Source organism: Hemitrygon akajei, chromosome 3 (genome assembly GCF_048418815.1).
Source record: "Hemitrygon akajei chromosome 3, sHemAka1.3, whole genome shotgun sequence".
Classification (NCBI taxonomy): domain Eukaryota; kingdom Metazoa; phylum Chordata; class Chondrichthyes; order Myliobatiformes; family Dasyatidae; genus Hemitrygon; species Hemitrygon akajei.
Window position 1 is genome coordinate 80,015,933 of NC_133126.1, and position 572,733 is coordinate 80,588,665.

The 572,733-nt window shown below is 42.3% G+C and overlaps 6 protein-coding genes and 1 long non-coding RNA gene across 12 annotated transcripts; 5 read left to right on the forward strand and 2 right to left on the reverse strand.

Annotated features, from left to right (window-relative positions):
- Positions 1-25,279: 25,279 nt before the first annotated feature.
- Positions 25,280-37,192, reverse strand: LOC140723429 (uncharacterized). The gene is made up of 4 exons (XR_012097895.1): positions 37,104-37,192; positions 34,233-34,324; positions 29,323-29,521; positions 25,280-25,457 (listed from the first exon to the last, which is right to left on the reverse strand). It is a non-coding gene; the product is annotated as an uncharacterized lncRNA (long non-coding RNA).
- Positions 37,193-46,724: 9,532 nt separating this feature from the next.
- LOC140725144 (acyl-coenzyme A thioesterase 1-like) lies at positions 46,725-59,783 on the forward strand. Its single transcript, XM_073040212.1, has 3 exons — positions 46,725-47,399; positions 52,918-53,120; positions 58,949-59,783. Exons 1-3 carry the CDS (start codon positions 46,823-46,825, stop codon positions 59,540-59,542), a joined length of 1,374 nt encoding a protein of 457 aa, XP_072896313.1. The 5' UTR covers positions 46,725-46,822; the 3' UTR covers positions 59,543-59,783.
- A 13,680-nt stretch (positions 59,784-73,463) lies between these two features.
- LOC140725145 (acyl-coenzyme A amino acid N-acyltransferase 1-like) lies at positions 73,464-86,921 on the forward strand. The gene is made up of 3 exons (XM_073040213.1): positions 73,464-74,201; positions 81,570-81,772; positions 85,613-86,921. The coding sequence occupies exons 1-3, from the start codon at positions 73,637-73,639 to the stop codon at positions 86,177-86,179; spliced, it is 1,335 nt and encodes a 444-aa protein (XP_072896314.1). The 5' UTR covers positions 73,464-73,636; the 3' UTR covers positions 86,180-86,921.
- Positions 86,922-92,756: 5,835 nt separating this feature from the next.
- On the reverse strand, positions 92,757-93,986 carry tmem187 (transmembrane protein 187). Its single transcript, XM_073040214.1, has one exon. The coding sequence runs from the start codon at positions 93,619-93,621 to the stop codon at positions 92,824-92,826; it is 798 nt and encodes a 265-aa protein (XP_072896315.1). The 5' UTR covers positions 93,622-93,986; the 3' UTR covers positions 92,757-92,823.
- Positions 93,987-105,813: 11,827 nt separating this feature from the next.
- On the forward strand, positions 105,814-171,100 carry dcaf5 (ddb1 and cul4 associated factor 5). The gene is made up of 9 exons (XM_073040215.1): positions 105,814-106,380; positions 114,008-114,151; positions 118,639-118,675; positions 121,235-121,371; positions 128,271-128,400; positions 142,382-142,595; positions 166,362-166,428; positions 167,090-167,217; positions 168,483-171,100. Exons 1-9 carry the CDS (start codon positions 106,137-106,139, stop codon positions 170,349-170,351), a joined length of 2,970 nt encoding a protein of 989 aa, XP_072896316.1. The 5' UTR covers positions 105,814-106,136; the 3' UTR covers positions 170,352-171,100.
- A 21,014-nt stretch (positions 171,101-192,114) lies between these two features.
- actn1 (actinin, alpha 1) lies at positions 192,115-430,396 on the forward strand. Of its 6 annotated transcripts, none has more exons than XM_073040216.1 (22): positions 192,115-192,365; positions 289,972-290,086; positions 293,279-293,398; positions 350,038-350,124; positions 354,467-354,554; positions 358,050-358,128; positions 364,451-364,532; positions 368,404-368,489; positions 378,922-379,014; positions 381,827-382,057; positions 388,497-388,644; positions 390,564-390,714; positions 393,674-393,782; positions 398,544-398,684; positions 403,945-404,127; positions 407,425-407,559; positions 409,368-409,547; positions 411,744-411,890; positions 414,886-414,966; positions 415,332-415,397; positions 420,449-420,607; positions 427,460-430,396. In XM_073040216.1, exons 1-22 carry the CDS (start codon positions 192,255-192,257, stop codon positions 427,616-427,618), a joined length of 2,751 nt encoding a protein of 916 aa, XP_072896317.1. In that variant the 5' UTR covers positions 192,115-192,254; the 3' UTR covers positions 427,619-430,396. The 6 variants fall into 6 exon arrangements, with proteins under 6 accessions (XP_072896317.1, XP_072896319.1, XP_072896322.1 ...); XM_073040218.1 differs by lacking the exon at positions 368,404-368,489 and adding an exon at positions 368,695-368,780; XM_073040221.1 differs by lacking the exon at positions 414,886-414,966.
- Positions 430,397-503,277: 72,881 nt separating this feature from the next.
- On the forward strand, positions 503,278-526,314 carry LOC140724553 (uncharacterized). Its single transcript, XM_073038987.1, has 15 exons — positions 503,278-503,407; positions 505,138-505,265; positions 505,370-505,440; positions 505,524-505,622; positions 507,553-507,622; positions 509,451-509,524; positions 509,890-510,000; positions 510,420-510,688; positions 518,994-519,133; positions 520,006-520,076; positions 520,153-520,257; positions 520,694-520,763; positions 523,229-523,302; positions 523,905-524,015; positions 525,362-526,314. The coding sequence occupies exons 2-15, from the start codon at positions 505,143-505,145 to the stop codon at positions 525,654-525,656; spliced, it is 1,683 nt and encodes a 560-aa protein (XP_072895088.1). The 5' UTR covers positions 503,278-503,407; positions 505,138-505,142; the 3' UTR covers positions 525,657-526,314.
- Positions 526,315-572,733: the final 46,419 nt, after the last annotated feature.

Below are 572,733 nucleotides of genomic sequence, written 5' to 3' on the forward strand. Positions count from 1 at the left end.
GCACCTTGCTATGCATTAACTTGGAATTGTTGAAGATAAGTGTGGAAAGCTTGTGAGAGATAGGTCAATCTTAATAGCTTAAATGATATCAAAATATCCATCTTACTTTTTGAAAGAGCCCTCTATACAAACCAATGCATCTAAGAATCATCCAACAGAGTCTTTTTAAGGAGAACACCATGGAAAACAGCTTTCTCCATTATGTATGCTGATTTCAGAGACATATATGGCAAGAGATTATATCAGACACAGAATCCACAACACATTGGTTTCCATGGGTTGAAAGGAAAGATAGGTACATTTTTAAATATTCTTAATAATTCTACAAATGTTCTGATAAGTCATTAGATTTTCTTTAACTATTTAAGTAAATTAATCTATAAACTATTTTCCTAGATTTGAAATATTTCTGAAACATTTAAAGACCTTAAGAGTATTGATGGTCAAAAAACCTAGGGAAGGGATTGCCAGCTGTTAAAGATTTCCAGTGGAGTTTTGGCAGCTGCAAGGATTTGTCCTGACTCACTTGTCACTCCATTCATTCAAAGCCTTACCATTGTTTGAGGCCTTGCCACTGGACTCTGGTATGTTGAAGACCAGAAAGGTAAGCCAGCCATTCCAAGCTTGGGTGAGGTAAGTTTGACTAAGGATTGAGTGAGGGGAGGCAAGAATGGGTGGCAGTCCACTCTAGTAAAATCATTTTTATTACATAACTTGAAAATTATATATGTGTAAATTTCAATATTTAAAGATGACAAAATTTGGAATTGATGAGCAGAAAGAATGAAGAGAATCAATATAGCCCATGCAAAGTTCCTGATCCCAAGAATAAGACCATAAGATATAGGAGCAGAATTAGGCCATTTGGCCTATTGAGTTTGCTCCGCCATTTCATCATGGCTGATCCATTTTCCCTCTCACCCGTATCTTCTGCTTCTCCCTGTATTCCTTCATGCCCTAGTTAATCAAGAATCTATCAAACTCCACCTGAAAAATACCCAAAGACTTGGCCTCCACAACCACCTGTGACAATGAATTCCACAGATTCACCACTCTCTGCCTAAAGAAATTCCTCCTCATCTCCTTTCTGAAAGGATGCCACTCTATTCTGAGGCTGTGTCCTCTGGTCTTCGATACCCCACCACAAGAAACATCCTCTCAAATGAGGCCTTTCAACATTCCATAGATTTCAATGAGATCACCCCTCATTCTTCTGAATGCCAGTGAGTATAGGCCCAGAGCCATCAAACGTTCTTCATATGACAAGCCTTTCAATCCTGGAATAATTTTTGTGAGCCTCCTTTTAACGCTCTGCAATGTCAGCACATCCTTTCTTAGGTAAGCAGCCAAAAGCTGCTGGCAGTATTCTCAGTGAGCCTCACCAGTGCTTTATAAAGCCTCAACATTACATCCTCACTTTTATATTCTAGCCCTCTCGAAATAAATAGCACCCCTGGATGTATATTAATGAAAATTATAAGATCTGTTGAGAGGAAAAATGATGAAACATTTGGATTTTAGGCTTTATAGATAAAGATATGGAAGACAAAAGCAGGGAGCAATGTTGATCACAACTACAATATCCCATTCTGTTGTGGCCATTGCACAATATGGGGAGGATGTCCTGATACTAGAAATGGTACAAAATAAATTACTTGAATGGCTCCAGAAAGGAGGAAATCTAGCTATAAAGTTATACTGGAGAAGCTGAGGTTGGAGCAGGAAAGGTTAAGAGAGGATTCATGAAGATAAAGAGAGAAGAAACATTCCCATCAACAGTTCAAGTTCCTGGGATATAGATTCAAACATATGGGGAAAGGTGCAAGTATAATGAAAGGCAGCACTCTTCATAAAGAGAAGTGGGTCTAAACTGTAAGTTACAACTTCAGGTATGGTGTAAACAAGTACTAATAGGATTTATGAGAAGGAAATAGATAGGCACTTGAGGGGAAATAATTCACAAGGGAGAAGCAGGGGAATTAAGTCTGTATTGCTCTACAGTGAGTCAGTATTTGCCCAGTGGGTAAAATAGCCTCCTGTGCCATAAGAATTCAATGATTCACTGTTGGCTAAAATACATTAGTAACTGTGTACAAGGCCCAACATTCCTATACTTCGTCATTCAATAAGTGTAGATTGTTCAGATTTTTTTAAGTAGAGATTGATTCAGGTTTACTGTTTGAACTTTTCACAGAACCTACAAACAAACAGGACAAAGCCATTTATGTATGTCTTCCAGTCATTTTTAAAATCACATACCGAATCGATTAAATCATTTTTTTAGGATTTATTTTGTACTTTCCTTTGCTCTTCTATTCTTGTCGGAGCTTTGAATTTAACTGATTCTCATGCCCAGCCATGCAGTCAGGCGAATTTATGCTGTGTGACTCAAGTTGGGCAGTATGAGAATAATATTAGCAAAACACATCATGTACATGTTGTAGCATAAACCTGGTCAGACATCCTTTTCCTTCTGATGTTTTCCACCCATGAAAAAATTGAAAAATGTAATTAACTGATAATGTGGAGTAACTACTTCAAAGCATTACAGATCTTTCCTCCAATTGATTCAATCAATCTGCTTTGATTGGCCAGATTAACTCATTCAATTCATTCACAGATGTTTGTATTGTTACCGTAATCTGCTTGCCCTTATTTATTGTAACTTGGTTTTTTTCCCACCGGTATGTAAGCACTTAGGCATATACAGTATTGCACTAGTTAGTTACCACAATATATTCAATTATAAGTTCTTCTGCCTGAAACATTCAGCAATAATTATTGCCAGGGGAAATGTGTTTTGAATTGCCACCTCTCTCAGTTTTTGCAATATTACAATGAACCTAAAGATATTCAAAATCTGAGTTCAGCTACTCTGGGAAACTATACCACAGTGCTTTCTGTTCTCATATCATAGCTTCACAAGTTTTCCTGCTGTGGGGCGACTCAGGTCTTTCATTTGACAAGACTGGCAGCACACCTATACACACGCGCGGAACTGAAAATGGTCCATTCCTGCTAACTCATCACTGCAGCTAAAAATTACAGTCCACTTCACTGAATTTCAAATTACCTTTTCAATAACCAGTACTTATGCATTACATAGAGAGCATTTATTTGTTTGCTTTAATTGGGAGATAGTCATTGGGCCTAATGTGGCTTATTGTCTGAATATTTTAGCAGGCTATTAATTCTTAAGCTGGAATTAGAGCCACAGCACCTTATGACAGTGCAGTGGTGCAGCTTAAAGTGCTACTGCCCCACAGTTCCCGGATTCAATTACTACACTACATGGGCACTCACAACATGAAATTTGTACATCCTCCTTGTGCCCACATAGGTTTCCTCCAAGTTCTCAAGTTTTCTTCCAAGTCACAAAAGTAGGTTTACTTGCTAATGTAAATTATCTTTTGTATACAAGAATGCCAAGAGAGTCACTGGGAAGTTGATTGGCATATAGGGGAGAATCTGCTACAGGGATGGGACTAATGGGAATTCTATTAGAGAGCTGGCAGAGATCCAAGCAGCTAAATGACTTCCTGTGTCTTAATAAAATGATTCTTCATGATGACTGACATTAGTAGCAAGTTATCAAGGAGTCATACAATATTCTAATTCTTCTATGACAGCAGAAGAGAATGCAGTATAACCAAATCGAGAAAGATATAAAAACATGGAGGTGGATTAAAGAGCAAGTAAGATTGGGAAAATGTGAAAGGATAAACAAGGAGGCAACAGTGGAAGGGTGTAAAATGGAGCAAGAGTTAGCCAACGCACACAACAGGAAGTTGGAATTAATGCAGTTAGGATACCTGAGAAGAAAAGAAAGGAAAATATAATTTAGGATTTTGGAACAGCGGGGGAAGGGTGAGAGTTTCAATGCTGACCAAATGCTCTGCTTCTCCCCAGGGTGAAGGACTTGTAAATGGTCAAAATCAAGTTCAAGGGGGTGGCTTGAGTCATCAGGGCTCTCGACCTGACGTTGCCTGACCTCAACAGATGCCAACCTGTCAGATACATCGTCTCTCTGAAATGTCTCCACACTGCGCAAAACATATATGATGGATACTGTAATGTATGCATCTGTTTCTTTTGAAGCAATGACACCCCCCACTTTAGCACTACGTGTTGATCTGTTGTCTACGCGTGTGCATTGTTCTCTCTCTCTCTCTCTCTCTCTCACGGCAATGTGAATACACTAGTTAAACCCATCTTCTGCATGCGTATTTTTTTACTCAATATGTAGCTGTGCACAGACACAACAAATTGGCGACAAATACGAACCTGAATGTCAGAAAATATCATGAACTGCAACGACAGTCACGGCATGATTACAGGACAAAACAACAAGAGTTAAACAGTACAGAGAAGTCAGTCACGCACACTAACAAACGCATGAGCAACAGTGAAAGATGCACTGAATTTAAAGGGAAAATAACGTGGCAATGGTTTCATTCAGAAAAATTGACAAATTTGATAGCACAAATGAAGCTTAGGGGTCATATATTGAGAGCATTGAGCTGTATTGTAACGCGAACAACATGGAAGAGCAAAAGAAAGCCTATACACTTCTTAGCTTAATGGGTGTAAGGAGGTACAGCCTCTTACATAACCTTGTAACCCCTGAAAAGCCAGCAAGCAAGACGATCAATTGTTACAATCTTACAAAATCACTTGAGCCCTAAACCACTGGTAATAGTTGAGAGATTTAGATTTTACAAAAGAAACCAGTCAAATGATGAAAACATTTCGGAATACATTGCAGAACTGCGCAAACTTTCCCAATACTGTGACTTTAGAGAGATGGACTTTCTGATGCATTAAGGGACAGGCTTGTATATGGCATGCGTAGTTAAAGCACTCAAATGAAAGACAGACAGACAGCTGACCTTAGAACTGGCCTTGACCATTACAATATTGTTAGAGACTGCAGCAAAGAATGCAGCTGTACTACAGAAAAGGAGGTTAGAATGTGAAATGCACAAATGTCCCTGAATGGTGCAAAAATGCAAAGATGTTATCAATGTGGCAAATCCTCCCGTGACGCAAATGACTGTTGGTTCAAAGAAAGAGTCACAGGCAAGGCCACATGGAGAGAGAGTGCAAGGCAGACAAAAAACACCAAGTGGAAAGTCACAAACACAAATGCAAATGCAGAATCAGGCAACGTAAGGTGTCTGTTGTAATCAGTTCTCAAGGTGAACTGTCATGCCTAGAACTGCATAGTATAACTGAAGCAGATCACAAAATAATATGGATCACAATATATATGTCTGGCATAAAGCTGAAAATGGAGCTGGATACAGGGTCAGCTTTGTCCATGATTCCAGCGGATGACCACAACAGACTGTTTTCTCAGCTACCTTTAGAGAAGACCTCAGCGACGCTAAAGACCTACACAGATGAAAAAATGTCTCCCAAAGGCAAACTGGAAGTAAATGTGGTGTGTGGAGGCCAAACACAGCAGTTAGAGCTTTAAGTATTGAAAAGTGTAGGGCCAAAACTTTTCGGACATGAATGGTTGAGAAAAATTCAACTAGACTGGCACTCAATCAAAGCTCTCAGTATGGCATCAACAGGCAACTGCAGCCCAAATGGTAGAACTAACCAGAGACTGGCACAGCTGCTTAATGCTAATGAAAAGGTGTTTGAGACAGGAATTGGTAAACTCAAAGGCATGAAGGCTAGAACTGAACAGGATGAAACAGCAACACCAAGATTCCATAAAGCATTCCAATGCCTTATGCACTACGTCCTAAAGTGAATGCTGAACTGCAGAGCTTGAAGGCGCCTGGAATTCGCTCCAAGGTTGAGTGGAAGGATTGGGCCATGCCTATTGTCCCGGTGCTCAAGAAAGGGAAGGCTGGAGCCATTCATATATGTGGGGATTTCAAAGTGAGCATCAACCTGGTGCTGCATACTGTGCAGTATCCCCTGCCATGAATAAAAGACATTTTTACATCTTTGGCAGGCGGGCAGAGGTTTTCAAAGATTGACTTGTCACAAGCCTATCTGCAAATGGATGATTGAGGAGTCAAGCAGGAAGTTCCTCACAATCAACACTCACAAGGGACTGTTCCAGTATAATTGTCTCGTCTTTGGCATCAGATCAGCTCCAGCAATTTGGCAAAGAGCAATGGACCAAGTGCTCCAAGATATCCCAGGAACACAATGTTACCTTGATGACATCATTGTGTCTGGCAAGAATAATGCAGAGCACCTCCAGAAGCTTGGTAAAGTGCTTACCAGGCTTAGTGAATATGGTCTGAGTGCGATGAGAGAGAAATGTGAGTTTTTCAAGAATGAAATCCCAGTATTGTGGACATGAAGAATGAGAGGAGATATTATAGAAACATATAAAATTATAAAATGGATAGATATGATAGAGGCAGGAAAGCTGTTTCCACTGGTAGATGAGTCTGGAACTAGGGGACATAGCCTCAAGATTCGGCGGAGTAGATTTATGATGGAGATGAGGAGGAACTGCTTTTCCCAAAGAATGGTGAAGCTGTGGAATTCTCTGCCCAATGAAGCAGTGGAGGCTACCTCAGCAAATATATTTAAGACAAGGTTGGATAGGTTTTTTGCATGGTAGGGGACTTAAAGGTTATGGGGAAAAGGCAGGTAGGTGGAGATGGGTCCATGGCCAGATCGCCCATGATCTTATTAGATGGCAGAGCAGGCTTGATGGGCCAGATGGCCGACTCCTACTCCTATTTCTTATGTTCTTACATCATTGACAAGCGTGGCTTACGTATATCACAAGAGAAGATTGAAGCAGTGCTGCAGGCATCCAGACTGGAAAATGTGTCACAACTCAGGTCATACTTGGGCCTTATAAACTACTACCACCAGTTTCTCCCAAACGTTGCTACAGTGCTGCACCCATTGAACACACTATTACAGACAGGAGCAAAGTGGGAATGGTCAGAAGGATGTGAAACAGCATTCAAGGAAACAAAGAGACTAGGAACATCAATGAGCTCCTCACCCATTATGACCCATCCCTACCCATCAGACTGACTTGTGATGCATACCCTTATGGCATTGGAGCCATTTTGTCACACGTTATGAAAGATGGATCTGAATGCCCAATTGCATATGCTTCAAGATCACTGACAAACGCAGGTCGCAACAACGCACAGATCAACCGAGAGGCCTTTAGTCTAGTATGGGGAATAAAGAAGTTTACAGACAAATGTTTACGCTAGTGACATATCAACAGCCTGTTGTGTCCATTTTCAATCCCAGGAAGGGAATTCTAGTGATGACTGCTACCTGGTTACAATGGTCACTATTCCTAGGAGCCCACTCTTATGACACAGACTTCAAGGGTGCCAAGCAACACAGCTATGCTGATGGCTTGTCATGTCTTCCACTATTGGCAACTGAAGAAGAAAAGTCTTCATCCTGTGACCCAGCAGAAGTGCTCCACACTGCAATGGTGGACCAGTTGCTGGTTACAAATTACAAAATACAAAGGGAAACAAGGAATGACCCAACATTGTCAAAAGTCTATGAAATCACCATGCAAGAATGGCTAGCTCAAGGCAACCCTATGTTTCTAGAGTTCTCAGTCAGACAAGACCAACTGGTGGTACGTCAAGGAACTCTGATGTGTGGATCTCATGTTGTAGTTTCCTCTGAACTGCACCAGAATGTTAGAAAAGGACACCTGGGTACAGTCAAGATAAAGAATCTTGTCTGGAGCAATGTATGATGGCCAGGAATAGATACACAGATTGAAGACTTGGGGAAGAAGCTGTTCAGGATGCCAAAATCTTCAAAATGCACTCCACAGGCACCATTACATCCTTGGGAGTGGCCATTGTCACCATGGCCATTCATGGACTCCATGTTTCTGATTGCTGTTTTTACCCATTCAAAGTGGCCAAAGGTTATACCAATTAAGTCAACCACCTCAGCAAAGACTCCATTCTGAGGACTGTCTTCACCAGAAATGGCTTACCAGAACAAATTCTGAGTGACAATAGACCACAATACACGTCAGAAGAATTCTGACTATTCATGAAGAAATATGGCATTAGTCATTTCAAGTCAGCTCCTCACCACCCAGCAACAAATGGTTTCAAGAAGTCTTTCAAGAACTTTCAAGAAGTCCATTAAAGTGACAGACAAGGAGGCTATTTCTCTACAGCACAAGGTGGACAAATTCCTTTTTCGGTATCAGAACTCTGTTCATATGATGACAAATCAAACACCTCCAGCGCTGTCCATGAACAGGAATCTGAGACCTCGCAAAGACCACCCAAAAACTCATCCACAAAGGAAAGTGCAGAATAAACAGTTCAGCCAGCTGCCAGTGAAGCACGCAGGAGTTTCAAGATTGGACAGGAGTCCAAGCGCAGGATGACTGAGAAGACAAGTGGACATCTGGTGGGATAGTTGCAAGAACTGGACCACTGATGTACACAGTGGATATTGGAGATCAGACATGGAAACGTCATGTGGACCAGATATTGGATGCTCAACCGAAGAACACACCTGAGTTGACTACATCCAACAAGATGGACACGTTACAGCCTTACCTTCAGTGATGATCATGTCACTAACAACAACGTGACACCGGAAGCTGAGAACGTTGTCTTAGACAAGACACCTGCCAAACCCAATGCCACTCCACAGGTCCAGAGGCATTATCCTGAAAGAAACAGAGTGCCAGGCAAAAGACTGAATCTTCAGAACTGTGAAGTTAGTTATGAACTGTTATTGTGAAAGCATGTTTATTTGGAATATGGGTTTATGGAAAGGAAATTGAATGGTTTGTACAGATACAGTTTATGTTGCATTAACCTAAAGGGGGGAATGTAATGTATGGATGTATTTCTTTTAAAGCAATGACCCCAATGCCCCAGCACTACATATTGATCTGTTGTCTACGTGTGCAGTTCTCGCTCTGTCTCTTGTTGCAATGTGAATACACCAGTTAAAGCCATTTCCTGCATCTGTGCTTTTATTTAATTGATACATAGTTGTGCAGACACAATAGATGCAAGTTAAACAGTACACAGTTAATACCACAGAGTATGTACTCTACAATCTGCCACTAACATGTGTCTGAACTCATAATGCCTGCTGTATTCCTTTGCATCTAATTGTCACACCGAGGCACACACATTTACAAACACATATGCTAAAATACAGTTCCCGGAACAAGTACAGACACCTCACTGGTATCCCAAACCTTCAATAACCACCCTTGGTAACTGGCGGTCCCATCTCACCAAATGACCACACAAAGTTTAGTCTCTTACATAAACACACATATGAACACACACACCACATCACTTTTATTTTCCGGTTCAGCTCTCCGCTGAATACCTCACAATCCCATGTAGCCACTAACATGAAGAGGTGCAAGTGTGAGTGCTAATTTTAAAAGTACTCACCCACTTGTACTGCTGTGATCACCAGCGGCATGATGGGTCACTAAAAGGTATCCTGGACGAGCACCCAGTGTTGTGGCATGACAAAGTCACAGAAACAGTCTCCTTATTCAACAAAATAAGAGACAGCAGACATCATATTGAGACCCCTTTCGGAGGAGGAGGCCTGCTCAACCCAACGCTACACAATATTGTTTGTGCTAAAAATCAAAGGGCAATTCCATATTTACAATGCATTCACAATGCTTCCTTTGAACTACTCACAACCCTCACATCTCCCACTTTGCTCCCACACCACGGGCAGCCAAATGAATTTTAATCAGCATTGTCTGGTCTTCCCATTAACTGTGATTCACTATTCTTAGGAACACATTGTTTGCAGCTACATTTTAAGTTTAATCTACATTCCCTATTCAGATTTGAAGATTGGTGGTTGAAATTATTTGCTGTATGTGCCAACCCCAACACTGCCCTAACAATAAGGAAATGTCAAGAACTGGTTGAAAAGAAAATGGAAAGAAGATAAAATTGGAAGTGGGTGAAGTGGAAGTCAGAAGTAGAGGGTGACTCTAAATATGCTTTTTCACAATGTGTACAACTTACTTAGTGAGCAAGGATGTTACCAAATCAACCATGTAATTCAAACACTCACCTCAGCTTTGACATTGTAGTGTGTGTTGGACAGGGCTGATGTTGTATACATTTACTAACTCAACCTTTCTAGTCAACCTTTCTCTATAGTATGTGGGTCAATGACTACTTGTGCCACTTTCTTCATAAACACCCATACTCCAATGCATAGCCCTCAGATGTCACTCTCTTGAAGTCTTATTTGTAGATAAAATGTTTATCTAAAATACGCTAGGCCAGTTTCAACAGTTGAACCCTGTTTTCCTCATGGAACTGCTTTGGAGAATTCTTCAGAAGCTTTTGCTCTCATTGTTACATTGATATTTTGAGGCCCGTTAACACCTTCACACAACTGTAACATTTTTATCTCTCCTGAAAGCAGTGAGAACTGCACCAAACTTAGCTTGCTTAAGAGATTGTGCTCTCCCAGAAAAAAGGATATCGATTTACCACTGTGTTGTGCAGCCAAGCAGACCTTATGCCCTTTTGCTGCTACGTACCATAATGTGTTCTTGCACAGTTAATATTTTCAAAAAAAAGTAAATAATAATCACCACAGAATTTCACACATTCAGGCCAACACTTTTTGAACGGGTAAATATGTTGACATAACATAGCATATCTCATTTGATGATATATCTGTTTTTTCTTATTCTATTGACAGTATTTTGATTCAGAGAATTAAATGAAAAGTTCACAGAAACTTGCCCAAGGATTGCCAACATCTGTTTTTCAAGCATCTCTCAAAGGACTACCAGTTTGAACTTTGGAATAACTTAGCAGAACATTGAACACATTGTTGCATAAAGACACTAACACACAGCAAATGAGTAAACTTTACACTTAAAGACTTGACTTGTTCCAGTTCTGCTCAGCATGCCAATAATATACTGTAAATTACTATCCTTCTTCTAAATGTCTCTGAAGAATTATTAGACATCTTACTGCAGTGTATCAGCACATTTGACATAATGGAATCAGGACACATTAACCAGTGTATGCTACTACTCATAAGGTTCAGTGGCTGAACAAATTTGCCTTTCCTTTTTGGTCAAAGGATGAGTAGAGATCTTTTTCATATAGTTTTTTGCTACCACCTACAGGCTAAAATGAAAATCACCACAAACTTTGCAGAGTGCTGAAGGAAAGTCTAGTAAAAGCAATGATTATTATGTAGACTGAGAGAACGTTCTGTGGCTGTGAAATAATTATGAAACTACAAAACTGTTACTAATTCCTAGCAACTGATTAATTTAATGCAATTGGAGATAACTCTTGCTTTCAAATACTGGCTGTCCATAACCATTTTATTGACAAGTACAATGGTCACTGTGCCCACATTTTCCACACTGACAAGAGTGATACAACTTTGAGAGCTTGGTGCATTATTAATGCTGATAATTCATCCATTTGCATCATCCCCGGTGGCATTGAAAGTCCTGATGTTAAGCATGTTTATACAGAAGAGTTGGTGCCCTGTAAAACTTTTGGTTTGTTCCCTCCTGACAAATGATGGCATTTAGGAGTAGGTTGTGACATCTGTATGTAGTTGACAACACCGAATTACTCAATGACATCTTCCTGCTTGGTTAAGGGGAACTGGCTGCTTCTACTGACTTCAATTTCAGAAGTAGACTTATTATGTGGTAAAAGTACATACAAAAGGAATAGTGCGAAGAAAAACTTTACATTCTTCTTCAGAACATCATGCTGTGTAAATTTAAGGAGGGTTAAAAACCAAACATAGCATCATTACCATAATGTAGCCCCGATAGCTGTTTCATCATTCAAGAGGCTTCCCCACCCAACTCCCGCTGCACCTTGTTTAAAGGAGCCTAGATTGTGGTCCTTCCCCACAGAGCCTTAATGTGGCTGCACTGAGCATCGTTCAGTACTAAGCCTGTGCTCAGCCAGTCTACAGTGTTCAGGCCTTAAGATATAGGAGCAGAATGAGGCCATTTGGCCCATAGAGTCTGCCCTACGATTTCATCATGGCTGATCCATTTCTCTCTCAGCCCCAATCACCTGCCTTGTCCCCGTATCTCCTCATGACCCAACTAATCAAGGATCTATCAACCTCTTCCTGAAATATACCCAATGACCTGGCCTTCACAGCTGCCCGTGGCAACAAATTCCACAGATTCACTATTCTCTGGCTAACAAAATTCCTCCTCATCTCAGTTCTAAATGGATGTCCTTCAATTCTGAGATTGTGTCCTCTAGTCTTAAGACTCCCCTACAATAGGAAACGTCCTCTCTGGATCTACTCTGTTGAAGCATTTCATCATTCGATGGGTTTCAATGAGATCTCCCCTTATTCTTTTGAATTCCAATGAGTACAGAATCAGAGCCATCAAACTCTCCTCATATGATAAGCCTTTCAATCCCATAATAATTTCATAAACCTTCCTGACAGACACCTGACTGTGTTGGAAGATGAACGAGTTACTTCTACTGGGAGGCAATAAAGTAAAAAGTCACTTCTGACCTCCACCACCAAGTCATGCTCTCTTCTCACTGCTGCCATCAAAAAGAAGGTACAGATGCCTCAGGACCCACACCACCAGGTTCAGGAACAGTTACTACCCCTCAGTCATCAGACGCTTGAACCAAGGAGGAAAACTTCACTAGACCATCACTGAACTGTTCCCACAACCTATGGACTTACTTTCAAGAACTCTTCATCCCTTGATCACAATATATGTAATGCTCATTTATTTATTATTTTTATTATTTCCTTTTTCTTTCTTTTTGTACTTGCACGGTTTATTACACTCTGCACATTGGTTGTTCATCCGTCCTGCTGGGTGCAGTGTTTCACCGATTCTATTCTGTTTCTTGCATTCACTGTGAATGCCCGCAAGAAAATGAATCTCAGGGTTGTATGTATATGGTAACATGCATGTACTTTGATAATAAATTTACTTTGAATTTTGATCACCAACAATTGGCTGCTCAATCTCTTCTCACCTCGGCACAGGAGAGAACATGGAGTACGCTAACCTGCACCCTGCCCGCCCAGTAGAAAATTAATCTGAAAGGGTCAGAGCTGTGTAAATGTAGAGACTGCCACAGAACGCTTCCATGTACAGTATCTGGTTGTTCCATGGCCCTCCGTAATGTTTTGTACTTTCAAAACATTAGACTAATTCAAAGGAAGATATGGGAATCTGAAAATGCAGGTCCAGCTTCAAGTTTACTTTAGCAAGGTGCGTATGTATCACACAGGAGCACAATAATGTACACAATTCATGTATTTATACATGTAACCCATAATGAATTATTATAATGAACAACAACACGTAATCAAACTATATATATATATACACACACACAAGATCACTCAAATATTACTGAAATATTAAATACACAACACTCCTCCCTGCTTAGCTACAAGCTCCAACGCAATAGAGAATGCATCTGAACTATATACACAGTATACTATATAATGCAGCTACTATACGCAGACATCCACAGCGTAGTAACTTTTAAATCGTCCCATTCAGGCTTAAAGATTTAACTACTGTGGAGACTTTCTTATTCTTGTAGGATAGCATTTTTCCTGACAAGGGGGTCACTCTGCTTGGCAGGTGAGACTTGTGGTTCTGAAACAATCTCAGGTTCCGGGGCCTCCTCCTCCGTGATGGTTGTAGGAATTGACTCTGAAACTGCAGGAAGTGGTTCTGACAGCTCTGGACACATTTCTTCTTCTTCCTTTTCCTTCTTCTAGTTTTACATCTTGATCTTGGGAAGGTACATTCAGTTCATTGGAGTATTCTCTTATTAATGCTTCTATGCTCCCTTTACGATCTGATCTCTTCTCTTGGTTTCCACATCCACATCATCTAACGAATCCTCTGTTTTCATATCTCCACTGACTCCTTTCTTTTCATCCTTCCATTCATCAGCAAGACAGTGGTCTTTGCATTTTTTCATCTCCCTTTTGAAGTTCATGCATTAACCTTAATGCACACAGAGTAGATTCTGCTTGTTTATACGCACAAAAGCCGAATGTTTGCAACTTGTATGCCTTTAAATCCAATGCACTTAGCAAAATTGCTACCTTCCTCTCATTGGCTATTTGATTTGCTTCAAAATACTGTTCTAATAGTTCAGTATACATAAGCCAATTACCCATTGTGTAATCAAACTCATCAATTTTTCCAACATAGCCAGCCATTTCTGTTCCCTTTTTTATGATTAACAACCAGTACTCACTCTTTATAAAACTGTGAATTCTTCAATTCTCTGACTTTTTAAAAACTCGATTGTGTCTTCCCTTCCAAAGAACATGTGCCTTTTGTAACTTGACAGCTCTACATTACTCAGGTATACAATCACCTACGTGCAGGGCAAAGGGTTAGATGCCTGCCTGGTCAGCTTAGATCAAGAAAAGACCTTCAACAGGATGTCACACATGTACAGTGGGTTTTGGGAAGGTGATCAAATATTGCATCCAGCTGCTCTGCATAGATCTGTAATGGAGTCCAAATTAATGGGTGGAAGAAAGATAGCTTCCACATCAAGTCTGGAGTTAGGCAGGGTTGCCCACTCTCCCTTATCTTGTTTGCATGCGACATAGAACCTTCTGCAGAGAAGACAAAGGCTGATGTTACCAGGCAGTGGAGGCACACAAATTAAAACCTCCCTGTACACAGACAATGTCATTATCTCCTGCCCAGATCCATGACTGATTTGCAGGCTGATCAGCATATGAGACCAGTTTGAGATGGCATCAGGGGTCAAGGTCAACCACAGGAAAAGCAAAACAATACTCTTCGGTAACTGGACCAAGCATTCCCATCTCCACTTCACTGTCAGGCCTGACTGCACAAAAGTGCTGGGGATCTGGTTCAGAGGGGCTCAGGCATGTACGAGGGGCAGTCTTATGATGGTTATGGGGGATTTCAAAATTCAGGTAAATTGGGGAAATCAAGTTGATGCTGGATCCCAAGAGACGAATTTGTAGAACGCCAATGAGATGGCTTTTAGAGCAGCTTGTGGTCAAGTGCAATAGGGAAAAGGCAATTCTGGGTTGAATGTTCTTTAATGAACCAGATTTTCTTATGAAGCTTAAGATAAAGAAACCCTAGGAGGCAGTGATCCTAATGTGATAGAATTCACCCTGAGTTTGAGAGGGAGAAGCTAAAATCAGATGTATCAGTATTACAGTGGAGTAAAGAGAACGTCAGATGCATGAGAAAGGAGTTGGCCAAAGCTGATTGGAATGGGACACGAGCAGGGATGACGGCAGTGCAGCAATGGTTGGAGCTTCTGGGAGTCATTTGGGAGATATTGGATCACTTCATCCCAAAGAAGAATGGGCTTTCTAAAGGGAGGATGAGGCATCCATGGCTGACAAGGGAAGTCAAAGCAGCTTTTAAAAGCCAGCAGAACACAACTAAAAAAACAATAAGGATAGAAAAGATGAAATACGAAGGTAAGCTGATAATACAAAATAGGATACAAAACATTTTCAGATATATATTCAAATTTATTGCCGACTGACTGTACATATATATATATACAACCAAACAAAACAACGTTCCTTCAGACCACAGTGCTCCCATAATAGATACATCACACACAGCACATAAAATAAAATAATATTGCAAATAAGTTATTAAAACATAATGCAAGGTGCATGTGGTAGTCATCTCAGATAAACATTAAACAGTAAACAGCTTGCTGTCCCAGTGAAGAGAGCCTTGGTTGTGGCAGGGTATTCACAGTCTCACAGCCTGAGGGTTCAATAGGTTCTATAGGTACATTTAATATCAGAGAAATGTATACATTATACATCCTGAAATTCTTTTTCCTCACAAGCATCCACAAAAACAGAGGAGTACCCCAAAGAATGAGTGACAGTGAAAACGTTAGAACCCCAAAGCCCCCCCAGCTCCCCCTCCCACGCACAAACAGCAGCAAGGCACTAAACCCCCCCAACAAGCCAAAAAGCATCAGTGCCCCCCCCCACTGAGCACTCAAGCATGCAGCAAAGCATCAATAAAGACACAGACTTGTAGTACCCAAAGACTACTCATTCACCCAGTAATTTGACATACCACGGGCTCTCTTTCTCCCTAATAAGGGGAAAGAGGTGTTCCCGTTTCACAGCAAGAGTGGAGACACAACAAACAACTCGCTGATTTACAAGTCTGCTGTTGCATTGCTTTTTCTGAGCTCTGTGCCCAGAGGTTCGGCCCCAAATCTCAGCTCTCTGGACACACAACCACCGGCAGCTAGCCTGCTGCTCCCAATGCTCCGTGTTCTCCCTCAACACCTCAGTCAGGGACACCGGCCTAGAATCAGCCCGTCTCCAGAGCCGCGAAAATCCGGCACCCTGAAGGTGTGCTCGTCTTCCAGGCCACGTCCTTGGGATATCAAAAAGTGGCCGATCGTGAGGCCCTGAGAGCCGATCCCATTCCAAAGTTAGAGTGCAACTCCAGGTCGGGGTCTTCAAAATAACCTCGAAAAGGAAAAAAGAGATATCAGAGATAGAAATAGAGCTGTTTCTGAAGATGCAAGTGTTATGATACCAGCCCCCTCCTTTGCGAGAATCGCAAGAGCCCTAGTGAAGGGGGGGGTCAATGACGCAAGAGAGAGAGAGACGTGCTGAATAGCCACAGGAAATGGGAGAGAGAGGGAGACGTGCTGAATACCACGTTCCACCGGGATGCAGAATAAAGCGACCCTGACTATTGTCTCATGAAGACCACGTGTAAAGCCCTCGGGCAAAGTGGGCTGGTTGAGAGAGAGATTGACACCTGCGATCCCGTGAGGAAGTATAAAGGAGGGTCTGGGGGGGACGACCCCTTTAGATGCACCAAGGAGACACGATAGCGATCCCGTCGTAGCGGGAAGCCATTTTGAAGGAAGCCACGTGCGTTAGATTCCAAATCGGGAGTCTGTGGCTGGAATCACGGACAATCGCTTTGAACTAACAACAGGAAAGCCTGCTCTCCTGATTCCACAGCTTTGCTTCGTAAGGACCTGGGCAAGTGTTCCTTTTCTCATCAATCTCTCTCTCTCTCTCCAACATGGGAAACTCAGCGGTTCCCAAAAGGCTGAAGCCTGCCGACTTTTGAATGACTGTTATATTTTTCCAAATGGCCAAGATATTATCCCCTAGACAACGATAGAGCTTATTTCTGATTGATCATTACTATACCTGCGCTTTAGATTGAGTATTGACGACTTATGGTATCTGAATGTTTGTATTAACCTTCCTTTAGTGCCCCTTTATAAATAAAAACGTTTAAAAATGGTACCATCAGACTTCAGTGGACCTCTCTATCTTTGCTGGTAAGTAAGTGATCCAGTTACGGTATACGTAACACAAGCAAAGGAGTTGCCATTTAGCACCATCATAACTTCGCTCTGCCACTGTTACGCAGTCTGGCAGTCCTAGTCCTGATGCTCCTGTACCTCTTTCCTGACAGTGGTAGGTCAAAGAGATTGTTGGATGAGTGGTAGGGGTCCTCAATAATACTTTGGGCCCTTCAGCATACAACGCTCCCAATAAATGTCACTAAGAGGGAGGAGACCCAGTGATCCTCTCTGTGGTTTTTACTGTCCTCTGTAGGGTCACATGGTCCAATGCCTTGCAGCTTCTATATCACAGAAGACAAGTTACAGATGAGGCCAACCACTGTTGTATAATCGGAGATCTTGATGATGCGATTTGAGCTGAATTTGGCAGTGCCGTCGTAATTCAGCAGCGTGAGCAGCAGAGGGCCGAGCACACAGCCCTGCGGGGCACCAGTGCTCAGTGTGCTGGAGCTTGAGGTGTTGCTGCCATTCTGGACTGACTGGGCTCTTTCTGTCAACAAATCCAAGATCCAGTTACTGAGAGGGTTGTTGAGTCCCAAAGAGGACAGATTACTCACCAACCTTTGAGGGATGATTGTGTTAAACATTGAGCTGAAGTCAACGAACAACATCGTCGTGTATAAGACAGCATTTTTTAGGTGCGACAGGACGGAGTGGAGGGCCGAGGTTATGACATCATCTTTGCACCAGTGTGAGCGGCAGACGAACTGGAAAAAGACCAATGTATCTGGAAAATGGGATTTTATGTGGTCCAATACCAGCCGCTTCATGATTGTTGAGGTCTGTGCCACTGGGGGGATAATCGTTTAGGCCAGTTATCATCAGTCTCTCAGGCACCAATAACACTGCTGTCTTGCAGCCTGCAGGAACAGTGAACTGCTGCAGAGAAATCTTAAAGATGTCCATTAAGACTAGACCTCTGTTAGCTGGGCCATAAAATCCCTCAGCACATGGCCAGGTATGTTGTCCGGAGCCACAGCTTTGTGTGAACTTACTGGTCCTCCTCACTGTGGCTGTGATCAGACGCCATGCCTGTTCCACAAGGGGGAGAGGGGGCTTTCCTCAGTGTCACATCATTCATCACGTCAAATCGTGCATCGAAAGCGTTCAGCCTATACGGAAGGGAAGCGTCATTGTCGTTGACTCGCAGGGTGGACTTGTGGTTTGTATACCTTGCCACATGCACCGCATGTCCCTGGTGTCACAAAGGTGTCTGTGAATTTTCTGTGAGTACTCACGCTTTGCCTTCCTGACAGCTCGGGAGAGCACAGCTCTTGCTGACGTTAGAGTCGTCCCATCCACCGATCTGAAGGCAACATCCCGATCCCTAAGCAGCCCACCAACCTCAGCGGGTCACCGAGCAACACACACAAAATGCTGGAGGAACGCAGCAGGCCAGGCAGAACTATAGAAGAAATTACAGTTGACGTTTCAACATTTTTGATGGCCCGAAACATCGACTGTACTTTTTTCCAGAGATGCTGCCTGACCAGCTGAGTTCCTCCAGCATTTTATGTGTGTTTCTCGAATTTCCAGCATTGGCAAATTTTCTCTTGCTTCTCAGCGGGTCACCCATAGTTTTTGGTTTGCTGTGGCAGCATAATGCTTAATCATGATATATAAAGAGTAAACTGGAGGCAAGAGTGGGCATCAACCCCTGGAACATAATGCTGGAGAGGTAGTAAGAGGAACAAAGAAATGGTGGGTGAAATTAATATGTGAATATGATGATGCACCATCAATAACTCTCGGAGACGGGAGGCGAACAATAGGCTTTTATTAGCATCAGAAGTGACCACATCTTGGAGACTGAGGGAGGAGCAGTGCCTCCAATCGCCTTTATACAGGGGTCTGTGGGAGGAGCCACAGGAGCAGACAGCGGGGGGGGGGGGGGGGGGGGTGTCCAGACAGGTATACATAGTTTACCACATATGTGAAACTAAATGTGTCAGTCTGCACTGTGGAACACACGACAGTATGTCAGAAAGCCTGAGCGTGTTGGGGCAGAAGTGTGTGTAAACGTTATTACTAAGAAAAAGCTGCTTTGGAAGCTGAAAAGTCTTCAGGTAGATAAGTACCTGGACTAGACAAACTACATTCCATGGTTCTGAAAGAGGTAGCTGAAGAGATTATAGAGGCATTAGTAGTGACTTTTCAAGAGTAACTAGATTGTGGAATGGTGCCAGAGGACTGGAAATCACAGATGTCATTCCACTCTTGACAAAGGGATGGAGGCAAAAGATAGGAAATAATAGCAACACACACAAAATGCTGGAGGAACTCAGCAGGCCAGGCATCATCTAGGAAAAGAGTAAACAGTCAACTTTTCAGGCCGAAACCCGTCCGCAGTACTGGGGAGAAAAAGCCAAGGAGTAGATTTAAAAGGTGAGGGGAGGGGACAAAGAAACACAAGGTGATGGGTGAAACCTGAAGGAAGAGGGAAGAAGTAAAGAGCTGGGAAGTAAATTGGTAAAAGAGACAGAGGCCATGGAAGAAAGAAAAGGGGGGGAGAAGCACCATAGAGAGGCGATGGGCAGGCAAGGAGACAAGGTGAGAGAGGGAAAAGGGGATGGGGAATGGTGAAGGGGGGGCAATACTTGAAGTTCGAGAAATCGATGTTCATGCCATCAGGTTGGAGGCTACCCAGACAGAAAATGAGGTGTTGTTCTTCTGACCTTAGTGTGGCCTCATCATGACAGTGGAGGAGGCCATGGATAGACATATTGGAATGGGAATGGAAATGGAATTAAAATGGGTGGCCACTGGGAGATCCCACTTTTTCTGACAGATGGACATCCAACGTAGATTGGGAGACCGCTTCACCAAGCACCTATGCTCCATCTGCCTTGTGTTTCTCTCTCCCCTCCCCCACCCCCACCTTTTAATCTACTCCTCAGCTTTTTGTTTCCAGTCCTGCCAAAGGGTTTTGGTCAAAAACATCGACTGTACTCTTTTCCTAGATTCTGCCTGGCCTGCTGAGTTCCTCCAACATTTTGTTTGTGTTGCTCGGATTTCCAGCATCTGCAGATTTTCTTTTGTTTGTGACAGGAAATAATAGGCCAGTTAGCTTGACCTCACTGTTGGTGAAGATGTCAGAGTCCATTTTGGGTTTCAGGGTACTTGGAGGCACATGATAATACAGGCCAATGTCTCCATGGTTTTCTTAAGAGGAAATCATGCCTCACAAATCTGTTGAATTCTTTGAGGAAATACAGTAACAGGCCGGATAGACAAAGGAGAGTCGCCAGATGTTGTTTACTTGGATTGAAGACTGCAAAAGAGGCTACTAAACAAGATAAGAGCCCATGGTATTACAGGAAAGATACTAGCATGCACAGAAGATTGGCTGGATGACAAAAGAGTTGGGAAAAAGGAGACTTTTTCTGATTGGCTGCTAATGCTCCAGGTTCTGCAGGGCCTCGTGTTAGGTCTGTTTTTTCACATTGCATGTTAATGATCTGGACAGAATTGATAGTATTGTTGTCAAGTTTGCGGGTGATACAAAGAGAAGCGGAGGGGTTGGTGTGTTGAGGAAGTAGCAGATGGAAGTAGTTGAGGTAGTCTGCAGAAGGATTTGGTTAGATAATGGGAATTGGCAAAGAAGTAGCAGATGGAATACAGGTGACAGATGTATGTGCAGGGGAACACTTTGAACTTTGTGATCATTTGTCATTAGTTTCAAAATAATTATGGAGAAGGATAGGTCTGGTCCTTAAGTTGAGATTCCAAATTGGAGAAAGACCAATTTTGATGGTATCAGAAAGGATCTGGCAAGTGTGGACTGGGACAGGTTAGCTTCTGGAAAACATGTGTTTGGTAAGTTTGAGGCCTTCAAAGGTGAAATTTTGAGAGTACACAGTTTGTATGTTCCTGTCAGAATAAAAGAATAGCAGGTTTAGGGAATTTCAATTTGTGAGAGATTTGAGGCCATGGTTAAGAAAAAGGAGGTGCATAATGGGTATGGACAACAAGGAACAAATCAGGTACTTGAGGAGCAAAATAAAAGCAAGACAACACGTAAGAAGGAGATCAGGAGGGGAACTCTGGGAATTCCAAAGTTTGAAGTTCAATTCCAGTGCTATGTGTAAGGAGATTGAACATTCTCCCCCTTGACTGCATGGGTTTCTTCTGGTTGTTCAGATTTCCAACCACAGTCCAGAAACGTACTGGTTAGTACGTTAATTGGTCATTGTAAATTAATGATTGGGCTAGTGTTAACTAGGTGGGTTGCTGGGTTGTTCAGCTTGTTGGGCCAGAGACTGTATCTCTAAATAATCAAAATAATTAATTCATTAAAGAAGGCATGGGGTTGCTCTAGCTGGCAAGGTGAAGGAGAATCCCAAGGGTGTCTATAGATATAGTAAGAGCAAAAAGATAGCAAGGGACAAAATCGGTCCTCTTGCAGATCAGAGTGCTCATCTATGCACAGAGCCAAAAGAGATGGAGGAGGTCTTAACGTTTACATCTGTATTTAATCAGTGGTGGACACAGAGACTATAAAAGTGAGGCAACACAGCACTGAAGTCATGGACCAAATACAGATTACAGAGGAGGTGGTTTGCTGCCTTGAAACAAATTAGGGTGGATAAATCCCAAGGTCCTGACAAGGTGTTCTCTCTGGCTTTGTGGGAGGCAAGAGCAGAAGCTGCAGCACCCTAATAGAGATATTTTTAAAATCCTCAGTCGTGGGTGAGGTGCCAGAGGATTGCAGGAGAGCAAATGTTTAAGAAAGGCTCCAAGAATAAGCTGGGAAGCTATAGGGCGGTGAGCTTTGCGTGGGTAAGTTGTTGGAAGGTACTCTAAGCGACTGGATATATGAGTAGTTGTATAGATAGGGACTAATTAGGGATAGTCAACATGTCTTTGTGCATGGTAGGTTATGGTTTAACCAATCCTATAGCGCTTTTTAGAGGAAGTGAAAAGCTTAAGGGGGATCTTTTTCATTCTGAAGGAGGTGAGAGTGTGGAACAACCTAATAAGACCATAATAAGACATAGGAGCAGAATTAGACCATTTGGTTCATCGAGTCTATTCTGCCATTCAATCATGGCTGATCCTTTTATTTCCGCTACTCAACCCCAGTTCCTGGTCTTCTTCCCGTAACCTTTGATGCCATGTCCAATCAAGAACCTATCAATCTCTGCCTTAAGTACGCCAAACAACCTGGCCTCCACAGTTGCACATGACAACAAATTCCACAAATCTACCACCGTCTGGCTAAAGAAATTTCTTTGCATCTCTGTTTTAAATGGACGTCCCTCTATCCTGAGGCTGTGCCATCTTGTCCAAGACTTCCCCCATGGGAAACATCCTTTCCACATCTTCACTGTCTAGGCCTTCCAACATTCGAAAGGGTTCACTGAGATCCCCCCTCATCCTTCTAAATTCCAGCGAGTACAGACCCAGTGCACTTGCCTTCCTCACCACAGAATCAACCTGCAAGTTAACCTTTATAGAGTGTTCTGCACAAGGACTCCCAGGTCCCTTTGCAGCTCAGAATTTTGGATTTTCTCCCCATTTAGGAAATAGTCTGCACATTTATTTCTACTACCAAAGTGTATGACCATGCATTTTCCAGCATTATATTTCATTTGCCACTTTCTTGCCCATTCTCCTAATCTAAGTTCTCTACATCCTACCAGTTTCCTCTACATTACGTGCCCCTCCACCAATCTTCATATCATCTACAAACTTGGCAACAAAGCCATATATTTCATCATCTAAATCTTTTATATACAGCATTGAAAGAAGTGGTCCCAACGCCGACCCCTGCGGAACACCACAAGTCACCGGCAGCCAACCAGAAAAGGATACTTTTATTCCCACTCACTGCCTTCTTCGAATCAGCCAATGCTCTAACCATCTTATACCTGGAATACCACTGGCTCTTAACTTGGTAAGCAGCCTCATGTGAGGCACCTTGCCAAAGGCCTTCTGAAAGTCCAAGTATACAGCATCCCTTTATCTTTCCTACTTGTAATCTCCTCAAAGTATTACAACAAGTTCATCAGGCAGGATTTTCCCTTGAGAAAACCATGCTGGCTTTGTCCTATCTTGTCCTGGGTCACCAAGTTCTCCATCACCTCATCCTTAACAATTGACTCTAACATCTTCCCAACCACAGAGGTCAGGCTAACTGGTCCATAATTACCTTTCTGCAGCCATCCTCCTTTCTTAACGAGTGGAGTAGCATTTGCAATTTTCCAGTCCTCTGGCACCATGCCAGAATCCAATGATTTTTTGAAAGATCATTGCTAATGCTGCCACAATCTCCAACGCTACCTCTTTCAGAACCCTAGGGTGCAGTTCATCTGGTCCAAGTGACTTGTGTACTTTTTGGTCTTTCCGTTTTTTGAGCACCTTCTCCCTTGTAATAGTAACTGCACCCACTTCTCTTCCTTCACACACTACAACATTGGGCATGCTGCTAGTGTCTTCCACGGTGAAGACTGATGCAAAATTCTCATTTAGTTCATCTGCCATCTCCTTGTCCCCGTTACTGTTTCTCCATAGGGTTTTCCCATAATGGACTGGGCTGTATTCACCACTTTCTGTGACTTTTTCTGTTCTTGAGCATTGGTATTTCCATTCCAGACCATGATACCATCAGTCAGGAAATATACCCAACAGTGATCTCATCCTGATGACCTCCTTAGTTTGTGGCTGGATCAAGCTGTGTATGGATCCAAAATTCATGGGCACCAAGATAAACAACATTATGAGGAGTATAGGTAGGATTAATGCAGACTTTTTCCACTGAGCTTTGGTGAAACTAGAGCTAGAGGTCATAGGTGAATGGTGAAAGGTGAAATATTTAAGGAGAATCTGAGGAGGAACTATTTCACTCAGATGGTGTCATGAGTGTGGAACATGAACCAGTGGAAGTGGAGGAAGCAGTTTCAATTTCAACATTTAAAAGAAGTTTGAATAAGTACGTGGAAGGGGCTAGTATGGAGGGCTCTGGATCAGATGGGACCTTAACCCTCCATACCCCTCCCTTCCATGTTGATGTAACCATGTTTAAACACAAGCCTATCAGGCAGTGGTCAGCAGGGAATGTACTACAGGCACTGCAAGACAGGGACACTATTAATTCTGTGGGTTTGTTCACTCAACAAAAGGGTCCAAACCACCTGACAGAGAACTTCAACGCCAGATTTGACCGACAAGCATCAATGCTTCACTTTGCTGGTGGCAAGTGAGGCCCTCCAAATCAGAGCCTTCCTGTATCACCACCAGTGTACACCACCCTCAGGATGGCTGTGGTGAGGGTGAAACAGTCACCCACCTCCCTGCGGACTGTGGATTTGCCAAGTGGGTGCTGTTCCTAATGCAAGAGTTGTGTCCCAGTTTATCCCAGCAAACGCATAACAGAGGACTCTGATTTATGGACTGTTCCTAGGTCACACGCTGAGACAGACATCTAGTACTGCTGGAAGGTCATCAACTCAATAGAAGATGCCCTTTGATCTGTCTGAAATGTGTTGGTCCTCCAGCATAGCAAGATATCTAAGGGAATGCAGCAGATTGGGATAGTTCGGTCTGCAGGAGTACATGCTGAGGGATGCACTGACACTCAGTGAACCAATGCTGAGGCTCTGAGGGGAAGGACCACAGTCTAGGTTCCTTCCACACAGATGGCAGAGTTGGGTGGGAAGCCTCTCAAACAATAAAAAGGGGTATCACCTCAGGAAGCCATGTGAGTGACAATGGTGCGACCTTTATTTGTGTTCCTTTTGCTACTACTGAATGTAATGATCTTGAATGTAAAAGATTTTTTGCACATCCTTTTCCTTTATATATAATCTTTTTTATTATGAATAAAGTTAATTTTTGAAATTAAAAAAGTTAGCAACACCATAAGATTTACAACATTCAGCAAATTCCAGGTGTATTCTTTATCTTCTAAATGCCTTCCATAATTTCCCTTTCCAGTCACATCTGTATTTGAAATCAGTGCCCAATAACAATAATTCAGCTACATTTCCCGTGTAGCTGCATGCTTGCTTCAGCATGGAACTCACCAACCCAGGAAACTGCACACCTGGCCGTCTATAACAGGCCTATTTATTATGTTTTGACATGTATCTGTTGACAAGAACAAAGAACATGGGGTTAATTTTCTTGGGCCTCTTTCATTCATGCTCTTAGTCTACAAATTGCACCAGATGTTGTCTTAAACAGAAAGTGTCCTGTATGCTCTTAAATCTTGCTATTGCTTATTTACCGCATGTGACATGGACACCGTTGGCAAGGCCAGTGTTTATTGTCCATTCCTAATTGGTTACTGAACTGTGATATGTGTTTTAGAGCGCAATTAAGAATCAAACACGTTGCTTTATTCCTTGCAAGATGCTGGTCAACCAGACAGCATGGCAATTGGATCATTTTACCTTCATCATCATTAATACTAGATTATTATACCTAATTTTATTTAATTACCTTCCTTAGTTGTAATGGGTTTTGAATTCATGGCCCTGGGTTTGAGCAGCACAGTGGAGAAGTTAATGGAACGGCAGCCTCACAGTGCCAGGGACCCGGCTTCCATCCTAACCGTGAGACCCGTCAATGTAATGTTTGCATACCGTGTGGAGTTCTTCCTGATGCTCCAGTTTCCCTCCACATCCCAAAGATGTTCAGGCTGGTAGGTTAATTGGCCAGTGTAAATTCCCCTTGCTGTGCAGGTGAGTGGTAGAAAGGTGATGAGAATGTGGGGAGAATAAAAAATACCTGTGATGAATGTAAGATTCATTTTAATAGGCAGATGGTGATCAGTGAGGACTTGTTGGGCCAATGGACCTGTTTGCATGCCATTAAGACAGTAATACTGTGTGAAAATGCCATGCTTCTGGCTATTAGTTCAGACCATTAACCCACATAGTGAGTATTGAACATTGTTGCTGCCGAGAGAAGGAAACAGGACATTCAGCATGAAATCGTGCCCTGGTTTTAAGAGAATACCACATCTGTAAACATCAGAATCAGAATCAGCTTTGTTATCTCCGGCATGTGACATGAAACTTGTTAACTTAGAAGCAGCAGTTCAATGCAATACATAATCTAGCAGAGAGAAAAAAATAATAATAAATAAACAAGTAAATCAATTACATATATTGAATAGATTATTAAAAATGTGCAGAAACAGAAATACTGTACTGTATATTTAAAAAAGTGTGGTAGTGTCCAAAGCTTCAATGTCCATTCAGAAATCAGATGGCAGAGGGGAAGAAGCTGTTCCTGAATCACTGAGTGTGTGCCTGATGACAACAGTGAGAAAAGGGCATGCCCTGGGTTATTTTAAGCAACATTTAATTTCCTGTGTTATTGTTTGTAGGATTACTTTATAATGAGTGTTGCAACATAATTTTCTGATAATTACATCATATTAATAATGCCTTGGAGGAGATGCTATCTCTGAAGCAGAAGATCTGGCATTTCTAATAAAGGTTGGGTTGATTAGAACACACTGACCAAAGAAGCATTGATCAATCATCACAGGGAAAAAAGCAAATGGTTGTTTTTTTCTTTTTGTGACCTTGAGGTCACCAGATATAAAGGCCTTGCAGCATAGTGAGAGATGGTAAAGCAATTAATAATGGCAGTGCTTTTCCCAGAACCTGGAGAGTGCAAGAGAAAGAAGTACCCTATTGGCCTCAAAAAAGGGTAAAGGTAGCCAACCCCCATTTTATAACTAACTTTAGTGTGACAATATTTGGTAAACAAAATCAATAATCTCCAAAATGTGGATTTTCTCCCCCTTGGGCATTTCATCTCCATATCCACTAGAAGTCACAAGGTTTATTCACAAGTTGACCCTCACTTTCTAATTTTGAACAAATCAACCCCCCCTATTGTCTTTGCCTAAACTTAATCACCATCTTTTTATTTCTTCATCATTTATAACTCGAACCCTTTTCAATTCACCACTAATCAATTGTCTATGTGAAATTTCATAATTATTGGTTATTAAAAGACATATGGCTTACCAGTCACAAAGAGTGACTGGAACTTGTGGGAGAGTAATTTTCATAATGCTACCTTGTCTACCTAGTTGCAGTTCACTTTTAAGTGTCTACAGAATATCTATCAGTTGATTTAGTTGTACTAAAACAGAATGGACTGTTAAGAGGATAGGGTAATTAGACACAACAAGAAATGGCTGCCTTTGCAATCTGCAGCTAAATCCAGAGAATAAATAAAAGAAATGTGATATTTCAAGCATTTTTGAAATGAATTAGATGCAGCTTATCACAAGTTCCTGATTTTTAAAAAGTTATCACCCTGAAAAGCCAAGTCTATTTCTCTCTTCATAGCCACTGCCTGACCTGCAGAGTATTCCTGGCATTTTCAAACTTTATTTCAAATTTTAAGCATGTGCAGACTTTAGTTTTTCCAAGAACTGTACACACCTCTAGAGAAAAAGGAAAGGGAAAGGAACCCCTTGACAAATCCCTCTGCAGAAAATGATCCCCTTTGTATTCCTGATAATACCTGACAGGCCAACCTTTATTCTGCTCAACTTCAGAATCTTTTCATCAACAGGACAAGAAAATATAGTGACAATAAATTGTTGCTGCTATAGAGATTTATTTTTATCCTCTCCTACCAGGTAACACTGGAACTTCAAATCGGCCCTCCACGCTAAAACAAGTTTCCTCCTTGCCCACAATAGATACAGAGTTTTCCTATCTGTGCAGAGAAGCATAATGATTTTCATTATTTGACTCTGCATATCATGGGTTCTACATTAAACCAGTAAGTTTAATGTACTATGTCTCAGTCAGGATTATTCTTAAAGCCTATTGAAGATAATCTCACTCTTGGCTGAAATGAACCCTAAAAATCTCCTTTGATACAAGTTCAACCATTGTTGTGCATTCATATATGTAAATAAGTCATGTGGGTATAAAGCATAATGATGTCATCATGAATATCCTGCACATACACATGTTATTCTCAGTGACAAGAATAAAACACATAGTCCTGTTTATAAACTCCTGATGTTCAGGTAACATCATTGCAGATGGAACTTGTAAGTATTCCCAGCATAGGTCAAGTTCAAACCAAAATATACAACAATTAGCTATAAGGATAATCACATGTTCTGTTATAGATCAGCACCAGTAGGAAAATGCATCAAAAAAATAATTGTTGCTCCTCTAAGGGATTGCTCCTTCATTCCACTCCATTGCAGCACCCCAAAAAGCAACCGCTGTTGCAAGGCAGAAGCAGCAGAAAAGGCGGAAAATGATCATGAACTTCGATGCTTCTGTGCGGGTGATCAGTGAGTTCAGAAAGTCAGGTGGGAGAGAGAACTGCAAGCAACAGCAGCTTTTTTTTTCTGAATCATTACAGCAACTGCTCTTAAAGCTTTACTGAATGCTTTTAAAGTAAAATTCCAGTTGGAAAGGCTTTGCAAGTCTGCACTATCATGGAACTTGTTGGGTGTGAAGTAGAAGTTGACTATTATGATGCTATTTTGGAGGGGAAAGAGAGAAACTGGCAGTTCAAACTGAAATATCTTTCATAGCTAGCCTGGGATGGATAACAAAGCTTTTAAATCATCTACATTCTATGTGGAGACCTATTCATGACCAGTAATATTACTTGAGGTGAAGTACAGACATTGAGATGCAGTGGGGGAACAAAACCATTTAAAAGAAAGAAATAAGCTTCAAAGTATCTCATTCACTAGCAGCAGCTTGACAGAAAGCTAAGGATGTCCTGTTTGCACAGAGAGTTAATGAGCACTTCAGCCACCTGAGATAGTACACAGTCATAAATTTGACAAATGAAATGAGAGATGGGAGAACAGTCAGTGATTACATTGTTGATCTGAAGAGGCACTATAACTTCGAAAAGATTTTTAGATGGTCCACTGAGAGACTAAATCACATATAGTTTAAGAGGCTAAAGGATACAGCAAATCTGTTGGACACAAAAAAAAACTCACCTTCAATTTAGCTTATGGGACTGCATCTTCACTGGAGATGATTGTCAAAAACGCAAGGGAGCTCACAGCACAGATAGCTCTGAAAGCTTTAGTCCAGAAAGATCATCATATGATTGCAAGAGACGCAATTCCATGTGGACATTGCAGCAGCATCCATTCACCTCGCAATTGCTATGTTAGCATCCAAAAGCTACTTGTGCTAGGAAGGAAAAACACACACGGGGCAGTATATAAATCAAAATATAACATTTTTACATATAACAGCTTTACTTTAAATACAACACCAACATGAATGGGAGAGTTCTCTCATAAGCAATGACAAAGAGGAAATCAGCACAGCATTACATTGTGGCAGATGAGAAAGAAGTTAGTTTGTATAGGCAATTATACACACGGACAACTGGACTTTCAAGGCAAGACTCTGGCTGACTCCTACGAGGAGCTGAGATCAGCAGAGATCGGCTGTGATCATATTGAATGGCAGGGCAGGTTTCAGCGGCTAAATGTTGATTTCCTGCTCTACCTTCTTGTGATTTTTGTATTGCTACAGCGGGTACAGAGGATAATCAACGTATTTCAGAGAAAATACTGAAATAACTTCACTTCTACACATGAAGTTGGAAGAGTTTAAATGTGTCTTTGCAATACCTGGGGAGGTGCACCTCAGTATAAAGTTAGATGCTAAAATGCTAAAACCTAGTAAAATCAGTTTGATTCCATTGTGAAAGCCAAACATCCTGAAAGTGTTGCAGAACTTTGTTTCATTCTGCAAACTATCCAAATTATCACCTAAGCAAACACGAGGAAATCTGCAAATGCTGGAAATCCAAGCAACAATCTTTATACTTCTTAAATATTAGAAGCGGAATTGAAGTGATGCACCACAGAATGATCATTACTAGCACCATTATTGTAGTGAATCTCTCAGTTCACTATGATTCAGTAAGAAACACTTCTTTTTTGAAGTAAATTCTGACGCTCTCCAGGCACGTGATCTCCCGACGGCCTCATGGACGCCGTAAACCCCGCAACCCACCGGCGAATCGACCACGGCTGCTGCCAGTCGCAAATCCGCAAAATGTTATTTTGCGCAAAATGAGGCATGGGGTCACCATCTTGCCTGCATGCCGCCATCATGTGCGAGACATGGGGGCGGCCATCTTGGTCGGCGCCACCTCACACCGCCTACAACCCACGGGTGCTTACCGGGCACCCCACCGCGCCAGAACAAGACAGCGATTCAACTCTGGCCTCCGTGACCCTCGAGCAAAGTGCTCCCAACCAGCTCGCAAGGTCAATGATGGACATCCTGGTGGAGAGGCACAGGACAAGCTGCCTGTTTGACACAGGCAGCACTGAGAGTTTTATCCACCCAGACACAGTGCAGCGTTGTGGACTTGTGACACGGCCGGTAAACCAGAGGATCACCATGGCTTCTGGGTCGCATACAACAGACATCCTGGGGGGTTGTGTAGTGATGCTAGTTGTGCAGGGCACAGAATACCAAGACTTTACATTACTGGTCATGCCTCAACTGTGTGCCCCTGTGCTATTGGGGCTCAACTTCCAGAGCCACCTGAAAAGCGTGACAATGGAGTATGACGGGCCCCTCCCACCAATCACTGTCAGAAATCCTCAGTTCTGTGGGACTTCATCATATACCCCGCTACTGCCTCCACACACACACCGACCCGCACATCCCACCCAACACCATGCCAGCAGCTGCGCTACTGACACCACTTGCAGCCTCTCCACCCTCAAGATCCCTCCCCCACCGCTGTTCACCAACCTGACCCCCGACTGTAAACCTGTGGCAACTAAAAGCAGGAGGTACAGCGCGGGGGACAGGGCCTTCATTCAGTCAGAGGTGCAGCGGCTGCTCAGGGAGGGGATCATTGAGCCAAGCACAAGTCCTTGGAGGGCCCAGGTGGTCGTTGTTCGGAATGGGGAGAAAAATAGGATAGTCGTGGAATACAGCCAGGCCATCAATAGGTTCACGCAGCTTGACACGTACCCCCTACCCCGCATCGCGGATATGGTCAACCAGATAGCTCAGTACAAGGTGTACTTGACCATAGATCTGAAATCCGCTTACCACCAGCTCCCCATCCGCCCAGAGGACCACCCTTACACCACCTTCAAGGTGGACGACAGGCTCTATCACTTCCTGCGTGTCCCCTTTGGTGCTATGAATGGTGTATCTGTCTTCCAGAGGGAAATGGACCAAATGGTGGACCCATACCAACTGAAAGCCACGTTCCCATATCTGGATAACATCACCATCTGCAGTCACGACCGGCAGGATCATGACAACAACCTCCATAAATTTTTCCAAGCGGCCAAAGCTTTCAATCGTACCTATAACAAGGACAAGTGTGTGTTCGGAACCACCCGACTTGCTATCCTTGGGTGTGTCGTGCAGAATGGAGTCATTGGCCCTGACCCCGACTGTATGTGCCCCTTGTTGGAACTCACTCAACTCCAACACCCTCAGAGCCCTCAAAAGGTGCCTGGGCTTCTTTTCCTATTACGCCCAATGGATCCCTCACTACGCAGACAAGACCCACTCCTGGTCAAGTCCACCGCATTTCCCCTCTCAGCCGAGGCCCACGCAGCCTTCAGCAGCATTAAAGGGGACATTGCCAAAGCAGCAATGCGTGCAGTGGACGAGACCATTCCCTTCCAAGTAGAGAGTGACGCCTCCGACTTTGCGCTGGCTGCTACCCTCAATCAGGTAGGAAGACTGGTGACGTTCTTCTCCCATACCCTTCAAGGCTCTGAAATTCGGCACTCCGCGGTGGAGGAAGAAGCCTAGTCCATAATGGAAGCTAATAGGCACTGGAGGCACTATCTTGCCGGCAAAAAGGTTCACCTTGCTGACCGACCAGCGCTCAGTTGCGTTCATGTTTAGCACCCAACAGCGGGGCAAAATCAAAAATGATCAAATTTTGAGGTGGAGAATCGAGCTCTCCACCTACAACTATGACATCATGTACTGGCCTAGAAAGCTCAATGAGCCCCCGATGCCCTATCCTGGGGAATGTGTGCCAGCGTGCATATTAACAAGCTATACGCCCTACACGCAGATCTTTGACACCCGGGGGTTACCCAGCTTTTCCACTTCATGAAAGCCCAGAACCTGCCTTACTCCCTTGAGGAGATCAGGACGATGACCAGGGACTGCCAAGTCTGCGCAGAGTGCAAACCGCACTTCTACCGACCTGAAAAGGCACAACTTATCAAGGCCACCCGCCCCTTGAGCGACTGAGTGTCAACTTTAAGGGCCCCCTTCCCTCCGTCGACCGCAATGTGTACTTTCTTAACATAATCGACGAGTACTCGCGGTTCCCCTTTGCCATCCCCTGCCCCGATACCACTGCCACATCAGTCATAAAGACCCTGCGCAAGCTCTTCACTCTGTTCGGATACCCATGCCATATCCACAGTGACAGAAGGTCCTCTTTTATGAGTGACGAGCTGTGCCAGTACCTACTGGCTAGGGGTATTGCTACTAGTAGGACCACCAGCTATAATCCCCGGGGGAATGGACAGGTGGAGAAGGAGAATGCCACGGTGTGGAAGGCCACACTCTTAGCCCTTAGGTCAAAGGGACTGCTGGTCTCTCGCTGGCATGAGGTCCTTCCCGAGACACTCCACTCCATCCGCTCCCTGTTATGCACGTCCACCAATGCCACCCCTCATGAGCGACTCTTTTCTTTTCCCAGGAAGTCGACCACCGGGACCACCCTACCAGCTTGGCTGACGTCCCCGGGGCCAGTACTCTCCGGAAACATGCGAGCAGCAATAAGTACTCCCTGATGGTCGAGAGAGTTCACCTACATCATGCGAACCCACAGTAAAACCATCAGGTTTTACCTGATGGGCGGGAGACATGGTCTCCATCCGCGACCTGGCGCCCGCTGGAGCACCTGCCCCTACCCTGAACACTCCATGGTGACTATGAACCTCATACGCACCAATATATATACCCACGAGACACCGTGCACTCCAAGCCCTACACAGACACCTCACAATACTCCCATACTGGGCATGATGCAATCGCACGAGGGATTACCGATGCCTAATGTGCTGGCACTTTAAGTCAGGCCAGAACCAGCACAACCACCGTCACCGGTGCAATCAACCACCGGTGCTACGTAGATCACAGCGACAGACTTGAACGCCTGATATACTTAACCTGTAAATATACTTGTTTTAAATATTGTCAGTCACTTCACCCCACGGGATTCTCTTTTTAAAAAAGGAGGGGTGAATGTGGTAAACCATGTCTATCTGTCTGGACACACCCCTCTGCTGACTGCTCCTGTGGCTCCTCCCACAGACCCCTGTATAAAGGCGATTGTGTCATTGCTCCTCCCACAGTCCAGGTCAGACACTGAATACAATGTCAGCATGGACATGAATCCATTTTACTGTTAATAAAAGCCTTTCAGTATTTACTCTACTTCCAGTCTTTTGAAGTAATTGATAGTACCCAATAGAGACAAGGACAGATCCAACTGCAGGGTAACGGCAAAGACTTACCCCACAGAGACGAGGACGGGATACCGACAAGATGAACCAGCACCCATACTTGAACCCAGGGCCACTTATATTCCAGCCCCAATATGAGAATCAGGTGCCTGTGATTAAGCCCAACTGAAACAACGGACAGCCAGAAGACCCGGAGTCCGGAATCCACTGACCGGACCATGAACCGGAACGCAGACTTCACGGACCGGACCGTGACAGCTTCCCCTTAAATGTATTCATACTCATCTCTGCAACTCATTTTCTAGCAGGTTTCATAAGACCCATCATAATCTGGGTAAAGAGGATAGATTCATATTTATTTCTGTTTTGGCCCTAGTTCTGATATCCTTCATCAGTGAGAACATCTCTCTGTTTACCTTTTCTGTTGTGTTTCTCTGCAGTCTTCACTTTCCAGGAATGAAACATCAAACTTGGATTCAGGATTCAAGATTGTTTAATGCCATTTCCACTACTCAAGTGTAAGGAAGAACAAAATAATTGTTACTTCAGATCCAAGATAAATAAGATAAAGAACACAATAATGATTAAAAAAACATAATAAATTATTCTTTCCAGACAGGTAAAGACTGATTGCTAGTAAATCTGCTTTGCACCTTTTGTCATAAGTTCATGATCATATTAAATGGACATCACAACTGTTCAGATAACTGTGTGATCTTGATACAAGTCCAAAATACCATACATAGAAACATAGAAAACCTACAGCACAATACAGGCCCTTCAGCCCACAAAGCTGTGCTGAACATGTCCTTACCTGAGAAATTACCTAGGCTTACCCATAGCCCTCTACACCTCCAGAATGGAACTCCAATGCTTAGTTCAGGATTATATTAATCTGCATTACTTTGTTTAGAGATGCATAATGGTGTAAAGGGGATTTCTTCTTTTTCTTTGTTACTGTGTATGTAATCAAAATGGCTTCTTTGTTTTGTTAAAAGTAGGAATGCTTCTTTGTTGCGAGAGAGTGCTGGAAGCTTGTTTGGGTTAAAATTTACTGATAACGAGAATTGTATTCCTTTGTAAACCAATTGGGATTAATGTTGTTCTTTCTTCTGAGTCTGTAAGCTATTGTTGGCGGGCTTTTGGGGAGATTGGCGCAAGGGGTTGAGAGAGAGAGGACGCGATGCTGTAAACTGGGCGAGGAACGGACCCCAAGCAGGGGTCCAAGGCCAGGAGGTACCCCGAGGAGAGGAGATGAAGCTAGATGTGCTTAGTCAACCACTTTGGATGGTCCTAAGCTGCAAGTCGAGGAGTTTGGAGGGGATCAAATGGTGGCCAGAAGACTTCAGTAATTGAGCTCCAACAGTTGTGCACGAAGTGGTTTGGACTTTGATAAGTTTGGTGCCTTTTCTTTATTTTTTTTCCTTCATATATACTGTATCGTTATTAATCACTTAGTTATAGTAACCTTTATAAATTGTACTCATTTAATCGCATATGGTGTACTGTCTGTTTTTGGGCAAAGAGCTTGTGTGGATGCTGTGTGATGTCCCCGCCTCGCCCAAAAACAGACAGTACACCATATGCGATTAAATGAGTACAATTTATAAAGGTTACTATAACTAACTGATTAATAATGTTATGCCTGCAGCCCCCTCCTTTGTGAGAATCGCAAGATCACTATTGGGTTGGGTCAGGGGACCCAGGAAATGAGAGAGACGTGCAGAATGCCTCGTTCCCTGGCGATGTAAAGCTACGGGACATGGCCATTGTCTCTTGGAGACACATTTGTGGATTGAGATACTATGCTACGTGACAGCCCTCAGGCAAAGTGGGCTGGGTGAGAAAGAGATTGCATCACCCCAACCTGATTGACATCTACGACCCTGCGAGTCAGGATAAAAGAGGGTCTGTAGGAACAGCCCCTCAGATGCACCAGAAGAAACGCTAGCGATCCCGTAATAGCGGGAAGCCATTTGAAGGAGGCCACGTGCGTTCAGTTCCGTTGCCTGGAACTGGTGGCTGGTACCACGGACAATGGCTTTTAGCTAACAACGGGGAAACCAACTCCCCCGACTCCAAAAGGATTGGCATCATAAAAGACCTGGGCAAGTTTAAACCGTCTCTCTTAAACCCAAAACGCTGCAGCTTGAACGAACTAACAGTGGCTGTTATATTTCCATCGGACAATACATTATCCCCTAGACAACGATAGAGCTATTTCTTATTGATTATTATTATACCCGCACTTTTAGATTTAGTATTGACGACGTATATTATCTGTATGTTTGCATTAATCTTATTTTTGTGCCCCTTTATCAATAAATACTTTTAAAAATAGTACCATCAGACTTCAACGGACCTCTCTATCTTTTCTGGTAAGTGACCCAGTTACGGGGTACGTAACAATAACGATACAGTATATATGAAGGAAAAAAAATAAAGAAAAGGCGCCAAACTTATCAAAGTCCAAACCACTTCGTGCACAACCATTGGAGCTCAATTACCTTAGTCTTCTGGCCACCATTCGATCCCCTCCGAACTCCTCGACTCGCAGCTTAGAACCATCCAAAGTGGTCAACCAAGCACATCTAGCTTCATCTCCTCTCCTCGGGGTACCTCCTGGCCTTGGACCCCTGCTTGGGGTCCGTTCCTCGCCCAGTTAACAGCATCGCGTCCTCTCTCTCTCAACCCTTCGCGCCAATCTCCCCAAAAGCCCACCAACAATAGCTTACAGACTCAGAAGAAAGAACAACATTAATCCCAATTGGTTTACAAAGGAATACAATTCTCGTTATCAGTAAATTTTAACCCTAACAAGCTTCCAGCACTCTCTCGCAACAAAGAAGCATTCCTACTTTTAACAAAACAAAAAAGCCATTTTGATTACATACACAGTAACAAAGAAAAAGAAGAAATCCCCTTTACAATGGACAAGAGAAAAAGAAGTTTAAGCATTTGGAATGCTTGTCATGCACAAAAAAATCACAACGTGAACAAACATCTTACTTGGCTCAAGCAGCAGTGCAGGTTTGGAACTGATAAACAGAAGTAGACAGCCTTTGCTTTGATTTACTGACCTAGGAAGTCTAACAGCTCAGACACACAGCTGCGAATTTTGTTAAGATTTATTTGCAGGTTAGCGTTTAAAGGAAGTCCAGAAACAACTTCTGGTGTCATTTATTTTTCTGTAAGTTCCTTTTATCTTCACAGAACTAAAATTCAACATGACCAAACTCAAGGTCTTGAATCAGTAACTGTTACAAGCTCTGCATCTCCAAACACACCTTTGTTACCTGTGAGGAATAGTGATGCACCTTGGATTTGTGCCTTAGACCTTTTTCCCTTTCGGTTCTCTGGTAGTAAGGACCTTCTGAGGTTGAAGGAAAAAAGATTGGTTGGTGTGTTAGGCATAGTGGTGTGGAAATAAGTATAAAATCCAGCTTCTCTCCTTTTGATAATGTTAATGCCATAGAACAGTATGACTGAAAATGATGGATAGAAGATGTACAGCGCCTGAGATGAGGAAGTGAAGTGGATTCGTGCAACATTACAAACTTTTTGCAAAGAAAGCAAATTTAAGATATCAGGTCAGTTGGTCACATGGTATCCTCTGAGTCAGATGGTCATGGGTTCAAAGGCAACTCCACAGATTTGAGAATAAAACCCCAGGTTTTACTCAGATGCTGAGTAGAGTGCTGCATTGTCCAAGTTGCCTCTTTCAGATGATAAGTTTAACCAAGGCCCTTTCTGCCCTCTCAGCTGGATGTGAAAAAAAATCCATCAATAACATCATCCGATTTAGAGTTGGACAAGGCATGTAACAGCACAGGCCTATTTACTCAAGGGAAGCTTAAGTTATGAGTGCAGAGAAAGGGAGGGTCAGAGAACAAAGATGACATCTGCTTGGATGCAAACCAAAGATGTCAAAGTAACATTTGCTTAGGAGGAAAAACATAAGTTGGCTGTAAAGAAAAGCAAATTGAAACAGAAGTGTAGGAACCTATATGTGAAGAGTAGAAAATAAAGAGCTCGACTTAAATTATTAAACTGCATATTAAATTCCAAAAGCTGTAACATAACAGATGTGATGCTGTTCCCAGAATGTACGTTGGGCTGTATTGGAAAAATGCAGGACACTGAAGATAGCAGTCTGAGTGGGAATGGGATGGTGAGCTAATGTGACAGGGAGTGGAAGCTCAGGGTTACCCTTGCAGACTGAGTGGGGATGTTCTGCAAAAGGGTCACCCAATCAGCATTTGGTTTCTCTAATGGACAGGAAATCACATTGCATGTTCAGAATGCAACACCCTAAATGACAATAAGAAACATTTAGTATGGCGGGGGTGGTGGAAGCAAATAGAGACATTTTAAAAGGTGCTTATGTAGGCACATGATTTTGCAGCAAATGGGGGGTGTGGACCACAAGCAGATAGAAGGGGTTAAGTTCCATTACCTTAATTTGTGCAGAAGAGCATTGTGTCTCAGTGCTGTATTTTATACTTTGTTCTCTTACAACCCGGCATTTCAGACAGCATAACAGCGTTCTGTGACCCTACAAATGTGTCATGATCTGCTCACCACCTATATTCTGATAATTATTTGTTATTAGATTGAGGCTCAGGTTATAAACAACAAGTTTATTGAACACAAATACATTTTTTCATGCAGAATCTCTCATCTCTTCAGGAGACTGTTTGCTCCCAATAAAATGCTTCTTTCAAGCCAAGTTACGACTGTAGTGTTACTAAATTGACAGCCAAGTTGTGCCCAGTAAGCTCCAATACAACCCAGGTTAATTAAACCAAAAGATGTAATGTTAGAAAGCTTCACCTGAGGAGGGATGAAGACAAGGTTACCGAATTTTTTGTGGAAAAAAAACTATGTGAGAACGAGCCGTGGCTGACGCAGACGCAGACAAGCGAGAGAAAAGCAGCAAACTATTAGAAACTAAAGATATATACTATTAAAAGTAGAATTATTAGTGAGTATCTCTAACCTGCTTACTTGAAAACCTCAGGGTGAAACCTCTGGAGGAGAGATGATGGTGATAAAAGAGCCATTGAAGCTACTGCTATAACAAGCAGCAGCCATAACGACACAATATTGGCAGAGACGAGTGTCCAAGATCTCTCCCACGTAACAGGGAATTAGTTCTGTTAAATCACAACAAGGGATTTGGTCAGGTTTTCCTTTTTCTGTAAGTGTTCTGAATTGACTTCCTGCGGATGATCAACTATTTCATCCAACGAATCAAGAAGATGGCGAGCCCCCAAGATTAAGAACCGGCGCGGGGACGAAATGTTTAATGACCTAGAGGATTTAATAAGGTCGGATGTATATTTTCATTTGAAGGATTTGAATCTGCAAGAACTGATTATTTTTGCAAAGACTTTGATAAACTACTGTATGAGATTTACTTTGTTTAAAAGTTGTGATGCCGGAGAATTGTCATGAAAGGAGTAACGCTGTATACAGTATAAATATTTTCTGAATTTGTAGACATACTGACTGGAACTGAAACGGAAGAGTGGGAATTTGATTAGCTTTCTAACTAACCAGGGATAAATAAAAAATGAAAGGTTAGCCTGTAAACCTTTAAGTAGGGAACAACACTAGATCTAATCAGTTAGAAAAATTGGAGTAACAAAGGATATTCTAATGAATATCACTGATTCTAACTAAACAGAAATTTAGTTTTTGATTGATATCTGAGATTTGGAAACTAAACAGAGTGTTGGTATTTTGAATTGTATATATTCATGTAAATATTTTATATATATTGCTTTTTTAATGAACAGAACTTAACTCCAGAAGTGTGTGTTTTCTACTCACTGCCTCCTTTCCATACCTAGAGCTTTTGATGGCCTACTAGCACCTAGTGTATTATGTAATTTGTTTTTCTCATAAAGTGTGCTGCAACCAGTTACACTAGATAAGACCAGCAACTGCAGTATGTTAAAGCCACATCAGTTATTTTAACTGTTTTGGTTGCTGGAGAATTCAGCAAGTAGAGCTTCCCTTCTCTTTCAAAAAGCACACGAGATTTTTTAACAATTCACAGGTGATGCAGCACGCACAGTCTTACGAAAGATGGCACACATGATCCTTCACTGTGAAAATCTACCCCTTCCTCACATTCTCTCCTTTCTGTTGTGAAGCCAGTGTGGTGAACTACATATACCTGTCTGGACTGCTCCTGTGGCTCCTCCCACAGACCCCTGTATAAAGGCGATTGAGGCCTGAGCCCGGCCTCATTCTCCAGGATGTAGTGTTGTTCATTCTTCCAGTCAATAAAAGCCGATATCTCGCTTCTTACGTCTCAGACTGAGTTATTGATGGTGCATCAGCCAGCCAGCATTTTCTTAAGGTACTTCTCTCTGGACTCTGCCTTCTCTAACCATATTGATTAGTCTAGTACAAAATATCCTATCAAAGGCCTTTTGAAAATCTAGGTAAACAACATCTACCCTATTTCCTCTACTCTCTCTACTACTTGTTCAAAAAGGAAATCAGTGAGTGGTCAAACAAGGACAGAACAGGACAGCACAAGCTTCCAGGCTCTCCTTCAGGCTTTGACTTCTGGACTACCGATCGACCTTTGGGCTTTGATCATCGATATCAACCCTGGACTAGTCAATGAAGGGATTCAGAACTGCAGGCTTGTCAACTCACCAAACCTACCTTGTTTTACTTTGGTAATATTTCCACTTCCATATCTTGGTTCCATATTTCTTAGTAAACCCACCTTGTAAAAAATCTATGGAAATTTTGATTATGACGCATAGTAAAATTTCAAAGTCTGAAAAGTGCTTCCAAAAAGTTAAACTATCAAAGACTGAAAACATCTTTATAGAACATAGAACAATATAGCACACTACAGGCCCTTTGGCCCACAATGCTGTGCCGACCCTTAAACCCTGCCTCCCATATAACCCTCCACCTTAAATTCCTCCATATACCTCTTAAATTTAGTAAAGTAGTCTCTTAAATTTCACTAGTCTGTCTGCCTCCACCATGACTCAGGCAGTGCATTCCACACACCAACCACTCTCTGAGTAAAAGAAACCTTCCTCTAATAACCCCGTTGAACTTTCCACCCCTTAACTTAAAGCCATGTCCTCTTGTATTGAGCAGTGGTGCCCTGGGGAAGAGGCGCTGGTTGTCCACTCTGTCTATTCCTCTTAATATCTTGTATACCTCTATCATGTCTCCTCTCATCCTCCTTCTCTCCAGAGAGTAAAGTCCTAGCGCCCTTAATCTCTGATCATAATGCATACTCTCTAAACCAGGCAGCATCCTGGTAAATCTCCTCTGTACCCTTTCCAATGCTTCCACATCCTTCCACATTTATCCACAATTATCTCATGAACACTGAACTCCAGGATACATTCATCAATGATGCCAGTATTAAACCTAATTTTCCATCTTTCAGTCTTCAGAGGCAAGGTGAAAAGCATGGTTTTTGATTCCACTTGCTAAATCTGGAAACAAAAATACCAATTACAATTTACTATTGGGAAACAGAATTTATGCTCTCCATTGGTTGGAGTCATATCTTGTACACAAATTGTTGGAAGCCAGCACTACAGCAGCTCCTTAGGACAATGGCTTGAACCTAAACATCTTCAAATGTTTCATCAATGGTAATTCTTCCATCATAAGAACAGAAACTCTTCACCTCTGTTCCCAAGAAGGAAAGAGCACTGCCACCTGCAGGTTCTTCTCCAAGAAGTGTTTCAGGTCAAATGGCAGGGGCATCAGTAAAACTGCACAGCAATCATCGAACCTTCAATCTTACCAAACTTATTTAATGGCCATTGCCTTCTTGTCTGCCCCTAATATCTCCTAAAGAATGTAGAATTTTAGCATCACTAACAGTAAATTAAAATATTAAAAAAACAAAATTACTCCGACTTCTGACCTTTCTGAGTCCCAACCTGAGCCGTTCCTTCCGAAGGCCGCACTCAGTCTGAGGCCTCTTGTTTTCAGAGTGGTCCATATGGTCAAATTGGGCAGAAGAGCCTGATTCCATATTGTATGATTCAATGACACTCACTGCTCAGCGATCCAGCTATGCTGCAAACCCTTGGTGGTCTGTAGATTGCTACATCCAAACGTTACACACTGACACTAGGTTAGGAGCGTCCACACTACAAGTGGTGCAACAATGGGCCAATGAGCTGCTGATCAGAAAGTGGCTGGATTGGTGAGACCCACAAACTCTACCCCAGATGGGGTAGGAAGGTTGATGGTTTGTGAGCTGCTGCACTTTTTTCCTTCTTTAATATTAAGCCTCCGTGTGCTGCCAATGCCTGGACTCAAGGTTTTCAGTCATCCTGTTCAGCTACTGCTAGATTTTGAAAGGTCACAGACCATAGATTCCCAGGTGTCAGTGTTGCAATTTGTTTTCAAGGAGATTTGAAAGACATTGCTGAATCTTTTCCTCTGTACATTTGCTAATCTTTTCCCATGATAGAGCTCAGAACACAGGGTTTGCTTTTGGAGTGAATGTGAGGTATGCAAAAGAGTATATCCAATGGAGCTAACGGAATATAATTAGACCATCCACGCTGAGGATATGGACCTGGGAGAGGAGACTGACATTGGGTTTACTCATCCTGTCAGTGAACAAGAAGGATTTTGTAGAGACAGCGTTGGTGATGTCTCTCCAGTATCTTGACATGTACGGGGCATCCCCAGGTTGCGTTCCTGGGATCTGTCCACAAACTAATTTTTCTGTAAGTCAGAACCAAATTGTTTCTCCCTAAATGATAATGTAAAATCTTTACTTTGGGTGGCAGGGTGGAGATACATCGCAACAAAAGATGTGTAAGACACTCCTTCACACTAGCTTGCAGGTCATCCTTGGGCAAGGTGTGGCACCTGCTTATTACCCCCCCCCCCCCCCCAATCAGGGTCACGTGAAGTCACGGGACCAGGTGGTGGATGGTCGTATGAGTAGCTGGTGCATATCACAAGACCTGGTTATGCAACCACTGCCGCCAGGCAGACAACCTCTGAAGAATATTGATAATGGCTGGGGTCAGCCATCTTGTAAAGATACTGCCCAGAATAAGGCCATGGCAAACCAATTCTGTAGAAAAATTTGCCTGGAATAATCATGGTCACGGAAAAACCAGTATTTTCTATATCATACGACACATAACGAAAGAAAATCTTTAGTCTCAACAGTGCTGAGGAACAGATTAGTCGAGGGTAGACTGGAGGAGGTCAGCAGGCAGTGTAGGTGAGAAGAGTTGTTCCCAGCAAATGAACTGTGACAAATGTTCGTCTGAATGCAGCCATCCAGGTTGGGTGATGGAAGGGGTTGATTTTCTAGTTTGCAAAATACTGTAGTCTTCTTAATAAAAGAAAGTGTACACTAATGAGAGGTGCTTAGTGTTCATAAAATTTGAGCATACCTAAAGGAGAGCTTGGAGAAGATACTGCTTGTTTTCCATGGGTGATCTCTACATTGTTTCTCGGTGAACTCATTGCCAAACTCTTAGACATGGGATTCAAAACCTCCCTTGACTTCCTGACTAACAAACCACAGTCAATAAGGATAAACAACTATGTTTACACCATGAATACCAGTACAACACTGGTATCCTACAAGGATGCAACCTCAGCCCCCTACTCTACACCTATCCATCCATCACTGTGTGGCCAGACTTTGCTCGAACTCCATCTACATTTTTGCAGTTGACACTACTGTGGCGGACTGAATCTCAAATAACAGCAAGTCAGAGTACAGGAAAGAGATAGAGAGATGTGGCATGGTGTCATGATAACAAAGTCAAGGTCAGCAAAACAAAATGACTAATCATTAACTCAGGAACCGGGGCAGTGTGCACATTCCAGTTTACATAAGTGGATGAGACCTTAAAGTTCCCGGGAGCAAATTTCACCACTAATCTGTTCTAGGCCAACCACATGGATGCCATGGCCAAAACATTAAGAATCCAAATCAGGTTTAATATCTACAGCATATGTTGTGAAATTTGTTGTTTTGTGGCAGCAGTGCAAAGATAATAAAAACTGTGAAGTACATAAGTATACATAAAATAGTTAAATTAAATAATTAGTGCAAAAAAGTTTGTGAAGTTGTATTCATGGGTTCAATGTCCATTCAGAAATCGGATGGCAGAGAGGAAGAAGCTTTTCCTGCACCACTACTTCTACAGAAAGCTAAAGAAATTGGCATATCCCCTTGGACCCTCACCAGTTTTTATCAATCAATCATAGAAAGCATCATTGCTTGATATGGCAACTGCTCTGCACTAAACCAAAGGAAATCAGTCTCTGTCAGGCCTTCGTGGACATAAACCTCCCAGTCTCCACCCAACTAACACCTGCCACGCATTTCCAACTTATCATCTGCAGCCTACTTAAACCCAACTGTCATCCACAGTCCATGTTCATCCATTGAACCAGCCAGCCTCAACCAGTTGCTCCTAACTTTCAGTTACCTTGTCACCTGCTGCTTATCTGTTCTCCCTTGTTTTGTGCCCCTCGTGGCTTGTTGTCTTGGAGTTATTAATAAAGCATTGTTTACTCCTAAATAATCTCCACTGCTATGCTTTTGGGTCAAGCCTACTCTACAATTCCTCACAATCTCCCCTCCATGGAGTCTGTCTACGCTTCTCACTGCCTTAGTAAAGCAGCCAATGTGATGATCCATCCTACCCTGAACATTCTCTCTTCTCCCCACTCCCGTCTGGCAGAAGCCAGAAGAGCTTAAAATCACATACCACTTAGACTCAAAGACAGCTTCTATCCCGCAGTTATAAGAACATGCAACAGACCTGTTCTATGTTAAGGACCCTTGACATTACAATCTACCTCTTCATGCCCTTGCACATTGTTGCCTGCCTATGACGTACTCTCTGTAACTGTAATATTACATTCTCCTTTCTACTATTTTTTGTACTACTTCAATACACTTATGTGATGAAATTATCTGTATAGAAGGCATGCAAAACAGGTTCTCTACTGTACCTCATAACATATGACAATAATAAACCAAGTTTGAGGAGATTCGAATCGAGTACCTGAGAGCTGAATCGGGGAGATTATATATAAAGTTGAATTTCTGTAAGTCTGGTCTTTCGAACCCTTATTCCAAGTCTCAGAATCACATAGACAAATGCTGCCTAATATAAGTTTTTTTTTGCTGGGTTTTATGTCCTGATACCATACATTGTTTTCCTCAGTAGACAAGACCTTTGTTACACAGGTGAGTTCAATTTCACCATCCTTGCCTGCCTTCACAGAGTGGTGGCACCCAAGACTTAGAACGTGGTTGTTCTTTTACAAGGTTTCCTGTGAACTCTTATTGACAGAGAGAAGTGCTGCAGAATGCAGGCAGATGGTATGGGATCTTTGTTCAACAGATATTGAATTTAAGCTCTATCTCATTTTCGTTTCAGTGAACCAGCTGACAATGATTTAATGCTCATTCTCCTATGAAAAAGAGCTTTGACCAGCGACCAATCCAGACATCGGATGTTTGGAGGGGAGGGGATTTCAATCAGATCCACTAATTGAGGATAAAAGGAAGCAGCGGGTCAGAGTGACAAAAAAGCAAAGAGGGCAATAAAGAAAGAAAATATAGAAATGCACATTAGTATCAGTAAAGCAGAGGTTAAGTGTGTAATCTGGGGGAAAATTAACCAAATGTGACAAGAAAGATGGGACAGGGAGGGGAAAGGGAGGCATTTATATCAAATACAAAAAAGTGTTGCAGGTTCTAGGGTAGGAAGTAGATACAGAAGAGAGGGAATTGTGTGGACTAGTGCACTGTGCACTAAACCAAACATTGAAATTGATAGGGAAACACCAGACAGGATTGTGTGTGGAATGTCAGGAAGAGGAGTCAGTAGAACATGTAGTTCTGAGTTGCAGGAAGTATGGGATACAGAGAGAGATGATGAGAATTAATCTAAGGGAATTGGGGGTGCAGGAATTCACATTAAAAGGGTTGCTGGGCATGGGTGAGAGAACACAGGTCAGAGTATTTTTAGCTTTCTTAAGGGGTATAGGGGTTTTTTATAGGATATGATGGATAAACAGAAATAGGGTACTAGGATGGGGAGGATAAAGTGTAGGTTAGGGTATGTGTATGTGTGCGATTGGGTGAAGGGGTTTAGAATGTGAGTCCATCACATACTCCGGAACAGAAGGTGGCACCATTAAACTGGGTGCCAAACGCCATAAAACAAGATGGGGAGAGGGGGAGAGAGAGACAGACAAAAAAGAGTTTTGACCAGTAACCAATCAGCATTTGGGATTGGCGAGTCAGAGCAAAGTAAAGGAAGGCAGAGGCAGGTGCCTGTTGTCTGAGTCATAGTGGTGATCTTTAGCTCTTCAAGGCTTCAGCCAGCAAAAGTAAAGGGAAGAAAGCTCAAGTTTTTTTCCCCATCTCTTTATTTGCTGAGCTAGGAACAGTAGCGATGCTAGGCAGGACAGTGAAATGCTCCTCTTGTGGGATGTGGGAAGGCAGGGTGACCTCCAGTGTCCCTGACTACAACAGCGAGAAGTGCATCAAATCAAATAAAGGCACGCACTCGGAGGAGAAGTTAAATTGTATATTCACTTTGCAGAGAGAACAATAGATGGATAACACATGGATAAGTTATCAGTCAATAATTAGTGCTAAGGGGAGTCATTGCACTAACACTACACTGGAAACCCAGAGTAACACACACAAAATGCTGGAGGAACTCAGCAGGCCAGGCAGCATCTGGGAAAAGAGTACATTCGACGTTTCGGGCCGAGTTCCTCCAGCATTTTGTGTGTATGGCTGAGTGCCTCAGGCGTTATTTCTTTTATCTATGGCGTTCAAACAACATGTTTATCCATCAGTGAGACCTGTCTCCTCCCCGGTGTATTTGTACGCTGCTCCGGTCTACTGACACAACAGTTCTCCCCGGACTTTGGCCTGCGGTTTCCCCGTGGAAGAGTGTCCGACCTTTGGCCAGCCCCGTTACTGGGAATCCCGATGTCATGCGCAGTACGCGGCCCCTTAGTTGACGATCGGAGGATGTTTGTTGTGGCGGGGTCGGCGGTGCAGTTGCTGCGGAACTTTCAGTGGAGCCGATCTGACCGAGTCGCCATGTCTGCGAGTGCGTGGCTGGAGCCGGGCGCCAAATGCCTCTTCGATGAGCCGGTGCGGGTCCGGGTGAGTGGTCTGTCGCCGCTGCAACAGGTCACCATGAAGGCCGCCCTCGCTGATGAGAAGGGCGAGACTTTCAGTTCGGCGGCTTTCTACCGGGCAGACAAGCGGGGCGAGCTGGACCTGAGCCGCTTGCCGTCCCTGGGCGGCCACTACTCGGGCACCGAGCCCATGGGCCTCTTCTGGTCGCTCACGTCTGCCACTCCGTACAAGCGTCTGGTGAAGAAAGACGTGGCCACTTCGCCGCTGCGGGTCCGCATCGAAGTGTTTGATGGGCACAGCGGCGACCCCCAGGGGCTCCCACTGGCCGCCTGTGTCAATGAGCGGTGGTTCATGAGTGAAGGGGTGACCAGGGTCCCAGTGAGAAAGGGCAGGATCCGGGGGGTACTCTTCGTCCCACCTGGTAAGAATGGCACTTGTATGTATGTAATTGAGCCAATTTATTGTGTGTGTTTACCTTGCACTAAACTTAGAACATTTCAAGTCAAGTCACTTTTATTGCCATTTCGACCATAACTGCTGGTAGAGTACATAGTAAAAATGAGAGAACGTTTTTCAGGACAATGGTGTTACATGACACAGTACAAAAACTGGACTGAACTACGTTAAAAAGAACAACACAGAGAAAGCTACACTAGACTACAGACCTACCCAGGACTGCATAAAGTGCACAAAACAATGCAAACATTACAATAAATAATAAACAGGACAATAGGGCAAGGTGTCAGTCCAGGCTTTGGGTATTGAGGAGGGTATTTTTGGCTTTATAGAAGTTTTTTTTTAATAACATTGTACAATTTGAAACAATAATAATGTTAGCCAGCAGTTCAGTCTGCAGGAAGCTTTGGAAGATACAGGCTTTGGGTTTACTCAGGTTGGGGGTATGATCTCAATAGCCACCCAAAAGTTACTACCGTAGATTCCGGATTTTAAGCCGCTACTTTTTTCCCACATTTTGAACTGCTTTGAACTCTGCGGCCTTTAATATGGAGCGGCTAATGCATTTTTTTTTCATGCCGCCAAAAACATTTTGCCTCGTAACAGTAGACCAATAAAATCGATGAGTAGTTCACAGAGGTCCAATGAAATTGTACGATAAATCAAGCGCACTTTCACAATTAAATTATTGTAAATCAGTCATTTGTACTCACCCTCATCAACATGGAAAACACTCGAAGAAAAGCATTGTGCTGCCTTTATGGCAGTTATTTAGTTTATAATATTTTCGCTTAGTAATTCATTTTCTAGTTAAAGTTAGAAGAGTTTTAACTATATTTGTTTTCTGTACTACATCGCGGGATGCTATGACATCACACCCGGTTTCGCCGCGTCTTGTGGGAAATACCGGTTTGCGATAAACGGGAAGGAGGGGGGCGAGCGGCGGAGCGAAAACGCTGCTTTTAAGTTAAAGGCGATCAATAACTTTTCCTGGTAGGCTGCAGTATATATATTTTTTACCAGTCGTTAGGAGATATTGGAATGTTGTTCAGTAAAAAAGTATACGCAACGTATATTTAAAAGTAGCCGCGTTACAGGCACGGTTCGAAAAAAAGCATTTGCAATATGTATTTGTTTATGTTACCATATGGATTTAATTAAAAGTTAAAAAATCCTCACGTGTAATATCTTTCTGTGTAAATATCTCATATTACAACGTGGGACACCTGCGGCCGAAAATCCGGTGCGGCCTGTACAAGTAAAAAATTGATTTTCTTTCTAAAATTAGAGCCAGCGGCTTTTAATCAGGTGTGCTCTATAGTCCGGAATCTACGGTAAATGATAAGGCATTGAACGCTTTAGGTACATTGAAAACCTGCCACATTCTGATCTGGGAGTTTAATTGTAGGGATAGAATGTGGTTGTTCTTGTCTAAATACCTGCTGCAGTTTTAAAGATTTTCATTGGACTGCCTTTGGCAGTAATATTTCTCAAATAATTTTCATTAAAAAGACACAAGCACTTAGTTAATGCATTGCTTTGCATGGTAGCTTGTTTCAACTGCTATCAAAGTAGTATATTACATTGACAATTTTGCTTCATGTTGATTATTTGTGTAAAGTAGTGGTCACCAACCTTTTTAAGCCCAAGAACCCCTACCTCCGCCTTAGTGAAAGGCAAGATCGACCTACTAAATCGTTTAGAGAGAAAACAGCTCAGATTTTACTTCCAACTTGAGGCCCTTTATTTGGGCTAATTGTATTTTAATTACATCAAATGCTTTTATCAAACTTTCAAATTAATTTAACCAAGAAAACACTGTAACTAGCATATCAAACAGGCCATAGCTGCATCGAGCTCATCCAATAACGCCTTGAATAAGCGGTGCTGAAGCGCTTTTGCTCGAATCAAGTTTATCAGTTTGACCACCAGTGTCATTACATGAGAAAAGTCCACGACCTTCCCAGCCAAGGCCTGCTGATGAATCACATAGTGATAATCCAGGAAGTCAGTAAAATCAGGGTTATTACGGCACAGTGCTATAAAAACCAACGGGCACACCGCGCATTGCTGGGGCCCCATCAGTAGTAATTGCCACCAGTTTATGAATGGGGATGTCATTCTCATGGACTTTTTTTTAAACTCATTGTAAATATCCTCACCTCTTGTTCTCTCCTTTAAGTGCAAAAGAGTGAGGAAGTCCTTTTTTATAAAATCCTGGAAAGCCATTCTGACAAATACAAGCTGAGCTGTTTGCATTACATCCACGGATTCATCAAACTGTCGTGAAAAAATAGTCACAGAGTGACAAGTCCTTTAACACTGTCGATCCACGTCCTCTGAGTAGCATGTTTGCTGGGCCTTCAACCCCGATTTCAGCTCCTCAACTTTCCTGGTATTGGTAAACTTACTGAGACACTAGTATAAGTTTCAGGGGTACGCAAGCTAATGACACCACTGTTTTTGTTTCCCATTTCTTGTATTTTTGGGGAATGTTGGAATTTAAAGAGGGAGAAGGGTTGTAATGTGAGTATTATAAAGATAAGTTAATTCCAATTAGGATCATGGTAATATAGCAATGCTCCCGCAACGGAAACTGTTTGTAAAGAGAGATTGTTTCCGGGGTTGCGGGGTTTTCCTTCCGATCTTTTCAGCCCAGTGCGCATTAGTGAAAACATCTGTATGCGAATATCGTTTTACCGTCCTAGATAAAGTTATTCCTTTTGGGCATGAAGTTGTCAAGTTTTCAAAGTAGAAGTTACTACATATTTGCATCAAAAGGTTTATCAGGCATAATGTATTTGTGTATTTATTTTTCTTTTTTTTCGGGATCTACTGGGAAAGTCTCAAAGATCGACCGGTCGATCACCATCGACTGGTTGGTGACCACTAGTGTAGAGATACAGTGATGTTCACTTCAATGAACTTGACATCACCAATAGCCTGTCCTGATCCAATCACGTAGATGCCATGGCTAAGAAAGCACACCAGCACCCCTACTTCCTCAAGAGACTAAAGAAATGTAACATATTCCCTTTGATCCTTAATCCTTTAGTATCCTCATGTAGGAAAACAGCATCAGCACTGAGGCCACGGATATTCTGAATGGGCTTCACTGGGTAGGCCTTGTAGTTAGCTTCTCTGATGTGCAACTCCCAAAGCAGGTATTCTATTCCAAGCTCTGACACAGAGGAAATTACCAAGTAAGCAGAGAGAAAGGTTCAAGGGTGTGCTCAAGGTTCCTTGAAGAAGAGTCCAGGGAACTTCAGAGGAGAAGGTCCATTTGGATTAGTAATGAGAACCTCAAGACCATGCATGGGATCCTGCAGAGGCTCTGCAAAAGAAACATGCTTCTTCATGAACTATCCATGTACCAGTTCTGTTAGGTATCCGTGGAAGCATTTGTGCTTGGGTGTTGGCCTCTTGCTCCTACTCTTCTTGAGCAGTGAGGTCAATAATCCTTTTAGTGTGTCTTGCCCAGGTGGTGTTGGTAGCTTTACACATTGGTAGTGCTTAAGTAAAGATTTCTATGTAGTATTGACACCCCCACCCCCCCCCCAACTTTTGTATGTGACTGTGCTGATGCATTGGGCTTCTGTCATGCAAATTTAAATCAGTATCTATCCAGAAACCAGCCATGAATATTCATTCAGGAAAATGGTATGGACATAAGAGATTATGCAAATACTGGAAATCTTGAGCAACACACACAAATGGGCTGATACCCATTATCAGGACCGATGAAAGATCTCAGCCCGAAATGTCAACTGTTTATTTCTCTCCATGGATGGACATGTTACAGTTCTGTCCATCAGCTGGCATTTGTCCCTATGGGCTTTGTCTTTCTCAACTGTGTGGAGGAAGATGCTATCATACCATATTGCATCCAGACTCACTGAATTATTAATCATGTCACTCCTCTTGCAACTTTATAGTGTTGGCCTGGCCTTTCTCTCATGCCACCCTTTTCCTTGGCCCAGTACCCTCTACGTTAGGTGGAGGTATAACTTCTTTAGCTGGGATGGATGTCTCAAGGAAATCCTTCTCGATCCTTGAAGCTTCAATGCAAAAGAATGCCGGAAGAAATGATCGTGCAGAAACAAAAAAATTAATATCCCCAAATCAACCAAAACTCTGGCACCCTCCAGTTCCCATTAACTTAAAAATTGAGGAAGTTACACATTTTGAATACTCCCTCCCTCTGGTGCTCTTGACGTACTGAGGCCATCCTGAGAGGCTGACCAGATGCAATTGTGGGACATCCTTGTTCATGTCCCTGTGGTTCCTGTTGGGGTGTCCTACATGCCCTTGCAAAATGACCTGGTTTCCCACAATTCTAATTCTTCATCTACTTTGGGTTTCCTGGGGCTGATATCTTCTCCTTGCCTTAGGAGTGCGTAATTGAGTGGGGAATCTTTGGTTTTACTCCCCCCACTTGTAATCCCCCTCATCTTCATTCCAGACTGGGATAGAATTTACGCCTGCCTAACAGAATCAGTCTTAGCATTCTCTGTAGCCTTTCCTATTTCTTTCACCTCCTCTTCCCATGCTCCAGCAAGCCTTTGGAGTACCAAATCATAAACACAAGGGATTCTGCAAATGCTGGAAATCCAGAGCAACACAAAATACTGGAGGAACTCAGCAGGTCAGGCAGCATCTATGGAAATAAGTAAACAGTCAATGTTTTGGGCTGTGACCCTTCATCAAGACTGAAAAGGAAGGAGGGAAGACTGCAGAATAAAAAGTGGTGGGTGGGGGGAGGCAAAGGAGGACAAGCTAGAAGATGATAAGTGAAGTCAGGTAGGTAGGAAAGGTAAAGGAGGAATATGATAGGGTAGGGGAGTGAACCATGGAAGAAAGAAGAAGGGGCACCAGGGGGAGGGTATAGGCAGGTGAGGAGAAGGGGCAATCCTATTCCAAATTGTCAGTCCGTGGCGGCCTCTTTTGCCATGATAAGGCCATTCTCTGGGTGAAGGAGCAAAATCTCTTATTCCATCTAGGTAATCTCCATCCAACCTGACAGCATGAACATCAATTTCTCCTTCCAGTAATTTTTTCTTTTCCCCTCCCTCTTCTGTTCCCCACTTCTGCATCTTAACTCTTCTCAATGTTGAGGCAGGTATACTAACAACATTTAGAAAGTACTAGGACAGGTACATGGATAGACAGGTGTAGAGGAATGTGGGCAAAGGGGACTAGCTTAGATGGGAATCTTGGGCGGATGGACCAGTTGGGCTAAAGGCCCATTTCCATGCTGTATTATTCTATGACACTGATTTTAGTTCCAGTGCCAAAATTATATCTTTTGTGAATAGCTAGGACCTAAATACTGATATCTGTAGTTCCCCACTTGTCACCACTAGCTATCCTAAGTAAGCCCCATTTATAACAATTCAGAGTTTTGTGCATAATACATGATGTACAGAGTCTTAATTACATTGTAAATTTCTGTGATGAATCACTGTAATCTTTGAATTTGACAGGCGATGGTCCATTTCCAGGGGTTATTGATGTGTATGGGTCAGTCGGTGGGGTGGTTGAGCACAGAGCTAGCCTCTTGGCAAGCCATGGATTTCTGACGCTGGCTTTAGGATATTTTGGATTCGACGACCTTCCAAAGGACTTTCTCAACCTTGATCTTGAATACTTTGAAGAAGCTGTGAACTTTTTGAGGGACCATTCAAAGGTAAGATGCTTCATGTTCCATTTAGAAAATAATTTTGAATATGATTCTTTGAAAAAGAGTGCAATTAATTTGCATATTTTCCTTGCCATCTTGTGATGTCAAGTAAGATCCTGGGGGAGATAAAATGCCCAATTCACGAAGATCTCGGGAATGTCGATGTTGAATGCAGGGAAGGAAATACTCAGATATCAGTGCTTGTTATAACTGGACAGCAATTAAACCAGCTAGCAGGAACTCCTCCACTCCCTTTCCTGAGATGGCCATACACATTTCAGCAAACTATTAAGAGGTTGAAAACTGGAAAGAAGTAGTTCTGGGCATGTAATTTCCTTGCTGCTTTTGTCATAGATAAGTTACCTCTTAACAGTTCAATTAGGTGTTCAAACTTAAGCCGTGCATGCCTGAACATTTGAGCTATCTGTTCATTTGGGACAATTTTTGAGGAGAGTTGAGTTAAAGGAACAGGGAGGGATGAAAGAATGGAGGGAACAATAGAAGGGGATACCAAAATTCCACATTGGTTGGGGTATTTCCTTTCTTTAAGTAGGAAATTGCCCGTCTTATGCATTTTTACATCATTTTCACAATCTGAAATCCATCTTGCAAAGATTGGGATGATGAATAATTCCAAGCTATTGTTCCAGGGACACCTGATAGGCACAACCACCCAGGAAAATGTGATTTGTTGCTTGTACTCTGATTGGTCTAGAACATCCCTGGTCTTCGAAATACAGACTATTGATTTAAAATCTCATCTGGAAGACTAAGCTAAGCATTTTTAATGTATGTTAAGACTGCTAAAATAATATAAAGATAACGGGTAAACATAAAAGAATCAAGCTGGGATTTAAAAATAAATGAAATCAGAAAATCTGGAAATTGTCAGAAAATCCAGCAGAATCTGCCAAAAAATTCCAGTTAAAATTTGAGTTGGTGACATTTCATCAGAACTGGAAAATGTCATCTATCAACAAATGAGAAACTGCAGAAGCTGGAAATGCTGGAGGAACTCAGCAGGCCAGGCAGCATCTATGGGGAAGAGTACAGTCGACATTTCGGGCCGAACCCTTCGGCAGGACTGGAGAACAAAAACTGAGGAGTAGATTTGAAAAGGTGGTGGGGGGATGCGGGGGGTGAGAGAAACACCAGGCGATATATGAAACTTTGGAGGGGGAGCAATGAAACAAAGATCTAGGAAATTGATTGGTGAAAGAGACAGAAGGCCATGGAAAAAAGAAAAAGGGAGGGGGAGGAGATAACATGAGAGAGGGACAAGGGGATGGAAAATGGTGAAGGGAGGGGGTGGAGGTATTACTGGAAGTTTGTCAAATCAGTGTTCATTCCATAAGGTTGGAGGCTATTCAAACGGAATATAAGGTGTTTTTCCTCAAACCTAAGTTGGAGGAACACCTAAGTGTAGCCTTATCCTGGCAGTGAAGGAGGCCATAGATCGGTGGTTCCCAACGTGGGGCGTACGCCCCACAGGGGGGTAATTTGATTTTTAAGGGGGGCAATTCGAGAATGAGTTATTAACAGTGAATTTTTTCTAGTAAGTCTGTGTGAGTATGAGTGTGTGTGCGAGTTAATACATATGTGTATATACAGTATGCATACATAAAAATACTTGTGTGTATGTACATGTGTAATTGCATATGTACTGTATATATAGTGTATCACCATCATTACAACCATCAAATGGCTTTCATAATTAAATTAATGAATTGACTGATGTAGGAAGGAACGAATGAACAAGTCCAAATGCGTAAGAAACTCGTACGAGGTCGCGCCAATGCTGCTTTTTGCAGTAGCTTTCGGTTCTTGGTGGTGTGAAAGTGTGTACATTGCGTCATCTCTTTTAAACGGTGTATCTGTCTTTGTATGCTGTAGAAACGAATCGGCATTGTTTTATTTATTTATTATTATTATTTTAATATCACTTAATGTTCTTTTTTTTACAATTTCTTCCTCAGAACTTTAACAGTCCTTTGGTTCTTTTATTTTTCTCTTTCATGAATGCCATGTTCTTTGGAAGCTTGTTTAAACCAAGTTAATGGTCTTTTAGGCTTCCTCCAGGTGAATAGGAGTTCACTTTTTAAATAATAAGAATTATATATCACCACAGGGGGCATCAGGATTTTAGAGGTGATTAGGTGAGGCATGGCCAAAAAAAGGTTGGGAACTACTGCCATAGATGGACAAATCGGAATGGGAAGTGAAAGTAAAATGGGTGGCCACTGGGAAATTCTGCTTTTTCTGACGGACGGAGCGCAGATGCTTGGCGAAGCGGTCTTCTAATCTAGGTTGGGTATCACCGATATGCAAGAGGCGACACCGGGAGCACCAAACACAGTATATGACCCCAACAGATGCACTGGTGAAGTGTCACCTCACCTGGAAGGACTGTTGGGGCCCTGAATGGTAGTGAGGGAGGAGGTGAAGGGTCAAGTGTAGCACTTGTTCTGCTTGCAAAGATAAGTGCCAAGAGGGAGATCAGTGGGGAGGGGTGAATGGACAAGGGAGTCGCATAGGGAACAATCCCTGCGGAAGTGTGGGGGGAGGAGTGCAGAGGGAAAGGTGTGCTTGGTGGTAGGATCCTGTTGGAGATGGCAGAAGTTCTGGTGAATTATGTGCTGGACTTGGAGGCTGGTGGGGTGGTAGATGAGGACAGGAGAAACCCTATCCCTGATAGGGTGGTGGGTGGATGGTATAAGAGTAGACATACATGAAATGGAAGAGATACGGTTGAGGGCAGCATCGATGGTGGAGGAAGGGAAGCCTCTTTCTTTGAAAAAGGATGACATCTCCTTTGTTCTAGAATGAAAAGCCTCATCCTGAGAGCAAATTTTTTTTACAAAATATAGTTTATTCAAAAATACAATTATGTACAATAAACCATTAAATGTCTCTCAATCCTTTACAAATGTTTCCATTACAGTCTTTACATTCCCACACTTTTAGCCACCCACGTGACACTCTGTTGTTTCATATTTACATACCGTTGTTGAGGAGTATACTCCCCGCCACCCTACCCCTCAACTCCCGCGGGAGAAGAACTCTAAACTGTGGTCCTTCCCCTGAGAGCAGATTTTTTTTTATTAAACAAAATATACTTTATTCAAAAATAAAATTATATACAATACACCATTCAATGACTCTTAGTCCTTTACAAATGTTTCCATTACGGTCTTTACATTCCCACACTTTTGCCACCCACGTGGCACTCTGTTATTCCATATTTCCCTCAACTCCGGCGGGAGAAGAACCCTAGACTGTGGTCCTTCCCCACTGGACCCTTGCGGTGGCTGCACCAGGTTTCAGTGCGTCCCTCAGCACGTACTCCTGCAGCCGAGAATGTGCCAGTCGGCAGCATTCCCCCACGGACATCTCCGTGTGCTGGTAGACCATCAAGTTTCGGGCCGACCAAAGAGCGTCTTTGACCGAGTTGATGATCTGCCAGCAGCACCGGATGTTGGTCTCGGTGTGCGTCCCCAGGAACAGCCTGTAGATCAGAGAGTCCTCTGTCATGCAGCTGCTGAGGATGAACCTCGACAATGTCCCTTCCATCCTCCTCCACACCTCGGCGAACCCACAGTGTGCAAAGAGATGGGTCACCGACTCCTCCTCACTGCAGTCCTCCCGTGGGCAGAGGGGTATGGAGACGACATTCCGGGCATACAGGAGGGATCGGACTGGAAGGGCCCCTCTCACCGCCAGCCAAGCGAAGTCTTGGTGCCTGTTGGTGAGGTCTGGCGATGAGGCATTTTGCCAGATGAACTGGACGGTCTGCTCAGGGAACCGCCCCACTGTGTCCATCACGTTCTCCTGCGGTTCCTCAGGACCACAGGACCACTGCCTGATGGCCCTGTGGTCAAAGGTGTTGACCTGAAAGAACTTCTCTACAAAGGACAGATATGGCGGCAACGACCAGCTGACGGGTGGTGCATGTGAAAGGGACCAGACCCATCCTTCATATCCAGGGCAACAGGTAGAACCTGGGCACATAGTGGTACTTGGTGCCCACATACCTGGGATCCACACACAACCGGATGCAGCCACACTGGAAGCTGGCCATCGGGGTGAGGGCGACATTGGGAACGTTTTTGCCCCCATTGTCCAGGGACTTGTGCATGGTGGTCTGTCTGACCCGCTCCATCTTGGATCCCCAGACGAATCTGAAGACGGCCCGGGTGATTTCCGAGCTGAAGGAGCGGGGGACTGGCCACACCTGCGCCAAGTACAGCAGCCCTGAGAGCACCTCACACCTGATGACCAGGTTCTTGCCCGCTATCGATAGGGAGCACCCTCCCCACAGTCCCAGTTTCTGTTTGACCTTGGCAGTCCGTTCCTGCCAGTTCTTGTTGCATGCCTCGGCGCCTCTGAACCAGATCCCCAACTCCTTCACGTGATCAGACCTGATGGTGAAGGGGACACTGGATCGGTCGGGCCAGCTGCCGAAGAGCATGGCTTCGTTCTTTGTGCGGTTGACCCTGGCCCCCAAAGCCAACTCAAACTGTTTGCAGATGCTGATCAGCCTGAGAACTAACCTCGGATCAGAGCAGAAGACGGTGACATCGTCCGTGTACAGGGAGGTTTTGACTTGGGTCCCTCCACTGCCTGGCAGCATCACCCCTCTTATGCCCTCATCCCTTCTGATGGCTTCGGCAAAGGGTTCTATGCAGCACACAAATAAGACAGGGGAGAGGGGGCAGCCCTACCTGACTCCAGACCTGATGGGGAAGCTGTCTGTTTCCCACCCATTGACCTGGACTGTACTACACATATCTGTGTAGAGCAGTTTGATCCAATTCCGGATTCCCTCCCCAAATCCCATTTTGGAGAGTACATCCGCCATGTACATGTGCGATATCCTGTCGAAGGCTTTCTCCTGGTCCAAGCTGACCAGGCAGGCGTCCACCCCCCTGTCCTGCACGTAGGCAATGGTGTCCCTCAGCAGCACGAGGCTGTCTGAAATCTTCCTGCCCGATACAGCACAGGTTTGGTCCGGATGGATCACCTGCTCCAGTGCAGACTTGACCCTGTTGGCGATAGCCTTGGACAGGATCTTGTCCACATTCAGGAGTGAGATGGGCCTCCAATTTCTAATGTCTTCCCTCTCCCCCTTCTGCTTGTAGATGAGGGTGATGATGCCCTTCCTCATGGATTCTGACATGCTGCCCGCCAGGAGCATAGTGTTGTACACTTCCAGCAGGTCAGGGCCCATCCGGTTCCACAGAGCCGAATACAACTCGACCGGTAAGCCGTCGCTTCCGGGAGTCTTACTGACTCAAAGGAACGGATGGAGCCAGTCAGCTCATCCAGGGTCAGTGGCTGGAGAGCCCCTGAGAGCAGATTTTTTTTAACAAAATATACTTTATTCAAAAATAAAATTATATACAATAAACCATTCAATGACTCTCAATCCTTTACAAATGTTTCCATTACAGTCTTTACCTTCCCACACTTATGCCACCCAGGTGGCACTCTGTTACTTCATATTTACATACACCTGTTCGGGGTATACACCCCACCTCCCTACCCCTCAACTCCTGCGGGAGAAGAACCCTAGACTGTGGCCCTTCCCCACTGGGCCCTTGCGGTGGCTGCACCAAGTTTGATTGCATCCCTCAGCACGTACTCCTGCAGCCGAGAATGTGCCAGTCATAGTGGAGATGGAGGAATTGAGAGAAGGGAATGGTGTTTTTACAAGTGGCAGGGTGGGACAAGGTATGGTACAAGTGGTTCCCCCCAAAAGTTGTTCTAACTTAATTTATTAGAAGTATATATAATAAAGTTGATGCTGTTAACATGTGCATAAATTACTGTTTAAGGTATCAGGTCCTGGAGTTGGAGCAATAGGAATATCAAAGGGAGGAGACCTGGTTCTTTCAATGACTACATTTATACCACATGTCAGAGCAGCTGTCAGTATTGGTGGATGCAATGCAAACACTTTAGGTGCTTTGCATTACAAAAACATCACTCTTCCAGGCCTGGGTATTTCATTGGACCAAACTAGGTTTCTGGAATCAAATCTTATTGATATCTCTCAAGTAACTAATAACCCAAGGGATGAAGAAAATAAAGATTGTATCATCCCATTAGAAAAGGCTGAGGGTAATTTTTTGTTTGTGGTTGGAGAGGATGACAAGAATTGGAACTCTGCACTCTTTGCTCAGCAAGCTATCGAACGACTGAAGGAAAATGGAAAAGAGAACTATGAAATTCTTACCTACCCAAAGGCAGGACACCTGCTGGAGCCCAGCTATTTTCCATTCTGCTTTGCCTCTTTTCATCGGTTGGTAGGGCTTCCTGTGATATGGGGAGGAGAAATGAAAGAGCATTCATTAGCCCAGATAGACCTTTGGCCGAAGATACAAATGTTTCTGAGAAAACATCTTGAAAAACAACGAAGTAACTTGTGAAAATAGCTAATATCTAAATATTTAATACCTGATTCATGAAATGGATTGGATTATTTAATAAATCATTTTTTTTTTAATATTAAGTATTTGATTCCATTTGTATTTGCATGTACTTTGTGGAGAATGATTTTAAAAGTTTAACACATTGAAACCAGTAACATTTTCCTTACCTTTCCCATATCTATGATGTAATATTTTTCTGTCAATTTCATTAATGGCATTAAAGTTTTCTGCGTGAATATTTTTGGTTTGCTTGTTTGCTTCTGTTCAATTAAGATTCATTATTGAGAATACAGGAACTTAAGAAGTGGACTGCTGTTGGTAAAGGCCTGTTCTAAAGCATACAGGTGAAGAAATACCAGCTATTATTGATCAGGTTAGATTACATCAGTACTTCTAGAATGCTGGTATCTAATTAATGGTAGGAGAAGGACATTTTCATATCTTAGAGAGCATTTGATCTTCACACGCCATACTATTAACCCAAAAGAGAAAACAACAAAAAAATTATTTTGACAACAAATTCTGAACTGTTCCATTGTTCATTACTGGACAAGCCATTTCTTAATAAATAGACTGGTCTTACCAATGTGGTTTCCTAGATTTTAACCTGAGTCACCGAACCACTGTGCCTTTTAATTATTAAATAGTGCATGTCTTACAAGATTTACCGGTAATTTAATTTTTTAATAAGTGCAAAACTCCAGGTGAAGTTTTTAAATATTATTTTGCAAATATCCCATGAATTGCTGTGGGATATGGAATAGCTAGCAAAAGGAATTCATCATCCATTCCTAATATCACTGGAGATGGTAGTGATAATATATCTAGAAAAGTTTTTATATTTAGCTGAATGCCATTGTTGGGTTACGTACCACAGTAATGCACAGAAGCAAGCCCTTTGGCCCATATAGACCATTTTGGATTATTATGCTAACTTTCCATCAATCTGTATCTGGACCACAGCCCTCCATAACCCTCCCATCCACATGCCTATTCAAACTTCTCTTCAACTTGAAATTGAGGATGTCCTTTGAGCTCTTTGTGCTTTGATCTGGCTTTAGATCCCTTAGCTATTGCTTTTTGAGAATCTAGTGATAGCACTGGTATTTTAAGGAGAGGTACTACCCAAAGTGTTTTGCTCTATGCTGATGATCTATTGCTTTTTATTTCTAATGTTGAGACCTCGTTACCTCCTACACTTTCTTTACTCTCCTGTTTCAGCCAGTTTTCAGGATATAAATTGAATTTACATAAGAGTGAACTTTTCCCCTTGAATAATCTGCTATCAATTAATACTAACCTTCCTTTTAAAATTGTAAGAAATCAATTTACCTATCTGGGTGCAACAATTACTAAGAACTGTAAACACCTACTTAAAGAAAATTTTCTTACCCTTTTGAATTACGTGAAAAGAGCACTATCAAACTGGTCGCCCCTCTCTCTCTCATTGATTCATTGAATTAACTCTATTAAAATGAATATCCTACCTAAATTTATATACCTTTTTCAGGTCTTACCTGTTTTTATTCCTAAGTCCTTTTTTGATTCTCTCGATTCAATTCTATCGTCATATATATGGAAAAATATTCTCGATGAAATAAAGTTCACTTTCAAAAAGTTAAAAAGAATGGAGGTTTAGCTTTACCAAATTTTAGGTTTTATTACTGGGCAGTCAATATACGGAATCTGATGTTTTGGTCATATTACATTAACCGTGAGGACTGTCCAGTATGGGTCTCCTTAGAAGCTAACTCTGTTAAAAAAAAAATTCCATTATTTCTCTTCTTGGATCATCACTTCCTTTATCTTTAAATAAACTATCTGACAATTTGGTAGTTAAACATACTTTGAGGATCTGGTTACAATTTAGAAAATACATTGGTTTATTGAGATTTTCTCTTTCTAGTTCCATATTTTCTAATTGATTTTTTTAAACCACCTATGACCGATGTAGTTTTTAAAGAATGGGATAGATTGGGTATTAAATGTTTCCACGATCTGTTTGTTGGAGGAAGTCTCTTTTTGTTTGAGCAACTGTCAGCTAAATATAGCTTACCAAAAGCCCACTTTTTTCGATATCTACAAGTTAGAGACTTTCTGCGATCTCAATTGCACACATTTCCTATGAGTCCTGATAAGAACTCATTAGATGTAATTTCTAATTTAAAACCTTTTCATAATGGCTCAATATCCAATATTTATGGTATGTTGTTGGGAATAAGAGAGGCTCCTTTAGACAAAATTAAAAATGCCTGGGAACAAGATTTACAGATTTCAATTTCTGAGGAGACTTGGAATGAAATCTTTAAATTGGTTAACGTTTCATCACTATGTGCTGACCACTCCCTCCTACAATTTAAAGTGGTCCAAAGGACCCACATGCTATCTCATTTTTATCCGGATATATCTCCCTATTGTGATAGATGTAACAATGGAAAGGCTTCACTAATCCATATGTGTTGGACATGTCCACGTCTTGAAAAATACTGGAAGGAAGTATTCCAAACGTTTTCTGTACTTTTTAAAGTAAATTTTAAGCCTAACCCTTTGACTGCCTTGTTTGGTACTGCTGGAGAAATAGGCGTAACTTTGGAGACATCTGACTTGCATATATTGGCTTTTATTTCTCTTGCAGCTAGGAGGGCGGTGTTACTTAAATAGAAGGATGTAGCTCTGCCTACTCGCAATGGTTACGTGATGTTATGTCATGCTTAAATTTAGAGAAGATTCATTGTTCAATTTCTGATTCTAACCAAGACTTCCAAATATTGTGGGGACTATTTTTGAACTACTTTCAAAACCTTTGATTTGGTGTTAAAGTACAGATGTTGGCTAATAACATAAATCAGTATGTGATAACGATTTTTTTCTGTCTTTCTTTCTTTACCAAACAGCTTCGATCTTGGTAGTGGGTTTAGATTATTTTTATAATAAAATTATTACAATTCAATTTACAATTTAATTAATGTACGTGTTTGATTATGAATATAGGGTACTGTGATTTAAATATAATGTATTTGGTACTTTTTTAATTCATAACATATATCCCCATGTACTCTGTATTCTTCTATGTGAAAATTAATAAAAATATTGAAAAGAAGAAAGAAACTTGAAATTGCTTCCACCACTAGCACTGGCAACTTGTTCCACACTCTCACTAACCTCTGAGTTAAGAAGTTTCGCTTCATCTTCTCATTAAACATTTCACTTTTCACCATTAACCCATGGCTTCCAGTTGGAGCCTCACCCAACTTCAGTGGAAAAACTCTGCTTGCATTTACCCTATCTATACCCCTCATAGTGTTGTATACCACTATCAAATTCTCCCTCAATCTTTTATATTCTCTGGAATAAAGTCCTAACCTATTCAATCTTTCCTTATAACTCAGGTCCTTCAGTCCTGGCAACATCCTTATAAATTTTCTCTATCCTCTTTCAATCTTATTTACATCTTTCCTGTAGGTAGGTGACCAAACTACACACAATACTCCAAATTAGGACTCATCAATGTCTTGTACAACTTCAATATAACATCCCAACTTCTGTACTCAATACTTTGATTTATGAAGGCCAGAGTGCCAAAAGCTTTCTTAACAATCCTATCTGCCTGTGATGCCACTTTCAATGAATTATGGACCTGTGTTCACAGATCCTTTTGTTCTACTTCTCACTGTGTAAAACCTATCTTGGTTAGTCCTCCCACAGTGCACCACTTCACACTTGTCTGCATTAAATTCCATCTCCTACTTTTCCAACTGGTCCAGATCCCACTGCAAGCTTTGATGATCTTCCTCACTGTCCACTACATCCCCAATCCTGGTGTCATCAAACTTGCTGATCCAGTCTATCACATTATCGTACATTTCTTGTTAGAGATGACAAACAATAATGGGCCCAGCACCAATCCCTGCAGCACTTCACTAGACACAGATTTTCCAGTCACAGAGGCAACCATCTACTAATACTCTGGCTTCCCTTCAAAGTCAATGTCTAATCCAATTTACTACCTCATCTTGAATACCAAGTGAATGAACCTTGTCAGATGCTTTGCTGAAGTCCATGTGGACAACATCCACTGACTTCACCATCATCAACTTTCCTGGTAACTTCCCTAAAAAGCTCTATAAAATTAGTTAGATATGACCTATCATGTACAAAGCCATGCTGATTATCCCTCATCAGTCTCTGTCTACCCAAATAATCATATCCAGTCCCTTAGAATACCTTCCAATAACTTCTCCACTACTGAAGTCCAGTTCACCGGCCTATAATTTACAGGTTTATTTTTAGAGACTTTCTTAAACAGCAGAATATTAGCTACCTTCCAATCCTCCAGTAACTCACTTGTCACTAAGGATGATCTGAATATCTCTGCAACTTGCATCCCACAGGGTCTGAGGAAATGCCTTGTCAGGCCCTGGGGATTTATTCACCTTAATTTGCATCAAGACACCAAATACCTTCTGTGTAATCTGTATAGGGTCCATGAGCAAATACTTTGAGAGGCTGATCAAGGACTACATCTGCAGCATGCTGCCACCCACACTCGACCCCCTACAATTCACCTACCAACACAACCGATCGACAGATGACACAGCCTCAGCTCTACACACCACCTTTACACATCTGGAGAAAAGGGATGCTTATGTGAGAATGCTGTTCTTGGACTACAGTTCAGCTTTCAATACCATAATTCCCTCCAGGCTCGACAAGAAGCTCAGAGACCTCAGCCTTCACCCTGCCTTGTGTAGCTGGATCCCGGACTTCCTGTCAGATCGCCAGCAGATGGTAGGAGTGGGCTTCCTCACCTCAGACCCTCAACACAGGTGTCACTCAGGGCTGTGTACTAAGCCCCCTCCTTTACTCTCTGATACCCATGATTGTGTCGCCACCCACAGCTTCAATATGCTAATTAAATTTACTGCTGACTACACTGATTGGCCTAATCTCAAATAATGAGGCAGCCCACAGAGAAGAAGTCATCACCCTAACGCAGTGTGTCAGGAAAACAACCTCTCCCTCAATGTTGCAAAAACAAAGGAGCTGGTTGTGGATTACAGGAGGAATGGAGACAGGCTAACCCCTATTGATATCAATGGATCTGGGGTTGAGAAGGTAAACAGTTTTAAGTTCCTCGGGATAAACATCACCGAGGATCTCATGTGGTCTGTACATGCTGGCTGTGTGGTGAAAAAGGCACAACAGTGCCTCTTTCACCTCAAACAGTTGAAGTTTGGTATAGGCTCCCAAAACATACAAACGTTTGCAGAACATAGAACAATACAGCACAATGTTGTGCCGACCTTTAAACCCTGCCTCTCATATAACCCTCCACTTTAAATTCCTCCATATACCTGTCTAGTAGTCTTTTAAATTTCACTAGTCTATCTGCCTTCACCACTGATTCAGGCAGTGCATTCCACGCACCAACCACTCCGAGTAAAAAACCTTCCTCTAATATCCCCCTTGAACTTTCCACCCCTTAAAGCCATGCCCTCTTGTGCTGAGCAGTGGTGCCCTGGGGAAGAGGTGCTGGCCATCCACTCTATCTAATCCTAAGAATTTTCTACAGAGGCACGATTGAGAGCATCCTGACTGGCTGTATCACTGCCTGGTATGGGAACTGCAGGACTCTGCAGAGTGGTGGTGCAGACAGCCCAGCGCATCTGTAGATGTAAACTTTCCACTATTCAGGACATTTACAAAGACAGGTATGTACAAAATGCCCGAAGGATCAATGGGGACCTGAGTCACCCCAACCACAAACCATTCTAGCTGCTAACTGCTACCATCCAGGAAACGGTGCCACAGCATAAAAGCCAGGACCAACAGGCTCCGGGACAGCTTCTTCCACCAGGCCATCAGACTGATTACCGTAATTCATGCTGACACAACTGTATTTCTATGTTATATTGACTATCCTGTTGTACGTATTATTTATTAGAAATTACTATAAATCGCACATTTAGATGGAGACGTAACATAAAGATTTTTACTCCATGTGTATGAAGGATGTAACTAACAAAGTCAATTCAATTCAATTCACTGCGGCTTTACCTCACTTCTATAGACTCTGTGTCCATCTCCCAAGTAAATACAGATGAAAAAATAATCCATTTAAGATCTCTCCCATCTCTTTTGGTTCCACACATGGACTACCATTCTGATCTTACAAAAGACCAACTTTATCCTTTGTAATTCTTTTGCTCTTAACATATCTGTAGAAGCCCCTGGGATTCTCCTTCACTTTGTCTGCTAGAGCAACCTCTGGTCTTCTCTTCGACTCCTTATGTCTTAAGTGTTCTCTTGCATTTCTTTTACTTGAGTATCATTTGTTCCTACCTGCCAGTACCTGCTATGCATTTGCTTTTTATTTTTCTCTTAAACAGGGCCTCAGAAGCTCGAAAACCAAGGTTCCCTAAATCTGTTGACCTTGCCTTTTATTCTGACAGGCATATACAAGCTTCATATTCTCAAAATTTTACTTTTGAAGGTCTCCTACCTATCAAGTACACCTTTGCTGGAAAACAGCCTGCCCCAGTCCAAATTTGCCAGATCCTTTATACCATCAAAATTGTCATTTCTCCAGTTTAGAATCTCAACCCGTGTACCAGACCTACCCTTTCCATAATTATCTTGAAACTAATAACATTATCTTCACTAGATGCAATATGTTCCCCTACACAAACTTCTGTCCCACTCCCTAATAGGAGATAATGTTGGGACTTCTCTATACTGATTAAGGAAACTTTCTTGAACACGTTTGAAAAATTCTATCCCATCTAGTCTTTTACAGTACAGGAGTCCCAGTCAATATATGGAAAGTTAAAATCACCTATCACTGCCTTATGTTTCCTGCAACAGTCTGAGATCTCTCTACAAATTTGTCCCTCTAAATCTAACAGACTATTGGATGGTCTATAATATAGCCCCATTAACATGGTCATACCTTTCTTATTTCACAGTTCCACTCATAAGTCCTCTCTAGACAAGTTCTCCAGTCTGACCTAACTGAGCAGCACCATGAGATTTTCAGTGACTAGTTATGTCACCATATCCCTCTTTAATTCCTCCTGCTCTATCATGTCTAAAACAATGGAACCTCAGAATATTTCAAAGGTACATTTAATGTCAGAGAAATGTATACAATATACATCCTGAAATGCTTTTTTTTTCACAACCATCCACAAAAACAGAGAAGTGCCTTCAAAGAATGAATGACAGTTAAATGTTAGAACCCCAAAGCTCCCCCCAGTTCGCCTCCCTCCCGCGCTAAATGGCAGCAAGCAACAATCCCCGCACCCCCCACTGGCAAAAATAAAAGCATCAGCACCCACCACCGAGCACTCAAGTGTGAGCAAAGCAACAGCAAAGACACAGACACGAGGGAATCTGCAGATGCTGGAAATTCAAGCAACACACACAAAATGCTGGTGGAGCACAGCAGACCAGGCAGCATCTATAGGAAGAATCACTGTCGACATTTCGGGCCGAGACCCTTCGTCAGGACTAACTGAAAGGAAAGATAGTAAGAGATTTGAAAGTAATGGGGGGAGGGGAAAATGTGAAATGATAGGAGAAGACCGGAGGGGGTGGGGTGAACCAGAGAGCCAGAAAGGTGATTGGCAAAAGGGATACAGAGCTGGAGAAGGGAAGTATCATGGGACAGGAGGTCTAGGGAGAAAGAAACGGGGAGGGGAGCACCAGAGGGAAATGGAGAACAGGCAGAGTGATGGGCAGAGAGAGAGAACAAAAAGGAGGGGGGAGAAAACAACTCGCTGGTTTACAATGTTAAACATCCATTGCATTGCTTTTTCCAAGCTCTATGCCCAAAGATCTCAGGTCTCTGGGCACACAGCCTTAGATCTTCTATCTCCCATGATACACAGATCTTCAGCCCAGACACCAATCTCCAATTCCATCCCCCCACCCCCCCCCCCCCCCCGGCATCTCCAGAGCTATGAGATCTCGGTCCTCCAAAGGTGAGCAGGGCTCTTAGGCCGTGCCCTTGCCATGCCAAATAATGGCCATTTGTGAAACCCCAAGAACGGGTCCCATTCCCGCCAAGAACCGTAGTCAGCATGTAACTCCAGGTCAGGGTCTTCAAAAGTACCCTGAAAGGGAAAAATAGAGATATTAAAGATGAAAATAGAGCTGTTTCTGAAGATGCAAGCAAAGGAGTTGCTATTAGGTGCCATTTATCCTCCTAAGCTCCTCAAAGAATATTTGAGCTACCAGTTCTGTCCCTCCTGCAACCAAGACTAGCTAATGGCTACAATATCATAATTCTATTTGTTGATCCATGCCCTGAGCTCATCTGCCTTTCATACAATACCTAGACAATAGACAATAGGTGCAGAAGTAGACAATTCGGCCCTTCGAGCCTGCACCGCCATTTTGAGATCATGGCTGATCAATTCCTTATCAATACCCGGTTCCTGCCTTGTCCCCATATCCCTTGATTCCCCTATCCATAAGATACCTATCTAGCTCCTTCTTGAAAGCATCCAGAGAATTGGCCTCCACTACTTTCCGAGGCAGTGCATTCCAGACCTCCACAACTCTCTGGGAGAAGAAGTTTTTCCTTAACTCTGTCCTAAATGACCTACCCCTTATTCTCAAACCATGCCCTCTGGTACTGGACTCTCCCAGCATCTGGAACATATTTCCTGCCTCAATCTTGTCCAATCCCTTAATAATCTTATATGTTTCAATCAGATCCCCTCTCAATCTCCTTAAATCCAGCGTGTACAAGCCCAGTCTCTCTAACCTCTCTGCATAAGACAGTCCAGACATCCCAGGAATTAACCTCGTGAATCTACGCTGCACTTCCTCTACAGCCAGGATGTCCTTCCTTAACCCTGGAGACCAAAACTGTACACAGTACTCCAGGTGTGGTCTCACAAGGGCTCTGTACAAATGCAAGAGGATTTCCTTGCTCTTGTACTCAATTCCCTTTGTAATAAAGGCCAACATTCCATTAGCCTTCTTCACTGCCTGCTGCACTTGCTCATTCACCTTCAGTGACTGATGAACAAGGACTCAGAGATCTCTTTGTATTACTCCCTTACCCAACTCTATACTTTTTTGATAATAATCTGCCTTCCTGTTCTTACTCCCAAAGTGGATAACCTCACACTTATTCACATTAAATGCCATCTGCCAAGTATCTGCCCACTCACCCAGCCTATCTAAGTCACCCTGAATTCTCCTAACATCCTCATCACATGCCACACTGCCACCCAGCTTAGTATCATCAGCAAATTTGCTGATGTTATTTTCTATGCCTTCATCCAAATTGTTAACGTAAATGGTAAACAGCTGTGGTCCCAATACCGAGCCCTGTGGCACCCCACTAGTCACCACCTGCCATTCCGAGAAACACCCTTTGCTTTCTATCTGCCAACCAGTTTTCTATCCATGTCAACGCCTTCCCCCCGATGCCCTGAGCTTTGATTTTACCCACCAATCTTCTGTGTGGGACCTTATCAAATGCCTTCTGGAAATCGAGGTACACTACATCCACTGGATCTCCCCCGTCTAACTTCCTGGTTACATCCTCGAAAAACTCCAACAGATTAGTCAAACATGATTTACCCCTGGTAAATCCACGCTGGCTCGGCCCAATCCTATCACTGCTATCTAGATATGCCACTATTTCATCCTTAATAATGTACTCTAGCATCTTTCCCACCACCGATGTCAGGCTGACAGGTCGATAGTTCTCTGTTTTTTCCCTCCCTCCTTTCTTAAAAAGTGGGATAACATTAGCCATTCTCCAATCCTCAGGAACTGATCCTGAATCTAAGGAACATTGGAAAATGATTACCAATGCACCCGCAATTTCCAGGGCCACCTCCTTTAGTACCCTAGGGTGCAGACCATCTGGACCTGGGGATTTGTCAGCCTTCAGTCCCATCAGTCTTCTCATCACCGTTTCCTTCCGAATGTCAATCTGTTTCATTTCCTCTGTTACCCTATGTCCTTAGCCCATCCATACATCTGGGAGACTGCTTGTGTCTTCCTTAGTGAAAACAGATCTAAAATACTCATTAAATTCTTCTGCCATTTCTCTGCTTCCCATAACAATTTCACCCAATTCATTCTTCAAGGGCCCAACATTGTTCTTAACTATCTTCTTTCTCTTCACATACCTAAAAAAGCTTTTGCTATCTTCCTTTATATTCCTGGCTAGCTTGCATTCGTACCTCATTTTTTCTCCCCGTATTGTCTTTTTAGTTAAGTTCTGTTGTTCCTTAAAAACTTCCCAATCATCTGTCCTCCCACTCACCTTAGCTCTGTCATATTTCTTTTTTTTTTAATGCTATGCAATCTCTGACTTCCTTTGTCAACCACTGTGGCCCCTTTCCCCCCTTTGAATCCTTCCTTCTCTGGGGGATGAACTGATTTTGTACCTTGTGCATTATTCCCAAGAATACCTGCCATTGCTGTTCCACTGTCTTTTCTGCTAGTCTATCCTTCCAGTCAACTTTGGCCAGCCCCTCCCTCATGGCTCCATAGTTTCCCCTGTTCATCTGCAACACTGACACCTCCGAGCTGCCCTTATCCCTCTCAGATTGCAGATAAAAGCTTATCATATTGTGATCACTACCTCCTAATGGCTCCTTTACTGCAAGATCGCTTATCAAATCCTGTTCATTACATAACACTAAATCCAGAATAGTCTTGTCCCTGGTCGGCTCTCGTACAAGCTGTTCCAAGAATGCATCCCGTAGACACTCTACAAACTCCCTATCCTGTGGTCCAGCACCAACCTGATTCTCCCAGTTCACCTGCAAGTTGAAATCCCCCATAACTACTGCGACATTACCTTTGCCACATGCCAATGTTAACTCCCTATTCAACTTGCACCCAATATCCATGCTACTGTTTGGTGGCCTGTAGACAACACCCATTTGGGTCCTTTTGCCCTTACTGTTCCTCAGTTCTATCCACACAGACTCTACTTCTCCTGACCCTATGTCCCCCCTTGCAAAGGACTGAATCTCATTCCTCACCAACAGGGCCACCCCACCCACTCTGCCCACATTTCTGTCCCTACGATAGCACGTATACCCTTGTATATTCATTTCCCAGGTCTGATCTCCCTGCAGCCACGTCTCCGTTATCCCAACAACATCATAGTTACCCATTCGCACCTGGGCTTCAAGCTCATCCACCTTATTTCTGACACTTCGTGCATTCAGATATAGAATTTTTAGCCCATTTCTCCTCTCTCTGTTTGAATCGCTGCCTATTGTGCTTAACCCAGCTCCCCGAACTCCCATTCGGGACTTCTAGCAAGTCAGAACATTAGTCCACTATCCTCAACCTTTTGATTCCTGACTTTGCCTGAGGAATTAACAACAACCACTCCACTATCTGTTCTGGCATTCTGGTTCAGCTGTAGTTTAACTTCCCCCACCCCCCCCCCCCCCCCACCCCGTGTAGTACTAACAAACCTTTCCGGTCGGATATTAATCCCCCTTCAGCTTAGCTGCAAAGTCATCCCACCTTCCCTGGAAGAGAGCCCAATGATCCAAAAATCTGAAGCTCTCCCTCCTATCCTAGTGTTAAACTGTGTTATCTTCCTATTTCTGGCCTTACTAGCATGTCACAATCCCGAGATTACAACTCTGGAGGTCAAGTCCTTAAACTTAGCACCTAACTCCCCAAACTCACTTTGCAGAACCTCATCCCTCTTCTTGGCTATGTCATTGGTACCTGTATGGACCACAACCTCTGGTTGCTCACCCTTCCATTTAAGAATGCTGAGGACTCGATCCAAGATATCCCAGACCCTGGCACCCGGAAGCAACATACCATCCAGGAATCTTGTTCTCGCCCATAGAACCTCCTTTCTGTTCTCCTAACTAACAAATCCCCTATCTCCACAACTCACCTTTTCTGCCTCCTTCCTTTCTGAGATGCAGAGCCGGACTCAGGGCCAGCGACCTGACCACTGCGACTTTCCTCTTCTAGGTCATCACTCTCAGCAGTATCCAAAGTGGAAAGCGGCCACAGAGATATTCTGTTCTGGCTGTTAAACCTTTTTCACCTCCCTGACTGGCATCCAGCTTCCTGTGCCCTGCCTCTTCAGTGTAACTACATGTCTATCACCCCCTCAGCCTCCCAAATGATCCAGATTTCATCCAATTCCAGCTCCAAATCCTTGACACAGTCTGATAGACAGACAGACATACTTTGTTGACCTTGAGGGAAATTGGGTTTCATTACAGTTGCACCAACCAAGAATAGTGTAGAAATATAGCAATATAAAACCATAAATAATTAAATAATAATAGGTGAATTATTCCAAGTGGAAATAAGTCCAGGACCAGCCTATTGGCTCAGGGTGCCTGACACTCCAAGGGAGGAGTTGTAAAGTTTGATGGCCACAGGCAGGAATGACTTCCTATAATGCTCAGTGTTGCATCTCGGTGGAATGAGTCTCTGGTTGAACATACTCCTGTGCCTAACTGGTACATTATGGAGTGGATGGGAGACATGATGGATGGATGACATGATGGAGTGGATGGATGATAAAAGCTGCAGCTGGATGCACTTCTTGCAGGTGAAGTCATCGGGGACATCGGAGATTTCCCTGCTTTCCCACATCCCACAAGTGAAGCATTCAACTATCCTGCCTGGCATCCCTACTACTCTAACTGCAATTATAAAGAAAGAACCAATAAATAAACTGGAAAAAAATCTACCTACAGCTTTTCACCTTCTCTTAAGCCTCAAATCCCCAAAGCTTCAAATTCCCACTCTAACACTGTCAATTCCAATAAAGGCCACTCTGCGTATGTCCCTGCCTTATTTTTATTTGCCCTTTCTGATGAATCTTGATCTCTGATTGGCCACTGTTCAAACACCAAAACTCCCATGAAGCACTTCTTTTTAATGCACGCTCACCAACCTGTGTGAGCCACTTCTTCTCTTGCGCCTGATCTCGGTTTGGCCACTGTTCCAAGTTATTACATTGTGTTCTATTTTCCTATGAAGGTCTCTGAGATTTTCCGGAGATTCAGTCCATAAAACATTGAGATATTGTTGAAGACAAACATCAGTTTGATTAGCCATTTAAGGTTGACATTTTGGTAATGGTTAATATATTTGTACATTTATGGCGTTATGTTGGCCTTGTACTGTAATTGCATTAGTAACTTTGTACCAGCTTTCCCGTGTCCACAAATCAAAGGGCAGTCAAAATTAGTCAATCACAAGATGAGAGTGGTGTCTTCAGGTTAAGCTCCCTCTTGTGCTCATTTTTGATACATGCGTGACAGTCAAACCTAGGAAACTTAAGTTAATTGTTCATGCATATTTCTCATTAAACAGGGAGGGAGAAATGAGTGAAAATTGAGATATGGAAAACTTATCTCAGAATAATATGAAATAAAATCAGTTAACGTTGGGAAAGCTGAGTTCACAGAAAATAGTGCAAAAAAACCCCAAAATACATCCAGTGAGCGACAGCTTTATTAATAAGAGAATGGCCAGACTTGTTCAAGCTGACAGGAAAGCGACAGTAAGTCAAATAACCAGACCTTACAACAGTAGGGTGTAGAAAAGTACCTGTGACGGCACAACACGTCAAACCTTGAAGTGGATGGGCGACAGCAGCGGAAGACTTTGAACATACACAGTGGCCACTTTAAATAAAAAGGCTGATGAGTGTAGTTATTTTCTTCCCTTTGGAATATCGTGGTATTAAACAGAGACGTCAAACATTCCTGTTTTAAAAGGGTTCCGGTCAAGAAATTTACTTGACCACCCAATAACCCCGTGATTGCATTCCTATTTTCCACCCTCACTGCCCCAAATGTCATTGTCTCGAACTTCCTCGACTACAAACCCCTACGTTTTAGCCCGAGTATGAGTAGATGTCTGCATTATTTTGAAGGTGTGGAAGCAAACAAAAAGCTTAACTGTGGTGAAAAAAAAATCTGATTGGAGCATCTGTCACAGCCGCTTCAGCGATGAAGTCCGCGTTTGATGAACTCCTGCCAGTTTTATGTTGGTTTGGGGTTGGGTGAGCGTGCGGTGTAAAGGTCACCGTCGGTTCAGTTGGTTGTAGTGGCGGAGATGTTGGGGCGGACGTCTTTCTGGCTGTTGCAGGCCCGCTGCGGACCTTGGCGGTGCCTGGGCCAGAGCGGCAGCCGGGGGCGGCGCGGTGCAGCCACGCTCTCGGTCACGCCGCAGCCGAGCCTGGCGGACGAGCCGGTGTGCGTCCGTGCGGCGGGGCTGTCGCCGCACCAGGAGGTCACGCTGCGAGCCCTGGTGCTCACCGAGAGCGAGCAGATGTTCGACTCTAGCGCCCTGTACCGCGCCGACGATCGCGGCCTGCTGGACGTCAGCCGCTCCCCCTCTTTGGGCGGCGACTACCTGGGCGTGGTGCCCATGGGGCTCTTGTGGACCCTTTCTCCCGCTAGTATGGAGATGCCCTACCAGAAGTTAAGGCCCTGCACCAATCTGACCGGCAGGCCCCTGCGAGTCGACCTGTCCTTGCACTCGGGCCACACGCAGGCCGGAATGATCCCTGGGCAGATCCTGGCCAAGCAGGCTGTCGACAGGTGGTACAGCAAACCCGGAGTCCGCTGGATTAGGTTAAGGGAAGGCAGGATAAGAGGCAGTTTGTTTCTGCCTCCAGGTAAGCAAAGAGGGGAGTGTTTTCCCTGTGATAGACTGGGCTATAGCCACTACTTTTGTAGGCTTTTCTGTTCAAGTGCACCTATGCTGAGGGAGATTGTGGGGATGATGTTGCCAGTCGGAACTGATTGGGGTCTGCAATTGAGGATACAGTAACACAGGTATTGGATACCCAAGTATTGGAGCTTATTGATTCGTTTTGGATGGATGGTAGTATTGAATGCTGAGCTGCTGTCAATGAAGAGCATCCTGATGTATGCATTTTCACACTTCAGATGTTCGAGGGTTGAGTGATGAGCCAATGAAATGGTATCTACTGTTGACCTGTTGCGATTGTAGGCAAAATGAACCAGATCTAAGTCACCTCTCGGGCAGGAGTTGATATCAGCCTCTCAGAGCACTTCACAACAGCGGTTATAAGTGCTACTGGATGATAGTCATTGAGGCAGATTACCCACGTTCTTCTTAGGCACCGGTATAATTAAAGCCTGCTTGAAACAGGTGGGTACCTCAGACAGCCAAAGCAAGAAGTTTAAGATAGCGGTGAACACTCCTGCCAGCTGATCAGCACGTCTTTAGTACTTGACCAGGTACCCAGTCTGGGCCCATGCTTTCCGTGGGTTCACCCTGATGATTAATGCTTTCACGTTGGCCTCAGAGCAAATTCGCAGGATCATCAGGATCTGTGGGACCTAAAATGTGATCAGATATTCACACCAGTCTTGAAATTAGATAGAGAGAACCCAATTAAATACCGTAAATAATGCAAACAAACACTAGTATATTTATTGAGATATTACAGGTATTTGTTGGAAAAAGTATGTGAACCTTTGCTTTCAGTAACTGGTATGACACCCTTGTACAGCAATAACTTCAACTAAACATTTCTATTAACTGTTGATCAGCCGTAAACATTGGCTTGGAGGAATTTTAGGCCATTCCTCCTTACAAAACTGCTTCAACTCTGGATTATTGATGGGCTTCCTTGCATGAACTGCTTGCACAACAGTCCTTCCACAACATTTCTAAATGATTAAGATCAGGTTTTGACTGGACCATTCCAAACACGAATTTTCATCTTTTTAAACTATTCTGTTGTTGTTTAATTCTTGTCTTTCAGATTATTGCCTTGTTGCATTACCTAACTTCTATTAAGCTTCAGGTGACAGGCTGTTGCCCTAACATTCTACTGTAAAATGTCTTAATACAATTTTGAATTCATTATTCTCTCAATGATTGCAAGCTGTCTAGGTCCTGAGGCAGCAAAGCAGCCTCAAACCATGATACTACTTCCACCATGCTTCACAGTAGGGATGAGGTTGTGGTGTTGGTGTGTAGTCAACAAAGCAATGTGCGTTTCTGCCAACAAGTTCAACTTTTGTCTCATCTGTCCACAGAACACTGTTTCAGAAGCATTGTAGAACATCTAGGTGGTATTTTGCAAACTTGAGACGTGCAGCAATGGCCTTCATGAACACTGTCCTTGGTCAGTATTCTTCTTATAGTGGACACAGAACAGAGACTTCAGCAAGCTCGAGAGATTCCTGCAGGTTGCCATTGGGTCTACTTTTCACCTCTGTCATTGTATGTTGTGCTCTTGGTGTGATCTTTGTAGGATGCCCACTCCTATGGAGAATAGCAACAGTACTGAGTTTCCTCCATTTGTAGACAATTTCCCTTACTGTGGACTGATGAACAGTCAGGTCTTTAGAAATGCTTTTGTAGCCTTTTCCAGCTTGATTCATCTTCACAATTCTTCTAAGTCCTCTGAAGGTTGTTTTGATTGAGGCATTGTGCGCATAAACAGATCTTTCTTGAGAAGAGCAGGCTCTATCAGTAACCTAACTTTATGCATCTTTTTTAAAAGGCAGGGCACCTCTACAACCCACACCTCAAATCTCATCTCATTGATTGGAACACCTGACTCCAAATAGCTTTTGTAGAAGGTATTACCCAGAGGTTCACATACGTTTCCCAAAAAAGATGTGTAATATTGGATCATTTTTCTCTATAAATAAATGACCAAGTATAATGTTTTTTGTGTTATTTAATTGGATTCTATTTATCAAGTTTTAGAACATGAGGATCTGATTACATTTTAGGTCATATTTATGCGGAAACAGAAAATTCTACAGGGTTCACAAGCTTTCTAGCACCACTGTACTTTACCAAAGTCCATGTAGTCAATTTCCATTGTTCTACTCTCAAAAATGATATTTGCAACTTTAAGAATTCAATCAAGCTTTTTGAGAGATGTTTTTCTTGATGAGCACAAATGACACCATTTATCTATTCTCCAGTGTTAGGGGACCTCACAGGGATAGGTTCCAGCAGGCCCTGGGGATTTGTCCACCTTAATATTTTTCAAGAAATCTAATGCTACCTCCTTAATGTCAAAACCCCCTCACCGATCTCACCATTACCCATATCCTTCACCCGGTGAATACTGATGCAAAGATTCCCTTCTTGTCCTATGTACCTTTTCCCTGGCTACCTTCTCACTTTGAATTATACATATAAAATGTATTTTTGTATAAATGATCAGAGATGGTTAAATATATAATTAATTTAACATAAATGTATAAATAGTCAGGTTCCTCAAGGTCGTCATAGCCTTGCGTGATAGTGTGGGTAAGCTCCCACTACCTATTAAATGCACCCAATAGCGTGTGTCTCAAATAGCCACTAACAACTAAGTCCAGCTCCTGGCATTCGCATGTGGCTTAGTTACTAAGCTCAGCGGAACTGTTTCTACTATCAGGAAAAGGGTTACTGGCACCTTAAACCCAGCATCTTTGGGCAGATGAGGCTCACCAGTCGTAGTTGGCAACTCATCTAGGAGAAGGAAAACTCTGGTCTCAAACTTCTGCTATCTTGCAGCTATATCCACTCATGGGAAAGGCTTTTGGAGTAAACCTCAAGGAAAAATCCAGAGCTGAGGTCCCTGAGGCAGTCCTACATTGAGTTCAGCGCTGATTGGCAACTCCACTGATGCCAAGCTATATCGATCTCCGCTCTTCCTTTGCGTGGAGGAGTCTGCTACGTGGGCTCACCATATTGTACTGCCCTGGCTTGTGCAATACATACTCAGCTGGGATGCAGCATCTATGGTCAACACCAATCAACAGAGAGCCCCTCATAAATAGTCACTGAAACCAATGAGTAATCAAATTAGTGTGATAGCAAGCTCTTTATTACATTAAGTGTCTCGTGTTTTCCGCAGTTTTAAAAGCTGTGGATTCTTCTGGCAATAATGGTATTTATGTCTGCCCAAACTGAAGACATTTCAAAGTTGAGCTGGTTTGTGGTCTGGAGTCAGTTGTGGCTTCAGATCAGGTGAAGATGGCAAATTTGGAGGATGTTGCAAAACCAGATCAGTTATTACAATAATTTGGTACCAGAAGGAGAAATTGATGTTCACGCCATCAGGTTGGAGCCAATGCTGAGAATGGCGTCATAGTGGCAAGAGGCCATGTACTGAAATGTTGGAATGGGAATGGGCATAGGAATTAAAATGGTTGTACAACAAGAAACTCTGCTCCTGGCAGACAGAACAGTGGTGCTTGACAAAACCATCGCCAAATTCACGTCAGATTTCAACAATGTAGAGGAGGCTGCATTGGGAGCACTCAATAAATTAGGCAACTCCAACAAATTTGTGGCTGAAGTGTTGCCTCACATGAAAGAACTGTTTGCTCCCTTGAATGGAGGTCAAGGAGGAGGTAAATAGACAGGTGTAACATTTTGGTTGTTTGCAGGGATATGTGCCAAGATGGAGATCATTGGGGAGGGACGAATGGACAAGGGAATCACAGAGGGAGTGATCCCTTCAGAGAATGAGGGGTGGAGGTGAAGATGTGGTTGGTGGTAAGATCTTGTTGAAGTTGGCAGAAGTTGAGAATGATGTGTCAAATGTGGAGGCTCATGAGTGGTAGGTGAGGACAAGAGGAACTCTATCCCTGTCGAGGCAACGGGAAGATGGGGTGAGCTCAGATATCTGGGAAAAGAAGCAGGGTGAAGGAAGCATCAATGATGGAGTAAGGGAAACCCCATTCTTTGAAGGAGGAGGACATTCCTGATGTTCTGGAAAGGAAAGTCTTATCCTAGGAACAGATGCGGCGGAGTCAAAGGGACTGAGGAAAGGGAATAACATTCTTACAAGAGAGTGGGTGGGAAGAGGTATAGTCAAGATAGCTGCTGGCCCTTCCCATGGTCTTGTGCAGCATCAGAGAAACTCCAAACTAAAAGACTAGACTAAGCCTAGGTGGACTAGATGCATTATTACCCAGAGCTCTTGCCCTCAGAACGCATATAGACACATCATGACAGACAGCCTAGTTGACTACCATGTGAAAGTAACCCAGGCTGTTCAGTCTGCTTCTCCATAGGTTTCTGCCACCTGGAATGATCCACCAGAAGGATGCACCTTGATTCATAGTGAGTGGATCCTGAATCAAGAAAGCAGATAAGGAGCTATTTGGGCACTCAGTGGGAAGGACCGTATCAGGTGCTGATAATTACTAATTCAGCAGTAAAAGCAAAGGAAAAAGTGGATTCACACTAGCCTCCTCCTGAAGTCAATAATCATCTCCTTGGTCTTACTGATATTGAGCGAGAGGTTGTTGTTGTGGTACCACTCTGCCAGATTTTCAGTCTCCCTCCTATATGCTGATTTGTCACTATACTTGGTTCAGTCAGTGACAGCGGTGTCATCGACAAACTTAACTATGGTATTGGAGTTGTGTTTAGTATAAAGTGACTAGAGCAAGGGGCTAGGAACACAGCTTTGTGCTGCACCTGTGCTGAGGGAGAATTCCATTTCCAGTGTATAGTTTTACAAGATCTGAGATGTGAATTAAAAGTTTCTAGAAAGTGTAGGCAATGACATTGTTGGTGTCTTATAGAAAGTAGCAGCAGAAATGGTTTGCAGTGCGAAAAATGGTCCTCCAAAGTTGTGTAACATTAGATCTTAACCGTTAAGGATGGTGGTGGGGAAAAGGTGCAGCTATAGGCAAAGAGTGTTGTACCTATTTACCTAATGAGTCTGAAAACATATCTGACTTGGTTGATCATAAAGAAGCAATCAAGATGAGTACAAACCACTGAGTAGAATTTCTTCAGCTGGATCAAATTACCCCTAAGGAGCTGGGGTTATTGGATGTTTGAAGTTTAGTGCTTACCTCGCTGTGCTTTATCATAGTTTATATTTTAATTACTGATATAAGGGCATCATTAGTAAATCAATCTGCTCAATCTCAAGTGAGCTTCCCCACACATAAGGACAGCCCACTTGTTCATGACATCACTGTTTAAGTAACCCCAATGTTTGAAAACTCAAGGTTGATTATGTCGTATATTCACCACTTCTAGCACGTTTTCCTGCCTCTGAATCTTCATATGTCATGGTTCAAAATGTTGTAATTTGAATCAAGGGGAGGACTGTTGGACTAGGATCCAAATTGTTTTTATTGGTGTTTTTCCTTGTAGTTTTAGCTTTCTTTATGCTTCCTAATATGTGTATAATCATATTTAGTAACTTGTATATTTGGTTCTATAATTGGTTTCTTTGTCTGCAAAGCTGAAGCGTGATTCATTCAGTACTTGTTATCTTGACTGGTTTCCATCAGTTTGCAGTATAAAAGGAAATCGTGTGCTTAGGTTCTGCTGTTGCTTTCTATTTGTTACCGCTTGCTGGTATTGGCTGACTCAGTGACCTGTACTATGCTTAACATCTAATAAAATGGCTATAACTGTAAGATTTGTGCAATGTTGTTGACTTCCAGAGTACCTTTTGAACAACTTCATCTCCAGATCAAACACCCTCCTCCATCACACATGCCCCTTCTGCTGCATCCTCTCTCCCTATTGTTCCTATCTGCCACCTGACTTCCATTATTTCATTTCATGTTTAACCAACCTTTCCTATCACATTCTATCATCCTTTTGATACCCCCCCCCACCTATCACCTTATAGCTTCAATTCCTATCTCTACTCTTCCCTCCTGCATCTGCCTATCACCACACCTACTACTTATCAGCTTTTGCTTCACCCCTTCTTTTCATCTCTTAATACCTGCCATCTCTTTGCTATCTTCCGGTCGAGATGAAGGGTCTCAACCTAAAAAGCCAAATGTCCATTTCTCTACAGATGCTGCATGACCCACTGAGTTCCTCCAGAACTTTATTTGCTGCTTGAGATGCCAGCATCTGCATTCCCATCTTCTTACCCCATTTACTTGTTTTGCTTGGAGTTACAGTGCTGAGCTCAGTACAACCCTGCCTCTACCTTGTCAGAAGTAAAACTGAGATGAGATCAGAAACTGCCCTTACTGAATGTCAGCAAGATACTTAGTCGTGGTGGCTGTCACTTGTCACTGTCACAAATCCTGTTGCTTTGCTGATAATTGGGAGAAGAAGCTGTTAGATGTGGAGATGATGTTTTCCAGAAAGTTCTTCAGAAGTCAAGAATGAGGTGCAGATCACGGTGTTACGGGTGTTTTATAAGATGTTCACTGTAGTACAGGTCAAATATAGTCAATCTGTACTAGCAAGCAAGGCAATAAAGGAACTCGGGCACTTGCTTTCTTTTTGCCCTGAACTACCAGTCTGAACTAAATTAGATAAGAAATCTGTTAACAAGTACTGATTGAGTCATACTCCAGCTTTGCAAAGAAACTGCAAACATATGGGTGATTATACAAACACATAAGCAAGTATAAAGAAAGCTAAAACTACAAAGAAAACTACAATTTATAAACAACATCTGGACTCTATTCCTATATAACAGGTTTTTGAGCTCAGGTTTTTGATAATATTAAAAAAAAATTGAATATCTGCTGCATATCCTTATTTGATTTGTCCAGACACTAGTGTATTGTTGGTTCTGGGGTACACTGACATACGTCAAGCCTAATCAATAGATCATAATTCGCTATGGACTTGAGAATGCTCTTTGACCACCTGTAGAAGAATAATTTTGAAATTGTAGAGTGTGAAATATCTTTCCACATAAAGAGGTTAAAAAAAAGAGTGGAGGCATATTTAATGGATTCACTGATTTCACATGAAGATGAAAGGTAAAAAAATGGCATGCTGATGGTACCCCGACACTCCAAATTCAGCACCATGAGCATCAATTTGAAACCGTCATCAGAATTTTATCTTCCTGTGACGTATTTGTAACAAATACCAGACTTTAATTTTAATTAATATTGATGTCTGCACAGTTTTTTTTAAGAGCTGCAATTCTTAAAATCCAGTACTGAATAGTTGTGATGTTATAATTCAGGGCAAAATTTGTGGCTGCATTCCAAAACAAATGGGTAGATGATTCTTCTAATAAGCAATTTTGTTCTCCTTGTTCCTTCAGGGGATGGTCCTTTTCCTGGAGTGATAGACCTGTTTGGCGATGAAGGCGGTTTGACTGAATTCCGTGCCTGTCTCCTTGCAAGTCGAGGCTTTGCTGCCCTTGCTCTTCCCTACTTTGGGTTTGAGGATCTACCAAAGACCCTGGTAGATTTTCATCTAGAATATTTTGAAGAGGCTGCAGAATATTTATGTAAGCATCCTAAGGTAAGATGGGTCTATTATTGTCTCAGCTATTTATTGAGACCCTTATTTAATCACAATGATACAGTAAGCATTATTACATGTAACCCCTGTCTTTCAATTCAAAGATAACACAGCATGATGAGCTTTTTCTTGGCCAACCCAATATGACACCCGTACCTTGGTCAATGAAACATCCATATGATTTAATCAATATCACATTTTTCTGAAGGTCACTTATACTCAACAGATTTTTTTTTTGTAGCCATATTTCCTCTGATGACCATCTGAGTTTACAAACCCATCTCCTCTCCAACATTCTTGGAATAAAGATATATCCTTTAGGACTGAGATGAGAGGAAATTTCTTCAGCCAGAAGGTGGTGAACCTGTGCACTCTGCTGCTAAAGAGGCCCATGGAAGCCATTGTTGTTGTATTTAAAGCAAAGATTGATAGGTTCTTGACATGCAAGGGAGTTAAGTGTTACTAAGAGAAGACAGGAGAATGGGATTGAGAAAAAAATTAGCCATGATTGAATGGCAGACCAGACTCAATGGGCTGAATGGTCTAATTCTGGTCCTACATCTTGTGAGCATTCTGGGAATAAGCTTGTGGACTTTTAATCTCATTTTCATCCCAGCTTGTCAACCTAATATCTCCTTTTAATCTCCAACATTGAATTGTATCCAGTGGTATGAGTAGTTAATTGTATCACAATCAATTTCTTAATTGGATTTATGCCAGTGCTTTGGTGTCTATGAGCTACATTATCTGATTCACACTATGCTGTTAAGTTTCTGTCCATTGGAGAATCTGGAATTCATTGCCAGAAATGGCTGTGGAGGCCTAGTCATTGTATATCTTTAAAGTGGAGGTTGAGTATTAAGAGCTTCAAAGGTTACAGGGAGAAAGTAAGAGACTGGGGTTGAGGGGGTAATTAATTTAGCCATAATCATATGGCAGAGCATGAATGGCCTAGTTCTGTTCCTGTGCCTTGTGGTCTTGTGTCTGAGATCTTCCCAAGACTAGTTCTTGAATTTCAATAACTTGCTGATTGCATTAATGATCCAGAGGAAAAAGCAGAGTGTAAGGTATCAATTGTTGCCGATAACACCAGAAATAGATGAGAGGCTGTGTTGTAGTGAAGATTTTTGCATTCTGCCACAAAATAACAAGTGGGTGAACACAGCAGAAGTGGAGGTTGCAGGTTCAATTTCAATATTTATGAGTAATTCAGATGTACATGGATCGAAGGGGTGTGGAGGGCTATGGTCGATGGGCCTTTACAGGATGTTAGTAGATGGCCTGAAAGGCCTGCTTCTGTGCTGTAGTGCTCTATGACTCTGTCTCAGAAACTGGAGTTTAATGTGGGGACAGTCTGAGGTTATTCACTTTAGTAAAGAGGAATCAAAAGGTAGACCACCATCCAAGTGGAGAGAAATTGCAAATGAGTGAAATGCAAAGGGATCTAGATGTTCTGCCTAAATCATAAGGATGATAGTCAGATACAGCAATTATTTAGGAAGGGAAATTTTGCATGTACCTTTATTACAGGAGGGTTGGAGTTTAGAAATGGGATTAGAGTTTACAAATGGGGAACTATTATAACAATGACACAGGGTGTTGGTCAGCTCATTAAGTACTCTACATAGTTTTATCCCCCTTAAGAAAGGATGTACTAGTACGTGAGGCAATCTAAAACTAATTGAGGATCATGAATTGTTGAAGAAATTAGAACCTAAGATCCTAAGAAGGCAGGAGAGGATAGAAGTTTCCATGATTCAGAAAGTCAAGGAGACACTATTACAAGATAAGGGGACGTCATTTAAAACAAATGTTTGTCATAATCTCGTACCACAGAGGATGCTAAATCTCTTGGAATTCTCAATTCCAGGAGGTCATAGAGACTAGAAAAGTCAGGAAATTCTGGGCTGTGGGGAACTTGCATAGAGGTTAAGGCTGAACTATGGCCCTGTTGAATGGTGGGACACGCTTAAGAGGCGTGGTGGCATACTCCTGCTCCTCTTTCCTTGAGTTCTTATTGTAAAGTTATTGAGTATTTCCAGAGTAAATTTCCTCAATTAGACTTGTGATGGCCCAGCATCATGCCAGTCTCAAGTGTGGATCAGTCTTTGGCTTTTAAGTATAATGTTATAACACAGACTCGGGAAATTTAGAATTGTCCCTCCATGTCTCAGACATCAGGATATCAAATGCAGTTCTTTTAAAATAGTCATGTATGAGGACACAATGTTTTCCAAGAAGGCAATAATTATATCCACTGCATCTTCCCTGACTTTATCTTCAAATCAGCATCAAACAGTTTAATAAGTTATCATTGTATGCCCCTTTATTAGTTTTAAATTTTTCCAGCATTTTCTACCATTCTTAGAGTCACACATCACAGAACCCGGCCTTTCAGCCCACATGTCTATGTGAGCCATAAAGTATTCATTCTATTTACCAACACTTGGTTTTAGCCCACTTTGCAAAGTACTCATCCAAATATTGTGGCATGGGAAAAAATTCTGAGTAACCATGCTTCTCAAATTTATAAGCTGTATCAGATACCCTCACAACCTTCTCTGCTTCAAGGAAAACTAGCCTTTCTAGTGTATGGATTGAAAATACCAGCATTAGTTTACCCACTATTTAGTCTTTATGGTTCAAAGTTCAAAGTAAAAATTTATTGTCTAAGTCTATATATGTCATCAAATACTTTTCTGAGATTCATTTTTGCAAGAATCTTTATAGAGCAAACAAATGCAATAGAATAAATGGAAAACTACACATAAAGACTGGCAAATTGTGTAAATAGAAAAAGAAACAAAAATAAGTAAGTAAATAAATTGCAAACTGAGAGCATGAGTCATGGAGCCCTTGAAAGTGAGTCCAAAAGTTGTGTTCAGTGATCAGTTCAGTTGTGGTGAGCGAAGATGCCCACATTGGTTCAGAAGCCCAATGGTTGAAGGATTATAACAGTTCCTGAACCTGGTGGTATGAGACCTAAGGCTCCTGTAAGTAACATCCTGATGGTAGTAGCGAGAAGAGAGCATGGTCTGGAGGGTGGGGGTCCTTGATGATGGATGCTGCTTTCTCGTGGCACTGCTCCTTGTAGATGGGAGGGTTTTTCCTATGCTGTGTGGGTCTGTCACCACCATTTTAGTAGGCTTTTCCATTCCTGAGCATTGGTGTGTCCATACCAGACTGTAATGCATCTGGTTAGGATACACTTCGAGTGATTAAAATTATTGACCCTCTCCATGTCCAATCCCCTAATGAGCACTGGCTCATAGACACTCAATTTTTTTCGCCTATAGTCAATAATCCACTTTTTGGTTAGGTTGGGTAAGTTTAATGACCTTATTTTGATATACCCTAGGACAGCATCATATTTCTTTGTGGTTCTGCTGCTTATTACCACCTCACATGTAGGATCTAATTTTCACTGTTACTTAGTTGGTATGCACTCTTGACATCACCAGTCTGTAGCATAATGCATAGGTATGTAATATCATACCACTTTACCACATTAACTTATATTACAGCAAATGATCCTCCTTCAGATACATATCTCTTGGGACTTCCTTCAGGTATTATCTCATATAATAAATAAAATTGTCACATCTGACACTGATAATGAATGGTGAGTGTTGTAGTGCATGACTTTGACATCTTTGAAAGTTACTTTCTGCCTTTCTTGTGTGTGGGAAAGTTTGATGTAGGATTAAATACTGTATTAGTCACTTATTGAACAATAAAGATTGCACCATTGTGAACATTTATGCATTTTTCTGGATTAGTTTGTATGTATATTTATGTTATTTAGAGCAAGCTTCTATAATGGATTTTGAATTTTTGTAGGTGAAAGGCCCTGGTATTGGAGTAATAGGTTCTTCGAAAGGTGCGGATTTGGCTCTATCAATGATCACGTTTATACCAAAAGTGATGGCATCTGTTTGTATCTCTGGCTGCAATGCAAACACTTTAACTGATCTGAATTACAAAGATGTGCATCTCTCCTGTGTGACTCACAATTTAGATGAAATCATTCGTTTGGACTCAGGAGTTCTAGATCTGTCTGGTACACTTAATGACCCCAATGAAAATCAAAAGAGCATCATCCCATTAGAAAAAGCTGAAGGACACATCCTGTTTGTGGTAGGAGAAGATGACAAGATATTGAACAGCAAATTCTTTGCTGAGGAAGCGATAAAAAGACTGAATACACATGGGAAAAATAACTACAAACTCCTGAGTTACCCAGGAACTGGGCATCATATTGAACCTCCATGTTCTCCATATTGTTTTGCGGTGATTGACCGCTTCCTTGGGCATCCAGTACTGTCAGGAGGAGAACCAATACAGCACTGCTACGCCCAAGAAGATTCCTGGCAAAAGATTCAAGAGTTCTTGCATTTACATTTATGATGAAATGAGTTACAGATTTAAGAAGATCCTTTTTATAAACTTTTAAGTGTTACTGATCTAAGAAATTCTTCAGTATTTCATGCAAAAAAACTGTACAGAGTGCAATCTAAGAACATCTGAAATTCTTATTATGAGCTACTAATTACATTACTGTTGGAATATTTTTTTGTTCAAAAATACTTCATTAAGCATTCTGTTAAAGCAGTGCTGTCGATAAGTATTTCATCAATACCATCCGGTATTGTAGAGATTAAATTCACCTTTGCATGAAGACTTGAAAGCCGTTGATTGTAGTTGTTTGTTGCATTTTATCTTCATGGTGACCAATTTAGTTTTATATCACCACAATTGATCTTTTCTTCCTTTGCTTCTAAAGATTGTAACACAGGTTAGGTTTAAAGTGATAATTTCAAAATTAATAATCATTTTATACAACTCCAAACTTCTTTAAAAACACAAAATGCTGGCAGAACTCAGCAGGCCAGACAGCATCTATGGGAGGAGGTAGTGACAACGTTTCGGGTCGAAACCCTTCATCCTCCCATAGATGCTGTCTGGCCTGCTGAGTTCTGCCGGCATTTTGTGTTTTTATTTATTTCCAGCATCTGCAGATTCACTCGTGTTGCCTCCAAACTCCTTTGTTTATCGGATCTCTCTCTCTCTCTCTCTCTCTCTCTCTCTCTCTCTCTCTCTCTCTCTCTCTCTCCCTCTCTCCCTCTCTCCCTCTCTCCCTCTCTCCCTCTCTCCCTCTCTCCCTCTCTCTCCCTCTCTCCCCCTCTCCCCCTCTCCCTCTCTCTCCTCTCTCTCTCTCTCTCCTCTCTCTCTCTCTCTCTCTCTCTCTCTCTCTCCCTCTCTCCCTCTCTCCCTCTCTCCCTCTCTCCCTCTCTCTCTCCCTCTCTCTCTCCCCTCTCTCTCTCCCTCTCTCTCTCTCTCTCTCTCTCTCTCTCTCTCTCTCTCTCTCCCTCTCTCTCTCCCTCTCTCTCTTCCTCTCTCTCTTCCTCTCTCTCTTCCTCTGTCCATTTTGGGAAATTGTATTTTGGGGACAAATACTCTTAGGGTGGAATTTACCACTGGAATCTTGTTTTGGCCATATATACATCTAGACAATGTTGTTTTCAGCCTAGATAGCTGGTCAGTTAGCAGATACCCACACTATGATTATTTCTGTTTGCTCTCCTTTCTTGAGCCAATACACTGGCAAGGTCCTTTGTATGTTTCCATTTTGCTTTTGGGCACCTATAAACATGGAAATCAATTACCTAGTGTAGCAATTCTTTCCTCTCAAGTGAATTGAAACTAACAGCAAATCAAACCTTTTTGTTCAATTGGAGTTCTCAACTATAGTTATTGCAGCCTTTGAACATGTATTCATTTTCTAGGGTGCATTAATCAATAGGCAGTATTAGTGGAGTGGCTGACTGCCAGGGTTCTTTGTTTTAGTCACTTGGTGCTTGTGAGTAAGACAAAGTAATGGTGCATACAAAGGCAATGATAACATTGAATGAATAAATTTAAATATATGAGGTAACCAGAATTGTGCCAATGATGACTTCTGTTCACTAATGTTGCCAGAATTATTTTAATGTGAAAATTGGATTTTCTTGTATTGTTTTCATATGGAATATGTGTAATTAAAACATGCACCTGTTTTGATTGGATAATTCAATTGTCAGTAGGCATTTTTTTTTATTAAAAGCTTTTCCTTGTTGAGGGGAGGGAAGGTGTGGAGAGCAGGTATTTTTGCTGTGGAACTGTTAGTGGCGAATGTTACAAAGAATGAAAATTGGAAATTTGTACCCCACTTCCAAGCAATCGAAAAGGCATCTTTATTGCAGGAGAAACAATTAAAAGAAGATTGTAATTGGAACTCTTAAAAACAATCTGCCAGCGTTCAGTAAGCTTATCTAATGAGTGACTTCCTAAATTGCTAAAACATTTTGATGTGAAAAGAGATTCTACATACATGTTGATAATGGGAGTACTTCATGTTTTAAAATTCTGACATTCTGTGCTTCCTTGTCACAAAACATACAATTGTAACACATTTCTTGGTTGTCATTATAATATTGGTCACATTTTTAATGGGCATTGCATATATAAGGTTTGACGGTGTTGCTTCATGACATTATAGTTATTTGTTTTGACACGGGAGAATATTCAGCTCACTTGTTCCGTGGTGACTTCTGGTAGGTCAAACCTGTCAGACCCATTCTTTTTATTTCCCTGTACTCTCCATTTCTGGTGCCCCTCAACTCCCCTTTGTATCATTTACAGTTGCTGATTAATCTGCATCACTTCAGAGGTGGGATGGAACTTGGGGGCATGCTGGTGATAAGTGGAATACACCTAGCCAAAGTAAGAATATGTACATTTCATGCAGATGGTGACAGGCCAGGTTCAAATCCAGTTTCTTAGAGCTGTGAAACAACATGTTAAATGGTGTGATACTCCTGAGATTCTCGACAGTACATAGTGGGAAAACACCTAAATACCACTTTTTTCTGAAAAGTAGAGTTCAGATAGTGATCTTTCAAGATTGTACAAGTTTTAACCAATGTCCTATTGAACATTGGGCAGTACATCTTAAATCCTAAATGGATTGTTTAGAATCATAGAGAAACACAGGTCCTACAGCCCAAAAAGTCCACTGCAACCACAGTGCCCACCTATTTCATCCCAATGTCCTGTGTCTGGCCCCGCATGTACCTATCCAAGTGGGAAGGCAGTATTGTTTTCTTCCATTGTTGTTCATGTGAAAGTTCTTCCAATGATACAAACATTAAAAAGGATATTCAGTCTTCTGTGCAGCATTCCAGTGGATTCTTAATGCTATCAGTTGCTTTGAGTCACCTCATTAGATCTAATGTCAAGTAGAATTTTTAATGGCACTAATAGGTCTAATGGCACTAAATTGAACAGGGTAAAAATCCTGCCGCTGCCTGTAATGAGTTTGTACGTTCTCTCCGTGACAGTGTGGGTTTCCTCTAGGTGTTCTGCTTTCCTCCCACAGTCCAAAGACATACCTGTTGGTAGGTTAATTGATCTCTGTAAATTGTCCCATGATTAGGTTCGGATTAACTCGGACTCTAAGGGCCTATTCTGCGCTGTATCTCAATAAATAAATAAGGCTCTCTGGCGTGTTCTTGCTAGCCTATTTAAACAACGAAACAACATTAGACACCTACCAACCTTTGGGAGCTTCACCACTGGCTAACAACAAAATAAAGTTCAACTTCATTATCGAAGTATATATCTGTCACAATATACTACCCTGAGATTCATTTTCTTGCAGGCATTCACAGTACAATAAAACAATAGAATCAATGAAAAAACACACACAGCAAAGACAAACAACCAATGTACAAAAGACAAACTGAAAATAGAGAACAAAAATATAATAATAGTAAATAAATAATCAATAAATATCCAGAACATGAGTTGTCAAGTCCTTGAAAGTGAGTTTATACATTGTGGAATCAGTTCTCCGTTGGGTTGAGTGAAGTTATCCACTCTGGTTCAAGAGCCCGATGATTATGGAGAAATAACTGTTCCTGAACCTGGCAGTGCGGGACATGAGGCTCCTGCACCTCTTTCCCGATGGCAGCATCAAAAAGAGAGCATAGCCGGCTGACGGATGCTACTTTCCTGCAACAGTGCTCCTTGCAGATGTGCTCAATGGATGGGAGAGCTTAACCTGTGATGAGCTGGGCTGTATCCACCACTTTTTGTAGGTCTTTCCATTCAATGGCATTGGTGTTTCCATACCAGGCTGAGGCAATTAGTCAACGTTTTAGATGACGTGCCAAATCTTCGCAAGCTTCTAAGAAAATGGAGATGTTGCTGTGTCTTCTTTGTAACGTCAGTTACGTACTGGACCCAGATCAGATCCTCTGAAAGGATAAGGTTGAGGAATTTAAAATAGTTGATCCTCTCCACCTCTGATCCCCTGATGAGGACACTGGATTCCTCCTCCTGTAGTCAATAATCAGCTCTCTGGTTTTGCTAACATCGAGTGAGAGTACCAAGTCACTCTTTCAGCAGGAGATGATATGCTCCATCACCAATCTCTCAAAGCACTTCACCACTGTGGATGTAAGTGCTACTGAATGATACAAACATTCGGGTTTGAGGTGGGTTACCACATTCTTCTTGGACACTGGTGTAATTGAAGCAGTGGGTACTACAGACTGCAGAAGAGAGAGGTTAAAGATATCAGTGAACACTCCAGCTAGCTGATTAGCACAGGTTTTCAGTAGTGGGGACAGTTACCCTGTTCCGGCCAGATGCTTTCCATGGGTTTGGTAAGAGCAAATAGATCCACATGGGAATCCACAATTTCTTCTTTAGCCCCCGCAAAATCTGAGATTACCTTGGTCCGGCCCTGGTGATTTATCAACTCTAATGCACTATTAGACTACAAATCTCTCTTCCCTAGTATTATGAGTGTTCTCTGAAACATCTTCACTTGTTCCCCTTATCTCTTATGCAATCATGATCTTTCTCATTATGCCCTGTTGATAACTAAAGAGATATACTCTCTTTTAATATGGCTATAGTAACTCTTGGGATTTGCCTGCTAGATCCACCTCATGCCCTCTCTTTGCTTGCAGTTCCCGCTGCTGTGCCGTCAATGTAAAGAGGGGTGTGAGATGTCCAGAAGTCAATGACCATCTCCTTGGTCTTGTTGATATTGAGGAAGAAGGTATTTGCCAGGCACCAGGCCTTGAGTTCTTCTACCTCATCTCTGTAGGCTGTCTCATTGTTGATGAGCCCCACAACTGTAAGGCCATCAGCAAACTTGACAATGTGCGTGGACTATACTGGCTAGGACCACAATTATTGCTCAAGCTAACTCAGCTGTATAGTATTCCTCTTTTTCACTGACCACTACTAGATCATTAACCAACAATTTTTGACAATCGAGTGTACAACCTTCAATATCTGCCCCACCCCATGTTGTTACAGCCTAGACACTGGGATCTACCTGTCTTTTTGATGCGCTAAACCATTGTTTGAGTTAGTGGTAACGTTGATTTGGGACCTTGCAAAACCGTGAAATAGGTCAGAAAAGATGTTGCATGCATCACTCAGGCAGTCTATGATAGCTTCCTGCTAAAGCACATTAATATGGATTACAGCTTCTGAAAATTTGCTGTGCAGCAAACTGATAAGGCTCTAGCCCTTAAAGACACGGTCAATATGTCAGCATGACAGTAGGGTACAGAGGAGAGAAAATGACTGAGTCACTTCTCTTCCGTGAGTTAACTGCTAGCTCAATATATATATTAGGTACAGAAGGTACTGGATAGATAGATAGATAGATAGATAGATACTTTATTCATCCCCATGGGGAAATTCAACATTTTTTCCAATGTCCCATACACTTGTTGTAGCAAAAACTCATTACATACAATACTTAACTCAGTAATAATATGATATGCATCTAAATCACTAACTCAAAAAGCATTAATAATAGCTTTAAAAAAAAAGTTCTTAAGTCCTGGCAGTTGAATTGTAAAGCCTAATGGCATTGGGGAGTATTGACCTCTTCATCCTGTCTGAGGAGCATTGCATCGACAGTAACCTGTCGCTGAAACTGCTTCTCTGTCTCTGGATGGTGCTATGTAGAGGATGTTCAGGGTTTTCCATAATTGACCGTAGCCTACTCAGCGCCCTTCGCTCAGCTACCGATGTTAAACTCTCCAGTACTTTGCCCACGACAGAGCCCGCCTTCCTTATCAGCTTATTAAGACGTGAGGCGTCCTTCTTCTTAATGCTTCCTCCCCAACACGCCACCACAAAGAAGAGGGCGCTCTCAACAACTGACCTATAGAACATCTTCAGCATCTCACTGCAGACATTGAATGACGCCAACCACCGTGTACATTTGTGGTCTGCTGCTGTTCCACCACATCCACTTCGATGTGTTGTACGTTCAACTATGCCCTTCTGCACACCCCTGTCAAAGTGTGGTTATTTGAATTATTATCACCTTCCTGTCAGCTTGAACATTTCTAGCCATTCTCCTCTGACCTTGCTCATTAACAAGGTGTTTTTGCCCACAGAATTGCTGCTCATTGTATGTTTTTTTGGGTTTCCACACCATTTCTTGTAAACTCTAGAGATTTTTTTTGTGTGTAAAAATCACAGGAGATTTGCAGATATTCTGAGATACTCAAACCACCCAGTCTGATACCAACAATCATTCCATGGTCATAGTCACTTCAACCACATTGCATCCCCATTCTGATGTTTGGTCTGAACGACAAATGAAACTCTTGACCATTTTTGCATGCTTTTATACACTGAGTTGCTGCCACTTGATTGACTGATTAAATAATTGCATTAATGAGCAGGTTTACATGTGTACCTAATGAAACACCCAAGTGTAGGAAATACTTGATGGATAAAAACCAGTCCAGCCCAGCAGTATCTGTAGAGGATACTAAGGTTTCAGTTCAAATCCCTGCAACAGGATTTCATGGGTTTAAAGATACAACTTCAGCAGCACTGAAATACTGTTAATGGAATGCATTAATTTAATGGTACAATGAAGATAAAGAGAGACACGCACCCATTACATTTATATTTCTGTTTATATTTTTATGAAAAACATTCTGTTTTTGGAATTAAAAGGCACACTGCTACTTGAGCTTCAGAATTTTCCGTCCCGCCAGGTGCTGCAGGAAACAGAGGCTATAGTGGATCTGCAACAGATCGCAGAGTTTGGACCAGAAATGTCCAGACAACGGCCCAGACAAGAGGCCGAGCCCCGGGTCGAGGTCCGCCAGCGGCAGGTCCAGTAGTTTCAGAACCACAAAGCCGAAGCAGGAAGCCACAGCTAGCAGCAGGTACCGGTGGGAAACCGCGTCGCCCAGGCGACGCTGCGCCGCTAGCCCGGCCCGCACGGCAGTGGCGATGTGACAGCCAAGGGCTACCTCGAAGCCGCGGCGGTGGAGCAGCGCCAGACCGTAGCTGGCGATCGACGCCGCCTCCACTGCCAGCGCGCTGGAGAGGCAGCGGCTCTTCCCGTCCTCCTGCCCCTCCAGCAGGTACGCCACCCACACCGACACCCAGGCGAAGATGGGCAGCGTGAGCCACTGGTCGAGCACGGCTGGGCGCTGGGACTGCGAAGCGATGCGGGCCCACTGCACCGGCCCGTAGGCCAGCACCATCCAGGCGAACGCGTCCTTGTGGTAGCAGTCACCGCCCGCAGCCTCCCGCCGCAGCCAGTGGGCCCCCAGCGCCACGTAGCCCAGGTTGACCAGCGAGTTGGCCGGCATGGCCAGATAGCGCGGCAGCCAGGCCAAGGGCCGCTCGGCGTAATGCTCGTACCCCAGCTCGGTCCACACGCCGTCCATGGCGCCGCTGCAGGTGACGGCGATGCAGAGGCCGAAGAGCAGCAGGACGTGCAGGAAGGCGCTCTGCTCCGGCGCCCACATCCTTTGACTCTACTTCCCTACAGCCTGGGCTTGGAGGCTGCGATCGGTGCTCAGTGTCAGTCTCTCTCCTCCGCACACCCGGAACAGCAACTTCCTGCTATGTCGGAATCTTGCCGAGGTGGCGAACTTTAGTTTCAGGCATCTACAGTATTTGTTTGTAGATAGTTACAACACTTACAGCCGCGCCGTCCAGCAACCCTCGATTTAATCCTAATCACGGGACAGTTTACAATGGCCAATTACATTCTTTGGACTGTGGGAGGAAACAGAAGACACTGACCTGTGGCTCATGGAGTTGTACAGCACAGAAACAGGCTCCTCTGTTTCTGTTTCCTCTATGCTGACCATCTGGAGATGCACGAGACTGCAAATATTGGAATTTGGAGCAAAACAAAAGACAAGGTGCTGAAGGAACGCAGCAGGTCAGATAGCATCAACGGAACGAAATGGACAGTCATCATTTCAGGTCTACATGCTGCATTTGGACTGCCAGATGAAGGGTCTACAGCCAAAACTTAGATGCGACTTGGCTTATTTTAGCTCCAGATCCCTATCTACACTGATCCCACTTGACTGCTTTTGGCCCACATCCCTCTACTTTGACAGTTCCTTTCCCTCTTTGGATGCTGCTCGACCTGCTTAGTTTCTCTGGCATATTGTTTGCTGCTCTGGGTTCCAGCACTTGCAGGCTCGTGCAACTCCCTTGAAACCTTTCCCATCCGTGCTCCTGTCCAGATGTCTTTTAATGACTGTTTTTGCCGCAGCCACAGAACACAGAACCAAGCCCTTCCGTGTCCTCCAGCCCAGCATGTTCATTTAATTCTATTTTACAGCACTTGGCCTGCAGCCTTCTATGCTTTGGTGATGTACTTAATAATAAGTACTTTATTGATCCCGAGTGGGAAATTCTTTCATTACAGCAGCAACATATAAAAAACACATTTAGCAGTGTGCAGTCTTAACTAATAAAATACATCATAATAATATACACAATAATTTACTAATGTGCAATAATGTACAAAATAATAAAGCAGAGACTATTGTGCTATGTGTGATCTCCTCTCGTGCAGAAATGAGCTGTTGTACAGTATATGCTTATTGCATTGGTAGGAAAGACTTCCTGTAACGAACCTTGTGACGATGGAACTGAATGAGTCTGTCTGAAAGGTGCTCCGCTGTTTATTCAGTAGGTCATGGAGAGGATTGTCCATAATGGTCTGTTTAATGACCTCCTCTCCACCACTAACTCAAAAAAGTCCAGGTTGTAGCAAAGGACGGAGTCAGCCTTTTTGATGAATTAATTTAGCATTTCTGCATCACCTGCGCTGGCTGCTCCCCCAATATAAAGCCACAAAGAAGACTGCCCTCACTGGTGAAAGATCTCCAACATCCTGCTGCACACATCAAAGGATCTCAGCTTCCTTAGAAAATAGGGCATCTTATAAAGCTGTTGTGAGAGTATCTGCCTCCACCATCCAGTGCATTTCAGACTTTATCTTCTGATAACTCCAGAAAATTGAGCACAGAATTTAAGTCTGGCACTTCCTCTTATCACCAAAGGAAAGTAATATCACATGAAAGGGTTATTAAACTGAGTCTTTAATTCTGTGGCTAAGCTCAGCTCCCATACCATCTACAAATTATTGTTTTTGTTGCTGGCCAAATCAAAGGTGGTGATGAATCTACATATAGGAGATTGTAAATCTGGTTGAATGGTGCCACAATAACAACTTCTCACTCAGTGTCCATGTCACACCTTGAGTTTTGGTGAGGGTTGTTTGCCCTTGTAAAGGCCACATTCAGTGCAAAGGAGTTTATTGTGTCCCAGAGGTTAAAAACAATTAGAAAAAGTGCACAAATATTTACAATGCAAAAAAAAGATAAAAATAATAGAGAACCACCAGACCTTTAGGATTACAGCTTCAAAACATCAGTCTGAAGTAATACACCTCACCTCACCTAACCATACCCTCCACCCCTTTCCCACTTACACCAAATGAACCTTTAACTCAGGATCTCCTTACTTTAAGAGAAAAGGGATAGTCCATTATTTGGAATGCAGAGGAGTAGTTAACATGAGCCCGAATAATTATACAAAACCCAAAAGGCAGGAATTCACATCTTTCTTCACAATCACAAATCTCCTCAAATACATTCATCACAATAAGATCAAAATTGCATTTTGCAACAAATCAATCAATAACTAACCATTTTCCAGGAGCCAGCCCTCTTCCCCAACCCCTACTCTTCCACAGAGGCGGCACAGCGCATGTGCCACCACAAACAGGCACCTTTGTTAGATACCTGTCATCAGTCAGGTCCCCGCCCTGCAACAAACAGGGCACGTCAAGGAATGCAAGTACAGACAAAAACAAAAACATCCAAGCCTAGTGTGTGCACCCAATCAGCATAACGTCAGCACTGCCAGACAGGGATAATGAGAATTACAGGGCTATTGTGGGGGGGGGGGGGGGGAGAAGAGTTTGCTTGTCACATTGGCTCTGTCACAGTCTGCTAAACTAGAGAGCTGATAATTGGTGGATGATCCAGTCCTCATCAGGGGATCAGAGGTGGAGAAGGTGGGTATCTTTAAAATCCTAGATGTTATCATTTTAGTGGATCTGTTTTGGGACAAGCAGGTAAGTACCATCAGAAGCTGGAGAGTATCCTGACTGATTGCATCATGGCCTGATATGGAAACACCAATTCCCGTGAAAAGAAAAGCCGACAAAAAGTAATGGCTACAGCCCAGTCCATCACGGGAAAACCACACCCCCTGATTGAGCACATTTATATGGTGCACATCCATCATCAAGGATCCCCACCATCTAAGCCATGTTCTCTTCTCATGCCATCAAAAAGGAGGTACAGGAGCCTAAGGTCCTTCACCACCAGGTTCAAGAACAATTATTGCCCTTCATTACAAGTCCATCCTGTGTGTCAACTGCCAGGTCTGCACATGCAGGCTCCTCCCAGTCACCACTCAGCTAATGGGAGTCACTTGCCCACTTGTTTTCAACTCGTCACCTGCAACCTATTTAAACCCAGCTCTCATCCACAACCCTTGTTCACTCATTCGGACCAACCAGCCTCAACAGTTGCTCCAAGCCTTCAGGTGTTATCTTGTTGCCTTGCTGTGGCTAATTTTCTCTTTAATTTTGTGGCCCTTGTGGCTTGTAATTTTTCAGTTTATTATTAAAGTAATCACTCATCGCTTAATCGTCTCCACTGCTCTGCGTTTGGGTCAAGCCTCCTCTACGTTCCCTGACAGGATGAGTGAACCTGCATTGACCCAGCAGAGTTTGCTCGCCTAAAGGAGGTTGCCTGTCAACATGAGCACACGATCCACACAACACCACTGACCATTTGCTCGCCATTCTCTTCCAACTCTCCATCTTAACACAACAACCCTGCACAGTGAACCTCCCTCTGAGCACAAATTCCAGTGCCCAAAAGCTTTGATGGATCCCCAACCCAATGCTGCAACTCCCAGTCTCAGTGTGTCTTCCACTTCAGTCTCCAGCAATCGTTGTCTGCTACAAACTGAGCCAAGAGTGCCTTTGTCATCTCTCTCTTGACTGGACAATCTCTGACCTGGGCCAATACACCACCATTTGCAATAAATATGAGGAATTCACCGTTGAGCTGCACTAGGTTTTTGACCATTTGGGAAGTGGAACGGGGGACAGCGGACCAGATACTTCACCTGTATCAAAGCGCAAACTCAGTGTTGAATTACACTGTGGAATTCAGGATCCTTGCGCACAGTGCAGGTGGAATGTGGAAATGCTGCTGGCCCATTACTGTCACAGCCTTTAGGAGTGCTTGAAAGATGAGCTGTGTACCTTTGGAGATGCCCACTGACCTCAAAAGCCATATAAATCTGGCCCTTCAAATAGAAAAGCGTCTTATGGAATGACCCTCCAGATCATCAGCTGGATCCCCAGTTCGATTCCCAGAACTATTTTGGGCTGCAGGACACTCATCGGCCACACCTCCAGAACACATGCATTTAGGAAGAGCATCGTTAACCCCCGAGAGTGTGAGCATTGGTGGAAAAGCAACTTGTGTGCTTACTGCAGAGCAGCTGACCACCCACACATCAAATGCCCAGTGCATCCAGGAAACAGCACTACCAGGAAGAGACCAGGGACCTCTTATCTGGTAAGCTACCCCTGGTCTCTCATTCTAGCACCAGAGCCTGACTCACTATCTCTCCTCCTCTACACATACAGGAGGCTCTAGTGGATTCTGGTGCAGATTCTTCTGGACCAGACTCCATGTGTGAAGCCTGTCTCTCGCCTATTCTGTATCACGGCCATTGATGAACATCCCTTGGGATATGGGATGGTCAGAGCACACACATGCCTATGTACATGATCATTGGAGAGCATCAGAAATCCATCCAATTTCTCCGAATCGACTCACTGAACATTTCTCTTATCTTGGGTTGCCTCTGGCCCTCCACTCACTTTGCCTGATCATCCAGGTGGGGACCCACCTGCCTGCAACCTCAATTGATTTCACCCTGTAAATCTGTCGAGACTAAGGAAACCCCTGACCTCATTGAACTCCCACAGGAATACCACAATTTAGCCATTGCCTTCAGCAAAAGAGAAACCAGCACCCTACCATCTCACAGACCACAGGACTGTGAGGTCAACCTCTATACCACCTCATCCCCATGGCATCTGATCTCCCTCTACCTTCCTGAGACCCAGACCATGAATGACTCCATCTCCAAACCATTACAGCGTGGCTTCATTCAACTATCCCAGTCTTTGTCCGGTGCAGGGCTCTTCTTCATCAAGAAGAAAGGTGGGGGTCTTTGTCTCTGCATTCACTACCGTGGTTTCAACAAAGTCACCGTCAAGAACTGCTAAACTCTCCCCTAGATGGATAGAGCATTCAAAATACTCCGTGGGACCAAGATCTTCACTAAAGTGGACCTATGGAGCGTGTGCAATCTGATCCAGATCTGCCAGGGGATGAGTGGAAGATGGTACTCATAACACCCACTGGCCACTAAAAATATTTGGTGATGCCTTTCAAACTTTCCAACGGTCCAGCCATTTTCCAAGCCTTCATCAACAAAATCCTCAGATGTACTACACAGGTATGTGTTGACCTACCTCGACGACATTTTCATCTTCTCCAAAAAATCCCCAAGAACACATCTGTCACGTAGATCAGTCCTTCAGCATCTTCTCAAAAACCAAGTGTACCGCAAATTAGAAAAATGGCAGTTCCACACCCCAGTCATTTCCTTCCTCAGTTATGTGCTTTCACACCACGGCATAACCATGAACCCAGAGAAATTGTAAATGGCCCCGACTGCGCTCCATTAAACAGCTGAAGCACTTCTTGGACTTCTCCAACCTCCACTGCTGCTTCATCAGGAACTACAACCAAACCGTCGTTCCTCTCACCTCCCTCACCAAGTCACCTACCTCATGGATAAATACATCTGGTGCTGTAGACCACAACTTCAAAGAGCTCAAGAGACACTTCACCACCACTTCCATTCTCTGCTGTTCAAATCCCTCCAGACTTTTGTGGTAGAGATGGGTGCATCTGACATGGGTGCCAGTGCATCCTGTCCTAGTGAGGACAAGACGGATAGACACACATTTGGTCCTTCTTACGCAAGTTCAATTCTACACAGCACCATCATGGAGTAGGAGACAGGGAGCTACTCGCCATCAAATGGGCCTTGGACGAATGGTGACACCGTCTGATGGGAAACACCGAGCCCTTCCTGATCTGGACTGGTCGTATCCATTCAGCAGACCCACCAACTCAACCCACATCAGGTTCACTGGGCCCTCTTCCTCAAGCAATTCAATTTCACCATCGCCAACTGACCCGGCTCCAAGAACAGAAAGGCAGATGCCCTGTCACGATAGTTCAACCCAACTGAAACTGAGTTCAACCCTCAGCCCATCATTCCATCCTCCCAGATCCTTGCCCTGGTCATCTGGGACCTTGAGAACCAGACCCACCAGGCTGTACAATACAAGCCTGCTCCAGCCAACACACCTGACAACTACATGCATGTGCTGATGGCCATGTGTTGAACAGACACTAGTGGTCCCACTGGTCATCCAGGTGCACGACACACTCTAGGTTTTCTGTAGCACTGGTTCTGATCTGATGGCCCACCATGATCACAGTTCGTTGCTACCTGCCCTCAATGTGCCTATTCTATTTCCTCCTACCAGTGGCCTTTTGGATTCCTGTAGCCCCTTCAAGTCCCTCAACGACGATGATCCCACATCACCACGTTTAGTCTAATGGCCAAAAAGCTCAATTGTGGTTTCATCAGACCATGGAATCTTCTTTCAGTTGACTTCGTAGTCTCCCACATGCCTTCTGGCAAACTCTTTCATCTGAATTTTTTTCACTTCCTCTTTGCCACTCTCCCATAAAACTGCGACTGGTGAAGCACCCGGGCAACAGTTGTATGTGCAGTCTCTCCCATCTCAGCCACTGAAGCTTGTAAATCCTCCAGAGCTGTCATAGGTCTCTTGGTGGCCTCCCTCACCAGTCCCTTCTTGCATGCTCACTTAGTTTTTGAGGGTGGCCAGCTCAAGGCAGATTTTCAACTGTGCCTTATTCTTTCTTTTATTTCCTGATGATTGACAACTGTACTCCAAGGGATAGTCAGTGACATGGAAATTTTCTTGTATCCATCTCCTGACTTGTGCTTTTCAATAACCTTTACGCAGAGTTGCTTGGAGTATTCTTTTATCTTCATGGTGTAGTTTTTGCCAGGATACTGACTCACCAGCAGTTGGACCTTCCAGATACAGGTGTATTTTTACTACAATCAATTGAAACACCTTGACTGCACACAGGTGATCTCCATTTAACCAATTATGTGACTATTAAACAAATTGCCTGCAACAGTGATGATTTGGTGCATCATATTAAAGAGGGGGTGCAATCAATTGCTTTGTGTTCTATATTTGTAATTAATTTAGATCACTTTTTGGAGATCTGTTTTCGCTTTGACCTGAAAGAGTCTTTTCCTGTTGATCAGTGTCAAAAACGCCAAATTAAATCCACTGTGATTCAAAGTTGTAAAACAATAAAACATGAAAACTTCTTGTAGGCACTGTCCGGGTTCATTACATAGATGCAATCATGAAGATTGCACAATGACTTGAGCACCTTGACTTTATTAGAAGCTTAAGGAGATTTGGCATGTCACTAAATATTGGCTTTTAAAGATATATTGTTGAAAGTATCCTGACACTATTTCACATTCAGTTATGGCATTTCTGATGTATAATCAAGGATATAATCACGGATCTCAGCATCTGCATCATGCCCTCTTCTTGTTGCTATCGTCAGGCTGGAGGTTCAGAAGCCTGAGGTGCTAAAACACTGGGTTCACAAATAACTTTCCTATAAGCATCAGGTTCTTGAATCAACCAGTGTAACCCAAATCATACCTCAGTAATGGAACATTCTAGGCCAGCTCTTGTACTTCATTTGACTTGTCTCTGATTGTGATTTACTTTTGCAATAATGTTTTGGTTTGCACAATCTTTATTTTCTTTTTACTGTGCTGTATAATTTATGTTTAACTTATGTATAATTTGTTGTCTAAACCTATATGTAATGCTGCTGTAAGCAAGTTTTTCATTGCACCTGTACCTCAGCATACTTGTGATCAAGACAATAAACTTAACCTGAACAGCAAAAGGAGTCTGTGAAAAGTTAAGAAAAAGGAAGAACTAGAGTGTGACATAAACTTTGCTAAAAATGTAAAAAGCAGGTAATTTTTTTTGCAATTTTTTAAAGGAAAGTATTAACAAAGTGAATTTTAGGCCATATAAAGTGTGTCCATGGATTTAATAATACAATATAGTAAGATGACAGATGAATTAAATAGGTAATTTTAGTTTTAGTTGTTACCACATTCCAGAAATAATGATAAATTGGGAATTAAGCAGAAGATCTTGGGAAAATTGTAATCATCAGAGAGTCAATACTGAGTATTTTGAGCATACAGAACTGCAGGTTGTCAAGTTTCTAAGTCCTATTGAACTTTACCATTGAATCTCAAAGAAAATTACGACCTTCCAAAATTTCACACATTTGGGGAAATCTCCAATAGTTGTGAATATTGCAAATACAACTCCTTTATTCAAAAAGTCAGGAAGTAGAGAAATATGGGCTATCTTTCTTTAACATATATCAAACAAAAGCTATTACAGGCATTAGAATAGCACGGGGCACAGAAAATAATCATAATAATTAGGTAAAGTCAAGATGGTTTTGAGAAAGAGAAACCATATTTGGCCATTTTATTGAAGTTCTTTGAAGAAGTAATAAGTGCTTTGGATAAAGTAAACATTTGACATTTAGAAGGCATTGATAAACTACCTCATCAAAGCTACTGCAGGAAAGAAAAGTTCCAGATGCAGTAGGTAACATGAATAGAATGTTGACTGTTTTTTGGGATGACAAGTATGATTCATAATTTTAAATTGTGTCATAAGAACATAAGAAATAGGAGCAGGAGTAGGCCATCTGTCCCTACCATTCAATAAGATCATGGCTGATCTGACCATGGACTCATCTCCACCTACCTGCCTTTTCCCTATAGCCCTTAATTCCCCAAATATGCAAAATTCTTTCTAACCTTGTCTTAAATACATTTACTGAGGTAGCCTCTGCCACTTATTTGGGCAGAGAATTCCACAGATTCACCACCCTTTGGGAAAAGCAGTTCCTCCTCATCTCCATTCTAAACTTACTCCCCCCCGAATCTTGAGGCTATGTCCCCTAGTTCTAGTCTTACCTACCGGTGGAAACAACTTTCCTGCCTCTATCTTATCTATCCTTTTCATAATTTTATATATTTCTATAAGATCTCCTGTCATCCTTCTGAATTCCAGCGAGTACAGTCCCAGGCGACACACTCTCTCCTCATAATCTAATCCCCTCATCTCTGGAATCAACCTGGTGAACGTCCTCTGCACCACCTCCAAAGCCAGTATATCCTTCGTCAAGTAAGGAGACCAGAACTGCACACAGTGCTCCAGGTGCAGCCTCACCAGTACCCTGTATAGTTACAGCATAACCTCCCTGCTCTTAAATTCAATCCCTCTGAAGACCAACATCCCATTTGCCTTCTTGATAGCCTGCTGCACCTGCAAACCAACCTTTTGGAATTCATGCACAAGCACTCCCAAGTCCCTCTGCACAGCAGCATGCTGCAATTTTTTACCATTTAAATAATAATCTGATCTTCCATGTTTCCTTCCAAAATGGGTAACTTCTCATTTACCAACACTGTACTCCATCTGCCAGACACTTGTCCACTCACTTAACCTATCCATATCTCTCTGCAGACTCTCCGTATCCTCTGCACAATTTGCTTTTCCACTCAATTTAATGTCATCAGCAAACTTGGTTACACTACACTCAGTCCCCTCTTCCAGATTATTAATGTATATCATGGACAGTTGCAGGCCCAGCACTGACCCCTGTGGCACACCACTCACCACTGATTGCCAACCAGAGGTAACACCCATGTATCCCAAATCTCTGCTTTCTATCGGTTAACCAATTCTCTATCTATGCTAATACATCACCCCCAATTCTATGCATCCTTATGGATAAGTCTTTTTTATGTGGCACCTTTTCGAACGCCTTCTGGAAATCCAAGTAAATACTCTTTGTAGTATCCGTCTGTTTCCCCTCTATCCACTGTGCTTGTTATATCCTCAAAGAACTCCAGTAAGTTTGTCAAACGGGACCTGTCTTTGCTGAATCCATGCCGTTTCTGCCAGATGCCTCTTTCCAAAAACCTTGCTATTTCTTTGTCGATAATAGCTTCAAGCATTTTCTCAACTACAGATGTTAAACTAAATGGCCTGTAGCTACCTATATCCTTTTTTGAACCGTGGCATGACATTTGCCTTCTTCTAAACTGCTGGTACCTGCCCAGAGTCCAGAGAATTTTGATAAATTATCACCAAAGCCTCAACCATAACCACTACTAGCATTTCTTTCAGTACCCTAGGATGCATTCCATCAGGACCAGGGGACTTGGCTATCTTTCGGCTCAAGTTTGCTCAGCACTTTAGTGACAGCTATTGTATCAAGATCCTCACCTCCCATCACATCCATATCATCTCTCTTCGGCATGTTAGACGTGTCCTCCACTGTGAAAACCGACACAAAATAGTCATAGAGACATTCAGACCACCAAGTTCACTTACATTAATTCTTCCTTTACTTTCTCTACATTCTTATTAACTGCCCCTCCACATATACCCTGGTTAATCTTTCATATGTGGAAGGCAACCAGAGTACATGGTCAGAGGGAGAATATACAGGCCGAGATTGTACCTGGGTCTCCAGTGCAATGAGGCAGCAGCTCTACAAGTTGTTCCACACAGTTGCTTTTTGATCTTTTAAAATCATTTTATTCTCCCCATATTCCCATCACCTCTTCCTCGGATTATACCATCACTCATACATAAGGGACGATTTTAACCTACCAACCACCCCGTTTTTGGGCTGGGAGGAAACGGTAGTGACCTGGGGAATTCTACAGCACACGGACAGCACCACAAGTCATGACTGAACACAGATCACTGAAGTTGTGTGTTTTTGCTCTCTATTATATTAGCTAATCAATTATTATGACAGGAGTAGCTGGTGTAATGTTAATAATTAATAAGAATGTAGTAAATACAGATCCTGCCCTGACCCAAGAATGATGGTAAAGGATGTAAAATCAAACCGATGATTGGCATTCCCAAACATTCCTGTGACGCTGCTGATGTCAAACTGTATCAGTCTCTGCCATTCCTTTGGATTCACCAGCTGCATGGAGAGGGGGAGCCTGCTACCTGGGCAACAGCTTGCTCTTCATATCGTACTGCCTTGACTTCCATATTATGAAAACAGTTGGGATGAATGTCAACCTCAACCAAAGGGCCTCAATGATAATATTCTCATGTTTTAATTTTAAAATATCATCTGGTCAATGTGTGCATAAATTGACAGCTAAATTACAAACACTGCAAACAGTGCCTATACGTGTCTTAAAGGATGGTTCATTGAGATTAAAGCAGATAAGAATGGAAATGTTCAGCAGGTCAGATAATACCTGTGAAGCATTAGATTTTCAGATCAGTGACCCTTCATCAGAATTCACAGAACACTATGAGCTGTACTTATAGGCAGACTGACAAACAAAAAATGGAGACATGAGACACTGCAGATACTGGAATCTGGAGCAACACATTAGATGCTGAAGAAACTGAGCAGGTCAGGTATCATTTATGGAGGGAAGTGGACAGTTAACATTTTGGGTCAAGACCCTTCATCTAGTCTGAAAGATAGATGGGAAGTAGCCAGCATAAAAAGCTGGAAGGAAGGGTGGAAGAAGAGGTAGAAGGATCCAGATTAGGAGATGAGTTAAGCACATAGAGGAGAGGATTGTGAAAATAAAAGGAAATGTCTGTAAAAATGGAATGCAGAAGTGATTAAATAATCAAAATTAAAGAAAAGTTACAAGCACTGTAAGTCCAAAGATAAAACAGAAAATGATGGAACTTTCTAGGAAATCAACCAGTATCTGCAGAGGGGGAAACAGTTTTTTTTGTTTACAACATACAGGAAATGTTACATGGAGGCAGAAGAGAGGCTGTGGATGCTGAAATCCAGATTAACGTACAAAATGCTGTATGAACTTAGTGGGTCTGGGAGGATGTATGGAGGAAAATGAATAGTCAATGTTTTGGACCAAGACTCATCATCAAGCCTGGAAAGGGGGCAGAACCCTTCCTTTCCAGTCCTCTTCAAGGGTCTCAGACCAAACCGTCGACTATTCATTTTCCTCCATGGATTCTGCCTGACATGCTGCGCTCCTCCAGCATTTTGTGTGTGTTGATCAGGAAATGTTTTCTCCCTCCATAACTTCTGCCTGTGAACAAATGACAGCAGGGATGGTGATATATGAGAGATTGGTTATGGGCATAAAAAAGCAAATGGTGGTTCAGTGGAGATGTAAATGACATGAGAAGTGTTTGAGCAACAGCAAAAAGCAATATAACTTCTTCACTTTTTTAAAAAAGTCTAATTTTTAAAATATATAATAAAACCCAAGCTATTTACAAGATGCATGTGATCTGTCTTACACTTCCTTACGGCTTTGGTCCCACCCCCAAAAGTTGACATTTCTGACTGCACACAGAAGCAGGCGGCGTTATTTGTGGGAGTAGTGATCAGTTTGCTCAGGAAAGGTTTTGTTCTGTAGTGGTGGGGGTGTAATGCGAGCCCCCCGGCAACAGTTTTGGTTGTAGCTGTGATTTTACATAAGTGGCGAAGCAAAGGGTATCATCTACTTCCAGTTCAGAGGGGTGAGGAGCGGCTGGTCAGCAAAGAAGGGGAGGCGGCGGCGGCGTGTGGTGTTGATGTCGGCCCGGGACTGCCGTTAATCCGCTGGAAGGAACCGAGCCGATGAAGGGGAGTGGCGGTGGCAGTGAATGAGCGGAGCTGGAGGCGGCGCGATGCGGGAGCTCGGCCGCTGTCAGCCGGGACCCGGGCCGGGGCCACTGTTACGGTTCCTGGGCCACCGGGAGCTGAGCGGCGACCGTTTCCTCAAGGAAGGCTTCCAGCGCCAGCGGCTGTCGGGCTGCAGGAACCTCTTCAAGAAGGACCTGCTCGGCCACTTCGGCTGCGTCAACGCCATCGAGTTCAGCGGCGGCGCTGGCGAGCTGCTGGTGTCCGGTAAGAAGTGGGGGGCCGTGGGCCGGGAGAGGCCGGCGCTGGGTAGGGGAACAGAGTCGCACAGCCGCCTATTTACACAGACGCGCCCTGTTGTTATGGATACAACCCCTCCTGCACCTCCACTCCTCTCACTTTTGCAGCTGGGGGATGGGGCCGCCTGCCTTCCCCTGCGCCTCGGTCACCAGAAATCGAGGCCGTGGTCTGAGAAGCGCTGCAGGCCGCACCCCAGCCTCCCACACTTTGCTGTCACCCTTTCCCGTTCCAGGAGTGGTTGCACTTTTGTTTCCTTAAAATCCCAGATGTTAATCTCCCACTTCATGTTCGCGTCCTGGCAGAGGCTGCCTAGACAGAATTTGTTAGTGGCATTCTCTGTTTTAAATTCATTGCTACTGGGATATCTGTTTTAAATCAATTACTGCTGGGTAACAAGGAAAGGGAAAGGATTCATTGTACGATATTACAATATTTGCCTGTGTCCCCGAGATGTTCAGTGCAAATATCAGCTTTTGATAGGAGCATAATTGGACAGAATTTGATATAGAAACACATAAGGGTAGATGGTCAACAGCTTGATCTAGGAGGTGCTTGATAGGAGCATTCAAAACGGGAAAGAGTTGAGCACATAGAGGTTAGTGCAGATAAATCCAGCACCAAGATAAAGACACATCCATAATGATGGAACACTAAAACAGAATATTCAATGGTTCTGAACTAATGAACAGATCTTGAGAAATAACGGGGTTGAGGAATGAAAGGCTAATGTTACAAAAATCTACTGGATGAACCCAGTGTGTCAAGCATCAGAATTGTTTTTCTCCCACAGATGCTGTTTGACTTTCTGAGATCCTCCAGCAGATTGTTTGCTGCTCCAGATTCCACCATCAGTAGTCTCTTGTGTCTCCAAAGACTGGAGTTGTTACACCAGATGATGTTCAAAATGCAGAGACTATGAAAGAATTTTCAAAAATATAATTAGCCATTGTTAACGCCAATTTAGATCAGCAAGCGTTAAATATGATGGAGAGGGTGTGAGTAACAACAAGGGGATGAGAGCTTTATGAAAGAACTCGTGGTTCACTTGGTAACAAATTGCTAATGTAATCTAATCCTCTCAAAGGGGACTTTAATGTAGCATTTCATAAACATGTTATTTTTTTTTACAATGTATGGTAGATCTGAATGGTAAACCAGAGCAGTATATCTATTCAGATGGGACTTGATCATCAGATATTTCCAATCTATATTATTATTCAGCCAATGTTTTTTAATTGTGCATATAGGTTTCACATAGTAGGAAAATGATTCTGATATGTCACTTGTATTCTTAAATAAATTTGACATCCGGCCTGATAGGGAGTTAGAAGGGCGGATAACTGTAACTTAGTCAAAGAAGGTAGTTTTAGAGAAGGGCAGAGAGGCAGAATCAGAATCAGGTTTAATGTTGCAGAAATATGTCATGAAATTAGTTGTTTTGTAACGGTACAGTGCAAGACAAAAAAACTTACAAAAAAGTTACAATACAAATATGCAAAAGAGGAATAGCGAGGGAGTAGTATTCATGGGTTCAGAGTTCAAAGTAAATTTATTATCAAAGTATATGTATGTCACCATGTCCAACTTTGAGGTTCATTTTCTTGTGGACATGCTCAATAAATTCATAATAGAATCAATGAAAGACAGCACCAACTTGTGCATTCAACCAGTGTGCAAAAGATAATAAACTGCAAATACAAAAGGAAATAATAATAATAAATAAGCAGTAAATGCCAAGAATATGAGATGAAGTCTCCTTCAAATGAGTCCATAGGTTGTGGCAATACACACAAAATGCTGCAGGACCTCAGCAGGCCAAACAGCATCTATAGAAACATGTAAACAGTCAACATTTTGGGCTGAGACCCTTCATCAGGACCTGAAGAAAGGTCTCACCCCAAAACTTTGACTGTTTACTTTTTCCATAGATGCTGCTTGGCCTGCTGAGATGCCCCAGCATTTTGTGTGTACTGCCTGAATTTCTAGAATCCGCAGACTTTCTCTTGCTTGCCATAGATCGTGGGAACATATCAGTGATTGGGCAAGAGAAGTTGAGTGAAGTTATCCCCTTTGGTTCAAGAGTCTGATGGCTAATAACTGATCCTGAACCTGGCGGTGTAAGTCCTGAGGCTCCAGTGCTTTCTTCCTGATGGCAGCAGTGAGAAGAAAGCATTTCCTGGATGATAGGGCTCCCTGTTGATGGATGCTACTTTCCTGTAGCAACACTTTGTGTAGATGTGCTCAATAGTGGAGAGCTTTATCCGTGGTGGACTGGGCCATGTTCACTACTTTTTGTAGGACTTGCCATTCAGGGGCATTGGTGTTTCCATGTTAGGCTATGATGCAGCATATGTAGTACCCAGCACACAGATCTGTAGAAGTTTGTCATGCCAAATTTTCACAAACTCCTTAGGAATTGGATGTCTTGCCATTCTTTCTTTGTAATTGCACTTGCATGCTGGGCTTAGGACAGGTCCTGTGAAATGATAACACCAGAGCATTTAAAGTTGTTGACCTTCTCCAATTCTTAACCTCTGATCAGAACTGGCTCATGGACCTCTGGTTTCCTCCTCCTGAAGTCAATAATTAGAACTTTTCAGGAATCTGATTGAAGAGGAGAAGAAGATATTCCTAAAATTAAAGTGTGGCTCTTCAGGCTTCTGTACCTCTTCTTTGATGGTTGTAATGAGAAGAGCGCATGTCTCAGATGGTGAGGGCCCTTAATGATGATCTTTTCTTCTTGAGACGCTACCTTTTGAAGATGCCCTCAATGGTGATGATTCTTGTGCCCATGGTGGAGCTGACCGAGTCTACAGCCCCTGCAGCCTTATTCAATCCTGTGCATTGCAGCCTGTATAGCAGGCAGTGATGCGGCCAGTAACAGTGTTTTCCACAGTACACTCAGAATGTCTATGATACAGGCAGAGGGATTTAAGTATGCGTATGCCAATGTGTTGGTAGAGCTACTAATGATACTGAAAGGTTATCTTGTAATTAGTTTTACATAACTTTCTGTTTGTACCTTTTAACCGTGGAAGATGTACTTTATTTTGAAAGTACAATTTACAACTGGAATTAAGCTTGCTGGAAAAATCTATCGGATTAAAACAACATGCTGGAAGTTGTCTTACAGTAGCGGCAGATTAGACATTATTAATACATATTTTTAGGTGTTTAGGATATTTCTGCACATGGATTTAATTCTATTCCTCAGTTTTATAATTAGCACATTGTTTAGAGGAGTGATGTGATTATTGTGGCAATTGATTTGAAGATATAATTTTTGTCTAAAAGAAGAGCAGTCTGTCTGCCACAGGTGAAATTATATTCTCCCCAGTTATTAGTATAGATGAATGACTGACAGACTTGAAGAATTTAATATTCTATACTGTCTTTGCATTTTCTGTATGATGATACAAATGTACATTGACAGTTTTTGCTTTTTTGTTTCCTGACGTATGCATGGCTTGTCATTTTAAAATTTCTTTTAGAAATGTTTGACATTGTAGATTACCTACATTGAAACTCCATTACTCTGACATGCTGAGCACTTAGGTGCTGGAATGGTGGATTTTCTGGACTGTTAGATATTATTGCAATTAATGTACAACAGACTTTTGTTACACAGTGGTATAATAAATTCTCCAGTGACCAGTCCAGGAACCAGGACCTCTGACATTTTCAAAATTTCCAAACATTTGGATAGCAACTTTGTTTGGAGATGTACTGTATATAATAATGCCCTTATGTCTAATTCATTGCAAGATCATTTTTGGTGTCTAATGACTATTTCAGTAATTGTGTGTGAGAATATTTTCTTTTTTTATCTGCTCCCAACTCTCCTAATGTTAGACCATAAGATATAGGAGCAGAATTAGACCATTCATACCAGTGAGTCTGCTCTGCCATTCCATCATGGCTGATTTATTATCCCTCACAATTCCATACTCCTGCCTTCTCCCTGTAATCTTTACTAATCGAGAACCTATCAATCTCCACAGCTGTCTGTGGCAATGAATTCCTCTATTCTAAGGCTGTACCCTCTGGTGCTGAACTCCCTGACCATAGGAAACATCCTCTCCACATCCACTCTATCTAGACCTTTCAATATTCGATAGGCTTCAAAGAGACCCCACCCCCAATTCTGCTAAACTCCAGCGAGTACAGGCTCAGAGCTATTAAACAATCCTCATACATTAATCCTTCCATTGTCGGAATCATTCTCGTGACCCTCCTCTGGACCCTCATCGATGCTAGTAAAACTGCTTGCCAATGCTTTATAAAGCCTCAGAATTACATCCTTGCTTTTATATTCTAGTCATCTCAAAATGAATGCTAACATTGCAATTCAGATTTAGTTCATTGTTATTTGGAAACCACAAATGCAATGCAGTTAAGAAATGAGACAACGTTCTCCGGAACGATTTCACAAAAAAAAGCACACGACAAAACAGATCACACAAGAAAAACCACATAACATTTGGTAATCTCCAATCCAGAGTCCGGAAAGGCTGCTGCATATCAATATCGCGCTACCATCTTAGCACGTTCCCCGGAAAGGAACTCCAAACCTATCAGACAAAACAAGACTACCCAGACACACCAAGTCAAGAGACCAGCACTACCACCCAACAAACCAAAAACCTACACAAAACCACATAGTTATAGTTAACATTTAGTTACAACAGTGCAGACAATACCATAATTGATAAAAGACTAACTAACAAAAACCACATAATTTAACATATAGTTCTAATAATGCAAAGCAATACTGTAATCTGATAAAGAGCAGACCATGGCACGTTTGCTTTCGTTAAACCCAACTCAACCAGCAAGTTAACCTTTAGGATAGTGACTCCAGCGTGAGAACTCCCAAATCCCTTTGACCCTCGATTTCTGAATTGTCTCTCTGTTTCGAAAATAGTCTGCCTTTATTTCTTCTACCGAAGTGCATGACCATGCACTTTCCAACACTGTATTCTATCTGCCACTTCTTTGCCCATTCTCCCAATCTGTCCAAGTCCTTCTACAGACTCCCTGCTTCCTCAGCACTACCTGTCCCTCCACCTATTTTCATATCATCCGCAAATTTGGCCACAAAGCCATCAATTCCATCATCCAAATCATTGACATATAATTTGAAAAGAAGCAGACCCAACACCAATCCCTGCGAAACACCAGTTGTCACTGGTAGCCAACCATAAAAGGCCCCCTTTATTCCCACTCGTTGCCTCCTGTCAGTTAGCCAATCTTCTATTCGTTTTAGTATCTTTCCTGTAATACCACGGAATCTTGTTTAGCAGCCTCATATAAGGCACCTTGTCAAATGCCTTCTGTGAATTCAAGTAATATTGGAAATACATTCTCCTGTTTGTAACCTTACAAAATCTCTCAATTTTAATTTTCTCTATTAAACTTAAGAGCTGAGAGTATTGAGCATTTATCAGAATCGTCCTTGTTGCTTGGCCCCTCTCTAACTCTAAAGGCATTTGTATCCGATACTGTTCTTGTCAGTTTATTCTGTAGCCTATCATTTTATGACATGCACCAGATAAGGCCTAACTAGTAAAGAAGTACTGTTTTTTTAATAATTGTACACAATGTCTCTGATCTCACTCCACCAATAATTAATATCTTCCCTAAAGTGACTGCTTTTCTAGGTTTTGTGCCATCTATAAACTTTGAAACTTAAAACTTGATTTGTATGTTGTATTTTTTTAAATGAAGAAGTACGAGCTCTAACCTCTGGTGCACTTCCTTCGAATCTGGGAACGTTACATTTTATAAAGCTGCCTGCTTTATAATCTTTTTGTCAAATTTATGTATGTGCTGCAATTGTTTACAATTATCAGTTATGAACACTTAGAACGTTCATATATTACAAATGCCACCATCTTCCATGCTTTGTTGTTTTATGATAGAGCTCCCTGATTTTTGTTAGGCAATGTTTGCCTTTAATAAATTATGTCTTAATCTCAGGGTTTCCTAAGTGCTTTTTTTTCCTATTTATTTTCTGCTCCTTGGACAGATAGTTCTGCAAATACAGGCTTCCCCAGGTATTGAATAGTTTCTGTTTTACAAATGTCCTTTAAGTAAATTTTGTCTGTGTCAGAAAATACATAAAAATCACTGTGGAAACCATTCCTCCATAGTGTTATATTGAATAGCATTAATAACACTTAACTAATAAGAAAGAATTTAGTTTTGCCATTCATAGGAATGAAGGTTTTATGTACATCAGACTTTTGAATATAATAATGTTAGAGCTCACTTTTACTTATAGATGTCTACAGTTTGCATGTTCATAAGCTGGGGATAGCTTTGTTAGGATCAACTAGTACATTTCTGAATGAAGATTTACCATTTGTAATGTTATCATTTTATGGCAAAACTCCCACATCCAGCCCTGGTTAAGAACTTCTACTAACTCCTCCTTTTGATTTCAGTGAAAAATGTTTTTTGTATAGGGGCGATTTGTTTGATTCAGTGCTGTTAGTTGCTACAGTAATTGTTTTCCAAGCTAAGTACATTCTGGACTGGGCTTACATTACCTAGTATGAGCTTATATAGCATAATGACAAAAGGTTGTAGCTTCAATACCTTACAGTGACATGAATTGGGTATTCATACCCTTGTTTCCATTTGTCTCTCCAAATATTTTGCTTTGAAGCATTTCAGTTACACTTGATAGAGTATGGGTATGGGATAGGGTATGATAGAGTAGTGCTGATTTATTTAGTACAAGCAAAGGAAGAAATGCAACCAAACCCTGCAAATTCATCCACGAAATCCTTCATTACGTATTACAAAATGATGAGCAACTCATTCTAAACTTGCTTGACTAAAGAAAATTATAATAACCAAATCCAGTTTTGCAACTAATACCAGCTATTAAAAAAAATCTTCAACTTGACCAAATTGTCAGTAATTAAATTTTCTGTGGCATTGGAATGGGTCTGTAGAATAGTTGTAATGAACAGATTGCTGTGTCCTTTATTCCATGATCCTGTAATGTACCTTATTAATGGCCATTAAGTGCAGACCATTGCTGGGGGTTGGCAGCAGCTGCTTCATATGATTAGATGCTGTGATCTCTTTATCTCCTATGTGATATCATGGAAGCTGCTGTCACCCCTTCTTTATTTTGCTGCACAGTTCTTCCCAGGCTGTGGATTTCTCTTTGGCAATAAACTCAACATTGATCACTGGCATTTAAGGTCACTAACATGGCAGACCTCTGGCCTGAGAAGAAATGTGTAGCCAAAGACAGGAGATGCAACAATTTATAACAAATCCAACATAGTAGTGAGAGGGATTGTAGGACCTGTGCAATTTGACAGCACATGGAGCAGGCACTGCCATTCCCTAGCAGAGGCCTGGACTCACTTGGTAATTGCAAAAATGCTAATGTTGAGTTCTGATATTTATTCATAAACCTTTGACTTTGCTTAAGTTATTTCATTAGTTTTGAAAACTCTTTTGGTCATGATATACAGGTTTCATTCCAACCTTCCTTTCTGTTTACTTTGTATAAACAGCCTTAACTATTTAAGTTGTATGACTGAAGAGTAATTTGCAATATTGTTTTTAACAGGTGGAGATGATCGCCGTGTATTGTTGTGGCACGTTGATAAAGCTATTCATTCAAAAGCTAAGCCTACCCAATTGAAAGGTGAACATCTATCCAACATTTTCTGCTTGGCATTTGACAGCACAAATACCCATCTGTTTTCTGGAGGTAAGAAACCATGTGAGCAACATAACAATCTATCACTTAAACAATGATTTATTTGAACATCAAGCAAAATCACTTGGGTTTCTAAAATATTACAATTTATGTGCACTTTAAATAGGAGCTTGGATTGCATATTAAGAAATTAAAGTTGTGAATATTTAGTGTTCATTTTTGATTACTTCTAAATGTTCTGCTTAATATGTTTAAAATAATTCATGGACTTATATAAGCTGACCTGCATTTTTCTTCTAGATGCAGTTTAATGAAATAATTTGTTTAATTCTTATCAATGAGGGAGCTAACTTGTTGAACAAAACATCTGATTGCCTTGTGTACAAAATAATATGCTGACCAGACAGCAACATGAGCAAACTGTAGTTTTGAGTAAATTTTGAACGACTACTGAGTAGAAATATTGGACCTAGTTCTTAACTCACTAGTGTTCCACTGCAGAGCTGGCATTTGATCACATATATTTAATTGAGAACTCAAGACAAATTCCAGACATGAAGCACATTTCTACAGGAACTGGATTCCTCTGGTTTGCAGTACTGTGCAAAAGTCTTAGAATCATATATATCGCTAGGGTGTCTAAGACTTTTGCACAACTGTAGTAATTTTATTGTACTGTATTGCAGCTGCAAAAAAATAATTTCATTATGTACGTGAATGATGATAATCCTGATTCTGTTATGGCTTTGTATTGTGGATTAAGAGTGGGAAGGGGTCAGGGAGAGGTGAATCATGGTTGGGAAAAGGGGAGGGAACGAGAAGCAGCAGAGAGACATTTTGTAATGAGCAACAGACTAATTGTTTAGAATCAAATCATCTTCCCTGGTATCTCAGGGATGGGTGTGCCTTAACTGTGCCAAACCCCATCACCCTGTCACCTGTCCCATACCTCTCCCGCAGCACTCCACCCCCGCCATTCCCAACACCCTTTGGTCCTGCCAGATTTACAAACTCACTCTTGCACATTGACAAATACAGTACAGGTGGCCCCCATTTTTCGAACTTCCGCTTTACGACACCTCGCTGTTAACAAAAGACCTACATTAGTTACCTGTTTTCGCTAACAGAAGGTGTTTTCACTGTTACGAAGAAAGGCAGTGCATGCCCCGAGCAGCCAAGTTCCTCCCCGGAACTGCATTTTAGCCACCATTGCTAAACACGTGCCTGTGAGCATCTGTGCTTTATGTCGATTTATTTTGTGCATCCGTTAGCAAGATGAGTTCTAAGAAGAGCCTAAAAGAGCTCATAAGGATGTTACACTTAGCATAAAACTAGACATAATTAAGTGTTTTGATCGTGATGAACTAAGTAAGGACATTATCCGTGTGTTGAACTTGCCTGCGTCCACCATTCACACTATTTATACGCAGAGAGAAATCATCTTGAAAGCTACTGATGTTACTGTTGGTTCTGCTCGTAGCAAAGTGGTCTCTCTTAGTCAGCATCCAATAATGAATAAAATGGAAAGTCTATTGCTTGAGTGGATTGATGGGTGTACAAAGCGTGGTGTTCGTTAAGTTATCTTATAATTGAGAAATCAGTCAGTCTTTTTAATAAGCTGAAACAGAAAGCACTGGACAATGGTGATGAAAGTGTTGCGAAAGTAATTTAAAGGTAGCCATGGGTGGTTTGATCGGTTTTTGAGGCAAGGGCAGCTTCATGGCTTAAAGTTTACTGGAGAGAGGCTGATACTGAAGCTGCTAAAAAGTTCCCAGCGGAACTGAAGAAAATAATTACAGAAGGTGATTATTCATATAAGCAAGTGTTTAACTGTGACAAAACTGCAATTTATTGAAAAAAATTGCCGAGCACCTCAACCTCCGACGACTCAGCCTAACACACCATCATCAGTGTGCTCGCTGTCTTCCCGATTCCGGTAAGTGAAACTACACCGTACATACATTATTTCTACTTTATATAGGCTGTGCATTTTATGTGTTATTTGGTATGATTTGGCAGCTTCATAGCTTAAAGGTTACTGGAGAGACTGCTTCTGCTATGTAGTATGATTATACGTTACATAGTGAGATTTTCGCTATGCTAGACAGTGCTGCAATGATTGCAGAAAAGTATTTCTACTTTATATAGGCTGTGTAATTATCATATCATTCCTGCTTTTACTATTAAGTTACTGTTATTTTAGTTTTATGTGTTATTTGGCATGATTTTGTAGTTTATTTTTTGGGCCTAGGAACACTGAAAAATTTTTCCCATATAAATTAATGGTAATTTCTTCTTCGATTTACGACATTTCGGATTACAAACAGTTTCATATGAACACTCTACTTTCAGATTGCAGGGGAAACCTGTATTAGTGTAATGTGTGATATGTTAACTTTGTGCAAATTTGGCAATGAAACTGAAAATGTTTGTCGAGCAATTATTTTAATATAATCTCTCCTTTCTCTGAATTTATTGGCTTTATTAGATCAGGTTTCTTAAAACAAAATACTTCTACATTTTTAAGAAGTTAAAAATGCACACCTAACAAGCACAGTTTGAACGCCTTCCTTGAATGGTGGATTAGCAGAAACTCTGCTTAATGAGTTCACTCTAGCGATGTAACCTGATTTGGACTCCCTATCTGGAACATTTAGGAATGTAATTACACATATTGATTTTCAGCTGAAACTAAATGGAAAACAGCTGCGTAAATAGTGATTTTTGGCAATCAATTAATCATGTATTGAATTTTTAGAGTCAGGTACATATGTTTATTGACATTTGGTTACATTCTGCCATCCCAGGCAGAGAATTGGTCAATAGCTGCTTCCTCCAAGACTTACCAAAGCTACTTCCTGCAAAGGGCGAATGCGCTTTGTTTTTTTTTTCCTCCTAGAGTTATGGTATCAAGAACTAAGGCATAGGTTTAAGGTGAGAGGGGTAAGATTTAAGAGGAACGCGGGAACTATCTCTACACAAAGTGTGGTATTTCTGTGGAATTAGCTGCAAGAGAAAGTGTTTGAGGCAGGTACAATTACAACTAGTAAAAGTCAATTTGATAGATGCATCAGTTGGAAAGATTTAGAATGATATGGGCCAAATACTGACAAGTGGGACTAGATTGGATAAGACTTCCTGGTCAGCATGGGCCAGTTGGGCCAAAGGGCCTACCTCCATGCTGTATGACTCCAAAATGACAGACATTATTTGATAGTAACACATACAAAATGCTGGAGGTACTCAGCAGGTGAGGAAGTGCCTGTGGAAAAGAATAACAGTAAATGTTTGTGCCAAGACCCTTCATCAGAACTGGAAAAGAAGGGGCAAAATGCCAGAATAAAAGTATATTCAAGATAGCAGTGAGAGTCGGTAGGTTTGTAAATGATATTGGTATACCATTTCTGAAACCATTCTCATTTTCTCAACCTCTCTCCCCCTCCCCCTCTGGGACAAACTGTAGTTTGTCTGTGCCAATGTTCTGATTGGATTATATGTAAAGTCAGTTATCAGGTGACTGCATGACACTTTACATAACATTACACATTAAAAAAAACTTGAATGGCTTCGTCTGGATCTTCATTTCTTGGAAAGATTTGGGCACTTGATTGTTGTTTATGAAACTTATTGAAGAAACTCTTGTATGGAGGGGCAACTGCACAGGACCAAAAGAAGCTTCAAAAGGTTGTAAATCTAGTCAGCTCCAACTTGGTCACTAGCCTACAAAGTACCCAGGACATCTTTAGGAAGCAGTGTCTCAGAAAGGCATTATTAAAGACCTCCAGCACCCAGGGCATGCCCTTTTCTCACTGTTACCATCAGCTAGGAGATACACAAGCCTGAAGGCACACATTCAGCGACTTAGGAACAGCTTCTTCCCCTCTGATATCCAATTCCTAAATGGACTTCAAAGCTTTGGACACTACCTCACTTTTTCAATATACAGTATTTCTGTTTTTGCACACTTTTTAAGTAATCTATTCAATATATGTAATTGATTTACTTGTTTATTTATTATGTTTTATTTTATTTATTATTTTTTCTCTGCTAGATTATGTATTGCATTGAACTGCTGCTGCTAAGTTAACAAATTTTACATCACATGCTGGTGATAATAAACCTGATTCTGAGAAACCTAGAGTTTAAAAAAGAGAAAATTCTCACGTTGATATTGATACATTTTTGGAAAAAATAGCTAATTGTTAAGCAGTTGAACATCTGGAATACAGCTAAAACCACAAACCAGAAATTGCATTTGTAGCTTACTGGTGCATGAATACTGTGCTACCATTTAACTGTATAAAGCAATATGATTATTTCAATTACTTTAGATAATTAGTGTGCAGTATTTCATTTGTGTTACAACATTGTATTTTGTTGTGAAGGTAAATATCATTTTCTGTTGTGCCTATGTTAGTGTCTCCAGAACTGATCCTGAGATTTGGGCTATTCTGTTGACAATGCCAGTGTGCAATATTGTTAACAGCAATTTTTAGAGTTTGTTTTGAAGGCTAATTGTTTTCAATTTCCCTTAATAGGAAATGATGAGCAAGTGATTGTTCATGATGTTGAAAGGTAAGTCAAAGAGAAATAAATGCCAACTAATGATATAATATTTAGAACTTGGCAGAGGTTTTTATTGAAGAGCTGAATGCAAGGAGAAATGCAATTGACAGAAGTCATTAGAACAGTGCTCAGTTTTGAATGCACTATAGGTGTTGTTCACTGTTTGTATTACACTGTTTAAAGAAAGATCTTTCAGATTGGCAGCAGTAATAGTGGGTATGGCATTTTTGCATGTCTTATTTGGAATGTTATCTGGACATGAAAGTCTTTGATAAATTTTTGTATATATTGGTTTGAAATTGATTTAATAAAGGTCTTCGTTTTGGCTAGTTCCATGACATTCTGAATTTTGTACATGGTGTGATGTCAAGGTCTTGATTCATCAAACTATTCTTCATGAGAGGGAGCTAATGCAAGGCATGTATATTCATTCTTGTAAATGTAGGAACTGGGACATTATGCTGGAGGAAACTGTGTGTGTGTGTGGGGGGGGGGGTGGGTCTGGAAGATTAGAGGGAGAAGCAATGTCATTGAATGGAGTTGTCATTGTGGGCAATGATTTTGAAAGTGGGGAATCAATGAAAGGAAGCAAGTGCAGAATAATGGGGGAAAACATCTCCACAAATCTCTGCAGTCAAAATGTAGCTATTCACATTAAGAACTGGTATAAAGCTTAAATAGAACCTGCTTTACATTAATTTTGAAGATCTTGTAGATTATTGCATTGATCCTGGGAAGCTGCCAATGTCTAAAAGTAGGTTTCAGTGGTATCAGGAATGAGCTGAATGACACTTCGGAGGTTTAAGTAGACACTGCTAATGATAATAACAAAGTGAGATTAGATATTGAACTGGAAATCTAACAGGAGTTTGTGTCTTCCAATTTGGTCTGAGCAATTGACCCCAGTGATTGGTTGAATAAGGGCAAATGTACTTGGTTTTCTATGAAAGCTTGAGTAGTGCTTTTTTTTGCAGGAGAAAGCAATGGTGGAAAACTGGGTTTGAAATACTAAACTTAGATTGCAATAACAAACAGTATTAGTTGTGTACTCATTATCTGACACCTTAAGTGAATGTGTTATCTAACCTGAAGTGTCCGGTGAACACTGAATGTTCTTTAGAAAATTCAGATTATGCATGATGGTTAATTTACAGCAGTAATGCGTAACCTGTTCAGCAGATATCAAGATTTTGTTCAGCCAGTTATGAATATCATAATTACATTTAACATTCAATGGAGCACTTTCCTCAGTATAAATGAGGAAGGTTGTGCTAAGGTCTATATGTACAGTTGGAGCGATGGGAGATGTAAAGGTAATTGTGCTGCAACAATATATGTGCTTTGATGTGGCAATTCATCTTGGTGTACTTAGAACATTGTCAAGCAAAACTTCATGCTGAGATAAAAGATGGTAGTAAGACAGAGGATGGAAAGCTAGCCTAAAAAGGCAAGTTATAGTGCATCTTAAAGGGGAAAAGGAGACAAAGAAAGTATACCAGATAAGCAAAGTTGAGTAATAGAATTATTTAAATTTGAGAATATTAGGCCATTATGAATGGAACATGGATATTTCAAGGTGTACAGAGTTTGAGGGAAATTAAAAAGGCCATGAGCGATTTGAAATTGATAATTTTAAATATCAAGACATAAATTAGTCTTCATCAGTAAGCACACTAATTTGAAAGTAGAAAGATGTGAGTTAACAGTGGGACAGCAGAGTTTTGAATAAGAGAGTTGGGTGAGGAAAACAAGTCAGCAGTATCCATATGCCTAATTCATTACAATATAGTTACTGGTTATATCTAGAGGTTTGCATGGTCATGGATGAAAGATTTAGCCACAGATAGCTGGTGCAGGTACTGAATCAAGTGGTATTACAAGGGTGGAAATCAGAAATATTAATGACGAAACAAATGTCTGAAGCTCCTCTTGATGTCAGATAGGATGCCAGGATTATGATCTGTCTAATTTTTAGACTGTTACCAGGTAGAGAAGTGGTAAGAAATAAGAACAGCTGGTAGTAGACTTCAGTTGGAGGACATTCCTGGCCACCTGTTATGGATATCAGATAAGCAGCCTGAAAGTCCAGATACTGTAGTGAGATCAAGAGAGATGGAGAAGTAGACATGAATCTTATTACTGACTCTGCAGTAGCTATATTTTGGATGTTGTTGTAATGCAGCATGAAGATGGAAATAGATGAGAGGCTTGGTTAGATAATGGAACAACAATATTACAAATTCAGGCAGAGGAAGAGAAGCAATAGATGATGATCCTCTTGCCCTAACTAATATTTTCACGTGAGTGGACTTGGGAATCTGAGCATGAATTTGGAAAGCGGTAACACAGTCAATGAATTTGGACAGAAAAAGGATCTTGGAGAAAGGATTGCAATTAACAATATGACCTGTAACAAATTTCTTTTTTACACATTGTTATTTGGGGTAATTTGAGGTTGTCAGGTGAATTTAGTTTTATTCTGCTTTTCTCATTGTTCCATAGTTAATAGCTTTTCTACAGTTATTAATCTCACACATTTAACTCATTCATTACCTGAATCTTTTTCAGCACTGAAATTGTGAATGTTTTCCCACATGATGATGCTGTATATGGCCTTTCTGTGAGTCCTGTGAATGATAATGTGTTTGCCAGTTCATCTGACGATGGCAGAGTTCTTATCTGGGATATACGGGACTGCCACGGAGGTACGTATGAAGAGTCATAAAGCTTGACTAATATGTAGTGGTCCCTAATGAGATCTTCCTAGGTTCATATTGACCAAGGATGGCCTGGTTCAATTGCACTTCTGAGGTGACTGTTGAGGTAAATTTTGGATCTGCATACTTTGCTGTAGATCAGGCAGGAGGTGAGTAATGAGGTTCCACAGGCCTTCTGTTGGTTTTCTGGTGTCTGTGTGCTTCTGACCTGTGAAATTGAGGTTGTCAATTCCATCCCCAATTATCCTAGTTTGATCAGGCTTATGCCTTGGATTCACAGGAATCACTGGGGATGTTGCATCTATTGAAGGAGGATTTGAGAACATCCTGAATCTTCTCATCTGTCTTCCTGGTAGCCTCTTCCTATAACAGAGGATGTATAGTGTGTTTGTTTCAAGAGCTTCTTGCTAGGCTTGAAAAAGGTGTGTCCTGCCCAACTGAGTCAATTGAGTGTGATTAGAGCCTCAGAGTTCTGAATGTTGTTCTCAAAGAGAATGCTGTCATTAGTTCGCTAACTCTGAGAGTGGTTTTGGAGGATTTTGGTATCCATTGTTATGAAGTGTCTACTATATGTTGTCAAAATTTCAAAAATGTTTAATAAATCTGGTATACACAGGGTTTTGTGTCATGTTTGAGTACTTGAGGTTTTTGATGTTTAGGCAGCCAAGGGATATACTGACACAAACAATGTAATATCTGCCTTTGCTGAGAGGTGGTTCTTGTGGTTCTTTAAGAGTGAGGAATGGGAAGTATTTCATGAGCCTTTATTACCAGGTTGGGGGAGGGGGGGCATCATGAATAGACTTCTGTTTTGAGGATGTTGAGTGCAAACCAATCCTCTCACATACTTCAATGAACACGCTTATGGCAATTTATTTACCCTTTTAAGTGTGCATATTTTCAGTGTTATCTATATCCTGTAGTTCAGCTGTGGGGAGAGGAGGCAACATTGATTGAATAGTTTACTGTTAGTCCTTTGTTCTGCTTCAGCACAAAGTTAGGTGGAGATGAGGTGCACTGTTCAGGCCCAAATCTGAATTCAGTCCTACCTCTGGCACTGCATGTTCAGAGTTTGTAAATTCCACGACTCTGTGGCTTTCTAACCAATGCAAAAGATGTACAGTTTTGTAGGTTAATTGGCTATTGTAAATTGTCCAACTATGTAGTTAATTGGTAGAATGTGGGACATTGGTGGGGATGTGGAGAGGAAAAGGGTGCTTGATGGACAGCAGAGACTTGCTGGGCCTATTTCTGTTCTCAATGCAAGACTGGGGGTAAAAATGCAGATTCAGTGATGCTGCCTTGAACGGCAATCATCTACGCTGACATTGGCTATAGGACACATTAATTCATATCATTGCTTACATGCCCTTAGGTCTCCCTAATATTACAATCTTTTATTCACTTCTTTTTTATTAGTTTTCATAGAATCATAGCCCGAATGTGAGTGAAAACTTGAAGCATTTTAAAGATATGCATTGGTGATAAATGAATATCCATTCCCTCCTTAATATTTTTATGCTTTAGGGTTAAAGAATTTTTAACTTCGGTTGGCAGCAGCTGTTATTAAATATAAAGCCCTTTCTGTTATGTAGCCTTGACCTAATTCACTGCGTGCATTGGTTCAATGATTGTGATCTTCCAGAGGAAAGAAAATTGAACTAGAGAACTCTAATCTAAAATATATTGTGATGCTTCTCTAAGTTGATTATAGTTTACTTTTTTTAAAAATGCATCAGAGTGTTGCTGACACGCAGTTTAAGGAACTTCCATTTCTTCCTGCCATCACTTGTGCCATTCCCTCACTGAAAAACAAACATACTCTGCACTTGCATTGCGAAGTTGCAATTGATTAACCTTGATAGGTAGGACTTGCTGCTTCATTTCATCAGTGCTGCAAATATTGTTGAGCTAGCATGCATTGTGGTGCAAGTTCTGCTTAATGCTTCATTTGTACTCTTAAGTACTGTTCAGATTATGCCAGTGGTAGAATATGTGAAGGGAGAAACCTGGCTTGAACGCTGTTTACAATTTAGTGAATAGGTCCAAGAATGTACAACATATCCCAGTGAAAGAATTTAAACTAGAAGCAGAAGAATGCATTTACTATAAAAATTTACCCTATCAAAATCCATGTCAGTAATAGACAACAATTCCTTCAATGATTTTTTGTGTTTGGGGTGGTGGGTGGGTTTCACATTAAATCAATACATAGCCCTTTTCATTTAAACCTCTTCTTAAACATTTAATCACCACTCCTAGTAATCTCCTTGATGGATCAGAATTGTGTTGTTTGTCTGGCTTTTCCAGAAAAATATCTTAGGAGATGTTCCTACATAGAAAGTGCATTTAAAGCTCTTGAGAGTTATATAAATGCCATAAACCATAGTCATAAATGTCAAAAACCGTAAGGGGTGGGAAGATGAAATATAAAGGTAAGCTAGCCAATAATATCAGAGGATACCAAAAGATTTTTCAAATATATTAAGAATAAATGAGAGACAAGAGTGGATATTGGACCACTGGAAAATAATACTAGAGAGGTAGTTACATGGGACAAAGGAATGGTGAATGTGCATAATAAATATTTTGCATTACTCTTCACTGTGGAAGACACTAGCAGTATGCCAGAGATTAGAGAGTGTCAAGACAGAAGTGTATAGTTGTTATTACTAAGGAGAAGGTGCTTGGGAAGCTGAAAAGTCTGAAGGTATGAAAGTCACCTGGACCAGATGGACTACTCCCCAGAGTTGTGAAAGAGGTAGCTGAAGAGATTGTGGAGGCGTTAGTAATGATCTTTCAAAAATCACTAGATGGTATTCCACAGGGATCGGTATTGGGACCACTTCTTTTAATGTTATATGTCAACAATTTGGATAATGGAATTGATAGCTTTCTGGCCAAGTTGTAGAAAATACAAAGACAGTTGGAGGGGCAGATAGTGTTGAGGAAGCAGGGAGTCTGTAGAAGGTCTTGGACAGATTGGGAGAATAGGCAGAGAAGTGGCAGATGGAATACAGTCGGCCCTCCTTATCATCAAGGGATTTGTTCCGAGACCTCCTGAGGATACCAAAAAACGCGGATGCTCAAGACCCTTATATAAAATGGGGTAGTATTTGCATATAACCTATGCACATCCTCCCGTATACTTTAAATTATCTCTAGGTTACTTATAATACCTAATACAATGTAAGTGCTATGTAAATAGTTGTTATACTGTAATGTTTAGGGAATATTGACAAGCAAAAAAAACTGCACATGTTCCTCTCGCTCACAACACAAGCAGCAAACGAACGAGACGCGAGGCGAACAGTGATCAAACGACAAGTAAAATTTATAATACCTGTACAGTAGTTGTTACATTGTCTTGTTTAGGGAATAAAGATGCTTTGGAGGAGGCTCAATAACTAAAGTCAGGAACTGTGGAGGTTGAGGACTGTGGATCTTCAAGCATTGAACGTCGAGACTTCAGAATTGCAGAATTGTACCTTCTCTGGGAACGCTGCTGCGGCCTTGGCATTAGCCGATGCCCGTTCTCCTGTGATCTTTACGTTTTTGAGGCTGTAATGCTTTACATAGCCAGTGAGCCATCCCCTACTAGCCTTAAACATTTTTCTCTCGCTCTCATCAACCCCATCTGCTTTATTGTGTGAATGCTCCATTTGTTCTTACCGATCTTATGCCCACTTCGGAATGCGACATGCCACTTTTCAAAAGATCTAATATTTCTACTTTCTTGGTCAGAGATAGCACTTTACGCTCCCTCTTAGCCTTTGAGGAATTGCTTTGGCCACCTAATTGCTTTTTAGGAGCCATTTTTTCACAGGAACAAAGTAATGAACGAGACACGAGGCGAACAATGCTCGAACAACAAGTGCTGGAAGAGCACTTCCGGGTTTTCTTGATTCGCGGTCGGTTGAATTTGCGCATGCGGAACTTGCGGATAAGGAGTGCTGACTGTATGTCAGTGTATGACCATGCACTTTGGTAGAAGGAATAAAGGCATAGACTGTTTTCAAGATAGGGAGAAAATTCAAAAATCAGGGGGGCAAAGGGACTTGGGAGTCTTTGTGCAGGATTCCCTAAAGGTTGACTTGCTGGTTGCATTGGTTTTGGAGAAAGCAAATGCAGTGTTAGCATTAATTTCAAGAGGACTGGAATATAAGAGCAAGAATGTGATGCTGAGACTTTATAAGGCATTGGTCAGACAGCACCAGTAGGTTTGGGCCCCTTATTGAGGAAAAGATGTGCTGTCATTGGAGAGGGTCCAAGGAGGTTCACAAAAATGATAGGTTAATGTGTGAGGAACGTTTGATGGCTCTGGGCCTGTAATCGCTGGAGTTTAGAAGAATGAGGGGGGGATTTCATTGACATTTTTTGCATATTGAAAAGCCAAGGTAGAGTGAATGTGGAGAGTACGTTTCATATAGTAAATGAGTCTAGGACCAGAAGGCACAGCCTCAGAATAGAGGGATGTTCATTTAGAACAAAAATGAGAAGGAATTTTGTTAGTCAGAAGGAGGTGAATCTGTGGATATCATTGCCATGAATGGCTATGGGGACCAAGTCGTTGAGTATATTTAAAACAGGTTGATAGGCAGCAAAGGTTACAGGGAGAAGGCAGTAGAATGAGGTTGAGATGGATAATACTGTAAATCAGCCATGATGGAGTGGTAGAGCTTACTCAATGGGCCAAGTGGCTTAATTCTGCTCCAATGTCTTAAGGACTTAGGACCTTACCCCACTCTGAATTTATTCCATTGACTGAGGAAAGCTGACCTAAAGTCGATTGCTTCAGTCAGTTCAATTGGTATCCTCATCTCGTTAACAAAGTTATGGAAATATGGTTTCCTGGATTGAAGCTGGATGGATAAACTTTTCACACTTGTATTACTTTAAAGGCCAATTAGATTACCAATGCCTGTATTTTGAATCAATAATTTATTACAATTTGGGCTTTGCTCCTTGCTTGTAGCTACACAACGCAGTAACTACAATAGAAATAAAATTAAAGGTACATCCACTTTAGGTAATTATGCTGAAGAGCTATAGTTTGAAGATGAAATATAACATTACTCCTATGTTTGAACTGGGAATGCAACATAATACTTCAAGAGCCTTGTTCTGGTCATTCGCTCTTATTCCTGCCAGCCCTTCCATCAGGCAGAAAATTTTTTAAAAAAGCTTAAAACACACACCACCAAGCTCAAGGGCAAGTTCTGTTGTGTTACAAGACTTTTGTACAGTAAAGATGAACTTGATCTCTCAATCTACCTCATCATGGCCTTTACACCTTATTTGTCTAGCTGCACTACATTTCCACTTTCTCTGTAACTAACACTATCTACTGCATTATGTTCATGCTGTTCACTTTGTGCTTGTGATTTGAAATGTTCTCTATGAATGGCATGCAAAACAAAGCTTTTTACTGTATCTTGGAGCATGTACAGTGAATTGATTATCAATTAATTTAATTGCCTGCGCTATAGATCTGACATGCCTGGATTCTTGAAATCTCTATGAAACCTGATGTGCTGAGTGTAAATAATCTGCATTTAAGCATGATTACAACAATTCTTTTAATACTTTTTGCCATTAGCTGTTTTTATTTTGCTCTGTTGTGTACCTGGCATTGAATTATCCGGTACTGTATATAATACTGCCAGAGGAAGATCAAACGGCATTTCAAATTGCATCTACAGGTATTATCATTCAGCCAGAATATGTAGGCAAAATATATTAGCAAATCAAAGCACAATATTATTAGTGTGGGATGATTGATTTAATTATACTGGGAAGGATGTGCAAAGTGAATTGTGGATTGGGAAAAAGTTGTTGGTTTACTTGTGCCACTCTGTCACTAAGCTTGCAAAACTAAGAATTTACCAAAAACCTCCCAATTTATATCGAAGCATTACTACACTCCCTTAGAATAAAAGTTAAATCTGCTGTATAAATGATCAACTGGTATAATGTTTTTATTAAAAAAAACCACGTGACAATTAAATCATTGTCCTGCATGAGTCATGGATCTAGGTAACACATTAATTCAATTTTGCTGACTTTTTCATTTCATCTGTTAACTGACAAAACATCTATTAAATCAATTTTCATTAGATGCTGTCTGGAAATAACATCAGTACTAAATTTATTCCAGCTTGTCAAAATATGGAGCATGCAATTTTTAACCCCCCCCCCCCCCAGTTATACAGCTAACATATGCTTTAAATTGCTATACAATTATAGAGCATTCACACAAATGTATGAATGATCAATTCTTGAATTTCATGAGTTAAAGCACAGAATTTGTCTGAATCCTGGTTAATAGCTAGCCTTATTTGTACATTTGCAATCCCTCCTCAGGTTATGAAGGGATTCCAGTCCTGTGAACTGTTGGTAACCAAAACAGTTGACAAGTTGGAAATGCCACCACAACTCAAGTTCCCATGTATCAGAAAATGCCTGCAATCTCACAGCAGGCAACACATCCAACCTGCCAGACTCCCAAACACTCATTTATTATGTATAGCTATATATAGGTCAGGAATTCATATGCTAGCAGGGATATTTAGTACAAAGTAAATTTTTTTTCCTCCATTTTGTAAGTTGTTTAACATAGTTGTAAGCCATTTTTAACATTAAAGTAGCCACTTTAGAGCTTTAGTAACAAACTAAATCCCTCAGTTTAATTGGATATTGTGATGGATGAGAGTATTGATTTTTCTCAATGTTACATTATCGGTTGGCACTTTCACAAATGTAACTTGTGGCACTTGACTTTCATAAATGATAAGTCAGTGTGTTAAAAATTAATATTATAATTAAAACCTCAGTTGTATCTATTTTCATTAGCTAAAATTTTTTCAATTGTATCTTATTTGTTTCAGAACCTTTTTGTTTGGCAAATTACCCTTCAGCCTTTCACAGTGTGATGTTTAATCCTGTGGAACCCAGACTTTTGGCCACTGCAAATTCCAAAGAAGGAGTGGGTCTTTGGGACATCCGTAAGCCGCGAAGGTGAGCTGATTCTCAGATTTGACCTTTATTTTTTTCAAGGTTTTGCTTTGCCATGACTTTGGGAGAAGTGAATGTCATGGAAATTGTGGAACTGATTTAATTCATAATAGTAAAACTACTGATTAAGAATTGTCAGCAATTAATCAGGTTGCATGGCAATATTTCAGGGCTCTTCATCAAATGCTTACCTAATAAATTGTGGATACACTATTATACTAATTATCAAGCCATCAAGTAATATTCATAGGTTCTTGATCACATTTTTAAACATTGGGTAGCTCATAAATGAACTTTTCAAGTCAAGTCAAGTTGCTTTTTATTATCGTTTCGACCATAACTGCTGGTACAGTACACAGTAAAAACGAGACAATGGTGTATACTCTTCAATAATGTTGATGGTGTTGTAATTAATTTTTTGTTTTAAATATGAGATTGATTTCTCATTGTTTCTATTTGATTTTGATCTTAGACTTTCTTAGACTGCATAAACATAATAAATCATGAATATTCAAAACAGAATAAGATTATTTTGTAAGTCACAGCTGCTTAATTTATCTTTATTTTGAAGAATTAAGTTCCCACTTTTTGATTAAGTTGCTTAATTCAGATTATTTCACTTATTTCAGCACAATATTGTATTAAGAATAAACTGTGGATTAATCTTCAATGTTTAAATAAGTGAGTAATTTAAGTGTTGTGAAATCATTTCTGATTCCCTTTAGAAGTGAAAAAAGAAACCTTTGCCTATGATATAATTAATGCTTTGGATAGATGCCACAGTGGTATAGAGGTTAGCACAATGCTATTACAGCTTGTGGTGTTCTGAAGTTCAATCCTGGCACCCTTCTGTAAGATGTTTGTACTTGCTCCCCAAAGAATGTGTGGGTTTTCCCCAGCTGCTCCGGTTTCATCCTGCAGTCCAAAGACGTACTGTGTAGTTAATTGGTCAGTGTAATTTATCCCGTGATTAGGTTAGGTTTAATCAGGGTTGTTGGTGGTTGCACAGCATGGCTCGGAGGGCCCGGAGGGCCTACTCTGTACCGTATCGCTAATTAAAAAATGATGAAACTCCCTCATGGGAGGTACAGTGTAATAATTAAAATGTCCCATTAGTTGGTGTGTAGACATGGACAGTATGTAACTGTAGGATTGTCTTAAGACCTAAATTCATTGCATTATAATCAAATTGAATTTAGGAAGGCAATATTTGTAAATTTTATTACAATTTTAAAGAATATTAAATGTAGAAAAATACAGTGACACCAAATATAAAACATTGCACTTTTGCTGTGGTCTTATGGGATCATTTAAGTAATTCTAAGTAAAACAAGATTGAAAAATTAAAACGAACTGCAAATACTGAAAATCTGAGATTCTTTCAAATACAGAGATGACCAAAAACTGCTTCCCTTGCACTTCTCTCTTCTACTCTTTACAATGGAAATAAACCAGCAGCAATCATGCCATTCATTGCCTCCCTAGGTGAATTATTACATTGATGCAATCGTCGTAGAATGGGAATCCACTTTGTCAGGCACCTTTGCTTCATCTACAAAACGCAGGACTTCCCAGTGTCTAACTATTTCAGTTCCAATCCCCATCCCCATTCCAATATGTCAGTCCACGGCCTCCTCTGTTGCCAAGATTGGGCCACTCTCAGGCTGAAGGAGCAACACCTCATATTCTGTCTGGGTAGCCTCTAATGCCGATGCTCATCTCATGCCAATGGCATGATGACATCGATTTCTTTAACTTCTGGTAATTTTTTCCCCCTCCTCCTTCCCTCTTCAGTTACCCACTTTGGCTCCCCTCTTACTTTTCCCTTCTCCTCACCTGCCTATCACCTCCCCCAGTGCCTATCCTTCCCTTTCTCCCATGGTCCATTCTCTTCTCCTTTCAGATTTTCCCTTCTTCAGTGCTTTACCTTTTCCACCTATCACTATCCAGCTTGACCTTCTTCCCCTCCCCCACCTTCTTGTTCTGGCTTCTTCCCTCTTTTCCAGTACCGATGAATGACATGGGCCTGAAATGTCAACTGTTTATTCCTTTCAATAGATGCTAACCTGTTCTGCTGAGTTCCTCCGGCATTTTGTGCGTGTGTAGCTCCAGCTTTCTTTCAACCTTGGCCGTATTATTTGGGTGGATTGCAGCTTGCAGCTAGTGGCAGCTGTATTCATGAATTCCCATAGGAGAATACAGCGCATGGAATGTAATGGGGAAAGATCAAATGATAGTAAACGCCTTGACAAGTTCTGCAAATCAGAAGCAAAAGTGGAAGAAAGTTATGAAACTGTCCATTTTTTTATATTTGTAAAATGAGGATTTAATTTCAAGGAACAATAAGAAATTGTAGTATTTTGAAAGGCAAATTGAAATTAATGAAATGAATCTCAGGGTAATGTATGTATTTTGATAATAAATTTAATTTGAACTTTGTATAAGATTCAACTGAATTTTTATGCTGATGTATTGAAATTGGTGATGATTAGTAATAGTTTTCATATATTCTGCATGATTTTTCAATATTGAAACTAAGCCTATTTATTTATTGCATAATTTTTGGTTGGAGTTTCTGTAATTTTATATAATTGACCTGTCTGCATTAATATCCTAAGAGCATAGTCTGGAAAGGAAGATAAAAGATTTTTTCTTCCATGTTCAAATGCACAACAATTTAAATCTCTCCATTTCACTGTGTGAAAAAAAAATTAATAACTCATCTTTTCAGATAAATTTGTATATCAATTCAAGTAAGCATAGGATCAGGTCATCTAGTCAAATCATAACTAATACGTAAGCCAGTCCCATTTGCAAAATTCTGCAATATCCTTGTGCAATATAAATCAACCTCAGCTCTGAATTTTTCATTTGCCTCAAAGCTTTTTTTGAAAATAGTTCTAAGTTTCCTCAGCTCCTTCTTTTAAGAACTAGTACCTAGTGTTACCTTTGAACAGACTATTTCAAAAGGATGAAAAAGATGCATCTGTAATTTTAAGGCACCTCCAGAGAAAATGGGTCTCCTTACTGACCTGATCAAAACTTATTTTAATACCTCCTTGCCAGAGTAAACGAAAGAGTAAGTCATATAATCTGTTAACATACTATGACCCATTGGCCTAAGTATCATTCTGTGGAATCTATGCTGCTTTTAACCCCAAGGGTTAAAAAGGTACTCAACTGCAACAAAGCTTCTACCCCTGTATTGTCTTTTTAAACTATCTGACCTTTTTTGTCAACTGAATATATAATAGGAGTGGGCCATTTAGCCCTTCAAGCCTGTTCTGCTTTTCAATATGGTTGTGGTTCATATTCAAATTAAGTATTCCCTTTCCATAAATGTTGATTCCCCTAGCTCCAAGACCCATATCTTAATTCCCTCTTGAATATACTTAACAATGTTGCTTCAAGTTGCCTGTTGTAGTAGAGAATTCCACAGGTTTGCCACTCTGGTTGAAGAAATTTATCCACACCTCATTTCTGTTTGATATAACCCCTTAGCCTTGTACATTAACCACTGTTTTTGGACATCACTGCCATCAGTAACACCCTTCCTGCATCTATTCTGTCTAATCGTGTATAAACTTTTTGTAGGTATGTATAAGATCCCCTTTCATTCTTCTAAACTCTTAATGCAGGCTTTATAAAGCTTTCAGAGAGTAGTTCTGCCATCCCAGAAATTAATCCAACAAGTATTTGCTACAGACTCATCATAACAAGAGCACCCATATATTCTTACCTTTACTTTGAAATGTACTGCCTCGTAGGAATGGTGAGCATAAAACAGTTAGATTGTCATAAGACCCCAGATTTTAGAAAAGGAACATCTGTGAGCCCTGTGAAAGTATTTTTACCATTGACACTTGTCCTTCATGTTCAATGTCACTACTCTAGCTGTATCTCCCACATGTCAAATGATAAAATAATTTTAACTGGTCTGGAAGTGTATAGCTACAACAACTTTCACAAGTACAATGCCATTTGATACCATGTCTGCTTGACTGGCAGACCAGCAACCATCCTAAATATTAATATCCTCTTCCAATAACATATAGTGACCAGAGTCTGTACCGTCTACAAGATTTACTGCATCAATGCTACCCTAACAGCACCCCTCAGGCATGTGACATCAATTATCTTTTCTTTTCAAATCTTTTTATTAGTTTTTTAAAAAAAAAACAGAAGAAAAATATTGTTACAAGACATTTGAGAGTACATAATAGATTGATAAACATTCAAATATATATTGATCCATACATAGAATCTCTCAAACTCATATAATAATATAAATGATTAAGAGAAACCCCCCCCAAAAAAAAAAACAACAACTGAATAGAAAAAAACTAACCAACATGGGCAATCGCATAATGTTATATATATACAGTAGTGCCTATGACTCCCAACCTCCATCCACACAATTCAGGATAGTGACAATAAGGTTCAGGATCAGACCGTTTAATTCATATGAAAATGCTGAATAAATGGTCTCCAAGTTTCCTCAAATTTAACTGAAGAATCGAAAACCACACTTCTAATTTTTTCTAAACTTAAACAGGAAATAGTTTGGGAAAACCACTGAAATACTGTTGGAGGATTGGCTTCTTTCCAATTCAGTAAAATGGATCTTCTAGCCATTAGTGTAATAAATGCAATCATTCGTTGGAATGAAGCGGATAAACACTTATTATCTATCATTGGTAGGCCAAAAATTGCAGTAAAAGGATGTGGTTGGAGATTAATATTTAAAACTCTTGAAATAATATTAAAAATATCTTTCCAATAGTTTTGTAAGCAAGGACAGGACCAAAACATATGAGTCAACGAAGCTATATCAGAATGACATCTATCACAGGTTGAATTAACATACGAGTAAAATCGAGCAAGTTTATCTTTAGACATATGAGCTCTGTGTACGACCTTAAATTGTATTAGAGTATGTTTAGCACATATAGAGGATGAGTTTACCAATAATAAAATTTTTTCCCATTGCTCAGTAGAAATAGGGCAATGCAGTTCTTCCTGCCATTCCTTCTTAATTTTTTCAGATATATCTGGTTGTAGATTCATAATCATATTATAAATGATAGCAACAAGACCCTTTTGACAAGGATTAAGAGCTAAAATTCTTTCTGTAATGTCCAATGGACATTCTTTCGAAAAAGACTTTAGTTCATTATATAAAAAATTTCTAACTTGTAGATATCTAAAAAAATGGGTTTTAGATAAATTATATTTATTAGATAATTGTTCGAAGGACATAATGTTATCATCCAAAAACAGATCACGAAAACATGTTATACCTTTTGTTTTCCATAAATAAAAGGCTTGATCTATGGAAGATGGTCGAAAAAAGTAATTAGATGTTATAGGACTTGACAGTATAAACTTATTCAAACCAAAAAATTTACGAAATTGAAACCAGATTCGTAATGTATACTTGACTATAGGATTAGTTATCTGTTTATTCATTTTAAATAACGAAAAGGGAAGTGAAGATCCTAAGATTGAAATCAATGAGAAATCTTGCACAGATTTACATTCCAAATTTACCCATTGTGGGCCAGCAAGTGTAGTCGATTCTTGTGTCCAAAATATCAAATACCGTATATTAACTGCCCAATAGTAAAATCTTAAGTTTGGTAGAGCCAAACCGCCCTCCTTCTTAGGCTTCTGTAAATATTTTTTAGCTAACCTAGGATTTTTGTTCTGCCACAAATACGACGATATTTTAGAATCAACTGTATCAAAAAAAGATTTAGGAATAAAAATTGGTAATGCTTGAAATAGGTATAAAAATTTAGGTAGTATCATCATCTTAATGGCATTAATTCTGCCTACCAAAGACATAGATAGTGGAGACCACCTATTAGCAAGTTGCTTAATTTGATCTATTAAAGGCAAAAAATTAGTTTTAAATAAATCTTTATGTTTTTTAGTAATTTTAATACCTAAATAAGTAAAATAGTCTGTAACAATTCTATATGTTACCCGATTATAAATTGGAGTATGCATATTTAATGGAAAAAGTTCACTCTTATTAAAATTCAATTTATACCCAGAGAAGTTACTAAATTGAGCAAGCAAAGAAGAAATAGCAGGAATAGATCTTTCAGGATCAGATATATATAATAACAAATCATCTGCATATAATGATACCTTATACATCGTCTCCCCACGGGTAATACCTAAAATATTGGGTGATTCACGAATAGCTATAGCCAAGGGTTCCAAAGCAATGTCAAATAATAAAGGGCTTAAAGGACAACCTTGCCTTGTACCCCGAAATAGCTGAAAAAAAGGGGATCTTTGATTATTAGTGAAAACCGAAGCTAAAGGTTTCTGATATATTAATTTAATCCATGATATAAATTTTGAACTAAAATTAAAATGTTGCAAAGTATTAAATAAATATGACCATTCGACTCTATCAAATGCTTTTTCGGCATCTAAGGAGATGACACATTCTGGGATTTTAGATGAAGAAGTATAAGCAATATTAATTAATTTTCTAATATTAAAAGATGAATAACGATTTTTAATAAATCCAGTCTGATCCTCAGAAATAATCCGAGGCAATATATTTTCTAATCTAATAGCCAAGATTTTACTAAAAATCTTAAAATCCATATTCAGCAAAGATATAGGCCGATAAGATGCACATTCAGTGGGATCTTTATCTTTTTTAAGAATTAAGGAAATAGAAGCTTCATAAAAAGATTGTGGTAGTTTACCTATACTTAATGCATCTTTAAAAATTTTACAAAGCCAAGGAGAAAGTATAGAAGAAAAGGATTTAAAAAATTCTGCAGAAAAACCATCTGGGCCCGAAGCTTTACCCGAGTTCATTAAGAAAATGGCCTTTTCTATTTCAGACTCCGTAATAGGTGTATCCAAAAATACACTATCCTCAGCAGTTACTTTTGGAATATTCAATTTCCTTAAAAATTCACTCATTATAGAAGAGTCTTTAGTACATTCTGATTGATATAAAGAATTATAAAAATCTTGAAAGGCTGTATTTATCTCTTTGTGATCAATCGTCAGAGTACCATCTTGTTTACGAATCTTAGTAATTTGTCGCTTCTCCGAAACAATTTTCAATTGGTTAGCTAGTAATTTACCAGACTTATCTCCATATGTATAAAATTGAGCTTTCGATTTAATTAACTGACTTTCAATCGAAGAGGTTAATAATAAACTATGCTCCATTTGAAGTTCCACCCTTTCTTTATAAAGTTCTTTACTAGGGGTCAATGCATAAATCTTATCAATTGCCTTAATTTTATCAACTAATGTTGATATTTTAGAATTAGTTCGTTTCCTAACTCCGGCAGAATATGAAATAATCTGTCCACGAATATATGCCTTAAAAGTATCCCAGAGAGTTCCACTAGAGATGTCTGCTGTGGAATTTATTGAGAAAAACAAATCAATTTGCTGTTTAATAAAGTTAATAAAGTCAGAGTCCTGCAGTAAAACAGAATTAAACCTCCAACTTTTAGTACTAATATGTGAATCCGTCACCTTAATAGATAACTTCAAAGGTGCATGATCAGATATAACAATAGAGTCGTATTTGCAATCCATGACATCTGTAAGGAAGTGCTGATCAATGAAAAAGTAGTCAATCCTTGAGTAATTATGATGCACATGGGAAAAGTATGAGAACTCTTTATCATTAGGGTGTAGAAAACGCCAGATTTCACAGATAGCTGAATCAATCATAAAAGAATTAATAAGAGAAGCCGATTTGTTCGGAAAAGTTTGAATGGGTTTGGATCTATCCATCAAAGGGTTTAAACAACAATTAAAATCCCCGCCCATTATCAATCTGTATTGATTCAGATTAGGAAAGGATGTAAATAAACATTTAAAAAATTCAGGACAGTCAGTATTTGGAGCATAAACATTAACTAAAACAACTTTTTGATTAAAAAGCAACCCAGTAATAAGCAAAAATCTACCTTGCGGGTCTGAAATTGTTTCATAATGTATAAAAGCAGTTGATGAGTCTATAAAAATAGAAACACCTCTCACTTTGGCTTGCGAATTTGAGTGATACTGTTGGCCCTTCCAAAACCTAAACAACCTCTGACTATCCACCTTCCTAACATGAGTCTCTTGTACAAAAATAACATTCGCATTCATTCTATGGAATACTTTGAATACTTTTTTCCGTTTAATCGGATGATTTAAACCATTAGTATTCCAAGAAACAAAGTTAATAGTCTTATCCATATTGACAATACATATTACAGTTAACATATAGGTTTAAAAGAAAAGTGAACTCATGAACTCGGAAGGGGGAAGTAAGTTCAAAGGGAAGCCGGAAGTCACAGCACCGCAGCCATTTTAGTAGTTTCATATAAGCCCATGAAGTAAAACTAAGCAAAAAGCAAGCAGAAAAAAGAAAAAAAAGAAAAATCTCCCTCCCACCACCCTCAAAACCCCAGGAAAAAAGCCAAACAGAGGCAAGCGAGCGATCTAATATTAAAATTACCCCCTTGTCTCAAGACGGCAACTCAGACGTAACAAAGTTAAAAAAAATACAAACAACCCACATTATAAAAAAAGGGTTGATATAGAAAAAATTAAAATATAAAATTAGTGTTATAAATGTATATTATCAGAAGGGTTAAAAAAATTAAAACAATAAATGAAGGTTTAACACTTTCGAACAGATCAAAACAGTTATGACGCTACAGACACTGGAGTCTGTCGGGAAGAAGAAACGCCATTTTATTCTTCCAAATCTTAATATTCAAATGCTAAAAATGTAAAAAAAGAGCGTATATCGATTAAAAAAAAGAGAAAAAAAAAATAACCCTAATAGGTCATCTTCAACATTAATCGGTTAGTAATATATAAAAATATAAAATCGGAATAAACCCGGTAGAAAAAAGAGAGCTTTAATCGTATATAAGAAATACATATGAACCGTATCAAAAAAGAACCCAAACGTCAATCTATAACAGATCCAAATCTATAGGCTAGATTACATTGATCAGCCCGATCAAATGTCATTGTTCCAGGAAACCTTGAGCATCCGCTGGCGATTTAAACAGCCGAAAAGATCCATCTTGAAGGGTGACTCTCAGGTGTGCTGGAAACAGCAACGCTTGCTTGTAGCCTTTCTGGTGAAAATTCGACATAACCGATCTGAAAGCCAGCCTAGCCCGTAGTACTTTGGGGCTATAGTCCTCCAGAATGCGAAAATTAAAATTTTGATAGGTTATCATACCTTTTTTACGAGCCACACGAATCAGTCGTTCTTTGATGTGAGGATAATGGATCCTGAGAATTATGTGCCGTGGTTTCAGACTTGAATCTGCCCGATATCTGGATACTCTGTGTGCCCGATCGATTAACGGGGGGTTATCCAGGACTTCTTCGCCCAGGACATCCACTAGAAATTTGGAGAAGAAAACGGTCAGATCACCGCTTTCAAATTTTTCCGGGATTCCAATTAACCGAAGATTTTGTCTTCGAGAACGATTTTCCAAATCAGTAATTTTAGCTTTATAGCGATCCATCTGTTGGATCGTCAAAGTTTGCTCTTCTTGCATTTTTTCGATTATACGATCCTTCTTACGAGCAGCTTCTTCAAGAACCAAAATGCTTGCATGTTGTTCATTTGATTCCCGTGAAAGGGTCAGGAACTTATCTTCGAGTGATCTCAAACGATTGTCATACTGTGAGAATCTTCCAAGTAATTTTTTCTCCAATTCATCAAATCTAGCGTCTATAAACTTCACAACAACTTCTAAAGTTAACGGTTCTCTCGTCTGTTTCGGTTCTTTTGCTTTAGACATTTCAGCGAGTTGAGAGTAATTCAGATAGTTTTTAAAAAAATTCTATATGTTTAGACCCCTTTAAAATAAGTTTAAGGGGTGTTTGTAGGTTAAAAAAAACGTAAAAGGTTTGGAGCAAAGCCTAGATGCGGTTTACTCCATGAGCGCCATCTTGAGACCTCCCCGACATCAATTATCTGTTCAGACAATGATAGCAGGTACATGGGACTTCACCACCTGCAGGTTCCCTGTCAATTTGCATAAAATCCTTATTTTTATTTATTTTGCTAGTCCTCCATCTTCAGTAGGTCCAAGTTCTGCCATGCAGGGATTGAGTCTGTGGTAAAGGCGGCAAATGCAATGTTGGCATTTATTTCAAGGGGATCAGAATATAAGAGCAAGGAGATAATGTGAAGCTTTATAAGACACTAGTCAGGTCACACTTGGAGTACTGTCAAAAGCTTTGGGCCTCATATCTCAGAAAGGATTGGAGAGAGTCCAGAGGCAAAAAGAACTGCTGTGAGTGAGTCTTAAAAGAGTTAATTATTTAACTTGCATTATTATTGAAAGGTCAGATATTGATCACCATGTTCAGTACCATGCTGAGTGAAATATGGTTATTATTTGCTCATCTCAATCTTCCAGGGCTGTGTTGGAAACAGCACATCAACACTCAAACCAACATCAACACCTTTCATCACTTCCTCCTTTTGTTTACTTCCATTCCACCTTTTCTACCTGTATTTCCAAAATAGTATTCATTAGAAAAATATAAAAATAAGGCTCCAAGTTTGGTCAAAACTTAATTGAAAATGTATTCATCTTAAAAATGCCTGAAAACTGGGCACACATCTGTCCTTGTAAAGGGAACAGTAAAAACAAGGGAGCAACCAACAAATCCATGTTGGATATCCCAGTTTAATCCACAGATCTCAAGCATATGTTAATTTGCCTCTACAGGTCTTTTCTAATAAATTCCCTACCACTCATATTAGATTGATTGGCCTACAATCACCTGTCTTATCCCTGCTGTCCTTCTTGAAGAAAATTACCTTTTTGCTGTCTTCCAGTCTCACCTGTAGCAAGTGAAGATTTAAATATCTCAGTCATCATTCTCCTCCCTAGCCTACCATAGCAGTCCAGGATGTATTTCATCAGGCCCTTGGGATTTATCCACTTTTATGCTTACTAAGAGAAACGATGTTGTAAAGTACTTCACAATTTCACTATCCCCATTGAAATCTCCACCCACAGTGTTTTCTACTTCATGAATTCAGATAAAAAGTGTTCATTTAAGAGTTAATCCATATCTATATGGGTTTTACCTTTGGTGTCTCATGGGCTCCACCTTTTCCTGGGATCCCTCTTGCACTTAATATGCTTCAAAATTATCTTGGGGTTTATCTTATTCTTATCTGCCAGTGATAGTGTATGTGTGTCCCTTCTTTGTCCTCCTATTTCTTTTCAAAATACCCCTAGACCCTTTCTATTCCTGAAGAGCTTCAGACATTTTCATTGCTCTACACCTACCACATGCTTGCTTTTAATTTCTTTTCAAACTCTTAATAAACTTAGTCTTGCTCCCCTTACCCATCACCATTTTGAGAATACTTGCGCGCTGAACTCTTACTGTTTCATTTTTTTTAAAGATTCCCACTTGAAAGATAGTTACTTGCAAGTAGCTGCACCAGTCTATTTTCCAGATCCTGTCTAATGATTTTAAAATCTGTCTTCCTCAAATTGTATTTTTAACCATGTTTTTGCTTTCGTCACAGAAGACATAAGCCTCAGTATGTCCTTGTGCAACTTAATTTCCACACCTGCAGACACCAGTCAGTTTAGATTGACATGATCACAATCATCATCAGTACATGTGCACCACAAGGCTCGGTGTTTAACCCCTGTTTCTACTCACTTTATAGGACTGTGAGGCTAAGCACAGTTCCAATGCCATATTTAAGTTTGCTGACGACACCACTATTGTTAGCTGATCAAAGGTGGTGATGTGTCAGCATATAGGAGGGAGATTGAAAGTCTGGCTGAGTGGTGCCACAACAACAACCTCTCACTCAATGGCAACAAGACCAAGGAGCTGATGATTGACTGCAGGAGCAGGAAATCAGAGGTTCATTAGCCAGTCTTTATCAGGGGATCAGAGTGAAGAGGGTTAGTGACTTTAAATTCCTTGATGTTATCATTTCTGAGGACCTGTCCAGCACATAAGTGCCATTACAAAGAAAGCAGAGCAGTGCCTCAACTTTCACAGAAGTTTAGGAAGATTCAGTGTGACATTTAAAACTTTGATAAACTTCTATAGATGTACAGTGGTGAACATACTGACTGGCTGTGTCACAGCATGGTATGAAAACACCAATGACCTTGAATGGAAAAGCCTACAAAAAGTAGTGGATACAGCCCAGTCCATCATGATTAAAGCCCTCCACACCACTGAGCACATCTACATGGGATGTTGTCTTACAAAAGTATTGTACATCATCAAGGACCAGGCCATGCCCTCTTCTTGCTGCTGCTCTCAGGAAGGAGGTACAGAAGCCTCAGAACCCACATCACCAGGTTCAGGAACAGTTATTACCCCTCAACCATCAGGCTCTTGAACAGAAGGGGTAACTTCACCCCACTTCACTCATCCCAACACCCACTACCTATGGACTCACTTTCAAGGACTCATCATCTTTGATATTTATTGCTTTCTAAAAATTTCTTTGTATTTACTGTGAATGCCCACAAGAAAATCCATCCCAGGGTTGTATATAGTGACAAATATGTACTTCAATAATAAGTGTACTTTGAGCTCACCTTGATCTTTGAAAATACGACCAATTTTAAAATAGCTATTAGGGCAGTTGGAAGCTTGACGGAGCATTAATATTCAGTGAAACTTTCCTAATGGGCTGATCATTGCCTGGGATGTGGAGAAAACAGAAATGTAACTCTGAACTAACTCAGAATCGACGATAGTTTGATTTCTTTTACCTGCATTTCTGAATTGTATTAGAGCAAATGTTCTTGTTTCTAAATTACTCATTTCTCCATGTTCTTGTGTTTCCTTGAGCAACATTTATAATTGTTGGAAAATCTAAATACGTAACCAATTAGTTGCATGAATGAACCAATTACACAAGTTTTTGTAGAACATCCTGTCAAGGAAAGGAAGTTGATTGGGCAGTGAAAATATGACCACTTCAGCTAAATTCTCTCCCATAGATTTTCCTCAAAAATTTCAGGTCATCTAAGAAATTGGGCATTTGGCTTTTGTATTGCTGGTGGAAAGGTTTTCTTTGTAGGTCTACTCTCAGCATTATATTATGTCAGGTGAAATAAAGATGTCTAGTTTTCTGTTTTTCTCATTTTAAATTGCTGTTGATGAAAATCAGTTGACGCTGGAAGTAGGCAGTTTTTTAGAGTGGTCTATGTAGGCTGTGTCTTGTGTTTTAAATGCTTCTTAGTATACTCCACAATCTTTAGCATTTAATAGCAGATAACCTTGGGTCAAGATAATTTCCAGATATTAAATTTCCTGAGCAAGTAGTAGGTACAGTAATTTGTAAAAAATTAGGAAACCTGAATACAACTTAAGAAATTTATCAATGGGAAAAACATTATTGTTCAGCAATTTTCATTCATATGTAACTTTTAAATAGTTTTAACGACAGAGCTTATCATCAAATTTTTATCCCCAATTCCCTTGAAAGTAAATTCCTATCCTGTAAGTAGTTTTTGGATCATGCCAAAGTTAATGTGATGATTTTGGACACTAAAGGTAAAACACTATCCTTTTGACAAAGGAATAATAAGGTCTGGTATCTCAGATACTCCTACATGAAATTCTGGACTCCTTTGGTATGCGATCAAGTGTGAAGTATGGACTTATTTGGTATTGGAAGTTATTTCTAATTAGGGTTCATTAGTTAACCAGCATGCTATGTTCCTGAATCTGAGGCAATATTTCTACATGCCCTATCAGAAGGGAACTTTGATTTAGAACTTGTGCAATTTGTGTACTGTAAAATAGTGCTGATCAAGAAATGGGACTGATTTTTCTGTGGTTGTGTAAGGCAGATGGATTTGTGTATCTACATAATTTCATTGAAATGACAGATACATCCCCAAGTAGTCTGTTTCATGTTGATAGCTTGTGGTAGTTATGTAACTCTCGTTTTTTTTTCTTGCAGTTCATTGCTTCGTTATGGTGGGAAACTTCCCATGCAAAGTGCCATGAGTGTCCGCTTCAACAGCAGTGGGACCCAGCTACTAGCGCTGCGGCGTCGCCTGCCTCCAGTGTTATATGACATTCACTCACCACAGTCCGTATTTGAGTTCGATAACCAAGGCTATTTTAATTCTTGCACCATGAAGAGCTGTTGCTTTGCAGGAGACCGCGATCAAGTAAGTGAAAACTATTTAAAAGAAATGATAAGTGTTTAGTGAACAATTTTCTCTTCTGTTGGTGAACTGGAGTAAATCGTGGTTAGCTCAACATTGCATGAAGTTATTTGTTAAGTTGCTTAATAAACTACATTGGCTATTATGTTCTTGTATAAATGCATGACATTATGAAAAAAATTTTGCTATCTTCAAAATCTGTTGAATAGTTTTAGAGGTGTGTGCATATTTATTGTATGTGTGTGTTTAATTTTCTTTTCAATGTTACCTTTAAGTGGGGTGAAAGTTCAGATACACTCGAGGGAGGTGAAGATGACTGTTTCCTTTATGTACATGTCAGACATACTTGAGTATTCCAAGAATAAACTATGCTGTTGATACTCAGTGAGGCAGTATGTCTGGTTAACTTGTTACATTTTTATCTCCCTCTAGTGAGAGTTTTGTATATATGGATGAGCTAAAAAGCTCGATTGATTTAACTAAATTTAATGGTATAATTTTTAATGAGCTCTTTAATAACTTTGAGCAGTGAACTAGACTTTTGCAAAAAATGATTAAAACGTGGATATAACAATATGTCTGTTAAGAGCCTATAAAGGAATTATACTGCTGATTGAAGAATCACAGTGTGTAAACCTCAGCAAGTGTATGGGGGCTCTGTTGACTGCTGATGCGATGTGCTGGTGATAGTTCCTTTTTCTTTGTTTACCATCTTCTATTTTGCCAATATTACTTGTGGAATATGATCTGCTGCTGGGGAAAAAAAAATTTGCTCTGAGTTTGTTCATGACAGTGCTGTGCACTGCGTAATGGGGCCATTTTTGTTTCAATGCAGAATTTGCACACATTTGTTGGGAAATGATAAATGATACCTGGAAATTAGATTTCTCCCTTTGCTCATGTACAAAACGGGTGTTGTCTATCAGTCATTTGGAAACCCCCTAAAACAGTGAAATTCAGAAAGTATGCTGTTTTGTAAAAGGGATTGTAAGGCTGGGTTACCCCATTTATAGCATTAATTTTTATGGTTCCCATTGGTAAATGACCACAGAAATCTGGACTACCACTTGAGTTCCTAGAAATCGTGTCACAGCTGCAACAGTTTCAATGGTAGCCAGAACCAAATAGAGTTGCAGTTGTGAAGAAGCGGGACAATGTGGAGGAAAGGGTTGGATGGGCATATTTCTGCTGGACTGTGCATCAACCACCCTAAACATCTGCTAAGATGTAGTCCCATGTAGCAAGTGGCTTAAAGCAAGGCAGGGGTTCATTACTCTAGAAAAGATTGCAGCATCTCTGATATGGTTAATTTCTGAAGTCTTCACTAGGCACTGAAAATTCCACCAGTTACATAACAGATGCACCACTGAGATGAACATATGCAGGTGGCAATACCTTGCTTGGTGTCCCAGTTTGGTCCTTTTATTCAAGTCTCTTGTGCAGTTTACTCCAGCTTATTGAAAACTGAAAATGATGGTCAAAGTTAACACTTGCTGCATTTCTGTTTGAGGGCAGAGATGAGTGTTGGTCATATTTGTCATTTTCACCTGCACAAATGGATGACGGAGTTGATGACTTTGTCACTAACTTTGTGGATGATGTGAAGAAAGGTGGACGGGCAAGTTGTATTGAGGAAGTATGGAGCCTGCTGAAGGACTTGAGTTAGGAGAATGGGCAAAGAATTGGCAGGTGGAATATAGTGTAGTGAAGTATATGGTCATGTACTTTGGTAGAAGGAATAAAGGTGTGGCCTATTTTTTAAATGGAGGACAAATTCAGAAATCAGAGGTGCAAAGAGGAAGTCATGCAGGATTCAATAAAGGTTAACTTGCAGGTAGAGTCAATGGGAAGGAAAGCAAATACAATTTTAAGAGGACTAGAATATAAAAGCAAAGATATAATGCTGAGGCTTTATAAGGCATTGGCCACACCACACTTGGAGTATTGTGAACAGTTTTGGGCCCCTTATTTAATAAAGGATTTGCTGGCATTGGAGAGGATCCAGAGGAGGTTCACGAGAACGATTCCAGGACTGAAAGGGTTATCGTGTGAGGAGGGTTTGATGGCTCTTGGCCTATACTCACAGGAGCTTAGAAGAATGAGAATGGATCTCACTGAAATCTATTGAATATTGAAAGAGTGTATGTGGAGAGGATGTTTCCTATAGTCAATGAGTTTAGGATCAGAGCTTGCAGCCTCCGAATACAAGGATGTCCCTTTAGAACAGAGATTAGGAGGGATCTCTTTAGCCAGAAGGTGGTGAATCTGTGGAATTTGTTGCTGTGGACGACTGTGGAGGTCAAGTCATTGGGTATATTTAAAGTGGAAGTTGATAGATTCTTGATTAGTAAGGTCATCAAAGGTTATGGGGAGAAGGTGCGAGAATGGTGTTGTGAGGGATAATAAATCAGCCATGATGAAATGGTGGAGCGACACTGATGAGCCAAATGGCCTAGTCCTGATCCTATGTCTTTTGGACTTATGGTCTTAAATGATGCCACGCATCATTAACCATGCTGTGGTGAATCTACCCTGGTCTGATTTCATAATCGCAAGTGTGCTATTGAAAATGACGTGTAACCTGAAATTGCTATCTGTAGGCAGAATCTGTGAAATTACTAATATTGAAACTGTGAAGTTTGTAATTCTACTCTTATGTGCTCAAAATGTTACAAAATTTAAAACTCTGCTCTCAAGATGAGCCCTTGGGATCAGAATGGCATGCTTCCATTCAATTCTCTGGATTCTGAGGCAGCTGATAAGATTGATGTAGGGTCCATGCACTCTGGCATAGGTAAACAAGAAATGTCAAACAGTGTGCATGAGTGTATTGGGAGATGGTGTGCTCCACCACTGTTCAACTAGAACTCTGTATGCAGTGAGTAAATGGACTCAAGATTTTCAGTGCCATCTGTAGCTGCAGAGATTGTGGAGGTATTAATAGCCTTCTTTCAAGAATCACCAGATTCTGGAATAGTTCCAGGGGACTAGAAAATTGCAAATGTCACTCCACTCTTTAAGAAGGGAGGGAGGCAGAAGAAAGGAAATTATTGGCCAGTTAGCCTACTTCAGTGGTTGGGAACATGTTGGAGTCCATTATTAATCAAGTAATTTATTTATTTAGAGGTACAGCTCTGATTAGGCCCTTCGAACCACGCCACCCTAGCTTAGTCACAGTGCAATTTACAATGACCAGTTACCCAACCAACGGTATGTGTCTGGACTGGAAGGAACCTGGAGCACATGGAGGAAACCCACACAGTCATAGGGAGAATGTACAAACTCATTACAGTCAGTGCTAGGAATTAAACTCAGGTCACCAGTACCGTAAAGTGCTGTGCTAACCACTATGCTACCATGCCACCCAAAGGATGAGATTTCAGGGTGCATGATAAAGTAGGCCAAAGCCAGCATGGTTTCCTTAAGGGGAAATCTTGCCAAACAAATCTGTTGGAATTCTTTGAGGAAATAACAGGAAGGATAGACCAGGGAGAGTCATTGGCTGTTGTTTACATGGATTTTCAGAAGACCTTTGACAAGGTGCCTCATGTTAGGCTGCTGAACAAGATGAGAGCCCATGGAAAAATACTTGCATGGATAGAAGATTGGTTGACTGGCAAGAGGCAAAGAGTCAGAAGAAAAAAGCCCTCTTCTGATTGGCTGCTGGTGACAAGCGGTGTTCCGCAGGATTTGGTATTGAGACCACTTCGTTTCACGTTACATGTCATTGATTTGGATGATGGAATTGATGGCATCGTGGCCAAGTTTGCAGACAATACAAATATAGGTGTCAGATAATGTTGAATCAGGGAATCAGCAGAAACAGCTGGGAGAATGAGCAAGAAGTGGCAAATGGAATCTAGTGCAGGAAAGTGTGCGGTCATGCACTTTGGTAGAAGGAATAGAGGCATAGACTATTTTCTAAATGGGGAGATAATCCAAAAACCAGAGGTGCAAAGGGACTTCGGAGTCCTTGTTCAGGATTCCCTAAAGCATAGGTGTCAAACACAAGGCCCGCGGGCCATATCCGGTCCGGCGTACAATTATATCCGGCCCGCGAGATCATTTTAGATAGATCTATTATTTTAATTATTAATGGCCTGGCGATATGAAGCGCTGATAACACGCAAACTACAGATCCCATAATGCAGCGCAACAGCTGCCGATCGGCTACCAGGGAACATTCCCGCGTCAAGCGTCTGTTGCTGTATACAACGCTATTCTGAAGTCAAAGCTGCAGTGTAATGGGACACTAAAGGCAAAGTACGACACTGCAGGTACAGTTGATTCGCTCCATTCCTGAAACAATGCCTCAGCTCCGTCTACATGCGGCTCGAACCTTGTGCATGTTTGGTAGCACATACCTGTGTGAGAAGCTTTTCTCAGTGATAAAGATTAACAAAACATCACACAGGAGTCGTCTCACTGATGAACACCTGCAGTCCATCCTGAGAATCTCCACAACACAGAACCTTACACCAAACCTAAACGAACTTATTGCCAAGAAAAGATGCCAAGCATCCAGCTCTGACAAAACGGCATAAGAGCAAAGAAAACTGAGTGTTTTGATTTGTTGTTGTTTTAACTTTTGCTGAAAAGCACAAATTTTATTTATATTTTCAGGGTTTTTTTTTGCAGCATGCTCATATTTCTAACTTGTATAATTCTGACAGGAGATATTTTTATGGAGAGCAAAATATTTAAGTTATTTAAAGTTTTAGTTTATTTTTTCTGGAATAATATTCCTGTCTGTTTTTATTCATATTTATGTTCAAAAAATGTTTAGTTTTAGTGTGTTCAATAAATGTTTATCCTGTTCGGCCCGCGACCTAAAGTGTGCTTTGAGTTTTGGCCCCATGTGCAATTGAGTTCGACACCTCTGCCCTAAAGGTTAACTTGCAGGTTGGGTTGGTGCTAAGGAAAGCAAGTGCAATGTTAGCTTTCGTTTCAAGAGGACTAGAATATAAACGCAAGTATGTAATGCTAAGGCCTTATATGACATTGATCAAACTACACTTGGAGTAAAGAGAGCAGTTTTGGATCCCTTATCTAAGAAAAGGTATTGGAGAGAGTCCAGAGACAATTCACGAGACTAATTCCAGAGTATGAAAGGGTTAACTTATGCGGAGCGTTTATTGACTCTGAGCCTGTACTTGAAAGAGTTTAGTAGAATTGGGGGAGGGATTTGAAAGGCTTAGTCAAACTGGATGTGGATGTTTCCCATAGTGGGTGAGTCTAGGACTTGAGGACACAGCCTCAGAATTGAGGGATGTCCAATCATAATAGAGGTGAGATGGAATTTCTTTAGCCAGAGGGTAGTGAATCTGTGGAATTCATTGCCACAGACAACTGTGGAGGCCAAGTCATTGGGTATATTTAAAGCTAGGTTTGATAGGTTTTTGGTTAGTCAGGGTGTCAAAGGTTATGGGGAGAAGACAGGAGAATGAGGTTGAGAGGGATAATAAATCAGTCATGATGGAAAGGCAAAGCAGACTCGATGGACTGAGCTGAGTGGCCTAATTCTGCCTGCTATGTCTTTTAAGGTTTTATGGTATTCATATATGTAATGCTACGATCTGGACACTAGAGGGTGCAACAGTTCAGCAATGATTTGTATGCATTTTTTGGGTTTTTTATGACTAAATTGTCTCAATATGATCATTACTATCTGATGTCTTTTATAGTTACACAAGTAACATTAATGTTTAATCTTGTGTGTTTGCATAAGCTTTCCCATCTTTCATAAGATTTCAGTACTATATATTAATGATGCTGTTAATGCTAAAAGGGTTCAAAAATATATCCTTGAAAAACAAACTTTTGTTTTGAACATAAAATTACACAACTGAAAATGTATGGATCAGTTTAAACTGAATTTATTGTTTTCACTTGGCTGATAAACTTGCCTTTGTCACTGAAAAATTAAATATATTTCTGATATAGCATGATGATATAGCATAATTTCCAAATAGTTTTAAGTAATTCTTAAGGAAAAAGAGCAGTGTAGTGATATAAGTGCCCAGAGTGTTTCCTTGTGGAATGCAGCACTAAAAACTTCATGATGTGCTGGATTGTGTTGCTGGAGGCTGGTGGATTCAGAGAAACCTGCAAGATAGCATTGTGACACATTTTAGATTTCTATTTCTGCATACTGCAGTGCAAAAGTCAGCAATACTAGTGGTTAGAGTTTCACACACACAGCATCTGACCTTCCCTGTATCCCCGGCATTTTCTCCAATTTCGTGTGCTGCATTTTGGTTTCTGGTGGTTCACTATTTTGCCATACATCTAGCATGTCACACTCATTTGAATGTGGGGTGGGGGGGTAACCAACCTTCATTTAGAACGTATCCACGGAGCAAAATTTCAGATGATTGAGTACGGCTGGATCAGTAGCAGTAAGCAGGCAGGTGTAGCAGTAGTTAGTAAACCAAATGGCACATGGAAATTTATTTGAAAGAAGTTAGAGTTTGAAAATAGAAAAGTATTGTTACAATTGTACAGCATGTTGAAGTACTGTGAGTACTGTTTATCCCTTTTTTTAAAGAAAGGATGCACTAGCTCAAAGGCACTCCAAGAGCGGTTCACAAGCAAACTCCTGGGATAAGTTAGCTTTCTGTTATGAATGTAGCTAAAGAAACTGGATCCATATTCTTTGGAGTTTAGAAGAATTAAGGATAATCTTATTGAAGTATAAGCTAAGTAGGCACGAGAAAGTAGATGTCAAGAGGTTTCATTAGTGGGAGAATCTTGAATGACATGACAGCAAACATTTAAAACTGAGGTGTGTAGGAAATTCTTCTCTCAAAGATGATGAATCCCTGGAATTCTCTACCAAAGAACATTATGGAGACTAGATCATTGGAGGTATTTAAGGAGGAGATTTAATTTTTTTTGAAAGATTAGTAATTTGAAAGGAACTGAGGCTTGGGTAGGTCATCCATGATCTTACTGAATGATGCAGCAGGATTGAGGGACCAGATGGCCTACTCCTTTTCCTGCTTTGGTTTGTCCTTGTGTAGCTTTAGATGTCTTTCTTTTAAAATTTGTGCTATATATTTTTATTAATAGCAGTTTTGTGTATGTGTTAAATATTTTTAATTACTATTCCACATTGCATTGGAAAATATTTTTACTGCTTCCAACTTTTCTCGTATCATTAGTGATTTGCCAGGAGCCATCAGTGTGTCCTGCTTGGTTTCCACAGTCTGCAACCCAGTCAGTACTTGTAACCTCCTGCACCTTATAGTTGGGTTCCAGTACCAAGGCCAAAACTGTAACACTATTGGGAACTGTGGGGCTAGCACTGACAGTGACAGCAAAGTATGGTCCAAGTCTAGTCCTTTGAGTGGGGGACGCTGTCAGGTTAACACGGTTTGATCCAAATTTTGCCTATAAAGCAACTGCTGTTTATGGTACAAAATCTTAACAATGGTGAAGTAAACATTATGTGAAAATACAAAATAGTAATTTTCATGAGTCAGTGCACTGACAATCATGAAGCAATATTACCCTTTGCCAAGAAATCAAAGCTATAAACTCATTATACTTATATCCTGATGCAAAGTTCCAACCTGGAATGTCAACAGTTACCTCCTCCCGGAGAGGCCGCTTGACCTGTTGAGTCCTTTGTGATTGTTGCTCGTGTTTACCAGTCCAAGCACACAGTCTTGGAGATGCCATGTTCTCTTGTCATTCTGCACTGAGCTAGCAATAGCTGCATTCAGTGTTGCCAAGATTGTCAGGAGGTATGAAAGACCCAATATTCTGTTCTCTCTAATAATCCCTGGTGAAACTACCAATTTATTTGGAAATCTGTTGATGGATTCATTCTGCTCTCATTTGCCATTACCCCACACCTATCCCTCTAAAGGGTTCACTGCTCTGTAGTGTACAATCCGCTGTTAAGCTAATGATGACCCACTGTACAGCTGTACTAGAGAATGGCAACACTTGTTGGAAACTTCTTCGGTTAGAAGTTGTTGCCTTTTATTGAGAAAAAAGCTTCAGATTCTCAAGGATGAAATCAGACTGGCTTTGTCCAAACCTGTCATATGATTTCTGTGAGTTCAGCTCTACTTGGGCCAGAACTTTGATTATGTTGGATCTTGCACTCTAAACCTGCTGTGTTAAACCAGAATTAGATTATACCTTTCGTTTCAATTGTGGCTTTGTAGATTCATCAGCAGAAAGTTGAGGCGGGAATGGGATTGGCAACAATGGGAATAAGGCAATGTGTACCGGTTCCTTCACGACAGCTTAAGAGCAAAATGATTGTGATTTTACATTTAAAAACTTTACTGTACATGACTAATAAAATTGAGGCTTAGCCTTGTCATGATACATGATGTTGAACACGTACAGCTGATGTTTAATGTTATTTGGTCCAGTACAGAAGGGAGTTTGTATCATTTCATTGTGGTGAACTTTATATTGATTGTGTCTGTTTCTGTTAGTAGCTGAACATTGACTGAAGTAATCACTTTGACTTTCATCAAGACCTTCATATAACATGGAGAATGTTTAATTAATGCCACATGGTATTTTGTGTTGAACTTAATGTCTGAACTGCAACAGATAACCATTTATTCAATATTAGACAGGATTTACAGTCAGTAGTTCATGCAACAAATTGTGGTCGAGATCAATCTTACAACCTTCTCACTAGGGAGTGAAGATGCTTTCAGCTGTGTTTGCACAAAGGTAGATTTGCTGAGGAGAAGTTTTGAGGAAAGCTGTTACCATGTGTTTTGATTTTTTTTGAAAGAAATGACAAAGTCAGGCTACGTGGAAGTTAATGATGGCAATCAATGTCGAAGAAGTAGGTAACTACATATAGATAAAATTTTAATTAGAGGCTCTTTCATCTTGAAGAGTTTGATGCATGAGATTTGAACTGGGGATTTAAGAAACCATGTGCTGGGAATGGAGAGCCAGTAATGTTGATGACTAGCGAGGTGGTAGGAATAATAGGATTTGGGAAAACTTTTTATTGAAATTGGGGTGAGTTGCAGTTAATGCCAACTCAAAAATATTGGAGAAATTATGCCTGGAGGTGATCAATATTTTGTTATTAATGAGTTCTGTTGGTATATAAATGACATAACCTAGAAACACTGCAAAGCTGCATATGTGTGCTTTTTATTCCACCGTAGAATTTGTGAACCAAAAGTGAAATTTACTTAAGCAAAGAGTACAGAATTATTTTTTAAAAAAGATATACTTTGTGAGAAATTTGCAGTGAACTCTGAAATTTCATGTTGCAATAAATGAGTACTGAATGTTAAATGTTTGTGTCACAACCTTGTCGGCTAACTTTTTGGCTAACTGTTTGGAGGCTAACTTGACTCCTCATTAAGCAGTGCCTTTTTCTTTCAAACCACTCTGGTACTTTGCTCTTCCTCATCTTTATGATCTGCTCTAAGCCTTTAACCTTGTATACTATCAGCGCTCCTCCTTTTCTGGTGTTCTGATCGTTTGTGAATTTAATTGCTTCATCCCCGGCAATTCTGCATTTTGCACTCGAATTGCTTCTCTGCATCTCTGCCGTACCTTCTGCCTGATGTTAAGAGGTCAAAGAGTGTATGGGGCTGGTGGGAGGGCACCTTGACAATGCTGAGGGCTCTGCAAATGCAGTGCTTCTGGTGTATGTCCTGGATGAGGGGTAGAGAGAGAAATCCCGATGATTCTCTCAGCAGTCATCACAATCTGTTACAGGCAGGGTCTTACAGTCGTGCCTTGAAATTCCTGTATTAGATGGTGATACAGCTGGTCAGGACACCCTCGATGGTGCACTGGTAGAAAGTGGTGAGACTGGGAGTGAGGAGCCTCACTCGTCTCAATCTCCTTAGGAAGTGGAGGCATTGATTCAGATTCAGTTTATTGTCATTTAGAAATCACAAATGCAATGCAGTTAAAAAATGAGACAATGTTCCTCCAGAATGATATCACAAAAGCACATGACAAAACAGGCTACACCAGAAAATCCACCTAAAGTTTGGCAATCCCCAATCCAGAGTCCGGAGAGGCTGCTGCATATTAATATCGCGCTACCATCTTAGTGCGTTCCCCGGAAAGGAGCTCCAATCCACCAGACAAAACAAGACCAAAAACTAAAGCTACAAGACCTGCACAAAACGACATAGTTACAACAGTGCAAACAATAGCATAATTGATTTTTAAAAAAAACAGACCATGGGCACAGTAGAAATAGTCCAAAGATGTTAAAAGACTATAAGTTCGAAAGAAACCAGCACACAGTTTCCACAAGTCTCCAGGGTCCCGACAGACTCGCCATCCCACACAGGCGGCAGGAGGGAGTACCCCCACTATGGACTTCCACAGCGCTGGACTCAGCCTCGCAGACGCAGCACACAATGAAAGGTCCGTCGGACCCAGCCTCACAGACACAGCACACAGTGAAAGCGCTCCGACTGCAGCAGACTCCGAGTCCATTGAACCTCCGAGCCTCCAACCATCCCCTCCGGCACAGCTTCTCCGAGCACCATCCTCTGCTGAGCGTATTAAGACGTCCCCGCCAACTGCCACCGGCAACGCGACCCCGAGGACTGGGGGCCTGTTCTTCCCAGCAGAGACCCGGACCTCACAGCAGCAGCAGCAACGAAGAAGGCCTTCCTGGAGATTTCCAGATGTTCCTCCGTGCTCCCACGTCTGTTTTTCATCAGATTAGGATTGCGCACGGTACCCTGTTTAACAAATAAAACAAATAACATATCAGCTCCGGAGTGGCCGCTGCAAGCTGCGTTGCGCTGCCATCTTGAGTATATTGCTGTGCTTTCTTGGCTAAATGAGGTGGTGTTGAGGGATCAGGTGAGATTATCTGTGATGTGCAGTAGGGAGTGGTCAGCCTGTACCTTCCTGAAGTCCACAATCATCTCTTTAGTCTTGTCCACATTATGACTCAAGCCACTCTATCTCCTCACTGTATGCCAGCTCATCATTTTAATGATGATGCTACTGTTGTGTTATCAGTGAACTTTTTCACATTGTTTGTCATTAAAGCAGGATCTAGCAATACAGTTGTGTGTCAGCAGTGTGAACAGCGTCAGGATGAGCAGTCAGTCCTGGGGGGGAGATGCTGATGCTTAGCGTGATGGAGTAGAGATGTTGCTGCCAAAACGGACTGTCTATGGTTTCCCTGACTGCGTCTGGAGGTCATCCACCTTATTCTGAATACTACAAGTATTTAAATACAGCACCTTCAGTCCTGCATTCTATGCCCTTTTGAATTTTGCCTCTGTGGTACAATTTAACTCATTGCTCTGTCTACATTCGTACCCAATCATTAGCTTGTCCTTCATTACATTCATGTTACATCCATCATCTACTAGTAAATCTGCTGGCTTACCTTCAGCTCTATCATATTGGTTCCCATCCCCTGCCATATTAGTTTAAACCACTCCCAACAGTTCTAGTAAACCTGCCTACAAGAATATTGGTCCCCTTTGGATTCAAGTGCAACCTGTCCCTTCTTGTACAGGTCATACCTGCCCCAGAAGAGGTCCGAATTATTCAGAAATTTGAATCCCTGCCCCCTGCTCCAATTCTTCAGCCATGCGTTTATCTGCCACCTCATTCTATTCCTTTCCTCATTGTCATGTGGCACAGGCAGTAATCGCAAGATTACTACCTTTGAGGTCCTGTTTCTCGGCTTCCTTCTTAACTGCCTGTATTTTTTCAGAAGCTCCTCCCTTTTTCTACCTATGACTTTGGTACCAATATGTACCACGACTTCTGGCTGCTCACCCTCCCTTTTCAGGATATTGTGGACTTGTTCAGAAACATCACAGACCCTGGCACCTGTGAGGCAAACTACCATTTGTGTTTCCTTTAGAATCGCCTATCTGTCCCCCGGACTATAGAGTCCCCTATCACTGCTGCCATCCTCTACAATTCCGTACCCTTCTGAGCCACAGGATCAGACTCAGTACCAGAGCCAGGGCTGCTGTTGCTTCCCCCAGGTAGGTTGTCCCTTCCACCCCCCCCCCCCCCCCACCACTCCAAGAGTACTCAAAATGGAGTGCTTAGTGTTGAGAGAGACGGCCACAGGGGTGCTCTCCACGATCTGATGTTCTTCCTTCCCTCTCCTGACAGTCACCCATCTATCTGTCACCTATGGCCTTGGGGTGACTACCTCCCTGTAACTCCTGTCTGTCACTGCCTCCCTTTCCCTAACAAGCCGAAAGTCATTGAGCTGCAGCTCTGGTTCCCTAGCACGGTCTCTAAGGAGCTATTTCTTGATGCACCTGGCGCAGATGTAGCCATCGGGGAGGCTGGGAGTCTCCTGGAAATTTCACATCTGACACTCAGAACAGAACACTGGCTCTGCTGACATACCCACTATTCTCTCAAGATTTAAGTAAGAAATAAGGAATGAACTTACCTACTTACCTTGCCTCTGCCAGTTCTTGCTGAAAGCTTCTTTTGAAAGCATCCAGAATCAGTGCTTAACTCTGATTCACTGCATCACTTAGAGTCATGAAACATTAGAGCACTGATCGGTGAGTCCATGTCAACCATAGTCCTCACCCAGCTAGTCCCAATTACGTGTGCTCAGCCCACATCTCTCTGAGCTCCATCCCTGAACATACCTGTCCAAGTGCTGCTTAAACGATACTACCATACCTGTTTCAACCATTTCCTCTTAGCAGCTTGTTCCATATTCTTAACTCCCAATGCATGGAAAAAGTTGCCCTCCCACCACACAGTCCCTTTATAAAATATTTCCTCATGCACCCTAAGTTTTGGACTTCCCTACCCTAAAGAAAAACTGTTACCATCCACAATAGCTATGTCTCTCAAAATATTAAACATTTCTATAAGGTTGCCCCTCGTTCTGATGTGTTTGAAGGAATGATGATCAAGCCTGGCCAACCTCTCCCTACCACTCAGGCCCTCCAGTCCTGGCAACATCCTTGTAAATCTTTACTGCAATCTTTACACAGTGCTCTGATGGTCAGCGTGCTAAACCACCTGTAACACTGCTTTCGATGAACTATGCACTTGTACTCCTAGATCTCCCTGTTGCATTAGACTCTATGTGCCCTATCGTTCTTAGTGTAAGTGCTATGTTGGTTGGACTTTCTGAACAGTATCACCTCAAACTTGCCTATATTGCAATCCATTTGCTGCTCCTTAGCCCACTTCCTTAACTCATCGAGATCCCCCTGTAATCTACGATAACCTTCTTCGCTATCAACAACACATCCTAATTTTGTGTCATCTGGGAGCTTGCTGATCAAGTCTCGTGCATTCACATCAAAACTAGTTATATAAATAATTAAAGACATGAGTCCAAACACTGATATCTGAGGCATAACACTAGTCACATGAGCGTAATATTTGAGTAGAAGACTTAACATTAGCCCACAATTGCAATCATGTCTTGAAACTAGATTATTCAAAAGCAAAGTATTTGTAGTTTAACAGACAACCTTGCAAATATTATGTTTGTCATGGTCTTGATTTGGATTTTAAATTCCTGAGTAGTAAAAGTAACAAATGTTTGCTTATCAAAATGAAAATTTAAAGATACGCCTTGCTTCAAAATTACTTTCCATAATGTTCTATCTGTGCAACTGCTTGTGGCTCGAGGATTCTGATACCTTACAACTTACTAGATTTGTGTTGAACAAGAATTTATTTTGTAAGCTAGGATTATGTTACAACATTAACTCCCTTGATCAAATTCTCTGTATAAGACTGATGGGAACGTAGACTGCTTTACATGCTCTTTAACCCACACATCAGATCTGTTTATTCACCAGAGTCAGATTCAAAGAAATGTGGAAACTAGGAGCAGGAAGACTATTCAGCCCTTTAAGACTGCTGTGATATTAAATATGATGTTAGTTATCTATACCCATGCTCTCATTATAATCTTTGATAGATATTACATCTACATCAAAATTATATGGTGACTTAGCCTCTGCAGCCCCTGTGTAGCACATTCTGCACATTTATTGCTCTCATTTCTCTTTATTCAGGTCTTAAATCTCTTGCCATGTAAACTATGACTGTGACTACTTCTAAGTACCTCAGCCTGGAGACGCATCTGCATTACATTCAATGGCTTTAGCCCTGAGAATCCCTTCTCATTCTTCTGAACTCTGGTGAATAAAGGGTGGCACTGTAGTGTAGTGGTTAATGTAATGCTTTACAGTGCTGGCTGCTGTTCGTATCGGGGTCTCTCTTCCTGCCATCACGGACATTTACACTACACGCTGCATCCGCAAAGGATTATGAAGGACCCCATGTCCCCCTCATACAATCTCTCTCCCTCCTGCCATCTGGGAAAAGGCTCCGAAGCATTCGGGCTCTCATACCAGACAATGTAACAATTTCTTCCCCCAAGCTATCAGACTCCTCAATACCCAAAGCCTGGACTGACACCTTGCCCTACTGTCCTGTTTATTATTTATTGTAATGCCTGCACTGTTTTGTGCACTTTATGCAGTCCTGGGTAGGTCTGTAGTCTAGTGTAGCTTTCTCTGTGTTTTTTAATTACGTAGTTCAGTCTAGTTTTTTGTACTGTGTCATGTAACACCATGGTCCTGAAAAACGTTGTCTCATTTTTACTATGCACTGTACCAGCAGTTATGGTCAAAATGACAATAAAAGTTGACTTGACTTGTATGTGCTGTCTGTAACAGAGTGAGCTTCCTGTGGGTGTTCCGGTTTCACTCCACATTTCAAGGACTTGCAAGTTGGGGTTAATCAGTTTTGGGCATGTTGTGTTGGCATCGAAAGCATGGCAATCCTAATAGGCTTAATTCTCACATGAAAGATGCATTCACTGTATGATGCACATGTGGCAAACAAGGCTAATCTTCCATTACAAATCAAGTGCCTTAACTTCTAGAGTGTCACTCCCACCATCCGCGGAGTGGTGAATCCCTCTCTAGTAATACATCCTTTCCGAGGTAAGGAAACCGAAACAGCACTGCTTTCTTTTTAATGCATTGGACCTCATATTTCCCCATGACTCGGAGGTAATTCTCACTACTTTAGGCTGGATTTGTTGCGCATTCCTACCTAGCTGCTCAGCATTTCAACAAATAAAAGTACATCTGACCTCTTGTTTTGCCCTTGAGTTTAGGGACGTTCAAGTACGGGTTGAAACAAATGCCAAATGAATTTCTTAACTGGCTCCTCAGCTTTACACCATCTATAGTTGATGTGTCCAATGCAGTCCTGTTTATTTGAATGAAGCTAACAGACATTGTTAAAAACTTAAATGAATATAAGTAGGATTTTATAACATTATTCTAGTTGGTATTCATAATGCTTTAAATTTAAATTTGAATATGTTTGCTATAATTATTTTTAAATGTAATTATTTAAATGATTTTTTTCATTGTTTCTAAATTTATCTGACTATCAAGAGCTTTCAGAATGCTATCAGGATAGTCCTGGAGTGAAGTGATGCTGTCAGTTTCCACCTCATGGGCTGTTTCACTTTTCTTTTTATCCATCCTTGGGATGTAGGTGTTGCTGGAAATGCTGACATTAATTTCCATGCCCGACTGCCTGAGGAAATTATGTCAATTGTTACTGAAAGTAATTAACTTTAATTACATTTATTTTCCATTGTATTAAAATTTTCTGTCTATATTGGGGGGTTTGAACTTAATCGTGGCATTTCCATTATTTACTGGCCTCCTATGAAGTGTAGGATTTTGCACAAAATGGCATCAGAACAAGCATGCATAGCATGTGAGTTTGTTACACCTGCCCAGCATCCTCTCTGTTTACGCATGTCAAACACACTGACAACCCAAAGTGAAAATCCTAATTTGTACCAGGATTCTTTTGTATTTTAAAAAGTAATTATTTTCTGCAGCACATTAAGAAATAGTGTTATTCAAAAGAATTTCTAGCACATGAGTTTTTTTAAATGTTTTCTCATGTTTTGACTATTTGATAATACTAAGCAAGATCAAAAATTTAAGGTTTATCCTTTAACTTGCTATTAAACAATAGTCTGAAATAGAAACATTATTCTGCAAAAAGATGTGAATTTGAAATGACGAAGTGGTGGAAATGCTCAGCAGGTCTGTTTTTGCTATATTGCAGTACTGTTCAGCTTGATAAAATACAAATGGTGTTAATTAGATAACGTTCTCTTTACTTTTGACTATCCAGAATGTTGAATCTCATTTGGCCAGTTGTCAAAACTTCAGCCTGAATACACTTGAATGTGGAAATGATATTGATGAGAATAAGCTTAAGCAGCCTCCAACTCTGAGTATATCCGCAATCAAACTCCTGTTTAAATGCTGTCTGTTCCCTTGGTTTTCCATTCTAAGTAAACACTATAGTAAAGTTGAAAGCATGCTTTTTCATTCCAAAGTCCTTGCTCTTCGAATCAATATTGAAAGCAAAGCTGTGTTGGAAATGAGATAGGAATCAAATGCGTGCAAAGTTCTTTGCATCTTTTGGGTCTGTATTAAAGTTTTGACATAAAAGCTAGATACAAAAGATAGAAAAATGAAGGGATGTGTGGGAGGGAAGGGTTAGGTTGATTTTAGAGTAGGTTAATTTCTAAAGTAAGTACATGTTTGGCACAGCATTGTGGGCCAAGGGGCCTGTATTGTGCTGTAGGTTTTCTATGTTTCTATGACCTGGTGTTTTTGTGGTATCCTGAAATATTTGGTGAACTGGACCATCGGGAAAGAGGGTGCAACCGTGGCAGCCATTACTGGAGCAAATTTGGGTCAAGCTGAACCTTATGGCTGGACTGAAGCAGCAGAGTCCAGTCCCAAGAGCAGATAACGAACCAATGTTTAGCTGATTTAAGCGCCAAGCCAGGCCGAGGGCAGAGGACTAAACTGTGTTCAGCTCACTACTCCTAAAAGCTTTACTCGCATCAACCCTGAACTGACTCTGCAGCTGCAGCTTGCAGCCATCGGCATTCGCCTCAGTACTGAACTTGACTCCACAGCCGCCAGGCTCCTTGCCTGTTTGCATCACTGAGCTGGCTATATGTCAGTGGACTTACTTTGGGTTCATGTTCTGTGGATTGTTTGCATTTTATTATTGTTTGTCTGATTTGTTCTTTTTCACACATTGGATGTATCGCTGTCTTTGTGGAGTGAGGTGTCTTGTGAATTCCACTGTTTCCTTGTTTTGTGGGTGCATTCAAGAAGATGAATCTCCAAGGTTGTATGTGGTATACATACTTTGATAGTAAATGTACTTTAAAAAGGTCATTGAAGACCTATATAATGTTATATGTTCTAGAAAACAAAGATGAAATCTTGTGAAAGTAACTTCCATTTTGTATTGGTTTAATATTGTGATGATGCAACTGCTGATGGGGTCCAAATGAATGGGTATTTTGATCTAGTGTTGTAGCTCTGGAAAATTAACGAAACCATGAAGAAATGTATATATCGTCAGAGAATTTAAAATTGGAAATATTGGGGACTTGTTTGCCAGTTATTTTTAAGAAGGAAAAGGTCATAAACTTAGCCGAGGACACCATCAATGACAGAGATTCATCCAGAGTGGCAAGACTTGGAAACCTGATTTGGGCCAATGCTTATAATAAAACTTCCGAAAGAAGCCAACTGGAACATTTGGTTATGCTGAATCTGAGAAGGAATTTCCTCACCCAGCTTCCTTCCCATAATTTGCAAGTTGGTACTGTTCAAGTAAAGGTCTGACTGGAAGACGTTTTGTTCCATGCTCAGAACAAGTGTGAGATAAGCTGATGATCAGAATGAAAAGAGCTGAGGTCTTGTGTGTAATTTTAGTGTTTTATAATTATTTGTCTGTTGTAATTCAGTCCAAGAAAAGGTGACAATTTATTTAACATTTGATGATGGGTTGTAATTCAGAGTTAATTTCATAAATTAGTTTCTTCTTCAATGTACCTTCTTTCACTGCTCTAAAAAACAAATTCTGCTCTTCATGCCTCATTTAAGAGAATGGAATACAGAATAGTTCAGTTTTCAAAACTTTTTTTTAAGGTTTAAGGACTTAAGTAGACAAATAGCAGTTGAATCATTTTGTATGCTTGATTTTTATTGCCTGCTTATATTAAAGAACACTTTTTTTAAAACATTCTCTATCTTCCTGAGTTTGCTTCCTACCCAACATGTATTCAGACTGGAGTGAAATTCTGGAGGGAAAGAAATATATTCTTGCACTTAAGCTCTACAAGCACAATTTTAAATCTGTCAAGTGTGAGCAAACCGTTCTTGTGTTGAATTTACTTACCTTGCTTGATTTGCCTTTTTTCTCTCTCGTATTCCTTTTCCATCTTTTTATCTAATCTAATGGAATAGACAGGACACTGAAGAAGTGGGGTAGCATCTGTAAAAAGCAAAACAGTTAATACTTGCAGTCAAAGATGCTTTGTCAGAACAGGAGAAGAGGGAAGAAAGCTGCAGAGGGCTTAAATGCAGAAGTAGAGATTATACTGCAATTATAGAGGGCACCATTAGACTGTTTTTGGAGTACTGGTCTCCTTCATTATGAAACAATATTCATTTAAAACAGTTCCCAGAAGGTTTCCTTGATTAATACCTGGAATAAAGATAATGATTAGTGTCATTTGTCACACGTACATCAAAACGATACATCGTTTGTATCGGGGATATGTTGGAGACAGCTTGTCTGGCATTAGACACAGTCACAGGGAAAACATGCAAGCTCCTCACAGATAGCAATGGGAATTGAGCCCAGATTGTAGAGCTGTCACTGTAAAGCACTACTCTACCATGTTGCCGTGTCACATCCTGCACTTCTGGTCAGATTGCCTTATAAAAAAAACTTTGGATAATCTTGGTCCAGTTAGGATGAGCTGCAGTCTCTGTCCAGATTGAGGCTCAGTTTTTAAATTTAGGTTCATGTGGAGGGGAGTTTGGTGTCAAATTAGGGTTTAGGTACAGAGAATCTTACATGTCCTCTTAAATGGTGGCAGTCTGAATGTAGGTTGGTTGTGAACTAAATCTGGGTAATTGCTAGGTGGAGAATGGTTGGTGGAAGCTACTATGTTAGTATTAAATACTAGTTTTATAACATTTCATAGAATATACATATTGAATTCTGAACTAGTTGTAACAGTGCAAGACTAGCAGGCTGTGAAGTCCAATTATTATGCAGTGAGCTTAGCAATATTTCATGTCATGCTCCCTGTTGCAAATTGCATTGATTTTCATTATTTGCTTTTCAGTTTTGAAGTTGTTTACAATATTAAAATACTGTATATTTGAAAAACTGAATTTATTTCTGAATATTACCTGAGCAAGTAGTCCTGAGAGTGGAGTACGATATTATGTTTATTTTAAACTAATCTATACTTAGCATTTGTAAAAGAAGAATTTTATACTGGTTTGATTGACTGTTTTGAGGCATTCCTAGTCCCATCACAAAGAAACTCTGTGGCTTATTAATTAGTAATTATCTCTACAATAATTAGGTTTATATTTTAGTGAAGTGGAAAATGTAATGATGAATCTATATGCTATTATATATAAGATTATGTAGATGATGCCTGATTTTAATATGTATATTTCTTACTGATTATGTAACCAGTAGATTACATCTTTAGTAGCTTTATAATGTTATCAACATTGAATCTCATTTATATCAGCCTTGAATAATGCAGTCTTTCATGACTCCAAATTAAGAACTCAATTTGACATTCTATCCATCTTAACACCACATCCATATGTGTCAATTCCAAAAGCAATTAACTTGGTGATTTTTCTCACTGGCCTTCTGACCTTTATTCTCCACAAATGTCAGCTTTTTCCAGAACTTTGCTGCTGCATCATGTCTAGCTCAAGTCCTCATTCATCTCCTTAGGGGTCCCAGTGCTCCCACATGATCAAATAAAAACATTTCATTCTTATTCTCAGCTCTGCATCGCCACCCCCCTCACCTTTCTCGACTCTTCATCTCTCTGTAAAGCTAGCCTCCTCTGTATTTTTCTCTTTCATCTAGCTCGGGCATTCTGCTCTGGATTACCTCTGAGGTTCCTCTCTGCTTTAATACGCTCATCAAGCTGGACCTATTGGATCTAGGCTTTGTTTAACCATTTACTTCTCTTACTCATACATTTTTGATTATGCTTTTGTGAAGCAATTTAATGTTTTATTTGTGTGCAAAGTATAATGTAAGTACAAATTATTGCAGGTATTGTGGTGAAACTTACCACATGCATTTCATTTGTTAGAACTTGTAGCAGTTAATTAGCAAATCAAGTATTTCATTATTCTCAGAGTGTAATTTAAAGGCATTTTGGCAATTAATGGTGCAGCCTGTTAACAACCCGTGATAGAATAATGTTTTTCTTTTATGCTCCATTGTTATGTTGACTGGTATTAGATATTTTTAAAAATAATTTCCTTTATTTCTGCACATTGGATGAGACTTCTATTCAATATACAGAAAAACATGACATTTGCCATGCTTGGATGAGGAAATGAGCTCTGGTGAAATTCTACTACTAATATATTTTATCATGGTGCTATTATAGTATATTTTATAAATCTAGTTTAACTATGCCACAATTAACATGGTTACTAGCTGCGTTTTTTTAAAATCCGTAAGTCATGTAGGAATGGAGAACATGGGTTCAGTTACCCCTTGCTTTTTATTTCCTTTAATGCCAATAATCCCCTCGCTCCTCCATTCCTATCTTCCCTGCGTCAACAAAACTTAAATGTACCATAGGCATTCCACAGTTCCAATGTTATTTTGGTGTCCTAAACTAGCTCCTTTCCCATAAAAACTCCTTTAATTTATTCTTTAAAATTTGGTGATTAGAAAGCAAAGACAAACTGAAATAGGAGAGGAAGTTAACACTGACAACAATAATGAATGGGAAATGTTACCTTTGATTCAAACAACAAGAAGTCGCATCATTGTTGCTATAAGTGATAAATAACTGGGGCCAAACAATATCTGGTTTAATGCCTTTTGAAATAAATGGAGAGAGAATCAAGAAATAAGAGATGGTAAAGATATTTGAATAATCATAGGGGATTTTAATCTTCAAATCAAATTGGCTAAAAGTTTCTAAAAGTAATTCATAATGAGGCCGCATTAGAAAAATTGACTGGATCCTACTTTGTGAATGTTAATTAGCAATTTCTGGTGAAGGAAGCTCAAAGATATCAATGTGACAGGTTGGTTCAGGCAGAAAGCTAAGTCTCAGTTAGGCATGAGCAGTGTTTTTACTAAAGTGGGGTGGAATATTAGTTTCAAAGATTTGGAGAAACAATGGCAAACAAAATTTTTGTGTCTCAACAAATGTACATTACATTGAGAGAATCATTGCATGGGAAAATGATCAATTCATGACTAATTTAGGGAGATTAAGGTTGGTATTAGATTAAAAGATTTGTAGAGACGCCAAGAAAAGTGGCAAACCTAATTGGGAGAGTTTTAAGAAACAGTGCTGGAGACCAAGAATGTAATGGCAATGACAATACGTTAACAGAAAGATGAGAAAAATTCTAAAATCTGATAAACAACCATGTTAAATGGGAAAATGTAGCAAAATTTAAAGTATGGCCTTTGAGGGGCAAAGGTCATTGAAATGAAGATATGAAGTTATAAAATAATAAACATGTTTTAGTTTAAATAAACTTTTTTAAGCTACCTTCTCTATGGAATAAATGGCAAAATTAACAGGACTATCAAACTAAAGGTCTTCTAATGGGGGAGTGGAATCTTAAATTCATGTCACTTGTGAGGAAACAAAGGAGATCAATGGGGGCAAGGGGTGGGTCTAAGAGGCTGCAAATTACCTCACTGTGTAGCCAGTAAATTATAAAAATGGTGAATGGCCTGAAGGAAGATCTTCCAAAACCCCATTCTGCAAATTGCAAAGTAGCAAATGGAACATCAGAATGGCATTGCTGTATCACTATGCAATATTTCCAAGCTGAAGCAGAAATTTGCCCTAAGATTACTAAACATACTCCCTCTTTAATTCATTTCTCTTATGTGTACTTGTATGTGTTAGAGAAGGCTGTTTTTAGTGATATTTCAGTCTTTACTTGCATAATGTGATGCTAAATAAAAATAGCAATTGCATCCAGTCCTTTCTGACTTGCAGGCTTGTTCTGTAAAGAAAGTTTGAACCTAATAATTTCACAATTATTCTGTGAGATCAAAATAGTTTTATAAAATTCATGGTATGTAGTGCAATGCAGTATTTCAATATATCTATTGGTTATAAGGGGAAATACTTTGATGCAAACTGCTGCAGTTTATGATGAGCTTTATTCTCTGTAATGGAAATACTGCAGGGCTGAATGACTAAAATTTGTTGTTCTCTGACATATGAAACTCATTTGTTTCAATCACCTATTGTACAAGGTTTCCTTGTAAACAAATCATAGCCAGAAGAATTTGGAAAGAGCCAAATGCAGAGGAGGAATATCTCTACTAATGCTAAATTTATTGGAAAGTACATAGAGTATGAAGCACAGAAGATGGACATTTCTTCAACCTATGTATGCATCAACACACATTTATCTCTATTGAAGTAATAACAGATTAAGTTTGTTATCGCTGACTGGTATGACCTGAAATTTCTAATTATTTAGCTGCAGTACAGTGCAGAGACGTAAAAATTACTATAAATAGCTATAAAATAAATTGAAACAGTGCAAAAAAGAATGAAATTGGGTTCATGGGTGTTTAGAAATTTGATGGCAGAGGGGAAGAAGCTGTTTATGAATCATGGAGTGTGGGTCTTCATCTTTCATTTCCCAGATGCAGAATGATGGAAGCCACCTTCCTGAGACACCTGCCTCTTAAAGATGTCCTCAGTGGTGGGGTCCTTGTGCATATATTGGAGCTGGTTGTGTCTACAACCCTCTGCAGTCTCTTGCAGTCCTGTGTATTGGAGCCTCCATATGAAGCTGTGATGCAGCCAGTCAGAATGGTCCGCAGTGTCTCACCTATAGAAATTTACATGTCTTTGGTGACAGAGCAAATCTCCTCAGAGCTGTTAGGGTGTATTCTGGAGTTAGGGTATTTAATAAATATTAACTTCACTGGCAACCAATCTTCAGACAATGAACATGGATTGTAGTTTGAATTTAAAATGCAGCCCTGAACGATAGCTTTCTTGGAGCTGTGGACTGGAGTTGATTGCAAACCAGACAATGCTGATTAACATTCATTTTGGGTATCTAGAATGTGAGCGCGAAGAAGATGGTGTGTGAAAATTATATGTAATTCAAAGGAAGCATTGTAGATACATTGTAACTATAGAATTGTCCTGCATAATTTTCTTTAAAAATCCTTTGATCTTTAGCACATAAAAATGTCAGGTAATATTGGGTCGTGAGGCCACTTTCTCCAAGAATGTCTCGATATGATGCCTGCTGCTTGATTTTGTTGAATAAAACACTTCTATATCCACTAGCTTCATTGTCTCTCAGGTGAATTTGTTCACGTTACAACAGAACCACTGGCAGTTTTCTTCATGTTTTATCCTCCCGAGATGTTGACACCCAGGGATGTCAAGCTGTTCATCCTTTCCATTGCTGACCCCTCAACGAGGACTGGTTATGTTCTCCCTACTGTACCTTCCTGAAATCCACAATCAACTCCCTGGTCTTGCTGATGTTGGGTGGTGTTGCAACACCACTCAGCCATCCAAACTGTCTCACTCTTAATGCCTCATTGACATCTGAGATTTTATTAATAATCTTTTTACAAAATATGCAACCTCGTTGAAACTTACAGGAATAATGGATGCTTTTCATTTTGTTTCAGTTTGTCCTTTCTGGCTCAGATGACTTCAATCTTTACATGTGGCATATTCCTTCTAGTTTAGAGACAGGTGAGTTATCATACAGCCTGCACTGAATTTTGTGATGGTTTTCTCTCCCAAGAAAACAATATGCATGTACATTGACCACACTCCAAATAAATTTAATAATCAATAAAACATGCTTCTGGATCTCACATCTGAGTCTTAGTCAATGCTCCTAGTAGACAGGATAACCGGTGGCACAGTCAAGCAGCCAGCTTTCATCCCTGCAATGCTGTTGAGGGAAAGCTGTGGTTTAGGTGTAGGAAGGGTGGGGTGTTGGATATCCATCTGAGTGTTTCATGGAATTCCTTCTGGTCGTTAATTATTTAAGCATATGAAGTTTATTATTTGTTGAAGATATGGCAAGGAATTTAGCACACCACACTTGCAGAGGATAAGCATTATTTTAGAAACTGGACAAGAAGAAGAACAAAGGAAGCTTAAAGTGAATTTGATAGAGCTGAGTAACCGAGCAATCATAATTTCCTTTAAAAGTTGTTGGAGGTGTGTTGGACCTCAGGAATGTTATCAATAAATCACAAGGAGATTGGTAGATCCAGTTAATGTACTTAATGTACCATAGATTAAAAATGTGCCATTTGTATCAGATATATTTGTTAATGATTATTTTTAAGATAAATTTAAAAGCAAGATATGTAGTCATAGCTTGATTATAAACTATTTGCAGGTGGCCCTGCCAGAATTGTAAACGGTGCATTCATGGTGCTTAAAGGTCATCGATCCATTGTAAATCAAGTACGCTTCAACCCCCACTCGTACATGATCTGCTCATCAGGAGTGGAAAAGATTATCAAGGTACATTATATCACCTGCAAGAATTCAACACTGATTCCAATGTCAATTTTCCTGTTAACAATGCAGTTACTGTAAAAGCTCAATGTATAATTTGTTTAAAATATCCATTACCCAATTTACTGTCAGAAACAAAAAAGAAAAATCCTCAATGTCCTACATATTCCTAACGTAAATAAATGTATTTGTAATCTATTTTTCACAAAGTTGTTCGTAATTCCAGATTTATTGCTATGTATTAGTTTATTCAGTTTCAACACTTGTTAAAATTTAATTCCACCTTGTATTTGCTGAAATTCTAGCAAAGTAACTGTCTTGTGTTGAGTAAAGTGTGAGCTTAAATATTTTTCACTTGTGTTTTCATAATATATGTGAAATTGTCTGTTTTGTACATAAGAGATCAATTAACAGAAGAGGACAAAATTCACAGTAGGCATTCCCATTTAATGTCATCTTAATTCCTCAACAGTTCTTTACATAAGCTGCTGCTTTGCATGATTCCATTAATCCATTCTCCTGTGTAGCTTCAGTTGCTCTAGTAAAACTTTGCATTTGAACTTTCATACATTGGGATGCACTGTTGAAATACATGGTGAATGTAGGTGCAATAGCAGCCTTCAGAGGGGAATTAAGTAAATATTCAGGGGGGAAAAATATTGTAAAGATTTGGGAAAGTGAAGGCAATAGGATTAAATGTAATTAATTCTGAAAGAGAAGATTCAGACTTGAAGCAAGTAATCTCCTTCCTTGTTGTGCTACCCTGTGATTCTCCATGTGTTTAATGTCACTTTCAGAGGCAGTTAGTCATACAAAAGATTTTTTGTACCATTGTATCTCCTGCTGGATAACTAGATAATCCACTATTTTCAATTCTTCACTGAGCTTGGGGTCAAGGTGGTGGTTGTTGTCCCTTTGTGTCCAAACTTCCCATTTTTTAATTGGAGTTTACGTTGTGGTTTTGTAAAGATTTTAGTGAACTCACCTGTACAACAGGGGAATGAGATTTAAAGGATTCAACTTAAGTTATATTTGCAACTAAAGCTAGGAAAGGATAAATCACAATCTCCAGTCACAAATAAGTTTCAATATAAATGCAGTCATTCCACAATTAGTCATTTGTTTTTACATAGCTTTTGAATTCTAATGGATTTTTACCTTCAGGTATTTAAAAGACAAAACCTGAATAATTACATCTGCTTTATGGTTGTCATAGCAATGTGATTGATAGGGGTGTAAATATTGAATGTTTTTGTGCTTTGATAATACAGGTGTGGAGTCCATATCTCCAACCAGATTGTGCTGGCGACCTAGAAGGAGAGGTGGAAGATGATACCCGTAATCTTTATACTCATGAAGAATACATCAGCTTGGTCTTAAACAGCGGAAGTGGCCTATCTCATGATTATGCCAACCAGTCGGTTCAAGAAGATCCAAGAATGATGGCTTTTTTTGATTCTCTTGTAAGGCGAGAGATTGAGGGCTGGAGTTCTGATTCTGACAGTGACCTTAGTGAGAGTACAATTCTTCAGCTACATGCAGGGACCAGTGAACGATCAGGATATAGTGATTCTGAATCTTCTACCTCCTTGCCATTAACACCTCAGCAAGGTGATGATTCTGACGAGGCAACCTACACACTGGACCGACAGAAGCCCTCCAACTCCTCCACAACCAGGGAAGACTTACAGTCTCGTCAACAAAGATTGTCTGCACTCAGACGCTATCAAGATGAGCGACTTCTAACTCTTTCTAATGACTCTGATTCCTCAGAAAACAACTTTAATCAAGTAACTACAGGTTCAGATACAGATCCTGTGACAAGGCCTCGATCTCCAAGTCCAGAGGCAAATGATTCCAGTAGTTCCAGTAGCAATGGCAGGAGGCGTGCGTCTACACGCCAAAGAAATGCTTTAAGGGCTAAGCAAAAACTCCACAGAGAAAAGAAGAATACTCCACAGTTCAAAGTAAAACAAGATAATACTGATGATAATGCCAATTATTCTCGATTGCATAAGGGTGACCATTCTTCATCAGCTTCATCTTCACCGGAAAGGAGCAGTGCGGAGTTTGAAAATAATAGAGGAAGGATATCTCCTTACTCAGATAGTGAGTCTGAGGTTAGAAAGGTTTATAAAGCCTACAGCAAAATACAAAGTACATTCAGGTCACAATTGAAATCAAAAGGAGGTTCCATGACCTTTTTGTCTGTGAGTGATGTTGCACACACGAATGAGAAAGGCAGCTCATTAGGTATGTTACCCCAAGAAAGTGATGCTACAAGGAAAAGTACAACAGGATGTCATCAGAGATTTAGAGTAGAAAGATATTTAGATGACTATAAAGGGGAAAGCAGCACATCTCTACAAGCGAAGAGTAAGCATCCAGCCCTGCTTATTCATGAAAGCAATACTTTACCAGCTTCAAAGGAAATGATGTCTGGAGAGCAGGAACATGTTGTAGAAGATGTCCCAAGTAGCTACACTGAGCACTACTATGAGGCCAAAAAGGTTAATGGGAAATCTGTCCTTGTGGGCAATAACAGTAACCTGACTAACCAGTGTCAAGCATTTGGCAACCAAACACAAGAACTGTGTGATCACGCAGAGGCATTGGAATGTGCAAATGCCCAACATGTACAGCAGGTACCCAGTGATGAATCTGGTCAGGAATTCATTAGATCTGCATCCTCTCAAACAACTCCTTTTCCTGAAATTCATTTAACTGGAACACAAAGTAATTTTGATGAATGGTGCAGAGACCATGTTGATAAATCCAAAGCCAGGACTTGTGACGTGGAAGAATCCTGTTCAGAGGCTCCCTGCAATGTTCACAACAATGGGCTATTTGATAAGCAATACACAAACCAGCAGGAAGATTCAGTGAATGCATCCAAGTCTGAACCTGGTGACTGTGTACAGGTAGCCTCATTGCACCACAAAGAAGAGTGTTCCCAGTCTGGGCTGAATGACCATTCAGAATGTACTAAGAATGGCATGGCAGCCAAACGAAACATTTTTGATTGTCCCCAAGGGGCTTTGTCATCAGCAGCGACTGACCAGTCTTCAGGAGGGTTAAAAAGGCTGCGAAAAGAACTAGATCCTGAGTTTTCACCAACTGAGAAGAAACAGAAGACATGATTTGCACTTGTCCCAGCCAGTGCTTTGCGATGTCACTGAAAGCATTTATCTCGAACTCAACAAACCATTGGTCTGTAAACGAGTGAGAATTTTTGTTAACAATTATGTAAATAATTCAATTTCTTGAAGAAATGCTAATACAGAAATTTTTAGAATGTGTATGATAATGGTATATAAAATACAAATTATTTGGAGTGATTCTAACTTTGGATTCAAATATCCATTTTGGCCCAAAGGGTTTGTAATTTTTCTGTTAAGTATTCATTATGCCAAGCAAGGGTTAGTGGTGCATTTGGTGTATCAAATTGTATTGGATTGTATTGTTACAAAGCTTTCCCTCATATCCACTAGGAAAAGATGAGCAAATTGATACATGTGGGCAGATACTGAATTTAAAATATTGAAGCCCATAGAATAACAATTGAACAAATGAGTTTTTGAAGCCTAACACTTTATAGTTGGAGGGTTTTTTTGTTTTTATCTTAAATTACTACCTTTTGTATGGTAGCCTTTTATTCATGAGAGGAGTGAACAGTTTGGCTCGAGAAAAATGTTTAGATGTTGATTATATACATGGAACACAGTGATCTGCTGAAGGAAAGTTAGACATGCTGTGGTCAGGAATAAAGTTTTGTGTTTTAATTTCTTCAGGACAATTATTTGAAGCACAACACTTCTGCACAGTGGGCACCTGATTAGCTATCACTTTCTTTAACTGTTGAGAAAAATAAATATTGCCATTCACAATCTTTGTGTCTTGCTGTATTGCTGCCTCCTTGCCATTTCTTCCAGCTAAGGCGATGAAGAGTTCTTTTGCAATCCAAGGACGGTAGTGGATTGTTAGTTTGAATCACAGTCCTTGTGGATGTGATCAGGTGAGTAAATTTAGACAAAAAATGTGTTAATGAAGTTTTCTTAAGATATCTTAAAACAAACTGTAGAATGAGAGTAGATTAATACTGTAATTACCCTTTGTAAATGGCTGATAAGATTGGAGATTTTCATTGTGTGGAAGACAGGTTTGGGGTGATGGTCAGAAAGGGAATTGTGTGTTGCAGAAGGGAAGGAAGGACAACACGTTGTGAAGAGCTGAGTGGAGGAGGCAATGGGGTAGGTGAGCTAGTTGAAAAATATGCCTTTTCATTATTGGGCAAATGTGGATCCAACTACATGTGATGAAAGGTTTAAACCTAAACCAAGTTTGCATATTTATAGAACACTTGATTCAGTAATTAGTTGTGGTGAGTCAACAGTCTTATTTGCAGCACTTTGAGGATAGTTAAAATAAAAAAATGAAAGTATGCACTGCAGAGCAATCCACTTGATTGCCATTTTTACCAAAATTAGTGAAAAATGTATCCCTATTGTCTCACCTGTTTGATCTATGTCTTTACACTAAACGCTGCTGAAGTAATCAGTTTTAAAATTTATATCTACCCTGCCGGTGACCCAGATAATAAATTTATTTCATTCAAACAGACTGATTATCTCTGCCTTAGTTTCTGATTTATACTTGATTACTTAATTTTGTTTGAGGTGTGGTAGTTGTGCTTAAATTGGGGTCTGTACTGAGAAAAAAGTATATATAAAGCTTCCAAAAATCAAAGATCTCAGTGTAATGATCCTATTGGAAATGTGTGCATCATTCAGGTGAGAAGAGAGCAAACGTCTTTGGGTTGCTTTTGTAATTAATTAGCCTCTCGAGTTGATTCTTTAAAAGATTTGCAAGATGTTGGTGGCACTGAGGCCAATGTATATAGTCTATCTCTATCTTCTGTTGAGAAGGTGGTGGTTTCTCCTCACAGTGTATTTGGTGAATGCTATTGCACAGAAAGTTATATCACTCAAACCCAGCAACTGTCCAGTTCCAAGTTGGAATAGTATACAACATAGAAGGGATTGTGCAGTTTATGATGTTCCCAAGTGTCTGTGCTCTTAAAAGTGTGGCTGTACTTGAAAACAGACTAGCATAGTACTGAATAGCTTTATACTAATGGAGCAATGACCGCCTTCAACTTTTGGAAGAAGTATAAATTGGCTCAGAAAAGTATAAAATGGTAATATTTTTTTACCGTCTAAAAAATATTCAAATTATTTTCCTTGAAGCCTGGTATGAGTTATGCTTAACCATGCAAAAGTTGGTTTCTATTAAAAATCTCTACCATGTTAAGTGATTTAATATTAACATAATATCTCAGAATGGGGGATCTTGTGCTGTGCCCCATTTGTACAGGTTTTCTGGTTATCCTTCAACTCAGAATTTTGTACTTTAAAGATCAATGGGTCAAACTGATGATTGTAACAAGTCACCTGGTATGGTTATCAATGACTGCACCAATACCCCCACATCTTAACCAATAAAGTGTAGGCACTTAGAAAGAAGTAGTAATGTCTGAGATAGAAACAATGTGACATATAATCTATTTAGGAGAAATATAAAAAAACAAGGAAAGAGGGAGAAAGGAAAAACCAAATAATTGTTACAAAGTTTTTGAAATAAGACCTAGGAGCAGAATTAGGCAATTTGGCCCATTGAATCTGTTCCGCCATTCAATTATGGCTGATCCTTTATCCCCTACTCAGCCCCACTCCCCGGCCTTCTCCCTGTAAACTTTGATGCCGTGTCCAGTCAAGAACCTATTAAGCTCTGTCTTAAGTACACCCAGCAACCTGGCCTCCACAGATGCTTGTGGTAATAAATTCCACAAATTCACCACCCTCTAGCTAAAGAAATTTCTTTGCAATTCTGTTTTATATGGACACCCATCTATCCTGATGCTGTGCCTTCTAGTCCTAGAACCCCCCCCCCCCCCCCCACCACGTGAAACAGCCTTTCCTCATCTACTCTGTCTAGGCCTTTCAAAAGGTTTCAATGGGATTCCTTCTGAATTCCAGTGAGTACAGACCCAGAGCCATCAAATGTTCCTGATATGATAACCCTTTCATTCCTGGAATCATCCTTGTCAACCTCCTCTGGACCCTCTCCAATGCCGGCACTTCTTTTCTAAAATGAAGGGCCCAAAACTGTTCACAATACTCAAGGTGAGGCCTCACCAGTGCCTTATAAAGCCTCAGCATCACATCCCTGCTCTTGTATTCTAGATCTCTTGAAATTAATGCTAACTTCTTCACCACTGACTCTACCTACAAGTTAACTTTTAGGGCATCTGCACAAGGACTCCCAAGTCCCTTTGCATCTCAGATTTTTGGATTTTCTCCCTGTTTAGAAAATAGTCTGCACATTTATTTCTACCACCAAAGTGCATGACCGTGCACTTTCCAACATGGTATTTCGTTTGCCACTGTCTTGCCCATTCACCTAATCTGTCTTAAGTCCTTCTGCAGTCTACCTGTTTCCTCAACACTACCTACCTCTCCACCAATCTTTGTAACATCTGCAAACCAGGCAACAAAACCATCTATTCCATCATCTAAATCATTGATATACAGTATAAAAATAAGTGGTCCCAACACCGACCCCTGCAGAACACCACTAGTCACTGGCAGCCAACCAGAAAAGGATCCTTTTATTCCCACTCACTGCCTCCTACCAATCAACCGGTGCTCTAACCATGCCAGTAACTTCCCTGTAATACCATGGGCACTTAACTTAGTAAACAACCTCATGTGTGATACCTTGTCTAAGGCCTTCTAAAAGTCCAAATATACACCATCCACTACATCCCCTTTATCTATCCTATGTGTAATTACTTCAAAGAATTCCAACAAGTTCATTAGGCAAGATTTTCACTTAAGGAAACCATGCTGACTTTGTCCTATCTTGTCCTGTCTCACCAAGTACTCCATTACCTCATTTTAACAATTGACTCCAACATCACCCCAACCACTGAGGTCAAGCTATCTATCTGGTCTATAATTCCCTTTCTGCTGCCTTCCTTTTCTAAAAGTGGAGGGACATTTGCAATTTTCTAGTCCTCTGGCACCATGCTAAAGTCCAATGATTTTTGAAAGATCATTACTAGTGCCTCCACAATCTCTACCGCTGCCTCTTTCAGAACCCTAGGGTGCAGTTCATCTGGTCCAGGTGACTTTTGTGCCCTTAAGAGCATTCCATCTGCAAGAATGAGAATTAAGTTTTTGTTCCCCTCAGAGCTCAGCAGATCATCTGGTATTCTAAAAATCCATATTTTGCCAGTAAAAGGGTATTTGTGTTGAGCTTCAGGCTAAAATTCAATAATGGGTTTAATTTATATTACAGCGCAATGAAACAAAGCTGATATCAACTCCTTATTGCAATGGAAAATCGTTACACAGTTCAGTTTCTAAATTGACAAGCATCTTCCTTACTGCAAATAGATAGGTTAATTAAATTAATAACATTTACTGTTGAGAAATGTTGGGGCATGGAGGGCTCAACTTTTTAATGCCTTTTTTTTTAATTGGTTTGTAAAGGAGACCAATTCATTTTAAATTACAGAAGTGTAATTAGTTACAGAACCAGATTAAATAGTTCTGGCTGTATAAAGGATAGCAAGGTTTGCACATTGTACGTGTGGTTGATTCTCTCTTTTGTTGTGTTTTATGTAACAGCTTGTTATTCTTTTGGGGCAGTCCTATTTAATGATGTTTCCCTTGTTGATTAATTTAAGTAGTATAAAGTGCATCAGTGCATACTCTGGCATGAAAGTTAAACAATTTTTATTTACAGTTGAGATTTGGATTACCTACCTGCACCATTCCTAAGGTTTCCATGTCTATTCTGCGGAACTGCTTCATTCAGTTTGCGTTGCTGCTGAAACCCCTATCTGTGAATCTTGATTATCTGCTGAACTTGATTCCAAGATCATTATTGTGATTTTGATACATTCAGGATCATTCAACTTCCTGATGTCTCTATCCAAATTCTCATAATGTCCCCATTCATCCATTAGCCTTCTGTTTGTTGGTGTAAGTAATGTCTTGGTTAAGATTTCTACTACTATGCTGTGAGGTATTTCATTTTAGTAGTTTTCTGTAAAAGCTGTGTGTCTTGTGGATAGAATGTTTTGATTCCGGCTAAAGATAAGGAACTATGTTGTTCAACTTCGGAATGTTGTGTCAGCCAACCAGGACAATGGAATCGGAAGAAGGGTCTGGAGGAACTGGCCAGAGAGGGAATTGTGATGGACAGTGATGAGGTTCGTGATCTTTTGATGGGAGATGTTTAGGGGAGATCCAGAAGACAGACGCCCATAAGATTCAATGCGATAGGAAGGTGTGATTGCAAGGAGTGCTTTGTGAGTTGAAAGAGTCCAAGATGGGAGGTTCTACCAGTGATTGGTGACAAGAATTCAGCGACACGATTAATGGTTATACCCAGCTTTTGGACGAGATAAGCTCCAACAGTCTTGTGCACATTTAAACTGGTCTAACTGTAATAGGCCCTTTTATTATTTTTCTTTCTCTTAATAACTTTGATAAAGCTGAAGTTGGAGGATGGGTGAAGGGCTGAAGTGTGGGAATTGGAAGAGATGTGGGTGAAGGCAGCATCAATGGTGGTGGAAGGGAAGCACCATTCTTTGGGGGAGGAAGCATCTCAGTATTCGGTACCCTTCAAAGCAAACCCTCAACCTCAGAACAGATGAGCTGTGGAAGCTACTACACTCAATAAATTCAAAACGGAGATAGACATTTTCCTGGATAAAAATGGCATTAGGGGATACAGTGAGCGAGCAGGTAAGTGGCTAGGTTTAGATCAGCCATGTGATCTCCTGGACCAGTTTTCGATAGCCTGGATGGGTCGGAGAGGAATTTTCCAGATTTTTTCTCCTCAATTGGCAACTCGGTTTTTTTTCCCCGTGTGATCACATGGGTTTGGGCGGGATGAATAATAAAATAAAATGGGCGGCATGGTGCCCTGTTGGTTGGCACTGTTGCCTTGTGGGATTCGGTGAAAACTAGAGTTAAGATTGGATCAGCCATGATCTTGTTGTATGGCGGAGCAGGCTTGAGGGGCCGATTGGCCTACTCCTGCTCCTATCTCTTATGTTCTTATGTGGCCGACAGAAACTGAGAGAAGGGAATAGCATTATTAGAGGTGACAAGGTGGGAAAAGATTATAGTCAAGATAATTAGGATTCAGTAGTTTTGAAAAAAGATGTCAGTGGATAGTATGTCTCCAGAGATGGGGAGAGAGAGAGAGATCAAGATGGAGAAAGAATGGGCCAAGTAAATTTGAGGACAGGGTGGAAGTTGGAGGCAAATTTGATAAAATAAACGAGTTTAGCATGGGTGCAGGAAGCAGCATCATTTTAGAGTAAAGTCATATTGTGTTGTTGGAGATTTTCCATAAAAAATTTGCTGTGACACACCATTTATAGACTTTTTTGTAACTAGTGTTCTTTTTCATTTGGAGGAAACCATTAGTATAAAACCTTTTTGAGACAAGTATGCTAAAAACCAGAATCTAGTTTTGGATAGAGAAAAGTGACAAAATACTATGAGCTATGGAAGTAGAGTATAATAAGCAATCAATATGAAACTCAAAATCAACATAGTTTTTAAATTATGTTAGAAAAAATGTGGCCGAGGAAGTGCATGTGCTCTTTTTTTTAAAGCATTACAATATCATAGCATGATAAAAACTTTGTATCCCTATTTAAACTATAGAAAAAGATTACGTCCTGTGGAAATTAAGCCAAAATGAATATAAGCAAATAAACACCAATGAAAATTATTGCTAATTTCTAGTTGTCCCAAAGTTTGGATGTCAGTAAATTTACTAGAATAAGCAAATACCTTGGAAATCTTTCAGTTGAAAAAGGAGACTTGGCAGGGAAATGTAATGACGAGGTAAAGCATTGCAAATTTGATTAAGCTGTTTGAAGTTATGAGTATTGTATGAACACTGGATTTTACTGGGGTCCTTAACTGAATTTGTCCGTAAATTGGAACATACACAAAATTTACTTGATATGATAACAGTACCTCCACATTATTGTAATGAAGGGCATAAAAACCACATAAAACTGGTAAGAAAAAAGCAAGAGGAGAGAGGGAAGAAAACTATTTTGACCATTCAGAGGAACCAGTGCATGTATGTACATCAGACTTCTGAATTTAAAAGTGTGGGAGCTTATTTGATGGTATGGGTATCTGTAAGTCATGGTGTTCTTAACCTGGAAACAGCCTGTGTTTGTATGGGTTTCCTAGTGTGCAATGGGACTGAAACTATCCACTATATTTCTAAAAACATAGTTTTGATAATGAAATAGAAAGCCATGTATCCACTTTTAGTAATAGCACCAAGGTGGTTGATATTGTAAGCAGTAATAAATTACATGGAAATAAAGGTAAATTGAGTGAATGGGCCATACTAATTCAATGGAGGTAAATATGAGGGCATCCACTGTGCAGTTAAAAGGATAACATGGAGTACATTGTAAATGGTTAAAAAGCTCAAAACTGGAGGTCCAAAGAGATTCGGTAGCCATGTTCAAACATCACTAAAATATCAAGTAGTAGTACAGGAAATAAAAGTCTAACAGAAGCTTAGCCTTTCCAGAAAGGGGACTGAAGCAGAGTGAGAGATGTTATGGCCATGTAAAACTAACTAGACCAAACCTGCAGTAAGTGAGCAGATCTGAGTATAAATAACAGAAAGAACACACCACCTCCCAAACTACCCTCCTCTTTCCCCACGTGTGGCAGCCTGGAAGTGCCACACTAGCATCTTTGCCCACCTTGGAGACAAGAGAGAGCAAGACATCCTCAATGGTGGAGGGCTGCCTAAGAAGGGATGTATGCAATGGTCCTGTTATTGGGCGAGAAGACTTAAGCTATATTTTGCATTGTGGTTGATTCTTAGCTTCTGAATATTTGACAAGCTATTTCATTGTATGAGGACATACTACCCAGCAATACTCTCATCATAATAATGTACAATTTAAAGCAACAATGACAAATTACTGGTTTGAATAAATGAATGCTAAAATTACTAAAACATTTGATATAAATGGTAATTCTGAATATATTCAGAAAAAAAGTGCTACTGTTTTCCTTTATAAAATTATGGTTGTGTGACACATCCTACCTACAAATATACACTTCACTGGACATCTGTTCTTTTCTGATGAATGCAGCATTTCAGACATCGACACTAGCCATGTCCAATGCCTTTATTGCATTTTAATTTGTATAAAATGTCAATGACAGTGAGTGTTTTGTTATCAATACCTTTGGAAAAAAAGTTAAATTTTCAGGTTAATTAATAATAGATGGTCTTTGAGACCAAAACATTTCTCCACCTTAGTTACATTCTTGTCAAAAGGTTGCACTTAAATACGGTATGTCCTTTGAATCCTTAGGAGAAAAACATATTTAACAATTGCAGAGGTGTTTTCTTTAACACGATCCTCTATCACTATTGTAAACTTTTTTGTGTGTAAATTAGTGTCATTGCTCAATGATTCAAAGCAATGACACTACACAAAAAGTTTACAATAGTAATAGAGGATCATGTTAAAGAAAATATTATTGTATAATAGGTTCTTTAAGATTCAAAGGATATACAGTCTTAAGTGTAACTTTTTGACAAGAATGTGAGATGGAGAAATGTATTGGTATCAAGACCATTCTTCTTTTATTAATTAACCAGAAAAGTTGACTTTTGATATCAACACATTCAAATAGAGACAATGACACATAGTGCAAACTAAAATGTAGTAGAAGCTTTAGATGTGGCTGGTGTTGATGTCTGAATCACTGCATTTGTTAGAAAACAAGACGTTATCACCCTTACCTATTCAAGTCCCTTAAATTCAATAGCAACATTTTGAAGCAATTTAATATGGTCAATTTTTATACAGGTTTGAATGAGACTTGAAGAACTTCTAGCATAGCAACCAATAATACGATTATCTGAGTGGGAGGTTTCTCTAACTTCAATTCATGCAAAGGTATTTTTGTATGTACTTTTATTTTTATAGTCTAATATTTACCTGCTTTTCTTGGAGAATATGATGTTTTATCATTGGAATAGTATAAAAAAAACATTTGATATTAAATACTGACCTAAAGTAGGATTTCACAGTACTCTGATACTGTAACCTCCAGAAACCAATTTGAACATGCAAGTGGAAATGAGTAACTATTTACGTTTCTGAATAATATGTACAGTACCTGGTTTTATTTGTCATTAAGTAGTAGAGTTAACAAATATTTTCTCTCATCGCTGCTTTTGAATCATAAAGATAATTTAAGCTGAAGTGTTTTTGCAATATTTTATGTGCTCAGCTCATCTGTTTGATTGCTGTTTCAAGTAATTTCAAAACACATAAATTAGAGCTATAACATACAACTTGGAAAAGGGCCCAGCTCATCCAGTGCCAACCAGGATGCCCATCTGAGTTTGCCCTGTTGGCCCTCATTTGACCCACATCCTTCTAAACCTTTCCTGTCCATGTATATGTGTGTAAATTAATATATCCCTTCTCCTCCTCCTCCTCCTCCTCCCCCCCCCACCCCACCCTCTTGTTCCTATTATTAAGGAAAAGGTGCTTGAAAAGCTGAAAGATCTGAAGATAGATAAGCCACCTAGACCAGGTGGACTTCAGCCCAGGGTTATGATAGAGGTGCCTGAAGAGATTGTGATCTTTCAAGAATCACTATATTTTGGAATGGTTCCAGAGGACTGGAAAATTGCAAATATCTCTCCACTTCTTAAGAGGAGAAGAATGCAGAAGAAAGGAAATTATAGGCCAGCTAGCCTGACTTGAGTGGTTGGGAAGATGTGGAGTCCATTATTAAGGATGAGGTTTCAGGGTACATGAAGGCACATGATAAAGTGGGCCAAAGTTAGCATGGTTTCCTTAAAGAGAAATCTTGCCTGACAAGTCTTTTGGAATTCTTTGAGGAAGTAAAACACGGGAATAGACAAAAGAGAGTTGGTGGATGTGTATTTGGATTTTCAGAAGGCCTTTGCTGCACATGAGACTACTTAAAAATAAGAGACTTGGGTATTACAGGAAAGATACTAGTGTGGATAGAGGATTAGCTGACTGGCAGGAGGCAAAGAGTCACAATAAAGGGGGCCTATTCTGGTTCCCTGCCCATGACTCATGGTGTTCCACAGGGGTTGGTATTGGGAAATGCTTAATTTCATGTTATGTGTCAGCAATTTGGATGACAGCATTGATGGCTTTGCTGCCAAAAGTAGGTAGAGAAACAGGTAGTATTGAGGAAGCAGGGAGTCTGCAGAAAGACTTGGACAGATTGGGAGAATGGGCAAAGAAATGACAGATGGAATATGTGTGGGGAAGTGTATGGACATGCACTTTGGTAGAAGGAATAAAGGTGTAGACTTTTTTAAACAAGAAGATTCAGAAATCAGAGGTGCATTGGGACTTGGGAGTCCTTGTACAGGATCCCTTAAAGGTTAACTTGCAGGTTCCATTGGCGGTAAGGGAGCCAAATGCAATAATAGCATTCATTTTGAGAGGACTAGAATATAAGAGGTAAGGATGTGATCCTAAGGCTTTATAAGACATTGGTCAGGCCACACTTTGGAGTATCATGAGCACTTTTGGGCCCCTTATTTAAGAAAAAGATTGGCATTGGAGAGGGTTCAGAGAAGGCTCACAAGAATTATTCTGGGAATTAACGGGTTAAAGTATTCAGAATGTTTGATGGCTCTGGACTGGTTTTCACTGGAGTTTAGAAGAATGAGAGGGGATCTCACTGAAACCTATCAAATATTGAAAGCGCTAGTCCATATAGTGGGTTAGTTTATGACCAGAAGGCACAGTCTCAGTATAATGGGATGGTCATTTAGAACAGAGATGAGAAGGAATTTAGTCAGAGGGAGGTGCATCTACAGGATTCATTACCACAGGCGTCTGTGGAGGCCAAGTCTTTGAGTATGTTCTAAACAATTGATGGGTTTTTGATTAGACAGGGTGTCAAAGGTTATGGGGAGAAGGCAGGAGAGTGGGGCTGAGGGATAATGAATCAGCCTTGATGGGATAGCAGAGCAGACTTGATGGGCCGTGGTCTAATTCTGCTCCTACATCGTATGGTCTGACAGGATTCCCACATTTCTTTCCAGCCTAATAACATCTTTCCTATAACAATGTGATCAGAATCAAACATGATATTCCAAGTGTGGCATCACCAACCTCTGGTAAGATCCAATGTGTGAAAAGACTTCTTCTCCACCCTGTCTACCTGAAGCCACTTTCAGGGACTATGCACTTGTGTTCCTAGTTCCCTCTGTTCTACAACATTCCCCAGGGCCTTACCAATCACGGTGAAAGTCCCACCCTGGGTTGTCTTCCCAAAACTCAACACTTTACATTCATCTAAGTTAAACTCCATTTCCCATTTCTTGGCCCATTGAGCCCACCTATCAAGATCTCGCTGTGGTTCTTGATACTCATTTATTGCCTATTTATTATCTATTTTATTATCATCTTCAAACTTAATAACCAGACATTGTACATTCTCATTCAGATCTTTAATATAGAAGGATGGCACAGTAGAATCAACACAACACTTTACAGTACAGGCACCCAGGTTCAATTCTTGTTGCTGCCTGTAAGGAGATTTTACATTTTCCCGTGACCATGTGGAATTTCTCTGGCTGGTCTGGTTTCCTCCCACAGTCCAGAGATGTACTGGTTGGTTGGTTAATTGGTCATTATAAATTGTCCTGTGATTAGGCTAGTGTTAAATTGGGGGATGGAGCTCAAAGGGCCAGAAGGGCTGTTCGACGCTGTATTTCAATAAACTAATAAATAAAGGACAGACATCAATGGACTCAACACCAACCCATGAGCCGCTCCACTGGAGTTGCAGACCTTCAGGTTATAAAGCAACCTTCTGCCATCAAGCCAATTTTGGTCCTTTTAGCTAGCCCTCCTCGGATCCCAAGTGATCTCACTTCCCAGAGCAGACCTAGTATGCAGAACCTCATCAAAAGTCTTTCTTAAGTCCATGTAGACCATGTCTACTGCCCTGCACTTCTCGACTGTCTTAGTTATTTCTTTAAAAATTTCAAATTCCTGAGACATATTCTATGCACAAAGCCCATCTGACTATCCATAAACACGAGATTCTGCAGATGCTGTAAATCAAGAGCGACACGAAATGCTGGGGGAACTCAGCAGGTCAGACAGCATTTGTGAAGAAGAGTCCTGATGATGAGTTTCAGCTCAAAATATTGACTGTTTATTCCGCTCTTTAGATGCTGACTGATCAGTCTTTGAAGCAAAAGATCATTTGATGTTATTTTGAGAGAAGAACGTGCCAAGTTGGCAAGTCTTGAGTTTGTGGCCTAGAATTCAGGTTCCAATCGTCAGGATTTGAGGCCTGGAGTCTGGGGTCCTGCCATTGGTTAGTGCTGAGGTCAATACCAAACATCGAAGCACGAAGGTCAATTGGAAGTCTGGAAGTCGAAGCCTGATAGCTGAAGCCCTGGGTCTATGAGTCTAACATCCAGTTTGGAAGTCAGAGTTTTGTCCTGGGGATGGAGGACTGTCTGCATGGATGGGTGCAAGGGAGGAAATGAGCTTGTTTTCACATGGTGGCTTGGTTGCTTGTTGTCTTCTGTTTAGTCGAGTTCTCTGTTGTTTTGTTGAACATTATGGGTATGATATGTTGGCGCAGATATGTATGTGCAACATTTGCAAGCTGCCCTGGCACATTCTTGGGTTGTGCTGGTTGTTAATGCAAGTGACACATCTCACTGTATGTTTCAATGTACAAGTGCTGAAAAATTAATCTGATTCTGAATCTGTGGTGAGCTGGACAGTATTTATTAAAAAGTAAATGCTCTGTATTCTGAAGATGCTCAGCAGGTCAAGCAACATCCATTAGAAGTGTGGTTGATGTTTCAGGGTGGTGAATTCTTCTTAATCACAGCTCATCTGCCAAGAGGATATGTAAGTTGAGGTGAGAGAGGGTAAGTACAAGCAAACAATGCTGTAATTGTACAATGCAGAGTGGTTGGAAATCTGAAACAAATGAGAAAGCTGGAAATATACAGTTAGTTGGATTGCACCTCTGTAAAGAGAGGAAAACTACATTAGTGTTACGGGTGAATGATGTTGCCTCTGGTTCTGAGGTGAAAAGGAGAAATGAGCCTTTTGAAAACTAGCAAATTCATATTGAACCTAGCATGCACCAAGGACATCTTCTATCATGTGGGTGGCATGGGATAAACTTGGAGCTCAGATTTGGCAGCTCAGAACTAGCAAAAGTGAGGAACTTATGACTACAAAAGAAGGGATATATATTACCAGATTTAGTAAATGTAGTGACTTCTCCCTCACTCCATCATTACTATCAGGCTAATGGGTCCTGGCTTGAAAGGAAGTGCAGAGAGGTTTGCCAAAAGTACTGTCTGGCAGACATGAAACGCTGATGAGCCAGCCTACTGAAACTGAAGCCTTGTAGAATGAACTGGACAGCTAAGAAATCTCACAACCAACCGGTGAGCTTAAAGACTGCAGTCTGACCTGATCCAGTCACCAGTCATCACTCCATAGGTCGTTGTAAAACATGGATGTTGCAGCTTAGCTGCCATTTGCAAGCCAGGGCAGTACAGTATGGAGAGGAAGCTGTTGCCCATGCGGTAGCTCCCCCTCGCCACATAGCGGATGACTCCAAAGGAATGGCAGAGACTGATACACCACTGACGTCACATGAATTGGTGGTCAGTGTTGAACTCAACATGGGACTGCCTTAGGGACTCCAGCTCTTTCTGTGATGGGAAGGTGGGGGGGGGGGGGTTACTGTTGAAGCATTCCCATGTATGGGTGTAGCTACAAGACAGTGGAGGCTTGAGATAAGAGTTTTCCTTCTCCCAGATCAGACACCAGCCACACAGATGAGACCCATCAGCCTTGAATGACTGGTTTTAAGGCACCTTTGCGCTTTCACCTGCCAGTGAAACTGTTCCATCGGACCTAGTTGTTAAGATACACATGAAAGCCAAAAGCTGGACTTAGTCACCATAGGCTATTTAAGATCTGTGCCATTGGGAGCATTTAATAGGTGATACGAGCTTTTCCCTACTACTGCCTCCCCCCACCCCTGGGCTATGACAACCTTAAGGAGCCAGTCATCATTGTTGGTGGGCAATTAATTAGGAAATGGGAGGAGGTAACTGGAAAAGCATTCCTATCCTCACCGATGGTGACTCTAAAGAAAATGCTGAAATGTTGAATATGTAATCAAGTTCTGCTTCCTTTTGGATCCCTAGCATACACAAGCCACTCTCCAGCCAATCAGATTTATACTTAAATATTGCCAAGAATCACCTAAAATCAAGGGATGCATAATGGAGATGGAACCAAGCAACATCCGAGCTGTACTGAAGACTTGCACTCCAATAACACTATCTCCAGCCAAGTTATTCCAGTACTGTTGCAATTCTGACATCTGCCTGCCAGTGTATAAAACTGCCAAAGTATGACCTGGTCATAAAAAGGACAAATCCAACAGTGCTAGTTACCATGCAAACATCAGCACGGTGGCGGCAACAATCATCAGCATTACAAACAAGAAGTACTTATTCACCAATGGCCAGTTTGGATTTCACCAGGACCACTTGGCTCTGAACCTCACTAAAGCCATGGTTCAAACATGAATTAATTAGCTGAATTTCCGAGATGAAGGAGAGACTACTCATGAAGTCAAAATGGTAATTGATCAAATATAGTATCAAAGCTCCTGGTTAAAGTGGAATCTGTTGACATCTAGAGGAAAGCACTCTAGTGATTGGAATCAGCCGTCATACAAAGGAAGGTGGTCTTGTGGTTGTTAGAGGTCAATTGTTCTGGCCTTTGACATTATTGCAGGAATTCCTCAAATTAGGACCATTCATCTTCGCTTGCTTCATCGATGACCTTCTGTCATGAAGTCAGAATTGGGACCATTAACTGATCGCTGATTGCCCAATGGTCAATACTATTTATATATCCTCAGCAAATGAAGCAGCTTCTGGCTGCATATAGCATAACTGAGGTAATACTGAGTCACGGGCTTATTAGGGGCAAGTAACACTGTTTCTATAAAGCCACTGAGCATTGACCATCTCTGTCAAGAGGGAGTCTGACAATTTTCCTTGAGCTTCCATAGCTGAGTCCCCGGTCCTAATATCTTTGGGATATACCTACTGCTTCATTTGAAGAGCTTCTTAAAAATCGGCTTTTATTTTTCAAAATGAGACAATGCACAATATTTTGATTTGTAACTTCTATAGTAAATCTTAAAACCTTTATCATTGCTTCTCCTTCAAAATTATCTTGTTCTCACCTGTTTTCAATCTCCTCTCAACCTAGTCTCTAACTAACTTTTCACTGAGACTGCTACATGAATATTGAGGGTCAGAACCCTGAATGGATCTCCCTTGTACAGTACTGGGTCTTTGAGGCAACTGCAAGAATTCTCTGAAGAGAGTTATCAATTTCATTTTTAGTGATCTGGATGTCACTGGCATAAACAGTGGTTATTGCCCTTGGCCTAGATTATTTTGGGGTATTCAAAAGCCTACCCGATTGGTGTGCTTGGAGTCACTTGGGCCAAACCAGATAGGAATGGCAGATTTCCTTTTTTTTGAAGGGATTCAATGAACTATATGGCCTTTAACAATAACAACACACACAAAATGCTGGTAGAACACAGCAGGCCAGGCAGCATCGATAGGGAGAAGCTCTGTCGACGTTTCGGGCCGAGACCCTTCGTCAGGATGAAACGTCGACAGCACTTCTCCCTATTGATGCTGCCTGGCCTGCTGTGTTCCACCAGCATTTTGTGTGTGTTGTTGTTTGAATTTCCAGCATCTGCAGATTTCCTCGTGTTTGGCCTTTAACAATAATTTGGTTTTGCTATCATTTACACAATTGACTTGTTTTTCCTCTTTTTAAAATTTCCTATTTTATTAATGGAATTTAAATTCCTCAGTTGCAACAGTGAGGTTCCCTAATTTATTAGAAAAGGCCTCTGGTTTACTACTCCAGTAATATAATCTCTGTGGTGCCAACGCACAGCTTGGTCTCAAGTAGTTTCTATCTGTGAACACATCCACTGTTCATTAAGGGGATGCAGCCTGATGTCTCTATGCTTATAAATGAGTGAATGAACAAATGTGTAGTTGTCTGTTTGTATTATTCTTAGTAATGTACAGTGCGCTGTCCCGTGGAGTTATAAGCTGCAGTTGTTGATGAGTCTGCTTGGTGAGAGCTCCTTCACTCTGAAAAATAATGCCATGTGACCTTTTCCCCCACACCTGAGAGAAAGCTATAATATTTCAGCTGAAAGGTAGCCACTCTTATAGTGGAATATGAGAACACTAAAGGCAGGAGTGGGTGTCATGACCACTCACCTTTCCATAAACTGATCCTGATCTTCGCATACAGTATATTCCTGCTCAATTCCTGTATCCTTTGATTGCCCCAGTGTTGATCTCAGCTACGCGCTCACTGATCGATTGAGCATCCATGTTCTCCTGGGCGAGAACATTTCAAAGGTTTACACTACTCTGAAGACATTTCATCTCATCCCAGCATTCCCTTAAGTGCTGTTTGAAATACAAGCTTTGCTGCATAGGAGTGGGACCTGAATTCATAACCTTCCGTCTCAGTTGAGAGCACTACCAAGTCAAGACTGACATTAAGTGCAAAATGCCAGACTGAAAAATCATTTCAGGAAGCATACAAAGTTGTTTTTTTTTTAGCCCTTTTTAAAACAAAAGAGAATATTCGGAGTATCAATCTTGTGGCAATGTATTTAATTCCCCAGATAGTTTCAGTTCAAAGCCAAACCTTGGATGAAATGTGAACTCTCCTATTCCCAGCAGAGGCCACTTGTCAAATTACTTACAAAGGAATCCTTTAATAAATCTGTAACTCTGCTCTTTGTGTCCTGCACCAAATAGATGCTTCCTTGCACTGACTAGTATGTTCTGAGCAACAATTCTTCTTTATTTTTATCTGAACTATTTCAAAAGTGTGTTCAATAATGGAGACTGGATCAAAAGCTGAATATTACCTTTCTATAGCAATCAATGCTCAAGACTAGTTGTTTCATTGAAACTACTAGCCACTACAATTTAGAAAATAGCTATGTTTCTGAAGAGGTTTTTAAAATGATGGCAAACTTCTTATTTTGGCATTTACTTGGTAATAAGCAGTGAGTCTCCTGCTGTGGTATGATGTGTAAGTGCCATATTTCTCGTTGAAGTAACTATGCCATTTTTATGTATGTAGGAGGTAAAAGTTGACCATGGCAATTTTCCTAAACATGGAAACTCAGTCCAAAATGTTCCGCAGAGGTGTAAGGATGAAGAAAGGCTGCTATACCAGAGAAGGAAAAGTCTGGAGGGGTGTCAAAAGTCAAATCTAAATTGAGTCTGTAGAGTAAGAGGGGGTTGAGAGCTTAATGGGCTTAGAATAGGGGACTTGCTGAAGGGAGAAGGGATGCTGCGAATGTTTGGAGATGGTAGAATGCACTTCTCAAAGAAAGGTGGTAATTTTTAATAATAGGGCAATGAGGAAAATGAAAAATACTGAGAGGATAAACATTTTAAATTTGAGTCAATGGTGGAACCTGGTTTAAAAAAATCAGCTTTAGTCTGGGTGTAAATGAAGAGTGAGCTGGAGTTCATGAAGAATATATGGGATGGAGATGAGGGGAGAGAGACAGAAGAGCATTGAACTATTTGAGTTTTGAGGTAAACTGGTTACAGATGAAAGGACTTGCTGGAAAGATCTCTCTGCTTCCTGTTCCTGTTTGAAATGTAGTTTCTGCTGCTACATAGGCAAATGCAGCAACAAAAATAGCTGCATCTTATTCATACAACCGTTAATGAGATTGTGATTAGCTCACCACCTTGTAGTTTAACTCAATGTTGCCTCTCATAGAAATACCTCTTTTAGATATTTCCATATAGTCCTTTGTGTCCATAAAGGTCTAAAGTTAATAAAGAAATGCACTTCCAATAATGCACATCACCTTAATACAGGGCTCGAACCTCTGATCTCCTGACACTGGTGAAATTGGCGTCACTAGGAGTTTTGGTCATTGTGATGGAAGTACACTTTCTCTATACTGGAAAAGACGCATGGTTAGAGGATCCCCCGAGGGTTAAATGGGATATCTTGGTTGCTAACAGGTTGGGTCAACCTGAGATAAGTGATGAAACAGAGTTGGTACCCACATTGCTCAATATTTCCACCTGCTTAAAATTGATAATTAGATAAACACCTCTCCGTTGTCGCTGTCTGAACAAAAGCTCTCTGATTTTATTTCGGCTCGCTGGTCATCCACCTGAAACGAGAAGCCTCTCTATCTTCACAAACGCTACCCGGCTTTTTAAGTTGACGCTGCCGTTATACTTCTGTTTCTCTTCGCACGGATACTGCCTGACCTAGGATTTGCTGTCTTTTTTTTAAACTTTCAGACTCCCAGCTGCTGCAGTTTCTTTGAAGAGCTTCCGCTATAGACTCGTTTGACATCACTTTACCGTTTCCATTCCCCGCGAAGCCAGAAGCAGCCGGTGTACTTCACCCATTGAGCCCAGAGAGGGAGCTACGGCTAGCTATAAAAGGGGGAGTTTTTCCACGATCCTGTTAAGACTTACGGGTTATTGCACACTATGATCTCAACGACCATTGTAAATAAAACTGCGCTCAGTGATTGCAAGTGCTAACAGGCTTCTAGGGGCCCTGTATTTGAATAGCTGGCCACAAGTGGGGCTTCCCACCAGTCTTCGCTGCATTGTGTCGCTCAGGGCCGGGCGAAGGCTCCCCCAACCCTCGCAATGTGTCTTGTCTCAATCTTAACGTCACCTCCAGCCTCTTTTAACTTTTCCCTTATATGGTAGCGAGTTTTCTGGGCTATATCTCCTCGTTCTGTGGGGGCGGGTTCAGCTCAATCTGTGCCTATATTGAGAGATGACAGACTACCTTAGATGGCAAAATAAACCCCGGGTGAGGCAACAGTGATCCCCGCACTCGCCTTGCTTCGCATTTTTTTCTGTGCTACCGGCAGACAGAAGTTTGCCATTAATCTGTGGTATGCGTGTGTTTGGTCACTGCGTTAACTCGGCGAGCGAGAGGGAGAGTAGCAAAGGAGGGAAGTGTTTGCCTAATCCGTGATATTTACTGCATGAGAAAAGAATTTATGACTTTCGGAGGAGAACGTGATTTTGTTTAAATGCAAAAGGTCTGACCTCCCTCAAATACGGACAAGCTCCTAGATGCAATAAGAAACTGGGTGGGAGAATCCCACTAAGGTATTTCGTGATGATGTGAATGACTTTTCAAACGAGCTGAATCAGGCGCAAAAGCTGCGAGGTGTGGGGAAGTTTTGTCATTTCCCCCAGTCACCTCGGAAACAATTTATCTGCAGTGAACGATCATGAAGACTACGCTATGAGCGACGTTTATATCTCATGTTTTCGTGTTCACTGTATTTACAGAGGCACGATAGTATACATATTTAAAGGATACGTTGGATTGATCCGGCAAGGCAATTAGTATCCGGTCCATTTCATACGTTGAAGCACAAAGCACAGTTGAGACCCGAGCGCAGTATCACCCATTGCACTGCAGTCACCTGGTCCCGAATGTCGCTGGTCAATCTCTCCAGTGTGCTCAAAGAAAATAAAATTGTGAGGTTTTGGAACTTTATTACCAACCTCCAGCTCGGGAGGGGGTAGGCCGAACAACAAGCTAGCGGTTTATTACAGCCCTCCGTGTCCACCCCAGTTGATGTTGGAAGTCTGACACCATATTCAGTGAGTTAGAGTTTGCCGTCACAGCTACTTTCTCTGCGGGGAAAGATGCTGCCCGCTTCGGTGCATAGATAATTTACGGGTTTTAGATCAATGCTGTAACCGTTAATCCCTTCATGGAACGAACATATAGTTATTATGGTTTCAGTCTATGAATAATGATAATTGTAGTTTATATTAAAAAACATAAAATATAGAAGCAGGCATGGGCCATTGGGCTTTCAATGCCGTCATGGCTCAATAATCTGCAGCGGGGACTCATGCAGGGATTTGACCTGAAACGTCAACACCCTCCCCTACACACACCCCCCACAGATGTAGCTTGACCCGCAGAGTTCCTCCATCAGATCGTCTGTTGCTCCAGATTCCTGCACTCTTGTGCCGTTATCGTGGTTAATCTGCCCTGAGCACCAATTTCCCGCACAATCTTTGCATCACCTGGCCATTCAAAAAGCTATGGGCCCCAGCCTTGAATATGCTAATAAAATTCATGGCCTTCCGAGTAAAGAGAGTTTTCTTAATCCCAGCCGGAAACGGTTGTTCTCCAAACAGAGAAACCATTTCACCTGCGCGTGGTTATCAAGCGATGAACAATTCAGCGTTTCATTGAGCTCATCCCACGAATGTAGTCCCAGTCCGTTTAATTTCTGGGCCTGGAATCCTCCCTCCGAGGAATCAATCCAAGGAATCGTCAACGACTTCCTCTAGGCCAAGGAGTTTCTTCTTGAGTAAAGATGGAAAAACGCAGGAAGAGCCTCAATAGGTCAGGCGGCATCTACGGTGGTACATGTCGGGCCGAGGCCGTTCAACGGGGCTAGAAAGAAAAAGGGCAATAGTCAAAAATCTGTAGTGGATGGCGAAGGGGGGAAGCACAGGCTGGTGGGTGAGAGGTGAAGGGGAAAGTAGGGGGTTTGGATGAGGAAAATGGGAATGACGTAAGAAGGGGAGATGATAGGCGAACCATCTCTCCTCGGAAGAAAAAGGATTCATCTGTCACCCGGCATCTCGTGCTCCTTCCCTTTTATTCTCCTTCGCCCTCGTTATTTTCAATCCTGATGAAGGGTCTTGGCCAAAAACTTCGATTGTTCAGTTCCATCCATTGATGCTGCCTCCAACCGGTTTTGTACGTTACTCCAACCTCTGTTGTGCCTCTGTAATCTTTCTCGTGTCTCCATTAAGATGCCGCCAGTACAGTACCACCTTTGTAAATTGCCGCAGATCCTTTTTGGATCCAGGTGTTATGAGACGGGGAAGGGTGGGGACGCCGTGATCTTTCCTATTTGTGTAATTTATGGCCCCCTCCATAAAGATCATATTTTAAATTCAAGCAAAGACCCCGTTTATCCCTATGTTTTCAAATTACTGAAGTGACAGCTGTTAACTCTGGGACTTGTTTACAAGCAGACTCGAAAGACAGTTGCCACTCGCTTTATTGTGAAAGAGGCTTCCCTGGCATCAAAATACACAATTCGCATTTTTGCCCACCGAGTTGGCCTCTTGCAGCCTCCTTTACAGTCGTGTTTTGTTCGCAGATTATTTGCCATGCATTTTCACTTTAGTAGGATTATGACAATCAATAGCCCCACGTATTTCCTCTTTTGCTCCGCGAAATGCAGCGTTCACACCGGGGAAACGCATCTGAGACCAGTCACCATCATCCACAGCGTGAGTGGATGTACCAGTTCATGGAACAAATGACAGACAACTCCAATAGCGTCAGACTTTCAGCAGATGCTCCTGCTGCATTTCTAACTTTGCCTGAACGTGCAGGGTTTGCGAATGATGATTGTAATAAATCACAAACATCTCTATTTCTCCGGCACGGTCTGATGAAAACGAGAGAGACACCCCCACCCCCCGACCCCCAAACGACTACCACACACCCACCCCACAACACCCTCTACATCACAAGGCACCGGCGCAAATCGGCGGGAGTGACTGACGGGCCGCTCCCGCAATGGCAGGGGGCGCGGGCGGCGCGGGGCAGCCAATGGGTGCGGGAGGGGCGGGATTTCCGCGGCCGAGGGGTTGGCGCTGGGTTTCTGTGTGACTGGAGCCGGGAGAGCTGCATTTAGAGAGAGAAAAAGAAGGGAGAGGGGAGTGCCGCTGTTTGTACTCCAGTCAGTGCTACCTTGCAACCAGGACTGTGGCAAGACACCAGCGGAACCATGGATCATTATGAATCAAATCACTCGCAGTCCGATGATTACATGCAGCAGGAGGATGACTGGGACAGAGACCTCTTGCTGGATCCTGCCTGGGAAAAGCAGCAGAGGAAGGCAAGTAACAGTGCGTTGTCTGGGTGCTTTTATCTCTGCACAGTCGGCTGTTGTATTCACGTAGAGAGGATCAAAGCATTATCCCCCTCGCTTACGTATCCATTCGGTTAAATGACAGCCTTTCCTAATCACCTGATGCTTTGTATTATATAAACTCTGTATACGAGCGAGTTTTTGCGCCTCGTAAATTAATACTCTCGTGGGGGGGAGGGGTTTGGAAAAGGGCAGACAGTAACCGTGAGAGCCGCAGATTGTGATTCGTAATTCTTTTTCACCGAATCTTTGCCGAGTCATTAAGCTTTCATATCTGGCCTGGGATGGGAGAGGGACTCGGGAGCTTCCTGGGAAGTAGGTGGGTTCTGCTGGAGGGGAGTGCTGAAGTTCTGTGTGCAACAGATGGCCGCTAGACGAGTTTATTGAGCAGTGCAGTGCCCAGTATTTTTCCCGGGTTTGCAAACACGCAGAGGCAGATAATAGTCTTGAAGGGGCAAAAAGTAGGTGGTCATAATGAAAGAGGGTTGTCTCTATGCTCAAGGTAAGGTAGAGAGTGTCAGGAGCCGGGTTTGGGTCCAGTGCTGGCCTTAGACAGGTAATCTCCTTGCCTAGCGGAAATATCTGTAATCTGATTTCCACCCTCACCCAGTCTTGGCTGGGCAACATTCAGATCACCACGCCGCCCAGCACAGGCTTCCCAAGTGTCAGTTCCTCATCTTAAACTAGGATCAAATAAAAGTTTCGATGACATCCACTCTCGTTAATTTCACCTTCGGCGGCGGCAGCGGTGGATATAAAACGCGCGCTTGGTCTCCCTTTCTTCCTGGAAGAATATTTAGCCGAGCGCTGTATTTTAATCACCTCCAGAGTTCATACTGTTTGGAACTCTGGGCACTTGCAGAGGCCGAAACTGTTCTGCTCTCCCCTCTCACCTGGCGTTACGGAGTCCCGGACAGTCGTCTAACTCCACCCGGGGCCGCTTCAACGTCAGACATGAGGCAGAAAGCAAATAGAGCGTAATCTTCGACTCGCACCTTGTGCTTTAGCTAGTAGGAAGCGGTTAATAGTTAGATTTACTGCCTGGGACCAATTCTGTTAAAGTGAAACATGCTGTGGTTTTATTTGCCTCAGGTTTTTTTTTCCCCCTCAACCCCGGAATCTGAGTTTACAAATGGTTCCTGTTTTACCATAAACTGACAAAAATAGATTTAAGTGGTATATAAAAGATTCTGATACCTTTCAGACAACGCTGAGAAATATTTAGAGCTGTTAAGAGATTGTGAAGTATGAGGGTTGGGTTAATACTGTACAGTCATGTCCAAAAATGGTAACACTCATTCTATGCAAGTGTTTGATTTGTCTTGGCCAGAGGTTTCTTGCATTAGGTCATTTCACTGTATTAGGTATACATCATTTTAAATGTCTGAGTATTTCTGACTTAACAAAGAAGTGGCATTCTTTTACTGCTTGCCTTCAGATAAGACTGTAAATCCTTGTAAACTCTCTTGTCATTGTTACTGAGTGAAGGTGACTGAGGCTTTTCTCTTAATCTCCTCCTTCTCTGTTTAACAGGCCTAAGGAATGGACTGAAATGTTTGAAGAAAGGAGCTTAACTTCTTAGGAAATTGTTTGTGGATGTCCCAGTTTGAAATACTAATAGAAGGACAGAGCCCCAGAAAACTAAAAGGTGTAAGCCATTAGACTTTGTTAATAGAGGGGTGTTGATGTCAATGATAGAGCCAGTCCTCTAAAGCATTGCTGTGGTTCATATGATAAATGTACTCTCTCAGAGCTGTTGGTTATAAAGTTACAGCTTTGAAACCCAGTGCCGAGGAAGGACAGGCAAATCTATTCCCAGCCTGGAAGGGTGTGTGACAGGGAGATAGGTGTGACTGCATTCCCATATTGCTTTGCCCTTTGCTGATGGGGATTGAGAGATGCCACTGAAGAATTCTTGGCGTGCTGTCTAGGGCATTGCATCATGTAGACGGTGGTCACGGTCAGTGTCATGAAGGCAGTGACTATCAGCCATGTGCTGGGAATTAGCTGCTGGGATGCTGTTTCCTCCCCCCCCCCCCCCCCACCACCCCAGATCATTAGTTATAGGTGAGACAAATTTGTTTTCAGATGGGAACAGGAAAAGAAAATCCAATTGGAATTATGAAAAACATTTTTAGTTTGTAAAGGAGCCAAGCTTGCCTGAAATATAAATTAGTTCTTGTCCTTTTATGTAAAATTCCTCCCTAGCTTCGCACAGTCAGGTTCTGTTGATTTTATGAGGAGATATACAAAACAGGGAACTTGAGCATACAAGTTAGTTGCATGGCCAGGGTGGTGAGGGCTGTTTGGTAAATTTAGAGTATTATCGTGGCTCAGTATTACATTGATTGTAGTGGTTATTTTCTGATTATCTGCTTTGGATTTTTTATTTTGTATTTTGTTTCATGGATCATTGGCCCAGTATTGTCCTTTGATTTGCCATCTTGACCAAAATTATTTGACACTCAGTCGTCTTGAAGTCCCTTTTATGGAAGCAGTTAAATCAGAGGATCTTCCAGTGTTTTATATTTTTCAAGAGTACTGTTCAGTGCAAAGCAGGAATGTTGAATCATGTAACTAAACCTGTGTTTGCACACTTGTGATGTTTTTGCAATACTTGAGCTCTCTCGTTTTGATTTTGCTTCTTTTGAAATTGTGTGTGCCATCACAGAATGGACCTCTCTTCCCTCCCCCTCCTCCTCCCACACACCAGATATCAAATGCTAACAGCTTTATAGCTGTTCTATAAAATATGGCTTTATTGCTTTACAAAACACGGGATAATCAGCAGTGTAATAATTCAGAACGAATACACAGAATGACCAATTGTAGCGTTGTCTAGAGCTAAATCTTAATATCCCCGTAGAAGGGATATCAAAAACAAGAGGGTGTGGGTTTAAGGTACAAGGAGAGAGTCTCAAATAGGAATTGAGGGGGAAGCTTTTTTCCACAGAGCATATTTGATGTCTGGAGCTTGCTGCCAGAGGAGATGGTGGAGTTAGATAGAGCCACTGCATTTAATTCAGCACATACACTCAAACTGCTGGCTTGGTACCATGGACTACCCTGAAGAGGTTCGAATCAGGGATATCCCCTGGAATAGTGAAAGCAGCAAATTGTTGAAAATACAGATGCTGCATCCCTTCTGCATTCAAGGCTGAGCCAGAATTCCTGCTGATTTCTTCCCTTTCCCCTCTTTCCCCTTTACCCCCCAATCCAATGATGCTGAGGCTGACTGCAGAATCGTCTCTGAGACTCGTTAATTCAGTACCTGTAAGGGATCGAAACTGGGCGTTTCCAGACCTACACGGTGCTTCAAAGATGCCGCATATGCCTGTTAAATCACACAGTGCGATCTTACACTTACATTTTTATTTATTCTGTGCATCCCTCACCTTACAGAAGCACTGTACAGGCAGTAAAGGATGGGTACAGGTAGACTTTGGAGAACGACTGCTAACTGGATGGGCACTGTTAATTATAGAGTGCTGGAGATGTTGACACTGCAAAACCAGATCACACTTGTAACTACAGTCAAAAACATAGAGCTTAAAATGAAACGTGTTTTTAACTATCATTCTCTCAAGCAAATTCTACTTTGAATTGGTAAATATTCAAGTTACTAAAAATTCTGAGCGTTACAGAGGACAATGGTGATTTTTGGAATGAGGTAAGATTGAGAATGTTGATTTCCACAGACAAGCTGATCATCAGCAGTTTATAATGCATTTGCTGCTATCTTTATCCCTCAAAATCGTGATTATTGTTCAGAAGGCGTTGGTAACCTGGCACTTCCTCAAGTAGCTAGTCAGGGGCAGGCTGTAATGGTGAGTGTCACAGTTGATTAGTTAGTGGCAAGTATTACAGGTGAATTTAATCTTGTCCTCATTTGGTAGACCGAAAGTAGTAAGGATTGTCCTGTTGGAAACTGAAAGGAGATTACTCTTCTCCAAGCTGGGTGCACGGTGGCTCTCTAGTTTCCATGATTGAGAAAACCTGGCAAAATAGAGTAGGCTTAGATCTGGAAGCATCCTTGACCATACCAAAGTCAAAATCGAGCTTATTTTCATATACACAGTACTGTCGTAGTTTTATGTATTGCACAATACTACTGCCGCAAAAAACCCACAGATTTTATGACATGTGAGTGATGATAAGCCTAATTCTGTTACGGACCTCTTTTTTTATATATCTATAACTGTACTGTACATGTATTGCGCAGGTGCAACGAAAAACTCACTTGTGGCACATCACTCTCAATCCGGTCCCTTGACGATAGCGTCAGAATTCCCAAACCTGCCATTATAAAGATGTTATGTGTGAGAATGTATTGATATCTCAGTGAAGGACAGTATTGAGGGAATGCTATATTTTTTATGGATGAGATGTGAGACCAGAGCCCCAGCTGCCTGATGTCCATTGCAAAGCATCAAATGGCAGAGTCCTCCCATTGCCATGGGAACAACTTATTTCTTCAGCAAGATCATTGTCATTTGTCAAATGCCATTGTTGGTTGTTCTCTTTGTCCAAACGACAGCAATGCACTCCCTCCAAAGTTAGTTCATTAGTTGTCAATTTTGTTTTTAAAAGGTCAGTGTAAGTTTGAATTGGGTTTTGCACAGTAAGCAAGTATGGTAACATTATTTTCATGTTAACATTTCACTATGCAGCTTCTAAATTCACCAAGTGAGAATTGGATGCTTTCTATTTGTTTACCACTCTGTGGAAAAATAATCACGGGTAATTGGTGGAGCTGCATCTGAACTGGGAGATTCACCAATGGGGAAGTGATCATATTGAAAAATTGCTGACCTTTAGAAGTATTGAGCTGTGCCAGGCAATTAAACACTCATTTTATGGTGCAAATTGCATTTTCAGTTTGCTTGTGGGAGGCATTTCCTAAAGAGATGTCTTTCAAGTTCAAGGGAACTACTTTTAAAAAATCGTAGCAACTTTGAACTTCAGCTGGGGCTATGAACTGCTTTGACACAATTCCGAAGATTGCATTATGGAATTGTAAATGACAGTGTGGATTGGCAAGTGTGGTTGATCATTTTGTGGCTTTTGTTACACAAGATCTGAATTTCCTTTTCATTTATGAGGGCATTTCATTCATTTTTTTCTTTCCCCTATGTGCTTCCACAAAAACAAATGGTTTAAGAGTATACACGAGGAAATCTGCAGAAGCTGGAAATACAAGCAACCCACACAAAATGCTGGTGGAACTAGTCCTGACGAAGGGTCTCAGACCAAAATGTCGACAGTGTTTCTCCCTATAGATGCTGCCTGGCCTGCTGCGTTCCACCAGCATTTTGTGTGTGTTGGTTTAAGAGTACATCTAGTCACAGTGAAGTTGAGTGTTAGGAAGACTGAAACCTTCGCCTCCTGGCTCTCGTCCGCTATTGTTCACATTGGATGCTGTTCACAAATTGATGTGGGGGATTGCGACGACCTTTCCATCCCACCCTTGTCAACCAACTCCTTCTGCTGTCATGACTTTTACGTTTCTTTGATTCTGACTTGGGCCCCTTGTTGAACCAGCTATTTCTTCCATGCTGTTGAACATCGCTCCAACTATCTGCTCATCTGGACGACTGTTGCTTTTCTCTTTGTGTCCTAGTGAAGTACTTCCATGCTTTGCTTAGATTTCAAAGGTAATTAACTGCAGGAGTTTGACATTGAAATGCTCAGTGGTTGTGAATCATAGAATCACATGGATCAGAAAATGGCCCTTTCCTCTTATCTCATCCATATTGCTCATGAATCCTATCAGCACTAATCCCACTTACTGGCTTTGGCATGTGTACCACAATGCCTTTCCTCTCCAAGTAACTGTACCATACACCTTTTAAACATTGTAATTGGGAAAAGGATTCTATCCTATCATAATTGTATCAACTCTAGCAGGTCACCCTTCAGCCTCTGATATTTCCGTCAGGATAAACCCAGCTGATCCAATTTCCTATGACTACGACTATCCATTCCAGAGAACATCCTGGTGAATCTCTTTATTGCACCACATCCTTCCTATAGTGTATGTGCTCTGTGACTGTGGTATGTGCCCCTTACGTGGCTGTCAAGTTCAAACATGAGGCATGCAAGTGTCGGTGAGCTCCGTTATGTGAGTCTAATCACTGACTCATTGTAATATCCTTCGTCAGTTTGAAAGAGACTCCGCCGGAATTTCTTTTTAAGGCATCAAGGATGCTGGCAATGGGGTAGAAACAGATATTTAATGTGGCATCATTCTGATGTGCAATTTCTTCCTTGTTTTTTTTTTTAAAAGTCCTGAATTGCAGGGCTGAAATGTACTGTTCACCAGTAGTTGCAGTGAGAAGTAAGTACTGGGCTCCTTGGCAGCTTATAAGAATGGTGAAGGGTTCAGACATTGTTTTGACACTGGAGCTGGTCATTGGTTAGATTGATAAAAGATCAGGCTGAATCAGTGACTTTTTCTTTGGAGATGCTGCTTGAAACTTTCTTCAGCAATTACTGCTGCCTCTGTACTCTTCTGTATTTTGTAGAGCGGATTAGGTCATGGCAACCGGTTTCCTGACCTGAAGGATGGCGAATGGAAATCAAAAATCATGGGGACATGCTGATTTTTTTTCTCCTCTGCATCTCCTTACAATCATATGATCATGATTAACATGCCGATGTTTTACAGACAGATTCTACAAAACAGCATTTGATTTATTTTAAATGGTATGGCTGGATTTGACTGTATTTTCTCTGGTTATGGAGCATAGGCATTTGGATGCTAGTTAGTTTAGACACGTTGACCAGTCGTCAGATGAACAGTTCATAATGGGAGATGTACAGTGGAATTTGTTTGTGGGATAGCTTGTGGGTATGGAGTGGAGAGGGCAAGACTGAATTTGGGTAGCTGATTCTGTTGTGCTCACTGCTGGAAGTATTATGGATGGTAATATATATATTTTTTCTTGCTGCTCTAGACTTGATAAAGAAAGTGATCATGATGGAAGCCAAAAGTTGAATCATGGTGTTGTTTGAGGTTGAATATAGTACGCAGCTTGCTTAGAGTGCTAAGTCTTGTGGGAGTCTAGGTGGATAATTATCAGAGAAAGTTGGATGAAATTTCCTCTCTATTGCACAATATTAAGGTTGTGTAAAGTACTCTTTGTCATAGTTAAAGAATTGTATAGCATAGGAATAGCCCATTTGGCCCGTCACACCTATGCTAACCATCATGCCTATTTTAAGATTAATTCCACTTACCTGCATTAATTCTATATCTCTCTAAGCCTTGCTCACTCAAGTATCCCTCAAATGTTGTTACTGTTCCTGCTTGCACCACCTTTTCTGCAGCTCATTTCCAGATACCAATTGTTCTGTGAAAAATTTACCCTTAAATCTACTTATACCCTCCTTTCTATGACCTTAAACTTTCCTGTGTAAATTTATAATATGCTGCTGTTGTAGGTTAGCACCAAATAACCTCAGTAAGCGTTTCCATCCTTAAGCCACAGTATGTGTTACTTTCACTTGCACTCTTATGGGAATGGGAGATGTGACGGGAAGGGAGAGACCAAAAAAAATTTCACCATGTTAAAAGTGCAGGTGTGTATAACTTCAGGTGAGAGGAATGTCAAACTTGGGACTGATGCTGGTTAAGCCCCCTACAGAAACTAGGAAAGAACAGTAAGTATTGTGAAGGTATATAGTACTCTGGGCCTGCAGGTAGAGAGAGTGTTTGGAAGTTTTTCTTCAGAGATCGTCACAGGTTATTATAGTAGGAAAATTGGACTTGCATAATAGTGACATGAAAATAAAGGTAGCATTTTCTTCTATGCACTGGGACTCCAGATTGAAATACATTAGTTGATAGACACGAGGTTCTGCAGATGCTGGAAATCTTATGCAACACAACACAAAATTCTGGAGGAACTCAGCAGGTCAGCTAGCATCTATAGAGGGGTACAAACAGTTGACGTTTCAGGCCGAGACCCTTCATCAGGACTGAAAAGGAAGAGGCTAGAAGCCAGAATAAAAAGGTGTTGGGGATGGGGGAGGTAGCAGTACAAGTTGGCAGGTGAAAGGGAAGAGGGGCAAGGTGGGTGGGTTGGGGAGGGGTTGATGATAACCCAAATTAAGCCACTGGGTACTTAGCAAAGAGTCTGGGCCTTTGCTGATTCCAGTGCAATTTGAGCGGGTGCTGATTGGATTGGTTTTGTTAAGAGATAATTTATATAAAGAATACATAAAGTAAGGTTTCTCACACAGGCCATTTCACATGTAGCTTGATGTATAGCGGACAGAAACTCTGAAAGGTTGCTTCCCTCAACCACCTCTACCTCCCAACTTTGTCCCTCCGAAACAAGAAGTCTCTGGCTGTAGATATCTGCAATGTGTCCCACAACTCCCCAGGCCCACCAATAGTTCTGTTTAATATCAGAGAGTGTATACAATATGCAACCTGAAATTCTCACATTTCTCAAACATCCTCGAAACGGAATAAAAACCCCAAAGAATGTATGACATAAAAAACGTAAGAACACCAAAGGCCTCCCACCCCATGCTATGCACAAGCAGCATCTAACCCTCCCCCCCCATTAATTCTAGCAAGAAGCATCAGCGTTCCCACCACCCACCACGCAAGCAATGGCAAAGCCCCCAAAGAGAGACCATGGTCTACAGTCCATCAAACACTACCTGCTCACTCCAACATTTCGACATCCCACAGGCACTCTCACTCACTAACAAGGGAGAGACAGATGTCGCCCCCTTCCACAGCGAGAGGGGAGACAACGGTCGCTATTTCAATATTACAGTCAGTCTGAAAGGTTGCTTTCTATTTTGAGTTCCCCGACTCGAGAACAGGCAGCATACTCTCCCTCACCATTGTGAGACAGAGAGCGAGAGAGAGATTAATTATTGTGTGCAGAACCCTCCAACAACCACTCTTGCTGTCTTCGATGTTCTGGCTCCTGCTATGCTTCAGCTCACGACACTGGCAGGAATTTATGCCCACAGGGGCTGTGCAAGGCTGTGAAGTCACCCAACTTCAGGCCAGATCTGGATGTACCAAAACGTGTCCGATCGGCGAACTCCAAGAATGGAAAATGCCGTCATGCAAAACCGCAGTTTTGAGTGCCGCTGTCAATCAAAGGTCCCGAAAGAACCCTAGCCACCCTGAAAAGCAAAATAGGGACATTAGGAGAGGAGGAATTTAACTGTTTCGCTGATGAGCTGGGAGGAGTCGCCCTTGGGCACTATCTTTAGGTCCGCCCACCATGCCACAAAGCTAACATTGAACCCTTCTCAAATATCAACAGAAACATTTCCAGTGGGAAAATTTTAAATGCACCAGAATTTAATATAATGTGGCAGCAATTCTTGGGTTAAAGGGCTATGTTTTTAATTTCTTTCTTATAGAGTTCTATCTATGTAACTGCTATTTTCATGGGCGATTAAATCTACATCTGTTCCATGGCAAGCAGTTCATAAGGCAGAGGTGGATCTCAAAGCAGGGATGTTTCAGTGGGATTTCCGAACTGTAATGTCAGCCCTCCTGCAATGGCATGAGCAACAAACAAAATCCCTGATCCATCTCAGTTCTCTTCACCCAAAGCTCTATTAACACAGTGTGAGAATAGTTTTCCTGTTACATTCCCCCCCCCCCCACCCTCCAACAAGAAAAGGGTTTGGTTCAGTTATAACTTATTTGTATGATTCATACCAGTATGGAAGCAGAAATCTGAACCCAAAGCAAGTGAAGACATAGAAGTCTGAAAAAATGGAGCAGGAGGAATAGGGCAGTAATTCATGCTGTTAAATGCAACGGTTGCTGTGCAAGGCGAGCACTGGTAGAGAGATAATGGACATGAGTGGTGATGGTATCTTTTATCTGTCATGTGTGCTAGTCACCTGCTGTAAAGGGCAGATCTTGTAAAACACACAGTTGATGATATAGTCGGTGGGAAGGAAACCTCATTGAATCATGTAGAAATGCTGCACGCAGCTTTGTTTCCCTTGAGCAGGTGTTGTAGGCTGTCGCATTTCTGCTTGCCATCATTGCTCAGGTTTCATTTTTCTGACAGCAGTAAGGTTCCCTCACTGCGATACTCTTGGGTTATGCCTCCAATTTCTTAAGGCCTGTTGTCCAATGTAAGTGTTGTGATGTGCACCTCTAGGCTCTCGACAAAAGGATGGAGCGTATTATCCACTTGCATCAGGGCTTTCTTGTCAGTCATTCAATAGAAAAGACCTGGTGTTAAGCTTGGAGTCAGGGCTTTCTTACTGGTTATTCATTAGAAAGGACCTGGTGCTAAGCTTGGGGCTGAGATATCAGCTTTAGGAATCCTACAAAACACAAGAGGACCTTGTGGCCCTTTGTACTGATGCTGCTCTTTGTCAGTTGGTTCCACTGCACCCAAAGCCCCAACATATACTATGTTGAGTGTCCATTCAGTTACCCTGCAATTGAACCTCCAAACCGGTGGATCTCAACATGAGCTATACCAGGGGGTCACGCCAGAATTCACAGGGGTCACAAATGGAAAAACAAGGAACTTGGGGCCACAGGATAAGTTTACTGTTTTTATGAAATATTACTAAAATATATAAACAAAAAGAAACAAATAGATGTTAAGGGTAATCGGGTTTGTCGGGGGTCGCTGGGATGGCTCGAGGGACGGGAAGAGCCTATCCACACTGTATCGCAAACACAAATAAATAAATTAATATTTAACCAAGTAGCAGCCAGATATTCAAAAACGTGCCAGTTTGCATTAGTTACAAGGATCTTAGTAAATACACAAAATAATAATATTAAGTGCTTTTTCATTGCTGGTCAGAAGAATATTATATATACATTAATAAAGAGCTTTGAAATAAGTTTTATTTTTCATATACACCTGTAACATTGTATTTAAAATATAATATATATAACTTGTTAAAACATAAATATTGACTGTATATCAGAATAATTAGCAGAGTTGACCAAAGAAAACTTTAGCAATGAACAGAGACTATGGAGGGTGGGGCCGCAAATGTAAATGAAAGTCACAAGTGGGTCACAAGCAGAAAATGGTTGAGAACCACTGGTCTGAATGTTCAGGTAGCGTATCCCAGTTCATAACAATCACACCAGGAAAGGGAACTGAAATCGATCTTTTGGGGTCTTTGACTCAGATCGTTAACTGTTTCTCTTTCCACAGTTGCTGCCCGACATGCTGAGTGTCTCTGGCATTTAATTTTATTTCAGGTTTCCAGCAGCTGCAGCATTTCTGCTTTCTGTTGAAAATAAGTTGACGTGTTGAGCTTGATTGTAGAGCGTTACTGTGATTTTACTTATGTGTTTCAACTGATTATTTTTTTTAAAAAGTGTGGAAAATGAAATTTAATGTCAAGAAGTGTGATACAGAAACTATAACAAAATACACGGTAATGAGGAAAACATTGAGCAGTGTGAAGGAACACAGGGACCATGGAGTTCAAAGTCAAAGCTGAGGTTATTGTCATATGTACAGTACACTTGTGCACAGATGCAATGAAAAACTACTTGTGGCAGCCTCATAGGCACATAGCATTATATAAGCAGCATTCACAAGATAAACATAAATTATATACAATTTCTACAAGAAAACACAGAACAATTTTAGTGCAAAGTGGTCGTGGTGTTGCTAGGGACCAGGGTTTTGCCACACAGCCAACAAAATAGCAGGAAGAGTCCGTATGGTTTGCTCAGAAGGTACCTGGGATGTTCTTCTTAGCCAAGCCAATGAACATGATCGTGGGGAGGATGTGGTAGATTTGTATATCTTGCTTGTTAGGGTTTGGTAGAGTATTTCGCACAGTTCTAATCATTACATTACAGGAAGGATGTGATTACATTGTGAGGGGTGCAGAGAGGCCTTGTTACCAAGACTGGGGAAATTTTAGCAATGAGGTAATACATGACAAAATGGAACAGAGGAGGCTGAGGAGAAATTTAACTGGGGTCTATAAAATTATGAGTCGGTTGAATGATAAAGGAAGGACCTATTTGCCATTGTGGGGGTCACAAAAGTCATTTTGAAGTTATTGGTCAAAGAAATTTTTTCAGCAAGAGTGTGATGATGCCTGAAACGGTGGTAGAAGCAGACACCTTCATCACTCTTTAGAAGAATTTTAGTGTGTGTTTAACCTGCAAGGCTACGGTCATGCTGCTGGAAGATAGGACTCAGCTAGTTCGATCTTTTTGATCAGCACAGATATAATGGACTAAAGATTTTTGATTCCATTGTTCTATTGGTCTTTTCATTTCCAGGGTTCAACAGAGCACACATGTTGGCCACATGTATCTGCTCTCACTGCCAGCCGATCTGCTTGGTGCCCATAGGGTATGAATGTTCCGTGGATTGTTTGAACGAAACATCAAAACCCACATCATGTTCCCTCCCCTCCCCTCCCCTCGCACTTAGTTCTCTCTTACTACTGGGTTTATCAAGTATTTTCTGCCCATATGTTACATAACTCAACACCATTTGGCTCATTCCCTATGATCCTTATTTTTCGGCTTCAAGACACAAATATTTTAATAGTATGTTGCTTCTCCTCCAGCAACAGCTTGTGGAGGAGAATATATTTTTATCACGCTCCCTGAAGATGCGAGCTTGTTAGTGCAAAGCAGCGCACTTTGCCAGCATACAGAGAACTAGCAAATGTAGGACGATGTGTTTTACACACACTGAAACGAGGAGCTAAACATCACAGTGCAGTGTTAGTCACTTTAAACAAATAATAAACCTGCAAAGGAGATGAAAGGCACTAAGCTGAAAGATTAGCCATGACCTTATTGAACAGAAAGAAGGGGCCCAATGGTATGGTCCATTCCTATTTTTGTGTCTTGAGGACTTTTGGAGGGACGCTTAAATACCTGCACACGTCCCTGGATGGTGTACATCCTTAGTGCATTGACTCTTGGAATGGCCCTTCATCAAGCTTCAATTTATCACAGGTCTTGAGCCTTGTGACTCGGAGTTGATCAAAAGTCACCATCCTTGCCCTTGGTGGCTTTTCCCTTTAACTGGCCGCAACCCTTCTCCTGCCTCAAGATTTAGCACGAGCTTTTAAAACACCAAACACGCTAGTAATGTGCCAAGTTAGACATAGATTAAACATTTCAGTCTGGTCCTCTCCCCATTGATGCTGAGCTTTGCCAGTTATGGCATCTTCTGTTTATTTAATTACACATGCAAGTATATGCCTGTGAATGCGGAACAGAATGAGGCCTGGTGTTTGTGTGCAGTCCCTGGGTTTTCTCACAAAAAGTACTACCCCTATCCCCTTTCCCCAAAGGCATCCTATGTTCTCTGAGGCTTGGTAGATAGCTGAAAGTTGTCCCTGCAGTTGAGACTCTGTAGCCCAGTACCCCTGGGACTGGACTGGTGGTGGACCACAAAAATTGTCCTGGGAACCCCACTCTCCACCCCTCTTTAAATAAATGCCCTAATCCTAAGTGTAGGCCACTCTCTATATTTATTGCTATGTCATAAAATGTAGAATAAAATTTTAAATTGAAAAATAAGGCAATTAATTCCTTATATTGTTTGATGAAATATAATATGAAACCTTTAACTAAAAAAGTGTGGTGCAGGGCCAAGTGGTTAAGACGTTAGACTAGTGATCTGAAGGTTATGAGTTCGAGCCTCAGCCGAGGCAGCGTGTTGTGTCCTTGAGCAAGGCACTGAACCACACATTGCTCCAGTCCACCCAGCTGAAAATGGGCACCGGCAAAATGCTGGGGTTAACCTCGCGATAGACTGGCGTCCTATCCGGGGGGAGGAAACTGGCATAAGCACCAGCCTGATGAGCCTAAAAGGCTTGAGACAGACTTTAACTATAACTAAAAAGCTATACTGACATTTATAATTGAATTTATTATAAAGCTTAAAACAGGAAATAAATTCTGATACAAATATAGACAAGCTTAGCGGCTTGGCTGTGCGAACACAGCTATCTCCACACTGCAAAATACTGGTGCTGGATTCACAGTGTTTCTGACCATGGGAGTTGCTGGACCAGAGGGTTCTGCAGTGTGTGGTATTCAGGGGAATTGACAGGAATGCTAGAGGAATAAAATGGATTAGGTAGGATTAATGTGGATGGTGCTTGATTGTCAGCACAGACTTGGTGGGTTGAAGGTCCTGATTCGGTGTTGTCTCTCTCAGCCACTAAACGCTGATGAATGTTGCAATGCCTCCCCAGCCAGTACATACACTGCGGTGAAAGTAATGATCGGATTGGATGGCTAGTAAGCTTACACAGCTGTTGTTAAAACACCTCTGGAGTTGCTGAGGTAGTTAATTAAAACACTCAGTTCCCTCCGTAATAAATTTTCAGGGCACTGCTGAGATGATTTTCCTATATTTGATGAAATGAACAATTCACTGTCTGAATTGCTTTAGCCATCAAGCAATTGCTGGACAATAATCGCAGCTGCTCTATGAGTCTGAATCACAAAACTTGAATCTTGCTGGTTTGACTGAGCTGCAGATGTTATGATCGAAGAACCATTCCAGGAATTGATGTCCTAAGGCATATATGTCAAACTCAAGGCCCGCGGGCCAAATCCGGCCCGTGGTGGAATTATCTTTGGCCCGCGAGATAATATCTAATTACTATTAAAGCTGGCCCCAGTAATCGAAGCGCCTATGGCGTATGATATGGCTAATGCTGAGTTTATTCAGGTACCAGGTTTTCAGGGTTTTTAGTGTTTATTCGGCAGTCTTGCTCGGCAGTCTTCTTCATAAGAAACGGAATTTGTAAAGTGAAACACTTTGTAGTTATAGCAGAGACTGAGACACATGAGAGCAGGCTGAAAAAACGGAGGCAACGAAAGCTGCGTTCGCATGCGTCTGACTGATCCGGCCCGCATGAAGCTGCATTTTGCTCATTCTGGCCCGTGACCTAAAATGAGTTTGACACCCCTGCTCTAGATGAATCATCAGATCATACTGCTGCCTCATGGCTCCAGCGAGCTGCATTCACCCTTTGCCTTTGGTTGCTGTCCTTGCAGAGTTGGCCTGGTTTCTCTGTGACTGTGTTTCCTATGGGTGCCCTGACATTCTCCCATGTACCAGAGATGTGCGGGTTGGCAGGCTAATTGCAGTAAACTACTGCAAAATGTCCTCTTGTTAATGACAAAAAGAACCAAAAGAAAATTGATAATGTTAGAGTGAATAAATTGCAGGAACACGTAGATACGTGGAGAGGGAAATGGAATCGTGGGGTGAGTAGAGATGCATGACCCTGGAAGATGTGCATTTCAGTGCCTGCCTTATGTTGGTAGCATTGAGACAGAAGGACAGTACTATTGCATAAATCTGGCAGATTCTTTTTGGCTGTGGAATGTTTGAAACCAACAAAGATGCTTAACCTGTTGCTTCTCATATTTCAGAATCACTTAAAGTATATTGACATTAGAGTTGAGGAAACCATTCTCATAGACCTCCTCTGGACCCTCTCCAATGCTAGCACATCCTTTCTCAGATAAGGAGTCTAAAACTGCTTAGAAACATAGACTCATAGAAAACATACAGCACAAATCAGGCCCTTTGACCAACAAAGCTGTGCTGAACATGTCCCTACCTTAGAACTACCTAGTCTTTACCCATAGCCCTCTATTTTTCTAAGCTCCATGTATCTATCCAGGAGTCTCTTAAAAGACCCTGTCGATTCCGCCTCCACCACCGCTGCCGGCAGCCCATTCCATGCACTCACTACTCTCTGCGTTTTTAAAAAAAAACAACAACTTACCCCTGACATCTCCTCTGTACCTACTTCCAAGCACCTTAAAACTATGCCCTCGTATGCTAGCCATTTCAGCCCTGGGGAAAAGCCTCTGACTATTTTCACGATCAATGCCTCTCATTATCTTGTACGCCTCTATCAGGTCACCTCTCATCCTCCATTGCTCCAAGGAGAAAAGGCCAAGTTCAGTCAACCTATTCTCATAAGGCATGCTCCCCAATCCAGGCAACATCCTTGTAAATCTCCTCTGCACCCTCTCTATGGTTTCCACATCCTTCCTGTAGTGAAGTGACCAGAATTGAGCACAGTACTCCAAGTGGGATCTGAGCAGGGTTCTATATAGCTGCAACATTACCTCTCGGCTCTTCAATTCAATCCCATGATTGATGAAGGCCAATGCACCATATGCTTTCTTAACCACAGAGTCAACCTGCGTAGCAGCTTTGAGTGTCCTATGGACTCGGACCCCAAGATCCCTCTGATCCTCCACACTGCCACGAGTCTTACCATTAATACTATATTCTGCAATCATATTCACCTCAATACTCCAATTATAGTCTGACCAGTGCTTTATAAAGCCTCAGAATTATGTACTTGCTTTTATATTCTAGTCCTCTCAAGATGAGTGCCCAAAATTACATTTGCTTTCTGCATGACCAACTAGACTTACACTGCTGTCTACTAGGACTCATTGACGGCTGAAGACCAGATGAATTGCAAGACTGAAGTCAGTGTTGGGACCACTTCTTTTCACGTTATAAGTCAATGATTTGGATGATGGAATTGATGGCTTTGTTGGCCAGGTTTGCAGACAATATGAAGATAGGTGGAGGGGCGGGGAGTGTTGAGGAAGCAAGGAGTCTGCAGATGGACTTGGGACAGATTTGGAGAACGGGGAAAGAAATGGCAGATGGACGATAGCGTGGGCAAGTGTCTGCTCGTGCACTTTGGTAGAAGGAATAAAGGTGTAGACTATTTTCTAAACAGGGAGCAAATTCAGAATCAGAGATGCAGGATTCCCTAAACATTAATGTGCAGGTTGAATTGGTAGAGAAAGCAACAGTTAAGCAGCTAACAATATTCTGCAGAGAAGGCACTTACTCTTATTGGGTTTGTGGCAAGAACACATGCACAGTTCTCTCATTCTTGAATATGAAGAAGACCCATTTTAAGATATCCTGCTGACCTTGCCTCTCATTGTCTCCTGTAGTTTCCGCTGCCCTTCAAATCATCATAGTAGATGAACTACTTAGTGCCTATCTCAAACTGAGTGCTTTAATGCTCTGTGTTTTTAGAAAAGTTCCTGGGTTCTGTGGAAGTTTACAGTTGTACTGGTGTTGCTGAGAAGCAATTTAGACTCATTATCCTACCTACTCTGTTATTTACTGACTGGGCCATCTTAAAGCCAGAGTATGCTCATTTAATTTTCTTCCTACCGAGGGAAGATTTGCTTTTTTTCCACAGTACGGCTTTGGATTCTACACACATTGGGTGTTTGACCTTTTGTGATGATAAATGCGGCACAGTTCTGGGAAGAGTCAGTTAAGGAAGGGAGGGGAGAAACGCACATTTCCTCACCCAGCCAAAGATTCAGAGGACTGCTGATTAGTGTTCTGTCCCAGTCCATGTTCAGGGAACCTACATAACTCCTTCCAGCCCACAGAGATGCAAATACTTAGAGAAAAGCCAAGGTACCTGAATGGCAACTTGGCCCTCGAAAATTGTATCACTTTGTTTTTAGGCAGTTGTTCTGATTTAACTATATTTATTTTTTGGGCGGGCACTATATGAAAATTATGCTGTTTGCTTCTAGATGGTGTTGTGAACTTGATGCTCTGCTCAGCAGAGGGCTTGCTTTTGTACAGGGCCTTCCGCATCCTCAGGGTGGCCCAAAAACAATGTAGCCATTGGCTTGCCTTTTATCTGTTGCTGAAGACAGAGGCAGCCTGTGCAGAGTTGAGGCTTGCCAACTATTGAGGTGAATTACCAGTTTTAGTTAGGGTGTGAATTTGTCACCAGGCCATCTTCACAATTGCTTTGAGAGGAGGACTGGAAGAAATGGCACAGGATCTTTTCCATCCATTTCTAGAACCAGATGGGCTTTTGGATCGGGATCTCAGCAGAAAGCTTGTGCCTTGGCAATGTGCCACTGCAGTAAGTGTGAACCTTGGGTGGGTGACGGAAGGAAGTCATGGGAAACCCTACTGCCAGTGCAGTACATGTTCCCGGTCAGTCCCTGCTGACCTACAGTGGCTGTCATTTGGGCAGTGCCCAACTCTAAAATCCTCACTTATATTTTTAGATATCCTTGTGACCTTGCCTCTCACTGTCTCCTGTAGTTTCTGCTGGCCCTCGAACCACTCAAGATATTTTCATTTTCTCTTTCTGGCTGCTTGGTTGTCCTTTAAATGTATTTATTCTACCTCTTTTTTTGGGGTAGATTTTCAGGGTCAAAGGTTTCATGCTTCCAGTCCATTCTGATAAGTCAAAGTTGCCAGTGCACAATTTCCTTTAATGTAGGGCTGCCGTTGCATGTCAAATGCCACATGGACTTGAGAGGTCTTGGTCCAATGCAAGGACAACCAAGGTGACTGTAAATCAGGTTTTGCTGCATCGACTTGGCACAAACGCATTCATGAACACACTGATATACATACATAAAGAGCTATTTGAGGTATCTTCTCCGAAAAAGTGTTAAATTGAGCCCCCTTTCTACCTGTCTTTCAAGATGTTGACATTAAAGGTACAAAAATTCAATTTAGTGTCAAAGTATACATGCACAATACAACTCTGATATTTGCCTTCTCCAGATAGTCATGAAAAACAGAAAGACCATGGGGGTTGATGGGAAAAAACCCACCAACTCCACCCCCCGACATGAAAAAGAGGAAAGCTTGCAGACCCCAAAATCCACCACCCCCTTCCAACAAAAAAACCCAGTGACAATAGCATCAAATCCCCACCCCTCCCGCAAAAAAAGACAATAGCAATCCTTGGCCCCCTCACTTGCAGCGAAAAACAACGACAATAACAATCCCCGACGCACAGCAGGGTTTTGATAGTATCCTGGTCAGTGTTTATTGCTCAGTCAACATCAAGTTAAATAACATCTTATTTTTAAAAGTGTCGCAGTTGTTTTTGGGAACCTTTATGACCTTGCCCATCATTATCTCCAATAATTTCCGCTATCCCAGTGAACCTTCAGGTTCCTGCATCTTGATGGTCTCTCAAATACATTCACTCCATCACCAGTCAGTGTCTTCAGCTATCTGTCATTTGGACGGTGCCCAACTCTGGTAATACTAAGGTGTAGCATTACCTTTCCAAATTTCATCACCACCCTGTCTCCTTTTAAGCTGCTCTTTAAAGCTTACCTCCCTGATCAAAATTTAATTAAATATTCTGATATCTCATGGGCAACTGGGTGTTTAATTTTAATAGATAATAATACTGAAACATGCCTTGAGGTAATTTGCTGCTTTAAAGATGATGTGTAAATACAAGTTGGTGATGGTTTCTATTGGAATTTAAAGAACTGGTGAATTTACTGGTTCTAAGTTAGAGCAGGAAAAGGTATTAAAGCTGGAGGAGAAACACCGACTTGTCAAAGAAATGGGAAACTAACTGGGTGTGGATGAGAATCAGCAGAATAGACCACTGGGAGTGACTGAGGTGGAGGGTCAAGATTCTCATTGTAATCATATTTTAATACCAGATATGAACTTAAGCAATTCCGAGTCAGAAAGGAATCTTATTGTAAAAAGATTAGTTTATTGCAGAATGCAGTAAACATTCTACAGGGTGCCTCTGCTACCACATTGTGTAGTTTTATTTTGGTACATTTTTGAACTGTGGTCTTTTGGCTTTTGAACCTTGTATCAAATGAAAAATCAAACCACTAAAGATTGAGTTTGGTTTCAAATACAGCTTGTGATAATTAATGTGGGCTTGAACACTTCATATGAGAGGTATCGGAAGAGCTGTAGGATGTTCAGTAGCAATAATAATAACTTTATTTATATAGCACCCTTCATACATTAAAATGCGGGCTTAAAGTGCGTTAGGTTGTAAAGATAAGTCAATGCAGTCATAAAATTAAAAATCGTAAGTAAATGCAAACATATAGAATAAAATATAATCAAATATACCAAATGTAATCTACATTCTATAATAAACACCCTTGCTTATTACATTTGAACATCTTTAAATAGACTGAACAAACAAGTTCTTGCTGATTTTCTTAGTATATCAGCACATCAATAATTTAGATAATCCCCCATAACCTAGTAAGGCTGAACACTGTGCTTTTTAACAACTCTGCTTCACATGCGCTTTTTTAAATGATCCCTTACATTTAATCTAATGATTAAAGTTGCCTCTGCTTTTTTTTCTTATTTTACCAATGTGGGGTTGCGTAATTGAATTTAGCATAATGTAAAGCAAAAAGAGCTTTTTGAATCATCGACAGGCACCTCACAAGGAAATGTATAAGATTAAGAAATATATGAATATTATACTTGTAATTTATTGTTTATGGATATGCAATCAATGTACAGTATGTATATAATAAGAAATCTTACGTATTTACAGTATTGTACAAAAGTCTCAGGAATATACATAGCCAGGGTGCACAAAACTGTAGTAATTTTATGTATTGCATTGTACTGATGCCGCAAAAAGTATTTTATGACATTTGTGAGTGACGATAAACCTGATTCTGATATGGGTCTCTATTGTCGACTCATAATAGAGTGGGAAGGGGGGCAGGTAGAGGGGGATCATGATTGGGATAAGGGGAAGGGAGAGGGAAGAGAATGGGAAGCACCAGAGAGACATTCTGTAATGGTCAATAAACCAATTGTTTGGAATCAAATGACCTTTCCTGGTGTCTCAGGGCTGAGTGTGTCTGCACCTGTGCTACCACCCAGCACTGTGCCACCTGTCCCACACGCCTCCCACAGCGCTCCACCCTTGCCATTCCCAACATCCTTCGCTCCTTCCAGATTTACAAACTCACTCTCTGCTCCATGTTGACAAATCAGTACTGTGCAAAAATCTTAGGCACCCTAGCTATACATATGTGCTTAAGACTTTTACAGATTGCTGCATACTTACTGTGCTTTGTTATTAATATTTTCTTTACCTTTTTTTTTGTGCTGCATCAGATCCAGAGCAAAGAATTCTTTGTTCTCCTTTCCACTGGTTTACTGGAAATGACATTGAACAATCTTGAATTAGTCTTGATGTATTAGAGAAGATAAAGCATTGGAAGTCAATAATGGGCAACAGAATTTTAGGTATAATGAGAACAGCTTAAGGTGTGAGATAGATTGGAAGAGTACTGGAGTAATAATGTCTGGTGGTTACTATGGTTTGAATGAGTTTTTCATCATAGACGGGTTGATGTCGAAAAGGAAGTGGGATGATGCAGTTAAATGATTAGACAGGTTTCGTGGTGGGATGAATTTGGGTCAGAAGACTTTTTAGTAGATTGAAAATATTGTAATGTTAGCCTGAGAAGGAGCTGGTCATATGGGCACAGAAGTAATATTTAACATACTGTTTTGAAGTATGTGTAATGTATTTAAATGACCTTTTAAGAACTGAGTGAGTCAGCTGATCTGCATTAGTGGATTGTTGTACAAGCCTCGGCTGTTTAGTTTCGAGTTCCTGCCTTCAGTAAAGGATGTCCTGTTCATGGTTCTACCTCTGTAATTTGCCTTTGCAAGCAGTGACACTAAACGAACCCGCAGATGCTGAATGGTATTGATTATTTAGGGCAGAATTTTAGAGGAGTAGTCTGACAGCAGAGAGACATTAAATGTAGAGCCGTCTGTCACTGATACACCAGATGAAGCTAGTGCAGTGGTTTTAGTTGAATGCAAGAATACTTTGAACCTTAGCTAGATTTCTCTCTGCAAATTTCTGAGATAATGCAGTGACTCTGCATAAATGCTGACACCTGGCTTTGTTGTGTGCGTTCAAAGTTTAAAAATCGAAGCCAGTATAAAAATTCTTGGAAATGAGTATTAAAAACAGAAAATACTAGAAATGCTTAGCAAATCAGGCAGCATTTGTGGAAACTGAAACAGTTAATATTTCAGGTCTCAGAGCCTTCCGCATTACTGAGGAGAGAGAAAACAAGTTGGTTTTCAATAGCAGAAAAGGTGGGAGAGAGTTGGGTGGACACATGGTCTGGTAGGATGAGACCAAATGCTTTGGAAGCATTCTACTTTATTGTCTACATTATGTCTTGCCAATAGCAGAGCTTTGGGACATATCTTCCTCAGAAATTAGTATTTTGTTTCATCCTCCATCTTAAATCTTTCCTACCAAAAACTCTTAGCATTCCATTGCAGCTTCTGTGCTCTCTGCCTTTCCTTCATGGAGTCGTAAAGCATGAAGAACAAGCTCGTGGGAGATGGCCCAACTGCCCATCTCCCACTTCTTTGCTTTCTCCAGACATTCCTCCTCAGGCTCTTGCCCTGCACCCCAACCATTCCAGTATCTTCCTCAAAGCCCCTGGCTGGGGCATACTTCACAACGGTGTAGTTCCCATGAAGATCTAAGCAAGCACAGCAGATGTTGGATATCTAAAATATTTAAAAAGCACAGAAAATACTGGAAATGCTCAGCAGATTAGGTTGCATCTGTGCAAAGAGAAACAGCGAACATTTCAGGTTTAAGTCACTGTGTATGTGTGATCTCCATATGGATTCCATTTAATGAATATGCTAAGCACCACTTAGAATAATTGCACCAAGACTGGTAGTTTGTTGTAACAATGAGAGGGCCCTGCTAGCTCCCTCCATTCAAATGAATCTCCCAGCTAAAAACTGGAGAATACAAATGCTTATTTAAGACTATAAAATGTCTACCTTATAGAGGGAATTTTCTGGTAGATAATATGCAGAAAGGCAGTGTCCATTATTACGGACCTCCAGCACCCGGGCATGCTCTTTTTTCACTGTTACCATCAAGTAGGAGGTACAGAAGCCTAAAGGCACACACTCAGTAATTCAGGAATAGCTTCTTCCCCTCTGCCATCCGATTCCTAAACAGACTTTGAATCTTTGGACACTACCTCACTTTTTTTTAATATATGGTATTTCTATTTTTGCATATTTTAAAAACCTATTCAATATATGTATACTGTAATTGATTTACAGTACTTGTTTGTTTATTATCATCATTTTTATTTATTATTTATTTATTTATTTTTCTCTCTGCCGGATTATGTATTGCATTGAACTGCTGCTGCTAAGTTAACAAGTTTCACGACACATGCCGGTGATAATAAACCTGATTCTGATTCTGCTTTAAAGACAAAGTGTGAGAGTTTGCTGAAAATTTTCTCTTCATATTTTAATGACCTTCTGGTATTTAGCTTTATCCACGCACTCTGAAGCTTATTTATAGTTCATCTCGGCCTGGCTAGAGTTCCATGGCAACTGCATAATGTTTCAAAAATCTATCTCTCACTTAGATTTCCCTTTGCTGACACCCTGTTACCCTTTGCTTAAGGTTGTCGTAACCGGGGTGGGGGGGGGGGGGGTGCAGAGGTGTAGAGGATAAGCTCTCACTAAATGTTAAACACTTCCAAGACAACCTAGCCCAGCTTGTGGTCTTCAAGTGTGGTTTAGCTACCAAGTCCAGTGGAATAGTTTCTACTGAGAGGAGCCGGGGCAAAGGCAGGTTACTGGCACCTTAAAACCAGTTGCTTCGAGGAGATGGGGCTCATCAGCCGTGATTGGCAGCGCATCTAGGGGAAGGAAAGCTCTGATCTCAACCCTCTGCTACCTTGTGGCTGTATCCACTCAAGGGGAAGTCTTCAGAAGTAAACCCTGAAGAAAAATCTGGAGCTGGAGTCCCTAGGGCTGTCCTATGTTGAGTTCGACACTAACCGGCAACTCCTACAACGCCAATGGTGCGAAACTGTATCGGTCTCTGTCTTTGTTTTGGATTCATCAGCAGAGTGGAGGGGGGAGCCTGCTGTACAAACAATAGCTTGCTCTCCATATCGTACTGTCCTAGATTGCGTATCGTCATGTAGACAGCTAGGATGCAACATTCCATGGTCAACCCTGTTAGTAATAGAACGGTCATGCAGAATACTTGCCTTCATTAGCTAGGTAACAGCATTATATTGAAAGGAGATTACAGTACAACTTGGTTAGACCACGGCTGGAGCACTGTGTGTGTTTCTGGCCACAGCATTTGAAGGTCATGATTGTACTGGACAACAGGCAATGAGCAGAGGTTTAGGATAAGGAGAGGGAGATTTAGAGGGGATATGAAGATGAATTTCTTCACCCAGTGGGTGTAGCAATTTTGAACACACTTGCTGAGGTGAAGGTGGAAGCAGGTACTCTGTCAATGTTTCAGAAGTATCTAGATTGGGGTGATGAACCTTTTTGAGGGTTTGTGTCCAAGGTAGCAATAATCTTCTTTAAACAAATTCTCTTGTATGCCATGGTCATTTTGAGCAAAGATGATCATTGATGAATGTATTAGTAACAATAATTATGGAGTTTAAGGAAAAGGGATGAGTCCTGTTGCTTATTTATGTGTACTCATTGTTTTATTATTAATAAAAGTTTACCAGAAACAGATTGAAATAAATGAAGCATCTCAAAGAAATTGTTCAAAAAATCATAATTATCTTTTAAAAAGACAATTGAAAAATAACACCATTTCTAAATATTATTTTTATTGTCCCCCATATAACATAATATAATAAGAAACATGAATGTCAAATTATAAGCTTCAATGCATATTCATAAAAGATCAAGGAACGGTCAATAAACATGCTTTAGTCCCAATACATCTGTTGTTGCTGCATGAACAATGACAAATATTTAATATCTGGCTTGTATATGGTTGTTTTAAAGGCTGTGCATGTAGCGCTAGGTTCCTCAATAAGTCTTCTCCTATAATAAGACTTGACCAGGTTCGTCGTGGAATTTTCATGGAGATGCTAAGCTACATACAGTATTAACCATTATTATCACTGAATATCCAGTGTTCCCTCACAAACGACAGAAGAAAAAGCACTTGCAGAGCAAAGATAACGCCAACTGGCCCAACTGTTTACAATCCAAATACTGATGTCAAAATGTATCGTCCAAAGTCACATGTTCTTGCAACCGTCTTGCTGGCATCAAGCCAGTGTGAGATATTTCCTGTGATGGTTAAGCCACAGCTCCTTGTGGGTAAATGTAACATTTGACATTAGCGCTGTTACAGAGTGATAAATGAGAACGTTTAGTGATCCAGTCAGACTTGGAAGCCTATGATCGCAAATCATACAGAAAAATAATCAAAATGGACAATAGCATGCCAGCTTTTATAATTAGAAGGAAAAATATAAGATTTATCCATAGCCCTAATTCAACCATACCTGCGTATGATTCTGTACTTGAATGTATTGGCATTGAAGAGAGTGCAAATGGATATTGAATTTTTAGGTCAAATAGCTTCTGGAGATTGCATGAACAAGGTTTGTATGCCCTGTAATTCAGAAGGCTATGGGATGATTAAATTGAAATCTGCCAAGTGGACTGATAGGGTAAATAGTAGAAGCGCGGTCTGAGAATCTAGTAATGGAGGGTTGTGTCTAAATATCAGAGCCAAGCCTCTCAGCTGTAATTTGGAAACATTTACAAACACAGGTGGCCGCAATTTGGAAATGGCAGTTGGTTAAACTGGAGTTTTTTTTAATAACCAAAGGTATTAAGGAATATGAGGAAATGGTGCATGGGGCTGGCCATGGTCTCATTAAATTGCAGAACAGGATTGTGGAGCTGAATGGCTTCCTGCACATGTGTTCCCAAGTAATTCCATCTTTGTCACTTCTGCTCGGTTATGTTTCCTGAAATATTGTCAAGATGTGTCCTGTTGTCAGGGAGAACTATTCAAATGAGATGTCTCCTGCAGTGGGTGGAATTTATTTATTAGTTAACTGTTGAGGTGTGGAAGTGGAGCTCGCTTCATTTCAACTGAACGGAGGGTCTGGGCGTCGGTCTCCAGAAACCTGAGACAAATAACAGTGTTAATGAATCTATGTTGAGGGCATGGCCAATGAACACCTGAACCTTCCCCTCCCCACCCCCCCAAACCAGCTTCAAGAGAGTTGCTTTGAAAATATAAAGGGAATATATTTGCATATTCAAGAAAAGCATTTGAAGAGCAGACAGGTTAATATTTGACATGCTCTGAATTCTAATGAAGATTTCATTGTGGAAATATTGTAGTTTCTGAAACTCTTGTATATTAAGTTCTGTTTTTTGGGTTCTGTATTTGCAGGGGTTTATTAACTCCAACATTATATATGTTAGAGCATTATCACCTCTGATATAATAATTACTGTATTTTCCGAAGAGCCACCTTTTATAACCAGCTCCACCCTCCTTCCTCCATTTTGCCATTATAACATCTTGTTCTCAAAGACCGGCTATAGTGTCTTCTGGTATTTCATGAAGGGTTTGTGCTAAGATGAAGCTTGCTTGCGTTAATAACACTGACATCAGATTAACAATGCCGACTTGGTGTGTGCAAGAAATCCATCGGCATTTGGTAAGTGTGAAAGTGAGACATGCTGCTGGAACGATTTTCAGTAGAGAAACTGTGTTTTAAAAAAAAGCTCAGCTGGATGGTTAAGTCAATCTTTGTGGTAGGCCAAACATACTGGATGTTCTTCTATTGAAATAGAGATCATGCTTTTGGCGCCTATTGTGAGACATTTTTATGCCCCATGTGTTCACGTACTGCTCACGAAGGGCCTATTCTGCATTGTATCTCAATAAATAAATTATATGTAATCAGACTGCAGGGAGAATTGCGAATGACTTTGTGGCATTCTCCTGCAGATGTTCTGAAGTGGTGTTGGTTGTCTTTCCGTATAAATGTATTTACTTACTTACGGCTCATTACACCACTGGCATTTAGGGCAGCAATGAAGATCCCTCCATCTCTGGCGGTGGTCAGAGCTTCCTTCATCATGTCAGTAGCTTCCTCTTGGATTTCACTACTGTCAGTCATGCAAGTCCCAGGTGGAGACTCAGGAATACCCTCACACACAGATGTAGAAGGACTCTTCATGGCTGTTTCCGTAACAATTTTGTTTTCCCAGTCAGGGTGGTTAGCCTGAACCTGGAAGACCGGTGGATCACTCTTAGTCTGGCCTCTACCCTTGGAACTGTTTGGGTTGACTCTAACTAGAGCGAAAGCATAAAGCTCTGACTCCAGTCAGCATAGCTCTCCAGATCATTGAGGCACGCAAGCCTCCAAACCACGACAAGGTTGTGATCCACTTGGAGGAAATAACTTTATTTGGTTGAAGATAAGGTGATAGATGTGTTTTGCATGTACTCACATTTTTAAGTTTAAGAACTGTTGAATCCTACTCCTTTCCCAATGGGTATAAACTCATTCATTATGTTGTATATCCAGTTGTCATTAATAACTTACTACATGTTAGATCAAGGGACATAGAAAAGCTGCTAAGTTACAAGGAGCTAACACAAAATGTGAAAGATTAGACGAGTAGTGAGCTAGCTAGAGTACAGCCCAAGGCACAGAGTCATCTGAGCTCCAGTGGAGGCATTTATCATTGTCTCTGACAATTATGGCCACTTGTTTCTTGACAGCTCTGCAAAAATAACGTATGGAAGAAGAGTGGCTGGCTTACTGCACAACCATGATGAAGATGCTGTGCAACACAGAAGTAGTGTTGTGTCGGTTAACAGAAATCAGAATGAATAATAAAGGTTTTCACACTGTCTGCCGTAGACAATCCCTTGAGTTTGAGAATGACTGGCTTCTGGTAACCTGAAATGAGGCTGTTTGAGGGACATACTGATTCTCCCAAGGACGAAGATGGAGATGTTTAATGGAATGGGCAGGTGGTTGGTTTGGGATGCAATGCATTCCTTCTACAATTTATGCAACAAAAGTTACGAAGTCTCAATGCTATACCTTGTGTCCCTTGTTGATTCCCATGGTTACTTATAATCAATGACTTGGCAAGAATGTTATAGTTCTAAGGAAGCTTTGAAACCATGCTTAAATCCTGTCCACCTGGTTATCTCTTGTGATGGCAGAGCTCAAAATAGAGTATCTGTTTCAGATAATTGGAATTGGGCAGGCTAACACAGTGCTCATCAGGGGATGATTGACAGAGGATCTTAGTTCTGTGGATTTACAGTGGATTATGCTTCATTGAACATGTCAGTGTAGTCTTAGTACTGAGCCTCTGTCTTTTGAGCTGCGGTCCACAAACATCTTCTGCATACTGTGGCTGGAGGTTGGAATCGCCTCGCATCTGGTTGCACATCTGCCCTGCGGATTAGCTGCAGAAAGCTTGTGAGATGCACCCTTCTGGGCAACTTGACAATCTTTGGCCATGATTCTATCCACAACATCTGAACTATCCTGGGACTACCTGGGAAGTGACTCTAGAAAGCACCTGGTTTGATGATAAGACAATTCAGGAGATAATTAACCGCAGGCGCAATATACTTTTCGATTAGAAGCTCCACCACATCTCAAGGCAAAACCAGCAATTCTACAGGCCCCTGAAGGCTGTGGTTTGTAACTGATAGTGGTAGAAGCAGTACAGGGTAATTATGACATGTGTGGATTCTTCTTCAATGGAGTCAAGACCATCTGTGGCCCTCCCAACCCAGGAGGCAGAAAAGATGATAAGGACAGAGAGGCCATCAGTGACAACTGAAAGGAGCATCTTGAGGAATTCTTTAACCATGACTGTCCTTGACACAACCAGCCTTAACCATCCCACAGTGGCTAGTGATTCTGCAATCCCACAGCAACTCATAGTTCATACTTCTCAGAACACTGAAGAAAGCCCTTCAACTAATTGTCAATGGCAGTTCTCTCACATGGAACAATCCTAGTCTCCCACATATTACCTGTAGCGTGTTCTCTTTCACGTGCCTATCCTTTGCAGTTCTCCTACTATCCATCTAGTCTTAATTAATCAACTAACTAGCACATCTTTGATATGTGGGAGGAAACTAGTGCATTTGGGTACCTCTGCATTTAAGGGCATAACCTGCAAATTCCACACAGGCAGCACCGGGGGAGGGGGGTGGCGGCAGGATTGAACTATAATTGAACTATAGTCCCTGGGCCCATAAGGTAGCAATGGTTAATTGCTGTGTCATCATGACACTTTAATAGGCCGATATTTTATTTATTTGGAGATACAGCACAGTACCAGGCCTTTCTGGCCCACAACCCCGTGCTGCCCAATCACACCCATGTAACCAACTGAGCTGTTAACCTGTCCGTATTCAGTATGCGGAAGAAAACCAGAGCACTTGGAGAAAATCCACCTACAAACTCCTTACGGAGGGTGGTGGAGTTGAACCCACGCTAATCGCTACCCAACTGTGCCACCCCAAAAATTGGTCAAAGCTTCTTACAGACAGCAGTGGGAATTGAACCCATATAGGTGATCACTGGCACTGTAAAGTGATTGCTCTAACCACTATGCTACCACGCCACCTGTTCAAATCAGCGTATCTTGAGATTGTGTCTTTCATTTTATGGAATTAATTTGAGCTCTGGCAAAACTATTTTTCTTTTGATTGTTTTCTTTATGTCACTGGGCAGGGTGAAGGACTGAACTACCTCAGGTTATCAGGCTTCAGGGCTGCAAAGCTGTTGCAGCTTTTCAGGTTCAGAGGTTTGAATATGATTATCTGCAATATATTCACCTGATTTTTTAAAATCTAGTATGCTTTATTCAAATTCACCATGAGCTTAATTTATTAAACAGGCAGCATTGTTGTCACAAGAGTGTGGAGCGAAAGCAAGGGTTGGAAGTTCGGAACGTAGGCCCCCTTTCCTGGCAGCCTAGTGTTGAGGAATGTGGCACTCAGTTACAAAGCTGATTTTGTATGGGACTTTGGCTTCCCCTATTTCAACAGGTCTCAGAGCAATATTGTTGGAATGAAGTTGCCAAATGGCCTTCTCCTGTCCAAGTTTTTGACGTTTTTTCCAAACCACAGTCTGAAATGCTCATTGAACATACATTATGTCGGGCTACCGACTCCCTCTGTAAGAAATCTTCCTGTCTCTGTCTCATGAAACACTTTCACCTCAGTGAAGTTACTCTGCATTTAACACAGTAGTCCGAAAACTTGTAGAAACTAATATCCAATGTGCTTCTCTGTTAATTGTGCTCAGTAATTTGCCCACTGTTAACTTCCCGTCTCCACTTGGATGAATTATCCAATTCTCAGATATTATTCTGGGCAAAAATGTCCTGCACTGTTGAAAGCATTCTGCTTTGGATGTCTAATCTTCTGCACTGGTTAGAGTTTTTATTGATTACAATTTAGAATAGGCCAGCATTGCTTGACTAGTTGTTGCTATGACTTCAACAGTAAATATCCACATAAAATTGACTTTGAAAGATTGTTTCATGTGCTGCTGCTTTCAAAGCATATGAAGCAATTGGCAAACTATGTAATGGAAACAGCCTTGTCTTACGTGGGCAGTCTGATAATTGCTCATGGATATGGTAACTTGTGATCTCTATTAAATCCTCCCTAATGAGTACTGTTTCCCTACGATATTGCATCCAATAAGCAACCAATTTAAATTCCAGTTTGAAGAAAGCTTCTGATTTAACACACTGGAAGCATTTTGGATTGAGGTATGAATTGCTTTGCTGTGCAAAAATTTAAATTTACATTTGGTGCTCTCTATTGTATGAAATGTGTGTATAAAAGGCATGGCATACAAACCTTACTTTTCCTCTTTTTCCATTATAAATTCAAATGTCTAAATTTATAATGGCAACACCATTACCTGGTCAGTTTGTAATAACATTCTTAATGCAATCACTCCTCTAGTCAGACATGGAATCATGATGCCGATAGCCTGCATAGATAAAACAGATGGAGGAACTTGTAATCGAAAATTGCCCGATTTTGAGATCAGAATTAAATATCCAAATCCTATCCTGGCTTTATTTCCATATTTCCTTAGAAAATAAAAGACTATATTCTGACCTTTGTGTTTTCACTTCCACATGGGAGATTGATGCTAACATACTTACTTGCAACTGCTTCTCTCAATTATTTCCCATAGTAGATCTCCATGTAATGATATGTTGGATACAGTAGATATAATTTCAAAAGCTTTAAAATATAATACCCAGTGTGATTAGTAACAGACATGAAGGGCTCAAGAACATGTGAAGTGTGCAGACACATGGAAGGTAAGATTTACTGAAGTATGTATAATGAAAGGCTAAATGGGGAGAGGCAATATAAGTCACCGTACTATTTTAATGGGGTGTAGAGGCAGAGCAGGCTGAGGTTTGTGTGCAAAAATCCATTGATGAAAGCTGGATCGAGCTGCTTCTGATTTTTTAAAACAAAGAGCATGTAGCATCATTTTGGTTATAGAATACAAAAGCAGGCTTGATATGGCAAACCATTGTAAAACAGGGTTAGACCTCAACAGGAATATTGCATTGAGTACTGGGAGTCGCATGGAGGAGGGAGCAGAGGAGGTTTCCGGGAATGGTACTCTGGTTGAGAGTCTTTGGTTCGATGGGACTTGAGGAAATTTGTGCTGAGAACATTTAGTGTCAATTGAACAAGAATTAAGAAGCACTTTGAAAGAGTTAATGGAGAGAAATTCTTCCATTTTTAAAGCTGAGGTCACCATTTTTGACAGTTATGACAGTAAGGGATGATTAGAATTTCTTCTATACACAAAGTTGTTGCAATTTGGAAAGGATTAAAGGAAAGGTTGGTGGAAGGAAAATGAATTTGCAAGATAGTATTTGATACGTAATTTATAAAGAAGTAAATTGTGAGATCAAGGGATAAGAGCAGCAGTGAACTGCTTCAATGACATGGTTGTGGTAGTGTGATTCTGTCACACTGTTTACAATGGGGACTGTTGTACCGTTTATTGCATTATAATTGCACCCTCCCACCACCGAGGGTGCTGTAGTGCCAGAATAGTTTTATTCTCATCCTCCGCCTGTGTTTGTGGAGAAACTTGTACTCCACTTTAGTACTTCTGCTTCCTAAATTGCAATGCCAAAAAGTAATATAGAATCCAAGTGTTGCCGAATACTTAGATTCTGTATGGTCATTGTGGTTTGGTTATCTGCTGGTTACTAATCTCACTTCACTTCACAATTACTGTTACTTTTAATCTACATGCACAGTGCATGATAGATGATCATTTTAAAACCACATTTTCCAATTTAACTGTTTTTGCTCAGAATGAGTGCTAATGGGTTTTTGGTACGTTGAACCAAGATGTGTATAATGAGTTTTTGGGGCTGACAGTCAGTGGATTTATAAGGAATAGTGAACACAGCTCTATGACAGCTTTGTTCTGCCTGAATTTTATTAGCATAATGAATTATGCCCTGTTCTGTGTCACGTTTTTTTAAAAAAAATCTTGTACAGTTCCGATAGTAAGGGACATGGGTGTGGAATATTTGCAAAAGGAAGCATTTGCTAATGCCCTCTGTTGAATGAAAAGAATGTTCCATTACCTTTCTTAAGACCAGAGTTTGATAAAATCCCTTCCACAGAAGCCATGTTCATTTTCTGTACGTCTGACTCATTTTAGATACACTGCATATTGATAAAATGCAGCAATTAACCACTTGGGAAGGCTGTGAATAGTGAATAACAATTTGTGATGAATCTAACAATTGGATGAAGGACAGATTACCTGCCAAGCTCCAGCTTGGTTAATAAGCCTGAATAAACATAGATATAGTAGGAGTGTCTTGTCCCAGTATAAGCAGTGGAAAGCAGTTACTCCTATAGAACAAGATTGGCTCCAGTCTGTAATTGTGGTAAGAATTCTTGCTTTGCCATAGATAAATATGTTATGGAAATTAGGCCCTTTAACCTGCTTGGACCCTTTCATACAAGCCACAGTAATTCCTTTCTATCTTCCTTGCATTTCATTCCACTAAATTCTATCACCCATCTACACATTACAGGCAATTTACAGTACTTAGTTAGCCTGTCGATCTGCACAACTTTAGCACATGGGAGGAAACAGAAGTGCCCAGAGAAGACCCACACAGTCACAGGGAGAACATGCAAGTTCCACACAGACATCAAAATCCTAGGGCGCTGCAGCTGGGAGCCAGTGACTCTACTAATTATGCCACCCTGAAGTGCTTTAGTGACATTACAGGCCATGGAGTTGAGATCTTAGACGGAATGCCAATATTTAATCCTTTATATTATTGCAATATTGTGGCAGCAAACAGTTGCCCTCATCTCACTGGGCAGGCACAAAACCAAAACTTCTCTTCCACTTCCTTGTTGACGTCATTAGGCAAACCCAAAAAAATCTTTGACAGATTATCACAACTCCAGCTCTACTGTGTGTTAATGCTGTCCAGCTGTTGGAATAACACCCTCGTTTTATTATGTTTTGTAACACCAGAAAATAATTGAAAGAAAAACATAGGAACTGGGATATTTACCTACTTAATTTTTCTTTCCTTTGTTTTTACTGAGATGCTCACATATGATGTGGTGGCATAATGACGTATGCCATTTACATACTTTTGACATATAACCCACAATGAATGAGGTATCAAAGGATGCTTAATCAAACAATATATTTACAATATTACTGAAACATTAAATACACACTTTTCCCTTAGCTATAAACTCCAACTGAAAATAGAATGCATCTCAACTCAAATATATAACTAATTGCTCTCTGGTTATATATAAAGCCTCTTTTGTGTTGAAGTGAAAACACATCTCTACAAAGTGATCTAAATTAACTACAAATGTAAAACACAAAATAATTGATTGCATAAGTATTCACCCCCCCCCCTTTTATATGACACACCAAATCATCACTGGTTTTAGAAGTCACGTCATTAGTTAATTGGAGATCTGTTTTTGGAGACCTGTGTGTAGTCAAGGTGTTTAATTTGACTGTAGTAAAAATACACCTGTATCGGGAAGGTCCAACTGCTGGTGAGTCAGTATCCTGGCAAAAACTACACCATGAAGACAAAAGAACACTCCAAGCAACTCTGTGAAAAAGTTATTGAAAAGCACGTCAGGAGATGGATGCAATTAAGTTCCCAAGTCACTGAATATCCCTTGGAGTACAGTTAAGTCAATCATCAAGAAGTGGAAAGAATATGGCACAGCTGTAAATCTGCCCAGAGCAGACTGTCCTCAAAAGCTGAGTGGCTGTGCAAGAAGGGAACAAGTGAGGGAGGCCACCAAGAGACCTATGACAACTCTGGAGGAGTTACAAGCTTCAGTGACTGAGATGGGAGAGACTGTGCAGACAAGCCCAGGTGCTTCACCAATTGCAGCTTTACAGGAGAGGGGCAAAGAGAAAACTCACATGAAATCTCAGTTAGAGTTTGCTAGAAGGCATGCGGGAGACTCTGAGGTCAGCTGGAAAAAGGTTCTATGATCTGATGAAACCAAAATTGAGCTTTTTGGCCATCAGACTAAACACTTAAGCTAATACAGTACATAATCAAAAACACACCATCCCTACCATGAAGCATGGTGGTGGCTGCATCACGCTGTGGGCATGCTTCACTGCAGCAGGACCTGGAAAGCTTGTGAAGGTAAAATGAGTGCAGCAAAATACAGGGAAATCCTGGAGGAAAACCTGATGCAGTCTGCGAGAGAACTGCAACTTGGGAGAAGATTTGTTTTCCAGCAGGAGAATGACTGCAAGCATAAAGCCAAAGCTACACAGGAATGGCTTAAAAATCACAAAGTTAATGTCCTGGAGCGGAGAAGTCAGAGTCCAGACCTGAAATCAATTGGGAATTTGTGGCTGGACTTGAAAAGGGCTGTTTACTCATGATCCTCATGCAATCTGACAGAGTCTGAGCAGTTTTGTAAAGAATGGGGGAAGATTGCAGTATCCATATATCCACACAGACTCAAGGCTGTAATTGCTGCCAAAGGTGTATCTACTAAATACTGACCTGAAGTGGGTGAGTAGTTATGCAATCAATTATTTCTTTTGTGTTTAATAATTGTGCTGAATTTAGACCAATTTGTGGAAATTTGTTTTCACTTCGACACAATAAAGTCTTTTCTGTCAAAAAAGTCAAATTAAATCCACTGAGATTCAATGTTATTAGACAATAAAACATGAAAACTTCCAAGTGGGGGCGGTGATACTTTTTATAGGCACTGTATATATACATTAAGTATACAGCTACAATATAGACATCCACAGCATTATAAATTTTTATTTGTCCCATTCAGGCCTAATGATTGAATCGCTTGTGGAGGATTTCTTACTCATGTGGGCTGTCTTTCTTGACAAGGGGGGAGGGGTTAATCTGCTAGACAGGTGAGACTTGTGGCTGTGAAACAATCTCGGGTTCTGGGGCCCCCTCTGTGGTGATTGTAGGAGTTGATTCTGACTGCAGGACGTGTTTCTGACAGCTCTGGACACCTTTCTTCTCTAACAATTGACTCTGCTCTATCCAACTAATCAATATGTCATCTCCAGACAACATGAGACGCAATCTGTACTATGTAGGAGAGTGGTCTAGTTCTGTCCTTAATCGTTCCAAGAACCCACTTTTGATTATCTCTGTAGTCCCTGACCAGGACTGCTTGTCGGGGAGTGATACATTGAAGCTCCTTGTTTGAGGAGCCCTCAGTTTGTCTCAGTTGTTTGTCTTGCATACTCCTTCTGAAAATGGGTTTGAAGTGTGAACTCAAGGGACAACCAGGGAACAGCATAGCTGGTGGGTTGTTAGTTGCGGAGTGTCTTGCATTGCAAAGAGAAAATTGGTGAGTTTCTGGTTCAGTGTCAGTGTTCTGCTGACGTTGCTCGCAGTGCATTCTTTAGGCGCAGGAAAACTTTGCCACGAAGCCATTTGTAGCTGGGTGGTACAGTATAGATGTAGTATGTCTTATTCCATTCATTTACAGGAATAACTAAAACTGTTCCACAACAAGCTGTGGTTCATTGTTATTGACTAAGTGTTCTGGAACACCATTCCTTGAGAAGAGGCTTCTCAACACATCAACAGTGTGCAAGGCTGTAGGGAACACTTCTGGTCACTTCGTAGCTGCCTCCACTACTAGCAAGAATTTTGTGCCCATGAATGGTCTGGCAAAATCCACCTGAATCATCTGCCAGGGCAATGCAGGCCATTCCCAGGGATGGAGAGGTGCTGCTCTAGGAATCTTCTGGATGTGTTGGCATCCCAAACAGGTTCTCAGTCTGCTGAAGTTTCCCCAGGCCACCAGTCAAAGCTGCAAGCCAATCTTTCATTTTGACCACACTTACCGGCATGTAGCTCGTCTAACCCTTTAGTTCTTAGCTTGGGTAGTACAACAACTCTCAATTATCACATAAGTCATAAGGGCATGTTCATCCTAGAACTGGTGAAAATGGAGGAACTGGAATTTCTGGTGCATATTCCACCCATTTTGGGCAGATATATGGGCGTGAGATAGTGTGAGATCTCATCTGGTTCCCTTTGGATCACCTCTGCTGTAATAGGGAGACTTTTGATTTGCATTAGGGGAATACATCAAGGGGAGTGTCCTCTTTTGTAAATTTTTCAGGCAATTCTTTTACCAAGTGTAACTGGGACCATCCATCAGCACTTCCAGGATTAGTTGTCCTCTTGAATTCGATCTTGTAATTGTGTCCTCCAAAAAAACAGAGCCCATCTCTACGTTCATACTGCTGCTGTTACTGGAACACCCTTCTGTGGTTGAAAATGGACACTAGTGGTTGATAATCAGTAATGAGGGTAAACCTGCTCCCATTCAAGTATTGTTTGAAATCTTTTACACCCAAATCCGTCTTAAGGCCCATCTGTCAATCTGTGCATAATTTTTCTCTGCAGTGGTAAGAGAATGTGTTGCAAATGCTTTGGGGTGTTCACTTCCCACACTCATAACGTGTGATATGACTGCATCCATAGCACAAGGTGGGGCATCACAGGCAAGCTTCACTGGACAGTGTGGGTCAAAATGTGTGAGTACAGTGTCTGATGTCTCCACTTCCTTTACCTTTTAGAAAGTCACCTCACACTGCTTTGTCCATTGCCATTTCCTCCTGATCAGTAATGAGTTCAAAGAGTGGAGCACTGTAGCCAGGTTTGGCAGGGGCCTGTTATAGTCATTGCCAAATCTTAAAAAGCACCAAAACTGTGCCATGTCCTTTGGCCTTGAGGCATCTACTGCTGCTTGAATTTTCTCAGCAGCCTTGTGCGTTAATGATGTGACCACAGTAAATGATGCCTAGTTTAAAGAATGCACACTTGTCACATCATGCTCTGAACCCCTAATATTCTAATCTTTTTAACACTGTCTTAAGATTTTGGTGTAAGCCATATTGCTTATCTCCTTTTAGTTTTCACATTGTAAACCTCAAGACTACTCAGTCCTGTGTCATTCTTCTCATTATCAGATTTTTCATCAACAGCATGCCAGTTAGTGCTAGGTTTGAAATTGCAACATGACGTTTTAGCTTTTTCTCTTCCCTGTGCAGTCCATTTATCTTTGTCTGCCCGACAAGCTTTGTATGTGTCCTACTTTGCTATATTTTCTGCAAGTTTCACCTTTAAACCTGCATCAGTCTGGTGTATGTGATCCCTTGCTACCATGGTAACGCAGTTTGTTCAGCCAGGCAGGTTTCTGATAAACATTCCAATTTTGTTCATGCTCATTTTCGTTGTAGCTCAAATGTATCACTAGCTGCTGTTTTCATTGATTATAGCTATTTCAACTGCTCTTCTAAATGTGAGTTGTCCTTCAGTTAGGAGCACTTTTTGAATACTTTCTTGTAATGTTCCATGAAATAAATGATCTCTCAGTGCATTGTGAAGCCCATCACTGAACTGGCAATTTTCAGACAATTTCTGCAATTTAGACTTGTAAGCTGAAATGGACTCCCCTTCCTTTTGATTCTGCGTATGAAACCTAAAGTATTATACCAAAACAATGGTTTTGGTTCTAAATGTTCCTACATTACATTCACAGTATCAGCACAGCTCATTTCAGCTGGCTTGGTTAGAACAGTTAAATTTCCAAGAAAACTATATGCTTTTCCACTCAATTGTACTTAGCAACACTGGCATTCACTTTTCATCAGCTATTTCATTTGTTTCAAAATACTGCTCTATTTGTTCAGTATACATCATCCAGTAATCTATTGGTGCAATTGATTGTGTCAATCTTTCCAATGTATTCAGCCATTTCTGCTTTACTAATATTTATTATTATTATCACCCTGTACACACTGTTTATGAACCAGTGGCCATACTTGTTGCTTCCTAATTTTTACATCCCTTCCTTTTTTTAAAAAACTTGAATGTTCCTCTTCCCTTCCAAAGAAAAACGTACTGTGCTTCAACAAATAGGTAGTCATCTCAGGTTCGTTTCAAAAATTCCTCATTAATACTGTTACATTTTGTAACTCCAGAAATTAATTGAATAAAAACACAGGAATGGGGTTATTTGCCTACTTAGTTTTTCTTTCCTTTTTTTAAGTGAGGTGCTCACATTTGATGTGGTGGCATAATGACATATGCCATTCATGTACTTCTTACTTATAACCTTAATGAGTTATGTAAACAAACAGAATTCATCAAAGAATATATTTACAATATTATTCAAATATTACTGAAATATTAAATTCACTGTATCTCGATTACTATGAAAAACATTTGATCACCATTGTGTGTGCAATACAAGATTGATTTTGAAAACTGAAAATACCCAATTTCACTAATTCAATACTTATTGCAAACACATGCAATTAAAAATGGGTTTAAAAAAAGAGGTGACTTGCTTTAGTCTTCCTTGTGGCTGTGGAATATCCATTGAACAAAAGGGCTGATGAACTTCTTGCCATGTACATCCTGGTGCAGGATCTTTGAATAAATTCTCCAGCATCAAGTACCAGGAGATCACAGTAAATTTGTTTTCTGTACAGTGACAGATGGTGTTTGCAGACTGGATTCAGTTAGGAAGTTTGTGACTTGTTGCTTGGAGTCTGAAATTTCCTTTTATTTATAGGGCTAAATGCTAGCAAATACAAACTCAACACAAACAGCGAAACAAGCACATCACCTCACACCATCCCATCGAGTACCTCCTGAAACAGAATCTCTGGGGCCGTCCACTGGCCTCCTCAATCATCTCAACACACACAGAACTGTAGAAGAAACAAGTCATCCTTGAATTTGTGGACTTCCCCTTGGTATTGTTGCCTTTTAACTGTAAGGCTCAACCCACTGTCTTGGAGACTATGCTTCCTCTCAGGAATGAATCCTGAGAGTATGGAATATTCATTTTGTGTTATTGCCTATAAATGTGGTTTATACTAGATCCCATGGTGACATTTGAAGAAATGTATCGAATCATTGTGTAGAACACAAGGTGGTAACTCTCCGCAGTTTCAGACCTTGTATTGTTTGTGCAACATTGGCTTAATTGCCAGTGTAAAAAAAAGTGCCAGCACTCCAGAAGTAATTCATTCTGTGAACTGCTCAGAATAGGTTTGGCATGACCCGATGGTATAATCGGTGACATTTATACGTAGAATGACCCGATGGTATAATCGGTGACATTTATACGTAGAATGACCCGATGGTATAATCGGTGACATTTATACGTTTAATGACCCGATGGTATAATTGGTGACATTTATACATATTTTGATCTGATTATTGATCAGTTGGTTGCGTGCTCTCTTGTTTGACAGTCTTTGTTTAAACAGGAAACAATCAGACCGGTGAAACGTTGCCAGAGAGCCTCATTTATTTTATCCTGATTATCGTTAATGATTTCTTTCAGCCTATATTTCTCTTGTGAATGCCCTGTTTAGAATACATCAGGCTTGCAATCTTTTAGTTACAGAGTATTAAATATCAATTATTTTTCTTTATAATGAGCAGTGGGCTTAACCATTGCATAAGTTAGTGTTGGAAGTGATTTTCTGTACACTGGAAGCATTCATGGTTTAATTAATATTTGGAATGTTAACAATTGCTACATACTTATAGAAATGCAGGAGCTGCTTATTCCCTATTATGGAACTTGAGTCTACTGTCTGACCATATGTTGTAATGAGATTAGAACAGATCAAAACTGGGATCATATACTTAAAAAAAGAAAGCTGCTTGAATATTTACAGAAACTTCTTTGCCTATTTCCAGAACTATTTTTTATTGTAAATATAAGCATTTTGGGGTGTGAATTTGAAGTGTATTCCATAAATAGTAAAAGCTGCATTCTGATCGCAAAGCTATTTCATAGAGGCCACTTGCTCCATCAAGACTGTGCTAGCTATAGATCAATTCTGTTTCTCCACATATCCCTGGATTCTGTCCTCATTCCACGCACACTTAAACTCCACCACCCCAGCAGACCACCAATCAATTCCACTCTGTCCTGCCACCACATCTGGGGAATTGACACCAAACAATTAACCAACCACCCGTATGTCTCTGAAGTGTGGGAGGAAACTGCAAGACCATAGTTCAGGATTTAACCCAGCTCACTGAAGCTATGAAGCACCAGTGCCACTGTTAGTATGAAAAATCAGATTGGAGCAGCAGAAGAGATGCTCTGTAAGAAAACAGGAATGCCATGAAAAGCCTTGCACTTTGGTGGAGCAATACTCAGTGGCATTGAGTCAATGTTGTGGTGCAGAATGTTCTAGCTATGCTCTCCCACAATTTTTCAGCATGTGTAGTGTGGAGGAGCAGAGGGATCTGGGGGTACATGTCCACAGATCCCTGAAAGTTGCCTCACAGGTAGATAGGGTAGTTAAGAAAGCTTATGGGGTGTTAGCTTTCGTAAGTCAAGGGATAGAGTTAGTCGCGAGGTAACGATGCAGCTCTATAAAACTCTGGTTAGGCCACACTTGGGGTACTGTGTCCAGTTCTGGTCACCTCACTATTGAAAGGATGTGGAAGCATTGGAAAGGGTACAGAGGAGATTTACCAGGATGCTGCCTGGTTTAGAGAGTATGGATTATGATCAGAGATTAAGGGAGCTAGGGCTTTACTCTTTGGAGAGAAGGAGGATGAGAGGAGACATGATAGAGGTATGCAAGATATTAAGAGGCATAGATAGAGTGGACAGCCAGCGCCTCTTCCCCAGGGCACCATTGCTCAATACAAGAGGACATGGCTTTAAGGTAAGGGGTGGGAAGCTCAAAGGGGATATGAGAGGAAGGTTTTTTACTCAGAGAGTGGTTGGTGCATGGAATGCACTGCCTGAGTCAGTGGTGGAGGCAGATACACTAGTGAAATTTAAGAGACTACTAGACAGGTATATGGAGAAATTTAAGGTGGTGGTGGGGTTATATGGGAGGCAGGGTTTAAGAGTCGGCACAACATTGTGGGCCGAAGGGCCTGTACTGTGCTGTACTACTCTATGTTGACTGGTTTTAGTTAGATGAGGCCAGTATATGAGAAACCCATTCAGGAAGACAAATATTTGAGATAAGGCTTGTGGCAAAGCACCTTTAGCAGAAGGAAACTTTTTAAGTTCTTTCCGGCTTGGATTTTATTCAGGTGAAATGCTGACACTGCTGTCATTATCTAGACTGGCTGAAAAGCCGACGCAGAAATGCATCCCACTCCTGAAAATGTAATAGAGGTCTTAATGTCATCTTCACAGTGACTGATTTGATAGATTGTGAGGGTCAGTAGGTTTTGTGTCCAGTCCCTGGCAGGTTCTGGTTTGATCTATTCTAAGAAGTGGGCATTGTGTTACTTTGGATCAATGGGCTCTCGGTTATGGCAAGGAAAATGAGCTCTGCACTGGTTTCTGGAGTCATTTGGAGAATCAACCTCTCTTCTCGCTGCTGCCATTAGAAAGAAGGTACAGGAGCCTCAGGACTCACACCACCAAATTCAGGAAAAGTTATTACCCCTCAACCATCAAACTCTTAAACCAGTGGGAATAACTTCATTCAACTTCACTTGCACCATTACTGAACTGTTCTACAATCTACGGACCGACTTTTTAGGACTCTTTATCTCACATTCTCAATATTTATTGTTTTTCATTAATTAAATGTATTTATTTAGCAATACTGTCTTGAGTAGGCCCCTCCAGCCCTCTGAGCCACACCACCCCAGCACCCCTCTACAAACCCAATGAACCCTAACCTATTCAAGGGCCAAGTAACTTACCTGGTACATTGTTAGACTGTGGGAGGAAAACGGAGAAGCCAGAGAAACCCCACACATTCCACGGGGGGACTTATGGAGCTGCTTACACTACGGCATTCTGGAACACCTCGAGCTGTATTTGTGCAGCTTGTTGTCTTTTGCACATTGGTTGTTTGTCAGCCCTGTTGGGTGCAGTCTTTCATTGATTCGATTATGATTCTTGGATTTACTGAGTGTGCCCGCAAGTAAATGAATCTCAGGGCTACATATATGTACAGAGCTTTGAAAATTAATTTACTTTGAATATTGAACAAGTTAATGTTCTTCAGGGAAGCAAGTATGTCGTCATTGCCCTGTTTGGCCAACAGTTGGCTTACCACCTTCATTTCAGTGACAATAAGAAATGTGTAATATCCTGCCGCTGCCAGTTCTGGGCATATTCAGTGATGTAAACGAAAGAATGGCAGGTGAAGTGGCGATGCTTCATGTGGTTAATGGTATTACTTAGTGATAGGACTTGCATACGATGAAAGGACTTTAGTAGTGATCAAGAGGACCGTACAAGATTGGGATTGGACAACATTAAAGTGGAAACTCTGCAACAGGACTGCAAGGCTCTGAGAATTCTGTGGGGAATGTTCTTTCTTTCTCTGCACTGATCCACCTTCCATCCAGAAGAAAAACTAAAGAGTTGGATGAACAATGAGCACACAATGAAATACACAATGAGGCAGATGCTAACCCACAGCTGCTTCTTTTTGAAGAACAAAGAGCCAACTGGAAGGCAATAGTTTGATTTCATCATATCCCGTACTTCCTTGATATATCCAAGAAGGCACTTAACTGTCTAGGATTGGCTTTATTTATCTATGTACTTGCCTTAGGCTTCATACTATATACAAAATCTTAAATCAGTGTCAACCTACTCTAAATCTTCCTTCATTTGTTTGATTTTTCTGTAAAATCCATATGATAGGGAAGCTTTACCTTTTAAGGTAATTGGGCTCATGCTCCCCTTTCCTTTTCAAGTAGGAAATGCCATGAACAGCCATCTGCTTATTTTCAGAGGCCAAGATTAGGACTGATCTCGACTATAGTTAGGACGTGCATGTGTTTTATGTGTGTGTGAGTGATGACCTGTATTTCAAATGCACATTGGTGTTTTTTTCCTACCAAGGTGATTTTCAAATCCATTCTCCATTGTCTGCTACATTCAGTGGACATTATGGGTTCCATATTTCTTTGAGAGAGAAGTTTCTATCAGCCCACTGATTCCCTGCTGCCTCACGGAGCAGTTTCATTTCACCCACTACCACTAATGTCTTTCCCTGCAACCTATTCTCCCCACATATTGCCCCAGATTCTATCCCTCACCCACATACAATTCTATGGTGGCCATTTCATCTACCATTCAGACTACAGGGATATCATACTGCCGACAGAGATGGCTTCAGAGATGAGAATTGAGCCCATGTTTGCAGGAACTATAACTCTATTAGCAGCGCCATTGTGCCACCCACTATACCCCAGTTGGTATCAGTTACAGGGACTTGGGTTAGGTCCTGGGTTTTGAGGGGAGAAGTCATTGGAGCCTGTGGCCACAAGTGTGTGCTGGCAGGACTGAGCCAAGCTGAGAAGGCTCTTTGTGACGGGAGCAAAATGTAGAAACTGTTTTCCCTTTCAGAGGTGGTGAAGTAATATTGGGAGGAGGTCACTGGGGAAAATTCTCTGGTGGAAAGTGAAGAAGCAACAAATAGCTTTGGAAAATGTGCTGATGCAATGCTTGGACAATGCATCTTTCTTTAGGTAGTGGCCAGGGAGGGTGAGTGAGCTGCAGGGACTCAAGTGGGGAAAGCAAAATAGCTTTGGGGACTAATCAGAGGGCCTAGGCAGTACAGTGATAGTCTTTGTTCACTGTGTACCATAGTCCCTTACCTCTCCTGCTTCATCCAAAGTATTCCAACTCCTTACTTTAACACGGTTAGGACACAGAGCTTGTTGTTATTTTTGCCACAAGGAAGCAAAGACATAAGATTCAGATTTTTGATTTAGGTTGTATTTACTGCAGATTTTGAGGGTATTTTTCTGCATAGGTGCTTCCAATTTGATTTTGTGATGCATGTGAGATTTGGAACCAAATTCATCTGGGTCAACTAACAGTTTTTTGGGCCACATATGTAGCTGAAGTAATTACATATGATTGTCAGAAGAAAGTCTGGGATATCAGTTTTGTGTTCTGTTCACTTTAATACAAGCAAATGATGGTGTTCATTTGTTTTTGATTGTTGGCATTCTGGAAATGTGATTTGTTTCGTTGCTTTATACTTCAATACAGCTTGCTGCTCCATTGTTGGGATCGAGACTGGATCAGTAAATTCTCTAATGCAGAATTATAACTTTCCATCTGCATTTAAACTTACGATTGCTGTTTTAGGTTTGGTATAGTTGAAAGTTAATTACTTTAGCACCTACGAACTGTCATTGATGGTTACCTCAGCACATGTACAGGCCCTTGGTCACACTGTCCGTGTGGACTGTGACGCCAATCGAACTAATCCCCTCGACCTACATGTGGTCCACATCCCACTTCCCCTACCTATTCACGTGTTTGTCTAAATGCCTCTTAAACATTGCATTGTATCTGCTGCTAAATGGTGACAATGCACCAGAGTTTAATATCAATTGGTTTAATTGCGTCCTTGTGCTTTGCTACTTTCAGAATCAGAATCAGCTTTAATATCACTGGCAGATATTGTTAAAATTGTTGTTTTGCAGCAGCAGTACAATGTAATAGATAATAAAAAAATAAATTACAAGAAGCACACTATATAAAAATTAAAGACAAAGTGTAAAAACAGAGGGAAAAAATAATGAGGTAGTGTTCACGGGTTCACCGTCCATTCAGAAATCTGATGGCGAAGGGAAGGGAGCTGTTCCTGAAACCTTGATTGTGTGTCTTCAGGCTCCTCTATCTCCTCCTTGATGGTAGCCATGAAAGGAGGGGCTTTTTGAGGCATTGCCTTTCAAAGGTGTCCTCAATTGTGGTGAGTCTAGTGCCCACAATGGAGCTGGCCAAGTTTATAACTTGGTGCAGCTTTTTCCAATCGTGTGCGATGGTGATGCTACCAGGTAGTATGCCCTCTGTGGTAGTTTTGTAGAAAGTGACTCATCTAGTCTTCTCAAACTTCTAATGAAACAGAGCTGCCATCATACCTTCTTTGTAAATGCATCAATGTATTGGGCCCAGGATAGATCTTCACAGATGTTGACACCCAGGAACCTGAAACTGCTTTTCCTTTCCACTGATGATCCCTTAATGAGGACCGGTGTGTGTTCCCTTGGCTTCTCTTTCCTGAAGTCTACACTCAATTCCTTGGCCTTACTGATGTTGAGTGCAAGGTTGTTGTTGCGACACCATTCAACCAGTTGAGCTGTCTCACTCCTGTACGTCTTCTTGTCACCATCTGAAATTCTGCCAACAATAGTTGTGTCATTGGCAAATTTGTGGATAGCATTGTGCTGTGCCGAGCCAGAGTTGTGGGTGTAGAGAGAGTAGGGCCATGGGCTAAGCATGTATCCTTGAGGTGTACCAGTGTTGATAGTCAGCGAGGAGGTGATGTTATTTCCGATCTGCACAAATTTCCGATTTGCTTGTCATAATTATGAAGAGCCTCATTTTTTTAAAAAAAACTGTGGTTGATTGTTACCTCCCAGTAATGCTTGAAATCAGTGTGTGGTGCCAGCCAATTGACAGCTTTGTTCATAAATCAGAAATAGGTTTATTCAATCTTGGTCTTTCTTTCTTATCCTGTCACCTTGCTCAATGCAACTCCTTCCTCCATTGAGGAATAAAAATAATTACGCAGCATATTGTTTGCAGTCTATTCTCTGTCACCACCTCTGTCTCCTGCACAAAGAAGTACTTGTAGTGAGCTCGCTATTTAAAATGAGTGCAATGTACACCACAGTTTGGATTCCCTTGCTTGCTTCTTGTGCTCTCGCTGAAAGGTCCAGCCACTTGATTGCATTCGTGTTGTGCGTGCACGTAAATCCCCCATCTTATTCTTCACAATTGGTGCAGCTCTTCCTTGCGTATTAAGGGACTAAATGTGTGAAGACACTACCCAAGCCTATATAAATACAGTAAAACCTCAAATTGTCTGGGCAGAACTGTCAAAAATCCTTAAATCTTTCATCTCAGAAGACTCCCATGAACAAAGTGGAGCTGCAAGTGCTAGTATTTGATAAAATAAATAAATTAGCTTTGTGTAATTCAACTACTTTTTGCTTCAGTGCAGCCAGCACCTGAACTGTTAAAATAACATGTCTATTAAGTTCATACAGTATGACTGCTGTTGTAGCAGTTCTTTCATGCAGCGTCTGTTTGGAAGATGTTTGAAGACTCTAATAGAAATTTTTTTGAGGATCAAAGCTCAGTGGCCTTATTATTTATTCATCTATTGTCTATTTGTTAAATCAATGTATTTGATTCATTTGCTACCCTTCACAAACGTATTCTCTTCAATGGAATAGCTTACAGTGCTATGCACAAAATTTTGAGCAAGATGTATTTTTTTTCCCTGCACAGCTTTACTTCTCTTAAACTGGAAGGAAGGGAAGTGAAGTGTGTTAATTAGCTGCTATGTCTGTGTGTGTAAGAATAAAGTAAATAAATGCTTCCTTTCCAACCCCATTCACGGCTGACATCAAGAAGGTTCACTGAGTTTAGAAGACACTCTTTATCTTACTGCTCCACAAGCTGTCTACATTCTGTGTTATAAATATCATAAATCGAGAGACTCTTATGCATTAATGGAGAAATCTTTTGCATGAACTCGCCATTTCTTCTCTTTGTAATTCCTCCTAAACAGATGCCTAACAAATCTTTAATTTTAGTATTACCACACTTCTGTGAAGCAATTTCTTCAAAGTTCAAAGTACATTTATTGCTATAAATGTGACGCGTGGCCAGGTGGTTAAGGCGTTCGTCTAGTGATCTGAAGGTCGCTAGTTCGAGCCTTGGCTGAGGCTGTGTGTGTGTCCTTGAGCAAGCACTTAACCACACATTGCTCTGCGACGACACCGGTGCCAAGCTGTATGGGTCCTAATGCATCCCTTGGACAACATCGGTGGCATGGAGAGGGGAGACTCGCAGCTTGGGCAACTGCCAGTCTTCCACACAACCTTGCCCAGGCCTGCGCCCTGGAAATGCAAATCCATGGTCTATTGAGACTAACGGAGGCCTACACTATACATTTATTATTGAAGTGTGTATAGTATATACAACCTTGAGATTTGCCTCCTTACAGGCAGCCACAAAGCAAAGAAACCCAATAGAACCCATTCTTAAAAAAAGACCGTCATACACCCAATGTACAGGAAAAAAATAGTGCAAACAATAAAAATAAACAAATAACATTCAGAACTGAAGTCCATGAATATGAGTCCACAGCCATGAAGCCAGTCATAGCCGATCCAGGCTGTGCTAGCTCCAAGCCACAGCCCCAGTTCAGCGCAAAGACCAGTAACTCTTGACAACAGTGAGCTGAACACCAGACCATCCCTCGCCTCCGGCCCCAACACCCTGACCATTTTAATCTGGCCCGGTGCTCAAACTGGCCAAACCTCGGGTCGTTCCTCCCTCTCGGACCTGGGCCCTGCCATTTTACATGTCTTTGGGCCTGGTCCCTGCCACCTCGATTCGGCCTGTACCCAACCTTTTCAATCTGGCCTGGCATTTAAATCAATCAAACCTTATGTCATTCCTCATTCTTCGACCCAGACCCTGCCACTTTGATGCACTCTCAGGCCTATTGGCTCGATTCAGCCCGTACCTAACTTTTTCAATCTGACCTGGCTCTTAAATCAGCCAAATAGTTGGTCTTCCCTTGCTCTCAGGCCTTCAAATTGCTTGCAAGTCTGCTCCAGCAATGGACAAACATTGGCTCATACCCCGTTCTTGGCCCTGAACCGAGTCCTGCCATCTTGATTTGGCCCGTAAACGGCACGCCACAAGCGTACTACACCTTCGCAACTTCAGTTCACAACCACAAAAATGCCAGTTCATATAGATGGCTCAACAGCTCAATTCCAAAAGAGAAGTTACAGGCTTTTGATAGCAGTAATCGTTTTCGAGAAAAAAATAAAAGTAGTTAATGGTTGTGTTTGCTTCCAGCAAGATGTTGCTGTGCTTCACTAAAAACCATCTTAAACTGGAAATCAGGGATATCAGCTCAAAATGTCGACTGTTTTATTCATTTCCATAAATGCAGCCTGACCTGCTGAGTTCATTCAGCTTTTGTGTGTGTTTGCTTTGGATTTCTAGCATCTGCTGATTTTATCTTGTTTATGAACTTCTCCACAGGAATAGACAATGTAAACTTGCACAGATCAGGATCTCACAGAATGGTTAATTTGTGAACAATAAGAATGTTCCATTCTCTGATTAATACCTTTTGCTTAATAAATATCTGTCAGTCTCAGATGTAATCTTAAATTATCCTCTTTCAGAGATTTGTAGATCTGTGGAATTCCCAAGTGCAATGTCTACTCAAGAAAGTGAGTGATAGTTTTTTTAAACATGAGGGTAATCAAGGAATGCTAGAAAGTGTTGTTGAGGTAAAAGATTACTCATAATACTATTGAATGCCAGAGCAGGCTCAAGAGGCTGAATAGGTGATTCTTCTTTGTTTCTTACGCACTCCCTGTGGCCTTTTTAGTTAACGTTTGCACTTTTATCTCTTTCCAGTTTTGCCACGTCACGTTTGGCAGACAGTGATCGAGCTACACACCTTGCTTGTAATCTGTGGTTATAGCTGGGAGCTCGGTCTGATGTCAGCTACTTTGCCTGTGGCAATTTGCCTTCAACAACTGGAGCAGCATTCATCTGAAGTAACATAACAGCCGGTGATCTTCCCCAAGTCCCATAGCATCAATTTTTTTTTGCTTTTTCTTTCTTTCCACCTCACTCTCTTTCCTTCTTTGCCCTCTATGGATATTCTGGCCACTGTGAGTGATCTCACTGAGCTGATTAATGATAGAGGATCATGCAAGGAGTTGTACCATGGTCTGTGAAGAAGTCCTGGAGAATAAAAGCACACAGTTGCTGCACCTGATTTCTCACACTTGTCATTTTCAGCTTGTTAAAACTCTGTCCTTCCTCACTTCTGTGCTGAGGCAGAGCCAGAAATCCAACTGGAAGGATTTGTATGTGGAGATGGGAAAGATTTGGTGGAAGACAGCACATTGGTGAAAAAAGAGAGACCTAGAAAAGGAATGGCAGTTTACTGGGTCAGGAGGTGGGAGGGCAGCTTTAGGGAGGAGTTCATGGCTGTGAGTTTGAGAGGGACATTGTGCTGAAGGGAAGGGATTCCTTGCCCTAACTCGCTGCCATGTGTGCTTAGTTGCCAGCATTTCTTCTAGCTACCTCTATAGAGAAGTAGCATTGAAATGCAAATTGTTCCAATTCGATAATTGTAGGAATTTAATCATAGTTGTAGATAGAAATCCCACTTGATCAATTAAAGACCATCACTAGTAAATCACGTGTTTCCCTGAATAGTTGGCAACACTCTGTCCACTCTAAGTGGCCCCAGATGAACATCAGCCAAGAAATCTGTGTTTATTCTATTGTAAACACAAGGGATTGAATTAGACTTGGATTTGGATCTTAGCAGTATGTTTTTTTTAAATGAACTATCCACATCTAGTTATGTGCAATGATGAGCAGTGTTCATTTCAGTGATGGTCTGAAGCCCTGAGTGTCGAGTCAGTGCATTGTGGCTGAAGTATCTTGGGCTCTGGTTATGTTAATATGTACCTGGTGGGTGCAGTGCCTAATTCGTAAGGCTACTTGAAGGCTGTTCAACTGTTAGCCTGTTCATAAAGTGCTAATGTAAGCTAATTACTGTTCCACCCAGGAGTCAGCAATTATTTTTATGGTTGCCCTCAAGACTCTGACTTCACTTCATAAAATGAATGCAGTAGGCGCTGGTTGGGTTATAGGATAAAGTTTTCCTAAACCAATCTGCTATTTGTCTTGGATGTAAGTGCTCCCCCTGGAAATTTCAGTCAAGCAATGCTTAAGCAGTATCCACTTTTAATGCTGCACATCATATTTTGGTCCTATTTTTTGAATTGCTGTATGTTTAAAATAGAAAAATCAGTTGAATAGGAGCATTAGATTTGCTATCACTCAGTCTGCTGTCACGGCATAGCGGTAATTATATCACCCCCTCATGTTTACTCTCCGTCCTCCTGAAATTGCTGGTTTGTTCTCGGGGACTGTTACGTGGGTGGGAGTTGCCTTCCTTTGCACGTGTTGCTACTCATGAAGAGCCAGTCTTCACTTGGGGTTTTGTTTTGCTTTTTGTTTGTGTCAGGGCATCCAGTGTACTGAGCTTCCCTGTTGCCAAGGTTAAGAAGAGACAGTACAGAAGTATACAGAAGCAGCAGAAAGAGGCAGAACTGAGGTCTACCAAAAAAAAACTTTGTACTGTGGTAGTCTATTAAGGAACTCAACCTGAAGTCAAATAACATTGGCATTACTACATTTTTATTTATGAGACAAAGGAAGTAACATATGTTTGTTGGGAGCACATTTAAGGACAGGCTCTAACTTGCAGGATATTGAGAGTTTTTAATCAGATGACCATAAGTTGCAGAGTATGGGTGGGATTTTATTTGCATGGGGTTGGGGTCAGGGTCTTCAATAGGAAAGTAAGTGTCGCAGCAGGAAAGGTTTCTACTAATGTGGTGAAGATACGGTTCAGTTGTGAGGTAGAAAGGGAATTCAGGAGGAGAAATGTAAAGTACAGTGGATTCCTGTTAATTGGGGCACATTGAGACAAATACATTTTGTTCCAGTTAAGTGGCTGTCCCAGTTAGCCAAAGTTTCATGGAAATAGTTTAAAAGATATCAAAAAGACAAGCTTCTGTATAACTGAGTAACACATTATATATTTAAATGAAATACAGAACAGATGAGAACATTACCAATGCTACTGCTGTACTATAAAACTGTACTGTATAGTTCCTAACAGTTGTCAATGGAGGAATTCATCCAGCAGTGTGCTGCCTTGCTCTTTTGATTGACTGTAAGTGAACAAACTGTATACAATGCTTACAATGATTGCATCCTCCAAATCTCCAAATCAGTGCATGTGACTGATGCTTGTAAGAAATTTTTTATCAACAGTCTCCTCGCTCAATTAAGTGGCACATTGTCCCAAATAAACAAAGGGAATCTTGGCTATTTTCTTGACTCGTTTTTGTTTTTTCAGCATTGTCCCAAATAAGTGGCTGCCCTGATTAACTGATGGTCCAACTAACTAGAAGCCACTGCACTAAATTGATATACCACTAACCAAACAACTTTGACACGTAATCACTTACTAACTTTAGAGACCAATGGCAAGGTTGATGAAAATGTGTCAAGATGAAGAGGATTTGCTAGAATACTCAAGCTTAGGAAGTCCTGCTCCTTTGTCCTTTCCCAACAAGAGACTCAGAAATCAACTATAGATTGACCCACCACCTGTTATGCCATCCCTGTCATCTCTTAAATACGCAATTATGGTGCAAGCTCACCAGAATTTCTAAATTCATCATGGAATATGGAACGGAAGAAACCATTGCTTTCATCCTTTTTGTTCCTTTCAGGACATTCCAGCTTCTTTTCAACCATTTGATAAGATGGACTTTTGGAAACACAGAGACAATTTGCACATATGGTAGATAATTGGCCAAATCATGGGCAATAACTCTTTTCAAAGTAGGATTTTTATAGCCATCCAAGGAAACGGGCATGACCCTGGCTGAGCAGGCAGGCTCTTGGTTTAACAATTTATTTCAGGGAATCGATTTAGGGTACAGCACTGGCACATCAGCATAAAGTTCTATGTTGAAACATGACAATAAGTAGAAAGTGAGGCAATAGTGCTGGCAACCAAGTGAGAGCAGTGACTATGGAGAACCTCTGAGTGAGTTTCAATTCACTTTGTGCAATTAATTATCTGTAAGTAGGCAGAGGAGAACATCATATTCACAGATGATGCCTCAGGTTATGTTTGTTGATATCTGTGAACATGATGTATGGCTGTTTCATGTAACTGATATGCAGAATGGGTCACTAGCCCTTGCTTTCTTCTCTTCTGATTGGGAATGAAAGGCTCCTGGTTGAGTCCTTCTTGGTTGAAACATAGAAAGTTGTGAGGCATCTTGGCAGCTTGCTATGAAGAGGATGCTTCTTATTTAGTTGGTAAGCATAGCTCATACACTCTCTACAACTTTACGGATGACAACACTGTGTTGGTAAAATCTCAGGTAGTGAGGAGGAAGTGTACAGGATGGAGATAGATCGGTTGGTTGAGTGGGGTCACAACAACAACCTCCCACTCAGCAGCAGCAAGACCAAAGAATTATTTGTGGATCTCATGAAGGGGAATTAAGGAGAACACACACCAGTCCTCATTGAGCAGTCAATGGTGGAAAGGTTGAACAATTTTCAGTTCCTGGGTGTCTACCCCTTGGAAGATCTGTCCTGTGCCTAGCACATAGATGAAATCATGAAGAAGGCATGCCAGCAGCTCTTGTTTTTTTTAGGAGATTTTGGAAATTTGGTATGTCACCATAGACTGCTGCCCTGCATATTTCTATAGATGTATAGTGACGATCATTCTGACTGGTGGCATCATTGCTTGGCATGGAGGCTCCAATGCACAGAACTGCAAGAAGCTGCAGAGGATTGTAGACTCGGCCACCCCTATCATGTGTACAACCCACTTCACCGACGAGGACATCTTCGAGAAGCAGAGCCTTGAAGGCAGCATTCATCAGTAAGGACCCTCATCATCTGAGACATGCCCACTTTGTGTTACTACCATCATGGAGGAGCTTCAGGAGCCCAAAGACCCAGACAAAGATTCAGGAGCAGCTTTCTTCCTTTGCCATTGGACTCTTAAGAGTCCAGGAAGCCATGACGCTACCTCATTATTCCTATTTTTTTCTGTACTATTGTAATTTATAGTAATTTTATGTCCTTGCACGTACTGCTACCACAAAACAACGTATTTCATGTCACATGGGACAGAGATAGTAATCCGGATTCCGATTCTTCTGGCATGTTCTAGAACGTGTCCATTTAAGATGGATGGTTTTTCTTTCAGATTATCATGAGTCTTTGGAATCCCTCTAAATTTGGTGGAAGCAGAGCCTTTGAATAGTTTTAAGGCAGTGGTAATGGATGCTTGGTTATTCAGGGGTAAAATTGTTCCCAGAAGGAGGCAAAGATGTGGAGTTACCGTACCAATCGCCTCAGCCATGATCTTATTGAGTTGCAGTACAGGTTCAAGGGGTCAAGATGGCCGCCACCTGCTCCTAGTTCATCTGTTTGTATGAATTCACCATCCCTCAGACAGGAGGAATGGAAGGGGGGACTGTCCTCAGTGTTGGGAAAAGGAGACTAGGCAATGCAGGAGGAATCAGTGTTTTTGACAACTCCAGCTCCAAAGTGGACAACCACAAAGAGGTATTGTGAAGACTGAGATGAGGAACTTAATTGCAGAAATTATGGTTTACGGGATTTTGTAAATCTGGAAGTAAAGAAACTAGATCTGAGCAGTTAGTTGCTTCCTATTTAGCAAGGGCAGGGAGAGACAAAGGAGAAATGTACAGAAATTTGCTTCTTGTCAGAACCAAAGAGGTAGAAAGGTCCAAATGGAGCTCTACCAAATAGAGCTTCATAATTTGGCCTATTAGAGAACTAAACGAAGCCTGATTACATTGGCATTACTGCATTCCTGTTTAAAAGAATGAGAAGGTGTATGATCTCATCAAATACATTGCAGGAAAGGCTGTGCTCTACAGGATATCGGGGTCTTTTATTAAAAATTGAGAACTGTAAAAATATATCTGGCTCATTTTCTCAGGGTTGAAGAAAGATCCTGTAGGGGAAAATAAACTTCACAGTATGCGACAGAGATGAAGTTCACTTTGAGGTGGAAAGGAAATTTGGGAGGAGGAGATATGCCAAGTACTTGCCTTTCCCAAAGTACTTCGCTGCCAGTAAAATAACTTTGAAATGTGGTAATTTTTTTTCAATTTAAGAACAATAGTAAGATTGCCAAGCCCATTGATGTCACAATTTAATAGTGTGCCCAGGGAAAAAAAAAGATGTTAGGAGCCAAATTGCAAATTTGAAAACATTGCCACCTGTGGAACCAAGTATTTTTGGTTATAACTTTTTCAACAGCAATAGGATCATGGAATAGAAGTGTTGTTAATGTGCTCCCATCTTCTCTCCCCCCCCCCCCCCACCCCACAAGCCATGATCAAACTCCTTTGATAAGATAGGGGTGGAGGAAGAGCAATGGTACAGTTCACTGTGACCATTGATAGGCTTTGAAGCATTCATGATGGAGGGTGAATTTGCTGACTATACAGGGTTATGCTTCTAAGTTGTGGGATAGGAGACAAACACAGCTTCAGCACCTCCCTGTTGCAGCAAATTTATTTAAACAATAACGTGCTTGTACTTGTGCTTGGCTTGCTCATTTAATATGTGCTTCGTAGATATTCAACGGCATAGGGTAGTTGCAAAGTATACATTTGTATTGCTACCATTATGGATACAAAACGTATTTTAAGTGGATACAGTGGAGATTCTGTGGGTGAAGTCTATGTAACACATCTAAGGTGTGCAAATGTGGCCCATTGTGCAAACAAGTTTTAAAGATTCATGAGAACAAGAACCCAGTGATATTTGACTGCAACTATTCTATAGTAAGCTCCAATGAACTACTGCTGCAATTGTAGGGCTGGGGGAAGCTCAGGAGTTACAGATGGCTTTAATATCAATGTCCTTCCGAAATGAGGAAAGCTTTTTAGTGTCCAGTTTTGAACTTTTTTTTGGATTTTTATACACAACTTTTTTTAAATTAGCCTCTGCCATTTTCCAACATATCTGTGCTTGTCCAGAAATACAAGATTTGTTTGTAGTTCAGGAAATGAAATAATAAAAGATCACCGATGGAAAAAGTGGAAAATGGTTTGAGAATAGTGACTATAAAATAGCTTGGCTCAGTATAAGAATCAGCCAAAAAGCCATACCTGTCAATCTTTAACTGCACTATAAGGTCATTTATCTTAATTTCAATTCTTGCGTGCATTCCAGTCTTGTATTCATCAACTTTATCAATTTTACCTCCAACGTTACACTTCAACTCATCCCACTGACTGAAATTTTACTCTATCATCTGCCTGTCCTTCCTCACAGTCTCACTACACATTGCATCTACTTGTACACCAGCTGTCCCAACCTTAGCCCTACCCTGCCCAATTTAGTTGAAACCCTCCCCAACCACTGTAGCAAATCTGCCTGGAAGGACATTGGTTCCTCTCGGATTCAGGTGCAACCTGTCGTTTTTGTACAGGTCATACCTTCCCCATGATCCCAACCATCTGAAATCTGAAACCTTGCCCCTTGCGCCAGTTCATCTGCCAAAAGATTCTATTCTTACCCTAACTGGTAAGTAACACAGGCAGCAATCCAGAGTTTACTACTCTGGAGGCCCTACTTTTCAGCTTTCTACCTAACTCACAATATTCACTCTTCAGGACTTCCTACCATTTCCTACCTATATTGTTGGTACTAATATGTACCATGACCTCTGGCTGTTCACCCTCCCCCTTTAGAATGCTTTTGACCTGATCTGAGACATCCCTGAACCTGGCACCCGGGAGGCAATATACCATCTGGGTGTCTTTATCACATCCAGCGAATTTCCTCTCTGCTACCCTATCACTCCTCTTCTCCCCCTTCTTTTCTGAGCCACAGAGCTGGACTCAGTGCCAGAGTCCTGCTCACTGTGGCTTCTCCCAGGCAGGTTATCACCTTAACAGTACCCAAAGCAGTATACTTACTACTGAAGGGAATGGCCATGGGTATGCTGCACTGACTGCCTATTCCCTTTCCCTCTTCTGACAGTCACCCAGGTACTTGAGTCCTGCAACTTGAGGGTGATTGCCTCCGTGTAGCTCCTATCTATCACCTCCTCATTACAATCATAAAGATATAAGCCTATAAAAAGGTCGCTTTCAGAAATAAACCATATGGATTATAACGAAATAAAATGTAATTTGAACATCATATCTTGGGAATGAATGAAAAATCCGGTTAGGGAGGACGAAGACATGGTATTTTGTAGCATTTCTCGCTGATAATAACAATCTCTTGTATGGATGAAAAAATGTAGAGTCATCATTAGAGAAACTAGATCAAAGGGCTAAAAGATCACTGAATCTTCACTCTTTTTATCAATGCAAATTGCCGCGTGGACTGGAAGATGTCAGTTGAAAACCTTTGGTCCAGTTGGAAGAGAATGATAAATCAAATGACCTAAAAGCAATTGGGAAGCAGGGCAAAACTTTCAAAATTCACAATAATTAAAGAACAAATTTTTTAAAAAAAGTATCAGTCATGTGTTCGGAGCCACAAAGTAACGATGGTGGAAGTGGCAAGTTAGTATACAAGAATTTTCACATGATTTTCATCGCACTGCCCACAGAATCTTCCATAACATATAAAAATGTATGGTTGAAAAGGAAAGGTTGCACCCGTGTGTTAGAATCCATATGGAGTATCCTGTCCTTATGCAGGAAGGGACCAATTGCCACAATTTTTTTAAAGTTTCAATTTACTTGCTCTTAATGCCTCTTTAATTTACTAATATGACTTCAAATGTTAGAAAATTGTGCTTTTTTGGCTGAATTTATCTTACAACAATTTCAAGAAACCGAGATAAAGTTCTTTTAACACATCCATTGATGATCTGTGCACTTTTCTGAACAGATGATCACCAGCTAGGCAGCAGTATCCTAGGAAAATGTGACATCAGGGCCACTCCCACCCTTAAACGTTGGCAAATTAACTCTGCTGTACAATTTTTTGCTAATAGCAGCAGTCCTGCAGTGTTGTGTTGATTTGGGTGCTATGTGTTAATGTGCTGAGTGAGGCAGTCAGCATTTTCTGCTGAGTTTCTTTTTGACTAAGTGGACATTGCCTGCAAGCCCAGCATTTATTGTTAATCTCTAACCTGACTTGAAGGATACTCTATCAGTGACTTTTTCAACTTAACACTGTCCTGGATAGTGTCGAATTGAAAGAAAAGGTGTACAGTGTTGCAAAGGTTAGTGGTAGAGCAGAGTATTTGCCACTTTACAGAGAAGTTGAAATATGGGAGTAAACCTTAAGAGGGTAGCTAAGCAAATGTTAATTCCTTAGAGGACCGCAGAGGGTAATCAATAATTGGGTAGAGTAAAATGGCAGAGATTGACTATGACTGTTTAGGATTGGTGTTATTGGGAGAAAATTGCATTAATAATGGTAACTGAGGAATTAAGAGAAAGGGAAACTTGAAGCTCTATCACCTTGAGGAAAAAGTACCAGGCAAACAAACTGGTCTAAAGACTGACACATCCCCTGGACCTGATGGTCTCGACTCTGGTCTTCATGGAAGTAATTGATGAGATAATGGATGTATTGTTTGTAATGTGCCAAAATTACCTAGATTACGGAGAGATCCCAGAGGACCATAAATGTAGCATTACTGTTCTAAGAAGAAGGGAGGCTAAAAGTAGGAAATTCAAGGCCAGTTAACCTAGCCTTTGGGGAGAATGTTGGAATCCATTATTAAGCAGGTTATAGCAGAACAGTTAGAAAAATGATGAAGTTGCTCAATTGGCATCAATGTGCTTTTATGAAAAAGAAATCGTGGAGACCAATTGCCAGAATTCTCCGAGGATGTAACAATGTGGTTTTAAAAAAAAGATGTACTGTATTTTGATTTCTAATAAGATGTCAGGGGAAGGGTCCTTGCACAAGATAGGAGTGCATGCTGTTGGAGGTGATGTATTAGCATGGTTAGGGGAGTGGCTAATTTACAGAAAAATTGTCAGGTTAAGTAGGTTGCTTTCTCATTGGCAATCAGTAACTACCAGTATGCTGCCTGGATCAGTGCTGGAACCTCATCCATTTACAATCCATGGTCTTGATTTATATGAAGGGACCAAGTGTAATGCAGCAAAACCTGCTGACGATCCAAAAGTAGGTGGTTTGGCCAATTGAATGAAAGATATGTAGTGATGTACATAATTAATGAGTGGAACACAGGCTAGAGAGTCTGATTAGCTTACTCCTACTCCTGCTTCCATATCTTGTTCTTGATTGGTGATGGTTAGCTGCTAGCTCAAGCTGCTGTTGTTGCACATGTGGAATTGTAAGGGTTAACTTCAGTTGCTAGGGACCTTCAGCACACTGAGCATGACTACAGTTAGACTGGGCTGGGGTTGCAGGGTCTCACCTGCAGGCTTCAAGCACAAGTGGGCCATTGAATCATAGTTGATCACCACCTTCGTGCGTGCGTACCAGCTGGTCTCACTGTTCCAGTCTGGAGCAATGTCAGAGGTTTCTTTGTGTCGGGATGTGGAAAATAGTGTGATCAGAAAGACTTTTTAAATATCAGGCTGGAAAATGGATAAAAAAAAAGGAGGAATTTAGACTTAAGACAATAAGAATAGCTTTGGTATTGCGTTTCGCCAGGCTGTCTGCCTATCAGAAAATAAACATTAATGAATGGATTTTTGCCTTAGTGGGCTGATTTATCTTGCCGTGATTGGCTGAGATGAAGGTATGCATTAAAATATGTCATTACTGGCTCCAGTCCAGCTCCCAGAGTATGTCTGGTTTAAGTAAATGCACCATTGCCTATCAGGAAGCCAGCTTCTGACATTACACAGCTGAGGCACTGCTGAACGGTGCAGACAATGAGGCCTAGTGTGTTACTGAAGTACAGTACTTCTAGTGGCCGAATGTGACCCAAGGGGAGAGATGTGCAAGTGAACTTGACTTCAATGCCCAAGCTAGGGAAAAGAATAAATACCCTACAGGGGGTGAAAAATCAAAACTATTATTTCCTATTAGTGCATTGGCTTGATATTTGTTTTAATTTTGAAGTTCTGTTGATGGTGAGGTAGCCTGCAGAGATCCCTACTGTGCCTAGGTCTGGTCTAATATTACTGTTGCTGGGTGACAGAAAAGGACTCAGTGTTTCTTGTCATCTAACCTAATTAGTTGACAGATCCAGTAACTTGTTCAAATAATTATTTCTCAGCTTTTTCTTGCATTCTACTAGATCAGTACTGTCTAGACTACTTCCTTAATTCTGAATCACCAAATCTTCAGTGATTTTAGTTGTTTGATGGTTCTGGCACTATCCCATCTGGTGTATGTATTTCAGATTAAAACCTACATTGTTTCAGACTTTCTATGGTCCTCTGGGTTCCCTTCAGCTCTCTGCAGTCCGCACAGAAGAAATGTGTCCCGGTAATTATTTGGTTATTGCAGAGCTGTACCAGTAATGTGATGCAGGCTTTGTTCAGCTAGTGAATGGCAGTTTCTGCAATTGTTGGTTCCAGCAAATGAATATAAACAAGTACATTCTGTTTTCTGGATGCTGCAGAACTATTTTTATCTGATCAAAGCAAAAAATTTCAGCCAGCGTCATGGAATTTGACTGTGTAAGCCTGAAGAAATATGCGTTTCCAATTTATTGCAAATATTTGTCTATAGCTATCGATTAATGAGACATCTTTGGCTGTCCTTGCGACCTCTAAAGTGAAATGTTTCCCAGTGAAATGAAATCCAAGGGTCTGTTTAAGTTCCTTACTTCGGACCTTTGGTTTCCTTTCTGCCACTGAACTTCAGCAAACTCTGTTTTGCCCAGATATGAAGCAAGCAGTTCAGTATTTCCCATCTCCGTGGATCTGAGTTTCCCATTAAAATCACCATTCTTGCTTATACCTGTTGCTCCTCCATGGTACCACCATGCCACTGCCATTCTTTCTGGGGATCCAGGCTTTGGGAGAGTGAGTGAGATGTTTACTTTCAAGTGTTTCAAGACCATTGGAAATGATAACATGATCAGCTGTCAATTACCTAAATGATTCTTTGTTTTTCGATCATGTTGAGATATATAAATGAAACTAGCTTATTTTCTTTCCTGAAGGCTGCTTTCTTAAACAGTTTTCTCCACCCTCTCTAATGATGGGTGAGCAGCACATAACCTTTGCCATTCTGTTTGAGTCTGTCCAGCTAACCGTCCTCTACCAATTCCCTTCTCTTACCTGAACCTTGAGCACATTTTCCAAGATCTCCACAGACCTAGAACCGCACTCTTGCTTACCCCTCTTCCTAGCTTTTATGAACTTGTGTCTATGAGTTCCACCACTGGCTCCGAAACATTTATTTCCACTAAATTGTTAACCACCTACTTCAATTCCTGGCCCCCATATAAACTAAATTGCTAATGGTTTCCTCTCCTCGGTAACTATAGCCTTTCACCCTCCCCTTATAGCGTACCATTATTACCTACCTCAGCATAACAACCTGTAGCCATTTTTCCTTGGTGCACTGCTGTCGTGATTCCATCTCCCTTTCCCTCAGCAATGTACAAAGACCGACAATTCTGTCTGTTCCCTTCAGATGGATCTCTGCAATCTAATTTCCATAATGGCCATTGCATTATCAAAATCACTAATGAAACTGTCTGATTGTCACAAAGGTAATTTATCCTAGTTGTCCCCCTTACTTGCCCTGCAGTCATCGGTAGGCCATTCTCCTCTAGTGCTTTTCCACTATCAGTCAGTTGGTAGCACTGCATTTGTTTGTTTAGTTAATCCCCCAGTTGAAGTCAGGGTCATTGGGTACATATCCAACACGCTACTGGTTTATCCCTTTTACCTTAAGGATCCTTAACTCTCCCCTTGGAATTCTAATCAGCTTGCTCTCTCGTATTGACGTGAAGTAATAATACAGCATCTGTTTCCCTTTGTGCCCTGTGAGGCCTCCGTTGGTCAAAGTTGCCCATGGATGTTGCATCCTAGCTACCTGTGTTATGCATGCCAGGGCAGTTGCCCATGCAACAGGCTATCCCTCTCTAAGCAACTGATGAATCCAAAGAAACAGCAGAGACTGATACAGTTTGGCACCCGTGGACTCAACATAAAACCGCCTTAGAGACTCCAGCGCCAGATTTTTCCTCAGGGTGTACTCCCAAAGCCTTCGAAAGTGGTAGAGGTTTAGGCTTAGAGTTTTCCTTCTCCTAGATGAGGTGCCAACCATGGCTACCAAGCCCTATCTGCCTGAAGCAACTGGTTTTAGGGGGCCAGTAACCTGCCTTTGCCCATTTTCCTCTCAGTAGAAACAGGTTTGCCGGGCTTCAAGCTATGCCAGACGTGAAAGTCATGAGCTGGACTAGATCATCATTAGGAGCATTAGGTCAAGGGAACTTAGATCCATCACCATACCCCCTTGAACTATGACTACCTTAGGAATAACTGACTCACCCAGCTTTATATCCAGTACCTGTCTTGACTTTGATGCAGCCTCTTTATTGTTAGTCTGTGTGTATGACAAAGGAGAAGAAACTCGCTACTGTTAAGTATTGTTAGGCACAGTCTGGTATCATCACTCCCCTTAAGAATCCTGATTCCTTGGCTACCTTCCGCATTGCTATTCCTGACAAGTATGTAAAGCTGAACTACACATTTCTGCCACCATGGCTTGGTACGGCGGCTGCTCTACCCGAGACAGCAGGAAACTGCAGAGTGTTGTGGACACATCTCAGCACACGAGGAAAACCAGCCTCCCCGTCCATGGACTCTGCCTGCACTTCTCACTGCCTCAGAAAAACAGCCAACATTAGCAATGACCCTACCTACCCTGGACATTGTCTGTTTCCACCTACCACCATTCTCAAAGACAGCTTCTGTCCTGCTGTTATAAGACTAATGAACAGTCCCCTAGAGTGATACCAAGAACTCTTGATCTCACAATCTGCCACACCATGCCCTTGCACCTTTACTGATCGCCTGCACTCCACTCTGTCTGTAACCATGTCCATTTATTCTGCACACTTATTGATTTCCCCTTGCACTATCTCACTGTAATGATATGATTAAATGATCTGTGTTGAGGAAACGTTTTCCGCTGTACCTTGGTGCATGTGCCAATAATAGACAAATGTACCATTTGGCAAACCTGATGCCATTTTCGACAGAGTGCCTTGATCAACGTTTCTGCAGTCCTTTAATTCTCTGTACTTAGGCACTCCACTGTGGCTGCTAAGGTCCTAAATCGCTGCTCTATATTTGTACAACTCTTTGACTAAATTTGTGTCTAATATCTTCTTATGATGCTCAACAGCAAATCTTTTGTTTAATTAAGAAAACCCTAATAAAGTCTTACTTTGTTGTAGAAAATATAAGTGGAGGTCCAGTACTTGATGATGAAAATAAAGAGGGAAAAAACAATTCTTGCATTGTTGTGAAATTAAAAGGCCATTCGTTAACCTTAGATGTACATTCAAGGTATCAAACAGGTGATTTTGAATTCATCTCAAAGTTCAAAGTAAATTTATTATCAAAGTATGCATATGTTACCATATACTACTTTATGTTTCATTTTTTTAAGGGAAGGAAGAAATATAGCATAATTTATTAAAACTGTTGTCGTCAATAATAAAATAAAATGATTGTGCCCAGAACACACACACTCATTTGACTCAAACATACTTTATTTTACTTGTGCACAGGGAGAACAGCATGGCCCCTGTCATCAACTGTTTTGAACCAGGACAGAAAACTGCTATTTTTATACAGAATTAGCATTTCTGTTACAGATTTTGACCATTTGGCAAATTGTGTATGTTTGAGTTCCTTACTGGCGTGATCAATTGCTGCTCACAATGGAGGTTTTCAGAGTCAATAGAAACCTCAAGCTGACAACCAATGATATTCTGAAGTTTATAAAGCAATTGTCTTTTAGTAGTTAAGGTTGTTTCACATCTTTCCATTATTCCTATCTTGTCCGTCTCCGGCATCCCCCACTGTACAGAGAAGCTCGTCTGGATGTTTTCTTTAAATCTTGTCTTACTACAACTGCCACAAAAGTATACTTAAACAGAGAAAGCATAAAAGAAGAGAAACGGTGCAAATTTAAAAAAAAAATACTGAGAACGTGAGTCATAAATAGTCCTTGAAAACGAGATTGTTGGTTCTGGAACCAGTTCAGAGTAGCAGTGGATGAAGTTATCCATGCTAGTTCAGGAGCTTGATGGTTGTAGGGTAACAGCTGCCCCTGAACCTGGAGTGTGGAACCTAAGGCTTTTGTACCTTATGCCTGACGGTGGTAGCGAAAAGAGAACGTGGCCTGGATGGTGGGGGTCCTTGATGATGGATGCTGCCTTCTTGAGTCAGTGCTCCATGTAAATAAGCTCAGTGAAATGGAGGGTTTTGCCCATGATGGACTGGGCGGTGTCCACCACCTTCAGTAGACTCTTCTGTTCTTGAGCATTGTTCTTCCCATAGCAGGCCATGACACAACCAGTCAGGATCCTCCCCACTGTACATCTATAGAAGTTTGTCAAAGTTTTGGGTGACATGCTGAATCTGCCATACTTCCAACAAACAGGTAACACTGGAGCCTTTGAATCACTGCTTGCTAACTTCATTTTAGTTCAGTGTATTGGCTGCACATTTTCTTTGTCAGTGGCAGGTAACCCAGTCACTGGATGAGAATTCTTCTGGTTGTTGTTATAGTTACTGTTTCTGAATCTACGCAGACTTTTAAGAGGCACTGTCATGACTTCTTTATGATGACACTTAGTGCTGTTCTCAGGATAGATCCTCTGATGTTATATCTTTGGTCGAGGATGAACAGTCACTTTGCAGGTGGCTGTGACAGGCACCCAATAGGATCTGTTGACAAATCCCATGAGCACATCTCCCAAGTGGTCAATATTCATATATTGCCATCTGTGCTGGGTGTGAGGTTATTTGTTGCAGTTTAATGTTGCAGCTGAGCCCAAATGTGACGCTGCTCTTTGACTGACTTGTGTGCTTTTGCTAGAATGTTAAACGTGAAATAAGCATGAGAAACATGGTGGAGTTTGTTACTCCTTCCCCCCATAGCATGAGTCACAGTCCTCTTCTAACCCTCAGTATTTGGTATTGATTAGAACTGGGATCTGCTAGCTGAGTAGTTGCCAGTGTTTGTTTGGCATAATTTATAAAACCACAGTTGTTGAAATATTACTTCTAACTTAAAGACTTTGCTATCCAGAATGAAGCCAGCCCCCTCCTTTGCATGGGACTCTATGGTGCGCGATTGCGCCTAACCTTCCATCTGGGAGGTGCAATCTACCTGCAGGCCTTGTGTTGATGCTTGACTCCAACTAGTCTCGGACGCCTGGCTTTGATGGGATCTGACCATTGCACAGAGGATGGTTGGGGACACGAACTGCTTCAGCAAGCTGGCAGCAATGTTGTGGAGCTCACATGTGACTTCCCACATTTCCCCACAGGGTTCTCTGTGAGACTTAAGATGAAATGAGTGTGGCAGAGATTTTGAGGTTTAAACCTCTCAAATTTTCAATCATGATTTTTGTGGTTAACAAACTATGCAGAGTTTGCTTACAAGCATCTTGTGCATACCAGGGCTTTTTAAAAAATCTTTCTCTGAAAGAGCTGCCTGCTTAGCAGTGGGTTAGTTGAATCCTTGACTGAGCACCAGACCTGATGGAACCTGCAGAATTCTGCAGATAATTTATAACTTCAACGATCATTCCTCAACTGAACCCTTGCTGAAGCTTTCAGACTTTTGCTGCTCTGTCAATAAGTCCTTTGTTTTGTTTTAATACATTGGAGTTCAGCTGTATTTCCATGCTTTTTTGACTGAGGCATTGTGGTTCGATTCGGCAAACCCGAGTGCCTGACTTGTATTTTAGTTCAATGTAATCTGTCTTATTCTAACATTAATAATTAACAACTGCCATTGAAGGCGGGAGCGTTTTTGGGATGAAGGGTCAAGATATTTATCTGCAGTTCATGCAATAGCAATAGAAGAACTGTAGACACAGTTAGATGTTGCTTCAATGCAGTGTCAGTGCTTAATGAGTAAAGAATTTATGGTCAGTGTTTGGTTGCACTCACTTGACCATAAGCATGCAAACCAAATCAATGGACAACACTGACACGAGAAATATTTTGGATGTAGGAAACCCAAAGCAACACACACAGACTGGAAAGGAAGGGGAAGATGCTAGAATAAAAAAGTGGGGGGGGGGGTGGTTGGGGAAGAAGGATAGCTAGAAGGTGACAGGTGAAACCAGGTGGGTAGAAAAGGTAAAGGGCTGGAGAGGAAGGAATCTGATAGGAGAGGGGAGTGTACAATAGGAGAAAGGGAAGGAGGAGGGAACCTGGGGGGGAGGGGGGAGAGGTGGTGATAGGCAGGTGAGAAGAGGTAAAGGGCCAGAGTAGAGAATAGAAGAAAAGGGGAGCGGGGAGAGGAAAATGTTTTTACCGAAAGGAGAAACTGATATAAATTTTGCAGATTATACCCTTTATCTGGACTCCAGGAAGTCCATCAAATCCATTGAGCTGACACAGGGCATCCAGCCTGCCCTGTACTCTTCACAATGTTGCTCCATTCAGTTGTTTTGCACTTGCCACTGTGTTTATTGTATTATTTACTACCGTACATTCTGCTTACTCTGTGAACTTCATAAAAACAAGGAATTACATTGCAAAAACCCACTCTGAATCTCCCGCCTATCATTTCCTTCTGTGCTTACCTAGATTCCCCTCGGCTGCATCCAAGATATTCTCCATTTCTGCTGAATTGTCCATTGGCTTGATCGGTGACCCTCTTTTAATTTTACCCTTGGCCACAGTAGAGATCAATGTTGCAATAAGTTATCTGGATGCATTTATCAATGAAGTTTTTGTCTCTGCACTGAACAGATAAAACAATATGGAGATTGTTTTGCAATCTGTTGTAATGCTAATTGATTGCAGATTATCTGACATGTGGAGGCATTTCCAGTAAAGCTGTGACAGGCAATCACAAAGTCATATTTCTGGACCAGAAATTCTCAGCTATGCTGCATGCCAAGGCATTGGTGAAGAGCATAATCTAATCCTATTTTGCCATGTACCTACTCTTATATTAATCACTGCTGTGAATAGGTTGAGGACTCAGTCAGTTTCTTGCTCATAACCTCAGCTCTATAGGATTTATTTCAAATAGACTTCTATATGGCATGGCATTTTAAGATGATGCAACACACACAAAACACCAGAGGAACTCAGCAGGTCAGGCAACATTTATGGAAATCAATGTTTTGGGCTGAGATCCTTCTTTAGGACTGAGAAGGAAAGGGGAAGATGCCAGAATAAGAAGGTTAGGGGTGGGGAAGAAGGCGAGCTGGAAGGTGGTAAGTGAAGTCATGTGGGTGGGAAAGGTCAAGGGCCGGAGAAGAAGGAATCGGATAGGAGAGAAAAGTGGGCAATAGGCGAAAGGGGAGGAGAAAGCAACCCCGGGAAGTAATAGGCAGGTGAGAAGAGGTAAAAGGTCAGAGTGGGGAACAGAGGAAGTGGGGAGGTGAAATTGTTTACCAGAAGGAGAAATCGGAATTCATGCCATCAAGTTGAAGGCTACACAGACGGAATATACAGTGTTGCTCCTCCACCCTGAGGGTGGCCTCATCTTGAGCACAAGAGAAAGCCATGGACTGACATGTCGGATCGAGAGTGGGAATCCGAATTAAGATATTTGGCCACTAGGAAATCATGCTTGTGGTGGATGGTGTGGAGGAGCTCGATGAAGCGATCCCCCAATTTATAACAGATCTCACCAATGTAGAGGAGGCCACATTGTGGGCACCGGACACAATAGATGACCCAGCAGATTTGCAGGTGAAGTGTTGCCTCACCTGGAGGGACTGCCTGGGGCCCTGAGTGGAGGCGAGGGAGGAGGTGTATGAGCAGGTGTAGCAATTAGGCTGCTTGCAGGAATAAGTGCCAGGAGGGATATCAGTGGGGAGGGACGAATGGACAAGGGAATCACTGAGGGACTGGTGATGAATGGACAAGGGAATCGCGCTTGCACACTGATGCACTAATGAGCGTTCTGCAAATGCCAGCTAAACTACACTTCGAGAGGAATTTATTTTTATTCTGTCACTTGTTCGTATGAAGGATCGTGAGTCGGGTTTTTTCTATACAAGGGAATCCTTTCCATTTTTTAAAGACAACATATGCTGCTTTCTATTGATTTGGAATATCAGATACGTGTTCCAAACTATGTTTGTTGCTTCAGACTCTTGTACAAAAACAGAATTAGGTAACTTATTTCCAAAATAAGGCAGTTCATCATAAGCTGAACTTGCAAATGAAAAGGCATGTGCGTGCAATGCATTGTGAGAGTGTGAGACAAATGGCATAATTAAATAGGGAAACCATGACTACTCGTAAGTTACCTTCCAGCTCTCTTATTGAGTGAATGGTGCCATGGGAGGAAGTGAATTAAGGTAATGACAGAAGATATACATTTGTTTTGTACGAAGTCTCTATTCTAGACCCTTATTTATGGGTTTGGAATGTTGCTTGAATTATCTTAACAGGATCCTTACACAGACTGCAAGATGAATTGTAGTGTTACTGGAAATGTTTGCATCTGCTTACTCTGAACTATTTGGCTTTTTATGCTAAATAATCTTGAAATATGTACAGAAATAAGTAATGCTTGAAGCACCCAGTTATTCAGTGAAGTAGCAGTACTGATGTCAAATGTGTAGATTAATTGAATCCCACTGTCCCTTCCTCCTTTATCATTAATGCACAGATGTAAACAATATACAGTGGATTCTGGTTAATTGGGACCCTTCAGGACTAGTACATTTTAGTGGCTTCCCCAATTAGCCAAAGTTTTATGGAAATAGATAAAAAGGAATAAAAAAGACAAACTACCATTTATCTGAGTAACAATTATGTATTTAAATGAAATACAGAACAAATTTTAAAAAACAAAACCCCAGGCTTCTGTGGGAAGCAAAGGAGATGGCTGAGCCTCTGGCAATGATCTTTGCATCATTAAGGGGACGGGAGAGGTTCCGGAGGATTGGAGGGTTGCAGATGTTGCTCCCTCATTCAAGAAAAGGAGTAGAGATAGCCCAGGAAATTATAGAGCAATGAGTCTTACTTCAGTGGTTGGTAAGTTGATGGAGAAGATCCTGAGAGGCAGGATTTATGAACATTTGGAGAGGCATAATATGATTAGGAATAGTCAGCATGGCTTTGGCAAAGGTAGGTCGTGCCTTACGAGCCTAACTGAATTTTTTGAGGATGTGACTAAATACATTGATGAAGGTAGAACAGTAGTTGTAGTGTATATGGATTTCAGCAAGACTTATTGAGAAAGTAAGGAGACATTGCTTTGTGGATCCAGAACTGGCTTGCCCACAGAAGGCAAAGAGTGGTTGTAGACGGGTCATATTCTGCATGGAGGTCGGTGACCAGTGATGTGCCTCAGGGATCTGTTCTGGGACCCCTTCTCTTTGTGACTTTTATAAATGACCTGAATGAGGAAGTGGAGGGATGGGTTATTAAATTTGCTGATGACACAAAGGCTGGGAGTGTTGTGGATAGTGTGGAGGGCTGTCAGAGGTTACAGTGGGACATTGATAGGATGCAAAAATGGGCTCAGAAGTGACAGATGGCGTTCAACCCAGATAAGCGTGAGGTGGTTCATTTTGGTAGGTCAAATATGATGGCAGAATATAGCATTAATGGTAAGACTCTCGGCAGTGTGGAGGATCAGAGGGATCTTGGGGTACGAGTCCGTAGGACATTTAAAGCTGCTGCTCAGGTTGACTCTGTGGTTAAGAAGGCGTACGGTGTATTGGCCTTCATCAACTGTGGGATTGAGTTCAAAAGTCGAGAGTTAATGTTGCAGCTATATAGGACCCTGGTCAGAACCCACTTGGAGTACTGTGCTCAGTTCTGGTCACCTCACTACAGGAAGGATGTGGAAACTATAGAAAGGGTGCAGAGGAGATTTACAAGAATGTTGCCTGGACTGGAGAGCATGCCTTATGAGAATAGGTTGAGTGAACCTTGCCTTGGAGTGACGGAGGATGAGAGGTGACCTGATAGAGGTGTATAAGAGGCATTGATTGTGTGGATAGTCAGGGGCTTTTTCCCAGGTCTGAAATGGCTAACATGAGAGGGCACAGTTTTAAGGTGTTTGGAAGTAGGCAGAGAGGAGATGTTGGGGTAAGTATTTTTTACGCAGAGAGTGGTAAGTGCATGGAATGGGCTGCTAGCAATGGTGGTGGAGGTGGAAGCGATAGGGTGTTTTAAGAGACTCCTGGATAGGTACATGGAGCTTAGAAAAATAGAGAACTATGGGTAACCCTAAATAGTTCTCAGGTAAGGACATGTTCAGCACAGCTTTGTGGGCCAAAGGCCTGTATTGTGCTGTAGGCTTTCTAAATTTCTATGTTTCTAAAATTACTAATATGAATACAATTACTATAAAATTGTATTGGTTCCTAATAGTCATTGATGGAGGAATTCATCCAGTGTATGCTGCCATATTGTTTTGATTGACTGTAAATGAACAAAATCAGTACAGACACCCAGTGCAGATAATGGACTGCCTTCATACAATGCTTTTGATGATTGCATCTTCCAAATTTTAACTTTGTTTGTAACATCCAAGATGATTATCGATACCTTCAAAGTCTTTGTTGATTCCTAACTTGTTGAGGTAGTGAAATTGTTTCATTTTCACTCCCAGCTGTTTCTGGCATCTCCAAGCCTGAATGCTGGAACTGCAGTGAGCAAAACAGTTTGGAATTGTCAAACTGCTTCTTACTTTCCATCTATCAGTGACAAAAGTCATTGCTTTCTGAATACAAACACATGCAACTGATGTCATTTTAGAGCTTTGCTCTATCACAGTGTAGTGTCTAACAGCCATGCAACTGCACGCAACTCATACTAGTTAGAAACTGTTTGGCAACAAGCTCCTGTCCCAGTTAAGTGGCAAAGTGTCCCAACTATGTGAAGGGAATCCTGATGGCTATTTTTTGATTAGTTTGTGTTCTTTAAGAGTTGTCCCAGATAAGCAGATGTCCCAATTAACCAGAATCCACTGTATTCATTTCTTCTGAAGCTCTCTCTGTTCTCCATCATGATTTGACCTGAAAGTTTCAACTGGAAGATAACATTCTTGGTCCTTTTTTTCCCCTTATTGGCAAATTCCTGTCCACAAGTACATGGGAGTGTGTATGATAAGTCATGTAGAAGTTAATGTTCAGTGGGTGGGGTGGAGAGGCAATCGAAGTGTTATACTGCACTGCGGGTGATTAACAACAAATATATTTAATCCCTGCTGTTTCGTAGATTTGATTTGGTGTGGTCTGATAGATCTGATTTATCACCATGTAGATAGGGAACTATTTCTCCACAGAGTGAACTCCCAGGGGTGAATGGAATTAGTACTGAGATACAGCAAAAAGCTTGTACTGCATACTGTTCATTCAGACCAAATCATACACAAGTGCAATGAGGTAGAATAAGGTAAAACAATAACAGAATGCAGCATAAAGTGTAACAGCTACAAAGAAAGTGCAGTGCAGGTAGACAGTAATGTGCAAGATCATAATGAGGTCAGTTGTGAGGTCAGTTGTACTAGGGAACCATTCAAGAGTCTTGTAACCGTGGAATGGAAGCTGTGTTTGAGCTGTGGTACGAGCTTTCATGCTTTTGTATCTCTGTCAGAGCGGAGGAGAGAGAATGTCCTGGGTGGATGTGGCCTTTGATTATGTTGAGTGGTTTACTTAGGCAAGAAGCATGTTCTGCTCAATGTTTTGATGAGATAAAGTTAGCTCCAGGTCCTGTGGTTTTTCTTTTGGGTACACGTACATCTTGGAAGCTATCATTTTCCTCACCCCTTCAGGCCTCTAATGTTTCACATTACTGTGGGTAGCCTAGCAATCTCTCAGCGATGGATCATTGATCTGTCTGATGCCTGGAAATTGGGGGTGGTTTCAACCACCATTGTTGGCATAAGGAAGAGCCAGAGAATGGGTGCACAAAGTGGAAGGAAAGATGGTTGAACTTCACAGCATGGAAATATGACATTCTTAGAGGTTCCCTTACAGTTGGATTTATTACAATAATTAAATGGTGATCAATGCCACAGAGCGGCTCTCCTGGAGAAACTAGCAAACGTTAACTTTAGGAATGACATCTTACTCTGAGTATTCCCTTTATAGTAGGAGGCCATTTGACCCCCTGCCGTCATCAGTCCCATTCCCTCACAGTTCCTTGTAACATGTTCTCTCCCACATCTCCACCCCGATTCTCTTCCTACACTTCTGCATACTTCAAAGTAGCCAGCATCCTACTAAACAACATGTAAAGAACCCAAATACCTGGGAGGAACCCACAGGGGGAGCATGCAAACTCCACACAGACGCTGGAGGTCAGAATTTATCCCACATGACTGAGCTGAGAGGCAAGAGCAGTACTTGCTGTGCTGCCCCAGAACCTGGTCGCACAGACATGGTGATAAAAAGATAGAATGAGCTTCAGACAAAGCATGGGAAACACACACACACACACACACACACACACACACACACACACACACACACACACACACACACACACACACACACACACACACACACACACACACACACACACACACACACACACACACACACACACACACACACACACACACAAAAGAAGTATTTGTGGCATCATTGGATCCTACAGCTGGGACTTCTGCATTTCAATCCACATCAGAAGGACAGAAATGTCTCCATTTGTATCAGAAACAGGGAACTGAAATGAACCCAAAGCCAACAATTTATACACAGAATTACGTGCAATATGCTACCTTCTGCTGCTTATTGTAACATGAATCTGTACCTACCGTGCTCCCAAGTAGTTCTGTCCTGTATTTTGTGTTCTATATTTCACCAGGTGCAAACTCATTCCCTCTCGTTTTTCACTTCATTTGTTTTTGATTTGCACTTAGTTTTATGATTCCACCTTCATTCGATGATTAAATTATGTCTGTGGAAAATCTTCTATCCTTTTAGTTGTTGAAGGACAATACTCAATAAATAAATGAGATACTTTCAGTGTTATACAGAGAGCAAGAACCATTTACAGTTTGCCTGGTGGATTGGCATGAGCTCAGCAGCTTATTGACTCAACTTTCATTGGAAACTGCTGCCATCAAAGGATCTTTGTAAAGTGCCTGTTGTCCCTGTGGCACTAAATCATTCAGGTTTCCGGGAACTACCATTACCAACACTTAGAAGTGGAACAAGCACGTTACACTGATCACTAGAAAAACCCAGAACACACTGTTCTTCCTGCGCCAGCTTAGGAAACATCTCAGGGTGTATCCTGATGAATTTCACTCAGCCATCGTTGAGAGTGTTGTGGCCACCATTTTCACCATTTGGTTTTCTGCCGCCTTCTCCCTCTCCATGTTGCAGTGAGTGGGCCGCTCAGCAGAGAAGATCATTGGCTGTTAGTTACTGACATTAAAAGCCCTGTTCATTGCCAGAGTGAAGAAAAGAGCTGGAAAAGTTACTAGTAACTTCACCCAACCTAACAGCCACCTATTCACCAAATTGTCATCAGGGAGACGCTACAAGTCCATCACCACCAGGACTACCCGCCATCCCTGAAGCTTCCTGTAGCTATCCTGCTTCTCAACAAAACTCACTCAGATGTAATACCCTGACTGTCTATGCACAACATGCATTAGTCTTTCCTGCTCTCCTTGTTCTGTTGATAGTTCTTTATTCTGTTTATGTGCTCACATTTATTTAAATCTGATTACTGACGTTTGTGCATGTGACTCTTCTGCTAATTGTTGATTGCCCGTGGCTGTTTGCACTGTTGTCCTGTAAGTTGCTGGTTGCTATTGTGTTGTCTGTTATGATACTGTCCTATCCTGTGTTTTATGCTTGGCACAGAACCACAGTCAATTCTGGTGTGTTTCCCATACTGACAAAAAGAAGTGATTCTGAATCTGTACAGTAAATCTTGAGAAACTTGTAATGATTGAGATTGTCCCGTCTTCATTTGACATCATTAGAGAATGGATCATGCTGACAAAGGGTTTCGCACCTGAAGCATTAACTGTTTTTCTTTCCACAGAAGCTGTTAGACCCGCTGAGTGTTTATTATCACAGACTTCCAGCATCTGCTCTTTATATTGGCTTCAAAGGATGAATTGTGTTCCGGAGGGAAATTAAACTTTCTCCTCCCTCACCAAACATGCTGGTTAATGGCCCAGCATTAACTTCAGCAGATTGACTGCATTTCTTTGACCTCAGAGAAAGCCCACTACAAAAATTAGCAATCTCTGTCACAAGATTGCCCCTTTTTCATCGCTTGCCTCTGTCGGGTTTAGTTCAAAGGGTCTCCCTGGCACTCAGGAGCTGTAATGTCATTTGGAAGATGAGCAGCCAATCAGATTAAAGAATCCTCATACGGGTTAGCATGAAGCAAAAACCCAGTGAGGCGAGTTCATTGCCCTTGCTGTCCTGAACCAAATTTGAATGCCAATTCCACAGATGAAATTTTTTTTTTCAGAACTTTACTGAAAAGCTTCATTAGACTTCAGCCAGTAATGGGTTCATAACTTTCCTTTAAAAAAAAATGGTAGAAATGCTTAGCAGTTCAGAAGAAAGGTCCCCAAGCTAAGATGCTGATTCTATTTATCTCTCCTCTGGGGATGCCTGTCCTTTTGAATGTTTTTGACATTTTTCTGTTTAATTTCAGATTTTCAGCATCTGCAGTGTTTTACTTTGCTTAACTCTTTTGAAACAACTTTACTCTGAGTTTCTGAGTATCTGATTAATGTTTGATAGCACAGAGGATAAGGGTATAGTCGAGGAGTCAATGTTCACTGCTGAAAATTTTTTAAAGTCAAATGTTGACATTGCAGAAGAGAATTGGCTGCTGCATTGGCTAGCTCTCGCTTGTTCTGCACCTGCAGTGCAAGATTTGAGGGGTTAGGATGTTTAATGATAGCAGAAACTGCTGAGAGTACCAGTTAATTCCATTTAAAGTCTCGAGCAGGATGCTAATATCTGAAGCTCCAAAAGTTTTTTTTAAATCTTGTTTTGTGACTCACCAGGTATTTCTGCAGTTCATTTGACATTGTAATGGTGGTGGTGATATCAAGCATCTTTAATACTCTCATATCATGCCCAGGCTGTGTACTTACCATATAACCATATAACCATATAACAATCACAGCACGGAAACAGGCCATTCCGGCCCTCCTAGTCCGTGCCGAACTCTTAATCTCACCTAGTCCCACCTACCCGCACTCAGCCCATAACCCTCCACTCCTTTCCTATCCATATACCTATCCAATTTTACCTTAAATGACACAACTGAACTGGCCTCTACTACTTCTACAGGAAGCTCATTCCACACAGCTATCACTCTCTGAGTAAAGAAATACCCCCTCGTGTTTCCCTTAAACTTTTGCCCCCTAACTCTCAAATCATGTCCTCTCGTTTGAATCTCCCCTACTCTCAATGGAAACAGCCTATTCACGTCAACTCTATCTATCCCTCTCAACATTTTAAATACCTCGATCAAATCCCCCCTCAACCTTCTACGCTCCAATGAATAGAGACCTAACTTGTTCAACCTTTCTCTGTAACTTAAGTGCTGAAACCCAGGTAACATCCTAGTAAATCGTCTCTGCACTCTCTCTAATTTATTGATATCTTTCCTATAATTCGGTGACCAGAACTGTACACAATATTCCAAATTTGGCCTTACCAATGCCTTGTACAATTTTAACATTACATCCCAACTTCTGTACTCAATGCTCTGATTTATAAAGGCCAGCGTTCCAAAAGCCTTCTTCACCACCCTATCTACATGAGACTCCACCTTCAGGGAACTATGCACTGTTATTCCTAGATCTCTCTGTTCCACTGCATTCCTCAATGCCCTACCATTTACCCTGTATGTTCTATTTGGATTATTCCTGCCAAAATGTAGAACCTCACACTTCTCAGCATTAAACTCCATCTGCCAACGTTCAGCCCATTCTTCTAACCGGCATAAATCTCCCTGCAAGCTTTGAAAACCCACCTCATTATCCACAACACCTCCTACCTTAGTATCATCAGCATACTTACTAATCCAATTTACCACCCCATCATCCAGATCATTTATGTATATTACAAACAACATTGGGCCCAAAACAGATCCCTGAGGCACCCCGCTAGTCACCGGCCTCCATCCCGATAAACAATTATCCACCACTACTCTCTGGCATCTCCCATCTAGCCACTGTTGAATCCATTTTATTACTCCAGCATTAATACCTAACGACTGAACCTTCTTAACTAACCTTCCATGTGGAACTTTGTCAAAGGCCTTGCTGAAGTCCATATAGACTACATCCACTGCCTTACCCTCGTCAACATTCCTCGTAACTACTTCAAAAAATTCAATAAGGTTTGTCAAACATGACCTTCCACGCACAAATCCATGCTGGCTACTCCTAATCAGATCCTGTCTATCCAGATAATTATAAATACTATCTCTAAGAATACTTTCCATTAATTTACCCACCACTGATGTCAAACTGACAGGTCTATAATTGCCAGGCTTACTTCTAGAACCCTTTTTAAACAATGGAACCACATGAGCAATACGCCAATCCTCCGGCACAATCCCTGTTTCTAATGACATCTGAAAGATCTCCGTCAGAGCTCCTGCTATCTCTACACAAACTTCCCTCAAGGTCCTGGGGAATATCCGGTCAGGACCCGGAGATTTATCCACTTTTAAATTTCTTAAAAGCGCCAGTACTTCCACCTCTTTAATTGTCATAGGTTCCATAACTTCCTTACTTGTTTCCCACACCTTACACCATTCAATATCCTTCTCCTTAGTGAATACCGAAGAGAAGAAATCGTTCAAAATCTCTCCCATCTCCCTCGGCTCCACACATAGCTGACCACCCTGATTCTCTAAGGGACCAATTTTATCCCTCACTATCCTCTTGCTTTTAATATAACTGTAGAAGCCTTTCGGATTTACTTGAGTTACTTTTCTTTGTATGTTGGTAGTCAAAATTATATTTACATAGACCTTTATTGGAGTGGTGTGCTTGTGGGAGAGATTTACTGTAGATAAGTAAAGGACATGGAAATGCAGTACATCCATAAAACTCTTCCCAATTTCCTTTACTATTCATATTCATTTCTTTCCTGAAAGGTTCATCTGAATTTGTCTTGTAAAACAATGGTGTTTTTTTTTCCATTCTCTCTACTGTAACCTGTTGTAGCCAGGCTGTAATTTATCAACTGTTATTCAGAGGCTAGAGTTATTTTTATATTTCAAGATCAGAACTACTTAGAAAGCCAGAATAAAAAAATAGTGATGTAGCGATGTGCTACACGCAGAGCTAGAAATAACGACACGCAGTCTGTAAGTTGCAATCCAGACTAGTTTATTCGAACTTTGCGGCACTGGCTTTTATGCAGTTCCATTCCCGCCCTCTCTGGGCAGAAATGACATCAGAGGTGCATTACAAAAGTCTCTTCCCGCGTGCAGGCTTTCTCCCCTTGCTGGTGAGGAAGGCCCAGCGCCATTTTGGGGCTGGCCTCTCTGCCAACGCGCGCACCATTTTGTGAGCCGGTTCGCCTGTGTAGAAAGTGGGTCACCACGGTGAACACAAAACAGGAACAATATAACCTGAGAACGGTGTCCTTCAATTGAGAGTGCAAAAGGGGAACACATCCCGATTTAATGCTCTTGAGTTGTAACCCTCTTTCCTCTGACCAGTTTTAGCTCAGGATCGAGTTCTGTTAAGAAGCCAGGGGTTGAAGGATGGGGAAGTAAGAGGAAAGCTATATTTTCTCAACCATATAAGGATCCCTGATGAACCTGAACTCAACCAAACATAAACAACTGACTTTGACATCTATCCAGTGTTTATATCAATGGTTGTTGCTGCTGCTGCTTCTGAAGCCAGTCCAGATATCTCCATAGATGAACGGATATTTTAATTGTAGTGGAAATTGCTGCTCTCCCAGGCAGCCCACTTGGTTTGCAGAAGAGCCACAGTATTGGGGGAGCGGCATAACAGTGGCTCAAAACACTTTTAAGAGCATCAGGAATAAAAATGCTTGCTTGATCTACCATAATCTTGACTAGCTTTGCCCAGCCTTTCTCAAATTAAAAAATAAACCACTTTTATGTCTGGCTGAATAACGTTGTATCCATGGCTGTGGTGTGTGAACATTGTAAGCTAACTGGCATATTATACCTCACCCTTAAACTGCAGATACAGTACAGTTCCAGATAGAAGAAAAGATCTCGTACAAAATTTGGAAAATGTTATTACAAGCATTACACTTCTAGCTTTCACCATGACTGATGATTATTCTGCTTCAACTTGTCATGGGTGTGTTTGTTCTTTCAAGGTATGAATATCATGCCACCTAAAAGAATATTTAAGCTGAAAGAGACATTTTATGAAAATGGATGAAATTAGTTCCACAGTTCCAAAGCGGGAGCTGAAAGCTGTTCATTCTGGTCAGTGAGTTAAAAAGGAATTTTATATCAAAATACATACACAGTGCCTATAAAAAGTTTTCATGTTTTATTGTTTTACAACATTGAATCACAGTGGATTTAATTTGGCTTTTTTGACACTGAACAACAGAAAGAACCTCTTTCATGTCAAAGTAGAAACCGATTTCTACAAAGTGATCTAAATTAATTACAAATAGAAAACAGAAAGTAATGGATTACATAAGTATTCATCCCCTTTAATATGACACACCAAATCATCACTGGTGCAGCCAACTGGTTTTATAAGTCACATAATTAGTTAAATGGAGTTCTGTTTTTTGGACACCTGCGTGAAGTCAAGGTGTTTCAATTGACTAGTAAATATACACCTGTAACTGGAAGGTCCAACTGATGGTGAGTCAGTATCCTGGCAAAAACTACACCATGAAGACAAAAGAACACTCCAAGCAACACTATGAAAAGGTTATTGAAAAGCACAAGTCAGGAGATGGATACAATTAAATTTCCAAGTCAGTGAATATCCCTTGGAATATACTTAAGTCAATCATCAAGAAATGGAAAGAATTTGGTACAGCTGTAAATCTGTCTGGAGCAGGCCATCCTCAAAAACTGACTGACTGAGCAAGAAGAGGTCTAGTGAGGGAGGCCACCAAGGGACTTATGACTCCTCTGGAGGAGTTACAAGGTTCAGTGGCTGAGATGGGAGAGACTGCGCATACGACAACTGTTGCCCAGGTGCTTCACCGGTCGCATTTTTATGGGAGAGAGGCAAAGAGAAAGCCACTGTTGAGAAAAAACTCGCATGAAATCTCAGCCAGAGTTTGTCAGAAGTCATGCAGGAGACTCTGAGGTCAGCTGGAAGAAGGTTCTATCATCTGATGAAACCAAAATTGAGTTCCTTGGCCATCAGTCTGAATGCTATTTTGGCATAAACCAAACACTGCACATCATCAAAAACATACCATCCCTACCATGAAGCATGGTGGTAGCTGCATCACGCTGTGGGGCTGCAGGCCCTGGAGGGAAAACCTAATGCAGTCTGCAAAAGAACTGCGACTTGGGAGAAGATATCTTTTCCAGCAAAACAATGACCGCAAGCATAAAGCCAAAGCTGCTCAGAAACGGCTTAAAAACAACAAAGTTAATGCCCTGGAGTGGCCAAGTCAGAGTCTAGACCTCAATCCAATTGATATTTTCGGGCTGGACTTGAAAAGGGCTGTTCATTCACGATCCTCATGCAATCTGACAGAGCTTGAGCAGTTTTGTAACGAAGAATGGGAAAAATTGCAGTGTCCAGATGTGCAAAGCTGATAGAGACATATCCACACAGACTCAAGGCTGTAATTGCTACCAAAGATGCATCTACTAAATACTGACTTGAAGGGGGTGAATACTTATGCAATCAATTATTTTGTGTTTTATATTTATAATTAATTTAGATCGCATTGTAGAGATTTTGTTTCACTTTGACATGATAGTATCTTTTTGCTGTTGATCTGTGTCAAAAAAGCCAAATTAAATCCACTGTGTGTCAATGTTCTAAAACAAAATGTGAAAACTTCCAAGGGGGTGAATACTTTTTATATACATTGTATGTCACCATATACTTCCCTGAGCTTCATTTTCTTGTGGGCATTTACAGTAAATACAAAGAAACACAATAGATTCACGCAAGACGGGCAAACAACTAATGTGCAAAAGACCACAAGCTGCAAATACAAAAAAAAACAAATTATATAATTAATCATAGTAAGAATAAGTAACAAATACAGTATCAAAGACATGAGATGACGAGTTCTTAAAAGCGAGTCTCCACCTTACCTCTGTGTATTTAAAGTCACAGTGGAAACATTGCATTTGCATGTTGCTGAGTGAAATTGCTGTTTGCTACATGGTTGTTTTAGAAATAATCTATAGCTCCTAGGCTGTATTTGATACTAAGCTCTGATTTCTTTCTATTAGGAATTGAAAAATGATTTCTGGATATTTTATAAGCATGGTTTTCTTTCATCTCTGCATATGCTCCTTTTAAATTCTGCGTGAATCCAGTTTGTTACCTAAGGCAACCAAAAATTTTGGTTTTGAACAGTGTAACAATCTACTTAACTCTTGTCCTTCAAAACCTCTGTTATTCAGTACATTGAGCTGCAGAGTTAGAATGAAGCAACATTATCTGTCTTTTGAGGTGTTAAAAGATTCTCTGAATGAGAATTTGAATGAAGCAGAATATACTGTTAATCTGTGCTTTTTGTTACAAAGCTCTGAACATAAAATATAAATGCTCAGTTGGCGTTGTGAAAACAAGTGGAGCAGACAGGGAAGCCAACTGGGCAGTTTTTGAAAGGAATTATGAAAAGGTTTGACAACATTTCAAAGATTCCAACCTGCTAACAATAATTTAATATTGTTTTATCAAATTTGTCAGGCCTGGCGCACAGATGAGGCAAAGAATTCCACGTGGCAGAAGAAAAAGTTGATTCCCCACTCACTTGGAACTTTCCAAAGTCTTGACATAACCTCTTCTGCAGTCTAATCTTCATGGACAAGTACGTGAGAGTAGGCTGCTGCAGAAACCAGACTCTGATGCACTCTTGTTGTTTTGATTTTGTTGCTGCTTTTGGTCAGCAGGCATCCTCATTGGTCGACGCCCTTAGAGGCTCTGTCCAGCTGAAGCCTTCTGCAGGTTTCTGGCCTGCAGAACTGCACCTCTCCACTCCCCCCCACCCTCAACTTCTCCCTTCCAGAGTCAAATCAGGTGTTATGAATGAATGAATTGAATTGACTTTATTTCTTACATCCTTCACAAACATGAGGAGTAAAATCTTTATGTTACTTTTCCATCTAAATGTGCAATCATAGTAAGTTATAGTACTTTATAATAAATAGAACAGTCAGTGTGATATAGAGTACACTCAAATCAGCGCGAGTTCATCAGTCTGTTGGCCTGGTGGAAGAAGCAGAGCCTGTTGGTCCTGTTTTTATGCTGCGGTACCGCTTCCCAGATGGTAGCAGCTGGAATAGATTGTGGTTGGGATGGTCTGGGTCCCCAGTGATTGTACAGATGCACTGGGCTATCCGGACCACGCTCTGCAGACTCCTGTCATTAAGGAAGGTACAGTTCCCATACCAGGCAGTGATGCAGCCAGTCAGGATGCTCTCAGTTGTGCCCCTATAGAAAATTCTTAGGATCTGGGGGCCCATACCAAACTTCCTCAACCGTCTGAGGTGAAAAAGGCGCTGTTGTGCCTTTTTCACCACACAGCTGGTGTGTACAGACCACGTGAGGTCCTTGGAGATGAGGATGCTGAGGGACTTGAAGCTGTTTACCCTCTCAACCCCAGGTCCATTGATGAAAATCAAATACTGTAGATACCAGTGACTTGAAATGGAAACAGAGAATGTTGGAAAATGCCAGCTGGTCAGGCAGCATTTGTGGAAAGAGAAACAAACATTAATGCTTCAGGGAAACAACATTGAAGGGTTCCTTTCTGCACATGCTTTTCCTGTGGATATGATGTGATCTTCAGTGAGGATTTCCCACTGCTTCTTCCTGGGTTGTGGCTGGAGCTCCCAAGAAGGTTCAAAGTGAATTTATTATCGAAGTGTGTATGTCACCATATACCACCCTGCCATTAGTCTCCTTGCAGCCATTTGCAATAGAACACAGAGATACAGTAGAATTAATGAACAACCTCATACAAAGACTGACAAACAAATAGTATGCAAAAGACAGACTGTAGAAATACAAACAACAATAATAATAATACTGTGAACTGTAATTCTGTGAGTTGTAGAGTCCTTAAAAGTGAGTCCATAGGTTGTGGAAACAGGTCAGTGTTGAGGTGAGTGAAGTTATTCACACTGGTCCTCAACCTGGTAGTGTGGGACCTAAGGCTCTGGTACCTCCCTCCCGATGGGAACAGCAAGAATAGAACATAGTCTGCATGTTGGGGGTCTTTGATGGATCTTGTGGCAGTGCTCTGATGTGCGTTCAATTTTAGGGGATGGACTGGGCCGTATCCACTACTTTTTGTAGGCTTTTCCATTCTTGGACATTGGTCTTTCCATACCAGGCCATGATGCAACCAGTCAGGATACTCTCCATTGCAGGAATTACAAATTTACTGCAAAACTACTTGAGAAGGTTGCTTTAAAAATGCATCTATTTCCTTCCAGTTGTGTAGGGCAGAGGGAGTGCAATCTTATTGTGTCTTTCAAACACATCTATGGCTCAAATGCACACTTAGCCCAAAGATTAATAATCTGTGGGGTTTTTTTCTGACTGTAAAACTGTTTATCCAACAAACTTGCTGAGTACTTCATGACACACTTGATTTCACTCTGTGGTGAAGGTAATTGCCAAGACTTGTTAAATTCTTTAGCCTGTTAAAACACTGTAGAAACTCGCAGAAACCTGAAGCTCAGAGGGAGGCCATTTAAACTAGTCTAGTCACCTACCTTCCTTACAAGGTAATCAATGTGACTGGCTTCCACCTTCCTTTAATTTAAGGAACATTCCAGATCTCCGCAACAGATGTGGGTGTGGTAAACCATGTATATCGGTTGTAACTGGGTTATCTGTCTGGACATACCTGGACACGCCCCTCTGCTGACTACTCCTGTGGCTCCTCCCACAGACCCCTGGATAAAGGTGATTGTGTCACTGCTCCTCCCACTGTCCAGGGCAGACACACAGCATGGACGTGGTCCACTTTACTGTTAATAAAAGCCTTTCAGTATTTACTCTACTTCCAGTTTTTTGGAGTAATTGATAGTGCATCAATGGGGATAGAGGGAGAGCAGCAGGAAGGGTTGAAGAGAAATGTTTCTCTTTTTCGTTGCTAATCTTTTAAAATTTATGATCCCTATTGGGTCACTTCTTAACCTCAGGAAGTGTGATGCGTATGTATGTAAATCTCCAGAAGTGGTAGGACATATTGTGAGCATGCTGGATCCTACACTTGGAATGTAAAAAACAATGAGGTTCTGTTGAACCTGTAAAGCTCTGGTTAGGCCACAAGTGAAGAATTGTGCCCGGTTATAATCACCACAATTTGGGAAGGATGTGAAGGCCCCAGAGAAACTGCAAAAAGGATTTAGAAGAATAGTTCCAGGAAGTTAGTCATACAACACAGAAACAGACACTGCTGACCATGAAGTACTCATTTATAATAATCACATTTTATTATACTGTTGTTCCCATGAACCCTCACCTGATTCTAACATTAGCCTATCTACTAGGGACAATTATAGTGGCCAAACAACGTTATTTAATTCATTTTATTTAGACATATAGTGTGGAACAGTGGAACAGGCTCTTACAGCCCAATGAGCCCCGATGCCCAGCAGCCCACCCATTTAATATTAGCCTAATCACAGGACAATTTACAATGACTAATTAACCTACTAACTGGTACGCCTTTGGACTGTGGAGCAGAGCGGAACACTGAAGGAAATCCACACGGTTCAAACACCGGAATTGAACTCTGATCTCTGGAAGGCCCTGACCTGTAATAGCATCGCGCTAACTACTCCACTGCTGTGGCGCTTGGACAACTTTAGGCTGGGTGCACCCAGGAGAAACCTGTGTAGTCATTGTGGAGAACGTGCAAACTCCACAGATGCAGCGCAGAAGTTGGGACTGAACTGGGGTCGCTGGAGCTGTGAATCAGCTGCTCTGATGGATTTCAGCTACAAGGTTAAAATAGAGCAGCTTGGAACAAGGAAGGTTAAGAGGAGATTTAATAGAGGGTTGAAAATTCATGACATGAACTTCGTAAACACAGAGCAGCTGTCCTGCTTCAGAGAGAGTTCCAGCACCAAGGAACAGAAAGTTAAAGTAAAGAGTAAAAAATAGAGAGTGTAATGTGTGAATCTATTTCTTTTAGAGCAATGACCCTCCCCACCCTATAACTACGTATTGATCTGATGTCTGCGTATGTGCATTGACCTGTTGTCTACACATGCGCATTACTCTCTCTCTCTTTCTCGTTGCAATGTGACTACACCAGTTAAAGACATCTTCTGTATCTGTGCTTTTATTTAATTGATATGTAGTTGTGTACAGACACAACAGAGTAATACAAGGAAAAAAAATGCAACAAATGGTTGCAAACTGGAATTTTGTACAACACCAATGAGATTGCCCTCATGATATTCGATTTAACTGGATGGAAATAGATGCAATTATAAGTGACTTCACCAAACAGTTGCAGCAGAAATTCAGCATGACTGTGAACTTCAGCCACAGCACGATACCCCAACTACCTGTTGATGTGGCTGAAGGGCAATATTTTCCATATTTCTTTGTGACATAGATGAAGGCCATTTGGCCAGTTAACGGAGCAATTGATTTGTAAGGCAACACAAAGATGGTAGCTGAGTTGACTGCTCGGAGAGAGCCAAATTAGAGTCGATTTTGCAAATGTGCATTTCCGGTGTTGTAATGATCCTCTGTTCTGAGTGGAAAATTGATTCTTGAGTCCGAGCTGACTGCAAAGCTAACTGTTATGAAACTCCCTCCCCCAGGGAATCGGCTTCTGAATTTGGGCTGCATTTGCATTCCAGGCTAAACTTAATGAATCTCTGCCTGTGTTGAAGTTGGAAACAATCACGGACAGCCCACAAGTTGTGAGCAAGCACATGAAAAACCTACCTTTGTACCTGCAGGGTTGGTGTGAAGCCAAGTTTCTGTACAACTCTGTGTGAGTGCATTCTGTTTGTAGGTTTTGGCCCAAACCTGAGGAGTCAGTGAGAAATTGATGGCTATTCAGGTTTGGTCCTGAAGCAGCAAAGAGGGTGGTGCTGTGAAATGTTGACTGGTATCTTTTTAACAAATGATGTCTGTCCAATGTTTGCATTAAACCACTGTAGTCTAGGACAAATAATTAATTGTTATGGAAGCAATTTAGCAAAGTATTACGTATAAACAAGATAGCAAATATTTCTTTATCTACGTTTTTTTTCCCGTCTGCTATCTTCTCCTGATCTAGTACTGAAATTGGAGGAGTTACATTTATGAAGTGTGTGTTTGGAATTGGGTGTCTGAAGGTGGCTGCAAATTTAAACTCTTGTTTGCAATTCCACATCATCATAACCTAAATGGCTTTGCTTGTTTGGTTCCAGCTTCGTGCTTCCTACGTATGCTGGCATTTCAAAACACAAATGATTGCTTGCATTGTGGAGTGGCAGAGATTTTTTTGGAATTTTCTTTTAAGAAAAAATTGAAAAATGATATGATCCTTAAAGAGCTAAGCAGTATAATTTCAAAGTTCAAAGGTTCAAAGTAAACTTATTATCAAAGTACAGATATGCCACCATATATAACCTTGAGATTCCATTTCCAAATATCAATGTAAAAAATTTGGTTAGTTCAGACTATCTTAAATCGAAGAACATATCAAAGAAATGGGATGAATTTAGAACTGTACTTGACGCCAGAGATTTCACTTTAGTGCCCCTGATACTTTTTACTGTCAGGAGATCTGGTCATATGTTCCTTGGGTGCATCTTAGCTGCTGGCAGGGTAGCTAGGTCCACAGGAAGCAGCCTAAATCATACAACTATGCACAACAGTACAAGAAGCTTTGCTACGGGTTATTCACTTCAAACCTGCTCCTTACTCTTGTTGCCAAGATCCAAAAGAAGCTTCTATAAATTCTAGAGCAAGTGGAAGCGCCAGATTTCTGCTGAGCTTCCTGACAGAGGAGGATTGCCTGTCGATGGTACATCCATAAGCTGTTCCTGATTCTTCAGCTGCATATCCATGTACACAGACTCCCTGACGGCATGTGCCCACGACCTTTCAACAAGAGGGACCACCGTCAGGATGTCCTGAGTTCCACAGTTCTCACGGGGAGTTAACTGTCTTCTATTGGGATCCAGTTGGTCCCCAACTGCAGAAGAGGACATGCTGGCTATTGTGGCTGGACCAGGGGACAGACCAAGGTGGAAAAGAGAGAGCTACTCACCACTGGGACTTGTATCTAGAGACTTCAGGGATCCTATCAAAGTGTATGGTGTGGGATGTGTGTCCCAACCAAGCTAACTGCACTGGGCTGTAATTATTAATAAGTCACAAGCCCTTTGCATGCCGTTCTGTCTCTCAGCAATGCTTTCCTTTCCAGTCCACCACCCACATCAAGGGATCTCCCACCATGCTCCACACCTTTGTCCGCCATCCGGACGTGTCATTGTGGTCTACTTTGCATCTGACGTCAAGGGAGTCCTTCCTCTTTACATTGGGAGCCTGTGGTTTTGCACAGAACAGCCTCATACAGGGTTTTTAAGTTTGCTTGTGCTCTCCCAGGCATCCCACTTCCCAAAACGAGTATGTGTCCCATGTCCATATGGAGGAAGCAAGTCTGTAGCCTGTCTTTGATTAACTGCAGGGGCCATTCCTTAGGTTCTATTTGCAGTTGCACTTCAGTTTTGTTTTCCCTCTCTTCGGACCACCTCTACAGTTTGGTTCTGTGCCTGGACAAGATAGTGCAAACACTGGGCCCTCAGAGGTTCAGTCCAAGCTGGTTGACTGTCCCACTTCTAAGGCTCGTTTCATGCTAGGGTGTTCCTGGTAAAGGAACTTGCTATGTCTGCTGTCTTGCTGGATGGTTTCCAAGACCACTGGGGACCACAATGGCTGGACTGCGTCCTAGACAAGGAGGATAACATTTCTATTTAGGTCTAGTCAATGTTCCAAAGAAGTTATTTTAAAACAAACGGACAAGAAACATGTAATAGTCACCTGGGGATGAATTTCAAAAATAAAAGGAAGGAGAAAGCTTTGGTCACTAGCTGACATTTCTAAAGCTTTTCTTGGACTGTCTTAGCCTGTCTGTCTAAGCCAGAGATAAGAATTTCTCATTAATCCCAAGCCAACTGAGCAACTGAAGCTTCCTCCTCCAGTTCTGTAGGAAATGTGTGCTTGAATCAAAGTTTCCATTTACTTTTGAGAGTTTGAATTCTGAGATCTTTATTAGTCTGATAAACCAAATCTAATTGTCCTTGATTTGTGTAGATGTTGATTTGTTGCAAGATGGCACTGGTGAACCATGGCAACATCCTGTGGCTTGCGTACAATCCTTCCAGAGATACGGATTATTCTCACTGCAGTCTGCAGCTTGTGGTTTTTCTTTAAGCAATTTGACACGGGTATATCACCATGGCCAGAAGTGAGGCAAGAGGGGGGGATCTCTAAGCCAGGCTGAAACACAGAGGAATGAGACCCCCCACTCCACCCAACATTTAGTTAGCAAATGTACAGTTGCTGGAGAACAAAATTGAACACCTGAGGGCAGGATTTGTGTAATTGTAATTGTGGTGTTCTGCGTATTACTGAGATATGGCTTACTGAGAGTACGCCAGACACAGCAATCCGGCACAACGACTGCACAATACACACAAGGGACCTGAGTCAGAAAAGGCAAGTTTGTGTGTTTCATGACAAACTGTCTATGGTGCTCTGTTGTGGCAGTTTTGTCAAATTCATGTTCCCCCAACATTGAACACCTAATGATCAAATGCTGTCTGTTCTCTTTACCATGGGACATCTCCTTCATGAGCCCGACTGCAGTTTGTATACCACCAGCAGCCGACAATAATTAAGTATTTGCGATACTCCAAACAAGTGCTGTCTCCAAACAAGAAACAGTCCATCCTGATGCATTTCAAATCATAGTCAGGGACTTCAACCAGGCTTATTTGAATTACCATTAGCATATAACCTATAGCACCAGAGGTACCAACACACTAGACCACTTATGCTAAGATAAGGAATGTCTACTGTTCAATACCCAGACCACTCTAAGGGAAATCTGATCACTTGGCTGTTCTCCTATCTGAATACAAGCAGAGACTAAAGAGCAAGGCTCCAGAGATTAGGACAACAAAGAGGTGGTCATGGGAGGCAGAGGAGTGGCTACAGGATTGGGCCGTGTTCAATGATTCATCTTTGGAGCTGAATGATTACACTACGTCTTCATAGACTTCATGAAGGCATATGACAGAGTCTGGCACGATGCCTTATGGGTCATCATGAAGAAATTCAACATGGGGCACAAGCTGATTGATACAATCCATCAGCTTTACACCAAGGCAACCAGTGCAGTACTTGCTCAGGGCACCATTGGGGAGTGGTTCCATACCTGTGTAGGAGTCCGTCAGGGCTGCCTCCTCTCCCCCACTCTCTTCAACGTCTTCCTGGAACAGATTATGAGTGATGCCCTTGAAGATCATGTGGGCACAGTCAGCGTCGGAGGGAGGAACATCACAAACCTAAGATTTGCTGACAACATTGATGGACTTGCAGGAAGAGGACGAACTGGCCAACCTGGTCAGCCATCTTGACAGAGCCTCCACAAAGTTTGGAATGGAAATAAGTGCCGAGAAAGCCAAACTCATGGCAAATGCCAATGGTGCCATCACAAGACATCTCAGTCCATGGTCAGAAACTTGAGACAGTGCAGCATTTCAAATACCTGGGGACAATCATCAGTGATGAAGGATCAAGACCAGAGGTCCTGGCAAGAACCACACAGACAATGACTGCATGATCCCAACTCAAGACAATATGGAGGGACAACAACATCACCATGAAGTACAAGATCAGACTCCTGCATGCATTGGTATTCTCCATCTTGCTGTACGCATGCGAGACATGGACCCTCACAGCAGAGCTACAGAAGCATTGGAAATGAGATGCTATCGCAATATTTTGGGCATCTCATACTTGGACCACATCACAAACGAGCAGATCTGCAAGACCATCCAGCTCCACATTGGTCCTCATGAAGACCTTCTCACAACGGTGAAGAAAAGAAAGCTGAGATGGTACGGCCACGTAACAAGATCCAGTGGCCTTGCAAAGACCGTTCTACAAGGAACTGTGGAGGGAAAAGAAGGTGAGGCAGAGAGAGGAAAAGCTGGACGGACAACATTAAAGAATGGACAGGGAAAACACTTGAGGTGACCCAAGCTCTGGCACACAACCACGACAGATGGTACGACAGATGGTGCAAAGCTTGTCATGACGGAGCCCTGACGACTCCACCAGGAGTTGAGGGTGCAAGGTAAAGCAAGGCAAGGATTACACTGTGGTTGTCAAAGACTTTATAAATTACGCAAAGTCTTTTGAGCCTTCCCCAACCAGAAGCCCTGGATGGACCATGAGAAATACAATCTACTGAGGGCCAGATCAGAGGCATTCAAGTCTGGCAACCGAGAAAGTTGGAAGAGGTCCAGGTACAGTCTTCAGAAAGCCATTTCACGGGTGAAGTGGCAATTCCGGATTAAACTTGAATCAGTGAAGGTTATTCAACAGGGCTTGAATACCATCACCTCTAATGAAGGTAAATCATGAACTCGCACAGCCTACGATGATCCTCTGTTTTCAGTCTCTGAGGCCAATGTGAGAGCATCCTCCGGGAGGATGAACCCACAGATAGCCTATGACCCAGATGGGCTACCTGGCCGAGTACTACAGACTTGTGCTGATAGACTGGCTGGTGTGTTCACTGAAATCTTTAACCTTTCACTTTGACAGTCTGAGGTACCCACCTGCTTCAAGCAGACTTAAGTTACACCAAAGCCCAAGAAGAACGTGGTAACCTGCCTCAATTGCTATCGTCCAGTAGCACTTACATCTGCAGTGATGAAGTGTTTTGAGAGACTTGTGATGAAACATATCAACTCCTACATGAGAAGTAACTTGAATTTCAATTTGCCTACCAACACAACGGGTTCACAGCAGGTGCTCTTCACCCAACCATGGAACATCTGGACAGCAAAGATGCATGCATCAAGGTGCTCTTTTTTGACAATGGCTTGACATTCAACACTATCATCACCCTCAAAACTAACCAATAAGCTTTAAAGGCCTTGGCCACAATATCTCCTTGTGCAATTGGATCCTCAGTTTCCTCACTTGTAGACATCTGTGAGTTTGGATTGGCAACAACATCTCCACAATCTCCATCAGCACAGGTGCACCACAAGGCTGTGTGCTTAGCCCTCCGATCTGCTCGCTTTACACCTACAACTGTGTGGCTAAGCATAACTCCAGTGCCAGTTTTAAGTTTGCTGATGACATCACTGTCATAGGTTGAATCTAAAGTGGTGATGAATCAGCATGTAGGAGGGAGACTGAAAATCTGGCTGAGTGGTGCAATAACACAACCTCTCACTCAATGTCAACAAGACCAAGGACCTGATTATTGACTTCAGGAGGAAGAAACCAGAGGTTCATGAGCCAGTCCTCATCAGGAGGACCAGAGGTGGAAAGGGTCAGCAACTTTAAATTCCTCTGTGTTATAATTTCAGAGGACCTGTCTGGGCCCAGCACACATGTACAATTACGAAGAAAGCATGGCAGTGCCTCGTTCCTCAGGAGATGGCAAAGATTCTACATGACATCTAAAACTTTGACCACCTTTAAGATGTATAGTGGAGTATATCAACTCTCTGTATCATAACCTGGTATAGAAACACCAATGCTCTTGAATGGCAAATCCTACAAAATGTAGTGGATGCAGCCTAGTCCATCATGGGTAAAACACTCATTGCTGTTGAGCACATCTGCATGGAGTGTTATCACAGGAAAGCAGCATCCATCATCAAGGACCCCCACCACCCAGGTCATGCTCTCTTCTCGCTGCTGCCATCAGGAAGAAGATACAGGAACTTCAGGACTCACACCACCAGGTTCAGGAACAGTTATTACCTCTCATTCATATGGCTCTTGAACCAAAGGGGATAACTTCCCTTGTCCCATCATTGAAATGTTCCCACAACCTATAGACTCACATCATATCAAGTCCTCAATATTCATTGCTTATTTATTTATTATTATTATTTCTTTCATTTTGTATTTGCACAGTTTGATGTCTTTTCCGCACTGGTTGTCTGCCCAGTTGGTGCTGTCTTTCATTGATTCTGTGTTGGTTATTGGATTTATTGAGTATGCTCACAAGAAAATGAATCTCAGTGTAGTATATGGTGACATATACAGTATATACTTTGTTAATAAACATACTTTGAACTTTCAGTCATTGAAAATGATACAGGAGGGCTCTTTTATTGGTAAATGATTTCCTGAAGTGTATGGGATTTAGCAAGCAGTGTAAATGCTGTGTTATAAAGCACTAGACACAGATGTTTAACTTGCCTACCCTCTTCCAGTTTCTTAGTGTCTGAATAAGTGAAAATTATTGAGGCAGAATTTGTAACCAGGATATCCTCCTCTTTTCTTCCTCTCGACTGAGTGACTTCCTGACCTCAGTAATTTCAATCTTTACCTTAAATATTTATTCTTACTTTTATTTCACTGACCCATGTCCTAATCTTCTCCACCTGTATAAATCCGTAACTCATATTCATAATTGTCCTTCAATGTTGTATCTTTATTCCCACTGTCTCAAGAATGTGAAAATAAGAGGAAGAGGCCACCTCAAGCCTACCATGCCATTCCATATGATCATGGCTGATCTGCCCCAGGTCTGAACAGTTTTTCTCTGCCATTCCCCATTTCCTGACAAGTGCTATACTTGAACACTGTAAGGTTAGCTGTCTTTGCTACTGGCTCATTTACCATGTGCTGTGAATTACACTGATTCAGCAAATGGAGTCTTGCGTTAAGGTGCCTAATTGAAAACCTGATTTGGACTAGTTTGCCACAGATTGAAGGTACTTCATTTCAGAAATTTAATCCCCCGAAAGCTGATTTATTCTTCAATTATGTTGAAGGTTAGCATTTAAATCATCTTTTTTTCTATTCCTATGGTAACAAACCACTTTGATATTTTTGCATCTGAACATCAGCAAAGTTCTTGTTATGGTGTTTATTGGCTTATTACAAAAATATGAAAATGCTGCTCTAGTCGACTAAACCTTGCACAGCTTTCTACAACCCAGAAGGAAGCAGTTCAGCCCATCGAAATGTGCTTGCTCCTTTTGAAGTGCAACCCAGCTGATTTCACACTCCAACTCTTTCCCCATCATTTTCGCTTTTCTCTAAATAATCCTCCAATTCACTTATGCACCACACACAAAATGCCTTCTGGAATTCCAGCATCTGCAGAATCTCTTGTGTTTTTCATTTATACAAACTGTTTTTCAGAATGACCTCATCATTCCAAATCCTAATCCCCATTTTCCATTTAAAGTAGATCTGTTTATCTTCTGATTCTCACAGTTCTTTTCTCATGGCTTTAATTTGCACATTCTTATCATCAAACCTTCAGCCGCTGTTTCTCTTTAACTGTCTAAACACTTCATGATTTGAAACACCTTGTTTAAATCTCCAGTACTTCTCTGATCTAGTGAGTAACTTGAACAGCTTCATTTTATCTTCTGATGAAGTCCAAGTAAGTCTTCCCATGTAACTGCTCTGGGCTTTCCCAAAGACTTCAGGTCCTTCCCTTAGTGTGGAACTCTAGCTGAAGCTGTCTTATGCACATGGACTCTATCCCCAATTTTAAAGCCCTGGATTTCTTAGATCCCTCCTAGAGTAAGAGCTGAGTTGCACACTGCCCTTTGCTCCTCCAAAAATTTGTGTACAAGCCTTGTTTTACAAAGACATCGTCACAGGGAAAATAAATGTGTTCTGTTCTGAACACTGGTTTTACTTCCACAACAGAGTTCTATCAAAATTTGTGGGTCCTGCTTTGATTTCACCCATTCAAACATCCAAGGTACGTTTATTATCGAAGTATGTGTACAGAATGCAACTCTTGAGATTTACCCTCCCGCAGGCAGCCACTAAACAAAGCAACACCATGGAGCCTGTTCCAGAAAACATCAAACAGCCAATGCACGAGAAAAGAACAAATTGTGCAAATGGTAAAAAAGTGAACAAGCAACACGTGGAATATCAAACTTCAAGCCAGGAGTTCAGTAGTGTTTAGTTTAGTTCAGCGGCACATTGTCAGCTCACTGCGTGCCGCAGGGCCATTCTTCACCAAAGCACCCTGGTCCGCATTGGTTGTGCTGATCGCACTGCCTAAAAACAGCAAAAAAAAAAGTAACCAGAATCCAGAGACACATGCAACACGAACCTCAAAGGCCCCCAAAATGAGTCCACTGAATAGCTGGTCAATCTTTGCAACATGGATCCCAAGAGTCTTGCACTTGCCTTTGATCGCAGCTAAGGAGAGGGAGAGAAAGACCAGTCAAATGTGGGCAAGCAATGCTGTCCTCTGCTCTCATCCTCGTCAATTTCATCCTTGCTCTAAGCCTCAATTGCAGGGAAGCAATGGAGTCAATCACGGGATTTCACCCCTCTTCCAGGCATCCAGGCCTTTAGGTTTCACGCTCAGCTCCACCACTCTCCAAACTCACTCAGAGACAGCAAAGCACCAGATCGTTTATCGTCCCAAAGCCACACCGTCAAATTGTAAATCATAGGTTCCAATCAATCGCAGCTTAGTCATAGAATGATATTTGAAAGCAGAAGTAAAAGAAGCAATTTTGTGAACTGTCAGCAGGATGTTGCCATTGATTGCATTGTTCACTGGCCTTTCTTGAACCAATAGAATCATGATATATGAGCACCATCCTCTAGTCTCTGCTTTCCCCAGTCATTGAACCTGTGGTATTTCTTTACTGCCATGCTTATCCCTGAAGTTTGATGTGGAGTCTCGTTTAATAGTAGGGCACAGGAACAGGCCCTTCAACCCATCATGTCTGTACTGACGATGGTGGCAGTCAGACTAATTCCCTGTACCTGTATATGATCTATTTCCCTCTATCCCCTGCCTGTTCATGTATTTAGCATCTGCTTCTCCATTTTCTCCTCCCTCATTTTTTTTTTTAACATTTCCTCACCCAACCACCCACCTGCAACTTCCACCTTTCCCAGTAGTGCACTTTCTGTTTTCAAAATTTGTGGGTATTTTTTTTCTTTGAAATAGCGGCCTAAAAGGTGTGTGAAGCAGCCCTGGTGATTTCCAGGCACCCATTAACCACATCTTTCTGGCTTCGTGCCCAGACTGGCTCAAGCATGCTGATGATACAGTCGGTTCATGTTCCCTTATAGAGTGTAGCCATTCTGATGAACACACTAAAAAATAGAACTAGTGGATCCCTCAAGACTGTTCTGCCGTTCAATGCAATTGTGGCCGACCTGCTTCGGGCCTTAACTCCTCTCCTGTGCCCGTTCCCCATAGCCCTCAGTTTTCTGGATTTTCAAAAGTGTTTTCACTAACCTTCAGCCCCATAAACCTTCTCTGCTGTTTATTTATATAATAATGATATGAATTTCTTTTCACCTTTTATTCCATATTTCTTGCTGCTGTTACCTGACTAAACTCTTATTACTGAAGTTGTCCCAGCACTCAAAGGGGAAGTCGGTTACCAAGTTCCATCGGCCTAATTGTTGTAAAAATCAGATTTTGGCTTGGCTCTGATTTCAACATCATGCCCCTCACTGTGGATATTACACCATAGGAAAGAGATTTTCTTTGTATCAACCCTGAGAATTCTCTAATCATTAAAACATTTCAATTAGTCGCTTGATTTGCCACCACCAGCTCAATGGTTGTGACTTTGTGTCCTGTTGATTTGACATGTTATTTTGGCACCGCTAACCTGTAGCTAAAATCCAAGCAAGCAGTCAGGAACCATACCTGGCTGATCTCAGTAACTGGATTCAGTGTTACGGTGTGCAGAGGGGATTCTTGGTACTGCCCAAAATCCAGTCTGTTTTCTACAAGATTCTAACATGACTGGACAGATTAGATCCTGGAAGTATCTCCCCAAAAGCTGGGGGATTTAGCAGTCTAAGGATAAGGTATAAGACCAAGATGAAGAGAAATTCTTCTCATCAAGAGTGGCAAACATATGGATTCTCTAGCACTGAAGGCAGTTGAAAGTAAATCATTCAATATATTTGAAGAGAACATAGATGCTTATTTAGAAGGACTAGAGGGACCTGGGAAATAGGGTTGTGAAGAGCCATGATCATGTTGAATGTTGGAGCAAACTCCAATGGCCTACTATTTTGTTGTGTATATAAAGTCAGCAATGTGAGAATAACATGGGTTGAGGGATCAAGGAGTTAAGACAATGAGCCTGCCGCTCATTTGGTGTAACAGTCCTTAATTTGGTACCATATTATTTGTCATATAAATATGAAGAGGAAGTTGATGTCTAGCGTTGTTTGAAACAGATAAGAGAAAGTGGCATGCATTAAGAACCTGTTGTAGCTGAGGCACACAGATAATGTGGTTGCTTTGCTCTGAAAGATAAAGCCTATAGCTGTCTCTCCAGAAAATTTATGGTGACCATGTAGGGTCTGACTTTGTGTTACTAGATGAATATTTATTTATTTATCAAGGAAATGAATAATGCTGAGAAAATATGATACCACTATCTCTAAGTGGTTCAGAAGTGGTTGACAGGTTTCTCTTGTAATTTCATCCCATTGTTTTTTTTTTGTACCCAAAGGCAGAGAGATGGTGGAAGGGCCCAGTGTTCAGGAGCAGTGAAACAGAATATTTAAATGAACAATGGGGCAGGCTTTCTCCTGAGGAAAGGCAAGATGTTCATTAGCAAAGAATCACCAGCAGCCTGCAACCTCGCACTGAAGTGGCCGCTGTTTTGAAATGTAATTGAGGACAAGGGAGTTTTCTTTTCACAGAAATAGGGGAGGAAACCTGCAACATGATCCAAGAAGTCCTGCCATTCGCCGGAATGAAAAGCAGAATGGACTTATCCAGTCCTTACAATTCCGTCGTGACTCTTGCAGGGCATTCCCAACTTTTTTTTGCATGATGGAAGCCTCTCAACTAATTTACCAGATTGAAGGGAATGCCATGCAATAAAATTGGAATGCAGTCACCAGAGACCAATGTCGTTGAGCCTTAAAGTGAGACAGATCACAGGCGAAGCACTCCCCACCATTGAATATATTTACTTGGAGCACTGCCACAAGAAAGCAGCATCCATTATCAGAGACCCCCACCATCCAGGCCATGCCCTCTTCTTGCTACTATCATCAGGCAGGAGGTGCAGAAGCCTTAGGTCCCACGCACCACTGGGTTCAGGAACAGTTATCACCCAACAATCATCAGGTTCCTGAACCTGGGTGCAGATAATTTCATTCACCACTATTCTGAACTGATTCTGCAACCTAAACACTTACTTTCAAGGACTCTTTACAACTCTGCTCTCAGGATTATTTTTATTTGCACAGTTTGTCTTCTTTTGCACATTGGTCCTTTTTTTTGCCAGTCTTTGTCTGTTTATGTATAGTTATTTTGTGAAGTTCTATTGTATTTCTTTTTCCCTGTAAATGCCAACAAGTGAAAGAATCTCGCGGTAGTATAGGGTAACATATAGGTACTTGATTACAAATTTCTTTAAACTTTGAACCAATCCAAATGCAAAGGATGTCAAGCAGCACAAGGAGTGGACCAGAAGTTTCTTTGGTCCTGCTCTGCCTTCCATCCTTCAGTCCTTCCTCCTCACTTGAAAAATGTGCTTGTGGAACATGTAATCAGCTTTTTTATGTATGCCTATGACACCCTACTCCACCCACCTCACGTCATACTAACTCTTTAAGCAAACACTCCCTTCCACGTGACTAGCCCACAAGAAGTCCTAGGTCTGCATGAACTAGTCTCTGCTTGGAAGTGATATGAACATAGCTTTATTAAACTGATGTGTGAGAGCTGAAACTTAGCCTCCAGGGATGTCTCTCTGACGGTTTGTGTGAATGAGCCAGGTGCCTTAATTGCTGCAAAGTTTAGCTTCAGACAGTACAACATAACTGTCACCAGAACCACACATTTCCATCTTCACAATGGGTTTTACTTCCCTTATCCTAAATGCCTCTGAGATAATACAGTGAGCGCATCCTTAACTGAACTCAATTCCGTGCATGTGCCAGTTGCTGCCCCGTGAACCTTGCTCAGTACACAATGCAATTCATTCGGAACTGCATGGCTGCTAAATTGCTCCGGGCAATAAAATGTATTCTCCAACAACTTGGAATTGCCCAGTACAGGAAAACGTTCCAAGGAACTTTGCAAAAACACAGCTGAACAAACTTTGGCCTATTGTCAGTTTTCTAATCTTGATATTTAATTCCCATTTTGTTCTCCCATAAAAGACCCAAGCTATCCAGTATTTCAAATTAAGCAATGCCTCATACTTGATGAAGTGGTAGCTCAATTATTAAAATGAAGATCATCAGATAATTTCACTTCTGAGGCTCTGAACATACTATGGATGCAAAAGCAAGTTATTGGTTCTTGCTTTAAATTTCCTCCCTGCAGCCCTGAACATAAACAATAATTAATTCCCAAACAGAAACTAGGTAAATATGTTTTTTTAAAAATTAGTAACAATTTAATGTGATGCAGAGTGCAGATCTTGCCCTATCTTGTTTTTCCACAACACCTTTAACATAACTAAATGCTCCAATGTAATTCATAAGAGCTTTATCATACAAAATAATGATAGATTTTAGAGCACCTTAAAGAGTTAAGGAGGAGAGGCCCAAAATGCAGACTGTTCATTCTGCTGCATAGATGTTGACTGACTTGCTGTGTTCCTCCAACATTTTGTGTTGGTTCTCCTGGATTCCCACCACTGCCTGTAAGGAGTTTGTACGCTCTCTCTATGACAGCGTGGGTTTCCTCCAGGTTCTCTGATTTCTTCCCACATTCCAAAGACATACTGGTTGGTTGGTTAATTGGTCATTGTAAATTGCCCCCGTGATTAGGCTAGTGTTGAATTGGGGGTTGCTGGGTGGCACGGCTTGAATGGCCAGAAGAGCCTATCTTAATAAATAGTTGTATCTTAAAAAATGGTTTTGTTTAATGTAGAATTGTTTGTGCTGAGGAAATTCTGGAGCTTAGCATCTGGAGGCAGGAATATCAGAGGCGAAGCAATTGAATTTGAGAATAATCAAGAGGCCACAGGTGGAGAATGTAGATATCTTGGAGATTTGTTGGGTTGGAGAAGATAATCTTGGAGATTAAGGAAGGGGAAAGGCCAAAGAGAGTTCACAATACTTCCACGTGAAAGAAATCGCATGGTCTTCTCGCTCACCCACATTACAGACTCGCTCTCCTTGTGCATGTATAGTGTTTTCTATTGAATGCTTTGCTAATTCCGAGGTGTCGTTTGTGTTTACAGACCTTCACAGCCTGGTGTAACTCCCATCTCCGCAAAGCAGGCACACAGATTGAGAACATTGAGGAAGATTTTCGAGATGGCCTTAAACTCATGCTTCTCCTGGAAGTTATATCAGGTAGGTTTGTTTCTGTTTCATGTTTGGCCTTTATCAGTGTCCTTGCCTGTGCTACATGAATATCACTCAAATCATACTGACTGAGCTCATCCAGGCACTGACTTAACTGCACTGGGATTGAATGACCATCTGCTCAACTAGCACATCCTTGCATCACTTAGTGAAATTATATCTGGCTTTATAGAGGGTTTGACTCAAGAAATTGCAGGCTGGTGTCAAATGCAAAATCAGAATCAGGTTTTACATCACCGGCACATGTGAAATTTGTTCACTTTGCGGCAACAGTACAATGCAGTACATGATAAATATAGGGGGAAAAACCTGAATTATAATACTTATATATGTATACTAAATAGTTAAGTTAAAATAAGCAGTGCAGAAACAGAAATAATAAAAGTAGTGAGGTAGATTTCATGGGTTCACTGTCCGTTTAGAAATCAGATGGCAGAGGGGAAGAAGCTGTTCCTGAATCGCTGAGTATGTGCCGTCAGGCTTCTGTATCTCCTTCCTGATGGTAACAATGAGAAGAGGGCATGTCCTGGGTGGTGGGGGTCCTTAATGATGGACGCTGTCTTCCTGAGGCACCGCTCCTTTAAGAAGGTCTAGATATCTTGGAGGCTAGTACCCATGATAGAGCTGACTAATTTTAGAACTTTCTGCAACTTACTTCGATCTTAATTAATTGGAATGATAGCTGCCCAAAGCTTGACAAAGCTATGGAGAACAAATATTGTTTTAACAATTAGCTTAATCTTTTAACGAGTTGCCTGACTTAAAACACACACTTCCACATGTGTGAATCCTGGATACCGGCATATGCACATCACAATGGCTCTCAATTATCCTCAGTGCAGTTCAGATGGCTTTGTTCAGTAGCTAGTCTCCTTCATACAGTTGACGTGGAGTTAGTTAAAGTTCATACAGTCGAGGCTTTTTGGTGCTTTTTGTTCATATTTCAAGTATGATGAGCTTCTTTGAAGATGGGCATCAGTTGCTACATGAGTAACACTGAGATCTGAATGTGAGTGGAATTTCAGCTGACGTGCTATATAGAGGTGCACTAAGAGGACAGTGGAAGAGTAACACTTGTGCATCATATTGAACAAATTCACATTATTTAATTCCTAATTTGGATAGATAGACATTTTTAACAAGGGAACCAATAAGAGGTTTGAAGGTCTGGGTACAAGCTTGTGAATTTCCAAGTAATCTGCTCTGACTCCATCTACAAGTTTGTAGATGATGCTATTCAGATAGAAAGCCTGTTGTGCTGGGGGCAGCCCACAGGTGCAACCACGTGTTCCAGCACCAACGTAGTATGCCCCACAATGTTCAGCAGAATGACACAGGCAACAACAACAACAGCAAAACAAGTCCCTTTTCCACCCACTCACACATATAGACAGGCCTCCAGACTCCAGGGCAGGTTGCCTCCAAGACTCTGATCTCCAGTCCTTGGCCCTGGACTTTGGATTCCTGCCACATCGGGCTTCCAATCTCCAGTTCCTGGACCACATTTGCAGACATCAGGTCCCCAACTTCCAGACATGCCGACTTTTGGGCCTCAACAGCTGGACTCACCGTCTTCAGTCATCAACCTTTGGGCTTCAACCTCTCATGCCAGCCCCAGGACTCACTGATCATGGGAGTCTGAACTCGGGGCCTCGACCACCAGATTCACATGGACTTCCAGTTCCGGGACTTGCTGACTTGGCAGGTCACTGGCCTTCATGCCTCCTACTCACATGGACCTTTGACCGTGAGACTCGGCAACATGGAGGTGGGTTACCCAGCCTTCTTCTCAGGGCCCACCAACCACAGTTGTTGACTATGGGGATCGCTGGTCTTCATTCTCAACACTCTGAGATTCATTTCTTTGTGAATACCCACAAAAAAACTGAATCTCAGGGTAATACGTGATAATATATATATAAACATTGATATAAAATTTACTCGAGACTTTGAACTTTTTGCTGACCTGATGCCTGGAGATCACCCAGAGGAACATTATGTCCTGGATTCAGACCACTGACTCCTTCCTATGTCTTTTCATTAACTGCTCCCACTCATCCCTGTCCCCAAATCTTAACCTGACCCCTAACTCCCCACGCTGTCCCCAAAAGCATTCCTACAAACCTGAAAAAACAAGTCTGAGCCATACCCTCGATGTACAATTCAGCTTGGTGCCATCTTGAGCATGTAGCAACGCCAGAGTCAGCCTGGAGGCTGTGTCATCATGGAAGCCAACCTGCCCTCCTTGGTCTATGTCTATACTATATGCTGCCTCAGTAAAGCAGCCAACACATAATCCAAAACCCATCCATCCTGGGCATTCTCTCTTCTCCCCACTCCCATCAAGCAGAAGATATAAAGTCCTAAAAACACATGCCACCAGGCCCAAGGACACCTTCCGTTTCACTGATGTACAACTATTGAACGGTTGTCGTTCCTCTCTGTGCTTTGTGATGCATCGGGGGGTGGGCAACCTTGCCGTTTCTTCAGCATTCGTCTGTTTTTTACGAGGCTGAATTGTTAGCTCAGTGCTCAACCTAGCACGGGTGGAACGTGTGCAAGGACCTGGGCGGATTCGAACCTGGAACCAGTCCCCTCAAAGTCCTGTGTGGATACCACTAAACCATCGGCTAACACGTTGAACGGTCCCCTAGTAAGATATGACGGGCGCTTGATTTCACTATCTACCTAATATGATCTTTCATCTTATTCTCTACCTGCAGAGTACTTTCCCTGCAATGGTAACACTTTATTTTTTCAGTCTGTTATTGTTTTGCCTGGTACTGCCTCATTGCAGTATTGTAATGAATTTACCTGCATTAATAGATGCAAGTTTTTCACTGCCTCTCGGTACATGTGACAATAGTAAACCAATTTACCAATTGAGCTGTTGGATGCAAAATTGCACTGTCCCTTTATTTGTTTGAGGTGTGGGCTAACAGGGAGGAAGGATTAAGAGAGAGTGGTTGGGAAAAGGGTACTGTAACCTGATGTACAGGTACGTGAAATTTACCATCCTGACACCCTTGACCTAGTGGTGTTTGTCAACCACGTTTCATAGCAGTGTGCACTGGATTGGTTGTCCTTGGTGAAGGAAGGGTAATGAGATTGGGGAGAGTTCAAACATTTCAGTGAGCTGAGGAGAATATTGTAACATGGTTATTTGTATATCATTAACAGGAGAACGGTTGGCCAAACCAGAAAGAGGAAAGATGCGTGTACATAAGATATCCAATGTCAACAAAGCACTGGATTTTATTGCCAGCAAGGGAGTGAAACTTGTTTCCATTGGAGCTGAAGGTAGGAATGTGAAACGAACACTTTCCAGATTTCTGATGTCACCTTGAATGCCGCATATTTCAAGTAAAAGTATCGACAGGCAATTGTTACGGGTGCTCAAGTACGGTCCTTGTCATTCCAACTTGGCACTAAATCTCTAGAGAAGATATTTTCAATACCTCAGCACAGTTGTACAGTAACTCATCTTTGGGGTAGATTTGGCAAGGAAAAGTGGTAGCGGTGGTATTTGTAGTTGTGTAATCTGCATGTTATTGCCTGAAATGTTGTACCAATTTGCTTTAGTCATGTTTCCCAAAGCTGACCTGACCCCACTGTAATTTAGACCCACTGAGAACCCATAGCGTGGTGAGCAGCAGAGTCTGCTTACGACTGTATTTTGTATTTCCAGTTATTGTGATCATGTGTGGTTCATTCTGTTTCTGATGCCTCTCTCTCCTTTGATGTCATACCATGCTTGTATCCAATTTTAAATGGATTAAGTGAATCACAGTGACTATTTTCTCTATACCGTGTCACAATATTACATTAATCTGCCTGACCTTTGCCACCTTGTTCTAGTACCTTAAGCACAGTTATTGTGACGATCGCCTTACTTGACAAGAAGAGGGCAGGCGTGTTATTGCATTTCCACAGCTGTATGTGGATGCTTTTTGCTTGCTGTTGGTGTTTCCATGGCGGCTGCAGCTCCGGGGATGGGTCAGGCATGTCCATTTGGTGCTATTTCCTGCTGATTAGAAATTGCAAACCCTTAGGTGGTAGTACGATGGAGAACAGTGCATGACTGTGACAAGTGCACAGCATTGAGTGCCTTCGATTGCTGCTGTACTCCTCCCAAACGTGCCACAAACATTTGGAACTAGCTACCAAAGAGAGGCAAAACTGAAGAAATATAGATGGAGCTGAGGAATAAGAAGGGGAAGACCATGTTAATGTGTGTATATTATAGACTTTCCAAAAGTCAGCATGATTTAGGGCAAACTTGATGAGAGATGGTAGACAATTGGCAAGAAATACAAGGCTGTGATAGCAGATGATTTTAAACTTTTCTCATATTGACTGGGACTGTCAATGCAATTACAAGGACTGGACCAGATAGAGTTCGTCAAACGTGTTCAGGAATGTTTATTTAATCAATATGTAAAGGTCCCGGCTAAACAGGTCAGGTGACAGAAGTGTGTGGAGGGGAATGCTTTGGATCTTGTGATCATAATTCCATTGGTTTCAGGATAATTATAGAGGATAGGACTGGTCCTTGGGTTGAGATTCTAAATTGGAGAAAAGACCAATTTTGATGGCATCAGAAGGCTCTGGAAGGTATAAATTTGTATAGGTTGTTTCCCGGCAAAGGGATGCTTGTTAAGCGGAAGGCCTTCCAAAGTGAGTTATTGAGAGTACTGAATTTGTATCTTTGTTAGAATAAAAGACAAGGCTAACAGGTTAAGGGAACATTGCTTTTCAAGGGATATTGAAGCCATGGAAAGAGGCGCATATCAGGTATAGGCAGTTAAGATGAAAGGAGATCCTTGAGGAGTATAAAAATGCAAGATAACACTAAACAGAGAGATCAGGAAGGCTAAGAGAGAACATGAGGTTGCTTTAGCAGAAAGGTGAAAGAGAATCACAAGCGCTTCTGTAGCTATATTAAGAGAAAAGGGATAGCCAAAGACCATTGGTTTGTTCAAACAAGGCCTTGGTGTAGCAAAGTGACTAATTTCGGTCATATTAGTTGAAGTTTAAAGCACAAAGAGATATCTCCCTTGGACTTGTTTCAATGAGCAAGATGAGAAGGAGAAGCAGGAGTCGGCCTTTAGTTCCTCTAGCTTGCTCTGCCGTTCAACATCACTGCATCTGACCTTTCTCCGTTTCTTCTCCTAATCCCATATCCAATAACCCCTCTAAATTTGTGATATTTGTTAGCATCTATCTTAAAATGTAGAAGGACCATTGTTTTAACAGACTATCATTCTGATGGTATTTACTCCCACAGATACGTATAAAGAGTTTGTTTAGGCAATGATTATGAGACCCGGGGTATAGGATCAACCCATGACCAACCAACAGAAGTGGGGCACTCATGCACAGAGAAAACATTGACCATATTCACCTCTCATAAGCGTACTAGCCAATTCAAATGGAAAAACTGAAATGTAGTCTTCGCACACACATCTGGATGTTCTGTATTGGGTTTCAGTGTGTCTTGGTGGAAGCCATATATGATATAAAGGGAAGAGATCACAAGTTTAGTGTCAATCGTCCATGTCCCTAGACCAAGTATCAGTAACTTACATTTATGCTTTTAACTATTTAACAGTAGTCTTTCATTGAGTCATGAAGAGAGAACATGGAAGCAGGCATTTTGGCCCAACAAGTCCACACATGCTATTATCCAGCCAATTATATTAATCGTACAATAATCCTTTTTTTCCGCTCCCCTTGTTCTCATCAATAAGCCCCTGACTGTACACGCAAGGGATAATTTAGAGTGACTAGTTAACTTCCTCATCTTTGGGAGGTAGGAGGAAACCAGGACAGTCAGAGGAAACCTGCATTGTGTTAGCGAAACAGTACAATTCCACGTAGTTGGCAGTGGAGGTCAGGAATGAACCCAAGTTGTTTTGTGAGGCAGTAAGTCAGCTAGGATCATTTGACAGCGAGCTATTAGAAAAACATATATAATTACCCAATATGCAGCAGGCATTTCAATGTGAAAATGAATGAAAAATGTAGTACTGTTCAGCAATTGTTTGAATTAGGGCGTGCTGTGATTACAAACATTGCCTTTGTATGCTGAGATGTATTTTGAAAGTTTCACATGGTGTAAAACATTTGAGTTTATTTTCCCCATAACAGATCATTTTAATTTTTCCTGTGCTAGGTCTGTTACCTGGCCATCTGAACAAGCAGTAAAGTAGGTTGACCCCTTGTGTTCTGTTCCCCCCCCCCCCCCCACCATTTCCTCTTGTTCCAAATAGAGGCCATTGAAGGATTTTCAATTGGAACGACTGTTTCTGATTGCAATATGTCACATTTAACTGGCTCTATCTCTTGTAAACTCCTGCCCCTTTGCTTCGTTAGTGTTACTTTAATTTTTCTAGCTTGCCTTAGGCATTGACATTCTCCAGTGATGGGTCCTTCACAATACAGATGAGATTGTGAAAAATAGCCTCTCTTTATTCACTTTTATCCCTTTCTCTTTCTTGCCTCCACTTTCTCTCATGATAGAGAATGAACATGTAATGATAATGTAATGTAAGATACACTTTTTTTTCCTGTTCCAAAATTCCTGAGCTGTAGTCTCTGTAAAAACAAATCATTTTGATCCGTTAAAGCAGGGGAAAAGCAGCCATCAATTACTTGACCTAGTGATCATTTTTGGTGGTGAATGTCATTGGAGACTTCTTGCTTTTTGCTCAGCTGTGCTCTGGGATCATTGACTTTTATCAAGGATGGGAGGCAGGATGTTGGCTAAACATCGTCTGTGGAAGATGCCAGCCATCTCTGACAGTACAGTGGTCTCTTGGTACGGTGGGGCGGGTGATGTTTTGTGTTAAATTGTGAATCAGAAGCATATGCTTGCTACATTGAAGTAAGGGGGGCACCTTGGAGACTCTAGACTGCAGATGCTGAGTTCTGGAGCAAAACAAAATCAGACAGCTGGAAGAACTCAGCAGGTCCAACTGCATTTGTGGAGGCAAAGGAATGGTCTATGTTTCAGGACTGTGGGGCTCAACTTGAAACATTGACCTTCACAGATGATAGTTGATGTGCAGAGTTCCTCCAGCAGTTGTTTTTTTTTGACACCTTGGACATGTTTCCAAGGAGTATAGACGTGAAGTTCACTAACCAATGCAGCAAAGACGGTTGAAATATTGCTGGGGGTCAGGATGTATCACAAAGCAATGGTGTGATAGACGATGTTTGAAGAACTGGTGGGGGCGGGGGTGATGGATGAGTGGCTCTTCTGAGGAGCAAAGCAGGTTTGTACGGGGAGGGGTGTGTTCCCTATTGGAGATGATGAGAAGGTTCTGATTGTGTACTTAGACATGAGTTTGGTGTGATGCTGTTGTCAGGCAGATACTAGATAAGTCCTGACCCTAGGGTAAGGTGAGATGTCTTTTCATGCATCTTCCCTGGAAGAATAATTGTCCCCAGAATGGTGGGAAGCATGCTGACTAACTAAATATAAAGTGGAAGATATAGTGCAGGAGGTCTTGAAAGAGACTGGGGGATTGGTTGAAGGGCTGGAAAATTATACTGTATGGTCTTCTTTAGTGCTGCCTACATTAAAAGGTACTTGTAGCTTGTATTGTTGAAAGCTGGTACTTGTAAAGAAGGCTTTGAGTCACTGGGGCATTGTAACAGAATATGTGTGTATTCCAAGTGCTGTTTGTATTGATAATGAAGTGGGGTGGTGGACCGTAACCTGACTTTGTTCATGTTAGTGTAACAGTATTCATTACACTGGGTTGGAATACACTGCTGTTGGAATTTGCTTGTGTGTAATACGAAAAGCCAAACCAGTTTGGTGATGCACAATTCATAATCTCACTCAGCAGAAGGATTGTGTTTGACTGCAGCTTTCTGCAACATTCAGAGACTCAAGGTCTTGGACTATATATTTTTTGTGTGACTGTGTGTTTTACTGATATCTTATATGTGTTATAGTGCCTTGTGCTGTGTATGACTGCTGGTACTGCACTTTGGTCCCTGGCCCCGGAGAAACGCTGCTTTGTTTGGCTGTATTCATTGGTGTTCACGTATGATCGAATGATAATTAAAGTCCAACTTGAACTTGAACTTGGACGCATTTGCAGAAAGGCTGGATGAAGACTTGAATGAACTTTTTTTTAAAATGGCAGATGCTGGAAATCTGAGATAAAAACAGAAAAGTTTGGAACCAGCACGTCAGTTAGCATCTGTGGAAAGAGCAAGTATCACCGTTTCAGATCTCACAAGCAGAAGGAAGTTGTTGACTCTAGCTGATATCTTACTGAATCCACTCTATCAGAATCCTACTTAACTAACTCCTCTTAAAATGCAGATTAAAGCATGCAGATACATCCCCAGAAATATATAACAGAGTGCCTTAAATCAATTATTTACAAATTGTCTCTCTCTCTTTGACATGCTGTGGCATTTGGTGCTTTGGTGTAATGAGCAGAAGCACAATCTGTACACAAATTTCAAAGAAGGAAACATCAGAATGGTTGGTATGAAATTGTTCCTTCCTTTTCCCTCTTCCTTTTTAGCAGCTGGATTATAAATGATTGAAGTCTTTGCCGTGTGGGTCTAATTTGTTTTCAACATGCCGGTCTCCGAATTACAGTAGCTGCTGATCCCTTGTTGCTTTGCAAAGTGTTTTGTGCTCTCAGATGAAAGGGAATCCAATCATTGCAGGTTTAGTGGCAATGGTTCAATCTTTGCAGACAGATGTGCTTGGTTATTCCCAGGATCTGGAAGGTGGGTCATTTTATTGCCACATATTTTAATTAATATTTCTTAGTGGGTGAGGACTGCGAAAATGTGCTTTTGTTTTGCCTGGAGCAAAGTGTGAAAAGTGTGAATTTGTTCATTGTTATTTTGCAACTTGCTGGAATTTGTTCCTGGGCTGCAGATGCCTCGTTATCTATTAACCTGCAATAGAGCGCAGATTGAAATAAAGCATTGCCTTGAGGGAACGATCTATGCTTCTCTGCCAGACGTTCCCAACTCCTGCCTTTCCAAAGGCACTGCTCTGTGTTAAAACTGCTGATCCCCAGTCAATGACTGCCTCCAGATAACTTGATTCAACTGGCCTGTTTTTCAGGTGCAAACTTGCACTCTGTTCTTCAGGAAGGCGGCCAAGCAACCACTCTTGAGAGAACTTGATGTACTGCAATCCATATCCGACCCCCATCTGTGTCCCATTAGCTCATCTTTGCCTAGGCACTGTTTAGGAGTACTCTACCCAGTCAGTGTGTATGCAAAATCCTTCTTGGTTTTCCTCTTTTCTTGATCCTGCAGTTCCAGTGGGATCCAGAAAAAAGTGGAGCCTACTGCAGTGTATTTTCATACGCTCTTTGTTATCACAACAGTTTTATTTTCACTCTCGCCTTGGGACACACACCAAAGTGTTTGTAGCTCAACAGAATAGATACTTGATGGTTAGCATTGACTCAGTAGGCCAAAGGGCCTATTTCTGTGGTGTATGACTTTGATTCTAAAAGTCAAGGGTTTTAGGTGGTTCACAAACGAGGGGAAAGTGAAAACCAAGATAGGTGACATGTTGTATGTAGTTTAAAGAGACGTAGCAAAGCTGCAGCACCTGCTACTGCAGAAACCCATTTTTAAGCAAGCATTTTTTCCATCCTGCCTCATTTTGAAGTCAGTGATTCGTAATCTTAATCTTAAAGAGAGGAGATCCCTAGATGCGCTGACTCACACCCAGGGGAAGTCACTGTGTTAACATGTGAAAGAAACGCTACATTCTGCCTTCTGTTTCCTTTCTGCTACCTCAGTATGTGTGGTTTGATCTGCCTGGAGGGCATACAAACAGAGTCGATCATAGATGCATAAGACTTACAAGTTCTGGTTTCCTCCTTCTAAATATATTTTGATCATAACATATATGATTAAACAATGAGGGACATTGCATTGTTTTCACAGCACCAAGCATATAATTACAATAACTACAATATTTACATAATGTCAACAGTGCATCAATTTTTCATTCCCAACCATGACATCAATGATGGGTTTTATAGTTTATTTATAGAGGGCCCAGCCCTCTGTATACAGTGATGGGAGTTGGTTGTACACCCAGTACAGTGGCTGTACTGAGTAACAACGTGTGGTGCTGCACCTTAGAGTACATTGGCCTGCAGTTCCTCATGGGGAAAATCCTTGCCACAGAAGACCAGCAGGCATCAGGTGGATCAAAGCCTTTTGCTGAGATGATGACCTTCCAGTAGCAATTTGATGTTTGACTCTGTGTGTGTGTGTGTGTGTGTGTGTGGTGAACTACATATACCTGTCTGGACACGCCCCTCTGCTGACTGCTCCTGTGGCTCCTCCCACAGACCCCGGTATAAAGGCGATTGGAGGCACTGCTCCTCCCTCAGTCTCCAGGATGTTGTGTGGTGGTCTCTTGCTGCTGACAGTGCTTTCTTCCAGCTAATAAAAGCCTACCTTGACTCACGTCTCCGAGAGTTATTGATGATGCATCAATTTTATTAGCTGGAATTTTAAAACATGGAAAATATTTTACATCCGGAAAAATTGGACATTGATCCTCAAGCCCCAGAAGCAGCTCTTGCCTTTGAACTCTGGCTTGCATGCTTCCAATCATACCTGGAAGAGATTCCCATGACTGAGCCTGCTATCATGCACGAAATCCTCCTCTCCAAGTCAGTCCGAAGGTATACTCCCTTATCAGGGACCTGCCGACCTACCAAGGGGCACTGGACGCCCTAGAAAGACAGTACCTGCGGACGGTGAACACCGTCTACGCAAGACATCGCTTAGCGACACGGCGGCAGCGAACCGGCGAGTCGAGCGGGGAGTTTGTCTGGGCCCTACAGACACTTGTGCGGGCCTGCGACTGCAAGGGACTGATGGCGGAACAACATGCGGAGCTCCTGGTACGAGACGCCTTTGTTACGGGGGTCAGGTCAGTGTATGTGCACCAGCGGCTGCTGGAAAAAACCAATCTTACCTTACGCTCGGCGATCGAGCTGGCCGACACGCTGGAGGCTGCTCTGCACAACGCTGACGCTGTCCAGCCGCGCGATCTCCCGCCGGTCTCATGGACGCTGCAGATCCTGCCACCCGCCGGCGAATCGACCACAGCCGCTGCCACTCGCGAGTCTGTGAACTCCCCACAATCGACCACGGCTCCTGCCAGCCAGTCGCGAGTCCACGCAGTGTTAATTCTGCGGACTCGAAAAGCCACCCCCGAAATCGCTGCCCGGCCCGAAAAGCTACCTGCTCCAGCTGCGGAAAGAAGGGCCATTTCACCAAGGCCTGTAAGTCTGAACCACGAGTGGGGTCGAGCAGCGCCATGTGCGAGGCATGGGGGTCGCCTTCTAGGTCGCCGCCATCTTGCCTGCCCTCGCCCCGCCTCCGACCCACGGGTGCTTACCGGGCACCAAGATGGCATTTCAACTCTGGCCTCCGTAACCCTCGACCAAAGCGCTCCACACCAGCTCACAAGGTCAATGATGGACATCCTGGTGGAGGGGCACAGGACTAGCTGCCTGTTTGTCACGGGCAGCACTGAGAGTTTTATTGACCCGGACACAGTGCAACGCTGCAGACTCGTGACACGGCCGGTAAACCAGAGGGTCATCATGGCTTCTGGATCGCATTCCACAGACATCTGGGGGGGTTGTGTAGCGACATTGGTGGTGCAGGGCACAGAATATCGGAACTTTGCGTTACTGGTCATGCCTCAACTGTGCGTGCCTGTGCTATTGGGGCTCGACTTCCAGAGCCACCTGAAATGTGTGACAATGGAGTATGACGGGCCCCTCCCACCAATCACTGTCAGAAATCCTCAGTTTTGTGGGACTTCATCATATACCCCGCTACTGACCACACACACACACCGACCCGCACATCCCACCCAGCACCATGCCGACAGCCGCGCTACTGACACCACTTGCAGCCTCTCCACCCTCAAGATCCCTTCCCCACCGCTGTTTGCCAACCTGACCCCCGACTGTAAACCGGTGGCAACTAAAAGCAGGAGGTACAGCGCGGGGGACAGGGCCTTCATTAAGTCGGAGGTGCAGCGGCTGCTCAGGGAGGGGATCATTGAGCCAAGCACAAGTCCTTGGAGGGCCCAGGTGGTTGTTGTTCGGACCGGGTAGAAAAATAGGATGGTCGTGGACTATAGCCAGACCATCAATAGATTCACGCAGCTTGACGTGTACCCCCTACCCCGCATCGCGGATATGGTCAACCAGATAGCTCAGTACAAGGTGTACTTGACCATAGATCTGAAATCCGCTTACCACCAGCTCCCCATCCGCCCGGAGGACCGCCCCTACACCGCCTTCGAGGCAGGCGGCAGGCTCTATCACTTCCTGCGCGTCCCCTTCAGTGTCACGAATGGTGTCTCTGTCTTCCAGAGGGAAATGGACCGGATGTTGGACCAGTGCCAACTGAAGGCCACATTTCCATATCTGGATAACATCACCATCTGCGGTCACGACTGGCCGAATCACAACACCAACCTCCAACGATTTTTCCAAGTGGCCAAAGCTCTGAACCTTACCTATAACAGGGACAAGTGTGTGTTTGGAACCACCCGACTCGCTATCCTTGGGTATGTCGTGGAGAACGGGGTCATTGGCCCTGATCCCGACCGTATGCGCCCCCTGTTAGAACTCCCTCTTCCCACCACGCTCAGAGCCCTCAGACGGTGCCTGGGCTTCTTTTCCTATTACGCCCAATGGGTCCCTCATTACGCAGACAAGGCCCGCCCCCTGGTCAAGTCCACCACATTTCCCCTCTCTGCCGAGGCCCGCGCGGCCTTCAGCTGCATTAAAGGGGACATCGCCAAAGCAACGATGCATGCGGTGGACGAGACCATTCCCTTCCAAGTAGAGAGTGACGCCTCCGATTTCGCGCTGGCTGCTACCCTCAATCAGGCAGGCAGGCCAGTAGCATTCTTCTCTCATACCCTTCAAGGCCCTGAAATTCGGCACTCCGCGGTGGAGAAAGAAGCCCAGGCCATAGTGGAAGCTATTAGGCACTGGAGGCACTATCCCGCCGGCAAAAGGTTCACCTTGCTGACCGACCAGTGCTCAGTTGCGTTCATGTTCAGCAACCAACAGCGGGGCAAAATCAAAAATGATAAAATTTTGTGGTGGAGAATGGAACTCTCCACCTACAACTAGGATATCCTGTACCTGCCTGGAAGGCTCAATGAGCCCCCTGATGCCCTATCCTGGGGAGCGTGTGCCAGCATGCAGCTCGACCAGCTATATGCCCTCCATGCAGATCTTTGCCACCCGGGGATCACCCGATTTTACCATTTCGTGAAAGCCTGGAACCTGCCTTACTCCCTTGAGGACATCAGGACGATGACCAGGGACTGCCAAGTCTGCGCTGAGTGCAAACCGCACTTCTACTGTCCTGAAAATGCACAACTTATCAAGATCACCCGCCCCTTTGAGCGACTGAGTGTTGACTTTAAGGGCCCCCTTCCCTCCACCGACCGCAATGTCTACTTTCTCAACATTATCGACGAGTACTCGCGGTTCCCCTTTGCCATCCCCTGCCCCGACACCACTGCCACATCCATCATAAAAGCCCTGCGCCGGCTCTTCACTCTGTTCGGATATTCCTGCTATTTCCACAGTGATAGAGGGTCCTCCTTTATGAGTGATGAGCTGCGCTGGTACCTGCTGGTTAGGGGCATTGCTACTAGTAGTACCACGAGCTATAATCCCCGGGGAAATGGACAGGTGAAGAGGGAGGATGCCACAGTGTGGAAGGCCACACCCTTAGCCCTTAAGTCAAAGGGGTTGCCGGTCTCTTGATGGCAGGAGGTCCTCCCCGAGGCACTCCACTCCATCCGCTCCCTGTTATGTACGTCCACCAATGCCACCCCTCATGAGCGCCTCTTTTCTTTTCCCAGGAAGTCTGCCACTGGGACCACCCTACCGGCTTGACTGACGTCCCCAGGGCCAGTGCTGCTCCGGAAACATGCGAGGAGCAATAAATACTCCCCGCTGGTCGAGAGGGTTCACCTACTACATGCGAACCCCCAGTATGCCTACGTGGTCTTACCTGATGGGCGGGAGGACACGGTCTGCATCCGCGACCTGGCGCCCGCAGGAGCAGCAGACCACTACCCCGAACACTCCACGGTAACTATGAACCCTGTACCCACCTGACACTGCGCACACCAAGCCCTACACAGACTCCTCACGACACTCCCATACCGGGCGTTTCGTACACGTATGAGGGGTTACTGACGCCTAATGGGCTGACACCTCAAGTCAGGCCGGAACCAGCACAACCACCATCTCCGGTGCAATCACCACCGGTGCTACGTAGATCACAGCGACAGATTCGACCACCTGATAGACTTAACCTGTAAATATACTTGTAAGAAACTTCGACCCATGGGGACTCTCTTTGAAAACAAAGGGGGAGGTGAATGTGGTGAACTACATATACCTGTCTGGACCCCCCCCGCTGACTGTTCCTGTGGCTCCTCCCACAGACCCCGGTATAAAGGCGATTGGAGGCACTGCTCCTCCCTCAGTCTCCAGGATGTTGTGTGATGGTCTCTTGCTGCTTGTGCTTTCTTCCAGCTAATAAAAGCCTATCTCTCGCCTCACGTCTCCGAGAGTTATTGATGGTGCGTGTGTGTGTGTGTGTGTGTGTGTGTGTGTGCGTGTGTGCGTGTGTGTGGGAACAGTAGGTAGAGCACAGTCAAGTATTCTGCAACTGCTTGGGTAAACCTTCGTAAAGGCCATTAAACCAGAATCAGGTTTATTATGATTGATTGACGTACAGTATATGCTGTGAAATCTGCTGTTTTGTGGCAGCAGTACAATGAAAGACAAAAAATTTTAAGTTGCATTCAATCAATAAGTAAGTAAAACGTGCAAAAGAGGAAAAGCGAGGTATTGTTCATGGACTATTCAGAAATCTGATGGCAGAGGGGAAGAAACTGTCCTTAAAATGTTCAATGTGGGTCTTCAGACTCTAGTACCTCCTCGTTAATGAGTTTGGCAAATATATAGATTCATCCATTTCCAGGCCTTCTTGGCAGACACATTCTCAAAGGAGATGGGCAACGATATCATTGATACCTGCACCGTCATGCACAGAATGTAGGAGGATCAAGATTCAGGCTGTGCGTGAAGGAACTGACATGCCAATTTCTTCCCATCACTATCCACCTAAGGTCTCAGTGCTTGCTTTATAAGGCACTCTGCCAGGTGCTTTTGCAAACCACTCAGTGGGAACCATTCTTTCCTTTTCCTGGCACTGAGGTTGTTCTATGCAAACCAACTTGTGATTCCAAGATGTTCTCATGCACGTAGTTTTCTGTGAGGGTCAAGCAACATGGTGTGGTCGAAGTGAGTGGAAAATTCTATGGCAGTTTGACCAAGCTCATCCTTTGCAACACCAAAAGCAGGGAGAATCCCAGCAGGTGGTGACTTCGGTTACATTTGGACAGGTTGATGCAGCAGCACGTAAAGATGGCCATCAGGAAAAGGGTACACATACAGTAGAGTCATAGAGAAGTACAGGACAGAAACAGGCCCTTCAGCCCATCTAGTCCATTTAAACTGTCTACTCCCAACAACTTGCACCGGGACCATAACCCTCCACACTCCTACCATCCATAAACCTATCTAAACTTCTCTTAAATGTTGAAATGGAGCTTGCATGCACCACTTGTGCTGGCAGCTCATTCCACACTCTCATGACCCTCTGAGTGAATATGTTTCCTCTCATGTTCCCCTTAAACTTTTCACCTTTCACCCTTAACCCATGACCTCTGGTTATAGTCCCACCCAACTTCAGTGGAATAAGCCTGCTTGCATTATCCATACCCCTCATTTTTGTATACCTCTATCAGTTCTCCTTTCAATCTTCTACATTCTAAGGAATATTCAATCTTTCCTTATAACTCAAGTACTCCAGACCCGGCAACATCCTTGTAAATTTTCTCTACTCTTTCAACCTTGTTTACATCTTTCCTGTAGATAGATGACCAAAACTGCTCTAAATTAGGCCTTACCAACATCTTATACAACTTCAGCATAACATCCCATCTCCTGAATTCAATACTTTGATTTATGAAGGCCAATGTGTCAAGTGCTTTCGTTACGACCTATCTGCTTGTGATGCCGCTTTCAATGAATTATGGACCTGTATCCCAGATCTCTTTGACCTACTGCACCTTTCAGTGCCCTGCCCTTCACTGTGTTGTTTGGCCCTACCGAGCTACAAAACCCTACACTTGTCTGCATTAAATTCCACCTGCCATTTTTCAGTCCATTTCTCCATCTGATGCAGATCCCTCTGCAAGCCATGATGACCTTCCTCGCTGTCTACGACATTCCCAATCTTGCTGTTATCCACAAATTTCATTTGACCACTTTATCTTCCAGATCATTGATATAGATGACAAACAACAAAGGACCCAGCACTGCGGTACAGCACTAGTCACAGGCCTCCAGTCAGAGAGGCAAACCATTTACTACCAGATTCTGACTTCTCCCGCTAAGCCAAAGTCTAATCCAATTAACTACCTTATCAAGTCAAGTAAAGTCGCTTTTTATTGTTATTTCAACCATAAACTACAGTACACAGTAAAAATGAAACAACATTCCTCCAGGACCCTAGTGCTACATGAAACAACACAAAACTACACTAGACTATGTGAGACAGCACAAGGCTACACTAGACTATGTAAAACAACATTAAAAACCACACTAGATTACAGACCTACACTGGACTACATAAAATGCACAAAACAGTGCAGGGCAGGTCAATAATTAATTAATTAATAACAAACAAGACAATAGACACAGTAGAGGACAAATTTCAATGTAATAATAAATGATGTAGATGTCAGACTAGACTCTGGGTATTGAGGAGTCTGATGGCTTGGGGGAAGAAACTATTACATAGTCCGGTTGTGAGAGCCTGAATGCTTTGGTACCTTTTGCCAGATGGCAGGAGAGAGAAGAGTTTGTATGAGGGGTGTGTGGGGCCCTTCACAATCCTGTTAGCTTTGCAGATGCAGCGAGTGATGTAAATGTCTGTAATGGCGGGATGAGAGACCCTGATGATCTCAGCTGACCTCACTATTCGCTGCAGAGTCTTGCGATCCGAGACAGTGCAATTCCCGAACCAGGCAGTGATACAGCTGCTCAGGATGCTCTTGATACGTCCTCTGTAGAATGTGGTGAGGATGGGGGGGGGGCGGTGGGAGATGAACTTTTCTCAGCCTTCGCAGAAAGTAGAAGCCCAGACTGCTGGGCTTGAATGCCGAACGACTGAACCTCTTTGACCAACCTCTCCTGTGGGACACCTGTCAAATGCCTTGCTGCTGAAGTCCATGTAGACAACATCCACTGCCTTACCTTCATCCACATATATTTTTAGCTCCTCCCCCTTTGCTGTAGACCTATACATGGAACATAGAAAAGTACAGCACAGGAACAGGCCCTATAGACCGTGGTGTATTTGCCAACCACGATACCAAACTAAACTAAACTGCCAGCACATGATTAATATCACAATTATTACATGTTCATTGCCTTTCTAAGTGCACCTTAAACTCAACTGCTGTGACTGCTTCCACCACCACTCCTTGTTGCACGCTCTAGAAATACATAACTCTTTGTTTAAAATAAACTTAGCTAGCATGTTTCCTTTACATCTTCCTCTGTAACTCCTAACTTAAAATCAGGTCCTCCAGTATTACCTCCACATCCTTCCTGCACGCAATTCTCCAAATGCATCCGACCCAAAGTTTATACATTGCAACAAGACTTCCTAACTCAAACACGCAATGACTGACTGATGAAGACAAGCACACCATACACCTTCTCTACCGTCCTGTCTGTTTTACCACACTGTACAGCACATCCCTCTTTGATCAACACACAGATTGGAAGTCTACTTGGGCGATTACTGCTGGACAGGGTTGGGGCAGAGGCTACGGCTTCACCAGGTGTTCTGCAACCCCAGGGTCACATTGCCCTGATGACCCAGTTCCATTTCACTTTGACTCTGTGCTCCAGCTCTTCTGAACCATACTCCCCACAACTTCAGGTAATTGGACCTGACAGTGAAGAAAGCAAAGGGATTGGTTGAACCAAAGGACATGGCCCCATTTTAATTCCAAGTGATTCTGACTTCTGAGGCCAGTTCAGACTGTGGACTGAGTCAGGACCCAAGCAGAAGCCAGCAACGTAATCCATGTACAGGGACGGCCTGACCTGAGTCCCTCTGCTGCTTGGGATCATCAACCCTTCTATGTCCTTCATGATGAATTTGGCAACGGAAAGCTTAATGGAACACAGAAACAAAACACAGGAGTGTGGAGTCTTGGTTGTGGAAGACAAAAATTGTGTCTATTTCAAAAATAAACCTTATTCATAGTAAATCTATGTGGGGCATTCGTATGTTCTGCCCGTGACTGTGTGGGTTTCCCTCTGTGCTTTGGTTTCCTCCACCATTCAGAAGGGAAATTCAGAATCTTGCTGAATGGCACAAGAACAACAACCTCTCAGTCAATGGCAACAAGACCAAGGAACTGATTATTGGCTTCAGGAGGAGGAAGTCAGAGGTCCATGAGCCAGTCCTCATCAGGGGATCACAGATGGAGAGGGTCAGCAACTTTAAATTCCTCAATGTTATCATTGCAGAGGATCTGTCCTGTGTCCCTCCCTTAACTACCATTACAAAGAAGTCATGACAGTGCCTTTACCTTCTTAGAAGTTTGCTAAGATTCAGCAGGTCATCTAAAACTTAGACAAACTTCTATAGATGCATGGTGGAGAGTATATAGACTGGTTGCATTATGCCCTGGCATGAACACACCAATGCCTCTGAACAAAAAAGCCAACAAAAAGTAGCAGACACAGCCAGGCCATCACAAGTAAAGCCCTCCCCACCAGTGAGCTCGTCCAAAAGGAGCATTGACACAGTAACACAGCATCCATCTTCAAGAACCCAACCATCCAGGCATGCTCTCTTCTCACTGCTGCCTTCAGGAGCCTCAGCACTTGCACCACCAGGTTCATGAACAGTTGTTACCTCTCAACCATCAGGCTCTTGAACCAAAGGGGAAAACTTCACACAACTCCACTCACTCCAATACAGAACAGATTCCACAACCCATGGACTCACTTTCAAGGACTCTTGATATGTTCTTGTTATTTATTGCTTATTTATGTTCTTGATATTTGTTGCTTATTTATTTATGTTTGTTTATTAATTACGTTAAGCAGTTTTTTTGTTTTTCTTCTCTTTCCACAGCTTGTTACGTTCTGCATGTTGGTCGTTCACCTTTGTTGTATATGATTTTCATTGATTCCGCTGTGAATGCTGTATATATACTGTGCAGGAAATAACTCGTAGTGGTATATGGTGATATATATATATACCTTAATAATAAATTTATATTGAACTTTGTAGACCATCCATTTCATAGTTTGATGTGTTGTGCATTCAGGGTCACTCTTCTGCACACCGCTGTCAAAACGTGCGGTCATTGGAGTTATCGTCATCTTCCTGTCAGTTTGAACTAATCTGGCCATTCTCCTCTGATTGCTCTCATTAACAAGGTGTTTTCTCCCACAGAACTATCACTCACTGGATGTATTTTTTCTTGTTGCTTTTTCTCTCAAAACTCTAGAAACTGCTTTGCATGAAAGACCGGCAGCTTCTGAGATACTCAAACCACTCTGTCTGCGGTCTAAGTCACTTAGATCACATTTCTTTCCTGTACTGATGTTTGGTCTGAACAATAACTGAAATTCTTGACCATGTCTGTGTGCTTTTATGCAGGGAGCTGGTGCCGCATGATTGGCTGATTAGAAATTTGCATTAGCAGACAGGCGTACAGGTGTGCGTAATAAAGTGGCCACAGAGTGTATTTGTCTGCTGTGGCTCTTAAAGAAGATACTCAGCGATTTAACTTCTAAGTGTCAGAGTCACGAATTCAGTAAGGAATTCAGGAAGAATATTTCTCTCAGCGTAGAGCATCATTGTTAACAAGGAGAAAATGGGATTTGCGTGTATAAAAGTGAGAGAAAGTACTGGCAGGATGTGTAAATGGGATGAGTGAGGGAAGATACTGTTGAGCAGGAGCATCAGTACAACATGTTGAATCAGCCACAGCTGGTAGTCGAGTGGTAACTGCTCTCAGTGTCAATCCGAAGAGACCATTAGATATAGGAGCAGAATTACCATCGAGCCTGCTCTGTCATTTCGTCATGGCTGTTCCAGTTTTTCTCTCAGCCCCAATCTCTTACCTTCTCCCTGTATCCTTTCATGCCCTGACCAATCAAGAATCTATTAACCTCTATATACATAAAGACTTGGCCTCCACAGCTGCCTGTGACAAAGAATTCCACAGATTCACCACTCTCTGGCTAAAGAAATTCCTCACTTCCATTCTATTCTGAGGCTGTGTCCTCTGGTCTTAGACTCTCCCCCCCACAGGAAACATCCTCTCCACAATCAACTCTATCAAGGCCTTTCACCATTTGATAGGTTTCAATGAGGACACCCCTCATTCTTCTGAATTCTAGTGACTACAGGCCCAGAGCCATCAAATACTCTTCATATGACAAGCTATTCAATCCTGGAATCATTTTTGTGAACCCTCTCCAGTTTCAGCACATCTGTTCTCAGATAAGGGCCCAAAACTGCTCACGGTATTCTAAGTGCAGCATCACTGGCGATTTGTAAAGTCTGAACATTACATTCTTGCTTTAATAGTCTAGTCCTCTTGAAATGAATGCTTCCTCACCGCAGACTCAACCTGCAAATTAACATTTTAGGTTCAACGCCAACATAACTTCTTGAAGTGCATTGTTGTATCTGCTACTGCTTGTTGATTGAGTGTAAACTGCCCTCTATATTGGTATAAACTGTTAAGCAGCATATCCTATATGTATTCTGTTAAATCCTGTGCATTTCTTGCTGCCCCATGTGTGGGAACTCTTCCAGGGTATAGCTGTACAAAAAAATTAAGTGAAACAGAGGATGCACAGGATGTTTCTTTTTTAACAAAATCATGAGGTGGTCTGAAGTGTGGATGAGCACGATCCTTTTCTGTCTTCTGTGAAAGGATTGGCTTGAGTGTTGAATTCAGTTACAGGTTCTTACAGTCATGAAGGCTGATAAGTAATGGGGGCAATCTGATTGCTTTCCATGTTGACAGCTAGAAATTCTCTCACAATCTTGTCCTGAAATGAGAACTATTTTAAAGTATTATTTAATATTGGTGCACTATATGAACTCTCTCTGTTTCTCTTCGTGACTAGAGAAGGAAGTTTGAGCGATAGAGAATTGGGGAGAATTCAAAGCTTGGTGTCTGTACAGATGAAGGCAGTTTCTAGTCATAAAATGATCAAGGCAATGGATCCACAAACAACAACCAGAAAGGTACAGGGATACCTGCATGACAAACAAGAGAAAATCTGCAGATGCATTTAATCTATTGATTAACTGAGATTCAGCAGGGAATACACCTTTCTGTCCATTTGACCCACAGTGCCCAGCAACCCCCAATTTAACCCAAACTAATCACTAGGCAGTTTACAATTAACCTACCAACCGGTATGTCTTTGGATTGTGGGAGGAAACCAGAGCACCTGGAGGAAAGCTGTGTGGTCACAGGGAGAACATGCAAACTCTTGATAGACAGTGGTGGGAAATGAACCCGTGTCGCCGATACTGTAAAGCATTGTGCTAACCACTAGCTGCTGTATATATTCTGCATTACAATAGGGAATGGGAGTTGTTTGGCCCATCAAGTCTCCGGCAGCTCTAAGCAATCTAATTCCTCACTATCTTTCAGTGTGACTGGACTCTGAGGACGGTAGGGGTAGAGGATATTCAAGTGAGGAGGAGTGAAGTCATAGAGAGGTTTAAGAGTCAAGGAGAGAATTTTTTTTAAATGAGGTGTTAAAAGATTTTACTTTCTAAAATTTCAAGTAAATATGAAAGGAGTTGATTGATGCTGACCCCAGAGAATACAGAAAACATGAATTATTTGGGCACAGTCAAGAGAAAATCTGCAGATGCTGGAAATCCGAGCAACACAAACAAAATGCTGGAGGAACTCAGCAGGCCAGGCAGCATCTGGGAAAAGAGTACAGTCGACATTTCAGACCAAAACCCTTTGGCAGGACTCCGAAATATCGACTATAAATTTTCTTAGATGCTGCCTGGCCTGCTGAGTTCCTACAGCACTTTATGAATTATTTGAGTTAAGGCAAAGGTGAGGTATGTACGATTTCCTTGACCTGGCTAATCTAAAATGTCTGTACTGCCAAGCAAGTGATGCTGTGAAAATGAAGAAGGAGACCAATTTAAGGTTGCTTGTTTTTATTTGTTTGTTGTGTTACCGGACATTTAATAAGTGGAAACAACATGTGCACTATTAGTCTCGGAGGCCTCAATGAAAGGGATACTGGTTGGACAATGTCTATAACATTCAGAGCCACCATTTCTTTCACAAGGAGTTTCCAATGCTTTTTTGCAGCACTGTCATTTCTTTTCGAATGGAGGCACAGCTAGCATTTATTGCCGGCCCCGAAGCACCCTCAAGAAGGTATTCGTGAGGCACCTTCTCGAATTGCTGCAGCCCTCACGGTATTGCTGGGCAGGATGTTCCAGGGCATGAGGAAAGAACATATTAACCCATCTGCTCTAGGAAGCAAGGCAATCCCAGAGTAAGGATGAAAAGGAACAAAACATATCTCTTTGTTAATCTTAATTAAGAGCAACACATTTATTTGGAATTTAAGATTTGGCAAGTATAGCTATAGCTGCGGATGTATGTCTCCTATACAGGAAATGGCCTGACTTGACCCAACATCCTTGAAAGGACTGCATTTGTGTAGACAGAAGTGATGTCCATAGTAGCTACACTGTGGCTTCTTCAGTAACATGTGCAGTGAGGTTTTATCCTCTACGTTCTGATAAGGTACAAGAATCTATCCAACCATGACATTAGGGAAACTGACATTGACCAGTGGAATTAAAATGCAAAGTCGCTATTCTCAACAGAAGCTGCCCGTTCCATGCTTGGTTATCAGGTGGAATAATTGCTATTTGGTTTGTAGCTTGTTCTGCTAAAGTAAAGAGTTTATTATTGTGGACCTGCTTCTGTGCAGAAGTAACACCACAGAGGTCTGCAGAAGGAACAGAGCTTTAGTGGTATTCACTGTCATTAGCCATGAACTGCTTTCCTGACAGATTTGCCAAGCAAGGTGCAAGCCAGCAAAGAGTATAAAAGTTAAATTCTTCCTTTAAGCTTTTGATTTAAAAGAAACCCTGTGCCAAACAAGTTCAAGATTACACTAACACCTGGGTAAAGAGTAACTGTAAATAATTTAGTAATGGCATTATAAATGAAATTATTAATGAAAACTAGAAGCCATGGATGAATCAGGAGATTCACAGTGAGCTGAGGGCTAAATTTGTTGTATTTAAAACCAGCTGTCTATTGCTCTACACGAAGTCCAGGTATGACCTAAGGAAAACCATCATGAAAGCAATAAGAAACTCAGCAGGTCATGTCGTAAAACTCCTCCGCTCCATTCCCCAAAAGTGGAACTTCCCGTTGGCTCAATATTTTAATTCTGATTCCCACTCCTGTTCTGACATGTTGGTCCATGTGCCACAATGAGGCCACCATCAGGGTAAAGGAGGAACACCTTGTATTCGATCTGGCTAGCCTCCAACCTGATAGTGTGAATATCAGTTACTCCCTTCCAGGATAAAAAAATGTTTCCCTCCCCCTCCCCTCTTCTTCTTTCCCCACTCTGGCCTCTTACCTCTTCTCACCTGCCTATCACCTCCTTGTGGTGCCCCTCCTCCTATGGTCCACTCTCCTCTCCAAACTGATTCTTTCCTATCCTGCCATTTACCTTTCCTACCCACCTAGCTCCACCTATCATCTTCAAGCTATCCTCCTTCCACCCAACCCTCGGCTTTTTATTCTGGTGTCTTCCCCCTTCCTTTCCAGTCCTGAAGAAGGATCTTGGCCCTTTATTTCCATAGGTGCTGCCTGACCTGCTGAGTTCGTCCAGCACTTTGTGTATCTGGCTTTGGATTTTTAGTATCTGCAGAATTCCTTGTGTTCAGAGACCAGGGGTGTCACGCTTTGATAAAATACAAGAATTAAAGTCCGGTCTGTCATTAAAGGAGGATGCAAACAATTCCACTTTTCAAAAATGAATAGAGGGCTCCCTGCATTCTCTTTAATTGACTCCAATAGAAAATGATGAACATAGGTATTTTCATATCTGTGCGATCTTGCAAATACCTAACTTCTTTCTAAGCCAATTTCAAACTCATCTGTTTTGTTCTCAGTACTGTTATAGTTAGTAACCATTCTCTCTCTCAGGCCTTGAATATATAGTTTATTCCCCAAATTTATGTTCATCTGACTATTTCTAGTTAAAATCACTGCAATCCAATTTTGTCCCTGAGTGACACCTGCTCAAACCAAAGGGGAACTCTTCTTGATAACACAATAAGGCCATAATTCATAATAAATAATCCTTCCCTTTTGGTTTCTCTGGCTGTGGTATTTGAAGTTCCTGGCCTCATCACCTTCCTCAATCCTTTAGGTTCCAGCAGTAGCCGTCTGAGCTGTGGCTGCTTCTCTGCACAACTGATTGGTTGTCTCTGAAGCCTCAGAGGACCTCTCCCCATTTTCCTTCTGACGTTAAAATTTGGATAATCTGAACTCCAAAGATTTTTGGCTTATTGCCCTTGTTCTGACTCTGCTGCTGGCCTCTTGTACTGTTTGCAAACATAGCTCTCTGTTTTGCTGAGGAGAAAGCATGATGCATTATTCTCTCCTTTCCTGAGACCATTTACGTGCAATTCAGCCTGCTTCACCCTTTTTCAGGCCTCTTTGCTTGAGTTTTCTGTTTTATCTCCTTGGCAGCTTCCCACTCCCATAAATTCTAAATTGTGCAAAGCTGCCATGTGCATCCTGTGTTGCAGTCCACCCTACTCACTCATCACACTTGGTTTTGCTGAGTTATGCTGGCTCCAGGTTCTTCCAACTTGTCCCAAATTCCTATTCCTCATCTTTGGCTAACCACCCAGTCCTGTGCCATCTCCGTGACACTTTGAAACTGGATCCCTGGTCTCCCTCCCCTGCTCCCTACAGAATTCTGCCTCCCTCTTACCTCTGCTCTATCAATGAGACTTCAACTTCTTCAAAATAATGATAATACAGCACCAGCAAACACCCAGCGTAACAAGTGCCAGTATCTTGGGAGCAAGTGTCCCATATATCAGAAATACAGTTACACTTGCCACTCATGTCATGAATGCAGATATCAGTTTAGCTATGATCATACTGCATTTTTATATTAATTCGGTTGAGTGTTCATCCATTATGTGATGGGTCATATGACATAGGCGATTATGGTCTTACCATGACCATGATTGTTCTTGGCAAGTTTTTCTACAGAAGTGGTTTGCGTTACCTTCTGGGCAGTGTCTTTACAAGATGGATGACCCCGGGCATTATCAATAACCTTCAGAGACTCTCTGCCTGGCATCAGTGGTCGCATAACCAGGACTTGTGATATGCACCAGCTGCTCGTACGACCATCTACCACCTGCTCCCACGGTTTCACTTGACCTGATCAAGTGGCTAAGTTGGTGCACCCTCCACTGCCCAAGGGTGACCTGCAGGCCAGCAGAGAGAAGGAGCACCTCACACCTCCTTTGGTGGAAACATATCTCCACCCCGCCTCCCATCTGGCTTTAAAAATTAGTTTACAAGTTATTCCCTTTGGGTTTCCCTGCCTGTGGTATTTGAAGTTCCTAGCCTCATCACCTTCCTCAATCCTTCAGGCCTGTCATTGTATGGTTCCAGCCGTAGCCCTTTGAGAAGGGGTATGAAATATTAGAAAACATACTCTTCTTCCCAGTGAGGCCAAAAATGAAATATTGCATGTTCTGCTGACTGTTTAAGGAAGTACGTTATTTGCAATTCTATTAGACGTCTTTTTCACATACACATTGCCTCCGTTTTCTACTGTAGGGATATATTACAGCTTCCATCTCCATTCTATACATCATGCAAATCAGTGTTTTTGTATTTCACTGCTCATTACCAGGCAGCCGGCGATCCCGGCGATCATAGGTTTGCTCCTCTGGTGGACTGTGTCCTCTCCAGGGCGCAAGCCTGGGCGGGAGGGTTTGAAGAACCAGCTGCTCCCCCTCGCACATCACTGATGTAGTCCAAGGGAAGGGCAAGCACCGATACAGCTTGGCACCAGTGTCGTCGTGGAAGTTGCCGGAGTGAAGTTGTAAACAACGTCAAACGTCAAAAAAAAAAATAAAGTATCTATCTATCTATCTATCTAAACTGCCTTAGGGACCCTGGCTCCGCATTTCTTCCTCGGGTTTTACTCCAGAAGCCTTTCTCATGGGTGGGTATGGCCGCAAGGCAGCAGAGTTTTAAAATCAGAGTTTTCCTTGTTTTAGGCAGGCTGCCGCCCAAGGCTGACGAGCCCCGCCTGCCCAAAGCAACTGGTTTTGAGGCACCGTGGTCCACCTTTGCCCCTTCTTTTGTCAGTAGAAACAGTTCTGCCTGCCCTAGTAGCTAAGCCACACATGAAGGCCAAGATTTGGACTTGGTTGTCAGAGGCTGTTAGAGTCGCACACCATTTGGAGCACTTTATAGCTGGTGGGAGCTTCTCCTCAGTACCACCCCTGGCTATGACAACCTTAAGAACCTTACACTACTGTGTGTATGTAAAACTATTCATGTGGGTGGGGAAGAGCTATAGTTTTATGTTGAGATTAATAGTCCATTCATTGTCTTTGGATGAGGGATTATGCCTCTGTGAACATGAAGAATGTGTCATCCGAAGCGGCCATATGAGAATGTATTAGCTTGATTAGCATTACAAGTATATATACTGGGAACAATTTGTAATTACTGGGGACAATCAGTAATCACCAGGACCAGTCTCTCAGGACAGTAATGAGGGAAGGGAAAGACAATGGTGATTCTTGACAATCAGCTGATGAGGGTTTAACCTGCTGACATCAGGGTAGATCGTAATGCTAATTAGGAAACTGATGTAGCCCCTCTTTCCAGCAACTAAAGCAGCTGCAGACAACCAGATCCATCTCAATAGCTTCAGTGACAAGCACTTCGGGATGACAGGAGACTCAAAACACTGTCAAGATGGCAGTGAAGGACCTCACTGAGGGAAACCCCTTCACCGGGGATCGCTTCATCAAGAAGTTGCTGCTGGGAGTGCTACAAGTTTGAGGATAAGGGCATGTAATACTGGGATTTTCCAGGTAAGGGATATTTTGACATTACTTTCAAGTACCTGGTGGGATGGCAGATGTCGCAGGACCTTCTGTTGCCCCTCAGCACAATGTCTGACGCGTCCTAGCCCCTAGACAGGGAGAGTACAAAACAATCAGAGACAGATCGGAACAGGGACATGGACTGATCTCACCCCCCACCCCCCTACAGGAACTCCCACTAGCTTTGCCATGCTCTAGCACTCTAGGGAGACCATTCCCAGTACCTGAGCCCAAAAATAGGCAGTTCACCAAGGGTGTGAGTAAGAGGGCTCAGGCTGATTGACAACGTACTTGTGAACCTTGAATTCCAAAATAATGTTTATATAAATCAAAATAAACTTTATTTATAATTTTAGAAATTAATTACAAGAATAAGCCTTTTCATTCTTACGGATGGAGATAAAACTGGCATCTCTAAATGTGCTCAGTGTGAGGATGTGTGGCATGTGAGCACCAGGAAATGTGTTAGCACCTTGTAATACTTCGCTAAGGTGTAACTTGTTTGCAGGAAGTGTGGAATGCCACACCTCTGCATCCATTGGTGGTCCATATGGTTGGGGGTGGGGAATGAACATCCATTCCAGGTATGCTGCTTTGGGGAGCTAAATTCTCAAATGCTGAAATCAAAGAGGTGGCGGGTGGGCAACTGTTTCCAGCTGATATGAAGTACCGTAACACTCTGTTCCAGCTAGTCAATGTGTATGCCTTTCCTGTGCTGAGCGAACGGGTAGTTGTCCTCCAGCAGCTCCCACTGCTGCTGGCTACACCCCTGCAAGTTGTCTCACCAGTGACTTCAACCGCTTCATTTGTGCGGCTGCACTCCCGGCGGCGCTGACAGGAGACTGTACAGCAGCTCTAGGCTCCTGATGGAAAATGGTAAAGATGCAAAGTTGCACGATGCCTTCAGCACCCCTGCAGGCAGAGCACAGCTACAACACACTTGAACCAGAATGGGCGGCTCAGTACGGTACCGGATAGACTTCCTCATCATATCGAAGGCAGTCGTGGTCAGATCCACAGATGTCATGCCAATGTTCTTATCTGGCCGCTGCCACCTTTGAGCTTCCTGTCACCTACAGGAAGACCGGAAGGCGGGCAGCGGGATGTGGAAGTTGAATGTAAAGTTGCAGAGAACACCAAGAAGCTAAAGAGGGATTATACAGGGTGGAGAACTGCGATGCCCCTATTTGACGCTCCAACACAACCAAGGAGAACATCAGGGTTCAAGCTCTAAGGTCATAGAGTCATACAGCATAGAAATAGGTCTTCTGGCTCAAATGGCCCATGCTGGCTAAGTTGTCCCACCAAGCTAGTCCCATTTTCCAGCATCTGGCTCATAATCTTCTGAACCTTTCCAGTCCAATCGTCTTTCAAAAGTTGTTACTGCAACTGCTTCATCCACTTCCTCTGGCAACTTGTTCTAACATACATACTGTCCTCTGTGTATCTCAAGTGTAAAAACAAAAGTTACCCCTCATTTTCCCAACAATTCTCAGCTGAAAACCTATGCCCTCTTGATTCCCCAACACTAGGAGGAAGTCTGAGTACATTCATATGTCCCTCATGATTTTGCACTCCTCTATAAGATCACCTCTAGTAAATCCTTTCTGCACTCTTTCCAGTTTAATAACTTCATTGCTATAGCAGGGTGATCAAAATTCAACACACTACAGGGAATTAGCTGAGTGAAGCCGTTCTGGCAGAGTTTACTTTATTTCATTTCATTTATTAATTTATTGAGATAGGGTGTAGGATAGGCCCTTCTGGCCCTTCGAGCCAAACTGCCCAGCAATCCTCTGATTTAATCTGACAGGAAAGGACAATTTACAAAGACCGATTAACCTACCAAGTGGTAGGTCTTTGTGCTGTTGGAGGAAATTGGAGCACCTGAAGGAAACTCAAGCAATCACGCGGAGAAAATACAAACTCCTTACAGGTAGTGACGGGAATTGAACCCGGGTCGCCTGCTAACCATTACGCCACTGTGCTGCCCTGTGATCCTACCCATTGTGCTAGGCTCTGTGGGACTAGATGGGCCGTATCTGCTGGAAATGTACAGCATTAGGCTTCTGGCTAGCGGCATGTCAGACTTCATGAGGAACGGCAGCATTACAAACCGAAGGAGGAAAGGAAGTCATCAGGGACCGGAGACTCATTCTGCTGCTGAATGTGGAATGCACGATCCTGTTGAAGGCCAATGCCAACTGGGTCAAGTCTGCCCTAAGGCAGGTGACCCACCCAGACCAAATCTGTACTGTTCCAGGCAGCCTTGCACTGCTCAGGGATAGAGTCACCTATGTGCAAGCTAGAGCGATGGTCAGTTTGGTCCAGGAGAAGGGCTTCGGTAACATATCAGACATGTACATGATGGACCTGTTCTCCAAAATGAGTTTTGGGGAGGGAATCAGAAATTGGATTCAGCTGTTCTACACAGCTATCCATAGTACAGTCCAAAATGTGGGTGGGAGATAGCCTGACCAGTTTCCCCATCAGGCCTGGGGTCAGGCAGGGTAGTGCACTCTCCCCGTCTTGTTTCCATGCTACATAGAACCCTTTGCTGAATCCATCACGAAGGACGAGGGCTTAAGAGGAGGGACATTACCAGGCTGTGGAGGCACGCAAATCACTGTACAATGTTCCTGCCGCTTCTTTACGTCGACCCATGGTCAGTTTGCAGATTAGTTGGCTTCTGTGACTATTTTGAGTTTGCACGAAAGCACGAATCTTCACAAAGTTGCATGAAGCTTCTGAACACCCAAAGGTGTTGGGGATCTGTTCAGAGGGGTTGAAGTGTGTAACAAGAACTGATTGGAGTGGATTTGGAAGGGAAAAACAAAAACTGAGTTGGTAGGAACAGCACTCTCTGTGAATAACTGGGAAGAACTTGGTTATCAGGTGTGATCTGCTTTCAGGACAGCTATACTTGGTACAGGTGTAGCCTACACAAAGTACACTGCAGATGCTGTGATCAGATCAACACGTACAAACAAGTTGGATGAACTCAGCAGGTCGGGCAGCATCCATTGAAAGGAGCGGTCAGTGGATCCCCACAGCGGGATCCAGCTTGTTTGTACAGGTGTAGCCTGTTCCCTGCTCCTCTTCCTCAGTAATCACCCAAGGGTTTTCCCGTTTATCTAGAAGGTCCAAGATGAAGCAAGTCAGTTGGGTCACATTGCACAAGACCCCAGAAAATAAGAGACAAAACCATATCCAATGTGGCCCTTATCCTGATGATGATCTTCCTGTGTGGCTGTATCAGGCAGTGTGTGGACCAGAAGTACCTTGGCACTAAGTGTCAATATGTGCTAAGGTTCTACCTGTCCCTGCTGTTGCAGAAAATAGGCCTGGCCCTGTATCTTCCAGTACTGTGACATGGTTCCCTAAGCCATCTGCCAAACCAGCTGGCAGAACACCTCTTCACCAGATCTCATCAACAGCAACAAGACCTTGCTTGGTTGGTGAGGAGGGAGCTCTCCTGTACAGACAACGTATCACCCTCAATATATGTTGCCGGTGGTGGGGAAGAGACCATGTTTATTTTTGCCAAGAGGATGTGGAGACAGATGCAGAGGTCCATGTCTCGCTTCACCCCCAGCAGCTACATAACAGTGGGCTCTTTGATCTATGGCTGTTCCCAGGGACACAGAGACAGACATCATTTGAAGGATGTCTTTTGGTCTGCACAAAACCCGTTGGTCTTCCAGCACAGCAAGAAGTCTGCGAGGAACGCTACAGATCAGTAAAGTCCAGGCAGCAGGAGCAAGTGCTGAGGGATGCACTGAAACTTGGTGCTGCCAATGCTAAGTCTCTGTGGGGAAGGACCAGAATTCAGGCTCCTTCCACTACCACACATGGAGAGGCAGAGATGGGTGGGAAAGCCCTACAAACAACGAGAAGCATGTATCACTGCAGAGGGCCACACCAGTGGCATGGTGCTACACTTGTTAGTTTTTATTTTTAAAAGTTTGTACTACTGAATGCATTGACCATGAACATAAAAAGTCTTTTTGGCATGATTCTTCCTTTGTATATATATTTTAATTATTCATTCATTTATTGACGTAGAGTGTGGAATAGGCCCTTCCAGCCCATTGAGATGTGCCACCCAGCAAGTCCCCGATTTAATCCTAGCTAATCATAGGACAATTTACAATGACCAATTAACCTAGCAACTGTGGGAGGAAACTGGAGCCCCTGGAGAAAACCCACGCGGTCATGGGGAAAATGTACAAACTCCTATTATGAAAGAAATGTATTTTTGATATATAAAAGAAAGTATAAATATGATAACAATAGGAGTGATAGCCTGTAGCAATGTTGATTTATTTCAAATTTCGTGCTGAGAAAAAGATGTTGAGCACAAATATCTAGAGTTTTTGAAAAGGAATAAAACCCTAAACCTGAGAACACTATGAATATTAATAAAACCTTGCACTGTTTTTCTATTTCTTGTATGTTTTCAATTATTCTTAAAAATTGCCACCAATGATTCATCTCCCAGAGCAGCGGTTTAGTTGATGCTCTGATCTGGGTGGCCACAGCCTCAATTTGGACTGACTGTTTCGCAATCAGTGCTGCTTGGGGAACACATTCCAGGGCTGTCCTCTAGTACTTATGTGGATTTTCCTTGCAAGATGAAACCCTAGACTTCAACACTCAGACCAGTTGATGGTTGGTGTTTGGCATCAACCAGGAGGTGAGCCTTTGAGAAGAGGAGCGGAGTTTGTTGAGTTTAAAGTGTGGTCTAGAGGAGGCACTGGGGTTACAATGGGTATGTGGAGGGAGTTTCAAGCCTCTTTGTTGGTAGGAGTGCTTCGCTAGTTGTCAGTTAATGGTGTTCTTTAAGGAAGGTGTCTTCTCTGCTAATGGTACGAGGTCTAGTCTGGACTGACACAGAAAACCACTTGAGCTGTATTGGGCTCAATGCTTCAGAGGTAATCCCTGTGGTTTCCTGGATATGGATATCTACTACATTATGGCTTCTCAACCAGGTCGGGCAGTGTGATTGTGCATTTGGGTAGATCAGGGCAAAGGAAGCAGTGTGTCACCTGGTGGCTGTGTTGCCCCATGTGGTAGGCATCAAATAACATACAAAATTCACTCTTGCCTCGACCTCAGCTCCAGTATTTTGACAGTTCTCAGCAAGTCACTGTATGCTTAGGAGTATCTTGCAGTTGTATGTTGGATAGAGTGGCCAGTTGAAGAACTGGATATTAAGATGTCTTCTGATTCTCAAATTGCTTAGATGAAGATGACAACTTTCATGTGGTTCTTCTATACTTGAACCCCCGTGAGTTCATTCTGTCAATGTTACCAAACCTTAGCTATGATCCTCCAAGAATTAAAATCCTACCTGCAAACATTGTTGAAACAGTAATAAGCAAGTATCAGATAAAATGATATAATTTCCACAGCTTATTTGATACACCATTGATGTATGATTAGGAAAGGAGGTATATGAATAATGGATGTTCAATACTGTGCGGTAAGATAGCACAATTATAGTGGAAACAAAATTCATTGTAATTGTTTGTGTAACATGGTCAGAATATAGCCATTAATGGAGCTTCTATAATGAGTTGGTCTGTTGTATTGGTGGGTTTACCATTAAATTCTAGAATTTGAAGTAATATTGTGATTTCCCCTCTCCTATGAAGGACTGCTGATATTGAACCAAACAGTTGGAAGATGCTGTCTGATCAACTCCCTATCCACTTGAAAACTCACTGCAACTGTCACTATTGCAAGCATTCACTGCTGAGGGGGTGGGGTGCAAGACAGAAGAGGGTTATGTAGAGTAAGAGTCCATCACTGAGGCGCCCTGCAAGTTCCATTGTTTTTTCTTCTCTCGTTGCTGGTAAGTCTAGTATTTGTCACCCACCCCTTATTACCCTCTAGATGGTGGTGAGCTCTCTTGAACTGTTCTGGTCCTTCTGGGGAAAGAATCTTTGTTGAGTGTTGTTGAGGAAAGAATCTTAGGACAATGAAGAGCCAGCACATGTCTGAATCAGCATGGTGTATGACTTTGGAGGGCAACCCGCAACAAGTGGTGTTGCTATGTGTCTGCCATCCTTGAACTCCTTGGTAGGGTCACAGGTTTGAGAGGAGGTAGCCAAGGTGAGCAACAACAGTGCATTTTGTCAGTGGTACGCATGACAGACACTGGACCTGGAGGTGGTTTGGTCATTCATTATGTGCCATGTCCTATGACGTGGGTGATCATGGTCTTTCTATGACCACGATTGTCCTTGGCAGATTTTTCTACAGAAGTGGTTTGCCATTGCTCTCTTCTTTACAAGACGGGTGACCCCAGCCATCATCAATACTTTTCAGTTTTCACATAATCAGGACTTGTGTACCAGCTGCTCAGAAGACCATCCATCACCACCTGCTCCCATGGCATTACATGACCCTGATTGGGGTGGGGTGGGGGTGCTACTGCTTGCTCAAGGGTGACCTGCAGGCCAGCGGAGGGAAGGAGCACCTTATACCTTCTTTGGTAGAGTTGTATCCCTACCCTGTCACCCAAAGCAGTGGAGACAATGTTTAGGATGGTAGATTGGTCCAAAATGGCAGTTGTTTTAGAACAGTACAGCACAGGGGAATGATGATGTGCCGTATCGCTTTCATCTGATCATGGTCCAAGCATTGTTTGGTGATGTGACAAGTGTTGATAGTACAATTAATGTTTTGGACCAGATTTTTGCCCCATAGAAAGACTTGTCCAACTGACCTGTCATTCTTGAAGTTGGCTCAGCTGGATCTTTTGAAAACCGATTAATTCTAGCCACAGTGCTCTGTTAAGCAATGACTCTCCTCTTGACATCTTCCCATCACAATGCGCCCATTCATTCTCTTCAGGTGTAATAGGAATTGAGGGTATGGAATCTTTAAAATCTGCCCCTTAAATTATACCATATATTTAAATAAATATAATTGTTGGATGTGGCTCTTATTAAAAAATCTATATACATTGATCTAAGCTCATGTTTAAAACTGTGCCAACTTAGAAAATAAAATCAAATGATCATTTAAAATTTTGTTTGATGCTTTGTTTTAATTTCTCTTATGGACACAGGGCTATAAGAGTGAAAACATGACTTTGTACATATCTCCCATTCGGTGCTGTTGGTTGACCTTGTAAAACTGAGCTGATGGGAACATATTTATACTGAGTTAAGTATTGTATGTACTTGTTTTTTGATACAATAAGTGTATGGGACATTGGAAAAATGTTGAATTTCCCCATGGGGATGAATAAAGTATCTATCTATCTATCTATCTATGTACTGTTCAATCCCACATTAGTTCAGGATCCCTGTGCCTACATCCATTCTTAATCCATTTCCCCCTCTTTAGCTCTTGGACATAATAAAGTGAATGGTTCACTATGCATTTTGTCAATAATAAATGCTGGATTAACATTTAATAAGGCCAGAAGCTAAGAAATGATTTACTCTGTTAGAAAAGCCACAGTGACCTTCATATAAACTACAGTGCAGTGAAGAAGTGAAAAATACAATGAAAATCTCAGTCTTTTGAATAATGCTGTGGCTGCTTTGTGAGCAGCCTATCCTCTCTCTGGGACTGCTGCTTTGCCAGGAACTGAGGGGACTGCAGTACCTTGACTGGCAAAGTCCTGCGTCCCTTTCAGACAGTGCGGCCATTTATCTTTGCTCCTGGGATTCCCTGTTTGAACTAGGTAAAAGACAGCATTATATGAGACTCAACACACAAGATGCTGGAGGAACACAGCAGGTCAGGTGGTATCTATGGAAAAGAATAAACAGTCAGTGTTTTTGACTGAGACCCTTCATCAGGGCAGGAAAGGAAGGGGGGGAGAAGCCAGAATAAGAAGGTGGGGGAGAGGAAGGAGGACAGGCTAAAAGATGACAGATGAAACCCAGTGGATGTGGAGGGGGAGGGGTGAAGTAGGAAGCTGGGAGGTAATAGGTAGAAAAGGTAAGGGGCTGGAGAAGAAGGTATCTATTCGGAGAGGAGAGTGGACCGTGGAATAAAGGGAAGGAGGGGGGTGCCAGGGGGAGTTCTTAGGCAGGTGAGTAGAAGAGAAGAGGTAATCGGAGAAGTGAAGAAGGGAGAGGGAGAGGAAAGTTACTGGAAGTTATGGAAATCAACGTTCATGCCATCAGATTGGAAGCTACCTGTATGGAATTATTCCTCCAACCTGAGAGTGGCCTCATCCTAGCCATGAACCAACATTGGAATGGGAATGAGGATTGGGATTGAAAAGATTCTTGAAATTTACCAGAATAAACAGTCGATAATTTTGACTGCAGCCCTTCATCAGCACTGGTAAATCCTGCTTTTTGCAGCTGGAGTGAAGGTGCTCGACAAAGCTTTCCACAATTTTCGTTGGGTCTCAATGTAGAGGAGGGCACATCGGAAGCACGAGATACAGTACATGAATAAACTTTTCAGAGACTATTGTGTTATTATCGTTGTCCATAGAATTGCATTTGCAGATTAAGACTCATAACCCGAATGGTGGCTGCTTCACACGCTATCTGGGTACACAGGGTGGTGAGTGGCAGGTCTGTGCAGGAGGATGCTGCAGTTGAAGGAATGTGAAATATTTCCAGATGCACAGACCTGAAAGAATGTTAAGATTGTCTGGACAATGGAGGAGCAGATACTAACACATAGGAGCTTTGATTTGTTTAGATTTTTACCCCTCTCATATCTCTCTTAAGGGAATTAACTGAAAGGATTTGATAGTCCAGATGTTTTTTTCTAGTTCAAAACAAATCTTGAAATTAGACCTAAGCATTTATTTTGTAAAGATTAAAGACCAGCTTTATGTTTGTGACATGCCCATCAAAACATCAACGCATACAGTGAAATGCATTGCTTGGCCATAGACCATAAGACAGAAGAGCAGAATATAGCCGTTTGCCCATCAAGTCTTCTCTGCCATTCCATCATGGATGATTTATTAACCCTCTCGGCCTCATTTTCCTGCCTTCTGCCCATAATCTTTGACACCTTTACTAATGAAGAACCTGTCAACCTCTGCTTTAAATAAACACAGTGTCTTGGCCCCCACAGCCATCTATGACAATGAATTCCACTAATTCACCACTCTCTGGATAAGGAAACTCTTCGTCATCTCTGTTCTAACAGAACATCCTTCTATTTGGTGAATCCCCCACTATAGGAACAATCCCTCCGCATCCATTCTCTTGGCCTTCAAATATTTGATAGGTTTTAATAAGATCCCCTTCCTCATTCTTCAAAATTCCTTCATTTATCCTGCACCTTCCAGATTACTCCAAGAAACTCTAGCCATTGCTGTTCTGCCATCAGCCCTGCTAATGTCCCCTTCCAATCAACTTTAGCCAATTCTTCTCTCATGCCTCTCTAAGTCCCTTTACTCCTTTGTACTACTGATGCATCTGACTTTAGCTTTGCCCTCTCAAACTGCAGGGTGAATTCAATCATATTATGATCATTGACTCCTAAGGGCTCCTTTACCTTGAGCTTCCTGATCAAATTTGACTTATTACACAACGCCCACTCTAGAATTCCCTTTTCCCAAAATGGGCTGAACCACAAGTTGTTCTAAAAAGCCATCTCATAGGCATTCTACAAATTCCTTCTCTTGGGATCCAGCACCAACCTGATCTTCGCAGTCTACCTCCATATTGAAATCCCCCGAGACTGTTGGAATATTGTCCTTTTTACAGGATTTTTCTATCTCCCATTGTATTTTGTAGCCCACATCCTGGCTACTGTGTGGAAGTCTATATGTAACTCCCACCAGGGTCTTCTTACCCTGGTAGTTTCATAACTCTACACATAAGGATTCCACATCTTCCAGTCCTATGTCATTGCTTTCTAAGGATTTTATTTCAATTTTTAACCAAGAGAGCCACCCACCCCTTCTGTCTCTCCTTTCAATACAATGTTTCTTGGATGTTGAGCTCTCATCTATCATCTTCTTTTAGTCACACTCTGTTGTCGTTGTTGTTGTTGTTATTATTGTTTGTTTTGGTGCTGCGTCAGATCTGGAGTAACAATTATTTCATTCTCTTTAACGCTTGTACAGGAAATGACTTTAAACAATCTCAAAGAGTCACCCATTTATCAGCACTAGTGTATTTAATATCTCAGCAATATTTGAATAATATTGTAAATATATTGCTTGATTAAACATTCTTTGTTTATCTCATTCGTTGTGGGTTATATGTCAAAAGTATGTGAATGGCATACGTGAGCATCTGTGACCAAAGGCACTCCTTACACACACAAACACTGCCTTGTCATTCTACTGTCATTGCATGCTTCAATGTCTTCCCTGGTATATTCTCTGATGGGTCCTGAACCGAGCTGATGTGCTTGAGTTGGCTTTACGGTGCCTTTCCCACCGTACACAGTGGGATATTTCATTTCTTTAGTAATGGGGATGTGTAAATGTTTGTATAGTGTACTTAAAATAGTTACTTCTATTTATTATGTAATATGATTGTAACTACATTGTGGAGTGCATCATATTCTAATTCATGTGTAGTTTTAAGTTAACTACGTTGGTAATTAAAGATGGTATGTTGTGGTGCCTAACAAAAGGAGTTCTTTGCCCTGAGTAAGGGAGAGAGATAGGGGCTGCCAGGAGTTCACTCTGGACTATAAAAAGTACTGAGCTATTATTGTGTTTCCTGGTAGATATCTTTTTGCTATATCATTTCACTATCTTTGTAAGTTTGAGGCAGCTAATAAATTCCCTTTCATTAAAGAGCTAAGCGACTCCTGTCATTATTCCTTTGGTCGTAACACACATATGTAACAACATCTCACTAAAGAAAAATGAAGTGCACAAGTATTCCAGGCACCTGTGTTTTTGTTTCAGTTAGTTTCTGGAATTACAAAATGTAATAGTGGCAACGAAGAAGTTGTAAAATGAACCCAAGGTGGCTGCCTACCCTTTGAAGTACAGCGAGTCTTTTCTTCAGAGTACAGAGAGAGTCACATTCAAGTTAAGGGAGAGAGACGTTCAAGTTATTTTAAATAAAGTCAGAAAAACGGATGCAGTTAACAAGCATTAGGTATGGCCACATGTTCATAAACAGTGAGTACTGGATGAAAATAATTATTAACTTTTAAAAAAGCAGAAATGACTTGTACATTGGAAAGATATAGCAGACATATTCAATTGCAATTGAAATAGCCAATGAAAAGCAAGAGCCAGTATTGCTGAGTGTAATAGGAGGAAAAGCATACAGTTTCCTTTGAAGTTTAACTATTCCAAATAAACCAGCTGAAATTGTGAATAAGGCAGGTACATTTAGAACCGAGACCATTGTTGATTGTAGAACACTTTAAGTTTCATAAGTGGAATAATTTAGGTTTCTGAAGGAAGGGAAGTCTATTTCAGCTTTCGTGGCTGAATTGAAGAAATGTCAGTTCAGTGATGGATTTAATGATGTACTGAGTGATCATTTAAAAGAGCAGTTGAAATGCTCTGTCAATGGAAACAGTAGACAGAGACACAATTGAGTTGCGGTAAGGAATGAAAGTGAACAAAACTGCAGCATCTGGACAGTGGCTTGTCTGGCTGAACAAATTGTGTTACCATCGTGGTAGGGGCTCACCTACACCAGACCAATGCAAGTTTAAAGATTAAACATTAGGTTCAGTCGACTCGATCTGCTCTGGGGCCTGGACCCTGCCACCTTGATTTGGCTGTTCCCAGCCTTTCTGATTCAGCATTGTGCTTAAATCGATCGAACCTTGAGTCTCCCTCACTCTCAATGACGGGCTCTTCGTCTTTCCTTGGTTCTGCCACATCGCATTGCCTCTGAGTCCAGAGGAAAGTAACAGACTATTGTTTCTGATTACCATGTGTGGTGAACTACATATACCTGTCTGGACTGCTCCTGTGGCTCCTCCCACAGACCCCTGCTGACTGCTCCTGGGGCTCCTCCCACAGACCCCTGTATAAAGGCGATTGAGGCCTGAGCCCGGCCTCATTCTCCAGGATGTAGTGTTGTTCATTCTTCCAGTCAATAAAAGTCAATATCTCGCTTCTTACGTCTCAGAGTGAGTTATTGATGGTGCATCACCATGTACCAGATAAAGGGTGACTAACAAAGCATTTAGTTGTTGTTTTGTGGCGAACACAATTAGCCACTAGCCAGAAGTCACTGAGATTCACCAGCACCATCTTAAACTGGAAGGTTTACAATGTGAAAACTTACTGGAGACGAGCAATATAGCTTACACCAGAAGTAAACGGCAAATTAATTAAAATGGAATTAGACACTAGCTTGACTATTTCAGTCATTCCACAAAATTAGTTTGAACAGCGTTTCAAAGCTTACCACAGAAGCCTGCAGATATCCAACTAAGAACTTTATCTGGAGAAAAGGTAACTCCCATGGGAATGACACTTATAACAGTGAAATACAACAACGAACAAGCCATTTTGGGCTTACATGTGGTAAAAACAGAAGGGCAGGCATTGTGGGGCTGTGATTGGCTGAGACAACTACAACTTGATTGGAGATCCATCCACCATTTGCTTGCCACATCCTTTGCAATAGAGTCAATTGAAAGCAAATTGAGAAAGTTACTGGATGATGCCACAACAGTGTTCAAGGATGGCACTGGAAAACTCAAATGTATCATTAGTAAAAGTGTTAAATGAAAATGCCACACCCAAGTTTTGCAAAGCCTGTCCGATTCCTTAGACTTTCCGTGATGAAGTAGCCAGTGATAAACTAGATCACATGAAGGCTGAAGGAATTCTTTCCAAGGTTGAGTGAAGCCCATTGGCAACACTTGTAATGTCCGTAGCCAGGTGGGATGGATTTGTCAGGATCTGTGATGAATTTAAGGTCACCATCAGCCCAGTATTAAACATACATCAATACTCTCTGCCCAGGGAAGAGGATATCTTTAAAACCCTTCTGGAAGGAAACACCTTAGCCAAGCATTCTTAGCTGAGGCCTACCTAAAGGTGGAAATGGAAGAAGAGTCCAAAGTGTTTCACACCAGAAACACTTACAAAAGGCTTTATTGCTGTAACAGGCTTCTTTTTTGAGTAGCATTAGCTGCAGTCTGGCAGTAAGCCATGGACCAGGAGCTGCAAGGAAGCCCAGACATTCAGTGTTACCTGGATGACATCATTGTTACCGGTAAGGATGACAAGGAACATCTCCAAACATCTCAAGACAGTGTTAAAAAGATCGGAAGATTATGGGCTCAGACCACAACGGAACAAGTGTGAATTCTTTAAACCAAGTATCACTTACTGTGGTAACACCATTGATGCACAAGATTAGCACAAGTGTACTGAGAAAATTCAAGCAGTGATGGATGCCTCAAGGCCAAAAGTTGTTTCACAGTTGTGGTCCTTTTTACGATTTATCAATCACTATAACAGGTTCCTGCCAAACCTGGCTTCTGTGCTCCACCCTGAACTCATTACTACAGACCGGCAATTGACAAAGCAGTGTGAGGAGCCTTTCCAAGCGGCAAAGGACATCAGACACTGTATCCACACATTATGATCCACATTGTCCAGTGAAACTTACATGTGATGCCTCACCTTATGGTACCAGTGCAGTCATGTCATATTATGAGTGATGGAAGTGAACACCCCAGAGCCTTTGTATCATGTTCACTTGTCGCTGCAGAGAAAAATTACGCACAAATTGGCAGGGAAGATTTGAGTATGGTTTGATGTGTAAAATGTTTCCACCAGTGCTTGTATGGGAAAGAGTTTACCTCATTACTGATCATCAGTCACTGATGTCGATTTTCAATCCACAGAAGGGTGTTCCACTAACTGTAGCAGTATGAATGCAGAGATGGACCCTGTTTCTTGAGAAAAGATCGAATTCAAGAGGACAACACCAGGATGAACTTCCCCTTGTATTGAGAGTAATGAGCAGTTTGAACGCTTAATGTTGCATACAGAAGTCAGATGACCCTTAAAAGAAAATTGCCTGTGATGCTCTTAGGCTCTTTTTAAAACTATGAACAAATTCTTTGAAGGCTTGAATACTCCATTCAGTAATCAACTGAAGAACATCAGGAATTACATTGATTATTTGTCAGAATTATTCATAAAGTTTAATGTAATCACTCTTGGATTGCAAGGAAATGATGTGAATCTTATTGAAGTCAAATTAGTCGTTTCCATATTTTTGGCTGAAGTAACCCTATTTAAGTGCAACTTCAGCTGTCACGCCCTTTTCCAATTTCCAGTTAGTTGGAAGAGAAAGAAAGAATACCAGTGTTTACTGTGGTCATCTGGGTGTGTTGCATAAAGACTTGACAGAGAGATTTCAGGATCTTCTCTAGTTTCAAATTCCAGATCGGGTAATAAATCCATTCCTGAGCACTTGTGGTGGCGATATTAACAGGAAGGATGGAGGAAAAACCAATTGACATTGGCTGCAGGAAGAAATCTCTGAATGCTATGCTGCACTGTGGAAAAAGGTCAAGATATTCTTTATTGTTTTTCTAACATCATATTTAGTGGAGCACGGTTTTAGTGCAGTCACCCATCGTCTTTGAAAGCAATGAAACAGCCTGCAAATTACTGAACATGGGATATGAGACTCATTCTGAGTGACATTCAGCCTGATGTTGAGAAGCTGATAACACTGCACCAAGCCCATCTGTCTCATTGAAAGGTGAAAACGCAATGAAGTAGTGAATAGTTTGTCACTATAGTGCACTCCAAAATTGATGATGAAAATTGTTTTTACTGTAATTAAATAAAGAAATAGCTGTATTTCTAGCTTTAAATAGATTTGAATAGTTTTTACAATTAGCAGTTGCAACTGCTTTGAATTTGCAGTTCATATTTTCTTTCACTGTGCATTGAAAATCAAAATTCTTTGTGTAAGTTTTTATGTAAATGCCAGAAAGGAAGAAGGGTTGCTTCAGATGTGGTCTGGGAACCAAGGTAGCGGTAACCCAAAAAGGTTTGGGAACCACTGGTTTAAAACCTTCCCAACAGCTCTAACCTGTACAGGTCATACCTTCCTCAGAAGGAATCCTAATGATCCAAAAATCTGAAACCCTGCCCCCTGCACCAATTCCTCAGCCAGACATTCCTCTGTCATATCATCCTATTCTTACCCTCACAGGCACATGACACAGGCAGTAATCCAGAGATTACTAACCTTGAGGCCCTGATTTTCAGCTTTCTACCTAACACCCTATTCTCTCTTCAGGATCTCATCCCTTTTCTCAACTATGTTATTGGTACCAAAATGTACCATGACATCTGGCTGTTCACACCCACCTCTCAACCTTTAGTATACTACGGACCTGATCTGAGACTTCCCTTTTCCTGGCAGCCAAGAGGCAATATACTGTCTGGGTTCTCTTTCACGTCCACGGAATCTCTTGTCTGCCCCTATTGCTATTCGCTCCTCTCCTCTCTCCTTTCGTTCTGAGCCACAGAGACAGACTGTGCCAAAGACCTGGTGCTGCAGCTTGTCCCTGGTAGGTCATCCCCCACAACAGTATCCAAAGCAGTATATTTATTTTTAAAGGGAATGGCCATGGGTACTCTGCACAACCTGCCTAATCTCTTTTCCTCTCCTGGCAGTCACCCAGCTGTGCACCTCCTGCAACTTGGTTGTGACGACCTCTCTGTGGCTCCTGTCTATCGCCTCCTCCTTGTCCCATATAAACCAAAAGTCAACCAGCTACAACTCTAATTTGCATCAAATCAAATCAGCAAGGGTTGTGGTTATGTTGGGCAGCAAACAAGTGTCACCCTGCTTCCGGTGCCAAAATAGCATGCCCACAACTCACTAACCATAGATGGTACATCTTGGCATATGGGAGGAAACCAGAGCACCAGGAGTAAAGCTATGCAGTCACAGGGAGAATTTCTAAACTCATTACAGATGGGAATTGCTGGCACTGTATTCGTATTATGATAACCATCATATTACTGTACCTCCCTAATTTGGAACATCAGCAGCACCCGTTTACAATAAGGGAGGTGGTAGTTGATGTTGGGTCTCTAGGAAAGGCCGGCTGGTGGTGTAATGGCATCAGTGCCGGACTTCAGAGTGAAGGCTCCCGAGTTCGAATCCAGCCAGCTCCCTTGCACACTTTCCATCAAGTGCTGGGTTGAGCGTCGACCAAGCAACTCGGCCTCGTAGAAACAAGAAAGCCTGCTTTTAAAAAAATGCTGTCACGCCTGCGTCCCGACGGCTCCACTGGGACCTAAGGGCTTTCTTCTTCTTCTCTAGGAAGGCTTCAAACTGAGTTCTTTGAGTGTATGGAGAGTCACATAGACTTGGGGAATATGCTTAATTTACAACTGAATAGTAAAACAGCTCAAGGAGATGAATGGTATTTTCCCGCTCCTCTGAGGCTGAAAGGAAGGATTCCAAACTCCTGTTCTGCTGATTAAACAAAATTTCTACAATTATGTTAGAAAGCAGAAGGAGCTTTGCAACAGTTCATGCTTGGAGATTAATGTTGCATAAAATTTCTGATGGTATTAGAGGATCAAGAGCAGACCCAAAGTGAAAGGTAAAGGCCAATTAGTGGTAGTCACCGTGGCTTTGTGCATGGGTGTCATGTGTCACGAATCTGACTGAATTTTATGTAGATAGCGTAGATGATTGATGTGAGTTTAAATGGACTTCATCAAGACCTTTGACAAGGTCCTGCATGCTCTGGGATCGGGTATGAATTAGTCAACTAGATTCCACATTAGCTTGGTAGGCGTAGACAGGGTTTGGGGAAGGGGGGCGGTAAAGTAGATCCATTATTTTCAGTAGGTTGAAGGCCTGTGTCCAGTGGAGTGCCAGAGGGATCGCTGCTGTTTGTTCTTCTTATTAACGACTTTGACAACAATGTTGTTAACATGTGTAGTTAGTAAGCTAAAGAATGATAACAAATTGATGGTATGATGTTGAAGGAAGAAGGTTATGGAAGAGTATAACAGGATCAAGGTGAACCAAGGATGTGGGCCAAGGAATAGCAGATAGAATTTAACTCTGGTAAGTGCATTATGTTGCATTTTGGTAAGTTGAGCTAGAGCAGGGCTTACACAGTAAATAGAAATGTTGTAGGACACAGAGACCTAGGGTCACAGGTACATGGCTTCCTGAAAGTAGCAACACAGGTGGACAGGGTGATGAAGAAGGCGTTTATCAGGTTTGTCTTCATTGGTGAAGGCTTTGAATATAAAAGTTGGGATGTCAGGATGCAACTGTACATGTCATTGGTGAGACCGCGCGTGGGAGTACCTTGTCCATTTCTGGTTGCCTAGATATATGAATGATGTTGTTAAACTGGAACGGGTGCAGAAAAGATTCAAGGCGATGTTACCAGTACCGGAGGACCTGAGTTACAGGGACAGTCTGGGCCATTTTTCCCTGGATCTAGAAAGCTGAGGGAAGTAAAAGGTAGATGGTCGCAGATTTTTCCCTAGAGTAGGGGAGCCTAAAACTAGTGGACATACACTCTGTGACTACTTCACTAGATACCTTCTGTATCTAACAAAGTGGCCATTGCATGTATGTTCATGGTCTTCTGCTACTGTAGCCCACCAAGGTTCAACAGGTTGTGCATTCAGAGATACTCTTTTTGCACACCAGTGTTGTAACACATGGTTATTTGAGTTACTGTTGCCTTCCTGTCAGCTTGAACCAGCCTGGACATTCTCCTCTGAGCTCTCTCATTAACAAGACAATTTCACTCTCAGATCTGGTGCTCACTGGATGTTCATGAATGGGTTTTCAGACCATTCTCTGTAAATTCTAAAGATTGTTGTGCATGAAAATCCCAGGAAATCAGCATGCATCCCTTCTGCCATCAACAATCATTCAATGTTCAGGCACTAAGATAACTTTTCTTCCCCCATTCTGATGTTCGGTCTGGACGACTGAACAACCTGACCATGTCTGCATGATTTTATGCATTGAGTTGCTGCCAGGTGATTGGCTGATTAGATATTTGCGTTAATGAGCAGGGTACAGGTATACCTAATAAAGTAGCCACTGAGCGTAGATATAAGGGGATGGGGATGAATTTAAAAGAGACCCATGGGGAAATTTTTTCCATATAGGCAGCATGGACCAAGCTGCCAGAGGAAGCCAGAGAGGCAGGTACATGGAGAGGAAAGGTTTTGAAGAATATGGGCCAAACACAGGCAAATGAGACAACAAATTGGTATCTTGGTCAGCATGGATGAGATGGGCCGAAGGACCTGTTTCTGGGCTGTATAACTTTATGACAGTAAAACAAGCCAGACGCTGAAGGATGCTTTGTCCTTTTCCCAGGCTGGATGCACTACACTAATATATACACAATTGTGGTGTTGTGAGCTACATGGTGTGCATATCTCTGAGGGTTCCACGTAAATAAAATATCCAGCAGCTTCAAGGAAATAAAGAACTGACACAGCTAGTGGAGCTGTTGCCTCACAGCACCAGGGAGCAGGTTCATTCCAGATCTCTGGGACTGTCTGTGTGGAGTTTGCACGTTCTCCGTGACCTTGTGAGCTCCTGTTTCCTTTTGCATCCCAAGGGCCTTCTGCCTTGGAGGGCAATAACCACTGTAAATTGCTTCTTGTGTGTAGGTGGATGGCGGCATTTAGGGGAGTTGATCACAATGTGAGAGAGTAGATTTATAGAGAAAACTAATGGGGAAATGGGATTGCTCTGGGAGCTGGCATAGCCTGATGGGCTGAGTGGCCTACAAAAGATCTGGAGATACTAAGCATGCCCCACTGATGAATTCCGGCCAATGGTATAGTGGCGGCATCACCAGACTCTGAGACAAATGGTCCCGAGTTTGAATCCAGCCGGCTCCCAGGTGTGCTGGGCTGAGCGTTGAGCTAGCAACTCGGCCTCATAAAAACAAAGTCAAAATGCTACGGAAACAGCACAAATGCTGCCCAATGTTCCAGAACTGTGAGAAGGGACAACAATCTCTCATGAATAGGCAGGCACTTGTCAAATTACAAGGAGATGCTTGGCAGTTATCTCTGAGCTGGACATACAGCTGGCTGCAGCCTTCACCAAATACCATTGCCCACCTGCAGCCTTCAGCAGGATCAAGGCTGAGCTCTTTTCCCAGAGACAAGTAGCAATTACTTTGTTCTTCCCGAATGACAGATGTGTATATTTGGAGGCATACTGCAAGAGAGGCCCTCCTGGGGCCTGTTACCGTGATCCTGCACCTCTGACCTCGTGGCCAGCTGTGTTTGAATTCCAGAGGCATCTCTGGATGCAGGCTCTATCTGTAGGCGAGGTGGAGGTAGAGCGTCCTGCTCAGCAGCACCACCTCCTTCCTGCTTTCCCCATTCTCAAATCACCCGCAGTGATGGGCATTCCGCGGCTTACTCTGCAATTCCGTGTGAATCATCACTCTGCTGTGGACACAGCTTCAATTGCGATAGAAAATTCTGAACAGATGGGAAATTGGAATCACTTGTGGGGCACTTTGTTATGTAAATTCATCCCAAGAGGCGAGTTAATAGATTGTGGACCAGGTTTGAAGTGTTCTGGTTTAAGCAAAGCACCTGTTCTATTTTGAACTCTGAGCCTCGCTGTAACAAGTGTTAATGATTGAACTACAATTTGATCCAAAAGCTGATTCTGCAGCGGCTGAAGTAGAGAGGCGTGGTATACACAGAGGCCATTCAACACACCGTGTACACGCAGGCCAACAATGAACACATGAGCTGAAGTAGGCCAGTCAGCCACTTGAGTCTGCTCCAACCTTCACTAAGAACATGACAAAGCTAACCTTGGCCCTAACACCACTTAGATGCTCTCACTCACATCTCTTGTAGCATAAATACCTATCGCCACTTTGAATATATCTCTATCTCTAGAGAAGGGAATTACATCGATTCGATGCTTTCTGAGGAATTGTTCCCCATCTGTGCCTGAAATGGGTGATTCATTATTGTATAACTGTGTACCTGAGTCCTAGATATCCCCACTAGGAGAAATATCATCCCAGTATACATCCTTAAGGCTGTTGTAGCGGGGATAAGCTCCCACTGTCTATTAAATGCTTCCAGTGGCATGCATCTCAAATAGCCTCTGAACAACCAAATCCACCTTCATGTGTGGCTTAGTTGCTAAGCTTGGCAGAACCGTTTCTTCTGACAGGAGAAGGGCCAGAGGCAGGTTGCTGGCACCTTAAAACCAGTCACTTTGGGCAGACGGGGCTCATCAGACATGGTTGGCAGCTTGCCTAGGACAAGGAAAACTCTGATCTCAAAACTCCGCTGCCTTGCGGCTATGCCCACTTGTGGGGAGGACTTTGGGAGTAAACCCCGAGGGGAAAATCTGGAGCAAGAGTCCCAAAAGCAGTCCTTTGTTGAGTTCAACGCTGTCTGTCAACTCCTATGATGCCACTGGTGCCAAGCTCTATCAGTTTCTGCCTTTCCTTTGGATTCATCGGCTGCGTGGGCAATAGCTTGCTGTCCAAATCGTACCATCCTGGCTTGTGTATGACAGCTGCGATGCAACGTACATGGTCAGCCCTGACCAACAGAGGGCCTCAATCCCCTCAGTATCTTATATTCTGGTGTAGCATAACCTGTTCAGTCTCCCTTCCTATGGCAACAGTTTGTCCCAAGAATCAATAATGCCCCTTGCTGACTTTGCTTCCAGTATCTGGAGACCAAAGCTATAACATCCGATGTAAAATCTGAGATGGACACTAAATTCATTACAAAGCTTCCATACTTTAGTATGGAAGTCAAATTCAAGTTTATTGCCATCTGCACAGGTGCAACGAAAAACTTACTTGCAGCAGCTTCACAGGCATGGGTGTGGGCACATGGCGTCTTTATTTTTTATGTGGTAATATAATTTTATTTCCAGTCAACCTGCTGAGTTTAAAAGGGGCTGTAAATAGAACTCCGGTGAGTTTTAGCTTGTCTGTTTCAGATTTCCTCCACGCCTTCCCTCTAACCCCAGCTCCAGATGCATACTGGATCTAGGTGCTGAAACATTAGGATTTCCAAATGATCAGATGCCTTTATAATCAGTTTTGTATTTCAACACTTTGTTATAGCTTCAGATTTGCAGCATCTGGGAAAAAAAATTGTCAGAATGCCAGTGTTCCATTAGCCTTCCTGATTACTTTAAATCATAAGACATAGGAGCAGAATTAGGCCATTAGGTCCATCACATCCACTCTGCCATTCCATCGTGGCTGATCTATCATCCCTCTCAACCCCATTCTTCTGCTTTCTCCCCATAGCGTTTGACACTCTTAATAATCAAGAACCCATCAACCATTTTAAATAGACACAAGGACTTGGCCTCCACAGCCACCCTTGGCAATGAATTCCACAGATTCATCACCGTCTGGCTGAAGAAATTCCTCTTCATCTCTGTTTGAAATGGACGTTCCTCTATTCTGAGTCTGTGCCCTCTGGTCCTAGACTCACCCACTATAGGAAACATCATCCCTACATCCACTCTATCGAAACCTTTTACTATTCTTTAGATTTCAATTAGATCCTCTCCACATTCTTCTAAACTCCAGCAAGTATAAGCCCAGAGCCATCAAAGAGTCCTCATACGTTAACCCTTTCGTTCCCAGAGTCATTGTCATTAACCTCCTCTGGAACTTTTCCAATGCCAGCGTATCCTTTCTGAGATAAGGGGCCCAAAACCACTCACAATACTCCAAGTGCGGTCTGACCAGTTTCTTATAAAGCCTCAGCTTTACATCCTTGCTCTTATATTCTAGTCCTCCCCAAATGAATGCTAAAATCACATTTGCCTTCCTTACTAGCAACTCAACCTGTAAGTTAGCCTTCCAGGAATTCTGCACAAGGACTCCCATGTCCTTTTGCACCTCTGCTCTAATAAGAGCATGAGACATAGGAGCAAAATTAGGCCATTTGGCCCTTCCTGGACCTGCAAGCTGATTTTTTTTCTGTGTTTATGGCACTAAGATCTCCAGATTACTTTGTACCATGGCACTTTGAATAGCAATTTGTTTTCCTTTCATTATTCTTTCCAAAGTGGATTACCTAACATCTGCACACACAATACTCCACCTGCCAATTTGCCCACACACTTAACTTGCCTCCATCTCTTTATAGTATTTTTGTGTCTTCCTGATGACTTGCTAATCCATTATCAATAAATCTGGGCTTTAGCAGCATCAGCTTATTTGGTGCTTTTCTCTATTCATAGAGATTCTTTTAAGTTCCTTCCTCCTTGTATTATCCACCCATATTGGGACTTTTTTTTGTCTTCTACTTTGGAGACCAATACAGGCTAATTTCTTAGACTTTCTTCCGCCTTGCTATTCCCCATTAATAATTCTCATTCTCTAAGTGACCGAGGTCTATTTTTGTTCCTCTCGCTTATATCTGTAAACATCTCCCTGTTTGTTTATTTTTTAAGTTGTCCTTTGCTCACTATGAAAGAACCCCAATCTTCAGGGCCACGACTAATGTGAGCCACAATTTATACCTCTGATTTTAATTCAGTATGAACCTTAGTTTTCCTAGTTAACCATGGATTGTGGCTCCTTCTTGTAGAGCTGTTCTTCTTACTGGGATGTACTTTAATGTAGATTAATGAAATGGCTCATTCCCAGATCATGTGCCCTCACAGTTTTGACTATCAAATCTCATCCAGCATATTTCGAAAGTTGCTTGTCCCACCCATCATTTAATCCAATGACTTACAGACCTTCACTTTATGTTGATTGAGATAGTATATTTCCGATACTGGAAACCTGAAGCAATAACAAAGTGCTGAAATACAACAAAACTCTGATTTTAAAAAGGCATTTGATCATTCGGATATCCTGACATTTCAGCGTCTAGCTCCAGCATGCATCTGGAGCCAGGTCATAGGGAGTGGGGGTGGGGGGGGGGGGTTGTGGGAGAAATTTGAAACAAGCAAGCTGAAACTCACTGGAATTCTATTTACAGCTCCCTTTAAACTCGGCAGGTTGACTGGGGAAAAAATTATATTACTGTGTAAAAAATAAAATGCTATGTGCCTGCACTTACACCGATGATGCTGCTGCAAGGAAGTTTTTTCTTTGCATCTGTGTGTACGTGTACTTCTGCAGATGGCAATGAACTTGACATTGAATTTTGATGTTGTGTTTGGGTATTAATGGTCTGGAAAATCTGCCAGTGTGCCTGATTTTTGGAGCATCATAGTACTCTGTAGGTTAGGCAGCATCTGTCAGGAGAAAAACAATATTATATGAGAATATTTTTCACAACTCCACTCTAATAGTCCCTCTATCATTGAGACTAAATCTATGATCCTTTACTGACCTTTTTCCTTAGAGAAATAGAAATAAGTCCTTTCTATTTACCCTGATAAGACCACTCATAATTTCATAGATTTCCACAAATAAGCCCATCTTAGATAGTTTCTCCTCTATTCTATTATTTTCTAGCCTTAGCATCATCCTCCTAAATCTCCCCTGCATTCTTGCTGGTGTTATCATAGTCTTCCTGTAGTATGACATTCAGAACTGTACACCAGTTTTCTACTTGTGGCCCTATCACTGTTTCAATCCAACATGACTTCCTTGCCCTTCTGTTCCATGCCTCAGCCAACGAAGGCATCCATCACGGGTCCTTCCTTCAACACCTTATCTCTGCAGCTGTCTTCAGGGATCACTGAACAAGCACTGCAAGATCTCTCTTATTCCTAGAATCTGATATTTCTGCCTACACCCTTTCCCCAGGGAAGAGACATGTTTCCATTGGAAAAACTTCACAGCTGCACTCTGCCAGGAAGCTGGAGATATTCATAATCACGGTTCTCTGGAGTCTTCCGCTTCCTCATTACTAAAGTACCCGTCACATGGAAAGGGAGAGAAAGAATCACTGGGCTCTGTAACCACAATTTGGCTTTAATCAAGTTAACAATGAAAGGATAAGGAAAGAATTAGTAGTGATATAGTGGGAGATGTCAACTAATAAACCTACTTGGAAAGGGAGATTCATTAACTTCCTTACTGCAATACCGGGATAAAATGCATCTGGAGAGGATGTTTCCTTTAAATGGGAGCATTTAGGATCTGACGCTACAGCCTCAGAATAAAGGGACATCCCTTTAAAATTAAGTTGAGGAAGGAGTTGTTTAACCAGAAGTTTGCGATTGTGTGGAATTTGTTTCAACAGAGGGTGCTGGAAGCGGAGTCCTTGTGCATTTAAGGCAGAGGCTGATGGGTTCTTGATTGGTAAAAGGGTTAAGAGTAATGAGGAGAAGGCAGGAACATGGGGTTTAATCAGCCATGATTGAATGGCATGCAGACTCAAAGGGCCAAATGGTGTAATTCTACCTCTGTATCCTTACAATTTCTCTGTTGTATGAGGCCCAAAATTTCCTGGAGATAAATAGAAAAAGAGTATGGGATTGGATGTAGAAGAAGCTACTGCCGACCAAAATGGTGAAGCAAGCTTAATGGGATAATGACCTTTCATCATGTTCCTTTTCAGAGGGTTTCCGCTCTACCAGCTCCACAACCTGCAGTTCTGATGTGCTTGGCAGCAACCCTAATGTAAACTGGCTGGGCTTCATTAATTCCTGGCACAGAGATGAAAGAGGCCAGATCCATCAGATTTGCACTGGGTTCATGAGAGCTGCAGGTCGAAGATGTCTGGTAGTTCAAACATCCTCCCAAGGCCAGTGTAAAAGCAAATCGAGCAGCTGCTGGCAGGGCTGGGAGGTGGTTGTGGCAGTACAGCAAAGCTCAGTTAACCTGTCAAAAGCTGGAGGTGAATGGTAGGGGGAAGCTGGGTGAGCGCTCCACAGTGACCAGATGAAAAGTACGATTTTGAGCGGATTTTCTTTCAGCTGTAAAACTTCATTGGGTGGCAGAGGAGGAAAGAGTTATTCATTGGTAGCTTTTAGTTAAGGCTACAGTAATCTCTGGGGAGAAAAAGAGACTAAAGTCCTGATTAACAGTGGTTTAATTCGGGATTGTTGCAATAAGCCTAACTAGCAGCTATAATGTGCTCTGGGTTTGTCATGGGCTCTAGTGTTTTGGGGAGGGGGGGGGGGGGTTGTAGAGATACCAGCCCACTTTCCTTGTATAACGCCATCTTGGAGTCAGATGAGTATCGTGAATGCTCCATAGAGTTAATGTGGTGGAAGGGAAGAGAAAAGCAGTATACAACTCTCTTTCAATCTGAATGACATGGAGTAGATAAGGGAACAAGAGACATTGCAGAGGAGAGAACATCCTGATGTACAGCTGCAGGGTGTGGGATAAGTGAGCATTCCCAAAAGGCATTTCTATGAAATGTCCTGGCATCCATTTCCTGTTGCTCAGGTCGTTTTTGCCCCATGATTCCATGAAATGGTTTCATTTTGTATTTCCATATTTCACGATTTCTTATGACAGAGAGGCAGGCTATTCAGCCCATCAAGTCCATCTGGCTCATCAAGCATTCTCCTTTGCCCTATACCCCACAATTCCTTCTCATTTTCTTTCTCTCGTGTCCACTTATTCTCCTGTCACCCCAGTTACACAGTAGGGGCAACTTAAAGCAGACAATTAACCCGCCAACCCATACATCTTTGGGATGAGGAACCTGGAAGGATCACGAGGGAATTCCCACACGGTTGCAGAGAAAACGATGAAACTCCACACAGAACCTATGGAGGACAGGATTGATTGGATCTTGGAGCTTTGAGCTCCAAGTGTAGCACCAGTATGTCAGGTTTGACATGGTGGGATGGACCTGCTGTACTGGAGGACCTTTTCTTTTGCCTTGAACTTTATTTAAACACTTGCTTTCCTCTTGCAGTGTTTGTCCTCTCTTCCCTGAAACAAGAAAAGACACACTTAGTGAATGTGGCAATGTGTTACCTGAACTTTCCCAGACATTTGATGCTGACCTTACAACATTTCTGTGTTTTCTTTCCCTTCAGCCAAGCTGCTAGGGCCTGGGAGATGAATGTAACGTACACCTGTTATGAGAGGATATTCCAGAATGATTGTTCACAAGACACTTCCCACAGTGCCGAGCACCCCTTCAAAGAATGTTACTTATAATTCAAATCATCTGCAGCACACAGCCATTCTGCCTCATGGCACGAGGAAATTCTTTTGCTTCTTTTTTAATTTCCTCTTTCCCCCTGCCTCCTCCCTCGTGTGCTCCAGAGCAGAACTAAGGCAAGTGGCTTATCTCCAACACGTTGCAGTCGCTTATCCATCCCACCACCAAGAGGCACATCAGTGTGTGTCCTCCAGTCTTGGCCATCTGAGAGATGGACGTCGAAGGTTACTTGTGGGAGTGGTAGTTTCTTTTCGTCATTATCTCCCTGAGATTTTTCTGAAAACTTACTTAAAACTTTTGGCTGAATAATTTTTAAAAATTCCTGATTGGTGTTCACTAAATGTGAAGAACCAAGTGAATGTAGTAGCTGTTTTAAATTATGAGTAGCATGGGTTTGTGAAGATAAAGCAATCTGTTTGCTTCCATTTTCAATGGCAGTGAAATCCAACCTCAACAGTCTCTCGTGCTGCTGGATTTTGAACTAAATGTGGGCGATGCAGTTTTTGGTCTAAGTTTTATTAATTTGTTTTAATTCTGAGACAGTTCGAGTCAGAAAATCTTTGCAGCCCAAAAAAAGCTCATTCAGCCCTTTGAGAGAATGCTGGTACTTGGGTTTTATTCCCTTACTTTTCCCCTGTAGTCCTTAATTATTTAACTTTCAGGGCCTATAAATATCTACTTTTACTTGATGGACACTTGTTTCTATCGCACTTCCATATGTAAATCTATATGGTCAGAATGTGCGTACGCAGGAACTAGCTCATTATGAGTTTGCATTCAGATTAGCACAGACTGGACAGCGAGTTTACTGAGGCAAGAATTGTTTTGGTAAAATGTGGGATTTGAATATGGGATTGCAAACATCTCAAGCTGCCTTAGCGATGAGTTTGAGCACAGAAATTCACTTACCCTCCTGAACAGTAAGAAGTGGTGATCTGGAACCAGTCCTTTTCCGGCAAAGGGAGAGACTGTGAGTTTTGTGGACCGGATCAATTGTTGTCGACTTTCATTTTTGGTTAGATGCTGGGCTGGATTTCGCAGCAAGAACTCAGTTAAACTCAGAGAGTGGTGGACTCAGCCCTATAAATCACAGACTCGTCCCTCCCCACCATCAGTAATACCTACATGAGACCCAGCCTCAAGAAGAAAACACATACCATTATCCAGGCTATGCCATCTTCTTGCATCAAGCAGAAGGTGCAGAATCCAGGAGCGCTACACTATCAGATTCAAGAACAGCTTCTTCCCTTCAACCATTTGGTTCTGGAACCAACTTGCACAACACTAATTATTATCTGTATAGCAATATAATGACCACTTTGCATGACAATATATGTACTTTTCAAAAATAGTTCTCATTGTGCCCCTTCATGTAAAAATTGTGTAATTTACTTTTATTTTCTTGTGAATATTGTGTATCTGATGCTATGGACAGACAGGTACAGACTTTTTTCCTTGTCATTATTCCCTAAACAATACTGTATAACAACTATTTACATTGTATTAGGTATTATAAGTAATCTAGAGATGATTTAAAGTATACAGGAGGATGTGTGTAGGTTATCCACAAATACTATGCCATTTTATAAAAGGGACTTGAGCATCCACGTTTTTTGGTATCCGCAGGAGTCCCTGGAACCAGTCCCCCACGGATAAGGAGGGCCAACTGTACTTTTCAAAAATAGTTCTCATTATGTCCCTTCATCTAGAAATTGTGTGATTTATGTTTATTTTCTTGTGAATATTGTGTATCTGATGCTATGTACTTGTGATGTTGCTGTAAGGAAGATTTTCATTGCACTGTGCTGATCACAATGAACCCAGTTCTGAAAATGGCACCTTGTTCTCAGAGCTGTCCGTCTCACTCGGAGCTGTCCGTCTCACTCTCAGTGAGGGATTGCACTGAAGCACATGAAGGATGTGAAACTGTGGAGCTGGCCCAAAAAATCTCAGGGCTTCGCCATTCCTGTGGTCTGTGAATGTCTTAATTGCCAATCAACTTTTTGCAATGGCAATTCAATTAGCTTTACTTGGTGTAGAATCTCATTTGTTTAATTGTTTTGGTGGTGATTATATGAAAACTAAATTCTTATTTTATTTTCCTTCATTATCTCTTATTCTCCTTCAGTTCCAGTTTCTATTTTCTTTAATTTCTTTTGCTCTTTGTTTAGTGAATTCTCTGATGCACATCTCCTGATTTTGACCTGTACCCAACAACCATTCCACATTCCCACTGGTTGAAGAGGCATGCCCTTCACTGGCTAGGGCAGAGTAGTTGGAAGTTTGGAGTATTATCTGCAGCTCTGGTCACCACGTTTTGGGAAGGGTGTGGACGATTTGAAAAAGTTATAGAGGTTGTTCACCAGGATGCTGCCTGGTTTAGAGAGTATTAGCTATTAGCAGAGGTTTGAGAAGCTTGGATCGTTTTCCAGGACCCCTCTCAGCATTAGAGGCTGAGAAGAAACCTGAGAGATATTTAGGGAGGGTATTCAGAATTTTTTTCTCAGGTTAGAAATGTCAGGTACGAGATGACACAACTCTGATGTGAAGAGGAGGCATCAGATGTCTGAGACCCTGCAGAGGATGGTAAAACTGCTGACAGGATCACCGGGGTCTCATCCCATTCCCCCCCCCCCACCCATTTGTGATATTTACCGGAAACATCATATAAAAAGGGCCCACACCACCCATTCCACAATCTCGCTGAGCCAGTATAATCAGGAAGGAGGTACAGGAGCATCAGGATCAAGACTGCCGGACTGGGTAACAGCTTCTTCCTCCAGGCTGTGAGAATAATGATACCCTGCCAGCACTGAGGTCTCATCACTAGGAGAGTGAGCTGTTTATTGATTACTGTTTACCTGTGCTACACACACATGCATTTTGAATTATATTCTATTAACTTATTTGTGGTAATATTTTGTTTTATGTGCTGTGTGTGATGTACATATTGTGGGTGCAATGTGGTCTTGTTTCGTTTGGTTGTATATATGTACAGTCAGATAACCATAAACTTGAAGTTGAACTTGAAAGTTTTAAAGAGCTGTACAGGTTAAGTCTTCTACTTAGTGTGTTGTAAGTGCCTGTATTAGGCTACCAGGTATGATGGTGGAAGCAGACACGATGGTGGCATTTAAGACACATTTAGGTGGGTACATGAACACATTGGGAATGGAGGCATATGGATCATGTGGAAACAGACAGGTTTAATAAATTTAGCGTGATCGTCGGTTGGACGGTCTCTTCCTATGCTGCTTTATGTTCTATGTGGAACGTGCAGCATGAAGTCTTCATGATACCATTGATGTGCTGAGCTCTGGGTAGATTTTCTGAGGTGTTGACATCCAGGAACGTGAACTTGAATCTGTTCACCCTTTCCACTGCTGACCCTTCAATGGGGACTGGGTGCACGTTCTCTCAACTTCCCCTTCCTGAGGTCCGCAGTCAGGTTCTTGGTCTTACGGGCATTGAGTGCGAGCTTGGGGAGGTGGTTGGCCCCTCCTTGTGGCACAGTGCTTTTGAAACGTCATAGTTCTGAGAAAGTCCCATGACAGGCACACCTCAGTCTACATGGCCCGACTTCCTGAGCGATACCCAAAAGGAGCATTGTGCGGAGAATGATGTCTCGCTGTGTGTATCCTGCACGGAAATCACGTCTTGGGAATGGGCTCAATCCACAGCCGGAAGTGCTTGGTTATGAATTTCAGGAATGGCAGCATCATTTTCAACCTAACTGCCTTTCACATGTGTAGCACTTCAAAATAAAATGCTGTGTGTGAGAATTTCTAAATGGGGATCTTACTGTTCAAATGTGCGACCTGGGAGCCAGCTGTTATTTAGGGTCATGCATCAATAATAAAAGTAATTTCATTATTAATGTGATTCACAATGCAATGGAAAAGAATCCTGACAAAATCACAGTGTATCAACACAGTTCTACTCCTGTATCTTATGGTCTTACACACAGCTGAAAAAGAGGCAGAAAGATGGTTTACCACTCTATCTATTGCAGCGTAGATATTTGATAATCTAAAAGGGTTTATAGTGCCAATGCTGAACTAAAGCTGCATGTAGCTTTAAAAAGAAAAATACCTCCTAGTTAACTGCATGATTCCTTGGCAACTATACTTGTGATTTCCGCTAAGAATAGCAGAGAAAGGACACAGATCATTTTAGCATTTCAGTGTCAGCATTGCCAATAAAACCAAACACAAACACACACCATCTCCAAGAGAAATGGATGCTTGAGTGCTTCCTCTGCTGTTGACATCTTGCAGGGTTAAAGGTCATTCCACTGTTGCCATGGCTGCCCATTGTCATGGATTTAACAGGCCCCAACTGATAGGCTATGCAAAGCAATAACATGGAGTTCCCCCAGCACCAATGTTACCAATATCTCTAGCTCCAAAGCAGGAGCTGTTTCAGCACTTAATGTCCAATACATAATGTAAGGCTTATGAAGATTTTGGGTTGGGTATGTTTTCCCAGTTCTTTTTAAAACATATTACTTTAACTGAAACTGTTTCTCTCCAAATGCTCTTTTGTACTGGGAACTGTTGGCAGAAGTTCTCCTTTGACTGTTCCATCTCCCCCTCCCTCCTTCCCTCCCCACTGAGTATGAGGGGACTTTCCCACATGCTCTTCAGTGCCAAACTGTGCAGTCAGCAATAATGTTGTCCTCTCTTTGGATTGGATTTGCTGTCTGTGAATGTGTATGAAGCCAAAAGGTTGGAGCTGTGAAGAAATGGACAGTTAAGGACAAAAACTAGAGAGAGCATGCAAGAGTGTAATTCTATTGAACAAAGGGAGCAGTTAGATTGTATGAAATCTCTAAACTGATGGACTTGGAAATTACTGTTTGAGATGTTCATGATGTTGTTGGATGCTGTGATGAAGTTGAGGTGCTGGAGGATGTAGATTTTCACTTTTGATAAATAGATCAAAGGTCTGTGGACTTTGGCCCGAAAGAGAAGGTTGCTATCTGAATATTCTATGTGCTCCAGTTTCTGGTTTGGATGCAACTTAGCACTCAGATCTGCAGCTGGATCTTCAACTTCCTCACAGACAGGACCCAGGCTGTAAAAATAGGAGACAAGCTCTCCTCTACAATCACTCTGAGCACCGGTGCCCCACAAGGCTGTGTACTCAGCCCCCTGCTGTACTCACTGTACACCCATGATTGTGTAGCCAAGTTTCCATCAAACTCAATATATAAGTTTGCTGATGACACCACAATTGTAGGCCGTATCTTGGGTAATGATGAGTCTGAGTACAGAGAGGAAATTAAGAACCTGGTGGCATGGTGTGAAGACAATAACCTATCCCTCAACGTCAGCAAGACGAAGGAATTGGTTGTTGACTTCAGAAGGAGTAGCGGACCGCACGACCCTATCTACATTGGTGGTGCGCAGGTGGAATAGGTCAAAAGCTTTAAGTTCCTCGGGGTGAATATCACAAATGACCTGACTTGGTCTAACCAAGCAGAGTCCACTGCCAAGAAGGCCCACCAGCGCCTTTACTTCCTGAGAAAGCTGAAGAAATTTGGCCTGTCCCCTAAAACCCTCACTAATTTTTATAGATGCTCTATAGAAAGCATTCTTCTAGGGTGCATCACAACCTGGTATGGAAGTTGTCCAGTCCAAGACCGGAAGAAGCTGCAGAAGATAGTGAACATAGCCCAGCACATCGCACAAACTAATCTTCCATCCTTGGACTCACTTTACACCCCACGCTGTCGGAATAGTGCTGCCAGGATAATCAAAGACATGACCCACCCAGCCAACACACTTTTTGTCCCTCTTCCCTCCGGGAGAAGGTTCAGGAGCTTGAAGATTTGTACGGCCAGATTTGGGAACAGCTTCTTTCCAACTGTGATAAGACTGCTGAACGGATCCTGACCCGGATCTGGGCTGTACCTTCCAAATATCCGGACCTGACTTGCACTACCTTACTTTCCCTTTTCGATTTTCTAATTATGACTTATAATTTAAATTTTTATTATATTTACTTTGATTTGTACTCCAGGGAGCACGAAGCGCAGAATCAAATATCGCTGTGATGATTGTACGCTCTAGTATCAATTGTTTGGCGACAATAAAGTAAAGTAACTGGAGAACTGTAACCTGAGTTGACTGGCTGAACAAAATGGCCTCACTCGATGCATCTTGAATCTGTTAGTCATAGTCAATCCTTGTGGATGGGTGCACATAGTATGCCTTGGTGGCAGGCCCAGACTGACTTTTCCATAATAAGTTAGAATTTTTAAAGATGTGTAGTGTTTTTCATGACTTCAGGGTATCCTGAAGCATTTTGCTGCTGGGCTTTTGAAGTGCTCTGGTGTTAGAAGCACAGCAGCCAATTTGTACATCGAGATAATGGCAAGTTCATTTATTTTTTGATCCTCAAGTGATAAATATTGACCAGCATCAATTACTCCACCCTGCCCTTCCTTGGAATATTGGCAAGTGACTTTTTGAAATATTCCTTCTGTTCTAGTGCTTGTATCTGGTGTATGATGGAAACAATTATTTGAAGATTTGTTTCTCTTTCTTTGTTTCTGCAGAAATTGTGGACGGTAATGCAAAGATGACACTTGGTATGATCTGGACAATCATTCTTCGATTTGCCATTCAGGATATCTCAGTGGAAGGTAAGAAAGAACTATCTTGAAATCCTTTTGTAGCCAAAAGCAAAGGAGACTCAGCAGCTCCTTGCTGCAGTTGATGTTTTGTGCTTTTTTCTTTGGAAAACATCTTAAATGCAGCCATTTCCTATCAATTAACTGAATTGGAGAAGAGCAAATACAATTAAATGCTGTTGGCCATAAAACTCCTGGTAACCGTTGAAGCTACCTGCTAGCAGACCTAAATCAGTTTCTATCCATTGTTGACAGAAAATTTCATTCCACTTTTCATCTCCTGTTACACAATGCTCATGAATTTCAGTATTCTGTTTGTACAGTGATTTTTTGCAAGTGCTAATTAGAATTGCATGGCATTCAGCAGAGGTGTATGAATTATAATAGAAATTATTTCTATTCTCTCTTCACCAAGAGAATAAATAGCTTTGCTATTTTACCGCTGATTATAACACAGTCTGTAGAATACAATGAGTAGCAAAGAAGGATACAGGAGAAAATCCTCCCGATTAAACAAATGCTGCTAAAGGGAATAGCACCTAAGTGTTTTGTAGAAGCTTTTAATGTTTTTAAACTTAAGGATTTTGGTAAAGTTTTCAAAAAAAAATACAATGATCACTAATTGCAGAATTCTAAGTTATGACATCTTGGGACCAATGATATATTCCTGCTGAAAGCTCTTCTGTGGCAAGGAACTTCCCATGTCACATGATTATTTAAAATGTGGATTATGTATTTCATAAGGAAGCTGGTAACTAACCTGTGCCATGCTTATTATTCCCCAAAGCAAGGAATGTGGGTATGATGTTGTAAACAATTAACCATGGGAGAATGAAGGTTCGATTCTTTCTTTCCTTCCCACGAGGAGCTATTACACTGAAACAAAGTAGTAAATAAATTGGCAGTATGTCCCATGTCTGTCAAAGTCTAGTTTACTAGTTTGTTCGTGTGTGTGTGTGTGTGTGTGTGTGTGTGTGTGTGTGTACGTACGTACGTACCCAGGGAGGGGTAGCACCTCTGGTGAAGGGGCTTGTCATGTCCAGTCTGGGTCAGGTCACTCATCTTTGGACCCTACCAGGACACTCAGCTCTCGGCTGTGGCTCCAAATACACTGTTTCGATAGGTGGGCTAAACCAGGTGAGGATAGGGACATGCTCTGGCGGGCTGGGTGGAAGAGCTCTACAGTGAGATCCATCGGCCAAGGAGGCGGTTCTGCAAAGCTCCGTAAGGAGTGGAGTGCATGATGAGGCACGGGAGACGTCATGGTCACCCGCTGCAATCGAGGTTGACCCCGGTTGTGATTCAAGATTCAAAAACTTTATTGTCATTCTAACCGACAACAGCTCTGCAGGGCAGAATGAGACTGCGTTTCCCAGGAGCAGTGCAATCATAACATAACAAACGCAACACTAAATAATAAACATAACAATAAATAGTAAAACACAACAGCCACATGTCACTACTCATATGACTGGGACTGGACTTCCAAGGTCAAGAGAGTGGAACTGCCCCAGTACAACAGCTTTCCCACTTCAAAAACTTTCTCACACAGGTCTCCTGTCATTGTCGGATACGATGGATAACCAACCCCACAAGTACAAGTATGCACAGATGCAATGAAAAATTTATTGCAGCAGCAATTTTGGCCTGAATTGGCTAGGGTTCTTCTGAGTGATGCCACACAATTGGAAATCAGAGCCACACCATCATTAGTCAATATGGACTCAATGGGCCCAGTTTCCAGTGAGTTGAATTCCATCTTCAACAATTTGAAGAGCCTTTTAGCAGTGTTAATGTGAAATGGAAAGAAGATTGTTTTAAAACTTCTTGAAATTTGGATTCCTTTTAATAAATAACAAATTTCACATCATATAATTCATTGATAATGAATCTGGTTTTGATTCTGAAGGAAATGCAATTTTAACTGGAGCAGAATATCCAGAAAAAATGCTACCTTTGTATTTTTCTAGGACAATGATCATACAATTCATATTGGAGATGTGTATGGACGCTTCCATTTATTCAGTTTATTACTGGTCTGTTATTAATAATAATTATTGATCCTGAGTGGGAAATTATTTTGTTACAGCAGCAACATTTAAAACCATTTAGATATAATAATAAATACAATAATAATATTAACGAATAATAATAATTATGAGTACAATTACTTCCCCGATTGCTTAAACACATTTCCTTGCTATTTCTACTTTACTTGACAATCTCCATCTTAATCGGTAATTTCACAAGGGAATGATTGAAGAACCGTGTGGGTCCTCTGCACAGTTTATTGATCTGGTTGTTGCTGCTTGTGAGAAGCAAAAAAAATTCTACAATGCAGTATTAAAATCATAACACTACATTCAGCCCAGAATGTACTCATCAAAATGTTGCTTGTGGTGGGAGGGGCTTGCTTTGCCTTACCTAAAAGGTTTCTTGCCCTTGGTGCCCAGAAGGCCCTGGAAGCATACTTGAATTTGTTTTGGTGATTGGCTGTTATCTGATGGGCACTTGCCCCTGACTGTGAAATCCAGGTCACTGAGCCTCTGGGAAAATATTGTCAAGACAAACTTGAGATAGAGAGCATCACATATGAAATTTGTAAAGGGCAACCAATTCTCTGTTTATACGTGGAGTAGCCCTTGCAATGCTGATATACAGTATTTCTCGATCCTTTCCTCCCCTGAGTTTGGTTTTGGGAAATAAATCATTTCTGGTGTGAATCTCCAGCAGTTCTTTGGTTAAAAACCTGGTCCATTTGAGACTGAAATATCCACCTGTATGGCCAGTGGAGAAGAGCTTCCTAGTGAGCCACTGAAACAGGCCTTTTCCCTCACGAGTCTCTGTTTCTTCCACACAGACAACTAGTTGTAACTGTACCTGCCCACCTTAATCCTACTTCTGTGCTGTTTATTCAATTCACATGGACGAAAAAGCTGAAATGGTTCTTGCCTCAACCTTTAACCCTAGAAACCTCTCAAATTTTGATGTGATGTATTTTCACCTGCCCTGGCATTCAGCACCTCAATTGTTCTTCGTACTAGAACTCTCAGTGATTGTAAGCGGTCTGTTCACTCCTAGCCTATTCCATTCTTTCATTGTTTTGATTATATGTGTCCTACCTTGCTGCACTCTGTGTACCAATACTAAAGGCTTTCATTTTTCAAAACTTTCTATGCTTTTGAACTTTTGCATGTAAATGTCTAAAGTCTCAACATCGTCCTTGTGGTCTGAGGTCTAGGACTGCGCATCAGAATTATTTCAATGGCCATAAAGCACTTCCAGGCATTTTAAAACACTGCAAATGTTATTACAAATGCAAACTTTGTGTACTCTTTAAAATTATTATTTCAAGGTTTTCCCTTGACATAGTTTGGATTATGCAAATTATGTCTTGTGATAAAACACCAAAATTCCATTTGATTTTACATAAGAACATTGGAAATAGGAGCAGGAGTTGGCCATGTGGTCTGTTGAACCTGTTCCACCATTCAATAAGATCATGGCTGATCTGTCCGTGGACTCATCGCCACCTACCTGCCTTTTCCCCAGAACCTTTCATTCCCATGCACTCTGTCTGCTAGGCCCTTGCCCACTGCGGACTCTCCACAATTTGCTTTTCCATTCAATTTAGTGTCATCAGCAGACTTGGAGACGCCACACTCGGTCCCCTGGTCTAAATCATTAATGTATATCATGAACAGTGGCAGATTCCGCACCAACCCCTGCTGCATTCCGCTCACCACTGACACACAGAGAAACACAGATTTATCCCAACTCTCTGCCTCCCATTGGTTAAGTAATTCTCTGCCTGTATAAATACATTATTCCTAACTCCATGTATCCTTATGTTATTCGTAAGTCTTTTATGCTGCACCCTATCTAGTATCTAGGGTAGCTAGTAGAGCTACCAACTCTCAGTGCCAAAGACCCATCTTCAATTCTGGCCTTGGTTACTGTGTGTGAAGTTTGCATTTCTCCCCTTTACCTGTGTGGGTTTTCTCTGGGTGTTCTGCATTCTCTCCACAATTCCAATAGCATGTGGGTGGGAAGGTTAATTGGCTGCTATAAATAGTACAGGTGAGTGGTAAAATCTTGGGGGAGTTGAAAGGAGTGTGGTTAGAATAAAAAAATGTGATTAATGTGAGATTTGTTCAAATGGGTGATTGATGGAAAGCACTCGATGAGCCGAAGGTCCTGTTTGCATGTTGTACTGTAACTTTCAATGGCTTTATTTTGTCTTCAATACTCTGTCAACTTGTTTCCTCCCCCGCTCCCAGTGTACTATTGAAAATGTTGTGCTGTATCCTTGCAGAGTGATGCCGTTCTAAAATGTTGCCTCTGGTTTTCGCAGAGACATCTGCAAAGGAAGGGCTGCTGCTCTGGTGTCAACGCAAGACTGCTCCTTACAAGAATGTCAATATTCAGAACTTCCACATCAGGTACTGCAGTCCAAATGATAGTCTTTTGTTAAAATAACTCTGGAGGAAACTTTAAGACTATGAGGTTAAGATGGTAATTAAATGTTACAACCAAAGCCAAATTACTGTGATGGGCATGGTTCTTTCTTTTGTTGAAGAATTACTGATTAACCAAAGAGTTAATTAGTCATTATTTAAAATTTTAAAAACCATGCCAATCGCTGAAAGTTCAGAGGCAAAAATAAATGAAACATGGCAAAAAGCAAGCATAAATAAATAGAAAAATAAACATGACCAGGGCAAGGCAAGGGGAGCTGGTGGGGTTGAGTTCATCTGAAACCAAAAGAGGAATCTCTTTGTGAAGACGTGACAGAGATATTAACTGAGAACTTAATTACATCCTCATCTGGAAGATGGAGCTGGAATCTCACCAAAGAAAGATGTAGTAGAGATTGGTTGGGCTGGAAAGTGATTTACAAAGAAAGGATCTTTCCACAGACGATTGCTGCACTTCATGTGAACTGGTCCTAGGTTGCTGCAGAACTAAAAGGGAGAATTACAAAGGCCCTGGCCATAATCTTGCAAGCAACTGTAGAATCAGGAGTTGTACCCAAGTAAAGAAAAGTTGCAAATATAATGTTATCCAAATAAAATGGGATATGGATAGATCCAACAAATATAGTTCAGTTTGACCTCTGCGATGGGAAAGTTCTAGGCACAATAATCAGAGACAGAATTATCACTCACTTGGACTAATATGAAAATAAAGTGTCGGAAATATGAGGTAAAAATAGGAAAATTGCTGACATACACAAGCAAGCCAGGCAGCTTCTGAAGAAAGTGAAATGGAGTTAACGTTTCAGGCTGTAGACCGGATGTCAGGGTCTTTGACCTGAAACGTTCACTCTGTTTCTCTTTCCACAGAAGCTGCCTGATCTGCTGAGTGTTTCCAGCGTTTCCTGTTTTCATCTTGGACCAGAGTGCATTGAATAAGGAAAGCAAGTATGGATTTGTTGATGACAAATCATGGCTAACTAACTTGGTAGAGATTTAGATGATATGACACAGATGTTGTGGATGTGCTTTATACCAAATTCAAAATGTTTGAATGTGCTGTTAACAGATTCTTTATCAAATTATAGGGTCTGGAATAATAGGGACTATTGCATTGATAGAAAATGGGTTGAGCCACAGGAAACGGAGAATAGGAAAGAAATTTGTTTTTCCAACCGGAGGGAAGTGTACAGCAGAGTACCCCGGGGTTCAGTATTAGGAACACTATTGATTTCTGGAGTTGTGTGATCAGGCAGCATTTCCAAATCTGCAGATAACACAAAGAAGAGTGAGTGGTAAACTATGAGGAGGATGGTATTACGGTGATGCTGGCGGGTTTGTGGAATGTCTAGGAGATAATATCGAGAAATGTAAAATGCGATGCTTTAGTAGAAAGAGTGTGAAGAGCAAATAAAATAAATGAAGGAATATAAATCTGAAAGGGGTACAAGAACGGAAATATGGAGGCAAAGGCTAAGTGGCAGAGGAAGTGAAGAAAGTGGCAAAAGTCATATGGGTTACTAGACTTCAGAAACATAGGCATAAGAGAGCAAGATACAGAAACTTGACCAGCATCTATTATAAAACTGTTTCATCCACACATGGAGTATTGTGGTCTATTTCCACCACCCTTTAGGAAGGACGTAAAAGGCTTGGGAGAGGTTTGATAGTGCAGTGTTATTAGAGCCCAGGGCGTCAGAGATTTTGGAGTTCAATTCCAATGTCATCTGTAAGGAGCCTGTACATCATCCCCATGGAATGAGTGGGTTTTCTGTGGGGGCTCCGGTTTCCTCCCACAGTCCAAAGACGTACCGGTTGGTTGGTTAATTAGTCATTGTAAATTGTCTCATGATTAGGCCAGGGTTAAATTGGAGGTTACAGAGCTTTGCGGCTGAAAAGACCAACAGAGCCGATTCCACGCTGTATCTCAATAAATAAGTAAATCCCCGGACTGAGAGGCTGTGTTATGCAGATAGACTGGTGAATATGGGGTCATTCTTCTCAGAACAGAGAAGGATGTGCACAAATCTGATGGATGCATTTAAAACCATTAAGAACACAGAGAGAAAAGGTAGAAAGAAGATGTCCCCATTGGCAGAGTCACGACTAAGGGACATAAAATGAAAGTCATTGACAGAAAATGTAAGAGGGGCGAGAGTAAATCCAAGAGGGACAAGAGGGGATGGGGTTTGGAATGCAATACTGGGCAGTAGTGGAAGAGATTCAACTATAGTGTTCTAAATGGCATAGGATAAGTATCTAAAAGGAGAACATTTGTAGGGTTATGGGGAATGGGTGGGAATGGAGGTAGTTGGATTATTCTTGCATGCAGCAAGTATGGTCTTGTCATGCTGAGTGGCCTCATTCCAAGCTGTCAACATTCCGTTAATATGTGCAATTCTGGGGTTTTTTGGTGTCTCTCAGCTGCTCCTACGTTCCAAAAATCTCTTTCCGGTTCGTATCATAATTGGTTTGAAAACACTGTGGGATTAATATTTCTGACAATCCATCATTCCGATCAGATTTAATTGGGCATCTTTTGAAATGCAGGCAGACAGTCCTTTCATTGGAGAAAATGTTGGCAGATTTCTCTGTATGAATTTTCTGTTTTCTGATGTAAAATCCAATGACTCATGTAATATCCCTGCAAATGAGTTCGTTGTGCAGCAGTACCATGTATGTGCAGTTTCAATCTATTTATATGCCCTAACTTTCAAGCAGGATATTAGGAATCCCTTTTTGAAGGCCGACAATGGTACTTACAGCCATGACTGTAATACCACAACATTGTTTCAGTGTGGAGAGACAGAGCTTGTTTTCCATCCGTTTCATATGCCTTTATATAGATCACATCTCCCTGCCTTGAACACCTGGTCGACCAACTCCCAGTCCAATAAATTATTTATCATCAGCTTCAAACAAGGGGCTGGTTTTGTTTTGAGTGATGACTGACTTCTGTCTACCAATCTAGATGAACATTCCCCGATCTGATACCATCCTACATGCTGAGGTGTTCAGCTTCAAATCTACCACACCTCTACCAGACTGAGAATAACTTAAATTAACACTTTCTGTGGCTGACATCAGTTGGCCCCCCCCCCCATTAATATTAATGAAAGTGATGTATTAATGTATTTTGAACCATATTATTGTATAATATTTCAGTGTGGATTTCTATGACAGCCTGAACTTCTTGAAAGATGACTCATTTGGTCTTTCAGCTTTTTATACATAGCGCCTCAAATAAACTGTTTATTGAATAAATTATATTCGTGCTGCAGGTTCTGCATAACATCATCTAATACTTTGGTTGAACACTCCTCTGCAGAGCTGACAAGCTGATGTAAAGCTAAAGAATTAAATTGATGCAAGGGTTACCCCAGGAGGTGAAGAGAAGTTTATCGAAGAGGGTTGGTGAATTGATGTATCGAAGTGTAATATTCTTGTCTATCTTGCTTTCAGTTGGAAGGATGGCCTCGGATTCTGTGCCCTTATCCATAGACATCGGCCGGAACTCATTGACTATGCAAAACTGCGAAAGGTCAGGACCCCTGTTTCTGTCATACGTTTTTAAATGCAAGTTAGTACTGTAGAATATTACATTTATATTTATGTGTTTGAGCAATTGACTAAAGTTCATACAGTAAATTTGTACTTCGATAAGAGAAATAATTCTCAGTGAATATCTGGAATGATAAGATTGATCTGACAAATGAGAAGAACCATTACAGAAAGAAATCCTTTCTTCCTGGATCATATTATCTGTTCACTGGGCAACTTCAGTGAAGCTTCTGATCCGGCAGTTATTTATTAGCTTTCCGTAAGTCCATCTTTTCATAACAAGCCAGTTATTGCGAATTCACCAGTAAAAATGCTCGTGTTCCTGAACATAAAAGGTGATGTACCACCACCAAATGATTACTGCATTCATAACCACCTCAACCCACTCATTATCACTCTCTTTCCCCCCTCTACCAACCCTTGCCTACCTCCAGATCTGGGGAATATGTGGCAGTAAACATTTTGGCTGCTAGCCTGCCCCTTTACCTCTCCACAGAAAACCATTTCCAGGTGCTTAGGATGATAAATAAGAGATCAGCCTTATCATATGACACCTGAACAGCAAATAAAAGAACGACGGATCCATTATTTACTTTAGAACACATGGTGCGCTGTTAGATAAAGGCAGCTGGTGGTTCAGGACCGGTGTGATGTTTTTAATTTATTTGTTCACCAGACGTGGGCAGCAATATCAATGAGGAGACATTTAAAAGCCCATCCTACTCTGACCTAGGTGTGGGCAGTTGGAGTTCATCAAAGTATAATCAGTTTGACAATGCCATATGCTGACTCCAGATCACGTTTCACAGTCTTGAGCACAATAGGTCTGCTCTCAGTCCAAAATATTTTCTTTCCAGTTGGCCTGTTGGCCGTGCAGTCTCACACGGCCCCACATTGCAGCTTGCTGAAGAGAAGGCAGGAGCATTGCCGAGGAACGCTTCCATTTTTACCATTACTGACTCATTTCCCTGCTGCACTAAACTCTCCTGTTTAAATAAACTGAAGGCTGCAGTAGACAAATTTAAATAAAAGCATATTTTTAATAGCTTCGCATCAGGCAAGAACCTGCAGCAAGTAAAGATCTGCTTGGCCCAATTGAACCGACGCAAATTTTGGAACTGGAGCTGCCAACATGTTTTCGCGTGGATTGTAAAAGTATTGCACGAAGCAAGTGTAGCGCTCTGTAAACTTTTAAATTATTTCACTGAAGAGGATGTAGATGGAGGCGTAGAGCTAATTTTGTTGGTGCTGTTGCACACGATGTACAACTCGTGTGACCTTCAGTTCATTCTGTTTAGCTTTCACCTTACAAAATGCGTGAAATATTTAAGAATTCCTGCCTTTTCATGAAGTGGTGCTTTGATAATAAGGCTTTACATTTGGTTTCCTTTCTGGCAATCTTGAGGCATAGTTTTATGCAGGTCTTAAACAACAGTGCACAGGATATAATGCTACATTTAGACCATAAGACAGGAGCAGAATTAGGCCATCTGGCCCATCGAATCTGCTCTGGCATTCAATCATGGCTGATCCTTTTTATTCTCCTCCTCAACCCCAGTTCCTGGCCTTCTCCCCGTAACCTTTGATGCCACGTCCAATGAAGAACCTATCTATCTCTGCCTTAAATACATCCAACAACCTGGCCTCCACAGCCGCATGTGGTAACAAGTACCACAAATTCACCACCCTTAGGCTAAAGAAATTTCTCCGCATGGTTTGCTCCAGCAGATGGTTCAGACCAACCTGTGTGGGTGACACTCTTGCCCACACTTGACTCTCTCTTGGGTACTTTGAGAGTTACTCACTACACACACACACTCACACTCACTCACCATTCCCCTGCCCATTCCCGCCAGTGGTTAGTGTTCCACAGCTCCTTGACAACCTTTTTCACTCCGCTGCCCAAGCTTACCTTGGGGAGCACAGGGCCTTCTCCGGAACCGCAGGCCCTGCCCCAGAAATGCTCAGGCAGGCATTCAGGCCCTTCGCTCAGGTTTGCTGGCTTTCAAAAATGGGCAGATATGGGAAAGCATTAAAAAAAACACTAAAAAGATCAATAGCACTGATAAGCAGATCAACTATTGAACATGGCAAAGTGAATGAAAACAGCAATACATTTAAAGCAATCATAAATATTAAACAATGAAGAAATCAAGAATGAGCTACAGATAAATTACCTGAAACCAGATGATTTCCCTTGAGCCACATCTCTTCATTAAAATTAGCAGAATCAATGAATTGCACCTGGTTAAGCTCAAGTTTATTAGCATGGCCATGTAAACCCAGGAATAAATGCCATGAAAATTAACTTGTGACTGCAGCAGCTCAGTACCCTACAAACATGATGAAAATATATTACATAAACTTTATATAAATTATATATAATTTATATGACACAACAAACAAAAAAAAACAAAGTTATTTGTGTCATTTGAAGGAAGTACAATATGAGGCTGAATTAAATTCACAAACCTGATGGCAGTGGGGAAAAGCTGTTGCTGAATCCTTAGGTGTGGATCTTCAGTCTCCTGTACCTCCTGCCTGATAGCAGTCATGTGACGAGGATATAGCCTGGATAGTAGGAGTCCATGATGATGTCAGTAACATCGCTTCTTGTAGATGTCCTCATTGCTGGAGAGAGCTGGACCAGTGATGGAAATAGCTGAGTCCATTTGTAGTCTCTTGCATTCCTGGGCATCGGAGGTTCCATATCAGGCCATGATGTAACCAGTCCGTTATAAAAATTATCGTAGTATAGTTCCAACAGGATCATGATATTTAGAAGTAAATGTACAATCTAGTGGTCATGACCCCTAACTGCTTGGAGTACTGAGTTGAATCAACTTGGACTCTCTCCTTCACAACAAATTCTCCACTATCAGTTACCAGATCCAAGCTCTTAAAGTTCTGAGCTGCACCTACTAAACCAACTGCCCTGAATATAGAGAGCCATAATTTGATGGGACCCAGAACCATCAGCAACCAGACGTTTAAAATTAGGCAGCCTGATAAGAAGAAGGCGAATAACTAATGGCAGTGCATGAAAACTCCTGTGATACTTAGGAATGTGTCCACAGTTGGGACAATTGATCACATTTCAGTATCTAGCAACTTCGAATACAGCCAGAGGTGAAACACTGAAAGTCCAATGGGAACTGTGCTGCCAGGTCTCCGGTTTGGAAAATGGATCAGGAGTGATCCATTTTTGGTCTGATTTTATCCACTTTTCTAATAAATCCAGAATGGGTGGCCAGGTGTATTGTTCAACTCTTGCTAAGAAGCTGCTCTACTTTGAAGACTTATTAACTAGTTCATATCTTTATAAGAACACCAAAAGCAATACCTTCACATCTATCAATACGGGATTTACACTTAATCTGGCTCACTTCTCCACAGATTATAACCTCTAATTTCTTTCAAATTGGTCATAGAGAGCATCAATCAGATTGGTGATCTTTTGACAAGAAATTGGGATTCACCTGGAAACGTGAATTGAACCAGTGCAAATAATGACCGGTGGCTGGCACATGTTTCATCTGGGACCATTTTACTGAATTGAATTAGTCAGTTCTTGAGTCAGAATGTGTTGGGAGAGAGATGATTTGAAACTTCTGCTTAAAAGTTTTGTTTTCATCATGCTTCATTTAAACTGTCAAACACAAACGCCTTATCAGACAAAACTGACTTTAAGACCCATGGTATCTAGCAAAGTGTGCCTGTTTATCAGATGATGAATCCTTGCATCATTGTGGATTGTCCTAACTATTTATTACTTTGAAATAGAAAACAAACTATTGTCAGACTCACCTTAACACATTGGCTACCAGAAATTAGTTTCTGCGCTGAAAAGAAACAGATATAAGATGGGTCACTGAGTTACTTTGGTGCATGAATAGAAATTCTGATTGCTTCCAAGTACTAAAAGCAATTTAAAAACCAATGCAAGTTCTAATGTTCTTAAGCTGATTTCACCAGATACTGGTTATTCTCCATCATCACTGATCAGGGGTGTCAAACTCATTTTAGGTCACGGGCCGGATTGAGCAAAATGCAGCTTCATGCGGGCCGGATCAGTCGGACGCATGCGAACGCAGTTTTCGTTGCCTCCGTTTTTTCAGCCTGCTCAGTCTCTGCTATAACTACAAAGTGTTTCACTTTACAAATTCCGTTTCTTATGAAGAAAACTGCCGAGCAAGACTGCCAAATAAACACTAAAAACCCTGAAAACCTGGTACCTGAATAAACTCAGCATTAGCCATATCATACGCCATAGGCGCTTCAATTACTGGGGCCAGCTTTAATAGTAATTAGATATTATCTCGCGGGCCAAAGATAATTCCACCGTGGGCCGGATTTGGCCCGTGGGCCTTGAGTTTGACATATATGACTGAGATGGACAGAACCCACAGCTCTTTGTTGGAGCGTAAAACTATATCAGATTTAAACAACATGTAGGTCGCTGTAGAGGTCACTAAGCACACGGTCTTCCTCAATTTATTGAAAGTGCAGTCCAATCTCACATCCTTGCCCTTGCCCCAGGACCTGCACCCTTCTCCAAGTGAAGTGTACATGCAAATTTTGAATGCAGCGAGTGCAGTAACTGAATCACCACTATGGATAACTGTATCAGTAAGGTTACAGAACCTTATATTATTGGGCAATTAACTCATTAATATGGATGTTGTACTAATGCTATTGAGTTCAAAACATTGACAGCCCCCAAGGAATTTAAATTAGGTTTAATAATTATATTCAAAATAAAAACTAATTAATTCTACTGGCTACAAGATTCTGCTGATAAACCCATTGATTTCAGTGACCTCCTGGTGTGCTCAGGTGCACATCATTGTGGTTGATTTAGTTGTCGCAACAAGCCAATCATTTCAAGGGCAGTAAATAATGGACCTGTAAAAAGGGAAAAAAAAGGAAACAATCCATTTCAGACAGTGGACTCTTCAATACTCACTGTATTGAAAGCAAAAAGTTCACTTCTTACCTTGGGCTGCTGCTTCCATTGTGAATGATCTTTGTCCTTAGTTGTTGCATTGACTTGTCTCATGATTTAGAACACCCCCGTTAAATTTCTCTTTTGGCGGTCCTATGATTTACTCATCGGTTCTTCAGCTAATATTGTCCTGACTTGAGATTGCCTGAGATAGTATACAGCAATAGAAATTCTAGCATACCTCCTCCTGCCCCAGACAGGCAGAATTTGGGGTGACTCTATAGACTTTGCTCCAGTACTTTCAAAATTTGAATTCCACTGTGTGCTCTGATTCTTTGATCTTCTTTCATACTTGACAGTTACTCTGAAGAACTGTCTTCAGAGTAACTGTCAAGTATGAAAGAAGATCAAAGAATCAGAGCACTATACAAGTCAAAACCAGTTTGGAAGCAGTGTTAAGAGTTTATATATGAAGTGTGCATTCAACTGATTTCCTGTGTATTGATCGTGTATTTGAATTTCTGGTCTGAGAATGATTCAAAATGAGAGACTGTTTCATATGTCACATCCGTTCTTGCCCATTCTAATCAGTCCCATTTCCTGTAACTCTGTAACATCTTTTCCTGATCAGTTGTCTTTCTCTCACTTTAACCCAGTTGTGATCACTTTTCCCATCCCAGGAAATGTGAATAAAATGGTTATATATACATTACTGCACAGAGTAATGTAAAAATATTCTGTAAAGCAAAGATGCTTTCAAAAATAATGAAATGAAGTTTCAAAATATCAGAAAATTCACTTTAAAGGGCAGTAAACAAATCAAATCAATATTTGGTATGACCACCCTTTGTGTTTAAAATGATATCATTTCTCTTGGGTATTCTGCCGTGCCGTTTTATAAGAAAATCAGCTGTAGGTTGTTCCAAGCAACTTGGAGAACCTGCCACAGTTCTTCTGCAGACTTTGGCTGTCTTGCTTGCTTCTGTCTCTCCAGGTAATCCCAGACAGCCTCAATGATATTGAGATCAGGGCTCTGTGGATGCCCCACCATCTGAAACCATATAAAAAATCTTGGATACCCAAGACTGTGGTACAATAATGTAGTTTAGATGTCTCTGTTTACTGAATTGGACAAATTCATCAGAATGATAGCATTGAAAACTGTACTTTCTAACAATTCCAATTAGGAACTGAGGAGCAGTATTCAGTCATGTGGAATTCATCAGGGGATTTAATGGACAAATGGATTACGGCTCTCCTTGCTGCAGTGGACTTCATGTCTGATATCAATGTTAAAAATGTGATTTGCACATCAGCACTGAAATCTCCTGTTGACTTCTGTCTGTCTTTTTGCTAGGATGACCCTTACACCAACCTCAACACAGCCTTTGATGTGGCGGAAAAGTACCTAGACATCCCCAAAATGTTGGATGCTGAAGGTGAGATGTGGCTTTAGCATAATTCATATCAGCAAAGGATTTTTGTGGCACTGACTTATAACTAGTACAAATTCTTTGAGCTAAGGCCATTCTACTCTGCAAGTAGCCAAATGTTCCAGCATTAACCAGTTGGCTGTTTGAAGCTTTGCCTTTGGTTTGATTATTTTAGAATTTCTGCTGTTTCAGTACTTCAACTCATTTCATGCTCCATTAATTTAAAATCGGCAAGCCCCATTGTATAATTTAAGATCTAATTGAAAGTCATTTTAGCAGGCATAATAAAATTTACTTTGCAGCTGATCTGAATATAGAGGTTGAGATTTTAGATCTGAGCCATTGCACTCAGCATGCATTCCCATAGACACCACCTGTCATTAAAGGCTACAATCTAAATCATAGTGTGCACCATACCGAGGACTGAGTCTGGATTTTGCTGCATCTTGTGGTGTTAAAAAATAATTTACCCATTTTTCCCCAAAGAGCAAACTACCCATGAAAACAGCTATATTGAAATTACATGTTCTGGGTTTCAATTTGAATAAATTCAAATTTATGACAGACCCGCACAGTGACACAGTTGTTGGCACTGCTGCGAAGACTTGGGTTCATTTCTGCCCTTGGATGCCACCTGCGGGGAGTTGGTACAGTATCCCTGTGACCGTATAGTGGGGATCATGGGTGCCATTAGGGACTAATATCTTTAATGATGGGGATTTGAGGATTTGTGGAAAGCAGATCATGCAACTGGGGCATGTTCTGAAGAACAGGGTGTGCTTTGGGGGAATCCATGTAGTTCAAGTCAATTGGTGCCAAGGGTAAAAATTAATAATTTAACTTGGCATGTGTCCCAGTCCATTGTAGAGTTAAAAACAACTTGTTGTCCTGGGAGTGTCCAAGGACAGACTACCCTGCGACTACTGATCTAATCTCTGTTGTTAAAAAGCAGCATTCCACAAAAAGTGACACCCTTGCACAAGGCCTGACACAGAAAACCCCACGGAAGCTGCAAAGGTGATGTGTACCAGGAGATGCCCAGCCTAATGTCCAGAGGGACAGGAACAACCCAATGCAATCTGGAAATGGCCATTATCGTACTCCACTCCTGGAAAAATTGATCCCTAATTGTATAACAGTGAAAGAAGAGTTATTTGAGATTTACGCTTTCAATTCTTCCACCAGTTGTCTTGCTGGGTTTCCTGTGCTTCCCATTTCCCCTCAGGCTGCCATTCTTGCTGTGATGCAGAGTCTCAATCAGCAGATCCTCCAAGTGCTTGCCTAAGTGATAGTGATGATGGGCTAGGAAAAGTGGCCAGTGAATTTTCAATGGCCAAGCTGAATATTAACTGTAGTAACCTCCACCCATTCCCAACATTGATGTGATTGTGACCAAGGGCAGAAACATTGATACTTTTATTTCCTTCTTACTGCCTCCTTCCTCATTGTGGCCCTGGAGGTGCTTTCAACGAAATCAGCATAACACGGAATTCCCTAGTTAATATGGCTAAATCTCACCCCATGTATATTTGCTAACCAATCAGGATGAACCTTTGCCCAGTTGTCACAAAAAGGTTTAATATGGTGCTGAAGGAGGCTGAGGTGGAGGTGGGGTAGAGGAGAAAGTAAAACAAATAATTCATCTTCTAGACTTGCTCTACAATCTCTAATTCAGAAAAATTCCTGCTGAGTTAGACCAGCGCAGACCACTTCCAAATTTGGAAATGCTGCTTCAAATCTGAGCGAGTGAGATGGAACAGAAGCTAGCCTGCTGAAAACTTTCTCAATGAGATTAGAAGCCACAAGCTTAAGGCTAAATAACTGGGTTTTGCTGTAAGATGGGATTGGCCAGTAAACCAAATACATGTAATGCTTTTTTTTGAATTTTGGATGTTTTTGATCCTGGTAAGGTTGGTCAGGTTTGCATCTGTCAAATCCTAAACCTTGATAATTCAGAACTGGGCCATCTAAGTTCAAATTTACCGTGTATGACTGTTTCTGTGCCTTAGAGATGGGGAAGCCATGTCATTTCACACCCCTTTGACTGCTGCATGAGCTGAACAATGTGACCATCAACCACGTCTATACTGCTGAGAGCATTCATCTGATTCTTGTTCTTTTTGGAGTTGCACACCAGCTCTTCTCCTCCAGGTGCTGTGGTACCACGTCCTACCTAGAACCCACACACGACGTTTTGCACCAAGACATTTGTACTCAAATCCTCCTTTAAAATGGTTGCTGGTTGTGCATATTAATGGTCAGTGATTTGTATGTAAGAACACTTGGATTTCTCTGAACACCAGCACTTTTAGATCTCTCATTATTTTTGTTAAAAGTCAGCCTTTCTACATTTTTTTTGCTGAAGTGGATGATCTCTCATTTTTCACATTACGTTCCAACTGTATTTCCTTGCCCATTCACGTAACCCGCCTCTATCCCCCTCTCTGCACCCTCCATGTAGCTCACACTGACACCTAGCTTAGTATCATTAGCAAATTTAGATGCATTACACTTGTTCCCCTCATCAAAAACTTTGGTATAGATTATGAACAACTGGAGACCCAGATCATTAATCAAACTTTCTGTTGTTGCTCCTGTATAATTCATCAGTATAACACCACTTCTCCTTCAGAGCTCCTTTGAAGCACAGTAAGTAATTAAGTGCGAAATAGATCACCTTTAATAAGTTCCTGATTTTGCACACACGTACATTTCACTGCAATAGTGCTATCAATTACCCTTCATGATGGTAAAGTCGTGTTCAATCTATTTTTTAAACTTATAATTGTTAGAAAGACCACCTTCTACCATAAATCAGTGATAGGATTATCAATTACCTAGAATATTAGCAGAACTTTTCGCTGATCCATGCCAATTTTTTGGCACAGTTTATAGGAGCCCATTCCTAGACACTATAATTTATTGGATACATCTACCAAAGTTACAGTAGGGTTCTGTTCCTGTGAATTGTTCATAACCCAAACAGTTTGCAAGTCAGAAATGTGGCTGTGAACAGAGTTCCCACACAGCAGAAGATACCCCACAACTGCCAATGTTATCCACCCCCCTGGTCTCCCAAACTCTCATATGCCTCTGAGTTGGGCATTCAGAAGCAGGGATGGACTTGCAATGGGAAGTGGCTTTCAGGCGTCCATTTGAAGAAATAAAAGCACCTAACCCTTGTCTTTTACAGAAGGCAGTGAAATTGGATTGTGCGCTTGGATGGGATTTCCATTATCCAGTTAAAATTCAGTAGCAAGGAGTTTAATTTTTTTTCCATTTCTTGATACAAGTTATGTCAAGATAAACATCTTACTGCCTCAAACAGTATGTTTTACCATTTTGTCTTTCTTTTCTAGTTTGGGTATTCTTTGATAACCTTGGTCCCAATGTTATTAACTGATCTATTCTTTTAGTGTAATTTCCACAACTTGACCTTCTGGCAATGTAGCCTGGCCTTTGTGTAAGTTGATCATGTAACCAATGCATTAACATTATTGTATTCCTCTCTTTAGAAGTCTGTTATAATATGGCTCCTAATTCTGTTCACCAAACATCAACATTAGTGGATTGTACAGTAGAGTAGCCTAAAACAGAATTAATTGGCTGTCAGCACTTTTGATCTCCAGTCTAGTCTGCCGTTGTACTCTATTTGAAGATTAAACAAGTCTTCAGGCATGTCAGATCTAAGTAAATCTCACTGTGGTTCATCGTCCACTCTCTGAAACAGTAATATTCCTACATTGCCATGGTTCCCATTTTTGTTTAATGTCTCTAAATCTGCATGTTCCCCTCCCCCAAAAAAATGGTTTTTCAGTGGATGAATGTATTACGTTGTTTAAAAAAGCATTAAATCCTTTCCTGTGTTTCCTGACAGACATTGTGGGTACAGCTCGTCCGGATGAGAAGGCAATCATGACTTATGTCTCTAGCTTCTACCATGCATTTTCAGGAGCCCAAAAGGTATCCCAGGAATCCATATTTTCCAGCAGAAATTGCTTCTCTGGCTAATTATCTATTTTTCTTCCCTGTTCTGCAGCTGCTATTTGTGAACTTTCCACTCTTGATATGATCTCCTGTGTTGCATGATGGGAAGAGTGTGGTTCTTCGCTGACTGTGTCTTGGCTTACCTTTACTTCCTTAATCTTTTCTTGTCTTCCTTGTACAGATTTAATAAACACGCTTAGGCCGGATGAAAAGGCCATTATGACCTATGTTTCATGTTACTACCATGCGTTCTCAGGTGCACAGAAGGTGAGAAATCTACCTCACCCCTGTAGAGTTCCCCTTTGATTTAGATTTTCTTACTCCTCTTTCAACATATACAATATCGCCATCTTCTTTTTTTTGAGTCTGGCTTATGGTGGTCCAGCTACCGAAAATCTTTAAGTGACATTGTTTGGAAATTTACCTTAATGGTTCATATACAGCACTTTCATCTCCAGTGTCATTTGAGAAAGTAGTTGCTTAGTCTGATCAATTGGGCAGTCAAATTCTCCACACTGCTCTTCCATATTATAGAGTATTGCAAGTTATTCACTTTGCCCGAGTTGCATTTTGTCTCCATTCGCCAATCCTCATTGTCACATTGAGCTTAATTTGGTAGGGTTAATGTGCACATTGTGTACTGTGCGCAATGGAGAGCATTGTCACTCATCCACTGGAGTACTTAAAGAAGAAAGTAAACCTGATAAATTTGGGTATCTAAGAGTTCTTTATTCCTGAAGATTATAGCAGCTATTTGGTCCTGCCACTGCTTTACTCAATTTTCCTCTTTCCAAATCTCTAATCTTAGTATTTGAAGAGACCCCCGTAGTCTTTATTAGCAACACATTGGTTTGATATCTGTGGGAAATTCTCAGTAATTAAGACAGTAAGTTAGTGGGCAGTTTCCTTCTCAAAGATGGCTTAATTCAAAGATTTTATTCTTCCCAAGGAGTTTCACAGAGCAATTAGCTTTGCTGAATTGAGAGTATGCAGATTAGAACATATTCTGATCCATGATCGGACATCTTCCCATTTCGGAGTTGTCCTCCTTTACTTTATACCACAGGATTGCCAGGTGAAGATAGACTCTAATGGTATTAGTGTGGGCTAGGTGGCCCTTCTGCCTGCTCTGCCACTTAATAAGATGATAGATGATCTAATCTTGACCTCAGCTCCACTTTCCTGCTCTGTCATAGCCCTTGACTTCCGTATAGACCAAAAGTCTATCTGACATCCCTTGAATTATATACAATAATGTGACCTCTACAGACTCTGAGATAGATTTCCAAAGATACAATAAATGTCTGCGAAGACAACTTCATCCTTTAAGTGAAGAACGTATTACTCTGAAGTGATAGTGTCCAAGTCTAGAGCCCCCCATGATGGAAATATTCTTTTGGCACCCCTACCCAGTGGGAGCTTCTCAGAACCTTAATGCAATAAGATCACCAGGCTTTAGTGCCACAGCTGATTGTTGAATACGTAATAGATCTCCCCAGCCTCCACCTTCCCTTGCATTCTGTGAAGTATATCATTTTTCCATTTGAGTCTGCAGAACCCTCAGTCTTGGCACATTGGGAAACCCAACTCGTGCTGCTGAACAAATTGAACTGCAGTTTGTTGAAATTGTGATGGTTTAGCATGTTTAATGCATTTCTCATTTGACATCTTCTGAAAGCCTAATAAAATACTTATCAAGAGGAAATTCAAACCTCTAGGCCAACAGCTCTCTTTCTTTTCTCTTTTAATTGATTTTGTGGCAGTTCCTTTTCACCATCTTCATTACCTGCTACCTTTAAACCTGGACTTCATCATTCAGGGGTCCACTATAAGCCAGCAATAATTTGATTTCCAACCTCAGTCACTCTCCCATGTTGAAATCTGAATTTAACGTCTCCCTAAATCGTTCCTTTAACTGGTGTGTTCTTCACTTTTGTAGACTATTATCTGTCTTCCTTCTTTGTGTTAATACCTTTTGTTTCACTTTCCCTGGCTTGGCTGATCCTCAGAACAATATAATCTGCAATTAATTGTTGTGGAGAATATGATTCATTGATTCATATCTGGATTAATTTATTACAGATTCTTAATAATGTTAATTGTGGCAGTGTTCTATCCACTTTTTGGTTTCTTCACCTTGATAATTCTATTCCAAGGCACAGCAGTTTATTGTTATATAACTAATTTTGCTTGAAAAAGTACACAATTCTAATGGGAGCTGTGGAATAACGTAACAAAGGTTTAAAATACCCAGTTTATAGATGGATGTATAACATTATTTTACAAATACTTACCGTGAATCGTGTCCAGCTTGTGAGTCACATGTGCTTGCGTTAAGCCACTGTACATTGTAATTTTTAAGATTTTTTTAGTGTAGATTCTTCATGCTTGAGGGCAAACATTGGAAAAAACCTATTAAAATGATCAGGATGACTAAGGTTACATGAATATAACTATACTTCTCACACATTTGTAACAACCTCTTAATTTCCAGATTTTATTTAAGTTGACCTCTCCACTATATTTTCCCCTTTAGTTCTTGATCAGAAAGATGGGAAGCTAACATATATAACCAATTTGTGGGGGAAAAGGTCAGCAATCAATAGAATCAGTCATATTTATTTCTCTCTGATTTCCCAGGCAAATGCAATAATCTCACTGTGTGTATGATTACATAGCTGAGTTTGGGAGCAGGTAACTGAGGAAATGATGGGAAAGCAAAAAAGAGTTTCATTTGTTCACATTAAGTGAGAGGTTTATCCGGAATTCTAAATGTACGATTAGGTAACATGCAAGATAGTTTATAAAACTTGATTTCTGTGTACCTTTTGAATGGCATGTTCCCAAGGTCACTTTGTCCAACGTCCACAAATGTGATTTTCCTGCATCTGCACATTGTACCAAAAAGAAGCAGATGCTGCTAAGCTAACAGTTTTCCTACAGTTTACAGAATTTGTGCAAATGTAAACATTTGTGTTCCATTCCTCTGAACCCTCTTTTTCTGTTCAGATAATAGCATTGCAGGCCTCATGATCAGCTTTCTTCTCCAATCCTGTCCCTTATGCTCTGCAGGTACAGACCCTGATTTGGTTGGAGCTTTTCCTTTTGCACTTAATGACTTGTGTTTGGAAGTTGATGCAGTGATTCATCCTTTAGACAGTGCATGTGATTTTCCACTTGTCTTGCACATCCCCTACATTTACCACCCTGCACCTCTGTGGCGGAGGTGCATCTATCTGTTCTAACTCCATGTAAGAGTTTCTCACTCTCCAGTAGAGAGTGAGCTAATACTTTGAATGGTCCTTCAAACTAACCTTTCATCGGCAAGACTAATCATCACAGTGCCAAGTATTCTTTGTCCATAACACACTGTGTGACACTTGCTTTCCTAAGGTAAAGTTATTTTCACAGTTCAGCTTGTTAGTATTTGCACTGCTGGCCCTCGACTGAGCAAGCTGAGAGGTTACCAGCATATTAATCTCAAGCATTGCGTACATTTAAAGAATGTTGCTACCCTGTGAAGTATATGAATGCAGTAAAACTCCAATAACCTACCATATGACTCTTTGGAAATTCCAACCAATCGGCATCTGGCTCACCAGGTATTAGTTAATGTACTTCATTCCCATCCAGCCCAGTCCTGGTCCCTGCACTTTTTCCACTCATCCAGGCCCTGGTCCCTACACTTACCTTCCACCCACTGGGGCCCCGGTTCCCATACTTCTACAAACACACTGGGACCCTGCTCTCTTGAATAGAACATTGTCCCATTTCTCAACCTTCTTATACACTTACCAGTGTGTGGGTTCCAGCTGTCTCTTTCATTTTGCTCTGGAAGAATTATTACCATTCTCTGTGATCCCTAACGGAGTGCAGGGGCACTAATAGAAATAACCTCCGGTCTAGAGAATCTGCTAGTATGGCACCACTAAAGTCCTGAGCATGCCAGGTTGTTGGAGTTTTACTTTTCCACAGTCGTATTCTGAGCACACGTGCTAATTCATCATAACTACTCAATGTACCCTGAAGCTTTAAGAGAAAATTGCTGAGTGAATTTTGAATGTCAATAGCCACAAGCACACAGTGGGCCAGTTTTCATTTGCGCCTGTGCTATAAATGGGTTCTGAAATGCAGTGATGTTTGCGGAATGATTTTCTGCACAAACACACGTTGGCAAGTTTCAATGGAACATTTTGTTTTGTTGACAAGCTGTCATGAGAGCTCCTCTGACCTGTGTGAGAAATGCCATCGGTAAACAGTCAACAGGAGCCGTCAGCGTCAATGCACTGTGTGTCACTCCACAGACAACCTCAATGGGCTTTTTCAAATTTTCATTCTCTTGGTTGAACTCTGAATGGTTTATAAATTGTGTGGAAGATGACGAGATATACCATTTGTCTTCAAAAGCTAGGGAAATCTCAGCGATGGTTAATATCACATTAAATAGTTCCTAACATACATTTCCCTAAGCATTGCTTTCCTGTTCAAAAAAAAAATGCAGCCCAAAATTATTGGTGCCTTTGGAAATTGAATAAGCAGCCCTTTGTGTCAATTCTGGCTGCCATTATTTGTATTTGTTAATGTTATCCCCACCATCTAGACCAGTGGTTCCCAACCCTTTTTTGGCCATGCCCCACCTAATCACCTCTAAAATCCTGATGCCCCCTGTGGTGATATATAATTCTTATTATTCAAAAAGTGAACTCCTATTCACCTGGAGGAAGCCTAAAAGACCATTAACTTGGTTTAAACAAGCTTCCAAAGAACATGGCATTCATAAAAGAGAAAAATAAAAGAACCAAAGGACTGTTAAAGTTCTGAGGAAGAAAATACTAAGAAATTGTAAAAAAAAGAACATTAAGTGATATTAAAATAATAATAAATAAATAAAACAATGCTGATTCGTTTCTACAGCATACAAAGACAGATACACCGTTTAAAAGAGATGACGCAATGTACACACCTTCACACCACCAAGAACCGAAAGCTACTGCAAAAAGCAGCATTGGCGCGACCTCGTACGAGTTTCTTACGCATTTGGACTTGTTCATTCGTTCCTTCCTACATCAGTCAATTCATTAATTTAATTATGAAAGCCATTTGATGGTTGTAATGATGGTATACACTATATATACAGTACATATGCAATTACACATGTACATACACACAAGTATTTTTATGTATGCATACTGTATATACACATATGTATTAACTCGCACACACACTCATACTCACACAGACTTACTAGAAAAAATTCACTGTTAATAACTCATTCTCGAATTGCCCCCCTTAAAAATCAAATTACTCCCCTGTGGGGCGTACGCCCCACATTGGGAACCACTGATCTAGACGTACCCTAGCAATCTGACATCATTTAGCACTCTTCACCTCAAAGGTATGCTTTTCAAGCACCACACGGTGGCTTCTCTTAGTGATGCTGACCCTCACCACTATGTGTTGGTGCCCCCTAGTTAAACCTAGATGTAAGTGCAGTTAATTCATATGCTTGGTAATCTCCCAGTTCAAATAAAATGTGATTAAGGAGGATTAATGTTTCTTGCTTGCCAAACGATTGCCGATCACACAGTATATTCCCTGAGTTTATACATCCAGGCTTTGTTTTGTCTAGAATTATCTCTCTGGAGCTGCTTCTCGAATCATCCAAGTGTCTTAGTGATGCAAATCTCCAGATCCTGCTTCTGGTTCATGTGGACATGACTGAGTTGTTTGTTTGAGATTCAGACTCCAGATCAGACCACATTAATCTAAGTTGCTATATTTAGCTGCCAATACTTGTGCAGCCTCTCATTCCACCACCCCCACACCCCACACCCCCACACCCCCACACCCCACTAGTTCGTATTCCCCCCCACCCCCGGTTTGACAGTTCACTAATGGCCCATTTGAAAAGCCAACAAGTATTGACTTAATGAAGCAACACTGGGCAAACCTCTTCCAGTGCTGATGCGAACAAAATTATTACTAAATATACCTTAATATGGAGATTCTAAGGGGCCTCATTGACTCCTCTGCCCCACCACTGTTCCAAATTGGTAGCGAAGTAGGTGACTTTACAAAGAGATTCCTTTGGCTGAGAGTTGGGCTACATTTCATCCCTCTCCTGTAAGTTTAAAGCCTTGTTTCTTCTGGATGTGAAATGGGGTTGAGTGCTCTTTTATCCCTCCCCCTTCCCCTTTCCCCCAGAAGAGAGGTGGAGGGGAAGGGCTCTAACTGCTTTGAAAACAATTCACCCCAAATTTAGTAGTCTTTGAGTGGTGGTCACAGATAACTGGTGATAAAGATGGGAACCTTTCACAAAAAGTTTTTTTTAGGTTGGGTTAGGTCTGTTTTTGAAGAAGAGAGTTCCAGCATATCTACCTGCTGTGCCCAGTCCTGCAGCCCACAACTGTGAATGCCTTATTGACGAATGGCTCGTGCAATGTGGAAATGATCAAATTACCACTCAGTAGTTAAGGCGAAAAGTTGGGTTTAAGATTGGAGCGGCATCTTTGAGGGCCTTGCTAACTGGCCTGGAGCTGACATTAGAAATGAGAAGAGCTCCCACCATGAGATTGGCTGATATCACCAGATAGGTGAGAAACATTCCTTTACTAGGAACCACAACGCTGAATTTGGTCCCTTTCAGAGCTACCTGGGGTGACCAAGCATTCAATTCCTGCTTCTTCATCCACACTTCAAAATTGAGGGTATTTTAATTGCAAAAAATCAAATCAGTGATTTATAAGGGTGGAATAGTGACAGCAGCAATATCTGAGTTTTGGCTAATGTATCTGGAAACAATATTGCGAAAACATTCTGAAACTAATATTAGCATCTCCCGGAATCAGCTGGTGATTACTGTTTGGTTGCTGGGCAACTGAATAGAAGGTGAAAGTCATTGTGTGTTGGGAGGTTGAGAATGAGAATGATTGCGTGGTGAGAACCAAGAGGTTAAATTTCATCACAGAGTTGTGTGTTTTCAGTTTAGGCCTGCTTCAGTGCTGTTTGAATTGGGCCCAGGGTCTGGTCAGCACAGAGTACTCTGGCAAATTCTAGTTTCTACAGACAGAATCAGCTTATTTTTTGTTTTGAATTGACTGTAGATGTGAATCTTTTAAATGATCAGTTGTAAATCTGCATAGTGACCATTCTAAATGAAGAGTCCAGATCTTGAAATGGCGGCCAAGAATATGATATAAAGGAGGCTATTTTACTATTGAGTGGAAGTTCCATCTCTTGCCATTCTGTGGTTATGTTAATTGACTGGATTTGATTGAAGGAGAACATAAAAGGAACCACCATGTGAGAGAATTGCACAATTCTCTGCAGGAGACAATTTTTCCCTTTTCTTCCCCAAAGCATTTAAATGTACAAAAAGATTTACTGTAGACAAACAATGTTAAATTCTAGAGATATTTTTGCATTACAGTTCCAGGGCGTCTTTATCAAACAGAAAAATAATTAACTGAAGACAAATAATAACCCCCCCCCCTTTGAAGTATTATTTCAAGTATTACATTTCATTGCTAAAAGAATTGTGGCACTTAATAATTGCCAGGCTATGACTATCTCCAACACAAGTATACCCTTGCTATTCAATAGTATTATCAATGATGAGATCTACACTGCCCATAACAGTGTAGATACCATTGACAAGTAACACTTCAGCTACACAAATACTGTGGCTACGGTAGCAGAATCTTCGACAGTAAGTGATGCACCTCCTCTCACCACAAGCTCTTTCCACTATTTACCAGCCACAGGCCTGTAATGAACAAATGCTCTCCTCTTGCCTGGATGTGTGGAGCTCCAATGGTACTTGAGAAGGTCATCACCATGCAGGACAAAGCCTCTTGCTTGATTGATTTCAACCATCCTAAGCACTTGTTCCTTCTACCATCAGCATTAAGTGGCTGCACTGTGTGTCGTCTGCAAGATGCACTGCAGTTACTCAACTAAGCTGCTCTGACAGTATTTGCCAAGCCTGTGTCTCCATCACTGTGGAGGACAAAGTTAGGAGTAGATCCGAACACCCCAATGCCACGTCATTCCCGACGTGGAACTGTATCACCATTACTTCATCTTTGCTGGATTTAAGTTTGGGAACTCCCTCCTTTACAGCACTGTGGAATAGCTTCACCATGACCTCTTCAATTCAGCAATAAATGATAACCTTACTAGTGACACCACCTCATACAGGAAGTGAGTCAGTGAAAACCATTCATCTGGCACAATAATCATTTTCCATGGTGGGTTTGATCACCAATGATAATGCAATCCAATGAAATTAACAAGGATCTCCACTCTTTAAGAAGGGAGGGAAGCAGATGGAAGGAAATTATAGAATATTTAGTCTGACTTCAGTGGTTGGGAAGATGTTGGAGTCCATTATTGAGGTTGGGGTTTCGGGATATTTGGAAGCACATGATAAACAGACATTGTTTCCTTCAGGGAAAAACTTGCCTGCCAAATCTGTTGCAATTCTTTGAGGAAATAACAGGCAGGATAGACAAAGGAGAGTCAGTGGATATTGGTTGCCTGGATCTTTGTCAAGGTGCCACACATGAGGCTGCTAAACATTGTCAGAGCCCATGGTATTACAGGAAGGACGGCTGAGCGGCAGGAGTCAGAGAGTGGGTAGAAAAGGAGCCTTTTCTGGTTGGTTAGTGGTGTTCTGCAAGGGTCAGTGTTGGGGTCATTTCTTGGTCTGCCAATGATTTGATGATGGAATTGATGGTGTTTTGGCCAAGTTTGCAGATGATATGAAGGTAGGTGGAGGGGCAGGTAGTGTTGAGGAAGCAGGGAGTCTGCAGAAGGACTTAGACAGATTGGGAGAATGGGCAAAGAAGTGGCAGATGGAATACAGTGTTGGGAAGTGTATGGTCATGCACTTTGGCAGAAGGAATGAAGGCAAAAACTATTTTCTAAACAGGGAGAAAATTCAAAAATCCCAGGTGCAAAGGAACCTTGAAGACATTTGCAGGATTCACTAAAGGTTAACTTGCAAGCTGAGTTGATAGTAAGGAAGTCAAATGCAGTGTTAGCATTCATTTTAAGAGGACCAAAATATAAGAGCAAGGATGTAATGCTGAGGCTTTATAAGGCATTAATCACACTGCACAGAGTACTGTGAGCAGTTTTGGGCTCCTTATCTAAGAAAAGTTGTGCTGACATTAGAGAGGGTCCAGAGGAGATTCAAGAGAATGTATCCAGAAATGAAAGGGTTAATGTATAGGGAGTGTTTGTTGGCTTTGGGCCTGTACTCATTGGAATTTAGAACAATGAAGGGAGATCTTATTAAAACCTGTCAAATATTGAAAGGCTTAGGTAGAGTGGGTGTTGAGAGGATGTTTCCTGTAGTGGGTGAGTCTAGGACTAGAGGGCACAGCCTTAGAATAGAGGGGCGTCCATTTAGAAGAGCGATAACGAGCAATTTCTGTAGCCAGCGGGTGGTGAATCTGTGGAATTCATTTCTACAGAACAGTTGCGTTGGCCGAGTTATTGAGTATATTTAAAGCAGAGGTTAAATATCATAAAATGTCCCAAGATACTTAAAAGATGCAATGATAAATAAAATTTGATAGCGAGTTACATAAGATGCTTGGGCATATGGCCAAAGATGTTTTAAGGAGGTTTTTACAGAGAAAATGAGAGGCTGGTGGGAGAGAGAGGGGTGCTGTGCATACGGTTAAGCTGCATAATTTGGAACTTCAACTGAGAGAACAGCCACCAGCAGTGGACTAAAACAGAAGTGCACAGGGGGACCTGTTCGTAAAATCGAGGTGTTGCCAGCCTATAAAGTGATTTGGTTTACCGTGGAAGAGGCACATTGCGCTTTGAATTAGGTCAGAGAGGGAAACAGTTTGGCGGAGTGGTTTTTGTTTGATGGAAAATGGAAGGGAAGAGGCCAGCCAGAAGTATATTAGAAAACTCAAGGCTAAAGGACATGGAGGAGAGTTTTAGATGCAGACGAACTGAGTCAGGCCATAATGGAATTTGACTTGTGCAGCCTTGGTGCTGGTTTGGTTATTTTAGGGGAAGTTAGAGTTGAAATTTCAGCTACATTTAGTACTGTATTTAAAACAAACTAGACAGTTATGTATGGATTGAACTTCGCAGTTGAAGTTCAAACTAATTTACTTTCTGGTTGGATGAGAGCACAAGGATGATACCAGATTAGAATCAGCTTCAACAAGCTCAACCAACTCATTACGCTGCTTAACAATTTTTTTTTAAAAACATATACCATTATGGTGCTCATCCTCATTTAATGGTGTCCTGTGCATGAGAACCAAGCCAGGTATGAGGAGAGATGTGTAATGGTATGTATTTTTGATGAGATTTGATAGAAATGTGAATATTATGTCCTTCTGCAAACCAAGATTGATTTTTGTTTTCCTCTCCGCAGGCGGAGACAGCAGCCAATCGGATCTGCAAAGTTCTGGCTGTTAACCAGGAGAACGAGCAACTGATGGAGGATTATGAGAAGCTGGCTAGTGATGTATGCACAAAAGATGTTTCTGCGGTTGTCTGACCAGTACTTTTAGAGTTGTAGAAATGTTTGTCTCCCTGAAACTGAAATGGGGCCTGAAATTAATCCACAAGTGGGTCATGTTCCGTCCGCGGACAGGCACTAGTATTGAGTTCTTCCTTACTGAATGTTCAAATAACACAACCCCTTCTGGTGTGAGCCAGTGTAATTAAATTGTAAATAATCACTCCCAACATACAGTAATTGATCTGTCAGCAAAAGCATAGAAATTAATTCTTAATTTTCAGGTTTTTCTACTGATGTCTTTCCAGGTTGGGGCCTTTACCTTGGAAAGTCTATCTTGTCCACCTGGATTACAGAAACTGTGTTTGTAGCCTTCAGACATGATAGATTTTAATGGCACTTTAGTAGACCACTTTTTACTCATCTGCCTGTTCAGTTTTGATGACCCTTTCTTGCCCAGGGGCTATTTAATTTTATTTTTAATAATGGGAATACTTGAATTGAATTTCTCTTAAAAAGCAGCTGTAAAGGATTGCTGGAAAAGTTATTTGCCAAAGATTTTCTCTCAAAAAGGGTTAGCAACTCCACTTCCCTACAAAAGCTGAACTATCGTAGGTGGCCCCACAGAGATTGGCTGCAGTTTAAGATGAATCTTCAGTATTGTAGCGCTGAACTATAGGGAGGAGCTGTGACAGGACACAGGAAAAGCAACACAGCAGCTCGGGTTGTAGAACTGCTGCCTCACAGTTCCAGTAACCAGCTTTGGTCCTGTTCTGTGGTGCTGTTTGTGTGAAGTTTGTACGTTCCTCTTGTGGCTTTTGGTTACCACACGCACACCCACCCACCCTGAAGGCCTGTTCATTGGTAGGTTAATTGGTCACTGTAATTTGCCTCAAGAATGTAGGTGAGAAGCAGAAACTGAGGTTTATAGAAACATGGGGAGAGTAGATTACAGGGAAATATTAATGGGAGAATGGAATTGCACAATGGACCAAATGGCCTGTTAGGTCATAAAGAAACATGAATGAATACAAAACCATTCCAAGCATTACACAAAACTCTTTCTAGCATTAAGAACAAGGCTGAGCACATCAAATTAGAACTACTTGTCCAGAAGGCATCTACTTTGCATTCTGGAAATGCAAATGAGTGTTGAAAACAAGTCTGTCCATTCAAGCACCCTTTATCCAGATTTAATACCCCATCTTTCCACCATGGTAGCCAAAGGGACATTGCTCGCTGATTCTAGGTAACAATCAAGCAAGGTCTTGCTTCACCAGATCCCAGCACCCCCTCCCAAGAGCCTTCTGCTTCACCCTTCCCATTACCCAGCTGGCTTACTTTCAGAAATAGGACACTAATTGCTTAGGCAGTCAGGCAGAACATGTGGAAATACGGTCTAGGTTTTAACCTTGAGAAAAGTTTGGGATGTGCTAATTTTAAGTTGCACAGATAGGTGGGTGGTGAGAGGAGAAACGTTTGTGAAAAGATGAAGGAGGGGAGAGGTAACACACACAAAATACTGGTGCAACGCAACAGGCCAGGCAGCATCTATAGGAAGAAGTACTGTTGACATTTCGGGTCGAGACCCTTCGTCAAGAGGAGAGGTTTTGACTTTCAACTTTTGTCAGTCACTTTCCTATCTCCCTGGTTACGAGTTCCCCTGGGGGTCCAGTTTAATTCTCACATTGTAGCAAATCCCAGCAGCCACTCCCAAGAGCTGCCAGGGCTTTCCCCAAGTTTTAGTACTGATATGTTGTAGGCTGAAGTCACAAGGTGGCAGTTAGTGGAAGACATAGAAATGAATAGGCGTTATAAATACCTAGGCCTCAGTCTATTTGTATTGGACAGATCGACTTTCCTGAGTCTCAGTACTTCTTGAGCTCTGGGTTTTCACAAAGGGGGATACTGTTAATGAAGTTAGGACCCAGTCACTGTGTGCCAATGTCTAGAGTGGGCCAAACTTTCTTGCTGATTGCCAGAGGCGTTTGATCAACATATGTGTATGTGTACATGTGTGTTGGAAGAGGGGTGGTGGATAGGGCATTTAAAGTTAAATAGCAATCAGGTAGAGTTACCTATAGTGCAGAAAATATGAGCCCAGCATAAGGTCCTGTAGATTTTGTCACATCTAATTTTGTTCCTTTATATCTGACTGTCCACACAATTGCACCACTCTGGAACAAAGCACCAATTCCTGACAATTCCTGTTGGATTTACTAAAGTTAAGGGCAGGTTCATGCTGTTGTGAGTTCAAGTTCAAGTTCAGTTTTATGGTCATTCAACCATACACCTCTGTACAGCTAAACGAAACGTCGTTCCTCTGGAGCCGGGGTGCAAAACACAGTACATATAGTCACACACAGAACATACAGTTACAATCCAGCCCACGTCGTCACAAAATAATATTGCACAAGTCCCTGAGTGGCATGGTCTGAAGATTGACAGGTGCATAAAGTGTGAGGTGCATGCTTATGTAAGATAGTATAACGCTACTGGCACTATTATAATAGTGCAAGCAGACGTGTAAATATGTGAAACAGCAGCAATGAGAGATGACAAGTGAACAGTGCAGGATGAATGTGTGTAGTCTAACTGGGAAGGAGCTGTTACCCGCCTGACAGTTCTGGTCCTTATGCTGTGGTACCCTCTGCCTGACAGCAGGAGGTCAACGAGAGTATGGGGAGAGTCTTTGACAATGGCCTTACCACAATCTAAAGGGGAGGGGTGACGGGGTGGTAAAGGGGAGAGGGGATGTGGGGGCAGGTGAAGGGGAGCCTCGCTCGCCTGAGGTGCTGACGTAGTTGTTGCGTTGCAGCTCCTCGAGTGGATCCGGCGCACTATCCCCTGGCTGGAAAACCGCTCCCCAGAGAACACCATGCAGGCCATGCAGCAGAAGCTGGAGGATTTCCGGGATTACCGCCGGCTCCACAAGCCGCCCAAGGTGCAGGAGAAGTGCCAGCTGGAGATCAACTTCAACACACTACAGACCAAGCTAAGACTCAGCAACAGGCCGGCCTTCATGCCGTCTGAAGGGAAGATGGTGTCGGTACGTGTCCCTTCTTTAAGCCCTTTCCTGAGAGAGCAGTTCCAATGTAACTACTTCACACAGGCCCTGAGCTTTTGCATTCTCATTCCCCATCAGTTTCTCACTTACTTACTGTTTTTTTTTAACGCAGACTCTATTCGGTCTGTATTTGGTCCAGATTTTATCGTAATTGTGCTATTAATTGTACAGCTGCAAGTTATGAATCTTGATTCACAGATCAAGTCACCTCTGAGAATCACTCACAAGCAACAGGTTCAACCCCATACAACACAATGCTGGCCTTTGTAACCTCATTTAAAGATACAAAGTCCTTTGTTCTCACTGTTCCATCACCCATCTCTACACTGCTCACTTTGTTGCCTCTCTGGATACCCTGCTCATCGCCACAACCTCACCTTCCCATTCACCATGCCTTGCCGGATCTGTGCCCGTTGACAGAACACTTGGGTCGACAGCTGGATCTGGATATGGGTCCAAAAGATTTAACTGCACCTGATGTGGTGTCAATGTTTCTAGTTCCTGGATATCCTGTTTCTGGATAAGGTCCTGACCCCAGTGGGTCCTTGCACTGGATGGGCCTTGAAGCCTGATGTCAGCTGTTGTTAGATCTTAAGAGCCCAGATGCTGTAGGCAGTGAGGGTAGCCTGGCAGTGGGTTGTTGGCAGTGAGGAAGGTGTATGAAGGCTTACTGGACTTATTCCATGGATGTAAAGTTTGTTTTCACACCACAATAACTCTCACTTTGCATGAAAGAATCTGTGGATGAACCAGTGTACATTGTGAATACTGTACTCCTTTAGAAGTCTTAGATCAATATATAGCAGCAGATCAATATATAATCTAGTTTTCTTTATAATATTTGTCATCAGTGTTTTTATTACTTTCAATCATAACCTGAATTCCATTTCTTATTTTGCCTCAGATCTTTCTGATGGCTAAAGGCACCCAGTACGATTGTACCCTCTATGATTTTCCTTCCCAATGCATTTCAAAAGCCATTTCTTTCACTTAATAATTGGAAGTAGCTGCAGATGTTGTGTTATTGCTGTAGATTTTAAACTGAAATGTGCAGTCGAAAGGTAATAGGAATTAGCCCAGTGAGTCTTACATCAGTGATTGACAAGATATTGGAGAGGATTCTTGGAGACAGGATTTATGAGCACTTGGAGAAGCAGGATCTGATGAAGTTTAGTCAGTGTGACTCTGTGAGGGGCAGGTCAGGCCTCACAAATCTGACTGACTTTTTCAGGGAAGTGACAAAATAATTTTGAAGAAGGTAGAGTGGTGGATGTAGTGTATACAGATTTTGGGTAGGTGCGCGACAAGGCTCCACATAGTAGGCTCATTCAGAAAGTCAGAAATCATGGGATCCTGTGTGGATTCAGAACTGGCTAACCCACAGAAGTTGAGGTGATAATGGATAGAGCACAGTCTGCCTGGAGGTTCATGACTAGTGCTGGAATATGTCCTGGGATCCCTGCCCTTTGTGATTGTTATAAATGACTTGCATTAGGAAGTGGAAGGGTGGGTTAGTAAGTTTGCAGATGACACGAAGTTTGGTGGTGGTGTTGATAGTGTAGAAGGTTGTCATAGGTTACAAGAGGACATTGACAGGACTGGGCTGAGAAAAGGCAGGTGGAGTTCGGTCAGGGGAAGTGTGAAATGATACACTTTGGAAGGTTGAACTTGAAGGCAAACTATAATGTTGATGGCAGGATTCTCAACAGTGTGGAGGAACAAAGGGATTCTGGGGTTCTCTTCCAAAGATACCTCAAAGTCAAGACATAAGTTGACAGAGTGGTTAAGAAAGTGTATTCTGGCCTTCATTAGTCAGGGGATTGAGGTAATGTTGCACCTCGATAAAACCCTAGTCAGACCACACTTGGAGTATTGTGTTCAGTTCTGGTCACCTCTTTATAAGATGGATGTGGAAACTTTAGAGAGAATGCACAGGAGATTTACAGAATACTGCCTGGATTAGAGAGCACGTTTTACAAGGAAAGGTTGAGCGAGCCAGTGCTTTTCTCTTTGGGGGAAAGGAGAATAAGAGGTGACAAGAGAGATGTACAAGATGATGGGTCATAGATGGGGTGGAAAGCCGGTACCTTTCTCCCCAGGGCAGCACTGACTATCGTGAGAGGATGATTGGAAGAAAGTGTATGAGGGATGTCAGAGGTAGTTATTTTACACGGCGAATAGTAACTGTGTGGAATGCACTGCCGGGGGTGATGGTAGAGGCAAATACATTAGGAACATTTAAGAGACTCTTAGACAAGCACATAGATGAATGAAAAATGGAGGACTCTATGGGAGAGAAGGGTTAGATTGATCCTGGAGTAGGTTAAAATGTTGGCACGACATCATGGGCTGAGGATCCTATATTGTTCCATGGTGTGTTCTAATGTGAGAATTGTAGAGACATGAAATGTGAATAAACATCCAGACTGGAGGGCAGGAAAACATAATCCATTGTTACAGCTATTTGATTTTTGGTTGTAATACTTAGGTTTTAAGTGCTAAAATGCGCGGCTGCGGTTATTTACAATGTATTTCTTTTTAAGCTTTCTTCCTAGGTGTTTACTTGGTGAGTATCTCGGAGTTTTAAGTCAGGTGTGGCCTGTCTGCAATAACTGCACTGTGATGTGCTACAATCTGCCTTGCACAGGGTCAAGTGAGTGTTGGTTCCCATCCTGTTGAGAGATTGTGCAGCTGTAAGTATGGGCGAGGTCAGGGACAGCACAAGCTGGTGTTGTATTCCTTGGTATTTAGAAACTTAAGCATTGATTTGATTAAAGTTTTCAGCTCAGTGAAAGAACTGTTAGGATAGACTGAAACTGTTGTTTGACTCTAGGATTAGTGGGTGTGTGTGGTATATAAGTTATAACCAAGCCTTTAGTAGTGATGTTGGGAAACATGTCCAAACAGAGCCTTGGGAACTTGGAACTCACTTCCAAGACTGAAGACTGGCCAATTATTAATTTTAAATGCATGTGATATAATTTTGCATCAAAAGAATTGATGGATGTGATGCTGAGGGTGGTATGCGGTTATGTCACTGGGCAGCCATCACCTGATGGAGCCGACTTAAGAATCTAAGTAATCATTCAACTTACATTGTTGAGATTGTTTCGTGAATGAAGGTTATAGACGATACCTGGTGTCGGTGGAGCCTTGCTCTGGGAAAAGGGGGAAAGTTTAACAGGGGACAGAAAAGGATACAGATAGGGAGTGGGGCTTGGAAAAGATCTCCAGCTACCCGAATGGTATATTTCATGGTGTGATCCAGTGCCACCTTCATATCATTAGTCTTAACAAATAAGGATTTAACATTTGAACATCAGTCAATAGGACACCAAGCCCTACGGCACAGAAATGCCACCCTTGGTGCTGGTAAGGATGATAGACTGTCCAGGCTAAAAAGCTTCACCAACCATGCACCCCCCCACCCCCCGAATCCTTTCTTGACCTTCTACAATCCAGGTAGCATGTGACACGTCAATCTCCATAAGCAAGTAGCTGCACCAAGCTCCCTTGCCCAATCTAGAACCCTCGTGAGGAAGGGGAGACCAGGCATCAAACCACAACAAAAGGAGGAGGAAATACAAAATGGAAGAGTTTCCCTGTGTGTTCTTCACTTCCCTTCTCTTACCTCGACCCATGATGAATTAGTCTGCTTCAGATTGACATTGACCTGGTCTCAGAGCAAGAGGCTCTTTTGAAAGAGCTTTGTGTAGGACAAGAAACGGGAGAGAAAGTTTAAATTCAACATTGATTTTCCAGATTAACATTCTTCAAACATAAAGTGAGAAATAATTTTGGTTGCTCTTGTTTGCTTAGTTTAAATGGAGTAATACTTCATTGTAATTGCCATTGTCTGCATTTTCTGCATTGAGCCCAGCAAAGCTAAGTTCTGGAGGCCAGCGAATGTTTGGCTATACTTCATCTTCAGACCTCAGTACAGGTCCTCCCCACATTATGGCGAGGTTCTCTTTCTGTGAATTGATTGTAGCTTAAATTGTTCTCCCAAAAGCTCATTCATGTGCACAGGTTGCTCATAGAGTAAGTCAGGTGTTTGTAAGCTGGGGAGGACCTGTGAACAGAGTAGACTAGGTGTTTACAGACTAGCATCAATTAACTAATATAACAGTCTCTAGTTGTGTACACCCTTGCGTTCAAGCTCTTTTTATATAACCTGCTTACAAGCAACACAGACACTGTCAGACTGTCAGGTCCTGCAGAAGGGTCTCGGCCCGAAACGTCGACTGTTTACTCTTTTTTTCCGTAGATGCTGCCTGGTCTGCTGAGTTCCTCCAGCATCTTGTGCGTGTCGTCCAGATGCTGCCTGGTCTGCTGAGTTCCTCCAGCATCTTGTGCGTGTCGTCCAGATGCTGCCTGGTCTGCTGAGTTCCTCCAGCATCTTGTGCGTGTCGTCCAGATGCTGCCTGGTCTGCTGAGTTCCTCCAGCATCTTGTGCGTGTCGTCCAGATGCTGCCTGGTCTGCTGAGTTCCTCCAGCATCTTGTGCGTGTCGTCCAGATGCTGCCTGGTCTGCTGAGTTCCTCCAGCATCTTGTGCGTGTCGTCCAGATGCTGCCTGGTCTGCTGAGTTCCTCCAGCATCTTGTGCGTGTCGTCCAGATGCTGCCTGGTCTGCTGAGTTCCTCCAGCATCTTGTGCGTGTCGTCCAGATGCTGCCTGGTCTGCTGAGTTCCTCCAGCATCTTGTGCGTGTCGTCCAGATGCTGCCTGGTCTGCTGAGTTCCTCCAGCATCTTGTGCGTGTCGTCCAGATGCTGCCTGGTCTGAGTTCCTCCAGCATCTTGTGCGTGTCGTCCAGATGCTGCCTGGTCTGCTGAGTTCCTCCAGCATCTTGTGCGTGTCGTCCAGATGCTGCCTGGTCTGCTGAGTTCCTCCAGCATCTTGTGCGTGTCGTCCAGATGCTGCCTGGTCTGCTGAGTTCCTCCAGCATCTTGTGCGTGTCGTCCAGATGCTTCCTGGTCTGCTGAGTTCCTCCAGCATCTTGTGCGTGTCGTCCAGATGCTGCCTGGTCTGCTGAGTTCCTCCAGCATCTTGTGCGTGTCGTCCAGATGCTGCCTGGTCTGCTGAGTTCCTCCAGCATCTTGTGCGTGTCGTCCAGATGCTGCCTGGTCTGCTGAGTTCCTCCAGCATCTTGTGCGTGTCGTCCAGATGCTGCCTGGTCTGCTGAGTTCCTCCAGCATCTTGTGCGTGTCGTCCAGATGCTGCCTGGTCTGCTGAGTTCCTCCAACATCTTGTGCGTGTCGTCCAGATGCTGCCTGGTCTGCTGAGTTCCTCCAGCATCTTGTGCGTGTCGTCCAGATGCTGCCTGGTCTGAGTTCCTCCAGCATCTTGTGCGTGTCGTCCAGATGCTGCCTGTTCTGCTGAGTTCCTCCAGCATCTTGTGCGTGTCGTCCAGATGCTGCCTGGTCTGCTGAGTTCCTCCAGCATCTTGTGCGTGTCGTCCAGATGCTGCCTGGTCTGCTGAGTTCCTCCAGCATCTTGTGCGTGTCGTCCAGATGCTGCCTGGTCTGCTGAGTTCCTCCAGCATCTTGTGCGTTTCGTCCAGATGCTGTCTGGTCTGCTGAGTTCCTCCAGCATCTTGTGCGTGTCGTCCAGATGCTGCCTGGTCTGCTGAGTTCCTCCAGCATCTTGTGCGTGTCGTCCAGATGCTGCCTGGTCTGCTGAGTTCCTCCAGCATCTTGTGCGTGTCGTCCAGATGCTGCCTGGTCTGCTGAGTTCCTCCAGCATCTTGTGCGTGTCGTCCAGATGCTGCCTGGTCTGCTGAGTTCCTCCAGCATCTTGTGCGTGTCGTCCAGATGCTGCCTGGCCTGCTGAGTTCCTCCAGCATCTTGTCCAGATGACTTTGTGTTTTTTTGTAATCCGTTCAAAATCTGGAAATAAGAACAAAGCATAGCAGTAGGCTGTTTAACATGTTCTTTCGTTCATTAAGGTCACGTGTAGCCTGTGACCCATCTCCCTGTATCCATTCTGATTATTATAAATCTATCAAACTCAGATGTTGAGCCGTTGATATTAAAGGAAACAATTGGTGTTCCGTCCATGCCGACCTAACTGAGCTCATCTCATTTGCCTGAGTCTGGCCCCTGTCCCTTTTAACCTTTCCTATCCATGAAGCTGTCAAAGCATCTTCTAAATGTCATAATCGTAATCCTCTCTTCTACCTCCTCGGCAGTTCTCTCCATATACCCGCCACCCTCTATGAAGGAAAACTGCCCCTCATGGTGGCTTTAAATCTTCCCTATCTCACCTTAGGTTTGTGCTCTCTGGTTTTGGATTCTGGGCAACAGGCTGCGACCATCCAACCCCTCTGAGCCCCTTACGATATTGTCCTTCTGGAAGTGGGTTGCTGTAGATGAAATAGGATGGATATGTGTGCAGGCTAACTGTGAGTCTTGGTGATTGCAGGATATAAATAATGCCTGGGGCTCATTGGAGCAAGCTGAGAAAGGATACGAGGAATGGCTGCTGAATGAGATCAGGAGGCTGGAGCGACTGGACCACCTGGCTGAAAAATTCAGGCAGAAAGCTGCGATCCACGAGGCCTGGAGCAACGGTAATTATTTCAATATTGAGAGGTGCAAAGAGGCATCAAGTCCAAATGTGTGGATCTGTTAATTTAATTGAATGGACGTGGGTGTTCATGTTCCTTTGGAGCACTAAAGCATAGCAGTTAGTCTCATCTATTATAACTTTACAATAAGAAAAAAATATTGAGAATTTGGGCAAAGCTTCATTAACATTGAGGTGACTGTGTTAGCAGAGAGTTTCAGGAGCTAAAATAAGCAGTGTGTGGCATATGATCTGCCTGTAATGGTGTAGAGCCTTCGATTGGCATCTCATTCCCAAACACACAGCAACATCCTCCTGGTTTCCTTGAGGGTTAACAAGGAAGTGTGACCTATGACCTTATTAGCTGCATGATTGACATCATAAAGAGGCATTAATTGATCGGGAATGATAATGGCACAATCTCATTTGCACAAAACAAATTGTATGTATAATTAACACAAATAGGTCCCAAGTTCTCGGTTAACGTTTCTTAACTAATCTGCCCTTGATATTGGATTGACGTGGTGCTTGGGGGCAGAGGGTGGGATATAAATCTTCAATATAGTCTTACCTCATTATGCCCCCTCCCTGACATGTTTACCACATGACAAGGTTATTAAAAGGAAGGAAATCACTGTTCATATTTACATTTTAATTGTAATACTCTTTACAGGCACTATTTCAATTTGTTGCCAATTGACTCTTGGAGTGCCCGGCATCGCGTCCAAGTGCAGTCAGCACAACTGAGATATATCACTGCAAATTATTAGCTGAAAAGTTCACGACCCTTGCCTTTTGATTTGTTAGTCACTGCTCTACCTTGTGGGAGGCTGCTAGAAAGAGTAGCTGATTGATCAGTTCCTGTTTGCAGAAATGTGTTCATATTCTGGTCCTTTTACCTCTGGGAGGAGCTATTAACTTTGGAGGAGGTATAGTTCAAAGTACTCTCAGGGTGAAGAGGACAATCATGAAACCAGTTTACGACAATGGAGCACATTTTTAGGAAGTCAAGGTGTAATCTATTTTGGGTGTTTAAAATGACAAAATCGGGCTACTTGGTTCAATTGCTGGGTTCCAATAATTCTTTCCTCTAATTGGACAGTCCAGAGCAAAACAAAAGCTAGGTTTTAATTTTAAAACTGGCCATTCTTTACATAAGTCCTGATGAAGGGTCTCGGCCTGTAACATAGACTTTATTTCCCTCCACTGCTGATGCTGCCTGACCTGTTAAATTCCTCCAGCATTTTGTGTGTGTTGCTCAAGATTTCCAGCATCTGCAGAATCTCTTGTGACGGAAATGTGGGGTGATTGGATAAGAGAACGGGCTCATTTAGTTTCCCAGGGCTTCCTACAAACCCCTCTTGCTTTGGTTACCCTGAAGTGTATGAAGAGAGCCTGAGGTGATTGAACCCAACAGTTTCGTTTTTGTGCAGTTATTATTCTGTCTCCATTCCTTGCTCACAGGACCTGCCTGGTTTTATAATCAGAACAAAGTCACTCCACCAGTGGGGCGCACACCTCAAGCTTCGAACATCTTGTTCCTGAATGATAGACGTGAACCTCCCACCACACTGTGCTCCTTGGAACATGAAACTGAACTGGGGGATAAGAATTAATGCTGACACCTAACAAACAGAGATGAACGCAATTCTAGCTAGGTCTCTTAAGAGAAGAGTTGGCCTCCTTACCTAGGTTTGGAGGGATAAGTGTTTTGATGAAGGTTCTCCAGCTAACATAGCAAGATTCAAGCTCGATGAAATCTGGCTGTTAGACAGACCCCTTTTGGGCATCAATAGAGGAGTAGAGAAGTGCAGCTGATTGTCGTTATTGTTAACTCCCAATCCACAATGCCGATCCAACTTTCCTAAGAGGGAGGATGACCTTTTCTGATCACTCTTTTCTGTGTCCACCTCGCTGTTTCAGGGAAGGAGGAAATGCTGATGGCCAAGGATTTTGAGACAGCCACCCTGTCAGAAGTCAAGGCAATACTGAAAAAGCACGAGGCCTTCGAGAGTGACCTGGCAGCTCATCAGGACCGCGTTGAACAAATTGCTGCAATTGCCCAAGAGCTGAAGTACGTGTTTCCACAAAACTCTCATTTTAGGACATAGAACAGGACCATTCTCTATTCTCTCTGTGCCTGTCATAATTTTATAAGATATATTCCATTTCCCCTCAGCCTGCAGAGCTCCAGGGAAAGAGGTCTGTTCAGCCTCTCCTTATTGCTCAGACCTTCTAATCCAGGCAGGATCCTAGTAAACCTCTTCTGTGTTGTTCCCAAAGCTTCCACAACCGTCACACACACCAATATCTGCAGGAGAAATTAGAGAACGAAATGGATTTGAATCTGCCCAGAGGGAGACAGCACACAAATCCTAAGTCCCAGCAAGCTGCTTTGAACTCAGTTTGACTGATGGCTTTTTTCTCAGACACGTTACTGCATCTTTTGTGATAGTAATGCTGTCCTTTGCGTAAATGATGTTTGTGAAAGGTGAGTACTGAAGACCATTTTAACTCCATCATATTTGGAGAGAGCCCTCAGTCTGAAAACCTCTCGGTGGCCAGCTAAGGGGGTTCGTCTGTAGGGTGACAGAACAGAAGGATGTTTCTGAGGAGAAGGACCCATCACTGATGGGAGTAAAATCCTTATTGTTCCACATCAGAAAATTGAAAGGCGCAGTTTGCAAATCCATCTGTGCAAACTTCACAGCTAGAAGAATGGAGCCAAGAACTCAGGAAAGGGGATCACCAGCTAGATGTTGGCTGTTCCCCTCCTCTCCCCTCTCATACAAGTCCAAAACAAGATCGCAGTACAGGTGGCCCCCATTTTGTGAACATTTGCTTTACGACAGCTCGCTGTTATGAAAGACCTACGTTAGTACCTGTTTTCGCTAACCAAAGAGGATTTTTGCTTTTATGAAAAAAAGACACCCGCTTTATACGTGCATTTACCCCAAGAAAGACTACAATGACCGTGAAGCCTTGTGCAGGAAGTTGTTTGCGCATGTGTGTAAGTGCGTATGCGTGTATGTGCGTATGTGTATACTTGCGTAGGCGTGTATGTGCACATGCATGTACGTGCCTTTTTTTTCCCACATCAATTTTGGCTCGCTACCTTCCCAATTTTGATAAGTGAAGCTACACCGTAATACAATATTTCTACTTTATATAGGCTGTATATTTATCATATCATTTCTGCTTTTACTATATGTTAGTGTTATTTTAGGTTTTATGTGTTATTTGGTTTGTTTTGGTAGGCTATTTTTTTGGGGTCTGGGAACTCTCAAAAATTTTTCCCATATAAGTTAATGGTAATTGCTTCTTCGCCTTACGACATTTCGGCTTACAAACGGTTTCATAGGAACGCTCTACCTTCGGATAGCGGGGGAACCTGTATTTAGCATTGCCTCATTCTGTTCATGATGTGCATTTTATGGGTTAATCAGACGTGGGGGCTTAGATGCCTTTTTATTGGAATCTTTACAGCCCTGCAGCACAGTGCAAGCTGAGCAGAGCTGATATATTTACCTGAACTACTTGAGGCTCGGTTAATGCTCCAGATAAGATTCTAGATATGGGGAGGTTTGGAGTTCATCGACAACAAGTCATTCCTGTTTTTTGCCCTCTGACAAAAAGTGACTTGCTTTATTTATTGAGCATTTATTGTGACCCATTTGGAAATGAGATGTATAAGCAAATGTCAGAATTAGGGCAGGATTATTGCATATCTACAGTTGTTCATACTGGCCACTAGGAAGTTGAAGGAGTGAGAGTGGGGCCAATTTGTATTATTTCTTAGCACTTTGTAATCTATAACCTGAGAAACTAACTAATTAACAGCCCCAAATTTGTATAGATTTAGAGGTAAAAGTCTTGGAATCCATGTGTAGTGTCTTCTCGATTTCTTTAGCAACCATTCAACTTCCTAGTGATGAGAATATATTGTTTTGGAGGGTGATGCTTCTTCCTTTTGTCCTCTCTCAGTCAATTCTTTATCTGCTGAATATTCTCCGAGCTCTTTTTTTTTAGCAAATATCTGTTCTGTCCTGTCATCAGTAGAGGATTGATTTGATTCTGGTCCTGATCCAAGGCCTTCATGTTCTGTGACTTGAGTTACAAGACAGTATTCAGGGCAGGAATCCTGATTGGTTTTCCTGGCCTGAGACCGGTCTGTCTGGCTTCTCAATATTGTACTTGGCACCAGTTTTCAAGCCAAGCATTCCTTGGATTGCACAAGCCTCTGCTGCAATATGCACAGCATCTGCATCAAGCTCATTGGCAAAGCTTCAACTAAGAAGGCAGTTTGCCCAGCGTTGAAGTAAGCCATTGACTCACCAGATAACACTTTCTGAACGAGAGAGCCATGGATTCAGGCCCTACTTAGAAGACTTGGTGTGATCTATACTACTATGTTAGTATGTCCAGAGGGAGCACTACAATGCCAGAGCAGTAAAATGAGGCCCTGTTTTCCTTGGGAATGTTTGATGACGATCAAATTATTCTTTACATCTTAACCTTTGCTTATCTTTCAGCTATCAAATTTTATCCTGAATTTGTCAAGTTTTTTTTTGGTGAGACACTGCTGGGTGGAAAGTGACTATTGCATTTGCCAGTTTTCAAACAATGATGACATTTCAAAAATGGCATCGCCCTTTGTGATATTCTTGCATTGTAAAAGCTACAATGTAAATAGGGTTCCTTCCCCTTTGCAATTTCAGGAAGAAACTCCCCAACAAGAGCCATGTTGTGGTATATTCTTGATACAGTAGTCCTTCGCATTCAGAGCTGGGGTGTAAGGAAGGTGAGGTGTGGGTGGTTGCTAACAGTGAGAGGGACAAAAGACTGGAATCTGGAGCAACGAACAATTTCCTAAAGGAACACAGCAGGTTGAGCAGCCACAGTGGGGCGGGGGGGGGGGGGGGGAAGGAATTGAAAGTTGGGTTGAAGCCCAGCGTTCCTCCAGCAGGTTGTTGAGAGCTTCTGTTGACCATGCACGTCTTATTGATAAGGCAGGTTTTCTCTGACTTTTACAGTGAGCTGGATTACTGGGATTCTCCAAGTGTGAATGAGCGGTGCCAGAAAATCTGTGATCAGTGGGACAACCTAGGAGCCCTGACCCAGAAGAGGAGAGACGCCTTGGAGGTATTTCCATCTTCATCTTAGCTCCTTTGGATGTGATTTTAGTTTGCTCAGAAAACATGCACGAAACTGGTTTGTGACCGAAATACAGAGTATACCAAGAGGCACAGGCCAGACTTTATGTTGTCAGTAAGTAGAAACGTAAGGATCTAACTGAGACCACATCAAAATTGCTTTATTCTGTTTGTGCCTCTCTACCCCAAAAGGGAGTAGATGGATCAGTGCAACAGCAGGACTTAGAAAACTGAAGTATGATAGCACTGCTTCTATTCCCTTAAATGTAGAAGATTAAGCCATGATATCATTAAAGTGCTTAGGAAGATTAACAGGTTTGATAGGATTTGAATAACAAATTGGGTTGAGAAGTTTAAAACGAAGGAGTGTAAACTTAGAGTGAAGTCACCAATGGATTATGACAGGAGCAATGTCTGAACACAAAGGTTGGCATGAACCTGTCAGTCTCTTCAAGAAAATTCTGCTGATGATGCAAGTTGACTGAAAATGTCAAACCTGACATTCATAGATGGTTGTTAGGATGGGTTTTTATGGAAGATGCTACAAATATAGAATGGGGGATTTAAATAAAAGAATTAAATAAATCTGCATTAAAAAAGGCCACTATCAGTAAAGGCGATGATGAATCTACTGGGTTGTTTAAAAATCCACAAGGGACGCCTATCATTTCTTGGGGAGGGATTCCTGCATTCTACCTGTGCCTTCATCCCTCGGAGCAAGATCGTTACCTCTGAAATGCCCTGGAAAACACTCTTGGCTCAGTTGGGAAAACCTGTATTCTTATCAGCAACAGCCGTCAGCTATGATCCATTTGGAAAGTGGAATGAAGATGGAGTGTCAGGACCCACTTCTGCTCGTTAGTTTTACCAATTGTGTAACTTCAGGAAAGCTAAGAAACCCTTGCCTGAGGCATTTGCTGCCCAACGATTAGAATTAATTCAGTGATGTTTTGTTCTCACACATCATTCCGTGCCATTTTGTTTTCCTCTGGAGATTGCATAGAAGTGCAGTCATTTAAAATGTGACATGATGGTTTTGGGGAGCAGGTAGCAAAGTGCATTTGATGATGAGATTAGTTGGACGTTTGATGATATGATTCTCTGGGACATTACTGGACAATTTTAAAAGCTGAATTCTAATTTTGTTCTTTGAAATGCATAAATAGAGAGCAAATGAAAATGGAGCAATGGTGTTACTGGTTAGAAGTGAGAAGCAGAACTGTGTTATGAAGTGCGTGAGAAACTAGTCAGAGCTAAAAATAGGGACAGATTAAGGAATTGTTATGAATCTCTGTTATCCTGTCTACACTGACATGACTGGCTTTAGTCAATTACAGTTTCAGCTTAATTACATTATTTGCACTGCTAAATGTAAAAAGGAACGTGCTTAAAGTGTGTATGAATATTGTGTGAGGAGTCTGAGGACTGGCTGGAGCATGGGGTTCCTGTGTACTGCCCTCCGTTGGTGAATCATGTGTATGAGTGGTTGGAGTCAAAGATGATAGAGAATTTCACAGACTTCTTTGAATTGTTTGAACTTGTGTATACAATAACCTACTGGATATAGTGTTTCCATTTCAAATTTTCCTAATATTCCAGTTAACTGTTGGAAGAAAACTTTATTTATGGACACTCCTACATCATAACGAGCTCCCATAACGCATTCAGAACGTTCAAAAGTCTTATGAACAGCAGAACCATTATCTTCTCTCTCTCCACTTTAAGTATTTGTTCTTTCTTCTGAGTCTTTATTCTATTTGTTTGTTTGTTTATTGAGATACAGCATGCAATAGGCCCTTCCAGCCCTTCAAACCATGCTGCCCAGCAGCCCTAGCCTAATCACGGGACTATTTACAATGACCAATTAACCTACCAACGGGTACGTCTTTGGACTGTGGGAGGAAACCTGAGCACCCGGAGGAAACCCACACGGTCAAGGGGAGAACATCCAAAGTATTTACATACAGTGACGGGAATTGAACCCAGGTCGCTGGTGTTGTAAAGCATTTGTGCTGTATGTTTATGGTACTCTATGTGAATTTGATGCCATTCGTTACAGTGCAGCAAAGGTATAGAGTAACTTTAGTGCGTTTTTTCACTTATGGTTATCTGTTAAAACTGAACCCATTAATTACATGGGGGAAACCTGTAATTACATTCTTTAAGAACTAGAGTGTCTCACTTGTTTGCTTTAGTGAACGACTGCTTGTGCCACAGAGATAAATGAGGCAATGTTGAGGCGGTGTGCTACACGCAGCGCTGCAATAACGACACGGAGTCGGTGAGCTGCAGTTACAAAAGAGGTTTATTCAACCTTCGCGGCCTCGCTTTAAAGCCTTCCTGATCCCGCCCTCCCCGGGTGGGAATGCTGTAGGGGGCGCGTATTCACAGTCCCGTCCCGCACGCGGGCTTTTCCCCTTGCTGGTGAAGCAGGCTTGGCGCCCTCTTTGGGACCGGCCTCAATGCCGGCGCACGCTGCCTTGTGAGCCGGTTCGAGTGCGCTGGGAAGTGGGTCGCCACAGCAATAGAGTTTCCTACTGGTAGTCATCATCTGTTGAATGTTATTAGGCTTCTGTGGCTGCTCTCAACTTGTGTTTGCAGCTAAAACACAGAATTCAAGGGTAAGATCAGGTGAAGACCAACAGAATCTTGCAGATGAAAGGCGAGATTGCTCAGCCGATTACAAGAGAAACTGTGTCTGCATCTCTCTGTCCTGTAGCAACAGTGCAACCACGCCCATCTAATTGCTGAATGTTTTTATTGAATTTTAAGTGAAGGGCTGTCTTCCTGACCTGCAACATTCCGATTGTTTTGGTAATGACTCAGATGTGGCTATTTTGAACTTGAAATACTGAAGGAAATTCTAATGCCAACAATGCCCTTGAATAACACCTGCAACCTTCTACCATCTAAGGAAGGTAGCAGTAGATCTATGCTCTCAATAAGAACACTCTGTGTGAAGATATATTTTGATTTGAAGAAAAAAAGAGATGAAATCTAATCTCAAATCTGCAGATGCTGGAAATGTTGAGGCTCTATAAGGCACTCGTGAGACCACACTTGGAGTATTGTGTGCAGTTTTGGGCTCCTTATTTTAGAAAGGATATACAGTCGGCCCTCCTTATCCGCGGATTCAACCAACCGCGGATCGGGAAAACCCGGAAGTTCTCTCTCCAGCACTCGTTGTTTGAACGTGTACAGACTATTTTTTCTTGTCATTATTCCCTAAACAATACAGCATAACAACTATTTACATAGCATTTACGTTGTATTAGGTATTATAAGTAATCTAGAAATGACTTAAAAGTACAGGCAGTCCCCGGGTTATGAAATGAATTCCATTCCTGAGTTCGTCTTTAAATCAGATTTGAAGTCGGACAGGTACATCCGGTATTATTTAGTCAGTTAGTCAAACGTTTTTCTTAGTATATAGTATATATTTTACCTTTCTATGCATGTAAGACACTTAAGAAACGTACGTATTTCAATAATTAAACCACTGCGTTGCTTAGAATTAATTGTAGCTTTCATCAGGGCAGGGCCTTTCACATGCTCCATTAAAATTGTTCCGATCGTTGACCAACTGTAGCCTAACACTTTTCCAATGAACGATGGTGTTTCACCTCTTTCCGATCGCTTTATTACTTCCACCTTATTTTCAATCGCGATCGTGATTATTTTCGTGAACAGAAACACTGCGGATTCAGAGTTGCGCCGCCTGGTCCTAATGTCCACCGCACTGATACATGTTAAATAAGGGACTTGAGCATCCGCGAATTTTGTTATCCGCGGGGGGGTCCTGGAACCAATCCCCCGCAGATAAGGACGGCCGATTGTACTGACATTGGAGAGGGTTCAGAGAAGATTCCAGGAGTGAAAGGGTTACTGTATGAGGAACATCTGGCAGCTCTTGGGCTGTATTCCCTGGATTTCAGGAGAATGAGGGGGGATCTCATAAAAACATTCTGAATGTTAGAAGGCCTGCACAGATTAGATATGGCAAAGTTATTTCCCATGGTAGGAGAGTCTAGGACAAGAGGGCACGACTTCAGGATTGAAGAACGTCCATTTAGGACAGAGATAATGAGAAATTACTTTAGTCAGAGGGTGGTAAATCTGTGGAATTCATTGCCACAAGCAGCTGTGGAGGCCAAGTCACTGGGTGTATTTAAGACAGAGATAGATAGGTTCTTGATTAGTCAGGGCATCAAAGGGTATGGGGTGAAGGTAGGGAAGTGGGGATGACTGGAAGAATTGGATCAGCTCATGATTGAATGGCGGAGCAGACTTGATGGGCCGAATGGTCTGCTTCTTCTCCTATTTCTTATGGTCTTACGGACTGAAACGCTTCGGAAATCCATAGGGAATCTTAAATGGGTCATTTTATATTAGTTGCAATAAAAGGGTAAGTTGTTTGAGAGCTCAAACACAGCCTGTCAAAGGTATAGTATGTCCAAGATCAATTAAACACTACTGTCCATATATCAGAGTTATGCACATTTAATATTGCTGGTAAGGCCGTCCAAAAAAACTTTACAGGAAATAAATGTTTTAAGCTAGAACTCTGAGAGATGGATAACCTGAAAATTAACAAGTGCTGTATATTGAAACCGAAATATCTATATAGATTCCTTTGATTGTGTTGCCATGGAGATAAATTACCAATGAAGCTCACTCTGAACACCAGAGCACTCTCTTAAATAATCCAGAATTCATGTTTCCATTGAATATGTTTTGGATTTTGTTTCAGAGGACAGAGAAGCTCCTAGAAACCATCGACCAATTGTATCTAGAATATGCAAAGAGGGCTGCTCCCTTTAATAACTGGATGGAGGGGGCGATGGAAGATCTACAGGACACGTTCATTGTTCACACTATCGAGGAAATCCAGGTGTGTATTAACCAAAGCATTAGCTGCCCATTATGGTCGCCTGCTGTTAATTTCTTGCGCTTTTCCAAGCCAGCATTGAGCAGTTCTGTAAGACAATCTCTGTGCTTCTGTGCCAGACGCAATGTACCAGATCTGTTTTATTGTGCCCCTGGCCAGTTCTCTTATAATAAACACGAGAAGTCTAATGGAGCCATGGCGACTTCCGGTAAGATGGCGATTGTTTAGCTGTGTTTCCATCAATACCAGGTAAAACACAGTCTGATGGAGCCATGGCGACTTCCGGTAAGATGGCGATTGTTTAGCTGTGTTTCCATCAATACCAGGTAAAACACAGTCTGATGGAGCCATGGCGAAAAGCACTCCCACTTCCCCAAGCAATACAAATTTACAGAGCTTGGATGTTAACTTACTTCAAACTAAAACAAAAATTAAAACTGCTAAATATTTGTCCAAAGCATCATCAGCTCAATATTCTTGTACTGTTGGGCTAAAAGTAATTGTTTTCATGATAATATGCCGTCTTTGTAGTGACATCTACATGTTGAGGTTGTCTCTTGTTGAAATGACCTATCAGGAGCAAGGCTGTCATGGTTATCTTTCACCTCACTTTCCAATGATCTGTAATGTTTGCCAAACCTTTTCATTGCCCGATGAATGTTCTCATGTCTGCCTGCACTTCACCATCTCGTCAGCCTTCAGATTTTCACAAACGGTTTTGGATGCTAAACAGTTTTTTCAAGGTGAAGGGAGAACAATAAAACCACATTCTTTATTAATTGGAATTATATCTGTCAAATGTAATTCTGTCTGTAGATGCTGGAAATCCAAAGCAACACACACAAAATGTTGGAGGAACTCAGCAGGTCAGGCAGCATCTATGGAAATAGATAAACAGAAATACATTTCGGGCTGAGACCCCTCTTTAGGACTCCAGATTCAGGAAATTAGTCTCTCAAAGACAAAATTGTATGGTAGATGACTCTGTGTTTGAGTAAGACAGAAGGTATATTTAGTTTGTTTTTTAATTTGAATTTCACATTCCTGATCTGATTGAAATCTTGGTTTCAGGAACATGGTAGGTTTGGTGTTGCAGCACATGAGCCACCACAGACTCAGAAAAGCAGATTAGAAACTCAACACCTTGTATTTCCTTCCCCACAGATATCCGTACGTTAACAAGAAAGACTAGGTCACTCGCCACAGACTTTTTAGTATTGAGGATTGAAATAATGCTGTCAGAATCTGCTAAATCTCTGTGAGATTGAGATGTTCCCCATGGTGTATTTTAATATCCCAGTTACAGAGCTTCTCCAAGACTGATCTTCAAAAGAAATCAACATCATTTCTGGATTTTCTGACTCTCTTATTCCTACAACATCTGCCAGTTCATGTGGATTCTCCTCCTTTGGTCAAACTGTCATTAAAAGTGATTGAAGAAGGTAAAGCAGTGAATGTTGTCTACATGGATCTTAGTTAGGCATTTGATGAGGTCCCTCATGGTGGACTCATCCAGAATACTACGAAGTATGGGAGTCACAGTGACTTGTCTGTTTGGATTCTGAACTGGCTTGCCTGTAGAAGACAGAAGACAATGGTTGATGAGACTATACTACGTCAGACTTTACGTTCTCCCTATCAAATTTAAAGTTGAACACAATTGTATTGTGATCACTGCCTCCTAAGAGTTCTTTTAACTTAAGCTCCCTAATTGCCTTCAGTTCATTAGATACAGACAGACATACTTTATTGATCCCGAGGGAAATTGGGTTTTGTTACAATCGCACCAACCAAGAATAGTGTAGAAATATAGCAATATAAAACCATAAATAATTAAATAATAATAAGTAAATTATTCCAAGTGGAAATAAGTCCAGGACCAGCCTATTGGCTCAGGGTGTCTGACACTCCGAGGGAGGAGTTGTAAAGTTTGATGGCCACAGGCAGGAATGACTTCCTATGACGCTCAGTGTTACATCTCGGTGGAATGAGTCTCTGGCTGAGTGTACTCCTGTGCCTAACCAGTACATTATGGAGTGGATGGGAGACATTGTCCAAGATGGCATGCAACACCCAATCCAGTTTGGCTGTGCTCCTGCTACCTGCTTACAGTCAGAGCCTAAAGAGCAAGACTCCAGAAATCAAGACAAACAAGAGGTGGTTGTGGGAGGCTGAGGAACGGTTACAGGATTACCTTGAGTCAGTGTACTGGGCCAAGTTGAAGAGCCCATCTGAGGACCTGAATGACAACATCAGAGTTGTTACAAACTTTATTAAGACAGCTGTGGATGAGTGTGCTCCCATGAAATTGTTCAGGGTTTTCCCCAATCGGAAGCCCTGGATAAACAATGAAATTCAGAGCCTGCTGACAACCAGATCAGAGGCATTCAAGTCTGGAGATCAAGAATGCTACAAGAGGTGCAGGTATGATCAATGGGAAAGCCATCTCTCAGGTAAAGTGGAGATTCTGGACTAAACTGGAATCAACGAAGGATGCTTGACATAACCTCCTATAAAACTAAATCTTGCAACATAGAGGACAGCAGAGCTTTGCTCCCAGATGAGCTCAATACCTTCTATGCTTTCTTTGACCACCAGAACAGGGGAAAACCATTGTGCACCCCCATGTCTTCCAGTGATCCTTTGGTCTCAGTATCTGAAAATGAAGTGTGGGCTGCCTTCAAGAGAGTGAGTCCAAGGAAAGCCGACTCCTGAAGACCTGTGCTGATCAACTGGCTGGTGTATTGACAAATGTCTTCAGCCTCTTGCTCCAGCACTGTGCGCTACCCATCTGCTTTGAACAGGCTTCAATTGTGTGTAGGCCTCTGCTAGTCTCGATAGACCATGGATTTGCACCTGGGCAAGATTATTTTTATTGAAGACTGGCAGTTGCCCAAGCTGCAAGTCACCCCTCTCCACGCCACCAATGTTGTCCAAGGGAAGGGCATTAAGACCCATACAGCTGGGCACTGGTGTCGTCGCAGAGCAATGTGTGGTTAAGTGCCTTGCTCAAGGACACACGCAAGCCTCAGTCAAGGCTCGAACGAGCAACCTTCAGATAACTAGATGAACGCCTTAACCACTTGGCCACGCGCCAACACAATTGTACTGGTGCTGAAGAAGAGCGTGTAACCTGTCTCAATGTCTATCGCCCAGTGGCACTTACATCCACAGTGATGAAGTATTTTGTGAGGCTGGTGTTGAAGCGACCTGACTGAGTGGCGACTTGGATCTGTTCCAATTCATTATCAAAACAGCATGTCTACAGCAGATGCTTTCTCACTGGCTCTTCACACAACCCTGGAACAGCTGGACAGCAAAGGTGCATACATTAGGATGCTCTTTATTGGTTATTGCTCAGCATTTAATACCATCATCCCCTCAAAACTAATCAGTAAGCATCAAGACCTGGGCCTCAATACCCCCTTGCAACTGAATCCTGGATTTCCTCAGAATGGCAAAAACATATTCTCCACAATCTCCATCAGTAACCATTTACAGTTATTATCTCTAGATTTCCTGAGTCAATCTATAAATTTACCTGCAGGAAGAAGAATCTCAGTGCTGTATGTAGTAACACATATGTACTCTGATAATAAATTGTACTTTGAACTATTCAGGTAACTTGATTTTCTCTTTCTCTATCAGTTGTCCATCTGTAATATTGCCTCTGATTATTTATCACCCACCTTTTTTTTTACTTTTTTACCTCTGTGAGTGGAAGAGCTTGTCCTCAGGGTCAGCCCGGTTTCACCTTATCAGAGAAATCCCTCCTCCCTTATCCTCCCTGCGCCTTTACAGTCGTCTTCTATTCCCTCAGCTTTGACAAAGGATCTTCAGTCTGAAACATTAACTCTGCTTCCCTTCCCAAAGATGCAGCCTAACCTGCTGGGTATTTCCAGCATTTACTATTTTTATTTCAGATTTCCAGCATCTGAAGATTATTTTTAATTCCTAAACTCTTAAACCCTTCCTACTCATAGCAGAAAGAGAAGCAGACTATAGAAGCACCATTTCCTAGCCACGTACCAACTAACTTGGAAACATATAGCTGGAAATGTATTTTATCAGTGGGTGAAAATCCTAGACCACCCTCTCAAATGGAAGTGGGGGGCAGACCATCACAACTGCAATTGATCGCGTGGCTTGCTACCACTTTCTCAAAGGGCAACCAGGGATGGATGTTGCCAATAACTATTTTTTTTAAATCACACGTATTGCATTTCTACATAAAGATTGTTTGCAGTATGTGAGTGTTACTCCACAACTCCGGGATTCTCCCCCCGCTGCCCTTCCACTTACTCCTGCTTGCTTGGTACAAGTATCTAACATGTTAGGAAACTTCACCAGAGGGTTGAGAGTTGAGGTGGAACCTGTGTCACATGTAGGGGCACCAGGAATGGCAGCATTTTATTTGTGTTCCTTGTAAAACTGAATTCAAATTCCTAAGCCGAAGGGTGTGACCTGAATTCCTCAGGATGGGCAGTCTGATCACAAATCAACTGCATACGCCACGATGTGTACGTTGCCTTCACTTTTTCCAAATAGTCTTTATTTTAAAAAGAAAGGAATGAACATTATTTAAACCTGAAATGCTTCAATGATCTATTAAATATTTCCTAAGGAATGCAGAATGCACCATGCAGAGGTTAGTGAAATATATTACTATATTAGGAAAAGTCTTGTGAATTGTTTCTTACATTTAGTAGTTCCAGTGAATTTTTAGCATGCCAAAGCTGGGAGAATGTGGCAGTCAGCTCGAAGTTTATAATTACGTCACAGTGATACCTTACAGTGGCTAAGTTTCTTATTAAATGTAAATTAGTTCCACAGTAAGCTGCGACTCAGAATTATAATTAGCAACTTTCAACAATCAGTTCAGAAGACTCCAGGTTCAGGTGTAGTTTGTGCTAATCTATCTGCCACACAGTCACTGGAAAAGTGAAGGGAAGCATCAATCGGGAGCCTCACCAGAGATCCAGTGATGTGTGGTGGAAGTGTGCATGTCCAGATCCTAAATAAGGACCTCATAGGCTTCCCCTTCCTCTTTCACTCAGGCGATGATGCTTGGCAGCCTCCAGTCTCCATGGTTCAGAGCAATCCACATAATTAGCAGGAAGAAACCTAGGCAATTCCAAAAAAAAATCCTCCTTGAAGTTCCGACATTCTGTTCATTCGTGTTCAGATTAGGTTTTAAGGAAAACAGATAATCTTGCCTGTGATGTCCTAACCTTGCATTGCACACCTCTCTTCTGCACTGTAGGGATTGATCACAGCTCATGAACAGTTTAAAGCAACTCTCCCTGAGGCAGATCGTGAACGCCAAGCTATCCTAGGGATTCATAATGAGGTGTCAAAGATTGTCCAAACCTACCATGTCAACATGGCAGGCAGCAACCCTTACACAACCATCACTCCACAGGATATCAATGGCAAGTGGGAAAAGGTGAGTAAAGAACATTTCCAGAATTTATCAGCTATGCATTTAAAACAAAATGTATTTGCTAAACATTTATCTCATGATTTGCAAAGGTCTTAGCAAAATTTTGCAGTCTGCTACACAAATGTGAGCAGAAACCTAGAAGGAAAAGAAATGAAAAAGGGGAGAATTTGTGCTGAATTTATCAGTTGTACAGATCAAAATTACTCATAGTTAAGGTTTGTTTTGCATGATTACAGCCATATGTTAAAAGACAAATACGTTGCTTAACTCTAAATAGTCTATAAAAATTAAATTGCTTTTCGACTTTAACTGTTGATCCACCAGCAGAACTTATTTCATCCAAGTGTTCCAATCCAGTTATAAAATATTTAAGTCTAACACAATCTTACAAGATATACATAGGCTGTCAGCCTGAAGTCAGTTCAGAAGGCTGCAATCATCTTCATGCCACAGTATACAGAATGAAAGGTTGGATCACTCTGCTGGTTAGCAAAACAGCAGTCCAGTGGCTGTATTGATGTTTGGTGGCCTTTATCATTCTGTGAGGCAGAGGCAACTTACAAACAGCTTCACACATACACGGCCCCTCAGGAGGCTCACCATCAGTATGAGCCGGACCAGCACTCTGTAGCTTATTGGTGCCCTTTGTGTCTGGCCTTCCAGCTCAATACGATCCAGAAGGTACCTGTACTGGAGGGATTTTGGAAATTAGTTGTCAGTACGATCCGGCGTCTTTCCATAATGTAGTGTTGCACTTCGTATCTGGCCCCTCAGCTTTATGCCTGTTGTGGTTGCTGCAGCCCGTGCAGCACCAATCATTGGCCTTAATGTTGATCTACTCTTTTTGATTAGTTTTAAGAAAGAAGCTTCTTAATATGTTTTAAATTAATTTACTAATATTCTAAATTTGTTGATTTAAATGATGTCGAGATCTTTTTAAACACCTTTGATTAAAACAAGCCTTTAACAGTGTGAGCTGTCAAGGTGGTGCTGATTGCAGGGCAGTTCTAGAACTGATGCCCCAAGGGCTCTGGGTGGCTATGGGGTGGTGAGGTGAGGGAGAGAAATCCAGGTGCAAGCAGCAGTTCAAATTGACTCTGTGTGCACCTCAGTACATTTAATTCACATTCTGATTCAATGTCAAACTCTACTTTGGAACTTTGGAATTTAATCTCTCCGCTTAAGCAAGATGTAAGAGAGATTGCTACCAGCTGATTATGTGTTCTTTTATTTTTTTGTAATCTTAAGAGAACGGATTGTTGCATAGATAGCCATCAAAAGAGAGAACCCGTTGACAACTCCCTAACAAACCATGCTAAACTTTCTTACGCACATTCCATCTTTGAATAATTTAGTCACAATTCACTTGTGATTTGAATTACATGATAGGGTTTTCACCAGACTACTGAAACAGACACCGTACAGGCACTGGAAGGTTTGTCAAGGCGAGGTATTATCAGGTGACCGGAGAAAAAGATTGAAGATTATTTTGAAAGTCTCCCTGGGGGGAAATGTAATGCAACTCCACCCTTTTCCCTGCTTATCCCTGGTCAAGAGACCGCTCATCAGGAACACACATGGCAGGGGAATACCACATCCTAAACAATCCACCCACCCACTCCATCAAGCAGCCCCTGCCTCATAAGGGGGCAGGATCTGAGGATCCCACAACATCCTCAAAGGCCACCTCAGAGCCCGTAGAACTGGAGCTGGAAAGGATTCATTCTCCATCGTGAAGGACTGCATAGAAAGGATAATTGTTTGATATTCATTTGACATTGGTGTGAGTCAGGGGACACTCAGGATGATGCTGCCTTCATGCTGTCCTGACCATAGGAGGTCCTTTACAGATTTATGACAAAAATATTGATTAACACTGTTGAAGGGTTTGTCACCAGGAAGAAATCATTGGAATAATTATCTACCAATGCTGGGTGCCTCTCTTTGGACTGTGTGGTGTTGTTCAGCAAGATCCCAGGTGGAAGGCCAGTTCACAGCACATCTGTGCAGCCTGGCACTAGATGCTGTAGCGCAGGGCCTCTTCAGTTGGAAGTGGCCACTCCCTCCCTGTATGGCCTAGACTGTCACTGAGGCTGTGTCCCAGCTGTCAGAGCAGTCAATGACGATAAATGATCGTGAATGTCCATGAACTATTATAAAATAACTTTTTTTTTAAACGCTATGTTCACATAATTGAATCAACTAAATTGTGACAGTCAGATAAAAAGATACAAAGTAACTGAGGGACTTACCTCACAGTGTTCCAGCCCACTGGTATTGTTTGTTCCCGTTGTTCCAAAGCCACAAATTTCATGCCGTGACAGTGATGATACACCTGATAACAATTCTGATTCATTGATATTTGTGGGATCACTGGCTCGTGCCTGAATGGGCCATAGATTTCCCAGCCTAAGAGCTCGTAATCTGTGAACACCTGCGAGCACAGGGCAGGTACCATGGGCACCAGAACATAAATGGAGTGGAAGGCTGAGTTTCAGCCTGTGCTCAGCAATCCCAAACTTCAAATCCATTAAGATATGAGCAAATTTTAATGGGAAAGTATAGAACTTAGTGCCATTCCAATTGTAAGTCACTGAAAATTTTGTTATGAGACAAACCAGACTCCTGATTATGTTGGGGACAATTGTTGATATATTTTTCAAAACTGCAGAATCTTTTAAATGTCCGATTCCATTGTGAACAGCAGATTACTCTGTTAGTTCTTAAAGTACTGCTAAAAGCCTACAGATGTGGACAATGATAGTTTACTTATCAGGAAGGTGGCCACTTTTAAGATGCAACCAATTTGAAGTACAATGTTCCCGAAGCAAACTCATCATGTTTTTGAAACACATGACAAAGAGCCATGCGGCTCAGAAACAGTCTACCTGCTGACTATCAAGCACCTTTCTCCACTGATCCTACACTAATCCCATTTACTCTCCCCGCATTGTCAACAACAGCTCCGGATCCTATCACTCACAATGCAGGAGGGAGAATTTACATCAGCCAGTGAATTTACCAGCCTGCATGTCATTAGGTTTCGGGAGGAGAGCAGAGCACCCGGGGAAAACAAGTAAATTCCACACGCATAGTCACTGGAGCCAGTGCATAGAATACAAGATAGGTTTATTATAGTCAAAGTGGGGTAACTTCCATTCAGCTACGAATGTTACGCCCTCTCCCACAACCAGTATCCCAGCTAATGCAAAATAAATAGAGGTTTATCCTCAGCCGTGTTTGGGATTTTCTGCTGAAGGAGCTTTGAAAGGTCGAGTTTTGCCTGTGTTTCGCTTTCAGGTTCGACATCTGGTGCCACAAAGAGACCATGCTCTGATAGAGGAGAACGCTCGCCAGCAGTCCAATGAGAGGTTGCGGAAGCAATTTGCTACTCAGGCCAATGTCATTGGTCCTTGGATTCAGACAAAAATGGAGGTAATTTCAGCAATCTCTAAACTACAGCTGCATTTTTAGTGGCAGTGCCATTAAGAAACATGATGGCTTTATGATTAAAGAATGTGTTATTAGATGGATATTGACAACTGTAAAGGTCTTTGTGTTCTCACTGAAACTGGGGAAAATCCACATGATCACAGGGTAAATGCGCCATGTGGTTTAATTTAGCCTTGTGTTCAGCAGAGGCATTATGGATGGGCCAAAGGGCTGTCCGTGTGCTGTACTGCTCCACGTTCTAAACAGCCGATTATTGACCATGATGTCATTCATTGCTCCTTTTCATGTAGTGCCAAGGAATCTTTTCTACCCTTTGAGAGGGGAGTGCTTCAGTTTACGATGTCGTCCAAAAGATGCAATTCTGACATTTGCAGCATCCCCTCAGTTTTCCCATGCAGTGTTTGCCTGTATTACATCTGAACGTTTTGTATCTCTGAAGAGGATGGGAAATAAGCATGGAAATTTTGTACAATTCACCCTTCAGAACTATGCAATGGTCTCCCCTTTTTTCTGAAATATGCTCTTCCATCTGTCTACATGAAAATGCAAGTTTAGAAATTCAATGCCATTACCTTGCCTTTTAAGCGTAAAGCCATTGACAAGTCACTGATAATAATCACTTCTAAGTCATATTGTTCCAGAAATTCAGGGGTAACATAATTTCCCACGCCAGTCTTATTATAGAGGGTTGAGAGAGAAATTAGGCTAAGTTGGCCAGGGCCAGTAATGTTTCACTAATATCACTTGATTGGGAGATTGCAAGGTAAGTTCCTCTCTTACCTATGATCCCATTCAGTTCCAAGCCCACATTGGCTTCTAATCTTTCTCCTATCCCTTCAAGGTCCAGGCCCCTGACGCTCATACTCTCTTTGGGTTCACAACCAACTTCCATCAATAGTTCTTCTTCCCAATCCAACAACTCCCCCAAATTCTTCCTTGGATCCCCATTTTACTTCTATTTTCAATTCCTTGCACTCCAACTCACCTCCACCCCCCCCCCCCCCCCCCACCACGCCATCACATCTTGCTGCTGTCTCTAGGCCATAACCATGGAAAACCTCCCTCTTAGCCTCTTGCCACCAACCCCCTTCTGGAGACACCCTGATTATTTTCATTCCTTAACCAAACCACAGTCCCAGTGCTCATCCTGTGGACCACCAGCCATCTTCTCCCTGGCCCCAACCCCTGGACGTGGTGTTGATCATAAGCCGCTGAGAAACGTTGGTCTCTGAAATGTGCAGCAGCTGGGTCAAATACAAGTATCTTGCATTGCCTGGCTGGACGAGACTAGTAGCTGTAGAAAATGTCTGCTCCTATGTATGGAGTTTTAGCACCTCTGTTTTACAATCGTGTTTAAGCTCTGGGCGTCATACTGATGAGAAGTCGCAGAAATAAAGATAGCACAGAAACAGGACCTTCAGCAAATTACGTACACACCAATTATCAATCACCTACTTAAATTAATCCTGCAATAATACCGTTTTTAATTCCTCCCGTATTCATAGCAACTCACCTCCCCACCCCTCCACCCTTCCCCACTTCCCAGATACCACTAGTCACCTACATATTAGGGGTAATTTACTATGGCCGCTTGTACATCCCTGGGGTGTGGGAGGAACCCCTGTGGCTATGGAGAACATGCAAGTGCTCCAGAGATCAGGACTGAACCCAGTTCTCTGTCGCCATGAGACTCCAGCTCTTCAGGCTGCGTCATTTTGTCACCCTCGCCCCTGCGGTGGGGCAGTTCACCCCCTGACACTGACCGGCCAGCCTTCTGCCGACTGTTACAGGAGATTGGGCGCATTTCCATTGAGATGCACGGCACGCTGGAGGATCAGCTGAACCACTTGCGGCAGTACGAGAGGAGCATTGTCAACTACAAACCAAAGATTGATCAGCTCGAGGGAGACCATCAGCTCATCCAAGAGGCACTGATCTTCGACAACAAACACACCAACTACACAATGGAGGTGAGAGCATTCCATGCACTCAAAGGAGACGGTGATTTCTGCTTAACCGCTGCCCTCTTCTTAATGCTGATCGCTGTAGTTTCTGTTTAAATGTCTGGAGATAACCATCTCCTTGCACTCTGAACTTCCGCTGCTGGCTCACAACTTTTGTCTTAAATTGTGTCAGTGGCCTACAGTTGAAATGGTTCGTGTTCTCCTTTTTCCTTGATTCAGGTCGTAGGTACAAATAGTAGAGGCACTGAACATGGAGTTTGCTCCCCACACCCTTCTCTCCACCATTGACTGGAGTTCCAACACATCCAGGGGTCAGCTGTCCCTCGTCCCCGCAATGCAGACCCGTATAAGTACAAAACCGCAATCATTTGACTCAAGTATCAGCACATATGCTGTAGACAATGTCCACGTCAGGAGTCGTGTTTATGGAAATGAAACCAGTCACGCGACAAGGCAGCCACACAGTGCAAGCTCTGGTGAATACTTTAGCTTCAAGGCCAAGGCAGTCACTCTTTTACTTCTAGCCGGTGGCCACCCACACATGACCTATGCCCTTTTAAAATGGATCAGTGTCATTCCTTAAAGGCGATGCATTTTTTAAGCAGATGACTATTCCGGTACAGTTGTCAGATATGCAGGAAGATTCAAAGCTGTTTATTTGAGATAAACAGTGTGATCTTAGTTTGGAATGTCAAAACAGATGGATGCATTCTCTTTCTGAAACAAAAGGCACCGGGGGAGGTGATAGGCAGGTGGGGAAAAGAGGTGACAGAGGGGGCCAGTGTAGGGAATTGAAGAAGAGGGAATGGGGTGGGAGGGAAGTTGAAATAGATGTTCATGTCATCAGGTTGGAGGCTACCTAGAAGTGAATTTAAGGTATTGCTCCTCCAACCTCAAAGTGACCTCATCATGGCAGAAGAAGAGGACAGACGTGTTGGAACGGGAATGGGGATAGGAATTTAAATGGTTGGCCACCAATTCAGCTTTCTGCAGATGGAGCGGAGTTGTTTGACAAAGTTGTCAATGTCTATCACCTCCTCCTGGTACTACCCCTCCTTCCCTTTCTCCCATGGTCTACTCTCCTCTCCTATCAGATTCCTTCTTCTCCAGCCCTTTGCCTTTTACACCTATCGCCTCCCAGCTTCTTACTTCATTCTCCCCCTCCCACCTCTCCCTTACCTACTTGGCTTCACCTATCACCTTGCTTCCTTTCCTCCACCTGCTTATTCTGGCATCTTCCCCCTTCCTTTCCAGTCATGGAGAAAGGTCTTGGCCTGAAAAGTCAACTGTTTATTCATTTCCATAGATGCCGCCTGACCTGCTGAATTCCTCCAGCATTTAGTGCATGTTGTTCGAGATTTCCAGCATTTGCTGAATCTCATGTGTTTATGATTTGCAGAATAATGAGGTAGTGTTCATGAAGGGAAGAAGCTGTTCCTAAAATGTTGAGAGTGCATTTTCAGGAGCAGATGTTTTGTGATATGTCTTAGATATCAGTATTTTGTTTGTTAAAACATCAAATTTCACAACACACACTAAATGCTGGAGGAACTCAGTAGGTTAGGCAGCATTTATGGAAATGAATAAACAGTCGATGTTTCAGGCTGACGCCTTTCTTCGGGAATGAGAAAGAAAGGGGAAGATGCCAGAATAAAAAGATGAGGGGGGTAGGGAAAGAGGCTAGCTAGAAGGTGATAGGTGAAGCCAAGTGGGTGGAAAAGGTAAAGGGTTGGGGAGGAAGGATAGGAGGATCTGATGGGAGAGGAGAGTGGACCATAGGAGAAAGGGAAGGAGAAGGGGACCCGGCAGAGGTGATAGGCAGGTAAGAAGAGGTGAAAGCCCGGAGTGGTTCATGCAAATAAATCTGATTCTGACTTGAAGTGTTCACTGTTTCTCTACCTGACCTGAGCATTTATTGCAATTGAAGTGGAAATGGTTGTACTTGGCAGTATTCAGGGTGTAACGTTATTTGTGGTTTTGAGCACAGTAGAACTCCCACTGCATCATTTTCCTCCCACCCTGTTAGCAACTGTTACTAAAGATAAGCTAGCTGTTCTAGCTTGCATGGTATTAAACTCCTTATTTTGGTGCAGGTCTTACAAGGATGCATTGAGAATAGCACTCCGAGAGAATACCCAAGTGTGGGAGATACAATGGAGGATGCATTAAGCAAGTGCACTGACTTCCTTGTCTTTGTTTCAGCACATCCGGGTGGGTTGGGAACAGCTGCTCACTACCATTGCCAGGACAATCAATGAAATTGAGAACCAGGTCCTGACCAGGGATGCCAAGGGCATCAGCCAGGATCAGATGAATGAGTTCCGGGCCTCCTTCAATCACTTCGACAGGGTAAGCCAGCAATTTGATTTGAGTGTCTATCTGTGATATTTGTTCGATTTTTTTTTCTGGCTGAGATTACTCGACTACAGCAAAGGATTCATTTAAGAAATGGGTGATGGGTTTTAAGAGTGGAATGTTTGCCATGGAAACCAAAATTGGAGTCACTAGCTGCCCCTGAGACCCAGTTAATAAGCAGAAGAAGTTATGTGCAGGGTGGGAGAGCTGTTAACAGTTATGACATAAGATACAACAAACTAATTAGTGCTAAAGGATGTTCCTTCAGCATGCTTTTGCCTAAGCTAATTCTCTCCCTTCCTCCTTTCTGAGCTGAAGGCAGAGGCTGGGACACATTATTTTCTCTTCAGTGAGATCACCGAGGAGCATTCCCCTTGTGTGGCAGTCTTTACCCAGCCGGGCAGAGCTGCATCTTCCATGTCCATTCTCGTAGCACTTGGGAACAAAGTCACCAGTTAACAAGAGATTCAGGGCGATTTCTTCCGTAGCAGCTAGTAGCTTGAACATGTCCATGCCTCAGAGAATTGGATAGCATACGCCAGGATTAGGGTCTCAGCGGTGTTTCAGTGCTGGTGCTGCGAAGAAGGAAAAAAGCTAGGCTGCAAGGGCAGGAATATCACTGATGGCTTCCCTCCATAGCAACTGGATAGAGGGAGGTTGCCAGGCACCAGGAGGTGAAAATTCACAGGTGGTACTTGGGCTGCGAAGAAAATAAAAGCAAATTGCACAATGAGTAACATACTATTCCTTATAAAAATTAGATAATATATGCTAAAGTAAGATTGGTTCTTAAAGGTGCAGTCATATTTGATATTACATAACACACATTAATTTTTAGCTAATCATTATATCTGCTCTTTAAATTACCTGGATTATTAACATCAGGTTTCCATGTTGAGGTGCTTAATATTCTGAATTTTAACACTGCATTGTAATTGTCCAATAAAAGATCTGTTAAAGAAAATGAGAATGGTGTATTGAAAAATAAATATTGAATGTTTTTCTTACATGTTGACTGTAGACGTGCTTTAAAGGAGTTGAATGTTTGACCTCGTACCTCTGGCTAAACTCGCCTGTCTATCACATGCAACTGCTCTCACTGCATATCCTTATCCTGAGCACCGTGTGTCACTGCATCAAAGGACACATCCACTCTTGGATGTGCAGCTTTGTTAAATTGTATTCATACTTGTTTGTTTTAAGGTACTTCTGAATTTGAAAAAAAACTCTTCCATCTAATGACGTGGATTTGACAGGAAAATGACAGGGATCAATATTAACAATCATTTAATAATTGAAGTAGTATGGGATTACTTCATAATGAAGTAACATGGGATGAAGGGGAGACTATCACTGTTTATAATTCATGTTCTTTTTGCTCGGAACCCTGAAGCAGCTCAAGTAGAGCAAGCATGCCAGCATGGACTAATCGGGCCAAATAGCCTGTTTTCATGCGGCTTATACCATGTTAACATCCCAAATTACAAAAGGGCGGCACGGTAGCACAGCACTCTGCAGCACCAGCGATCACCGATCAGGGTTCAGCTCCTGCCACTGTCTGTAAGGAGTCTGTGTGTTCTCCCTGTGATAGCAGGGTTCCCCTGGCTCTCCTGGTGTCCTCCCACATTCCAAAGACGTACGGTTAGGGTTAATGAATTCTGAGCATGCTACGTTGGCACCAGAAGTGCGGTGACATAGAAACATAGAAAATAGGTGCAGGAGTAGGCCATTCAGCCCTTCGAGCCTGCACCGCCATTCAGTATGATCATGGCTGATCATCCAACTCAGAACCCTGTACCTGCTTTCTCTCCATACCCCTGATCCCTTTAGCCACAAGGGCCATATCTAACTTCCTCTTAAATATAGCCAATGAACCGGCCTCAACTGTTTCCTGTGGCAGAGAATTCCACAGGTTCACCACTCTCTGTGTGAAGAAGTTTTTCCTCATCTCGGTCCTAAAAGACCTCCCCTTTATCCTTAAACTGTGACCCCTCATTCTGGACTTCCCCAACATCGGAAACAATCTTCCTGCATCTAGCCTGTCCAATCCCTTTAGAATTCTATTCGTTTCAATAAGATCCCCCCTCAATCTTCTAAATTCCAGTGAGTATAAGCCTAGTCGATCCAATCTTTCTTCATTTGAAAGTCCTGCCATCCCAGGAATCAATCTGGTGAGATTTGCAGGCTGCCCCCAGCACAATCTTTGACGCAAAACAACGCATTTCACTGTATGTTTCAATGTACATGTGACAAATAAAACTAATATTCAATCTTTAAATTGTTCCAAAGTTCAACTCCGTTAGGGTTTTATGTCCTTCCCACTCCTCCATTCCCTGCCCTTCCAGCTCTGAACTGAAGCTTGAAACACCTGGATTGTGACCACTTCAGAAGGTGCAATACCAAGACACCATCCAGTCTCTCTGTGGGGTTTGTAAGCAGGGCTGAAGCATCTTAAAGATTTCCAATCTGCCCGTAACTGTGATGGCCATTCTACTACTGGTACGCTGCACCAGTCTATGGTGAGAGGTCAAAAATGAGGGATTATCTGGAGATGCCTCCAGTGCTGTTGGCTTGTATGGATAATAATAATTTTTAGCTTGCTCAAAATTAGAAAACATAGCCATTGCTATGCAATTGGTGTATTCTAACTCTTAAAACAGAACTGATTTGGAAAACTCCCCGATTCATCTCTTTTGATTAAAAGGAAGTCAATTGTTAGTTTTGGTCCCTGTCAGACACACCTACTGGGGAGCGCAGCTTTCTAGTAGTCTGGATATGAAGCCTTATCATTTGGAACCGTGATGTTTAAACTGTTGCAATATCTAATATTATGCACTTTGTTTCCTCTTTCCACTTGCATGATCTCTTCCCTTCCCCATTTACCCCTTGCACGCACAACTATTCACTCTATCCCCGCCCCCTGCCCTCACCCAACAACTGCTGCCTCCACCACCATGCATGGCGTCCCACGTGGCATTGCCTAACCCAGGATCATTCTGGCACCCTTGGAGCAGAGGAATTCAAAGCCTGCCTCATCAGCTTGGGGTACGATATTGGAAATGACGCACAGGTATTGATTGCTAGTATATGATGTGAAGTACTGCACTCCCGTGTGCTGAATTAACTAAACTTGTGTTTTTTTTTTCTCTTTTTTTTTTATCTGTGTTGATCTTACTGTTTCTCTGTGTCTGTGATGAATTGTCTCTTGTAATTTGTCCTCCTTTTCGATTGACTGTTTTCTCCAATTGCTTACAACTTTGAACCTGTCTTAATTGAAACATTCTGTATGCTTTTCTCCTTTGGTTTCTGCTTGTGTTTTTTGCTTTGATTCATCGTTGACGTGTTTTTCCACTTGACTTTCCCTCTCCCTCGTTGCCTAATGATCTTTCACTGTGTCTGTGTCTTGTTGGTGTCTCCTTCCTCCTCTCTCTGTAGAAGAGGACTGGAATGATGGACAGTGATGATTTCAAAGCTTGCCTTATCTCCATGGGTTACAATCTGGTATGGTGACTTCCCATTCCTTCTATTTTCAATTTATTAGCACTTGGTTCTGAAGCTGGCTGATTAATTCATGTTAACTGGTGTTTGTCATTGTACAAGTGTTTGGATTAGTGACTTGCTTTATCCAGAAACAGAGTTTGTTGGTTTCCTTGCTTGGGGTTGTTTTTTTTAACGTTAACAATAGTTTGCCTCTTCATTCTATGGTGGAATATTCAGCCTTGTCCCAGAGGATTTCCATTTTGCAAGAGTGACTAGCTAATATGCTCACACTGATACAGTAGGTTTCCTGTAGATTACTGCAAAATGCCAAGTCATTACTGCAAAACATGTCCGCAGTACGAGAATTCCTCTCCTCCACTTTGGTAATCTTGTCGGTACCTTGCAGAGCTTTTTAGCATAAAATCCTAGAATCCTACAGCACAGAAACAGACCCTATTGGTCCACTGCGTTCGTGCTGATCATGATGATTCCACATCCCTCTACACCTTTCAAATACCTTTTAAACATTGTAATTGTATCTGCCTTTGCCAGCTTCTCTGGCAGCTCGTTGCAGATAACCATCTCCCCTGATGCGGAAAACCTTACCCCTCAATCTCCTTTAAATTTCTCCCCTCATACTTCAAACCTGTGCCCTCTAGTTGGAGGCTCCCATGTGACTATCTGTCCTAACCATGCTTCTTGTAATCTTATAAACCTCCGGTCATCTACAACAATGTCAGCAAAGTTAGCATCAATTTGGAACTTCCGCTGACAAGAGATAATGGATTCCTTGACTGCTTCCATTTTTTTGTGACGTAGAAGGTGGCCATTTTGCTCTTTCAAAGCTACCATCCTGATTCCTGTTTTCACGAATGAGATAGATTTACACTGGGAAAAATGTTGAGGGGTAATGGTGCAAAGGAAAGGAAATAAAAGTTGAGATACAATTCAGTTCAACCTAGAAATGGGTCAGTGGGATGCATGGTTACCACTTGTTCCTATACTCCTTCAAAATATGGGACTCTGAGCCTACAGTGTTGCCGTGCCTTTCCTTCCACTCTCTTCCTGGCCATCCCAATCTGTCACGTAACTTCTGGGTTAGAGAATCCCAGGGGAAAGCTCCTTATCATTGAAACTTAAATGGGACATTGGCAAGTGGGGAAGAACATAAATTGGCAAGGTTATTGATGATGGAGGTGTATTGATTTACATTTGCAAAAGGCATTAATGGATGTTGAGCAATGACAGCAAAACAGAACTGATCTAAGCAGGCTTTTGAAGCCAAATGGCTTCAGCTGTTTCTACCATTAGCACACAACAAAAGGACAACCATAGGGAACAGCAACTTCGGATAAAGCAATCCAGACAAATTGTACAGATTGAAGAGTGTAAATATTCAGTAGAGTTTGTTTTTCTTTAAGATAATAATTGGAGCTGGGAATAAGAAAGCAATTTAGATCCTTAAAAAGAATAAGGTAAATAAATTAGCACTTAATTTGGCAACATCCTCTCTTTCACAGGGGATGGAAGGTTGGATATGAGATTGCATTAAGCACTCATTTGAAAAATATTCCTTTATAATGTTGGTGTTCCATCTGAGATAAATGGTGCAGGGTATAATGGATGTATCAGCAACTTAATACTGAGGTATTCCTAAAGTAGGCAAAACTTCTTCCCTGCTCTTAAGTGGGGGTGTAAAATAGTCCTGGCAAAGTGAATTTCCCTGTGCTTATACTAGGAGCCAAACTATATTGCAAATTTGGAGGGGAAGTGAGAAAAGTTGTTCACATTATCTAGAGACTCCTTAAGACATTAGTTTATTTGGTTTATCAATTGCTAAACTAATACAGATAAGGGTTGTATGGTGTAATTTGTTGGTAAACGTTTTCCTTCTTCTCTGGGCACTGAATTTATCTCAAACTCAAATGGATCTTCATTTTTAGTTCCTCTAAAGCTGCCCAGATTTATCCTACTGTTTCACATAAGGTTGTATATTGGATATATTACTTCATATCCCCCCACATAGATAAAAATTATATCTACAGAAGCAGAGTTTACATGCAACTTTCTTCAGCTCTTTAACTTGTACCACCTCTAGTGTTGTTGCTGTACTATCTGCTTTCCCCTCCAAAAAATGCTAAAAACACAATTAGACAAGCTCAAATAAAAGTAATGTTGACACATGACTTTCTGCATCCCCCTTAATTCTACTTCAGCCCAACCAGTCAGCCCTTGTATGGCAGAGACTAATCATCAATAACAGATATCTTGGCACAGCAGACCGAGGTTACTCCTAGCTGATCTCCAGAGATTCAGAAGGCCACATTCGTTGACCAGTCTCTGTAGATCTCAACCAGGCCAAATATGGGAGGCTAAGTCAACCCCAACATCCCTTCAAGGAAGGGGAACTGTGCTTTGTTCTTTGATCTGAACTCCAACTTGTCTGCAGTTACACCTTCAATGAAGCAGACATGCCTGCTTATTATCAGAATAATTGTCAGCATTCTGGGGATTGGGCAATGCCTGTCTCAATGCCTTTTGGGCGTGTCATTGTATTATCTTCCTGATTGGGAGGACAGAAAGGGTGAAAACAGAGTCAAGTTCTCAATCCACCAATTGGAGGCAAAATACACAACTTCCCAGTTATAGTCCTAGTTAAACCTTAGTGGGATCAACGACTTTTACTCAGCAATTCCATCCAAACCCTTGTATGCATGCTTCTATGTTAGGGTTAGACTGTTCTTAACAGAAAAAGAATGTTGGCCTTAGTGTACACAGTTTGGGCAATTAGGTATTGGGATGGGATTCCAGAAGAAATTCTTCATTCCCTATACCTAACCCAATCTTCTTAGCCTTCGTTGGTTGGGGTCGACCACAGATGCTGCATCCTGGCTCAAAGTCAATACGCAAGCCAGGGCAGTATAATAAGAGCAAGCTCCCCCCCTCCCTGCAGCTGATGAATCCAAAGGAACGGCAGAGACAAATACAGTCTGGTACCAGCAGTGTCACAGGAGTTGCCAGTCAGTGTTGTACTCAACATAGGACTGCCTTAGGGTTCTCCAGCTCTGGATTTTTCCTCACGGTTTACTCACGAAACCTTCCTCATGAATGGGTATAGCCTCAAGGCAGCCGAGGTTTCAAATCAGTTTTTGTTCTTATAGATAAGCTGCCAAACACAGCTGGAGCCCCATTGGCCATGAGCGACTGATCTTCTGGTGCCAGTAATGCACCTTTGCCCCTTCTCCTGTCAAGTAGAAACAGTTCTGCTGAACTTAGTAGCTAAGCCACACGTGAAGGCCAGGAGCTGGATTTGTTTTCGGAGGCTATCTGAAATGCACTCCATTGGGAGCAGGTAGAGGGAGCTTATCTCCACAACCCCTCCCCAAGCTCTTCTAACTTAAGGAACCACATTGCCCATCTCTCCAACAGTATATACCGGAGTCCAATAGCTCTGTAAATAAAAGTTTGAACAGCAGACACTCATCATCATTCCCCAAAGCCTCAACTCCATTGACCAACTTTGGGGGAAATTCCCACGTTCATTTAATGTGATTTCCTTTTCCATATCCTCTTCCTCTTAATGTTGCCTCATGGCAACATGATTCTCACAAAGACAGTTTATACACAAATGCCAGTGATGTTAAATTCATTTTCGGAAGCCCCTCTGCCTCTCAGCTCTACCACAGTTACCTGGTGGTTTACCTCATGTCGGTCCTGGGAAGGATTGCAACTTTTGGCAGTTCGATGCAAGGAAAGTCATTCAAAAGTTATGTCAGGAACTCACTGCCAACATAAGCTCACTCAGGAGCAGGCTGCAACTGCTGTGTTTGAAAAGAAGTGAATTGGTGGCGCTGGAAATGTTCAGCAGGTCAGGCAGCGCATAGGGATGGAAGAATCAGAGCTACTGTTACATGTCAATGATCCCGTTATGAGAATTGGAAATGAAAGTGGGGCAAAGTGGAAGAGGATATTTACTCTTCCCCATCCCTCCCTCTGCAATTTAAAATATATTTGTTTTATTGCTTTTCCAGTTCCTGTGTAGATCATTCACATGAATATTGCACTCTGTTTCTCTCTCCACAGATGCTGCCTGGCATGCTAATTATCCAGGATTTGTTTTTATTGCACCCTCAATGTCGTATTCAATCTGGCTCTGAGCTTCTTATTCCCTATACTGTTCAGCATAAAACCTCCCCAATACTCCAGCTCCACCAGTGTTACCTTTGTAAGATTTAACTGCCCCTTTGCCCTTCCCTGTCTGTAATCTCCTGCAGCCTTGAAAGCTGAACAACCCTCATTCCTCTGACTTTGTGAATACCTGCATTTGTTTAATACTTGCCAGCTGTGCTTTCATCTGCCAAAACCATAGGGTGGAATTCTCTCCAGAAAACCTTATTCCCACTCCACCCCCTCACTTTCTTTAATAATCCCCTTAAACCCCTGAATGTCAAACCTAAATAATTAGGGAATGCTATATATTCCAAAAAAGGTTTAATTCTGCAGAAATATCATGTTCTCTATAACAACATGATTAATAAGGTAGTGTAAGAATGTCTAAACATATAGCCAGATAATTTGCTTCTTCTCAAAGAAGTTGGCAGATGTATTGAGCTAAATAGGCAGTTAATTATTTACGATTTTTCATTGTGGAATAGTTAAGAAATTCTAGGTTACCTTGTGGGAAGATAATGTCCCTGAGGATTTTTTAATGTCTATTTGTATACCAGGTGAATAATTGTTTTTACATCCAGTTTAAAAATTTAGTGTGTGCAGGAATGCAGTTCTCCCTCATTAAAGAACAAAGGTTATATGACCAAGTCCTCAAATGGGTTTCAGTCGCATTCTTGTAGAGATGTGCCTTCACTCCATACAGGAAGCATGTCTAGAGAGATTTGATTTGTCCAAGTTACTACCTGCCACTTACTAATCTTCAGCTGAAAATAAGGTTCAGCCAGTGTAAACTATAGCTGTAAAATTTCACAACTTAATCTTTAGCTGTCAGAATGTGGGTACGTGCATGCTCTTAGACTCATAAGAGGCTTTGGTACAATTGCTGTGGTTGATGATTTCAGAGCGAAGCAGAGTTTGGACGCATCATGAACATCGTTGACCCCAACAACATGGGTGTCGTAACATTCCAGGCCTTCCTGGACTTCATGTCTCGGGAGACCACAGACACGGACACTGCTGACCAGGTCATGGCCTCATTTAAAGTTCTGGCTGGCGATAAGGTGAGCTCTTCTACTAAATACAAATACAACCTAAATTCTATTTGTTCATTTGCTACGGTCCATCCCCACACAATCAATATTTGTGCTGCTGGCCTGTGACACAAAGAGTGAGATTTCAGAAGAGGTTGGTAAAGTTTTTGCACTTGGCTTTGGAGCCATTCTACTCATGAAAATTGTTTAATTATACCATCTTCACCATCAATATGTGGACAGGCCAGTAGTAAAGTGGCACAGCTAGTAGAACTGCCTCTTATAGCACCAGAGACCTGAGTTCAATTCTCATCAAAGTTGCTCTTGGAGGGGTTGGGGGTGGGTTTGCACATTCTTCCCTTGTGCTGCAAGGACTTTAAGTTTGGTAGTTGATTGTCCAGAGTGTGTTGCCCATAGCATGTGTGTGAGTGGTAGAGTTGTGGGGGAAGATTTGAAAAGATGTGGATAAGGATCAGTGTAAATGAGTGGTTCATGGTCAACATGGATTCATTGGGCTGAAGAGACTGTTTCCATACTGTGACTTGCGTTGAATACGACAGCATACAAAAGCTAGAGTTTTTGCAGCCAGTCAGTATATCTAGCTGATATGTAAAAGCATCGCTAGTGAATCATGTGATGCTTGTCAAAGAGTGGGTATAAAGGGATCCTTATTGGATTGGCTGGCAGTGACTGGTGGTGTCTTGCAAGGGTCTGTGTTGGGACCTTTTCTTTTTACGTTGTTTCCCAATGATTTGAATGATGAAACTGATGGGTTTGTGGATGACACAAAGATAGGTGGAGGGGCAGGAGGTGTTGAGGATGCAGAGAGGCTGCTGAGGTCTTAGACAGATTAGGAGAATGGGCAAAGAGATGACACATGGATAAAGTGTGTGGTTGTGCAGTTTGGTCGAACGAATAAAAGCATAGATATTTTCTTAACGGATAGAAGATTCAAATATTCAAGATGGCAAAGCGATTTGGGAGTCATCGTGCAAGATTTCCTAAAAGTCAATTTGCAGGTTGAGTCAGTGGTAAGGAAGGCGAATGCAATGTTAACATTCATTTTGAGATGACTAGTATATAAAAGCAAGGATGTAATGCTGAGGCTGTATAAGGCAATGACCTCACTTGGAGTATTGTGAGCAGTTTTGGGCCCCTTATTTAAGAAAGGATGTGCTGATATTAGAGATTGTTCAGAGGAGGTTCACGAGAATGATTCTTAGAATGAAAGGGTTATCATACGACCAGCAATTGGAGGTTCTGGGCCTGTACTCGCAGGAATTTAGAAGATGAGGGTGATCTCATTGAAACCTGTCGAATGGTGAAAGTGCTAGGTGTGAAGTGTTTCTTTTGGTGGGAGCGTCTTGAACCAGAGGACACAGCCTCAGAACAGAGGGACTAATTTTACAACAGAGATGAGGAATTTCTTTAGCCAGAGAGTAGTGAATCGGTGGAATTCGTTGCCACAGGTGACTGTGGAGGCCAGGTTACTGGGTGCATTTAAGGCAGAGGTTGATGGTTCTTATTAGTCAGGGCGTGAAGGGCTCTGGGGAGAAAGCAGGAGAATGGGATTGAGGGAAATGGATCAGCCATGATGAAATGTTGGAGCAGACTCGATGAACCAAATGGCTTAATTCTGCTCCTATGTTTCATGGTCTAAGTGGGATTCCTTGTGCCTTGTGTTTCTTTTCACCTTTCAAATCCCTTTTCAAGCTTCTCACTTGATATTCAGAACTGAAGCCCATTTACTGTTTATGTAATTTATAGTCTGAAATAATCCCTTTTTCAGGCAGTAAAATGTGTGATTAATGTTGAAAGAAAATTTCGAGTTGAGTAGCACAGAAACATGCTCCTCAGTGCACCCTGTACATGCCAACCTTCTTTCGCATCAACATCAAGCCTATTTGCCCACATTACTTCAATACCTTACCTATTTATATTTAAGATACATTTAGACAGAGACTTAACATATCTGATGCCAACAGCCTCTCCAAGTATCAGCCAGCTCTGCATTAAAAAAGCTTACTCTTAAAGTCCCCTAAAATATTCCTTTCTTTCACCTTACTCTCTGTTCCCTTGCTCACTACAGGACAAAGATTTTGACAATCTAATCAATCTAGGCCTCTCATAATCTTGAATACTTTTATCAGTCAGCCTCCTTCACTCCAAGAGAAAACAACTGATCCAATCTCTCCCGATCACTAAAGTCCTCCGATCCAGACAAGATCTTCACCAGTTCTTCGCTCTCTTTCCAGCACAATCACATCCATCTCATAGCGTGTGTGACCAGAACTGCATTTCCAATGCAGCCTTACTACTTAATAGTAACATCTTATTCCGAGCCCTGAACCTAGGAAGGCAAGCATACCGTATGCCTTCTTCACCTGCAGTACCATTTCTGGGAGCTGAGGACTTGGACTCCCTTGGTCTCTCTATTCATCAACATTTCTTAGTGCTTTGCTATTTACTGCATATGTCCCACTCCTGTTTGACTTTTCAAATTGCTTTACCTTACACTAGTAGTTAGAATTTAATCCTGACCAACGTTCCTTCCAACTGATCTACGCTCAGCGACAACTTTATTAGGTATACCGGAGCACCTTATTAATGTAAACATCTAATCAGCCAAACATGTGGCAGCAACTCAATGCATAAAAGCATGGTCAAGAGGTTCAGTTGTTCAGACCAAATATTAGAAAGGGGAAGAAATGTGATTTAAATGACTTCGACTGGGAAGTGATTGTTGGTGCCAGAAGGGATGGTTTGAGCACCAGAGAAACTGCTGATCGCCTGGGATTTTTCATGCACGGCAGTCTATAGAGTTTATAGAGAGTGGTGCAAATGACAAAGAAACATCCATGGAGTGGTGGCTGTGGGTGAAAATACCTTGTTGATGAGAGAGGTCAGAGGAGAATGGTCAGATTGATTCAAACGGACAGGAAAGCAACAGTAACTCAAATAACCACACGTTACAACAGTGGTGTGCAGAAGATCATGGGCAAATTCATGGCAGATGCAGTTTAATATGGATTATCCACTTGGTGGCAAGAACAGGAAAACAGATTATTATCTGAATGGTGGCTGATTAAGAAAAGGGGAGGTGCAACGAGACCTGGGTGTCATTGTACACCAGTCATTGAAAGTGGGCATGCAGGTACAGCAGGCGGTGAAAAAGGCAAATGGTATGTTGGCATTCATAGCAAGAGGATTCGAGTACAGGAGCAGGGAGGTTCTACTGCAGTTGTACAAGGCCTTGGTGAGACCACACCTGGAGTATTGTGTGCAGTTTTGGTCCCCTAATCTGAGGAAAGACATTCTTGCCATAGAGGGAGTACAGAGAAGGTTCACCAGATTGATTCCTGGGATGGCAGGACTTTCATATGAAGAAAGACTGGATCGACTGGGCTTATACTCGCTGGAATTTAGAAGATTGAGGGGGGATCTTATTGAAACGTATAAAATTCTAAAGGGATCGGACAGGCTAGATGCAGGAAGATTGTTCCCAATGTTGGGGAAGTCCAGAACGAGGGGTCACAGTTTAAGGATAAAGGGGAAGGCTTTTAGGACCGAGATGAGGAGAAACTTCTTCACACAGAGAGTGGTGAATCTGTGGAATTCTCTGCCACAGGAAACAGTTGAGGCCAGTTCATTGGCTATATTTAAGAGGGAGTTAGATATGCCCCTTGTGGCCAAAGGGATCAGGGGGTATGGAGAGAAGGCAGGTACAGGGTTCTGAGTTTGATGATCAGCCATGATCTTACTGAATGGCGGTGCAGGCTCAAAGGGCCGAATGGCCTACTCCTGCACCTATTTTCTATGTTTCTATCATCTCTAAATGCACAACATGTTGAGTCTTGAAGTGGATGGCCTACAGCAGTAGAAGACCACAAATGTACACTGAGTATATATCCTGCTGTAGCCTTGACATCCTCAATACTGACAATTTTTATGTCCTCTGCATCTTTCTAAACATAGCTCCTACATTCATAGTTAAGTTGTTAATAATATCTATCACAAACTGTAAAGCTCCCAGCACCAATTCTTATGGTGAACCACTAGTCACAGACTTGTAAAAATATTTCCACTTTGCCTCCTATCACCAGGCTACTTTTGGATGCAGTTAGTTTGCTCACTTTGTATCCCACATGCTCTTACTTTCTGGAGCAATCTGCTATGTGGGACCTTGTCAAATGCCTCATCGGTAGTAATCCAATTTACTACCTCATCTTGAATGCCAAATGACTGAACCTTTTTGACCGATCTCCCATTTGGGACCTTGTAAAATGCCTTGCTAAAGTCCATGAAGACAACATCCAGTGCCTTGCCGTCATCAACTCTCTTTGTGACTTCCTTGAAAGACTCTATACGATTAGTTAGACATGACCTACCGCACACAAAGGCATGTTGACTATCCTTAGTCAGTCCTTGTCTATCTAAGTACTCACATATCTGGTTCCTTAGAATACCTTCCAATAACTTTCCCACAACTGATGTCAGGTTCACTGGCCTGTAATTTCCTGGTTTATTCTTAGAGCCTTTCTTAAGTAGCAAAACAACATTAGCTCTCCTCCAATCCTCTGGAACTTCACCTGCCACTAAGGATGATTTAACTATCTCTGCTAGGGCCCCAGCAATTTCTGCACTGGCCTCCTACAGGGTCCAAGGGAGCTCCTTGTCAGGCCCTGGGGATTTATCCTCCCTAACTAGCTTCAAGATAGTAAACACCTCCTCTTTTGTAATCTGTAGAGTTCATGACCTCACTGTTGCTTTACCTCTCTTCTATAGACTCTGTATCCATCTCCCAAGTAAATGCAGATACAAAAGAATCCACCTCAAATCTTCCCCATCTCTTTTGGCGCCACACATGGATTACCATTCTGATCTTCCAGAGGACCAATTTTGTCCCTTGCAATCCATATGTGTAGTAGCTAGCCCTTAGGGTTCTCATTCATCTTGTCTGCTAGAGCAACCTCATGCCTTTTAGTTTAACTGTTTTCTTTCTTAAGTGTCCTCCTGCATTCCTTATACTCCTCAAGTACCTCATTTATTCCTTCCTGTCTGAACCTGCTGTGCACCTCCTTTTTTTCCCCTCAATATCTTTCGAAAACCAAGGTTCCCTAAACCTGCTATCTTTGCCTTTTACTCTGGCAGGCACATACAAGCTTTGCACTCTCAAAATCTCACTTTTGAAGGCCTCCCACTTACCAAGTACAACTTTGCCAAAAAATAGTTTGTCCTAATCCAACCTTGCCAGATCCCTTCCGATACCATAAATATTGGCCTTTCTCCGATTTAGATTCTCAACCCAAGGACCAGCCCTATCCTTTTCCATAATTACCTTGAAACTAGTGGCATTATGATCACTAGATGCAAAGTGTTCCCCTACACAAACTTCTGTCATCTGCCTTGTCTCATTCCCAATAAAGATCAAGTATCCCACACTCTCTCATTGGGACTTCTACGTATTGATTAAGGAAACTTTCCTGAACACATTTAATAAACTCTATCCCATCCAGTCCTTTTGCAGTATGGGAGTCACAGTCAACAGGTAGAAAGTTAAAATCATCTCCTATCACAATCCTTGGTTTCTTGCAACAGTTTGCAATCCCTCTACAAATTTGTTCCTCTAAATCCCATGGACTGTTGGATGGTCTATAATATTCCTTTCTTATTCCTCAGTTCCACCCATAAAGCCTCAGCAGATGAGTTCTCCAGTCAGAACTAAGAGAGACATTTTCCCTGACTAGTAAGGCCACTCCTCCTGGTCTATCATCTCTAATTCGTAAATATTGAGCTGCCAGTCCTGCCCCTCCTGCAACAAAGTCTCACTAATGGCTACAATATCATAATTCCATGTGTTGATTCATGCCCTGAGCTCATCTGTCTTTTCTACAATACCTTTTGCATTGAAAGATACACAACTCAGAACATTAGCCCCACCATGCTCAACCTTTGGATTCCTGACTTTGTCTGAGGTCTTCACAACTTCTGTCTCCACAATCTCTCCACGATCAGTTCTGGCACTCTGGTTCCCATCTCCCTGCAACTCTAGTTTAAATGCCTCTGGACAGTTATAGCAAACTTTCCCACTGGGATATTAGTCCCCCTTCACTTTAGGTGCAAACTGTCTCTTCTGTACAGGTCCCACCTTCCTCGGAGGAGAGCCCAATGATCCAAACATCTGAAGCTCTCCCCCCTACACTGACTCCTTAGCCATGTATTAAACTGTATGATCTTTCTATTTCTGGCCTCACTAGCACGTGGCACAATTCTGTGATTACAACCCTGGAGATCCTGTCCTTTAACTTAGCACCTAACTCCCTGAAATCACTTTGCAGAGACTTGTCCCTCTTCCTATTTATGTCATTGGTACCTGTATGGACCACGACCCACTGGCTGCTCACTTTGGAATGCTGAGGAGTCGAGCCGAGATGTTCTGGACTCTGGCACCCGGGAGGCAACATACCAACCTGGAATCTTGTTCTCATCCACAGAACCTCTTTTCTGTTCCCCTATCCAATGAATCCCCTATTACCACAGCTTACCTCTTCTCCCCCCTTCCCTTCTGAACCACAAAGCCAGACTCAGTGCCAAGGTGGCCCCAAATCCTTACTTTCAAAAGTAAATCTTTTAAAAGCCTCCGGCTTATCAGCTGCCATTTTACCCACAAGCATTTTCACCAAGTCCAATCTTGCACGACTGAAATCAGCCTACCCCAAGTTAATGACCTTATCCTGAGGACCAAGCTTATTCCTTTTCTGCACAATTTTGACGGTGGAGCTTTGCAATTATTTTACTAAGATTAGTCACAAATGGGGGAGACTCCAGCATGTTTTAAGTGGAATTGCGATTAAAGGCAGGTCTTTCCTTCTCATCTTTCAGAACTACATCACGGCCGAGGAGCTGCGGCGAGAGTTACCCCCCGACCAAGCAGAATATTGCATCGCGAGGATGGCGCCCTACATGGGACCGGATGCGGTCCCAGGATCGCTGGACTACATGTCCTTCTCCACAGCCCTGTACGGTGAAAGTGACCTGTAACTCTGCATCTTTTGTATGCAAACCCCGTGTCTGCTCACCTCTATTTGGCTTTAAACTAAAGAAATTGCGGAGTGTCTGCTTGAACTGGCAAGTGCAGTTTACAGAAGAAATATTTTTTTCTTCAGGCAACTTCAAAACATATTTTATTATAGAAATAGGTATTTTTCTCAAAACGTTCCAAAAAAAAATCAAAATGCACCATTTACTTTTGTTGTGATATCTGTAGTTAAGCACAATGTTGCATTTCTTGATTTTCTACTAATGTACACATTTTATGTATATGAAAGCTGGTCACATTGTAACTCACTGTTGCACAAAATTGAGCAAGTTCACTCATAACACCATATAATAAAGGATTTATTTTATAAATATGTTAAGTATTTTCAGACTTTTTTTTTAAACAAAGGACATCCTGCCTTCTATGTGATGGGTGCCATTGCTTTGATATTTAATTTAAAATAAGCTGATAAGCTGCCACAGTTACAATATGCACATTGGATGTGTCCTTCCAAATATGGTTCAAATACTCACATCAAAAATGGCAGCAATAAGGTTGCAGTAGTGGCTTTCAAACCATTTCTTCCCACTGTAGTTTGAAGAGTTTTTCCGAATGTCAGGGATATCTGGTTGGCAGCCCACATGCTCTAACAGCATCACAGCTATCCACACTTCCTGAAGGGCCAAAACCCGCAGATGCAGAAAATTAAACAAATAAAATTAGAAACTGCCGAAAATACTCAGCAGTTCGGGTGGCAACCATGAGGAGAGGAACGTATTTTTTCAGGTTGATGATGTTTCATCATAACAGGGAACAGTTAGGAAATGAAGAGATTTTAGGTTGCAAAGGAGAAGAATGGAGAGAACAAGGAACTTCCTGTGATAGGGTGAGGTGAGGAGAAACTGAATGATTCAGACAGAATTTGTGCTGACTGAGAGAGCGTGGGGAGGATTTTTTAATTGCAAATGATTTATACAGAGAATGTGTAAATAGGGAGGTGAATAGGAACAGAGAAGTGGGGAGGGAGGAATGAACCCTGTCTTATTTGACTTATGGTCGTCTTTGACCTTTGCATGCCCCAAACATCTACTTTACAGCTGTGACTCCCATTGATGAATTTTAAATTAAGGCATGAAAGTGTATTAATAAAAAATAGGGATACAAACTCAATTAATCAATTAAAGGAATACAGGTTTACAGGGGATTAGGAAGAGGCCAACCATGCAGTGGCTGACCTGTAATATATCTTAACCCCGTCTTTCCCCTTAAATGAAAAATTAGCAAAAAAAAAATCAAAAATCCTCTTATTCTATAAATCAAAACTTTTTTGAATTCAGATCCAAAATCAACAATTGGCTGTACCTCAAATGTCCATTGCTGAAGAGAATTTCAAGCCGCTGCATTCAGAAACATTTCTTACTGTATCTCAATGCCCTTTGAGACTCAAGTAGTGGAAATATTTCATTTTCTTTATTAACCCATGTCAATTCATCTTAATATATTTTAAGTAGACATATGCTACCTCCCCCATTACTCCATCCCCTAAATTTACATGGCTTTCCTGTGTGTGGTCTCAGAAACTCAAGCATCAAGTGATTGAGGAGTTCAGTGGTGTTGATGAGTGAGGAGAAGAGGAAATTAATGTTTTATTTGAATATGAAGCACAAGTCCATTCATTACTTTTTACATGCCTGTTGGCATTGTATTCAAAGAACAAACATTCCCAAATTTGCAAGTGTTCATTCTGATAAGAAGACAGGCTCTGCATTCTTTTTCTTCCCTATCTCTCGAAACATCTTTTCACCTAAAGCACTAGTCTGTTTATTCCCAGTTATTTATTTAATTCAGACTTCCATTATTTAAACAAGGGTATTTTAATTAAAAACATGTCCAAAATGGATGTTGCTTTAGAAATGATTTCTATTCTGGAAATGAAAAAATCTGTAACAAAATGTTTTAAAATTCATTGAGGACAAACGAATTTTAACTTGAGTTTCCATCTAGATTACCAGAACCACAGTAAAGTAGAAGGGGGAAATGTTTAGCAGAACTAGCAATATTCACCTGTGCTGTGTCACAATTATGAAAATTTAAAAGCAATTATTAATATGACTATTCTTTGATTCATGAAAAGGATGCATTCCTGGAAAATGTTTTGTTAAATAGGAATTTCAAAAATGCTTTAAGGTATAGTGTGTTCCAATGTACAAAGTAGCAGATTACTCATACAGTGAAAATTATTTGTAATCGAAAACGCACCTCAATGAGTCAACAGTGTTACAGTAAAAATTTGTAAGTCAATTGTTTGCGAGTCGAAGAATCACTATAAAACAACTGGACAATCATCTAAAATGGTATTGTTTCAGCCTGGGAGAGTAATCCACTCAGCAATAAGCTTGAATGGGCTCCACTCAAATTTGGTGTTTCACTTGCCTTCAAGTAGCAAATGATGTCAGCAACCAAAATGGATGTCTGATTCAAACACGTTTACAGCTAAGTGCAGATATACTCATGACCATTTTATGCCAGATACTGCTAACTCGCCGGTCACAAGTAAACCCTTTTCCTGGCAAATTTTAAAAAGTAGCTTTAAATTTTAATCTAAAGTACATTTTATATTTTAGAGGGTCAAATAAGTTAAAAATTACTGTCAAATTGCATTTATTTTCACCTTGAAAGAGAATGTGGAAATTTTTCACTGTGGCTTTTATGCATAAAATACCTATTTGTATTGGTAACTGGTTCTTAAAACTTACAAATAAAGATATTGTATTTGCAAATCATCTGTGTATAGTATGTTAAATAGTAGCTTTATGAAAATGCAGGGTTGCATGTACATTATCAATTGTTCTACTGTGCAAATATAGTGGTTTGCAAACACAAGGGATACTCTAGACGCTGGAAATCCAGAGCGACAGAAGTGATATGCAGGTCACCAATCCTTTGTGATTACCGGCGCAATCTTACTGGCCCACTCCCTGACGTCCATCTACTAACACCACCTCCACACAAAGACTATGCTCATAACCAATATTATTGGCACACTTCCAGACTCCCTGACAACGCTCTCCTAGCACGAGGATCCTAGCTTCAGTACCCACCTCCTCCACAAACACACGTTCCAACGGCCCATAAATTCTAAAGCCATACTGGCCCTCCCAAAACTTCTACCAGCAGTGATATTGATGGACGACAAATATTGGTTTGCATGCAAGTGTCTTTCATTAATTTCCAAAAAGTGTCATTGACCAAATGGAATCTGTTATTACTGATTATCTTTCAAATTAATATGTAGCTATAGAAAAAATCTTAATAATAAATTAACCTATGGAAATTTTGTGGTGATGAGTTTTGTTCTGACAACAAAACTTTGTTCTTATACTTTCAGTGTTGTTTAAGGTCAGTTCCAGTACATAAGTATAAAGGAGAATGAAATAATTGTTACTCCAGATCCAATGCAATAAAAAAAAACACTAAGGTAAAGAACACAACAATAATAAAAACAAATGAAGTGCAGATGACTAAGATAGCTTATATACGTAGATAGATTGTATATGGATAAAGTAACACTAGGCATAGGAGTGTCCATACATAAGGTAACTCTGACAGGAAATGATAGAGGTAGTGGGGTGGGTTAGTAGGTGGAGGAGTTGATCAGCCTTATTATTTGAGGAAAGTAACTGCATTTGAATCTGGTGGTCCTGGCGTGGATACTGCGTAGCCTCCTCCCTGATGGGAGTGAGACAGACAGTCCATGAGCAGGGTGTGAGGGACCCTTCATGGTACTGCTGGCCTTTTATCGGCACCTTTCTATGTACATGTCCTCGATGGCAGACAGACTGGTGCTGGTGATGCGTTGGGCAGGTTTGACAATGTTTTGTAGAGCCTTTCTGCCTGCCATGGTGCAGTCTCTGTACCGTGCAGGATGCCCTCTGCTGCACACCTGTAAAAGGTCATGGGTATTGATGTGCGTAGTGCAGCTCCCTGCAGCCTCCTCAGAAATTGGTGAACTTTCCTGATTGTGTTGGATGTGTTCCTGGGACTACAAGAGGTTGTACTAGGCCTGCACTCCCAGGAGTCTGAAACTGCTTGCAGTTTCCAGTGCTGTGCCACTGATGTAAGTGGTTTGGGTTGTCCTGTAACGATAACCATCTCCATTGTCTGGTTGACATTGAGGAAGAGGTTACTTGTCTCGCACTGTCTTCAACTCTTCCACCTCCTCTCTGTGCCTGATATGAGACAATTTTAAGAGATATATATAAAGATGTATGTGAAATATTCCTCTCCCAATAAAATGCACAGTGATCTTATAAATATAATACCTTTAGAGGGCAGTTCCTATACAAAAAAGAGACAAGTGTGTATGAATGTTATATCACAAACAATAGCAAATCTGAAGATGCTGGAAATCCAAGCAACACACACAAAATGCTGGAGGAACTCAGCAGACCAGGCAGCATCTATGGAAAAGAGTACAGTTGATGTTTTGGGCCAAATTTTATATCAACTGGTTGTTGCACAGTTGTTTGAGTGAATTGAAGATGAAAGCTTTTCAGATTCTTTTTCATGCTAACATGCTGCAGCAATAAAATCATTCAGTCATGTTAGCTAAACTGCTGAGAAATTAAATGATGTAACAGTTTGCACTGCACATAAGGAAATCGATGATTTGTGCTGCAGAGTGGAACACAAGTGCAATTGCTCTGAGTGGAACCACAGCCCTCTGGGAGTTCAGTCTTGCAGTTGCATTTGTGCAGATTCTGTTTTTTCCAAGTTGGACTTTCACGTAATGATCCCATTCCCTTTTTCATACTCCCTGCTCTGAGAAATTTGATGATTTTGAAGTGTACTTGTCATTGGCAGCTCTTCAACCAGTCACATTTTAGCAGTGCACAATTTAAATGGGGCACCCCTGTCTCAATAGTACCTCGCCCAGTGCTGGGAATTCTTGCTGTAATACTGACCTAGACTATTTCCCTCACCTAAACATTCTTGCATTTCCTCTCAAATCCCTGACCAGCATCACTTGCATTAGTGTTCACCCAGAAGAAGGGCATAGATGATCTGTGTGGATCAGGATAATATTCTGGGACATGTTGAGATCAAGAAGGACGTGGTGTTGGGGCTGTTGAAGAACATTAAGGTGGGTATGCACCTAGGGCCTGGTGGGCTTTGCTCCAGTTTATTACGAGAGGCAAGGGAAGAGCCTGCTAGGGCCTTGACACAATCCACTCCAGCCACAGCCAAAGTCTCAGAGAATGTTCTTCTTCTGTGTAATCCCACAAATTCTAGGCTGACGAGGCTTAGATCAGTAGTAGGGAAGTTAAAGGAGAGGGTTCTTAGGAATAGGATTTACTCACATTTGGAAAAAGCTTTTGCTCTTTTGGGCTTTGTGGAGGGCAGGCCCTGTCTTATGAATATGATGCAGATTTTTAAGGAGGTGATGAAGATGACTATTGGGTGTTGGCAGCATGTGTTGTATTTCAGTAAAACATTTGATAGTAGGCTGATTCAGAAGATTAGGACATATGGGATCAATGGTGACATGATAGACTGGATTAAAATTGCTTTGACTATTGAAGGTGGTAATGGTGGAGCAGCCTTTCTCTGACAGAAGGCCCGCCGTCAGTGGTGTTCTATAGGGATCAATGTTGGAAACTCTTGCTTATGACATATATAAGCAGTCTGGAAGAAAATGTAGATGAGCTGATTAGTAAGTTTGCAGATGAGACAAAATTTTCTGGAGTTATGAACAGTGAAGAAAGTTGTCAAATGACATGGCAGGGTACTGATCAGTTGGAGATATGGACAGAGGCACATATTGCACTTTGGATGGGTCAAGTGAAAGGGGCAAGTATACAGTAACCAGGACCTTGAGGAGCATTGATGTACAGAAGGAGGCTGGGGAGCAATTTCACAGCTCTCTCAAAGTGACAACAGAAGTAGATAAGGTGGTAAAGAATACATACAACTTTCTTGCCTTCATCAGTTGAGTGTAACTCAGGAGCACACACTACAGCTGTATAAAACTTCAGTAATTTTACATGCAGAGTATTGCTCCATTACAGGAAGAATATTGAGGCTTTGGAGATTGTGCACAAGATTTCAAAGGATTAGAGCTACAAAATTGACAAAACTGGATTTTTTTTCTTCTGGAGTGTTGGGGGCTGAGGGGAGTCCTGATAGAAGTACATAAACTTCTGAGGCGTGTATGGGGTACATGGAGTCTTCTTGCTCGAGTGGAAATGCCAAATGCGATAGGGCATGGCTTTAAAGTGCAAACAAAAGTTTAAAGGAGATTTACAAGAACTGCCAGGGGTGAAGCTGAATGCAGATATGATCGCAATACTGTATTTAAGAGGCATTTAGACAGGCGGATGGACATTCAGGGAATTGGTGGGATATAGATTATGTGCAGGAAGATGGAGTTAGTTTAATATGGCTTCGTGGTCGTCCCAGACAGCATGAGCCAGCCTATTTCAGAGCTGTCCTGTTTTACGGTTCTATGTTCTATCATTTAAACTAGCCCCCAATATTCACCCATCCACCACTACGCCCACTCTCCCTCACGTGCGGCGGATTGACAAGAGGCCTTGCGCCCACAGGCATTCTAAATGCAGATTCCAGTTGGCAAATTGGATCCAAACTCGGCTTGATTTCAGTTGGCTTGGTAAAGCAGACAGTGATGGCAGGCAAATGTTTTGGGGAATAGAAGACTGTATCCAGTGGTGTACCACAAGCATTGGTGCAAAACACTATCCGTTTGTTACATAAATTAACCATTTAGATGTGAATGAAGGAAGTGTGATTAAATTCACAGATGTCACAAAATTCAGTGGTGCTGGTGATAATGGGAAGAGCGCAGTCTTACACTCTAGCACAATGTTAATGGCAGAATTTAACATTGTAAGCATGTGATTTTACATTTTGGAACACTAACCAGACACAATGACTCATACACACAGGAAGTACAGAGCAACAGAGGGTCTTTGGCGTACTGTACATATCCAGTAATTCCTGAAAGCAGCCTTATGAGAAGATAGATGGTTAAGAAGGTAAATGGGCTACTTGCCTCATTAGATGCGACATAAAAAATGTGATCAGGGAAGCCATGGTAATCTTCAATCTTAGAGATATATTAAAATGTCAAAATTTAGTGCCTTTCTTCCTCAATCCAAGTATTATTTCCACTGCTCTTTCTGTGCACGATTTGACTTTCCACGATTTCATCCCATTTCCTTCTCTTGTCCTGCTGTTGATCAGTCCTTAAATATCTTTTGTGAAGAAAATATCCTTCACCCCCATCAAGTCCTGAAATCTCATATTTCTGCCATGATTTTATTATCAGCAAGGCACATTGAGGAAGTTAAACTGCAAAGAAAATAAAAGGGAAGTGGGCAAAACTAAACCTAACCACAGGTGTACACCACAAGATGACATCTTCTATCAAGATCCAGTGTTTAAGACATTAACATAAACCCTGAACTTTGTTTTCAGCTTTATGTCTCAGATCTTTGCGTTTGGCCAATTCGCCTTAAATTGAAAGAAGCCACAGCAGTACAAAGCGTGCTATAGAGCAGTACAAGTAAGTAGCTCCTGTAAGTAGTCACGCAGCCAGGTAGACAGGGTGGTTAAGCAGGCATTTGGCACACTTGACTCCATCCACCAGGGCACTGAGTGCAAGGGTGGGATGTCACGTTACAGCTATAAAAGTCATTGGTGACACCACGTTTGGAGTACAATGTGCAGTTCTGGCCGCGCAACAATAGGAAAGGTGTCATTAAGTTGGAAAGAACACAAGAAAAGATTCACAAAGATGTTACCGGGACTGGAGGGATGCAGTCAGAAGGAGGGGGTAAATAGTCATGAGATATATTTTCATGACACATAGGAGCGGTGACCTTAGAGAGGCCTATGAAATCAGGAGGCGTATAGATAAGACTTTTCCCTTTTATAAGGGAGTCTACAATTAGAGGGCATAGACTTAAGCTGAGAGGGTTTAAAGGGGACCAGAGAAGCAACTTTCTCACATAGAGGGTGGTCGGTACATGGAACAAACTGCCAGAGAAAGTGATGGAGGCAAGTACAATTATAATATTTAAAAGTCATTTAGACTGCTATATAAATGGGAAAGGATTAGAGGGATAATGGTTCAATTTAATATCAGAGAATGTATACAGTATACAAACTGAAATTTTGAGTCTTTGCAGATATCCACAAAACAAAAAAAACCCAGAGAATGAATGATATAAACAACGGGACCCCAAAGCCCACCCCCTCGCCCCTCCAAGCAGCTGCAGAGTCATCAACCCTCCCCCACTTGCACCACCAGAGACTTTGATTTAGAGTCCAACCAAACTATAGGCCATCCTACCACCTTGGTATCCCAGACAGGCTCTCACTCACGAGCAAGGAAGAAAGAGAGAATGGGAGAGGCAACTCGCTGTTTCGATGTTACTATCGTCTCCCTCTCTTCTCTGAGTCCCCCGAGTTGAGGACCGACAGGCTGTCACTCGCCATCAAAAAGAGAGAGCGAGGGATTGCTTGAGTACAGGGTCCTCTTCCGATAGCGGCGCACACCGCCTGCTACCTCAAAGTTTCAGTCTCCCACGAGGCTTCAGTCAGCGAAATCAATGAGGAACTGATCGTCCACAGGCTGCACCTGGAGATATCGAAACGGCGAGTCCAAGAACCATTGCTCACAGAGAACTGTAGTTTCTGTAGCTGTAAATCACAGACTCCAGCCACTTTGAAAAGAAAAGAAGACATGAGAAAAGAAGAATAAGCTGTTTCACAGATGCTCTGGAAGAAGTCACATGGGTCAATAAAAACCTCTGCCATCAAGGGTCAAAACCAGGCAACTGGGATGAACTCAGGTAGACAATGTGCTCAACATGGTCAAGTTGGGCCAGTGAGCCTGGTTCCTTGCTTCACCATTCTGTGACTCCGATTCCACAGTCCCTGATATAGTTTCAAAGTGTAGCCTTTGTTTTGATACATAAAGACCAATAGCTTAGTGGAGCGAAGCAATTTGCCACAATTGACAACATGGCAATAGCTAGATGATCTATTTTACAGGCATGGTGACTAAAGGGTAAATATAAACCAGGGATTTGGGGAATAGTTTCCTCTATTACAAATTAATTAGAAATATAAATATGATGAGCATCTCTCATTCTTCTAGAGTCTACAGGACCTGGAGAGACAATGCCAGAAAAACTTTGATGACCTGATCAGAAAAGTCACATTCCATTTATTCTGATATTATGAGATGTTCTTCATTCATTAAGCAGTCGAAAAAAAATCATTCGTATTGTATGTCATCCCTATGAAACATAGAACAGTACAGGCCCTTTGGTCCACAAAGTTGTGCTGATCTTTTAACCTACTCCAAGATTAATCTAACCCTTCCCTCCCGCATATCCCTCCATTTTTCTTTCATCTGTGTGCCTAAGAGTCTCTTGTATGTCCCTAATGTATCTGCCTCTATCACCACCCCTTCCATGCACTTCTCATTTTCCATGTGAAAAACTATCTCTGACAACACCCTATTAAAATTATGCCCTCTCATATTAGCTATTGCCACCCTGGGGGAAAAAAGGTGCTGGCTGTTCACTATATCTATGCCTCTTATCATCTTATGTATATGCCTCTAGCAAAGTCACCAACACAAGAGATTCTGCCGATGCTGGAACTCCAGAGCAAAACACTCAGAATGCTGGAGGAACACCAGCAAGTCAGGCAGCACCAATGGAAAGGAGTTATTAGTTGACTCCTCAGGCTGAGACCCTTCAGCAGGACTGGAAAGGAAGGGGGAAGAAGCGTGGGGGAAGGGGAAGGAGTGCAAGCTGGTAGGTGATAGGTAAGGTGGGGGAAGTGAGTGTGGGTGGGTAAGGGGGGTACAAAGTGTTCGACCTTCCAGTTTCTGTCTTTGTATGCTCTCTCCTTCGGAAACGTAGGAGCTTTTAAAAGGGACATGCCCTCGGGACCAAAGATTCCTGTTCTGTAATCCTGTTAATTAGAGGCTAGCCCTCTGAATCAAGGCTTCTGATAAAACAAGAAAAGCATTCAGAAAAATAAGCAATGCCATATGAGTGCCCAAGTGAGCAGTTTAGATACTTTAGGAGGCATCCGCAGCAACAGTGATAGGATTATTTAATACTCGGATGAGTTCTTTACATAATAATTCACGGCAAGTATAATAAGCTGGATCATGTCACATGTGGATCCTGGCTCGAAACATCGACATTTCCATAGGTGCTGCCTTTGTTTCTTCAGCATTTTGAGTTTATGGGTTTTTGATTCCTTTTCTATGTTATTTTAAGCAAATCAACACTGTAGTTATATAAAATTTTGGATTTACTGTCTTTATACAGGCTTTTTCTCATGCCTATTTACCCAAGCCATGGTTCTTTCAGCTGATGGTCTCAAAGGTGTGGGATAAAAATAGAATCAGTTTTCAGAAAGATTCCCAGAGGTGAACATCAATCAGCACCTTGGCAGTGATGGAGGAGAGTGGACCTGGGCTTCAGTGATCTGAGGGTCGTGAGGAAGTGGCAAGGCTGGACAATGAGTGGGAAACTTTGTCCGCCAAGCTGAAGTCAGAACAAACCCCCTTTTGATTACAGAACTGACGTCTATGTCAATGAGATCCTGATAAGATGTCAACACCTGTTGCAAACTGATGAAACTTCTGAATTATTATTACAAAAGTAATATCTGTTGATCTTATTAGATTTTACAATGTGCAGTATAAAGAGGAAACTGGATCCTCTGTCCTTTGAGGAACTGTTGCATGAATACATGTCATGAACGTTCTTGGAGGCGTGTAGCACAGGAATAACTCAAGTTACAGGCAAGGGAACATCTGCTATAAGAATTCAATCAGAAGTTACGGCAGAAGCTGAAGGGATGGATGTCAAACAGTTAAGGATACATCAAGGGATAAATATTGCTTAGATGTTCATGGACTGAAGAACTTCAGTTGTAGGGAGAGATTGGATAGTCTTGATTTGTTTTCCCTGGAAGAACAGAGGCAGAAGGAAGACCTGTTTGAGGTATAAAAGATTATTGGAAGTAAAGATAGGCTAAATAATCAAAATATTTTACCTATAGGAGAGGCATCAAAAACAAAAGGGAATAAGAGTAAGATAAGATGAAGAAGCTTTAAATGGGATCTGAGGGGTAAGTTTTCCTCTAGGCAGGGAGAGGTGAAGTCTTGAATGTGCTTCCACAGGTAGTGGTGGGAGAGGATACAATGAGGATGTTTACGAGGCATTTGGACAGACACTTAATCAGAATCAGGTTTAATATCACTGGCAATATGTTGTAAAATTTGTTAGTTTACAGCAGGAGTACATTGTAATATATAACAATAATAAGTGTATATAAAACTATATTAAATAAGCAAAAAGAGAAGGAAAAAATACTGCAATAGTGTTCATGGGTTCATTGTCAGTTCCAAAATCTGATGGCGGAGAGGAAGAAGTTGTTCCTGAAGCACTGAGTGTGTCTTCAGGCTCCTGTACCTCCTCCCTGGTGGTGGCAATGAGAAGAGGGCGTGTCCTGAGTGATGGGGTTCTTAATGATAGATACTGCTTTTTTGATGCATCATTTATTGGAAGTGCCTTTGATGCTACGGGGACTAGTGCCCATGATGGAATTGATTGAGTTTGCAACTTTCTGAGTTTGGTCCCTCCATACCAGACAGTGATGCTACCAGTTAGAGTGCTCACCACAGTACATCTGTAGAAATTTGCCAGTGTCTTTGGTGACATGTCAAATCTCCTCAAACTCCTATTGAAGTATAGCTGCTGTTGTGCCTTCTTTGTAGTTGCATCAGTATGTTGGGCCCAGGATAGATCCTCAGAGATGTTGAAAGCCAGAGACTTGAAACTGCTCAGCCTTCCCACTTCTGATCCCTCGATGAGAACTGGTGTATGTTCCCTCAACATCCCTTTACTGAAGTCCACAATCAATCCCTTGGTTTTACTGATGATGAGTGCGGGGTTAATGCTGCGTCACCACTCAACCAGCTGATCTGTCTTGCTCCTGTACGTCTCCTCATCACCATCTGAAGTTCTGCCAACAATAATTGCGTTGTCAGCAAACTTACAGATGGTGTTTGAACTGTGCCCAGCCACACAATCATGGGTGTAGAGAGAGTAGAGCAATGGGCTAAGTTTGCATCCTTGAGGTATGCCAGTGTTGACTGTCAGTGAGGAGGAGATGTTATTTCCGACCTGCAGAGACTGTGATCTCTCAGTGCGAAAGTCAAAGAACCAGTTGCAGCGGGAGATACAGAGGCCCAGGTTTTGGAACTTATTGATTAGAACTGACATGATTGTGTTGACCGCTGAGCTGTAATCAATAAACAGCAGCCTGATGTAGGTATCGCTATTGTCCAGGTATCCAATTGTTAAGAAGGTGGTGTATTCCATCACAATGGCTTCTATGGGGCAACCAAAGGTAAATAGTTTTTTTAATGTATTTGTTACAATTGGAAGACCCTGCTGGACATTAAGAACTTAAAGCGCTGCAGGTTTACCCCGGCAGGGAATTGCTTGTTGGCAGACAGACTGAAGGAGCTGGACTTGTTGCGGATCGTGTTGATGCCTGCGCCAGAGAGGCGGTGGAAGAGTCAGTGCGCGAAGGTGGTGTGCAGCCTAACAGCAAGCGATCGTCTTAGCCGCTTTCCTTGTCATCGCAACGTCCCGTTGGACTTTGTTAATGGGGGATGCGGCAAGTCTGATTCACTGATCTATTGGCTGACAGCGGGGGAATCTGCATGGCCTTGGTCATGGCGAGGTCTAGGCCTGTTTACAGCCGCCCAGGAGGGAGGTGTCGGAGTCAGTGCGTTCCACCGGAGACGGCGTGACGCAGCACCCACGCTGGAGTTTGTGCAGCTGCAAGGGTTCACTCGGCAGAAGACAAGTCATGTGGTGTTCGATTGTAGACTGCTGCAGGCTCGGGATCTTGGAGTATACATATTTTTTGTGTGACTGTATTTCTTATTTGTGCTATGTGTGCTTTGTGCTGTGTGTGATGGCTGGTATTGTGTTTTTTACCTTGGCCCCGGAAAAACACTGCTTCACTTGGCTGTTTTCATGGGTATTCATATATGGTTGAGTAACAATTGAACTTGAACTTGAACACAAGACTGAGCGAAGAGCCAATGAGATTGCATCCCCTGTAGATCTATAGTGCTGATAGGCAAATTGCAGTGGGTCCAGGTCCTTACTTAAGCAGGAGTTGATCCTCGCCATGACCAACCTCTCAAAGCACTGCATCACAGGAGATGTGAGTGCCACTGGGTGATAGTTGCTGGGGCAGCTCACCCTACTCTTCTAGGGCATTGGTATGACTGTTGTCCTTTTGAAATGGGTGGGAACCTCTGACTGCAGTAGTGAAGATGTTGTTGAGCCAGTTGGTTGACACAGGTTTTCAGCGCTCTGCCACATACACCAATAGGTCTGATGCCTTGCCAGGATTCACCTTCTTGAAAGGCGTTCCGACGTTGGCCTCCAAGACAGAGGTTACGGGGTCACCAGATGCTGCAGGGATTTGCACAGGTGTCATCTTATTCTCCCTTTCAAAGTGTGCATAAAAGGTGCTGAACTTGTAGGGTAACGTAATTTGCTGCATGAAGAGAAATGTACATAATTCACAACCACTGACATTGAGTTGGGGTTTTACTTTACGAGGCTGATCTGACATGATGGCATTATTATGTGAAATGTTTTTAGTGTGCTTTTGTGGTGTAGGTCTTGGGAGTTCAATAAAACGTGTTACAGGTTTCGTTAAACATAAAATGCCTCACTTGTTTTATTTGCAGAAACCTACATTGGTGACCCAGATGTTCTAGGACATTTCCAGAGTTATTGAATATATCAGTCAACACAGTCACTTTGGAACTGCCGGAGTTTTGGGAGCAGAATTCTGTCACTTGGTTCGTATAAGCTGAGGCCCAATTTGCTCTGCAAGAAACCTTCACCGACAAAACCAAATATTTCTACGTGGTGGCGTCGCACAGGAATTCCGCAGCTGCGAGAGCGGTGAGTCTGCTTGAACAGCCTCCTCAACACAATCGCTGAAAACTCACCCTTACAGACTTTTGGACCATCAGGTTCTGAGTGTGTCAGACAGTTGCCCTCCTTGTCCAGACACAGCGATGCTGAGCCATTGCAGCTAAAGGACCAGATGCTGTCTCTCCTGGGAAATCACCATCCTTGTTTTATTTTTAAAGAACTCTTCATGCAGCAAATGCCTGATCCAGTTCACGTAGCCCTTGCTAATGCCCTCGTGAAGAACTTAGGGGAGCTTGATAAAATGGCTGATAGTCTACACTCAGCGGGACAGCAGTACGTCATTCCTCCTCCTTTCTCCACCTCAGTAAGCCCAGTCAGCAAAGCCCCCAACACAGGGACCTCAGCAGCTGCAAAACAGATGATGCCAGGCCTGTGCTTTTACCAAGCTCACTGTGATAGGAACACTAGGACGTGCTGACCGCCTTGCAGCTTAAACAATGCCAGGACGTCTCGGGACATCAGAGGTCTGTGAGCACTCTGCGTTCTAGCTGCCAGGGTTGTCTATTGTTCATTACGGACACCCTTTCAGGGCGACACTTCATGTGTGACATGGATGCTCAAGTGAGTGTGCTGCCAGCATCGCCTATTGATGAGAAGACAAACAGTGACAAAACCTCTCTGGAGGTTGCCAATGGCAGCAGGATCCAGACTTACGGGACATGACTGGTGACGTTCTGCTTCAGTGGGTGACACTACACATGGGACTTTGTCCTGGCTAACATGGCTAATCCTCTGCTCATTGCAGATTTCCTGCATGCCCAATGGCTGTTGTCGATCTTAAGAACTGCCAGGTTGTGGTTGTCAAGGACTTTGGGTCATTACCTGCTCCCCCAGTAAGTTCCCCACAACGACTCTATCAAGCGCATGCACCACCACATTAGAGTTTTCTCAACTGCTGGGTGACTTCCTAGACCTCACCAAGCCCACATTCTCCACTATAGTCACAAAACCTGGGGTCCAACACCACATTCCCACAACTGACCCGCCAGTCCATGACCATGGGCGTAGGCTGGACCCAGGAAAGCTGGCAACTGTGAAGGCTGAGTTTGCCAACATGGAAAGGCTCAGCACTCTACGCCAGTCGAATAGCCCCTGGGCCTCACCCCTCCATATGGTCCCTAAGTCCGATGGTGGTTGCCACCCATGTGACGGTTACCAATGTTTTAATAAGGCCACCATCCTCTGTTGTTACTGGTCCCACACATTCAAGACTTTTTTGCACGTTTAGCCGGAAAGTTAATTTTTTCTGAAGTCAGTCCAGTTACTGGCTACCATCAGGCGCCTGTGTGCTCGGAGGACACTACCAAAATGGCTGTGATAACCCCGTTTGGCCTTTTTGAGCTTCTGCACATTCCATTCGGACTGAAAAATGCAGCACAGACTTTCCAGTGTATTAAAAGACTTAGATTTTCTTTTTGTTTACCTGGATGTCACCAGTGTGTCCAAATCCAAACACGTATCTCATCTCCACACACTTCTTGTGCACTGAAGCCAACACAGGTTGATTTTTAACCCCGCTAAATGTCAGCCAGTGTGGGTTGTCACAGCTACATTCCACGAGCTGCTGAACTAGTGCTCCCCTTGTATAGTGTGCTTAAATGCAATTCCCCTCATCACGTGCTTGACTGGTCAGTGGACATGACCAGGGCATTTGATGTTACCAAACCAGCTCTTTCCGACACTACCCAACTAGTGCACCCACTCCCCAATGCACCCATAGCCATTCCTACTGACACTTCAGAATATACTGTGGGGGCTGTGTGTGAACAGTTGGTCAGGGGCGTGTGGCAGCTCCTCGCCTTCTTCAGCCGGCAGCTTCTTCCCCTCGGAAAGGAAATACAGCATGCATGACCATGAGTTTCTCGGTCTCTACCTGGCTGTTGCCATTTTAATTTTCTTCTAGAAGGTCACCATTCCACTGCGATCATAGACCACAAACCCCAAAATATCAGACCCTTGGCCTACATTTCTGAGTTCACAACAGATATACAACACATCAAGGGGAAAAATAATGCCGTGGCTGCCTCTCACGGTCAGTCATTGCGGCCGTACACATAGGAGATGATTATGTTGATGTGGCAGCCGACCAAGTTTCTGACCCAGAGGTCCCGGCCTATCGAACGGCAGACATGGGCCAGTGGTTGACTGACATTAAGTTAGGGAAGCTGGGGTTTCGCTCCTGTGCGATGTCTCAACTGGCCGCCCTCAGCCATTGTGCCTGCCAACTGGAGACAGGCTGCATATATGGCCTCTCACATCCAGGCTGGAAGGCCTCACAGAAAATGGTTGCACTAAAGTTTGTTTGGCAAGGCCTCAGAAAGGACGTGTGTGATTGGACTGCATCCTATGTGGAGTGCCAGCGGGCAAAAATTAACCATCATGTTCAAGTGCCATTGCACCTTTTGAGGTCCCTGAGACCTTGTTGGTCCTCTTCCCCCCCTCCCACTGTTTCACACACCTAGAGGTCATCTCTCTATCATCAATGATGGCCACAGAAATGACTCATCAGCACCTGGGTTCTTGGTTTGGCACCCCATCTGATACTTCCTCTTACCGTGGTCTCCAATTCATTTCAGATCTCTGGGCTGCGATGGCCCAGAGCCTCGGCATTAGGATACATCACCCACTGTCCAATGTCCTATGTGAAAAGATTCACTGCACCTTAAAGGCTGCTCTGAGGGCTTCCCTGACCGCTGAGCGTTGGCAGGATCATCTCCCGTGGGTCCTGCAGCGGTTCAGAATGGCTCGAAAGGAGGACCTGCAGTTGTCCACGGCTGAGTTGGTATACAGGCAGCCACTACAAATGCCAAATGATTTCATTCTTGGTGCCACAACTGCCTGGTTGTGTCCTACCCTCCTCAGTAAATTCAATTCCTTTTCACCGATTCCTACCTCCCGTCATAGCATACAGCACTCTTGGGTTTTGTCCACCATGATGCACACCAGCATCCCATTAGGTCCCCTCACAATGGCCTGTTCCGCATTTTGCAACAGGGAGAAAGGACTTTTACTATAGATAAGGGTGGTAAACTTGAACATATTTCAGTAGATCGCCTTAAACTGGCCCACCAAGATTTGGTGTATTCAGCTACCATGCCCCTGACGTCATAACATGACCACGAGTGTGTCAACGCATCTAAGGACAAGCCAGAGGCTCCTGCAGTTCCTCCACCCATGCAACATGGGACTCAAGCTGGGCTGCTTGTCCAATGGTTCACAATGCCGGTTTAGGTGAATTCTGCAGGCCGTGGGGGGCGGAGGGAGTGGGTAACGTAATTGTGAGGAATGTAGGTACTTCACTACCACCGACATTGAGTTGGGGTTCCACTTTAAGAGGCTGGTCTGACGTGATGACGTTATTACGTAAAAGGCTTTTAGCTTGCTTTTGTTGTGCAGGTTTTGGGAGTTCAATAAAATGTGTTATGAGTTTCTAATAAACTTAAAATGCCTTGCTTCATTTTATTTGCGGAAACCTACAAACTCATCTCAGAGTGAAGCATCACAGCCATTCATGATGTTAAGTAATGGCCTGCAAACCTTGCCAGAAATAACGTGCATCTGATTCCATCTCTAACCTCAATTGGAATTGGTTTTTGCCCTTAAATTGGGCTCTGTAGGTTGTACCTGGACTTATTGTATAGCTTTGCATCACTGGTCTTGAATACCACAGATATAGCCCTCTAGACTATGAATTTCCTGGTTGGGTATGTCTGGTATGTTCTTGAAGGCACACATTCATCTATACAGGAGTTGATAAAGTTGATGAAAACTGTGGCATATTCATTCAGACTCAAAGCTGAATCCCTGAATATAGTCCAGTCCACCAACTCAAAGCAGTCCTGAAAGCGCTCCTTCACCTCCCTGGACCATACCTTCTTGGCTCTTAGCACTGGTGCTGCAGCTGTTAGGCTCTGCCTTTATGCTGGGAGTTGAAGTACAGCCAGGTGATCGGACTTCCTTTCCAAAGTGTGGCCATGGATGGCACAGTAAGCATCCTTGATGGTGGTATAACAGTGGTCACGTGTGCTGGCTTCTCTGGTTCCACAGGTGGTATGTTGGCGGTAGTTGTTCGGAGACTCCTTCAAGCTGGCTGGGTTGAAATCCTCCACAATGATAGGAGAGGCAACACAGTGTGCAGTTCATGACTGTTTATCACAGTGCTAAGCTCCTCCAGCGCCTGCCTGCTATTGGCCTGCAGTGGAATGTACACCACTACCAGCATGATGGCTGAGCAGATAACATGGACAACATTTGACCACTAGATGTCCCAGGTCGGGTGAGCAGGTCAGAGACAGGACCGCCATGTTTCTGCACCATGATGAGATAATCATAAAGCATACTCCACCTCTTCTGCTTTTAAAGGACTCAGCAGTCCTGTCTTTGCCGAGAATGGCGAAGCTGTCAACTGCAGCACTGCATTCAAAATGACGGGGGATAACCATGTTTCCGTGAAGTGAAGTGCACAGCAGTCCCTGATGTCTCTCTGGTACTGCAATCTTGCTCTGAGGTCTTCGATCTTATTTTCCAAAGACCGTACATCCGCCGGCAGGATAATCGGGAGTGGAAGTCTAGCCACTGCTTTTCAATCAAACTTGTTGACTGGTGCAGTGTCTCCTCTTTCATTTTCTCAAAAGGAATTGCAATTGCATCTCGGCCCTGCTGTCCAGGGCCCATCGATAGAATTTTTAAACATCTTAAAATGATGCTTCTTACTAAAGTACCCATGGCTGTGGCTGTGGATTTCAGCTGCAGTAGTCCTAAGCAGGAATATTTGTTTATTAAATTTGATATTTAAGTAGACAAGACTTCAAAAAATGGCCTGATTCTGCTCCTATGTCTTATGATCTAAAACAGTACTAATGTGCACAAATAGAAAACGTGTAGATAGACAGAAAGGTCAGCCTGGATGTGATGGGCCTGTTAGCGATTATTATGGAAGCAGATATTAAGTAAAATGAGACCCAGTTTTCAAGAAATGACCTGTTTACAATTTAACTTCAACTGATATTCGGACCATCAATGCACAGATGTGGTCGCTCCCTTTATCACTGACTTCAGAGTGATTCTGACTGGTCCATGCAAAGTCAGCATTCCAGCCAGCAGGGGGAAATGTGTGCCAACTGCTTATCCCCCGCTTGGCCTCTTGCTGGTCTGTTTGGAATCAGAACCTCTAACATTTAACCTCTTGCTGATGAGTAGCCTCATCCCAATTTAATCTTGACTCGGGTGACTAAACTTCATGTTGAGCTCTATAGGAACAATCACACTGAAACAATTGTAAGCAACTGAGTCGCAAGCTAACAACTATCTTTTTCTTACTGTGATTTATGATGTTATTCAAGTACAGGACTGGGTTTGTCATACAGTACGTTTTTCATTGTTTTTATGATTTAAGAGTCTCAGGTTACTCCACAAAGTCAGAGGAAGTATTCAATTCCAAAACCTGACTTTTAGCTAGGCAAGAATGATTTACTTTCTTTATCAATTTTTTCTTCTCACCCAGTTAATATCAATCACTTGAAAAAGAATTTCTGATGGCACGTAGAATAATGTGGAAGACAGCCAGCTGAGCAGAGAAATGGTTAGACACCAGGAAATCTCATTTAGTCTGGGCATCGTGTCAGTTAGATACATTTGTTATTAAGACCAAAACTGGAATTGAAAAGGTTTCAATATTACTTTTTTTCTGTTCTGCTTAACTATTTTGTATTCAAAATGAATACATTTCATGCAGGGTATAAAGTGCCTCTAATTTCGATATGCATTGTAGCTGGGTATTGGACTGGATACAATTCATCTTAGAAACAAGAGAAAATCTGCAGATGCTGGTACTCAAAGTAATACACACAAAATGATTGGAGGAACTCTGCAGCCCTGATGAAGGGTCTCAGCCTGAAACGTAACCTGTTTACTCTTTTCCACAGATGCTGCCTGTCTTGCTGAGTTCCTCCAGCATTTTCTGACAACGCATCTTAGTCCTCATTTGCGTACTTAATGATGTCATCAATGTGCATGGTGTTCAATACTTCTTTTTCCAGCAAACATTAGAGCAAAAAGTTGCAATCTCTGACCTTCATTTTGTTTCTATCCTAGCAACAAACTGTGCAGCAGGTCAGGATCTGCAGGTGAATTAGTCGATCCCTGCGAGGACATTGTTTTAGAAGTTCTAACTCCCCCACATTGATTTTCATTTGCTGATCTTATCACCACAGTCTGTGTTTACTCTGATCCCAGCAATACCGCACTGTGTGCAGATCGGGATGCTACAACATCAATGCCCTTGATAACCCTATCACTTGCAGCAGCTTGAGCCAAATCTGCACAAGGCTGAAGCAGTTCTCACAGACACACACACACACACACACACACACACACACACACACACACACACACACACACACACACACACACACACACACACACACACACACACACACACACACACACACACACACACACACACACACACATTCCCCCTCCCGAGTTTCCTACAGCCCTCTGTTTTCCCTTGTTTCCATGACAGCTCACGTGACTCCCACTGAAAAAGCAGTGTAACTGAGACGGCCTGCTACTCATTGGTGTGGCCATGAATTTGTCCTGTGTGGTGTATACCTGTCTGGACACTCCCCTCTGCTGACTGCTCCTGTGTCTCCTCCCACAGACCCCTGTATAAAGGCGATTGGAGGCACGGCTCCTCCCTCAGTCTCCAGCATGTTGTGTGGTGGGCTCTTACTACTACTCGTGGTCTCTTGCAGCTAATAAAAGCCTATCGTTCGCCTCCTGTCTCCGAGAGTTATTGAAGGTGCACCATCCTGCAAACACACAGCTCACACTCTGCCACTTCTAAACAGAAGAGACCCACAATAACAATTTCTTAAAAAGAGGTTGTTATAATTTTCCAGTTCTCTTTTGGTGACCGCCCCTCGCACAACGGGTCTATTCAATCAAATAAGGGTGAAATCCTTTCTCATCATCCCCATCCATGTAGATCATGACAGGTTAGTCATCTTCATTAATGAGCCGGGTAGTGACCATCAACGGGCCAAGCAGCAAACATCATTGTTCATCCTGCAAGTGCACTGTTGCAGAACAGCAACCTACCCCCATTAACGTCGGCATAAATATGTATTTTGCCTTAAACCATTTGAGAGTGAACAGAAGGAAGATGCCAATTTACGTTTATTTCGTTTGTCAATCCTTTAACAGAAAAGAAAAACTGTGTTGTTTTGCTGTGCTTTAACATCTGTCCCAGCCGAAATAAATTGAATAATTTTTTTGAAAAAAAACCTAGGAAAACATGGTGCATTACAACAAACTCATCGTGGTTTCTCATGGTTTCCAAATCCCAGCCATTTATTTTCTAATTTGGTTTAGAAGACTCAAAACTCTGTTCCTCCTTCAATTGTAGAAGTAATATTGGCAGAGTATTTGTAGTGGTGAGCCATGATAGACATTTGAAATGACATTAGATGAGTGTAGTGGTACCTCGATCTCAAGCTCAGTGTTAGGAATATCCAGATCGCAAACACTAGTGAGTTAACATGAAATGTTAAATCCAAACTTTACGATAGGGAGGACTGATTTCAAATGATTCAGAATTTATATTTTGGGGAATATTTCTGCCCCAACCTAATTGTCGTTTCATAATCTTTTGTCCCTTTCTTCAATAGGTTTTGTCTACAGACTTAGATAGTTGTCATTTAAGTGTATATTTCTTTTAACTTTTAATAGTCAATATGTTTCTCTTGTGGCATCAAAGAGCAATTGACATCTTCTCTTTAGCACATGCCTGAATGATCCCAATTGGTAGGGCTTTTTGACTCTCCAAGAATATTGACCAAGGGCATTTCAAAGTGTGTATTTCAAAATGTATGTTACACTGTTTTTAATACATCATCTTTAAAAGATTAAGTTGTCCAATAATCATAAGTCCTTCATTGGGTGGCTTTATTGGTAAAAAAAAAAAATAAAATCCTTAGAAAGAAGTGATATAGGATCAGAACATGCAGAATCCTTGTGGGTAGAGTTGAGAAACTGCAAAGGTAAAATGACCCTGATGGGAATTATATACAAGCCTCCAAAAAGAATCAGAATCAGATTCAATATCACCGGCATGTCATGAAATTTGTTAACTTTATGCCAACAGTACAATGAAATGTATGGCATCTGTTAGTCTCGCGAGACCATGGATCTGCGTCTGGAAAGTCTTGCGAGTGTCCCTCTCCAGGGCGCAGGCCTGGGCAAGGTTGTATGGAAGACCGGCAGTTGCCCATGCAGCAAGTCTCCCCTCTCCACAACACTGATGTTGTCCAAGGGAAGGGCAAGGGCCGATACAGCTTGGCACCAGTGTCGTCACAGGAGTTGACAGAGCAAAGTTGAAGGCAACGTCGGACTGCCTTAGGGACTCCAGCTCCAGATTTGTCCTCAGGGTTTACTCCCAAAGCCTTTCCCATGAGTGAGTATGGCCGCAAGGCAGCAGAGGTTTGAAATCAGAGTTTTCCCTCTCTTAGATGGACTGCCTTCCCAGGCTGACAAGCTCCATCAACCTGAACCACTGGTTTTAAGGCACCAGGACCCGCCTTCACCCCTTCTCCTGTCAGTAGAAACAGTTCCGCCTGGCTTAGAGACTAAGCCACACAAGAATGGAATACATGATAAATAAATATAAATAAGACCATAAGATTTAGGAGCAGAATTAGGCCATTCAGCCTATCGCTCCACCATTTCCTCCTGGCTGATCCCAGATCCCATTCAACTCCATACACCTGTCCTCTCACCATATCTCCTGATGCCCTGACCAATCAGGAATCTGTCAAATTCCGCTTTGAATATACCTGCGGACTTGGCCTCCACCTCAGTCTGTGGCAGAGCATTCCACGGATTCACCACTCTTTGGCTAGAGAAAAAAACAGAGTTACTTTAAGTATATACAGTATATGTTATTAAATAGTTAAGTTACAATAAGAAGTGCAAAATAACGGAAATAAAGAAGTAGTGAGGTAGTGTTCAAGGGTTCAGTGTCCATTTAGAAATCAGACGGCAGAGGGGAAGAAGCTGTTCCTGAATCACTGAGTGCGTGCCTTCAGGCTTCTGTACCTCCCACCTGATGGTAACAGAGTGAAGAGAACATGTCCTGGGTGGTTGGGATCTTTAATGATGGATGACACCTTCCTAAGGCACCACTCCTTGAAGATGTCTTGGATACTTGAGGCTGGTACCCACGATAGAGTTGATTAATTTTACAAGTTTCTGCAACTTATTTCGATCTTGTGCAGCAGCCACACCCTGACCCCCCCATACCAGACGGCGATGCAGCCTGTCAGAATGCTCTCCGCAGTCAACTTGTAGAAGTTATTCAGTGTTTTGGTTGAAAAACTAACCTCCTCAAACTCCTAATGAAATAAGCCGCTCTCTTGCCTCTTTATAGCTGCATCGATACATTGCATCCAGGTTAGGACCTCAGAGATATTGACACCCAGCAACTTGAAACTGATCACTCTCTCCACTTCTCATCCCTCTAAGAGGACTGGTGTGTGACCCCTTGTCTCATCCTTCCTGAAATCCACAATCAGCTGTTTGGTCTTGTTGATGTTGAGTGCAAAGTTTTTGCTGTGACACCACTCAACTAACTGGAATACAGTATCTTGCTCCTGTACGCCCTTTCGTCACCATCTGAAAATCTGCCAACGATGTTTGTATCATCAGCAAAGTTATAGATGGCATTTGAGCTATGCCTAGGCACACAGTCAGGGGTGTAGAGAGAGTAAAGCAGGGGCTAAGCACACATCCTTGTGAAGCGCCAGTGTTAATTGCCAGTGATGTGAAGGTGTTATTTCCAATCCGCACAGATTGTGGTTCTCCAGTTAGGAAGTCAAGGATCCAGTTGCAGAGGGAGGTACAGAGGCCCAGGTTCTCTAGCTTTTCACTCAGGACTATAGGAATGATGGTCTTAAATGCTGAGCTATGGTCAATAAGCAGCTTCCTGACATAGGTACCTGCATTGTCCAGGTGATCCAAGACTGCGTGGAGAGCCATTGAGGTCACTTCTGCTGTTGACACCTACAATTACCATTGTAATTTACAGCCCATATCCTGGCTACTGTCTGCTGTACAGTAGCCAGGATGTGGGCTACAAATTACAACGGGAGATAGAAAAGGCATGTAAAAAGGGCAATGTTGCAATAATCATGGGAGATTTCAATATGCAGGTAGATTGGGAAAATCCGGTTGGTGTTGGATCCCTAGAGACAGAATTTATTGAATGCTTATAAAATGGCTTTTTAGAGCAGCTTGTGGTCAAGCCCATTAAGGGAACAGCAATTTTGGATTGGACATTATGTAAAGACCCAGATTTGCTTTAAGCAAAGGAACCATCAGCAATCATAATATGATAGAATTCACCCTGCATTTTGAGGAGAAGCTAAGATTGGATGTATCAATATTACATTGGAGTAAAGGAAACTACAGAGACATGAAAGAGGAGATGGCTAAAGTTGATCGGAAGGGAACACTAGCAGGGATGACAGCAGAGCAGCATTGGCTGGTGTTTCTGGGGGAAATTCAGAAAGCGTAAGAAAAATGCATCCCAAAGATGAAGTGTTATAATGGCAGCATGACACAACCGTGGTCAACAAGGGAGATGCATAAAAGCCAAAGAGAGGGCAGATAATATAGCAAAAGGTAGTGGGAAGGTAGAGTATTAGGAAGCTTTTAAAAACCAACAGACAGCAACTAAAAAAGCCATAGAGCAAAGATGAAATATGAAGGTAAGCTAGCCAACAATATAAAAGAGGAGGCGAAAAATATTTTCAGATATATAAGGAGTAAAAGAGGGATAAGAGTAAATATCAGACTGCTGGAAAATAATGCTGGAGAGGTAGCAATGGAGGACAAAGAAATGGTGGAGGAACTTAATAAGTATTTTGCATCAATCCTCACTGTGGAATTCACTTAGAGAATGCAGAAATGAGACAATATCAGGGGCAAAAGTGAGCATTGTTGCTATTATTGAGGACAAGGTGCTTGGGAAGCTGAAAAGTCTGAAGGTAGATAGTTATCTAGACCTGTTTGAGATTAGAAAAAATAACAATGCAATAATAATAAACAATAAGCAACAAGTTAAGTTGAGTGAACCTGGTGGTGTGGGTCCTGAGGCTCCTCTATCTTCTTCCTGATGGCAGCAGTGAGAAAAGAGCATGTTCTGAGTGGCGGGCGGGGGGTCCCTGAAGATGGTTGCTGCAAAGTCACTTCAAAATAGCATTAAACAATTAGGCCTACACAGAAATATTTATGTAAATCTCCAGAAAGCCAAATACAAAACATCACTAGAATAGTCCAAAAGTTCCTAGCAATTGAGAAATGAGCGTGCTCGGCTATGCCCATGCCTTAGAACACCAGAAGCAGAATGAGTGTAGTTTTCCCCTTTTGTTCAAGAGCCTGATACTGAGGGGTAGTAACTGTTCTTGATCCTGGTGGTGCAAGTCCTGAGGTACCTGTACCTTCCACCTGATGGCAGCAGCGAGAAAGGAGCACGGCCTGGGTGGTGAGGATCTTTGATGATGGATGCTGCTTTTCTACGGCAACGTTTCATGTAGATGTGCTCAATGATTGGGAGGGTTTTACACATGATGTACTGGGCCCATTCCACTACATTTTGTGGTACTTTCCGCTCAAAGGCATTGGTGTTCCCATACCAGACCGTAATGCAGACAGTCAGCACACTTTCCACCACAAATCTACAGAGGTTTGCCAAGGTTTTTGATGACACGCCGAATCTCCACAGACTCCTGAGGAAGACTCCAGAGGAGCTGTCGTCCTCTCTTTGCAATTATATTTATATGATGGACCTGGGAATCAACACTTCCCTTTGCATCCTTGACTTCCCGACCCACAGACCACTATCAGTAAGGATAGGCAGTAACATTTCTGCCACAATTGTCCATAACACTGGTGTCCCACGATGTGCATCTCAGCCCCTACCCCACACCCTGTACACTGCCAACTGTGTGACCAAATTCTTCTCCAACTCCATCTACAAGTTTGCAGATGATTTCCCCTGTAGTGGGGTCATATTCCTGATTACTTACTTACTGCCCATTATGCTTGCTGGAGTTTAGGGCAGCAATGAAGGTTCTCCATCTCTGTCTATTCTTGGCCAGTTTTGGTCTTCATCTTGGCAGTGTTCAGGCCTTCCTTCATCAAGCCACTAGCTTCCTGTTGGTTTTCATTACTTCCCACCATGCAAGTCCTGAGCAGAGACTCAGAAATACTGGCACACAAAGACGTGGAAGGATCTTTCATTGCTGTTTCCCTAACAGATTTGTTTAACCAGTTAGAGTTGTTAGCCCTGAGCTGAGCCCCCAAACCTGGAGGATCCGTGACCATTCTTAGTCTGGCCTCTACCCTTTGACTGGGGCGCACGGAGTGTCCAGGGAGAGGTAGCACCTCTGGTGAAGGACCTTGCCGTGTCTGTTCTAGGGCAGCTCATTCACCTTTGGTCCCCACTGGACACTCAGCTCTCACCTTGCATTCAACAGCGACCACACTGCTTCAACAGGTGGGCTAAACCGGGTGGGGATAGCCAGCGGTCTCATATCCTGGTGAGACTGGGACATGCCTGTCCTATTACGTGAAGTCAGCTCCGGTGGACTGGGTGGGTGAGATCCAACGGCCAGGAAGGTGGTACCGCAACGTTCCATCAAGAACGAAGGGCATGGCAAGGCACAGAAGATGTCGTGGTCATTCACTGCAACCAAGTAAGACCCCAGCTGGTGATGCCTGTTGGTACCTCTGGACCCAGACCTCTGAGGTCGAGTGAGTGGATCTGCCCCAGGGCAACAGTCTTTCCACTTTAAATCTCTTCCCCACAGATTTCCTGTCATCTTCAGACACGATGGACAGCCACCACCCTTTGACCTGTTTGGTGTGGGTGACCCTACCTCGAGCCAAAAGCGTAAGGTCCTTACTCCCGGCAGCAGTCATTGAGGCACGTAAACCTCCAAATCATGACAAGCTCCTGGTCCTTTGGAAGGCGTATTTCAAATAATAATTAATAAATCAAAATTTGCACAATGGAAGTTCATAATTTCCTTAAAATTTGTCACAGTTATAGCCAATGTCTTAAACTGCTTTAGAATGAGAGCAGTAAACATGGAACTGTATTACAGGAAAGGCACCTGACTTGGATGGACTTATTCATGCTTTGAATGCGCAGGACAAGCGTTCCTGAATCATCTGCCAAGTAAAATTTTAATATATCTGTTCTGTGGCAGTTTGATTTACCATTCCTCCGTAATGTCAATGTAGTATTTCTTTTGTGTAGAATGCTCAATTGTTTAGTTTCCTGTTGTTGCAGTAACTATTCTTTACCACTAGAGGTCACTTTTTAGAGACCAATTTATTTGCAGGCGAGTACGTTCAAACTCAAATCTCCCAGTAATTTTTTCGACAGTAACAAAAAATTGTACACTCCTTTTTCTTGGGTTATTGTGTTACACACTCCAGCATGGATGCATCATTAAGTTTGTTTTTTAATTGTTTTAGTAGTTTGTTTTCATCACTTGGAATGACTCAGCAAAGACTTAGTGCAGAACATTCAAATCTTCATTTTTGATGTTTTAACAGTTTCTATTTACAGAAAAATAGTTTCTGATTATCATGAATAAAGCTCAATTTGAATGTGAATAGGATTCCTTTTAAGGTTGGGTCTATTCAATTTTCCTTGTTGGAATGTGTCTAAATCCAACAGATAAGTTGGCAAGAATCCCTTTTTCAGTCAGATCCAAATATTTAGCAGTATATTTTACAGGCATATAAATTCTAACCATGACTTTGGTTCCTTAGCAAATGCAGTATTCCGGTGTGAGATTAATATATTTAGAAGCAGGTCCTACTACATCTTCACTGAAATGAATTGCCAAGTATTCATCAGTCATTTGAGCTTCTGCATCCAAGAAAGGGATGTGGAGAGGTGTTTTAAGACATATGAACACATTTAAAAAATCAACTTAAAAATGACTTTGGCTTTGTGGTAAGTGCAAAGTATTTTTAGCCAGAGACATGATGAGTCACTGGCATGCATACAAGAACCACACTCTGAACATTGGTTGGGAATGCAATTTGCAATCATTTCTTCTGTTCCAAAGATATGAAGATTGTAGAGATGCCGAAAATGCAGCCTATGAATTGAATGAGAAAGAGTTGTGCATTGAAAGGGGAAACTTCACCACTCCATCATGATAGTTCTTGCGAGTCCTGACTCCATAACAAACTATGTAAAAGCCTTGTTTAATACTGTGAATGCGAAAGGCTTCTCATGAAATCAATTCAAGTCATCTTCAGTTTCAGGAAACAAAGTGTTAACCTTGTCTTGCAATGGTGACTAGATCTGTTACTTAGTCAGTTCTTGATCAGTTAGCTCCATCTAAAATACTAAAATCCCGCCATATTTGAATTGAATTGACTTTAGAATAGTACAGCACATTACAGGCCCTTTGGCCCACAATGTTGTGCCGACCCTCAAACCCTGCCTCCCATATAACCCCGCCCCCACCTTAATTTCCTCCAAATACCTATCTAGTAGTCTCTTAAACTTCACTAGTGTATCTGCCTCCACCATTGACTCAGGCAGTGCATTCCACGCACCAACCACTCTCTGAGTGAAAAACCTTCCTCTAATATCCCCCTTGAACTTCCCTCCCCTTACCTTAAAGCCATGTCCTCTTGTACTGAGCAGTGGTGCCCTGGGGAAGAGGTGCTGGCTGTCCACTCTGTCTATTCCTCTTAATATCTTGTACACCTCTATCATGTCTCCTCTCATCCTCCTTCTCTCCAAAGAGTAAAGCCCTAGCTCCCTTAATCTCTGATCATAATCCATACTCTCTAAACCAGGCAGCATCCTGGTAAATCTCCTCTGTACCCTTTCCAATTCTTCCACATCCTTTCCTTCCTATAGTGAGGCGACCAGAACTGGACACAGTACTCCAAGTGTGGCCTAACTAGAGTTTTATAGAGCTGCATCATTACATCGCGTCTCTTAAACTCTATCCCTCGACTTATGAAAGCTAACACCCCATAAGCTTTCTTAACTACCCTATATACCTGTGAGGCAACTTTCAGGGATCTGTGGACATGTACCCCCAGATCCCTCTGCTCCTCCACACTACCAAGTATCCTGCCATTTACTTTGTACTCTACCTTGGAGTTTGTCTTTCCAAAGTGTACCACCTCACACTTCTCCGGGTTGAACTCCATCTGCCACTGCTCAGCCCACTTCTGCATCCTATCAATGTCTCTCTGCAATCTTTGACAATCCTCTACACTATCTACAACACCACCAACCTTTGTGTCATCTGCAAACTTGCCAACCCACCCTTCTACCCCCACATCCAGGTCGTTAATAAAAATCACAAAAAGTAGAGGTCCCAGAACAGATCCTTGTGGGACACCACTAGTCACAACCCTCCAATCTGAATGTACTCCCTCCACCATGACCTTCTGCCTTCTGCAGGCAAGCCAATTCTGAATCCACCTGGCCAAACTTCCCTGGATCCCCTGCCTTCTGACTTTTCTGAATAAGGTGTGGAACCTTGTCAAATGCCTTACTAAAATCCATGTAGATCACATCCACTGCACTACCCTCATCTATATGCCTGGTCACCTCCTCAAAGAACTCTATCAGGCTTGTTAGGCACGATCTGCCCTTCACAAAGCCATGCTGACTGTCCCTGATCAGACCATGATTCTCTAAATGCCTATAGATCCTATCTCTAAGAATCTTTTCCAACAGCTTTCCCACCACAGACGTAAGGCTCACTGGTCTATAATTACCCGGACTATCCCTACTATCTTTTTTGAACAAGGGGACAACATTCACCTCCCTCCAATCCTCTGGTGCCATTCCTGTGGACAACGAGGACATAAAGATCCTAGCCAGAGGCTCAGCAATCTCTTCCCTCACCTCGTGGAGCAGCCTTGGGAATATTCCGTCAGGCCCCGGGGACTTATCCGTCCTAATGTATTTTAACAACTCCAACACCTCCTCTCCCTTAAATCAACATGCTCCAGAACATCAACCTCACTCATATTGTCCTCACCATCAACAAGTTCCCTCTCATTGGTGAATACTGAAGAGAAGTATTCATTGAGGACCTCGCTCACTTCCACAGCCTCCAGGCACATCTTCCCACTTTTACCTCTAATCGGTCCTACCTTCACTCCTGTCATCCTTTTGTTCCTCACATAATTGAAGAATGCCTTGGGGTTTTCCTTTACCCTACTCGCCAAGGCCTTCACATGACCCCTTCTTGCTCTTCTCAGCCCCTTCTTAAGCTCCTTTCTTGCTACCCTATATTCCTCAATAGACCCATCTGATCCTTGCTTCCTAAACCTCGTGTATGCTGACTTCTTCCACCTGTCTAGATTTTCCACCTCACTTGTCACCCATGGTTCCTTCACCCTACTATTCTTTATCTTCCTCACCGGGACAAATTTATCCTTAACATCCTGCAAGATATCCCTAAACATCGACCACATGTCCATAGTACATTTCCCTGCAAAAACATCATCCCAATTTACACCTGCAAGTTCTAGCCTTATGGCCTCATAATTTGCCCTTCCCCAATTAAAAATTTTCCTATCCTCTCTGATTCTATCCTTTTCCATGATAATGCTAAAGGTCAGGGAGCGGTGATCACTGTCCCCCAGATGCTCACCCACTGACAGATCTGTGACCTGACCCGGTTCATTACCTAATACTAGATCTAGTATAGCATTCCCCTAGTCGGCCTGTCAACATACTGTGACAGGAATCCATCCTGGACACACTTAACAAACTCTGCCCCATCTAAACCCTTGGAACTAATCAAGTGCCAATCAATATTAGGGAAGTTAAAGTCACCCATGATAACAACCCTGTTATTTTTGCACCTTTCCAAAATCTGCCTCCCAATCTGCTCCCCGCTGTCTCTGCTGCTACCAGGGGGCCTATAGAATATTCCCAATAGAGTAACTGCTCCCTTCCTGTTCCTGACTTCCACCCATACTGACTCAAAAGAGGATCCTGCTACATTACCCACCCTTTCTGTAGCTGTAATAATATCCCTGACCAGTAATACCACCCCTCCTCCCCTTTTCCCCCCCTCTCTATCCCTTTTAAAGCACTGAAATCCAGGAATATTGAGAATCCATTCCTGCCCTGGTGCCAGCCAAGTCTCCGTAATGGCCACTACATCATAATTCCATGTATGTATCCAAGCTCTCAGTTCATCACCTTTGTTCCTGATGCTTCTTGCATTGAAGTACACACACTTTAGCCCTTCTACCTTACTACCGTTATACCCTTTATTCTGCTGCTCTTTCCTCAAAGCCTCTCTATGTGTTAGATCTGGCTTTACTCCATGCACTTCTTTCACTGCTCTATCACTCTGGGTCCCATCCCCCTTGCAAATTAGTTTAACCCTCCCGAACCATGCTAGAAACCTACCAGCAAGGATATTGCTTCCCCTTGAGTTCAGGTGCCACTCATCCAATCTGTACAGGTCCCACCTTCCCCAGAAGAGATCCCAATGGTCCAAAAATCTAAAACCCTGCCCCCTGCACCAACTCCTCAGCCACGCATTCAACTGCCACCTCCTCCAATTCTTACCATCGCTATCACGTAGCACTGGCAGCAATCCTGAGAATGCCCCCCTTGAGGTCCTGTTCTTCAGCCTTCTGCCTAGTTCCCGAAACTCACACTTCAGGACCTCATCCCTCTTCCTGCCTATATCGTTGGTCCCAACATGACTTCTGGTTGCTTTCCCTCTCGTACCAGGATGTCATGCACCCAGTCAGAGACATCCCAGACCCTGGCACCCGGGAGGCAACAAACCATGCGGGTGTCCTTCTCACATCCACAAAATCTCCTGTATGCTCCCCTGACTATAGAGTCCCCAATGAGAACAGCTCTCCTTTTCCCCATCCCATCCTGCTGCACCACAGGGTCAGACTCAGTGCCAGAGGCCCTGCCACCGTGGCTCACACCTGGTCGGTCGTCCTCACCAACAGCATCCAGGACGGTAAACTTATTATTCAAGGGAATGGCTACAGGAGTGCTCTGCACTACCTGTCTACTCTCCTTCGCTTTCCCCCTTCGGGCTGTCACCCAACGACCTGCTTCCGGCAGCCTAGGTGTGACTACCTTCCTGTAGCTCTCATCTATGACTGCCTCATTCTCCCTTATGAGTCGATGGTCATCCAGTTGCTACTCCAGATTCCTCACACGGTCTTCCAGATCACCCAGCCGCAAGCACTTCTGGCAGATGTGACTCTGTGGGAGAGGGGAGTTCCCCCAAGACTGCCACATCTCACAGGAGAGGCACATCACCGTCTCAGGAGGCATTGTAAAGACTAACTGGGAACAAACTTGTCTTCTTGTCAAAGCCTCTCGAGTCAAAGCCTCAAATCTCCACTCCTTCACTGGCCCACTCACTCACTGGCTACTTTCTGCAGGCCGCTCCGCTTGAGATAGCCCTCTATTCATTTGTTTGAGCTTTTCAAACTGCTTGGTCACCTGACCTCGATTGCCCAATCAGCTGCTTTCTGCTGAGTCTGAGCTATTCAGATCTTGATTGTCTAATCAACGGCTTTCTGCTGAGCTATTCAAATCTTGATTGATTTGATTGCACAGTCCAACTGCCAAAACTGTCAGAATCTCTCGAGTCAAAGCCTCAAATCTCCACTCCTTCACTGGCCCACTCACACACTGGCCGCTTTCCATTTCTTACATTTCTTTCTTTCTTTCTTACATCCCTCACATACATGAGGAGTAAAAATCTTTACGTTACGTCTCCATCTAAATGTGCAATGTGCAATCATAGTAATTTATAATTAATAGAACAGTCAGTGTAATATAGAGTCCATTCATATCAACGTGAATTCATCAGTCTGGTGGCCTGGTGGAGGAAGCTGTCCTGGAGTCTGTTGGCCCTGGCTTTTATTTTGCTTCCCGGATGGTAGCAGCTGGAATAGATTGTGGTTGGGATGAGTTGGGTCCCCAATGATCCTACGGGCCCTTTTTACACACCTGTCCTTGTAAATGTCCTGAATCATGGAAAGTTCACAACTACAGATGCACTGGGCTGTCCGCACCACTTTCTGCAGAGTCAGGTGATTAATGGAAGTACAGTTCCCATACCAGGCAGTGATGCAGTCAGTCAGGATGCTCTCAGGTTCTTAAGGTTTGGGGGCCCATACCAAACCTCCTCAACCATCTGAGGTAAAAGAGGTGCTGTTGTGCCTTTTTCACCACACAGCTGGTGTGTACAGACCATGTGAGGTCCTCACTGATGTGGATGCCAAGGAACTTGAAGTTGTTCACCCTCTCAACCCCAGATCCATTGATGTCAATAGGGGTTAGCCAATCTCCATTCCTCCTGTAGTCCTCAACCAGCTCCTTTGTGTTTGCGACATTGAAGGAGAGGTTGTTTTCTTGACACCACTGTGTCAGAGAGATGATTTCTTCCCTGTAGGCCACCTTGTTATTGTTTGGGCTAATACCAATCAATGTAGTGTCATTGGCAAATTTAATTAGCAGATAGGAGCTGTGGGTATCGATACAGTCATGGGTATACAAGGAGTAAAGGAGGGAACTCAGCCTGAGGGCTCCTGTATTGAGAGTCAGAGGGTTGGAGGTGAGGGAGCCCACTCTTAAACCTGCTGGCAATCTGACAGGAAGTGCAGGATCCAGCTGCACAAGGCAGGGTCAAGGCCGAGGTCTCTGGGCTTCTTGTTGAGCCTGGATGGAACTATGGTGTTGAATGCTGAACTGTAGTCCAAAGAACAGTATTCTCACATAAGCATCTTTCTTCTCCAGACGTGTAAGGACGTTATGTAAAGCAATGGCTATTGCGTCGTCTGTCGATCGATTGTGTCGGTAGGTGAATTGTAGGGGGTCCAGTGTGGGTGGTAGCATGCTGCAGATGTAATCCTTGACCAGCCCCTCAAAGCATTTGCTTATTATTGAGGTGAGTATGACAGGACACCAGTTGTTCAGGCATGTTACCTTGGTCTTTTTAGGTACAGGGACAATGGTGGATAATTTGAAGCAGGAGGGCACTCTACACTGGGAGAGGGAGAGATTAAAAATGTCAGCAAACACACCTGCCAGTTGTGCCGCGCACATCCTGAGTACTCACCCTGGGATGCCATCTGGTCCCGCAGCCTTGTGACTGTCCACTCGGAAACATCTGCGTACCTCAGCCCCAGAGATGACCAGATTGCAGGCTGTAGCGGTGGCTTTCCTCGGAGGCAGAGTTAATGACATTGAACCGAGCGTAAATGTGATTGAGCTCATCTGGGAGAGAGGCTGCGATGTTGGCGACACCACAACGTTCGGCTTTGCAGTCTGTGATGGTATGCAACCCTCACCACAAGTCACGTGCGCTATTCATTGTGAATCTTGACCCAATCTTCTCCCTGTATTGTTGTTTCCCAGCCTTGATAGCTTTGCGCAGATCATAGCTGCTTTTCTCGAGCTCTAGTTGATCTCAAGCAATGTAAGTTCAAGTCGCACTGTAAGTGCAGCTCGCACGGAACTATTGATCCAGGGTTTCTGTTTGGGAAGACCCTGACCAACTTCTGGGGGACAACATCGTCAATGCACTTCCAGATGTGGGTATTTATTTACTACACTAGTCCAAAGAATAAAAACTTGTGTACCCTTTTCTTAATGGAAGATTCTTTGAAATCTATCTACTTATGTGAAAATTTATTTTCTGTATATTTGAAGGAGACAAAACTAAAAATTTTAAATACTGTGGATTCCTGTTAATTGGGACACATTGGGACCAGGACATTTTGGCCCAATTAAGCAACTGCCCCAATTAGTTGAAGTTTCATGGAAATAGTTAAAAAGATATTAAAAAGACAAACTACTATTTAACTGAGCAACAAATTGTGTATTAAATGAAATATAGAACAAATTAGAGCTTTCACTATTACAGTACAATAAAGCTACATATTAGTTGCTAATGGTTGGTTTGGAGGTCGTTGGTTGTATCTGACACTGACAGGAAACCTGTGCGGGAGAGTTTTTAAAGTGGAAATGCCATTGCACTGGGGCAGTTCCCCTCTCTCGACCTTGGAAATCCAGGTCATCACAACTGGAGTTCCTTGGTTGCAATGGTTAACCATGACTTCTTCTGTGCCTTGTCATGCCTTTCACTCTCCACAGAATGCATTCCTGGTTGTTGAATCTCATCTGCCCAGTCCAGCAGAGCTGACCACATCCTAGGACAGGCATGTCCCAGTCACACTGGGGTGTAAGGCTTCCCAGCTCCCCTCACCTGGTTTCGCCTGTCTGTCAAAGCAATGTAGCCGGTGTGCCCGCTGACACCTGCAACAGCTGCTTAGAGCCACAGGTGAGAGCTAAGTATACACTGCCCTTTTTATTAAGACCATAAGATATAGGAGCAGAAGTAGGCCATTCAGCCCATCGAGTCTGCTCCGCCATTCAATCATGGACTGATCCTATTCTTCCAGTCATCACCGCTCCCCTGCTTTCACCCCATACCCTTTGATGCCCTGGCTAATCAAGAACCTATCTATCTCTGCCTTAAATATACCCAGACTTGGCCTCCATAGCCACTTGTGGCAACAAATTCCACAGATTTACCACCCTCTGACTAAAGTAATTTCTCTGCATCTCAGTTCTAAATGGACGTCCTTCAATCCTGAAGTTGTGCCCTCTTGTCCTAGAATCCCCTACCATGGGAAATAACTTTGCCATATCTAATCTGTTCAGACCTTTTAACATTCGGAATGTTTCTATGAGATCCCCCCTCATTCTCCTGAATTCCAGGGAATACAGTCCAAGAGCTACCAGACGTTCCTCATATGGTAACCCTTTCATTCCTGAAATCATTCTTGTGAATTATGATTGACTGTAAATGAACAAAATTAGCACAGACATCCAGTATAAATAATGGACTGCCTTCATACAATTTTCAACGACTGCATTCTCTAAATCTTCATTTTCATTGTAACATTGAAGATGATGGTCAATACCTTCAAATTCAGTGTAGTTCCTAACTTGTTGAAGTAGTTCACTCCTGGCCCTTCCCGGTATCTCCCATCCTGAATGCTTGAAACCACAGTGAGCAAAACGGTTCTGAATTGTCTTACTGTTTATTGCTTGACAACTATTAGTGACAAAGGTTACTGCTATTTAAATAAAAGCACACATAACTGATGCTATGTAAAAACTATTTGCTCTAAGCACAGTGTAGTCTCTAACAGCTACACAAGTGCACGCGTCTGCCGCTAGTTAGAAACTGTTTGCAGCAGTCTCCTGCCCCAATTAAGTGGCATTGTGTCCCAAATAAGTACCTGCCCTGATTAACCAATGACCCAATTAACTGGAATCTAAGGTATATATTCATATTTATCTGCAAAATGCCACAAGTATAATTCATCCTTACCATCATTCTTGTCTGTTGTAGGCATATACATTATTAAACCTTGTAACATGGTTAAAACATTTCAAGCAAATGTTTCCACCTACTCCACATTCAAATGGAGAATTCATTGTCAAATATGACTTGAAATGCTCAGCTCTCTGCCCCCACTCAATCCTGGTGTCTGAATGGTTCTTAATGCCATTCTGGGTATCCTGTTGGAAAATGACAAATTGATCTCTTTGACACTGACTGTTGAACATGGCTTTCTTCCATCCAAGTTTGCTTTAGAAATTGTTCAGTTTTCAGACTAGTGTAGCATACTATGTCTTTTTTTCATTGATAAATGGCAAAGTCTGTTACTAAATGTACTAAAAATTGTTTCAGTTTTGATTTGGTCCTCATCTCTTATGCTTTGTATCCAAAATTTTGTTTTACGTCTATTGATGGGTCATGGTCATTACTCTGGTCGACATTCAGAATATCTGGTTGGAAGGTAGCTAGGGAGCGTTTAACACAGACAAAATATAACAGCTGCAGAATAATCTGACCTTGCACTTCAGCAAGTTTCCTTCAGACTATTAAACACAAGAGATTTTGCCTGTGCTGTAAATCCAGAGTAGCACACACAAAATGCTGGAGGAACTCAGGAGGGCATTCAGAATCTGTGGAGAGGATTAAGCAGTCAATGTTTTGGGCCAAGATCCTTCATCAGGTCTCAGCCTGAAACATTGACTACTTTTTGTAGATGCTGCCTGACCTGCTGAGTTCCTCCCGCATTTTGTGTGTGTTACTCTGGATTTCCAGCATATTTAAATATGACAATTTCAATTTGTATAGTGCCTTTTAAATTAATCATGTAAGGAAATATTAAGCAGATGACTAATGCTCGTTCTGTAGTCTGAAGGAATATCTATATAAAAGTGAACACAAACTGAGAAGCCGAGGGAGGGAATCACAGAGTGCTGCCACTGATGGAATTGTGTCCTTCTAGACTGGAGTCAGCAGGGGAATAAGTCATTCAGCTTCAGATATGGCTGCCTAAGCCATTCTCTAACCTGGGGTCCACAGACCCCTTGGTTAATGATAAGGGTCCACGGCATAGAAACGGATCAGTAACCCCTGCTCACTTGATTGGGTGGTCCTGTGGCTTACTCTTGCCATGTTTTATTGTTGTGATAGGCAATGCCTCAAAGTAATAATATCAGCCTAGTGGAACTCAGAAATCGACTCAGTCAGACACTCAGGAGCCCACAAATCTTGCTACAGTTACGATCCTGAGCAACACACATACAAAATGCTGGAGGAACGTGGCAGATCAGGTAGCATCGATGCAAAGGAATAAAACAGTTGATGTTTCGGGCAGAGACCCTTCTTTGGGATTGGAAAGAAAGGGGAAAGATGCCAGAATAAAAAGGGGAAGGAGGGTAGCTGGAAGGTGATAGGTGAAGCAAGGTAGATGGGAAAGGTAAAGGGCTGGAGAGGAAGGAATCTGATAGGAGAGGAGTGTGGACCATGGGAGAAAGGGAAGAAGGAGGGGCACAGGGGGAGGTGACAGGCAGGTAAGAAGAAGAGGTAAGAAACAGAGTGAGGAATAGGAATAGAAGAGAGAAGGGGGAGGGGAAAATTATCAGAAGGTGTTCAACCCATCGTAGGTGGAATATTGTTCCTCTGCCCCGAGAGTGGCTCATTTAGGTCTGTTTCATAGAATTTATTTTGATTATCATATTTTATTAATAATTCAGATAAAAGAAACCTAAACAGATGAAAACCTTGTTTTCATGCTTGTTCCCCATCTGCCACATTTCCACAGTCAACCTGGAAAGTGATTCACATCTCCTCAAGGGCCAGTACTTGCTAGCCTTATGATCAGACTATGGAAGAGCTTTGATTTCTCTCTGAGTTGGTGTACTCTGCTGGCTCACAATGGCCCATCTAACGGAGTTGATAATGAAAAGCTGAAAGTGCATAGACATTAGAATCAAATAAATTGTTTGATCTAAAGATTTTGAGCCCGGGGCTCGACCGGAGTGGAGGTCTCCGCAACTGTGACTCAGTTCACGGACTTGTCTCAACCAGCAGCCCGGCCCTCCGGGATTAAGTGTTGGCTTCGGGACCCGACCCGATCGACAGCCCAGGCTCCCGACAGTTGAAAATGGCAGCGGAGCCTCCCCCGTCACTCGGCCCGACCTGTAGCGCCTGACGACGCGACCCACCGATCGATCCCCGCGGGACACGTCCACCAACCTCAAAAAGCTGCCAACAACACACTGCATCGATGGAAACCTGGAAAGATGCACTATTTACCGAGGAAGCGTGGGAAAAGAGCTGGGCTGCTGGTCAGATTGAAGTGGAGGGGCTTTAGGATCCCTCTGCCCACCATCCTGCTAGCTAATGTGCAAGCCATAGAAAACAAGGTGGATGATCTTAAAGGGAGACTCACCTACGGCAGGGAGATGTAGAATTGCTGTGTATTCTGTTTCACAGAGACCTGGCTCTCCCCTGCCACCCCCGACTGTGCCATCCGACCAGAGGGATTTTCGATCCATCAGATGGACCGCACGGCGTCTTCGGGCAAGACGAGGGGAGGTGGAGTCTGCCTACTGATCAACACTGTGTGGTGCTCGGACACAGTGTCACTGACAAGCTCCTGCAGTCCGGACCTGGAACATCTGTCAGTGAAGTGTCGTCCCTATTATCTGCCACGGGAATTCGCCTCGATCATACTGACAGCGGTCTACATTCCCCCCCAGACGGACGTGGAGTGTGCTGTGAATACACTGTATGCCAACATCAGTGAACTTGAGACCAGGTATCCGGAGGCTTTGCTCATTATAGCCAGGGACTTTAACCAGGCCAACCTCAGAAAAGCGCTGCCAAAGTTACACCAACATGTCTCCTGCTCCACTAGAGGCCCGAATATACTTGACCACTGCTACACAGCAGTCAAGGATGCCAACCATTCCGTCCCACGACCTCACGTCAGAAAATCGGACCAGCAGACCGTACTCCTCCTCCCGGCTTACAAACAGAAACTGAAGCGGGAGGTCACGGTGTCAAAAGTGGTGTCGCGTTGGACAGACGAAACGGCTGAGGTCCTCCATGACTGCTTTGAATCGGTGGACTGGTTAGTATTCAAGCACTCGGCAGCTAACCTCGATGAGTATGCCTCAGCTGTTGTGGACTTTATCTGGAAATGCACAGAGGACTGTGTGTCTCGAAAGACGATCCAGGTATTCCCTAACCAGAAACCTTGGATGAATTATGAGGTCCAGTCCCTTTTGAAGACTAGAGCTGCAGCTTTTAGGTTTGGGGATACCAGTCGCTACACGGAATCCAGGCGTGAACTCCAGAAATCCATTAAGGGCGCCAAGAGGCAATATTGAGCTGAGTTGGAAGCCCAGGCTAACCAGAGGGATGCCAGTAGACTATGGCAGGGTCTATATGAGATCACTGGGTGCAAAGAAAAGGCTGGGAATATCAATAACTGTAGCGCTTCTCTTCCTGACGAACTTAACGTATTCTACGCAAGATTCGAACAGAAGAGGAGCATCCTGCCCCCTCTGGATGAACCGGACCTGGTGGCATCAAGATTCATCATCACCGAGGAAGATGTTAGAAGAGCCTTCCTGAAGATAAATCCAAGGAAGGCGACGGGCCCAGATGGCGTCCCGGGACAGGTTCTCCGCCCTGTGCAAGCGAGCTAGCTGGAGTGTTTGCTGACATCTTCAACTGCTCCCTGCTTCAGTCTAAGATCCCCTCGTGTTTTAAGAAGGCAACGATAATCCCGGTGCCAAAGAAAAGCAAGGTGGCATGCCTGAATGACTATCGACCTGTAGCTCTAACATCAATTGCTATGAAGTGCTTCGAGCGATTGGTTATGGCACACTTCAACCATAGCCTACCAGTCAACCTCGACACTTTGCAATTCGCCTACCGGAGCAACAGGTCAATGGCTGATGCCATCTCTCTGGCACTACATTCCTCCTTAGAACACCTGGAGAATAAAGTCGCATATGTAAGGCTCCTTTTCATTGACTACAGCTTTGCCTTTAATACCATCATTCCAAATAAACTGATTCATAAGCTCCAGAATCTGGGTCTTAGCACTCAGATCTGCAGCTGGATCTTCAACTTCCTCACAGACAGGACCCAGGCTGTAAAAATAGGAGACAAGCTCTCCTCTACAACCACTCTGAGCACTGGTGCCCCACAAGGCTGTGTACTCAGCCCTCTGCTGTACTCACTGTACACCCATGATTGTGTAGCCAAGTTTCCATCAAACTCAATATATAAGTTTGCTGATGATACCACAATTGTAGGCCGTATCTTGGGTAATGATGAGTCTGAGTACAGAGAGGAAATTAAGAACCTGGTGGCATGGTGTGAAGACAATAACCTATCCCTCAACGTCAGCAAGACGAAGGAATTGGTTGTTGACTTCAGAAGGAGTAGTGGACCGCATGACCCCATCTACGTTGGTGGTGCACAGGTGGAACAGGTCAAAAGCTTTAAGTTCCTCGGGGTGAATATCACAAATGATCTGACTTGGTCTAACCAAGCAGAGTCCACTGCCAAGAAGGCCCACCAGTGCCTTTACTTCCTGAGAAAGCTGAAGAAATTTGGCCTGTCCCCTATAACCCTCACTAATTTTTATAGATGCTCTATAGAAAGCATTCTTCTAGGGTGCATCACAACCTGGTATGGAAGTTGTCCTGTCCAAGACCAGAAGAAGCTGCAGAAGATCGTGAACGTAGCCCAGCACATCACACAAACCAATCTTCCATCCTTGGACTCACTTTACACCCCACGCTGTCGGAGCAGTGCTGCCAGGATAATCAAGGACACGACCCACCCAACCAACACACTTTTTGTCCCTCTTCCCTCCGGGAGAAGGGTCAGGAGCTTGAAGATTCGTACGGCCAGATTTGGGAACAGCTTCTTTCCAACTGTGATAAGACTGCTGAACGGATCCTGACCCGGATCTGGGCCGTACCTTCCAAATATCCGGACCTGACTTGCACTACCGTACTTTCCCTTTTCTATTTTCTAATTATGATTTATAATTTAAATTTTTATTATATTTACTTTGATTTGTACTTCAGGGAGCGCGAAGCCCAGAATCAAATATCGCTGTGATGATTGTACGCTCTAGTATCAATTGTTTGGTGACAATAAAGTTAAGTCAGTAAGTAAGTAGGTAAGTAATATTTATAATAAACTAGAATGTCTCCGTGATCCGTTTATAGCTCAAAAATCTAAAATTGTGTATAAGGATGTGATCTTGTTCTTTTCCAAAATAAAATCCTTGTACGAGGCTCTCCACAGCCTAGCTTTAACTTCTCCCGACAAAAAATTGATGTTTTTTCCCCAATCAATTTCTGTGGTACTAAATATTTGTGTAAACTGACCTAAATACATTTGATCTACCTCAACTAGAAAAACTTGTTCACCGAGATTCTGTGAGAGACCAGCTAAATTGAAACTAAATATATTTGAGGGAAAGAACCATGCTCAGAGAAATATGAAAGAAATGCATGAGTAGCTGTTATAGAGGCTGCTCCCAGTAATGAAGAGATCTTGGAATCTATCAGTGGAATAGAAAATCCTTTCCTTATTCTTCTACTTTTGTCCAATGTTCAAACATGAAACATAACTGCTCTGGTCATGACGTCATCAGGTTTTGCTTCCACACTTGTAGGGAAGGAGGGGTGGGGGTTGTGTAGGGTCTGAACTTGTGCCTTTTAAATTTAATAAATCTCGAGGCTCCAGCGTGTACCATTGCTCAAGCAACTGCAAAGAAAAAAATTCTAAAGGATTGTAGATGTATTGTCTGGAATGAACAAACAGTTGAAACGTTACATTGAACTTTGCAAGATGTTAGGTACAGTAATAAGTTAATGGGAGATTATAGTTAAGAACTATGTGGTAGAAAGTAGTTAAAAAGAAAACCTGTATCAAAGTTCATAAATTTGGTAAATCATTAAATTATTACACCTAAAATCAAAATCCAAGCATACACTCAGTGGCCACTTTATTAGGTACAGGTGATAGTGAAAACTCAGGTGCTGAATAAGATTTCCAACAAACACTTAGAAAGAGCTCATTCATATTTACCTCCTTACTATATTTTAGAGTAAACACATTTCCCACTTAATTGTTTTGTGCAATTAATACATTTAAACCTGGATAATATGAGGTTAAATTTATGCAGCTGAGATATCTAATGATCAAAAGATGAGTGCTGGCTCTCTGAATACTCACAGCAGTAATATTAATTTAGTTTCCTTCATTAACTTTTTTCCTTATGACTAAAATAATCCAATCATTACCATAAACTATCTCGACAACATATTATAACTTTATATATTAATAGCTGCTATATCCAGCAATGCTCGGGCCATTATCCTGGCAATTATGTTTGTATTTATTTCCATGCAATCATGTTTTATAACAGTCCTTGTGAATTGAATTAGAATTATTCCATGAATAATATAAAGAGGGGGTTAAAATTATGTAGTTTAACTTAAGCTGCTAATAAAAAATGGAAAGTAAAAATGTACATACAAATTACACTTAATATAGTTCTCTTTAAGGAAGTATGCACAATGCATGAAACCTACTTGATTAGAATGCTGAAGTGCTTCAGAATACACTTTTTTTTTGCTTTTGAATGCAGTGTATAAGTGTATAGAGTATTTTTTTAACTCTGGAGGAAGCTAGATATAGTTGACTGTTGGAAAAATATTGAGTTTTGAGATTAAGGTCAAATTTTTTAGTAATTGTTTTTGCACCTTGTTAATACTCATGGTAAACTATGTTAAACAAGGAACTGAAGTTGCCTGAATTGAAAATGTAGATCAGATGGGATCATTAAAATGAAGGGATGAGTAGTTTTCCTCAACAGCGTTACCAGTCATTACTGTAACCTCAACTGCATGTTTTGAACTGGTAATCTTATTCTGTTGTATAGTATTGGTGAATCTGGAGTAACATGATTGGAGCTCTTTCATTTCGGTCAGATGATGGCAGTTTAAAAAATGTAGTATAACCTCATCAATGTCTGTCATACAGTCAAAAGATTTAAATAGCATCGGTTGCTACAAGGAAAACCCCTTGTAATAATGATCAGGGAGGCACAGAGAGAATCTGTGTGATGCCCTGGTTCATATTTTTTTTACTGTTATGCGGCTCTGTATTTCATTTTGTGCTGTTCTGTGCGAGCTGCTTGTTTTTCAGCTTACGTTTGGGTTACTGTTGAAGATAAGTGTTGGGGTCCGGTCCTGAGCCGGCCCTCCGGGTCTTGCTCCGGTCCGTGCTACTCCTGACTCCGGGCCTTGCAGCCAGCCCTCCTGTCACACGGAGCCATTGGATCATCTTGGCTTGAGGAGGTACACCTGTTGCCTATTAGGGGGCAGGTGTTTATAAGGGGCTCGGGGACTGAGCCTAGTTGTGGGGTTGCCCTGCTCTGTACTGGAACTGCTGGCTCTGAATCCTGTCTGCACCTTTCTTGCCTGCTCCGGATCTGGTTCTGCCCTGCTCAGAATCCTGTTCTGTATATGCTCTATCTGGTTGGTCTTGTTCCCCTGCTTCTCTCCTGTGTGCTGGTCCTGCTGTTCTGCCTTATTTGCCTTGCCTGTGCTGTCGGTTGCCTTTACCAATGTACCTGGTGTATCATGGTAATCCTGCTGCTCACCCTGGACCCAGCATCCTTCTGATCCCTTGCCTCTGTTGGGCAGGTCTGGCTGGACTGCTGCTGCCCGGTGGGGGTTCTGCCCTTTCCACCTATTGCTCCCTAAGGGTTGTGCCCCACACCTGCCCAGGTTTCTGCGCCTTGCCCAGGCCTTCGTGTTTCTGCCTGGGAGGTGGCCCTGCCCGGGATCCATGCAGCCTGCCATGAGGAATCCTCCGGCCCTGCCACGAACTAACTCTGGGATCCTGCCCCACCTGTCTGACCCCTTGCATGCCATGACATCCCCATCCTGTCCTACCCCTAGTACTTCAGTGTGTGCGTCCTGCATTTGGGTCCAATCCTGCCCCCGTTCCTGACAATAAGAGCTAGGAGAATTATGTCCCATCCAATTAGGATGGTCGGACTAAGAGGTTTCTCTGGTGAGGGACACTAATGCTGGACTTGGAGATTTTGATAGAGAGAGATGAAGAGAGAAGATGCTGGAGAGAAGAGGTTGTAGGATTCAACCCGGAGCAGGGCCGTGATTCGACGAAGCCCGGGGTGAGATTGAAGGACGATCAGCGACGGGGAAACCATGAGTTCCAACTTGTGCACATCAGACTGTTTCACTAAAATGGGCCTTTTTCTTCTTTTGTTCTTTCTTTACTAACCCATCAGTCAAATTAAGAATTACAAAGCTAAATCTTTTAATTGTATGCAGTGTACTGTCTGTTATTTTGTGGCACTTATTTGTAGCAGGGCAACGAATCATGCAATGGGCGGGTTTCGGGGTGGGCTTGCGCCTCACTCTCACACGTTTGGCGGGGACAGAGGTTACCTTCCCTCGACTTACACAGCCGATGGAACCAGAGTGTTTCATTGTGGAGGCTCGTCTGGGATCAATTTCACTGGAGGCTGTGTGATTGCCCTGAGCATTGATCCGGTGGGCTGTGTGCTTAAGTCTGTGCTAAGCTATTGTCTGGTAAAGTGATTACGAAACATAGTTATGGATGCTGTAGGTTTGAGGGGTGGTGCGAGTGCACGGGGTTAGTGGTAACGAATGCTTATGTGTTGAGTGGGGTGGACATTCATATCCCTGATGTTAATTTGAACATCATTAAAGTTGATTCGAACGGTAAGTACTGTTAAAGCTGTAAGAATAGTTACGATTGTGGGGTGCAGGTTTGATAAGTTGGCGGGTAAAGACTTGGTTTTAGTCCAGACTAGTGCTGACATAACAGCAGTGGAACTGCTTGGCACAACTGGGGCCTCGGGAGAGGGGGGCCTGTGAGCTGTCCGTACTTTCCAGAAGGAAGCGTGTATAGGAGAGTGGGCTGAATTGCAAGCCAAGTCTCCCGTAGCTAGGGGCAGAGACTTCTGTTTCTGCAGAACAAGGGGAAGGAGTGGTCTGATTTAGAATGTCCAATGAGTCCCTCAGCGAAGAGTGGGACTCTGAGTTGGTATCAGCCCTTACCTCCCTGGTGAATAAATGGCCCGGTGCCCAGGCAGGGGATCCTAGTTATCGAAAGCTGAGAATATTCCCTGGAGCGAAGCCCACCCCGAGGGGGAAGAGGAGTAAGGGACTTGGGCAGAGCAGACCTCTCGGTTGTTAGGTGAGTGGCAGTGCTCTGATGGCATAAAAAGACAGCGATTGGTTGAGAGCTTCAGTGGGCGGGTTGCTGATGTGGTGAGAGCCGTAGAGCCCCTTTGCCACTTCTGCGGCCTACATGCCAGCGCTAGAAAAGGGAAGCCCAATGGAGCTCATGGTGGGGTTTCAGAACATGTGTCAGGAGAAGGGGGAGAAGCTTTCTGCTTACATTTTATGGCTAGAGAGGCAGCTAAATTGCTTCTGGCGTAGACGGACCATTCCGGCGGCTGAGGTGGATCAGCTACGAATGGACCAAATAGCGAAAGAGGCCCAGTCCCAGGACCTGATCGCTTGGGGTCTCTGACTGTCTCGTAAGATGTGCCCCCCTCCCTCGTTTGTTGAGATGATCAGAGAAGTATGAGAGGAGGAGAATGCGTCAGAGACACCGTGGGGGAGGGGGCTCTGTCAGCAGGGTATAGTCCTCGGTCGTAGCCCCCTGCATTGAAGTAACCACAGATAGCCCACCCTGTGGAGTGGTAAAGGATATTGTGGCAGAGTTGAGAACTGGGATGCCCTGGTTGTTATCAGCAGGCGTGCCCCCCGCCCCCGTACAATAGAGCTGATAGGGAGGCGGACTCCCTAAAGGAATGGACTACACAGAGGGCTGGGGTCCCGCGAGAAGGGGAGCGGCTGGTGTTGTCTGTTATAACTGTGGTGAAGAGGGACACCAGGCGGGAGTGTGAACGATGGGAATCCCCCCGGGTACCTAAGCAGAGAGAGACCCAGTGAGGGAACACGCTCCCAGCAATATATCAAGGAACACCCTAAAGCAAAAAACTCCAAGCGCCAGTGTATCACTACGGATAGAGGGTACAGTATTTATATTAGAGCCACACTTGACACAGGGTTGCAGGTCACTTTGCTGTACCGTTCGTTTTACAACCAGTATTTGACACATTTACCATTGATGCCACTCAGTGCACTAGAGATCTGGGGTCTTAGTGCTGGCGATTACCCGTGTGATGGTTATTTGTCAGTGAAGCTGGAGCTTTTGGAGGCAGATGTGGAAGTGGCTGAGATCCTTGATACATTAGCCCTGGACCCCGTTGAGAAGGGCGGAGTTTCATTTCTTGTGGGGACAAATATTCCTATTGTGAGGAGGCTGAAGGGAGCCTGCAAGGACAGAGCTTTCTGAAAACATTGTCGGTTCAGCCGATGTTTCGATCTGCTTTTGAGAAGGGTATTTCCGCACTGGGCCAGATAATGAGCTTGAACGTGGGGTTCACCCAGTTAAAACCAATCGTGTTACGGCCTGGGGAAGTAGCAAGAGTGATGGGAAACCCTGAAATGCCTGAGGCCCACGCGCTCTTGGTGGATGCTCTGAAAGACCATGAAGAGGAGTCGGGCGCGCCTGCTGGGATACTGGTGAGGCCCGAACTGCAGAAGCGCTCGGTTGTACAGGCAGACAGGATGGTAGTGATTGTCAGGAACACTACATAGAGAGAGGTCACCTTCAAGCAAGAGATGCCCCAGCGCACCTCTTCCCAGTGAGGGTAACATCGAGTGTCCCTGTGAGACAAGCCAGGGGGAAACTCTCCTCACAAAAGGGAAAGTTGACTGCGAGTTGGAAGAGGACGTTGATAGAGAAGATGTTAAAACTGGAAGGTGACTTTTCTACTGACGAGTTTGATGTGGGTTGCTCCGAGAGCACCCGCCACACTATCTGGGTGACTGAGGACACCCCGTTCAGAGGAAGGTTTCAGCGACTGGCCCCTGCAGAGGTGGAAGACATTCGGCAGTGTTACGTTCCCCAGTAACCGGGTGACTTACCAGCAAAGATAGATAGGTCCGCTGAAGCCTGGTGCTGCTATTTTCAAACGTTTTATTTATAAAGGGGCACAAACGTATGGTTAATACAAAACATTCAGATCATATACATCGTCAAAACTCAATCTAAAGCACAGGTGTAGTAATAATCCATCAAAAATGAGCTCTATCGTTGTCTAGGGGTTGAACTATTTGTCCAATTGAAATATAAAAGTCTCGCCAGTTCATGGAGGCTTTTTGCCGCTTGAGGGACCGCTGCGTGTTCACGGGTTGGATAGAGAAAATAAACTTGCCAGCCTTCTGGACTCAAAGCATGAGATCAAGAACGGGAGTTCCTCGTTGTCAGTCCGAAATCCTTTTCGGGGTTATTAGCCACTCGATTCCCTAGCTAGGGAATCCGAATCACACGTGGCTTCCGAGCAGCTTCCTGTTATTACGAGAGGGATGAGCGATGGTGTCCGTCTGGTGCGTCACTGGAGTACCGCCTCCAACAGTCTCCTTTTTATCATGGCTGGCAGATTTGTAAATGTCAATCAAGGTAGGGTGAGGCCATCCCCACACCACATTGCCCGAGGGTGTCCATGTCCCTGATAGCTGGCACGTACTATAGAGTTGCAATTCACACAGGTGTCTCTAAGAACAATGGTCAACTCCGTGGCATTGTCTCTCATTTCCTGGGTCCAAGACCCGAATTAATAGCGATCTTGCGATTCTCTTGAAGGAGGGGGCTGAGGTCATGACAGCAGCATTTGTGGAAGCTGAAGGAAGCTGGGATCATCACTGAGTCCAGAAGTCCCTGTGGTCCCCAATAGTAGTGGCCAAGAAGAATGGGAAGGTACAAATTGAGAGCCCCTACGACTTTCCAGTGTGTCATGGAGAAAACAGTGGGGGATATGAACCTGCTTGAGGTATTAGTGTATCTGGATGACTTCATAGTGTTTGGGTCCACCTTGGAGGAACATGAAGCGAGGCTACTGAAGGTGTTGGGCCACCTAAAAGCTGAAGGGTTAAAACTTTCACTGGACAAGTGCCAGTTCTGCAAGACATCTGTCAGCTATGTTGGGCACATAGTCTCATGATTTGGAGTAGCTATAGACCCATCTAAGATAGCGGCAGTGACCACATGGCCAAGGCCCAGACTGTGAGCGCTTTATACTCGTTCCTTGGGTTCTGTGGTTACTATCATTTGCCCTTTAAATCAGCTTCTGTGCAGTTACCCTCCCTTGGGGAAGAAAGGGAGGAGGACAAAAAGAGAGGAGGGTAAAGAGTACCTTAGCCCTTCGGAGCCTTTTGGACCGAGATGGGATGCGAAATGTGAGGAGGCCCTTCAGTCGCTGAAGGTGCTGCTGACACAGGCGTGTGTGCTGGATTTTGCAGACCCCCGATTGCCGTATGTACTGCATACGGATGCCAGCAGAGAGGGTTTAGGGGACGTCCTGTATCAGGATCAGGGCACCGGGTTGAGACCCATTGCGTCTGTCAGCCGGAGTCTGTCACCCTCCGAGAGAAACTACCCCACGCACAAGTTGAAGTTCCTGGCATTGAAATGGGCGGTGGTGGATAAGCTGAGTGACTACTTCTATGGTGACAAGTTTGAGGTGAGGATGGACAACTATCCCCTAACTTATATACTGACCTCAGCGAAATTGGATGCCACAGGACATTGGTGGTTGGCGGGGTTATCTGCCGATAATTTCAGTCTGAAGTAGCAGCCAGGAAGCAGGAACACTGATGCTGATGCTTTGTCCCAATGTGTGCATGAGGGCTGGACAAGGACAGAGGGGGAGAGTGTTCCTGCCCCGGAGGTGAAAGCCATGTGACAGTTTGCCATCATAGTGAAAGAGGGAAGGCAGAGGCAGGATCAACTAGGCCTTCTGATGGCGCCATTCTACTGTAACCTGACTGCTCTCTGAAGACCAACCAGCTCCCAGAATTGTGTCCTGGGGAAGTGGCAGCGACTCAGCAAGGGGACCCAGGCATCGGTACCATTCGGCCAGCACTCAAAAAGGGAGGCGTGGCCCAAGTGGGGAAGAGAAAACGTGCCGCGCTGCCCCCATTACTGAGAGAATGATGAAGATTGGAGCTGAGGAACCAGATCCTAAACCGGGTCACGTAGCCTATGGACTGGCCTTGGCGTTTCCAGCTGGTTCTGCCCGAGGAGTATCAGAGGATTGTGTTGAAGTCACTTCATGATGATTCTGGACATTTGGGAGTTGAAATGACTGATGGATTGCTCAGAGATCGGTTCTACTGGCCCTGAATGAAGCCTGAGTTCGAAGCATATAGAGGAAGGTGCTGCCTACGAGGGTCGCTCTGTTCTCCCACTTGTAGAGCGTGGGGCCCCTTGACCTGGTGTGTATGGATTTCCTGTCAATAGATGCCAGCAACATGGCGAATGTCTTGGTCGTTATGGATCACTACATCAGATATCTGCAAGGATCAGAGGGCATCCACGGTGGCCAAAGTGCTATGGGAGGTATTTCATTTAGTATGGCCTCCCTAGGTGGATACATAGTGATCAGGGATGGGATTTTGAGAGCAGACTCCTCCATGAGTTACTGAGCATGCTTGGAGTCGAGAACCTTACCTTACGTTCGGCGATCGAGCTGGCCGACACGCTGGAGCCCGCTCTGCACAACGCTGACGCTGTCCAGGCGCGCGATCTCCCGCCGGCCTCGTGGACGCTGCAGACCCTGCAACCCGCCGGCACATTGACCTTGGCTGCTACCAGTCACGAGTCCGCGAAGTGTTACTTCTGTGGACTCGAGAAGCACCCCCGAAAACGCTGCCCGGCCCGAGAAGCGACCTGCTCCAGCTGCGGCAAGAAGGGCCACTTCGACAAGGCCTGTAAGTCCAAACCGCGAGTGGGGTTGAGCAGCGCCGCATGCGAGGCATGGGGGTCGCCATCTTGGTCGCCGCCATCTTGCCTGTCCGCTGCATGCGAGGCATGGGGGCGGCCATCTTTGTCAGCACCAACTCGCCCCGCCTCCGACCCACGGGTGCTTACCAGGCACCAAGACGGCAATTCAACTCTGGCCTCTGTGACCCTCGACCAAAGCGCCCCCCACCAGCTCGCAAGGTCAATGATGGACATCCTGGTGGAGGGGCACAGGACTAGCTGCCTGTTTGACACGGGCAGCACTGAGAGTTTTATTCACCCGGACACGGTGCAACGCTGTGGACTCGTGACACGGCCGGTAAGCCAGAGGGTCACCTTGGCTTCTGGGTTGCATTCCACAGACATCCGGGTGGGTTGTGTAGCGACATTGGGGGTGCAGGGCACAGAATATCGGGACTTTACGTTACTGGTCATGCCTCAACTGTGTGCCCCTGTGCTATTGGGGCTCGACTTCCAGAGCTACCTGAAAAGTGTGACAATGGAGTATGACGGGCCCCTCCCACCAATCACTGTCAGAAATCCTCAGTTTTGTGGGACTTCGCCATATACCCCGCTACTGACCACACACACACCGACCCACACATCCCACCCAGCACCATGCCGACAGCTGCGCTACTGACACCACTTGCAACCTCTCCACCCTCAAGATCCCTCCACCACCGCTGTTCACCAACCTGACCCCCGACCGTAAACCTGTGGCAACTAAAAGCAAGAGGTACAGCGCGGGGGACAGGGCCTTCATTCAGTCAGAGGTGCAGCGGCTGCTCAGGGAGGGGATCATTGAGCCAAGCACAAGTCCTTGGAGGGCCCAGGTGCTTGTTGTTCAGACCAGGCAGAAAAATAGGATGGTCGTGGACTATAGCCAGACCATCAATAGGTTCACGCAGCTTGACGCGTACCCCCTACCCCGCATCGCGGATATGGTCAATCAGATAGCTCAGTACAAGGTGTACTCGACCATAGACCTAAAATCCGCTTATCACCAGCTCCCCATCCGCCCGGAGAACCGCCCCTACACCGCCTTCGAGGTGGGCGGCAGGCTCTATCACTTCCTGCGCGTCCCCTTCGGTGTCACGAATGGTGTCTCTGTCTTCCAGAGGGAAATGGACCGGATGGTGGACCAGTGCCAACTCAAAGCCACATTCCCATATCTGGATAACATCACCATCTGCGGTCACGACTGACTGACGAGACCATTCCCTTCCAAGTAGAGAGCGACACCTCTGACTTTGCGCTGGCTGCTACCCTCAACCAGGCAGGAAGGCCGGTAGCATTCTTCTCTCGTACCCTTCAAGGCCCTGAAATTCGGCACTCTGCAGTGGAGAAAGAAGCCCAGGCCATAGTGGAGGCTATTAAGCACTGGAGGCACTATCTCGCCGGCAAAAGGTTCACCTTGCTGACTGACCAGCGCTCAGTTGCGTTCATGTTCAGCAACCAACAGCAGGGCAAAATCAAAAATGATAAAATTTTGAGGTGGAGAATCGAACTGTCCACCTACAACTATGACATCCTGTACCGGCCTGGAAGGCTCAATGAACCCCCTGATGCCCTATCCCGGGGAACATGTGCCAGCGTGCAGCTCGACCGGCTATACGCCCTCCATGCAGATCTTTGCCACCCGGGGGTCACCCGGCTTTTCCATTTCGTGAAAGCCCGGAACCTGCCTTACTCCCTTGAGGACATCAGGACGATGACCAGGGACTGCCAAGTCTGCGCTGAGTGCAACTGCACTTCTACCGTCCTGAAAAGGCACAACTTATCAAGGCCACCCGCCCCTTTGAGTGACTGAATGTCGGCTTCAAGGGCCCCCTTCCCTCCACCGACCGCAATGTCTACTTTCTCAACATAATTGACGAGTATTCACGGTTCCCCTTTGCCATCCCCTGCCCCGATACCACTGCCGCGTCCATCATAAAGGCCCTGCACAAGCTCTTCACTCTGTTCGAATACCCATGCTGTATCCACAGTGACAGAAGGTCCTCGTTTATGAGTGACGAGCTGCACCAATACCCGCTGGCTAGGGGTATTGCTACTAGTAGGACCATGAGCTATAATCCCCGGGGGAATGGACAGGTGGAGAGGGAGAATGCCACAATGTGGAAGGCCACACTCTTAGCCCTTAGGTCAAAGGGATTGCCAGTCTCTCACTGGCAGGAGGTCCTTCCCGATACACTCCACTCCATCCGCTCCCTGTTATGCACGTCCACCAATGCCACCCCTCATGAGCGACTCTTTTCTTTTCCCAGGAAGTCTGCCACTGGGACCACCCTACCGGCTTGGCTGACGTCCCCAGGGCCAGTGCTGCTCCAGAAACATGCGAGGAGCAATAAATACTCCCCGATGGTCAAGAGGTTTCACCTACTTCATGCGAACCCCCAGTACGCCTACGTGGTCTTACCTGATGGGCGGGAGGACACGGTCTCCATCCGCGACCGGGCGCCCGCAGGAGCAGCAGACCCCTACCCCGAACACTCCACGGTAACTATGAACCCCATACCCACCGATGTATATACCCATGAGACACCGTGTGCACTAAGCCCTACAGAGATTCCTCACGACACTCCCATACCGAGCGCCTCGCACACGCATGAGGGATTACTGATGCCTAACGGGCTGGCACCTCAAGTCAGGCCGGAGCCAGCAGAACCACCGTCACCGGTGCAATCACCACCGGCACTGGTGTAATCACCACGGTGCTACGTAGGTCGCAGCGACAGACTCGACCGCTTGATAGACTTAACCTGTAAATATACTTGTGGGAAACTTTGCCCCGTGGGGACTCTCTTTTAAAACAAAGGAGGGGTGAATGTGGTAAGTTTTGTATACCTGTCTGGACACGCCCCTCTGCTGACTGCTCCTGTGGCTCCTCCCACAGACCCCTGTATAAAGCCGATTGGGGCACTGCTCCTCCCTCAGTCTCCAAGATGTTGTGCTCCCTTTTGCTGTTAATAAAAGCCTATCATTCACTTCCAGTCTCCTAGAGTTATTGATGGTGCATCACTGTTGACCTTTGTTTTGGGACTGGTGAGGAAGATCTACCACCGAAGACTTATCTGAAGCACGTGTCTGATATGAGAAGGGAGCTGAAAAAGGCTTATGAATCAGCCGAGGGCTGCCAAGCTGAATCAAGGTAATAAGAGGAGGTGTGATCAAAAGGTGAGGTTCTCCCAACTCACGCCAGGAGACCGAGCCCTCATAAGGAATTCGGGGCTACCGAGGAAGCATAAGTTGGCTGACCATTGGGTGGCTATGCCCTATGTAATGGAGAGTCAGAAGCCAAACATAACAGTTTTCCGGGTGAAACCAGAGGATGGGAATGGGCCTGTCAAGATTCTCCTTCGGAATCACCTTCTACCTTTGGGACAAGAGGTGTGAGTTGACCCAGAGCCCGACCTGGAACCTAATCCTAGTAAGAGGACTCTGCAGCAACACGGAGAGACTGAAGGTCCAGCAGCAGGAAAGATCAAACCGGCCCCCGACCTTGAATGGGATATGGAATCGGAGGATGAGGAAATGGGGGGCATGGTATATGCTGCCTTTTGCTAACTTCCCACTGATTGAGGAAGAGATTCCCAACCCCTTCTCATGCTGAGGCAGGTGAAATTGGGGGGGGGGGGGGGGGGGTACTATCTGTGGACAGGCTGGGTTTCAGCGGGACCATGAAGGGGATGAAGTGGGGCTCAGCTAAGTGCCAGAGGGATTCGAGTAGCAGGAGGGCACGAGTGATAGACCAGGGGAGGCCTTGCCATATAGACCAGAAGTATCCCAAGGAGTGTCAGAATCAGAAATAGATGATGGGGTAAGGAGGTCTCCCAGATAGGTTGGCCCATGTGGTGCCAGGGGAACAGACTGCTACGGCTAACCCCCTAGTGAGATATGTCACTACCCTTTACGAATGGATTGGATGTTCTGACATCATGAAATTCCTTTGAAAATGATGGGATGACAAATTATTTCACAGTCATGAGGACAAAACTATTTTGGTGGAGGGAGAGAAGTACTGACAAGTAGCTTTATTGTCAACTTACACTTCCAAATACCTGTGTGCACACCTACTAAGTTTTCCTGACCTTCCATGAACAGTCAGAGAAGAGAACAGATAATACCAGTTTAAAAAGTGTCTTTGCTGGCCATATGTTCCTCATAATCCCATTTTGAATCTCCTATAGGGTCATCATTGACAGAACGTGTCGTGGTTACTTGAAATGACTTGGAGACACAGACAATTCTTCAAGAAAAGTAAACCTTTATTTGCAAACAAAGGCTGAGGCAATCGATGAACTTGTCACCGAAAGCCCCCCGAGCTCCGGTGTACAGCATTCTTTATAGTAATTTCTTATCTCAGTTACATTTTGGTTTTATTAGCATACCCAATCAATTTTAATTGCATATCATCTATATATGAATTAATTAATCGCTCTTGCCTAGCGTCACCAACGTCAATACGTCACCATTGTTTTTCACCCGTTCGCATTGGGGCCTTATTCGTGGCCAAGATTATGTTTTTCAGACAACCTCCCTCACAGTACATTCCTGCTCGCAGCATCCTGTCCACCACCGTTATCTCGTACTAAACAAAGGCTGAGTGTAATACATGGGATACATCGCAGCTAATAGTGTTACAAAACAAGCAGGTGTACTGTAAGTGCCATAATATGCAGCTAAGAGAGTACAAAGTATCTAGTGAAAACAACACATAACAAAATATGCCTAGTAAAATAATACATATTAATATTCGGTACCTAGAAGTGATTACATAGTATAGTAAATAGCTAATACATAGTGATTATAGTTCAGGTATATATAATTATATCAGGTATATTTCTCAATAAATGTTCCAAGCTTCTGCTTTTAATTTCGTTCCTTACCAATTCACCTTATTGATCTTTACCACTTCCTTATTGGCTCTGCTCCAAGCCAGCATCCTTTCATTGCCCTCTTTCCAGCAAGTGACAATTGGTAATTTATGGCTCTTTGTTTGAAATCAGCAACCAACTCAAATTTTTCAGGGCAGGCACAAACCCCAACAGTCACAAAACTGCATGTTATATCAAAGAACACCTTACAAATAACTTCCTATTTGGAAATTATCTCCACTCCAGCAGATTACCTGGAGATTCATTATGTTTACTTTAAAACACTGATCAAGCCTAGTGACAAAATGGAGGACATAAAACAGTTCCACAAAATGGCAGCCTCCATTCCCAAGCACATGGCAAGAACAAAGACAATTGTCCTTCCACTGTCCTTGATCTATTCAAATTCACTGATTTGGCAGCCCAATAGTAAAACCTAAAATTGGGTAGGGCTAATCCACCCATCTCTTTATTTCTTTGTAGGTAAACTTTACTTAAATGAGCTTGTTTATTATTCCAAATATAAGATGTTACAATTGAATCTAAAGAATCAAAGTAGGTCTTAGGAATAAAAATAGGTAAGGCCTTGTTACGTACTCATGACATGAGACAGTGGTACCCTTGTCACGTGACTGGGGTTGAAACTATACTGGTCTTGAGGTAATGGTCTTGTGATGGTGGAGTGATGTCATTTTCCTGCCAGTAGAGATCATGTGACAGTTTTTTTTTACAGGGTATAAAAGGAGGACCCCTCCCTGTGAGGTGGGGCAGTTCGTGGCTGGATTTGCCATGTTGACTTCATGCCACTGCGTGATTTAATGTTATGACGCAGTTTAGTTGAAAGATGAAGTTTTATCTAATGCCTAAAGTTTAAAAGGTCATTGCCAGCAGTTTCTTCACAATACTGCTAGTTGAGAATCAGTGGAGAGTGAAGATCGGAGTTCGGGAGTTAAAGATCGAGGAGAATCGATTTTCGACGGTGAAACGGGTTCGACCTTGTTTGATCCTTATTCGGAAGGATTTCGTTGACTATTCTCGTGTTAATCCCTGGGATTCCAGAAAGGATTGAGAATAGTGTTGTGAAGGAAAGGTCAGTGCCTTTAAGTCGTTTCGTTTCGTAAAATTCTTCGTGGGAAGAGTTCGATTTGGGAACTGAAACAACACGACGTGAAGGAGAATTTAAATCGTCTTAAAAAATCTCTCCTTTTAAATGGACTGTGAGCATTTTGAACTTTTGGCAATACCACTTTAAAGAACTGTTTTTTTCAACATCACTTTAAGAACTGTTTGAGCTGCATCGCTTCAAGGACTGTTTAAGCTGCCGCACAGCAGCTGATTTCCAGTTACGTTAGTGATTTGTTTACTTTTGGGGGTTTGTTTTCAGTGTTTAATAAACATGTTATTTGTTATAAAAACCCTTGCCTAACTCATATATTTATTGTTGCCTGAATACGTAACAGCCTGAAAAAGATATAAAAATTTAGGAAGAATCTTCATTTTAATCGAATTAATTCGGCTAATTAGGGATAAAGAAAGAGGGGACCATTTAGAAAGCGTCTTTTTCACATAATTCAATAAGGGGTTTAAGTTTTCTTTAAATAAATTCTTGAAGTTTTTAGTAATTGTTACACCTAGATATGTAAATTGACTTGTAACAACTTGGAATGGAAATTTGGCATTTGATGACATTAGGTCATTTAAAGGAAATAGCTCACTTTTATGTAGGTTCAGCTTATATCCTGAAAAAGAACTAAACTGGGAAATTAAAGAAAGAACCAAAGGTAAAGAAGTTTCAGTGTTATAGATAAAAAGTAAAATATCATCAGCGTATAATGAAATTTTATGAGTCATACTTTCCCTTAGTATACCAGAAATGTCCTTAGATTCTCAAAATGCTATTGCTAAGGGTTCTATAGCTGAAGCAAAAAGTGAAGGACTAAGAGGGCAACCTTGTCTAGTTCCCCACTGTAATTTAAAGGGCTTAGAAATTTGGGAGTTAGTAATAACCTGAGCAGTAGGAGACAAGTAGATTAATTTAACCCAATGAATAAAATTAGGCCCAAAATTAAACTTTTCTAATGTCTTAAAAAGATAATTCCACTCAATCCTGTCGAAGGCTTTTTCTGCATCTAAGGATAATATACACCCTGATATTTTTTTGGATGGTGAATATATCACATTCAATAACTGACGTATATCAAAATGTGAGTAACGATTTTTAATAAATCCTGTCTGGTCATGTGATATAATAGACTTGAAAATATTTTACCATCTTCGAGCTAAGATTTTGGATAAAATGTTTGCATCGACACTTAATAAAGAAATCGGTCTGTATGAAGAACATTCAGCTGGATTTTTATTTTTTTTAAGAATAAGAGAAATAAAAGCTTTTACTATTGGGCTGCCAATATAAGGAATATTACTTTCTGGTCCTATTATATTTATTATAAAGATTGCCCATCATGGGTCTCCTTAGAAGTTAATTCTGTAAAAAAAACTTCCTCTATTGTCTCTCTTCTTGGATCATACTCTACTTTTTCAGCAAATAAAATAACAGATAATATAATTGTTAAGCAAACTTTAAGGATTTGGGCTCAATTTAGGAAATATTTTGGTTTAGCAAATTTTTTGTTATCATCTCCCATTTTCCTTAATTATTTTTTTTATCCCTTATCCCTTCCATGACTGACAAAGCCTTTAAAGATTGGGATGAACTAGGTATTAAGTGTTTTTGGGACCTGCTTATCTCAGGATCTCTTGCTTCATTTGACCAATTGTCAAATAAATTTGCACTACCAAAAACGCATTTTTACAGATACCTTCAAATTAGAGATTTCCTATGTTTCCAATTAACTATTTTTCCTATAGGTCCTGATTAAAATTTACTGGATGATCTTTTAAATTTAAAACCTTTTGTTAATGGTTCTATTACTGGTATCTATAACTTGTTGATTGATTCTAGACAAGACTTTTTAGATAAAATAAAAAAAGCGTGGGAGGATGACCTAAATTGTCAGATTTCTGATGATAGATGGAATAAAATTCTTAAACGGGTTAATAAATCATCTTTCTGTGCTCATCATTCTCTTCTACAATTTAAAATGGTTCATAGAGCTTACATTTCTAAACAGAAGCTGTCCAGTTTTTACCCGAATGTTTCTCCACTTTGTAATAAATGCAACTCTGCTGATGCCTCTTTAATTCATATGTTTTGGTTTTGCCCTAAAATTGAAAAGTTTTGGCGGGAAGTATTTCATACCTTCTTACAACTTTTTAGGGTCCAATTTGACCCAAATCCCCTTACTGACTTGTTTGGTATTATTGCAAATGAAGATATAACTTTAAATACTCCTAACCTACAGGTTTTAGTTTTTACCTCTCTTTTAGCAAGAAGAGCAATCTTGTTTAAATGGAAGGAGTCTACCCCTCCTACACATCTTCAATGGCTACGTGATATTATGTCTTACTTAAAGTTATGATGCACCATCAATAACTCTCTCTGAGACGTGAAGGCGAGATATCGGCTTTTATTGACTGGGAGAAAGAACAAGCAGTAGTTGACCACCATACTACATCCTGGAGACTGAGTGCCGGGCTCAGGCCTCAATCGCCTTTATACTGGGGTCTGTGGACGGAGCCACGGTCAGTGGGAGGGGCCACAGGAGCAGTCAGCAGGGGGCGTATCCAGACAGGTATATGTAGTTCACCACAAGTTAGAAAAGATCCGCTGCTCAGTCTTAAATTCGAAACAATCTTTTTATATCTGGGGACCTTTCCTAAATTACTTTTCCAATTTATAAAGTTTAACAGTGCACAGACTTCTATGTATATTTTTATCTTCTCAAGCGAATATGGTTTTTTTTCTAATTATCCATTATCATCCATCTGCTTTTTTCTTTGGTAGTTGGTAGGGGGTTGACTTTTTTTTTATATAAAAAGAGAAATAAAAATTCACTGATTTGTAGATGGCAGTCCTTTCTGACCAGCAAGGTTGTCCAAGAAGCTTAATTATTCATGGTCTGTGAGGACTAAAATTTTTGGTGCTAGATTTGTTTTTCGAACAGCTATTGGCAATTCAAATAGTGCTAAGTGACATTTGGAAAAGCAGCTTAGATCAGATTTCCAGGTGATGTAATAATTCAGCCCCAACTTTTCATCAAAATTGTAGAGTATTTATATTTAGTTTCCCCATTTGAGATTTGTACAGCCCGGCATTTTTGTGGTTCCATGAACTGAACTCTTAAGAATTCAGGTAGGGTTGCAGTGAACTTGGGGCCAGACTGAAACTTCAGGACAGATTGAAATGGCAGGGCTCAGGCCCAAGAGTGAAGAATAAACTGATGTTTAGCTAATTTAAGCACTGAGCCAGTGTGGTGAACTACATATACCTGTCTGGACTGCTCCTGTGGCTCCTCCCACAGACCCCTGCTGACTGCTCCTGTGGCTCCTCCCACAGACCCCTGTATAAAGGCGATTGAGGCCTGAGCCCGGCCTCATTCTCCAGGATGTAGTGTTGTTCATTCTTCCAGTCAATAAAAGCCAATATCTCGCTTCTTACGTCTCAGAGTGAGTTATTGATGGTGCATCAGCCAGACTAAAAGATTAAGGCTTTGAGGGCAAAGGACAAACCAGTTTTCACTTCACTACTCCGTGAGGCTTTACTCACCTCAGCGCTGAACTGATTCTGCCGTCGTGGCCTATAGCCATCAGCACTCACCGGAGTGGTGAACCTGGCTCCAAGGCTCAGACGTACTTTCAGGAACTCTGTGGTTCATGCTCTCTGTATTTTGTTTGCCTCTTTATTGTTTGCACAATTTTTCTTCCTTTTTCACATGACAGAAGTTCAACTGGTGTGGGGTTTTCTGCGAATTCTGTTGTGTTTCCTTGTTTTGTGGCTAACTGCAAGAAGACAGAACTCAAGGTTTTGCATGGTATCGCACACAAAATGCTGGTTAGGCAGCGTCTATGGAAAAGAGTAACCAGTCAACGTTTTGGACCGAGACCCTTCACCAGGACGGGAAAGAAAGAGAAGTTAGAGAAAGGTGGTGGGGGGAAGGGAGGAAGAAGTACAAGGTGCGAAGTGATAGCTGAGACCGGGAGAGGGGGAGGGGTGAAGTAAAGGGCTGGAAAGTTAATTGGTGAAAGATGCAGGGCAGGAGAAGTGAGAATCTGCTAGAGAGGATAGAAGACCATGGAATAAAGGAAAGGAGGAAGAGCATCAGAAAGAGGTGATGGGCAGGTAAGGAGATAAGGTGAGAGAGGGAAACCTACCACCCCACTAGCCTCCGCGTGTAGCACATAATTCGCCACAACTTCTGCCATCTCCAATGTGATCCCACTGCCAGGCTCATCTTCCCATCCCCTCCCCCCACTCCTCTCTGCTTTCTACAGGGGTCGCTGCCTACGTGACTTCTTTGTCCGCTTGTCCCTCACCACTGACCTCCCTCCTGATACTTATCCTTGCAAGCTGAACAAGTGCCACACCTACCCCTACACCCCTTCCCTCACTACCATTCAGGGCCCCAAACAGTCCTCCTAGATGAGGTGACACTTCGCCTGAGAGTCTGTTGGAGTTATCTACTGCATCTGGTGCTCCTGTATATCGGCGAGGCACAACGTAGATCGGGAGGCCACTTCACTAAGCATCTACCAGAAAAAGGCAGGATCTCCCAGTAGCCACCCATTACATTTCTACTTCGCATTCCTATTCCAACATGTCAGTCCATGGCCTCCTAAACTGCCATGATGAGTCCACACTCAGGTAGGAGGAGCAACGGCTTATTTTCTGTCTGGGTAGCTTCCAACGTGATGGCATGGGCATCGATTTCTCTAACTTCTAGTGATTGACCCCCTCCTCACCTTTCCCCGTTCCTGTTTCCCTCTGTCACTTTATCTGCTTACCTGCCCATCACCTCACTCTGGTGCTCCTCCTCCTTCCATTTATTCCATGGTCTTCTGTCCTCTCCAATCAGATTCCCCTTCTCCAGCCCTTTACCTCTTTCACCCATCAACTTGCCAGCTCTTGACTTCACCCCTTCCCCTCCTGGTTTCACCTATCACATCCTACCTTGTACTTCTTCCTCCCCTCCCCCACCTTCTTACTCCGACTTCTCCTCTTCCTTTCCAGTCCTGATGAAGGGTCTCAGCCTGAAACACTGACTGTTTGCTCTTGTCCATATATGCTGCCTGGCCTGCTGAGTTCCTCCAGTATTTTGTGTGTGTTGCTTGGATTTCCAGTATCTGCATATTTTCTCATGTTTATTTATGATACACATACATGATAAATGTACTTTAAACTCTCTTGTTGATGGAGATTTGTTATATTAACAAAGAGCCTTAACAAATTTCTACAGATGTACAGTGAAGAGTGTCAGGGCTGTTTCACACCTATTTATAAGTGTGTGTATAAACTGCTATTTATGTACTGTATTTCCATTGAGAATTTGTGAATTTACAGATGCTTTGTTCTGTTCAGCTTTATTTTTGTCCTCATTTGACTGAGAAGTGACATTATTCTTTCGTTGTCAAACTGTCTACTAAAGTTGCTTTGTATTAGAGCAGATTTTAAAGTTGCAGTTTGCTTGAAATGTATTGAATATACTATAACATTTAGATTAATTATTTTTTTTTAATTTACTTATTTATGGGATGTGGGTGTCGCCAGCTGAGCCAGCATTTATTGCCCATCCTTAGCTGCCCTTGAGAAGGTGGTGAACCACTGCAGTCCCTGAGGTGTAGGTACACCCACAGTGCCGTTAGGAAGGGAATTCCACGCTTTTGACCCAGTGACAATGAAGGAACAGCAATATGTTTCCAAATCAGAATGGTGAGTGACTTGGAGGGGGATTTCCAAGTGGTAGCATTCCCAGCTATCTGCTATTCTTGTCCTTCTGGACGGTAGCAGCCGTGGGCTGGAAGGTGCTGCCTTAGGAACTCTGGTGTGTTGTTGCAGTGCATCTTGTAGACGGTACACACTGCCGCAACTGTTTGTCAATGGGGGAGGGATTGGATGCTTGTGGAAGGGGAACAAATCAAGTGGGCTGTCTTGTACTGGATGGTGTCGAGCTTCTGGAGTGTTGATGGAGCTGCACTCATTCAGACGAGTGGCAAGTATTCCATTAAGACTCCTGACCTGAGCCTTGGTGGACAGGGTTTGGAGAGCTTCTGAATCCCCACTTCTGACCTTATGAGGGAAGGAAGGTCATTGATGAAGCAGCTGAAGATGGTTGGTCCTAGGAGACTTCCCTGAGGAACTCCTGCAGTGATGTCCTGAGGATGAGATGATTGACCTCCAGCCACCACAACCATCTTCCCTTGTGTCAGGTATGATTCCAACAAGCAGAGGGTTTTCCCCCTAATTCCCATTGACTCCATTTTAGCTAGGGCACCCTGATGCCAACATCATTCAAATGCTGCCTTGATGTTGAGGGCTACCGCTCTCACCTCATCTCTGGTATTTAGCTCTCTGGTCCATGTTTGGACCAAGCAGGTGATGAGGTGAGGTCAGGAGCTGAGTGGCCTTGACGGAACCCAAACTGAGCATCCATGAGCAGGTTATTGCCGAGTAGGTGCTGCATGATAGCACTGTTGATGACCCCTTCCATTACTGTGCTGATGATTGAGAGTAGGCTGATAGGGTGGGAATTGTCTGGGTTGCACTTGTCCTGTTTCTTGTGTACAGGACATACCTGGGCAGTTTTCCACATTGCCAAGTAGATGCCGGTGTTGTGCCTGTACTGCAACAGCTTGGCCAGTGGCATGGCAAGTTCTGGAGCACAAGTCTTCAGGACCATTGCTGGGATTTTGTCTGGGCCCATTGCCTTCGCAGTATCCAGTGCTTTCAGCTGTTTCTCGATATCACATGGAGTGAATCGGATTGGCTGCATACTGACATCTGGGATGCTGGGGACTTTTGGAAGAGGCTAAGCTGAGTCATCTTCGTCACTTCTGACTGAAGGTTGTTGCAAATTCCTCAGCCTTCTCTTTTGCACAGGTGTGCTGTGCTCCTCTATCATTGAGGATGAGGATATTTGTGGAGCCTCCTCCTCCAGTGAGTAATGTTAGAGTGGTCTTCTCCGTAGATTGTCACCTTGTCATGGTGGAGAAGCTTGTGTGGTCCTGAGATCCTGAGAGCGATGCTGTCTGGAGCTATACTCCTGGTAGGGTCACCCATGACGGCAAGGTCGAGAGTGAGGTCCCTGACAAAGAACAATCCAACCAAGACCTCAACGGTGGAACAGGCGGACGAGGTTACTTCGAACTCAATGGCTGTGAAGGCGGATGAAGGCTGCAACAAATTCATCAGCTCCAATCATTGTGGTTTCCATGCCATTGGAATCAGTTGGTTGATTTGTGAAGTATCATGTGCTTCTTGGAGTGCAACATCAAATACACGTTAAATAAATATACGCACAGGCGTCTTCACTCTGTGGAAACGGAACGAAGATCATCATCCTCGACCTCAAGGGATAGCCATGACGAGGTTAGAGTGGGGGATATGCTGGGCCATGAGGTTGCATATTGTAGTTGAGTATAATTCTGCTGCTGCTGATGGCCCTCAGTGCCTCATAGATGCCCAGCCTTGGGCTGCTAGATCTGTTCAAAGTCTATACCATTTAGCATGGTAGTAATGCCACACAACGTGGTGGAGGGTTTCTTCAATGTGGAGATGAGATTTAGTCTCCACCATACTGTGCGGTGGTCACTTCTACCAAAACTGCCATAGACAGATGCTTCCACGGCAGGCAGGTTAGTTAGAATGAGGTCTAGTGTGTTTTCCCTCTTGTTGGTTCCCTCACCCCCTGCTGTAGTCCCAGTCTAGTAGCTATGTCCAGTAGGACCTGACCAGCTCGGTCTGAGGTGGTACTACCGAGCCACTCTTGGTGATGGACATTGAAGCCCCCACCCAGAGTACAGTCTGTGCCTTTGCTACCCTCAGTTGCTGCTCTACATGGAGAAGTACTGATTCAACAGCTGAGGGAGGACGGTATGTGGTAATCAGCAGAGGTTTCCTTGCCCCTGTTTAACCTAGTGCCAGAGTTGATGTTGAGAGTTGCCAGGGCAACTCCCTCTCTACTGTATACCACTGTGCCACCACCTCTTCTAGGTCTGTCCTGCAGGTGAGACAGTACATACTCAGGAATGGCAATCATGAAGTCCGGAATGTTAACTGTAATGTATGATCCTGTCAGTACAATTATGTCGGGCTGTTGCTTGACTTGTCTGTGAGACAGCTCTCCCAACTTTGGCACAAGTCCCCACATGTTAGTAAGGAGGACTTCGCAGGGGCAACAGGGCTGGTTTTGCCGTTGTCATTTCCAGTGCCTAGGTCAACACTGGTTTATCTGTCTGGGTTTGTTCCCTATTATTTTCTTTTTAGCAGTTGGATACAGCTTGCTAGGCCATTTTAGAGGGCATGTAAGAGTCAACAATATTGCTGTGGGTCTGGAGTCACATACAGGCCAGACCAGATTCCTCCTCTAAAGAGGATTAGTGAACCAGATGGTTTTTTAGGACAACCGACATGGTTTCACAATCATCAGATACTTTTATTGAATTCAAATTCACCATCTACCATGGTGGGATTCGAAATATCCCCAGTGTATAATTGAGTTTCCGGATTACTGATCTAGTGGTAATTACCACGATGTCAAATCTCCCTTTGATTAAAATATAACTAGGAAAATTATATGTAGGAAACTGTTGGCACACCATGTATGTCTAGAGTGTCTTTCTTTTGATTTTAACTTTGTTCCTTTGATGCTAAATAAAATATATCATACTAAATTACTACCAATTTGTATTTCTTTAACAGAGTAATTTTATTTCTCGACTAATTATTCCCTGGCCAAAACCTACAAGTAGATTCAAAAGAGCTTTTGTTAATAAGATTGAAACAGAACAAATTCAAGATTTGTGTCACATGAATGATTTGTCCAATAAAAAATAGAAAAGTGCAGCTTGAACATCTATAGGCTTCCAGTAAAAGTCTAAAAAGTGTCCAGTAACTCTTTAATAACTTTATCCTGAACAAATACATAAAGCTAAAATATGAGGAACAGTAGAGCTAATAGGACTTGATGTTTCAATCCCTATGATAAAGTCCGCACTCTCGATGTTGGCAGTAGGCTTGGAGTGGTGATGAGGAGGGTAGCTACATCATCGGGGTCATCAGGTGGGCACCCTCCTTCTTTGACGTTTCGTTGATAAGCCCATGATGTCTCCAGAGGGCTCAACGGTGCTACCTGACATCCCAGATACACCCCCCTCAGTTCCGTACCCTCCTGTCTTCATCTTGCAGCCCAGATGTTGTTTTTTCTTTTAATCCAAATCCAATTGCTGCTTTCTTCTGCTCCATTTGCCAAGGACTTGATTGCTTGTTGGAGGGAGACACCCCTCACCCCCATCTTCGTCAATAGACTGGTCGTAGATGTCGCAACGAATCTCCTGCTACACTTCTACAGGGAAAATCTTGGTCTTCCAGCCGTTCTGAGCAGCTTCAGTTGCCAGTTCAGAGTACTTGGTCTTTTTCCTCTCATAAGCTTCTTCAACACCATCTTCCCATGGTATTGTCAATTCCACAACATATGCCAGCTTGGCTGTTGTGGACCACAGGACTATGTCTGGCTGGAGTGTTGTAGCCGCCATGTCTGGGGGAAACACAAGCTTTTTCTCCAAGTCCATGTTCATTTTCCAATCCTGAGCAGCCTGCAGAATGCTTATATCTTTTGATGTTACTTGGTGCTCTGGAGGTTGGCCTGCTGGTACAAATTGTGTAATGTGGATATTTCCTGCCGATGTTTGTGGGAGAGCATTTACAGTGGTTTGCCTCTGTTCCAAGATTGATTCCAGCTGTCTGAGAACTTGGTTATGCCGCCAAGTATACCGCCCCTGGCTGAGGCTCATGGTGCATCCTGTTAAACTGTGCTTTAGTGATCCAGGTGCTTGACAAAGAGAGCAAGTGGGGTCTTCTCCCCACCACTGGTTCAGGTTTTGAGGTGTTGGTAGGAGATCATAAGTGGCTCTGATGACAAAACTTAGCCGAGATCCCTGCATCTCCCAGATGTCATGCCAACTGAGTTTCCTCTTTTCCAGGCTCTCCCAATTAGTCCATTGGCCCTGCTTGGCCATTGAAATGGCTCTGGCGTGTCGCTCTGCTGCCTCCTGTCTCCTCACCTCCTCCACCACAAAAATTAACAAGTAAATCAATTCAGATAACAATTTATTAATCCCCACTAAGTTACAGAGTTGAGCGTGGGTAGGATGTCTCCACGGTGAATGACCTTTGAAACATTTGAAAGGGATCGAAAGCAACACCCTAATATAACATGTTTTTAAAAACCTATTCTGCCTTTCTACATCTTTAAAATATAAAACTGTGGGAAACATTGTCTTCTTTAGAAGCAAGAATCAAAAACCACAGTATTAATTAAATTGTGATGTTCCAAACAATCCGGATGTCTTCATACAAGAAGCAAAGTTACTTATGTAGTACAAGTAATTAAGGAGAAGCAAGGAAAATAAAATACCAGAATACGAAATTTGTCATTGATAATGCAGGGCTTTGAAGTTTTGATGTCCAACTACAAGGGTTCAATTCTAACTGCCTCTGCTATTAGTGTGGAATTTTTTTACAATCCTTGTGCACTTGTGGGGTTTCCTCTGGGTGGTCAGTTTCCTCCTATGCCCCAAGGACATATTGGTTATTACACTAACAGGCTACTGTTGTGATGCGCAATACATATCAATTAAATAAAAGCACACACATAGTTATTCTTATGTTAATCCAACCTGTGACAGATGTCATTCTGAAGTTGCCTCATTGACCCACTTTTTTTGGTCTTGCCCCTGCTTGCAAAATTATTGGAAAGATATTTTCGGTATTATTTCAAAAGTTCTGAACATTAAAGTGCAACCGCATCCTATTACTGCAATTTTTGGTTTACCAATGGTGGATAATAGTTGTTTATCCCCCTCAGCTCAGCAGATGATTGCATTTGTTACGTTAATGGTTAGAAGATCTATCCTATTGAATTGGAAATAAATTAATCCTCCAACCATATTTCAGTGGTTTTCTCAAACTATTTCTTATTTGAGTTTAGAAAAATATTAGAAGTGTTGTTTTTGACCCTTCAATTAAATTTGAAGAAACTTGGAGACCATTTATTCAACATTTTCATATGAGCTAAACTGACTTTTCCTAAACCTTACTTTTATTATCCTTAATTATTTGGATGGAGGTACGGAGTTATTGACGCTGCTGTGTATATTTGACATAATTCAATGGCCCATGTTGGTTAGGTTTTTTTTCTTATTTACTCCTTTTTTCGTAATCACTATGAGTTTGGGAAGTTATTATATATGGATTATCATCTATTTGTATTTATACTTTAACCTATTAATTATGTATTCTCAAACTCTCTGTATCTATGTTTCTCTTATGTTTATTTAAAATTAATAAAAAGATATTAAAAAAAGCACACACATGGGAGATGGCTTTAATTGGTATATTCACATTGCAGTGAGCGAAAGAGAGCAATTCATGTGCCTGCATATAAAACAGTCCATGCAAAGAGCTGAGGGGAGTCATTGCTCTAAAAGAAATGGATCCACACATTACACTTCCTCCCCCTTTAGATCAATGTAACATAAAATGGTATATGTACAAAACAGCTCCAATGCCTTAGAGGGATGTATCGCACACCAGTCTGATGGGCAGGGAAGGGTCATAATGGGTAAGCAGTTCATCTGATGTTATTATTATCTGTGTTTCTTTTAATGCTGTTTCACATCTTTCTGACCATTCCTATTTTGCTCCTGTCTGTAACAGTGTGTTCAATGGGTGCAGCACTATAGCAATGTTGGGGAGAAACTAATGGTAGTAGTTTACAAGGCCCAAGTATGATCTGAGTTGTGACACATTCTCTAGTTTGGGTGCCTGTAGCACTGCATCAGTATTCTCTTGTGACTTATGGAATCCATGCTCGTCAATGACATGTTCACAATATGAGAATTCACTCTTGAAAAACTCATATTTGTCTCTCTTTGTGCGCAGACCATACTCACTCAGCCTGGTAAGCACTTTACCAAAGTTCTGGAGGTGTTTTTCATCATTCTTGCCAGTCACAATGATGTCATCAAGGTAACGCTGTGTTCCTGGGATATCTTGGAGCACTTGGTCCATTGCTCTTTGCCATTTTCTGGAGATGATGAGACACCAAAGATGAGACAATTATACTAGAACAGTCCCTTGTGAGTGTTGACTGTGAGGAAGCTCCTGCTTGACTCCTCAATCTCCATTGGCAGATAGGCTTGTGACAAGTCAATCTTTGAAGTGAAGACCTCTCCCCAGCTGCCAGAGATGCAAAAAATGTCTTCTATTCCTGGCTTGGGATACTGCGCAGTATCCCCACATATACGAAAGACTCCAGCCTTCCTTTTCTTGATCACTGGGACAATAGGCATGGCCCAATCGCTCCACTCAACCTTGGTGAGAATTCCAGATGCCTCCAGGCTCTAAAGTTCAGCATCCACTTTAGGACGTAGTGCATAAGGCACTGGACGTGCTTTATGGAACCTTTGTGTTGCTGCTTCATCCAGTTCAATTCTGGCCTTCATGCCTTTGAGTTTACCAATCCCCTTCTCAAACACCTTCTCATTAACATTAAGCAGTTGTGACAGTCTCGGGCTAGTGTGCCAGTCCTGTTGGATTTTTCTCAACCATTCATGTCTGGAGAGTGCTGACCCTCCACTTTTCTACACATAAAGCGCTAAATAATGTTTGGCCTCTGTACATCACATTCACTTTCAATTTACCTTTGGGGGACACTTTTTCACCTGTGTAGTTCTTTAGCATCACTGAAATCTTCTCTAAAGGAAGCTGAGAAAACAGTCTGCTGAAGTCAGCCTCTGGAATTATAGACAAAGCTGACCCTGTATCCAGCTCCATTTTCAGTTTTACACCAGACACATCTTTTGTGATCATATGGTTTTGTCATCTGCTTCAATAATTCTATGCAGTTCTAGGCGTGACAGCTCCTCTTTGTCAGACACTGTGTTATCTGATTCTATTTCATCTTCGGTCACTTTATGCATTTGCTTACTTTTGGGTTTGAAACTTTTCACTTGGTGTAGTTTTTCTCTTGGTTTGTACTTTCTATCTGCCTTGTACACTCTCTCTATGTGATCTTCTCTGTGCACAATGGGAGGATTTGCCATGTCCATAACATTTTCGGCTTTTTGCACCATTCAGGGATGTTTTCACATTCTAAGCTCCTTTTCTGTAGTTCTGCTGCATCCTTTGCTGCTGTCTCTAACAATATTGCAATGGTCATTGCCCATTCTAAGGTTAGGTCTCTTTCAGATAGTAGCCTCTTCTGAGTGCTTTGACTATGCATGCTACATACAAGCCTGTCCCTTAATGCATCAGAAAGTCCATCTATAAAGTCACAGTACTGGGAAAGCTAGTTCAGTTCTGCAATGTATTCAGAAACGCTTTTATCCTTTGACTGGTTCTTTTTGTATAATCTAAATCTCTCAGCTACTACCAGCAGTTTAGGGCTCAAGTGATTCTATAAAATTGTAACAATATCATCAAACGTCTTGCTTGATGGCTTTTTAGGGGTTACTAGGTTGTGTAAGAGTCTATATATTTTAGCAGCCATTAAGCTAAGAAGTGTGGAAATTTTCTTTTCCTCATTCGCATTGTTTCGTGTTTCAATAGTTTAACCCTCTCAATATATGACTCTCAGCCTTCATTAGCCCTATCAAATTCGTCAACGTTCCCGATGAAAGCCACCGCTACGTTATTTTCACTTTAACTTTGCTAGTTGTGCACCTTCCACTGTGTACTCTGCAGTTACTCATGTGTCCCTTTGTTAGTGTCTGTGATGGCTTTCTCTGTACAGTTTAACTCTTTCCTCTCACTGTCTCATCCCATAACTGTCGGTGCAGTTGGTGATATTTTCTGAAATTTAGGTTCATACTCATCACCAATGTGTTGTGTCTGTGCAATTACAGATTAATTAAATAAAAGCATGCATGTAGGAGATGTCTTCAACTGGTATATTCACATTGCAGAGAGAGAGAGATCAATGCACACGCATAGACAACATCAATGTGCAGACATAGACAACAGTCCATTCAGAGTGTTAAGGGGAGTCATTGCTCTAAAAGAAATAGATCAATACGAGGGGTGATTGATAAGTTTGTGGCCTAAGGTAGAAGGAGATGAGTTATACAGCTGTCGTTACATACACATGCAGGTCAACTCTTTGAGTGATTATGCAGAAAGTTTGAAGTTAATAATTCATCTCCTTCTACCTTAGGCCATGAACTTATCAATCACCCCAATGGGTTATTAACTGATGAATTATTAACTTCAACATTGGCTTTGTGGGAGACGCCAGAGAATGGTAGTAGATGGTTGCCTCTCTGACTGGAGGCCTGTGCCTAGTGGAGTGCCGTAGGGATCGGTGCTGGGTCTGTTATTTATTTGTCATCTACTTAAATGATTTGGATGATAATGTGGTTAATTGGACCAACAAATTTGAAGATGTAGTGGACCAAGATTGGGGCTGTAGTGAACAGCGAGAAAGTCTAGCGAAGCTTGTGGCAGGATCTAGAACAGCTGAAAATGGCATATGGAATTTAATGCAGACAAGTGTGAGGTGGTGCTCTTTGGGAGGACCAACCAGGGTAGGTCCTACACAGTAAGCAGTAGGGCACTGAGGGGTTCAGTAGAACAAAGGGATCTGAGAATGCATAATGATAATTCATTAAAAGTGGTGTCACAGATTGATGGGGTCATAAAGAAAGCTTTTGGCACATTGGCCTTTGTGGATCAAAGTACTGAGTAGAAGAGTTGGGATGTTATCTTGAATTTGAATAAGACATTGATGAGGCCTAATTTGAAGTATTGTGTACAGTTTTGGTCACCCACCTACAGGAAAGATGTACATAAGTTTGGAAGAGGACAGAGAAAATTTATACGATGTTGCTGGAACTGGAGGACTTCAGTTATCAGGAAAAATTGAATAGGTTACAACTTTATTTTCTAGAACTTTGAAGATTGGAGGGAGATTTGACAGAGGTATACAAAATGATGAGGGGTATGGATAGGGTAGATGTAAGCATACTTTTTCCACGGAGATTGGGTGAGACTACAATAGAGATGAATAATACAATAGGATGAATGGTGAAATGTTCAAAGGGAACAGGAGGGGAACCTCTTCACTCAGAGGGTGGAGAGAGTGTGGAATGAGCTGCCAGCGCAAGTGGAAGATGTGATTTTGATTTCAAAATTTAAGAGACATTTGGATAAGTACATGGATCGGAGGGATATGGAGGGCTTTGTTTGATGGGACTAGCTAGACAGTTTAAATGGTTCAGCATGGACTAGGTGGGCTGAAGGGCCTGTTTCTGTGCTGTAGTTTTCTATAACTATTAGAAGTCAAAGTTTAAGACAATGATAATACACGGTTTAGAGGAAATTGACATGTTAGATATATGAGGTTATTTCTCTCAAAAGGGAGTCTAAAACAAGCAACATATTCTCAGAATTTGGGCTGAACACCTGCACCAAATTTGAGTAATTTCTTCCCTGAGCTTAGAACTATTAATTTTTTCCATCAAATTCTAATGAAGGGACCTGGACCCGAAACGTTGACTATTTTGCTTTTCACAAGCATTGCCAGATCTGCCGAGTGTTTCTGGCATTTTCTTCTTTTATTTCTGATTTTCATTATATTCAAGTCTTAGACAATGTTTAGAATGCAGAAAGTTGAGGGTGATGGAAATTGGCCAGACAGGTGGTTAAAGCTCAAATCACCCAATGGATGGCAAAATAGGCTCAAGGGATCATGTGACTACCCCTGCTCCTATTACATTGTTGTCTCATTTTATTTGTTTTTAAATGATGTTTGCTTAGTCAGATGTTTTGGTATAACAATTCACGTTAATTGAAACAAAGGATTGTGACAGGTGAATGTGGAAAATGTTTCCTCTTGTGGGATAACCTAAAACTAGGCATGACCATTTAGGACAGATGAGGTGATATATTTTCTCTTATAGGGTTGCAAGTCTTCCAGAACTCTTTCAAAGGACAGTGGAAGCAATGTATTTGAAGATTTTTAACGCAGTAGAGGATAAATATTTGATAAGCAAGGGGAGTGAAGAATTATTTTGGTAACTGGAGCTGAGCAGAGAATCACATCAGAGAAAATCTTAGCATATAGTGAAATAGGGCCATGGGTCGATCGTTCCTAACTCACGTGTACATTTTGTATGAACCTGCCTTTCTTAGCTTTGCAATGTCTTGACTGGCCTTGAAAAATATTGTTAATTTTTAATAACAAAAATTATAAAGGAAATAATAGCTGGCTAACAATAACAACACCCCAGTTTATGAGTGGAAATAATGCTAATTTATGCATGAAAGAAATTTTGGAGGTAGTAACAATGACTGCTTGGAACTTCTATGAGTTTTGAGATGATTTTTCAAGTTAAGAGGAACAGCAGTAGATAAAATATATTTCATCACTATAACTATCATTCTTAAACTATATTGATTCATCAACCTTTATCAATCCAATACTTTCAATCCTTCCATTCAAACTCTTTCATTCTATAATTTGTTTTCATTTGCGCCAGTTTAATGTGGGAGCCAGTAACCATGCCACTTAGCAAAAATTATGTACAATCAGGGAAATTTATGGTCTACATCAGCTATATACAAACCAATCTAGAAAAGATCATCTACGATCATCTAAACGACATCATGATAAGTAGAGGATACACATTATCCTTCAGTATCTGGACTGATAGTTGCTACAGTGTCATTTGTTAACAGGAAATGTCTAGACTGAGTATACAGTATTACACAATTCAGGAGTCAGGATAGATTGAGTTGAATTTCGTAGCTTTATGCCTTGTGTTCACTAAATTGATCTGCTCCAATCAGGAATATTGAGAAAACAATACATTCTTGTTGCACATTTGTTTTGGTTACATAGGTCTGTTATACACATTGAAGAGCCAGGGGAAATAGTGTTGCATGGGTTAATTCACTTTTTTTTTTGGTAACACACATACACTGCTCTTTATGGAAACTCATTTAAACCACTCAACTCTGATATTGCTGTCCTCCTGCTCCCTCAATCTCATCTATGCTCTTAATTGGCCTTGTTCTCTCAGTGTTCTCACACTAAAGGTCATGATTGCTGGTCAGGTCACAGGCTTTCATACCCTCCTCCAGAGCTACCACCTTGATAATCTGCAGAAAAGATATGTTTTTCCTTAGTAGCTTGACAATTTGACACTAATTTCCAATTTCATCTCCTCTGGCTTTCCACTTCTGTTAGTCAGTACTCAGCTTTACCAATAGGTCTCTAACTGAGCATATGGCTCAGTTAGATTTGCTCCCTTGCAGCTCCAGCTGATCCGGCACCAGCTATTCTGGTTTCATTCCACATCCTAAAGGGATTATACAGGTTGGTAGATTTGTTGGCCGCTGCGCAAAGGCAGTAATGTAGCAGAATCTGAGAAAGTTGATGAGGGAATAAAATAGCATTAGAACAGTATATAACAGTAAATAGTTATAAAACAATAGTATTAGAACAGTAAATAAAACAGTGTAGTGCATTTAGTGTATGATTAACACAAGTTAGTGCTCGATAGTTTGTGTAAAGCAATGGTCCGAGGGGCCTGTTTCCATGCTGTGTGACTATAAATTAAATTCACTCACTTTCATTGTTTTCCTGGTTTCTATTTTAACTTACTTATCGCAGGACTTGACCTTACAGTAACAGCTAATAACCATGCCTTTGAAAACAAAAATGCCTTTAATTCAAAGGACATAAGCGAGAACAAGAGTAATCCTTTGCTCATGCTTGCTCAATTAAACTTGACTGTTTATTCCTGCTCAGTTTCAACAGCATTTTGTATGTATTACTCCAGATTTCCAACATCTGCAGAATCTCGCCTGTTTAATCAGATTAGGCTTATTATTGCCACGTGTACCAAAATACAATGACAGTCTTGTTTTGCATACTGTTCCTACAGCGCAAAAGTGCAGTGCATGTAGACAATGAAGTGCAATATCATAAAGAGGTAGATTGTGAGGTCATGTCTATCTTATCATACCAGACGTCCATTCAAGAGTGAAAACAGCAGAATAGAAGCTCTATTTGAGGCTGGTGGTACACGCTTTTGTATCTTCTGCCCAATGGGACAGTGAGAAGGTAGAATGTCTAGGAGGGTGAGATGATTGATTATGCTGGCTTCTATATTGAGGCAGCAAGTGCAGGCAGAATCCATGAAGGGAAGGCAGGTTTCCATGATATGCTGTGTTGTGTGCCTAACTCTCTGTTTTCTTGAAGTTACAGGCAGAGCAGTTGCCATACCATGGCATGATGCATTAATAAAAATCGCTAAGGGTCAATGGGACCATTCCAAATTTCTTCAACTCAACAAAATCCTCCAAGTTGTCAGAAAGAACGATCAAATTCTTTCAGGCCAACATCCCCTGCATTGAGGCTGGTGTTGGAAAGGACACAATTGTTCAGATGCCCAAACTACCTTCCCAAAATAAACGTTCAATTCCAAGCTCAACATGGGAGACTACTGGGCAAACAGAGAAAAAGGCCCAAGAAATTGCTCAAAACCCTTGATAAAACGTAGTGGCAACCCCCACTGACTCCTGGGAACCTCTGGCTCACAACCTGCTGTTGTTTCCTAACTCACTCTATCATTTCGTTTGGTAAGGTGCAAGGCATCAGACCACAATCACCCTACAGAAGATAGTAAAAGCCGCCAAGAGAATCACCGGGGTCTCCCTCCACACACATTGTGACATTTCCTGGGAGCGTTGTGTGCGAAGAGCCTGAAAAATTGCTAAGGATCCCCAGCACCCATCCCACGATCTCTTAGACCCACTCACTATACGGTCAGGAAGGAGGTACAGGAGCATCAGGGATAGGACTGCCGGACTGGGTAAAAGTTTTTTTTCCCCTCAGGCTGCTACAACCGAGGTCTTATCACTAGGGCAGTCAGATGACAATGGAGAACTTGAACATGAACCATATAAAATGGAGGAGGAGGAGGACTCGGGATGCCTCTAGGAATGCCGAGTCCATGCATACAGAAGCCACAGGAAAGGGACATACCGGCCCACAAACTCACTAACCCCATCGTCCAGCTACTAGGGTATCAACATTTGTTTCAACAACCATCACAAAACCCAAGGAGTAATCGTGCAGCCCCAACAACCCCATCCCAGCAGCAGACCGCCCGCCCGCGCGCGCGCGCGAGGGGAAGGACCGCCCTCCCGTGACGTCATCGCGCGCCCTGATTGGCCGCCGCTTGGCATCGGCCTCCATTTTGTGCGCTGGTTTTTATTTCGCCTGCGTCACAGGGACGGAGCGTCTGTGTAGGTAATGTCGGGAGGCCTGGCCGTTATCGGGGGGCAGAGGGACCGAGTGAGAGTGGGTGGTTGGATGGATGTTTTCTCGGTGCGAACAGAGAAACAGATCGTCGGACTAGGGCTTCGGTGAGGGCCTTCCTCTCCACCTCGGTAACGCAGGCGGGAGGGTCGGCCTCCGGGACTTGGGAGCTCAGCGACTGCGTTCAGATGTTATCCCACCACCAAATGAATGGTGGGGGGCCTCTAACTGGGAATGGGAAATGCTGCTTTTATGTCCAGTTTTTTTTTTCGGTGGGGTGGTTAGAGGTGGCGGTTTTAACCGTTTCTCATGTTGTGGCTTATTCGCCACTGATGAACCACTGTGGATCCTCGGGCTGGCCAGATGCAACCCCCCCCCCCCCCCCCAAGTTGTTCGACTCCTTTCCCAGAGAGTCAGGCAACATAGAAACGAGCCCTTCAGCCCACAATAAATACAATAATTCTGTATGATTTTTATTGAGAACGATTTCATTCTGGGCACATTCCTCTGCTCCCTGAATCGACGCTAGCCTACTCGCTGAGGGCAATGGATAGTGTCCATTTGAACCTCTTAACTCGCACATCTGCGATGCGTGAAGGAACCCATGTGGTCGCAGACAATGTGAAAGCAAGGCATAAGCTCTGGAGACTTGGATTGCTGGAGCTGTAGGCAATAGTTCGTACTACTTTGCCTTTGAGTCGAGTTCTGACGTTCATATGTTTCAACAGTTTGATATAATTGAGTTTGGATTTGAGACCTTCCTATGGCACAGCTTATGTCCACTGATTGCTCCTCATGAGAGTGGATATGTAATTTGATCGTGGGTTCTCGTTCCAACAGCATGCTCTTGCCTTTTGTCAAGCCACATTCTTATACGTAAAGGTTTTGGAGCTTTTGTCATGGTCTTTGGTTGCTCCCCCCATCTGTCCCAAGCAGCTAAATCCTTCTGATTCCCCTGCTAATTAGGAACCAAGCACCTTTGTACTTGGTTTGTAAAAGCATTCCTTTCTAATGCCTACTGGCCATAATTTCACACATTCCTCCATTGATACTCAATTTAACACTCTTGTCAGCTGTACTAAGTTCTATTGTTTTCTTCCAGTCCTTCCTGGCCCAATTTCCTCTAGGGGTATGGTGCTGCATGACGGCCTGAACTCCTTTCCCATACTATTGGTTTGAATAACACATATCCTCTGTTGTATTTACTAACTTCTGTCTGTCTACATCTTAAGCACTGGCTAACTGAAATAAGACTAACCCTCAAGCTTTTTTTTTGTTGTTCAGTTGATTTCAACTGTCATTTTGTCTTCGATATAGTTTTGTGGGCCTTAATCCCAAAGCAGTGTTATTTTTCATTCCTTTAAGCCATAACAACCTGTTCTGAATAGTCATAACTAATCTGTGAAGAAGACCTACCTACTTGATCATGCAAGTTTTTATTTTGTAACAACAATTTGTATTGGATTTTCTCACTGGAGATAGTTTCCATTTACCAATCAGCTACTTGTGGGTCATTTTAATCTCAATTTCTACTCGATTTTTGATTGTCATGGTAATTAAAGTGTACTTTATGTAACCTTTTTTTCTGTTATGAATGATATGAGACCATTTTGATTATAAAGCAGTTTGTTTATTGCTCTACTGATAGTAATGTCACAATAGATCTGATTTGGTCTGCATTCAACTTTTTTGGTAATTTTTTCCCTTTGGAATATCATCAGATACAATGAGCTGCCGTGTATTCATTGGTCGATTAAGCCCTCATGCCAGAGAGAGAGATGTGGAGAAATTCTTCAAAGGATATGGGCGAATAAAAGAAATTGATCTGAAGAATGGGTTTGGGTTCGTGGTAAGATTGCTTTTCAGTTGAGTGTTCTTTTAAAAAAAACAACTTATGTATATTATGCTTCAATCATTGCAAAATATGAAAACTAATACTGATACTGTTTCTAGGAATTTGAGGATCACAGGGATGCAGACGATGCTGTTTATGAACTGGATGGTAAAGAACTATGTAGTGAAAGGTAAAAAGAAAACTGCCCTGGATATTATTTTCTTTATAATTAATATTACAATGAGTTGAGTTTGACTGAAATTTTTTCTGCAGAGTTACAGTTGAACATGCAAGAGCACGACCTAGAGGAGGGCGTGGAGGAGGACGATACCAGGGTCGCTTTAGCCCACGGCGCCCACGTAGTGAGGCAAGGTAAGACTGTTTTAGATGAACAGCATATTTTCTATTTAGGCACCACATTGATGGTTTATAAAGACAATCCAATGAGAAATTGATTGATGTCCTCGTTCTGCTCATCTTGGGAAGAGTATGCTTTAAATAAAGTTACAGAGGCATTGGTGAGGGAATAAGAATGATGCCAAGAATATGATGACCTATGTATGAGGAAAGTCTGGGCCTCCAAAAAAGGCATACAAACAACCACAATTCACACCCTAAGTATGAAAAAATTTTGATTGGAGAACAAAGCTAGTGATCATTGTTATAAAATAGAGGTCCAATACTTGTTATTTTTATCTACCCAATGATTGAGAATATGGAGCTCTTTGCCTCAGAGTGTTGAAGCAAATAGATACACTTATGTGGCAGACATGAGGAAACTAATAATCAATGTTCCAGTGCTAGGAGGAGATGATAGTACAGCATGTGCTGGTTTAGCTGAATGTCCAAGATTGAATATTCTACTTAAACACTTGTTCGCCGTTTTCATTTTAAGGGGGGGGGGGGAGAACTGCACTGTTCCTAATCTTAGATTTTAGAAAGACTTATTGGAATGGCTGTTAATGACCAGGCTGTGGTGTAACATATTTCTTAAGGGGTTGTGCAAAAGCAGCCAATTAACTAATTGGTAACTCAGAGAATTTGATTCCAATGTAGGAGTCAGTGTCTTTGGGGGAGAAAAGTAAATGAATATTGAATTACTAACTATAATTGCAAGTTGTAATTATGCATTTGTTGTACACTAGTATGATGAGTTTGTACTTTGACATGCAACAACAAGTTTTCACTTGTTTCTATGTTACCCAACTAATATTATCAATTAAAATTGGGATTTTCTTACATCCATCTCACAACACGAGGTAATAAAAATATTTATGATGTGTCTCCATCATTATGTACAAGCAATAAGGGTAACGTGGGAAGATTTTGACCAAACTAAGATTGTGTACATAATTGTTTTGTATATGTGTATGTACAGTCAGATAAGCTCAGGTCAATGTATATTGATTAATCTGATGGCCTGGTGAAAGAAGCTGTGGTATCATTTGCCAGGCAGAGCAGCTGAAACAGTTTGTTGTTTTGGGTGGCTGGACTCCTTGGTGATCCTCCAGGCCCTTTTATATTGCTGCTGTAGGTGTCTTGAATAGAGGGCAATTCACATCCAAAGATGTGCTGGGCTGTTCACACCATTTTCTGCAGTGCCTGCAACTGAGGGTAATATAGTTCTTGTACCAGGTGACACAACCAGTCAGGATGCTCATGATGGTGCCCCTGTAGAAAGTCCTGAGGATCTGGGGACTCATACCAAACTTCTTCAGCCATCTGAGGTGAAAAGGTGCTATTGTACTTTTTTCACCATACAGTACGTATGTACAGTCCAGGTGAGATCCTCAGTGTGTATACTGAGGAACTTGACACTACTCACTGCCAACTACAGTCCCATTGATGTCAATAGGGGCCAGCCCCTTTTTCTGTTCCTCCTGTAATCCATGAGCAACTCCATTTTTATTTACTTTGAGGGAAGGGTTATTTTCTTGGGATCACTGTGTCGGTGTTGACTTCTCTGTCATCGTTGGAAATATGGCCTGTCAATGTTGTGTTGTCTGCAAATTTGATCTGATTGGAGCTGTGCGTGGCAACACAGTTGTGTTGAGGGATTGGGGTTGGGGGGGGGTGCCCATCCTTACCACCTGCAGCTGATCTGACAATGTCCAGGATCCAGCTGCACCAGTGTGGGGTGCAGGCTGAGGTTTTTCTGAGTTTCTTGCCGAGCCTGGGGGGGATTATGGTGTCGAATGCTGAACTGTAGAAATAGAACATCAGTATCTTGTAATTAGGCCTTTAAATTTTAAACCTGGATATCTTCACAGTTCTGTATTTCATTTAATGTAATTTGTTTCAGGAATGGACCTCCAGTTCGCACAGACAACAGACTGATAGTTGAGAATTTGTCTTCAAGAGTTAGTTGGCAGGTATGTTGCATATAACTATACTTAATTCTGTTAATTCATTTGTCATAATTAAAATTTGTTCTGAGATGAAAAATAATGAATCTGACAAAAGATCTAATGGTTAGCTGCAAGCAGGAAGTAAAGCAAGTAGGTATGTTATATATTGCTGGCGAAGACCTACATACAGGATAGCCAAAATCTGCAAAAGCAAGCACTGCAAAAATGTAACTGAAATTTGCCTTGTCTGTGGAATGAGTGGAATTAGTTAACGGTTTTACAAAGTTTAATGCAAAATGGATTTGTATGTGTGTGCATGTGTGTGTTTATGGGGCTTGGAGGAGGAAGAAGGAAGTGGGGTGGTATTAATGTGTATAATGAAAGATTAATTTTAAGCAAATTGATTGGCACACAAAGGTGCAATTTTTTTTAGATGGTGCTGTTATTTATGTTTTCTTCCTAGTGGTATCTTGGATCTTTAGGAAACTGCAAAAACCTCGGCCTGCCTTTTATGTAAAATCTTGTCAGGTGTGCTTGTTTAATATAATTACTCATTCCCAAATTTGCCTTTTAACTGTATGTGAAAGTGTTCGTAAACATTTATTGTAGTGAAACGAGCCTTTATTGTAAATGTTGTCCTTCAGTTTCCATTTTTCTGAAGCTGATGACTTAATACTGGATTTGATTCCATGGTGAGCACCTGCTCCACAATCTTATCAATCTTAAGTAAGGCTGGGTATTTAAAGGATATTTCTGCTTTGCACCCAATGCCAATCTTGACATTTTTTCGGCCATATGCATGTGCCAACTAGAAATTGTGGAATAGTGTCAGGGTTTAACTCTAATGTAGATTAGCTTTTTCTTTCTTTATTAATGCGTTGAAATCCTCCATTAGTACTGTTAAGAGCCCATGACTTCCTTTTTGGAAATAGTGGTTGGTCATTTTTAAGTATTAAAGGCAGTGAGGGTCATTTGTGCAGACAATTAGCCAAAGCTAAGCCTGAATTCTTGACTCCTGGAAGGAATGGTAGCTAGGAAAATTGATTCAAATATGTACAATACTGAACTTTTTAAATTGTCCATTTACAAGATTTTCATAATACTCTAGCTTCAAGAATATTTAACAATGACTCTGTGATTTAAGTAATTTGTCTTTGAAAGCCATTAGTTTGACATTTTTGCTTGGTTCTGTGTTGAATTGTGTACAAACCTTTTAACCAAATATTAAAACCTTTATTTACCAGCCTCTCGTATCGTTGGCCTTGTGACGAGTGACGTTTTCCTAATCGCTCTGGCTTGGTCTCTTGGTGGGCCTAGTTGAATTGCCAGTCCTACGTTTCATTCAGTTGGTGATCTGTATTATGCTGGTCTGACCAACATTGGTGGGCACTAGCTTAAGTGCTCGGGTTCGTTCCTGCGCCTCTGAAAATGCTGGTAACGAATTGTCCTAAAGTCAAAGTGTGAGAGCTGTCTAAACTAAGGTCCTTGATTGAAAGAAATTCGCTAGTAGGTTTGTTTGGAAGCTCGATTTGGAGTGAGTGAGGCGTCCTTGATAACAACACAAGATTTAGCAATTCCTGTTCCCATGGCGCCGCCAAAATCCACCTTTAGGATGGGTGATGTCCGGGAGGGCTCGTGTGGAGCAGGTGCTGAAGAGCACTATCGTGTCGTCAGTCGTGATGATACCTCTGCAAGTTCTTCTTGCATTTGCCCGGTTGAATAGCCTAGGGAATTGTGCGGGAAGGTAATAAATTTTAATGAATTAGCTTTGGCTTCATTTGTAGTGATTTTATAAAAGACAGTGGGTGTAATGCGTGTGATTTTCTAACCTAATTTATTTTATTTTATATAGGATCTGAAGGATTACATGAGACAGGCTGGAGAAGTTACCTTTGCAGATGCACACCGGCACAAAATGAATGAAGGGTGAGTGAAATAAAAGGAATTTAACTTCCATGTTAGCCAAATTACTGGTAGTTAGCATGAAGAATTTGTAAAATTGTATGTGTGAACATAGTTAAACAACATTTTACCAAATTGATCTCAAAAGTAGGAACAAAGTTACATTTGGTGATGACCACCTGTCAACTATTAGTGGATTTAGATTACACTTTGGCATTAAGGATACCAACACTTAAGTTGCTTGCTTAAAACATCTTTAACAGTATTATATTCAAATAGTATTATAATTTTTAGCCATAACCTGAGCAGTTTAACATAAGCTGTTTGTTCTGTGTACTTGTTACATTTCGAGTAGAATTTTGTGTAACAATTATATATTCTTTACATAGGGTGGTTGAGTTTGCCTCATACAGTGATATGAAGAATGCAATTGATAAACTGTCTGGCACAGAAATAAATGGAAGAAAGATTAGATTGATTGAAGAACCTAAACATCACAGGTAAGTGCTGAACAAATTTTCTGTTCTCTTATATCAAGACCACGTTGATTAGATTTGAATTTACTGAATGACTTAAAGCAGTTCCTTAGTGAGAAATTTTTCGATCATAAAACGCATGGCATACTTCAATTGATTTTGTATTAGTACTTTTGGAGAAATGGGGTGGATGCAAAACTTGTGAAGCTGTTTAGTGCAGAGATAAAATCATATTGAAAGCCAGGAAGGAATTGTTTGGTGTTCAGATGATATTTCAAATACAGAATCAAATTCAGATTTTTTTCCACTAGCGACTTTCAGGATGTGACATATTTTGAAAACTAGTTCTGCAAGGAATAATTTGGCTGTCAATTGAAATGCCTGTTTTTTAAACAGTGACTTTCAGAAAATAGCACTTGAGTATTATTGTTTTTCCCTTGCAGATCTCGCAGCAGGTCACGTTCACGTAGCCGCACGTACTCCAGGTCTCGTAGTCGTTCTCGCTCCAGGAGCCGAAAATCGTACAGTAGGTCAAAGAGTAGAAGTCGCAGTAAATCCCGTTCTCGCAGCAGATCCCGTGCCTCGGTCAGAGAACAAAAAGTTCGTTCGCCTTCACCAGCCAAATCTCCTGCATCATTGGAGCGGCCACGTTCTCAATCTCGCTCGCGTTCTCGGTCGTTGTCAAGGTCACCTTCTGGTGCAAGTGCAGATTAAGCTATGGGTGATGGGTATGTTATAACTAAGGTGGTCGTATACCCAAGTAAATGCAAGTTATAGAAAGTAGTTCATGTTAAAAAAATATGAAACTTAATTTGTTTGCTTGGGACCAGAGTGCTTGCAATTCTTGAAAGTATGTTTGAATTGTATTGTTTACATATGCAGTCCTTCAAAAAAAATTGTGTATGCCCATTTATTCCACCAAAATGTGCAATTAATGAATTTAAAGATGTCTCTTGATTTGTATCAAAACCTCGTTTTTCCTTGGATAAATAGTGTATTTCATTACATTATGTTTTTCTTTGAATAAAAGTTGCAAACCTAGTTCATTGAAACTACTCGTTTTTCCACTATGTGGATGTTTTATTGATATGGTCTAAGATCTTGAATCTGAAATTTGTTCAGTTCTTCATTTTTGAAAGAACTGAAGTCAGTAGTGACTTACCTTCCAAATAGTACTCTATTTTAGGATTGGAGTAGCTAGCAATAATGATTTATATTCCTCTTGATTTGTTCACAAGTTTAAATGTGTCTTTTTACTATTTTAAACATTTGAGTGAATTCTTGCCTGTTTGAAATTGGGGCAGAGTATCTAGTAGATCGGGGAATGTAAATGCCTGAATTAGTGATCTGAAATGAAGATGGATAAGTGAATATTGACTTTGCCCTATCAGATTGCTGTGTTACGTTAAATTATTTTGGATCGTTTAGGCTACTTTTGAACAATGTTTAGAAAGCATGAAACTAAACTCAGGCTGGTTTAAACTGAAATTTATTTTTACATATTTGGGTTGTAAAAAGATTACAAACACAAAAGTAAATCTTTTTTCTTCACTCCAGCTTTGTTACTAAAACTGCTTCAGAAGCAGAACTTTTAAGATGTCTACAGTCATGGAGAATGTGGCTTCGTTGCAAGAAGCTTGTGTGCATGTTGCTTTGTTTTATTTTTTAATTCAACATTTAATTCAATTATGTTTGTTAGGCCTTTAATGGCAGTTAAATAGCGACAAATTTGGGCATTGGGGAAGTGTTCCAATGGGGCATATCCTGGAGCAGGAATCAAGTGTCTAATGGAGTACTGGGGGGGAATGGGACCAGTTGAGTGCTGTATTCAGCGTGTCTGGTAGTGTTGCACACACTGGCCAGGTATGAAAGCTTCAGTGGATGGGTGGAGGAAGAAAGGGATAGGAACTAAATATGGAAGGGTTGAAGAGGTAGGTGGTGAGGGGGGAAGATTTGTGCCAATAAGAAGACTGAAGACCCATATTCAAATCTTTTAGGAATAGTTCCTCTGCTATCAGATTTTTGAACTGTCCATGATCACTACCTCATTTAGTGTAACAGTAATTTCTGTCTTGCACTGCACTGTTGGCATAAAACATCAAATTTCATGACATCAGTGATAATAAATCTGATCCTGAAGATTTTTGCCCAAAGTTGCTTGGTTTGGAAGCTGTAAATTGCTGAACATGGTATTCTTCACAATGACAGATTTTCAGGAGTGAAGTATTGAACTAGATTTTTCAAATGAACAAAGGTAGAAATCACCTCTTCTATGGGCATTTTACTGTTTAGAATGTGTTTGTAGAGATATTACTGCAATTTTCTTTGTCTCCAGTAACTAGCTTAGAAACAGTTCAAATTGTAAAGATTAACTTGGCAGACTAATAGTGAAGTAACATTGAAGTGGGTAGAGTAGTGGGCAAAGAAGTGGTAGATGAAACATCAGGAAATGTATGATCATACACTTTGGTAGAAGGAACAAAAGCATAGTTTTTTTTCTAAATGGGCGGAAAACTCAAAAATCTGAGTTCAAAGTAAATTTTTTATCGAAGTACATTTGTTACCATATACAACACTGAGATTCAATTTCTTGCGGCATACTCAATAAACCCATAATAGAATATTAACCAGAATAGAGTAAATGAAACACCATTTGTCTTGTTCAACCAGTGTGCAAATAAATACAAGAAGAAAGAAATAATAATAAATAAGCAATAAATATAACGTGAGATGAGTCCTTGTAAGTGAGTCATAGGTTGTGGGCCCCAACTCTTATGTCAGAATATTGTTTATTGACTTTAGTTTGGCATTCAATACTGTGACCCCCTCCAAGCTGATCGCTAAACTTTGCCAGCTTGGTATCAGCTCATCCCTCTGCAAATGGACCTTGGACTTTCTGACTACCAGACCCTAATCTGTTAAGTTAAACAATATCTCCTCCACTCTCACCCAAACACTGGCGTGCCTCAAGGCTGTGTATTGAGCCCTCTTCTGTACTCCCTTTTCACCTATGACTGCGTCCCTGTACATGGTTCTAACTCCATAATCAAGTTCGCACATGACACCACAGTGATTGGCCTGATCAGAGGGGCTGATGAGATGGCCTACAGGGATGAGTACAGTACCTGGCCACGTGGTGTGCCGACAACAACCTGGCCCTTAACACTCAGAAGACCAAGGAGATCATCGTGGACTAAGGCATGCTAGGAGCCACACTCAAGTCCCCATCTACATCAATGGAGTTGTAGTGGAGTGGGTATCAAGCTTCAAATTCCTCGGTGTCCACATTTCCAAAGATCTCATCAGGTCCCTGAAATCCAACCTGATCAAAAAGGTGCAACAGCGCCTTTATTTCCTGTGGAGCATCAAAAAAGCTCACCTCAGTCCCAGGATATCGACGGATTTTTACCGCTGTACCATTGAGAGCATACTCACCAACTACATCTCAGTGTGGTATGGCAATTGTCCCGGATCGAACCGCGAAGCTCTCCAACGTGTGGTGAAAACTGCCCAGCAGATTACCAGCACCAATTGCCCACCATTGAGAACATCTACCATAAACACTGCCTAGGCAGGGCAAAAAGTATTTTCAAAGATGCATCTCACCCTAACCATGGACTTTTTACTCTCCTCCCATCCAGTAGGCGCTACAGGAGCCTCTACTCCCGCATTATCAGGCACAGGAAGAGCTTCCTTGAGGCTGTGACCCTGCTGAACCTCATATCACAGTGCTAAGCAGTATTGCACCCATATTGCACTGTCTCAGTACTTTTATATTTGTGTGCTGTAGCGCTTTTTATTTGCAGTTATTTTGTAAATAACACTTGCATTTCTTGGTAGATGCTAACTGCATTTTATTTGGCTTTGTATCTGTACTTGGCACAATGACAATAAAGTTGAATCTAATTTCAATGATGGGGTGAGTGAAGTTACCACCCCCCCCCCCACCCTGTTCAAGAGCCAATAATCAGCTCCTTGGTCTCACTGACATTGAGTAAGAGATGGTTGTGACCTCAACTGCCAGATTTTCAATCTCTCTCATATGCTGATTCATCACTACCTTTGATTCGGCCTACAACAGCGGTGTCATCAGCAAACTTGAAAATGCAATTGGAGCTGTACTTAGCCACACAGTCATAAGTATAAAGCGAGCAGAATAGGGGTCTAAGCATACAGCCTTGTGCACCTGTGCTGATGGAAATTATGGGGAAGATGTTGCCAATCTGAACCGATTTCCAAAACAGGCAATCTACTTTGAGCTTCATCAGAGTAATAGATTATCAGGTACACAGTAAAAGAACTATTCAAAAACATTTTCAAAGATGTCCTCAACTTGAGACAGTTCAAAATAGAAAAGGTGCATTCAAGATTGCACTGAGCGCCACAGTCTACTTGTTAAGAGCATACAGAGGCTTGTGAAATTGATGGAAGGAGTGCACCATTTCCCAAACTGCCCACCTATCCCATCTGTGGCGGTCTCCATCTACAATAAACTCATCAGTTACCACAGCGCCCACAAAATCCATGTGAAACCAAGTAACCGTTGACCCAGATGAATTGTAGAAGAATCTTCACAAATACCTAAGAAAGTTGAGATACCGCCATGCTTTCTTAAAACAGTCTGGGTACATCAGACAGCGGAAACAAGAAGTTAATAATCTCAGAGAACTCTCCCAAGAGATTTGGGGAAACGGATGACAGGGTGTGAGGTATCAAGGGTGGATTGCTGGGAAGTGAAGAGGACACAGAGGATAACAATGTCTGTGCCCAGGGATGTATTTTTGCACTTTAATGGAAGCAAACAAGTTCCAAAGTGGCATGACAGGATGTTGAGATTATTTCATCAGTGGGAGAGTCACCAACAAAGGGGTATAATAACAGGGTATGGGGACAGCCATTTAAAACTGAGGTTCATAGGAATTTCTTGCAGAAGGTGGTCAGTCTCTGGGCTACCTTGGAGTGTTGTGGTGGCTAGATCATATGATGTTATTTAAAGAAATAGAGAGCTTTTTAAAAAGCTTGCAGTATTGAGGACTGGTTGAGGAGTTAAGGCCACTCCTAAGTCTGTCACAATAATGACGAATGGTGGCGTATGCTTAAGAGGACATTGCTATTTTCTTCTGTCCATTCAGCAGGACTTACAGAAACCTATAGACCCACATGACTTGATTGAAAAAACATCAGGATTCTTGAAATGACTTGCACAATCACTATAGAACAACTTGTACTGTCATGGAGTGACTTATCTTTTTAATTGCACTGTTTTGTTTTTGCACTTTTCTTGTTACTGCCTTGTATCATTGACTGCTGTCTGTACCTACGTGCCTATAAAGTTACTGCAAGCGAGGTTTTGAAATGTAACTCACCTTACACCATGGCAATGAATTTGAGTTTACTTCAGGTATCCATCACTCAGCTGAAGTTAAAGGAACCACACTAACATCTTAAATACGAGAAATTTTCAGATGCTAAAAATCCAAAGCAATACACACAAAATTCTTAAGGAACTCAGCAGGTCAGGCAGCATCTATGGAAAGGAATTAACAGTCGATGCTTTGGACTGAGACACTTCTTCAGGACTGGGAAGGACAAGGGAAAATGCCAGAAAGTGGGGGGAGAAGGAGGATAGCTAGAAGGTGATAGGTGAAGCCAGGTAGGTAGGAAAAATAAATGGCTAGAGAAGAATGAATTTGATCGGAAAGAACAGTGGACTACAGGGGAAAGGGAATGAGTAGGGCACCCAGAGGGAGTTGATATGCAGCTGAGAAGAGGTACGAGGCCTGAGTGGGGAATGGGGGAATGGGGGAATGGGGGGGGGGGGGGGAAGTCAATTTTTTTTACCGGAAGGAGTAATTGATATTCATGCCATCAGGTTGGAGGCTGTCCCAGATGGAATATAAAGTGTTACTCCTCCACCCATCATGGCACAAGAGAAGGCCACGGACTGGAACAGGAATTAAAATGTGCCACCGGGAGGTTCCGCTTTTGGCCGATGGAGCAGAGGTGCTCCACAAACCGATTTACAATAGGGCTCACCAATGTAGAGGAAGTTGCATCGGAAACACCAGATTCAATAGACAGCCCCAGCAAATTCATGGGTTAAGTGCTGCCTCACCTGGAAGGACTGTTGGGAGCCTTGAATGGAGGTAAGGATGTAAAAGGGCAAGTGTAGCAACTCAGCTGCTTCGGAGATTAATGGGGAGGGATGAATGGACAAGGGGATCATGGAGGGAGCAATCCCTCAGGAAAGCGGGAGGTGGGGGAAAAGTAAAGATGTGTTTGGTGGCAAGAACCCTTTGGAGATTGCAGAAGTTGAATACAAAAGTTCATGGGGTGGTATGTAAGGGTAAGAAGAATTCTATCACAGTTAAGGCAGTGGGAATATGGAGTGAGCATGTATGTTTGGTAAATAAATGGAGGAGACGGGTGAGGGCAGCTTCAATGGTGGATGAAGAGAAACCCTGTTCTTTGAAGGAGGAGGACATCTCTGATGTTCTGGAAATGAAAACCACGTTCTGAGAACAGATGTGGTGAAGTTGAAGCAACTGAGGAAAGGATATAGCACTTTTTTACAGGAGGTAGGGTGGAAAGAAGTATAGTCAAGATAACCATAGGGATATAAAAGATGTTGGTCAACATTGAGATGGAGATAGAAAGATAGAGAAAGGGAAGATGTCAGAGATTGGCCATGAATTTAAGGGCGAGCGTGGGGAGGGGGGGTGAAGTTGGATGCAAAGCTGATGAAATTGATGAGCTCAGCATGGGTGCATATAGCAGCACCAATGTGGTGGTGTAGTGGAGGAAGAATTGGGGAGCATTACCAGGGATGGCTTGGAACATGGACTGTTCTACGTAGCCTATGAAGAGGAAGTTAGATATGGCCCTTGTGGCTAAAGGGATCGGGGGTATGGAGAGAAAGCAGGTACAGGGTTTTGAGTTGGATGATCAGCCATGATCATACTGAATGGCGGTGCAGGCTCAAAGGGCCGAATGGCCTATTCCTACACCTATTTTCTATGTTTCTATGTCTGGAGAAAATGTGAGGAGCCTAAGGAAAAATTGTTGAGGGTGTGGACCAGTTCCACCAAACGGAGGAAGTGGAGAAAGGAGCAGAGAACTTTAAGGCCTTATTGATGGGGATAGAAGTGTATGGGGACTGGACATCCGTGGTGGGGCCAGGGAATTGACAGTTAGTGAGGAGATCGAGGGCATGAGAAGTGTCACGGATGTAGATGGGAAAGGACTGAACCAAGGGGGATAGAATGACGAAGGGTCTCGGCCCGAAACGTCGACAGAGCTTCTCCCTATAGATGCTGCCTGGCCTGCTGTGTTCCACCAGCATTTTGTGTGTGTTGTTGTTGGGATAGAATGAAGTCGAGGTATGAGGACACGAGTTCAATGGGGCAGGAGCAAGCAGAGGCAATGGTAGACTTGCACTGTGATTCGCAACAGCTTCAGTTCCACTCCATCCCCTCCCCTGAACAATTAAGGATGATGCAACTCGTTATTTGCGCAATCGTGCCCCGCCCCGGAAGTGACTCAACGGAGGATTAGTTTGCGATCTCCATTTTGTCGTCGACTTTTATTTAAGCTGCATCATTTCCCGCAGCGGCTGTGAGCAGGTAACAGTGGTGCTAATGGGTGTTTAGGTCTGAAATTAATTTAATCGGTTTCTTTCGGCTTTGATTGAAACGGGGGTGGGGTGGGGTGAGGTGAGGTATTACCCCCGTAGCCTCAGTCGTGTGGTCGATCGGAAGCTTCGGCCGAGGCTGTTGCGCGGGTGGAGTTCGGGCCCTGTGGACGATGCGAATGTGGTGGGTGCTGTGTGTCAAGTGGCATTGCCACCTGCGCCAGTGAGGTGAAGGTTGAGAAGCCTTCACTCCCCTCCGCCGCTGTCGGTGTCCGTGTCCGGGAGCGGGTCTCCCTTTTTCTAGTGATCAAGGCCCGGGTTAATTGAAGCCGCGAGGCCTTCCGCCGCCATTTTGAGCGCGGCGGCCCTGAGGTGGGGCCTGTAATGAGGCCTGTGGAAAGTACCTTCCCCACCCTGCCTGCACCTGACTCCCTTAACTCTACTATTATCTCTCCCCCACTTCGACTTTTAATTTTAAAGCGCAGATTGAGCTGAGCAGATAGTCTGTAAATGCAAGGCAGCAGCTGAGATGATTTGTGTTGTTTTTATTTCCGTGATCTCTGTGTTAATATCCGTGCGGGTAAGTGCGCGTTCCGCCCGTTGTGACCGCGCCCGCCCGTGCCCCAGCAGCTCCGTACTTTTGCCCTTTGCTCCTCTTTCATACTCTAATCCCGTTTTCTTAAAAGACTCGAACAGAACCTGATCCACCGCATAAAACTCAGACTACAGCTACTGCATCTAAAATCGACCTAATCATTTTTATTTTCCCCCTTCATAAGTTGCAGATGTGCAGCGATTTTCCTTTTTTTGTTCGTTAGCTATTTTATAAATTGCGTTGGCATGCGGGGTACTGGGTGTTTTCTGTCGCAGCCTAAACTCTACTGCAGTTCTCATGTTTTGCAGAAAACTACCTGTGACTGATTTGGGCAACAGGGCTAGTCTGTTTTCAGCGAAGTGGTAGGATGATTGTTGTCAGGTGACATCAATACAGTAATCACACCACCTCTGATTAACAGAATGATTGGTACCTCTAATGTTGAGGACAATCAAAAGGAAATTAAATAATGGAAGTCAAATTATTAGTAATTTGTATTAGTAATTCATTTCACTACTAGCAAATAGCAGTGCTAGTACAATATTTTAAAACTATTTTCCTAATCCAGGCTTTGTACTCCCTGGATGAAAAGCAGAGGCATGTGTTAATGTATTTGAAACCAGTTATTGATTTTTCATTGATATTACCTATTGTGGCAGTTTCTGTGTAAGGAAGGTGAAGTTTCAATAATTGCCATTTTTAAATGAGTTAAATACTGCAGAGACTGCTGTATAAGTATTAACATTTGTAACAAGAAATCAAGTTTTATTTTCTTCCCATGTTTTTTTCTAGGTGTTCCATTATTCAGGATGAGTTGCCGTGTGTTCATTGGGAGGCTCAGCCCTCATGCTACTGAGAGAAATGTGGAGAAGTTTTTCAAAGGATATGGGCGAATTAAGGAAATTGATTTGAAGAATGGTTTTGGATTTGTGGTACGTTTATCATTCCTGCAAGTAACATTGCAAAAAGCTTTATCTTGTTTAACTCAGTAGTTTTTGTAATAACAGTATTTGAAATGGAAGTCACATTTTCAACACAAAAAACCCATTTGACTCAACATATTCATGCTTTATTTAACTCCCATGTAATTCTCACTCATCCATGTATAATCTCATCCATTTTCTATTCTGACAGCCTTCTAGGGCAGAGGTCCCCAACCTGGGGTCCACGGACCTCTTGGTTAATGGAAAGGGTCTGGTCCAGGGCACAGTGGAGTACAATAACATTTTGACTTTGGAGTTCAGATAATTAATTTCCTATCACGCAAATCCACTTGGTGTAACTTTGTGAAAAATGAAACCATGTTTCTCTTATGCAGTAGTGTAATCTCTGGGGGAGTGTGTCAGCAGTTTGATACTAAATTAAAAAGCTCAGTGAATACCATATTTTATTGAATTATAATTGGCTCATCCTCTATGATCTACTGTAATCTTGTCACTCTGGCTACATTTTTTTGTGCTTCACTGCACATTCAGATATTCAACTTCTCACAGTACTCCTAAACTGCAATCTTACTTGTTTTGTTTTATGCCTGTTGTCCAACATCACAGGTCTTTTGTTTAAACCTGTAAATATCTGTTAACATTGTAGTTTTTGCATAGCCAGGTGATCTCACTTTTAAATATTTTACTCCATAACTTAACCAACCTGGTAAAATGGTATATAATCCCATTGAATCAAGGTATTGCCAGAAATACTCAGCAGGTTAGCTAGAGAGACAGTTAAAACAATAATGAACTGCTTTGCACGTGATGAGAGTACATATCATAAGATTGTTAATGAAAAAATATTTAATCTCTTTTAGGAGTTTGAGGATTACAGAGATGCAGAAGATGCAGTTTATGAGCTGGATGGAAAAGAACTCTGCAATGAAAGGTATAAAAATGTTTGCCATTGTCTTGGTGTGTATTTTTAATTATATTTATAAATATTAATAGTTTATTGTCTTCAGAGTTACAGTTGAACATGCCAGAGCACGTCCTAGAGGAGGACGTGGAGGTGGACGATTTCAAGGTCGCTTTAGTCCACGATGGTCCCGTAGTAGTGGAGGGGGAAGGTGAGTCCAATGTATTGTGCTCTTCGTAGTTTAAATAAGAGCAAGAAAGGGATTGGTAAAGGGGGGGGGGGGGTCATTATAGGAACTTCGAGAAATCAATGTTCATGCCATCAGGTTGGAGGCTACCCAGACAGAATACAGATTGGTTGTACATGAATTCTCTAATGACTTCTGGAGCTGGCTGTACTGGCAAATAGTTTACTAAAGTTAGAAATTTTAAATCTTAATTTTGATCATGAAACCCTTCCACTATTTGTGGTTTAGTGTGAGAAGTTATTCACTTAAGTGATAATCTTTTAACCACTGATGGTCTTTCTAAGCCTGTGCTATGGAAATGAGTTGATTGTTTTCAGAATTTTTTTGTTGCTTTAAATTAACTCAAGGGCACAAGCAGTCAGTTTCAATAAGTGGAGCCCTCTATCAATTCTCTTTCTAGAAATGGGCCTCCCATTCGTACTGAAAACCGAGTGATTGTTGAAAATCTATCTTCGCGAGTCAGCTGGCAGGTATGTTACATAAAACAGTTGTCTTTTGTGTTGTAAACTGCTCACAAATTGTAAAATGAAACTGCTAATTCCTTTTGAATTAAGTATAAATAGGGCTTTCAAGGTTGGTCAAGACTCTTTACAGTGAAGGGTACGCCTTAGATTGAAGGCCCACTCATTCAGTTTTAATCCAGTGGTAAAGATAACAAGCAAGCAATTGTTATGTAGTCATAGATAATTTGGGGTGAAACTGCAATTTACTACTGCTAAAATGCTGCTCAATTGGCTTTGGGGATGGAAAAAAAATTGTTGCTGTACCCTTCCTGCATCTAATTACTTAGCTAGATGAAGTTGGCCACAGAGTTGTAAACAAGGCTGTGGGTAGTGATACAGGTTGAGCACCCCTTATTGGAAATGCTTGGGGCTGAAAGTATTTCAGATTTTGGAATATTTGTATCATTATATAATGAGACACCTTGGGGATGGGACCAAAGTCTAAATATGAAATCCATTGCATTAATAGCTATATCTTGACGTAGTTTTATATAATATTTTTAATAGGTGTAGGTAGCTTGGCCGCTCAGGTGGGCAGTCAGTGGCTGTTTGGCATCAGCATTATTCCCGACTCGGAACTTGCGTGCTACCAATAAGCTGTCTTTGTCTTGCACTTGTTCATCACGTATGTACTGATGGCAGACATTCAGTGTATTAATTCTTCATCAGAAGCTATCTTGGCAAACGTCACTGAATTTTTCTGCTGCCTCGTGATCAACAGATGTTTTATTGTAACAAATTTTTAAAATTTTAATGCTCTGACTGTTGAATGTTCACTATTATCTTCAATTTTTAGTTCGTAGTGATATTTGTTTCATGGTCAGTATACCGTTAAGCAGTGTATGTTCACTCTGACATTGACAAATCCACTCCTTCAATACAAGATTGAGATAATCTTTATTTTGCTTTCTGTGCTGTTTCTCATTAACTTCTGTTCATTACATATGTGAGGTCATTTCTCAAAGCTAACTGTGGTGCAGAGGTCTGCCCATTGTTTGGCAATCTTCCCAGCACCTTGTGGAATTTTCCATTTGTGATGTCAAGTCAGTACACAAAATTTAGGATTTCAGAGGTTTTCTGACTTTGGAGTTTCAGATAAGGAGTGCTCAACCTATATTTGTTGCATTGGTCTACATATTATTTCAAACTCAATGCTTAGTGATTAATGATCTGCATTCCTTTACTGTAAATTGACTTGGTCAAATACAACATATCTTTCTATCATAGCTGTTTTGTAATTCCTTGTATTAACTTTTGAAAGCTCTTCTGTTGCGATTCCATGTTCCATTGTGCAAATTTTAATCTTCTGTTTAGTTTTGCTGACTTTTTTTTTGGAAGGCTGGAACCTGAATTATTCTCAGAGCTTCCAGCACCATTAAATTTGAGTATTTGCTGAGTGTCTGAGGTGATGTCAATCCTGTTAGCCCCATTGCGAGAAGAGGAATATTTCTGAAGTGAGGTGTGGGTTAATGCCCATGATTTCTCACAAGACTTCCTTTCAGGTGACTGGGGAGGGGAAATAGATTCTTGCCCACACAGAAGGCAAGTACTGGGCATATTATCTGCATTAGTGGGGAAGCTGATTAAATGCTTGCCTTCTGTGCAAGTAAATAGTGGTATTGAGGAGTTTGTGAACTGCTTACTTTGCAGTATTATTTAGTTAGATTTCTGGAAGTTCAGTCAATTTAACCTGTTTGTTAACCTTGAAAGCCTTAAGTATGACATTTGTTTGGTTTTTATGCTTAATGTTTACAAAGTTTAACCAAATATTAAAACCTTTATTTACCAGCCTCTCGTTATGTCGTGGGCCTTGTGACGAGGAGTGCCGTTGGTTTTCCTAATCGCTTTGGCTTGGTCTCTTGGGCCTAGTTGAAATGCCAGTCCGCTCCTTCGTTTGTCATTTGGTGATCTAGATCTGTGTATGGTGAGCACTTGGTTAATGCCAGTGCTCCGTGCTGCGCCCCGAAAATGGTGTCTTCCTAAAGTCAAGAGTTCTTGGCACCCTCTCTAAGATGAGGTCCTTGGTTGAAAGAAGTGGGAGAAATTCGCTAGTAGGGTTGGTTGGAAGCTCGATTGGAGTGAGGTGAGGAGTCCTTGGTACGGCGCAAGAGTAGCAATGTTTGTTCCTATGGCAATGTCAGCGTCTGCCTTTAAAGGTTGGGGCGATGTCCGGGAAGGCTCGCATCGAATGATAGCATCGGTCAAGTGGGTGGTGAAGAGCACCATCTTGTCTGCAGTCGTGGTGGTACCTCTCCAAGTGATTGTTGCATTTGGCTGGGTGAATAGCCTAGGGAATTGTACAGGAAGGTAATACAAATTTTGTATTTAGAATTGTTTTTAAACAATTTTTCCAATAATCTTGTATATTGGAAAACAACAGAACAAGTGTTTTAATATGCTGCTTTTTACATAATTGATCTGATCTTGTTTAGGATTTGAAGGACTTTATGAGACAGGCTGGCGAAGTGACTTTTGCAGATGCACACAGACATAAACTCAATGAAGGGTAAGTTTACAAGACAAATTGGTATCGTGACTGCATGAAACTGCTGATCTGAACAGAAAGTGTCTGTTGATAAAATCAGTAAAAGTGATCATATACGTTAAACATTGAATTGGGGTTTTCATAGCCTGATTTAACATGCTAAAATAATGCAAACACTGTGTTTTCCGTTGACCTTGCACCTAGAATTTGGTTTTGAATTTGAACTGTAGTTTTGTATATCAATTACTTCAGAATTACTATCTTACAGTTTTTGTATGGTTTGGAACATTTTTTCTGCTTTCTGCAGATGTCAGTGATATCTTGACTGGTTTTAAAGTTCTGTTTTCAAAGCTAGATTAACTTGATCAGAATTTTGTTAATGGTTGGTTGGGTCCTTTCCTATTTATAATATGAAATATTGAAATTCAAATCTTATGATGACACTTTGGATCTAGCTTCTCTTAGTAGCCATTATTTTTGCCTGGTGTCTATGCATGTTGCCATTTAGCTCTCCTCCCACCTCAATTATTCACTTACCTGCTTAGATATTTTTTGCGGCAATTTTGTGTACATTCTCTGATATGTTAATGAAGCAATTTTTTCTCATTTCATTTTTCATTCAGAGTTGTAGAATTTGCCTCCTATAGTGACTTGAAGAATGCACTTGATAAGTTGTCTGGGACTGAACTTAACGGGAGGAGGATCCGACTGATTGAAGAACGTAAACAATACAGGTAAATGCTGGAGACTGCTGTCTGGTATTGGAAAGAAAGCTGTGTTTGGTTACACCATATTGCATTCTTTTGGGGTGTGCTGTGAAATTTTGGTTGAAAGCTAGCATTTTGAGATACTGATTTTGTAATAAACACCAGTTTTCAAAAGAGGATATTTGATAACGGGTTGAATATTTTTGTATTAGAGAATGTCTTGAATTGCAGGTGGGTGGTTTAGTAGTACAATCCATTCTTGTGCATTGGGGGGTGATTTAGAATTTCAGGTTGGTGATTGTGCATCAGAATAAGACGTTTGGGAAGCATGTGCAATTTAACGTGGCAGAGGAGAAGTGAGGGAACAAAGGAGATGTCGATGGGGTGGAAACTTGTGGTAGGCTTTGCACTTGGCAGCTGAGAAAAGACGAAGGCTTGTTGATTGGAGGTATTTCTCTAAGAGATCTTGTAAATGGAGGATAAATAACACAGGATAGAGATGAACATAGATCTGTAACATAGAAGATTATGCAGATGGTGGAATTCTGAAATAAGGGAATATTTGTCAATGGCATTTGTTGAAAAGGGGAAGAGATAATGTTACAGATGGACCTGTTATCAAAATTGTCCAGTTCTGCAACATGCTGGAAAGACTTAGGAAAATTAATTTGCTAAGGAAATTCGATTAAAGTTGATCACAAGTAAATTAAACGGACTTTGAAGTAGAGGGCTTTATTTATGATATTGTGGGGAGTGGAACCTCGAATGGTGAGTTTTGAACTCCCAAGTAATACAGCTCCTTTTATGCATGTACAAATTGATAACGTGCAAATGTTGTTTGATTAACCTTGTGAATTAGAAAAGATGAGCTATCACAACCATCTATCAGAACCATCATGTGGTTCTCGTGATAAACAGCAACAACCAAAAATTAAACATTCAGTCCTGTGTACAAACAGTTTCTCATATCCTTGAGTCTAATTCTTACGAGAAACAACTGCAGGTGTTTATTCTAAGAATCTCTGCTGTATGCCAAAGCCATATCTATAACAAACTAAACTACAAACTGGTTTCCATTCTCAAAAAGGCAGTGTTAACCCTTTGTCTATCAAAATCTTTAACGCAGTATTTTTCTCCACTGAATTGAATGTTGAGTCCTCAAGGCAGTTATGTGTTAAGTCATATGATCAGTTACTCCTCTGGGCTTCATTTGAATGGTGTTAAGTCAAATTCAGAGGTAGGATATAATGTAACTGGAAATTCAGGATTTTTCTTGATTTGTGAGTTGATGTGTTTAAGAATTGAATTCCTCCTGTCCTGGTGCGTAAATGCTCAAAGGTACTTGACTTCTACAATTCTAATTTTCTTTTCAGGTCTCGGAGCAGGTCCCGATCCCGTAGCCGCAGTTCGTCGCGATCTCGCAGCCGAACACGTAGCCGATCTCGGTCCAGAGGCCGCAAGTCCTACAGTAGGTCAAAGAGCAGGAGTCGCAGTAAAACACGTTCTCGTAGCCGATCACCTGTGCCTGCTAAGGAGCAGAAAGGCCGTTCTCCTTCACCAGCTAAATCCCCAGAGTCGGCAGAGCGCCCAAGATCTCATTCTCGATCCCGGTCTTGTTCACGGTCAAAATCCCGATCCAGATCACCCTCTGCTGAGAGTGCTGAATGAATATTGTTTGTTACTTCATAAATTGGACTTTTACCCTAAGTGAAAATTGGTGTACTATAACTATAAACCAAGTAGGAATCGGTGAATTTCTGTCAAAGGATTACAAATTTCATTTTAAAAAGGCACAATATGTTTAACATGCAGTACTTTTGACTTGCAATTCAGTTTTGTTTAGAGAAAGTAATTTACATGCTATCAATATTGGTTTCATTAGCTAATCTTTTTTTGCCTTTCTATAATAGTGAATACAATTCCATTTTTTCTTATGCATTGCTTCAAGTAGATAGCCCACAAAATTGTACATTTACATTGATTGTGTGAACATGTTTCTGTAGTTCTTTTCTGCCTTGGTTCATGCGTCTGAGATAATTTTCCAATTGCTGGATGTTTCAGAAATTCTGTTGCAGCAAATCTTCAATGTACCACTTAAGTGTTTTAAGTATACAGGGAAAGAATGTGTTGTGTACACCCATTTTGTACATTAAATATCTACCTTGGTTTGCTGTAATTCTTGCATTTGTGCAATGGGCGAATTTACATGCTATGAATAACCTGGCCCTAATACCTGTAGCATTGATATATTTACGGTAGAGTTGTAAATTGTACTATTATGTCCATGGGAAAACATGGAATAAGAATAAAGGTAGATGGTATTCCAGAGCTGAGTGGCAGGGTGTGTTTTTAAAGTTGTGTGATACAATGCAGCATTTCTGCTTTATTTACTTCTGCCAAACATTGACAGTTCATGAGGCAATTTCAGGACACAGATTTGAAGTACAGTTGGCCCTCCTTATCCGCGAATTCAGCGAATCGAAAACCCGGAAGTGCTCTTCCATCACTTGTTCTAGCATGTACAGACTTTTTTTCTTGTCATTATTCCCTAAGCAATGCAGTATAACAACTATTTTACATAGTATTTGCTTTGTATTAGGTATTGTAAGTAATCTAGAGATGATTTAAGGTGTAAGGGAGGATGTGTGGGTTATTGTGCATCAGGATCGGAAAAAATTGGAAGTTCTCTTATTAAGTCGGGACAGGTACATCCGGTATTATTTAGTGTCAGTCAAACGCTTGTCTTAGTATATAGTATATATTTTACCTTTCTATGCATATAAAACACTTAAGAACGTATGTTTCAGCGCTGGGCTCAGGAACGGAAGTTCCAGAGTTCAATCCAGTGACAGACCACTCTAGAGTGTGCTTTCCACCATGCCAGGTTGATGTGGAGGATCAAAACCCAGTAATTAAACCACTGTTGCTTAGTCATAATTGTAGCTTTCATTGGGGCAGAGCCTTTCTCACTTTATCATTTAAATTTGTTCCGATCGTTGACCAACGTAGCCTAACACTTTTCCAATAACTGATGGCATTTCACCTCTTTCTGATCGCTTTATTATAATTTCCACTTTATTTTCAATCGTGATTATTTTCGTGAACAGAAACACTGCAGATTCAGAGCTCTACCGCCAGGTCCTAATGTCCACTGCACTAAAACAGGTTAAATAAGGTCTGGGGTACCGCTGGGTCCTAAGGTCCACTGTATTGAGACAGGCTGAATAAGGGACTTGAGCATCCGCGAGGGGTCCCAGAACCAATCCCTCGTGAATAAGGAGACGGACTGTAAATTTCTTTAAAATTAAACATAATTCCCAAGATTTGAGTCTACTGTTGGGTATCTACATTTTCTTTCAGGAAGCTGATTTATGGTGTAGTATGACTCCAGGGTGAAGATACTTTTCACAGCTGTAAACCTAAGATATAGTTTTGATCTTTCAAAAGGGATAAGACTGACCATCATTGTGTTCAACTGATGTCTAATATTTTGAGTTCCTGTGGCCAATCATAATCATTTGCAAGTGTACAAATATTTTCAATTTCTCTCGATGAACCAACACTTTTGGTTGTCATTTATGGCTTAGTAAATTCTATGATACGTGTATGTAGATGGAAAAGAATTAAAGTGAAGAGATTGTCCAGAATTTGTGTTTGAGGTTAACTCGATTTATGACCATTGTTTCCAGTTTTGCTTTTTCTGACTTGCAAGCATCAATAAATTTTGCATATGATGGACTTTGTTGAAAAGTGTAGGAAGCCAAAGAAATTCCATAGTTGTGAGATCAAAATACAGATTGGGTGACTACTTTGCAGGATTTCTTCATCTGAATATTTGTAGCACTTAGTAAAATTTACATGGCACTTGCTATTGCACCTTCCTGCGATAGTTTCTTAACAGTTAATTTATTATCGAAGTGTGTATATGTCACCATATACTTCAGGTTCATTTTCTTGTGGACATTCACAGTAGAAGAGAAATGCTATGGAATTTTTTTTAATAGAATTAATGAAAAACTGCAAAAGCGGTGGATTCTCATTAGTTGGTACCAGTACATTTTGGCCCAATTAGCCAAAGTTTCATGGGAGTAATTAAAAAGTAATTAAAAAAGACAAATTGTTGTTTAACTGAGTAAAAAAAAATATTTAAATGAAATACAGTATCAATAGTACTAAAAAGCTAAACTAATAATCATCAACTGAGGAATTTATCTAATGTATGCTACCATGTTAAACAGCAATACCAGCACAGAAACAGCCTGTTTGGCCCACAGTGTTGTGCTGAATCAGCTAAAAAGCAAATCAACACCCAAACACTAATCCCTCTTGGCTACGCCATGTTCATATCCCTCCATCTTCCTTATATCCATGTGCCTATCCAAATGTCTCTACCACAATACCAGACAGTGCATTCCAGTCATCCATGACTCACCCCTCACATCTCACTTGAATCTACCCTCTTCAATGCATGTCCTCTAGTATTAGACATTTTAACCCTGGGAAACATAATCTCCATCCACCCTGTCTATGCTTCTCATAATCTAGTAAACCTCCATCAGATATTCCCTCAGCCTCCGAAGTTCATCTGGCATCTCATGGTAGCACATGCCCTCTCAACCAGGTAGCATCCTGGTAAATTCCTTGTGCATTCTCTTCAAAGCCTCAACATCCTATAATGGGGCAACCAGAACTGTAAACAATCCAGATATGGCCTAGCCAGTTTTATAAAGTTGAATCATAACCTGATTTGAACCCATTGCCTCAACTAATTCTGTAAAGCAAGCATTCTATAAGCCTGAACCACCTTAAGACCTGTGTAGCCACTTTCAAGGAGCTATGACCTGGGATCCCAAGATCTCTGATCAGCAACACTGTTAACCTTGCCCTGTACTGTCTCCTTGCATTTGCCCTACCGAGGTGCAACGCCTCACGTTTATCTGGGTTAAATTCCAGCTGCCATTTCTCAGCCTATATCTACAACTGGTCTAGATTGTGCTGTATTCTTCGCCAGTTTTCTACACTATCCATAACTCCTCCAATCGTGGTATCACCTGCAACATTGCTAACACACCCATCTACATTTTCATCCAGGTCATTTATATACGTTACAAACATCCAAGGTCCTAGCACAGATCCCTGCAGAACTCCACTAATTACAGACGACCAGCTCAAATAAGTCCCCTTGACCACTACTCACTGCGCAAGCCAGTTTTGAAACAGCCAATTCGCTACAGATCCCATGCATCTTAATCTTCTGGATTAGCTTCCCATAAAGAACTTTGTCAAAGGCTTTACTGACCTTGTTCCCTTCTTAAATAGAAGTACAACATTAGCCATTTGCCAGTCCTCCAGTGCCTGTGCCTGTGGCAAAGGAGGATGCAAAGATACCGGTCAAGGGCCCAGCAATCTTGTCTCTTCCTCCTTAAATAGTCTGGGCAAAATCCAATCAGGCCTTGGAGATTTATCTGCCTTAATACTCATTAGGAGGCCCAGCACTTTGTTATACTTGAGCTCTAAGTGCCCTAACCTCACTGATCTCTTGGTCCTCCATACCCTTTTCCTTGGTAAATACTGAAGGAAAGTACTGATTAAGTACCTTACTCATATTCTCAGCATCCAAGCAAATGTCAACCAACAACCCCAATCCTTAAGTGTTCTTTTGAATGTAAACGAATAAAACAAACACCTAGTGTAGCATGTACTGCTTTCATACAATGCTTTTGATCATTCTATCTTCCAAATCTTCATTGTAACATTTGTGATGATTGTCAAAATCTTTAAATTCTAAGTAGTTTCTAATTAGTTAAAGTAGTGATATCATTTAATTTCATTTACAGCCATTTCTGGCGTGAATACTTGAAATCGTAGTGAGCAAGCAGTTCCTGAATTGTCTTACACAAACACGAGGAAATCTGCAGATGCTGGAAATTCAAGCAACACACACAAAATGCCGGTGGAGCACAGCAGGCCAGGCAGCATCTATAGGAAGAAGTACAGTCGACGTTTCGGGTCGAGTCCCTTCGTCAGGACTAACTGAAAGAAAAGATAGTAAGAGACTTGAAAGTGGGAGGGGGAGGGGGAGATCCAAAATGATAGGAGAAGACTCGGAGGGGCAGGGATGAAGCTAAGAGCTGGAAGGTTGATTGGCAAAAGGGATACAGAGCTGGAGAAGGGAGAGGATCATGGGAAGGGAGGCCTAGGGAGAAAGAAAGGGGGAGGGGAGCACCAGAGGGAGATGGAGAGCAGGCAAGGAGTGATTGTGAGAGAAAAAAGAGGAAAAAAAAGAAAGTGGGATAATAAATAAATGAATAAGGGATGAGGTAAGAAGGGGAGGAGGGGCATTAACGGAAGTTAGAGAAATCAATGTTCATGCCATCAGGTTGGAGGCTACCCAGCCGGTATATAAGGGGTTGCTCCTCCAACCTGAGTGTGGCTTCATCTTGACAGCAGAGGAGGCCATGGATAGACATATCAGAATGGGACGTGGAATTAAAGTATGTGGCCACCGGGAGATCCTGCTTTCTCTGGCAGACAGAGCGTAGGTGTTCAGCGAAACGGTCTCCCAGTGTGAGATCCTGGTTTCTCTGGCGGACAGAGCGTAGGTGTTCAGCGAAACGGTCTCCACCAGCAATCCACCAGCATTTTGTGTGTGTTGCTTGAATTGTCTCACTGCTTATTTTTCATCAACTCTCAGTGACACATTCACTGTTTTTTGAACACAAACACTTGCAACTGACGCTACGTAAAAACTTACAAGCACAGCATAGTGTCTAATGGCCAAGCAAGTGCACATTAGATAGATAGATAGATATCCCAAAAACTTTCCAAAATCTTTTAATAGTTTCAATAAACCTTCATAAAAGTGAATTATTTCCCCTGAATTATTCTGCTTCTATATATGATGACATTCCTTTTAGAATTATAGACTTATTTAAATATTTAGGTATTATCATCACTTAAAATCATTAAGACCATTATAAAGCTAATTTGGTTCCTTTAGTGGATTTTATGAAGCAATTATTTTGTAGATGGAATCCACTTACACCTTTGTTAGTTGGCCAAATTCATGCAGTTAAAATGATGATTTTACCAAAATTTTTATATATATTTCAAAATATCCCTATTTTTTTAACCGAGAAGTTTTTCAATCAGGTTGACTCTATTATTTCATCTTTTGTTTGGAATAATAAAAGACCAAGAATTGGTAAATATCTTTTACAAAAATTAAAAAAAGATGGTCTTGCTTTGCCTAATTTAAGAATGTATTATTGGGCTGTTAATATACGTTATATGTGTTTTTGGTTATATTGGGCTAATAGAAATGAACTGTTGTATGATAGTATGCACTGTTCAGGGACGCACTGAAACTTGGTGCAGCCACCATAAGAGCCCGGTGGGGAAGGACCACGGTTTAGGGTTCTTCTCCCGCGGGAGTGGGAGGGGTCGGGTGGCAGGGAGTATATCCCTTAACAATGGTGTGTAAAATTGAAACAACAGACTGCCACGTGAATGGCAAGAACATAGAATAGTACAGCACATTACAGGCCCTTCAGCCCACAATGTTGTGCTGACCCTTAAACCCTGCCTCCCATATAACCCCCCACCTTGAATTCCTCCATATACCTGTCTAGTAGTCTCTTAAACTTCACTAGTGAATCTGCCTCCACCACTGACTCAGGCAGTGCATTCCACGCACCAACCACTCTCTTGAGTGAAAAACCTTCCTCTAATATCCCCCTTGAACTTCCCTCCCCTTACCTTAAAGCCATGTCCTCTTGTACTGAGCAGTGGTGCCCTGGGGAAGAGGTGCTGGCTGTCCACTCTGCGAAGAAGTGTGGAAATATATAGAATATACTGGAAACATCTGTAAAGGATTGAGAGTCATTGAATGGTTTATTGTACATAATTTTATTTTTGAATAGAGTATATTTTGTTGATTTAAAAAATCAGCGCTGGACTTCGGAGTGAAGGTTCCGAGTTCGAATCCAGCCGGCCCAATTGCACATTTTCCATCGGAGCTGGGTTGAGCATTGAGCAAGCAACTCGGCCTGTTTGCTTCTTCCCCAGCAACAAATGATGGGTCACCAGTGATCTGAAGGCTCTTCTCAACCACAGAAAGAGAGCCGTTAAATCAGGAGCCGTGGAGGAATTGAAACATGTGCAGAGGGAGCTAAAGGAGAGGATCAAGGTACAGGAGAGAGCTGGAGAACTACCTTGGGCAGAGTAACACACAGGAGGTGTGGAGAGGCATGAAGAACATCACTGCCTTCAAATAAGCCTAGCTGTGGAGCCTTGGAATGCAGCCATGACTGAGTTAAACCAATTCTTCAATAGTTCTGACAATTGTCCTCCTGTTCACACCCCCCTCAGCACACCAGCTCAGGCTCCCTCAGAACTAACACCCCCTCCATCCAGAACAACACAGGCTACCACAGTCTACTCCCCTCCTTGCCCTGCACCTGCCATCCTCACCTCCACGTACCAACTGCTATTGTCCCAATCCTCACCTCCTCCAGCCCCCACCTTCCACCAACTCCCCAGTCATCACGGACTCACCTTCACTGCTGAGCAGGTGAGAAGGGCTCCGGGGAAACTCAGACATGGCAAAGCCAGATGGTGTGAACCCCAAGGTCCTGAAGGAGTGTGCTGAGCAGCTGTGTTGAGTTCTCAAGCGCATTTTCAATCTGAGTCTCAGTATGGAAAGGGTCCCGACTCTGTGGAAGTCATCATGTGTGGTCCCAGTACCCAAGGCCCAACCGAAAGTCTTGAATGACTACCGTCCAGTGGCCCTGACCTCATACATCATGAACAGAAGCTGGTCTGGGCTCACCTCCGACCCCTGGTCAGATCAGACTTCTATCCCTTGCAGTTTGACTACCAGGAGCACATTGGAGTCGTTGATGCTATCATCTACTGCTGAACAGAGTCTACTCCCATTTGGAAAAGCAGTGCAGCACTGTGAGGATCACGTATTTTGATTTCTCAAGTGTCTTCAATACTATACAGCCCTCATTGCTGGGGAGAAAGCTCCATTCAGTGAAGGTCGGCACTTCCATTGTCTCCTGGATAATGGACTACCTGACTGGCGGACCACAGTTTGTGCAGCTTCAGAGCTGTGTGTCAGACATTGGGGCCCCACAGGGGACTGTACTGGCTCCCTTCCTGTTTACCTTGTATACCTCAGACTTTAGATACAACACTGAGTCATGTCATTTGCAGAAATTCTCTGATGACTCAGCAATAGTTGGGTGTATAAAGGGAGGATGGGAGGATGAATACAGGGCCCCGGTGGAGGACTTTGTCAAATGGTGCAAGCTGATTCATCTGTAGCTCAATGCCAGTAAGACAAAGGAGATGGTGATGGACTTTAGGAAGACTAAGCCTGCACTGCTCCCTGTTACTATTGATGGTGAGCACGTGGATGTGATGAGGACCTACAAGTACCTGGGGGTACACATGGATGACAGACTTGAATGGAGCACCGACACAGAGGCTGTGTACAAGAAGGGCCAGAGTCGCCTCTACCTCCTGAGGAGACTGAGGTCCTTTAGAGTACGCAGGCCTCTCCTTCACATGTTCCACCAGTCTGTTGTAATCAGTACAATCCTCTAAGCGATGGTGTGCTGGGGCAATGGCATCAACACGGTTGATGCCAAGAGGCTCAAGAAACCGATTAGAAAGACTGACCCTGTTATTGGAGTCAAACTGGACATACTGGAGGCGGTGGTAGAACAAAGGATGCTCCGGAAAACCCTGGCAATTCTGGACAACGTTTTTCACGCTCTCCATGCCACCTTGGCTGAATAGAGCACCTTCAGTAATAGATTAAAACAACTGGGCTGCTCCAAAAAGTGATATATGAGATCATTCTCTATAATGAGCCAACCTGTAGCCGGGGAAGTGATGACCCCCTCCTGTTAGACTGTTATTAACCTCTGTTTACCACACCCTGCTATTACGGATACCCTATGCAATATTACCATCACTTCTTATCTGGATGGTGTGAATGTGCACCATTACTGGATAATATTACAGTAATTCTTGCACTACCATCTTATCAGTGTGAACTTGGAAATATTGTAAATCTTAGCATTTTTGACTTGTACATCTTATTTTTAAGATAACTTTTTTATTCTTTCTTCTAATATTTGCATATCTGTACACTTGCAATGCTACTGTGACACTAATTTCTTTTGGGATCAATAAACTATCTATCATTTTCATTTTAAAATCTTTTTTATTAATTATATTGAAGATTAACAAAAATAAAGATACATTAAGTCAATATATCATTATGTACAATAAGGAATTAAATTAGTAAATAATTGATCAACAAAGCTAAGCAATATATCAATAATAATAAGAGAAAATAAAGTGTTAAGAAAATTTTTTTGAAAGGAAAAGGAAAAAAAAGAACCCCTACTAACTAAAAATGGCCCTACTAACTGAAAAATAAACCATACAAGCTTCCATGAAAAAAAAATCAATCGCCAACTCAAATCCACTTAAAGAAAAATTCTGAAGGAAACCATATTAATTAACTCAAATCAGATGATTTGGGCAATGAACCAAATTTGCGGGCGAATGAACCCCACCTCTTCTCAAAATCAAATCGAGTATCAAAAGTTCGACTTCTGATTTTCTCCAAACTAAGACATAACATCACCTGAGAAAACCATTGTATCAAAGTAGGAGCAGAAGCATCTTTCCATTTCAACAAAATAGCCCTTCTGGCCAATAATGTAACAAATGCAGTTACATGTTGGTCTGATGGAGAAATACCATGAATATATTGAGGGATTATACCAAATAAAATTGTCAATTTATTAGGTTGTAAATTAATTTTTAAAACTTTAGAAATTGTTGAGAAAATAGATTTCCAAAAATGTTTCAGTACAGAACATGACCAAAACACATGTGTCAATGTGGCTGTCTCGGTTTTACATCTGTCACACTATCAACATTAGGAAATATTTTAGACAGTCTCTCCTTAGTCAAATAGTAACGATGTACAATTTTAAATTGAATTAAAGAGTGATTAGCACAAATCGAAGAAGAGTTAACCAACTTCAAAATCTGCAACCAATCTTCTGTTATCAGGGTCATGTTAAGCTCTCTCTCCCACTCTTGCTTAATCTTAAGTGAAGGGTAATGGTGCTGTTGTAACAATAAATTATAATATTTCTCAATAAAACCCTTCACTAAAGGATTCATTTTTACAATAATATCTAACAGGTCAGAGTCTTGTATATATGGAAAATTACTTAAGTATTTTTGTAAGAAGTGTCTGACCTGAAGATATTGCAGGTAATGTGAATACGAGAGAGAGGATTTAGTTACTAATTTCTCAAAAGACATCAATCGGCCATCTTGAAACAGATCCGTGAAGGAATAAAATCCTTTATTCTTCCTTTATTCCTCCAAAGAAGAAAGGTAAGATCACTTAATGAAGGTTTAAATAAATAATTTTGATAAATTAAACTAAAAATTTTAAATTTTTTGAGATTAAAAAAATTACAAAACTGGAACAAAATTTATAATGACTGTTTAATCACAGGATATAAATTTAAATGAGTAATTTTGCCAGTTGTACAGGTGGAGAAGCTCCTAATAATGAGGTTAAGTGAAATTGTTTCACAGCATTCAATTCCAAATCAGCCCAAGGCTATGCTCAGTAAATACTGAACAGTACATACTCCTGCAGCCGAGAATGTGCCAGTCGGCAGCATTCTCCCATGGTCATCTCCATGTGCTGGTAGACCATCAAGTTTCGGGCCGACCAAAGAGCGTCTTTCACCGAGTTGATGATCTGCCAGCAGCACCGGATGTTGGTCTCCGTGTGCGTCCCCGGGAACAGCCCGTAGATCAGAGAGTCCTCTGTTGGGGGTGAAGCCACTACGCCACCAGCGAATAAATAATACTGAGAACGTGAGTTGTAGTCCTTGAAAGTGAGTCATTGTGGAATCATTTCAGAGTTGAGGTGAGAAAAGTTATCCATGCTGGTTCAGGAATCTAATGGCTGAAGGGTAATAACCATTCCCGAACGTGATGGTGTGGGACTTTCAGATAGCAGCAAGGAGAAGAGAGCATAGCCTGGATGGTCCAGGTTCATGATCGATGCTGCTTTCTTATGGCAGAGCTCCTGTAGATGTGATGTATACTGGAAAGGGATTGCCTCTGATGGACTTTCTGTCGGCTTTTCCATTCTTGGGCATTAGTGTTTCCATACCAGGTGTGGTTCAACCAATCAGGATACTCTCCACTGTGCAGCTATAGAATTTTGTCAAAGTTGTAGATGACATGCCAAATCTGTGCAAACTTCTAATAAAGTGGAGGTTCTGTTGCGCTTTCATTGTTATGGCACTTATGTGCTGATCACAGGACAGATCCTCTGATATGATAATGCCAAGAAACTGAGAGTTACTGACCCTCTTCCTTGTGAGGACCGGCTTATCGACCTTCGGTTTCTTTCTCCGGTCAATAATCCAGACTGGTTTTCGCTGACATTGAGTGAGAAGTTATTGTGGCACCATTCAACTAGATTTTCAATCTCCCACCCATATGCCAATTCATTACCACTTTTGATTCAGCCAACAACAGCGGCGTTGTCCGCAAACTTACATACATATGACATTGGAGCTATACAGTACTTAACCACGCAGTCATAAGTATAAAGTGAGTAGAGCAGGCTAAGCACACAACCTTGTGGTGCACCTGTGCCGATGGTGATTGTGGAGGAGCCGAAGTTGCCAATCTGCACTGACTTGGGTCTGCAAGTGAGAAAATTGAGGATCCATTTGCACAAGGAGGTATCAAGGCCTAGGTCTTAGAGTGTAATGATTACATTTGAAGATGATAATATTGAATGCGATCATACTTGTAATTTAGTCCTTTACAGTGCATTCCAAAGGGGATAGTAATAGGATTCTACGCCTTCTCCCACTTATTGATCTCACTGAGGTTTTTGCATCCAGCAGTTGTGAAAAAGGTTGTTGTATTACAGTTCCGACTAAAAGTAGCTTGCTTCACTTAGAATGGATCAAATACAGCTTAGTGGATGAACTCTGCAGTGGAAACCACTCACTTTCATAGTGAAGCATTGGGTATGTAACTTCATGGAGCTACCATACCCATGACTGATGATGAAGTTTCTACTGGTAGCTAAGTATAGTTACATCTTCGATCTATCATTTCCCAGAAAGACTGCCACATTTCAAGAAGTACCTTTTACAGAGGAAGAAAAAAAAACTCTTTGCAATGTCAATTCACAATTGGATTTTACAACACTGCAGAAAACCTTTGTAGAACTAAAATCGTAATGGTGCTCTGCAATTTGGTTTATTGACTGTTTAAATATGAAGCAGAGTCAGTTATCCATTGGGAGGGTAACATATTGTGGAACTTCACAATATAAAATAAAAAAATATATATCGAGAATGTGAAGAACAACCATAAGTAAACTTGCTACTTTGGTTAAGGTGAAAAGTGTACTTCACATTGTTCCGATGCGAATCAAGTGGAAAATTATTTAAAATATTTTCACGTACTTTTACAAATGATCTTAAAATCACTAGTGGTATAAAGAAAGTTATTTGCTGTCTCCAGCTTTTGATTGTGTCTTAAAAGCCACCTATGATTAGCTATGAGGTATACCCTGCGAGCATGATTCAAAACTGATAGTTGAGGGTACTGTACATGAAAATCATTTCAAACATTAATCTCACAGCTTTCTATTATGTTAAAAAGAAACCTTCACTCATCAGATGATTTTGCTATTACTAGGAAAGTTATTTTTCATCTTCATTGATAATATACATTATATTTTTACATACAATATATCTATTTTGCTATTGTTTTTTAATCTGGTAGTTACATCCGTTAGATGCAGTTTTATCAATACAGTCCTAAAGTAAACTTCTGTAGCAGAAACTTATACAAGAGTTATGATACTGTGGATTCAATACCAGTTTTCAGGAATATGCAGTTAGTCAGTGAAAGACAAAATACCTACTTGTACTTATGACATTTTTTGGCAACATATGTTTGTTATTCAATCTTTTAAGCCTTTCCATTCACCATTCAATTAGATCTTGAGTGTTCTGTGATACACCACCATAAGTTGTAATACTTTTGATTAACAGAAATTCCTCAGGTTTTAAATTTGTAATGGACTTTTGAAGTTTGGGGAACAGTTTTACAAGCCTTGCAAATTGCAGTCTTCATTAACAATTCCTGAAAACTGAATATAAGTTAACAAATTTTTCCTATGGCTTTAATACTTAAATTCAAGAAACCTCCTTAACTACACTTCAAGGAATATAACTCCATTTTGTTCTTCTAATATGTTATATCTTCTAAATATCTTCATAATATAGTTCATAATCCAGGCAGTAAATCTACAATGCATTTCCTTAGTGAAAATCTTCCTACAAAGCTACGCATGGAACTACTCTCAGAGTTCCAGGGTGACCCAACCAGCCTTTCGTTTGGTTCTAACATCTACACTGTTTTCTCTTAAGTTACTGAATGTGGGGAAGTGTTCCAATACCTCTGGTGTGCTCCTCATGTGCATGTTGAACTTCTCTCAGTATAAACATCATATACATTGAGGTCGTGCACATATGCACAATTTATCCCTGGTTAAAGTGAATCTTCCAATGTGGGCCAATTTAAATTCCTGAATGCAACTCCGCAAATAATCAGACTTCAGTAAAAGATTTGATACTCATAGGTGTCTGACTCAACAGCAATCAAAGTCAAGATACAATAAAATGATTACACTTCTACGTGAGCTGAACACATTAAATAGTTTCCACACCGTGAGTGAAGTTTTCCATAGATAAACAGACAAGTTGAGGTATGGAATGTATTCCAAGTATAATAAGCAGATATCATTGGAAAAGACAGTCACCCTTCACTTCCCATTGCAATGTTCAGACACAGTTTTATTCATTTGCTAGTCTATTCGAACATATGTAGAGAAGCCACTCACATATAGAGATCCTGGATGATTCAAGAATCACAAGGTGAACAATGATTATTATACCCTAGGCAAAGTTATCTGTGACATAGATCATCCAGTTATAAGGTTACATGTGACTGATGAGCATTCTTTTGACCAAACTACAATAATTTAGTTATCACTTCTTGATCAGCTTATGTCAGTATCCGATAGTAATAAACATCTTTAATTTCCTGCAACCCCTCCCCCCACTTCCTTTCATCCATTGCTATTCCACAGCCTTCTTATAAGGTTCATTTAGGATTTAGGGACTGTCCTGCTTGGCATGTTATGTTAACCCAAGCCTTAAATGCCATGGCTGTAGTAACTACAAAGACTTCTGCAATCCTATGACATTAATGAAGGGAACCTTATTCCCTGGACCTATCAGTATTGTTTTTACTACTAAGCTTGCCAGCTCAATTATACAAGTTAGCACTGACTTGCTTAATAAGTTAGGGTTATTTGTTCTGCTACAGCATGCTTTATTTTGTCAATGTACTGAGTGCCACCCTTTCAAAAGGGGCTTTACAGTCAGATGATTTCATTCCTTAAATGCTTTATCAATTAATCATTTAAGAGGGTCTAACTTTATGTATCTTTCCTTAGGGCAATCTGTACAGAAAATAACTCCTTGTATAACTTCTGTAAAATTTGTTTAATTTATGTATTTCTTTTGAATGATTTGTCTTTAGTGTAATGTACCTGTGATGTTGCTGCAAATAAGTTTTACATTGCACCTGTGCATACATACACTTGTGCATATGATAATAAACCCATATTGATTTTGCTTGACTGAAGGAAAGAGAGAGAGATGTCAAATTACCAGGTGAACAAGTAGTCTTTAGGGAATTGCAAGTCTGTGTCTGATTTGATGCTTTCTTGCCTGCTTGATTACTCGGTGGAGAGTGCTGATGGGAGAGAGGGATCATTGCCTTGCTGATGGGGGAGGGGGTCGTTGCCTTGCTGATGGGGGAGGGGGGTCATTGCCTTGCTGATGGGGGAGGGGGGGATCATTGCCTTGCTGATGGGGGAGGGGGGATTGTTGCCTTGCTGATGGGGGAGGGGGGTCGTTGCCTTGCTGATGGGGGAGAGGGATCATTGCCTTGCTGATGGGGGAGGGGGGTCATTGCCTTGCTGATGGGGGAGGGGGATCATTGCCTTGCTGATGGGGGAGGGGGGAATCATTGCCTTGCTGATGGGGGAGGGGGGTCGTTGCCTTGCTGATGGGGGAGAGGGATTGTTGCCTTGCTGATGGGGGAGGGGGGTCGTTGCCTTGCTGATGGGGGAGAGGGATCGTTGCCTTGCTGATGGGGGAGGGGGGATCGTTGCCTTGCTGATGGGGGAGAGGGATCATTGCCTTGCTGATGGGGGAGGGGGGTCGTTGCCTTGCTGATGGGGGAGGGGGTCGTTGCCTTGCTGATGGGGGAGGGGGGTCATTGCCTTGCTGATGGGGGAGGGGGGGGTCATTGCCTTGCTGATGGGGGAGAGGGATCATTGCCTTGCTGATGGGGGAGGGGGTCATTGCCTTGCTGATGGGGGAGGGGGTCGTTGCCTTACTGATGGGGGAGGGGGTCGTTGCCTTGCTGATGGGGGAGGGGGGTCATTGCCTTGCTGATGGGGGAGGGGGGGGATCATTGCCTTGCTGATGGGGGAGAGGGATCATTGCCTTGCTGATGGGGGAGGGGGGTCATTGCCTTGATGATGGGGGAGGGGGATCATTGCCTTGCTGATGGGGGAGGGGGGAATCATTGCCTTGCTGATGGGGGAGGGGGGTCGTTGCCTTGCTGATGGGGGAGAGGGATCGTTGCCTTGCTGATGGGGGAGGGGGGATTGTTGCCTTGCTGATGGGGGAGGGGGGTCATTGCCTTGCTGATGGGGGAGGGGGATCATTGCCTTGCTGATGGGGGAGGGGGGAATCATTGCCTTGCTGATGGGGGAGGGGGGTCGTTGCCTTGCTGATGGGGGAGAGGGATCGTTGCCTTGCTGATGGGGGAGGGGGGATCGTTGCCTTGCTGATGGGGGAGGGGGGAATCATTGCCTTGCTGATGGGGGAGGGGGATTGTTGCCTTGCTGATGGGGGAGGGGATTGTTGCCTTGCTGATGGGGGAGAGGGATTGTTGCCTTGCTGATGGGGGAGGGGGATTGTTGCCTTGCTGATGGGGGAGAGGATTGTTGCCTTGCTGATGGGGGAGGGGGTCGTTGCCTTGCTGATGGGGGAGGGGGTCGTTGCCTTGCTGATGGGGGAGGGGGGAATCATTGCCTTGCTGATGGTGGAGGGGGGTCGTTGCCTTGCTGATGGGGGAGGGGGGAATCATTGCCTTGCTGATGGGGGAGAGGATTGTTGCCTTGCTGATGGGGGAGGGGGTCGTTGCCTTGCTGATGGGGGAGGGGGTCGTTGCCTTGCTGATGGGGGAGGGGGGAATCATTGCCTTGCTGATGGTGGAGGGGGGTCGTTGCCTTGCTGATGGGGAGGGGGATTGTTGCCTTGCTGATGGGGGAGGGGGGAATCATTGCCTTGCTGATGGGGAGGGGGATTGTTGCCTTGCTGATGGGGGAGGGGGGAATCATTGCCTTGCTGATGGGGGAGGGGGACGTTGCCTTGCTGATGGGGGAGGGGGGAATAATTGCCTTGCTGATGGGGGAGGGGGGAATCATTGCCTTGCTGATGGGGGAGAGGGATTGTTGCCTTGCTGATGGGGGAGGGGAATCGTTGCCTTGCTGATGGGGGAGGGGGGTCATTGCCTTGCTGATGGGGGAGGGGGGAATCATTGCCTTGCTGATGGGGGAGGGGGTCATTGCCTTGCTGATGGGGGAGGTGGATTGTTGCCTTGCTGATGGGGGAGGGGGATTGTTGCCTTGCTGATGGGGGAGGGGGGTCGTTGCCTTGCTGATGGGGGAGGGGGGAATCATTGCCCTTGCTGATGGGGGAGGGGGTCGTTGCTGATGGGGGAGGGGGATCGTTGCCTTGCTGATGGGGGAGAGGGATTGTTGCCTTGCTGATGGGGGAGGGGATCGTTGCCTTGCTGATGGGGGAGGGGGGTCGTTGCCTTGCTGATGGGGGAGGGGGATTGTTGCCTTGCTGATGGGGGAGGGGGATTGTTGCCTTGCTGATGGGGGAGAGGGATTGTTGCCTTGCTGATGGGGGAGGGGGTCGTTGCCTTGCTGAAGGGGGAGGGGGATTGTTGCCTTGCTGATGGGGGAGGGGGTCGTTGCCTTGCTGATGGGGGAGGGGGATCATTGCCTTGCTGATGGGGGAGAGGGATTGTTGCCTTGCTGATGGGGGAGAGGGATCATTGCCTTGCTGATGGGGGAGGGGGGTCATTGCCTTGCTGATGGGGGAGGGGGGAATCATTGCCTTGCTGATGGGGGAGAGGGATCATTGCCTTGCTGATGGGGGAGGGGGGTCGTTGCCTTGCTGATGGGGGAGGGGGGAATCATTGCCTTGCTGATGGGGGAGAGGGATCATTGCCTTGCTGATGGGGGAGGGGGGTCGTTGCCTTGCTGATGGGGGAGGGGGTCGTTGCCTTACTGATGGGGGAGAGGGATTGTTGCCTTCCTGATGGGGGAGGGGGGTCGTTGCCTTGCTGATGGGGGAGGGGGTCGTTGCCTTACTGATGGGGGAGAGGGATTGTTGCCTTACTGATGGGGGAGGGGGGATTGTTGCCTTGCTGATGGGGGAGAGGGATTGTTGCCTTGCTGATGGGGGAGGGGGAATCATTGCCTTGCTGATGGGGGAGGGGGGAATCATTGCCTTACTGATGGGGGAGAGGGATCATTGCCTTGCTGATGGGGGAGGGGGGTCGTTGCCTTGCTGATGGGGGAGGGGGTCGTTGCCTTACTGATGGGGGAGAGGGATTGTTGCCTTCCTGATGGGGGAGGGGGGTCGTTGCCTTGCTGATGGGGGAGGGGGTCGTTGCCTTACTGATGGGGGAGAGGGATTGTTGCCTTACTGATGGGGGAGGGGGGATTGTTGCCTTACTGATGGGGGAGGGGGGATTGTTGCCTTACTGATGGGGGAGGGGGGAATCATTGCCTTCCTGATGGGGGAGGGGGGTCGTTGCCTTGCTGATGGGGGAGGGGGTCATTGCCTTGCTGATGGGGGAGAGGGATTGTTGCCTTGCTGATGGGGGAGGGGGGAATCATTGCCCTTGCTGATGGGGGAGGGGGGTCATTGCCTTGCTGATGGGGGAGGGGATCGTTGCCTTGCTGATGGGGGAGGGGGATCGTTGCCTTGCTGATGGGGGAGAGGATTGTTGCCTTGCTGATGGGGGAGGGGGTCATTGCCTTGCTGATGGGGGTGGGGGATCGTTGCCTTGCTGATGGGGGAGAGGGATTGTTGCCTTGCTGATGGGGGAGGGGATCATTGCCTTGCTGATGGGGGAGGGGGGTCGTTGCCTTGCTGATGGGGGAGGGGGGGATTGTTGCCTTGCTGATGGGGGAGGGGGGATCGTTGCCTTGCTGATGGGGGAGGGGGTCGTTGCCTTGCTGATGGGGGAGGGGATCGTTGCCTTGCTGATGGGGGAGGGGGATTGTTGCCTTGCTGATGGGGGAGGGGGAATCATTGCCTTGCTGATGGGGAGGGGGATTGTTGCCTTGCTGATGGGGGAGGGGGGAATCATTGCCTTGCTGATGGGGGAGGGGGTCGTTGCCTTGCTGATGGGGGAGGGGGGATTGTTGCCTTGCTGATGGGGGAGGGGGGTCGTTGCCTTCCTGATGGGGGAGGGGGGATTGTTGCCTTGCTGATGGGGGAGGGGATCGTTGCCTTGCTGATGGGGGAGGGGGTCATTGCCTTGCTGATGGGGGAGAGGGATTGTTGCCTTGCTGATGGGGGAGGGGGGAATCATTGCCCTTGCTGATGGGGGAGGGGGGTCATTGCCTTGCTGATGGGGGAGAGGGATTGTTGCCTTGCTGATGGGGGAGGGGGGAATCATTGCCCTTGCTGATGGGGGAGGGGGGTCGTTGCCTTGCTGATGGGGGAGAGGGATTGTTGCCTTGCTGATGGGGGAGGGGGGTCATTGCCTTGCTGATGGGGGAGGGGGGTCATTGCCTTGCTGATGGGGGAGGGGATCGTTGCCTTGCTGATGGGGGAGGGGGATCGTTGCCTTGCTGATGGGGGAGAGGATTGTTGCCTTGCTGATGGGGGAGGGGGTCATTGCCTTGCTGATGGGGGTGGGGGATCGTTGCCTTGCTGATGGGGGAGAGGGATTGTTGCCTTGCTGATGGGGGAGGGGATCATTGCCTTGCTGATGGGGGAGGGGGGTCGTTGCCTTGCTGATGGGGGAGGGGGGGATTGTTGCCTTGCTGATGGGGGAGGGGGGATCGTTGCCTTGCTGATGGGGGAGGGGGTCGTTGCCTTGCTGATGGGGGAGGGGATCGTTGCCTTGCTGATGGGGGAGGGGGATTGTTGCCTTGCTGATGGGGGAGGGGGAATCATTGCCTTGCTGATGGGGAGGGGGATTGTTGCCTTGCTGATGGGGGAGGGGGGAATCATTGCCTTGCTGATGGGGGAGGGGGTCGTTGCCTTGCTGATGGGGGAGGGGGGATTGTTGCCTTGCTGATGGGGGAGGGGGGTCGTTGCCTTCCTGATGGGGGAGGGGGGATTGTTGCCTTGCTGATGGGGGAGGGGATCGTTGCCTTGCTGATGGGGGAGGGGGTCATTGCCTTGCTGATGGGGGAGAGGGATTGTTGCCTTGCTGATGGGGGAGGGGGGAATCATTGCCCTTGCTGATGGGGGAGGGGGGTCATTGCCTTGCTGATGGGGGAGAGGGATTGTTGCCTTGCTGATGGGGGAGGGGATCGTTGCCTTGTTGATGGGGGAGGGGGATCGTTGCCTTGCTGATGGGGGAGAGGATTGTTGCCTTGCTGATGGGGGAGGGGGTCGTTGCCTTGCTGATGGGGGAGGGGGATCGTTGCCTTGCTGATGGGGGAGAGGGATTGTTGCCTTGCTGATGGGGGAGGGGATCATTGCCTTGCTGATGGGGGAGGGGGGTCGTTGCCTTGCTGATGGGGGAGGGGGGGATTGTTGCCTTGCTGATGGGGGAGGGGGGATCGTTGCCTTGCTGATGGGGGAGGGGGTCGTTGCCTTGCTGATGGGGGAGGGGATCGTTGCCTTGCTGATGGGGGAGGGGGATTGTTGCCTTGCTGATGGGGGAGGGGGAATCATTGCCTTGCTGATGGGGAGGGGATCATTGCCTTGCTGATGGGGGAGGGGGGTCGTTGCCTTGCTGATGGGGGAGGGGGGGATTGTTGTCTTGCTGATGGGGGAGGGGGGATCGTTGCCTTGCTGATGGGGGAGGGGGTCGTTGCCTTGCTGATGGGGGAGGGGATCGTTGCCTTGCTGATGGGGGAGGGGGATTGTTGCCTTGCTGATGGGGGAGGGGGATTGTTGCCTTGCTGATGGGGGAGAGGGTTGTTGCCTTGCTGATGGGGGAGGGGGTCATTGCCTTGCTGATGGGGGAGGGGGTCGTTGCCTTGCTGATGGGGGAGGGGGAATCATTGCCTTGCTGATGGGGAGGGGGATTGTTGCCTTGCTGATGGGGGAGGGGGGAATCATTGCCTTGCTGATGGGGGAGGGGGTCGTTGCCTTGCTGATGGGGGAGGGGGGATCGTTGCCTTGCTGATGGGGGAGGGGGGTCATTGCCTTGCTGATGGGGGAGGGGGGATTGTTGCCTTGCTGATGGGGGAGGGGGAATCATTGCCTTGCTGATGGGGAGGGGGATTGTTGCCTTGCTGATGGGGGAGGGGGGAATCATTGCCTTGCTGATGGGGAGGGGGATTGTTGCCTTGCTGATGGGGGAGGGGGGAATCATTGCCTTGCTGATGGGGAGGGGGTCGTTGCCTTGCTGATGGGGGAGAGGGATCATTGCCTTGCTGATGGGGGAGGGGGGAATCATTGCCTTGCTGATGGGGGAGGGGAATCATTGCCTTGCTGATGGGGGAGGGGGGAATCATTGCCCTTGCTGATGGGGGAGGGGGGATTGTTGCCTTGCTGATGGGGGAGGGGATCGTTGCCTTGCTGATGGGGGAGGGGGGTCGTTGCCTTGCTGATGGGGGAGGGGGTCATTGCCTTGCTGATGGGGGAGGGGGATCGTTGCCTTGCTGATGGGGGAGGGGGTCGTTGCCTTGCTGATGGGGGAGAGGGATTGTTGCCTTGCTGATGGGGGAGGGGGGATCGTTGCCTTGCTGATGGGGGAGGGGGATCGTTGCCTTGCTGATGGGGGAGGGGGGTCGTTGCCTTGCTGATGGGGGAGGGGGATTGTTGCCTTGCTGATGGGGGAGGGGGATTGTTGCCTTGCTGATGGGGGAGGGGGAATCATTGCCCTTGCTGATGGGGGAGGGGGGATTGTTGCCTTGCTGATGGGGGAGGGGGGTCGTTGCCTTGCTGATGGGGGAGAGGGATTGTTGCCTTGCTGATGGGGGAGGGGGGTCATTGCCCTTGCTGATGGGGGAGGGGGGATTGTTGCCTTGCTGATGGGGGAGGGGGAATCATTGCCCTTGCTGATGGGGGAGGGGGGATTGTTGCCTTGCTGATGGGGGAGGGGGGTCGTTGCCTTGCTGATGGGGGAGAGGGATTGTTGCCTTGCTGATGGGGGAGGGGGTCGTTGCCTTGCTGATGGGGGAGGGGGGATTGTTGCCTTGCTGATGGGGGAGGGGGGAATCATTGCCTTGCTGATGGGGGAGGGGGTCGTTGCCTTGCTGATGGGGGAGGGGGTCGTTGCCTTGCTGATGGGGGAGGGGGGAATCATTGCCCTTGCTGATGGGGGAGGGGGATTGTTGCCTTGCAGATGGGGGAGGGGGTCGTTGCCTTGCTGATGGGGGAGGGGGAATCATTGCCTTGCTGATGGGGAGGGGGGGTCGTTGCCTTGCTGATGGGGGAGGGGGGAATCATTGCCCTTGCTGATGGGGGAGGGGGATTGTTGCCTTGCTGATGGGGGAGGGGGGAATCATTGCCTTGCTGATGGGGGAGGGGGTCGTTGCCTTACTGATGGGGGAGAGGGATCATTGCCTTGCTGATGGGGGAGGGGGGTCGTTGCCTTACTGATGGGGGAGGGGGTCGTTGCCTTGCTGATGGGGGAGGGGGGAATCATTGCCCTTGCTGATGGGGGAGGGGGTCGTTGCCTTACTGATGGGGGAGGGGGGAATCATTGCCTTGCTGATGGGGGAGGGGGTCGTTGCCTTACTGATGGGGGAGAGGGATTGTTGCCTTACTGATGGGGGAGGGGGAATCATTGCCTTGCTGATGGGGGAGGGGGTCGTTGCCTTACTGATGGGGGAGGGGGGAATCATTGCCCTTGCTGATGGGGGAGGGGGTCGTTGCCTTACTGATGGGGGAGAGGGATTGTTGCCTTACTGATGGGGGAGGGGGAATCATTGCCTTGCTGATGGGGGAGGGGGTCGTTGCCTTACTGATGGGGGAGAGGGATTGTTGCCTTACTGATGGGGGAGAGGGATCATTGCCTTGCTGATGGGGGAGGGGGGTCGTTGCCTTACTGATGGGGGAGGGGGTCGTTGCCTTACTGATGGGGGAGAGGGATTGTTGCCTTACTGATGGGGGAGGGGTCGTTGCCTTCCTGATGGGGGAGGGGGGTCGTTGCCTTGCTGATGGGGGAGGGGGTCGTTGCCTTACTGATGGGGGAGAGGGATTGTTGCCTTACTGATGGGGGAGGGGGGATTGTTGCCTTGCTGATGGGGGAGGGGGGATTGTTGCCTTGCTGATGGGGGAGGGGGATCGTTGCCTTGCTGATGGGGGAGGGGGGATTGTTGCCTTGCTGATGGGGGAGGGGGATTGTTGCCTTGCTGATGGGGGAGGGGGATCGTTGCCTTGCTGATGGGGGAGGGGGGATTGTTGCCTTGCTGATGGGGGAGGGGGATCGTTGCCTTGCTGATGGGGGAGGGGGGTCGTTGCCTTGCTGATGGGGGAGGGGGGAATCATTGCCTTGCTGATGGGGGAGGGGGTCGTTGCCTTGCTGATGGGGGAGGGGGGATTGTTGCCTTGCTGATGGGGGAGGGGGATCGTTGCCTTGCTGATGGGGGAGGGGGGATTGTTGCCTTGCTGATGGGGGAGGGGGATTGTTGCCTTGCTGGTGCTGGTACATGGGAGGGGGACTTTGGGATTCTTACATTTAACTGTTATTCATTATTTGGGGCACTCCTCTGTTTTCGTGGATGGTGGTGAAGAAAAAGCATTTCAGGATGTATATTGTATACATTCCTCTGACATTAAATGTACCTTTGAAACCTATTGTTATGGTCATTATTAATAATAAAACCTGAGTGAATGTAACACCTTAGTGCCTCAGTATTATAAAAGAGTTGAAGCAGGTACTGTTGTGTTTTGTAACTCCAGAGAGTAATTGAAAGAAAAACATGGAAACCTGAGGATAATGTGTCTACTTTGTTTTGCTTTAGTGAGGCACACATTTATGACGTGGTATGCCATTCATGTTCTTCTAAATATAACCCATAATGAATTATGTAAACAACAAAGAATGCTTAATCAAACAATATATTTACAATATTACTGAAATACTAAATACACAACATTCCTCCCTGTTTAACTATAAACCCCAGCCCAGTACTGTATATAGAATGCATCTGAACTATATATAAACATACAATATATATACTGTATACAGTGTATTATATAATACAACTACTACATACACATTCACAGCAAGGTAAATTCTAAATTGTCTCATTCTGACCTAAAGATAAAATCACTGTGGAGGATTTCTTGTGCAACAATGTCTTTCCTGACTGGGGTGGTGGGATGTGGTCACTTTGTTGGGCAAGTGAGACTTGTGGCTGTGAAATAATCTCAGGTTCTGGGCCTCCTCCACGGTGGTTGTAGGAGTTGACTCTGGGATTCTTACACATCTCCTCTGTGTAGGAGACTAGTCCAATTCTGTCCTTGATCTTCCCAAGTACACACTTCTGATCACCTCCAGTCCCTCACCAGGACTGCTTGTCCAGGGGTGAAATATTAAACCTCCTTGTTTGGGGGGCCCTCAATTTGTCTCAGCTGTTTGTCTTGAGACTGGGTTTGAGGAGATCCAAGTGTGAGCGCAAGGGATGGCCCAGGAACGGCACAGCTGGAGAGTTGCTGGTTGTGGAGTGTGCCGCATTGCGATACTCAAGGAGGAAATTGGCGAGTTTCTGATTCAATATTAGTGCAGTGTGTTCTGCTGACAATGCTTGCAGTAGATTCTGGACAAACCTTTCTGCCAAACCATTCGTAGTTGGGTGATATGGTGCTGAGGTAATATATCTTATTCCATTCATTCTCAAGAATGACTGAAACCGTTCCACAATAAGCTGAGGTCCATTGTCACTGACTAAGTGTTCTGGAACACCAGTCCACGAGAAGAGGCTTCCCAGCACGGCAACAGTGTCCAAGGCTACTAGCAACATTTCTGGCCACTTCGTAGCTGCATCCACTACTACAACAAAATTAGTCTCCATGAATGGTCCAGCAAAATCCATATGAATTCTTTGCCAGAGCAATGCAGGTCATTCCCAGGGATGGAGCGACACTGCTCTTGGCATCTTCTGGGCATGTTGGCATCCCAGACAGTGCATGGCTAGGTGCTTAATCTGCTGATCTACTCCAGGGTACCAGACAAAGCTTCAAGCCAACACTTTCACTTTGGCCACTCCGAGATGACCAGCATGTAGCTCGTCCAATACTTTAGCTGTTAGTTCAGTTGGTACAACATCTCTCAATCCCCATATAGGCCATCCCCCATCAAGGGTGTTTATCCTGGCACTAGTAAAAATGGGGAACTGGAATTTCTGCTGCACATTCCAGCCATTTTGGGCAACCTTGTAGACCTGAGACAGTGAGGAGTCTTCTCTGGTTTCCCTTTGGATCATCTCTGCCATAATAGGGAGACTATCGGTTTGCATTAGAGAGAATATGTCAAGAGAAACGTCTTCTTTTGTAAATTTTTCAGGTATTTCCTTTTCCAAGGGTAACCGGGACATCCATCAGCATTTCCATGATTAGTGGTCCTCTTGAATTCATTCTTGTAATTGTGTCCTCCAAGAAGCAGAGCCCATGGCTGAGTTTGGCATCTGCTGCTAGTGGAATACCCTTCTATGGATTGAAAATGGACATTGGTAGTTGATGATCAGTAATGAGGGTAAATGCTCTCCCATACTGGTTGAAAAGTTTTACGCCCCAAACCAGAAAAGGCCTCCCTGTCAATCTATGTGTAATTTTTCTCTGCAACAGTAAGGGAACATGATGCAAAGGTCACTTCCATCACTCATAACATGTGGCATGACTGCACTGATACCACAAGGAGAGGCATCACAGGCAAGCTTCACTGGCCAATGTGCATCATAATGTGTGAGTACAGTGTCTGATGTCTCCATTTCCTTTGCGTTTTGGAAAGCCACTCCACACTGCTTTGTCCGTTGCCATTTCCTCCCGATCAGTAATGAGTTCAAAGTGTGGAACATAGGAGTCAGGTTTGGCAGGAACCGTTCATAGTAACTGACAAATCTTAAAAAGGACCGCAACTGTGACACGTCCTTTGGCCCTGAAGTGTCCATCACTGCTTGAATTTTCTCAAAGTTTAAAAGTTTAAGTACATTTATTATCAAAGTATTTTTACCTTGATTCCCACTACCTAAAAGTGCTCCTCACAACATGCGCCTCAAATAGCCTCTGACAACCAAGTCCAACTCCTGGCCTTCTTGTGTGGCTTAGCCTCTAAGCCCGGCAGAACTGTTTCTACAGACAGGAAAAGGGGCAAAAGTGGGTCCTGGTGCCTTAAAACCAGTGCTTTGGGTAGATGGAGCTCATCAGCCTGGGAAGGCAGTCCATCTAAGAGATGGAAAACTCTGATTTCAAACTTCCACTGCCTTGCGGCCATACTCACTCATGGGAAAGGCTTTGGGAGTAAACCCTGAGGACAAATCCGGAGCTGGAGTCCCTAAGGCAGTCCAACATTGCCTTCAACCTCGTTCTGGCAACTCCTGCGACAACACCGGTGCCAAGCTGTATCGGCCCTTGCCCTTCCCTTGGACAGCGTCGGTGTTGTGGAGAGGGGAGATTCACAGCATGGGCAACTGACGGTCTTCCATACAACCTTGCCCAGTCCTGCGCCCTGGAGAGGGTACAGATCCAGGGTCTCACGAGACTAACAGATGCCACCACCATGTATACATTATGCAATCTTGTGATTTGTCTTCTGACAGGCAGCTACCAAACAAAGAAACCCAAAAGACCCCATTTTAAAAAAGAAGACAGTTAAATACCCAATGTAAAAAAAATCACACCAACAACAAAAGAAAGCAAGCAAACAGCTCCCAGAGTGAAAGTGAGTCTGCAGACATGAAGCCAGGCATTAATGCAGCCAGAGCAGGCCACAGGCCAAGTAAACACTGTGGAGCAGCAAACAGAACCAGTCTGATCCTTGGCTCTGGTCCCGACATCCTGCCTTTTTGATCTGGTTGTACAAACGCTGGTTTGTTCCTCACTCTAGGACCCAGGCTCTGTAGGTTCGAAACACTCTGGGCCTGGGCCTCACTTCCATGTTTCAACCTGTGCCTGACCTTTACAAATCGGCCTGATGCTTAGATCGACCAAACCTCGGGTCCTTCCTTGCTCTCAGTTTCAGTGGACGGGCCTCACCTCCGCTCACCTCAACTCTACCTCGACCTTGCACTCACTCACCTGTCTCTGCCTTGACTCCATCTCTCCTCTGCTCACCTCATCTCTACCTTGCCTCTATTTTTGAAGTGATTGTTTACCAGAAATTTTGCCAGAAGAAGTGTTAATAAAATATTTACTTGTAGTCTTTGTTTTGTTTTCTACCGATAAGTAGTCACTGGGCTTCACCAGTGCCGTCATAAACCAGAAATACACTTGTGTAATCCTTGTTTGTCAATGACCTGACCATAATAAATGATGCTTGGTTTGAAGAATTCGCACTTGTCATGTTGTGCACTGAACCTGTAATCTGTACTAACACTGTCTTGGGATTTTGGAGATGTTCCTTGTCATCCTTACTGGTAATGATGATGTCATTCCAGGAAAACTGAGTGCCTGGGCAGCCTTACAGCAGCTGGTTCATAGCTTTCTGCCAGAGTGCAGGTGCAGAGGATACTCCAGAAAGAAGCCTGTTACAGTGATAAAGCCCAATGTGAATGTTTATGGTGGGAAACACTTCGGATTCCTCTTCCACTTCCATTTGGAGGCAGGCTTCAGCTACGTCCATTTGCTGAAGTGTTTCCCTCCAGAAAGGATTGCAAAGTTATCCTCTCTCCTGGGCAAAGGGTATTGATCCACTTTCACAATTAGGTTGATGGTGACCTTAAAATCACCACAAATCCTGACAGACCCATCCTTCTTGGCTACTGAGATCACTGACATTACTCTTGGGCTCCACTCAACCTTGGAAAGAATTCTTACAGCCTCCACGTGATTTAGCTCACTGGCGGCTTTCTCACAGATGGTATAAGGAACCGGATGGGCTTTGTAAAACTTAAGTATGGCATTTTCATTTAACGCTATGTTACCCTTTATATTTTTGAGTTTTCCAATGCCATCCTTGAACACTGCTGTGGCATCATCCAGTACCTTTCTCGATTTGCTTTCAATTTACTCTATTGCAAGTGGTGAATGGATCACCAATTAAGTTGTCTCAGCCAAACACAGCCCGACAATACTGACCCTCCTGGTTTTGTCAGATACAAGCCCAATTGTCTTGTTGGTTGTTGTATTTCACTGTTATCAGTAACATTCCCACAGGAGTTATCTTTTCTCCAGTATAAGTTCTTAGTTGGATATTTTCAGTTCAGTATTTTTGAAATGCTGTTCAAACACATTTTAATTAATTTGCTGTCATTTTTGGTGTAAACCATATTGATTAGCTCTTGTTAGTTTTCATGTTGTAACTCTCAGGGCGACTTAGTCCTTTGTCACTCTCATCACTGTCAGATTTTTTTTATCAACAGCATGCAGATCAGTGCTCTTTTTGAAACTGCAACTTCTTAACTTTTTCCCCCTCTGCATTCCATTAGTTTTGTCTGCCCAACATGCTTTGAATACATCCTATTTTGTGGCATTTTCTACAAGATTCACTTTTAAGCCTCCATTGGTCTGGTGTATGTGAGCCCCTAATACAACAGTAACACAATTTATTCAGCCAGGCTGGTTCATGTTTAGACGTTGCAATTCTGTTTTATGCTCACTTTCATTCCTGACTGCAACTCAGTTGCATGTCTAGCTGCTGTTTCCATTGATACAGTGATTTCAACTGCTCTTTTAAATGCGAGTTGCGCTTCAGTTAGGAGCCATATTTGAATCCTTTCTTGTAAGATGCCACAAACTACTTGATCTCTCAGTGCATTATTAAGCCCATTATTGAACTGACAGTCCTCAGACAATTTCTTCAATTCAGCCAATAAGCTGTAATAGACTTGCTTTCCTTTTGATCCACTTATGAAACCTAAAGCATTCTGCAATCAACATGGTTCTAAATGTTCCCACATTGTTTTCACAATATCAACAAAGCTCATTCTGGCTGGTTTGATTGGCACAGTTAGATTTCTAAGCAAACTGTATGCTTTTCCATCTATTACACTCAGTAATTCTGTCATTCACTTTTCAATGGCTATTTAATTTGCTTCAAAATACTGCCCAATTCATTCAGTATAAATTAGCCATTTATCTGTTGTGCAATCGAATGCATCTACCTTTCCAATGAAGCCAACCATTTCTGCTCTTTTTTATTATGATGATTATTATCACCTGGTACTCACTGTTTATGACCCCGTGAATTTTTTCCATTGTCTACACTTTTTTTTAAACTTGACCATCTCTCTCCCATTTCTGAAGAAAAAAAATGTGCTGCACTATTTTTTAAAACATGAGCATCTCGCTGTGCTTCAACAGACAGGGAGTTGTCTCGGGACCACTTTAAAATTTCCTCGATGCCACTGTTATGCTTTGTAACTCCAGAAACTAATTGAAAGAAAAACATGGGAGCCTGGGAATAACATGTCTACTTCATTTTACTTTTGTGAAGTATGCATTCTTGACATGGTGGTGTAATGCATATGCCATTCACATACTTTTACATATAGCCTGTAATGAATTACACAAATAACAAACAACGCTTAATCAAACAATATATTTAGAATATTACTCAACTATTACTGAAATGTTAAATACACAACAGATATCACCTATTTTCAAACACAAAGAAGACATTATTATTATTATTTACATCAGGGTTGATACCTGCTGTATCTCCAAACATTAATGGAATCATAGTGCAGAAATAGGTTCTTTGACCCATCTAATTCATGCCAAGCTGTTACTCGACTCATCGACACATACCTGGGCCATACCCTCCATGTACTTACCCAAACTTCTCTTAAATGTTGCAAATGAACTTGCACCCTCCACTTCTGCTGGCAGCTCGTTCCACAATCGTGCCTCCATCTGAATAAAGAGGTTACCCTTAAATATTTCATCTTTCACCCTTATCCTATGACCCCTAGTTCTAGTCTCTGCAAACCTCAGTAGAAAAAGCCTGCTTGCATTTACCCTATCTATACACCTCATAATTTTTTACACCTCTTTCAAATCTCCCCTTATTGTTGCTTCAGGAAATAAAGTCCTAACCTATTCAACCTTTCCCTATAACTCAGATCTTCAGGTTTTGGCAATATCCTTACAAATTTATTCTATAATATTATGATAAAAAAGCTTCTTAGTATTTCAAGTAACACCGGAGGCTAATCATCCAATCATGCTTGAGTCATGTCTTAGGTAGAGATAACCAATTATTCCCACTCTCACAATCATAAGAATCAGCAGCAGAAGTAGTTCATTCAGCTCCTCCACACTGTCCCACTATTCAATAACATCACAGTTGATTTTCTGCCTCGGCAGCTCTCTCCTCCCTGTCCCTTGGTTCCTCTAACATCCACTTCTGTTTAAAATGCAACCATTAACTGAACATTCCCCCTCTAGAGTAGCGGTTTCCAAAAGTTTACCCTCCTTTGAATGACGAAATTTCACCTCAATTTTGTCCAAAATAGCGTACCTCCCATTTTGACATTTAACCTAATATCTAGATTCCTCAGCCAGCAGAATCATCTCTTCATAACCACCCTACTGAACCCTTGAAGAATTTAGTATGCATCTTTCTTTTAAACTCTAAAGAATAGAAGCAGTACTTCTTAATCTTTCTTCCTATGACAGACCAGTACCTAAGAAGCCAACATGTGAATTTTCTTTGCACACCCTCTCTTTTCAATGAAGAGACCAAAACTGCACACAGCTCTCATCTCTCACATTGGATCTACAATATTGTACAACGATACCTTTACATAAATTTCTTGCAGGAAGGCCAACATATCATTTTCCTTCTTACCTATTGCACTGGCATGTTAGCTTTCAGTGACATGTACAAGGATACTGAGCTCCTTTAAATATTAACATTTCCCAGCTTCTCTCTGTTTAAGCATAATTCAGTATTTCTGATCTTTGCACTTAAATGAACAACAACAGTTTTTTTCAAACTGTGCTCTATCTGCCAGGTTGTTGTAGATTTTCATAGCTTCTCTGTTTTCACTACTTAAATTCCTGCTGTGCCCCAGTATCAGCAAATGTGGCAATGTTAAGTTTGATCTCCTGAGCCTAATCATTGCTAATAGATTATGAATATCTGGACCTAAGCACCAATCTCTGTAATACCCCGCATGCAACCAGAGAAGGACCCATTTATAGACCTATATTCTCTGTTTTCTGTCTGTTAAACAATCTAAATCCACATGAGTATCTTACTCCTAAATCCATGGGTTCTAACTTTGTTCAGCAGTCTCCTGTGTCAGAACTTATTGAAAGCCTTCTTAAAATCTAAATAGACCAAATTAAAAAAACCAACCTCAAAGAACACCAAAGATCAGTTAAAAACTATTTACTTTTTATAAGACCATTTTAAATCTATTAAATCATATTATAATTTTCTACTTTTCTTGATATTACATCTTTGAAAGATCCCAGCATCTTCCCAACTGATGTCAACTAAGAAGCCATAGCTCCATGTTTTCCCTCAACCTCCTTTCTTATACGGTGGAGCAACATTTTCTATCCTCCGGACTCCAGGATTCACTTCAGAATTAATAGAAATATAGAAGCTGATAACCAGAGCCATTGCCAATTATTTTAAAACTCTCTGACACTGGTTTTGGGTCCTCAGGAATGATTAGTTTTATTAGCTCTCATTTGAACGGAACATGGAATAGTATAGCGCAGAACATGCCCTTCAGCCCACAATGTTAAGATATAACACATAAGACAATAGGAGAAGAGTTAGGCCATTTGACCCATTGAGACTGCAATGCCGTCCATCATGGGTGATTTATTATCCCTCTCAACCCCATGCTCCTGCATTCTCTCCATAACCTTTCACGCCCTTACTAATTAAGACCCTTACAACCTCTTTTCTAAGTATAATCAATGATTTGGCTTCCACAGTTGTCTATGACAATGAACTCCTAAAATTTACCATGCTCTGGCTAAATAAATTCCTCCTTATCTCTGTTCTAAAGGGACGTTCTTTCATTCTGAGGTTGTGCCCCTCGCCCTAGACTACCTCCCCACTCTTTTGGAAATATCCTCTCTACATTCACTCTATCTAGCCCTTTCAATATTTGACAGGCATCAATGAGATGTGCTGACCTATAATGTTTCTTTACCAATATTAATTTGTTAAACTTACTTTCTTCATCCAGAAATTTTGATTATTTTCCTCTGCCTATTCCTTATTTAAACTTTAAGCTCTCCCACGTCTAGATTCAAAGTTTCAAAGTATATTTATTATCAAAGTTTGCATGCAGTATACATCCCAGAGATTTGTCTTCCTGCAGGCGGCCATGAAACAAGGAAACAGCATGCAACACAAACAACGAAAACATCAAACACCCAACACGCAAAAAGGAACAAATTGCGCAAATGGCAAAGAGCGAGCAAATAACACGCAGAATATTAAACATCAAACCACAGAGTCCTTGAATCAATCTAGAAACGTTCAGTTTAGTTCAGTCCAATTTTGCGCTGTGTCATTCATTGACCAGACCCCAGAGCCAGTCCGCGTTGAAGTGCCTCAATCGATATCACGCAAAGTAGCAAAAAAACAAAGAGGTACAGACACCTATAATACATATAACATGAACTGCAAGGTCCTCTAAAAATGGGGCAATCCATATATTGCGCCAATCAAATCTTGCCCAAGAACCAAGACACCTGCACCTTCCTCCAGCTGCAGCGAGCCAGAGGTAGAGGGAGACTGGGCAAATGTTGAACACCCGCTCGCCTTCTGCTCTCGTCCTCATTGATTTCAATCTAATTTGTGGGATCAGCGGGTAATGGAGCCAATCATGGGTTTGTGCTCCGCCATTAGCCCTCATACTCCATTCTCAACCACGCCAAATTCTCTCGGAAACAGCAAAAGCGCCAGATCACTCAGTCGGCCCAAAATCACGTCATCAAAATGTAAACTACAGGCTCCAATCATAGACAAATTAGTAATAGAAGAATGATTTAAAAAAGGAGTAGAAGAAGTAGTTTCATGAACTATCTGCAGGACGTCATCGTTAGTCATGTTGGTTGCAGGCACACATTTACTCACATTGGTCCTGTTCTTCTCACAGGTGCACAGAAACTCCTACATATTCTCTTCTGTCCTTTCTCATTAGGTGAACAAATATTCCCCTCTGGGCATTTAACCAATTCTATTTTAAAAGTTATTATTGAATCTTCTTGCACATGTACATTCAAGTACATCATAATAATATGCAGCTTAAAAAGAAGTCACATCTGTCTTCTTCACCAATTACCTGACACTGAGTCTCCTGGGTACAGACTTTTCTGCTGCTGCAGTAAACAGTTTCATGAGTCTGAACATGCCAGTTAAACACTGGTTTCTCTACTTATTCCATACAATCAAAGTCTTTAATCAGAAACACGAGTTTTGGAGAGACTTATGGTAAGATGGCGGCATGCTCAGATGCAGCGGCTTCTACGGGGCCAGCCTAAGGTGTTACTGTCTTTTTTAAACTTTTTTTTTTAGGATTGCAAGACCCAGCTGGACATTAAGAACTTAAAGTACTGCAGGCCTACAACATCAGCGAGTTGCTCATCGGTGAAAAGTCTGAAGGAGTTGGTGTGCGAAGGTGATGTGCAGTCTAGCCATGAATAACCATCTTATTTGCTTTTCTTGTGATTGCAAGACCCTGTTGGACGTTGTTAATGTGGAATGCTGCACGTCTAGTTCATTGGTTTATTGGTGGATGGGGGAGGAGCAGTCGTAGCAAGGACTAGGCCTAAAGCTATGATGTCGCCCGTTTACTCACTCGGGAGAGAGGTGTCAGAGTCGGTGCACTCCAATGGAAGCGGTGTGGTGCTGTGTCCATGCAGGAGCCAATACTGCCTTCCGGTGTTCACTCAGCAGAAGACAATATGTATCATGTTTGACTGCAGACTGCTGCAACATTCATGGACCGAGGGACATGGACTATATATATTTTTTGTATGACTGTATCTTACTGCTTTGTTATATAGTATGTGCTTACTATCTTATGTGTGCTAAACAGTATGTGCCTTGTGCTGTGTATGACTGTTGGTACTTTGTTTTGTACCTCGGCCTTGGAAAAATGCTGTTTTATCTGCTGTTTTATACTCATGGGTATTCAAGTATGATTGAATGACAATTAAACTTGAACTTGAACTAGTGAATTACATAGAAGATAGAAATTTACAGCACATTACAGGGCCTTTGGCCCACAATGTTGTGCCGACCATGTAACCTACTCTAGAAACTGCCTAGAATTTCCCTAGCACATAGCCCTCTATTTTCCTAAGCTCCACGTACCTATCTACCATCAAGGCTCTTAAAAGACTCTATTGTATCCGCTTCCACCACCGCCGCCGGCAGTGCATTCCACACACCCACCACTCTCTGTGTGAAAAACTTACACCTGACATCCCCTCAGTACCTATTTCCAAGCCCCCTCGTATTACCCATTTCTGCCCTGGGAAAAAGCCTCTGGCTGCCCACACAATCAATGCCCTTCATCATCTTATACACCTCTATCAGATCACCTTTCATCCTCCATCGGTCCAAGGAGAAAAGGCCAAGTACATTCAACCTATTCTCATAAGGTACACCCTCCAATCTAGGCAACATCCTTGTAAATCTCCTCTGCACTCTCTGTATAGTATCCATATCCTTCCTGTAGTGAGATGACCACAACTGAATACAGTACTCCAGGTCGGGTCTGACCAAAGTCTTACATAGCTGTAACATCACCTCATGTCTCTTGAATTCAATCCCACGGTTGATGAATGCTAACACACCATATGCCTTCTTAACAACACTGTCAACCTGCGCACCTATGGACCTTTCAACCTATGGACTTGGACCCCAAGATCTCTCAGATTCTCTACACTGCCAAGAGTCATACCATTTATATTATATTCTGTCTTCAAGTTAGACCTACCAAAATGAACCACTCACACTTACCGGTATCTAGGTTGAAGACAATCTGCCACTTCTCAGCCCAGTTCTGCATCCTACCTCTGACAACCCTACAGACTATCCACAACACCCCCAACTTTTGTGTCATCAGCAAACTTACTAACCCACCCTTCTACTTCTTCATCCAGGTCATTTATAAAAATCCCAAGGGGAGGGGTCCCAGAACAGATCCCTGCAGAGCACCACTGGTCACTGACCTCCATGCAGAATACAAGCCATCTACAACCCACCCTTTGCCTTCTGTGGGCAAGCCAATTCTGGATCCACAAAGGAAGGTCTCTTGGATCCCATGCCTCCTTACTTTCTGAAGGAGCCTGGCATGGGAAACCTTATCAAATGCCTTACTGAAATCCATATACACTACGTCCCCTGCTCTACTTTCATTAATGTGTTTTGTTACGTCCTCAAATAATTCAATCAGACTGATAAGACACGACCTGCCATTGACAAAGCCATGCTGACTATCCCTAATCAGATTATGTCTCTCCAAATGCTCATAAATCCTACCTCTCAGGATCTTCTCCAACAACTTACCCACCACTGAAGTCATTCTCACTGATTTATAATTTCCTGGGTTATCTCTATTACCTTTCTTGAAAAAGGGAACAACATCTGCAACCCTCCAATTCTCCGGTACTTCTCCCATTCCTAATGATGACACAAAGATTATCGCAAGAGGTTCAGCAATCTCCTCCCTCACTTCCCACAGTAGTCTGGGGTATATCCCAAACAGTCCTAGTGACTTATCTAACTTAATGCTTTTCAAAAGCTCCAGCACTTCCTCTTTCTTAATGTCTATGTGCTCAAGTATTTCAGATCAGTGTGAAGTGGTTCATTTTGGTAGGTCAAATATGATGGCAGAATATAGTATTAATGGTAAGACTCTTGGCAGTGTGGAGGATCAGAGGGATCTTGGGGTCCGAGTCCATAGGGCACTCAAAGCTGCTGCGCAGGTTGACTCTGTGGTTAAGAAAGCATACAGTGCATTGGCCTTCATCAATCGTGGTGTTGAGTTCAAGAGCCAAGAGGTAATGTTGCAGCTATATACGACCCTGGTCAGAGCCCACTTGGACTTCTGTGCTCAGTTCTGGTCGCCTCACTACAGGAAGAATGTGGAAACTATAGAAAGGGTGCAGAGGAGATTTACAAGGATATTGCCTGAATTGGGGAGCATGCCTTATGACAAGAGGTTGAGTGAACTTGGCCTTTTTTTCTTGGAGTGACGGAGGATGAGAGGTGACCTGATAGAGGTGTATAAGATGATGAGAGGCATTAATCGTCTGAATAGTCAGAGGCTTTTTCCCAGGGCTGAAATGGCTAGCATGAGAAGGCACAGTTTTAAGGTGCTTGGAAGTAGGTACAGAGGAAATGTCAGGGGTGAGTTTTTTACACAGAGAGTGGTGAGTGTGTGAAATGGGCTGCAGGCAATGGTGGTGCAGGCGGATACGATAGGGTCTTTTAAGATATTCCTGGACAGGTACATGGACCTCAGAGAAATAGAGGGCTATGTGTAACCCTAGGTAATTTCTGAGGTAAGGACATGTTTGGCACAGCTTTGTGTGCCGAAGGGCCTGTACTGTGCTGTTTTCTATGTTTCTATAAAAAGTAGCAACTCAAAAGGGTAACCCATCATTGGTTTCTCAAGAAAATTTAGGAATGGTTACATATAGCTGCCCTGTCATTAATGTCCACATTGCACGAGAAAATGAAAAAAATCAGATGCTTTCCTTTATACTTGCTGTAACCTCTCATGCTGCTCCTAGTAACAGAGAGAGAGAGAGAGAGAGAGAGACAGAATGTTATAATGGGCCAAGGTAGCCAAACAAAGGAAAGCAAAGAGTTGAAATCAGGCAGTTTACCTCCAAAGGTCACTAGTAAATTGACTTGCTTATCAAGATTATTCCAATCTCAGTTAACAATTATGGCTTGTGAAACTACCTAGAGCTGTGTTGGTAAAATTCCAAAATAATAACTGAATGATGAAGAAAACTTTATAATAGTACACTATTTGATGGTCTTTGTTTTTTTTAAAATTGACGGTCTTTTTTTTAATGTGTTCTTTCGGGCTTCTTTGTTTTGTGGCTGACTGTAAGGAGATGAATCTCAAGGTTGTATAATGTATATGTACTTTGATAATATAGGCTTAAAGTAAAAGAACCCTTAGGGGAAAGTGATCATAATATGATCAAATTCACCCTGAAATTTGAGAAGGAGAAACTAAAGTTAGATGTATTGGTATTACAGTGGAGTAAAGAGAATTATAGAGCCATGAGAGAGGAGTTGGCCAGAATTGATTGGAGAAGAACACTGGCAGGGATGACGGCAGAGTAGCAAAGGCTGGAAATTCTGGAAGCAATCGGAAGGCACAGAATATATACATCCCGAAGAGGAAGAAGTGTTCTAAAGAAAAGATGACACAACTATGGCTAACACAAGAAGTCAAAGCCAACCTAAAAGCCAAAGAGAGGGCATAAAATAGAGCAAAAATTACTGGGAAGTTAGAGGATTGGGAAGTTTTTCAAAACCAACAGAAGGCAACTAAAAAAAGTCATTAAGAAGGTAAAGATGAAATACAAAAGTGATCTAGCCAATAATATTAAAGAGGATACCAAAAGTTTCTTCAGATACATAAAGTGTAAAAGAGAGGCAAGAATGGATATCAGACTACTGGAAAATGATGCTGGAGAGAGAAGTAACAGGGAACAACAAAATAGCAGACAAACTGAATAAGTATTTTAAGTCAGTCTTCACTGTGGAAGCCTCTAACAGTATGGAGGAAGTCCAGGAGTCAGGGGGCATGAAGTGTGTAAAGTTACCGTAACTAGAGTGAAGGCTCTTGGGAAACTGAAAAGTCTGAAGGTAGATAAGTCACCTGCACCAGATGGTGTACACCCCTGAGTTCTGAAAGAGGTGGCTGGAGAAATTGTGGAGGCATTAGTAATGACCTTTCAAGAACCACTAGATTCTGGAATGGTTCCGGAAGACCGGAAAATTGCAAATGTCACTCCACTATTCAGAAGGGAGAGTGGTTGGGAAGATCACAAACAAGAGAAAATCTGCAGATGCTCTAAATCCAACACACACAAAATTCTGGAGGAACTCACCAGGCCAGGCAGCATCTATATGTGTGGTGGTTGGGAAGATGTTGAAGTCAATTATTAAGGATGAGGTGTCAAGATATTTGGAGGCACATGATAAAATAGTCCACAGTCAGCATGGTTTTCCCAAGGGAAAATCTTGCCTGACAAATCTGATGGAATTCTTTGAAGAAGTTACAAGCAGGATAGAGAAAGGAGAATCTGTTGATGTTGTGTACTTGGATTTTCAGAAGGCCTTTGACAAGGTGCCACACATGAGGCTGCGTAATAACCTATGAGCCCATGGAATTACAGGAAAGACTCTAGCATGGATAAAGCAGTGGTTGACTGGCAGGAAGTAAAGAGTGGGAATAAATGGAGCCTTTTCTGACTGGCTACCAGTGACTAGTGGTATTCCACAGGGGTCTGTGTTGGGACCGATTCTTTTCACGTTGTTAATGATTTGGATGGTGGAATTGATGGCTTTGCTGCAAAGTCAGCAGATGATGTGAAGATAGGTGGAGGGGCAGGTAGTTTTGAGGAAGTAGAGAGGTACAGAAGGACTTGGGCAGATTAGGAGAATGGACTAAGAAATGCCAGATGGAATACAGTGTTGGGAAGTGTATGGTCATGCACTTTGGCAGAAGAAATGAAATTGTTGACTACTTTCTAAACGGAGAGAAAATACAAGAATCTGAAGTGCAAGTGGAGTTGGGAGTCCTTGTGCAGCATTCCCCATAGGTTAATTTGCACATTCAGTCTGTGTTGAGGAAGGCAAAAGGTAGCATTTATATTAAGTGAAATAGAATATAAAAGCAAGAATGTAATGCTGGGACTTTATAAAGCACTGGCGAGGCCTCACTTGGAGTATTATGAGCAGTTTTGGGCCCCTTATCTCAGAAAGGATGTGCTGAAACTGGAGAGGGTTCAAAGGAGGTTCATAAGAATGATTCCAGGAGTGAACGGCTTGTCATATGAAGAGCGTTTGATGGCTCTGGGCCTGTATTCACTAGAATTCAGAAAAATGAATGGCGACCTAATTAAAAACTATCGAATGCTGAAAGACCTTAATAGAGTAATATGGAAAGGATGCTTCCTATGCTGGGAGAGTCTAAGACCAAAATAGAGGGACATCCTTTTAGAACAGAGAGAGGAGGAATCTCTTTAGCCAGAGTGGTGAATCTGTGGAATTCTTTGCCACAGGCAGCTGTGGAGGCCAAGTCTTTTTGTATATTTAAGGCAGAGCTTGATGGATTCTTGATTGGTCTGGGCATGAAGGAATACAAAGAGAAGGCAGGCGAATGGGGCTGAGAGGAAAATTGGATCAACATGATGAAATTGCGGAGCAGATTCAATGGGCCAAAAGGCCTAATTCTGCTCTATATCTTAAGGTCTTATGGTCTAAAAAGTACTACTTCCTCTTCTTCTTCTTCTTCTTCTTCTTCTTCTTCTTATTATTATTTTGAAATACTAGAATAAATTCTGGTTATTGCCAACATGAAAAATTCTACTTCTTCAGAAGGCTAAAGAATTTTGGCATGTTCCCATTGACCCTTACCTATTTTTATCAATGCACTATAGAAAGAATCCAATCTAGATGTACATACAGTATTATGCCTTGGTGTGGTAACTGCTCTGCATATGACCGCTAGAAACTACAAAGCGCAGCTCAGCACATCGTGGAAATCAGTGTTCCCTCCATGGACTCTGTTTATACTTTTCACTGCCTCAGTAAGCAGCCAGCATAATTAAAAACTCGCCTGCTCTGGACAGTCTCTCTTCTCCCTCCCATCAGGCAGAAAATACAAAAGCCTGAAATTATGTACTGTTCCACCAAGATCAAGAACAGCTTCTATCCAGCTGCTATCAAACTTTTGAATGGATCTATTGTACGATTAGACTATTGACCTCCAAATCTATTTCATTATGATCTTGTACTTTATTGTTTACCTGTGCTGCACTTTCTCTGTAGCTGTTACACTTTATTCTGCATTGCATTGTTTTATTTGTACTCTTTCAATGCATGGTGTAATGATTGATCTGCATACCAGTGTGCAAGACAAACTTCTCACTGTATCTTGGTATATGTGACAATAATAAATCAATACCAACACCAATGTTGCATAAAGGGATGTTTCCTTCTTTACAATGCAACCTTAAACACACACAGACTTTCTGGAGTTAGACGGCACTGGCAGGCCTCAACATCCCTTATCAATGGTTGATTAAATTATGCTACCCAGTGGTGCCTATTGGAAAGTCTGTGAGGGTATGAAACAGATTGTGATACTCCTTTTTTTATATGTCATATTGCTGTTAGTAAGGAATTTGTACGTTCTCCCCATGACTGAATGAATTTCCCCCAGGTGCTCCAGTTTCCCTCCCACTTTCCAAGGATGTATGAGCTGGGATGAGTAAGTTATGGGCATGCTATGTTGGTGCCAGAAGCTTGGAGGCACATGTGGTTTGTCCCCAGCAGATCCCTAATGCAAACACCATGTTTCACTGTATTTTTTGATGTACATGTGACAAATAAAGCTAATCTTTAAATGAATAATATCTTCCTATTGTTTCCCTAAAATTATAAACCTTCCTGGAATTTCATAGGATTTCTGCCTTTAGCTGGTCCATGAACATTATGCTGCTAATTAAGAATAATAGGGAGGGTCTTAATGTGATAGATCAGCCCCCAAACTTAACCTAGAATTGTTAACCTGACCAGACAACATAGCACATACAAATTGTGTAGTCTAAACTCGTTACACTTTGCCAAAGAACACTGAGAAAATGCATGAGAGACACTGAAACCACAAAGGTAATATAAAGCTGAACAGGGTGTCCTGAGAGTTTATTTATAGGCTCACAGAGTATGAGAAACACTGGTGGGACATGACACTGAAGGCTCTAAGACTGCAAAACAAAAGAGGCACCAAGTGGCTTTTGCACTGAAGTATGAGAAATGGCACCTGAGCAATTACAGTATAAACAAATCTTTTAGCATCACCAGGTGGAGGTTGAAGAAACTGTGGCTACACTCTCCCTCCCTGAAAAAAAAAGCAAGAGATGCCTCCAATAAATATGGGTCATAGCTGTTGTCACTCAGCAATATGTCACTTAGTATCAATGACTGTTGAGACACAACTGAAGCCTATTGACATAATTGTGGTGGGTACAGGCGGGCAAAGAGCAGAAAAGATAAAGCTTGATTAGTCAATATTTGCTGTAACAACTTCACTGTGCATTTTCAGCAGAAGTTGATGCCACCCTCTCTCACCCAGACAAGAGAGAACAGCTCACCACCTTTCTGATCTTGAACCCACCCATTCAATCCTAACCTTGCCTCAGCAATGGAACTTTATGGACCACTTCTTGCACTACTGTGGACTTACCTTTGATTGTATCTTTGTTTTTTTTAAACTAAACTCATTTGTTTGCATAGTCCTATTTCCACTGTATGGAACAATTTATTGATAATCTGTGTTTTGTGTGCAGTCTGTATCCATATGCTTGTGATGTTACTGCAAGCAAATCTTCATTGTACTCTATCTCACCATACTTGTGCACATGATAATAAACTTGACTTGACTCTTTTTAAAGAATTAGGGTGCCAAAGAACACAGAAATTCATGAGAGACTCTTAAACCACAAGGGTAATATAAAGCTGTACAGGGTGCTCTGAGAGTTTATTTATAGGCTCACAGAATATGGGCATCACCGGTGGGACATGACACTGAAGGATCTAAGGGTGCAGAACAAAAGAGGCACCAAGTGGCTTTTGCACTGAAGTATATCAGTGCTAATCAACACAATGGAATACAGAGCCTCAGCTAGTATCCACCTACCAAGGGCTGACCATGACATACATGTTTCCCCCAGTCATCTCAATACCTCTTTCTCTGAGCAAAACCAGTGTAAGGTTCAGAAAGAAGAACAGCCTTTTCCTTGCAAATTCCTGGGTTCCATGTTATCTTCTCAATGAACAACTGGATAGTGTCTCATTGATGGGAACGGAGAATGAATGCCCTTTTTCAACAATGATGACATTTTCAACAACTGAACCCTTGCCACCATCCACTAGGCACCACTTAGCTGAGTGAAGCCAATACATATCACTTCCCACTCTTTTGTTTTCATTCTCTTTTCTTATTTCTCTCTTTTTGCTTTACCCTCTACTTTAGTGTTCTTCCTTTCCCTATCCTTTCACAATCCCCTCTCTCTTTGAAATCTAAACTGATCCCTCTTCAGTCGTAGCTTCCAGCATTGCATACAGATCAGGGGATGAATGGAGAGGGGCAAGATTGCAATCAATAAAGAAAGCAGTAGGGAGTTAAATTGAAAGAGGAAAATGTTTGGAATACTAAACATAATGAAGGATAGATGAGAAAACTGAACAAGGAAAATAGTGGAGATTAAGGCAACAACATGGTGGATAAAGAAGGGTGAGAGATGACAGCAGTAGGTCAGGAAAGGACAAATCAGGTGAAATTTTCACTGAGAGAGGCACAAGGAAAGAGAGTTAAAGGGGAGAGCTCAGGGACTGGGACAAAGAACAACAGGCAACAGCATCACAGGCGGTGAGAAAACACTTCTGAAAAATCAAAGGGAAAAGATGTAAAAATTGTAGACAAGAGAAGTATCAACCATAAAGTTATTAGATTAAGGAATGGACTGAGGTGTACATCAAGATAATAGATGCATCTTCTTGTAACAGCACAGTTCTCCTGCTATCAAGTTTACTTATCATGACTCTTAGTAAATCCTGAAATAAAACGTGGTTATGTTTTGATAGCAAAGCTGTGGGATTATGTTAGGTGGTCCCTTAGGGTTGTGAATGATTTGCTTTCACTCCTCCTCAGTGCATCCTGAGGTGAGACATGCTGCCCTTATCACAAATAGGGTAGTTAAAAATCATAAACATAAGAGATTCTGCAGATGCTGGAGATCCAGAATAACACATACAAAATGCTGGAGGAACCCAACAGGTCAGGCAACATCATTGGAGAGGAATAAACAAAGAATGTTTTGGGCCAAGTGGAATAGGCAGATAGGTTGTTTGTGAGGTGGCTGAATTCTAGTGTTGAGCTTCTTCCTGCTCATGATGCATGCACAGAGTGGTTGGTGAAATCCGAATGCTCCTTCGCTACTTTAAATGGTCATAGGATGTCATATTATTTTAGTGATGACGTACCAGCAGCTGCCCAATTTAGCCTAATGACTTATTCACTCCTCTTTGGTATGTCCTCAAGTCTGATCAAGTTCAACTTACACTGGTTATCAAATTTATTTTTATTTCTGTTAAGTCATCTGGAGGCAGTTCAATATAGGAAATATAAAATACATCCACAGATAAACTAAATTTAATTCTTCTGCCAAATAATACTGGCTAAGTACTGCTTAAATTCTTGCCTAATACACCAAAGCATAACTAAGTTGTTCGATAGGCTATTTTTTTTATGATCTATTAAATCAAGGACCAATGTGTTTTTAGTGTTAATTTAAAGAAAAAACATGTTACATAAGTGAAATGGCCAATATTTATCCCTCACTCAAATTTACTGAAAGAAGTATAACTGGGTGTTTGTGGAACTACAAAAATATAGTTCTGATTCAACAAAGCTGAGTGGATGAAACTGTGGTTGAAGTCAGGGATTTTGCATGAAGATATGAAATGGAATCTTTTCTCATGGAGAAAACCACAAATAACAGAAATTTAATGATAAGAAGGATCCATGAACGTCAACTGGCTGTCAAACGACATGACCGACTCTCCCTGGACTCCCATGAAGATCAAGAAAGGCCCAAATTCGGCTGGGCATCAGTGGCACAAGCAAACATGTGGCATGCAAGAGAGTTCCTAGAAGCATGGTTTTCCACAACAATTCTGTAACCAGACATGTAGACATCAATCCTAGTTATGAGCCAATGTGGGCAAAATTCCAGATCACAGTGCATAAAGTTTGCCACACAACCAACTTCCTTGTTACATCACAATTGAGTTTCCCTGATGATGACCAATCAGCTGATTGGCAAGTATATTACAGCCAAGCATTCGGAGGACATCACAATTAACAGCACACTGATGATGTCTCCTTGTATGGTGACGAATGTTTGCAAATAAATTGCCAAGATCGGAGAACAACTCAACCCAAACATTGACCATCTGAGCTACATATTATCCAAATTATTTCCAATAAAAAGGATTCTATATGTGCAGGTGACTAAAATACAGTTGCCTGATACAATAAGACAGTCAAAATATTATAACAGCTAATAAATATCAGACTTCAATATCAAAGAACTTGCAATGATTCAAAGCCCTGAGTAGACCAATCTGGAATACTGCCTCCAGCACCTTAAGGAGAATACCTGTATATTGAATTGTGTAGTGTGGTGATATGAGTGAGATATTTTCAGGATCTTGGAAAGTATTGCAAATTTTTATTTCTGCTGATTGGTGAGTGGGATGTTGATGTTGAATGCCAGAAATTAATTTGAATGGACACAGATGGCCAAGTCCTTGATGCTGCAAGCATATTTAGTACAGAAGAACAATTACAAAATGAAAGTTTTAATTAAGTGGGAAAGAAAGGAAAAGGACGAAAAAACAAATTTGAAATTTTACATAAATATCAGTGCATTATTTGGCAGCATATTGTGACAATCCATTCAGATGATTAATTTAATTTAAATTCCACAGCTGCGATAGAGGGGTTTGAAAACACACCTCTGGGTCGTTCGTCAAGGCCTTGGGCTTTCTAGTCCAATGGCCACCATGCTCTATAATTTGAAAATTTCAGTATGCTCTGCCATACAGTACTTCTATCATTACATAGATAGTATTGACTAGGTTGTAACCTGATACAGAATAACACATCCAGATTATCTGAGATGACATTGTTACATAAAAGAACAAAGCTTGAAGTGCATTAGTGAAGATCCGTAACATAGTAGTGTTTTGTAACGTATCCCGTGCTATAATTCTTACACTTAAGGCTTAGTTTCTAAACAAAAGACAAAGGAGCGGGGGAGGGGGGCCTTGGGTTTCTAACATTTCTGTCATTCATTCTTTGGGGTGTTTCTTCTGTTTAGTTGAAGTCTTTGAAGAGTAAGGATTTCAGGATGTGTACTGTAATCATTCTCTGATATTAAATGGAACCGTTGAACCATTATTAAAATCCAAACTGATTTTTATAATGGTCTCAGATGTATATACAGTCCTAAAGTGATGAAGGAGCAAGGTGAACCATTAATATAGATAGATAGATACTTCATTGATCCTAAAGGAAATGACAGCATTACAAGTGCATAGATATACAAATATTAGAAGAGAAGTGAGAAATTCTCTGCAGCATAAACTCAGATACTTGAAATTGTTTGCTTTCTATCAGAGAGGTTGATTCTCATTAAGACCTTGCTTTAAAGAACAATTTTATGATCTTAAGTTCCAGTAAAACATTTCTGCACTAGATTTACTAGCAATTTCAGCAAATGCTTACAATAAGCCCAGAAGCTAAGGGCAGAATCAAACACTAAGTCACGTAGATTCACAATCCACATACCTATTAACCCATGAATTTGCTAGCCCTTTTTTTCTACTTAAACAATGGCATAGAATTTCACAGCCATTGAGGACCTCAGCAAGGCTATTGACAGTCTGGCCCCAGGGAAAGCTCCTGGCAATGATGGGATTCCTCCAGACCTGATCAAACACTGCAAGAACACTCCTCCGACCTTTACACGTGGTCCTCCGTCAGTGCTGGAAGGAAGGAGCTGTACCACACGATATGCACAACTCCAAAATTGTCACTTTGTACAAGAACAAGGGTGATAGGAGCAACTGCAACAGCTACAGGGGTATCTCCCTCCTGAGTATTGTCGGCAAAGTCTTTGCTCGTGTAACTCTGGCATGTCTGCAAACTCTGGCAGAATGGGTCGACCCTGAGTCCCAGTGCGGTTTTCACACAAGGAGGTCAACTGTCGACATGATTTACTCACTCCGTCAACTCCAGGAGAAGTGCAGGGAACAACAGAAACCCCTCTATGTTGCTTTCATCGACTTGACCAAGGCATTCGACCTTGTCAGCAGGGATGGGCTCTTTCAGATTCTCCTCAAGATTGGCTGTCCCCTGAAACTCCAAAGTATCATCAAGTCATTCCATGTTGACATGAGGGCTACTGTTCAGTACGATGGCAGCTCATCAGAACCCTTCACTATTCGTAGTGGAGTCAAATAAGGATGTGCGTTGGCTCCAACATTATTCGGCATCTTCTCTCTGCTATTGAAGCATGTGTTTGGGACTTCAACAGAAGGCATCTACATGCACACCAGGTCTGATGGGTAGCTGTTCAACCTTGCGCGCCTGAGAGCAAGAACAAAGGAGTGAAAGATCTTAATACGTGACATGCTCTTTGCCGATGACGCTGCTATAACCTCGCACACTAAACAGCAACTACAAACTCTCATGGACAGCTTCTCTAAGGCATGCCAGGACTTCGGACTTACCATCAGCCTAAAGAAAACAAATGTCCTTGCCCAGAATGTAGTGGAGACACCAGTTATTACCATCGACAATTACGTTCTAGAAGTGGTCCACAAGTTCACATCCTCGGGGTCGACCATTAGCGATACTCTCTCCCTCATTGCTGAAATCAATAGGCGTATTGGCAAAGCAGCATCGATCCTTGCTCAACTCTCCTCGTGGGTCTGGGAGAATCCGAAACTCGCTACAAAGACCAAGACTGCAGTGTACATTGCATGCATTGTCAGCACCCTCCTGTATGGTAGCAAGACTTGGACCATCTACTCCAAACCGGAGAGGAAACTCAGTAGTTTTCACCTGCGCAGCCTTCGCCGCATCCTCAGCATCACCTGGAGAGACAAAGTCCCGAACTCCGAGGTCCTCTCCCACGCTGGACTTCCCACAATGTTCACGCTTTTAAGCCAAAGCAGACTGCGCTGGCTGGGCCATGTCCGTCGTATGAAGGATGGTAGACTGCCAAAGGACAACCTCTACGGAGAACTAGCAACAGGCAAGAGAAACATTGGTGGACCCCAGCTTCGCTTCAAGGATCTCTGCAAGCGTGACATGAAGGCCTTAAAAATCAACACAGAATGCTGGGCGGATACAGCAGATGACCGCAACAAATGGCGAGGTACTCTTCAGCAACATCTAGAGCAAGGTGAAAGAGTGATCCTGAGTCAGTTTGAGGAGCGGAGAGCTAAACGGAGAGCACAGTGAACAGTGGACAACAATTCCACGACCCCCTATACATGCAGCAACTGTGGCAGAGCCTGCCATTCCAGGATCAGCCTCAATAGCCACAGTTGACACTGCTCGACAAACCAGTGACTACCAGAGGTGCTGTACACATGGTCGACCAGGACTGATAGAGGCCACATCCACGTCCTTTTTATGTGGTGAAATCCATTGTATCATAACTATTACATCTGGTAAATGGATAGGTGAATGTACTGGATTGCAGTAAAATTCCAGTTCTTCTCTGATCAGAGGTGCACATCAAGGCTACAGTTTTAGCTGCAGAGAGTAGTCGGCTCTATCCAATGCATCATCTGCATATCCATTATCGGTAGTATCCACAGGACCAGCTGCCTCGAGACAGCAACATCCTTCATCAAGGATCCCCACCATCAGGGCCATGCCATCTTGCAATTACAGGAGGTACAGAAGCCTGAAGTCATATGGCAGGTGGTTCAAAAACAGCTACTTGTCTTCAATCAGTCGGTTTTTGAACCAACCAAATCACTACAATTTAACATCATGATGACCATTCTGGTCACTCTGCAGTGAAATGGACTTTTTGGTTTTTTTTGTTCTAATTGTGCTTTATTCATGTAAACATTGTGCCGCTGCAAGTGAGTTTTTCATTGCACATGTACATTTATGTACTTGTCCATATGACTTTGACTTTAATCTGGTATCTAAATATTTGGAGGTCTTGATGGTTGACATCTGGCTCACTCACTTGTCCAGACTATGGGACTAGTGTGTAGCTGGAACCAGGACTGGGAACATGAGTAGGTTTGCAACTGGAACTTAAGTGTTTATATAAGAACATAAGACATGACAGTAGAATTAGGCCAT

Bases quoted from the DNA above. Each gene is read 5' to 3' on its own strand.
- LOC140725144 (XM_073040212.1), top strand. From the start codon at position 46,823: ATGTCATGCGCAGTACGCGGCCCCTTAGTTGACGATCGGAGGATGTTT. The intron at 47,400-52,917 runs GTAAGAATGGCA...TGAATTTGACAG, and splicing joins GGTACTCTTCGTCCCACCTG to GCGATGGTCCATTTCCAGGG. The intron at 53,121-58,948 runs GTAAGATGCTTC...TTACTGTTTAAG, and splicing joins TTTTGAGGGACCATTCAAAG to GTATCAGGTCCTGGAGTTGG.
- LOC140725145 (XM_073040213.1), top strand. From the start codon at position 73,637: ATGTTGGGGCGGACGTCTTTCTGGCTGTTGCAGGCCCGCTGCGGACCT. The intron at 74,202-81,569 runs GTAAGCAAAGAG...TTGTTCCTTCAG, and splicing joins CAGTTTGTTTCTGCCTCCAG to GGGATGGTCCTTTTCCTGGA. The intron at 81,773-85,612 runs GTAAGATGGGTC...GAATTTTTGTAG, and splicing joins ATTTATGTAAGCATCCTAAG to GTGAAAGGCCCTGGTATTGG.
- tmem187 (XM_073040214.1), bottom strand. From the start codon at position 93,621: ATGTGGGCGCCGGAGCAGAGCGCCTTCCTGCACGTCCTGCTGCTCTTC.
- dcaf5 (XM_073040215.1), top strand. From the start codon at position 106,137: ATGAGCGGAGCTGGAGGCGGCGCGATGCGGGAGCTCGGCCGCTGTCAG. The intron at 114,152-118,638 runs GTAAGAAACCAT...TTCCCTTAATAG, and splicing joins TACCCATCTGTTTTCTGGAG to GAAATGATGAGCAAGTGATT. The intron at 128,401-142,381 runs GTGAGCTGATTC...TTTTTCTTGCAG, and splicing joins GACATCCGTAAGCCGCGAAG to TTCATTGCTTCGTTATGGTG.
- actn1 (XM_073040216.1), top strand. From the start codon at position 192,255: ATGGATCATTATGAATCAAATCACTCGCAGTCCGATGATTACATGCAG. The intron at 293,399-350,037 runs GTAGGAATGTGA...TTGTTTCTGCAG, and splicing joins TGTTTCCATTGGAGCTGAAG to AAATTGTGGACGGTAATGCA. The intron at 358,129-364,450 runs GTCAGGACCCCT...TCTTTTTGCTAG, and splicing joins ACTATGCAAAACTGCGAAAG to GATGACCCTTACACCAACCT.
- LOC140724553 (XM_073038987.1), top strand. From the start codon at position 505,143: ATGAGCTGCCGTGTATTCATTGGTCGATTAAGCCCTCATGCCAGAGAG. The intron at 505,441-505,523 runs GTAAAAAGAAAA...TTTTTTCTGCAG, and splicing joins AAAGAACTATGTAGTGAAAG to AGTTACAGTTGAACATGCAA. The intron at 524,016-525,361 runs GTAAATGCTGGA...TTTTCTTTTCAG, and splicing joins GAAGAACGTAAACAATACAG to GTCTCGGAGCAGGTCCCGAT.